This window comes from Bos indicus, chromosome 11 (assembly GCF_029378745.1).
Source record: "Bos indicus isolate NIAB-ARS_2022 breed Sahiwal x Tharparkar chromosome 11, NIAB-ARS_B.indTharparkar_mat_pri_1.0, whole genome shotgun sequence".
Taxonomy (NCBI): Eukaryota; Metazoa; Chordata; class Mammalia; order Artiodactyla; family Bovidae; genus Bos; species Bos indicus.
The window spans coordinates 29019525-29513902 of record NC_091770.1 but is presented as its reverse complement, the minus strand read 5'-3'; the positions used below and the strand labels follow the sequence as shown (position 1 = coordinate 29513902).

At 46.6% G+C, this 494378-nt stretch overlaps 6 protein-coding genes, 1 long non-coding RNA gene and 2 other non-coding genes across 17 annotated transcripts in view; 7 read left to right on the top strand and 2 right to left on the bottom strand.

Moving 5' to 3' along the window:
- Positions 1 to 8862: 8862 nt before the first annotated feature.
- On the bottom strand, positions 8863 to 19589 carry EPCAM (epithelial cell adhesion molecule). The gene is made up of 9 exons (XM_019970114.2): positions 19272 to 19589; positions 16744 to 16851; positions 16225 to 16465; positions 15322 to 15387; positions 14224 to 14287; positions 12961 to 13062; positions 11908 to 12108; positions 10027 to 10071; positions 8863 to 9335 (listed from the first exon to the last, which is right to left on the bottom strand). Exons 1-9 carry the CDS (start codon positions 19345 to 19347, stop codon positions 9294 to 9296), a joined length of 945 nt encoding a protein of 314 aa, XP_019825673.2. The 5' UTR covers positions 19348 to 19589; the 3' UTR covers positions 8863 to 9293.
- A 188496-nt stretch (positions 19590 to 208085) lies between these two features.
- CALM2 (calmodulin 2) lies at positions 208086 to 221039 on the top strand. 2 transcript variants are annotated; one of them, XM_019970112.2, is made up of 6 exons: positions 208086 to 208194; positions 213790 to 213820; positions 218993 to 219136; positions 219252 to 219358; positions 219756 to 219891; positions 220379 to 221039. In XM_019970112.2, exons 1-6 carry the CDS (start codon positions 208192 to 208194, stop codon positions 220405 to 220407), a joined length of 450 nt encoding a protein of 149 aa, XP_019825671.2. In that variant the 5' UTR covers positions 208086 to 208191; the 3' UTR covers positions 220408 to 221039. The 2 variants fall into 2 exon arrangements, with proteins under 2 accessions (XP_019825671.2, XP_070654710.1); XM_070798609.1 differs by lacking the exon at positions 208086 to 208194 and adding an exon at positions 208296 to 208355.
- A 146-nt stretch (positions 221040 to 221185) lies between these two features.
- Positions 221186 to 260623, top strand: STPG4 (sperm-tail PG-rich repeat containing 4). Of its 4 annotated transcripts, none has more exons than XM_070798606.1 (7): positions 221186 to 225053; positions 227611 to 227670; positions 228765 to 229022; positions 239949 to 240013; positions 240220 to 240274; positions 256911 to 257015; positions 260256 to 260623. In XM_070798606.1, exons 1-7 carry the CDS (start codon positions 225021 to 225023, stop codon positions 260319 to 260321), a joined length of 642 nt encoding a protein of 213 aa, XP_070654707.1. In that variant the 5' UTR covers positions 221186 to 225020; the 3' UTR covers positions 260322 to 260623. The 4 variants fall into 4 exon arrangements, with proteins under 4 accessions (XP_070654707.1, XP_070654706.1, XP_070654709.1 ...); XM_070798605.1 differs by lacking the exon at positions 260256 to 260623 and adding an exon at positions 260067 to 260239; XM_070798608.1 differs by lacking the exon at positions 260256 to 260623 and adding an exon at positions 259164 to 260205.
- Positions 260624 to 267861: 7238 nt separating this feature from the next.
- TRNAE-UUC (transfer RNA glutamic acid (anticodon UUC)) lies at positions 267862 to 267934 on the top strand. The gene has a single exon. It is a non-coding gene; the product is annotated as a tRNA-Glu (tRNA).
- A 6972-nt stretch (positions 267935 to 274906) lies between these two features.
- On the bottom strand, positions 274907 to 397754 carry TTC7A (tetratricopeptide repeat domain 7A). Of its 2 annotated transcripts, XM_019970104.2 has the most exons (20): positions 397571 to 397754; positions 387379 to 387542; positions 379319 to 379487; positions 365391 to 365521; positions 363099 to 363214; positions 349405 to 349483; positions 348434 to 348591; positions 347763 to 347826; positions 337849 to 337986; positions 336223 to 336306; positions 331943 to 332047; positions 322647 to 322764; positions 320936 to 320993; positions 319723 to 319795; positions 316942 to 317102; positions 302391 to 302507; positions 299001 to 299098; positions 295044 to 295178; positions 288077 to 288279; positions 274907 to 277120 (listed from the first exon to the last, which is right to left on the bottom strand). In XM_019970104.2, exons 1-20 carry the CDS (start codon positions 397752 to 397754, stop codon positions 276899 to 276901), a joined length of 2577 nt encoding a protein of 858 aa, XP_019825663.2. In that variant the 3' UTR covers positions 274907 to 276898. The 2 variants fall into 2 exon arrangements, with proteins under 2 accessions (XP_019825663.2, XP_019825665.1); XM_019970106.2 differs by lacking the exons at positions 379319 to 379487; positions 387379 to 387542; positions 397571 to 397754 and adding an exon at positions 377770 to 377823.
- On the top strand, positions 397595 to 443833 carry MCFD2 (multiple coagulation factor deficiency 2, ER cargo receptor complex subunit). 4 transcript variants are annotated; one of them, XM_070798604.1, is made up of 4 exons: positions 397595 to 397724; positions 439724 to 439884; positions 440838 to 440997; positions 442337 to 443833. In XM_070798604.1, exons 2-4 carry the CDS (start codon positions 439736 to 439738, stop codon positions 442463 to 442465), a joined length of 438 nt encoding a protein of 145 aa, XP_070654705.1. In that variant the 5' UTR covers positions 397595 to 397724; positions 439724 to 439735; the 3' UTR covers positions 442466 to 443833. The 4 variants fall into 4 exon arrangements, with proteins under 4 accessions (XP_070654705.1, XP_019825667.1, XP_019825668.1 ...); XM_019970108.2 differs by lacking the exon at positions 397595 to 397724 and adding an exon at positions 434011 to 434295; XM_019970107.2 differs by lacking the exon at positions 397595 to 397724 and adding an exon at positions 434346 to 434367.
- LOC139185764 (uncharacterized) lies at positions 397773 to 406131 on the top strand. The gene is made up of 2 exons (XM_070798603.1): positions 397773 to 398601; positions 400737 to 406131. The coding sequence occupies exons 1-2, from the start codon at positions 397773 to 397775 to the stop codon at positions 400790 to 400792; spliced, it is 885 nt and encodes a 294-aa protein (XP_070654704.1). The 3' UTR covers positions 400793 to 406131.
- On the top strand, positions 422520 to 422591 carry TRNAC-GCA (transfer RNA cysteine (anticodon GCA)). The gene has a single exon. It is a non-coding gene; the product is annotated as a tRNA-Cys (tRNA).
- Positions 443834 to 492670: 48837 nt separating the features above from the next.
- LOC139185763 (uncharacterized) overlaps positions 492671 to 494378 on the top strand; it is a 9719-nt gene continuing 8011 nt past the window's right edge. Inside the window, exon 1 of the long non-coding RNA XR_011569240.1 lies at positions 492671 to 492920. This is a non-coding gene — a long non-coding RNA (uncharacterized lncRNA). The remainder of the gene's footprint in view (positions 492921 to 494378) is intronic.

Sequence of the window (494378 nt, the reverse complement as noted above, 5' to 3'; positions counted from 1 at the left end):
AATACCAGACCACCTGACCTGCCTCTTGAGAAATCTGTGTGCAGGTCAAGAAGCAACAGTTAGAACTGGACATGGAACAACAGACTGGTTCCAAATAGGAAAAGGAGTTCGTCAAGGCTGTATATTGTCACCCTGCTTATTTAACTTCTATGCAGAGTACATCATGAGAAACGCTGGGCTGGAAAAACACAAGCTGGAATCAAGATTGCCGGAGAAATATCAATAACCTCAGATGTGCAGATGACACCACCCTTATGGCAGAAAGTGAAGAGGAACTCAAAAGCCGCTTGATGAAAGTGAAAGTGGAGAGTGAAAAAGTTGGCTTAAAGCTCAACATTCAGAAAATGAAGATCATGGCATCCAGTCCCATCACTTCATGGGAAATAGATGGGGAAACAGTGGAAACTGTCAGACTTTTTCTGGACTCCAAAATCACTACAGATGGTGACTGCAGCCATGAAATTAAAAGACGCTTACTCCTTGGAAGGAAAGTTATGACCAACCTAGACAGCATATTCAAAAGCAGAGACATTACTTTGCCAACAAAGGTTCATCTAGTCAAGGCTATGGTTTTTCCTGTGGTCATGTATGGATGTGAGAGTTGGACTGTGAAGAAGGCTGAGTGCCGAAGAATTGATGCTTTTGAACTGTGGTGTTGGAGAAGGCTCTTGAGAGTCCCTTGGACTGCAAGGAGATCCAACCAGTCCATTCTGAAGGAGATCAGCCCTGGGATTTCTTTGGAAGGAATGATGCTAAAGCTGAAACTCCAGTACTTTGGCCACCTCATGCAAAGAGTTGAGTCATTGGAAAAGACTCTGATGCTGGGAGGGATTGGGGGCAGGAGGAGAAGGGGACGACAGAGGATGAGATGGCTGGATGGCATCACTGACTCGATGGACGTGAGTCTGAGTGAACTCCAGGAGTTGGTGATGTACAGGGAGGCCTGGCGTGCTGCGATTCATGGGGTCGAAAAGAGTTGGACGCGACTGAGCGACTGATCTGATCTGATCTGATACTGTTTATCATCACGTTTCCCCCCACCCAGACTATGTCTTTCACTTATTCATTGAATTAGGTATTTGTTTATCAGTTGAGGGCTTCCCTTGTAGCTCAGTCAGTAAAGAATCTGCCTGCAGTGCAGGAGACTGGGGTTCGATCCCTGGGTTGGGAAGATCTCCTAGAGAAGGAAATAGCAACCCATTCCAGTATCTTTGCCTGGAAAATCTCACGGACAGAGGAGCCTGGTGGGCTGCAGTCCATGGGGTCGCAAAGAATTGGGCACGACTGAGCGACTGACACTTACTTACTTACTGGTTGACTTTAATGGGCATAAAGTCTAGAAATTCATCTACAAGGCTATCAGCCTTGGCAGAGGATGATAACCTTTCACCAGACTTTAAAGATAGGTAATGATTTCAGAGACTCTTTGTATCCAGACTAATAACAATGACCCAGAGGACTTTTTTCCCTCCCAATGTCTGCAAGAAGAAGGACCTTTAAATTACCCTGCCTAGAGACAAGCTTGAAGTAAAACATTGAAATGTGTTTGTAATCAATTTGCCTAATAAGTTGTGTTTTTTTCGTTTTGGTTTGTTGGGGTTTTTTGGTTTTTTATGGCATGCCACGTGGCTTTAGGGATTTCAGTTACCTGCTGCTGCTAAGTCACTTCAGTCGTGTCCGACTCTGTGCGACCCCATAGACGGCAGCCCACCAGGCTCCCCCATCCCTGGGATTCTCCAGGCAAGAACACAAGAGTGGGTTGCCATTTCCTTCTCCAGTGCATGAAAGTGAAAAGTGAAAGTGAAGTTGCTCAGTCATGTAGGACTTTTATCGACCCCATGGACTGCAGCCCACCAGGCTCCTCCATCCATGGCGTTCTCCAGGCAAGAGTACCGGAGTGGGGTGCCATTGCCTTCTTCGTCAGTTACCTGACCAGGGACTAAACCCCAGGCCATGGCAGTGAAAGCCCAGAGTTCTAACCATTAGGCCACCAGTAAACTCTCTAAGAGGTTGTTTTAACAGTATCTTTTCTTTAAAGCCATGTGCACAGATTAAATATTTATGATAATTTTGAAAAGTGAAAGTATCTTTTCTTTAAAGCCATGTGCACAGATTAAATATTTATGATAATTTTGAAAAGTGAAAGTCGCTCAGTGATGTCCTACTCTTTGCAACCCCATGGGTTATACAGTCCATGGAATTCTCCAGGCCAGAATACTAGAGTGAGTAGCCTTTCCCTTCTCCAGGGGATCTTCCTGACCCAGGAATTGAACCGGGTCTCCAGCACTGCAGGCCGATTCTTTACCATCTGAGCTGTGAGGGAAGTTGATAATTTTGAAAGTTATGTGAAGTAGTGCATCTTACAGAAATTTTATATATTTTCTAGCCCCACTTAGGAAACTATTAGTTTCTGAAAATAACAGATGAGGGATTTTGCAAAAGTATAGCTGGAAGACATCATATGCTTGATAGGGTGCAGTACTGGTGGCTTAGAGGGTAAAGAATCTGCCTGTAATGCAGGAGACCTGGATTTGATGCCTGGGTTGAGAAGATCCCCTGGAGAAGGAAATGGCAACCTACTCCAGTATTTTTGCCTGGAAAATTCCATGGATAGAGGAGCCGGCAGGGTACAGTCCATGGGGTCACAAAGTGTCAGACATGACTAAGCAACTAACATACACAATAAAACCATTACCCCCAAATGGTTTTTACTTTTCTCATATTTATCAAATTTATAACTATTACTTATTTATAATCAGAATAAGTGTTGGGCAAAAAAGCACATACACCTAACAAAGAGGCTCTTCAAAGAAGTAATAAGATTTTTAAACAACCAAAAACAGAGAAATGTTTTGATGTGAATTATTTTGATGTGAGTAAATTTTGATGTGTTTAATTTAATCTTAAAAGTAAATTATTGTCAGTTCAGTTTTCTATGATAGTATGCCCATGAGAAATTCAACACCAATTTTGCCACCACTCTAGTTTCTAAAATTTTTATAATTTGGTTGTATTATCCCATTATTAAAAAGAGACAGTAAGTGAAGTGCTGTCAACTAAGTCACTGCAATTTCAGAGAAAGGAGGATTTAAAAGGGCCCTTGGAGCTGAGTAAGACATCTTTTTCTTTTTTAAACAGCTTTATGAAAACATAATTTACATACTGCACAATTCATTTGAAGTATATAACTCAATGAAAGTATTAGTCACTCAGTTGTGTTCGACTCTTTGCAACTCCATGGACTATAGCCCTTGAGGCTCCTCTGTCCATGGAATTCTCAAGGCAAGAGTACTAGAGTGGGTCGTCATTCCCTTCTCCAGGGGATCATCCTGACCCAGGAATTGAACCAGGGTCTCCTGCATTGCAGGCAGATTCTTTATCATCCAAGCCACCAGGGAACCCCTGCCCTGGTGGCTCAGTGATTTGGGGTTTACTAACAGGGTTGTATAACCATAACTGGACTTCCCGGGTGGTGCTAGTAGTAAAGAACCCGCCTGCCAATGCAGGAGACACAGGAAATGCAGGTTCAATCCCTGGGTAGGAAAGATCCCTTGGAGGAGGGCATGGCAGCCTACTCCAGGATTCTTGTCTGGAGAACTCCATAGACAGAGGAGCCGGATGGGCTATAGTCCATAGGGTCACAAAGAGTCGGACACAACTGAAGCAACTTAGCACACAGGCAGGCATAACCATAATTACAATCTAATTTTAGAATATTTTGTCCCTCCAAAAAGGAACTGCACACCAATTAGCAGTCACTCCCTATTCCCCTTCCTAGCTCCTGGCAACCACAGATCAACTTTCTGTCCCTATAATTTTACCTTTTCTGGGCATTGCATGTAAATGGAATCATACAGACAGGATGTTTAGTGACTGGCTCCTTTCACTAAGCATAATGTTTGAAGTTCATTCACATCTTATGTGTCACTCCTTTTTATTACCAAATAATATATCATTGTATGACTACACCACATTTTTTTCTATTTATTTATCAGTCAGTGGACATTTGGATTGTTTCCACATTTTGGCCATCACAAATAATGCTGCTATGAATGTTCGTTTATAAGTTCTTATGTGAACATATGTCCGTTTTTATTTCTATTGGATATATACCTAGAAGTGGGATTGCTGGATCACACCTTTTAATGTATGTTTAATTGCAGTCCTCATGGTAAACTATAACCCGTATGTTTAACCTGCTATGTTTAACATCTTGAGGAATTGCAAAACTGTTTTCCAAAATGCCTGAAACATTTTACATTCTCTTCAGCAATGTATAAGGGTTCTAACTTTACCACATCCTCACCACACTTGTTCCTGTCTTTTTGATTCTAGCCATCCTAGTGGGTATGAATGGTATCTTATTGTGATTTGATTTTCATTTCCTTAATGACTAATGATATTGAGCATCTTTTCATGTGCTCTGTATCTTCTTCTGAGAAAATATTTGGAAATTATATATATGACAAAGGATTTGTATCCAGAATATATAGAGAAATCTTACATCTCAATAATAGATACATAACCCAATGTAAATGTAGGCAAAGAATCTGAAGAAGTCTATTTTTCAGAAAGCTCTTTGGTTGGTTGATATAGGCAACAGAGACTCTGTGGTTTGAAAACACAATGTACTATTTCTATTTAAGAAGCTTGATAAAAAAAAGGAAAAGAGATAGGAATGGCAGCTTCAGGGTTAGTGGGAATTGTTAGCAGGCGGGGGCATGTTTTAGGATGATCGGAAATAACAAATTATGTTGTATCTACAGAATGTGTTGTGTTTATTGAGGAGGGAAAACTTTCTCTTTACTCTCAAGTTCAGTGACTGGGAGAATGTGAGTTTGTGTTAAACTAACAATAGATTAACGGGGGAAAAGGCTAGACAGATTAATGGGGGAAAAGGCACACTTTTTATTAATATATACATGCACAGCAGTTCACAGAAATGCAAATATCAAAGAATCGGTTGTATATATATATATCCTCAAGGTCTTATATATTAACAAAGGAGAGAGGATTTGTCCTTCCAGAGATGATACATTTTCAGGAAGTAACCATGAAATATATGGGAGAACTAATGGAGGATAGGGCTACTGTAGTAGGGTCTGGTTATGCAAACTCATCTCAGTGTCAACTCTCCATCTCTGGTTCAAAGGATGATTCAAGGGGAAGCACCTTCACAAAGGGAAATTTATGCCCTGATTTCAGGCAGATAAGAGGTGGGTGAAGAATTTTTTCTGCATCTGTTGATTGTCATTTGCCTTTGGCAAAAAGAACCCTTACACCAAAGTGGCATATTTAGGGGTAGCATATCCTAACCTCCTTTGTGTTGAAAGAAGTAGAAAGAGCGGAGGCTAAAGTGCTAAGAAAGCCGTCATGAAAGGGGATCTTAAGCTGGGCCTTGACTAAGTAGAGGATACTGCAGATGTAAGAAACAACATAAGACTGTGGTACACCCGAAACTTAGGTAACATTGTACATCAGCTATACCTCAATTTTAAAAAAAAGAAAGAAAAGATATGGTCAAGCCCAAGAAAAGTATAAAAGGACCTGGGAACAGGAACGTTTGAGGAATGGAAAGAAAAATTTTGCATATAGCAAAGTTGGATATATTGGAGTATAATGGGAAATAAAATATATTTTGACTGTGTTGTTCTGGGATAATACACAGGAAAGACTGGGAATGAAGAGAGCTTGGTATTAAGTAAAATTACATCTAGGCAAGTGGTAAAGTTGTGGAATGGAGACAAAGGAGGAACCAAGGGAGGCCAGGCAGAGTGACCATAGCTAGAGGACTGGATGCCATTCAGGGACCACTCCTGTGTATGCCATTGGTCTCACCCCACCACTGCCCATGAGAGTCTTCTCAACTGTTCTCCCTTTTTGTCACAAGATCTCAAGTCCTAGGTAGGGATGCCTGTGCCCTAGATGCTCAGGGCAGAGGGAACATCACTGCTCTTAAACTTCTGCAGAGGGAGGTGAAGAATTGGCTCCCACCAATACCATACACAGCAGAATTCTCCCCAAATGGAAGAGGGGATGGGATGCTGGGCAGCCAAAAGGGGAAGGATCACCCAGTGCAGGTCCAGACTGGAGGAGGAAGGGGTAGAAAAATGCTGTGATCAACTTTAGGCAAATCGTTATGGGAGCAATTTAGCATTTGGGCTAGAGAAGGAATAGATTGGGCAAAGTGTGTGTGTGTTAGTCACTCAGTCATGTCCGACTCTTTGTGACCCCACGGATTGGGGCCTGATAGGCTCCTCCATCTATGTGATTTTCCAGACAAGCATACTGGAGTGGGTTGCCATTCCATTCTCCAGGGGTATATTCCTGATCCAGGGATCAAATCTGGGTCTCCCACATTGCAGGCAGACTCTTTACCATCTGAGCAACTGATCTGGGCTAGAGAGGGAATAGACTGGTGGCAAAGAGATCAGTATAAATGTGTTAAGGGAAGGCAGATTGGAGGTAGACTTATTCCCGAGGGAGAATCTCAGGGACTGATGACCAAAACGATGGAGAAGGTAAGAGAAAAAAGAATTTAGGACTTGTTACATGGTCACAATGTCACTAGCTGATTCTGAGGATTTAAGTGATGGACAAAGTTTCCGGAGGAAGGTGATGAGGTCATTGGGCGCTCCAAGTGGCACTAGTGGAAAAGAATCTGCCTGCCAACGCAGGTGATACAAGAGACCTGGGATCCATCCCTGAGTCGGGAAGATCCCCTGGAGAAGGAAATGGCAACCCATTCCAGCATTCTTGCCCGGGAAATCCCATGGACAGAGGAGCCTAGTGGGCTACAGTCCATGGGGTTGCAAAAGAATTGGACACGACTTAGCAACTACACCTCAATTCACCCTTTGTGCCTGCTCTGAAGCTTTGTCAGAAGAGGGCGCCAGAGCAACACTGCAAGAGGAAAGGGTATTGTTTCCCTTGTGGCACCAGCCACTTCCCCCCAGTGCCCAGCTGTGGCAGCACCCAGGGATTCTACAGCCCTGGGCAGCTGATGGCAGCTTCCCTGAGCACTGCCCCCCCACCCCAACTGTAAAAAAACAGCTTTGTACAGTGCCTTAGGTGTCAGATCTTTCCCTTAGCACCCTAGAACAGGGGTCAACAAACTTCCGTAAAGGGCCAGAGTAGTGAGGCTTTACTTCCCATTAGGTCTGCTGCTGCTGCTGCTAAGTCGCTTCAGTCGTGTCCGATTCTGTGCGACCCCATAGACGGCAGCCCAACAGGCTCCTCTGTGCCTGGGATTCTCCAGGCAAGAACACAAGTGGGTTGCCATTTCCTTCTCCAATGCATGAAAGTGCAAAGTCAAAATGAAGTCGCTCAGTCATGTCCGACTCTGTGCGACCCCGTGGACTGCAGCCTACCAGACTCCTCCGTCCATGGGATTTTCCAGGCAAGAGTACTGGAGTGGGGTGCCATTGCCTTTTCCTCCCATTAGGTCAGTCTGTCACAATTAGCTGCCCTTGTAGTGAAAAACAGCCACACTCAACACATGAACGAGTGAGTGTAGCAGTGCTCCAGTAAGACTTTGTGGACACTGAAATTTTTATCCCGTGTAATATTTTGCACTATTTTACATATACTGAAATACCCTATTTTTTTTCAACTGGTTAAAAATGCAAAAACCATTCTAGCTCCCAGTTTTGAAAACAGGTGGTAGACCAGGCTGCAGGCTGTAGTTTGATGACTGCTATTCTTGAGGGCAAATTTTCCCAGTAAATCCCTAGAGATTTTCGACAAGTTCTGCCCGTGCAGCACCACAGGAACTTCTCTGCTCTTCATCGAGCCACAGGTCTCTTCATCAGCCCTCTCCCAGGTCTGAACTCCAGCCCAGGGTGTATACAGTTTCTTTGGGTGCTGTCTCAGGCCTAGGGTAATGGCTATTTTCATATTTGTCTATTTGTCTTTAAAGTTCTCATTACTTTCGAGGACTGATTTTTGTTGCTGCATAACAAATTATGACAAATTTAAGTCCTCTTCTGAGCTCATTTGTTGAGAATTCACTTCCATGGTTGAGTGACTGGGCCCTCGGTTGCCCAGCCATTTCCTGATAGGTGACTCTCTCCAAAACATGGTAGTCTGCTTTACAGTTAACAAGAGAGTACATCTATTTCCGCTTTTTGTCTCCTACTTTAAGGCACTCTTTTGTAATCTCCCTTTTGAGTCAAGTGAAGAGGGATCATAATTGCATCTGGAAAATCCCTTCGCTTATGCCATGTAACTGAATCTCAGGAGTCATCACCTTATCATATTCACAGATTCTGCCCACACTCTAAGGGAAGGAATTATATAGAGCATATATATCATGGGTAAGAAATCTTAGGGGCCATCCTAGAATTCTGCCTACTACGGAAGGGATAAAAATCATAAGTAAATACTTAAATACAGCTTTTAAAATTTTCTTTAACATTCTTTTCACAGTATTTTTTAAAGTTTCTTATCAAAAGCAAAATATTTCAGGATACTTTAACTTCATATAAAATGTGTTTGTACCATAATAATTCAGTTGAAAAACTGGTGCTTCTAATACAACCACCCATGGAATTCACGTTCCACAACACTGTCCATCAATTCAGCCTTAAGGTATTAGTCTGCCAAAATGCCACTTTGTCTGAAATAGAATCTTAGATGGATTCAGAATAAAATTGCTTGTTTTTTCTTTGTAGAAGTTATACATTACGTTATTAATTTTATATTGAGTATACATGATTATCTGGAGGAGGAAATGGCAACCCACTTAGCACGCACACATACGTGATTATAAGGGCTCATGCAAATTCTAATTTGTAGCTAGCATTCAGAGCATTTCTTAACCTATTATCTTATGTGTATACTATGAAATTTGATTCAATGTGATTCAAAAGTTAGGAAACTTTTTTAATGTTTATTTCATAGTTCATAAAAAAAGTTTATATGTACAAGAGTCAAAGTAAATAGGAAAGCAGCTATTTAATGACAAATGGACAAGCCAGTAGTCATTTCAGACTACTGTGGAAGCATATTTAATGCGTGCCCTTCAATGTTAGGCATAAGTAATTCAAACTATCAGTCCAAATTCTGGGTTTTAGATCTGTTATCGATAGGACACTTGTAGTCAAATTTTAAGATTGGTAAAGTCAATTTCAAACTGTTTATATTTTGAGTACAGGTTTAACTAGTACAAACATATGATGTTAACTAACAACACAACAGTGGTCTTCAAAGATCTTCTCTTCGCCCCATGCGTATGTTTATAATCTGAGTCTGTTTACTAATTTCCCTTATTGTAGTTATTCTTCAAACTAGTGTTATGCATTGAGTTCCCTATGCATCTCACCCATCTCCTTTATCTGAAATAGAGGGGAAAAGAGAAAAAAAATTTAAATAATTTTTCAATTTTTTGTTCATTCTGAAAATAGCTTAAAAAACAAAAAGCAAGAAAATTCTCTTCCACATTTATGACATTTAAATTTTTTTTTAAAGTGTATTACAAGGAAATATACATTGAATACATGATCCAAATTGCTTTTTAGTGATAAGATGGCCAGTGACAGAAGTAGAAGGTAAGCTAAATATTTAAGGAAGAACCATTTTCTATTATCAGTCTTTTTTATGGGTGAGGGAATTGAAGTTTAAAATTAAATGATTTTTGTCTCAGGTTGCAAAATTAATTGTAGACAGAACCAAGACAAGGTAATGACAACTACTCCAGATGGCAAACATCTTGCTGTGTGGCAAGCATGGGACTGACACTTTACACAGATTACTCTATTTTATCCTTACAAAGGGTCTGTACTATCATCCCTATCTTACAGATAAAGGAAACATGGAGGCTTAAAGGAAGTTAAACAACTCACCCAGCTATTAAGTGGTCAGAACTCAATATAATCTGGTCTGTACTGTGAGACTCTCCCTAAGATCCTAAGGTCTACACTGTAAAGGGACTCCAGTGTAGTTGAGATCCATTCGTGTCTGGAAGGTATAGTGATTATGAGGAATAAGAGATTAAACAAGGGCCTTTTAATTAAATAACCCACTTACCTCAGCTTTCTCATACTTTGTCATGCTTTTCTTTCTGGAAACAACCTAAGTGGAAGAAAAATGATTACTATTTGAGGACTGCTACCCAAACAAAAAATTAGTCTAAATTGACATACATACTTTTAATGAACACAATTCTGATCTGAACAAATTTAATTTTAAAATCCATACTGTTTTTAAAAGCATCAAGAAAACAATGAACAATCTTCAGTGAAATTTAACAGCCTAGTGTTCATTCTTCCACATCTTGTTCCACCCTAGTAAGAATATAACATGTATGCATGTAAGTTTTGGGGGTCTAAAAATGGGATCATGCAACATAATTTCCCTCTTTACACAGCCTGCATCCGCATCACAGGAATTCTTCCAGATCGAAAGCTATGGGTAGAACTCTTTCTCTTTAGTAGCCGTTTTATTCCACAGCATGGATGCCCCGGAGCTGACTTGTCCATTCTCCGCTGGACGTACACTCAGGCTGTGTCCAGATTCATCCTTACTAGCAACACAATACGTGACCTTGACCGTGCTTCCTTATTACTTGTGCTTTTATTTCTGTAGGACAATTAGATTCCTATGATCAACCTTTCATGTATTTATTTGCCGTCTGGAATTCCTTTTCTGTAAGTTGTCTGCTGCTGCTGCTAATTCGCGTCAGTCGTGTCCAACTCTGTGCAACCCCATAGACAGCAGCCCACCAGGCCCGCCCATCCCTGGGATTCTCCAGACAAGAACACTGGAGTGGGTTGCCATTTCCTTCTCCAATGCATGAAAGTGAAAAGTCTACTCACACCTATTACCATTTCTTTCTTTAGTTTCATCAGTTTGTAAGAACTCTTTATATATTATGCATAATAACTTGTTTTATTCATAGTGAATATTTTTCCTGAGCCTATCATTGATACACACATATATACACATATATATATATATTTTTTCACTTTACAGCATCTCTGCCATACAAAATACTTAATTTCAATGAAGTCAAATATATGACTTCCTTCATGGACTCCAGATTTCCCACCTTACTTGGTTTCTTTTACTACAAGGTTGTACAAACATTTCATAAATTAATTTTGAGACTTATTTTACTCTTTAACATTTTGAACTATAACCCATCCAGAATTTGTGTTTGAACACGGGTGAACTGGCCCATTCCTTTCGTGCTGCTGTGCTTCAGAAGGTGCTATTCACACACAGCTGAGCAATGTGGCCAGCTCTGGTGGGGTGAAATAGGAATCCATCTTTTGTTTTCTTCCAGATGGATAGCAAAAAAATATAAGCTGCCGTACACCCTCAAATCTATGTCTTTATTCTGTCACGTTGGTAAGATTTCCTTACGTATCTACAACAAACCCTGCTTCTCAGGTGGTATGGTCTTCTTCTGAAGCACTGCTAAGTTCAATTTACTACTCTTTTATTTAAACTGTGGCTTCATGTTTATCTCTTTTAACTCTTTTTTATGCTAACATTGTGTTTCAGTGTTAACATGTGTTCACAATGTGTTCAAAAAAATGCAGTTTCATCTCACTGAGTGGTTTGGAAATTCAGATTATTTTGCACTTAACCTGGCAAGAGTGTTAAATCGTACTCCTGTGTGCAGTGAGGACAACTAAAGGACACTGGCTACTCAATGGCAACATAACCAACCTGTGAAGTGCTCAGCTACAAGCTTTTCTCAGATCAGCATCCTTTCTTCATAAGGCTGACTATTTTACAAAAAGGGGCCAGAAATGCAATAGATTCATTCAGCATAAAGGAGTACAACAAATGAAGATTTTGTTTCATTAACTTATTTTGGAACATGGTCGGGGCTCTTTCATATTATCACTATTTCTTGAAAGAAAAGATCCTTAAATGAAATTTCACTTGTTCCAAACTCACCAGCACAATGATTCCAGCAATAATTGCTACTACCACAACCACAATGACGGCAATAATACCAGCTTGTAGACCCTGCATTGAAAATTCAGGTGGTTTTTCATCAACATAGTAAATTGAAGTTCGACCAGGATCCAGATCCAGTAGTTCCCCATTTACTCTCAGGTCCATCCTTTTGGAATGGAACAAGGATTCATCTTTAACCTATATTGAGGAGAAAAGCAATTTAAAATAGTTAAGAAAAACCCACCACAGCCATGAATTATGTGCCAATTATGTACCAAAAGAACTGCTGCCAAGAATCTTTATGGTTTTGGTGATAACAGTCTTATCCATTGAAATAAAAAAAAAAAAAAAAAAAAAACCTTTATGACAGGAAATTTCCAAACATATATAAAAGTAAAAATTATAGTATAATTAGGTCCATATACCTATTACTCAGGTTCAATAATATAAACACAGGGCCAATCTTATCTATTCTTCCTTCTCTCCCAACCCCCTAGCCTCCCCTTGGCCTGGGTACTTTTTTGGTTTTTTTGGCTACACTGCACAATTTGTGAGATCTTAGTTCCATGACCAGAGATTGAACTTGGGCCCTTGGCAGTGAAAGCACAGAGTCCTAATCACTGGATAGCCAGGTAATTCCCTAGCCTGGTTATTTTGAAGTGAATCCCAAATTTCATCAGAAAATAGCTCACTTTAGTATATTAAACACACAATTTAATCCCACCAGTTAAACAGCAATTTTTACAGAGTCTCTTGTTCATAGAAATTATAGTAGGGAAGACTAGACTCACAAGCTAAATAACTGCCAAGGAGGTAACAAGAATCATAAGAGAGAAAATATTCTAGGCATAACAATTTGATAAAAAGGCATAAATATACGAACAAGTAAAAAAGTATATAAGAAAGGCGCATGTGAACGAAAAGGAGGACAAAGTTAATTGCCACATGAGAACCACTGGAGAATATTTATTCATATGGCTGATCTAAAAGTAGAGAAATAGATGAAAGACATTTCTAAAACAGAGATAAAATAAGCAAGATTATACTCACATCTTTTTCAAAATAATAAGCCACATCAGCAATATCCACATCATTCTGAGTTTTCTGAGAAGAATTTTGTACCAGATCAATAGTGATAACATCGTTCTCATACTGGGGTGGGAGTGGGGGGGGAGGGGAAGGGAGTAAAAAATAGAAATTAATATTACTATAACAAAAACTGTATGAAAATCAATCAGAATATTCAATGTTTGATTGTCTGTAACCTGCATGTGCTGGTATTTCTTGTCATTAATGGATAATTTGGTTTATCATTAACAATAACATCAAAATCTTTGGAAAGTTACATCAATCCAAGGGATAGAAAAAACAGCAATGCAAACAAAGATAATTATAGTTTTTTTTTCAAAAGAGAATTTTCTTTTCCGGAAAAGATTTTGAACAAGATATTAAAGTACCTCATTTACTAAAATGCTAAAGAAATGCAATCCAAAACCATTTACCATGTTCTGCTTTTAGGAAGGAAAAAAGCATATCCCTACCAAAAAGTCTTTTAAAAAATGATGTCAATTTTTTGCCTTGAAAGAATTCCATCACACTATCTGAGCATTTTTCACGCAGAGTTGAAAGAGTTAAGGAAGGGCTAACTGGTTAAAGACTAGCTCCTGAAACCAAAGACAATAGGACTAAGTAGCATCCTAAAGTAAGTAGTCAATCCTAAAGCAACCAGTCAGTCCTAAAGGAAATAAACCCTGAATATTCATCGGAAGGACTGATGCTGAAGCTGAAGCTCCAATACTTTGGCCGCTTGATGTGAAGAGCGACTCACTGGAGAAGACCCTGATGCTGGGAAAGATTGAGGGCAGGAGGAGAAGGGGGTGACAGAGGATGAGATGGTTGGATGGCATCACTGACTCAGCAGACATGAGTGTGAGCAGACTCCAGTCAATAATGAAGGACAGGGAAGCCTGGCCTGCTGTAGTCCATGGGGTCGCAGAGTCAGACACAACTGAGCAACTGAACAACAACAAAAGTAAATATTGCCAAAAACAACCAGAGAGAGAGATTTTCCAAGGTAAAAAGACTGGCATGTGCTGGGGAAACTAAGAGACACTACCTTTTCTGTAAGGGTAAACTGAGGTTTTTCAAGAGTATGGAGGGAAAGCAATAACAGGGGATTCTTTAGATTAAGAGCCCAGGGCTTACAGTGTTATTCAAATACAGTTCAACCACTATCAAAAATCATACCCAAACCAAACTGTCCAACCAACTCTCTGTTAAAGCCGATCTGCTTCAAAAAAAAAAAAAACTTACCAGAATATTTGTGATATATTTTGGATCCAGTTGATAACGATTTGTGATTACGTCCTTGAGTGCACTGTAAATAGAAAAAAAATGAAGCCATTTTGCAACTATCATCAAAATAATTCATATTCCAAAAATAATAATTCATATTGATGCAAAAACTGTTGAGTTCTAGTTTTAATAGAAATAGGACATTTACTCAGTATCCAAGTACCTGCCCACAGATTATATTAATTACAAAGAGAAAAGTGGTATCCACAGTGGAGAAACCTGGTGGACCCCGACCACAGTTAACATCACTAGTGAAGGCACGAGCTGACCTTGTGTGCCTCCCAGTGTGAAGTACTGAGAGGGACACAAGGTCATTGTTAGTAGTTTTTTTGTCAAAAATGCATTACTTGTATTTAATTATGAGGAAACATGAGACCAATCCAAAATTGAAGGACAGTCTATAAAATAATTTGGCCATACTCTTCAAAAATATCAATGTCATGGTTTATAATTTAAATATTAATTAAAATTTTCAATTTTACTGGGAAGACAAAGAAAGGCCAAAGCAGTGTTCCATATATAAAGAGACCAACAGTCATAACAACTAAATGCATGATCACAGATTGGGTTCTGTGTTAGAGGGGAAAAATTTGCCACAAAAAATATTGGGAAAACTGGAACAATGTGGTTTAATGTTAAATTTCCTGAATTTGATAACTGTACAGTGATTATGTAAGAGAATGCCTTCTTTTTTTCTAGGAAAAGATACACTATAGTATTTAGGGATCAGGATGCATGTTATCTAGAATTTGCTCTCAAATGGTTCTGCAGAAATAATATTTATACATGCTCAGATAGATAACAGAAAGTACACACACACACATGCATACTCATATAAAACATGGCAAAATCTTCACTGGTGAATCTAAGCAAAGGTTACTGTATAAGAATCTGTACAATTCTTGTACCTCTATCTTTTAAAGTTAAAAAATATTATTTATATTATCCTATTTTTCAGAAATATAAAAAAGTAATGAGACTTTAATTTATCTAATGGTATAAGATGGAAGATTTGAGTGTCAACTGTACAAATATAATGCATTTAATAGCACTTACGACTGCAAACTTTGAAGATCATAAGGTTTTTCCCTTGTTTTGTGTTTTAGTTCAATGATGATCCAGCTATAAAGAAACAGTATTGATTAAATATAACAACTCTGCCTTTTATATTATTTTCTTAATAAGCTAATGGCAAAATTCCCACATGGAATTACAAGGAAATTAACAGAAAAAGGATCTATACTATAGATATGCCCTTCATTTCTTCCTTGGCCCTCAGACATTGTTTATAAAGAACTCAGCCATTCTAACATAGACCTTCTGGCCACCACAGTCAAGATCACATAAAGCCAAGGCTTAGCTGGTCATGGTGGGCCACATTCAAGTGAAAAGAAAAAAGGCACTGAGAGAAAAAGCAAAGTGGCCACAGGCCTCCAGAAGACAGAAGTGGAGAGTGCCTGCCTTGGCTGTGATAACTTTCTTCTCAGTCTCTTCCAATAAAATCTTTTTGGCTTAAACTAGCTGGAGTGTGTTTCCATTCCTCTTCATTATATAATCCCTAAAACAACCATATCTCACTTTAAAATACAATAAATAAGCAAATATATGAGTAGCTTAAATTGTTCATGTACACTGAACACCAATCCAACTTAAAATACTGAACAGTGTTAAGTAAAAATATATAAGCAAAAGGAAAAACATTTGAAAATAAGATATAATACATTGCTAGTAAATTCACAGATCTCTGGAAGGTTATGGCATGTGACATCAATTCTACAGAAGTAAACTGAGTAACTAGGGGGTTGAGATGGGATAGGATTGAGATGAGACTGTCACTGTCCACTCTTTTTTCTCTTTTGAATTCTAAATCACAAAATCACGTTACATATTCAAAAGTACATTTAATTAAACGAATTCAAAAAGCATGAAAACAAGTAATATAGAGGCAGCCCAACTCACTAGGTCCTCACTGGCTCAGAGCAGGAGATTTCACTGTCCTTATCGGTTCTTCTGACCCCAGCAGTGTTCACACACCAGCACGTGGAGGTGCCGTTGCACTGCTTGGCTTTGAAGAGCCCCTTGTCGTCACACTCGGGGTCATAGAGCCCGTCATTATTCTGGATGGCGCCCTCTGGTTTCCCTCTTCTCCCGGACTTTGAGTGATTCATTTCTGCCTTCATCACCAAGCATTTAGTAGCCACTGAAAGGAAAGTGTCATTCCAAACTGAAAAATAACTGCAGTTTTGTGTTTAAAGAAAAAATTTAATTCACTCCAAATTCCCAGGGCCAAAGATTATTACAGATTTTACAAGTTTTCATGTTCACTTTCTAAATCATAAGAAACTTCAAAGATGAGATAATGTTGACAAAATAGCATGATTCAGATTTGAGCCAATTAAACACTTCCAACTCAAGACATATCAATTAAAGAAGTATAAATCAAATAAAACTTAAAGGCAATGAGGATATTCTACTCACATTTTGTGCAAATGACGGAATGCTGTGTACCAACTGAAGTACACTGGCACTGACCGAGTGCGTTCACAGAGCAGTTTGTGGTCAGTTTGTAGTTTTCACACACACATCCTGGTGAGGGGAAAATCCACTTTAAAAATGAGGATGCAACTATCAACTCTGATGTTGAATCAGCTAAATTATGTTTTGACAATAATCCCCAAGTTACGGGACACACAGCCTTAAAGAGTGGTCCTTAATGTTTAACTTTTCAGCTACAATTGAAGTGGCTGACACAATGCTAAATAGGCAGTCTAATTTGCATACTCTCCTACTTATCTTTTTTAAACCAAGAATAAACCCTCCAAACACCAGATTCAGCTTTGCCTTCATGATACTCCCAGACTCAGCTTCTTCCCTCCTGTCCTGCTAAACACTCGCCTGCCGGTCATGACTCTTCCTCAAAATCAACAACACACTACTATATATAAAATAATAAGGACCTACTGTATAGCACAGGAACTCTACTCAGTATTTTTTAATAACCTATATGGGAAAAGAATTTGAAAAAATGGATATATGTACCTGTATAACTGAACCACTTTGCTCTATACCTGAAACTAGTATGTTATAAATCAACTAGATCCCAATATAAAATAAAAATCAAGTTTAAAATGCCAATTCTAGGATCTGTGAATAACTCACATTACTTCCCTCTTCCCACCCTTTAATTAATAAGAGATACTTCTTCTGAGACTTAATGGAAACATACTCAATCCCTGGACAATTTTGTGTCTTGGAAAAATTTAATTTTCAATTGAATTGGGAGGTACCTCTTTTCTAACTGAATTAAATCCTAGTACCTGATTTTGAAAGTGCTATTAAGCAGCCCATCCTGCATATTGATGTCAGTTTAATATTTATATTTTTGACCATCTCAAAAGCTTATTTTAACTTCAAACTGACAAGTCCATTTCTTTTATTAGTCTAGATAAGAGAGTGCAAGATTATAAACAAACACTAACTTTAACAGGCTGAAGAACTGATATACTGAAACTTCATATCTCAAGTTGTCTTTAATTTTTCCCTATTTAATCAATATGAACCACCTATATAATCTGTTCATCACTAAACTCAGTATTAGGGTCACAAAAAGAAAGTCTAGTGGCTGTCCTCAAGGAATTAAAAATCTTACACTGCATTATGCTATATACCTGCTCAGAGAACAAAGTTATGCCTAAACACCGTGAAATTTTAAAGTGACAATCAGGCACACACTTTCTGAACATACTCCTACAGCAGCTGTTATCACTTTAAAGCAATTTGTTTTGGTCCTGCCTCAGGGCATGCGGAAACAGTCCCCCAACCAGAGGTCCTACCCAGCGCCTCCGGTAGTGGAAGCATTGAGTCTTAATCGCTGGACCGCCAGGGATTCCCACTTTAAAGCAATTTAAAATTAAGTATTTAGCCTCAGACCGAACTTGAAATAACATGAGTTGATTAAACTGCATTATTCTGAAAGTGTAATGAATTAGGCCGAACCCTGTTGGTGAGACTATAAAAATAAAAGCCTTTCCAGAAATCTGGTTAAACGACACCTCACTGCTAGCCACCACCTTACAAATAAATCAAGAGATGGCGGCCAAGATGTTTATTCCAGAGTAAGAAAACCTGGAATCAAATTACACGTCCAAGTTTAGGATAATGATGCAACCTTTCCGGCTACAGATTGTTTTATATCATTTAAATCGTGTTTTTCAAGACTAAAGGAAAGGGAAAACTGAATACAATGTGGGGAGTGAGGACGGAGGGGATCAATACCTAAAACAATGTGTTTAGGTTTAGGGTAATATTTAGAGCAAAGCCTGAAAGAAAAATATATCTATTAATTACAGGATTCTTTTAAAATGGTGGCATTATTGTTTTAACTCTTAACGATTACCGATATGGCTGGATTTCCTACAATAAACTTGGCATTACTTATATAATCCTTAAAGAGAAAATATCCATACACCGGGTAGTCAAGGCCCAGGAGGACGCCCCGTCCTCCGCCTCTCCGCACAGGTGCATAGCGGCCCCAGAGGCCTCGGCTGCAGTCACCGGCCCCCGCCTGAGACACATCCGGGGCCCGCCGCAGGTGCCCGGGGAGGGGCGGGGCCGAAGGTCGCCGTCGCAGAGTCCCCTCCCGGCCCGGGCAGGTTTCCGCCTCGACAAAACCTCAAGAGCGAAGGGGCCGGAGGAGGTGGGCGCGCCGAGGCAGCGGCGAACGGGGCCGCTCAGTTCCCTACCGGACCCTCCGCCCCTGCCCTAGGCCATTTTCCCAGAGAGGCGAGCAGAGCCCCAAGCGAGGCTGCTCCCTCCCGCCGCGAGTGTGGGCGCCTTCCTGCCACCTCCCACCCTCAGGGGGCCTGGGCAGCCCCGCGCCGTCCATCTCCAGGCGGGAAACCGCGGCCCCTTCCCCGCAGTCTACATCTAGGGCACCGAGGACCGCCACCACCACCGCCCCCGCCCCGCCCCCCCGGTCCTCCTATCCCCACGACTCCGCTCCTTACCTTCCTGGTCTGCGGCCACCGCCGCCGTCGCCGCGGCGACCAGGAGCCCGAAAGCGAGGACCTGGGGGGGCGCCATGCTGCGCGCGACGAGGACCAGGGCGCTAGAGCGCGAGGGCGCCAGGCAGGTCGAGGGCTGCAGCGAGGACGAGCGGACAGAGTAGGTCGTCGCAAGCCCACTGGCCGGCCGGACGGCGTGAGGCGTGGGACGCGCGGGTCCGCGTCAAGAGGACTGAAGCGAGGCGTTCGGGGATCAGACGACGGTGCTAGCTGGCCGACGGACTGCGCGATTTGGGCGCGCGGTAGAGCGGAGCAGACCTGCTTGACCTGGCGGCCCCGCCCCCGGCCCCGCCCCGGTCTCTGCCCGCGGCGGCTCACCTCCGCAGGCCGGTTCTCCGCGTAGTCACCGCCGGGGGGCGGGGGCAGGGAACAGGATCCCCTCCCCTCCCCCACCCGGGACGCGGCCGTTGGGATATCACCCTCTTCCCAGGTGTGCGCCCGGTCCGCCGGGTCCCCGCCGCCTCCAGGTGCCTCCTCCCGCGGCGGCCGGTGAGGTGGGAAGGGCGGGACCCTGGAGAAAGTTGGAAAATACCGACACTTCTTTTTCACCAGTGAGAGCACCGCTCTGAAACCTCGAAGAAATGGGGTCTGGAGGAAAGAGTGAGGGGGCAGGGAGGTGGAAGGTGGACGGTGAAACGGAATACAAAGAGAGGCGGGAGAACCGTCCCAACCTCCGTAAAAAACAGACCTCTGACTTTACCTGGCGGTTTAATTTTATAGGCCTGTGAAACGAAAAAAAGAAAAACAAATCTCTCTAGCTCTCAGGATGACAAACTTTTGTTTCTTATAATTATTCTCAATGTCTTTTCCATTTCTTATAAGCCTTTTTTAGTATTTGAAGGTTTAAGAGAAGGTGTTCCCATAGAGAGGAATGCTGGAAACTGAATTTATCTGGGTTGATTAATATTAGAGAACAATGCTAGTAAGTACTGCAAAAATATAGAGAAGTAGAAACAAAGGACAATTATTTCAGCGCAAATGAATTCAAATTACAAGCTGTTGTTACACTCAAAATAATTGTGACGTGAAACTTTTCATAACTATTAAAGTATTAAGTGTATTTAATGTTATTTTTGTTAGCTGCAATATCATTATGACCTATTTTTAAGTCTTTTTTCCAGCTTAAATTATCAAAGAGTTCAAAAGAGGAAAAGTGAAAAGGCAATTTAAAGATTCAGCTAATTTTGATTAATTTTTACAAATATATATAAAATCATGGATTATGCTTTTATTGAGCAATAATTTAAGTGTGTTGTGAACCTGGTGGGCTACACTCCTTAGGGTCACAAAAGAGTTGGACAAGGCTTAGGGACTAAACAACTCTCCTGACTCTCCTAATGTAAATAATTACATTGTTGAAGTAAATACTAATATAATGTGAATTTTACTGGGACATTAAGTTATTTAGTTATTTGATTATTGACATCTTAAGGAAATCCTATCAGTGTTTTAAATCTGAAAATCTGGACTAGACCTGAGTTCTGGAACTTTGTGATCTTTTCAAAAATTTCTTCAAATGAAAAGACTGTTACTATCAAATCAGGAACAACTATCAACCAGATTTTTGTTATCTTCTGCATTTGGGCTGTTTCAGGAAGTTACATACCTCCAGCCCCCAAACTACACATGCTTTTCCCAAGAATAACTGGTTATTGTGGCTTTGTTTGCAAAATACTCCATTGCCAAGTCTGAATCTGTTATCTACCTAATCCAGAAAAATCAAATCTTTTAAAAGCTTGACAGCTCTTTATTAAACGTTCGTTTCATTAAAGTGAATTGAGTAAACATGACTATTAAATAAATGACAAAATACCACAGTAATCTGACTTGTAGTATATGAATATACATCCAAGATATTGTTTCTTTTTATGGCTCTTAACTCATTCTCAATTTGTCACTGCTCAAAATTGCTCTCATTTTATACTTTGTGAATCTTTTGTAGGTTCAGTATTTAAGAACGTTTCTTTATAGTTTCATACACAAGTATACTCTTTAAATTGTTTTTAAGTTTTACAGGTGTTGCTTTTTAATTTTCACAGTAGTCAGTTTGATATCTAATATTTGACTAAGAAAAATACGACTTAAAATTTGTATCTAAACTTTTCTGACAAAATTCACAGTCCATCAATTAAGAATCCAATTGAAAAACCAATGTCAAAGAAAAGGATGGATAGAAAAAGAAACTGATTAAGAAAGATATAATGGGTAGTGTAAAATATTGCTGTCATAGGGATTTAGGTTGTGACTTTCCCTTGAAATCAAAAAGATAATGTTAAATATAGTTTTGGAGAAAAGTTAGTATCCTGTTCTTTAAAAAAAAAGAGTGCCGTTTAAGAAAATTACTCATTTTATATTCAATATTCTATAGTACAGTTTCTTCACAGAGATTTTAGAGTGTGTGTGTGTGTAAAATTTAATGAAACCTAAAATGGGATGAATGTTTTCCTTGTAGATGGCTAATGCAGGGGTCACCAAGCTCCAGGATCTCATGCCTGGTGATCTAAGGTGGAGCTGATGTAATAATAATGGGAATAAAGTGCACAATAAATGTAACGCACTTGAATCATTGCGAAACTACACCCCCACCCCTGTCGGTGGAAAAGTTTTCTTTCATGAAACCAGTGTCTGGTGCCAAAGAGGCTGGGGACTGCTGAACTAGAGGAAAGTGTAATGTGTAGATACTTGCTATAAAGGGCTATTAATTCTTAAAATTTTAGTTATTTCATGAGCAATACATTAGTAGAAAGCAAAAATACATGACATAGAGTGAAGAATGAACACTCTTTCTGACCACTCTTCAGCAAATCCCTCTCTCTCCTAGATAATACTCATTAACAGTCTGGTAGTCATACAACTGAACACAGCAATTCATACAACTGTATTCTTCATACATTACTTCTCACATATACTAAAGAACCTGGTTTCATAGAATGTACTCTGCAGAATAGAGGATATTACTTAGTTTGGTTTAGGTTTATAAAAATTGTATAATTCAGAGTCCACCTTAATACATATACATAATTATTTGTGTATAATTTTGATCAAGCATCACTATATTTGTCATTTAAAAAGTTGACTTTGTCTCCAAAGCAGAACGCTTGACCCCTAGTCATAAAGCCCTTTCCATATCTTTCTATCCTTGAAATCATTTTATAAAATATAAAACACTACATAATAAGTACTAAGAAGGCAATGGCACCCCACTCCAGTACTCTTGCCTGGAAAATCCCATGGACGGAGGAGCCTGGTGGGCTGCAGTCCATGGGGTCGGACACGACTGAGTGACTTCACTTTCACTTTTCCTTTCATGCATTGGAGAAGGAAATGGCAACCCACTCCAGTGTTCTTGCCTGGAGAATCCCAGGGACAGAGGAGCCTGATGGGCTGCCATCTGTGGGGTCGCACAGAGTCGGACACAACTGAAGCGACTTAGCAGCAGCAGCAGCACACTATTTAGTGGGCTATCCAGGTGGAGCAGTGGTAAAGAATCTGTCTGCCAATGCAGAAGACAACGGTTTGAGCCTTGGGCCTGGAAGATACCCTGGAGAAGGAAATAGCAACCCACTCCAGTATTCTTGTCTGGGAAATCCTGTGGACAGAGGAGCCTGGCTGGCTACAGCCCAGGGGGTCGCAAAGAGTTGGACGTGACTGATTATAAATGCTCGCTATTGAGTACATTAATATGTAGATGCTTATCAAGTGGTGTGTGACTTCGGCCAGGAATTCACTGGCTGTCCAGTGTTTATGACTCCATGCTTCCATTGCAGAGGGCACGGGTTCAATCCCTGGTCGGAGAACTAAGATTCCACAAGCTGCATGGCACAGCCAAAAAATATAAAGTACAATGAAATAAAATACAATCTCTGCTCCCTCCAAAGGAAATCCCAACTCTGACTTTTTCTAGCATAAATTAGTTTGCCTAGTCTAGCACGCAAGGCCAGTTTTATGGACATGCAACCTGCACAGTCACATAGGACCCCATGGTTACTTAGAAGGGCCCTACGCTTGGTATAGTGCTCTACCATAACAGTCTTGAAATTCTTAATATTTTAATAAGGCATCCATATTTTCATTTTATACTGGACCCTGGAAGTTATATAGCCAAGACAATGTGAGAAATAGGGTAGTAAAATGACAGACATGAGGGCTCAAGGAAAGATCTTACAAATGTGAAGGATAATACAACATGTTTATGTGGTGATGGAAATGATCTAGAAGAAGGGAAGATCGGTGAAGCAGAGGAGATGAGAAATTAACTGGAGGATGGACAACGTTGAGAAATGAAGAGAGGAGGACGGAACCCAGAGTGGAGGGTGAGCCCTTGAGACCAGCAGGGACAGGTTTCCTACCATAACAGAAGCAGCAGCAGATGCTAATGAGGTGATGGAAAATGAAACAGTTCTGACACTTTTATGTTATCAAAGAGGTATGAAATGAGGTCACCAGCTGCAAGAAGAGTGTGAGGATGAGGAAATATGAGTTATTTTTTTTAATATTCATTTATTTAGTTGGGTCAGGCTTCAGTTGCAGCACAGCAGATCTTTGATCTTCCTTGTGGCATGCAGGATCTGCATGTGGGATCTAGTTCCCTGACCAGGGATCCAACTTGACCCCTCTGCATTGGGAGTGTGGAGTCTCAGCCACTGGGCCACCAGGAAGGTCCCCCAAGAGTTATTATTTTAAATTTTATTTTGAAACTTTAGATTTTACAGAAGAGTTGAAAATATGGTATAAAGTTCTCATATGTCCTTTACCCAGTATCCCCTAGTGTTCAGATCAGATCAGTCACTCAGTCGTGTCCGACTCTGCGACTCTATGAATCGCAGCATGCATAACCGCACGAACTTAATAGTGATACAACATATTGACTAAGCTGTTGACTTTACTGGGAATTTCCCAGTTTTCCCACTAGTGATCTTTCACTGTTCCAGGATTCAATCCAAGATCCTGTATTGCATTTAGGCATATCTCCTTAGTGTCCACCCATCTGTGATAATTTCTCAGTCTTCCCTTTTCACTCATGACCTTGACACTTTTGAAAAGTATTTTGAACAATTTAGTTTTGGTGGAATGTCCCTCGGTTGGGGTTTCTAGGATGTTTTCTTAAGAGTGGACAGAGTTATGCGTTTGGGGAGGTAAAATGTCACAGAAGTGTCACACCCTTCTCATTGAATCATGTCAGAGGGTACATGATATCAATATGATTTATCACTGGGATACTTTATTGCTTGAATTCGTTGTATCACTTGTATATGGTGGTGTTGCCAGGTTTTCCCACTGTGAAGTTATATTTCCATTTTCATAATCTTCGTTTGAGTCTGTCACTATATTCAGCCAACACTCAAGAGGAGGGAAGTTAAGTATCACCTCTTGAATAATGAAATATAAAAAGAAACTGGGATTTCCCTTGTGGTCCAGTGGTTTACAATCTGCCTGCCAATGCAGGAGACATGATTTGATCCCTGGCCGGGGAAGATCCCACATGCCTCAAAGCAGCTAAGCCTGTGACAACTACCGAGCCCATGCTCTGGAGCCCATGAGCCACAACTACTGGAGCCCAAGGGCCCTAGAGCCTGTGCTCTGCAACAAGTTAAGCCACTGCAGTGAGAAACTCTCGAACCACTGGAGAGTAGCCCCCGCTCCCGGCAACCAGAGGAAAGTGCAAAGCAACAAAGACTGAGCACAGCCAAAAAATAAGTAAAATTTTAAAAATAAATAAATGAAACTGTGGATATATATATATATATATATATATATTGGATATATGTTAAAACCATCAGAGTTTTAATAAATATTCTGGGGGAGATACTTTGAGGTTATATAAACATTCTATTTCTCTTTAAAGCTTTGCAGATTTTGAGGAGGAAAAAAAGAAAAATGGAAGAAGTCATTTTAGAATGGGCAGAAAACTTGATAGTATTTGCTGGGCAATATGCAGTGTTCGGAGAAGGCAATGGCTCCCCACTCTAGTACTCTTGCCTGGAAAATCCTATGGATGGAAGAGCCTGGCAGGCTGCAGTCCACGGGGTCGCTAGAGTCGGACACGACTGAGCAACTTCCCTTTCACTTTTCACTTTCATGCATTGGAGAAGGAAATGGCAACCCACTCCAGTGTTCTTGCCTGGAGAATCCCAGGGACGGGGAAGCCTGGTGGGCTGCCGTCTATGGGGTTGCACAGAGTCGGACACGACTGAAGGGACTTAGCAGCATGCAGTGGTTCATTTGAGGTTCAGGATCACCAATTCAAAGTGAAATCCATCAACTACATTGTGTGATTTACTCCAACAACCAGCTGTTTGGGTGAAGGCTGTGAGAGGGTAGGAAGTTGGATTCAACCAGAATGGTTTAGTTTAGGCCAATATGACAGAAGAGAGAAGGGCAAGATTGTTAGGGAAGATATTTGCAAAAGTGAGATGAAAATGCTGGGCTATGAGACCTAAGCAGGGTTTGGAAGTGAAGACAAGAGACAAGAGAGAGGCAGCTGCTGAACAAGGTTGAAGAACTGTGACTGTGAGTTCTTGAGTAAGGGAGCTGGAAGGACAGAAGATGATAGGAAGGACTTCAAAGGAGCTGAATGTTTAGAAGGAGAAAAGGAAAGTGGTTGGAAATGGCAAGTGGCACATATACTATCCTGCCGGGCCCTCAGATGCTCAGGATGTGAATGCCTTCTACCTGAGTGGGCTGCTTAGGAGATGGGATAATCAGGGACCACCAGATTCACTTACTGTCAGAAAATTGAGGGAACGTTCAAAGGAGAGGTGGGTAGCCAGATTTGATGGTGATGGCCTGGAGTTGCAGAAGGCAGTTTGGGAGGAAGAGTTTGGGGAGAGCAGAGAGTGGCTGGATCAGATTAGGTCATGAACTCAGGAATTCTGGGATGAGTGTCCAGTGTTTGTTTTTTTTTTTTTTTTTTTAATGTTTTTATTTATTTATTTGGTTTCCCTGGGTCTTAGTTGTGGCACTCGGTATATTTAGTTGTAGTATATGGAATCTGGGTTTCCCTGGTGGCTCCGCTGGTAAAGAATCTGCCAGGAGACCTGGGTTCGATCCCTTGGTTGGGAGGATCCCCTGGAGAAGGGCATGGCAACCCACACCAGTATTCTAGCGTGGAGAATCACTACAAACAGAGGAGTCTAGTGAGCTACAGTCCATGGGGTCACAAAGAGTCAGGACTGAGCAACTAAGTACAGCACAGCATATGGGGTCTCACCCCCCAGCTAGGGATCGAACTGGCACCCTTGCACTGAATGAGAAATCAGCCACTGAACTACCAGGGAAGTCCCAAGTGTCCAGTGCTGGGTCACCTAGAGAGCTTGTTTTTCTGGCAGTGACTGAGGCAAGTGAGATATAAAGCATGACAGGATTAGCCTGACAAGCTCTTGGAGAGAGACGGGAAATCAGCCTGAGCTTGTGGATTTTGAATAGTTAGTGGAAGGTCCAGGAGCTTCAGGATGACTGCCCACACCCACAGAGTGTAGTGGTGGTGGCCGCCTTGTGGGGTGCGGTGGCCTTGGTCTCTCTGAGAGGTATGGTAATGTAGGGACTATGGGGTGGTCATCTTAGTGAATAGCCACCTGAATGATTGAGTCATGATCATTAATAAATATTGGGCATCTGTTTTGTGTATGAGTTAATTCAACAGTGTAAAAAGAATAGTGTTTTTCTTAAAGACAGCTGAGAGAGGAATTAGGTGGTTCCAGAAATTGTATTCTGGCCTAGACAGAAGGAAATAAGAGTAGCAAACACAGATGGACTTTAACCTTAGCCTTATCGGGATCAGAGAGGGGTGAGGTCTTTATGATGGCTCATTTATCGTGTAGGCAACAGCCCTGATGCAACCTGAGAGCTTTTTTTTCAAATACTATTCATGTTTAATGGCATCTCTGAAGCAACCAAGTATACATACACAATTGTGAGGAACTTCTCTATCCTGGTAACTACTGGACAAGGTCCAACAGGACTGTGGCCTTGGGTTCTCATGTGGCTGGTTGAGAACGAATGCGCTGGCAGCTTGCAAGGCATGATAAGGAAACAACAAAGCAAAAGAAAAATTCACACTTAGATTTGCTGTCCTTTCTGGAATTATCTTTATCTCCCAATAGGGACTCGAGATGTCCCTAGAAAATCAAGATGTGTGATAAGAATGAATTAAATGTCACAAACTTAATTTCATTGGTACTCCTACTCAGGATGAATGAATTATCAAGTGTCATAGTCCAGATGAACTATACAGAATACACATCAATACATTCAACACTGACTCAGAAGGTACCTGGTTTGATAATGTTCCAGGAAGTCTGGGCTGTCTTGTATCCTAGTGCTAATGACCAGTAGTCACTGAGGACTGAGTGAGGAAGGGGGGAGAATGATTGCCTTGAATTGGTGGAAGGAAGTGAAAGAAGGAAATAACAAATGTGGATAGAGGAGGAGGGAGGGAGGACATGATGCATCTTCATTGGTTCCCTGTTTGTAAAAGGAAAAAAAAAGGGCGGCGGGGGGGAAATTCGAGGAGTTTGTAGGGAAATTTTGTGATAAACTAATGACCACATTTCCGTTTCCACACAGGATTTATTAGGTGATCTAGTATCAGGTTGTAATAGGAGTGGTGGTGATAATGATGATGATGATGATACAAAGTCCTGTAGAGAGCAAATCTACAGTTAGCATTTTCCCCCATGGTTAGCAACTGACAGAACCTGCCAGAATATAGCTAGGAGCTAATGTGTGGTGAGTTGAGTCACTTAACACAGTTGGAGCAATGTTAGGGACCAATTTCTATCTCCTCTTTGGTCAAAAAGACAGCCCAGAAAAAAACAGCTTTGTGGGTCTAAATGCTGCAAGTTCAAAGAATATCTCAGACTCATGAAGCATTAGTAAGCCATCTGGACATGAAGGACATCACACTTTGCTTCTATCCTTAGGAGCAGAAGGCTTTGTAGGAGAAAGTTGCAGGTGTGTGGGATGGAGATTGCTAACCAGTGGAATTTCACAAGTATAGATAAGTAGCTCGATTTCACAAGCAGCTCAGTTTGTATGTCACCCCAGCTAGTTCACCCCAATAGAAACAGTCCATCTGAAAGCAGAGGTAAATTCATTCAGGGGCTTAAAATAGGGGCAAAGAAGGTGAAAGTTGGCCTATGAGTAAGCCTTCAGTTCAGTTCAGTTCAGTTGCTCAGTTGTGTCTGACTCTTTGCAACCCCATGAATTGCAGCACACCAGGCCTCCCTGTCCATCACCAATTCCCGGAGTTTACCCAAACTCATGTCCATCAAGTCAGTGATGCCCTCCAGGCATCTTATCCTCTGTCGTCCCCTTCTCCTCCTGCCCCCAATCCCTCCCTCAGGATCTTTTCCAATGAGTCAGTTCTTCACATGAGGTAACCAAAGTACTGGAGTTTCAGCTTTAGCATCAGTCCTTCCAAAGAACACCCAGGACGGATCTCCTTTAGAATGGACTGGTTTGATCTCTTTGCAGTCCAAGGGACTCTCAAGAGTCTTCTCCAATACCACAGTTCAAAAGTATCAATTCTTTGGCACTCAGCTTTCTTCGCAGTCTAACTCTCACATCCATACATGACCACTGGAAAAACCATAGCCTTGACTAGACGGACCTTTGTTGGCAAAGTGATGTCTCTGCTTTTGAATATGCTATCTAGGTTGGTCATAACTTTCCTTCCAAGGAGTAAGCGTCTTTTAATTTCATGGCTGCAGTCACCATCTGCAGTGATTTTGGAGCCCAGAAAAATAAAGGCAGCCACTGTTTTCACTGTTTCCCCATCTATTTCCCATGAAGTGATGGGACCAGATGGCATGATCTTCGTTTTCTGAATGTTGAGCTTTAAGCCAACCTTTTCACTCTGCTCTTTCACTTTCATCAAAAGGCTTTTGAGTTCCTCTTCATTTTCTGCCATAAGGGTGGTGTCATCTGCATATCTGCGGTTATTGATATTCTCCCGGCAATCTTGATTCCAGCTTGTGCTTTTTCCAGCCCAGCGTTTCTCATGATGTACTCTGCATAGAAGTTAAATAAGCAGGGTGACAATATACAGCCTTGACGTACTCCTTTTCCTATTTGGAAACAGTCTGTTGTTCCATGTCCAGTTCTAATTGTTGCTTCCTGACCTCTTATAGGCTTACTCAAGCCTTAAGAGGATCCAAAATTATAATATTTCAGAATCAATTGGAGGATAGAGGAGATAAAATGATTCTGTTTTAATCAATAGTCAAACCGTGAGGTTCCATTCTGGTTCTGTGGAGACTCAGTTTCAATAAGTCAGAATTCTTAAGGTTCTCAGCTGATGAGCTTCCAGCTTCAGCAGCAAGATAGATACTGACACAGAAACTCTAGTGTGTAGAATTAACAGGATCAGGGTTGGGCTGGCCTCTATGCAATTCTACATCATTGTAAATGTTGATGAAACAGGCTGCTTTCTCTTTTGCAGCTTGTGTGTGTGTGTGTGGTTCTTCTTATCCTCAAAGGTTTTCAGAGCCTTATTTGGCTACCAACCAGAAATCTTCCTTAGTGGTGTGTTAATTCAGCTGACCATTTAGAAAGAAAGAGAAGAGAAAATGAACATTTGGTAAGCACTCACAAGGTGCATTCTTCACAGTATCTTGTGTAATCTTCACAGAGACTGGATCATTTATTTCCATTTTACAATAAGAGAGCTGTTTAAGCAAAGTTGAGTAACACCCACAATCCCATTAGTGAGTGGTGGTGCCAAGGTTTGACCGTAGGAATATGTAACACCAAAACCTGTACTCTTTCCCCATGGAGCTCCGTCCAGTGTAGCTTTAGTGCTATCAACCCTAAAGCTTATTGTCTTAGTTGTCAAAACTTAGAGAAATTAGATGAGCTCTGGCAGTTAATAACTTTGGACTGATTCCTAAAGGAGCTTGTAGTTAGGTGTTTATCTTTACAGGGAACCTTTGTTCTTTAAAGTGAGATGTCATACTTTCTAACACAGAGACTACACAATATTGTGTACTTTGCTTACTTCCTGTAAAAACTCCCATGAGAATGAAAGTAATAAAGCAGCCAAGCCCTTACAACCATAGGAACCCTCCCAGTCTTCTTCCTGCTGGGGGTTGGTAGAAGAGAGAGGACCCTATCTGGTAGCCGTGACCTTCCCACTTAGTCTGGGTTGCCGCTAACCCTAGCAGCATCACCCTAGCAGACAATTTATAGAAAAAAAAAAATTGGAATTATATATGGGGAGGCACTTAAGCATAGGTATGTTATGTACACACGACTCAGAATTCAAAACCTATATTGGTTGTGGGTCAAGGGCCTTACCATATCGGCCCATCTCTCCATGATTTTTGAAGCTTGAGGTAATAAAGCCCTGTGATTCCTTCCCAAATTGTTTCTCCTTTCCTCCCCTGATTTGGTTTTCATTGCAATTGCAATGAAATCAGCACTCATTTCTGAAAGTGGAACAGGCGGCAAAGAGCGCTGGCCTAACCATTAGTCACCAGTCAGACAATGCTCTGAGTGTAACCTTGGAACGGTCATTTGCCCCCTGGTCAGATGGGATTCACTCTAATACTTGGTTCATACCCAGCAGTTCTGGGTTACTTTTTGAAGGCTCTAGGCTATAGCTTATTTCAAGATTAGCCCTCTGGCTCAATTAGGCTTTTGACTGTGTGGATCACAATAAACTTTGGAAAATTCTGAAAGAGATGGGAATACCAGACCACCTGACCTGCCTCTCGAGAAACCTGTATGCAGGTCAGGAAGCAACAGTTAGAACTGGACATGGAACAACAGACTGGTTCCAAATAGGAAAAGGAGTACGTCAAGGCTGTATATTGTCACCCTGCTTATTTAACTTCTATGCAGAGTACATCATGAGAAACGCTGGACTGGAAGAAGCACAAGCTGGAATCAAGATTGCTGGGAGAAATATCAATAACCTCAGATATGCAGATGACACCACTCTTATGGCAGAAAGTGAAGAGAAATTAAAAAGTCTCTTGATGAAAGTGAAAATAGAGAGTGAAAAGGTTGGCTTAAAGCTCAACATTCAGAAAACGAAGCTCGTGGCATCTGGTCCCATCACTCCATGGGAAATAGATGGGGAAACAGTGGAAACAGTGTCAGACTTTATTTTTCTGGGCTCCAAAATCACTGCAGATGGTGACTGCAGCCATGAAATTAAAAGACGCTTACTCCTTGGAAGGAAAGTTATGACCAACCTAGATAGCATATTCAAAAGCAGAGACATTACTTTGCCAAAAAAGGTCCATCTAGTCAAGGCAGGGACTTTTCCTGTGGTCATGTATGGATGTGAGAGTCGGACTGTGAAGAAAGCTGAGCACCGAAGAATTGATGCTTTTGAACTGTGGTGTTGGAGAAGACTCTTGAGAGTCCCTTGGACTGCAAGGAGATCCAACCACTCCATTCTGAAGGAGATCAGCCCTGGGTATTCTTTGGAAGGACTGACGCTAAAGCTGAAACTCCAGTACTCTGGCCACCTCATGCGAAGAGTTGACTCATTGGAAATGACTCTGATGCTGGGAGGGATTGGGGGCAGGAGGAGAAGGGGACGAAAGGATGAGATGGCTGGATGTCATCACTGACTCGTTGGACGTGAGTCTGAGTGAACTCTGGGAGTTGGTGATGGACAGGGAGGCCTGGTGTGCTACGATTCATGGGGTCGCAAAGAGTCGAACACAACTGAGCGACTGAACTGAACTGAACTGAGCCCCACCCCATAGGTGCCCAGCCTGGTGGACTCCTGCTCTATGGTCCACCCCTCATTTGTCACAGCTGCAGTTGGGGTGTTCCATGTAATCTGCACCCCAAAGTAGGATGCTAGGTTCTATAGTTGTTTCCCTGGACACAGTCTTAGACCCAGCTCCCTGCTACGAAACTGTTAACAACAATGTGCTAGTGAGTGACAGCTCCCAGGTTAGAAATTTACATTACATTAAAAAAAATTTTTTTTTAATTACTCTTCAACTTTTTTGCCATGCTGCATGGCAAGTGGGATCTAGTTCCTTAACCAGGAATCAAACCTGTGCCCCCTGCAGTAGAAGTATGGAGGCTTAACCACTGGACCACCAGTGAAATCCCTAGATATTTACATTTTAATTCAGGCCTTCTGGGGACAATTTGTATCCAGAAGAGGCAAGTGATGGTAGGAATCTTAGCCACAAAAGCATGTCTTTAAGGGAGGTGTTTGAGGTAGCATGGTTTTTCAGTACCTATCAAATCACTGATTAATTTGTTGTAACTTGTTTACTTAATACGCATATACTAAGTACTTAAATTATTTAAGTTATACAACATTGTCTTAAGTGTTAGTGGCATCCAGGGAGTAATTAATGGCATCCAGGAACTAAAGGACATAAAGCCTGATCTCAAGAACCTCCAGCCCCGTTGGGAGAGATTTGACACAAACGAAATTAAAAAATGAAGATCTGCATATTAACACCAGACAATAATACTAGCATACAACATTAAACTTTAAATGGATCATGAGACTGAGTTCTGGGAGTTTGTAAACTAATTCCCAGAAAAATCTCTTAAGGGAAATTAAATGCTTTTCTTTCAGGACTCCAAAGTTCAGCCTGGATACTGATTTCCTTAACAGCAAATAGAATGATCATTATTTGAACACATTCAATGCAGACTCTTTGTGGGGAAGATTCTAAGACTTTGGGTCTTTTCAGATGAGGATCCACAAGAAACTCACTGACAAGCACAGTTCTTCTGAGATTGTTAAGCAGATCACTACCATTGTATTCAGCCAGGAATCGAGACTGAAGTCACCATTGCTGATGCTTAAAGCAATCTTTTCAATAAATTGATAATCAGATGTCTTTTAAAAATCTAAAACTGATTTATAACTGTAAAATTAACACAAGCTTGGAGAAATATAGGAAAGTATAAATAAACAAATTATATAAAAAGAAGAAAATCACAATCACCCATAAATCCACATTTAACTTATTTATTTTTCTAGAATATTTGTTTGCATTCATACTTAGAATGTTATATAACATTTGATTTTAAAATATTGGATCACTGGGACTTCCCTGGTGGTCCAGTGGTTAAGAATCTACCTTCCACTGCAGGGAATGTGGGTTTGATCCCTGGTCGGGAAAGTAAGATCCAAAATGCAGTGAGATACAGCCAAAAAAGAAATTTGAATCACATGGTATATAGTTTTATACACTGAATATTTAACATTATATCATATTTTCCATGCCATTAAGTATCCCTGAAAAACATGATTTAAATTTACATGGTTTACAATTTATTGCATAAATTTCATTATACGAATATCCTATAATTAAGCAATAATTTCCTTAATCTTTCCAACATTTAGGTTGCCTCTGTTTTTTCAGTGTTACACGAGATGGAAAAGACAAATGTATTTTCTTCATCAGATGAGTTTTTGAAATGGAATTAGTGAGTAAGAGGATGAGAGCATTTTTAGCTCCTTTATACTTATTTATAAATTTCTTTCCAGAAAATTACTCTATTTAAGCTTCTATTGGGCATGAGTGTGTGATTCATTGGACCCTCATTTTCATTTACTGTTACCATCTTTTAAATCTTTGTCAATGTGCTAGACAAAAAAAAAAAGTATCTAATCACTGTTTTAATTTGTATTTCTTTGATAACTAATGATGTTAATTTATTAACCATTACACTTTCTTTTCTTTATATTATGTGTAGGTGTCCTTTGAATATTTTCTATTGAAATCTTAGTGGTTTTTTTTTTTTTTCTAATTTTATTTTATTTTTAAACTTTACATAATTGTATTAGTTTTGCCAAATATCAAAATGAATCCGCCACAGGTACACTTAGTGGTTTTAAAAATAAATTTTATCAGCACTGGGTGGGAAGAGGGGGAATTAGATAAAGGCGATCAAAAGGTACAAACTTCCAATCATAGAACAGCAGGATCCTGTGGGGTCTTCCTGGAGAAAGACACCCTCCTCTGTGTTCCCCACTTCTTATTTGTAGAAAAGCTTCAGCGTCCTAGTCTTTCCTCAAATTCCAAGGAGCAAATATAATCAGAGAAGTGAGAAAAATGCAGAAACAAAGGAAAACAGTCAAGCAAGACAAAATAATAACAGTTTGGCTGTAAAACAAAGTCTAGGGCCTTTAGTTCCTCATCAAGGACCAGTTCCATCTGGCCCCATCACCTCATGGCAAATAGATGGGGAAACAGTGGAAACAGTGGCTGACTTTATTTTTGGGGGCTTGAAAATCACTGTAGATGGTGACTGCATCCATGATATTAAAAGACGCTTGCTCCTTGGAAGAAAAGTTATGACCAACTTAGACAGCATATTAAAAAGCAGAGACATTACTTTGTCAACAAAGTTCCGTCTAGTCAAGGCTATGGTTTTTCCAGTAGTCATGTATGGATGTGAGAGTTGGACTATAAAGAAAGCTGAGCGTCGAAGAATTGATGCTTTTGAACTGTGGTGTTGGAGAAGACTCTTGAGAGTCTTTTGGACAGCAAGGAGATCCAACCAGTCCATCCTAAAGGAAATCAGTCGTGAATATTCATTGGAAGGACTGATGCTGAAGCTGAAACTCCAATACTTTGGCCACCTGATGCGAAGAACTGACTCATTAGAAAAGACCCTGATGCTGGGAAAGATTGAAGGCAGAAGGAGAAGGGGACAACAGAGGATGAGGTAGTTAGATGGCATCACTGACTCAATGGACAAGAGTTTAAGTAAGCTCCGGGAGTTGTTGATGGACAGGGAGGCCTGGTGTGCTGCAGTCCATGGGGTCACAAAGAGCAACAGAACTGAACTGAACTGAGGGATACAATGTACAACATGATTAATATAATTAACACTGCTGTATGTTGTATATGAAGGCTAAGAGAGTAAATTCTAAGATTTATCATCACAAGGAAAATATTTTTTCTTTTTCTTTTATTTTGTATTAAATAAGATAATGGATGTTCATTAAACTTATTGTGGTAATCATTTCATGATGTATGTAAGTCAAATCATGCTGTACACATGTATAATGCTGTAGGTCAGTTATATCTCAATAAAACTGGAAGAAAATAATTTATAAGCACTTAGATGAAAACTGTTTGTCATACTTATAGACAAGTGTTTTTCCTAGTTTGTTGTTTGACTTGTAATTTTATGGTTTTTTTATTTACAGAAGATTTATATTTTCATGTGGTCACATCTATCAGCTTTTTCAGATTTTTTTTCTTCTATTACTATTACACTTAGAAAGGGATTTCCTATTCAGTAAACAAGTAACTATTTGATAGATTTTTCTCCTAGTTTTAAAAAATGATTATATTATTTGAAGTAATTCTTTTTTAAATTATTTTCCTCCATAAATATTTTTAAAAATAATTTTTCTTTCTTTATTATTTTTGGCCATGCTGAGTCTTCAGTGCTGCTCAGGCTTTGCTCTAGTTGCAGAGAGCAGGGCCTACTGTCTAATTGTGTGCGGGCTTCTCACTGTGGTAGCTCCTCTTCTTCCAGAGCACAGGGTATGCAGGCTTTGGTAGTTGCAGCTCATGGACTCTAGAGCAGAGGCTCAATAATTTTGGTGCACTGGCTTAGTTGCTTCATGGCATGTATTGGCAGGCAGACTGTCCACCACTGAGTCACCAGAGAAGCCCTGCAGTAATTCTTTAACTTCTATGGACTTAATCTTGGGACATGACAAGAGGTCAAGACTTTAATACATTTTAAAATTAACACATTTTTCCAATATCATTCAATGAATTGCCCATTTCTTTCCGGTAGACTCATGATTGCTTGTCTTAGAGTAAGTTCTGGTCCTAGTCAAATGGCATTTTACTAATTTCTTTTTTTGTTGTTGTTGCTGTTTTTTAATATTTCTTAACTTTTTTATTTAGCTTCATCAGGTCTTAGTTGCATCATGGCGTAACAGCTCATGGACTCTCCAGTGGTGGAGCATGGGCTTAGTTGCCCTGCAGCATGTGGGATCTTCCCAGACCAGGAACTGAACCTGCATACCCTGCATTGCTAGGTGGATTCTTAGCCACTGGACTACCAGGGAAGTCCCCAGTTTAATAATTTCTATTCACTGAATACAACTCTACATTCCTTTTGCATTTTTGTTTATATAGTATCTTTATTTACCTGTTAGTAAAATCTTTGACTAAAGAGGCTATCATTTCACATAATCATCTGTTTCTCCAATCAACATTTACTGGGTAATCCACAATGCTGGGCACTGAGGATCTTAAGATGGACCAGACAGGGTCAACCTGTTCAGGGAATTCACAGCTAGGACTCAGGCAGGTCAAGATAACTACAGTAGAAGATAAGTAGTGTTGTTTACAAATGTCAAGGTGTCAAGGTGCTGTGACAGCACAGAGAAGGCTTTACAGAGGAGAGGGTACTCACACTGTGCTGAGGATGAATAGGAATTGTCAGGTCAACAAGTGGGGAAAGTGCCTTCAGAATAGAAGAAACAGCTTTACAAATGGACTTCCCTGGTGGCTCAGACGGTAAAGCGTCTGCCTATAGTGTGGGAGACCTGAGTTCGATCCCTGGGTCAGGAAGATCCTCTGGAGAAGGAAATGGCAACCCACTCCAGTATTCTTGCCTGGAAAATCCCATGGACGGAGGAGTGTAGTATGCTACAGTCCATGGTGTCGCAAAGAGTCGGACACGACTGAGTGACTTCACTTCACTTCAAAGATGGGGAAACTGTGTGACAAGTTTGGGAAGCTAAAAGTAGTTGAACATAGCTGAGATCATGGGATCTGGTCCTATCACTTCATGGGAAATAGATGGGGAAACAGTGGAAACAGTGGCTGCCTTTATTTTTTGGGCTCCAAAATCACTGCAGATGGTGATTGAAGCCACGAAATTGGAAGACGCTTACACCTTGGGAAGAAAGTTATGAGCAACCTAGACAGCATATTAAAAAGCAGAGACATTACTTTGTCAACAAAGGTCCATCTAGTTAAGGCTATGGTTTTTCCAGCAATCATGTATGGATGTGAGAGTTTGATTATAAAGAAAGCTGAGCGCCGAAGAATTGATGCTTTTGAACTGTGGTGTTGGCGAAGACTCTTGAGAGTCCCTTGGACTGCAAGGAGATCCAACCAGTCCATCCTAAAGGAGATGAGTCCTGGGTATTCATTGGAAGGACTGATGTTGAAGCTGAAACTCCAATACTTTGGACACCTGATGCAAAGGGGTGGCTCATTTGAAAAGACCCTGATGCTGGGAAAGATTGAGGGTGGGAGGAGAAGGGGATGACAGAAACTGAGACGGTTGGATGGCATCACCGATGGATCACTCAATGGATATGAGTGAACTCTGGGAGTTGGTGATGGACAGGGAAGCCTGGTGTGCTGCAGTTCATGGGGTCTCAAAGAGTTGGACACGACTGAGCGACTGAACTGAACTGAACTGAGTAAAGGGTGCACACAGGGAGATGATGGGAGATGGATGAAATAAAGGCCAGGTGTTAAGGGAATTTGATTTTATCTAAATGATGACTAATCCAGAGAGTGATGAGGTCAGATGCATGTAAATTCCTTTGGTGTTGATACAGAGGATTGATTGGAGGGACAGAGGACTAAGGTAGGGAGACCATAAAAAAGGAGAGTGCAAACAAAGGCTTGAACTGACACTGATGGGGAGAAAGTCCCAAAGAAGATGGCACCGACCTATGAGGTGCGTGGGAGCTAGAGTCAACAGGATGTAGGAGATAAGAAAAAGAAAGCAATTTAGGTTGAGTCTAGTTTCCTAGACTTGTGACAAGGTTGCAAGGTTGTCATTTGCAGAGACAAGGAGTGAAAGGTGGGGAGTAGGTTTGGAGGTGGGTTCTAGGAGAGACTGAGTTCATATCTGAGTCCGAAGTGCTTGTTGTACATCTAGATACACCTATTTAGAGCACTGTTGAAAACACATGTCTGGAGCTAAGAAGAAAGTTTTTGAATATATATGTGGATGGATATTAGAGTCTTCAATATCTAAGGTCAGAATTGAAATTGTACATGTGTATGAATTGTTAGAGTTGGACTATAAAGAAAGCTGAGCGCTGAAGAATTGGTGCTTTTGAACTGTGGTGTTGGAGAAGACTTTGAGAGTCCCTTGGACTACAAGGAGATCCAACCAGTCCATCCTAAAGGAGATCAGTCCTTGGTGTTCATTGGAAGGACTGATGTTGAAACTGAAACTCCAATACTTTGGCCACCTGATGCGAAGAGCTGACTCATTTGAAAAGACCCTGATGCTGGGAAAGATTGAGGGCAGAAGGAAAGGGGGACCACAGAGGATGAGATGGTTGGATGGCATCACCGACTCAATGGATATGAGTTTGGGTGAACTCTGGGAGTTGGTGATGGACAGGGAGGCCTGACGTGCTATGGTTCATGGGGTAACAAAGAGTCGGTCACGACTGAGAGACTGAACTGAACTGCTGAATTTACCAGCCAGTAAGAGAAGAAAAGAAAACTGAGACTGGATCTCTGGGAACACCAATTTGAGGGACAGATGAAAGAACCAGAGTTCTTCAGAAGTTACTGTGAAGAGGGACTTCTCTGATGGTCCAGAGACTAAGACTTCATGCTCTCAATGAAGAGGATAGGTTTTATGTTGGATGCACTGCCTACATGGATATTGACTTCTAGTTCTTCCTGAATCAGTTAGGATTTGAGCAGAGAAGTCGAAATTTTATGAATGAGGCAGAATAGAGGATGTATCATAAGGATTATATAGAAGTACGTGGAAATTGGCGGAAGACAGCAAGGCTGTTGCCAGTACACCCAGTGTTTTTCCATCAGTCTTTATGGGTCACCAGGCCGGGCTTCCCTGGTAGCTCAGTTGGTAAAGAATCTGCCTGCAATGCAGGAGACCCCGGTTTGATTCCTGGGTCAGAAGGTCTGCTGGAGAAGGGATAGGCTACCCACTCGAGTATTTTTGGGCTTCCCTGGTGACCCACATGGTAAAGAATGCCTCAAGAATATTATGCTAAGCAACAAAAGTCAAATAAAAAGAGGACATACTGTATGATTCCCTTTATGTGCAATTCTAGAACAGGCACAATCAATCTAAAATGATAGAAATCAGAAGAAAGTTGCCTTGGACAGGGGTGGAGTTGGGAGGGGAGTGACTGGGAGAGGAAATTTGGGGGGTGGGGTGGGGGGAGATAATGGAAATGTTCTTTATTTTGATAGGGGTATGAGTTATACTAGTATATGTATTTGTCAAAATTCTTTGAACCTTACCCCTTAGATGTGTCACGCGAGTGTATGTTCCTCAGGTCTTTGTCTCGTCACGACAAAGATTTGGAGTGACGGACATTAAAGCCCCCTCGGCGTGTCACAGCTCTCAGGTCTTGGATAGACCGTGTTATAGCTCTCAGGTCTCGAATGGACCCTGTTATAGCTCTTAGACAAATCAGTGTTACAGCTCAATGTTACAGCACTGTTTTATTTAGAAGATAGCAGGAAAATCCATCTTCGAGGTGTGAGAGCACGTCAATCCAAAGACAGGAGAAGAGAAGAGGGCCCCAGCTCGTGGGAGGAAGGGAGAGAGAGAGAGCGCTAGCTTTGGCTCCTCTATTTATATGTTTATCTCTCCCTGGGTCTGTCCTATGTAAATTGGGCCAGCCAGGAGTGTTGTTTGTTTTACCTGAGGTCCTCACTCCGGTCCTCGGACCTTCTTTTGTTCTATTTTCGCGGGCTTTTCCCTTCCTTGTTTTTTAGCCACCACCGTTTTGGACTCCTTTTCCCTATTCTACCTACCTAACAGATGTGTGTATTTTATTGTTTGTAAATTTAATCCCAGTCTCAAAAAAAATGGAAAGTAAAGGAAAATGGTGTCCTTAGAGCTAATCACAGACTAATACGCCATCAAGGTACTCAGTGGTAAAGAATCTGCCTCCAATGCAGGAGATTCAGGAGACGGAGGTTCAATCCCTAGGTTGGGAAGTTACCCTGGAGTAAGAAATGGTAACCTACTCCAGTATTCTTGCCTTGAAAATTCCATGGACAGAGGAACCTGGCAGGCTACATACAGTCCAAGTCACAAAGAGCTGGCCACCACTGAGCACGCATGCAATAAGCCACCAAAGAAAATATATGACATGTTGTTTCCTTATATCTGCTTCCTGGGCTGCTTACGAGGAACCAATCTCAGCAAGGGACACCCTCACTCTAAAGTTGGAAAAGAATCAGAAGAGCCTGAAACTCCAAGATCCCTCTCCTTCAGCCAGAAGAGAAATCACAGGGTAAGAGAGCAGGTGGGAGCCCAAGACAGAACAACTAATAAAAATGGCAGGCAGATAAATTCAACATCACGCCACAGAACTGGGATTTTTATTCCTTTTCTCCAAAGTATAAATTCGTCGACTGCAGAATCAGCAGAGATCCGATTTCTCAGTGTGTTTGGGGTTAGGGCTGGGGAAGAAGAGATTGAGAAGGAGAAACACACAAACCCTCCAAATACTGAGTATCATCACAAATTTGAAACTCGACGACACAGTTTCACTGTATCCAGAGGAAACATTCCACAGCCAAGCAGGAACCTGAATCTCTGTCCGACTTGCCACAGGGGTTCTAGTCTGCCTCATTATCATGATGTTTTCGTTTTTCTAAACAGCATCAAATAACAAAGAAAGGTCTCCTTTTCCACCACTTGGCGGTTTGCTGACACATTTACGCAGTTTCTCTTCGGTAACGCAGTCGGCCTGTGCACAGGCAACTTCAGGCACTAACACTCAGCTGGAGGCAGAGAGAGCTTGGCCCAGAGATGCCGGGCAGGTGGGAGGGAGACCCTGAGGGAAGGAGAGACCTGAAAGGAGGGGCCGGGGGCTTGAGTTTATCGTGAAAGCTTTTCGCCTGTGTTCTCTGGTCACAGCACTATGGAGACTGGTGGAGCAGGGACCTGAAAGATCCTTACAGCCTTAGCAGACTTAAGTCCTCTTACAGGTTTGGGTTAATTTTTAACTTCCTTGGGGTGAGATCAAAAACAAAGGCAGAAGCTCTCACCCCAGGGCTGGTTCTACAGCTCTTTGTCCTCAAGTCTCCTCCCATCTCCTTTGTCTCCAGCCACCCGGGAGGCTGAGAGAAGGGTCACGTGGCCGAAATGGGGCCCAGTGCCTGGCAGTCCCCTGGGCTCCCTGCAGAGACCAGGATTCCCAGTCTTTCAGGCGACAGCCTCGTTTATTCATTTTTTGTTTCTGTTGTCAATGTGGCTGTGTGTCCACAACCTTGGGATTCCCTCATCCTCAAACTCCAGTATCCAACTTCTAAGATTTCAATGTTTTTAAGGTCAGTGGAAACTTTTTTAAAAAGCAACATCAAGTTAATATATTCTTACTGCAGAAAGGAAGCTTTGTTTTATTTTTCCATAAACCTGACACTCAGGAGTTTTCAGATCTTGAAAGATAGACACACTATTTACCGGTAGAAAATGCACCAGGTCAGGTGCTTTTCAAAACAACCAGTCACTCAGATCCTTCCCTTTCTAGGATGATAGCACTACTTTTAGGTGGTGCTAGTGGAGAAGGCAATGGCACCCCACTCCAGTACTGTTGCCCGGAAAATCCCATGGATGGAGGAGCCTGGTGGGCTGCAGTCCATGGGGTTGCTAAGAGTCAGACACAATTGAGCGACTTCACTTTCACTTTCCACTTTCATGCATTGGAGAAGGAAATGGCAACCCACTCCAGTGTTCTTGCCTGGAGAATCCCATGGATGGAGAAGCCTAGTAGGCCGAAGTCCATGGGGTTGCACAGAGTCACACGACTGAAGTGACTTAGCAGCAGCAGCAGCAGCAGTGGTAAAGAACCCACCTGCCAATGCAGAAGACTTAAGAGACACAGGTTCAATTCCTGGGTCGGGAAGATCCCCTGGACTGCAACCCATTACAGTATTCTTGCCTGTAGAATCAGAGGAGCCTGGCAGATTGCAGTCCATGGGGTCACAGACAGTCAGACACGACTGAGCAACTACACGGGCATCAAATATCACCCAAATAATTGAAGTATAAAGAATTGTTTCCCTGGGATGTTGTTTTTACAAGGGTGAAATTGCATGGCACGTAATTCATTAACAGTTTTTCTCCTTTTCAAGACTGAGGTGTCAAATCTTGGAGTCAGCCTGGGTAATATTATACAGGAAAATGGCCCTTTACCACTGTACTTTCCCATGCTAAGGGGCCTGGTAGATGTCACATAAGTATTTATGAATGAATAAAGAACAGTGGGACAAAAGAGGAAGCTGGTAATACCTAAAATGGGAGGATTCCTCCTAGAATAATCAAGAATTAACTGTGTCAATGAAGGTACACCTTTCCTTTTTGCTTAATTAATTACTGGGGAAGTTTTCAGAGAAAATTGTTACTGGAAGTAGAGGAAGTTTTAGAAACCTGAAAAACCTTTAGACCCCAGAACTGCTGGGATCCCAGGCCTTACAATGCAGACAAGGATGTGATGTTGAACCTGGTCCATCTAGCTCACAGGCTCAGAATGGACACGGTGACTAATTATTTTATTTCCAGAAGAACTAATTAAGTGGCTGCAGTATTCTCAGTTTAAAATGTTGTCATCACCCTGGGGAAGGGGTAAAGGAGTGTTTAGAATCTAATCAGTCCTGACTACCACTTTCTGCTCTGAGCAAGAGGGAATACAGAAATATTTGGTAAAATGTTGCCCAAAGCATCTCTCCTAGACTCCTGGCTCTCTGGGGAAATAGTACTGTCGCTCTGTTGACCTCACAGACCTAAGTTCAGATTCTGTCTGTGTCCTGAGGGATGTAGTATGATAAAAGAAATGTAGATACCATGAGGCACGGTGTTGAGCTCTAAAGAAAACTGGGCTAGTTTCAATCTTGGAGATGCAGTTGAATGATAGCTGCTCCTGTGAAGATGGAAGACAGGGAGAATGTGAGAGTGGTGGCAAAATTGCACAAGAAAATTTGGCTAATGGCTGGGCCTCAAGTCCACTTGCTGAGGCTGATAGGACAGTCCTAAGTTCACCATCAATTTGTTTTTCTGCTGATACTGATGCATATTTTTCTGGAACCAGTCACTATGGGTCCTTGTTTAGAAGCCTTGACTGCCTGGGACTTTATACTTTCCTGGTTCAGCATCCTGCAGCAGGCAGGTCCAAGGGCACATGTTCAAGATGTTAAAATTCACGTATCAAACACTCAGAAGTACTGATATTTGGGGCTGGATCATTGTTCTGGGAAGGCTGTTCTTTGAGTCAGTCAGTCAGTCACTAGTTGCTCAGTTGTGTCCAACTTTTTGCCACCCCATGGACTGCAACCTGCCAGGCTCCCCTGTCCATGGAATTCTCCAGGCAAGAACACTGGAGTGAGTTACCATTTCCTTCTCCAAAGGATCTTCCCAACCCAGGGATGGAAGCCTGGTCTCCCATGTTGGTGGCAGGTTCTTTAGGGTCTGAGCCCCCAGGAAGCCCAGGATTGTAGGGTACTAGGATACTTCTCAGCCTCCTGGCCTTGCCCAACTGTGACAATCCAAATGTCTCCAGATATCACCAAATGTCCCTCAATGGCAAAATCATCCCCAGTTGAGAGCCACTGCCTCACACAAGTTACCTGCAGTGAAATTCTTCATATAGGCTATTGTGATGACTGGTATTCATTCATTCAGCTACGAGAACAAAACTGAGAAACTTAATACCAGCTCATGTGGAGTTTACTCACTGCGACTTCTCCCTTAGACTTGAATAAATCTAAGGGTCAGTCAGCTTGGGGGTCCCAGGCTTTAGAAGGTTCTACTCTAGTCATGTCCCTTCCCATGGCGCCAGGGATCAAAAGGGCCAAGAGAATGTGCCCACTGGACCCATTGCTTCCCTTCTAGACCACGTTATATCACATCAAAATTCCTTTCTCTAAAGGATCAAGTCTACTTTCACATTGACGTAGTCACTTCTCTGGGTCCCTTTTCCAGACCTGTGGGCCACGCCACTGAAGAGGCCCAAATGGAACCAAGGAATATCACTCATTGGCTGTGTGGATGGAGCTTGGACAAGCAGGCTGTATTCTTCACCTGTAAACTGCAAATGTCAGATGAGGGTCTGCCCCCTCCTTCTTACACCACCAGCCCAGAAACAGAATGTAGTTGATAGAGAATCATGAGCAGTTCCACATCCTGCCACTCCACCCCACACTTTCGCCACACCCTCTGCACAAGGTGGTGAGGAACACTGGCTTTAAGTGGAAAATCAGAAGGAAAAAGAAGAGAAGACTCCAAGAGCCCAGAGAACGCCCGCCTGCTCAAGCAGGGGCTGCACGGCTTTATACTCTCCCCTGGGCGGAGAGCACTACGTAATTGTTGGTGACACACTCCCCAGAAAAACACCAGCATTCTTGGCAGAGCTGCTTTCCTCTGTTTGTCCCTCATCAACTCATAAGACGGGTTTCTCCTCTGGGCTGTGGGCTCCACAGTCAGGCATTATTTGGTTGCGGGTCTCTCCTCCACCCCCATCCCCTTCCTCTGAGAAGCAGTCTGGCTGATCCTCCTCCAGGTGGAATGAATCACTCTCTGGATTTTGAGTCCCTAAGGCCTGTTAGTCACACCCTGACTAAGCACTCATGTATTCCATTACACCTCGCACTCAGGCGAGTCCTAGTAGAAAGCACTCCTCAAAGACAGGACAGCTGACTCCTTTAGCTTTTCCCCAGTGGGCCTCGAGCAGGGCCTCACACACACCTCTCAGCTGCTCAGGCCCACTCACTGAATCAATTAACTTTAAAAGTTGACCTGGTTGGGACTAAAGTCACTGAGTTTTATGAGAAAACCAGTCCAACCAGTTTCCTCCTTCATGGCTCTTAGATCCTGAGGCTGGTTTATTTTGCCAACTTAGATCCCTTCTTTCAACATTCACGTCACAACTGGGCCCCCAGAGCTTTTTAACCTTGTAAAGACTGGAGATATCAGGGAAAAGAAAGTTTTAGGGGTTATATTAGTTTCCTAGGACTGCTATACAAAGTACCGCAAACTTGGAGGCTTAAAATAATAGAAATGCAGAGAAAGACAAATATATCATATCAATGATATGTGGAATCTTAAAAAAATGATACAAATGAACTTATTTACAAACAGAAATAGACTCTCAGGCATAGAAAACTCATCTCATAGAAAACTCAGACACAGAAACTCATGGTTCCCAAGGAAAACAGGGGGAGGGGAAAATTGGGAATTTGGGATTAGCAGATACATACTGCTGCTGCTGCTAAGTCGCTTCAGTTGTGTCCGACTCTGTGCAACCCCATAGACAGCAGCCCACCAGGCTCCTCCGTCCCTTGGATTCTATAGGCAAGAACACTGGAGTGGGTTGCCATTTCCTTCTCTAATGCATGAAAGTGAAAAATGAAAGTGAAGTCACTCAGTCGTGTCTGACTCTTAGCGACCCCATGGACTGCAGCCCACCAGGCTCCTCCGTCCATGGGATTTTCCAGGCAAGAGTACTGGAGTGGGGTGCCATCGCCTTCTCCAGATACATACTACTATATATAAACTAATCAACAAGGACCTACTTACTGTATAGCAGAGGGAACTATATTCCATATCTTATAATAACCTGTAATGAAAAAGAATCTGAAAAAAAAATACATATACAGTATTATAACTATATGACTTTGTTCCACAACTGAAACATTACAAATCAGCTATAAAAAATAGAAATGTATTCTGTCATGGTTCTGGAGGTTAAAAGTCCCAAATCAAGGTGTGGGCAGCACCATGCTCCCTCTGAGGATCACAGTGGATGGTTCTCCTTACAGCTTCCGGCTTCTGGCTGTTGTGGCACACCTTACCGTTCCCTGGCTTATAGATGTGATATCTCCATTCTCTGCCTCCGTTATCACATGGTGTTTTCCCAGTGTGTCTTCTCTGTATGTATTCAAATTTCCCTCTTTTTATAAGGACACTAGTCATTGGATTTACGGCCCACCTAATCCAGTCTGACCTCATTTTTTAACTTTCAAGTAAGGTCACATTAACAGGTACAGGGGATTAGGACTCGAACACAAATCCTAATTTAGGGAATACGAAAAGTAAAAGTGAAAGTTGCTCAGTCCTATCTGACTCTGAGATCCCATGGACTATACAGTCCATGGAATTCTCCAGGCCGGAATACTGGAGTGGGTAGCCTTTCCCTTCTCCAGGGGATCTTCCTAAGCCAGCGATAGAACCCAATTCTTCCACATTGCAAGTGGATTCTTTACTGTCTGAGCTGCCAGGGAAGCCTTTAAGATGTTGCAATCACACATTTTATTGTACTTTGATATATGTTATAAACCTCATAAGACATCATTATTATTTTTTACTTCAAATAATATCAACCTTGGGAAAATTTTGGTGAGTCTTTTTTTTGTTGTTTTGTTTTATACTGGAATATAGTTGACTTACAATGTTGTGTTAGCTTCAGTGTACAACAAAGTAGTTCAGTTATGCATATTTCCATTCTTCTTCAGGTTCTTTTCCCATACAGATATCATAGAATATTGAGTGGAGTTCCCCATGCTATACAGTAGGTCTTTGTTGATTATTTGTTTTATATATCATAGTTTATTATTTTTATACTTTACTTTGTATTCAGTTCAGTTCAGTTCAGTCGCACAGTCGTGTCCGACTCTTTGCGACCCCATGAATCGCAGCACGCCAGGCCTCCCTGTCCATCACCAACTCCCGGAGTTCACTCAGACTCACGTCCATCGAGTCGGTGATGCCATCCAGCCATCTCATCCTCTGTCGTCCCCTTCTCCTCCTGCCCCCAATCTCTCCCAGCATCAGAGTCTTTTCCAATGAGTCAAATCTTCTCATGAGGTGGCCAAAGTACAGGAGTATAGTTGATTTACAACAATGATTCTTCCTCCAAATTTTTTTCTGCCTTCCCTTACTTTGGAGTGGCTTCCATTATGCTAGATCACTTGATATTGTCCCACAGATCACTGAAGTTCTGTTCAGTTTTTAAGGTCTTTTTTTTCTTGTTTCCTCTGCCCCACTGTGGCTGGTTTCTCTTGCTGTGTCTCAAGTTCAGTAATCTTTTTTTCTTTTTCAGAAACTAGTCTACTGTTAGCTTCATGTCTAATCAATTTGGGTTTATAAAAAATACCTTCCATTTCTCTTCTGAGTGTTCATGTTTTTATGGAGTTTCATTCTATTCATGTATATCCTGTGTGTGCGCCTGTGTGCTGAGTCGCTTTGTTCGTGTCACTTCAGTTGCTCTCTGAATCTCAATTTCTTCTTCCATAAAACAGAGCCAATACTTTGTATATCTCAGATAATGTGAGGATTAAATGAGATAATACATGCTTATAGTTTTAGCCGCCTTTTGCAGGGTGTTTGGTGGCTTCCACAGTGGCTCAGTGGTAAAGAATCCGCCTGCCAATGCAGGAGACCTGGATTAGACCCCTGGGTCGAGAAGATCCTCTGGAAGAAGACATGGCAACCCACTCCACTATTCTTGCATGGAGAATCCCATGGACAGAGGAGACTGGCGGACTACAGTCCATAGGGTAGCAAAGAGTCAGACACGACTGAATGACTGAGCACATACATGAGCACACTAAGTGTTTAGATGTCCCAGGCCTCATCCTAAGTACTTTATGTTAAATATCTCACATATATTTGAACTTCACAACACCTCTGAATGTAAGACATTATTAATCCCATTATACAGATGAGAATGTTTAAGCAAATTGTCCATGGTCAAACAAGCGATAAAGGCAGAGCTGGAACCCTTCTTATTTCAAAGTCATATAAAATTGTGGGTTATAAGAGCTTGGAGCAGTGCCTGGGGCTCATGGTAGGAATCTGAGAATTCAAATGTTAGATTCCCCCTTTATTATCCTTCCTTATACTGGGCAGCTCAAAAGATATAGAACTATAATAGACGCCAAAGTTTATATAGGGAAATCCAATTTCTAGTCTCAAATTCTTTCTCTCCACATCTCCCTTGGGATAGATCTTAAATGGATCTCAAATCCATCAGCTTTTTTTGCTCCACCTCTACCCTTCAAGTCCAGGGGACTGTCCCTTGCCTGGATTCCCTGCCCCTACTCTAGCCTTTCTAACTTGTAGTCCAAGTGATTCTTTCAAAATACAAACCGAATCAGGTCTCTTTCCAGTTCAAACTCTTTAGATAACCAGTAGATAAATCAAAGTCTGAAAGTCACAGCATGTGCGCGGTTTGGCCTCCACCTGATTCTTCAGCCACTTCTCACTCTGAACTTGCCCTCCGTCTCCTGGACACTCATTGTCTTCTTATTTCCCTAAATATGCCATCACACATCTGAGTTCTTACCTTTCTTCCGTCATTTGTCTGTATGACAACAAATTGTCTCCCCCGCTCCCGCGCCCCCCACTCCCGCTGCTCTTAGTTACCTGACGAGGGATGAACCCAAGCCCCCTGTAGTGAAAGCACAGAGTCTTCACCACTGGACCACCAGAGAAGTCCCTGAGTTGCCATTTCAATAAAAATGCCTGCTGCTGCTGCTAAGGTTGTTCTAATTTCTGTTTTTTACCTGAGACTGTCTGATAATACCCTACAGCTTGCAAGGTTTAGGTCTGGATGGTTATCCAGGCAAGCTATGAAGCTTTGGTCTTTATGCTAATCCCAGACACAGAATTCACTGTTCTAATTTGCCTGCTTAACTCAGTAAGAAAACCCTGTCTGCTGAGTGAGGATTATCATCCTGCATATGCAAATTTAAGAAAATGGCCCAAGAATCATTAACTCAAAATATTGTCAATGAAGCACAGATTCGTGGCCATGACTAACTCTTTTCTTATATCAGAGAAGGCCCAGAAGTTTCTTCCCGTCTGTTTGTTCCCAGATAGAATGAATCTTCTCTTCTACCTGAAGGGCTCCTGTGGGGGCGAATGAGACAGGCTGCATAAATGGTTGAGTTCCTTGGTGAGAGCCAGTGTGTACATAAATATTACACGCCAAAGTTTGAATGGGAGTGTGTCATAAAGTCTGAAAGACTGGCATCACCCTTTCAAGCACGCAGTGTTGCTCAATGGAGTGGCATTGTTGAAGTGACCCATTAAAAACCCATGAGAAAAACAAGGAAGACAGCTCCTGGGAGGAAGGGAGTGGAAAGCTCCATGAGGGATCACGGGTTCTTTACCTGTACCCTCTCCAGAGTTTAGCCCGATGTGGAATATATAGGATAGAATAGCTCAGGATAGAATGAGCTCAGGATCACCTGCCAAGGTTATCAAGAGGTGATTGTGTGCTCAGAACAGACAACAGAGAATGCAGCCTCTGATGAGATCACCGGGGTACTGTGAAAGACAGTGCTTGGCAGAGGCGGTTACTTCCCAAACCTGACTGGGTGTGTTTGGCCCTGTATTATCTGGTTAGATACAAGGCTGCCTTCAGTGAGGGGTTAACAGGCAGCTTCCTGTGTGGTGGTCTGGACTCCTCCACTTAAATATGTCTCTGCCCAAAGCTAGGAGTCCCACTTTTAGACTTGAATTCCTTTGTGTATCTTCCCCTGTTCAAATGTGAACACCTTGTCACCAATGGTGAACTGAGAGGTTTTTTTTCTCCCAGTAGAGCTTCCAGTGGAGAACCACACCCTACCGGGTAAGAGATGCAGAAGGAAAATCTGTGGAAGGCAGACAGGGAGGGAAAAATTTCCGATCTTTTCTGAGGCTGTGAAAGGGCATCAGTGCCCAGAAGGAGCCCAGAAGCCAGAGGAAAGGGCAAGGAGGACTTACAGCCAAACACTAGTCTGTAGCTTGGGGCAAGATGTGGCTAATTGTGGATGGGGATGGGGTGAAGGAAAATATGTCCAGTGAAGGAAATTCTCTGGTACTCATGAGGCACATTCACAGTATGTTTAGTTACAGGCATGATTAGGAAAGAGTTTGGAAGCTATGGCTGTCACCACCATGGAAAGCTGGATCCAGGTGCTTCAGGGACCAGAGATTCAGACTCAGATTCTACTTGGCTTGACTTGCATTCAAGGTATGATTGATGTCGGGCGTGTTGGGAAGGCTCGCTACCCACCTGGAATGTTTTCCCCACTGCTCACTGATGCCTGGCATTCCTTTTAACAGGGAGCTAAGCCTCACATTGGGCCATCCTGATAACTCAGCATTAAAGAATCCACCTGCCAATGCAGGAGACTCGGGTTCTATCTCTGGGTCAGGAAGATCCTGTGCAGGAAGAAATGGCAACCCACTCCAGTATTCTTGACTGGGAGATCCCATGGACAGAGGAGACTGGCGGGCTACAGTCCACGGGAGCACAGAGTGTTGGACACGAATTAGCCACTATACAACATAAAGCCTGGCATTACAGAACTAAAGAGCAAGTTTTAAATGACCATGAGAGGGGAAAGAGAGAAGCGATGGTGTACATGACATTGAAGGAGACAAAGGAAGTCCCGTTGGCCTTGGCTTGGGGGCAGGGGTGTCGTGATGGTGGTGTCTAGGATGGTATAATTCTACTCAAGGCCAGCCCCATGAAGAAAATCTTTTTTCCCTCACAACAGCCACAGAATCATTTCAGAATTTAAGGTTTCTGAGAATTAGAAAACAGAAGAAAACAAGACCTTTCTTTTAGACAAGTAACTAAGAATATGAGGTGGGTGGGGAGTGAGGAGGGGGCTCAAATTCTTTTAATAGGTCTCAGACTGCCCCCTTTGAAATGCAGTACTCCCCTCTGCTGGCTGCCGTGGGTATAGCTCATCAAAACCAAAGATGACGGACTTCTGTGGTAGTCCAGTGGTTAAGACTCTGTGGGGTTTTCCATCCTTGGTTGGGGGAAATTCCACATGTTGCCTGGGTGGCCAAAAAAAAAAAACCTGCCAGAAAGCCAAAGATGATTCCCAAATCTTTTCCCCACAACCTGGGAAAGACCGAAACATTTACTCGCCACAAGAGATGGGAGACAAAGCAAATGTGGGCTGGTTTTCCCACCACCACTGCCCCTCAGAAATCACCCCCTTAGAGTGTCTTTTGGGTTTGAATTTAAACAGGAATATCTAGCTTCTCCAGCCTAATGCTCAGCCAATTAGGTCACATTGGCATAAACGTTCAAAGAACAGAGGTTCCAAACTCCACCCACCTGATTGCAGGGCCTCAGCCACTTCCCAGGGCCTCCCTCAGAGCCTGGGCAGTGCTCTCAGCCAGTGGAGGCACACAGTCCGGGGCGGTGGGCACCAGGAAGAGCCCACTGTGCCCTTCTTGCTGGCCCCAGGCCTGCCAAGGCTCTTGGCTAAGGAGGCCCTTTGAAGGGACATTCCAGCTGCACTGCTGACGGGCCCAGGCAGCCCTCTGCTGTGCCTGCCAGTCTGCTGGTGCCAGTTTCGGCACAGACATAGGAGGCAGGGGCCCAGCAAAGATTTGGGATTTATTCAGCTATGCTTGTATGACCACATAACTCAATTTAAACGCTCTCAGTTGCCTGGTGTTATGTTTGGGTATTAAGCTGCCTTGCTTAGGGACTTCTTTTCATCTTAGGAGGAATTTCCCACAAATCAATTCTGAAATCAAAGTGAAAACTTTCCTAGTATTTTCTCTCTATTACTTTGTTAACGTTTAACTCAGAAACTGCTTTCCTTTTTCTTCAGAGGCCTTCAGGACTTTGCATAATGAAGAGTGGGTGCATATTCATCAAATCCCTTAGGCTGAGAAATGGAGCCTAACAGAAAAGATGTTCCCAGTACAGCTGTCCAGTAATCAGTGGTATTAAGTATTAGCGTTAAACTTCACCCTAGGTGATGAAGAGTGGGAAGAAGGAAAGTGTTTATGGTTTATAGACCTTTCTCAAAACACACTGGGAATCATGAAACATGGGTCTGATTTCAGAGGCTGGCAAATGGAAGCATATCCAATTTTAAAAAAACAAATAAAATGCAAGTTATTACTTCCGACACAAACAGTGAGACTCCTAAGACCCTGAGGTGCCTTTTAGCATCTGGAGAAAGATGATGAGGTGGCAGTCATCAGAATCTGAAGATGTTCAACCACACTGATCACCTTCGCCAACGCTTTAATATTACCATGGGGAGCTTTGCGCCTCTCCGAACGCTAGCCTCAGGACCCATCTCAGCTCCGATAGGATCAAGCAGGGCAGGAGATTTTGCTGAGGACCCCAGTCGAAAGATGTGTGTGTTGAGAATTGTAGCCTTGGGTGGGTAACCGACTATGGTTATGGCCACACACACTCAGAAGGGCTCCAGGCTCAAAAGGGTCCCACACTTAGGGTTAATGCCACTATCTTGACAGTTTTACCTTTAGTCACTTTAAGAATTATTCAAGAAGATAATTTTAGGAATACTTTCACCATTCTTTTTTGTTTTTCTTTCACCATTCTTAATGATGTTATCTTTGGATTTATGTCTCATAGGTGGAGTCTGACGGGATAGTGAAGCACACACTCGGGCTTGGAGCCTCACCTGTGCACAGTCTGCTTCTCGATGCCTCCCTGCCTCCCTGTGATAGGTCCTTGGCCGTCTGTTCCCTGCCCTCTGGCTCCCTGGGCCCTGCCTGGCTTCCCCCTCTCTGCCAACACTGCTGCCTCCACCTGGGTACAGACCCAGGGAGAATTGTGGTTGAGCATGTGTCCTGCAGCTGTCCCTGCCCTGGGCTGGTGGTGTCATGGTGCATTTGACAGGTAGCAGCAGAGGTGAGCCTCTCACTCACCCCTGATCCAGGTACCGAGCATGTCCTGGCACAGAGATTCAATCCTCTGGGGCTCTCCCATTCACCCTGGATTCTGCCTGCAGCATGGCATGTCTGTCTGGTTGCTGGAGGCAGAATCCCAGAACTGGAGCCATCATGGGGCAGCCCACCCCACTCCATCCGAGTGCCTATGAGGGTCTGTACTCATCCTACAAATAACCCTGTGCCCAAGGAAGAAGTGGAACATTATACAGAAAGTAAGAGTGATTCAGTGGGTAAGGAATCTGCCTGCAGTGCAGGAGACCCGGGTTTGATCCCTAGGTCAGGAAGATCCCCTGGGGAAGGAAATGGCAACCCACTCCAGTATTCTTGCCTGGAGAATTCCATGGACAGAGAAACCTGGAGGGTTACAATCTGTGGGGGTCACAGAGAGTTGGACACAACTTAGCAAGTAAACCACTACCACCATGAGAAGGCACGAGAGAGAGAGACCGTGGAATTCACTGAAATATCTTGACTATCTAGAACATTTCCTGGTGCATAGTAGATGCTCAAACAGTATGTGATGAATTAAAGAACACGTTCAACAGATTTTTATTTATTTCAGTTGAGGTCTCATTGCACAGCGTGTGGCTCTTGAAGGTGCTTTCTCTGTCAGGCTCTGAGAGAATAAGGGAGTAACTCATTTCTATCTAATAATTAATGCAATTTGCTACTTACTCATCTGAAATTCTGGAGAGTAATAAAGACTTGCAGTCAGTATAACCTGTGTACCTTCATGCTCCAGGCTCTGTTGGCTCAGTTATCTGGGGCCTGTTCTGGGGAGACCAGAGTCATATGTCCCCTCCTGTTGTGGCTCGTGGCACTTGGCCTGTTCCACAGTCCAGCTGGAGCACAAGGGTAGGTACAGACTGAGAAAATGTGGACACACTGAGAAAGGATGGATTTGTGCAGATGCGGATGTTTGCTCACTGGTTCCCTCCACACCAGAGCACAGTGTCCTGCAGGAGCCCCGTGGGGAGGAGTGTGTGCTGCAGAGGAGGTGGGAATTCAGGGGGACTCGGCTTTAAGGGTGGTGTTGGCAGGAAGAACATTCCAGGTGGGAAGAGCTGGCCAGTTGGGGTGACTCTCAGGACTCTTATAACACTGGATAAGACCTGATTCCTCTTTTTCCTGGGCACACTGACAACCTGACTGAGGCATCTGGCCACCAGGCTTGGGGTTCAGGCTGCACAGAGAGGAGAGGAGACCCTAGGGAACTGCAGGTGAAGGGAGCTAGACTGACATAGAGAACAAACTTGTGGTTAGCAAAGGGAAGAGGGAGGTAGGGGAGAGATAAATTAGAGGCATGCTATTAACAGACAAAAACTACTACACATCAGATAGATAAGCAATAAGGATTTTACTGTATAGCACAGGGAAGTATACCCATTATCCTGTAATAGCCTATAATGGAATATAATCTGTAAAAAAAACCAAATCCCCATGCTGTACACCTGAAACAAACACAATATTGTAAATCATTTATTTATTGTTGTTTAGTCACAAGTCGTGTCCAACTCTTTCGCGACTCCATGGACTATAACCTGCCAGGCTCTTCTGTCTGTGGAATTTTCCCGGCAAGAATACTGGAGTGGCTTGTCATTTCCTACTCCAGGGGATCTTCCCACCCCAGGGATCAAACCCGTATATCTTGCATTGGCAGGGGGATTCTTTACCACTTAGCCACTAGGGGAGCCCTAAATCAACTATACTTCAATTTTTAAAAATTGAAAAGAAAAAAAAAGAGCAAAAGCACATTACCTCTGCCTATCTCTACAGATTGTGTCAGCAGCTGACTCCCAGGAGAGTGGAGGTGGAAACTAGCTGGCATTATCAGCTTGTTCCAGAAGCCCAGGGCTGAGCGTCTTGCCTTCTAGTGCTAACTCAGGGGTGAGTGCGAGCTCTCTCGTAGTGGAAGGAGAGCTGCCAGGACATGTGCATGGCCCAGCTCCCTGTGCTCTGTAACCACGAGCAAGACCAGAGCAGTACTGTCCTCTCAGCAAACAGCTGGGAGCACACAGATTGGACAGGAGTGGAAGGGATTAGGAGTCTGGTCCCAAAGAAGGAATATTAAAGTAGGAAAATTTTCCCTTAAAAAGACAACCCTTGGCTCCCACCAAACAGGGCTTCTTTCAGGTTCTTGGCTTCCGAAGTTGGCTTCCTGGCTTAGCAGTGGCCAATAATCACTGAGAACCTAAAAGCAATTCCTCATTTGAGAGTCAATGGGTAGATTTTTTTTAATGAAAAAAGAAAATTATAGTCAAAGTCCCTCTTCTTTCTGTTTGTTAGGACCAGTTCTGTATGTTTTTCTAAGAACTTTGCAGAAGTCAATGCCTAGCTCTGAAGGGCAGACCTGGAAAGGCCTTGAAGATGGAAAAAGAAAAACAGAGGACATAGTGGCTTAAGACTTGGCACAGGCAGCTGGGAGCTGGTGAGCTGGGCTGGGAGAAAAATAGTATAATAATCATGCTGGCATTGTGATTCATGTTTAATCTTTGCTATTGCTACACATGTTATAGTATAGAGACCATGTGCAATGTGTGTCTGTGACACACACAGGTAGGTAGTGGCATAGCTAGTGGTTAAACCTAAAGTCTGATTCCAAGATGCCAAGATGAGAAGCCAAGAGTCCAGGCTGTGACCAGCAGTCCAGACAGTGAGGCTTGTGAAGGAAGACAGGAATACTGTGGGGTTGCAGAAGCGTTCTGGTTCCTTTACTCAGGAGGATTGGGGTTTCATAGACTAGTAGATTCCCTGCACATTGAGTAGTTACCTTTTGGCAAGTAAAAACATTAAAAAAAAATCCCGCCACCGTCATTTCACAAAATAGTAAAGTAAATGTAATTTCAATGCAAAGAAGAAAACAGTTGCAGAATAAAGGCCACACTTTAAGTTGAATAAATCTCCATTTGTAAAAGCCTCCCTCCATTGTCCTTATTTTTCTCATCTCCCTATGCGTGTGTGCTAAGTCGCTTCAGTTTTGTCCGACTCTTTGTGACCCCATGGACTGTAGCTCACCAGGCTCCTCTGTTTATGGGATTCTCCAGGCAAGAATACTGGAGTGGGTTGCCATGCCCTCCCTCTAGAGGATCTTCCAACCCAGGGATCGAACCCACATCTCTTATATCCCCTGCATTGGCAAGCGGATTCTTCACCATTAGCACCAACTGGGAAGCCCACTGTGGGCTGGTGAAAAGGTTCTCATGGATGCTACAGGTCTCAGGACCCTCATCTGGGACCACTACAAGGCCTTGTTTGATCCTCATAAAGCAGGCAAAGAAGGCAGAGAAAGTCTTGCAAACCTTCAGTTTATTGATGAAGAAACCATAGTCCAGAGAAGTTAAGAAGTTTGTTTCAGGATGTACAGTTAAAATATGGCAGGTCCAGGCTGCAAACCCAGGTTTTTAGACTCCAGGTCCAGGGGTCCTTGCCTGTGTATCTCAAGACATTAACCAGATGAACTGACTGCCCAGCAGACTGACTCCTGTGTGAGGACCTGAACGTTCAGAAGGAGAAAGAGGGCATTGATAAGTACAGTTTCCATGGATAGGGCTCAGATGTAAGTGACTAGCTGAGAGGCAGTCTCTGGCCTCAGGACAACATGAGAAGCCCTTTCAGGGTAAGGAAGGAGTGTATTTTCTCTTCTATCCCCAGGCTCACCTTACCACAGGGCTGGGCACACAGGGCTGGCAGGAAATCCTTGCAGCTTAAAAGCAAGAGTATGGCTTTGAGTTTAGCAGGATTCTACTATGGAAAGTAGAGAGGAAGAAAGGAAAGGGAAAAAACATCTCAGACGCAGTTTGATAGGATGCTGTTGGGAGGAGAAGAAAAGGGATGGGCTCTGGAAAAGACCTGATGAAGGTCCCCTGGGCAGTGATGGGCAGAGGGAGGCAGAAAGACAAGGCTTGTCTCCTCTAGTCTCCAGGGTAGGCAGGGTGTGTGGGTGGATGGCAGAAGCAGGAGCGATAAATGGGGTTTCCCACTATTCTTCTGATCAAGGCCACCCTACTGATTATGGCTCCAGTGCCTGGTGGCCTGACCCCTGCCTACTGCTTTAGTGTTACCACCCCCAGTCTCGATTTCTGGGCACCAAAGTTCTCTATGAGATTCCACCTCAGAACCTTTGAACATGCTGTTCCTGTTTCTGGGAATGCCCTTTTTATAAAACTAACACTTATTAAGCCTATTCATTCATTGATGACTTCCCTGGCTCCTGTCTACCAGGTGGACAGCCCAGAGCCACACTGGCCCACCTTCAAAAGCAGTGAACATCTATTTCTTTTTGGCTGCACTGGGTCTTTGTTGCTGCGTGCAGGCTTTGCAGCGAACAGAGGCTACTCTGTAGTTGTGCTCGGGCTTCTCACTGTAGTGGCTTCTCTTATTGCGGGGCACAGGCTCTAGGGTGCATGGGCTTCTCAAATGGCACATGTGCTTAGATCCCCCTCGGCATATGGAATCTTCCTGGACCAGGTATCAAACCCATGTCTCCTGCATTGGCAGGCAGATTCTTAATCACTGGACCACCAGGCAATTCCAGCAGTGAACATATAAATACGTGCTATATGCACAGAGCCTAGGGGTAGCGCATCAACCAGCAGAGTGCTTGTGAGGCCCATGGGATCAGCCAGGAACACACTTCACCTTGTCTTGGGTGGGGTCAGCACCTTGAACCTTTCCTTCGTGTCTTTGTTACAGTCTGTAATTATGTATCCGATGATATAATTTCTCCACTTAATAGTCAGCACCTGAGGTCAGGGCTTTTTTCTTTTTCTTTGTGCTGACCATTGTAGCTACGGCTTAGCCCTGGAGCCAGGGGTCTGGATGGAGCCTTCAATGCATTTGCTGAATGGAATCCTTCCTGCCTTGTTTTCTTTGAGCGCTGCCTGTCTGTGCAACTGGCATTTTGCTTTCAACTCATAATTCTTGGGGGTCGAGTGGGAGGGCTTGGAGGTCAAGGTCATGTCTAGAAAACTTATCAGGCTACTGAAAGTTGTGTTTTCTTCCTAGCTCATGGTTCCCACTAGGTTTGAGGTCCTCTCATACTGGGGACAACTGAGCCTGTCACTTGCTGGTGAGCATGAAGCATGGGCTCTTGTGAGAGGTGTGTGCTGGATGGGCCTGAGTTGTCAGCTCTGAGTGGGTAGGACTAAGGAGACTTCTAACCTGTGGGGTGTTGGGTGGGTAGGAGCAGGGCCCTGGCACCTGGAGGGCCTGTCATTCCCCATTTAGCCACCAAGAGGCACTGTTGCTCCATGGGGAAGAGCCAAGCTGGCCTGCTCTGGCCCTGTAGAGCAACCAGGTTCAAGTGATGACATCAGCTGGTATTTTCTGGGCACCACTGAGGTGGTAGGCACTAAGAATGCTCGAACTCCACAGTCATGAAACAGGTATGATGAAATCTATCTTACAGAAGAGTTGAGGCATAAACAGGATCACTTTCTCAATGTCAGAATTCAAAGCCTAACTAAATCCAAAACCCAGGGCCTTCCTGCCCCTCCCCTGCCCCCTACTCCCTCAGCCATTATGCCAAATCTCATCAAGCCTGTCCACATAGCAGCCACCTACCAGGGCTGTTGCCCACAGCACAAGCTTCTTTCTTTCAGTTGACTCAGTTTAGTCAATTCTGATTATCCAGATTAATATAGGGGCCACTGACTGGGGTGTACAATTTTAAACTGGGTTATTGAAACGCTTTATTTGAATCCAGAGACCATTACTCTGTGTGTGAGTTTGGGGGCTGAGGGTAGTGAGGGGGTGCGGACAACGAATTTGCTCGTCCAGAGCCCTTCTCCTGTTCTCATTCTACAATCCCTCCTCCTCCATCCCCACCAGCCCTCACACGGCTCTCAGAAAGCTTTCCTGCAGATTTGATCAGATGTCTCGTCTCACTATCATCCTTCTGTGGTCCCTGTACCTTCCAGGAAGAAGTCTCATTGCTTTGCCAGCACCCAAAATTCCTGAGCTGGAGCTTTCCTTAAGCGCCCCACTCACAAACATGTGTCCTTAGCCCCTGAGCCCTAGCCCTTCAGTGGCGCCAACTCTCTGAGGTAAGCAGGAACAAATGGATTTCCCACCAGGTGGTTGGGGAGATGAAATGACACCTGCGAAGCTGCCAGCACAGGGCTGACTGGTTAGCAACTGATAAATATCCCTTGCCTTCCCTTTCTCAGTCCTGGGAAATGTGTAAGGAAAATACAGCCTGCAAAGGCAAATTTAGGTGTATAAGGAAAGCTCCACGTGGTGCCTTCCCTGGGCAAACATTTGCAGACACAGGCAAATGTCATCAGGGTGGTATTTTGCTCAACCTGATGCTAGGGAAGGCATTTCCTGTACTGTTTTTTCTCCTGTGCCCATGGTGCCCAGCTCCTAGGTGATTCAAACACCCTCTGGATGCTAAACTCCTTGAGGGCGGGAGTAGGGCTATGAACCTCAGAGTATCTTTTTCGGCCTAAATAACACCAGGTCTCCACTGGTGTCTCCAAGAATGCCAGTTGGCTGATTAATTATTGACTAGGTGTGAGCAAAACTGGAGGGATGGGCAGGTTATTTCAGGGCATCATTGTCTGAAACAGAAATGGCATTGTTTTCAGAGGCTGCTGAAGCCCGGAAGACATATAGTACTTTCTTCTTCCTGTTGCAGAAGCTGGTGGTTGAAAACCACAAGGCTTCTATTTTTTTTAATTAATTTTTATTGGAGTATGGTTAATTTATAATGTGTTAGTTTCTGCTGTACAGAAAAATGAATCAGTTATATACGTACATATATCCATTCTTTTTTAGATTACTTTTCCATATGGGTCATCGCAGAGCATTGAGTAGAGTTCCCTGTGGTATACAGTAGGTCCTTATTAGTTATCTATTTTGTATATAGTAGTGTGTATATGAATCCCAGTCTACCAATTTGTCCCACGCAGGTTCCCCACTTGGTAACCTTAAGTTTGTTTTCTACATCTGTCACTCTATTTCTGTTCTGTAGAAAAGTTCACTTGTACCATTTTTTAAAATGATTCCACATATAAGCAATATCACATGATATTTGTCTTTCTCTGAATGACTTACTTCATTCAGTATGATGATATTGCAGGGACTTCCCCAGCGGCCCAGTGGTCAAGACTCAATGCTTCTGTGGCATGGATTCGATCCCTGGTTGGGGAACTAAGATCCCACATGCCACACGGCCAAAAAAAAAACAACACTATACACACAGGACAATCTCTAGGTTCATCCATGTTGCTGCAAATGGCATCAATTAGTTCTTTTTTATGACTAATATTCCATTGTATATATGGACCAAATCTTCTTTATCCATTTATCTATTGATGGAAATTTCGATTGCTTCCAAGTCTTGGCTATTGTAAATAGTGATGCAATAAACATTGGGGTGCATGTGTCATTTTGAATTATGGCTTTCTCTGGATATATGCCCAGGAATGGGATTGTGGGATCATATGGTAGATGATAGTGGCATCACTGACTCAATGAACCTGAGTTTGAGCCAGCTCCTGGAGATGGTGAAGGACAGGGAAGTCTGGCGTGCTGCAGTCCATGAGGTTGCAAAGAGTCGGAAACGACCAAGCGACTGAACAACAACAATGGTAGCTCTATTTTCAGTTTTTTAAGGATCCTCCACACTGCTCTCCATAGTGGTTGTACCAATTTACATTCCCACCAACAGTGTGGGAGGGTTTGCTTTTCTCCACACCCTCTCCAGCATGTATAGTTTGTAGATTTTTTGATGATGGCTATCTGACTGAGGTGAGGAAATACTTCCTTGCAGTTTTGATTTGCATTTCTCTAATAATTAGTGAGCATCTTTTCATGTACTTTTTGGCCACCTGAAACCACTTTTTCTTAGGGCTTTAGACTAAGAAAGCCATGAGTCTGAACGATGGGTGGCTTGATTTGAGCACACTTGGCTGGTTGGGGTGCCCACACTCAGATGAGGACATCGGCAGGACCCTCTCCTGGGGTTTTGAGCATCTGAAGGTAGCCTCAGCCCACCCTCTCCTCCTATTTCTCAGTTTAATCTTCTTATTCTGAGATTCAAAGAGATGTAATTTACCCTTAGACAAAGCCCAGGTTCCAGAAACTCTAAACAAGGTAGACTAAGGTTAGGGAACTCAGCCTCTTCCGGGAAGGATCAGGATCAGACAAAAGTGGGGATTCCTCAGCCCAGATTCACCTGACTACAGCCAATCTCAGTTTCACCCTCGGCTTCCCCCCATGCACTGCCACACTAAACCTACCTGTTCTGTGTTTGCATGTCAGGTAAATTTTCTGATCAGTAAGCATTTGCCTACTCCTGTACCATGACTTAAGGCAACTTTGGTATTGGCTGATCTATTGCTCCTAATCTCAATTCATCAAATGCCCTTTGAACATTGTAAACATGTTATATGTAGATTATTCTTGCCTTTAGTTGTTTCAGTAACTGTTATATGGCATTTAAACTATCTGGGCGGTCTTCAACATGGATAGACCAAGAAACTGTCATACTGAGTGAAGCAAGTCAGACAGAGAAGGAGAAATATCATATGACATCCCTCATATGTAGAATCTAAAAAGAAATGATACAAATGAACTTGCAAAACAGAGACTCACAGACTTAGAAAATGAACTTATGGTTGCTGGGGGGAGGGTTTGGGGGATAGGGATAGTTGGGGAGTTAGGGCTAGACATGTACACACTGCTGTATTTAAACGGATAACCAACAGGGACCTACTCTATAGCACGTGAAACTCTGCTCAATGTTATGTGGCAGGCTGGATGGGTGGGGAGTTTGGAGGGGAATGGATACATGGATATGCATGGCTGAATCCCTTCCTTGTTCACCCAAAACTATCACAATGTTGTTAATAGGCTATACCCCAATACAAAACAAAAAGTTAAAAAAAGTAAACTATCTGGGTGGTCTTATATACTTTTTCTTCTTTAGAACCACAGGAAAAACTGATTGCTATTATTCCCCTGAGAGATGGGGATTCTCAAGCGATCCATGCAAGGTCATCCTGCAAAGTAGTGACAGGCAGGACCTCTGGCTCTGTGTCAGCAGCCCTCCCAGGGAGAGTTCTGTCCAAGCTTTGTAGTAGCCCCCACAGGGTTATATTAATTATGTATTAATAATATACAGCACACATTAATATATGGCTGCTGCAGCTGCCAAAGATGAGGCAATTGCTGAAACTGGCACATGTGGGCAGGTGGGTGAGGCCAGGGACAGGGGAGCAGGCAGGGATCTCTGGAGAGGGAGGCTGCTGAAGGACTGAGATTTCTGAGCCCCTGAAAAACTCCCCAGCTCCCAAATATTAATATCTTCTCCGCCACCTGAAAGTTTCTTATCAAGAAATAAAGCCTTGAAAATCCTAGCTCTGCTCCTTATTGGCTGTGTGAACTTGGGCAGCACACCTGGTCTTTCCGAGACTTTGTTTAATCATCTGTTAAATGGAGATTTAAATAACACCAATTTTATAGAGTCGTGAGGATTAAATGTTCAAATGGGCTTAGCAGCTGCCTGACTCATATCACTCAACAAATGGCTGCTGCATGTACATGTACATTACAGATGGGGGGACATCTGTGGGTTTTTTTTTTTGTTTTCCTTTTGCTTCTCTGGGTCTTTAGCAAATTAACACACACTGCTGTTATAGTAAAAAAAAAAAAAAAAAAAAAGATGCTTTTCAATAATAAAAAATATAAATATCCAGGGACTTTCCTGGTGGTTCAGTGATTAAGACTCTGTGCTCCCATTGTAGTGGGCATGGGTTCCATTCCTGTGTGGCAAAAAAAACCCCAAAACCAAATTTATACTGGAATAAATTACCTTACCAGGTTCCTCTGTCCATGGGATTCTCCAGCAAGATAATTGGAGTGGGTTGCCATGTCCTTCTCCAAAAACTTAAGTAAATGAGGGCAGAACATTTCCAGAGAGAAATTGGTATAATCTGCATTTATTGAACACCTACTATGTGCCCAATGGGCTTCCCAGGTGGTGCTAGTGGTAAAGAACCCCCTGCTAATGCAGGAGATATAACAGACACGAGTTCAATCCCTGAGTCAGGAAGAGCCCCTGGAGGAGGGAATGGCAGCCCATTCCAGTATTCTGGCCTGGAGAATCACATGGATAGAGGAGCCTGGTAGGCTACAGTCCATAGGGTCGCAAAGAGTCAGACATGACAGAAGCAACTTAGCACAGTACAGCATACGCCTGACACTGTGTGTATATTTTTGTTTAGTTTAAATCATGATCATGGCAACCCTATCAGCCAAGTGTCATTGTATCAGTTAAGTGTCATAATCCCCATTTTATAGAGTAGGAAGCTGAAGCTTACGTGAGTTTTGTAACTGCCCTAAGTAAAGAACCTGCCTGCCAACACAGGAGATATAAGAGATGCAGTTTCAATTCCAGGGTTGGGAAGATCCCCTGGAGAAGGGAATGGCTACCCACTCCAGTATTCTTTCCTGGAGAATCCCATGGAGAGAGGAGGCTGGCAGGAGTCCATGGGGTTGCAAAGAGTTGGACGTGACTGAAGCAACGGAGCATGCACGCATGCAAGTGCACACAATTCATTGGGAATCTAATCCAGATCTCTCTGATTGCAAAGTCTACAGTCTTCCCAACAACTTTTCACGTTAACTGAAAGGGTAGACTGGGAATGAAAGGAGGGTGGGGTGACTGAGGGAAGGAACATGGCAAGCAGGGAGCCAGGAACACTGGCCATGGACAAAAGTTCAGTAGACACAAAGGATGGGAGGAGAAAGCAGAGAGGGGCTGGAAGTATCTCAGAGCCCAGTTGCCCGGTTTCACAAATGTTCATAAATGCTCTGCCCCATTTCAGGAAGGTTAATGTCTGCAGCTGTGATGATTATGTTTAATTTTTTATTTAACAACCTCTCTTTGCAAAGCTGTGAATGCAGGCAAGGATGCCTGTGTTGCTAGCTTTACAAACCAGTTCTCAGTCGCAGTGGACTGCTGGGAGTGCGCAGGCTGGCGGTGTGCTGTGTGATCAGCCCAGCCTTGCTCACAAGTCGTTTTTATTTATTCATGCAGGATCTTAATTCTCCGACCAGGGATTAATCCTGCACCCCATGCTGTGGAAGCTTGGAGTCTTGGATCGCCAGAGAAGTCCACTCAGTCATTTGAAGGTGCGTGAGTTTCTGCAGCAGCCTCCTCTCTCTCCTCCACCCTTTCCCATGGGCAATCCCTTCATTTCAGCTCAAATGAAGGTCCAGGCTCAGTGTTTTCTTGTCAATTCAATTTCATTTAAAGTAAGTTCCTTTAGGTTTCCGGTGGCTCTGTGGTAAAGAATCTGCCTGCCAATGCAGGGGACCCGGGTTCCAAGATCCCTGGTCCATGAAGATCCCACATCCCACGGGACTACTGAGCCCATGCACCACAACTAGTGAGCCAGCGCTTTGGAGCCCATGCTTGCAACAGGAAAAACTACAGCAATGAGAAGCCTGCACACCACAATAGAGGGTAGCCCCAGCTCGTTGCAACTAGAGAAAGCCTGCACTCTGCAATGAAGACCCAGTGCAGCCATAAATCAGTAAATACAACAGTGATTTCAAAAAAAAAAAGCAAAAATTAAGGCCTTAAAAAAAAAATAAAGTTCTTTCCAGGTTAGGTTTAATTGTTCAAGTTGTTCTTTACTTAACAGTGTGCAGCTGAGGGACTACTAACATCCAGAATTTATCTGGATTTGTACAAAGGCGTGGCATGGACCAGCAGCATCTGTGGTCACTTCACAAGTTTATGGATTTCCTCAAAACTCGCAACTGACCCATTGGTTACAGGTATTAAATGGGACAAGCTAAGTTGTTCATGTTTCTGCCATCCTCTAGAGAGGTCAAGTGACCGGGCCAGGGTCATATGTGCACCAAGAGAGGACTAATGCCCTGACCTTCTGATTCCCAAACCTATGACGTCTTTCCTGAACCACTTCCTAATATATTGTCACTTTTCTCTATGTAACGACACAGAAGAGTTGGAAGAAGAGGGTGATCCCTGTCGGTAGGAGGCTCCCAAACCTATGCCTGTTGATGCTGAAGTCTAGCAGGCCTAAGGGCAGAAACTAAAGGGTTAATTCTGCAAACACAGGGAAGCTGCTGGAGTCTAGGCCCAAGAATCAGGAAGGGGGCTTCAGAGAGGGCAGATGTTACACATCTGGTGGGAGCATATATCCCCTGACCCTGAGATCTCAACCCTGACTGGACACTGAAATCACCTGGGAACTTTAAAAATGCTGATGCCCAGGCCCCTGTTGCAGGGAGTGGTCTTAGTTGGGGTGGTTGGATATATTTTAAGAGTTCTTCAGATGATCCTAGTATGCAGCCAGGATTGAGAATCATACACTACCCAGTGAGCTCCTGGAACAGAGATACCCTGGCCTTTTCATCTCTCATCCCTGACACAGCAGCACTTGGCATAGAAACGCTACCCACAAGTGTACAGAATTGGAAAGATCTAAGACTGGTAATACCGGATGATGGACAGCTAGGTGACAGACGATTGTAAAAAATTGGGCTGAAGAAGATGTAGTGAAAAGGAGGCAGGCTGATTCTTAACCTGAAAAATAAAGATATATGTAAGTGAGAAGGACCGGAAGTTTAAGCATTAAAGGGTTAATATTGGTTATGTTGAGTGGCTAAGTTATGGGGGAGGGTGTGTTTGCAGCAGAATGCCTGTGTGAATTCATGTCAGTCACATGTCATTCAGTGTCTCTGCGTCACTGTGCCTCAGTCTTCTCATCTCTAAAATGGACAATAATTGGGCAAAACTACATCATAGTTTATCAAAGAAAAACTGAGACACAAGCTTTAGAAAAGGAAAGGAAAAATTCACTTGTAAAGACTGCAAGAGTCTTTGTTATGTAATTTGCCACAGCAACTAGAAAAATAGTATAGCTACCACATTTACATTAGTCTGCTCATTATTTTTTTAAAAAAAACCTTCTCATGCAGTGATCATATTCACAAAGGTCATGGTGTCTTCAGACATTAAATAATTGCTTTTGTTAAGGAGTCCAGGTTCACAAGAAATAATCAAGATTTTATTCTTTGGGTATCACACAACCAGTCAGGGTTTTTTGTTTTGTTTTTAAGTTCTTTATTTATTCATTTGGTTGTATTAAGGTTAGTTGTTAGGTCTTAGTTGCAGCACAAGATCTGCACTGTGGGATCTTTCGTTGTGGTGTGTGGTCTTAGTTGCTCCAAGGCATGTGGGATGTTAGTTCCCTGGCCAGGGACTGAACTCACATCCCCTGCATTGCAAGGTGGGTTTGTAACCACTGGACCACCAGGGAAGTCTCAACCAGTCAGGGGTGAATCTGTTGTTATTTTGGTTTATTTCAGGGTACAAAATGTTCTGTGTTTTGTTTTGTTTTGCTTTGCCTGACTGTGGTATAGGCCATATTTCCTGACTTTGGAAGCACAGTGATTTTTTTGCTTTTACATGTTGTGGGCTTCAGTAAGTTGATACATGTAAAGGCACTTATAACAATGCCTGGCACTATTAAATTTTCTTTGTGTTAGCTATAGTGTCTTTCTTTTTATGTGTTTATTCTAAACTTTCTGCAGTGAGCAAGCATAGCAATTTCCCCCTAATTCAAATGCTCACTTACATTAAACATCAGAGAGGCCAGTTAAAATAGAAGAGCCATAAGAGCCTGAACCCAGGCCCCAGGGTTTCTCTGGGCCCCAGATTAAAGGCTGCAGCTTAATCTCACCTCCTTCCTGGCCCTGCAACTCTTGTTTCATCCTTCTAACTGAGAACTGGATCCCAGCATCTGTTATTTCCTCTCTTTTTAATGAGAAAATTTTGTTTTAGAGAATGTTCATGAGTATGGCTGGGAGCGGAGCAAAGATGACCAAGGTCTCATTGGGTCCTAAGAGGAAAGGGCAAGAAAGAAACAGAGGAGGAGCAGCTGTGTCAAAGGACACAGGTCAGGCATCAGGGAGGGAGCTGTGAGCAGGAGGGGATTGGGGGTGGTAACTGGAGCCTCCTACCCAAGGACTAAGAAGCAGTAATGTCCACCCAAGAGGCAGCTCAGTCATGGGATTCTGATGTGACCAGTGCATGCAAAAGCCAAGAGGATAGGAACTTGTCTGGAACCTGGCATGGGGCTGGAGGTCAAATATCCAGGCCTTTCCTGGAAGTTCATTTATTCGTTCCTTCATCAATCATTCATCCATCCTTCATCAATCATTCATTGACTCCAAAAATGTTAATTGAGGATCTACTGTGTCCCAGCCCAGGCCCTGAGGCTTTAGTGGGAAACAGATCAGTCAGATGGAAATCTCTGCCCTTAAGGAGCTTGTGTTCTAGTTGGGGGAGACAGATGACAAGTCAAATAAATAGGTGTGTCTTCGGTAGGTTAGATAGAGATGAGTAGAAAAACAAAGCAGAGGAGGAGGGCAGGAAACGGAGGGGGGCAGCCGAATTAGCCCCCATGGAAGGCCTCGCTGATTAGTGACATTTGAGTAAGCACCCACAGTGGGGTGGGGAGGGGGGGAACTAGGATAGGGGAGCGAGTTATGTGTCGGGGGAAATGTGTCTCCTAGAGAAGTGGGGCCTCTGCGGGCAAGACTGGGGAGGTCTGGGCAAGACTGCGGAGGTCTGAATGCAGGATTAAGGCTGTATGAGGAACAGCCCCTGGGTGGGGTTTTTATTTGCAAAGGGAAATACAAGGTGTGCCCTTCATGTGTTTAAACATGGAAACTGAGGATCATAATAAACGATATTCAGTAAATACAAGGCATATCATTTCAAAATCACTATCATACTTCACCTTTCTAAAGAAGTGTTTATCTAAATTTATAGCTCATAGTGTAGAGCCAAACCTTAGCAATCGTTGTGTTTTAGTGCTTTCCAAACGAGCCACTAGGTAAAAACCTACCGGGAAGCTTGGTTTAAAGGCACAGAATCCAGCTTCTGCCCACATCTAGTCTAGGGAAGGGGGCTGGGAAACTGCATGAGTCCCAGGTGATTCTGTAACAGGCAAACTTGACAGGTACCAGCAGGTCAATCCATGTTTCACAAATGAGGAAATCGAGGCCTAGAGAGAGGGGACGGACGTCCTGCTTGATGTAGAACTGGTCAATCAGGTGGACCTGGAAACAACACTGACATTCTCCAACCCCTCCAGGCTGAAGAATGCTTTTTTACAGCACAAAGATTGCTCATGATATTTAAACTCGGGGTACTGTGAAGACACAGCTTCCCAGGTGGCACGGTTGTAAAGAATCCGCCTGTCAGTTTTCAGGTTCGGGTTCAGAACGAGATTCGGGTTTGACTCCTGGGTCAGGAAGATCCCTTGGAGTAAGAAATGGCTAACCACTCCAGTATTCTTGCCTGGAAAATTCCACGGACAGAGGAGCCTAGTGGGCTACAGTCCATGGGGCTGCAAAGAGTCGGACACGACCGAGTGACTGAGCATGCCCAAGACAGAAAAGAGAAAAGCAGCCCCCGCGCACATACCTGCAAGGGGCACCAGATGCACCTGGGCTGAATCAGCTACAGCTGACCCCCAGACTCAGCACCGAACAGCCACGTCTGCAGGGAAGACAGGTCGGGTGACTCCATTTAAGGGGGCAATAAAATGATGTGTAATAATTTCACTTGATAAGAAAAGCTTTTTCCTTTAACGAACAAAATGGAAAACGCCTCAAACCTTTGCTCTTCTTTTATGGCTGTTACCTGAAAAAGGGGGAAATAAAAGATAGAACGTGGCAAAATGAGAGATCTACTTGCTCTCAGTCAGAATTCTTTCTTCCATGTAATTGATCTCACACGGGCTATCTGGGGTTTCAACCTTTTGATAGGCCTTTTCATAAATAACTATGTATTTGAAGTGAAAGTGGCTCAGTTGTGTCCAGCATTTTGCGACCCCATGGAATGTAGCCTGCCAGGACTACCTGGACTGTCCATGGGGGTTCTTCAGGCAAGAATACGAGTGGGTAGCTGTTTCCTTCTCCAGGGGATCTTCCCAACCCAAGAATCGAATCCGGGTCTCCAGCATTGCCGGCGGATTCTTTACCATCTGAGCCACCAGGGAAGCCCATGTGTTTGAAGGGTGTAGATAGACGTCCATAGCTCTTTCTCTCATGCTGCCTGATGGTCTTCATGAGACTGGGCTGAGAGGCCTGAGAAGAACGGTGTGACCTGTGGCAAGTCACAGGACTCCCTGGTTTCCTGGTTGTGGGGAGGGGGGCTTGCTGCATGTCTTTCCCGAGGCCCCTTGTAGCTGTGGCACCTCTGACTTCCAGCCCTGTCTGACCAGAAGCAGTTTCTGGGTTTGTGTGTATGAGTGTACTGTGTGTGTGATGCACACCCTACCACACACATGGGAACTCAGACCCCGCACCCCAGTTATGAGGCTACCACCACTCAGGCAGAACTGTCTCTTGGAGAAAGAAGTTTCTATTTCCAAGCTGTGCAGGCCTGTGAGGAGACACACAATTGCTTTTGTTGTTTGTTCTTCCCCTGTGGGGACAAAAGCCCTTTCAGTTGCTGTGGAATGTACAAAAAGTTCTTCGCTGAAGGGCTGGGCCTGGAAACCTGCAAACTGGGCTCAGAGCAGGCTGCTTCCACCTGAAGCCCTCAGGGCCCTGACCAGTCCCTGGGGCTGCCTGCTAAGTGTATCTGCATGGAGGGGAGGGAAAAGAGGGTCCCTCATTCCTGCTCCCGCATCACCCATCCAAAGCATGGCCTAGGTGCCGGGGGCTGTCGAGGGAGGTGTGGTACCACGCCTGGAGCTTTGCTTGCTCTCTCAACCCTCCCAACAGCAGTGAGACTGCACTGTGTTACCCCCATTTTGCAGCTGGGGTGACCAGTCTTCAGAAGGGGACCCAGCGGGACAGTGCTGAGACAGAGCAGCTAGCGCACTGAAAGGGGGTGTGGGGGGGAAGCAAGGAACTCTCAGAGTTCAAGGGTAGGGCCACAGGGCCTCCGCGCGTGTGGACACTTTGGTCTCCAGTTAAGTAAAAATACAAGTGACCCTTCGGGGGAGGAAAAAGAACCTGCCACCACAAAACCTAATAGAGGCCTTTCTCGTTGCTATTTACATCTTTGGGTGGAACCACTGTCGCAAAGCGAGAGACTCGCCACAAAGAAACGTGCTTCCAAAATACTGTGGGGCCGTGCTATTTTCGGAGGGCAGTTCCCCAAGGCTGCTATTGTCTGTGTTTTTCAAAACAGGACTGGGGCAACGCCTAGGGTGCAGAAGCCAGACACCCATGAACTTTGCTCTAGTTTCAAAATGTAAATGAGTAAGTGCCAGCAGGATGTGCCCAGAAACAGGGCTAAGCAATCGGTGTGCTCTCCCCGCCCCCCACCGCCGGGGGTAGGGGGATGGGGGGAGGGGGGTGGGGGGATGAGAGGATGGGGGGTGGGGGCATGGGACGGGGAGGATGACACCCAGGGCTGTGAACTGAACCGTATTGGCGCGTGTTTCAAAGCACTGTGCAGTTGGTCTGTCATTGCCCGGGTCTCAGGGGGGACTGCACAATCTTGCAATCTTCCAAGCAAGAGAGGAAGAAAGGAGAGAAGTGTGGGGATGAGCCCAGCTTTTCAACGCGATCTGTTTACACAAGACTCTTATCAAAGAGTAATCCTAAACGTTGGGCTTTCTTACTATCTCAGCTTCCCAGGGACTGGGTATGTGACTTTGGGGTTTCAAGAAGGAGCATTAAATTGCCTCTTAGAGATCAGAGCCCCAAATAAGCAGATAAGGTTTTTAAAAATGGGGGGAAATTCCCTTGTGTCCCATGGGGATGGTCTTTGCTCCCCATTATCCAGTATTTTCTGCACAATGCTGCCCAGACTGAGAAGAAAGCTAACGTCATGGAGCAGCCTTTGCAGGCGCAGCCCAGGGCTGTAGGGGCAGAGGAGGGGATGGGAGATGGAGGAATGGACTTCCAGGCTGTGCATGGAACTTCCAGTCCTTTGGTGGCCTAGTAGGTGCGGGGCATTAATTTTAAAATCTCTATTAAATCGCTATTCTGTGTCTAATGCTTTATCAGATGCTCTGGAAAAACCCCAAGTAGTTGATGTATAATTAAATGCATATTTAATGTCTACCAAGTTCACAGCATCATGTCAGGGAAGGAACAACCACAGCTGGAGAGGTGGACAAACCCGTGGGTTGGCTGGGAAGTGGTTAGGCTCTGCATTCAAACTGCCTGGCTTTGCAGCCACACTTGGCTGTGTGACTGGGTAAGGTCTCTTATTTGCCTCTGTTTTCTCAGCTATAAAGTTGCAATAATTTCCCAGGATTGTTGTGAGGATTCAAAGTGAAATTCTCAGCACAGTCCCTGAAATAGACTAATGCTCAATAGACTTTAAACACTATTTATTATTATTATTACCCAAGACTCTGACCCTAACTCTTCACGTATTTACAGTCTTAAATGAAAAGTAATAAGGCATGTCCTAAAATAGAACCATTGACCTGGTTATTGCTGATAAGTGTGCTGTAGATATCTGAGGACAAAGACCTTTCAAGCAGGAATCATTAAAGAAGGCTTCAGGGAAGAAATGGAGAACAGGGCCTTCAGAATTGGGTGGGAATTGAGCAGTTAAGAACATTCTAGCTAGGGAAATATGGCATACATCGGGTTGTGGAGGCAGGAAGATGCCTGGCATGCTTGTGGGGTGCCAAGTTGCTAAGGTCCCACAGGGAAGTCGTGAGAAATAAAGCTGGAGAGTAGGTAAGTCCGTGCCAGATGGCAGTCTACAGAGTTTAGACTTGATTGTGCTTGCAGTAAGAAGCCCTGGGGAGGACTCTGAGAAGCAAGTGGGTTCTTCTCCTGTTTTTCCTGAAGGTGATATGGGCTCACATCTTGAGATGATGCTGAACCGAATCATCACCAGATCAGCAGAGATTCTCGTCAGCTTCTGTTTCTTGCCCACCGCTGTGGAGGGCAGGGCCTCTCTAGGGTGCAGAAAAGATCTTTCTTCATTTCTCCCACCCTTGGAGCATTCAGGACCAGTTGGGAAATGACCTGGGAATGGGCATATAGTCAGGGAGATCGATGCAGGTCACCAATTGGCGCTAAACTTGATCTGGAACTATGCTATCCTATATGGCAGCCACTGGCCACTTGCAGCTCCTGAGCATTTGAAATGTGACTGCTACAAACTAAGAGGTGTTCTCAGGGTAAAATACACCTCAGATGTCAAAGACCTAACACAGGGAAAGAATATAAAAGAGCTCATTATAATATTTTTAATATTGTTCCATGCTGATGCAATAATATTTTGGATATAGTGGGTTAAGTAAAGTGTTATTCAAGTTCATTTCACTTGTTCCCTTTTACTTTTTTATGTGACATCTGTAAAATTTTAAATAGTACATGCAGCTTGCATTATATTTCTTTTGGTCAGTTTAGAGGGATAAGGGCCAGGTGATCTATGACCTGGATAATGACTAGGGCTATAGCTATACACCTCATATTAGCCTGGGTGGGGTGCCTGGCTTCTAAAGGTGCTAGGCTCAGATTTGAACAAAATCAGCATTATGCTCCAGAGAAGGCAATGGCACCCTACTCCAGTACTCTTGCCTGGAAAATCCCATGGACGGAAGAGCTGCAGTCCATGGGGTTGCTGAGGGTCGGACACGACTGAGCGACTTCACTTTCACTTTTCGCTTTCATGCATTGGAGAAGGAAATGGCAACCCACTCCAGTGTTCTTGCCTGGAGAATCCCAGGGACGGGGGAGCCTGGTGGGCTGCCGTCTATGGGGTCGCACAAAGTCAGACACGACTGAAGTGACTTAGCAGCAGCATTATGCTCAGGATAAGAAGTTAAAGAAGGAAGAGGTATATTCATTTTTTGTATCAGTTCTCCAAGTTTCTCCAAAAGTTGGCTCCAAAATTGTTTTTCTGTTGAGGCTGGCAGGACTCAGTGTTGTGAGGGCCACTTTGGAAAAGTCTTTACCCATGAGAATAAAGGGAGAAACCTCTATGATATTCATTTCTATTTTATTTATTTGGCTGTGCTGGGTCTTAGTCGCCCCATGTGGGATCTTTATTTGTGGCATGAAAACTTAGTTGCAGTATGTGGTATCTAGTTCCCTGACCAGGGATCGAACCTGGGTCCCCTGCATTGGGAGTTTTGAGTCTTAGCCACTACCCCACCAGGGAAGTCCCTGGGTTATTGTTTCTTGGACTTTCTGTTGGTAGTTCCTTGGGTGGGCCTGCCTGTGAATGCTTCCACTGATCAGTATTCAGGAGCCCATGGAGAGGCTGCATCAAGGGGGCTCTGAAAGATGAATTGTATGTAGAAAATGTGTCAAGTTATTTAAAAGGATCATCTTAAGGTTTTGTCATAATGGATAATTTTTTAAAAATTGCCTCTTATGCTTTTCAGGATTTTCTACAGTCAATAAACAACTACAAGAAACTTTTTTTTTTTTTTCCCAAGAGCAGAAAGGGAGCAGTGGTAGGTCCTCAACCACTACTAGGTAGGGAAGTGGGACAAGAAGCTGCAAGTTCCCAGCCTTAACGTAAAGCAAGTATCAGTGGAGACAGGTTTTCTGTGACAGAGAGGCACACCATCCTCCTATGTGGACAGGCCTGATGTTGAATATCAACGTCATATGAGAATTCAGGGGTTCATAAGACACAGGATTTGAACTGGGTTCAAATTCTCACTGTATGGGTTACCATCTGGTATCCTTGTTGGTCATCTATCTTCTCCAAGCTTCAGCTTCCTCACACTGGGCTGCTAACCCCTTTACAGACAGTGGTGGTGGTGGTGGTTTAGTCACTACGTCGTGTCCGACTCTTGCAACCCCATGGACCGAAGCCTGCCAGGTTCCTCTGTCCATGGGATCCTTCAGGCAAGAATACTGGAGTGGGTTGCCATTTCCCTCTCCAGACAGGAAATACATGCAAACCTTGGAGATACTATGAGTTTGGTTCCAGGTCACCACAATAAACTGAATATCTTGATAAAGTGAGTCACCTGACTTTTTTTTTGGCTTCTCAGCGCATGTAAGAGTTATGTATACATTGTACTATAGTACTATATATTAAACATGCAACAGCACTGTGTCTAGAAAAGCAACATACATATCTTAATTTAAAAATACTTAGGGGTGTGGGATTAAGAGGTACAAACTGCTATATATAAAATAAGCAACAAGGATATATAGTACAGCACAGGGAAATATAGCCATTATTTTATAACTTTAAATGGAGTATAATCTATAAAACTATTGAATCCCTATGCTGTACACTTGAAACTAATATAATATTGCAAATCAACTGTATGTGAATTAAAAAAATATACCTAATTGGTAAAAAAAGGCTGACCACCTTGCCAGTGGGGTGTGGTGGGGGAGGTAAGGAAATGGAGTTTGGGATTAGCAGATATAAACTATCGTATACAGAATGGATAAACAGCACTGTCTTACTGTATAGCACTGGAAACTATATTCAATATCCTGTGATAAACCATAACAGAAAGGAATATGAAAAAGATATATATATATATATAACTGAATCACTTTGCAGGGCACCAGAAGGTAACAGAATATTGTAAAACAACTATCAGATCAGATCAGTCGCTCAGTCGTGTCCGACTCTTTGCAACCCCATGAATCGCAGCATGCCAGGCCTCCCTGTCCATCACCAACTCCCAGAGTTCGCTCAGACTCACGTCCATCGAGTCAGTGATTCCATACAGCCATCTCATCCTCTGTCGTCCCTTTCTCCTCTTGCCCTCAATCCCTCCCAGCATCAGAGTCTTTTCCAATGAGTCAACTCTTCCCATCAGGTGGCCAAAGTACTGGAGTTTCAGCTTTAGCATCATTCCTTCCAAAGAAATCCCAGGGCTGATCTCCTTCAGAATGGACTGGTTGGATCTCCTTGCAGTCTAAGGGACTCTCAAGAGTCTTCTCCAACATCACAGTTCAAAAGCATCAATTCTTCAGTGCTCAGCCTTCTTTGCAGTCCAACTTTCACATCCATACATGACCACTAGAAAAACCATAGCCTTGACTAGATGGACCTTTGTTGGCAAAGTAATGTCTCTGCTTTTGAATATGCTATCTAGATTGGTCATAACTTTCCTTCCAAGGAGTAAGCGTCTTTTAATTTCATGGCTGCAGTCACCATCTGCAGTGGTTTTGGAGCCCAGAAAAATAAAGTCTGACACTGTTTCCACTGTTTCCCCATCTATTTCCCATGAAGTGATGGGACTAGATGCCATGATCTTCATTTTCTGAATGTTGAGCTCTAAGTCAACTTTTTCACTCTCTACTTTCACTTTCATCAAGAGGCTTTTGAGTTCCTCTTCACTTTCCCCCATAAGGGTGGTGTTATCTGCATATCTGAGGTTATTGATATTTCTCCCAGCAATCTTGATTCCAGTTTGTGTTTCTTCCAGCCCAGCGTTTCTCATGATGTACTCTGCATATAAGTTAAATAAGCAGGGTGACAATACATAGCCTTGACGAACTCCTTTTCCTATTTGGAACCAGTCTGTTGTTCCATGTCCAGTTCTAACTGTTACTTCCTGACCTGCATACAGATTTCTCAAGAGGCAGGTCAGGTGGTCTGGTATTCCCATCTCTTTCACAGTTTTCCACAGTTTATTGTGGTCCACACAGTCAAAGGCTTTGGCATAGTCAATAAAGCAGAAATAGATGTTTTTCTGGAACTCTTTTGCTTTTCCCATGATCCAGCGGATGTTGGCAATTTGATCTCTGGTTCCTCTGGCTTTTCTAAAACCAGCTTGAACATCAGGAAGTTCACGGTTCACATATTGCTGAAGCCTGGCTTGGAAAATTTTGAGCATTACTTTACTAGTGTGTGAGATGAGTGCAATTGTGCGGTAGTTTGAGCATTCTTTGGCATTGCCTTTCTTTGGGATTGGAATGAAAACGGACCTTTTCCAGTCCTGTGGCCACTGCTGAGTTTTCCAAATTTGCTGGCATATTGAGTGCAGCACTTTCACAGCATCATCTTTCAGGATTTGGAATAGCTCAACTGGAATTTATACTTCAATAAAATAAATTTTAGGAAAGAATAACACTTCATGCCCAAGATGGGAAAAACACTAAGCATCATTTGAGCCTTCAGTGAGTCATAATCTTTTTGCACTAGTAACATCAATGGAGAAGGCAATGGCACCCCACTCCAGTACTCTTGCCTGGAGAATCCCATGGATGGAGGAGCCTGGTGGGCTGCAGTCCATGGGGTTGCGAAGGGTCGGACACGACTGAGCGACTTCACTTTCACTTTTCACTTTCATGCATTGGAGAAGGAAATGGCAACCCACTCCAGTGTTTTTGCCTGGAGAATCCCAGGGATGGGGAAGCCTGGTGGGCTGCTGTCTGTGGGGTCGCACAGAGTCGGACACGACTGAAGCGACTTAGCAGCAGCAGCAGCAGTAACATCAAAACTCACTGATCACAGATCACCATAACAAATATAATCATAATGAGAAAGTTTGAAAGATTTCGAGAACTACCAAAATGTGATACAGAGACATGAAGTGAGCAAATGCTGCTGGAAAAAAGGCATTGATTGACTTGCTCAACTCAGGGTTGCCACAAACCTTTAATGTGTAAAAAATGCATTATCTGTGAAGCTCCATGAAGTGAGATGGGGACGACAGAGGATGAGATGGCTGGATGGCATCACTGACTCGATGGACGTGAGTCTGAGTGAACTCCGGGAGTTGGTGATGGACAGGGAGGCCTGGCGTGCTTCGATTCATGGGGTCGCAAAGAGTCGGACACGACTGAGTGACTGATCTGATCTGATCATTATAATGGAGATTTTATTCCTGAAATATTCATTCTAACAGTACTAGAATGAAGTTATAAAATTTTTCCTGGCCTCCACTACGGGTGTTTTACAAGCTTTTCTTTCCAGACAAAACCAGGAGGGAAGAGGTTCCAGACAAAACAGCAGAAAGGCTGTGGGGAGACAGAGAGCTCAGCTCCCCAAGGCCACTCAGCTGCACTTGAGCTCTGTCCCTATACTGCCCGTGACATTCCATTCCAATGTCAGCGTCCCTGAGGAAAGTTTGTGTTCTAGAAACTCTAGTTTGGAAGAGCCAGAATAATGATAAACATTTTCACAGCGTTCTCCTATCAACAACCTGCTTGTCACAAAGGGCAAGAAAACAATACACCCGCCTCTAAGCACCCCAGCTGGCGTTAATCGGGGGCTCTAGTTGGCTTGATGCCAGATCCAATTGGATGGCATTTCCCTGTGAACAGTTTTTCACTGTCCGACTCTGGGACAAGCACAGTGTGTGGTTTTATTGCTAAAGGGCTCAGTATTCAGAAGGAAATGGAACACTTTCCCATTATTCTTCATGTTAGTTTTTTCCATTTTTTATTGTGGTAAAATACACATAGTATACAATTGGCCATCTTCACCATGTCTTTAAAATTGAAGTATCATTGATTTACAATATTTTGTTTGTCTCAGTTATACAGTTAAGTGATTTGGTTATATATATGTATTTCAGATTATTTTCCATTATAGGAACTTGATATTGAATATAGTTCCCTCCAGCCTGGTAGGCAGGGAGAAGGGAGGATGAGGGAGAGAATGAGGGGTAAAGATTTTAAAAAGTACATAGAGTTCCCTGTGCTATACATTAAATCCTTGTAGTGTACCATCTTCACCATTTCTAGGCCTACAGTTAAGTGGTATTAAATTTATTCATGTGGTTTTGCAACCATCACCACCATCCATCACCATAACTCTTTCATCTTACAGAACCGAAACTCTATGCTTTCCAAAATAACTTTCCACTCCCCACTCTCCCCAGAGCCTGGCAACCATCATTCTACTTTCTGTCTCTATGATTTTGACTACACTAAGTACCTCATGTAAGTGGAATCATTCAGTATTTGTCTTTTTGTGACTGGCTTATTTCCCTTAGCATAATGTCTTCAAGGTTCATCCAGGTTATTGCATAATGCAGAATTTTCTTCCTTTTTAAGGCTGAATAATATTTCATTGTAGGTCTATGCCATATTTTGCCTGTCCATTCATTGCTTGGTGAATACTTGGGTTGTTTCCATGATTTGTTGTTGTTCAGTCTCTCAGTCATGTCTGAATCTTTGCGACCCCATGGACTGCAGCACACCAAGCCTCCCTGTCCTTCGCCATTTCCTGGAGCTTGCTCAAACTCATGTCCATTGAGTCAGTGATGACACCCAACCATCTCGTCCTCTGTCATCCCTTCTTCTCCTACCTTGGATCTTTCCCAGAATTAGGGTCTTTTCCAATGACCATTAAGGTGTTTTCCATGCTTTAGCTATGGTGAATAATGCTGTTATGAACACGCATGTACAAACACTGCTTCAGGACCTTGCTTTCAATTCTTTGGGTGTATACCCATTGGTGGACTTGCTGGCTTACTTGGTAGTTCTAGTTTACACTTTCTGAGGAGCCTCCATATTGTTTTCCACAGTGGTTGTACCATTTTACCTTCCCACCAAGAGTGCACAAGGGTTTCAATTTCTTCATATCTTTGCCAATCCTTTATAGCCATCCTTGTTGTTTTCATTTTCCCCCTTTTTTATAGTAATCACTCCCTAATGGGTGTGATGTTTTACATTAATACTAAGTTGCTTCAGAGCTTTCCATATGTTTTTGTCTAATATCCTTGTTTTAGGTGTTTTATTTCTACTGGGATACCAGGCCACACTTATTAACCTCAAAAGTGAAAGGAACTATTCCCTGGTAGCTCAAACAGTAAAGGATCTGCCTGTAATGCAGGAGATCTAGGTTTGATCCCTGGGTTGGAAAGATCCCCTGGAGAAGGGCATGGCAACCCACTCCAATATCCTTGCCTGGAGAATTCCAAGGACAGAGGAGCCTGGCGGGCTCTTGTCCATGGGGTCACAAAGAGTCGGATACCAGACCACTTTTGTTAACCTTAACTTTCTGCATTTTACCTGTCCTTGCTCCACTAGAGGCATTCTCCAGGCATGCTGAAGTAGGGACTGGTGAATAAGGACAGCTCCCACAACTGAGTCTTTGGGTCCTACAGGAGGATGGTCTCCAGGTCACTGTCATGGGGCCTTGAGGATGGGAGTCCTGGTGGTGAATGGAAGAATGTGTTGACCCTGAGAAAAATCACACATAGCTCATGCACACATGCCTTAACCCAGGAGTTCTCAACCTAGTGAAGGATTTGTTCCCCATGGGACTATGGTGATGTCTGAAGACATTTTTTTGTGTCATAAGTGAGTGGGGGGAGGGGGATAACCGGGGGTGAAGGTAGTACTGGCACCTAGTGGGCAGAAACCAGGGGTGCTCTAACCATCCTACAATGCACAGGAGGCTTCTGTCCTCCCTACCTTCACCTCCTCCACAGAAAGAAAAATCTAGTCCAAAATATCAGCAGTGCCAAGGCTAAGGTGACTCAGCAGTCAGAGTGTCTGTGATATGCTCCTCACCCCAATGTCCAGCTGCGGCTCCCACCACACGCTCCTGCTGCCTCTGTCTGCGTGCCTACACTTGCCTGTCTGTTTTCCAACCTTGTGCCTTGCTGGTGTAGTTCCCCCGGCCTGGAATGCTCTCATATGCACCCTTCTGAACCCTGTCTTCAAAACTCAAGCAGCTCCTGTGAATTTGTCCTCAGCCTCCCTAGTCACATAACCTTTCTGACTCCACTAAAGCGAGAGCAGCTATTTCTCATCTGCAATGACGGTAGGATGGCTGCCATATGATATATATAGCGTGCAAGCTATACATATTATAATATCCTCTGTATGTTGAAGGTTTTCAGTACATAGTTGTTGAAGAACTGTCCACCTACACTGTCCAAAGCTTTTCCTTACTGTTCCATTGAGAGTGTAAGAAAAATGTTCCATTCTTATAGTGTAAGAAAAATGGTTGGCTGCGGCCTGGGAATACCTTTGATGTAATAGGATTTGATTTACATGATCTAGAGATAGGAATTTTATAAATTTCTAGCTCTTTTAGATTAGATATGGACTTCCCTAGTGGTCCAGTGGTTAAAAATCGGCTGCCAGTGCAGGGACACAGGTTCAATCCCTCATCTGGGAAGATGCCCCATGCCACGGGGTAGCTGAGCCCGTGTGCCCCAGCTACTGAGCCTGTGCTCTAGCGCAGGCTGCAACTACCGAAGCTGCACATCCTAGAGCCTGAGCTCCACAACGAGAGAAACCACTGCGATGAGAAGCCTGCACACCACAACAAAGAGCAGCCCCCTCGCTCGGAACCCAGAGAAAGCCAGTACAAAGCCACACAGACCCCCAGCACAGCCAGAAATAAACAAATAGATAAACAACTGCCAATCCTTCATGTGAAAGGTCTGTGGTGAGTCCGTGAACATATAGGAACTGGTAAACAATGTAACGCTGTTCGCCAAACTGTGTGCCAGGCAGCAGGGACCCAAGCTGACCTTGTTCTTCATTTCCCCAGTGTCAGAAGAACGGTTTTACCCGTATGCAGGAGGCTGGAGGAGGGGCCCAGGCCAGACCTTGTATCTCTATGACATTCGATATTGGATTTATACTCACTTTCACTGTATTACACTGAGCTGAAAAATCTGTATGTGACAGGTGGGGAGTAAAGGCACGTGGTTTGTAAAGAAGGGGAGAAAAAATTCTTTAAAGGAAAAGTTTGGGTAATGGTGTCATATGTGAGTGTGAATTTTAGCTCTATTAACTAAATAGAGTGTGGATTTCAGTCCCAGCTCTGAAACTTTAGGCAATCTCTTTACCTTGCTGAGCCTCAGTTTAGCTTCTCACCTGTAAAACGGGGTTATTGGGTCTAATTTGTTGTGGCTGCAGTGAAGCTTAATCATGCAAATAAGTTGGCACAGTGTGGCATATTAGTAAGCTTACAATAAATTTTTTTTCTCTGCTTCACTTTCTCTTCTCAGCCAACAATGACATATTGTAATACTTTGTATTTTTGAAGACTTTTCATACTCAAATTTTCATTTTAGTTCCAACAGTCCCTTTAAAACAGCTGAAGTAGAGATTTTAAATTCCATTTGTCAGATAAGGAGACAACTCCAAGGTTCAAGTTGCAATGAAATAATAATTTAGTTACAATTTCACAGAGGTCTTACCTGCAAACTTAGAAACGGGTTGCTTTCCTGCACCCTAGCCTTCTTTCTTGACAACTTTTCCTTTATCTTTTTTTCCTTTCCTCTTTCCTTCGTCCCTCTCTCCCTACCCCCCTTCTTTCTTTTATTCATAGGTGTGGGGGAAGGAACATTATATTCCTATACATTCTCTCCTTAGGTGATCTCTTCCATACCTTGGTCTATAATTACCGTCTATACGTACATGACTCTACAAAGGTCTTTAGACCTCTTCTCTGAGTTCCAAACTAGTACATACAGCTAGCTGCCTATTCATCATCAATTCTTGGAGTTCTTAAATGTGCCCCCAGTTGAACAAATGCAAATCTGATCCTGTAGTTCTCTCTGTTTATAACCCTTCAATTCTTCCCACCTCAGTAAGGAACAGGCATCACCTTGCATCAGTCTCCTGTGGGGACCCACCTAGAATCCAGAGTTGGTATGAAAATTTTTTAAGGTGAAGACATAGGGGAGTCAACAGATGCAGAAAGACGCCTTCTTGGAGCTTCCCTTATCTGACTAAAAGCAGAAACTTCTAGAAAGTAAGGCTGCCACATATTCCCTCTTCAGGGCTGCTTTTACTCCCTAAGAAGGATATCAAGAGTAAACTTACCATAATCCGCTCTCTGGAGGAGTTTTATGACCATGATGAAGTCAGTGAGACTGCTTGTGCCTGCATGAACAGCCATTATCACAAACTTTCTTTTTCTATATATACATATTTATTTATTTGGCTGTGCCAAGTCTTAGCTGTAGCATGCAGAATTTTTAGTCACGGCACGTGGGACATAGTTCCCTGAACAGGGATGGAACCCAGGCCCCCTGCTTTGGGAGCACGGAGTCTTAGCCACTGGAGTATCAGAGAAGTCCCACAAACTTTCTTATTTTCCATTCATTCTTCTGGAAACCCATTTTTGTTTTCTAAAGAAACTCATTTGTTCTTCCCATATAGGCCTTTTCTCCCCTTCCCCTTTCCTTACTAAGTTAGGAACATGAGCTTCTAACTTTAACCATTTATTGAGCTATTTCTTCAGTAGTCTCCATTATGTGTGTGAGTGGTTTCTTTTCTCCTGCTAGTCTGTCTTTTGTTAATTTAATTCACAAGCCCCCCATGCTGAACATAAGAAGGTAGAGAAAAGGTCTTTCCTCCCTGACATCCTCTTGCTTTCTATGCTCCACAACACAGGCTCCCTTTTAGTCCCTTTCAGTTCAGTTCAGTTCAGTCGCTCAGTCGTGTCGGATTCTTTGCATCCCCATGAATCGCAGCACGCCAGGCCTCCCTGTCCATCACCAACTCCTGGAGTTCACTCAAACTCACGTCCATCGAGTTGGTGATGCCATCCAGCCATCTCATCCTCTGTCATCCCCTTCTCCTTCTGCCCCCAATCCCTCCCAGCATCAGAGTCTTTTCCAATGAGTCAACTCTTCACATGAGGTGGCCAAACTATTGGAGTTTCAGCTTCACCATCAGTCCTTCCAAAGAATACCCAGGACTGGTCTCTTTTAGGATAGACTGGTTGGATCTCCTTGCAGTCCTAGGGACTCTCAAGAGTCTTCTCCAACACCACAGTTCAAAAGCATCGATTCTTCGGCGCTCAGCTTTCTTCACAGTCCAACTCTCACAGCCATACATGACCACTGGAAAAACCATAGCCTTGACTAGATGGACCTTTGTTGGCAAAGTAATGTCTCTGCTTTTGAATATGCTATCTCGGTTGGTCATAACTTTCCTTCCAAGGAGTATGCGTCTTTTAATTTCACGGCTGCAATCACCATCTAGAGTGATTTTGGAGCTGCCAAAAATAAAGTCTGACACTGTTTCTACTGTTTCCCCATCTATTTCCCATGAAGTGATGGGACTGGATGCCATGATCTTCGTTTTCTGAATGTTGAGCTTTAAGCCAACAGTTTCACTCTCCACTTTCACCTTCATCAAGAGGCTTTTGAGTTCCTCTTCACTTTCTGCCATAAGGGTGGTGTCATCTGCATATCTGAGGTTATTGATATTTCTCCCAGCAATCTTGATTCCAGTTTGTGTTTCTTCCAGTCCAGCGTTTCTCATGATGTACTCTGCATAGAAGTTAAATAAACAGGGTGACAATATACAGCCTTGACGTACTCCTTTTCCTATTTGGAACCAGTCTGTTGTTCCATGTCCAGTTCTAACTGTTGCTTCCTGACCTGCATACAGGTTTCTCAAGAGGCAGGTCAGGTGGTCTGGTATTCCCATCTCTTTCACAATTTTCCACAGTTTATTGTGATCCACACAGTCAAAGGCTTTGGCATAGTCAATAAAGCAGAAATAGATGTTTTTCTGGAACTCTCTTGCTTTTTCGATGATCCAGCGGATGTTGGCAATTTGATCTCTGGTTCCTCTGGCTTTTCTAAAACCAGCTTGAACATCTGGAAGTTCACGGTTCATGTATTGCTGAAGCCTGGCTTGGAGAATTTTGAGCATTACTTTACTAGCGTGTGAGATGAATGCAATTGTGTGGTAGTTTGAGCATTCTTTGGCATTGTCTTTCTTTGGGATTGGAATGAAAACTAACCTTTTCCAGTCCTGTGGCCACTTTAATCCCTTTTAATTCCTCCTTCTAAAGACCTCTGCCCATGTTCTTTCTTTTCCAGGAATGCTTTTCCCTTCTCTGTGTGTTAGTCATTCAGTCATGTCTGACATTTTGCAACCCCGTGGACTGTAGCCCACCAGGTTCCTCTGTCCATGGGATTCTCCAGGCAAGAATACTGGAATGGGTTGTAATTCCCTTTTCCAGGGGTCTTCCCAACCCAGGGATTGGACCTGGTTCTCCTGCATTGCAAGCAGATTCCTTACTGCCGGAACCACCAGGGCATCTATTAACCTCTATTCATCCTTACAGTGGGATTCTCAGGTGGTTCAGTGGTAAAAATATCCTCTGGCCAATGCCCATGCCCATGAACAGAGGAGCCTGGTGGACACCAGTCCATAGACTTGCAAAGAGTCAGACACGACTGAGCAACTAACACTTTTGAAACAGGAGGGAAGTGGGCAGGGCACAACTTCTGAAAGAATAACATAGCCTAAGGATACAACATAAACCAGTTAGAATCATATGGGTCCAAGGTGGCAGACAAGTCAACTTTGACTAGATCTGATCCTCAATAAGCAAGCTAAATGACACACCCAGAGGTGCCATGACAGTTTCAAGTCATCATCAAAAGACCAAAAAGTGGGTGGTGGCTCAACTCCTGGAAATCTCCGCCCATTCCCCAAAACAGTTGGAATAATCCTCCCACAACTGTTAGCCTATAAAATCACCCAGCCCATAATAGCTAACTACACCACATTTCGGGACCTCTAGACTTGCCCTCTGTGATGGTCCACACTCTGTGTGTGGAGTGTGTTTCTCTCTAAATAAATCCATTTCTTACCTATCACTTTGTCTCTCACTGAATTCTTTCTGCCACGAGACATCAAGAACCTGAGCTTCGTTAAGTCCTGAAACCAGGTACTGTGGGTTTTGGCTGGGTTTGAGTACCAGCCACATGAGTTCAAGTCCCCATCTGAGGTAAACAGTTTCACTTTCACTTTCAATGCCTGTCAATGCAGGAGACTCGGATTCCATCCTTAGGTTGGAAAGATCCCCTGGAGAAGAAAATGGCCACCCACTCCAGTATTCTTGCCTGGAGAACCCCATGGACACTGTGGGCTACAGTCCATAGGATCACAGAGTCCAGTGTGACTGAGTAACTGAGCATGCACACACGCATCCTCAAAGCTCAGTTCAAACAGCGCCTCCCAAAGGAAGGCTTCTCTCACCTCCCAGTTTTAGGCCATCAAAGGAAAAGTTGCTTTTCCTTTTAGCACCTGTTATAGCCACAATTAAAATCTGTATGATTATCTGATAATGTCTTCTCCAACGTAAGCTTCTTGGTGATAAGTGTTCTATTTTTGCTCATTTTTGTATTCTAAGTTCCTAGCACAAAGTAGGCACACAGGAAAAACAAACTATTGAAGGAATGCATGAATAAATGAGGGGCTTCCCTTGTGGCTCAGTTGGTAAAGAATCTACCTGCAATGCGGGAGACATGGGTTCAATCCCTGGGTTAGGAAGATCCCCTGGAGAAGGGAAAGCCTACATACTCCAGGATTCTGGCCTGAAGAATTCCATGGACTGTATAGTCCATGGGGTCACAAAGAGTTAGACATGACTGAGAAACTTTCACTTTCACGAATTAATGATAGAGGAAAACTCTACACGTGACAGGCTAGAACCACTGCCTCCAGGATACCCCTTTCAAACTCAAGACACATGGATCTCCTACATTCCAGTTTTTGAGGTCTGATCTCGTAACTGGGGCAAAGCAATTTTCAAACAGCCACTGCTAATGTGTGGGGACGTTGGTACTGTAAAGTGGCAATGATCCTGGTCATGGATTACATGACAGTTTATTTGAGAAAGGTTGACCCAGAAAACCATCCTACAACATGCAACATGCATGAGAGAACCAGATCCGAATCTAAAAATAGTTCCATCACTGGAATTGGAAACAGTGAGGATTCTGCCTCTCTCCTTGCAACTTCTACCTCTGAGGAGACCTTTACCTGACAGAACCCCAGGATGAGAATCCTGACCTGGTCAGACATGATGAGCTCATCTATTGCTCTCATTTTTGAAAGAGAAAATTAGGACCAGAGGGGCTTAGCGACTTGTCTCATGTAACCCAGGGAGTAGCTTGCTGAATCAGGGATCAGACCGGGACTTTCTATTTCTCCTGCACAGTATGCTTGGGTTTGACACATCCAAGATTTTAGGCAGTGTCGACTTGTAAAAGATGCACAATGTAGAGTGGCAAGTTAATTTTGGTGGGGGGGGGGGGGGGGGGGGTGGAATGAGGACTGCAGCCTGGGAGATAGCACTTCAGATAGCTCTGAGAAGCTGTTCCAAAGAGGTAGTGGGGGAAGGTCAACATATGTGATTTTGGTGAAGATGGAGCTCACACAATCAAGTACTTATCTTACAAAAGATTTTCAGCTAGTCATGAGGAGCTGATGTCACCATGAAGGGATTTAATGGTTTTCTAGATATGAAAGTGAAAGTCACTCATTCCTGTCTAACTCTTTGTGACCCCATGGACTTTACAGTCCATGGAATTCGCCAGGCCAGAATACTAGAGTGGGTTGCCTTTCCTTTCTTCAGGGGACTTCCCAACCTATGGATCGAACCCAGGTCTCCCGCATTGGCAGACAGATTCTTTACCAGCTGAGCCACCAGGGAATTCCCTTTCTAGATATGAGGAGATGCAAAGATTGGGATTATGAAATTAGTTCCTGAAAATATCTAATTATCTAAAGACCTGTTCCACCAGTTTCCCTGGAGCACAAAGTGCCCCATTCTCCACCCTGAACTCCCTTCAGGGCAGGTCAACAGCTGCAGCAGCACAGGATTCAATCCCCACAGAGGCAGATGGAAAATGCCCTTGCTACTGCTACTGCTAAGTCACTTCAGTTGTATCCGACTCTGTGTGACCCCATAGACAGCAGCCCACCAGGCTCCCCCGTCCTTGGGATTCTCCAGGCAAGAACACTGGAGTGGGTTGCCATTTCCTTCTCCAATGCAAGAAAGTGAAAAGTGAAAGTGAAGTCGCTCAGTCGTGTCCGACTCTTAGCGACCCCATGGACTGCAGCCCACCAGGCTCCTCTGTCCATGGGATTCTCCAGGCAAGAGTACTGGAGTGGGGTGCCATTGTCTTCTCCGAGTTGACAGCAGCTGGGATGCTAAAGACCCTGCAAGGTCTATGTCCTTGTAGGTCACCCAGATGGGAGGGAGGAGAGCTGAGTTTAATTCCCACTTCTTTGGTTCACTGTCAAAATGAGCAGAAGTTTGGGTAGGGGGGATCTGAGCAAAGCACCTAAGGTTCCAGAGGAAAATACCTAGGCTGGAGACTGAACTAGGGCAGTGTGGAAGACAGGAGCTTGGGTTCTGAGGTCTTGTCTTAGCTCTGCCAGCTGACAGCTTGGAGTATCACTTGGGCCATACACTCATCTCTCTGAACAGTTGTTAAATGGGTTAATAATCCTGGCTTCAGCAATTGTGAGACTCAAGATAATGTACTAAAGACTTTTAGCACAATGTCTAGCATCTGGTGGCCAATACATGGAGGTAAATTGTTCATTTCTTTTCCAGTTCAAGTTCATAAATGTTTGTTGCCAGTCTGCTTTAAAGGCAAGCAGTCAGGGAACAGGTAATTACTTGGGAGGGAAAAACTCAGCCCTCTTTCCACATGACTCTTCCCATTTGTTAATATACTTTATCAGATTGCAATCAAATCCTGCTGGCCAGCTGAGCCTCTTTCAGGGAATTTGCATATCTCCTCTCTGATCCATGAGTCACAGGTCAACATCTGGAGCCATTTTTGTTTTCTCATTCCCAAATTCTGAAGTAGTTTTCTCTGTAACCCTTAATCAGGGACAGAGTCCTGATACAGAGTGGGGCCCTGTAAGGCTCCTGGGCACAAATGCTTTCTGTGTCCCCCATTTCTTTGATTATAGGAAACAACCTTCATTTAGCCTCCATGACTTTACCTGAGTTACAACAAGCAGATTCAAGCAGTTGTTAATTAGGGAAAGGAGGAGCTGTGAGACCCAGGAGTCACTGGGACATGATTTTATGACTGAACTACAACAGTGAGACCAGGGAGGAACAAACGTCAAGAGCAGCCTTGGGGCAAGGACCTGTTTCCCCACCAGTGGATACACATAACATTTTTTATCTCTTTTGCAAACACGAAAACCCTCTCCAGGTGGGAGAAGTTAACATTAATGATGATATACTGCCCACAAGCATGTAGACCTCAGACTAGCTGAACCTGAAAGCTGATGATGCTGACTTCTACTTACCTCACCACCAACCCATCAGAAGAATGTCCATGAGGTGTTCAAGCCCTCTTTGATCAATTACCATAAAACTTCTCATCATTAACAGATGGTATATAAGCCCCAAATTCTAACTGCTTCTTTGAATCACACTTCTTTGGGAACTCCATACGAACATGATTGAAATCCATCTTTTCTCTTGCTAATCTGTCTTGTCAGTTTAATTTCCAGATCTCCCAAACTTGAACCTAAAAGTGTAGGGGGAAGTTTTTTCTCCCTGACAGACAAGATCTGTATGCATAAACTAAAACAACAATAACAACAACAACACAATGTAAGAAATTGTATGTTTCCTGTTCTATTGGAGTGCTTTTTTTCCTATCAAACATGAAATTCTTTCAAAAGAATTATCTCTGGTGCTCCTGTTTTACCAGCACCTAAACATATCTGTATGTTGGGTAATCCAAGTCTGAGCATCGTTAGTAATGATTTTACAGACCAGGAAGTAAAGGCTAGGAGTTGAGGGGCTATGTAGTCAGTTGCTAGGGGCTTTACAAGTAACTCAAATGATAAAGAATCTGCCTACAATGCCAGAGACTGGGTTCAATCCCTGGACCAGGAAGGACAAGGGCACAGCAACCCACTCCAGGATTCTTGCCTGGAGAATTCCATGGACTGTAGCCCGCCAGGCTCCTCTGTCTATGGGGTCACAAAAGAGTTGGAGACGACTGAACGACTAACACACACAGTCAGTTGGTAAGGAGTGGAGTCAGGATAAAGTTGAACCTGTTGAAGGAGTTGAAGCCTTCTACCTACACGTCATCAGTGAACCCTGAGGCTGTTCCCAGTTCTTCATTGTGATCGAAGGCACTGAGATAAACATCTTTGGGCATGAAGCTTCAGGCACCTGTAGCTCTGAATATTTCCACAGAAGAAGCCCTCAGAGGTGGATTTTGAACTCAAAGCCTGTGAACTCTTTTAGCATCTTTTATTAAATTATCTGGTAACATTTTCTCATTTCTTAGGAACCAGAAAACCCAGCATTTGAACTTGCTTTTCCTTGTGGTTACTGCTTCTACTTCAGAAATAAAGTTTTGTTCAGGGAAAATAATATACAACTTGGAAATAAAGCAGAGAGACGTTTGTGTGACCTTTATATCTATGAGATTATGCCCTAATAGGCCCAGCTGAGGGTCAGCTGATTATTTGAAGAAATTGGAGGGATTGGGGGCAGGAGGAGAAGGGGATGACAGAGGATGAGATGGCTGGATGGCATCACCGACTCGATGGACATGAGTTTGGGTGAACTCCGGGAGTTGGTGATGGATAGGGAGTCCAGGGGCGGTGGGCGGGAAGAGCTTCCCCACGCCCCCACGCCCCAGGCCAAGGGCGAGGGCCGGGAGGACCAACCCCACGTCCAAGGAGCCGTGGCTGCATGGGTGCAGGAGGGCCTAGAGGAGCTATCCCACGTTGAAGGTCAGGAAGGGCGGCGGAGAGGAGATACCCCTCCTCCAAGGTAAGGAGCAATGGCTGTGCTTTGCTGGAGCAGCCATGAAGAGATACCCCACGCCCAAGGTAAGAGAAACCCAAAGAAGACGGTAGGTGTTGCAAGAGGGCATCAGAGGGCAAACACTGAAACCATACTCACAGAAAACTAGTCAATCTAATCACACTAGGACCACAGCCTTGTCTAACTCAATGAAACTAAGCCATGCCTGTGGGGCAACGGGCGGGTCATGGTGGAGAGATCTGACAGAATGTGGTCCACTGGAGAAGGGAATGGCAAACCACTTCAGTATTCTTGCCTTAAGAACCCCATGAACAGTATGAAAAGGCAAAATGATAGGACACTGAAAGAGAAACTCCCCAGGTCAGTAGGTGCCCAATATGCTACTGGAGATCAGTGGAGAAATAACTCCAGAAAGAATGAAGGGATGGAGCCAAAGCAAAAAGAACACCCAGCTGTGGATGTGACTGGTAATAGAAGCAAGGTCCAATGCTGTAAACAGCAATATTGCATAGGAACCTGGAATGTCAGGTCCACGAATCAAGGCAAATTGGAAGTGGTCAAAAAGAGATGGCAAGAGTGAATGTCGACATTCTAGAAATCATCCAACTGAAATGGACTGGAATGGGTGAATTTAACTCAGATGACCATTATATCTACTACTGCGGGCAGGAATCCCTCAGAAGAAATGGAGTGGCCATCATGGTCAACAAAAGAGTCCAAAATGCAGTACTTGGATGCAATCTCAAAAACGACAGAATGATCTCTGTTCGTTTCCAAGGCAAACCATTCAATATCACAGTAATCCAAGTCTATGCCCCAACCAGTAACGCTGAAGAAGCTGAAGTTGAACGGTTCTATGAAGACCTACAAGACCTTTTAGGACTAACACCCAAAAAAGATGTCCTTTTCATTATAGGGGACTGGAATGCAAAAGTAGGAAGTCAAGAAACACCTGGAGTAACAGGCAAATTTGGTCTTGGAATACAGAATGAAGCAGGGCAAAGACTAATGGAGTTTTGCCAAGAAAATGCACTGGTCATAACAAACACCCTCTTCCAACAACACAAGAGAAGACTCTATACATGGACATCACCAGATGGTCAACACTGAAATCAGATTGATTATATTCTTTGCAGCCAAAGATGGAGAAGCTCTATACAGTCAGCAAAAACAAGACCAGGAGCTGACTGTGGCTCAGACCATGAACTCCTTATTGCCAAAGTCAGACTTAAATTGAAGAAAGTAGGGAAAACCACTAGATCATTCAGGTATGACCTAAATCAAATCCCTTATGATTATACAGTGGAAGTGAGAAATAGATTTAAGGGCCTAGATCTGATAGATAGAGTGCCTGATGAACTATGGAATGAGGTTCGTGACATTGTACAGGTGACAGGGATCAAGACCATTCCCATGGAAAAGAAATGCAAAAAAGCAAAATGGCTGTCTGGGGAGGCATTACAAATAGCTGTGAAAAGAAGAGAAGTGAAAAGCAAAGGAGAAAAGGAAAGATATAAACATCTGAATGCAGAGTTCCAAAGAATAGCAAGAAGAGATAAGAAAGCCTTCTTCAGTGATCAATGCAAAGAAATAGAGGAAAACAACAGAATGGGAAAGACTAGGGATCTCTTCAAGAAAATCAGAGATACCAAAGGAACATTTCATGCAAAAATGAGCTCGATAAAGGACAGAAATGGTATGGACCTAACAGAAGCAGAAGATATTAAGAAGAGATGGCAAGAATACACAGAAGAACTGTACAAAGAAGATCTTTACTACCAAGATAATCACGATGGGGTGATCACTCACTTAGAGCCAGACATCCTGGAATGTGAAGTCAAGTGGGCCTTAGAAAGCATCACTACAAACAAAGCTAGTGGAGGTGATGGGATTCCAGTTGAGCTATTCCAAATCCTGAAAGATGATGCTGTGAAAGTGCTGCACTCAATATGCCAGCAAATTTGGAAAACTCAGCAGTGGCCGCTGAACTGGAAAAGGTCAGTTTTCATTCCAATCCCAAAGAAAGGCAATGACAAAGAATGCTCAAACTACCACGCAATTGCACTCATCTCACACACTAGTAAAGTAATGCTCAAAATTCTCCAAGCCAGGCTTCAGCAATATGTGAACCGTGAACTTCCAGATGTTCAACCTGGTTTTAGAAAAGCCAGAGGAACCAGAGATCAAATTGCCAACATCTGCTGGATCATGAAAAAAGCAAGAGAGTTCCAGAAAAACATCTATTTCTGCTTTATTGACTATGCCAAAGCCTTTCACTGTGTGGATCACAATAAACTGTGGAAAATTGTGAAAGAGATGGGAATACCAGACCACCTGATCTGCCTCTTGATAAATTTGTATGCAGGTCAGGAAGCAACAATTAGAACTGGACATGGAACAACAGACTGGTTCCAAATAGGAAAAGGAGTACGTCAAGGCTGTATATTGTCACCCTGCTTATTTAACTTATATGCAGAGTACATTATGAGAAACTCTGGACTGGAAGAAACACAAGCTGGAATGAAGATTGCCGGGAGAAATATCAATAACCTCAGATATGCAGATGACACCACCCTTATGGCAGAAAGTGAAGAGGAACTCAAAAGCCTCTTGATGAAGGTGAAAGTGGAGAGTGAAAAAGTTGGTTTAAAGCTCAACATTCAGAAAACGAAGATCATGGCATCCAGTCCCATCACTTCATGGGAAATAGATGGGGAAACAGTGGAAACAGAGTCAGACTTTATTTTTCTGGGCTCCAAAATCACTGCAGATGGTGACTGCAACCATGAAATTAAAAGACGCTTACTCCTTGGAAGGAAAGTTATGACCAACCTAGATAGCATATTCAAAAGCAAAGACATTACTTTACCAACAAAGGTCCATCTAGTCAAGCCTATGGTTTTTCTAGTGGTCATGTATGGTTGTGAGAGTTGGACTGTGAAGAAGGCTGAGCACCGAAGAATTGATGCTTTTGAACTGTGGTGTTGGAGAAGACTCTTGAGAGTCCCTAGGACTGCAAGGAGATCCAGCCAGTCCATTCTGAAGGAGATCAGCCCTGGGATTTCTTTGGAAGGACTGATGCTAAAGCTGAAACTCCAGTACTTTGGCCACCTCATGTGAAGAGTTGACTCATTGGAAAAGACTCTGATGCTGGGAGGGATTGGGGGCAAGAGGAGAAGGGGATGACAGAGGATGAGATGGCTGGATAGCATCACTGACTCGATGGACGTGAGTTTGAGTGAACTCCAGGAGTTGGTGATGGACAGGGAGGCCTGGTGTGCTGTGATTCATGGGGTCACAAAGAGTCGGACATGACTGAGCGACTGATCTGATCTGATCTGAGGGAGGCCTGGTGTGCTGCGGTTCATGGGGTCACAAAGAGTCGAACACGACTGAGCAACTGAACTGAACTGAACTGAACTTTATTGGATAAACAGTTGATTGTGATTGTTATTTTAACAATTTCACAGTTTGGGGAGGTCCCATTGCTTCCCAAAGACTCCTTAAATTAGAGAGCAGCCCCTAGATCAAAAACCTATGGAAAATATAATTTTGAGATCCTTTGTTCATCCTTAGCCTTTTGTTTCAAGGTTGCTTCAGCCAACCAGTGTACTTTTGCCAGAATATGGCAAACTTGGCTCATTTTCATGGGTCTTATGCACCAAGTCTGATGATGACGTTTATCTGTCTGTTATGGTTAAGATGTCTTTGTCTTCCAAAATTTAGGAACAGAAAATGTGGTTCTCAAAGTCATGTTTTTTCCTTGTTAGAAACTGGTAAGACTTAGCTATTGGTTTTTAGAGGAAAATTTGAAAGGCCTGGTCTGGGCCCCAGAAGTGGGACCGGAGAAAAGGCCGGGTAGACAGGGTTGGAGGTTGAATGCCTATCTTCCAGCTTAGAGGCTGGAAGTGTTGCAGGAAAAGGGACCCCTTCCAGGGCCCAAGAGTGGCCTCTTGTCTAACACTTGGAAATAAATTGTCCCAGCAGACAAACGTGCTGACAAAGCAAAAGACTTTATTAGGAAGGGGCATCTGGGCAGAAAGCAGCAGGGTAAAGGAACCCAGGAGAACTGCTCTGCCATTGGATCGAAGACTCAGATTTTATGGTAATGAGGTTAGTTTCCGGGTTGTCTCTGGCCAATGCTTCTGATCCAGGGTCCTTCCTGGTGGTGCGCACATCTCTTAGCCAAGCTGGATTCCAGCGTGAGCGTTTCTGGGAAGTTGGCAGGACATATCATCTTCTCCCTCCTCCTTTAGGTCTCTTCGGAATTCTTCCAGGTTAGTTTTGCAAGGCTTACTATGGACTGATGTGTCCTCCCTCCTTTCTGCCCCTCCCGGATTCTCCTGGTTAGTTTTCAGTACCAGCACCGTGTTCTTTATCAGGACCTCTTATTTTAAGACGACAGGCGAGCAGTCATCATCGCGCCTGGCCAAGGCAGGCAGTTTTGGTCAACAGTTCCCTGACAGAAGCCTGGGTAAGGGTTTGTGGTACTGTAGCTGGTGCTGGAAAGTCTGTGAAAGCTTCCAAAGGTTAAGTAGAGACCTGGGCTTGCAGGCTTCTGTCAACATTTCTTTGTTTAAAGGATTCTGTTGAGATGGAACCATGAAAGATCCCCAGAGTAGATGGGGAGAAGATAACAGCCTACAGTTTTTGTTTTTCCAGCTCTGTACTTTCAGAGTTGGTTACCTGCAGAAGCTTATTTTTGTTTGTTTTTTCCTTAAAGGCACATGTGTCAGTGTCAGTATTTGTGTTTGACTCATGGCTAAAGCTGTTGCACTGACACTTGTGCCTCTTGCTTGTGCACCTGTAAATGAGAAAAACCTTTGCCTTTCCCCACAGAGGAAAGGAAATCGACTGTTTATGACTATCTGTTTGTAACTATAGCCCTGCATATCTGTGATTGACTTCATTAGGAGAAGCTGGGATAACAGATGATAGAACTCTGTCATTTGTACTCATTATAGGGGCCTTAAGAGAAGGAAAAGAAATGCAAATAGGTATGCAAAATTTTATCTGGAGCCACATTCACTAATACTTTTAATAGAGTTGAATCCTTAAACAGATAAGACTGACTTGGTCATTTTGATTTAAAAACAGTTGTATGCTTCATCCTGATTTTTACCACAATGTGGAGTGTAATATAAAAGTACACCTCAGTTTAGGTAAGATTTGGGGGGTTGTTTGGTTTTGTTTTCTTTGGAAAGCCTAATTAATTTGGACTTGCTAAGTTTTTGATGCTGGCTAGTATTGGTTAGACAATTATTACCCCTGGTCAGCAGCATCAACTCAGCTCGTCTGGTTCCACTCTGTCAGTCAGGGTTCAGAGGCCATCAGGAGATGGAAACCATCCCGTTTTATTATAACAGAGTTCAGAATAAATCATTATTGCTTAGTTGTAAAATGGTAACTGACAAGGCAAAGAGAGAGTTGAGAGTGGCTTGCTCTCTGAATCCAGCCAGTGCCTCTGAGGGAAGTGCAATGAAGGTGATTCTGCTGCTACCTGGAGGGAATTGTCACTGCCAGCTGGCAACACGTTGCTGGGGTGACTCCATCAGGAACAGGTAACAAACAGGAAGGCGCAAATCCCATGTCCCCGCTCCAGCCCTGCATGTTCCTGCAATTACCCACTATTAGCAGAGACGATCAGCAGCAGCTGGCAAAGAAGAAAAATGCTTGTGTAGAGCCCAGCCAGCATCACAGGTGGAGTATAAAGGCTGTGTTGGGAGCTGAGAGATAATAGCTTAATAACTGATATACCTGGCTTTTCCTAGTTTCTCATTAATGTCCTAGTAATTGAACCAGAGGTGCGATTTCTTTACACTTCTCTTATTAGCAGTCATCTTCCCTTTCAAGAGTTCAGACTTTTGGTTTTCTGGCATAATATCTGCTGCTTTTTTGTGTGCAAAACAGTTTCCTGTGTATATTATAGAAGCTGGGCTTTTGGTCATCTTTTACTGTGATATTTTATAGCCTCCCTATCCAAGGCATAAGGTCTTTAAAAGGAAGTGTTGTGCAGATCAGGACCACCAGGGTAAGAAGAGCTGAATGCTTACAGACTGAATGAATGATGTGGCTTCTTAAAAGAACTTCTTCTTGGTCATCATTGCTCTCCTTCTCATGCACAACTCTGCCTCCTCTCCACATCCAACCAGTCAAGAATGGTCATCTACTTCATCTCTAGGCTGGGGCAGGGCAATCATTTGCTTTAAATGACTGGGTTAAAAATATCTGCTATCAATAAGCTCGGAAACAAGAGATTGCCAAGGTCTTTCTCTGCAGGACTCAGGGCTGAGAAGGAATTCTCACAAGCTCACTAGGATAGGCTTCCAATAACAGATCGCTACACAGCCTGAACACCAAGAAAAAAGTGCCTGGGAGAGAGGGAAATTTCATGAAGTGGACTTAGTATAATCAATGAAGAGCTATGCAGCTGGTTTCGTGCTTACAGAACACCATATATGCGACTTCCTGCACTGCAGCAATGGAGTACACCACTTCCTGGGGAAGTTCCATGGCAAGGGGAGAGGTGACGGGAAACGGCATTATAATTTGAACTCAGCGTAGGTTGGGCTTCCTTAAACACTGCTCACTGGAAACAGCTCAAATGTCCTTTAACTGGTACATGGATAAGCACGTTGGATAAAGACAATGTTGTATATCCACATAACGGAAATCCTGTTCTGCAACAAAAAGAATTGAAGCACTAATCCCTGCTACAACATGGATGGGCCTTGAAAACATGTTATGGGAAAGGAGCCAATCAGAAAACCACATATTGTATGATTCCATTTATAGGAAATATCCAGAACAGACAGAGCTGTAGAAACAGAAGGTAGATTAGCAATTGCCAGGGGCTGAAGAGAGGGAGGGATGAAAGTGACTGCTAGCAGGTACAGATTTTAAATATATATATGAATTTTTTATTGTCATCATTGCAGTCAGGAAAGTATGTGAGTATGATACCATTTCACAATTACCAGGGTACTAGAAGGCCAGAATAATTTAAATATATATAGTGACAAATTTAAAATATATATCTTTAGCTATAATAGTGCTTTTAATACCTTCTCCCATCAGAGCTGCTGATTAATTGTAAACGGGACTGATTTCTAACCTCTTCTGTTCCTTGGCCTGCACAGTCTCTGATAGATGTGTTCACAGCAGTTTATTGTTAGCAATATGGTCTGAAGTAGACAGCAGTAAAAAGAACTGAGGAGTCTGGATGAACCATCAACAATATAATCAATCCTGAACACTGGAGAACTGGCTGAAACATAAAAATATATCACTACAATATGTCCAATTGTTTCAAATAAAATCAAGAATGGATTTCATTTTTAGCCCAAGAACCCCACATTTAAAACACTGTCAAAATGTATTTTCACATTTGCAATCATGCCATCTCTGAAATATATACGACAGCTCAAAAATCCCAGAAAATGTAGTGCCTAAGAAGAGATCAGATGCATGAAGTTGGAAAGGAAGTAGGCTACAAAATAGCATCTCGTTTTCATGATGCTAATACACCTCTCAGTGGCGCTGTGCATATTTAACTGAAAGCAACAGTCCGTGGGATCACAAAGAATCGGACATGACTTAGCAACTGAACACCACAACAATTTTGTACCAAACAACAAATAATTCATGGTGACTGGCCAGCCTTTACATACACTGCTGCTGCTGCTAAGTCGCTTTAGTCGTCTCCAACTCTGTGTGACCCCATAAACGGCAGCCCACCAGGCTCCCCCGTCCCTGGGATTCTCCAGGCAAGAACACTGGAGTGGGTTGCCATTTCCCTCTCCAATGCATGAAAGTGAAAAATGAAAGGGAAGTCGCTCAGTTGGCTCTTAGCGACCCCATGGACTGCAGCCTACCAGGCTCCTCTGTCCATGTGATTTTCCAGGCAAAAGTACTGGAGTGGGGTGCCATTGCCTTCTCCGTTACATACACTGTAACGGAGTACAGTCCAAAAAAGCATGTAAACACAACGTAATCGTGAATATGCTCTTTCAACAGTTGAATGTTGTATCAGTAATGCCATTTAATGTTTCCTACCTCTTCTTTGGGTTTAATTTGATATTTAGGACAAATAGGATATTAAAGGCAAGATAACTATATTGAATCATGAACTTCCAGATGTTCAAGCCAGATTTAAAAAAGGCAGAGGAACCAGAGATCAAATTGCCAACATCCATTGGATCATCGAACAAGCAAGAGAATTCCAGAAAAATACCTACTTCTGCTTTATTGACTACACCAAAGCCTTTGACTGTGTGGATCACAACAAACTGTGGATAATTCTGAAAGAGATGGGAATACCAGACCACCTGACCTGCCTCCTGAGAAATCTCTATGCAGGTCAAGAAGCAACAGTTAGAACTGGACATGGGACAACAGACTGGTTTCAAATCAGGAAAGGAGTACGTCAAGGCTGTATATTGTCACCCTACTTGTTTAACTTATATGCAGAGTACATCATGAGAAACGCTGGGCTGGCAGAAGCACAAGCTGGAATTAAGATTGGTGGGAGAAATATCAATAACCTCAGATATGCAGATGACACCACCCTTATGGCAGAAAGCAAAGAAGAACTAAAGAGCCTCTTGATGAAAGTGAAAGAGGAGAGTGAAAAAATTGGCTTAAAACTCAACATCCAGAAAACTAAGATCATGGCATCTGGTCCCATCACTTCATGGGAAATAGACGGGGAAACAGTGGTGACAGACTTTATTTTCTGGGCTCCAAAATCACTGCAGATGGTGACTGCAGCCATGAAACTAAAAGATGCTTGCTCCTTGGAAGAAAAGTTATGACCAACCTAGACAGCATATTAAAAAGCAGAGACATTACTTTGCCAACAAAGGTCTATCTAGTCAAAGCTATGGTTTTTCCAGTGGTCATGTATGTATGTGAGAGTTGGACTATAAAGAAAGCTGAGTGCCAAAGAGTTGATGCTTTTGAACTGTGGTGTTGGAGAAGACTCTTGAGAGTCCCTTGGGCTGCAAGGAGATCCAACTAGTCCATCCTAAAGGAAATCAGTCCTGAATATTCATTGGAAGAACTGATGCTGAAGCTGAAACTCCAATACTTTGGCCACCTGAAGCAAAGAACTGACTCATTAGAAAAGACCCTGATTCTGGGAAAGATTGAAGGTGGGAGGAGAAGGGGATGACAGAGGATGAGATGGTTGGATGGCATCACTGACTCAATGGACATGAATTTGAATAAACTCTGGGAGCTGGTGATGGACAGGGAGGCCTGGCGTGCTGCAGCCCATGGGGTCGCAAAGTTGCACATGACTGAACAACTGAACTGAACTGATTCAGTGGATTTAGTACAAGGCTGTGCAACCATCAGCATTGTCTAATTCTAGAACATTGACATCATCTCCCCACCAAAATCCTGTACCTCAAACTGTTAGGTATAAAATAAACTACAGAGATATATTGTACAACACAAGAAATATAGCCAATATTTTATAATACCTATAAATGAAGTATAACTTTTAAAAATTGTATATCATTATGTTGTATACCTGTAACATATATTACACGGACATGACTGAGCGACTGAACTGAACTGAACATATAATATTATAATCAGCTATATTTCATTAAAAAAAAGAAGACAAATATAGTTCAGTTCAGTTGCTCAGTCATGTCTGACTCTTTGCAACCCCATGGACTGCAGCATGCCAGACTTCGCTGTCCATCACAAACTCCTGGAGTTTACTCAAACTCATGTCCATCAATCAGTGATGCCATCCAGCTATCTCCTCTGTTGTCCCCTTCTCCTCCCACCTTCAATCTTTCCCAGCATCAGGATCTTTTCAAATAAGTCAGTTCTTTGCATTAGGTGGCCAAAGTATTGGAGTTTCAGCTTTAGCATCATTCCTTCAAAGAAATCCCAGGGCTGATCTCCTTCAGAATGGACTGGTTGGATCTCCTTGCGGTCCAAGGGACTCTCAGGAGTCTTCTCCAACACCACAGCTCAAAAGCATCAATTCTTTGGCACTCAGCTTTCTTTATAGTCCAACTCTCACATCTATACATGACTACTGGAAAAACCATAGCTTTGACTAGACAGGCCTTTGTTGGCAAAGTAATGTCTGCTTTTTAATATGCTGTCTAGGTTGGTCATAACTTTCCTTCCAAGGAGCAAGTGTCTTTTAATTCCATGGCTGCAGTCACCATCTGCAGTGATTTTGGAGTCCAGAAAAATAAAGTCTGTCATCATTGTTTCCCCGTCTATTTCCCATGAAGTGATGGGACCAGATGCCATGATCTTAGTTTTCTGGATGTTGAGTTTTAAGCCAACTTTTTCACTCTCCTCTTTCACTTTCATCAAGAGGCTCTTTAGTTCATCTTCACTTTCTGCCATAAGGGTGGTGTCATCCGCATATCTGAGGTTATTGATATTTCTCCCAGCAATCTTAATTCCAGCTTGTGCTTCTTCCAGTCCAGCGTTTCTCATGATGTACTCTGCATATAAGTTAAATAAACAGGGTGACAATATACAGCCTTGACGTACTCCTTTTCCTATTTGGAACCAGCCTGTTGTCCCATGTCCAGTTCTAACTGTTGCTTCTTGACCTGCATAGAGATTTCTCAGGAGGCAGGTCAGGTGGTCTGGTATTCCCATCTCTTTCAGAATTATCCACAGTTTGTTGTGATCCACACAGTCAAAGGCTTTGGCATAGTCCTCAGTGATCAATGCAAAGAAATAGAGGAAAAACCACTGAATAGTGTACATTAAATGGTGAATTTTATAGTATGCAAATTACATCTCAATTTTTTCTAAAAGGAAAAAAAATAATACTGTAAAAAAAAAATCAAAACTGTTCATTAGCACCATGAATTTTCTGTAGGTTTTTAAATAACCAAATGCTACCATGGTTTGCAACATTCAATAACATGACAATGGCAACTGATTTAAGAAGTTGATGGCAAATGTGGGTTTTACAAGGCTCCTACCATTGAAGTTTGCAGCCAGAGTTTATTTCAGACTCAGATTGGAAGGTGTGGCCAGATAATTTAAGAAGCTGTGACAGTAGGTGCATTGTGCCTGAGCAGTTACAGCATTTCTTCCCACTAGAGGTGGTTATCTGTTTAGATGTAAGTTATTGAAAGAGAAGAACCATATTTTCTCCATCTCTATGTTCCTTATGCAGAACATGAAGATAAATGTCTCCCTTTTTACCTTAATATAGGAGAAAAAAAAATGCAGCTCCATAAAATCCAAGAGTTAAATCCATTTAATTAAATAGTGGGACCGAATAGTGTCACCCTCGCCCTTCAAAAGAACAGGGCATAGGAATTCATATAAAAAGAGTTAAGGGAATGCACATTCCAGTTACTAGGGACCTTTAACTTGGATATTCTTTGACTGAGCTGAAATACAGAGCACTTTAACTTTGTCCTCATGTTTCTACTTTTTGCTGCTGTTGCCTGTGTAAGATCCTCTTATCTCACGACTCTTGCCTTTGCAAGAGAAAGAAGAAATTCAACTCAGACTTCCAGAAGCTTCAGTTAGAAGGGAGCCAAGGAGGTGCAGAGTAGTGCAAAGCAGGGGTCACGTGCCCATCACTGGGACTACAGAGGCCTGGGCATGTCACCAGGACAAGCATAATTTCACAGAATTCCAAACAGTTCTCTGTCCCCTGTCCCCTTTTGTTTTGATGTATAATATTATTATTAACTGTATTAGTCATCTAATGTTGGGTAGCAAATTACCCCCAAACTTACTAATTTAAAACAGTAAACGCTTATCATCTCATATGATCTTTTGGCCAGGAATTCGGGAATAGTGTAGCTGAGTAGTTCTGGCTCTGGATCTCTCATAAGATCGTAGGATAAGACGTCAGTTGGGGCTATCGTCATCTGAAGGCATGTTGGGGGCTGGAGGATCCACTTCTAACTTCGTTCTCTCACATGAATGGCAAGTTCATGCTGGCTGTTAGCAGAAAGCATCAACTCATCACCATACGGGCTGCTCCAGAGGGCAGCCTGAGTGTCCCCACCACGTGGCAGCGGGCTTCTGCCCAAGTATGTGATCCCAGAGGCCAGATAAGTGTTTGGAACTGTGCCACATTATTCTAGTAATTATTCTAGGTGGAGGCTGCAGTGTCTTTTATGAACTGGTCTCTGAAGTTACATTCCACCCTGTCCACAATAGCCTACTGATCACACAGGTCAGTCCATGGTGTGAAGGGTCTATACATGGTTGTGAATATTAGGAGCTGAACCATGGCTGACTGCTACATAAGCCATAAGAGAAAGGGTCGTTTTAATGGAGTTAACTGGGAGTTTCCCCTCTGTGTCCCTTAATACAAACCCAAAATCCTGGTGTGAAACTTCAAAAGAGCATACTGCACCTGTTGGCAGAAGATCCAGACGAAATCCACCAAGGCAGGAAAATCCACTGAGGATACTGTAGGAAGGATTTAGACTCCCCCATCAGAAAAAAAGACAACAACCTGATTGGAGTCTACAAAAAGGCTAGAAAAGAGCCCATTTTGTCAAAATACACGAGAACACAGTCAGGCTCCCTTTTTAAAACCAGAGAGTTGTAGAAACATTCAAAGCTTCCCTCCAATGAACCCTAGTCTGTTGGGGTGCTCAGGGTTGAGAATGTAGACAACACCGCCTGAGGTCAGGTCAAAAGTATCACCATGGTTCCTCCATACTGCTCCTCAGCAGGCCACCTAGATTCCAAACACTGTCCTTGGGGTGCCACGTGCCCAGTTTCCCAAGTGTCCCTGAGACCAGGCCCTATTTATGCCAGGATCCCAGGAGGCCTTGTTAGAATAAAGCAACTGAAAGGATCTGGGCATCTCACTCTGCGACTGTTTTCCTTGTCCGTTGTTTTGTTTGGTAGCTTTGGTGTTGAGGTTTCCTGGGTGGGGTTGTCACACTAGACCAAACAAAGTCTGGCTCACTTGCGGGGTAAGGGCTAGACCTCCTTCTTCCACATACTTGTGGTTTGAGCATGGGATAGCTTTCCATTTCTTTCAATCATCTTCAATTTCCTTTATCAACGTTCCAGAGTTCTCAGCATAATAAGTCTTTCACCTCCTTTGTGAGGTTTATTCATAAGTGTTTTCTTTTTTTTTAAATGCTATTTTAAAAGGGATTGTTTGTTTACATTCCCTTTCTGATATTCCATTGTTAGTGTAAAGAAATGCAACTGAGTTCTGTGTATTAACTTGTATCTTGCTGCTTTACTGAATTTGTGTATCAGTTCTAGTAGTTTTGGTATGGCATCTTCAGGATTTTCTACATATAGTATCATGTCATTTGCATATGATGACAATTTTACCTCTTCCATACCAATTTGACTACATTTCATTTCTTTTTATTGTCTGATTGCAGTGGCTAGGACTTCCAACACTATGTTGAAAAGAAGTGGTGAGAAGGGGCATCCTTTTCTTGTTTCAGATTTTAGCAGGAAGAATTTCAGCGTTTTACCATTGAGTATTATAGAGCCAGACATCCTGGAATGTGAAGTCAAGTGGGCCTTAGAAAGCATCACTACGAACAAAGCTAGTGGAGGTGATGGAATTCCAGTTGAGCTATTCCAAATCCTGAAAGATGGTGCTGTGAAAGTGCTGCACTCAATACGCCAGCAAATTTGGAAAACTCAGCAGTGGCCACAGGACTGGAAAAGATCAATTTTCATTCCAGTCCCAAAGAAAGGCAATGCCAAAGAATGCTCAAACTACCGCACAATTGCACTCATCTCACACGCTAGTAAAGTAATGCTCAAAATTCTCCAAGCCAGGCTTCAGCAATATGTGAACCGTGAACTTCCTGATGTTCAAGCTGGTTTTAGAAAATGCAGAGGAACCAGAGATCAAATTGCCAACATGCGCTGGATCATGGAAAAAGCAAGAGTTCCAGAAAAACATCTATTTCTGCTTTATTGACTATGCCAAAGCCTTTGACTGTGTGGATCACAATAAACTGTGGAAAATTGTGAAAGAGATAGGAATACCAGACCACCTGACCTGCCTCCTGAGAAATCTGTATGCAGGTCAGGAAGCAACAGTTAGAACTGGACATGGAACAACAGACTGGTTCCAAATAGGAAAAGGAGTACGTCAAGGCTGTATATTGTCACCCTGTTTATTTAACTTATATGCAGAGTACATCATGAGAAACTCTGGACTGGAAGAAACACAAGCTGGAATCAAGATTGCCGGGAGAAATATCAATAACCTCAGATATGCAGATGACACCACCCTTATGGCAGAAAGTGAAGAGGAACTCAAAAGCCTCTTGATGAAGGTGAAAGTGGAGAGTGAAAAAGTTGGCTTAAAGCTCAACATTCAGAAAACGAAGATCATGGCATCCGGTCCCATCACTTCATGGGAAGTAGTTGAAGAAACAGTGGAAACAGTGTCAGACTTTATTTTTCTGGGCTCCAAAATCACTGCAGATGGTGACTGCAGCCATGAAATTAAGACACTTACTCCTTGGAAGGAAAGTTATGACCAACCTAGATAGCATATTCAAAAGCAGAGACATTACTTTGCCAACAAAGTTTCGTCTAGTCAAGGCTATGGTTTTTCCTGTGGTCATGTATGGATGTGAGAGTTGGTCTGTGAAGAAGGCTGAGTGCCGAAGAATTGATGCTTTTGAACTGTGGTGTTGGAGAAGACTCTTGAGAGTCCCTTGGACTGCAAGGAGATCCAACCAGTCCATTCTGAAGGAGATCAGCCCTGGGATTTCTTTGGAAGGAATGATGCTAAAGCTGAAACTCCAGTACTTTGGCCACCTCATGTGAAGAGTTGACTCATTGGAAAAGACTCTGATGCTGGGAGGGATTGGGGGCAGGAGGAGAAGGGGACGACAGAGGATGAGATGGCTGGATGGCATCACTGACTCGATGGACATGAGTCTGAGTGAACTCCGGGAGTTTGTGATGGACAGGGAGGCCTGGCGTGCTGCGATTCATGGGGTTGCAAAGAGTCGGACCCGACTGAGTGACTGATCTGATCTGATTATATTGGCCATGCGTTTGTCATAAATAGCTTTTATTATGTTCAGATATATTCCCTCTATATCCACTTTTGTAAGGGCTTTTATCATGAATGGATGTTGAATTTTATCAAATGCTTCTTCTGCATCTCTTGAGAGGATCATGTGGTTTTTGTCTTTCTTTTGTTGATGCGGTGCGTGGCTTTGAAAGACTGGAGCTGTCACAGGGAGGCATGTGTGTATGTATGTATGTGCTTGTGTGTGTGTATTGGGCTCCCAAAACTCTAGTTGTTGCCTGCAGGCTGGGATATTGTAGAGAAATTACTACCAACAAAACTATACCATGGTTGAGCATTTGTGTTTATATTTTGTATAAATATAGCAGATCCAAATGATTCGTGTTTTGAGTAGGAATGCAAGGTTCAGGAAGAAAATTAGGGGAAAATGGAAATACCCTCTTCTTCCCAAAGTTCTTGGACTGTTCTGGCCCTATGATTCCAAGTTACGTTTTGTGCTTTATGCCTACATGTGTCTCCTTTGTCCCCAGAACCAAGATGGAGGTGTTTGTGGCACTGGCAGCCACAATCTACAGGCAATCTATAGGCAGGTTTGAGATGAGTCTTTATGCTATGCTTTAGGATGACTGTACCTGGTCCTGAATCAGGAAACTGAAGAGTCTAGGGCTGATCCTAACAATGTCCTGGGTTTGTATCCTGCTTCTGTCTCCAGCCAACTTTGCAAACTTAGCTTCTCTGAGCCTCAGTTTTGTCATTTAAATCAGAGGTGATACGACTGGTCCAGCCCATCGCAAAGGCTTGTGTGGACGATCCACTGGGATAATGAAGGTGAAAGAGGTATAAGTGTGTACGGTATTTTTTTTTGTCAGACACAGGTGAATAAGTCATGTCAAATTGTCTACTGCTGAGCCTTGCCCATCTGATTAGGACAGGAGCTTGTCAGTCTACTCTACCTGCCATAATAATGGTTCCCCAAACCAGAACAACTGGCAGGGCTAGGGCAGGCTTTGTGGGGCTCAAAGCTTACACAATTTGGGGAGGCCTTCCATGAGGAAAAAGTTGTGAACATATAACCTGAGCCTCTCCAAGATCTTGAAAGGGGCCCATGCAAGTAGGGGAGGCTGAAGTTTCTTTAACTTCAAGATAATTTTGCTTCTAGCTTCTGGACTTGGTATGTGTCTGAGATCTGAGAATCACTGGAAGTAGACCAAGGTTTGAACACTTCCCCCACTGCATTTTCTAGATTAGGAATTTCAGGAGTCTTCCCAGATAGCGAAGCTAAATCCCACTGTGAGATACTTTGAGCAGCCCCTGGCTGCTCCTCAACTCACTCAGGGTCAGCTCTTTCTCTGATCATGCTGCCTCCCCCTGGGATCCTTGAGAGGTCAAAGCCAAAGCCCTCATTTTGCAGGAGAGGAAATGTGGCCCAGAGATGGGCAGTGACTTACCTGAGGTCACACAGCCCATGAATGGCAGAGCTTAGAGAGGAAACTGGAGCCCCTGGGTCCCATGGAGATTCTCTTTCCACCATGTTCCCTTGAATCTAAGTCTTCCTGAAGTTATTCCTGACTGTCACCCTGTCATCCATCAAGAATCTGCTGCCATTGAGCCTGTTTGGCCTCAGGTCTCTGTAACCAGACTGCAGACCCCATCTGGGCTTGGCTACATCTTCTGGCACTTTCTCTGGATTCTGCAGCACCTCCACACACCTGACACGTGGTTCTGGGTCAGAATCCTGGCTTTGCTATCCTGTTCTGTTTCACTAGGATTAACTGGGCTGTGCCTGACAGTGTGTCCACATAGGCCGGGGGAGCCCCGAGGGGCAAAGCTCGCCCTCCATCAGCTTCACATGCCCCTAGCCCTGCACATACACAGAGGCAGCCAAGCAGCCCCTTTCCTACACCTTCTATCCTTACCACTGTGTCCTATTTAGCTCATATCCTCAGGGCTGTGTCTGACCCGTCCCTCCTCACCCCTATTTCCCTGGAGCCCAGATCCCAACCAGCAGCCTGGCAAGAGAGCATCAGACAGACTGAGGCTGAGGGTTGGCTGAATGTGTCGTTCCTTAGGCTACCTGTGGCCCTCCTACTTCACCCCTTCTCAATGGAAAATAAAGCTTAAATAGAGAAAGAGATACTCAGAGCTAATGGTATATTTGAGGCATCAGTGTGAAAGATATCTTGGGGGCAATTTTCACCTCAGAAGCAGAGAACTGTCTGTTCTGCACAGATGTAGGAAAGGTCTATCTGAGATCCGAGAATAATAAAAGAAAAATAATAGCTACACTTTCAAGTACATAGCCCGAGCAAGGCATTTTGTTAACCACTTTGCAACCATTTTCTTATTTTCTTCTCCAAGAGACAAACTGCTGCAGAATTACAGATGAATTGGATGCCCAAGGGAGAGGCTTCTAAATATTTAAGCCAGCATTCCTTCTCTCTTCTTTCTCATTTCATTTGAGGGTCCTGATTTTATTTGAGATGGTAATATACTCAGAGAAAAGTCTATATTTCTCAGACTCCTTTGCAGCTATGTGATTAAGATCTGGCCAGTGAGATTTCAAGGAAATGTTCAGGACTTAGGCTTCATAAAGGAAGTGCGACCCTTATCCTTCCCCTTTCCTCCTTGCTGCTTCTGAGAATTCACAGATATTGGCTGGAATTCTAGCAGTCATAGTGAACCTAGGATGGAAGTCATGCATGGTGGAATAGAAAGACAGGAGAAGCCTAGATCCCCATGGAACCTTCTTAGTAGCTGAGCACAGCCTACCCATGGACTTCTACGTGAAATGATAAAAGCGTATGTGTTTACGCCACTGAAGTTTCTATTTCTTAAAGCTGAACAAAATTCCTAACTGCTACACGACCTTAGACATCAAGATTGAGCAAACTGTGTTGGGAAAATTGGATTACACATGTAAAAGAATGCAGGTGGATCTTATCTAAGACCATAAACAAAATTAAGTCAAGACAGACTAAGTGTAAACATAAGAGCTAAAACTATAAAACTCTTAGAAGAGAGGACTCCTTTAGGGACCCAGTGATTAAAAATCCACCTGCCAATGCAGGGAACAAAGGTTGATTCCTGCTCTGGGTAGATTCCACATGTAGCAGGGCAACTAAGCCCATGCGCCATAACTACTGTAGAGCCTGCGAGCCACAGCTACTGAAGCCTGTGCACTCTAGGGCCTGTGCTCTGCAGCAAGAGAAACCACCGCAGTGAGAAGTCTGAGCACTGTAACAAAGAGTAGCCCCCACATGCCGCAGCTAGAGAAAGCCCGCATGCAGCGATAAAGACCCAGCACAGCCAAAATAAATAAATAAATAAAAATAAAAAAAATATAATAAGATAGCTTTAAACATAGTAAAAAAAAAAAAAAACTTTTAGAAGAAAACATAGGTGAAAAGCTTTAAGACAGTGGATTTGACAATGAATTCTTGAATAGGACAGCAAGGCATAGGCAATAAAAGAAAAAATGGACAATTTGGACTTAATCAAAATTAAAATATTTTGTAGATCAAAGGAAGCCATCAACAGAATACTAGAGAACAACCCACAGAATGGGAGACAATATGTGCACATCATATATCTGATAAGGCATTAATACCCAGAATATAGAAAGAGCTCCTAAACATAATAACCAAAATCAGAACAACTCAATTCAAAAATGGGCAAAGGACCAGAACAGACATTTCTCCAAAGAAGATATATGAATGGCCAGTAAGCACATGAAAAGATGTTTAACATCACTAACCATTGAGTTCAGTTCAGTTCAGTCACTCAGTCGTGTCCGACTCTCTGTGACCCCATGAATCGCGGCACGCCAGGCCTCCCGGTCCGTCACCAACTCCCAGAGTTCACTCAGACTCACGTCCATCGAGTCAGTGATGCCATCCAGCCATCTCATCCTCTGTCGTCCCCTTCTCCTCCTGCCCCCAATCCCTCCCAGCATCAGAGTCTTTTCCAATGAGTCAACTCTTCGCATGAGGTGGCCAAAGTACTGGAGTTTCAGCTTTAGCATCAGTCCTTCCAAAGAAATCCCAGGGCTGATCTCCTTCAGAATGGACTGGCTGGATCTCCTTGCAGTCCAAGGGACTCTCAAGAGCCTTCTCCAACACCACAGTTCAAAAGCATCAATTCTTCGGCACTCAGCCTTCTTCACAGTCCAACTCTCACATCCATACATGACCACTGGAAAAACCATAGCCTTGACTAGATGAACCTTTGTTGGCAAAGTAATGTCTCTGCTTTTGAATATGCTATCTAGGTTGGTCATAACTTTCCTTCCAAGGAGTAAGCATCTTTGAATTTCATGGTTGCAGTCACCATCTGCAGTGATTTTGGAGCCCAGAAAAATAAAGTTTGACTCTGTTTCCACTGTTTCCCCATCTATTTCCCATGAACTGATGGGACTGGATGCCATGATCTTTGTTTTCTGAATGTTGAGCTTTAAGCCAACTTTTTCATTCTCCTCTTTCACTTTCATCAAGAGGCTCTTTAGTTCCTCTTCACTTTCTGCCATAAGGGGGGTGTCATCTGCATATCTGAGGTTATTGATATTTCTCCCGGCAATCTTCATTCCAGCTTGTGTTTCTTCCAGTCCAGCATTTCTCATGATGTACTCTGCATATAAGTTAAATAAGCAGGGTGACAACATACAGCCTTGATGTACTCCTTTTCCTATTTGGAACCAGTCTGCTGTTCCATGTCCAGTTCTAACTTGCTTCCTGACCTGCATACAGATTTCTCAAGAGGCAGGTCAGGTGGTCTGGTATTCCCATCTCTTTCAGAATTTTCCGCAGTTTATTGTGACCCACACAGTCAAAGGCTTTGGCATAGTCAATAAAGCAAAAATAGATGTTTTTCTGGAACTCTCTTGCTTTTTCGATGATCCAGCGGATGTTGGCAATTTGATCTCTGGTTCCTCTGCCTTTTCATTAGGGACATGCAAATCAAAATGACAATAAGATACTGTTAATACTTCACACCCTTTAGAATGACTGCTACCAGAAAGAGCAGAAAACAAGTTTTGGTGCAGATGTGAAAAAACTGGAACCTTTGGAAACATAGCAATGGAGAAGCCACTATGGAGAACACTATGGTGGGTCCTCAAAAAAGTCAAACAGAATTATCAACCAGGAGTTTCCCTTTTGGGTAATTATATATTAAAAAAACTGAAAGCAGGAACTGGAAGACAGATTTGTACACCCTTGATCAGAGCAGCATTAGTAACAATAGCCAAAAAGTGGAAGTAACCCAAGTATCCATCAGTGGATGAACGGATAAACAAAATATGGTACACAATGGAATATTATTCAGGCTTAAAAACAAAGGACATTCTGACACATGCCACAACATGGATGAACCTTGAAGACATTATGCAAGTGAAAGAAGCCAGACACAAAGGCCAAATACTGGTGTTTCACTTACATGAGGTATCCAGAGTAGTCAAATTTATAGACAGAACAGAGTGGTGGTTACCAGGATTCCGGGCAAAGTGAGTAACAGGTAGTAACTGTTCAAATGATTATGGAATTTGAGTTTGGGACCATGAAAAAATTCTGGAGATGGATGGAGCATGTGGTTGCATAAAAATGTGGAAGTACTTAATGCCACTGAACTGTACACTTGCGCGCATGCTAGGTCACTTCAGCCGAGTCTGACTCTTTGTGACCCCACAGACTGCAGCCCACCAGGCTCCCCTGTCCATGGGATTCTCCAGGCAAGAATACTGGAATGGGTTGCCATGTCCTCCTCCAGGACTGTACACTTAAAAATAGTTAAAGTGGAAAATTTTATATTACATATATTTTGCCATAATAAAAAATTTAATTATCAATCAATTACTTAGGGGGTCCAACCCCCTTAGAAATAGATGAGCCAAGAAAGTATTTGCTATGAATCACACAGCTACCTGAGTAGCCAGAAGAACTAAATCAAGGTACCCAAAGGCCTGCCTCAAGGCCCTATGTTTGGTGGAAAAAGTTTCATCACCTATCCTATCTCTGAATCTTAGAAACACTTTTAATCATTTGATTACCCACTTGGTGTCTCTACCTTGAGTCCAAACAGTTCTTTCTTCTGCGAAGGTGGGAAAGAAGAAATGCGGTGGTGGATGGGGATGGGGGTATGGCCCTACGTATAGGACAGTGAAGACACCAGCTCTGAGTACAGGTAAGGAAGGCAGCGGTCCTTTCTTTCACGGGGATGAGGGATTCTGTGGGAACTTTGCTGGTGATGGATGGTCTTCTTATCCTGTTCTAGGGCCGGTTCTGTGGTCAGAGCTTCCCCGCTTCCAACACCCCTCTCTCCTTGCACATGGCCCCGGACTACCAGCTGCTTGGGACTCTTGGGTACTTGGCCTCCCAAGCTAGGCTAGAAGTTCTCTGACAGCAAGGATCACGTCTTTGCAAATGCCAACTTTTGTCACCCACTTCTCAACCCTCCCAGCAGCTCACCCAGGAGCCTCCAGGGGATTTTGCTTCCTGCTCCCAAGCTCACGTATCTTGTTTGAAGGTACACCTTGGAAAAGCCCCTGGTTATTCTCTGGATAATGCCAGAGAGGCCCAGGAAGGCCACATCTGGGGAGAGATAGTTGGGGAGAACTTGGGTGAGCCCTGGGAGTAGGCATCAGGATCAGTGCAGGGTCTGAGCGATCCAGCAACTCCAAAGACCCCAGGAGATGGGCCGGAATATCAGCAGGTACCTTCAGGTGGTCCTGAAAGCTGTCTCCTAGAGAAAGAGCCAAACACCATGGACATTAGTGGGACTGACTCTGAGGAGGCCCACCGCCACCTTCGTGCCCAGTAAGACTTCCACTGGTCCAGTCCCATGTGGGGTGGATTTCCCTCAACCTTGCCCTGACCTTCTCTGTGTCTCCAAGGCTTGAGGTTGATTGCAGGAGGAGGAGAACGAGGGTTTATAGAGTGCTAGCCAAGAAACCGGAGAAGGCAATGGCACCCTACTCCAGTGTTCTTGCCTGGAGAATCCCAGGGACGGCGGGGCCTGGGGGGCTGCCGTCTCTGGGGTCGCACAGAGTTGGACACGTCTGAAGCGACTTAGCAGCAGCAGCAGCCAAGAAACACTTGCTCCACTACCCATACCTTTCACCAGAGCTGAACAAGCATTCTTCTTATCCCCCTCTGCCCTAGGACTGAGCCTCAGGGCCAAAATCAATGCCCACTTTTAAAGAAAGACCAGTCTGGAGTCTTGTGAAAATTAATTGGCTCCCACCTCTTTCCTGTACTCTTCTAAGGTCTTGTCAAAAAAAAGTTGTGCAAGACTTTGAAATGGCCAAAGATCCTTGGGCATCCTTTCAGTGGAATATCAGGCATTGTCTAGACTATTGTCTAGACTAGAGGACCCTTCTTGAGTTGTCTGATTCTACTGAGATCTGTGCCTTTTATTGTCATCAATGATGCTGCATCTCTAGAAATAGACGTTAACTTCTGGAGGGCTGCTGCACAAGATTCCTGTTCATAGAAATGCAAACGAAGATGCTAGTTCTGCATCAATTAATAAATTCCTCCCCCATCCTTGACTGGTTATATATATGGATCTACGTTCTGTGACTGTAACATTTTACTGGTTCCCCCAGTAATTAATGAGTTAAATGAAGTCCAAGTCACATGTACATTTTATATTTGCATGAGTTACAATTTTCCAGGGCTTTCCTGATGGCTCAGCAGTAAAGAATCTGCCTGCAATGCAGGAGTGCAAGGAGACACAGGTTCGATCTCTGGGTCAGCAAGATGCCCTGGAGGAGGGAATGCAATCCACTCTAGTGTTCTTGCCTGGAGAATCCCATGGACAGAGGAGCCTGGTGGGCTACAGTCCCTGGGGTTGCAAAGAGTCAGACACAACTGAAGTGACTTAGCATGCATGCATGATTTTCCACTTTAAATAATTGTCTTTAACCATGTTAAATATCTGTCTCAGACTTCCCTGGTGGTCCAGCGGCTAAGACTCCTCACTCTGAATGCAGGGTTCAATCCCTGTTCAGGGAACTAGATCCCACAGGCTGCAGCTAAGAGTTTCCATGCCACAACGAAGGCCCAGTGCAGCCCAATAAACAAATAATAAATGTATTTAAAAAATCAGTATCTGTCTCGTGCTTAAGCTAAAGGAATAGAGAAGGAGAGGAGGAGAGGAGAGCAGGGTAGAAGGACACAGGAGAAGAGAAGAGAAAAGAAAGGAAGTCAGGAGGGAAGGACTGAGGCAGAGAAGGGGTGGGAGAGGAACAACATAACCTAGGAGGAAGCCAAAGAAAAGAATCCTCTTGTCCTGCAAGCACGCGAATGCTCTTCCTTTGCTTGAAGGAAAAGTCTTGATTTTGAGTCAGCTATGAGAGGCCCTCTCCATTCCTCAGTCCAAAAGGGAACTTATTTTCTGCCTCTCTTGTTTCCCAGGTCACCAGTTATATTAAGCCACGGTCCCTTGGTGGCTGCTGTCTACAATTTTTCCACTCTCCACCCCTTTGAGTCAGATTGCAAAATAAGGACATTTTGAAACTTGGACTTTCGGTGATGAAGTTGAAGAATTGTGGCCCAGGACTCTTGGGCTCTGCGGAGCTGGGCAGGGTCCTTCTTGAGGATCTTGTTTAGATCAGTAACAGAAAGGCAAGCAGTGCTACCAGGCTGCTCCCATGGGTGCTCAGACCCTAGCCTGGGCTCCTAGGGGAGACTCTCGCCGTGTTCCCAGGCCTTCCCCAGCGCAGGACATGGCTGCTCCTGTGGCACCCTGTCTGGAGATTAGAAATAAGCTCTTTGCCCTGAAATGTCCCCACAGGCCTGGCACAGATCTGAAATCTAGAGAGTCAGTCATCATCATTCTAACAAGCCCTTAATAATCTGTCCTCAATCAATCTTTCCAAGCTTATCTCCTGCCACACCTGCCTCGCATCCTGCATTCCAGCCAGGCCAGCCTACCTGCTAGTCCCCTGAACAAATTAATGTTTCCACACCTCTGCCTTTGTGCTCGCTCTTCACTCCTATCTCGGTTTGGAATGCCTTTTCCCTTTCTCCTTTGCCCAATGGCGTCATCATCATGCTTTCCACTGATTTCCAGGCAGAGTGAATTATTTCCTTCCTTAAGCCCTCGAGTGTACTTTACACGCATCTGTACTTGGACAGAACGCTCATCACTCTAGTTTGTAATTATTTGCCTGTCTGCCAGTCTGTTCTTCAAGGGCAAGAGCCCAGGCTTTTTCATGGTCTGTCCTGGTACTTGGCTTAGTGCCTGGCACATTCATGCAGTCATTTCACAAATGTACTGACCACTGACTATGAGAAATAAAATGGATACAGACATAAACGGATGAGAAAAAAAACAGTTCTCTGTCCTTACGGAGCTTATATTCTTGTTGGGAAGGCAAACAACATGCAAATAAACAGAAATAAGTAATATATCAGGTTGTGATAAATGATAGAAGAACAACCGAGGGGGCGAACAGGCCAATGGCACAGAGGATGAGGGAGGGTGTTATTTTAGACAGGACAGTCAGGGAAAGCCTCCCTGCCTAAGATGGCATTTAAATAAGGACCTGAAGGAGGTGAGGGGGTGGGTCACGAGGACAATTAGGGCAACAGCATACCAGGCAGAGGGAATAGCAAGAGCCGGAGTCTGAGATGGGAGCATGTCTGCTGAGTTCATGGGACTGCAGACAGGGGGTGGATATGGCCACAGGAGTGAGTGATAGGGAAGCTGCAGACAGGGGCTCCAATAAATTATTAAGAAGCAGGGGCCAGAGCACTTGGAACCTTCAGGCCTAGGCAGAAGCTTCTGTTTTTACTGCAAGTGAGATGGGGAGCCATTGCAGGGATTTGAGGAGAAGAGAGACAGTCTAACTTAAGTTTATGAGCATTCATGATCTTATGTGACCTCCTGGCTGTCTTTGGAGAACAGACTGTCTGTGGTGGGTGCTCACAAAGATCATAGGTGTGGCATGCGTACATGGTAAGTCACTTCAGTTGTCCTACTCTTTGCAATCCTATGGACTGTAGCGCACCAGGCTCCTCGGTCCATGGGATTTTCCCGGTAAGAATAGGTAAGAACACTGGAGTGGGTTGCCAGCCCCTGCTCCAAGGGATCAGGTAATGTGTGACCAGATGCAAATGGCCCTTGAGGACAGCATGGGTTTATCCTTGATTGGACAGGAAATGGGAGCATTTGCTCCCTTTATATTCTGCTTCTCCTTTAGAGAAGTGCCCCAGCCAATGAAGGTTTTCTGCCCCTGGGCACTCAATGAGCCTGGAGAGACCAAATAGAATTCATGGTAAATAAACAGGGAACCTGGCCTGCCAAACTGACAGTTCTGACTTTGCCTGTAACCACACACCCAAAAAGTCAAGGCAGACTTCCTGGAGGAGGTTGGGGGCTGGGGGCTGGGGGCTGGTGGTCAATTACCCAGTGATTCACAAAATTCAAAGCATGGCGGGAGAAACTAGCCTTTCACAACCCAGCACTGCCGCAGTATGGCTGCTGGTTCTGAGTCACCTTCAGGATGGTCCTGGCAAGTGAGCTCTTAAAAAAAAAAAGCTTGGCTGGGAGAAGGAATGAACGACTTTGCCCACCTAGTCCTTCCAAGCCCCTTTCCAGACGTATCTGATAAGGCCTCACTGTTAAAATATCCAATAGAAGTTGAAGACTCCACCCTTCCAAAGAATGGAATCTGTAACGGTGGAATTTCAAGCACCTGGTAAGGCCGGCCCCTAACCAGCTTTAGGCCATCACGGGAGCGCCTCTATTTGTATTACAAAAAAGATTCCAACTCCCACCTCCCTCCTCCGGCGGCCAGGTAGGGAGGGATGGCGGGTTCCCGGGGCCTGCCCGCCGCCGGGTCGGGTCCTGGTGTGCAGGGGCGGCGGCGGTGCGTGCAGTGGAGGCCGGCGCTCGGCAGGGGGCGCAGAGGACCCGCTGGGCGCGTCCGGAGCCCCGCTTCCAGTTTTTGCTTCCTGCCGGGAGGCTACGTGTCCCCCCGCCCCGTGGCCACACCGCCCAAACGCTCGTCCAGCTTCCGGGCGGGTGTGGCCGTCCTCGGGAAGCGCCTTCCTAGGCCGTCATCCCTCAGTCCCCCTTCCCGGCCGCTGCCTCAGCCCATTTTCCGGTTGCGCCACCTCCTGCAAAGGCTACCCCTTGTTCCCACAATTCCTTCCCTTCCAGGTGTGGCCGGTGGTGGTCAGGGTGGGGCATGATCGGGAGGAAGAGGGCCCGAGACTCCGGACCGGGAGGATGAGAGGTTTTGTAGAAAGAAGCTGCAGGTGAGAGGTCAGAGCCAATTTCATCCCTCCCCCAGCCCTTGCCTTTGGTCCGCGTGGTCCCAAGCCTTGGGGCTGGACACATAGGTGGGGGCCAAGAGTAGAGCCCCAGGCCCAGAAAAGGAGGGCTGGTATCTGCTCTGTTTACCTGTGCCGGGCCTGGGAGGGGGCAATCACTATTTGAATGAATGAAAGAAACAGAAAGAAAGAAATGAAAGTGGCCTCTCTGCCCAAGACTTGGCTCTGGCCCACCCTGTGCTGGCACATTACTCACTTTTGCTCCTTACCTGCCAGCCTCCCGAAAATCATCTTTCCACACCCCACAACATTCCTTGCACTTCCTTCCACTGCTCAAAACCTTGCACTAGCTACAGTCCACCAGGTTAAAAAAAGGTGCTGGGCTTCCCAGGTGGCTCTAGTGGTAAAGAACCTGCCCGCCAGTGCAGGAGACATAAGAGATAAGGGTTTGATTCCTGGGTCAGGAAGATCCCCTGGAGGAGGGCATGGCAACCCACTATAGTATTCTTGCCTGGAGAATCCCATGGACAGAGAAACCTGGTGGGCTATGGTCCATAGGGTCGCAAAGAGTTGGACATGACTGAAGCAGCTCAGCACACACACAGCCTTTTGATCCAAATCTCTTCTCCTCGAATTCAAAGCTCCTACAGTGTTTCCACAACCTACTTATGGTACTGGAGAAGGCAATGGCACCCCACTCCAGTACTCTTGCCTGGAAAATCCCATGAACAGAGGAGCCTGGTAGGCTACAGTCCATGGGGTCGAAAAGAGTCGGACACTACTGAGTGACTTCACTCACTCACTTATGGTACAAGCCACACTCTTCTATTTGAATCAGCTGTCTAGCTGTACTAAATCAACTCAGGTTTTCAGAACATAACTTGAACTGGCCTTCCTGCTGGGGGCAGCCCATTGCCTCTATCAACAACACCTTCTCCCTTGCCTCCAAACCTTTCTTTTCCTTCAGTCTACCCTTAAGCCTCATTCACTTCTTTCATGAAGCATTCCCTCACTTTTTCAGCTCATAGTCAATTTTCTCAGCTCTGACCTTCTATAGCATATATTCCTTAGCCTTTTTCTGGTACCAGTTACCTATGGTGTTTTTTCATATAGTACTTACATATCTATGTTTTCTCTCCCACTGAACTGTAAACTTTTGGAAGACAGGGTCCAAATCTTATTTATCTCCCACTTCATCACACATTTATTGGGCATGTACTACGTATCAAGTATTGAGAAGTATTCAGTGTAGCATATATGGTCCCAAAGGAGTCTAGGACATAGTCCACCACAATGAAGTTGGGGAGAAAAGAAGATATGGGGCTTGAGGAAAAGGATAGAGTGTGGCTCTGTCATGGAGCACTCACTAGGAAAGTCCCAAATGACTTTCTTTGGGAGGACTCAGCATCCTGGATTAGGAAGCTGTCTCATTCTCTAAGGGTGTGTCTGCTCATTCATGCAGCCACTCACTCACTCCCTCATTCATTCATTCATTTGATAAATATTTGTTGAGTGCCTACTTTATCCAGGTGTCTCATACTGCAGCCCCAGAGCTGGCTGGTGTATGTGTGTGTGTGTTGGGGAGGAGTAGGAACTTGGAAAGTTTTTAGTGTGAGTTGCTTCTTTGTCAGTTCCTGTTCAGAGGCATAAGTTCTGCCAGAAATGGTTTGCAAAAGACTGGGTGAATGTGGCAAGAGCTGAAAAACCTGGGATTTCATGGAGGGAGGGAGGAGCTTCAGCCTTTCCCAAGGGTAAGGTGCCCTGACTTTGCCCTGTAGTTCACTTTGGAACAGCTTACTCCACCAGAAAGCATCTGTACTTTGAAGTTTTTACTCCATGATCACTTGAGGTTTTCCAAACACTCTTCTGAGGTTATGTCCATTTGCCAGATGGAAAAACTGAGGCTGGGAGATTTACGTTTCCTCCAAAGTCACTGGGCTATGCCAAAGGTGGGTCTAGACCAGATCATTAATATCCCAATCTCAGCTTCATTTCAGGGGACTGTGTCCAGATACCTTTGGGACAATATACGCTAGATGTAACACCTGAAATGTAGTAGATGCTTAACCTTCTTGGTCTGCAGGTACACCCAGGCCTGTTGAGGAGCCAGAGGAAAGAGATTTCTGGCTCCCCAAGGAGGCAAGCCTTTGGAATAGAACATTTTAAATTTTATATGAAAGAGATGGCCCCCACCATATCTGCCTACTAGCAACTTTCCATTTCTCATTCAGAAATTCAACAGAAACTAATTACCAAATCCTAACTCTAGTTGACTTCCAAACTCTAATCTTAGTGCCCAAATTCTAACCACTCATCTAAATTGTTCATTCCCTAATTCTAACTGGAACACATCCACCCGCTAAGGGCAACTCAGCCCCTCTCATATCCTCACTCACTGGCAGCCAGATGCTATCTTTAATATCCTTCATATAACCCACAGTGGGCCAAAACTGCTGCCCTAGCATTCTGAAGCAAGAAGTTCCAAAATGAGAGTGCAAGCAGCCCAGCAGAGGCTGGTCACACCACAAAGCTCTTTGTTACGAAAATGCCCCCTTTCCTCTCCAGGTACCCAGGCCTTCATGTTGTCCCTGAGCCCTCCTGGAAGTGGGGGAAAAGATTAGGGTGTTAAATCTTCTAGAGATTTTTCGGGAGACCATTAACAGGCAAAGCTAACTGGAAGAGATGAAGTATGAATGGAGATTTCCAGCCATTTGGCATTCATTCAACATTGTACGAACAATTAAAAGCCCTAGGGCACCCAGGCAAGCTACGGTTCAGATACAGTTCCTGCCCTCAGGCACACTGCATATTCAGAGGCAACTGATTTTTCTGAGCACTTGAATTAGGTACCTGTGTTATTTAACATGTTATACTTTATTTAATCGCTACAACCCTATGGAAATGGAACTATTATTCCATTTCAGGGATTAAGGTACTAAGGCTCAGTGCTAGTAAAGTACCATGCCAAAGACTAAGTCCCTTTTCCTGCATTGTCTCTGGGTGGGGCAAGGAAGGAAAGTTTTCCAAGAAAACTTCTTCCCTGACTTCACTGAGGCTCAGTACTAGGAAGGTACCATGCCAAAGACTAAGTCCCTTTTCCTGCATTGTCTCTGGGTGGGGCAGAGAAGGAAAGTTTTCCAAGAAAACTTGTTCCCTGACTTCTCTTCCGGAGTCAAGTTGGCCTCCGGCACCACCTAGTCCTAGGCAGCAAGTCTGGAGCTAGATGATTGGTTCAGATTCTCTCCAAGGCCCCACCCACCTCTGCTATGCCGAGCCTATCGCAGGCCTAGATGAACCAGATTTGCAGGCCCTGGAGGCGGAGCCAGAGGTTGTCAGAATGTCACCTGGTGTCAGTGGAAGGTCAGAGCCAGGCCCAAGGAGTTCTACACTTGTTGGTTACTATTCTTTTCGTTGGTTTCCGACTCTACCCATTTCCTTGCTGACCACCAGGCTTCCAAGCCACTAGACAGTCATGGGCCTTCTCTGGCTTTTCATTAAAGTCACAGTCAGACTGACAATGCCACAGAGCACAAAGCCCTGCCTTAAAGGAGGCCATTCTGCTTCATGTTATATTCAAAAACAATGCTATTTAAAATGGCAACCCACTCCAGTGTTCTTGCCTGGAGAATCCCATGGACAGAGGAACCTTGCGGGCTACAGTCCATGGGGTCGCAAGAGTTGGACACGACTGAGTGACTTTCACTTGTACGTTAGGCAACTACTCTGTCCTGCTTGTGGAGGAAATGGCCCCTGCCTTTGAGGTGTTTACAATGCAGTTATGAAAAATAGACATTAATAAATACAGTATTATAATAATAGATTAGTAGAGCACTGACTGCATACCAGGTGCTGCGGCTTTCAACAAGGACTATCTCATTCAATGCACAGAAACATGAGTGTGTGTCACACCATCTTTTCTCCTGAGACATAACAGAGGTGGAAAGAGCTGAGGGAATGGCATTAGAAGAACTTAAATTTAAATTTAAATCCTGTCAAGTACCAGCTGTATTTATTTAACCAGTCTGAGCCTCAGCTTTCATATCTGCAAAATGGGAGTATTTCATACCCCTCTGGTAAAGAGATGTTTGTAACGGCTAAGTGCGATAATGCCTATGAAGTACTTAGCATGTGCGTAGGATGGAATAGATGTTTATGTGTTTATTCATCATTTTACAAATGGGTACTGAGTCCTTCGGAGAAGGCACTGGCACCCCACTCCAGTACTCTTGCCTGGAAAATCCCATGGACGGAGGAGTCTAGTAGGCTGCAGTCCATGGGGTCGCTAAGAGTCGTGTCACTTTCCCTTTTCCCTTTCATGCATTGGAGAAGGAAATGGCAACCCACTCCAGTGTTCTTGCCTGGAGAATCCCAGGGATGGAGGAGCCTGGTGGGCTGCCATCTGTGGGGTCGCACAGAGTCGGACACGACTGAAGCGACTTAGCAGCAGCAGCAGCAACTGAGTCCTTATTATATGTCAGGCACAGTTGTAGGTACTGAGGATAAAACAGTAAATAAAACACAAAGTCTGCTTATGTTAAATGGCTTATTCAATCTTGGTTTCTTTTCTGCCTGTGTATTCCCATACATGTTCATGTTCAATAGCTCATTTTAAGTAGATATATATTCATTTACTTCATCTTTGCATCATCCTGGTCAAATTGGGATAAAAGAGGATTAATTCCATGTGATGGATGGAGAAACAGAGGCCTAGAGAGAGAGCTGATTTACACAACACATCCTCACAGCACCATGGACTTCCTTCTCCTGTGTTTCTACTGGTTTCTGGAATTATCTGATGAAGGTCTTTCTCCAGCTCTGCTGTCTCCCTCCATGAAGACAAAGCTCGTGGCTGCTGGTGCTCACCACTCTCTTCCCCATTCAGCACGGTTCCTCTGACGGATGCATAGACAGGTGAGTGGCCAAGGAGTTGGATGGGTAGGTGAGCCTGTAGGATAAACAGGAAGGAGGGAGGGGAGTGATTACAACAGACCTCAAAGCAGAAAGGAGCTTGGATTCAGGACTGGTTCCAGACACCGATTGGTAGGTAGCTGCCTGAAACAGATTACAGGGTCACTAGAAAGGCCCTCCCCGCTTGGCTCCTGCGCCTGACATCCCTTTTATGAAAGGAGACAGAGCCTTCTGTTTTCTGAAGTGTACAGAGCTCAGGCATGAATCCTATGTTGCTGGAGAGAGAGGAAATGCTCAGAGACTCACCTACATCCATGCTAAGGGGTAAATGACTGAGAGAGCGTTTCCTGAGAGCAAATTGTGATGAGAGGCTGTGAAGAAGGGGAGAGGAAATCAGGGAGCGAGGCCAGGACCCAAAATGGGCAACAGACACAGAAAAAGAAGTCTTAGGGCCTGAGGCCAACCTTGAGCGGACGTGTCATTTTGCCTTTTCTTCACTCAGTCCTATTGGGTATTAACAGACTTTTGGATAAATCGGGTTCTGCAAATATTTGACGTATAGAAATCTTTCAGCAAAGATGGCGTTCGGAAGCCTGGCTCGGAGGCCCCAGGATGACAACCTAATTACGTTCCTTTTAATAGCTCCTTCCCAAGTGCTCAGTCAGGGACATCTGCTGAGCCACGGTTGCACCTTCAGGGAGGAATATTTTTATCATCGAGATGCCACAAAAGGAAACTTCTGAAGGCTGGATGAAAATGGCCTCTGTGTTCCCAGAGCCTCAGGGCCCAGGTAGGTAGGGCCGAACGCTCTCCCTACCCCCTCCACCCCCAAAACAGGGCCAGGCTCCTTTTCACAGGCAGAGGAGGTGTTGACTACCTAGGAAGCTGTGGTTGTTATGTGTGTGTGTTTAAAATTTTCCTTTTGTAGTTTTCCCAGAGGTACCTACAATGTGCCAGGCTGTCTCACCCAGCTTTCCGCGTAAGCAGGGTGTCAACATGACAACTAAGGCTGATGCCAGGCCTCTCTGCTCAGTGAGTGTGGGGTCCTGTCACCGCTTCTGTCTGCTAACTGTTCTCACCCCCCAGCCCAGCTGATGATCCCTAACACAGACCTTTGTCATGTCAGAGGAAGGAAACGGAGAGACAAGCCAGGAACAGCAGCATTTCTCTGGTTTGTTTTATAGGAGCTTAGCTTGTTAGGAAGGCCAAGCGCTGATAGGCTGAAGAAGGAGATGTGTCTGGAGGGTCCCTGGGATCAAAGAACAAAATGCAAGGAGCCCTAGATAGGCAACTACTCCTCATTCTCTCCTTTTCTACCCATGAGTTCCCTGGGCCCCAGAAAGGCCAATGAACTTGCCCAAGGGATTAACATGGCCCCCTGGGTTGACTCATCTATTTTCAGCTAAAGAGCCTCTTTGTGGGGAGAACTGCTCTGTTAAGAGTTCATCAAATCACATTGGTAGGCCCTTGATTGAAGTGGGGCCTCTTTACCTTGGAAGCCAATTCTCTCTGACAGACGGACCCTGTGGAGCCAGAAGGAGAAAGCGGCCAGCACTCTGCCTGGGCAGATCACCTGCTCCGTCCGGGAGCCAGACCCTCATCTGCCCATCTGAAAGGATCTGCTGGGAGCTGAGGGCACAACAGTGCTGTGTTTGCACTGAAAGTTATGACCCAGAAATGGTTTATGTTGATGGCAGCTGCTTTTCCTATTAGTAGTTTCTGCTGCTGCTAAGTCGCTTCAGTCGTGTCCGACTCTGAGCGACCCCATAGATGGCAACTCACCAGGCTCCCCCGTCCCTGGGATTCTCCAGGCAAGAACACTGGAGTGGGTTGCCATTTCCTTCTCCAATGCATGAAAGTGAAAAGTGAAAGTGAAGTCGCTCAGTCGTGTCCGACTCTTAGCGACCCCATGGACTGCAGCCCACCAGGCTCCTCCGTCCATGGGATTTTCCAGGCAAGAGTGCTGGAGTGGGGTGCCATTTCTAGCACATCCTAAAGGTGCTTCCAGAGCCTTTGTGCTGATAATTACTCCAGGTCCCTTCCAGGTTTCCAGTGAAGGAGAAGGCAAAAGCCGCAGCGTTTCCGAGCCAGTGCTGAGAAGTGCGTTAGAGTAGAGGGGGCCTTGCTGCTTTCCTCCCCCAGACAGATCTTCACTTCCCAGCCCAGAGTCCCGGGGGCCCCTTTCACTGCACTTGTACCTTCTGTTGCCCCTTCCCCTCAGCTCTCACTCGACCATCATGGACTTCTGTGGTGTCCTCGCCTTTCAACTTCAGCCTCTGTTGCTAACCAATTACCCAGTCTTTGGGTCTTCCTTTACTCACATTCTGGAGAGAGGAAATCTGGTTGCCTCAACCTGTTTTTGGCTTCAGATGCTCCTCTTGGGGTGCCAGTGTCTGGATGCACTGGTTTTGGGTCACGTGGACTTTCAGGGCCAACCCTTAACTGCCCTGCATAAAGACAAGCCTGTGCTGCTTTCCCGAAGGAGCTCTGGGGCCTAGGTTTGGCTTGGGTAGTACTCAGAGTGCTGGGGAGGGAGTGTTGGAAAAACCAAGGGAGCTCTATAGTAGGGCAAAGGCAGGCTAAGACCTTGGTGATGGGGTCCAGCCTTGGCTTTCAAAACCAAATAAACAAATAATGAAGTGTTTCAATAGGCACCATGGTGGAAAAATCTAGGAGGTACGTGGGAGGGTTGGGAGCATGCTAGTGTGCTAAGTATGTGAACTTGGCTTTTCACAACCTCTATCAAGGCCATGATACAAATAATCAAATACTACCACCATGACTAATGCTTATCCCATGCTGACACTGTTCTAGCTACCTTCCATCCAGAAACTCATTTAATCCTTAAGACAACCTCTGAAGTAAGTACTGTTCCTATTTTACCCAGGAAAAAACAGACTCAGAGAGTCTAGAAAGCCCAAGTTACACAGCTAGCAAGTGGAAGAGCTGGGATGTGCTCTTTGTGGCTTTTCTGGATAGGAGCAGGTGGGCACCTCCACCAGGCAGTTTGGGTACCACTGGAATGGCTGCCCACTTCAGCATTCTTGCCTGGAGAATTCCATGGACAGAGGAAGCTGGTGGGCTACAGTCCTTGGGGTTGCCAAGAGTTGAACATGACTGAGCGGCTTTCACTTCACCATTCAATTCAGTCCTAACTGCCCCAGAATTTCTCCCTGTCTTTTCATGCTTGCCATTCTCCCTTGGGGTTCAGAAATTCCTGCTGTCAATCATTAATGTAGTGGAGGACATATAACCTGGGAAGAGCCCTTGCCCACTCCCACTAGACCTTGAGTCCTCAACAACTGCAAAATGAGCATGAAGACTTCACTCTTAGGAGTGAGTTATTAAAGCCTGGGGCTTAAAGGAAGTGGGCAAGCAGTGAAGGGCTCCAGGGTTAACCTTGAATTTAGGCTGAGAAAGAAGGAAATGCATGATGTATTGTATTGGGAAGCCTCAAGGCAGAAACCTTTTACCCCAATACCTATCATCCACCATGACAGTCTTAAAGCAGCCCCAACCCACAGAACTTGCTGTTGCTGATGAAAGTGCTCTATGTCTGAGCTGTCTAGTTTGGTAGCCACTAGCCTCACGTGGCTATGGAGCACTTGAAATTTGGCTAAGTGTGACTGAAGAACTAACTTTTTAAATTTAATTCATTGAAATCTAAATGTAAACTGCCCCATGGGGCCGGTGGCTCTCACTATGGACTGAACAGTTCTTGAGGCCTCTTTTGTATATATATCTCACTGGGAGGCTCAGACCATAAGCAATTATCTGCCAAAACCTTAGTTGAGGTACTGCAAGCAGGGACAGGGTGTGGGGCTGCTGCCTTTCATCTGGCCAGTATGTGGCTTTAGAATCTTTACTCTGAATGCCTTCGAGCAGGGCAAGCACTCTCCAGTCTCCACACCCTCTCCCCGGGCCAGTGCACATATTTTGCCACCTCTGATGGCATGGGGAGTTGCAACCCTAGCCTTGGTAGAAGGCTTCAATGGGTCTCAACTTGATTTCATTTGCTGTTTATGTTAGCCCCTAGATGGAGGCCAAGTTGAGATGATTGTGTCCATTTTGTGGGTAAGAGAATGAAGGTTCCCAGAAGCCCCTAGGAAGGGCCATTCTCCCAGGCTACCTCCACCTGTCTTGTCTCATTTGCATAGACACTGGGAGCCATGGGCTAGCTTCTAGGGCTGACTTGGCCCTACTGCAGAATGTTGCCTCACCTAAGCAAGGGAGCCAGGAGAGTGCCTCTTCCCTAGCACTCCATTCTTGTTTTCATTCAAACATCACCTTGATTCATTTTTTAAAAAAATATTTATTTATTTATTTGGCTGCACTGGGTCTTAGTTATGGCATGCAGGATCTTTAGTTATGGCATGTGGGAATTTTTAGTTATGCCATGCGTGGTCTAATTTCCTGATCAGGGGTCGAACCCAAGCCCCCTGCATTGGGAGCCTGGAGTCCTAGCCACTAGGCCACCAGGGAAGTCCCATCTTGATTCATTTTTAATGCAGCACAGCTGCCATCCTGGCTTCCCTCGTGGTTCAGATGGTAAAGAATCCGCCTGCAATGTGGGAGACCTAGGTTTGATTCCTGGGTTGGGAAGATCCCCTGGAGGAGAGCATGGCAACCCACTCCAGTATTCTTGCCTGGAGAATTCTATGGACAGAGAAGCCTGGCGGGTTTCAGTACATGGGGTTGCAGAGTCAGACGTGACCAAGCGACTAAGCACAGCCCAGCTGATGTCCTAAGGTTTGCTCAGTACACCCCTTCCACTCAACAGTGCCTGCCTGTCTGCCTGGGCTTTCAGCCTTCTGTTGTCCTTTCAAAGTCAAAAACGTTTGGAGTCCAGGTTGGAGTCCAGAATCAGCAGATTCAACTGGGTGAACTTGGGGAAAAACCCAACCCTCCAACTGTATCTTCACTGAAGCCTGTGCCTCAAGCCTTTTCTCCACACCCAACCTGATCCTAGCCCCACCCGTTTGCCCTGGCCTCACACTGCTTATCTTTTGGCTTCTGGAATTTAACACCTGCTTGACCCTCTGCCCCCTCAACCACCCAGCAGGGCCTCCACTCAAGTTTCCTGCCTCCCTGACATGGGAGATCCTGCTGAACTGTCTGCCTTCTGCTTCCCCACCACTTACCTTCGCTTTTTGGAGCCTTCCAGTTCACACTACTAAAGCACAGGGGCCAAGCAAAGAGACCTGCCTGCCATTAGGAGGTGCAGTTATATGACCTTGGGCAAGTAATTTAACCTCTCAGAATCTCAGTTTCCAAAACCGGGATTTCCAGGGGTTGGGTTGGATTAATGATTTTTCACACTGTTTTTCCCAGGAGGATTCCTCAGAGACTACTCAGATGGCCGGCGGTGTGGGGGGTACCAAGTGGACACAATTTCCTCTACCTGCTTTGACCAGAGAATTCAACTTAATCTAATTAATGGGCCAGGCTTCTAAAATGCTGCTGAAAGAGAAAGAGAGATTGAAATCTCCAGATCATCCATAGTTAGATGATCCAAAAAGATGCTTACAGCTTTAACTTGATGGAGTCAAAATCTTTTCTCCCCAGTGGGTTACAGGCTACACAGCTGGGGCCCAAGTCAATGCCTGTGAAAGGAAGGAGGGAACCATGGAGACGTCTGTGGTGTTGCATGTTTATCTCCTCTCACCAACCAGACTGAGAGACTCTGCCTTGCATTTCTCTTGCATTCTCCAGAGAGCTCCCAGCGCAGGCCTGCAGTCTGGCCTCAAACCCTCTTCCTAGCTGGGAGATGGGGGAGGGAGCAGAAGTTGGGGGAAGGACCTCTGGAAGACAGAACCTATTACCCTGACCATTCGTGCTTCTGCTCAGTCACTCAATCGTGTCCAACTGTTCGGGACCCTGTGGACTGTAGCCCGCTGGGCTCCTCTGTCCATGGGATGTTCCAGGCGAGAATACTGGAGTGCATTGCCATTTCTTCCTCCAGGGAATTTTTCTGACCCGGGGATCAAACTCATGTCTCCTGCATTGGCAGGCAGATTCTTCACCACTTGAGCCACTTGGGAAGCCTTACCCCAACCATAAAATATAATAAAACAAATGCAGATGCTCTGGAGGTGAGTCCCACCTCCATTTACTACCTGGTGATCTCTGACAGAGGACTAAAGACCCTCCAAGCCCCAGCTTCTCAGCTAGATAATAATGTTTATGATTTATTTATTGCATTGAAGTCAGACTTTGTATCTAGACCCCTCCCTCTTGTCTAGAGATGCTGTGCTCAGGGCAGGGAAGAAGGATATATTAATTACTTCTTCTGAGTGCATTAAGTCCTGAGTAGAAACCACAGCTGAAAGGTTCAGAGCTGAGACGTGAGAAGTAATAGCTTGCTAGTAAAATACAGTAAGATAAGTCTTAGAAAAACAACCACAGAGTGACGGAGGCTGGAAGAGGTGGTTTAGGAGGGAGAGAAAACAGGTGGTTCACAGGGGGAGGCCTTGAACCCTCAGCATTGGACCAGCTCACAGTACATGGAACAAAGCTGTGGGACCCACCGAGTCTTGGTCTCAGAGCTGTCGTCACATCTCCCAGAACCTGTGTCCGACTGTGACCAGTGGAGGACAGACACAACCGGTCCTGGGGGACAAAGTGTGATGTCAGACAGGCTTGTCTTCAGTATGACACCTCTTTTTTCTGTGCTCTTTCCCACCTCTCCCATCTTCTTCAGATGCCCAGAGCCTCTGGGAAATGGAAGAATGAGCACCCTAGGGACAAGACAGGATGAGTGTACTGGAGTAGGACACCCTCCTGGAGAGGTTAGGCACCCAGTGTGAGACCTCTCTCAGAGAGGGCTGCATTCCCAGGGGATCCTAGAGAGAGGAATTCCCAAGCCAGAGTCCACGTGTGACCCACAGATGCTTGTGGGTTTGGTCAGATCATGAAAATGTCAAGAGTTCTGTAAATGAAAAAATTAATTGTTGGTATTAAAAAATAGGTATTTAATTAAAAGGACTTTTAAAAATAAAATTTAGATTTCTGGCTTCTTTTGGAAAATTGGAGAACTGAAAGTGCTGGGCATATATTCCCATTGAGCTGAGCAGCTGCTACTTTCCTTAAACACTCATTAAAACATCTGCTTTAACATCTGCCACGTCCTCACCGCTCCCTATTACTCCCATGGCATCTGAACTTGTGACCTTTGACTTTATCCAAAGAAATGACCCAGGCATAGGAACCATAAAGCCAATATTCCTGGGCAGAGGAGTGTTTCCCTGCTCCTAACACCGTTTCATTTGGGAGGCCACTCTTCCTAAAAGAGGTAAAACCTCCCACACCACCTCACAGATCATGAAGAGCACTCAAAGGCCAAAGGGGCTGGGAAAAAAATGTATAGCTCTGCCCAGCTCCCCACCCCTACAACCTACCCTGTCTAGCATAAACAGCTGCCCATTTCATCAGCAGCAACAGCAATAGCTCATTCAGGCCCTAGTTGTTCATCCTCTGTGACCCAGCAGAGAGTCAGCCTTGAACTTGGGCCCAGCCCAACCTTCCAGTCTGTTCTGACATCAGGGCCCTCTGCTTACGCCTGCTGGCCTCATCGTGCTCGGGTAGCCCTTTGTTTGAACCCTGGTCTTTGTTTCCTACTAGCCCTGAAATGCTTTGTGCCCTGCCCTCCCATGTGAGGTTGTCTTTGTAGCTGAGTCCTTGGAATACCAGCTGCTGCCATCAGACTCCTTCAGCTGCAAGACTTCCTTTCTTCCTTCCACCTCTGCCTACCCTAGAGGCTGATCTACCCCCAGTCCTTAGCACAGGCCTTGTCCTTTGCCTGCCCTGCCCCATGCAGGATGCTGCCAGCACAGGCAAAGCTTGTCTAGAGAGTAGGGTTTAGGTGGGATTTCAGACCCCACTCTCCCCTCAGCCATGCACCTTTGTACACAACTGCACAACTCTGCATAGGTTCGCCTGGCTGCAGAGCCCAGGCCATCCTTGTTTGGCCTTATCCTCTCACTGACCCAGCTTCATTTCTGATATCCCTCCCCTAGTTTCCAGCATTTCTTTTTCCTCTTTGTCTGACACCTTATCCCAGGGCAACAAACCATGAATATAATAATAATTAACATATTGAGATTCTATCTGAAACAGTATATGAAGCACTACCCACTCATTATATTTAATTCTTACAACAACCAGGAAAGGTAGAACTGCTGTCCTCATTTTCCAGGTGAGGAAAGTAAAACCTAGAGAGATCAAGGAATTTTCCCAAGGCCCACCATCAGTTCAGTTCAGTTCAGTACAGTCGCTCAGTCGTGTCCGACTCTTTGTAACCCCATAGACTGTAGCACGCCAGGCTTCCCTGTCCATCACCAACCCCTGGAGTTTACTCAAACTCATGTCCATCGGGTCGGTGATGCCATCCAACCATCTCATCCTCTGTCGTCCCCTTCTTCTCCTGCCCTCTATCTTTCCCAGCATCAGGGCCTTTTCCAATGAGTCAGTTCTTCGCATCAGGTGGCCAAAGTATTGGAGTTTCAGCTTCAGCATCAGTCCTTCCAATGAATATCCAGGACTGATTTCCTTTAGGATGGACTGGTTGGATCTCCTTGTAGTCCAAGGGACTCTCAAGAGTCTTCTCCAACACCACAGTTCAAAAGCATCAATTCTTCGGCATTCAGCTTTCTTCACAGTCCAACTCTCACATCCATACATGACCACTGGAAAAACCATAGCCTTGACTAGATGGACCTTTGTTGCCAAAGTAAAGTGTGAAAGTGTTAGTCATTCAGTTGTGTCCTACTCTTTGTGACCCCGTGGACCGTGGCCCGCTAGGCTCCTCTGTCCATGGGATTATTCTCCAAGCAAGATCCTGGAGTGCTTTGCCATTTCCTTCTGCAGGAGATCTTCCTGACCCTGGGATGGAACCTGGGTCTCCCTCGTTGCAGGCAGATTCTTTACCATCTGAGCCACCAGTGAAGCCCCTGAGTGACAAAACTAGGGTTCAAACCTAGGTCTGTCTATTGCCAAAGCTTAGGCTCTTAATCTCTTGGCTCTGTCTCTCAAATAAAAGAAAACTGGAAAGGAGACTCAGAGAAGTCAATAATTTATTTAAGGTCACACAGATCATCAGTGGTAGAGCTCGAATTGAAACTCAGATAAGTCTTCTGTCACCAAGTCCAAGGCTCTTTGATCTGTTGCCTCTTTCCCTCTCTGTTTGCCTCTCAGCTCCTGGTATATGATGGGAAATACTTGCAGGCTGAAATACTCACTTCATCTGACTTGACAGGCCTAGTTGGAGTTGTTTTCTTAGAGACTCCCTCCCAATTGTTTCAGTATCAGCCAAACTGGTCTTCTGTACAAACAGGTTAGATTTTGATTCAACCCCTGTCCTCCCAAATGGAGACCCTGGAATTCCACTAAGGAACAATTTTCCTCTAAGGGGAATAGATGATTATAATTCATTGGGTTTGAAGTCCTAACATCTTAGGATAAATATGTTTTTTTCTGATAAGAGGACCTAAGGGGGTATTAGAAATGGAAGTTTTAGTTGGGAGTAGGTTGAGAGTGAACTCAGGGATAAACCTGGCCCAGCAGGGCCTGAAGACAAATTTCACTTAACGTGATTTTCTGGAGATTAGAGTGTCTTGATCTTGCTTCTTGGAACTCTGAATCTCTAGATTGACTTTGTGTTTGGGCCCTACAGGTCCCTTGTCCAGCTCCTGCTCCCAGCTAGGGAAGTTAGTTCAGATACTCTTGGAGATGACCTGTGGACCGACAGCGCCTGCAGATAGGGCCAGTGGAAATGCCACCTTCACACAGCAAGTCTTCACACCTGTTCCCTTTGGGGAGTCCTAGGCCTGATCACAGTCCTTAGGAACAGCCCTGCCAAGCAGCTCATCTCATTAGCCTCTAGTGGATAGCAAACTGTGAGAGCCTGGAAGTGCTTGGATCCCCTGTAGAAATAGGTTTCTTAGATACCTGGGCCGGATTAAGTTCCTGGCAGCCTGGTTGGGCTTAAAAACTTTTCAAAACCTTTACTCAATTCAATTAAAATGAGCAAGGATTTACTTAGGGGCTCTGGGTGCCAGTATTGATTCTGGAGACTTCATCAGCTCCTCCTATTCTAGTCCATTTTCATAACCTGATAGCAACTGAATTTTCTTAAAACCAGCACTGCATCGTGTCCTGAGGCTTCAGGATAAGATAGACTTGGGTTCAAATTCCTCTGCCAGTCAGTTAATGCATGACACTTACCCTAACTGAGCTTCAGTTTCTCCATCTGTAAAACATCAACCTCAGAGGGCTGTATTTGAGAATTAAATGATATTATGCATGAGCTCAGATCAGGGTCCATCACCTGTAAGGTAGCAATCAGACCAATAAGCAGATAAAACCATAAAGCCTTCCTGCTCCCATAAAACATTCCTTTGCTCAGATACCACAGTTCCCCACCACCCCTAGGACAAAGTCCTGCCTTCTTCACCTGGCACTCAAGGGCACACACTTCCGTGTAGGGCCACGTTTCCAATGCTTAACAACCACAGGTGGCTTGTGGCTGCCGTATTGGACAGCACAGATCAGAACATTTCCATCCTTGTAGAAAGTTGGTTGTGCAGCCCTGCTGTAGGTGATACCACAGTTCACTCGCTAACCTGAGCCCCTTTCCTGGGGGCTTTCAGTGGACGTATGGGGTAACAATGATCAGCATGAGGGTCTTAGAAGGCAGGGAAGAGGTGCCACTAAGCCGGGAAAAGCAGTAAACAGAGCTCAAGGAACTGAGGTCAGACCACAATAGTCATCAATATCCTCACTAGCCATCATTTTTCTTTTTCCCCTCATTTTGGCCTTAGCTTCTCTAGGGGTGCCCTGGGAGGGGAAGGAGATGACTGGCGGGGGTTTGGGGCTTTGTGAGCCTCTGTGATTTACTGTAGGCGACCTTTCTCTTACCACTTTTTCTTTTAGTGTATATGCTGCCTAAGTGAGCACTCTCTCATCACTTAATTATCCCTACTTCTCTAGCTGCTGGGAGGAGTAAATGATTAATATCCTACCCCTGCCCAGGCACACTGGGAGAGTTTACCACATGATAGATCTTTTTCTCACATTTAAATAAGCACTGTACATGAAAATCTGTCTGTCAGAAAGGGCGTGCATGCATTTGCTTTTAATTAAAAAAAATGAAGAAAAATGAACAGATCATTTTTTACAAGACTGCGATACCCTAAAGTGTGTGCTTCTGCCACCACCCCCGCCCCCCGCCCCCGGCAAAGTTGGGGGAAGGTGGAGAAAAGAAAACTAATTGTGAGGTGATCATTTTTGAAGCTGAACTATAATAATATGAAGGTTCATTATTATATTCTCTCTAGTGTGGCTGGAAAACATTCATAATAAAACAAGTTTAAAAACCAAGAGCCTACTCCCACTAAAACTTAATGTGACTGAGCAGACCACTTGCTCCCAAATGCCCAAGGAGATCTCTCTCTGTAACCAAGGTGCCCCTGTTCCCATGAGCTGGGGCGAGGGGAGCAGGGAGAGTGGTGAGGGGCAGAGAGTGACTGTTCACCCTGGGTGTTTCCATCCCGGTATCTGTTTATTCTACAGGGAACATGAGCCTCTCAGGTGTCTCTAATTCCTGATGAAAGGATCTGTGGGTCCTGGAGTCCCGGCCCTTGGCCAGGTTTTCCAGTTGCTTCTCAGTCTCAATCCCTGGTAGTAGGAGCTGCTTCCTCTTGCTGCAGCCCCCCACCTTTCCCACCCTCCTGCAGCCTGCGGGGACCTCATACCTCACTTTCTTCACCCCTCGGGGCTCCTTTGTTTCCCAAGGCCTTACTTGTCACTTCCTGGGCCACAGAGGATGTTTCACACAGCTGGACAATCAACCCGCTGGGGAATCACTTCCCCAGACCCTTTGCTGAGCCCTATTTTGCTGTTTCAGAAGCTAGTCTGGTATCTCTGGCTACAACCAGTTCCAGGCATAAGCTCTTTTATCTCCTTTATTTCCCATATCACCTACTATAAGATTGGGTACCCACCGAGGGAAAATGAACGAATGAATGAATGGGTCTAACAGGCAGTGAGCCCTTGCTTTTTCTACCTGCCACCCTCCACCCCCACTAGGGGCTCTGAACCAAAATAAGAACCATGAAGGATGGTCTTCCATTCTGATTCAATGGGGGCCAGTCACGCCAGGTAAGGAGTGAGCCACCATGATGCTGTTATTCTGGCATTGTGTGTGTCCACCCATGCTGGTTGGAGAGGGAATGATTTGAGCCTGGGAAGGGTGGTGGCTACTCTGAGTCTCGCCAGAAGGATACTGAGAGAGAACTAGAAAAGCAGGAGAGAGGAAAGTGGGGGCGAATAGAAATCAGAGAGGAGGGAGTAGGGAGGCTCAGGGAGGAGGTGGGAGAAAGGGAGAAAGGGGCACAAGGAAAGAGAGGGAGAGAACCTAGCCTGGCTCTGCACATCCCCAGCCCTCTGACATGGCTATGCTGATATCTCCCGCACTAATTGCTTCAATTAATAATACCGCTCTATAAAATTTCAGCAGCTGAGACCGAGTGAAAGGAAGGATGACATAGTGCATTAATAATGCAGGCAGCCGATCGAGTTGGGCTCCTGGGAGCTCCATTAGGGAGCCCGGCTGTCGTCCCCGCAGCAGCTAACACTTGGACAGGGCGCCCAGCGTCCTTGGGCCACTGCAGACCGCGGGGCTGAGGAGCCGCAGAGGCGGCGCCAGTGGATGGGAGGCTGGGGACGGCTTTAGCCTTCTCCGAAACTCCGGAAAGCACCCCTCCCCCATTCTTTCATCCGAACAACTGATGTTTTCTCTGTTATGTAAGTGCTGCTCAAGGTTTCAAGATCGCTGCCCTAAATCCTAACCCGCCCCCACCCCTTCCCAAACTGCCCCTTCCTGGACCTAGCGCTGATTAGCAGCCCCTCCCCAACCTCCACCAGTGAGGGAAGTTCCAAGGCAGCTCTCCTGATGGTTTTTGCTTTTGTTTTGAAATCTCTGTCCCATTTTTGATCTTTCATCTCAGTCTTCTCTCCTCTTTGTCCCTGGATTCTTAAGAGCTCTTAGAGCGTGATCTTCTCTCCCAAAACAAAGAACCTGTCATCCAAAACGCATTACAGCTGGTTTCTCTGAAGTCAGCAACAATGTCAGCATCACCCAAATCCTCCCTAAGGGTCTGCACGTGCACAGCCCATCCCCCAGACTGTGCCCAGGCCAGTCCGAGCGTGGAGCCAGGAACAAAGGAGCCAGTGGCAGACGTCCCCATCTGAAGCTGCAGGTTCCTATGCGGTATTATGCTGGTGCAAAGCCAGTTCTTTTCCCATTTGCTTGCAGAAACCAGGCCTGGACCATCCCAAGCTCACTAATTAGGGCTTCTCATTCTGGGGTCTAAATGTTAGGGGAAACACTGACTGAAACCACCCACCCTGGCCAGGCACCATAGTAACCATTAGGGTGAATTATTTTATGACAGGAGGTGTTGGTAAGGAACATGGGACTAACAAGCTACCACCAACCAGAAGAATTCAAGAAAGGTCAAAAGGAGACACCACGTGTCCTCCCACCTCCCTGAATTCTGCTTGCTGGAATCCATCTTGGCTGAGCAATGCATGCACCACTAGAAACGACCCTAAGTGTGAATGATTGGTGACAGACAACCCAGAAATTAACCCATCACCATAAAACCTGAGGCTGCGAGCCACATGGCAGAGCAGTCCTCCTGGGTTCCCTTACACTCCTGCTCTCTGGCCAGGTGCCCCTTCCTGGGGCAATTTCGGCAGAGAGTGACCTTTTAAAAAATGGCATGAGTAGATATTAGGTATACAAAGGAGTGGGCTGCAGTGGGCACTGTTGATTTTTAGCCAGTATTCATCCTCCCATTTATACATGTCTAACAGATCCTAGTTTCTATGGGATATTTACTCCTCCTTTTAAACTCAGTGAGTGGATTGTGGTTGGTCTATGCCAGTCTCAGAATCCTACTCCTCTCACCAGGAGTCAGCCTGGGATTGGACATGTGGCCCAGTTCTGGCCAGTGAGACAAAGGGAGAAATTGCTAGGAAGCTCCTGGGAAAGAGACTTGAGTAGGGACAGTTTGTCCTTTTTCAGTGGGATGTTTCCACATCTGGAATTGCTGTGGGCATCCTGTCAGCCAACCTAAGGATGAAACCCACTCGAAGATGGCAGAGTGGGAGGGAAAGGACTCCTTGAGACACTGTGAGCCTCCCCTTCCTCTGAACATGAGCTAGGAAAGATAATAAATTCCCTGCAGTTGAGGACAGTTTGAGTTGAGGTTTTTTTGTTACTTGCTGACAAAAACATCACAGCTGATACACTCTCCCTACTTTAACATGCAGTATTCACACTGTTTGTCTGACATGTTTCACATATCGCCTTGTCATCTTTATTGTATTGTTACTTAACTTTTCCTATGTTTTTGTCTCATCTATGAAGTCTATACCAGCTCTTCCAACCCACGTAGATGTTCTCTGAATTCTTATAGAACTTCCAAATAGCAGTCAAATCTGTCACCCATTCATACCAGAAATATTTACTGAGCCCCTGTTATATGCCCTGATAGCTCAGTTGGTAAAGAAGCCACCTGCAATGCATCTGGTTCGATTCCTGGGTCAGGAAGATCCGCTGGAGAAGGAATAGGCTGCTGTTGCTGCTGCTGAGTCGCTTCAATCATGTCCAATTCTGTGCGACCCCGTAGATGGCAGCCCACCAGGCTCCCCCGTCCCTGGGATTCTCCAGGCAAGAACACTGGAGTGGGTTGCCATTTCCTTCTCCAATGAATGAAAGTGAAAAGTGAAAGGGAAGTCGCTCAGTCATGTCTGATTCTTTTCGACCCCATGGACTGCAGCCTACCAGGCTCCTCCGTCCATGGGATTTTCCAGGCAAGAGTACTGGAGTGGGGTGCCATCTTCCTACCCACTCCAGTATTCTTCAGCTCCCCTTGTGGCTCATCTGGTAAAGAATCTGCCTGCAATGCAGGAGACCTGGGTTCGATCCCTGGGTTGGGAAGATTCCCTGGAGAAGGGAAAGGCTACCCACTCCAGTATTCTGGCCTGGAGAATTCCATGGACTGTATAGTTCATGGGGTCGCAAAGAGTTGGATACGACTGAGCAACTTTCACTTTCACTGTTATGTGCCACACTCTGGGCAAGGGCTAAGGATACAGCAGCGAGCAAGACAGACATGGTCCCCATGCCTACAGAGCTTATAGTCTGTTATGAAATGTTTGTGTCTCCCCCAAATTCATACGTTGAAATCCTGACCCCTAATGTGATGGTATTAGAAGGTGGTGACTTTGGGAGGTATTAAGTAGGTCATGAGGGTAGAGCCCTCATGAATGGAATTAGTGCTCTAATAAAGGGACCCCAGAGAGTTCTCTTGCCTTCTTTCTACCATGAGAGTCAACAGTCCTCATAGCACTTAACATAGCTGACCCCTAAATAAGCATTCATATGCGTCAAGTAAATGAAGGGACGAATGTGTAAATGGATGGATGGAGTTAAGTAAATGGTTAAACACTTTCATTCTGTCTCTTCAGTTGGGAGATTACAAATGAATCCTTCTGATGCCAGAATCCTCATGGGCAGGTCTTGGGAAGAAAGGCTTCCTTCAAAAATGAATGTCCATGGGGAGTTCCCTGAGTCTCTATCCTCCTGGTGGTACCCTGACTCCTTTATTGCCCAGGTTGGCTTCATCTTCCTGGCTGAAGAGTCTGAAGGAGGCAAGATCCTAGGGTTCCTAGGCACATGTGACCCCAAACTTTCCAGGCTGATCCCCACCTCTCCAATTGCACTGATTGGTGGCTAAGTAACCCTCGTGGATTATGTCCCAGGAACTCTGGCCTTCTCTTCTCCCACCGAAGTGACTTCCTGGCCAGAGCCCAGGAGACCGGATGTGCTCCTGCTAATGGTCTGAAAGTGTTCTCTGCTGCTGGCCCAGACTCCCGGGAGGTCGTGAGAGAGGCAGAAGTCTGGAGAGATAACACAGACTACTCACTCGCCCCCGGGGTCTAAACTCTGGAAACACTGAGCAGCTCCATGCTTGAGGCAGTCCAGATGACAGCCAGCGAGGTTCGCTGAGGATAGTCTCAGTGGACTGTTAGAGCTGGACCCTGGGAGGCAGGCAGGGAGGAGGAGCCCAGGAAGGAATCATCAAGTCCATTGTGAAGTCTCCCTTAAAAATCCATCATCTGAGCCGATTTGCAGGCAGAAGTGAGGCCTTCCCTGGAGCTGGATACAGAGCCTGCCTGGGGGCCCAGTTTTGTACCTGGACTGGCCAGTACTCAGCCAGTCACCCCCAAGTGCGACCTAGGCTGGTCCTGACAGTTTCTGAGCCTTCAGGTATTGCAGAGGAGCAAGACCAGTTATGTAACTTGCAGGGCCAGGGCAACACGGATATGTGAGGTCCCTTGTTCAGAATGATTAAGAATTCCAAGATGATGACAGGGCCTTAAACCAAGCCCAGGGTCCATCAAAGCACCAGGCCCTAGGTGACTACACAGGTCGCCCTTGTGAAGCTGCAGAGGAGTTACTGGAGAAAAGTGTGAGGCGGGGAGAGTTACCAGCAACGGTTAACCACCAGCCCTGAGTCTTAAAGGAAGGGGCTTTAACTTCCTTAGGTCTCCTTCCTGGGACCCAGAGATACCCATCACTGACCGGGTGAAACTAAGGGGAGTTTTAGTTTTGTTGGCCTTGAAGTAGAGAACGACTTCCTGTGTGTGGAGTGGATCCAAAATGAGCGAATCCACGTCGGAGGTCACAGGGCCAAGACATGTTAAGATGGCCATTTGTCCCAGGGCCTTTTGGTTTAAGTTAAGGCAGCTAGGACGCACCCTTTAGAGTGTAATTCACCTCAGCACAAAGGACGAAATAACACATCACCCCCTGGGTGAGAAAGGGTCTATAGGATCTTTGTCAGTGAGCTTTCAAGGGAGGTAATTCAGAGACAGTGCAGCTTTTTAAAAAGTCCTTGGATAGCAAGGCTTTATTTAAATGGCAAAACATACTGTAATTTGAATAGAAAGACTCAGTTTTGTAAAAGTGAAAAAATTTTCCCTAAATGAATCCAATTCCGTCTCATTGCAATCAGTGTTTTAAATTTGGTAAAACTAATATTAAAATTGATTTGGGAAAAATAAACTTGGGAGAACAAGGAAAACAGTTTTTAAATTTTAGTTAGAGGATAGGACTTTAGATATTAAAGTACATTTTCAAGAGCACATGAAGATGCCTCTGGGACCCTCTTCATCTCGAGCAGGTCCAGAGGATGGTCTTCTTTGCCCCTGTAGCCTTGGCTGTTGAGCCCCTGGACCAAGACTTGGAGGTTGTGCTGTTCAGACCCCAGGCTGCTCTGCCCAGGTGCTGCACAGGGCATTCTGGGAAGCCAGAGGCATTGCCCACTGCCCTCGGGTTGCTCCCAGAGAAACAGGTGGCTTCAACTCACTGGGGACCTTCTTGCAAAACCTCCTATCCTGCAGGGGAGACTCTTAAGGAAATCTGCACCAGTTCCTGGTGCCTGGCCTCGCCTTCACCCCAGAGGCTAGGAGAGTCATCAGGCCACAGACTCGTCAGGTCAAGGAAGGTCTTGAGTAGGAAGGCAGCCTGCTGTGTCAGACTCCTGTGGGTTACTGAGTGTGGTACACGCATTAGCTATGACCCGGGTCCTCCTGCTTCGTTGTCTTTGAGTGTCTCCACCCAAAATTCAAAACATTAACATAAAGGATGGGGGAATAGTCACGATTAACATGTGGTTCAGAGGGAAGCTGAGTTGACTGAGATGGATGTAACATTTCTCTGTGTGTTGGGGGCTGATCCTCCCTCAGCCCTCTCCCCCACCCCCAATTCCCGTGGATAACCGAGAGTGAGAACTATTCCAGAAAGTAGTGGGGGTCCAGACACACAGACATCCTTAGTCCCTTCAACAGCGTTCCGGGTAGCTGGGCTCCATTCTCAGAGAGGTTACTTGCTTCTCTTGCTTCTCTGTGGATTTGCTTTGGGGGAAAATGGTTCGGAGTGAGTACTGGAACCCAAATCTCAATAGCAGCAGTTTCTCCCTCTTCCAGAAACCATTCTTTGTTTTTGCCAAATGCTGGGCATTCAAAACAAGTTGTCTTTTATCTCAACGGGGAGTGGGCTTAGGTGGGCCTGGGGTGAATTTCTAATCTTCTTGCCCTGTACCTGCCTCAGGACTGGTGGACGGAGTCACTGCAGGGGTCTGGGAGAGAAAAAGCAAATTTGCTGGAGATGTCAGCCCTCCCTCCAGCAGAAGCCTCAGTGGGGTCTGCTGTGCTGACACTCGCTGACTGAGGCCGAGATCAGCCATCACTGCAGACAGAATTGTTTCTTATTTTCATCCTGTGGCATAAACGGAGAGGCTCTGAATGCAGCTTCCAACAGGGGCTGCAGCTCAGGGCCCTTAATAGGCCCTTAGAACAGGCCTGCAGAGACTGGCTTCCTAGGAGCCGGAAGAGCCGGGGGCCTCAGGCTCAGCACCACACCCCTCCTCTCAGCCCCCGCCTGCTGCATTGCACCACTGATTCAGTGAAGACATCATCCTCACCCACTTGAGAGCGGCTCGTTGCTCGGCTCTGACAATTAGACTGAGCTGCTGCAGAGAAGCGTTCTTCCTCACCGACATAAGGCTTTTTAAAAGTGATCAATTGCATTAGCAAATTTCTTATTAGCTCTGCTGTCAGGAGGGAGCTCCTGCCACATTAGCTTGCTGAGGCTGATGCAGAATTTCCCAGCCGTTAATTACCATGCCAAGGGCTAAAGGGACTCAGAGGCTGGTAGGTGGATGGGTGGTGGCCCCCATTCTCTTTTCCCTCTCCCGTGGGAGGTCAGGGAATCTGGGGCTTGGTGTTGAGCTCCTCAGGTCTGACTCTGCAGTGGGGTAGGGCCCAGGACGCCCACATACCATCTGGGCTGATAGAGGTTGGGTTGTCCAATAGAGCCTCTGGGATTTGGCAACTTGGAATCTGCACAGCAGCTCTTTAGGAGCTGCAAGTTCAAGGCAGAGCCTGGACTGCATCCCAGAAAGGTGCTCCGGCCTCTCCTTGGCGGGGTGGAAGGTGGGGGGAGGGAGGGAGGGGGGATTCAAGGCCACTGATCCTCATTTCTCCTCCCCTCCCTCCAGACAGCTTGAGACTCTCCTCCCTGAAGGTGACATCACATCTCCTGCTCAGATCATCTCTTGGTGACTATCCAAAGAACTGCATATTCAGGATACCCAACCCGACTTCCACCGGCCCAGGCTTAGACAAGGAATTGCTTAAAACTCACATGCATCGGGGAGCAAGATGAGAGAAGGCAGACTTTGATTTCTTGTTGTACCTAGTGCCGCAAACTAATAAAACCATTCAGAGGGTGTCTGATTCCTTTGAGAATCTGACAGAACAAATAGATCTTCATTCCCAGGAAAAATGAATATAGTCACACGTGTGTCTTCAGTTTGGGAATGCTCTGCAGTCAGTTTATGAATCCCCATTTTATAAGTGCCCTTCCCAAGCCCATGGGAGTAGCTGAACCCTGGGAAGGGCCCAAGCAGCCCCCTGCCACAAGAAGCAAGGTCAGCTCCTAAAACAGCAGCAGAGCCAGCTCCCTGGGGCAACACCGGCCCTGTTTGGGTAAAGGCTGCAAGACACAATTGCATCATTCCTTGGGTTACAGTAGACATGGCGAGACCGAGACATGGGTTCAGGGCAGCACTGACTTTGTGGTCAGGTCTGCATTAACTGCTCCTTCTGAGAAACCAGTTCCTGTGGCTGGGAGGCCCCTGGTCCTGGTGTGTTCCTGCCGAGAAAGGAGGTGGGGGGGGAGGAGGAGGAGGAGGAGGAAGCAGAAACTGCAGCAGAAAAAAAGAGAAGATTCTGAAATGGGTGCGGGGGAGGGTGAGTGTGTGTGTGTGTGTGCGTGCAGGCGCGTGTGGAGAAGAAGAGAAGTGGGTGGGGAAGAGCACCGAATTCCTTATTGTTCGTCTAAAGGATACTTGAGATGAAATCTCAGGAAAATTGTGAGGATGAATTTGCACTCTTTCACACACACCGCCTCAAATTCTGCCTTATCTTGAGTTTTGGTAGGCGGAATGCTCTGCTCTGTGAAATCAAGAAAACACCCTGCTTTCTTGTCAGCTCTCGGAAGGTTGGGCTTTCGAAAATCCCCCAAGGAGAGCGGAAAGGTGGGAGGTCCTCTAGCATGTGAAGTGAAGTGAAGTGAAGTCGCTCAGTCCTGTCTGACTCTTTGCGATCCCATGGACAGTAGCCTACCAGGCTCCGCCGTCCATGGGATTTTCCAGGCAAGAGTACGGGAGTGGGCTGCCATTTCCTTCTCCAGGGGATCTTCCCAACCCAGGGATTGAACCCAGGTCTCCTGCATTGCAGACAGACGCTTTACCATCTGTGAGGGGGCTACCAAATTATTCTCCAGGGCCCCAGTGGTTTCCACGACTCCCTGAGGGGAGCAGGAGGGTAAAACTGCTGCTAAGATCAGACCCAGCGGGATTCTTCTGAGGGATGGAAGACACTGATAACCAACTGCGACTGCCTCCTTCTCTGTATTGAGGAGAGTATGTTGACTTTAGCCCAGATCCTGATACAGCCTCAGGGCCACAGCCTGTCCAGGGCCCATCCTTAGCCCTCCCTCCCTGGTTCCCGCCTCCCTCCGGGTTGAAGCAGTCACGAGCTAGGCTCTTGCTCCAACTCTAGCCTAGTATCTGCCGGGTTTCCCAATCTCCTTCCAGGATGGCCTTGCTCAGGATCCAGCCCCACCGGTCAGACCTGCTCACCATCCCTTTCAGGCATGTAGTCCCGTCCCAGCAGGTCGGCTCCACTTCTGACACTCATTTCCGTGGGCCACTCCTTGGGCTTTCTAGGTCCACATCGCAGCCCTCCTGGTGTTTTCAGCCCCACGTTCCAGAAACTGTGGCATGAGAAGCTCCTCTTGCCAGCATCCCACTTGCTCCTCCTTCACTCTCAGGATGAACCGATATCAGTCTGGTTACCTGTTGGGGAGATTAGAGACATTGAAAGGGCTCAGGATTTTGTGAGCTGGGGAAGAGATGACTCAGCCTGATTCAGTTTCTCTGAGGACCATGGGCCTGGGCTTATGTCTGTTTTCTCCCTGCCCGTGGGGAATGGCCAACATTGGGCCCTGAAACAGAGGGACTGGCTCAGAGGAAGAAGAACTCTGTTGCCACCAAGATGAAATTCTGCAGCAGCTCGTGGGTGACCGGAAAGGAACCCCTCCCTGGAAATGTCCTTCAAACATCTTCCATCTGTCCTGCATGGTCTCTGCATTTTCTCCTTCCCAGCTCTGGGCTTCAGGGACCGCTCCCTCCAGCTGCTTCAGCCCGTGCCTACTCACTGGTTTATAAAGTTAGGAGAGGCAGCATCAGTGTCCCAGGAATGCTGGAAGTATGATTCTCCAAGCACTTAACTTAATTCAGAAAAGAAGTTGAAATGGGGAAAATTGATTCCCCTCCCACCCAGTTCCCTGTCCTAACGCTCCTGTTCCCTATATCAACCAGAAGAGGAAGCAACTCCCCGAAGCAGCCTTGCCTCCCCGCCCCCAACTCTCTCATTTATGTGTTTTGTTTTTGTCACATCACCTATCGTGATCTTTTATTTTTGTGTTTGTTTACTAGGTTTTGCCTGTCTCCCTCAACCACCCACTCATCCATTAGGCCCTTGTCTTGTTCATCGCCACATGCCCAGTACCCAGCACAGTGCCTGGTCCCCCAAGGAAGGGTACAGTCAGTATCTGTTAATATGAGGGAAGGTGGTTAGGATTTGGAGAGGAGGCCAGGACCAGGGAGGCCATCAGTGTAGATGGAGTTGGCGGGACATTGGGCACCACCCTTTTCATTACCCTCTTGAGGCTTTCTGCGGCCAAGTGGATAAAGTTCCTATTCATTATCCTGACACGCAAAGCCCCAGTCTGTCCTTCTAGGTTCATTTCTTGCCAATCTCCTTTTAAGACTCCAATGTGTCAGCCTCTCCAAATTGCTAAATGGTCCCCACATTCCCAAGTTCTTCCATGTGTGTTCTTCTGCACGTTTGCACCTGAAATGCCTTTTGTCTATGCAATTAGGAATTATTGGGTTGGCCAAAAAGTTTGTTTGGGTTTCTCCGTAAGATGGTATGGGAAAACTGGAATGAAGTGTTTGGCGCATCCAATATACTATCTCTTTTTATGATGACTGACGATTGAAGGTTGCGGTATAGAACAAGCTCCTACCTCAGTGCTTTGCCAAAATGAAGTCCTCCCTAAATGCTGGTTAGCATCCTTTCTCTTCCTCTCTGTCTAGGGCACCTACCAGCACAGGGGGCTGGAACTCTGTGAAGCCTCAGGCCCGGCTGACCACCCCAGGGCTCCACAGTGCTTTGTTTTCTTCCCATACTTAGTGACTTGTTTCAGGGTCTGTGTCCCCAAGCTGCCACCTAGGGCAGAGGCATCTGTGTCTCCTTTGTGCTTAACATGGTGTTTGGCACACAGTAGGTGCTGAATAATGCCTGTTGGAAACAAGCGTTGGTCTGGAGGGTGTTGGGAAGGAAAGTCAGTATCTGTGCCCTCCTGGGCTGGGGGAAGCTAGGAGGGGAGAAGGAGGGTAGTGCCTCCCTCCTGGGGCCTATCGGTCATCTGGTCATGAAATCAGAATCTGCATCCCAAGCACCACAGCCACATCCAATTTTCCATCAATGAAATATTCAGTGGCTCCACAGCCATGGTCTGCTGCTCTATATCCGGAAGGGAGGGGCTCCCACCTGCTCAATGCCTGTCTCCACTCCTCTGCACACACCGGTCCTCAATCTCCAGACCAGCGCCTTTGTTATCTACCTCTGTGCCTTGCTAATGCTCTGCATTCCCAGCATTCCCCCCATGCCCCAAATCAGGACTGCCCTTCTGCTTCCTTGACTATCCAACTCCAACTCAGCCTTCCCTGAGGCCCACCATCTCCACGAAATGTTCATTAGAAGTGATCTTTCCCTTCCCTGGACCCCAAACCTATATTTCACCACTCTAGCCAAGTGGAGTTACTTCTTAACTGGACCCATCCTAGTTCATATGAGATATGAATTTTGGCTCAAAACAATGGTTTACTGCTGCTGTGGCTTTCCCCCCTGGAGTTTGGCATTGGGACTGGAGTGCTTAGAAGAAAGTAGGAATGGGAATTTCAATGAAAACAACAGGGGTTTTCAGGGACCTCTGCTGGACTTGGAACCCTAAAGCTTCCCCACTTTAATCAAGGACAGTTCTCCAGCCTTGCCCCTACTCTAGACAAGTACTCTACACAAGCAGGGCAGGGGGACCCTTGGGGTCAAACTTGTAGCCACAGTGATCTCCAGCCACAATGTGCTGCCTCTGAGCACACAGCGGCTGCTGTTCAACATGGTGAGTTTGGGCATGTTGTGAGATTGCCAAGTGACAGCAATGCGCTGAAGGCTGAACATGACAGAAGAAAGGGACCCAGTGTGGGGCCCCTTGGCCAACTCTGTCCAATCAGAACAGTCCGGCCTGGCTGAACGCATCTTGAAATTAGGTGTGAATTAGGTGTGAAATTAGGTGTGAATCACTATTCATATGATTTTGACCCTATAGTTTCTACATGGCAATGCCAGTGAGCCCATTGCCCAAGGATGGCGTGTGGAGAATGGGTATACATTGTGGATTTGGAGTTGGGGGCTGGGACTTGAGTCTAGACTCTGCCTTTTGCTCAGCTGAGTGACCACAGGGCAGACTTTGACCTTCCTGAGCATCACTGTGGACATGCATATTGATGTTTAGCTCTATCCACACAACACTTTCTTTCTTTTTTTTTTTTTTGAGCATTCTTTATGTGCTAAGCCCTGCATCAAACATTTTATTTTTAGTACCGTCATTGTTTTCACGACAACTCTGGGAGGAAGATATTATTACTATCCCCATCTTAGAGTTGAGCAAACAGACAATTAAGAGAGAGGTTAAGTAACTTTCCATAAAAGCCATTAATTAAAGGGCAGGTCTGGGATGCTACATCAGGGTTCCTGAGCACTGTGAAATTTTGCATCTCTGTAAGTGGGAATAAAAATCTCTCCATCAATGGTGTCTGAAGAGGAAATAGGATAATCTATATCAAAGAATCTTGTAAAATGTAAAGCATTATTTTCTGTAGGAGAAGACTCGGTTCTTGCTCTCAAGCATTTTATAATCTGACTCAGCTGATCCATAAGATCCGCACAGTGTTTGCTCAGATGAAACCAGGCTGTCAAGTTGTCCAGCGCACACCTTTAAGTGACCCAACTTCTCATCACTAATGGGACAAACAGACATGGTGTGCGTGCCTCCTGACACCTTGGCACGCACGGGAAGGTGTGCCACACCTCTGTAGTATATCCTTGCCCCAAAACATTTAGCCTGGACCAAATTAGAAAAACCCAGATTGTGGGACATTTTAAAGACAGTTTGCTTGGATTCTTCAATGATGCCAATGTCATGAAACAACAATAACAACAAACAAAGACAGGGAGACTGCTCTAGGTGAAAGGAAACTAAAGAGACGATAATTAAGTATACTGTGTAAATCTCGATTGAATCCTGGATTTTTTTTAAAGGCATACAGAATATATTGGGTTAATTGAAGAAATTTAAATATGTTCTATAAGCTAATATAGAAGGAAATAATATAAGGAAATAATATAGAAGGAATAAGGAAATAATATAAGGAAATGGCAACCCACTCCAGTGTTCTTGCCTGGAGAATCCCAGGGACGGGGGAGCCTGGTGGGCTGTCGTCTCTGGGGTCGCACAGAGTCGGACACGACTGAAGCGACTTAGCAGCAGTAGCATAAGCTAATATTACTGTATCAATGTTAAATTTCTTAGGTGTGATGATATTGTGCTTATTTGAGGAATTATTGTTAAGAATGTCCTGGTTCTTAGTGCTTGGGATAAGGTGTCAGGAATATTTGTGATTTTTAAATGCTTTTGCAAGAATAAAGTGTATATATATGTGCATATATATATATATATATAAACACAATATATGTATATCTCTTGCACTGCAGGCAAGATTCTTTACCATCTGAGCCACCAGGGATGCCCGCATATATATATTCAGTTTGGTAAATCTGGATGAAAGATTTATAGGTTTTCCTGCACTATCCTTTCATCTTTTCCCCAGGTTTGAAAATTTCCCAGTAAAAATTGAGAAGTTGAGCAAATAGGTTTAATAGTGAGGGCTAGTAACTTGCCATAAAACCTATGAATTAAAGGGCACATCTGGGGCCTAAAGCCTACTACAGTGCCAAGTGGAAATAGCTATTTAAAGAAACCTAGAGCCGAACACCTTTATCATATAAAGAATATCTCCATCAAGCTTATTTCTTTGTTGGCTCCACATTTTAACCAATGGCGCAGCTTAGGAAGGGGTCCACATGGCCGCAGGGTCTAAGGCAGCGTCTCCACTCTTCTACAGGGGTAACTCTGCTATTTTGTTGTTCAGCGGGGCTGCTTTTCCTTTGGCCACTATGTAGTCAAATAGTTTCCTGCCCCAGCCTTCAGGTTCCTAGGAGACAAAGCTCAACACCCTCACAAAACCCGGGAATCCTCCATAGCCCCGTGTTTCCATGGTGCTAACAAAGCCCAGCCTTACCCACAGGAGGGACAAAACAGCCGGAAGAGGACCTTCAGCCACCTCTCCTGGGAGCCACTATGAGAGTCATCTAGGATATTTGTTTAAAATGCCCCCCACCTGGGACTTCCCTGGTGGTCCAGTGGTTAAGAATCTGTGCTTCTACTGAAGCAGGTACGGGTTTGATCCCTGGTCAGGGAACTAAGATCATGCATTCCAGTGTGGCAAAAAAACCCCGAAAAACAAAAACAAGTCCCATACCTATAGGACCAGGGCCTGGGAACCCTCATTTTAACCAGCACCCCAGGTATTACTGTAGTGCACTGAAGTTGGAGATCCAACAGCCTAGACTGAAACCAAAACCTCTAAAGCTAGCATTCACCACCTAAAAAAGTTTGGCGGCCTCTACTCCCAAGTATTAGCCTCCCCTCCAGCCAGGCTGAAGGGCTCCCTAACCTGCCCTCTAGTCTGGGCCTTGGTGTACCCTCGGTTCCCTGGAATCCTTCTACTCTCCCCTCAATCCAGGTGATGCCGTTTCAGAGTCAAGGTCTGCCTATTCCCCGGGAGCCTTCCTGATCACCTCAGCCCATGCATGGCCCGAGGGTTGCTTGCTCCCTGTCTCTGATTCATTCAATGTGAAATTGGTCTAATTTCACATTAATACTGAATCTAATACTTTATGCAACACTCTCTGCTGTGGTTTTTACTTGCTTTGGTTAATGTCATCGCTCTGCCAACCTGTGAAATTCTCGAGGGCAGGGATGTCATCTTTATGTCTTGCATCCTCCTCAGTTCATGGGACAAGGTTAAAATCCCAGGTAGCTCCTCAGAACTGGGTTGCTAATAATCAAAGTGAGGGAAATTTGGGAGAAAAATGGTATAAAAGAGCGGCTGTAGGGGAGAGAGAGGAGGGAGACGATGGGCTCTGGCCGCAGTAGCTGTTGCGCAGGGCATGGGACACTTCTGTTGAGTCTGGGATTCCAGGCTCTGTGGATAAGTATTGTTAGGGTGACCATCCCTCCCCTCTCCCATAACTATTTGCATTTGGGGCTGGGTTGCTTTGGGGGTCTCTGCCCCCTTGTAACAATTTGCATCCACAAATTTACATAGACGTTAAGTGACAGAGCTTTCTGAGGAGGCAAGGCCTGGCCACCTTGCCGTATCCCTCCTTTGTTGTTCAGAGTCATCTGTGGTGGACCCTGGCCTGGAAGTGTAGGCAGTGGAGCCAGGCTGCAGAACAGTATGGCTTGAGTATCTAGCGCCCCTGAGTATCTAGACGTCTCCCCAGGGCTCACAGTAATAGCAGTCCCCTAGCTCCTAGGTGACCTACAGGGGATTCCTCCGCAGACATCTGGCCAGCTCCGCTAGAAGCAGTTGAGACCAGCGAGGAGGGCTGTGTGGGCAGGGGTGACCTTGGATACTTTCTGGTAAATGTAAATGGGACTTGCCTTGTTGGCCCAGAAAGGGGGAACCTGCCACATTCACTCTGTTCCCAGACCCCCTTACACTGTTCCCTCTGTGTGGACCACCCTCTCCCCTGGGCCAAGCTTGGTACACTCCCTGGGGAGGCCTGGTTGGACTCCCAATGCAGGAGGCCTGGGGGAGACCTACTTGAAGGCCTCTGAGAGCAGCTCTGTCTCCTGAGTAAAATGGTCACCGTGACTATCTCCCAGAGTTGTGCAAGAGGAAAACCAGAGCATATTCAAGCCAAAGAAAGGGATTGAAATTGCTTCTTTACTTCTGTTTCCCCACATTTCGTTAATAAGGCTGGCAACCCCCAAGCCCCTGTTCTGGGAGCACCTCAGCCAGCCGTTCCCCTGCTGACAGTGCTGAGCAGATGTAACCCCAGCAGAGGGACGGCTGTATGCCGTTTGGGATGCTCCTCAGCCTCAAGTCCTGGCTCTGACAAAGGATGTACTCAGTCTCGCGGCCAAGGCACCCAAGGCCTGGCGGCCGATGGAAGCAGAGCTGCAAAGATAGCAGTTGTTGGAGGACGGCAAGGTCAGTGACCCTGTGAAACCGAAGCGCGGTTGGAAGTTTGGATGGAGAGAGCCAGGAAGCGCTGGTAATGGAGGAAAAGTGAAAAGAGAAAAATCAATGGTGCGGGAAGCTTTCCTCACATCTTTCAAAAGGCTGCAGGGGGAAGTGGGGGAGGGCAAGCGGAGCTGGGAATGTATTAGCTGCCAGATCGCGTTACCAAGGGAGCTGTGGAGCCCAGGTGCCCTGAGGCCTCTTGGGAGATGGCAGATAATTACGGATGGGTCTCTGGTTTGATACAGCTCCGTCTCCAGGATGGGGATGGAATATATGACCCCCTTCAAGGTCCCCTTATCTGTACCAAAGCAGGTTACTGAAGGACAAAGAGAATTCAGGCGGCTGTCATATAATTAGTCCTGTTGTATGCTTCCTTTGGCGTTTAAGAAAATCTCCCATGAAAGTCCTAAGTGCTCAAAACCACAATGAATTTGGGGATTTCACTACCCTTTCCCCCAGCCATCTTTTATTTAAGATAATAAAAACTCCGAGCTCCTGACATCTTGATGACAGAGGCTTGATGGGCAACAAGAACAGGATCTTTAGTTTTCCTTTGATATGTCTGTTTCTCCTTGGTTAAGGGAGGGTGGGGTATGTTGGAATATTAATGTGGAGCATTTAGATGAGGCTCTTAATTTGAAAGAATGTGAGAATTAATGCTTGAGTTTAATCGGAGCCTGAATCATCACAGATAGATTTGTACCCTCTTCTCCTTAATCAATTTCACCCTAATTAATTCCTTCTGTGGCTCAGTCTTGTTACATTAGATAGTCTGCTGATTATTTCCACAATCAAGAGACTGTGTATTCATGCATTTTTAATAAGGGATGACTGCATCCTTTTTCATAAGTGATCCTGCTGGTTGGCAGTTGCAGCAGCTAAAATAATTATAGAGCGGATTACTTACTTTTAAAGCATTGTTTGCTGTCATATTCATCCTAGGTGACAATTTGGAAGAGCTCTGTAGGCTGCTGTAATCGGGCAGAGGAGCTGGATATTTAATGTGGCAATTTTCAATGTCAAGTGCTGTTTATTCCTAGGTCAATGCCTTTAAAAAATAATAAACACAGGGGTAATTTGGTCCTGCTGGCTGACAAAACCATTCTAATTCTGTGCTTAGTTTAAAACCTTGACTCTCAGAAGGACCTTCTTCTGAAGACTACCAGGCACCTTTCATCTTCAACCATGACTGGTCCAAATATGGTTGCTCATGTCTGGTTATGACTTACGTGAAGGGGTACTCTCGTATCAGACCCTGCAATCTAGAAGGCTTGAAGCAGGGAACACCGTAATTTAAAAGCCTTAGGTGTTTTCTGTTTAGCAAGAGGACAAAGGGAAATCCACATGAGGGAAAAGACTGCTTTTTATTTTGGAAAAAACACTGAACTTTTTGATCATGTGGAGGAAAGCTTGGTGCTTTTCTAGAGTGGACAGGTTGAGACAAGAGGAGAGCAATGGCTGTGCATACTAATGCAGAAAGCTGTCTTCCCAGTGGGCAGGCAGAACCACCACTCAGGGCAGAATTTATTCCAGGGGTCACGTGGTAGAGGAGAGGCTTTCCTCTTCTTTGAGGGAAAACAGAGTGGGGGCCTGAACTCCAGGCAGAGGGGATCTGGCCAAGGGCCCTCCTGCCTGTGAGAACTGAGTTAACCCTGCAGGTTGATGGTGGCCTAAGGCAGTCGGGGCCAGGGGTGGTGGTGGCAAGAGGTGGTGGTGGCAAGAGGTGGTGGTGGCAGGTGGGGACATGCAGGGCACCCCAGGTCATGGGTCAGTGGACTCCAGGAGAGTCTGTAGACAGTCTTCAACTTCATTGTTTTTCTTCTGTAATTTTAACTCTCTTTTGTCAACCTCAAGCCTTCAGCAGTTTTCTTAATTTTACAACCTTAAGAAAAATAAGAGAAGAGCCTGTGACTACATTTGTCACAAAGGTGGGGCAAGAGAAAGTGATTTTCCTTTTGATCCCCTCCTTAAAGTCTGTTCAAGAAGGCCTGGTGGTCCCAGAGCCCACAGCAAGGGCCTCAGATTGGCCCTGAGGAAGGTGGAGACTCATAGGATCTAGAGGATGATAGAGGCTCAGGTTGAGGCCTTGCTCAGGTGGCAGGTGCAGAAGTGGGAAGGGACAGACCTCCTCCCCATATCCTGGAGAAAGAGACCTTCAAAAGGAGAAAGTGCAGCTTGCAAATTACCTGGCACGGGTTGTTGGCTAGCGGCCATCTGGGCTGCCCTTAATATATACTGCAGTTGGCTAGAGTCTCAGAGGTTGTCCTGCCCTCCCTGCTTTCCACACCAGCTGTGTTCAGGGAAATTGCCAAACTGTAGCAACCTCCAGCTCATTTCCCAGGAACGCCACTGCCAGCTGCTCTGCAGAGCTCAGAGCCAGCAACTAGAGGTGTCACTGAACCTTAGGTCATAAGTTCCACCCCTACTGCAGATGAGGAAACTGACCGATTCTGGGGCCATGACTATCTACAGTGAAATGATCAAAAGAGGTGAGCTGCCCTTGCCCCGGATCTCTCACTTCACTGGTAGGGAACCTGGGCTCGGAGAGGTAACGTGACTTGTTCAAGGTTACTCTATTGATCAGGGACAGGTTCGTGGTTTGGGTCCCAGGTCCCCCAACCCCTAATTCAATGCTCTTTCTAGATATCTCATTCCTCATGTGAATTTATTTCTCACTGAGAAAAGCAGGTGGGCTCCTGACATCCAGCCAGCTGGATCTTTATTGACCAGATCACCAAACATTTGTGTTGTCCTTCCAATCTCCAACTCTCCTTCACGAGTCTTAAGGACACCTCCTTTGATCATTTCGCTACAGATAGTACCGGCATTTTTCAGTTCTCTTACCTGTAATATGGAGATAATAACAAAGTTGATCATTAATTGAGTTAATTTCATGTAAAGAACTCAAAACAGTGTGGGGTACATAATAAATGCTCAAAAAGAGGGTGTATGTGAGCTCAACTCACTTCATTATGTATGAAAGGCTGTGCCTGAAGGTGGCTGGAATCCAGTGAGAGTCAAATTTGAGTGGGGACAGTGTTCTGAGCCCAGCACTCATCAATCAATCGGTGGTCCTAGAAGGTATTAATAGGAGAGGAATAGCAAGACCCTAATAGCTCCCAGTCATCTGCTCTGGTCAACCAACCCACAGGGAAGCCCAGCCCCCAGGCTGCGGATGCAGGAGGCGAGAGATAGAGCAGTGGCTGATGCACTTAACACTTCCCTATTAAGCCCCCTTGAACTCTAGGCTCACTTACCAGGTTCAGTTCTGTAACTTCTGTCCTGTGTTTCCTAACTGGGGAGGCTTAGTCAGTGTGCAGGACCCTGGAGAGGTAAAGGTTTAGCGTGGAAATGGAAGAAAGCAGAGGACCTCCATTTCCTCAGAGCAGTGGGAAGCTCCAGGCTACATGCCGGGAAGTCACCTTGTTTATTTTTTCCTGTATTCTCTGTTCCCCTTCCTCTCCTTTCCTTCATTCTCTGCCTTCCTCTGATATTAAGTCCCTCACTCCTCTCATCCCAACCGTAGAGCTCACCATAGAAAATGAGTCAGACTGAAGTGAGGGTGCCAGTTGAGGAGATCTCCTCACGCCCCGGGGTGGGGGTCAAACCTGGTTTGACCCCTTCACCAAGGTGAGTAAATCATTCAGAATTAGTGTGCAAAGTGGACTGGAAAAGAAGGAGATCTGCCAAGGAAGCCTGAAGCCCAGGGCTATTGGCTGAGCTCTAGAGCCCCTGTAGACAGACCAGAAAGCTAGCTAGGTTAGCTTTTAGCCCCAGCTGTGGTGGTGCTGGAGCATCTGTGAGGCAGGTCTCAACTCCAACCTTTGCTCTAAGCTCTCTCAGGCCAGGGTTGCGGGGGCGGGGTGGGGAGGGGCAGGTTGCAGATGCTTTTCAAGGGAGTCCAAAGATCCAGCTTGGCTGTGTGAACTGAGGTGAGCCTTGGCCACTTTGAAGTTCAGTGTCCTCCTTTGTAAAATGGGGAAAATACCCACCTCCTGGCTCTGGCAGAGATAAGGTATGCCAGTGTTTTGCGAACTGTGGAGTTCAATACTGAGGGTAGTTATGAATACTTTCAATGATTAAAAGAAATCATCATTATCTTTTTCAGCCCCTCTTGAGGCACTTCATACAGTGCATAGGTGTTCAATAAGTAACTGTGATGTTGTGATTTATAATAAAAAATATAGATTTTGTATTCTTCCTTTTTTGGGCTAAGAACTCCTAAAATCCTTGAAATTTCCTAAGTTATTAGCGTGATAAAGGTGTCTTTTGTTATTCATAACAAGCCTCTTTCAACCACTTTTGAGTTTATGCTAGTGTGGTGACTTTCAGAAAACTGGTAGGTGACCTAAGGATGGGGACTAATTGCCAGGGGAACCAGTCATGATTAGAAGGCTTTCAGCGCCCCCTCCACCTCTAGGGAAGATTAAAGTCAATAATCACTTACTTAATCAATTGTACCTGTATAATGAAGACTCTATGAGACCCCAAAATGCAGGATCCAGAAACCTTTCAGGTTGATGAACATGTGAAGATTCAAGAGAATGGCACAGAGGCTCTGTACCCCTTCTCCGTATCTTGCCCTGTGTATCTTTTCCATCTGTCTGTTCCTGAGTTACATCCTTTTATGATAAACCAATGATCTAGTAAGTAAAATGTTTCCCTGAGTTCTGTGAGCATCTCTAGCAAATGAATCAAGCCTGAGGATGGGGTTGTGGGAATCCATGATCTACATAGCTGGTCATTCAGAATCACAGTGACAGCCTGGACTTGCAGCTGGTGTCTGAAGAGGGGATGGGGGACAATCTTGTTGGACTGAGCCCTTAACCTTTGGGATCTGATGCTTTGTCCAGGAAAATAGTTTTAGGACATCCTCCTGGTGTCACAGAATTTTTTTTTAATCTTATATGTGTATGTGTGTATATATATATATTGAAGCATAGTTAATTTATAAAGTTGTGTTAGTTTCAGGTATATGACACAGTAATTCAGTATTTTTTATGAATTATTCTTTTTTAGATTCTTGTTCCTTATAGGAGTATACTTTCCTATGCTATGCAGTAGGTCCTTATTGGTTCTATTTTATATACAGTAGTGTGTATATGTTAATCCTAAACTCATAATTTATCCTTCTCCCCTCCTCCAGAATTGTTTGATGTGTGAAAAACGGATATATCTGGTGTCAGAAGTGTAACGGTGTTGTAGTGGAGTATTGAGAGTGCAAAAGACATGCAGGAGGAATGCATGTTTTATTTTACACTGATGATGTCAGTTTCTTCTATATGAAGCTTGCATTGGTCAGCTTAGACTAAATCATGCTGCATAACAGGCAATCTCAGTCATACAGGGTTATTTCTCACTCATCTTACTTGTTCATTATTCAACTCTGCTCCATGTCCTCTTCATTCTTGGACTTGGGCTATGGAGGCAGGACCTCTATGGGGCATGTTTACCTTCTGGGAGAGGAAAAGAACAGTGAGGAACTCAATGGGTTTCACAGCTTTTGGATATGATGTACATCACTTTTCATTGGGAAATGAAGTCATATTCAGCTCTAACATTGCTGGAGTAGGAAGGATACTCTTCCTATAGGGAAGAGCATCAGGGAAGGGCAGTGTAGGAGTGGCAGCAAATATTCTTAAACAAAAAACAATCTACCTGTGAAGCAGCTTCATATTTTGAATATACTATAGCTTTAAATGGCTTCCCTGATGGCTCAGATGGTAAAGAATCCCAAAGAAAGGCAATGCCAAAGAATGCTCAAACTACCGCACAATTGCACTCATAATTACACGCTGGTAAAGTAATGCTCAAAATTCTCCAAGCCAGGCTTCAGCAATACGTGAACCGTGAACTTTCAAATGTTCAAGCTGGTTTTAGAAAAGGCAGAGGAACCAGAGATCAAATTGCCAACATCTGCTGGATCATGGAAAAAGCAAGAGAGTTACAGAAAAACATCTATTTCTGCTTTATTGACTATGCCAAAGCCTTTGACTGTGTCAGTTCAGTTCAGTTCAGTTCAGTCACTCAGTCGTGTCCGACTCTCTGCGACCCCATGAAATGCAGCACACCAGGCCTCCCTGTTCACCCAGACTCACGTCCATCGAGTCAGTGATGCCATCCAGCCATCTCATCCTCTGTCGTCCCCTTCTCCTCTTGCCCCCAATCCCTCCCAGCATCAGAGTCTTTTCCAATGAGTCAACTCTTCGCATGAGGTGGCCAAAGTACTGGACTTTCAGCTTTAGCATCATTCCTTCCAAAGAAATCCCAGGGCTGATCTCCTTCAGAATGGACTGGTTGGATCTCCTTGCAGTCCAAGGGACTCTCAAGAGTCTTCTCCAATGCCACAGTTCAAAAGCATCAATTCTTCGGTGCTCAGCCTTCTTCACAGTCCAACTCTCACATCCATACATGACCACAGGAAAAACCATAGCCTTGACTAGACAGACCTTTGCTGGCAAAGTAATGTCTCTGCTTTTGAATATGCTATCTAGGTTGGTCATAACTTTCCTTCCAAGGAGTAAGCGTCTTTTAATTTCATGGCTGCAGTCACCATCTGCAGTGATTTTGGAGCCCCCAAAAATAAAGTCTGACACTGTTTCCACTGTTTCCCCATCTATTTCCCATGAAGTGGTGGGACCGGATGCCATGATCTTCATTTTCTGAATGTTGAGTTTTAAGCCAACTTTTTCACTCTCTACTTTCACTTTCATCAAGAGGCTTTTGAGTTCCTCTTCACTTTCTGCCATAAGGGTGGTGTCATCTGCAAATCTGAGGTTATTGATATTTCTCCCAGCAATCTTGATTCCAGCTTGTGTTTCTTCCAGTCCAGCGTTTCTCATGATGTACTCTGCATATAAGTTAAATAAGCAGGGTGACAACATACAGCCTTGACATACTCCTTTACCTATTTGGAACCAGTCAGTTGTTCCATGTCCAGTTCTGTTACTTCCTGACCTGCATACAGATTACTCAAGAGGCAGGTCAGGTGGTCTGGTATTCCCATCTCTTTCACAATTTTCCACAGTTTATTGTGATCCACCTAGTCAAAGGCTTTGGCATAGTCAATAAAGCAGAATTACATGTTTTTCTGGAACTCTCTTGCTTTTTCCATGATCCAGCGCATGTTGGCAATTTGATCTTTGGTTCCTCTGCCTTTTCCAAAACCAGCTTGAACATCAGGAAGTTCACGGTTCACGTATTGCTGAAGCCTGGCTTGGAGAATTTTGAGCATTACTTTACTAGCGTGTGAGATGAGTGCAATTGTGCGGTAGTTTGAGCATTCTTTGGCATTGCCTTTCTTTGGGATTGAAATGAAAATGGACTTTTTCCAGTCCTGTGGCCACTGCTGAGTTTTCCAAATTTGCTGGCATATTGAGTGCAGCACTTTCACAGCATCATCTTTCAGGATTTGAAATAGCTCCACTGGAATTCCTTAAGAACTTACTATTTTCCATGAACAGATTGAGATCCTCAGTGGAATGTTCAATGGAATCCCTATTTTCAAGACTCTCTATCTACTACGGGAGATAAGACAAAGAACAGCCGCCAGTAAAGGCTGGCAAGAGTGGCAGGGTGCACTGCAGAGGCAGTAAACGCTGTGATCAGTAAAGAAGGCTGCATGGAGAAGGCGAGACAATGTGGGAACTGAAGGTTAGGCAAAACGTGGGTAGACAGACAAAAGTCATATGGATTTAATGTATAGCAAAATCTATAATACATAGCTTATTATTACATAAACATTAGTATATGTAAAGCTATGTGTGCAATAGTCGCTCAGTCATGTCCAATTCTGCGACCCATAGACTGTAACCTGCCAGGCTCCTCAGTCCATAGGATTTTCCCAGGCAAGAATACTGGGGTGGGTAGCCATTCCCTTCTCCAGTGATCTTCCCACTCAGGGATTGAACTTGGTTCTCCTGCAATTCAGGTAGTTCAGTTCAGTTCAGTCACTCAGTCATGTCCGACTCTTTGCAACCCCATGAACTACAGCACACCAGGTCTCTCTGTCCATCACCAACTCCCAGAATTTACTCAAACTCACGTCCACTGAGTTGGTGATGCCATCCAACCATCTCATCCTATGTCACCCCCTTCTCCTGCCCTCAATCTTTCCCAGCATCAGGGGCTTTTCAAATGAGTCAGCTCTTCACACCAGGTGGCCAAAGTATTGGAGTTGCAGCTTCAAAATCAGTCCTTCCAGTGAACACCTAGGACTGATCTCCTTTAGGATGGACTGGTTGGATCTCCTTACAGTCCAAGGGACTCTCAAGAGCCTTCTCCAACACCATAGTTCAAAAGCATCAATTCTTCTGTGCTCAGCTTTCTTTATAGTCCAACTCTCACATTCCTACATGACCACTGGAAAAAAAATAGCATTGACTAGATGGACCTTTGTTGGCAAAGTAATATCTCTGCTTTTTAATATGCTGTCTGGGTTGATCATAACTTTCCTTCCAAGAAGTAAGCATCTTTTAATTTCATGGCTGCAATCACCATCTGCAGTGATTTCGGAGCCCAGAAAAATCAAGTCAGCCACTGTTTGCACTGTTTCCCCATCTATTTGCTATGAAGTGATGGGACCAGATGCCATGATCTTCATTTTCTGAATGTTGAGCTTTAAGCCAACAGTTTCACTCTCCTCTTTCACTTTCATCAAGAGGCTTTTGAGTTCTTCTTCACTTTCTGCCATAAGGGTGGTGTCATCTGCATATCTGAGGTTATTGATATTTCTCCCAGCAATCTTGATTCCAGCCTGTGCTTCTTCCAGCCCAGCATTTCTCATGATGTACTCTGCATATAAGTTAAATAAGCAGGGTGACAATATACAGCCTTGACATACTCCTTTTCCTATTTGGAACCAGTCTGTTGTTCCATGTCCAGTTCTAACTGTTGCTTCCTGACCTGCATACAGGTTTCTCAAGAGCCAGGTCAGGTGGTCTGGTATTCCCATCTCTTTCAGAATTTTCCACAGTTTATTGTGATCCATGAAAAGAAGAGAAGTGAAAAACAAAGGAGAAAAGGAAAGATATAAGCATCTGAATGCAGAGTTCCAAAGAATAACAAGAAGAGATAAGAAAGCCTTCCTCAGCGATCAATGCAAAGAAATAGAGGAAAACAACAGAATGGGAAAGACTAGAGATCTCTTCAAGAAAATTAGAGATACCAAGGGAACGTTTCATGTAAAGATGGGCTCAATAAAGGACAGAAATGGTATGGACCTAACAGAAGCAGAAGATATTAAGAAGAGGTGGCAAGAATACACAGAAGAACTGTACAAAAAAGATGTTCATGACCCAGATAATCACGATGGTGTGATCACTGACCTAGAGCCAGACATCCTGGAATGTGAAGTCAAGTGAGCCTTAGAAAGCATCACTACGAACAAAGCTAGTGGAGGTGATGGAATTCCAGTTGAGCTATTTGACATCCTGAAAGATGATGCTGTGAAAGTGCTACACTCAATATGCCAGCAAATTTGGAAAACTCAGCAGTGGCCACAGGACTGGAAAAGGTCAGTTTTCATTCCAATCCCAAAGAAAGGCAATGCCAAAGAATGCTCAAACTACTGCACAATTGCACTCATCTCACACGCTAGTAAAGTAATGCTCAAAATTCTCCAAGCCAGGCTTCAACAATACGTGAACCGTGAACTGTACTGAAGGAGTCAAGTTGAATACTTTAGTATGGAATTTCACTTTTAGGGAGTAGTCTTCTGTGCTAACATGATATGATTCCCATTTTGACATATGGGAAAATTGAGGCTTCAAGAAGTTTAGTGCACAGTCATGATCAGGATGGCCTCCCAGACTCCTGAGACCACCCAGCACTCTTACCACCCACGCTGCCTTTCACTGCTCCATGGTATGCATGACTAAAGCACATTTAATCTTTATGAATCATTTCTGAGACCCATGTTCAGGATGGTCTGTGATCTGTATTGTTGAGGTAAGATAAATTGTATCCACTGGAAGGTCAGCTGCTGAGTATATTGGGTTAAAGGAGCTAAGGAAGTAAATCACTCAGTGAGTGAACTTCGAAAGGCCAAGGTATTAAACTCCAAGTCAACCAGGATTTAATTTATTTGTTACTGAGGCAAATACCATTTTTACTGCATGCTAATAAAAGTCTGAGCTCTGTTGCCAAGATTCAAAAGAAATCTTAGTGGTCATTTTACCCTCCATTGGTAAGAAAATGGAGACTGTCAAATTCAGGAAGGCTAGAAGAAAGAGAATAATGGGGAGAATGCAGAGCACTTCTCCCCTCCCTTTGTCTGTCATCTCTCTTTTCAGGACAGATGGAATCACCTCATCTTCCTCATCTGGATCTTGGTGCTCTGGGAACAGAGATGTCTTCCTGTGGCCAGGATCCCCTTTGGATAGCCAGTTACTTTGGGCTAGAAGGTGGAAAACTCAGCATTTCTGCAGATGTCAAGCTCAACAGAGGAGCCCCTCTGCTCCGCTAGAGCCCTTGATTCCTTACCTTTGCTCATCCCAGGCTTCTCTTGCTTGTTTTCTTTAACTAGCAAGGCCACTGTCAACTACACATATGTCCAGTTCACTTAGACAAGGAGTCACTCAGAAAGCTTCTTCTCCTCCTGGAATTCCCTCTTCAGGTCTCAGAGGCAGGCCATAGTCCATGCTTGCTCCAACATCTCATGTAAAGACTACTTGTTTCAGGAAGGATGCCAGGCTTGGATTCATCTGGATGCCCTCATTCCAGGGTGCCTCCCCAGTTCAGGACAGTTACAAAGAGCTATGTACATGGGATCTACTTAACATCAGCATGGCACAGGGAAAGGGCACCAATTGGAGGAGTCAGCGGACTAGAGATCTAATCTTACTCTTACAGGTGCTGGAAGTGTAGCTTTAGGCCAATCACTTGACATCGCTAGGCTCAGTCTTTCTTATCTACCTTACTGACCTCTTCCAGTAGTTTGTGAGATTCAAGAGGGTTGACATGTTCATTCATTGAATAAATTCTTATTGAGCAGGTTATCATCTGCTAGATCCTATGGGTACAGCTGTGGATAAGAGGAGCTCAGTTCTCTCTCTCTTTTTTTTAATTTATTTTATTTATTATTTATTTTTGGCTGTGCTGGATCTTCAGTGCTGCCTGCAGGCTTTCTCTAGTTGTGGGAAGTGAGGGCTACTCTTAGTTGTGGTGAATGGGGGCTATACTTTGTTGCAGTGCATGGGTTTCTCATTGCGGTGGCTTCTCTTGCTGTGGAATAAGAATGGTGACATCGTGTCACAAGAAGAGCATGTAGGATGGGATGTATTCTTGCAGCCATTTGTTTTGGTTATTTTTTGTTTTATTTGGTCATACCATGTGGCATGTGGGATCTTAATTCCCTGGCCAGGGATTGAACCTGTACCCCATGCAATGTAAGCAGAGTATTAACCACTGGACTGCCAGGGAAGTCCCATGACAGCCATTTTTGGAAAGTACAACTTGGTCCTTTATGATAACATGTAAATGCTCGGGTGAGTGCTGGGCAAATGGGAAGTGGTCAGCCAGTGTTAACTTTTTGCTGTTAGGTGCTTTGAAGGAAAATCATGTGATTTCTGATGACTCTGAGAAAGTCCAAAACATTATGCAAAGGTGAGGGATTTGTCTTTTTATTCTGTATTCCATGGTACCTTTATTTTCCCTTTAAGGCCATTTTAGCTTCAAGTTTCCCAAGAACAGAGACCACACCTTCTTAACTTTGCTGGATTATTTCACTCTTTGATTTATTACCAGAAAATATGAGCTCCCTTATTAATTGTATAGATGAGATATAAAGGAGACATAAGATTGGCCTGTGAGAATGAAACTAGAAAATCAACACATGATGGATGCAGTCGTGGGTTTGTTTTATGGATTTAGTTATTATGCTTAGTTGCTCAGTCATATCCAATTCTTTGTGACCCAATGGACTGTAGCCCGCCAGGCTCCTCTGTCCATGGGATTTTCCCAGGCAAGAATACTGGAGTGGGGTGCCATTTCCTTCTCCAGGGGATCTTCCTGACACGGGGATCAAAACCCTCATCTTTTACTTGGCAGGTGTCTCCTGCTTGGCAGGTGGATTTTTTACCACTGAGCTATTTTTAGGTATTTATATATGTATATAAATACATATATATTATATATAAATATATGCATATTGCAAACCACCCCAAACCCAATGGCATAGAAGAATGATCATTTGATTGTTCAGGATTTTAGGCAGGCAGGAATTTGGGCATGGCTTGGCTGGGACACTCATCTTTGCTTTATCTGCTGTCAGCCATGGCATCTTAAGAATCAAGACGGCCTCATTCACATGTCTGGGTGCTGGCTGTCCACTGGGGCGCCTTGGTTCTTTCCTATGTGCCTTCTTATCCTCCAGGGTCTCTTTCTCTCCGTATGACCTCCCCAACAGGTTTGCTCACATTTCTTTCCAGGGAAACTGTTCCTAGAAGTCAAAAATGGAAGTAAAAAATATGGCATATGACAGCAGTGGGCATCTGGACCCCCACCAGTTACCAGGCACTGTTCTAACAGCTTTATGTGGATTAACTCATTCCATCTTCACAGCAACTCCGTTAAGTAGGGTCTATCAGTAGCTCCATTATGCAGGTGGGCAAACTGAGGCAGAGAGTATAAATATTAATAACTTGCCTGGGGTTGTGCAGATCATTCATGTGCCCAGAGCCATGCCTATGGGTCATTCCTATGTTCTACTGCTATTTTTTAATTTTTATTTTTTAAAATGTATTTATTTTTTAATTGAAGGATAATTGCTTTACAGAATTTTGTTGTTTTCTGTCAAACATCAACAAATGTTTATTTTTTTAAATTATGAAAGTAATTTAAAAATGCTTCTAACACATTTACAGGAGTCTTGGAAAATATAGAACAAGATTACATATAGTTTCACTATACACTACAATTATTTTTTAAGTAGATAAATTAATTTTTAGTTGGATCTTCAATATCAAACTCTCAAAAATTAATAGAATAAATATACGGAGATGTAGAAGGATATAGTAGATTTGAAAAGCACTGTGAACCAATTCAATATAATTAAGATTTATATAATTTTCACACAACAGTAGGATACAAATTCTATTCAAGTTCCCATAGACTGTAAACTAGGAGACACCAGAACATACTCAGGGACATAAAACAAGGTTCAAAAATTTCATCATCTAAAAGCATTGAAATCATACAGAATCTGTTCTCTTATCACTGTGGAATTATGTTAGAAATCAATATCTAAAGATATTTGAAAATAACCCACATATTTTAAAATGCAGTGTGACACTTACCAATAGAGATCTTCAACTTGGTCATCGAAAGGCTCAATAAAGTTAGACTGAAAAAAACACAAAGGGTGTTGGCAAAGAAAGCATTTAAATGAGAAATTAGTATCAAAATGAGAAATTAATATTAAAGATACTTTAAACAAAATTTCATGTACTTGGAAATTAAATGTCCACTTTTAGATAATGAGTGTATCTAAGAAAACATAACAAGGAAAATTAGAAAATATTTGTAACAGAATAAAAATGAAAAGAGAATTTACCAGAATTTATTGCATGCAGCTGAAGCTGCTCAATGCAGTGAAATACAATATGGAGTCCTGAATAAGGTATGAAAACAAATAATGCACTTGCATAAAATTTTGTGAAATTTGAACAAAGTCTATACTTCATCTACTGTCATTTCTTAAATTGCTGACTAGGCTTATAGACTGGGCCAGAATAGTCAAAATAATGTGGATAACAGCAATTAAACTAACCCACTATTGAATGGCTACTTCTAGCACAAGGGGCTTTCCAAAGCTTCTTTACCTCATGGACTCCTCCTTTCCACCCCAGAGCCCCGCAAGCTAGCTCTTACTCTCATTTTGTAGACAAAAAAACAGACACAGAGAGGTCAAATTATTTGGATAATTTGCCCAGGCAAGATTTAATGGTAGCGGACTAACTTGCATTAACCAACCTGAAGAAAGGGTGTGTGGAAGGCGAGGGCGAGGGGACAGAGCCCCCAGAACTGCCTGTGGGGAGCAGCCTTCATCTACGGACATCTTGGCCCTGGGCAGGGTGAGGCCCGGGCTGGCGAGAGGCCATTGCTGTCCTCTGCCGGGTCACTACCTGGAGCCACTTCCTCCTTTGCCGTGGCTCCTTGCTCACCACACAGCCTTCTTCCTGTAACTCACCTTCCTGCACTGGGTGCCTGCAGGGAACAGGAGCGCGGGCACACAGAGGCAGGGGTTCCGGTCTGTTGGGCACTTTACTCAGGACTTGCATACTTTCCATTCCCTTTGCATGAAACGCCTCTGATCTTGGCTCTAAGGAGGTGGCCTTGCCTTAGCTAAGTGGCCCTTCATCCTCATATTCCCCACACCTAACCCTGGTGTTTATCATTCTCTGTTAGCTATTTATAGATTAAAAAAGTTAACAGGGACTTTCCTGGTTGTCCAGTGGTTAAGACTGCGCTTCCACTGCACGGGGCATGGGTTCAATCCTTGGTCAGGGAACTGGGATCCCTTGTACCACACAGAGCAGTCCCCCACCAGAAAAAATTAATAGACTCTTGTTTGCAGCAGTTTTGGGTTCAACGCAAAGTGGAGCTGAAGGCATGGGACACTCCCACGCAAGCCCTCCCCGCTCCACCTCCCATACGCACCAGTGTGACACACTTATTTCCTCAATATCGACCAAAGTCCATAATTTACATAAGCAGACAGTTTTTGTTGTACATTTTGTGGGTTTTGACAAATTTGTAATGGCATATAGCCAACAGTATAGGATCATTCAGAGTAGTTTTATAGCTCTTAAAATTCTCTGTCCTCTGCTTATTTATCCCTGCTTCCCCCAAACTCCTGGCAACCTTTGATATTTTCATATAGCCATAGTTTTGCCTCTTCCAGAATGTCATGTAGTTGGACTCATACAATATGTAGCCTTTTCAGATGGGCTTCTTTCACTTAGTAATATGCATTTAATTTTCCTCCACATCTTTGCATGACTTATTAACTCATTTCTTTTTATTGCTGAATAATACTCCATTGTCTGGATGGACCACAGTTTTATTTATCCATTCCCCTTCAGAAGAACTTCGTTGCTTCCAAGTCTGGGCAGTTATGAATAAAGCTGCTGTAAAGTTTGGGTGCAGGCTTTTGTGTGGACCTAAGTTTTCCACTCCTTCGGGTAAATATCAAGGAGCTTGACTGCTGGATCACGTGGTAGGAGCATGTTCAGTTTTGTAAGAAACTGGCAGACTGTCTTCCAGAGTGGCTGTTCCATTTTATAATCCCCACCAGCAGTGAATGTGAGTTCCTATTGCTCCAGGTCCTCCCCAGCACCTAGTGTTATTATGATTTCTGATTTTGTCCATTCGTAATAGTGGTATAGAGGTATCCCATTGCTGTTTTAACTCACAGTTCCCTAATGACATGTGATTTTGGGCCTCTTTTCATAAGCTCTTTTCATATTTTTCATCTGCATTTTCTGTGGTGAGGTATCTATTTGTTCAGATTTTTCCTCCAATTTTTAATCATGTTCATTTTCTTATTACTGAATTTTAAGAGTCCTTTTTAAACATTTTAGTTAACATTCCTTTTCAGATATATCTTTTGTAAATATTTTCTCCCAGTCTGTGGCTTATTTTCTGATTCTCTGGATAGATATTTATTTTTTTTTCCCCAACTAGAATATATGTTCTACTAGATTAGAGACTTTTATTTATAGGTATTCATTAAATATTATCAATAAGGGAAGAAAGAAGAATGAATTAGCATTTTGGTCTGTGTATCAGTGTTTTATTACTCTGGTTGAAGTAAATCTACCCCTAAAAGAGAATCCACCCTCAGTCTGTTGACAACATCAAGTTTTGGAGCCTGATGAGGGAGAGTCTCAGACCTTGGGAAATTCATCAAGGTTTGCTATGGCCTTGGAAACCCTCCTGGGTACCAGCTGGCCTCTTCCCTTGGCACCATCTTCTTTCTTGTTATACAGCTTCTTTCTATCAGCAGCAGATTGTATTTCTTATGGATGATGATGGGTTTTCAAAACTGAGACCCTCTCCCAACTATTTTGCCTTCTACAAAGGAGTACACAGTTATGTCCTGTTTTGCCAGTCCTGCGTCAAAGAGTTCCTAGGTCCTGCCTCAAAAGGGCCACCAGCACTGTTGTGGGGTTGTTTGTATGTAGCTTACTTGGCACTGGTCACTTTATTCTCCCTAGTTCCTTTTCCTTTTAAAACAATTTATTAATTTATTATGGCTTTGCTGGGTCTTCACTGCTGTGTAAACTTCTCCCTAGTTGCAGCTAGTTGGGGCTACTCTCCGTGGTGCGCAGGCTTCTCATTGCGGTGGCTTCTCTTGCTGCAGTGCCCAGGCTCTGAGGCGAGCAGGCTTTAGTAGTTGCAGCATATGTGTTGAGTATTTGCAGTAATTCAGTAGTTATGGTTCATGGGCTCAGTTGCCCCAAGGCATGTGGGATGTTCCCGGATCAGGGCTCAAACCCGTGTCTCCTGCATTGGCAGGCGAATTCTTTACCACTGAGCCACCAGGGAAGGCCTCTCCCCAGTTTCTGCTCTTCTACTGCAGCAGCCTCTGGACCCTGCTGGGCTGTGAGAGTTGATTTGGACCTGGAATTTGTGTTGCTATATCACCTTCCCAGAAATAGGTGTTCAAGATATTATGTGCTAATCTCCTAGCAACCTTTGCTGTCTTTGGAGCTAGGAAAAGGTAGATGGAAACAGACGGGTGTGGTGGTAACATTGATAATAGATAATTTTTTGAGCATTTAACATGTGCTGAGTCCCATGCTGAGTACACAGTAAATATTATCTAATGTAATCATCAGAAACTCGATAACACAGGCATGTGTGTGCTTAGTTGCTCAGTCGTGTCTGACTCTCTGTGACCCCATGGACTGTAGCCCATTAGGCTCCTCTGTCCATGGGGATTCTCCAAGCATGGAGAAAACCCAGGGAATTCTCCCTGGGTTGATTCCCAACCCGGGGATCACGCTCAGGTCTCCTACATTGCAGGCAGATTCTTTGCCATCTGAGCCACCAGGGAAGCTCACTTATTACTATTATCATCCCCATGTTTCAGGTGACCAAACTGAGTCACAGAGAGGGTAAGTACCTTTGCCAAGGTGATTCAACAAACAAATGGCTAAGTCAGGATTTAAGCTCAGACCCTGTGCCATGCTTTTGAACACCACACCGTAGCCCTCTTGCCTGCTGCAAAAAGTATCTTCCTCACAACTTTGCAGAGCACACAAAATCGGCCTTTTGCACCTGTGATTCTGGCTGCCCTGCCTGAACCGTGGAGACTTTCCCAGGGGCACCCCCCGTTCTGGCATCCTCTTCTCTCCAGACTCTGCTGCTCCCCATAGAGCCTCCGTCCTCCGCCAGAAACTTGCAGCTTCGAGGCAAAGGTGCCCTCATCTCCCCCTCCAGTCCTCCTGGAGCTCTTATTAGCAGTACCTTCTCATAAGCCATTCAAGGAGACCTTGCGGGTTCCAAAATACAGCATTTAAATAGTTTACTGCCTCATAAACAGCACTCTGCAAGGACGCTGCAGGCCTGTGTTGGCTGAAACTCTCAGTTCCTGTGTTTTCAGGTTTGGCTTTACCTTTCTCGGCTGCGGTTACTTTCTTATTCCGGGCAGGCTGACTTTTGTCAGGGCAAGGTTGATGTGGGGGCTGGCAGAGTGCCCCTCCTGTATTCCCATGTGTGATGAGGCACCAGAGGGATGTTCTTCTTCTCTCCTTCGTTCTGAGTGAGCAGGGTTTATCCAAGGGGGCAGTGGGGGCAGGAGAAAGAACTAGGAGACCTACAGAATACAAGAGTCACATCCTGAGGGTCCTCCACTAGAGTGTTTCCCAGGAGATCAGGAGTGGCTAACCATGTACATACATTAACCTCAAGTCCTCACATCCTCTGGTGTCCCCACCACAAATGAGAAAGTGGAGCCTGGGGAGTGACTGTCTCCAGTTATTATACAGCTAACAAGTGGATCTACTGAAGATGGTTCAAACAGATTTCACTTCACAAGGCGAGGGCGAGGTTAAGACTGATAAGGCACCTAGACAGGAGTAACCACAAGAAGTTCTGAACACCTACAAACCTAAAAGATCAAGGAGTGGAAAGAGTGGGACCAGAGATGGGTGAGAACTGGACCCATGGAGGTCAACCTAGAATCACCCAGGGACCCAGCCACTGCCAGGACCAGGATTCAAAGCAAGGAAGGAACAGGGAAGAAATATCCTGATTCTCATTTCTCCTGATCTCCCATCCACCCAGAGGCTCCCATTGGCCAAACCCATCCGGAACCCAGAGGATGCAGCCTAAAGGGGTCAGTCATCCAGGCACAGAGCAGGATGGAGGAGGAGGGGACATGTGTGTGCGTGTGTGCAAATGGAGTGCAACCAGCATAGCAGTGCAGCTGGGTTTTGAGCCATGAGCTCTTAAGAGCCCTTGTCCTTTGTTGCGGTTCTTTCAAGCTGAGGTGCCCCTCCACCGTGCAGTAGCTGATGGATGCACTGGCCTGACTCGCCTCTTTATTAATTAGAATGATTCTTCTCCCCCTTTTCCCTTCCTCCTTCCCCCTGTAGGAGCCTCTCCCAGAGAATGAAATTGCCTAGGCCCAGGCTTCTGGCCAGCTGGATCCCACCACAGCCCTGACTGCTGATTTCATGGGTTTTTTGTTTACTTGTTTTTTCGGATTTATGCTTACATGGCTTGGTGATGGATCCTGGAGAATCACCTCCAATTTCTAACTGGCCATCTTCCCTTCTCACCCTCCACCTGCTTCAGTTCAGTATTTCCACCGAAGTCTTGCATTTCTCAGGATTTGACTGCCTTTACTATGAGTGGTCAGCCAATGGCATTACCACTGCCCTGTTGCTGTTCTTCTGGGCAGAGACTAAAGCTGGGTGAGTGCTCTGATCACCCAGACCAGAGAGAAGCTGAAGCAGTGCTGACTGTCTTGGGTGGTACCCCAGGATCTAGTGTAAGACATGAAGGATGTCAAACACAAGGGGTGGTTGACTGGAAAGCATTAGAACACTGAAAGGTAATCCCTCTGATATGTAAGAAAGCCACTGTCAGGGCAAGAGGGACGGAGAAAAGTTTGTCTTCTACTGTGTCTAATGTGATACCAACAAGGTGTCTCTCTTTTCCTTGCAGTTTCTAGACCTGCTAAACCTGGCTGGTCAGACGTTTGTCCCAAAACACCATTCCTTGAGGCAGTGGGACTTCTGGATATCCCTGTCAGACCTGAATTCTTCCTTCTCACAGACTCCCCTCCACACACCCACCTGGATGCTGATCTCCAGTGTCTGTCTGTTTTGCATTTCAATCATCAGCTTTACAAAGGATGATTATGACAGTGACAATCCCGACATTTCCCACACTTGAGCTGCTGTTCCAAGTACTTTATAAATTTCACAGCACTGTTATTATCCCCATTCCCAGGTGAGGATAGCAGGCTTTAGCAAGATCACATGATTTGGCCAAGATCATAGTTCAGTTGGTAAAGAATCCGCCTGCAATGCAGGAGACCCTGGTTTGATTTCTGGTCAGAAGATATCCTGGAGAAAGAATAGGCTACCCACTCCAGTATTCTTGGGCTTCCCTTGTGGCTCAGCTGGTAAAGAATCCACCTGCAATGTGGGAGACCTGGGTTCAATCCCTGGGTTTGGAAGATCCCCTGGAAAAGGGAAAGGCTACCTATTCCAGTATCCTGGCTAGAGAATTCCATGGACTGTACAGTCTATGGGGTCGTAAAGAGTTGGACACGACTTAGTGACTTTCACTTCATTTCACTTCTTACACTAGTAAGTCTTACATAGATCCTGAATCCAAGCCTAGAGAAGCCTCCAGGGCCCACATCTAGCCATGACCCTGTATTGCCTATTGATGACAGAGGGTGAGTTTTTCTTTCTTCCATCTACTTTATAAAGCCTTTATTAAATTATAGTTGGTATACAATTAACTATACATATTTAACAATACAAACTGATGAGTCCTGACATATGTATACAGCCATGAAACCATTGCTATAATCAAGATAATGAATATGTCTATCACTTCCCGAAGCATCCTATGCCCCTTTGTAATCCATCCTTCACTCCCCCCACCTTGTTCCTAGGCAACCAATTGTCTGCTTTCCATCTCTATAGATTAATTTGCATTTTCTAGAATTTTATATATGGAAACAGACAGCATGTAGTTTTTTCTTTTTTTTTTGGTCTGACTTCTTTCAGCATAATTATCTTGAGGTTCATCCATGTTATTGCACATGTCAATTCCTTCTTATTGCTGAATAGTGTTCCCCTCTACATGTATGCTATATTCGTTCATACTATATGAACTATATTTGTTCGTATATACTATATTTGTTCGTCCATTTGCCTCTTGATGGACATTTGAATTGCTTCCAATTTTTGATGATTAGAAATAAAACTGCTAAGAAAACTCAGGTACGAGTCTTTTGTGGACATATGCTTTTATTTCCCCAGGATAAATACCTAGAGGTTGAACGGCTAGATCTCATAGTAGATACATATTTAATATGATAACACATGGCCAAACTATTTTCCAAAGTGCTTGTGCTGTGCTTTACATCCCTCCCAGCAGTGCATGAGGAGTTCTAGTTGCTCCTCTTTCTTGCCAACATTTTGTATAGTTGTTATTTAAATTTTAGACATTCTAGTAGGTATATCGGAGAAGGCAATGGCACCCCACTCCAGTACTCTTGCCTGGAAAATCCCATGGATGGAAGAGCCTGGTAGGCGGCAGTCCATGGGGTCGCTAAGAGTCGGACACGACTGAGCGACTTCACTTTCACTTTTCACTTTCATGCATTGGAGAAGGAAATGACAACTCACTCCAGTGTTCTTGCCTGGAGAATCCCAGGGACAGAGGAGCCTGGTGGGCTGCCGTCTATGGGGTCGCACAGAGTCGGATACGACTGAAGTGACTTAGCAGCAGCAGCAGCAGCATTAGGTATATACTTTCTCACTGTGGTTTTAATTTACATTTTTCTGATGACTAGTTATGTTAGGCATCTTTTCAGGTCTTATTTGCCATCTGTTTATCTATTTTAGTGATATGTCCTTTCAGATGTTTTGCTCATTTTAAAAACAATTGGATTGTTTGTCATCTTATTGAGTTGTAAATGTTCTTTATATATTCTAGAACATGGCCTTTGTCAGATAAGGTTTTGCTACTTTTCATATGCAACCTTTTCATTTTTATAACAGTCTCTTTTAAAGAATGAAAGTTTTATTTTTTATTTTTCATTGAAGTATAGTTGATTAACTGGAGAAGGGAATGGCAATCCACTCCAGTATTCTTGCCTGGAGAATTCCAAGCTCAGAGAAGCCTGGTGGGCTACAAGTTCGTGGGGTCACAAAGAGTTGGACACGACTGAATGACTAACACATACATAGTCGATGAACAATGTTGTTAATTTCTAGTGTACAGCAAAGTGATTCAGTTATACATATACATATATCCATTCTTTTTCATATTCTTTTCCATTATAGTTTATTCTGAGATATTGAATATAGTTCCCTGTGTTACAGTAGGACCTTGTTGTCCATCTATTTCATATGTAGTAGATTGTATCTGCTAATCCCAAACTCCAAATTTATCCCTCTCCCACCCCATTTCCCCTTGGTAATCGTAAATTTGTTTTCTATGTCTGTGAGTCTGTTTCTGCTTTGTAAATAAGTTCATTTGTATTATATTTTATATTCCACGTGTAATGATATTATATGATATTTGTCCTTCTCTGTCTTGCTTACTTCACTTAGTGTAATAACCTCTAGATCCATCCATGTTGCTGCAAATAGCATTATTTAATTAATTTTTATGACTAATATTCCATTGTATATATATGCCATATCTTCCTTATCCATTCATTTGCAGATGTACATTTAGGTTGCTTCTATGTCTTGGCTATTATTAATCGTACTGCAACGAACATTGGGGTGCATATATCTTTTTGAGTTATGATTTTCTCTGGATGTATGTCCAGGAGTGGGATTATTGAATCATATGGTAGTTCTATTTTTAGTTTCTTAAGGAACCTCAATAGTGACTGTACCAATTTACATTCCCATCAGCAAGTAAGAGGGTTCCCTTTCAAAAAACAAAAGTTTTGAATTTTCTTTCACACTTTGTGGGGTTTTTTCCTCTGGCAATTATCTGAAGAGAAGCTATCTCTTTTGTTATTATGATTATTGTGGTAAAATATATACATAACACAAAAGTTCCCATTTTAACTAATTTTAAGTATACAGTTCAGTGGCATTAAGTACATAACACTGTTGTAGTTTGTATTTTTTTCAATCCTTTTAAAGAATTTTTGGCAACCTCAAGGTCACTAAGACTTTCTCCTGTGTTTTCTCTGAAAGATTTCACAGCTTTAGTCCTTACAGATCAGTTCAGTTCAGTTCAGTCGCTCAGTCGTGTCCGACTCTTTGTGACCCCATGAATCGCAGCATGCCAGGCCTCCTTGTCTATCACCAACTCCCAGAGTTCCCCCAAACTCATATGCATTGAGTCGGTGATGCTATCCAGCCATCTCATCCTCTGTCGTCCCCTTCTCCTCCTGCCCCCAATCCCTCCCAGAATTAGGGTCTTTTCCAATGAGTCAACTCTTCGCATGAGGTGGCCAAAGTATTGGAGTTTCAGTCTCAGCATCAGTCCTTCCAATGAACACCCAGGACTGGTCTCCTTTAGGATGGACTGGTTGGATCTTGCAGTCCAAATCTGAGGTTAAATTGTATGTATGAAACAGACAAGGTTCATTTTTGTATAGGGTTAAACACTTGTTCCCACTCCAATGTTCTTGCCTGGAAAATCCCAGGAACAGGGGAGCCTGGTGGGCTGCTATCTATGGGGTCGCGCAGAGTCGGACACGACTGAAGCAACTTAGCAGCAGCAAACACTTGTTCCTGCACCATTTGTTGAACAAACAATCCTTTTTTCATTGAATTATACTGACACTTTTGTCAAAAATCAATTGGTTGTTTTTGACTATTTTCCTGGTTTGTTTTTTACTTTAATTCTGGACAAGGTGCCTTCTGATTTTTACATACTCTTCCTGTATAGACTCCCTCACTTGTCAATCCATACTGATCTGGCTCTGACCTTCCTTCCTCACTGTTTGATAGATTTCTAGTGGTATTTTCCAGATATGACCTAATTCTTGCCTATCCCCTAAGCTGCAGCCAGCCTTGCTACAGACTCTCTTGTCTGGGCTTAGTGCCCAGCACCTGGGTCCTGCTGTTGCCCACAGTCCTGGCACCATCAGAGTCCTGGAGGGTGAGGGCTGCAGATGGGCCCAGCTCAGGGCCCAGAGAGCGGACTTTCCCAGCCTTTCATAACTTTCCTAGTTATTCAGGAAACCCTGATATAGGAGTCTAGAGATCCAACCCTCATAGCAATAACATAACTACCAGGTCTTCTCAAGACTTCCCTGGTCATTGCATGCATGCTTGCTAAGTCACTTCAGTTGTGTCCAACTCTTCTCAACCCCATGAACTGTAGGCCACCAGACTCTTCTGTCCATGGGATTCTCCAGGCAAGAGTACTGAAGTGGGTTGCAATGCCCTCCTGCAGGGCATCTTCCAGACCCAGGCATTGAACCTGCATCTCTTACATCTCCTGCAACGGTAGGCAAGTTCTTTACCACTAGCACCCTCTGGGAAGACCCCACTGGTCATTGAGGGCCCATTAAAACCAAAAACAAGATATTGCAGAAAATATTGATGGATAAAACTGAACAAGGGGAATGCAGAGCCATTCTCCCATAAGGAAAGAAAACCTTATTAAACTTAACTATTCAAGGATAGCACTATGGAGTCCTTCTGACCTTACGTGATTTAGAGGCAGAGGGACCACAGTGGTGATTTTTGTCTAATCAGCCATCATGCCTGATGAACAAAACTGGGGAAAACCTTGAGGATGAATTCCCTATATCGTTTAGGCTTCTTTACTAACCTGGAAGACCGGGACAGTGGCTCAAGTTTGTGGAGAGACATCACTCTGTATCCCTCAGGGTGGATCCAGGGGATGTTGATCTCAGCAGTGACTGTGCAGCTTGCCTCCCAGACTGTTCATGGAAGAGTCTGCAAGAGGGACTTCTGGAAGGATTTTGTTTTGAATTCAGTTAAAAGGAGACACTGCATAGAACATCCAAATCAAAGGTAAGGCTTTATTATGTGGCAAAAACATTTTCCACAAGGAATAAGGAATACCTGTCGTCAGCATATGTTCAGGGGAGCATTTGAGGGAGGCTGTATCTTAGCACAAATATCTCTCCATTCCTAACAGGCTGGAAAGGCAGACGCCATGAAAGAACATGTCTTGCGTGGGCGCTGGGCTCTGAGTCGTTTCTCCAGCCACTAGCCATGCTTAGGCTCTTGTCTTTGTGAGCCAACAGCTCTAGTCTGGGAAGTGGTCAGATGTGAAGAAAGAGTTTTATTTTAGTGTTGTCCTACCTGGTTCATTCAGGGACGACCCCATTGACAAAAGTCCCAACCCAGGGGTGGGGACCACCTCCGGCAGGAAATCACATGGTCCACTTCCCTGGAGATGCACACAGCCTGCTTTGCTTGTGGACAGAGAGTAGCTGGATGTGATTGAGGTCATAGAATGAAGGAAGGAAGTAGGCATGAATTAGCATCACCATGTACTCATTTGCCACCTGGCCGTGGGTCTTGTCCTGGAAAAATTAGACCAGTGCTCTTTTCCAACTTGCTTGTGAGCAGAGGCAGATCAAAGAGGCTTATGCTGGAGGTTGACTCTGACATTCTGGGATGTTAGGGACTTCATCTCTTCTCAGGCTATCACTTCCCCAACAATAAGTGCTGTGAGTACAAGCAGGGAGAGGTAACCTTCACTGCTCTGGGAAGTGGTAAGGGTGAGAAAACTGATAGAAAAGTTTTTCACGGTAAGTAAAATCTAATTAAAAATGAAGCATTTTATAAACAATATAATCATTAGGGAGTTAATATCCAAAGCATAAACAGCTCATACAACTCAACATAAAAAAAAAAATCCTGCAAACAATCTAATTTAAAAAATGGGTAGAAGACCTAAACAGACATTTCCCTGAAGAAAATATACAGATGGTCAGCAGACACATGAAAAGATGCTCAGCATCAGTAATCACCAGAAAAATGCAAATCAAAAGCACAATGATATATCACCTCACACCTATCAGAGTGACTATCATCAAAAAGACCACAAGTAACAACTGTTGGGGAAGATATGGATTAAAGGGAACTTGTACACTGTTGGTGGGAATGTCAGTTGGTACGGCCACTGTGGAAAATAGTATGGTGGTTCATCAAAAAACTAAGAATAGAACTACTGTATGATCCAGAAATTCCAATCCTGGGTATATATCCCAAGAAAATGAAAACATGAATTCAAAAGATATATGCATCTCAGTGTTGAAAAGATATATGCTTCCCAGTGTTTATTTACAAGTGCCAAGATATGCAAGCAATCTAAGTGTCCATCAATAGATGAATGGATAAGGAGGATGTGGTACACACACACACACACACACAATGGACTACTACTCAACCATTAAAAAGAATGAAAATTTGCCATTTGCAACTACATGGATAGATTTGGAGGAAAGTATGCTTAGTCAAGCAGAGAAAGACAAATACTATATAATATCACACATGGAATCTAAAAAATAAAACTAGTAACAAAAAGACAAAAGAGAAACATACTCATAGATACAGAGAACAAACTAGTGGTTAGCAGTGCAGAGAGGGAAGAGAGGAGGAGCAAGACAAGGGAAGGAGACTAAGAAGTACAAACCACTATGTATAAAATAAATAAGCTACAAGAATGTATTGCACAGCACAATGCACATAGCCAATAGTTTATAGTGACTGTAAATGGATTATAATCTTTAAAAATGCTGAATCACTATGTTGTACACCTGAAACCTATATAATAATTGTAAATCAACTATACTGCAATAAAATAAAGAAAAGTATGAAGAAAGAGGCATTTTAGGACATACTTCCCTGTGTGCCCAAGTTTCTGATCAGACTCACTGGTAGGCAGATTAAACTGAGGCTTTTGTGTTTGAAATCCAAATGATGTTATAAGAAAAACACATCTTTGGAGTCAGATACATCTGGATTTAAATCCTCGCCCCACATCTATCACCTGAGTGGGTTTGGGAGGTCATTTACCTTTGTTGTAATCTGTTAAGCCACTCTCCCTCACAACTCATTGGGTTGTCACTGAAGATAAACTTTGCAGGCCCTGCTTAAATCACCCATCTGCAATAGAATTAAGGAGTTTCAAAGGGAGCTTTCATAAGCCAATAGGGAACTTTCTGACTTAAAAAAAAAAAAACAAAACTGCTTGAGTGGACATGAAAGAGGATGTCATAAAGAGCTCTCGAGAATTCTGTTTTCATTTTTGTTTTTGAGAAGCACCTTGATTGAGGGAGAAGGCAGTCTCTGAGTCTAGGGGAACCTCTGTGGTGGTTGCTGGGGCAAGAGAAAAACCTATCTCAGAGAAGTTTCTGGCCATTTCACTCCAGACTCACATCCTTCAATGCTGGGGACCCCAGTGTATAAATATATTAATACTGCATGTTATTGTATTATATGCTGTAATATTTAATAGAATCAGTAACTCTTCTTTTCTTTCATAATCACTGTTTTGATTCCACAAGCAAAATATTGTTGGCCATGTAATAAAGTGGTACATTGAAGCCTTGTGGGTTTGATTTGATTCAAATACTGACACCATGCATAGAGACCATTTTAAACTATGTGGGCAAGGCTGGCAAGTACTGGTCAAGGACAGCTACTAACCTGGGGTCAGAGTGGACCACAAGTTGGACAAGCTAAAGATGTATGTTGTCCCTTAGGGACCCTGAAAATTGCCAGAATTATTTGGTAATAGGGACCTGAAGGTCTTTCAATGGGTTTGCAGCTGGGGCAGCTGTCTCTCAGGTGCCTGCCATGGGATAGATAAAAATATCCTGGTTGTCTGTTTTCATAACTTATAAAGTAGTTCCAGGAAGCAACCATCTTCAAGGGCAATTAGAAAGCTTGTAGATTTCTCCAGTGCTAGGCAGCATTGAAGCAAAGTGAAACATTTCCAAGAAAGTGTTCTGGGGAATTTGTGTAAGGCAATCTCTCTCTAACAGCCCTGCTCCCCAGAGAACCCTGATCCCACAAAGGCCACACTTTTGGGCTTTCATCGGTTTAGAAAGATATATTTATACGTTTATGCACTTTTATTTCTGTTCGTTTCTCTTTGATTTTAAAAGTATTGTTTTTTGGTGTATATACTTCAGTAGCCTTTGAGTTTTACTTCTAGAAACAAATATAAAAAGTGATTGTTTACCCGTCTATTAAATAGCCAAAATCCAAAACAGTAGCAACATGAAATGTTGGTGAGGCTATGAGACAACAGAAACTTTCACTCATTGCTGATGACAGCGTAAAATGTTACAACCACTTTGGAAGACAGTTTGACAATTTCTTATGAAAGTAAACATACTGTTACCATATGATCTAGCAATTGCATGCCTTGGTATTTACTCAAAGGATTTGAAAGCTTATGTTTATGCGAAAACCTGTGCTTGATGTTTACATCAACTTTATTTATAATTGCCCAAATTTGGAAGCAACTAAGATGTCCTCCAGTAGGTGACTAGATAAGCTAGTACATCATACAATGGAATATTGTTGTTGTTTAGTCACTAAGTTGTGTCCAACAGTTTGTGACTCCACAGACTGTAGCCTGGCAGGCTCCTCTGTCCATGAGATTTCCCAGGCAAGAATACTGGAGTGGGTTGCCATTTCCTCCTCCAAGGGATCTTCCCTACCCAAGATCCAACCCATGTCTCCTGCTTGGCAGGTGGATTCTGTACCTCTGAGCCACCTGGGAAGCCCACAATGAAATATTTTTCAGTACTAAAGAGAAATGGGCTTCCAGGCCATGAAGAGATATAGAGGAGCCTGAAATGCATATTACTAAGTGAAAGAAGCCCATCTGAAAAGTCTATATACTGTATGATTCCAACTATATGGCATTCTGCAAAAAGCACAACTATGAAGAAAATAAAAAAGATCAATAGTTGCCACGGTCTAAGGAGGGAGGGATGATTCGGTGGAGCACAGAAAATTTTTAGGCCAATGAAGCTATTTCTGTATGATACCATAATAGTAGAGACATGCCATTGTACAATACATTGGTCTCAACCCATAGAATGTACAACACCAAGAATGATCTCTAATGTTAGCTATCCACTTTGGGTGATAATGATGTATTGATATACAATCACCAGTTGTGACTGCTGTTCCATTCTGGTGGTGGATGTTGATGATGGGGAAGGCTGTGCATGTGTGGGGGTATATGGGATATTTCCCTCTGTACAACGATAGATGTATCCTCTCAATCTTGCTGTGAGACTAAAACTGCTGTGAAAAATAGTCTATTTTTTTTTAAGTGATTCTGGTTCTCATGGCTGCAGTCAGGGAAAAAAACCCATCCACCCAAAGTCTGACAAACCTCCAGATTGAAAGTGGCAGTGAAGAGAAAGGAGGTCGAAGCACTGGGCTGCCCAGTTCACACCTGTTTTGTGCCCTACACTCTGCCAGGTGTTGATAGAGCAAAGAATAGACAAAAGTCCTTCCCCTCGTGGAGCTTACTTTCCAGCTTTCTTACATTTCCATGTGGGAGACGGCATGGTCAGGGGCCCTGAAGTGAGAGTGGTGTGCCCTGGGTATTGGAGCAGCAGCGAGGATGTCTGTGTAGCGGGGGCAGAGGAGTCAGAATGGGGAGGAGCAGGGAAGGTGGCGGAGGGATGGGGCCAGACCGTGTGAAGGTCATGGGTAATGCTTTCACTTTACTGAGTGGTAGTGAGGGAGCTGTTGGGAGGACATGAGCAGAGGAGTGATGTGGTCCAGCCTACCCTATCACAGCATCCCCCTGCCTGGCTGCTGCTTGGAGAACAGACTCTAGGGGCGCAAGTGGAAGTGGTGCCCCCAACAAAGACGCTGCTGCTATAGTCTGGGCCGAAGACCTTGGTGGCTGGACCAGAGTGGTGGGAACGATGGTGGTTAGAGGCATTGTTCCGGTTACAGACGTGCTTCGAAGGCAGTGCTGGGAGGATTTGCTGACAGGTGGACTCTGTGACACCACGTGGTCCTAACTTGGTCTAAACTCTGTTTTCATTTAATGGCAGATATTGGACCTGCAGGATCTCAGGACAGCAAGCATCAAATCCCACTCACACAAAGTTACAAATGGGGATTTTTCTGGAAGAATATGCAGACCACAAGGAACAACTTTAGAACTGGGTTCTGAAAGGATGAGTCTGGGATCTTAGAACCAGAAATTAACCTTCAGGTAAGGCCCTGTTCATGATATGAATAGCTCTAGCAGTCTTGATTCAGGTTTCAGATTTCAGTGGAAGAGCAAGTAGGACTACACTGGGCCACGTGGTTAATGCTAGATAGCCACCGGATGGAGGGGTGGGTGGGGAGAGGGTAGGGAAATGTACTTCACAAGAGTCAAATTAGGTGTTGAGATCAAAAGAAAGAAGGGGAAATGGGTACTGGAAAAAAGCCCCACAGATACTTATACTCAATTCCAGCATAGAGTTTAAGAGGAGAAGGAAACAGGCTCTGGTTTTGACTGACCAGGGAGTGGGCAGGAAAGGAAGTCAGCTGGTTCCTTCTGGGTTAATTTGAGGAAAGAGTATAGCCGGGTCTGGCCTCTGCTGCTCACTGGCTGTGCTACTTCAGGCCAGGACTTCACCTCTCTGGCTCCAGGCTCCTGGGGACTAGAGTGAATGCTGTAAACCTTGTCTTCATCAAAGACAACCTTGATGATTTTTCCCCTCCCCCTTCCCCCAAACCTTTCACATTACTTCACGGCCTTATCTTGTGGAAGTGCGCAACGTGCATTAGGCTTCTTGAAATTTCCAGACCAGCTGAGGAGGGGGAGTGTGGACATGGTGTTAAAGGAGGCTTGAAGCAGGGAGTGAATTGAACAGGCAAGGTCCATTTCAGGGCACCACAGCAGCATTTCTTAGGGAGAATTGAGGATATTTTCATAGTCTCTCCTATTGTTCATTTTCCACCTCTGATGAGATGAAAGGAACTGGATCTCTGGTTTGATCTACCCAGTGCCTTCTAGGCTTCAGGATACTGTTGAATTCCCTACTGGGGGTGACTTGCAGGCTCTAAATGTTAACACAGCAAATCGCACTGGATTTCTCCCCCATCCACACTGAGCCCTGCATTTGAAGTCCCAGCCCACTTACGTTTCATATCATCCTACTTAGCCCTTGATTACATATTGCCTTGAATTGTTCTCCAGGCCACTCCTATCAGAGCCTCCCACCTTTCAGCCTGCCCACTCCTACCTCCCAGTATGCTGGGTTTACAATCTCCATAAAACCTACAGTCTCTTTCCCTTGCCATGTTCTGTCATTGAATCAGAACCCCACCCCCGACTTCCTCATTTCCTTCTGAATTTAGCCTAAGCTTCAGGAGCCCTGTCATCATGCTCCTTTGCCTGAACCCTCCCTCTCCTCTGCGGGTCCTGCTGCCCCTGTCTGGCTGTCCCCTAGCCTGCTCAGGCCAGCTCTTTCTTTGTGACATCTGGGCTCCTGGGCTCCAGAGCTGTGCTGGAGAAAATCCGCAGCCCACGCAGACTGGCATTACTACAGAGTCATCTGCCGTCACCATGGGGCCACCAAGCAGCCTGGAAACCCATTTGAAGTCCCTGCCAGCAAACTTGTCCTTTCCCCATAGTGGTTCTTCTTAGCATTTCCCACTCCTTGAGCTTTGCTGAAAAAATAGAGGCCATTAGGTAGGAATTCCCTTATCCTTATGTCTGCCCCTCCCCCGTCCTGCTTCACCCTCCCTGCCTCCCTGCATCTGAGAGGCTGTGGGACTCTCTTTTCCGGCTAAAGGGAACCCCTTCTGAGAGCGCCTCAGCCTTCTGAGAGGCGTCATGGGTTCTCTATTTCCTCTAGCTTCTGTTTCTCTCGCTCATCTTGTCTTTCTCCTGAGTACATAAATATGTTCCCTCTCCATCCATGTTAGACCTCCTTCTCAAGCCAAACCTCATGGTATGCTCAGTGGGGCCGTACTCACCATGACCAAAAGAGTGTGCAGGGGACACATCGTCAGATTCATGGTCACTTTCAGTCCTATTCTTTGACTGTGCTGAAGTTGAGACACTTCTGACTCCTTTCTCTTCTCTCCCTCGATTGTCACCTCTGTGAACACTTGGTTCTCCTGCTCCCCGCCCCCCACCCGTTCCCACCTTACACTCTGCTTCTCCCTGGGGCTCTCCTGCCACTGGCTTACCTGCTCCTCCGCTGGCCGCCTTCTGTCTGGTCGTGCACCTTAGTGCATTTCTGTCCTCAGTCTGGGATGCCCATTCTCCTTCCTGCAATCTCACCAGGACAGTTCCTGTTCATCTCTTAGGGATCAACTCAGGTGTGGCCTCATCTGTAAGTCAGTCTTGCATGATCACACCTCATCCAGATTCTCAAAATACTGCGAGGGTGTCTTAGTCTTAGCACTTATCACACTTTACTGAAATTATCTATCTCTTTGTATCTGCTCCAGTAACCTGTCAGCTCCTTGATGTTGGGGACTGGGCCTCTTAGCTCCTATATGCCTGGCACAGCTTGCTCAATTCATTCATGTTTACTAAATGAGCAAATGAGTTAATGTATTAGTTACTAGTCTCAGCTAGACTATTCCAGGGTAGTAGATGTGATTGGTCTTCTCAGAGCATAGTCAGGTAATTATATATATATATATATGAAGTGAAGTGAAGTGAAGTGAAGTCGCTCAGTCATTTCCGACTCTGCGACCCCATGGACTGTAGCCTACTAGGCTCCTCCAAGCATGGGATTTTCCAGGCAAGAGTACTGGAGTGGGTTGCCATTTCCTTCTCCAGAGGATCTTCCTGACCCAGGGATCAAACCCAGGTCTCCCGCACTGTAGGCAGACACTTTACCATCTGAGCCACCAGGGAAGTTTTATATATATGTGTGTGTGTGTGTATATTTATATAAAAATATTTTAATTGTGGTAAAACACATATAAAATAAAGAATTAAAGTGTACAACTCAATGACATTTAGTGCCTTCACAATGCTGTGCAGCCTTCTCCACTTTCTAGCTTCAGAACATTTTTATCACCTTCAAAAGGAGACCCTATACCCAATGAAGAATGAAGCAGTCATTCTTTATTCCTGTCTCCCCTAGCTTCTGGGCACCACTAATTTGCTTTGTCTCTGTGGATTTGCCTGGTCTGGATATTTCATATAATAGAAATCATACAATATGTGGTCTTTTATATCTGGTTTATTTCACTTAGCATAATGGCTTTCAGGTTCATTCCTGGTGTAACATGTACCACTTCATTTCTTTTTTATGGGCAAGTAGTATTCCATTGTGTGACTAAACAGCTATACTACATTGTCTAGCTACTCATCAACTAATGGACATTTGGGTTGTTTTCACCTTTTAGCTCTTGTGAATTGTGCTGCCATGAAAATTTGTGAATGAGTTTTTGTTTGAACACTTGTTTTGAATTCTTTGGGGGTATGTAGCTAGAAGTTGAATTGTTGAGTCATATAATAATTCTATGTTTAATCTATTGCTGTTGTTGTTGTTATACAGTCACTCAGTCGTGTTTGACTCTCTTGCAACCCCATGGACTGTAGCCTTCCAGGATCCTCTGTCCATGGGATTTTCCAGGCAAGAATACTAGAGTGGGTTGCCATTTCCTTCTCTATGTTCAATCTGGTGAGGAACCATCAAACTGTTTTCCTTAGCAATTGCATCATTTTACATTTATATTCATATAGCATTTACATTATATGAGGATTCCAATTTCTCTACATTCTTGCTAACATTTTATATTTTCCTTTTTTTTTTTTTAGCATAGCCATCCTAGTGGGGATGAGTGTTAGATATATTTCAAAGTACATGCTCAGCTTAAATGATTCCTATCTACAGATGCCTTATTGTCAGCTGTAGAGAGTAACTCCCAACAGCTGTTTACGTCTAATGGGACCTTGACTCCTGGTCACAGTTGATTGGGTCAGGAATTTCTGAGCCGATCTGGCCCAAAAGAGTTCCTTCCATGGGAGCTTCGTTTGAGAAAGAGGGATGGAGGGGAGAGAGACTGGGTTCATATGGCTGAGATATGAACTTTAGGAGCTGTGGGGGCCTGTCTTTGATCCTACATGTGGACAGAGTAGCAGAGGGAACTCCCTAGGGAAAAAGAATGGACACAAATACTCAGAGAGAAACAGAAATAAAAGCTGGGGAGAACACATATCCCCTGAGTTTCTGACAGTTACAAGTTCCCAGTTCTGAGTTTTCCTGGGGCCTGAGGCATTTTTGCCCCTAGGGTCTGTAAATCACCTTCCATCCTAACACGGGTGAGCCAACTTTGGTGAATTTCTATTTCTTGCACATAATAGAATCCAGGGCAGCAACCATTCATGGCTACTCTCACCGTCTACTTGACTGAAGAGGGGCCTTCACACTGTAGGTCAGAAGAAAATATCTATAAAACCACTTCCATCTTTTTTTCTCATAAAAATCTGTTCTTGTGTCCTCACTGACATTGGCTTTGCCCACCAACCCAATGTACACTTGGAGGCAAATCGAATATATTAACCTCATCTAATATTCATGAAACATCCCCAAGGGCAGGGTGTCCAGCACTTTGCTACCACTTTGATGTGACTCTTGGCATCTGTTCTAGATTTTTTCCCCTCAATAGCAGAGCTCTTTTGTTCAGCTCTCCAAGTGTCATGTTTTCTTGATTTGGTGATCACTCTAAACTTTCCCACTCTCACAGAGCTTTTCGAGGGCAGCAAGGTAACATGGCATGGCGAAAAGGACACTCAACAGGGAGTTTTGCGGAACCAAATTCCGGTCCTATTCCTGTACTCACTTCGCTCTGCAATGCTGAGTAAATCCTGAGATGCTCTTGATCTGTTTTCCCATCTGTGGAAGTGGGAGAGAAAAATAATACTTTCTCTGCCTACTTCACAGAGACACCAGCTAAAATTAGGTCATGGATGTGAACATTCTATGAGGCAAAAATATAGAAATTGCTGTATCTAAAGTGGCAGTGAACTCTCTTGATTTCTATCCCACTCTCAGACATCAAGTTCAAGGTCCTCACTTAATATTACTTGGATTTAACTCTAGTTTTTTTTCTCTTTTATTTTAAGATATATTATGACTGTATTAAAAACCTAGAGAGCCCCTGAGAGCTGGGGCCCTCTGCAGACTCCTCTGTGGCTTGGGGTGTCTCAGAGGGTATGCTGGGATAGGACGGATGCCTTGGAAAATTCACCACAGTTCCAGCTCTGTAAGGAGACAGGACAACTAAATGTAAGGTGGAAGCCTGGGTAAACATGCAGGAAAGGGCTGGGCTCTTCTGGGCATGGTGAGCGGTCCTCCCCAACACCACGGCTGCACGACAGCGAAGGCAACCCTGGGGCTCTACCTTGCAGTTTTTTGCTTGCATGTTAGACAGATAGTGTTGGTAGGTGGAGACTGAGGAAAGTCGTTTGGAAAGGGTTATGCCTTTTCTTCTGCTAGGACTTCAGTGTTGGTTTTTTGTTAACGCCTCATGAGTTAGGCTGCCTTGGAGGTTTGTTATTGCTATGGTTACCCTGAGCATACCACAGACTTCAAGACACAGAGAGATGTCTTATGTTTAGGGAGAGGCTGGTTTTCTAAAAGGTTTTAATTCGTGTGTCTTTGAATTTGTTTTAGCTCTTGGCCCCATTCTGTACTTCAGTTTATTAAGAGTCTCTCTTCCAGCTCTCCTGGCAGCGTCCCCCTGCTGCTTATAACTGATGCTCAGTGGCCCGGTGGTGGGGAGCAGGGGAGTAGTTTCTGAGGATCTGGTTAATCTTCAGGCTTGGGAAGGCCCTGTGTTGCTGGGGTCACGGTGTGGCCTGTTCAGTGCTCTAGCCTTGCCTGTCGCTGTAGTTCCCCTTGTACATGTTTCTGCCTCTCCCCTGAGAATAGAAGTGTGTGTGTGTGTGTGTGTGTGTGTGTGTGTGTGTGTGTGTTCCCCTTCCCCAGTACCTCAAGAGTGATACTCTCTATTACCCTTCCTTCCCAGATTAAGACTCTGCTTCTGTCTAGGAGATGGGGAAAATGGCCCAAGTTCTGTGTCCCAACCATAGCAACTGCATTGCTTCTCCTGCATTGGCTCCATGAGGGAAGCTTCCTCAGAATCCACCGCCATCTTCCTTCCCTATGAGCAATGGCAGAAGGCTAGGTAACAAAGCCTGCAGGCTGAACCTCTCCCTTCAGATACTGTCCTGAGTGGCTGAACACCCAGATTTCCACATGTAACATTCACCAATTCTTCAACTACTCTCAACACATCCAGTGTTGACATAAGGGGAAATGCTGTGGTCCTCACAACTGGCTGAGTGCAGGAGCTGAGACTTGCATTCTGAAAAACTTTCCAACTTTCCAAGTTGGTTGAAGATCAGCAGCCACTTCTATGTGTTAAGCATACTTTTTTCACTTTTTCTTGAAGAAGAGTAATATGTTGAGGAATGCTATTATATGCAAATAGGAGCCAAGGTAAGATGAATCCACACTAAAAACACATCTTTATCTTAGTCTGTTTTACCAGGTAACAGTTTCTGCTTCTGGGTATAACTTTTGGCTGAGATTCATTGCCTCATGGATCATGTGTTATGGGAAAGGCAGTGAAATTAAGGCTGTAATCTCCATGTCTTTCTTTGAGTTGATTTACTGTTTTGACCTCTACACATGGTAGAAAATGTGTTTCTCAGAAGCTCCAAGATTATATGGTTTTTACAACTTGAACCTCAGAAAGAGAATTTATCAATTCAAAAATCTTGCCCTGTTTCTTCTGAAGGGATCATTAGACTTAGGTTGATTCTGTGACATATTATTTGTGGTGTGGGGATGCGGAGAGTGTCTGTGATGTGTGGAATGTTCCTTACCTGAGACCACATCCATCAGTCCAGAGTTTGTGCTCTTAACCACAAGATGCCACTGACAGAATTAAAATGGAGCAAACAGATTCATTTCCCGTTTTTAAGAGCTGGATGATGTTGAACTTGGAAAGATTATATCTAGGCAAGACAGTGCCCGTGTTGGATCCACACAGCTCCCTTTCCTGGTCCACAGTGCTGTCGTAACCAGGAAATTCCTGCTCATCTTTAGAGGTGAAACACTCTAGGCATTTTCCTGCTGCAGTGACACCAGCTTCATTCCATGTGCACCTCCTCTCATTTGCCAGCTGCGTAGGAGTCACTCAGAGGAAGTTCTTCCATATGTAGCTGTAGGTTCAGTGTGTTCGTGGGAGGAGGCGCATTCAGGATTCTCTTCCATCGCCATCTTGGGCCCATTTCTCTGTTTTGAATGTGGCTCTGTCTCTTCACCCATTCCTCTTGGACACTAACACACATTTTTTAAAATGACAAATAAAGGAAATGAGAGACATGCCTCCTGTTCTGTTTTAAGGCAGGCTATTTTCTTGTCATTCTTAAGGACTGTATTTCTTTCCTTTAACCCAACAGGCCACTTCCTAACAAATCTCCACAGTGTATGTATATGTCCATCAGACTGGTTTGCAAGCTTGTCTGCACCTTAGACTCAAGGGGAGCTTCAGAAAATACTAATGCCTGTGTCCCACCCCCTAGAGATCATGATGTCACTGAGCTGTGATATGGTTTGGGCTTTGGAAATTTATAAAGATCCCAAAATGAATCTAACGTGTAGCTAGGTTTGGGAATCAATGTTTTTAACGTGGTTCTTTTTTAAAAAAAATCTAATCAACTTGGGGTTCATCCCAGCTTGGCTCATCAGAAGCATTTCCCTCATAAATTACTGTAGGAAACAACAGGAGATTAATCCTAAATCCATCCTTCTTCCTACTGTGATTGCCTTGGTCTTCATCAGGTTAATTGAAACCCCTTCTGATAAGTGCAGGGAAACCATTAATGGAGGCTTCACTTATCTGCATGCACATTTCCTGTTCTGCTGTGTCCTCCCTCCAGTAATTTAGTTATGATTTGCATTTTTTTTTTTTTTCAATTCAAATGGTTTCTCACTGTACCTGATCGGCTGACTGGGTCTGTCTACCTGCTGTCTTCACTTCTGGGTGAACAGAATTTCCCTTTCCACGAATGTCATCTCCATCTTCTGGATCTAGCCAGGCAGCTTGGCAAGCTTGTTTCAAGGGTTGCTTGGGCAACACCTCAGACTGAGACATTTCACAATTTGGAGCCAGACTTGGATGAAGCAATTCTGCACTTCTGCGTTTATCTATTCCTGTCTGACTGGGGGCAGATTGAACCTACTGTTGATTCTGTAACATAAGTAAATCCCATTAGGAACCCTCTGGTAGTTATAGCCAATACCGTATTGGCTTTCATTAGGAGCTAATGCAGATACAAACCTGAATACAAATTCTTTGGGGTCTTTTGGGCCACCCCCTGACCCCTGGGAGTTTATGAACCTCATCTCACTGTGGATCTGAATTCTAAAGTGCAAACTAAGACTACTGTTTCATCAGAGCATCGTCCCCACTTAGCATGAGTCACTGTGTTTCATCTACCTTAGCCCTCTGGGTTTATAACACCATCTGATTTCCAGGGGTGATAGAAGATTAAATGCTTTTGGTCAAACAAGCATTACTGAGTCCTGGTTATTTTAGGCCATGTGCTGCCACAGCCCGTGACCGTCCTTATCCTCTCCCTTCTGTGGTTCCCTGCTTCTCTGATTGGCTAGAGCCAGGGCCTCAGTCCCAAGCAAGGATGAGAGTTGAAACTCACCCAGGTAATCAACAGAGGGCCAAAATCATTATTTCCCTTTTAGGTTTAAGACCTTCTTAATTTTTTTAGTCGCTTAAATTATTTTGTTCTCTGTCTCTTTGAAGTAAGCTATTGTTACATTAAACTATCATTTTAGATATTTTAAAGAAATTTATCATTACGTTCATTGATTAAACTGTAAAGGCATTTTTTCCCACTTTACCTTTGCTTCAGGGACCCAAGAGAAGTCCAGAAATGTATGTGATGCCCAAGTCAACGTAACTTCTCTAGATTAGGGCAAAAATGGGACATTTCACTTATGTATTATTCATGCAGTATCGCTATTAATAATAACAGAATCTATTGAGCATTTACTATGTGCCAGATACTTTGCTAAGCTCTTTCCACAATTTATTTCAATTACTTCTTGTCCCACCCTATGAAGTAGATATTATTTATCATCCTCATTTTACATATGAGGATGTAGAAACAGGGAATTTAAAGCTCATACAGCTATTCACAGTAAATGGTGGGATCAGAACTTGAACTTATCCTGACTGCTACAGTGTTCATGTTCCTAATCTCTAGAGTCTTCTGAGATGATCTCCTTTTATGGAAATTTTATCCTTAAATCCCAGTAATATTTCTTTCTATGACTTTAAAAACTAAGGCCAGAATGATTGTTGGGGTTGTGAATATGAGGGATCAATAGTTTAATGAACATAATAGTCACTGGAAAAATCATTTTCAATGGGTTGATTGGCAAAACAGCATTTTATTCACTCAGATTCTGGACTGGGTTCTAGATGTTAGGAGATGATGGAAGAGGGGCAACTTGGCCTCCTGGGGGTTCTTTACCACTAAAGAGTCCTGTGCCCTGTCACTGCTCATTCCAGCCTTTCTCTAAGGCTTCCTCATTGCACCGACCTCATAAAAAGTGATGCAACTGGCTGACGAGGCTGAGGACTGCTGAGGCTTTTGAAGGAAAAGACAGCAATTTCAGAAAACGAATCCTGTGGTTTAGAAAGAAATCAGCGGAATTTATGATCTGAGCTCATTTTGTTCTGTTCTATTTTTTTAAATAAAGAAGAGAAAAAAAATGTTCTTGTCACAAAGAAAACAATTTTGTTAGGTCTGGAGAATTACAGTCTGTGCATGAAGGCTTTAATCCTCTGAGATACCTAGATTTTGGAAGTCAGAAGGGACCATTACAGATAACTTTTTCTTCTGAGTCCTAAATTTTACAGAAAGGGAACTGAGGCCTGGAGAGAGTTTGGGACCATACAGTGATAACTAATTAGTGGAAGTTGACAACCAGTTTTTCTGCCTTTTCTATCTCAATCCTTTTTATTTCTGCTCTTTAAATGACAGGATATTCATAGGCCACTGGGAGAGAAAAGAAAACAAGATAGCTTCTGCTTCTTCAAGAAAGGTCAGTGAGAGCTCTGAAACTTCTAGAAGGAGAGTCAAATTATTTAATCTAATTTCAGGAATAGTCTTGATTTTATTAGCTGAGGGAACTGAATAAGGAGGTAAAGACCCTACAAAGCAAGATTTATTACTGCTTTCCATGAAAGCACAGGGAAAATAAATATTGGCTTAATGGGAATTTGGGCCTATAATTTAATTCTCTGTCTCAGCTTAGAGAAACAACCCACAGACAAAAGCATGGATCCTACTTGTGATGTCCTGAGCCAGTGAGGAAAGGGATCACTGGCCATTTCTCTAGGGACCCCTACAATTAGAGGTCACCTCTATAGTATGGATACCTAGAAAGGAAGAAATCTACTGGACTCTTATTGGCATGGAAAGCATTTTAAAAGGGACAGTGCAAGACTTCCCTGGTGGCTCAATGGTAAAGAATCTGACTGCCAAGGCAGGAGACATGGGTTTGATCCCTGATCTGGGAAGAGCCCACATGATGAGGAGCGACTACGCCCGTGCACCACAGCAACTGAGTCCCTGTGCCTGGAGCCCGTGCTCTGCAACAGGAGAAGCCACCACAATGAGGAACCTCAGCACCACAACTAGAGAGTGACCCCTGCTCTCTGGAACTAGAGAAAGGCCCTCGCAGCAACGAAGACCCAGCGCAACCAAAAATAAATACATTCAAAAAATTAAACAAAAAAAAATTTAAGTGCCAATGCTTCATCACCAGACCTGTGAAGCAAAGGGAAAGATTTTCTTAGAGAGATAATCTCTAGCAAGGATGCAGCCAGCAGTACTAATGTTAGTTCCCAGGGGAAGAGTTTGGAGGCACAGTGACGAAAAGGAAAGAGGACTGGGGCTGTGTCAATTCAGTAAGCACTTATTGGATGCTAACTGTGTATTGGGTTGGTCAAAAAGTTCGAGTTTTCTCATAAGATCATATGGAAAAAACCCAAATGAATTTTTTGGCCAACTCAATAGTAGGCACCAAGAGATAAATAAAACCTTCTCTGTCCCTGGAAATACTTGCAGGTAAGTAGGAACTAGCAACCACAGAGGAACTTGTTCCCCGAATTTCAGACACCAATATGCAAAACTGTCCCGCATCCCAGCAGCTCATTTCCATTCTGAGACCTTGTTCTGTTACAGTTCTTGGGCAGCTCAGTTCACTCCTGTGGGCTACAAAACTCCCCAACCAATTAGCAGCTCACAGATGTCAACCCAGCAGCTGGGTGCTGGGTGAGGCGCACACAGCCAGCCAAAATGTCAGGATGCTTGAAAGGAAAAAGAGAAATTCAGTCAGCTGATGCACCCAGTTTCCTTCCCCAGACATCATCAGTGCAAACAGGCAGCAGGCCCTGTCCCAGCCCAGCTCAGAAATTCAGTTCTTGATGGCAGCGTCACTCTATCAAGACTTCAGTTGTTGAGGAGAGGGACTGTTGGCTTGTGTTTACAAAAAAAAAAAAAAGCATTATCTATCATGGGACCCAATCCAGGCCAGTGCCAGTTGGATCAATCAACCTTTTAAAAATCTTTTTAGGATAAAGATTCAGCTACAGTCATGAATTAAAAATGTGAGGGAGAGAAAAATAGTACACAGCTTATAGTGGTTAACACTGGGTTTAAAACCAAAGTGTGACACTATATTAATCTTGTTGAGGCCTAATAGACATTGAATAAAATTTGTTTTCACTATTTCTTTTATGGTTGGTAATCATTAAGGATTATTGAATTTTGCGGAAGGTGAAAAGGAGAATGGGTTCAGTGGGGAAAGGGAACATAGGTCATGGCTAAATCAATCTTTTTTAAATTAAAAAGCCCTCAGAATTTTCCACCAAAGCCTTGTATCTGATTGCTAAATATTAAACGAGTGCCTTATTGGCCAGTTTTACTCATCCCTACAGATGTATTTCCAAGTCATGAATCCTATATATACATACAAGATAGTAGATGAGGTAGGTGGTGGTATCCATAGCTGTTAGGGTAAGTCTGTGCATCCCTAAGTGAATCACCCATTGTTCCTTTGTATTTCTGCAGGTAGAGTCATGGCAGAGATTTCAGGAAACTGCAGGCAGGCCTCAGGGTGTGCCTCCAGCGCTGTTACCCAGAGCTTCCCACTCAGAAGCGCCCCACACCTGAGTTTTAATGCTCACCATTCACCATCTTGAAATTGTTGGGACTTTTATCTTCGATTTCGTTTCTGGAAGAGACGTCTATTGGACAATGGAGCACGAGTCCAGGGACTGCAACCTTTGCTTTCCCGCAGTCCTGTCTTCTAGACTTCCTGCCCCCCTGACAGATCTTGACTGTCTCTTCACCACTGTCACCTTCTGTTCTTGGCAGGGACCTGGACACAGGTGTGGGGAGGGTGCAAGTCGGGTGTATGCTCGTGGCATCTCATGGTAGGGTGAGGGGCAGGAGCCTCAGCTCTGGGCTCACAGTGCCACAGAGGGCGGTCTCCGATCTGGGTACCAAGTGCAGCCAGCATGGAGACTGCAATCTCCCAGGGAAGCACTTGTTGACCATGGGTTGGGGCAGCAGGCCTATGGGAAGGGGGTAGTTGATTCCCTCACTCCTGGCCAGGGCCCTACCTTTTCATTTTTGCAATGGCAAAATTGTTGGCAAGGGGTCAGCTTCAAAGACTGTGGAAGTGGGGAGAACTTCTTGATACATAGAGTTTTTAACATGGCATCTAGCTTGATATAAGGGCTTCCCTGGTGGCTCAGTGGTAAAGAATCCAGCTGCCAAGCAGGAGACTGGGGTTTGATCTCTGGGTTGGGAAGATCCCCTGGAGAAGGAAATAGCAACCCACTCTGGTATTCTTTCCTGGGAAATCCCAGGGACAGAGGAGCCTGGCGGGCTACAGTCCATGGGGTCACAAAGAGTCAGACAAGACTTAGTGACTAAACAACAATAAGCTTGATATAAAACCTGTTCATAAACACATTAGAAGAAGAAGAAAAAGTTCCTGCTCTCAAGGGATTTACAATCTAGTTGGAAATAGATGAAACTGACAAAGATGAAATAACAAGACTTCATCAAGGATGCAGAATTGGAGGACCACTGTCCTGAAAGTATGATTTAGGTATAGAGGAGAGGGAGGAAGTGCTCCAAATTGTAGGGAGCCAGTGCGGCCTCAGAACTTAAGCTGATTCGATGACTGTTGTATATTTTTGGTTCAAGGCCATTCACTCACAGCATTCCAAGGGCAGAACTGTCTTGGTAAGAAGGGAAGATGTGGGAGCAGGCATGGCTGATGTGGATCACTGAGGGAGAGGCCTGACAGAACAGAAGGATTGCGATTAAGGTGGGAAGTTCACTGCATGGAACTGAATTGTATCAGGTAAAGGAGAGAAAATGGGTTAAGAGCCTCCCAGCTGTGTACACTGAGGTGCATATAGCAGGCTGCTACTACTGAACACAGTAGGCCACTCCAAGTTCTTCCTAGACCAGCTAAGAGAGAATAAAGGGAAACGACCTTGTGCCTAAGATGAAAAGAACTCGAATTTCACAGGGAGCTCAACGAGGGGAAAAAGCAAATATTCTCTGGTGAAGGTTGACTTAATTAGCTATTTTAATAATTCATGAGTCTTTAAAATGTTTGCCAGAAGATTCAGAGCTCAGATTCTGCTTCTGGTGTTTGGCTCTGGGTTTTCTCCATCACAGATTGTGCTGCCTCATGAATCAACAGGAGCCTGGGAGTGTGAGGCCTGGTTGGCCAGACCCTGCACAGTCCTTAGCGCTTTGGGGCTTAAAGCCTCTTTTCGAATCTGATGAAAGGTCTGCACCCCTGCCCTAGGAAAATGTTTGTATATACAAATTTGGGGCTTTACAGATTCCCCTGAGGTCTACCTTGAACTCCAGGTTAAGAATCCTTGATTTAGAAGATCTCTAGGGACTCAAACATTCTCTTTTAACTTACCCACAAGCTGCTGTGTCAGTGTGTTACCTGGAAATGCTGTGACTCCTGGGCTTGCAGGCAAGCAGCCTCCTGTGGCTGTTTTTTGCAAAGTGAGAGATGGGAACTGCAGTATCTGTTCATCAGGCTGAAGTAACAGCACTAATGCAGAAAAGAACTGAACGAATCAAAAGCTGTGAGTCAGCTCCCTCCCCGCCACCTGCTAGCAGGAAGCCTGCTCGGGCTGAGGGGGTGAGCTCCAGAGTCACCGCCTGGAGCTCCCAAATCCCAGCTCACGCATTTTCTGGCTGTGACTTGGGGGAACCACTTAACCTTTCTTAGCCTCAGTTTCCTCATTTGTAAAATGGGGCCAATCAGATTCACCCTGCTTCCTCATGTTCTGAGTAAACCACCCTCCATAAACCTCATCATGTACAGGGCCTTGGCCACCAGAGCTTAGGAAAGGGAGCTCGTACCCCTCATTCCACCCACAATGAAGAACGGTGCTGTGAATTTGGGAACACCTTCTTGATTTAATGCTGGGGGAGGGGACAGACTGAGCAGTGGCCAGGAGCTCTCTCTCTGAACCCTTGCCTATAGGGTGCCTCTCCCCTCCTCCACCATCCAGAGGACTCCCCTCAGGGAACGTAGAAGGGGTGCAGCTCAGGAGCCAGTGGTCTGAAGTCGCTCCTCCCCTCATCCTCTCCACCTCTGCTCAGGTGCGTGGAGGCTGCAGGAAACGATGGAGGGAGATACTGGGCTTTTTCTGGCTGCCGGCCTGACTGCTGCAGAAGAGAGAGAGAGAGAGAAGAGGTGAAAAGAGCGATGGCTTCTTTTTCCTCTGTTCTGAGCAGGCAGCTGCGTGTGATTCAGGAGGCCACAGTGACGCTGGGGCTGATCTTGAGGGACCTGCAGAGCTGGGCAGGCCGTACCTGCTGCTCCCTAGGACCCTGCAACTTTGACGTGGAAATAAGACAAGCCCCAGGAAGGGGGATGACAAAGGGCTGCATTGCTGGATGCAGAACGTCTGTCCAATAGAGTCTGGGAAGGGTGGGGACGGTGAGGGCAGGATGCTGGAAAACAGGTTTCTGCGGTGCCAGGCGGTCGACTGGCACTGACTCTAGCTCTCACAGTCCCCCTCCAGCATAGACCCTGTAACCCTTCACGGTGCAGTGAGGAAACGAGGAAGCTCAGTGTCGGTGACTCAATCAAGGCCATCGCTGTTCCGTGGAGCCAGAGCATTCAAACCACGTTTTCCTGCCTCTGAAACGCTTTGCCCCGATTCCTTCGCCCGGTTAGCTAGGTGAGGCGGGAGGCGTCCGTAGCCCTAACCCGAGGCCGGCCAGGCCCTTGCCAGCTGCCTAGAGCGCTGCGCACGACCGGAGTCCGGCTCGGTAAATATTTGCTCTGGGATCGGGAAGGGGAGAATGCCCCTTTCTTGGCTCTCTGCAGCTCTGGGCAGTTCACGTGCGCTGTTTACCTTTCCTACCACATTCCTCCGCGAGGAATCCTCCTGCCTCCCTTCCCTCCGCCTCAGAGCAGGCGGAGTGGACTGGAGGGCGGTGCCTGGGTCCCAGAGAGCAGGTCTCAGACCTGCCTGGGACCGCCCCATGTCTCATTTTATTTCAAATCGCAACCTCTACCTGAAAATCCTAGTTAAGAAAAAAATACCTCACCGCATTTAACAAGGCCGACTTAGGAGGAATAAACGTTTTGAGGCCTTTGCAGCCCCAGCGCGGAGGAAGACTGCGTGTGTTGAGCTCCTAGTAAGGAGGGCAGGTTGCATTTACCAGGGGAATCCTGCATCCCACAGACTGACAGTGGATCAGTGAGAAGCAGGTCTAGAGCCGGCAGCCTCAGGCACGCTCCAGCCGGGCTTGGGCTTCTGCTGAACAGGAACCCTGTCGTCATTCTAGGGAAATTTCTGAGCCGTCTCCTGATCTGATTTGTAGCTGGTGATGTGAGTGCATTACCCAATGCTGGGTGCCAAGCAGAAAGCAAAATGAGACCCTCTCCATTCATTTTCAGCCATTGATTTGATGACAATGACGGACTATGGTTTTTAAATGGAAAGGGCTTTGTCATCACGATTTTTCAATAAAATTCTAGCACAGCTCTTTATTTCCTGACTAAGGCCCTAGGGATCTTTTCTACCATGCTGGGTATGACATATTTCCCAGGGTCAGCTTTTTATTTCATTGCCATTTTAAGGGTATCAGAGCATGTGGCTAGAATTTACATATAAATAATAGATTTGTGGATGGTAAAAGCTTGTATTATTACTTACACTTAGTAATGTCCCTCTGGATGGTGGAAAAAAAAACCAGCATAATATTGATTTTTCTTGCTGTCACTTGACAATATGAATTGACTTTGTGTAAGGACCAGGAGCTCACTGGATTGAATTTAGGAAATTGGTAAGACAAATTTGACTTCAGTGGATTTGAATGATTACAATGTAATAAACATATAAAGGCTAGGGAGCTAATTTATCACTGCTTTCAGTTTTATTTATTTGAGATTGCTTCATCGTTGGTATAAATAAGCTTTATTAAAGATTATGGATTCAATTTTCAAATGACCTATAAATGGCTTTCTATCGAGAGATTACTTGATTTGTTGGTTTCCTGAATAAAACATGTTTTTGCCCAGTGGGTTATATAGCCCATATATTAATATTAGAAGGTTATTCTCTTGAGCTTGGCATCTCTGATGTGCACCGTTTGATTTGTTCTCTGATCTATTTGTCTTCACTCTCTTTAATACACTGAGATGGAATGCATTACCTCTTAGGACCTACACTTCAATGAATCATAAGAAAATGTCTGTCTGTGTGGCAGTTCATCAGCTGAATGATAATTCTGGTTCCCTTTAAAAATGTTAAAGTGTCTGCGCTTCAAAATAGACTGCAGTGAAAGGCATGAAAACTGCTGTGGGTCACTGATGGGGAACCATAATTGACCTCAGCTTTGGTCGCATGGTAACAGACTGCCTGGGTATTAGATCACTGCATACCACAGAATTACCAACACACTGCCCACAAAGTCAGGGGAAATTTCTGCATTTGCAATTCAGAAAGCTCCATAGAGCAGACCCTTGTAGAGAAGAGGCAGCCTGTCAGGAGAGCTGGAGCTTCTAGGAAGATGGCAAAAGGGCCCTCTAGAACCCCGCCATGTTGTAAAAACCGGTTCAATTTCAGTCCTTTCACAAAAGGGTTGTAACTTTCACAGCCCTACTGACTAATGAAAACACTGATGGGAAAATTAATTAGTGTATATATGAAGCATCTCTGAATGCTGAGACTGGGGAGGACCTTGGGAGGCCATTTATTTTCATTTTCTGGAGGCCAGTTGGCATATTTTAATGTTTTAAAGCTATTGTCTAAAGGGCTGAGAAAGCAAAATGCCTAAAGAAGGAAGATTCTACTTCTCTCCAGGAAACTCCATTTGTTGCTGTCATTGTTATTTTACTACATCATAAAACTCCAGATTGAAGGATACAAAGTTCCAGTGGAAAGGAAGTCATCACCCAACGTCAGTTTTGGAAGAAATGATTCCACTTGTTGATGACAGTAACATGATCATTCCATGATTCAACAACTTTAAAGTGGTCGCCAGTGAGGAGACTTGGGTGTCTCAGATCAAGCTAAATTGGGCCACAGACCAAACTGGTTTTAAATGTATTGACTTTAAGATTTTAAATTGACTGAATAACTCCAAAGTCTAACAAAGGAACACAAATAGTTAAACTATTCACTCATAAAGGTGTTGAGATCTAGGAGTGAGTCAGTGTACACTAGTGCAATGAAAACAAATCAAATTCCCATCTTAAGGGAGCCTGCCCCTGTTGGTGAGAAGCCTGGAGGGCTGCCTGGCTTACTAAGTCCTCACTTCAAACCCCAAACTTCCTCTCCTCTTTTGAAACCCTCCAAATACCAAGTATGTCATTTTCCACTTCCCATTGGAAGATAATTCTCTTTCCCCAGGATACTTTAGATAATCCTAGAGCCCAGCCCCTTCTGACCACATCAGCAATAAGGCACTATGCACACCCCAGTTCAGCTTTACCTCTGACTGATCTGAGTGTTCCCACTGTCTTCCTTGTCTTTCTAGCTTCCAGGTGCCCATCATTGTACCTAGCATATAGTAGATACTCAACTTTTCTTGTTGCTGGTAGTTTGTTGACACAATTTTAGTGGGATCTGAAAATTCTGTACGAACAGAGAACTTAAGTTAGACTCTCAGCGGTAAACCTGCTTTTTCAATGCCAACATCTATTTTCTGTCTGACAAAAAAGATTACTTCCATTGTCCATCTAGAGCCCGCTGTATTCTAGAAACTGTAGGTTGAAACCCTGCCTTTGAAAAGTTTTTAGTTTACTGACATAAAAAAAGAACTACTTTGAATTCCTATGTCATATATCTTGCCTTGAAATGTGTTCTAGTTGTTTTACATTTATAGATTCTGTATTTCCTGTTAGAATAGGGTCTTCCATTTCCTTTTATTTCATATCGTGCCCAGAACAGTGCTGAGCACTAACTAGTAGGTGCTGGTAAGAACCCAGATAATGAATGGATGGATGACTAAGTACTGTATTCACAGACAGAAAAGTGAAGTGGATAGGTTTGGAGGTCAGATAGAGTTGAGTTATAAATCTAATTCTGAGCTCTACCAGCTTGTGTGACTGGGAAAATTATGTAAATCCTTTAAGCTTCAGCTATTCCATCTATAAACTTGGATGGTTGTAGAACTGACCCTACAAGTTTGCTGTGAGGATTAAATGGGATACTAACTGTAAAATGCTTAGCACAGAACCTAGAATATAGTGTTTGAAAAATATTAGCTACTGTTATAATCAGAAGTGATAAAAACAGGGAAAGAAAGATAAGGAGGGTGGGGGACAGGGATTACTGGAGTTATTGTGGCTGGATTAGAGGGTTAGCAGAATTTTAAAGAGGGTGGAGGTGGGAGCCAGCCGTGTATGGTGTAGAAAGGAGTCGGGGACACTGGCTTCTAGACCTGGCTCTCCCTTCAGCTGGATGCAGGACCTTGGGCAAATCATCTCATCTTTAGGGCCTTAATTTCTTTGGTAGAAGGTTACATTAAATGACCTCTGGAATCTCTTCCCACCCAAACAATGTATACTTTTAGGGAAAAGATTTCTATGATGTCTCTCTCCCTCTCCTTACTAAAAAAACAGAACAAACCCTTCAAATAAGAGATTACATGACTATTTGCAATCTGAGGTCCAGAGAGGTTATGAAACTTACCCCAAGATCACAGAGCTGATTGGTGGTGACTTGGATACAAATCCCTACCCCCCGAGTCACTGTGTAGTGGTGGCCCTCTAAATGATGTCAGATGACTCAAAGGCAGAAGAGGGCAGAGCTCAGGAGGCATTTTCTGGGGCAAGAAAAGCATAATGCAGGGCTTGCTGTGAGATAATGCCACTAGATATAGAAAGGCATAGATGAAGGAGAACTTTGATCCACAGCTAAAAGCTTTAATAAGATGTAGATAGCTAGGAATCAAGGTACCTAATAATATTTCCACTTTATTTACTGTTAAAAATATGGGCAGTCTGGAGAGAAGATATTCAAATGTAGAAACAGACATGAACACAAAAGAAAAATTAGCAAAGGAGTTCTCTGTACAAATAGCCAAAATGATAGTCTTATGGGTTCAGATGAATATGGGAATGACTTTTGGGGACCTAGAACAGTAGCTACCTCCCTTTCTCTCCTGGTCTTAAGGTCACCCTACCCGAAGCATTGAACTCTGAGATTATAGATATGCTCCTGCCAGCCTCCAGTTCTCTCTGGTTTCTAGAAAGCAAACAGGTGTGAGGATGAGAGCAGGGGCTGAAGGAAGATGTGGCTTCTCTCTCACGGGCAGTTACAGCTGCATCATGCCTGCGGAGGGTCTGTGCTTTTCTCTTGCCCAGGCCCTTCTTGTTTAAGCTTTCACCTTCAGCTTCCCAGTGGGCTTTGTGAGGTTATCCATTTTCCAGTTTGACTTAGTGCTCACTTTTACACCTGCCAATATGACACCTTGGGAAAGGATTGAAGGAGACATTAAGAGCTGTATAGAGATAGCACTGAGAGCAAGGATAAAAGCCGCACTGAGAAGAAAAAAATCTGAGGACCTAGGGAGAGCCGTTGAAATGCTTATTGATTGGCTGAGTGCAATAAATACAGAATGATGAGTTTTTAAAAGTTTGGAATGAAAAACCAAAAAGAAAAGGGTGCATTTAGTATCTCTGAGGATCCTTGAATTAAATAACTGATTCCAGTTCTGAGCAGAGTAAGTACAAGGTGAGCCTGGAACATTTTGTGCCAGAAAGCAAGAAACTACTCAAAAACTGATGGAGATGTGTCAAAAGTACACTAGAGCTGGCATGAACAGTGTATACTGGCCAGATTTGGAACAACTTGAGCATGAAAAACTAAAATGAATGTAATTGATAGTACACTCAATTTTTAAAAAACATACCAGTTAATAGGAATACTCAGAAAATGAAAGAAGAGGAGAGGAATGTACTTCTTTACAAAAAGAATGCCAGCTAATATATATCAAAGGGATCATAGAATTAAAAAAAAGGTTTTTTTGCAACCTGCAATGTATTTATATTATTAAGCAAGGATCATCAGTGGATGATAAAATCACTAGGTAAGAGTTATTAGGAAACAGGATATTCACACAGTGGCAGAGTATTTTCCCACAGATTACTTATTAATTAAAAATGGAAAATATACCCTTACAATGATGAGGTCTCATAAATGCCATCTTAACTAAGTGATCAAATTAGTCATCACTAAGAGTAGAACAATGGCTGTTATGTGCTCTTGAGATGATGCAGTGTGAAATACACAGTATTACCTGTGAAGTATTTTTGCCAAAAGTCTTCATCCTGAATCTGTGAAGCCTTAAGACCTAAATTCTACTGTATAGGAAATAGAGGGATAGAGGAACAAGTTAAATGACACTAGAAGGAAACAATCAGACAAATCTAGAGCGTGGACATTGTGAAAGAAAACTGTACAGGATTCTTCAAAATATCAATATCTCGAGCAAACAACAGAGGTAGGGAAACCGGTCCAGATTAAAAAAATTAAAAGAGTCTAAAGAGGCACAGCCTTGCAAAGTGTAATCCTTGTCAGATCTAGTTGGGAAAAATGAAACAGCCATAAAACACATTTCAGGGACAATTACAGAAATTTAAGTATAGATTGGATCAAAGATAAAATTAAGGAATTTTTTAAAAATGTGGTAATGGTGTTGTGCCTTTTAGGAAAATATCCTTATTCTTAGGAGAAATATGCTGAAATTTAGGGCTGAAGTGTAATGTCTGTAACTTACTGTCAAATGGTTCATCCAAAAAAATTTCACATTTGTATGTGTGTGTGTGCACACGCACATGTGAGCTTAGAGAGATGGAGACTGAGAAAGAGAAAGCAAGCACAGCACATGTTAGCCACTGTTGAATCTAAGTGGACGGTACCTGAACGGTTTATTGTACTCTTTTTTCAACTTTTCTGTCCAAAGTTTTAAAGATAAATTGAGAACTAAATTTCTGAGGAAATTGGCAGTCAGAGAAAAAGATTATATCTGGAAAAACAGAAGCTCTTTTATTCCTAATCAATCCTATTATTGTAATAGGGGCACCTCTCTGCCCCCCAGCCCCCACATGAATGGCAGGGGCTCTGACTGCTTCACTTTGAAGCCGGTGAACATGAGAATATGGCAGTAAGAGAAAGGAGATGTTTTCGCTAAGTGACACCCCTTTCCTCAGGCAGAGGGAAGTCACTTAAGGAAAACATCTCACTAAGTTTAGTTTAAGACATTAAAAATGAAGATTTACTCTAAGTTCTCTGAAAAGAACCTAGAAATATTGGCTAGATAATCAGATAGGGAATGGAAAACAATGAGAAAGAAAGAGAGGACCCCCAATAATGACAACTTCCCAGTCTTGAGAATGGGAATCCTGATTTTTACCTTATTAAGCTAGTATGAAGAAAATGAAGTTAAAATTTGAGGTACCATTGCAGAGAATTCACACCTCCATGGAGGCCCCCACACTACCAGCACAATGTGAGCCACAACATCAATTACTTCTTTTCTGTGAAACTATTCAAAGTTGAAAGCACAATTTTTTTAGCTTAATTATGTGATGATTAATTGCTTTAATTCTTAATTTCATCAAACTAATATGGTCTGAATCATAAATTCTCAAAATAAGATGAGAAAAAATTACAATCTAAAAATTGTATAAACAATCATTGTATAATGACATCTCAAAAATTCCAAGGAAGATGAAAATTATATTTGACTAAGTTCATATTTAGCATTTTCAAATTGATTTAAATAAAACTTACATAAGAAGATGAGAATTATCCTCTGGCTACTCTCTCTGATAAAAATGATCTTGGTGTTCATAAGACAACTCATGCTTTGTAAAAATCTTCTGCTGCTGTTGCTGCTGCTGCTGCTGCCGCTGCCAAGTCGCTTCAGTCGTGTCCAACTCTGTGCGACCCCGTAGACGGAAGCCCACCAGGCTCCCCCGTCCCTGGGATTCTCCAGGCAAGCACACTGGAGTGGGTTGCCATTTCCTTCTCCAATGCATGAAATAGTGAAAAGTGAAAGGGAAGTTGCTCAGTTGTGTCCTACTCTTAGCGACCCCATGGACTACAGCCTACCAGGCTCCTCCATCCATGGGATTTTCCAGGCAAGAGTACTGGAGTGGGGTGCCGTTGCCTTCTCCGAAAAATCTTCTGAGTGCTATTAAAGTCACATGGAAAAGGCATGTACAAAACAATAATATCTTTGTTCATCCACTTATTCAGTCAACAAATTTACTGAACATCAGCTATCTCCTAGCACCATGCAAGATAGTGAGGGTACAAAGATAGCTAAAGTCCCTGAAGGAACTCAGTCTCACTGATCTATAAGGATATTTTGAGAGAGAGTGATTCCTTCTCTTTGGACAAAGGAGAGAGGGCTTGTAGGGTTAGGAAGACATCACAGGGAATATCATGCTCGGGGCAAATATGAATGAATATGCAGCAGGTAGTAGGAACACAAAGAAGGATGTTCCAGGCAGAGGAAGCAGCAGGAGCAGACATAGGTATCTGCCAGTAGTGTGGCTTGGATGATGGGGTGGAGGGAAGCACTTTTCAATGAGATCAGAATACAGGAAAGCAGATCCAGGTGAAATTATGCTGGGTTCAGTGTTTGATGTGATGTTTCAGGGCCTGAAGGCCTGTAAGAGGAGTTGTCAATAGACACATTTAGGATTTCAAGAGAGGACCCTCTCTTAGGGCCCCGCTCTGGCTCTCCTCCAGAAGCACACCTCCACTCAGGGCCACAGGGACCTCCCTACCCAGAGCCCACACTCTCTCCTACTCAAGACTCCTCTAGGTCTCCAGGATCACAGAATTCCTTGCTCAGATAGCACAGATCCTGCTTCTAGGCTCTGAGGGATGGTTGAGAAGCAGCTATTTGTGGGGCTGATGATGGACTTGGTCACAAGGACCAGAGTGAGTGCACATATTGATGCCAGCCCCCTTATAGTATGTGATGGACTGAGGGTGAGAGGAGGACTGTACGCCGTGGGTTAGAGGATGGCTTCCGCACACTTCATGGTCTGGTGTGGAAATCTGAAATTCTACAATTGACCACAGCCTTCCAGGTTATTATGAAAGTTTATACATCAAGGTAGGAGGATAGAATATATTTTATTTGTTCATTAGATTGACTTATGACTTTAACACATTTAACATACGCTCTGTAAGCCTCTATTTTTACTCTTGACTGAGCCTACAAATGTTAAGGTGATCCTGAGCAGCTGAAAATACTAAATAGGAATTGAGGAGAGACTTTACCTCTGGCCATCTGTATTTGGGGGTGATCAGCACACAGCCACTGCTGTGCAAGTTGGGGGGGTGCTACAGTGGGTATCCAAAGTCACAAGAAAAGAGAGCCATGGTCTAAACTTGGAGACATGCCATCTTTTAAGCAACAGATGAAGGAACCAGCCAAGGAGCCTGCAGAGACACTGCCAGAGAGGTGGGAGAAATACTAGCAGAGCTAAGTTCCAAAAGCCAAGCAAGAAGAGGGTTTCAAGAGGAATAGAATGGTCAATAAAATGGACAGTGTATATAAAATGATCAGCACAGGGCCTGGCCTGAGGTGAGCAACCAATCACCGTGGCTGCAAGTGTCATGAGGATGGTAGAAGTGATGATGGTGATGACGATGTCTCTGTTCTTTACTGCTTCTCTCTGCTTCAAACACCTTTCCCTCTTTCTCCACCTTAACCCAAATTCCTGTGGATTACATTCTCTAGGAAGTCTTCCTCTTGCCCATTGGGCTGTCTTCCTATGTGCCCCTGGGGTCATTCTTATCATAACTCATTCTTCTCACTGCACATTTATAGCACGTAATAGACTGCTGGTGAGGCCTGGCGTGCTGCGATTCATGGGGTCGCAAGGAGTCGGACACGACTGAGCGACTGACCTGATCTGATCTGATTTATTAAATGAGTGATCATGGTTTCTAGGGTGACCAACTACCCTAATTTAACTGTAACTGCCTGGTTTCAGCAATTTAAGTCCTGTGTCCCAGGAAACCCCTCAATTCTAGGCAAACCTATATGGTTAGTCACCCTAAATTGATATCTTTTTTTTTGAATGAATAAATAAGTGAGTGAGTGGCAGTGTCAATATCAAAGTTAATGACCCTCAGCTTTTTCCATGTATATATGAGCATAAGCCTATTCAGTAAGTCTGGAGGATTCAGTGTTTTCCCTATACTCTTCACTCCTCATCAAACTGATGATGCTGTGGGCGAGACACTCTCATGACCTGGTTGTATTCTGGTTCCAGCTCTGTTTTACCCTGTAGTCCTAGAAGGGGATAGCTTCCTTTTCTCAACCAGGGCTCCTTATCTGAACCACAGAACAAGAAAATCATCTAAGTACTATTTTGTCATCTCTCTCCAGGTTGGTGTAAAAACAAGTTCTATTCTAGATGCATAGGAGAGAAGTTGATGCACACTGTCAGTGCCTTAGGGCATTTAGGGCTTAATTCTTTCACCTGTTGAGAATCACACAGGACCTGCAATCCAGAATGCCACTGGGGGACTTCCCTGGTGGTACAGTGGATAAGAATCCACCTGCCAGTGCAGAGGGGCGTGGGTTTGATCCCTCATCCAGGAAGATTTCACATGCTGCAGAGCAACTAAGCCTGAACACCACAATGAAGAATAGCCCCTGCTCTCTCAACTACAGAAAGCCTGCGCAAAGCAACAAAGACCCTGCACAGTCAAAAAAAAAAAAGAATGCCACTGAGATTGTCCTCTGCCTTCGTTCATAGCAGAGCTGGCTGGAAGAGAGAAGCTACAGAAAAGAAGTGTCAAAGGATGGGGCTTGTGTTATCTCTATTCTGCAAATTGAGGAACTGAGGCCTGGAGAGGAAGTGAATTATTATTTTCCCAGGATAGACAAAGTTAGAAAGCCGTAAGATCTCACCAGTCAGGAGAGGAAAGTAGACAACCAACTTCCCGGGCCTTGATGCAATGGTTAGTCACCAACTCTGCTTCTCAGCTGGCAGTTGCCAAAGTCAAGCTGCACTGTAAGTCATCTTGTGGAAGACAAATGCTCTATAAATAAATTGATTTGGAACAGTCTCAAATACACAAAAACCACATTGTCTTTAAATGTATGTCTCAACTTTTTTTTTCTCTCATTTTCTTTCTCTTATTAGAGAGGTCAGCAAGGAAGGTTTTTTTTGTGTGTTTTTTTTTGAATTTTTTTTTTCTTTAATAGAAAATTATTTAATTAGTATACATGTGTTCCCCATCCTGAACCCTCCTCCCTCCTCCCTCCATCCCTCTGGGTCGTCCCAGTGCATTAGCCCCAAGCATCCAGCATCGTGCATTGAACCTGGACTGGCATCTCGTTTCATACATGATGTTTCACATGTTTCAATGCCATTCTCCCATTGGGAGAAGATTGTGGGAAGATTTGGGAGAATAGCAAGGAAGGTTTTGCAAGAGAGGCCTTAATAAAATTCAACCTGAGAAACCAGGAAGAACTTTTCTGTATTGTCTTTAAACAGACATATTTGATTATCAAATATTTGTTTAAAAGCTCTTTGATTCAATACATCTGTCTGTAAGCATGCATCTGTATATTATACTCAAGCTAGTTATACATTATACATCAGTCCCTTTAAAAACTCATTTTCTAGAAGAACTGATTATTCATTTTTGTCATTCAATTTCTGATCATTAAAAATTTCATGTGTAAAAGCACTGCATACTGGTGGGGTATTGTATAAAGAGAGAATATTCTTAATGACTAGCCTGAAGGAAAAAAAACTGTTGATGGCTCTTCCATCCGAGGAAGAATCAGAGACAAATGTCTGAGGAAAACCTTAGACTTGGGTGATATCAGAATGGAGGGTAATGGGAGAGTGGCCTCAGGGCTCTGATTTCAGCTTAATTCTGACGCAGTTACCCACTTTTAAGTGACATTCTCAGTGGTACACTGTTTCATTCGTAAGTGAAAGTAGCTCAGCTGTGTCTGACTTTTTGTGACCCCATGGACTATAGCATGCCAGGCTCCTCTGTCTATGGAATTCTCCAGGCAAGAATACTGGACTGGGTTGCCATTTCCTTCTCCAGGGGATCTTCCCAACCCAGGGATGGAACCTGGGTCTCCTGCATTGCAGACAGATTCCTTACTGTCTGAGCCACCAGGGAAGCCCTTGTTTCATTGGTGGGGTAAGTTAATTAAGCCCTCCCCCTGTGGCATCAATGCCTCACCATATTAGCAAGGACAATAGAAGCACACTGAGGGGTCCAGAGCTTTTATTGAGCAGTCATTCATCTGACAGGAAGGTCACAGGGTTGCCAATACTAATTGAAAGAGCTCTTACTTTGTGTCTGATTCACGTGACTGAAAGAAAGCGAATCCACCTCTGGTCTAGTGAAAGAAATACTTTAGATGGCTTGAGAAAATGTCTAAGTTTGAAAATGTTCCTCTCTCAATGTCTGACTCTTGTGACCCCATGGACTGTAGCCCATCAGGGTCCTCTGTCCATGGAATTCTCTAGACAAGAATACTCGAGTGTGTAGCCATTCCCTTCTCCAGGGTATTCTCCTGACCCATGGATCAAACCTGGGTCTCCTGCATTGCGGGCAGATTCTTTACCATCTGAGCCACCAGGGAAGCCTAAGTTGTTTGCTGCTAAGTTGCTTCAGTCGTGTCCGACTCTGTGTGACCCCATAGATGGCAGCCCACCAGGCTCACCCATCCCTGAGATTCTCCAGGCAAGAACACTGGAGTGGGTTGCCATTTCCTTCTCCAATGCATGAAAGTGAAGTCGCTCAGTCATGTCTGACTTTCAGCGACCCCATGGACTGCAGCCTATCAGGCTCCTCCATCCATAGGATTTTCCAGGCAAGAGTACTGGAGTGGGTTGCCATTGCCTTCTCCAGTCTAAGTTGTTTAAAGCAGGTTAAATTCCACTGAGGCTTTCCATGTTGGTTCAGATAAGCTGTTAAGAAAGTATTTTGGTCTTGCGGGGCATTCTGGAGGTATTCTGGAGGGACTCTTCTTCTCAATAAGCAGATCTTACCTTGGTTTGCTGAAAATGCTATTCATTAGGTTTTACAAGGTTGTGCTTTTTAATCGGAAAATTATGAAGTCTTGTTGTGCCTAAGAGGATTTTTTCTGGGCAGTGATTCTACCAACATTCTTGAGGAACTGCAGTTTGAGCATGAATCCCTAGTTTCTTCCTAACTTCCCAGCACTATCTCCTGAAGTGGGCTCACCCTGGTAATGCCTAACCACTGACACTCCTCCACTGTGCCATGTAATTGCCTGCCTTTGCTCTTTCTTTCATCTAAACTTGCTGCTCTATTCCTCCCTGCCTTTTTGCTTTTTCCTGGCCCATTATCATGTCAGACCCAATGGAGGAGTCATGTTCTCTGGGAACCCTCTTTGGAATCTCTGCGGTGGGCGAAATCCTCTAAGCCCCCTCTAAGGTAACAATTACATTATTTTCAAATGCGTTTATACGGTATATAAATTATTGCTGTTCACTTGTTAAATATTCCAGGTTATGCACACCCTTGTTTATTTTGGGTGGGACCAAGAAGGTAATTGTTTTTAAATGGGGTATGGGGAATATATGAAACAAGAATGACAGAATGCCAAATGACAGAATGACAAAATGGTAAACCTAAGTGATTGGTACTTTTTTTGTTATACTTTTCTCTCCATTTGTATATCCCTGGAGAAGGGAATGGCTGCCCACTCCAGTATTCTTGCCTGGAGAATTCCATTGACAGAGGAGCCTGGTAGGCTACAGTCCACTTGTATATAGTTTATATCTAAAGTTTTCCAAATTAAAAGTTCAAAAATTAAAAAAAAAAAACAAAACATTTTCATGTGTGACAAAACGCACGTAAATTTATCGTCATAACCATTTAAGTGTAGAGTTCAGTGGTACTAAATACGTAATGCCGTGTTACCATCCCCGTCCATCCCCACCACTATTTTCATCTTGTAGAATCGAAACTCTTATCTATACCCATTAAACAATAACTCCTTGTTCCCCCTTTCCCTGACAACCATCATTCTACTGTTTCTGTGATTTTTGACTATTCCAAATACCTCAAATAAACGGAATCATACAGTATGTGACTTTTTGTGACTTATTTCACTTAGCATAATGTCATTGAAGTTCATTCATGCTGTGGCATATTGCAGCATTTTTAAGGCCAAATAGTATGCCATTTATGTACAACAGATGTATACCACATTTTGCTTATCCATTCATCTGCTGATGAACACTTGGATCCCTTCTACATTTTAGCTGTCTTGAATAGTGCCATGAACATGGGTGTAACAATATCTCTAAGATCCTGCTTTCAGTTCTTTTGAGTATATACCAAGAAGCACAATTGCTGGATCATATGGTAATTCTATTTTTAATTTTTTAAGGAACTGCCATGTTATTTTCCAAAGCGGCTGTACCATTTTACATTCCCACCAACAGTGCACAAGGATGCCAATTTCAGAGCTAATTTCTATGTGGCTTCAAAAATGTTCATTTAAACCTGAGAGATTAAAGACTCAAAAGGGCAAATTCATTAGGAAACTCAGTATGATCACATATACACAATACTATGGTTTTATTATAGTAACCACTGTGTGCCTACCCTGTACCAGGTACTTCAACACTTTACCTAGATGCTAATCTTTATATGATTCTAATTCTTATAACCTTTCAAGATAGGTATTGTAACCTCCATTTTACAAATAAGGCTAAAGATTAAATGACTCATCCAAGGTCATACATCTAACAAAAGTGACCCAACCAGTACTCATACCCAGGTCTCACTCCAAGCCAGAACCCTATTATTCCACAGTATCAAGGAGCTATTGGAATTTTGTATACTGCGTTTTTTCCCCCCTCCTGGTAAATTATCCGCATGATGAAGGCAAAGTGAAGTCGCTCAGTTGTGTCCAACTGTTTGTGACCCCGTGGACTGTAGCCCACCAGGCTCCTCCGTCCATGACTGGAGTGCGTTGCCATTTCCTTCTCCAGCGGATCTTCCCAACCAAGGGATCAAACCCAGGTCTCCCGCATTGCGAGCAGACGCTTTAACGTCTGAGCCACCAGGGAAGCCCAAGAATACTGGAGTGGGTTGCCATTCCCTTCTCCAGGAGATCTTCCCGACCCAGGGATTGAACCCGGGTCTCCCACATTATAGGCAGACGCTTTACGGTCTGAGCCACCAAAGGGGAAGTATCAACGGAAGTTTCTTTAGGATTAGTCAGGTAAACAGCTGCATTCGCCTTTACGAAGATTTTCATGGGCTTTGTGGGCTCAGCTGGTAAAGAATCTGCCTGCAATGCCGGAGACGTGGGTTCGGTCCTTGGGCTGGGAAGATCCTCTGGAGAAGGAAAAAGATACCTGTATTCTGGCCTGGAGAATTCCATGGGGTCACAAAGAGTCGGGCACGACTGTGTGATTTTCACTTTTCGCTTTGTGGGGGAGTTACATGGTAAACGTGTGGCCTCCATAAGGCGGATAAACGAGGCTGAGATGAAGAGCGCGGGGTACGGGTTTCACTGGGTCTTTCAGCTTCATTCTTAATCGCTACTTTCGTAGACCCCCTACACCGGGGCGGGAAAGCGTTCGTGCAAATGTAGCAAGGAAGGATGGGTGGAGGAGGAAAGCTTTCCAGCCAACCGCAGTTGCCAGGACAGCGCGGCCCGAGCCGCAACGGCAGAAGCTGCACCGCGTCCCGGCAGCGGCTGCGAGCCCCAGTGACGCATTGCAGGTACGAACCAGCCAATCAGAGGAGGGCTCAACGATCATCGCGCTTCGCGTCGTTACTACGATGCTCTTCCGCGCCGCAAAGTAGCGCCTCTCAGGCGCCACTCCACCGGCTCTTCAACGGCTCGCTAGGGAGTGAAACACAGTTACGTCATCCGTTCGTCCCCTTCCCTTTATCTTTTGCATCGTCTATCACATAATTGTGGATAAAAGGGTCTCGAGAGGCGTTGGAGGGGAGGGGGTTGGCCGGGACTCGTTTATGATGTTCCGTTATCTGAAGTGTGGCGGAGGGATCTGGCGGAGGGAGGTGTTTATGAGGCGCTGGGGGCGGAGGGGGAGAATTAGTCCGAGTGGAGCGAGCGAGCTGAGTGGTTGTGTGATTGCGTCCCGGAGACCGGTAGCGCTTGCAGCATGGTGAGTGCGTCGCTAAGCTGCGGGCGCTCGGCCTGTAGGGGGTAAGAGGCTGAAGCGAATGGACGAAAGGGAACTAGCCTTTCTCACACTCTCTAGGAGTGGTCTTCGCCAGGGGGATGGTGCGCCAGAGGCTGGGGGCGTCCACGGCGGTTGTGTCGCAGGTGCTCCCCCACCCCCACTCTCCTCAGGGAGGTGTCCCGTGGTGTACTGGGGGCCAGGCGCAGCGCCCCCGGGACCTTGGAGTTCCTCAGAGGCTGGATGAGGATGGAGCCGGGGCGGGGGCAGCTGGGTTAGGCGAGGGTAGAAGGGCGGGAGGAGCGGGAGCCCAGAAGCCTTGGGTCGGGCATCTCAAAAGGTCAGCCAGGGGCCGTATTCAAAAGCCCAACGGACGGTTGGTGCGGGCGCCAGGAAGCGCCTTTGTCCGCGCGCGGCCGCCATGCGCCGTGGGGGCGGGCGGGAGCGCGCGAGGCCCGGGGCGAGCGCCCGCGCCGCCGTTAGCCCGCAGCCCCCGCGTGCTGGGCCGGGAGGGAGCTGGGGGCGCGCGAGCGGGCGGGCGGACAAGCTGAGTGGGCCGAGTCCGCGGGGAGCGGCCGGGGGCGGGGCGGGCTCGGGACCGCGGCCGTCGCTTGCCAGACCCGGCTCGAGCCCCAGCTGCTGCGCTGGCACCTGCGGGACTGCGGAGGTCTGGGCGTCCCGCGGCGCTGCGGGGTCGTCCGGTCGGGCAAAGTTTGGGGAGGGCAGCCTCGTCCGATTCCCATCCCCCACCCCCGGCGGCGAGGAGGAAGCTAGGTGAATACTGATCTTTTTGCTACATATGGGCCTTGAGGCCTAATTCCACTTCCCAGGCTAAGTAATTCTAAAAAAAATTCAAGTGGTTTTGTCATTGAAGGAAATGACTATATCTGAAGTCAGGCGCAGCCTCGCACTGCGCATCTCGTTAGAGAAAGCCAGAGACTCCAGCTGGCTTTTGAAAGGCGTTTTTCTATTCACTCACCGAAAGCCCGCTCCGGGATGACTCCCGTTCTGATGCCAAAGTCGATCTTACCCTCTAGTAACAATCGGAAGGATGCCTTTAACAGGGGCCACAGTCCTCTTTTGAGTGCTCACGTGCACGTTGAAATGTTTAAGATCCATTAACACTATTGCCCCGCACCAACACCCTTGAAAATAACTCCCTATTTCCGTAGCGAAAATGCCAGGTCATCTTTTAAGTGAGGTTTGATTCATTTGTACATTAATGATTGTCAAAGACTATAGTGATAGAAGAGTATATTGGGGGACGGGATTTTTTTAAAGCATTTTCCTGTCACTTGAGACCGGAACTCTTGTTCTTTCCTGTTAAGAAAAAGTCTAATGAGCGAGGTAATTTGCAATACTTATTTTGTGGTTCCTTCTGCCAAGTGGTTACAGGCGATGGGTGTGTCCAGGAGGCAAGGTGACATCTTAAACAGGAGTTGGGAATCCTTGCCAACTGAAACCTCCACTCTGTATGGGTGTGGGGGGGAGTTCACATTTGTTTGATGTACTCGTTCCATTTTGATATTTTAATTATTTTATTCTAAATTTGAATATGCTGGTTGAATTTACTCTTTTAGGTGAAAATATTGGCATGTAATTAAGGTTCTGAATTGTGGGGTGAATTTTTTTATATTATGTAAATAAAAAATAAGTTTGTTTCTAATCAGTCTGATAATTAAATCAAGATCTCAGATTTTCTTGATGAGGCACAGTTTGTATCTACCCTTTCGTCGTCCTTTGCCAAAAGTAAGCTTTTGTAGTTACTGATCACATCATTACTGTTTTGAGTGTTTTTGACAGTCATTGTTAACTAAACTGGGAATCATCCTTGCTAAGTCACTTCAGTTGTGTTAGACTCTTTGCGACCCTATGGACTGTAGCCTGCCAGGCTCCTCTGTCCGTGGGATTCTCTGCGCAAAAATACTTAAGTGGGTTGCCCTTTCCTACTCCAGGGAATCTTCCCAACCCAAGGATCGAACCCTCCTGTCCTATGTCTCCTGCACTGGCAGGCAGGTTCTTTACCGCTGGCATAGGTAATTTAATAATTACAAGACCTGAAGGTTTAAAATTAGGACTCCATAAAGTCAAAGAATGAAAATTTATTTGATACGGAATAAGTTTGCTCATGTGGCTGTTGGGTTTACGTATAGTTGATACATGGTCATTGAAAGGGAGATTGATTAAGAAGACTTGAGGCAGGGGTGATGAGATAAGTAAAAGATGTGAAGACGTGGAACTTTTGGTCACTTGAATCCAAATAAATACCCATCGAACAGCAAGAAGATCTGTTTCTGTTAGACTAAAGAAATTAATTATGCCTCTATTAAAGTATTGAAAGTTCTAGGTTCAGGTAGACTGATCAAATTAGGCCTTTAATAAAGGTCCTAATTTTTAAGTTGTTTATTCTAGTTTCCCTTTTGGGCCAAGATACTGTTCTATCTGAAATAACTTAGAGACAGCTTTTGATATAGGAAAAACAAATGCCCTGACTTCTGAAACTAGAAAAATTTTTGCTTAGCATGGAAGCCTTTGTTGTATCTAAGTAAGTAATACTTGGAGTAAACAGGAATGAATGCAAAACGAAAGTTTGCTCCATTTCAAGCCTATGGACTCATATATTTATTGAGATAAGAATTTTGGATTATTTTTATACCACCTTTGACTAGATAAGCTCCATGGTATCCATACCTACTACTTTTGAATGCCATTTGGGAAATGTTAAATAGGCACATAATTCCCTTAAGGTCACACATGTAGTCTAGATTAGTGGACTCTGTTTTTCTCAGTGTTTACAAATCACCTGTGGTTCTTCAAAATGCACAGTCTAGTCCAGTAAGTCTCAGCTGGAACCTGAACATATACTAATGTTTGGGAGCTTTCTCTAGAGTTGACAGTAGCAGTTGAAAGCGATATTTGTAGAAATAAAGGAGTAAGAAGTAGTCATCTCTCTAGTGAATTACTCTTCACTGAGGTAAACACATTTTAATGAGCTTGAGTTTTCCCAAAAGTATAATTCTTCTAGTTCTTCTACTAAGAAAATGACACTCTGTATAGACAAAAATAAGAACCAAATTCATTTGCATGTCATTGGAAAAAGCTTACAAATTACAGTGCTAGGGAGCTTTGTGTTTTTACTTTCAGTAGTTTTTAGTCTGAAAGTTACTGAAGAAGGTTATTTTAAAGCCTTGGACTCTGGGTTAGTCGTAAATACAAAAGAAAGTTTTTTTTTCTTCCTAAAGCCTTCTCAGCTTTCATATGTGAGTCTTCCCAAAATCTCCTCCCTCACAACTTGTTGAAAAAACCCCACTGTCTCAGTTTCTGCACATAGCAGTCATTCTTTCAGCGTTCACATATGTTGCTGTGTTTTCCACACTTTCGGGTTAACATTTTTAGTCCTAAACTGATTTCTTCTGCCCCATTTGTTCCTGGGCTTGTGGCTTCAGTTTGTGGAAATAGATTTTCTCATCTTAAATCAAAGTTAAAAAGAAACATGGAGAGTTTGCTGTAAAGGGCTTGATAATGCCCCACCTGTCTACCTTCACTGTGAAAGTTGAACTAGTCAGGTTGGTGTTTAATGTTAACATTTTAGGTTCTTTGGTTAATTAACTTACATAAAATAATTTTCCCTGAACTTTTGGGGCTAGCCCTTTATATAGCTTCTAAATGCACAATGACTGTGCAAGGTAGGTATTAATATTCTGTGTTACAGATGAAGTTGACAATGAGAGTTTGAGTAACATGTCCAAGGTCACATGGCAGAGCTGGGATACTAAACCAGTGATGCCTCAAAGCACCATGCCATGTTATCCTTCTTTTAGAAATGATAGAAGTCCTGCAGGATGGAATTAGATCAGAGGTAAATCATCAGCCTCTAACAGTAAAAAATATCAGTGGACTTACTGGGTTTTAATTCTTATTCGTAGAGAACACAATCTGATTTTATACCAAATACTTGGGACAATTGGGATTTGTTAAGGATAAAAGTAGATAATTTTTATTTTATTAACTTGTGCATTTGAGCTTGATTATTGGCTTTTCAATTTTAAATTGCTAGACTTGGCTTTTTTTCTAAAGACCTTGTATTTGCTTCAAGGTCAAATCAAAATTGATTAGGGAAAGAAATTTCTGCTTTTCTGGGTTTCTTCTCAAATGTTCTCATGCTGTCCCCTGGAGAAAATGTGAATGCCATCCTGTATTAAGGTTATTATCCTTTCCAGGGGTGTGTTCATTTAAAATGAAACCAGGCAGTGTTTGTTTTTCTTTCATATCAATAAATGAATGGATTAATCACAGTATGCTTGACTTCTGTAGGTAGGAATGTTAGCTAGGAAGCTACTTCTTGTCAGTGCCTCTGGATATATGTTCCAATAAGCAGTGCATGTCCACAGATGAAGGCCACATGAGGAACAGGGAGCCTTATTATTTTGCAAGTATCTTTATAGTGTGCTCTGAATTTAAAACTTGAGGATATGTCCAACAAGTGTTTAATCCTGACCCTACATGTTAGTTATTTTGTACTCCTGCTCCCTAAAATTTAACCTTAGCCTTTTTCCCCATCTGTAAGATAGAGTATTAATGGTATTATTAATTCCATTTAGGGTTTGAAGATTGAGTAAAAGCAACATATATAATGGGTTACAGCAAATGCCTGAACATGCTTTTTGTTTTTTTAAAGTAAAAACAAGTAACTGTTCTCCATTTGCTAAAAATATCAAATCTTATCACTTTGGAATTTTAAATATTAAAAGAAAATGAATAACTGGACTTAACATTTTGTAAATAATGTACTTCAAATCCTGGATTCTCTGCAGTTGCATGGCAGGTGAAGAGGAGTAAAACTGGTAACTTTCATGTTGCCCCAACCAGTACACCTTGGATTTTTATCTTTTTGATAGATAAAGAGTTTTGCTTAGTAATCTTTGGGTTTTTTGAGGTTTGGAACATCACGTGTCCAAGTGAAGTATTTAATCACTTACAGGGAAAGTTTACGGAGAAGGCAATGGCACCCCACTCCAGTACTCTTGCCTGGAAAATCCCAGGGACGGAGGAGCCTGGTGGTCTGCCATCTATGGGGTCGCACAGAGTCGGACACGACTGAAGTGACTTAGCAGCAGGGAAAGTTTAAATGTAGTTCTTGTTGATTTTTTGATTCGGTGGAGATTTCTGGTATTAATGGTTTTTATCTACCTGAGGAGATGAGCTTAAGTTTACATATACAAACTTTGAGAAAGGAAACAATGCTTCTTTGCATCTATCCTTGATTTAGAAGAGTACAATTCCAATTAAACTTTGTAGTGTTAGTGTGCTAGATTTGCTTTTTTAAAATTAATGTAAAATTTAGACTTTCGAATATATTCTGAAATATTTTCACGTCTTAAACTTGGGGGCAAGGTAGCTTAGCTTTGGAGATAAATCAGATGTATTTTCTGCTCCCTGTGTTTGGTACTACCGAGTGAACTAAATGAAGTTGAGAAGTTTATGAAACCAGATGAACCCTAAATGTTTTTAAACTTGTTTCTGTAACTGTTAAACTACATACTGTCAAGCCACTTACCTATTTCTTTGATTTCTTTTTAGGCTGACCAACTGACTGAAGAGCAGATTGCAGGTGAGAAATAACTTTGCTAGGTTATACCTGTTGAATTTTATTATAAATTGAAAAGCCATTCTCAAAAAAAGATATTTGTATGAAAGAATTGACTTTGATCTGTGTAGTAGATGGGAACAAGTGTAATGTAAGAGAGTAATTGAACCTGCTTTGGCAAATGAAAAGGAAAACTTGTCTGTGTAAGATGTGTGGGGCTAACTGTAATTAAAGACATGTTTTTAGGTTATGTAGATATACTTTTGAGCCTGGTGTTGGGGTGCTCTTTGTTTTTCTTGAGGTTATTTTAGTCTAAAGATTAATTCTGGGCAGTTTTTAACACTGAAACTTCAAATCAGTCTCCACAAGAAAAGAGGCCAAGTAGTAGTTAACTTGAAATGTAAAATCAGAAAATGAATGTTGAATTTAACTGTGATTTAAAGTAGCTAATATCTTAACCTTAGAATTGCATGTACGATTGGTCAGTCAGGGAATAACCATTTCTCTAGTGAAAAACTTAGATCCAAAAGTTAGTATTCTGTTTTACAGACGCAGTAAATTTGAATTTTATCTTAAAAGCGGTGACAGCTATTGAATGAAATGAGTTTGTTTTGTATCCTTTAGTTTGCTGTGAAAATGTGAAATTGTTCCATAAAACCTGATGTCATGTAGTCATTATGCTGAACCAGTAGTACTTTTGATTTTATTCAAATATTTTTGAGGTGGCTAGTTAACAGAATATTGGGGAAACTTCTAAATGGGTTTTTGTTTTGTTTTGTTTTTTAATTTCAGTGTTGAAATGCTTTTCAAACTCTATTCCTTGACTTTGATTAAAGAGAGACTTAGTAAGGAAAGCATCAGGCAGTTTTAACTGCAATGGTTTTCCTGATAGGCAAGGAGTTTCAAGGGCTCAAAAGCACTAAAGCTTTTTTTTTTTAAACGCTAGAGAAAACTGAGAAACCCAGTTGAAACTCAGGTATTACTTTACTACCCCACACTTAATACACAGTCTTGGCAGAGCCAGAAATCAATAATCTCAAATTCTCATCACAGATAATATTTGCTTGGACTGTATAAAGTAGAAAGCTATTAGCACTGAGGACCAATTTGACAGGCTTTATTTTTATTTCTTACTATGTGCATTTGACTTAAGCTGGGAATTTGCTCTTTAGGGTTGGTAAATTTGTATGTATAGAGTATGTTGAAGGAGTCAGGCAGAGCTTTGGAAATGATTTCTTTTGTTCATATTATAGTATTTTAGGTGTATTGATGAAATGTAAGTTATTCTGGAATAGTTTTTTATGTATGACTCAGGCTATTATTTCCAATCTTAAGTTCTTACCTTCTCTAATAGACCTGTCTTCTTTGCCTTTGTTTCTCCGTAGTCTCAGTCAGGTAGTTCTGCATGGCACAGCTTTGTTCACTTTAGGGTAGATAGTGAATTATTCAAAGTGCCAGTTACATAGCTGGTGCTCATTACTCCTTTCCCAAACACACATACAACTCTTTTAAAAAGTAGTTTGTGTCTGTTAAATTCAAGAGAATCAATCCTCAATACTTGATAGCATTTTTGTAAAAAATACATGCAGTTCATGGAACATTGTCCTTAAGATAAATTCTGTCTTTTCATTGGTTCCTATCATACAATTAAATTCTAGTGAGAGTAGCAGAAAAATCTGTTCCAGGTTCTTTCCCTACCCTGCCTTTTCCTAGGCTTTTAATAAAGCTGTTCTTGGAGCCCAGGTTTTAGTGAACCTTTAAAGTAGAGGAGCTAAAGCTTTTATGCTACTAAAATAAAAATCCTTATTTCCTCTTGTTTCCCACTACCTCCCACACAGTAAGGACTGAGTAAATATTTCCTGAATATATAAATTTTCAAAGATGTGTGCCACACAGATATGTTCTAAAGCAGTACCTACTCTATCCTAACAATCACTCTGCCTCCTCCTAGAGTCCCTTACTTTTGAGTTGCAAAGTTGAATATACTAAGGTACTTTTTCAGTTAGTTTTATCTTCATATGCTGACCGATTTAAAATTCCTCTAGCAGGTAACTTCGCTTAGAAAAATGTACACTTATAGTTTAGGTGAAGTGTCTAGAATTGTTTACGTTACCCTGGTCTTAAAGAGCAATCCAGAACAGTCTAGTGTGACATCAATAATAGCAAGTTAATTTTGTTGATGAATTGCCATGATGTCGTTAGTTGTTGGTGTTTAAAGGGAAAATGTAAAATAATTTTTTTCTTTAAAGAAATTTATGCCTAAAGTTTTAAATTTCAGTGTAGAGATAAAACTTACTTGATTAAAAAAAAGTACTAATCTTACTCAATAATAAAGGCCTTTAAGGATTTAAATATATGGCCTTTAAAGGATCATTAAGTTCAGAATTTTATAAATAAATAGAAATTGGTAAACAGACATTAGATTTGTCTTAATTACGATAACCTGTTTTAATAATAATGTGAATTTATGTAAAACATAATTAGAAAGGTATCCTGTGGTTGCTAATGAAAATCTAAAACAAGTAATAATATGACTTCTGAAAGTTTCAACTTAGGCATAACTAGAATAGATTTTGGGAGGTTCCATCAGTTATATTGAAGAGACCTGTTTTCTTACTGTGTTTTGGAGTTTTGACTCCTAGGTTTATATTTCAAGTCATTCCTGGGAATTACTTGTTTAAAATGATAGGCTTCTATATATGAAGATTAAACAAGTTCTGAAGCACAGGTGGTGAGCTATAAAAGCAGGTGAATTGTATTTTTCAGTTTGTTTTTATTTCAGGATTTTACAGGTATTTCTGCCTCTTAAACTTCTTAAAATTTAGAACATACATAGATGTGTAGCATGCATCTTTCAGAAATAGTTTTTGAAATTAAGTCATTTAGTAAAATGATTATGTCTGATAGTTATATCTGGGGATTTTTGTACATAATGGTGTTAAATGATGCCTATATTATAGCAGAGAATGTAATTAAATACAAATCTCTTAAGTAATTTTCTTGGAGGCCAAGTTACTAGGTGATAGATGCTAATGTGTTCAAACTCTTAGTAGTTTACATACTTCCAGACAGTATTTGTACATCTGTTTTTTTAAAAGACTCGGGTAAAGTGGAAATACTTTTATCAAATTCTGCTCTTTGTAGGACTTACTGATTTACTTTTGTCATTGAATTGGTCTAGGTTAGTACTGCATGTTTTCATAAGATCAGTCAGTAGTTTGGTTCTAAGCTTCTAATATTGGGTGAGTTTCTCTGAAAACAAGTTAACATTTAAATGGAGTGGACTGTTTAGTACTGAGAGTAAGTAGCACATACTACAGTAATACTAGTCTAAAGCTAAACAATTAAAAGAATCAAAGCAGAAGAAAATAATGTGATAATCCAAAATGGTAATAGGACTCAGGTACTTGTGGAACCCATTTGGAACCCACTTGGTGGAACCCATCTGGAGGCTATTGTGATAGTCCAGATAAAAGATGATGGGGCCATGAACCAAAATGTTGGATGTAGAGATGAAAAAAGAATCAGGCAGTATTTCAATAGCAGAATTCAGCAGGCCCGTTTCAGGGGAAAAGAGTTAAGGTAACTTGCTTGTGTTCCTAGGGTTGCTGTATATGGAATTCATTTTCATTAAGTTTTCCCTGAGGTCAGCTAGGGGAGATGTCCTGTAGGATGTCAGAAATAAAAGTATTACGTTGAGAGAGATGAGTGGACTAACTGAAGTCTTCATTAGTGGGCATAGATGTAATGGCCAAAGAGAGAAGGATAAGAAATTTGGTCAGATCTACATGCAGGAGACAAATAGGAGCGAGACCCTTTGGCAGTATAAGGTAGAAAGTAAAGGACTTCGAAAGTCAAGAGAAGTTTTCCTCTGTAGTTTTGCTACAGGAAAATGACATCATCTCTTTCTTGATACTTAAGTACTTGCCAGGCATAGTTCAACGTGCTTTACTTACATTAATTATTTAATTTAGAAAGTAGGTACCAAGTGAACAAGTGAAAGTTGCTCAATTGTGTCCAATTCTTTGTGACCCCATGGCCTATACAGTCCATGGAATTCTCCAGGCCAGAAGACTGGAGTGGGTAGCCTTTCTCTTCTCCAGGGGGTCTTCCCAACCCAGGTCTCGCATTGTAGGTGGATTCTTTACTAGCTGAGCCACAAGGGAAGGTACAATTAGCCCTAAGTAACAAAAATGAGGAAGCTGAGGTGGAAAATTTGCCCAAGGTTCAATTACTAGTTAGTAGCAGAGCCCAGGCAGTTGAGTTCCAAATTCTGCTTTTAGTTTCGGTGCTTTATGTTTTTGTATTTACTTGCTGATTGAGCCTAATATCTCTACTCCTACTCGCTTTGTTATTAGCTTATTAATATGCTCTCTTGCACTGTTAAAGTAAATCTCTAGTTTCTCTGTATTCGGGTATCCTAGACTGTTCTAGTAGCTTTCCATGTAAACTAGTGGTGAACTATTGATAAAAACAACATCATTTCACAATAGTATCTTAAAGATTTTAGGCAATAATTTCATTCTGTTGCAAGCTTGGAATTTATATTCTGAAGAGAGGTCTAAATTATTTTTGTTTTCAGTGATAATAACAGTTAAAACTGGCCATATATACCTTTATCATCCCATTGTTAACATCATTACAGATTATTTGGTGATAGCCTCTTCTGTCCTCCAGAAAAGGAAACTAGCTTAATGCATGTTGTTCTAAAGTTTATAGTTTTTTGTTTTTGATTTAGTAAGTGATTAAATGGACTTAGTTTTGACTGTAAGGATTACTGTAAGTAGTACAATTGCTGTACAGAAATAAACGTATTTGGTCCTTTTCTATTGTGAGTGTAGGTTAGATCTGTAATTTAGAATTGTGTTCCACAGAGCAGCTTAAACAGAAAATACAGAAGCAGACATTTGGGGTTTTTTGGTTCTGCTTTTTCAACAATAATTTGACTTTTATCTAGTCTAGATTTTGGAGTTCCCTGTGAGATTTTAGATGGAAAAAACTCCCAGGTAGATCAGTATGAACATATGATTAACTTAAAAAGTTTGAAATACCACAAGGTTTTCCACCTTCAGGAAATAAAAATCCCATTTCAGGTCCTATCTCCATATAGTATCTTTGAGAGTTGATTAATACATTTCGCTTAGGTTACTTTATTTTTAACCTGTACATTTGGATTGTGTTTTCTTTTTCAAACAGAATTCAAAGAAGCTTTTTCACTATTTGACAAGGATGGTGATGGAACTATAACAACAAAGGAATTGGGAACTGTAATGAGATCTCTTGGGCAGAATCCCACAGAAGCAGAGTTACAGGACATGATTAATGAAGTGGATGCTGATGGTACATCTTTTTAATTCTGGGTTTGAGAAGAGGGAGTTGAAGAAGTGGCATTTAAATTCTATTGTAATATTTCAATATTTCAAATATTGTAATACTTCACCTAATACCATTGCAGGTAATGGCACAATTGACTTCCCGGAATTTCTGACAATGATGGCAAGAAAAATGAAAGATACAGACAGTGAAGAAGAAATTAGAGAAGCATTCCGTGTGTTTGATAAAGTAAGTATTTGAAACTGGATTTGTTCCATTTTAATTTGAGGATTTTTAAATATATTAGGATCTCTTAATCTCTGAAGATTTGTTTTTGTGATTATTTGCCAACATACTTTAATATCAAGCAGAAGCTTTCTAAGAATTTAGAAGATTTCCTAATAACATTCTTTACTGACTGAGCTATGAGGGAAGCCCAGTAGTTTTTATATATATACATATATATATATATAGTATTAGTTTTGTGGCAGAAGAGGTATTGACTTTGGAACTAAGAAATAGTTAAATAAAGGTTTGTGTGGATTTCTAAAGTATATTTTGCTCCCGAATGTGAAGTTTAATAAACTTCTTATCTAGCTCATTACATCGATAATATTGCTCAGACATTTTACTAAATTTTTTGCAGGATGGTAATGGCTATATTAGTGCAGCAGAGCTTCGCCATGTGATGACAAACCTTGGAGAGAAGTTAACAGATGAAGAGGTTGATGAAATGATCAGGGAAGCAGATATTGATGGTGATGGTCAAGTAAACTATGAAGGTAAGTCTTTGCACTGTCACAGCTGTATCCTGTGCTTTACTATCAGATCCTACCCTTTTAAAAGAAGCACTGCACTCCAAACTAGGATAAAACCATTTTTGGTTACCATTTTTGGTACCATTGTGGAACAGTTTGAAAAGCTTCTTTAAACTTATTTCAGGATCCTCAAAATTAAGGTGACTTTAATGTCTTTCATTGGATTATCCTTTCCCTTCAATTAGCTTTAAGTCTGAAATTATTCATGCTTCTGTTCAGAAGTATTATATATGATAAACTAAAGCAATGATTTGGTTTATTTGTTAATAATCATAAATAATTTTTGATTTGTGAAGAATCTAGCTTTAGCAGTAAATTAGCTTTCCTCTGTACTTTATAGTTTTGACAAAAGACAGGGGAGTGGGAACTGCTCAGTAGTTGAGTAAATGTGATTGGTTTTGTCAGACTTTTGGCATTGACTCAACATCTTTGTATACTTCTTCTTTTTCAGAGTTTGTACAAATGATGACAGCAAAGTGAAGACATTGTACAGAATGTGTTAAATTTCTTGTACAAAATTGTTTATTTGCCTTTTCTTTGTTTGTAACTTATCTGTAAAAGGTTTCCCCCTACTGTCAAAAAAAAATATGCATGTATAGTAATTAGGACTTCATTCCTCCATGTTTTCTTCCCTTATCTTACTGTCATTGTCCTGAAACCTTATTTTAGAAAATTGATCAAGTAACATGTTGCATGTGGCTTACTCTGGATATATCTAAGCCCTTCTGCACATCTAAACTTAGATGGAGTTGGTCAAATGAGGGAACATCTGGGTTATGCCTTTTTTTTTTTTTTTGAGTAGTTTTCTTTAGGAACTGTCAGCATGTTGTTGTTGAAGTGTGGAGTTGTAACTCTGCGTGGACTACGGACAGTCAACAATATGTACTTAAAAGTTGCACTATTGCAAAACGGGTGTTTTATCCAGGTACTCGTACACTATTTTTTTGTACTGCTGGTCCTATACCAGAAACATTTTCTTTTATTGTTAACTTGCTTTTTAAACTTTGTTTTAGCCACTTAAAGAAAATCTGCTTATGGCACAATTTGCCTCAAATCCATTCCAAGTTGTATATTTGTTTTCCAATAAAAAAATTACAATTTACCCAACTGTTGCTCTGAATCCGAGTCATTTAATTAATTTGATGTTGAACAATTTGGACAGTCAAATTGGGAGTGTAATTTCTTCTACTTGGTGTAATTTAGATACTTAATTTTTTTTTTAACTATTTAAGACTGTGTTTAGTTTTTAGATTGTGATACTTCCTTCAAAAGGTTTAACTGAAAGATTAAACTCTTGTGTAAGTGTACTTAGCATGGGGATTGACATATGGTAGGTATCCAGTGTTGCGTACTTTTGTAATTTTCAGCTTTGGCTTTGTTTATCCATATTGACTTCAGCCATGCAATGATTTTTTTAAATATTTGGGCTTTAAAACCCTAAAATCCAAATTGGGGCAGGGGGTAGTTGTTTTACCTGTTTTCTAATTTTTTACTCAGTGCTTTTTAATTCTCCCACCATAAAACAAAGAATTTTCTCTTGTGCCTAACTATCTTCAACATGTTTTACAAATAAGTGTCTTTGGTAGTGGCTTGACAGTAACTAAACTTTGTTTTATTTAGAAGTTTTCCTTGCTTCTAAACTATTGCTTTCTTTGTACAAAAGGTGTCTATAAAGGTTTCTGTTTTTCTAATTACTTTTAAATCTGTAGCAAACCAGAGCCAGGATGAAAACACTGAAGTATGTTCCTTGATTATTACAGCCACAAGGCTTTTAATTTCCTAGAGGGCAATTTGTTTGACCGGTTACTGTGCTTTGTTGACTACTTTAATACCAATGTTACTCTGCCAGAAAATGGAAAACTGGATGGTTGTGAAGGAAAAGAGACATGATTTAGATAGGACAAGGGAAGTTACAGGAATTGATCATCCTAATAGGGTATTATTACATATTAGGCAGGTGATTAAATAAGACCTTCATTAGATACGTGTTTCATGTCCTACTGAGGCATAATAATCTCCAGAATATTAAACATAGGCTTTGGAGTTTTATTGAAGCAGTAGTCAGATCACTGCTCTGTATAACCTTGAAGAGGTCAATACTACTTGAGCCTCTGTTATCTTACATGTAAAATGGGTGTAATTTACCCAGGTGGTTTCTAACTTGGCTTTTGTAATAATCTTAGGTAAAGCACTTAGCATAGACTGAGCACACACACACAGCACTTAGCATAGTTCTTAGTATTTGCATTGTATTATACCTATGCTGTTAATCAGTTATGATCCTTATAAAATGAGGGGATTAGGCAAAGTTAATATCGGTGCTTTTCTAGTTCCAATAGTTTGAAGTAAGTTGGTAAGGAGGAAGGGGAAAACATGTTTTGTGGTTACTTGCGCGCATCACACTGCTGATTATATTCTTGTAGTCTTCACGAAAGTCACACAGTTAAGCATTACATAATCTTACTCAAATCAGAACTATAAAAAACGTTATTTTTTAAGTCTTAACCATATTACGTGTTTTATATTAGAAGCATCATGGTAATTGTTAATTTTTTCTCAATACAATCCTAGCATGTTTGCTTTCAGATAGTTAACCAAAACTATCACTGTGCAGTTAAAAATGATTCTACAATATGAGGTATTTTATCTAGAATTTTTATTAAAAATCTGATGCATAGCATAGGCACTGTTGATCTCTACATAGTGTAATCTTGTATTCACAAAGAGAACGGCCTCCTCCCTTTAAAACTGCTGTTATGGTAACCTGAAAATCAAACAGTATACTGTACAAGACAGTGTTTTCTTAAGGGGACATTTTGTTTATTCTACATACTTGGTCTGTTTTATTGGCAAAGTCCTTGAAATCATTGACCCGTGCTGTTTCTATTTTTGCAGTACCCAAAACTATTTTCTCATCTAGGTGTTCCCTTATATTTCATACCTTCTATGGGTTTCTGGACTTCTCTGTACCTTTCATTGTATTCAGTCTCTAGGGTACCAGTCCCTAGTCTGCTGAGCCAGTTTTACAGGCTCAGCCAAAATAAGAAAGTAAAATGAGGCACAGTGATGGACTAGCTTAATCACTTTTGGTGAAAGTTCTGTATTTTACTTGTCTCTTGGTCTTATAACTTCAGCTGTTTATTTCAAACCTGGTGCTTGTCTCCTCCTGCTCTTTTTCCTATTTTTAAGGCTATGTTAAATGAATTTATTGAATAGCCCCTGTATTTTAGAAGTTTAATGGTGTCCTCTCTTGCTATCCAGAAAAGTCACCCACACGATTACCTGTGAGATCTTGTTAGAGAATCTCAGTCTGTATTTTAACAATATTTCCAGATACTTAATGGGCACATTTGAAAAGTGCTGCTATAGTCCATTTTCTGGTTTTAACTTATAAAAAAACTTACTGTGTTGAAAGGGCTGAAAATTAGGACAAAAACCTGTTTTGGATATGTTTCAAATTAGAGGAGATATGATTTGTCACAATGAGTCCTCAATAAAGAAGGCACAGGGTCCTTCAGGAGACTTGGAGGAGCTGACTCTTGAGGGTTGCCAGGCCATGAAGAAGGGAATAGCATTTTAAGCAGAAGGGTCAGCATTTGGGGAGACGTGGTGGGTGGCATGTTTGGGATTTTTGAGTATACATCAGATCAGGAGGTTCTAATGGGAAGATGAGACTAGATTGTAAATCTTGCTTTTGTTCTAAAGGCAATGATTATTGAATGCATTGTGCCAGACTGTTCCAGGTGTCAATGAAGTTAATCATAATTACCCCATGTGGGTACCAATATATTTCACCTCTTTATAGACAAACACAATAAATCAGCAAATACAAATCCTGTTAGGGGAGAAGAGGGATTCAAAAAGGATGGAAAAGAGCAATCAATGCAGTGATGAACTGAAAAGTCAAGCTTGCTAAGAGCTTGAAAAATCCCCGTTGGTTTTGGCAACTGAATAACTGGCTAGTTTATTAAGTGCAGTTTTTAACTTAAAGGTGTGTGATGTCAGAGTAAGATGGTTTCAGGGAGGTATGGGGCAGGTGAGAGTTGACTCATTGGAAAAGACTGATGCTGGGAGGGATTGGGGGCAAGAGGAGAAGGGGACGACAGAGGATGAGATGGCTGGATGGCATCACTGACTCGATGGATGTGAGTCTGAGTGAACTCCAGGAGTTGGTGATGGACAGGGAGGCCTGGCATGCTGCGATTCATGGGGTCGCAAAGAGTTGGACACGACTGAGCGACTGATCTGATCTGATCTGATGGGGCAGGTGAGGAAAGAAATGAATCTACACTACTCTTGAAAGTTTGTGACAGGAAGCAGAAACTCCATGGTATAGCGGGCCGTTGGCACTGGAGTCAGGCCTGGACTTGAACTCGGTTCTGCCACTGTTCTGTGATGCAGTCTGCTGTGCTAAACTGTCCAAGGAGCCTGTTTCCCTCGTGCGTAAAATGGGATTAATACCTATTTCACAGGGTTATTTTGAGGATTAAATACATGTGAAGTATTTGGAACACAGCAGGTATTCCATAAAATCGATTAAGGTTGAGGGGACGTTTGTTTTTAAAGATGGAACTGTGTATAGGTTGAGGAGCTACAGCCAAGATAGGCTGACAATGAAAAGGGTCTATACAGAGGGTAAAGGGTGGTCCGTGGTTTCACAGAATGTTGTCTCCAGAGCTCACTGCACTTCTCAAAGCAGTGACACCCAGAAATTTCCTTCTGGAGGAGTTGAGAAACAATCTTCGTGGATGCTAAGGTTGATTTTTCCTTAAGCATGCTATCTCCTAGTATGGAGGTGATTTGGGAAAGGGCTGATGGAGATGATGGGATGCTCTAGCTCCTTTACAAGCCTCCTTGGCGCAGGCTCTTGGTGACTCCTGAGCCCTCGAGATTTTCTTACCATGCACGTGCGTGACGATCTCGACCGATTTCGCTAGGCTTGGCGCGGGCCCTCCAAGTGTGCGCCTGCCGCCCTTCCCCCACCAGCAGAGCCAAACCTACCGGCGGGTCTCCTGCGCATGCTCGGGAGCCGGCTGACAGAGGCGCCTCCTGGCAACCGGACGCCAGCCTCGGCTTAGAGTGAAGAGGCAGCAATGGATCAGTCTATCGCCATCACCTCCACCGCAGTAAGGAAGACCTGAGGCATGGGGCTTCTGCCTTGGCCTCGGTACCGCCTACCTTCCCTGCCTTCAATTCTCAAAACACTGTTCCCCTTGCAGGGCTCCGCCAAAAACACCAGCTGTCTCTAATCCTGGGTCCTTGCGCCCCTCCGCTTCCTACCTCCACACCCACGCCTGCAGTCCTTTCTTCCTGATCATTGAGTGCCCTTCGTTTGCTTTTCTCCTGCCTAGCTCTCACTTATCCTTCCCCTTCGTCCTTTGTTTCCTGTCCTGTTTCCCACCCTCCACCCCCGATCTTAACCTATTGCTACTTGGGCTGGACAACTGCTCTAACAAGGTTATTAGATTCCTTCGTTTCCCTCCCTCCACCTCCTCCCCACCTCCCCCACCGTCTGCCAAGAGAATGGGTTTTTCCTTCCTTGGACTACTGGACACGTTTTTGCCTTGCTTCCTACTGTAGTATTTATAAAATATTTGAAACTGTCTTGTTTAGTTTTTAAATAAATTTGGGCAAGGGATGTTTAGCCTAACTTGTGTAAAGTAATCCCCCCCTGAAATGAATATGAAGTGGGAGATAGGGGAAGTTGAGGTCACCTGTCTTGGGCTAAACAAAACAGCAGCTGCCAGGTACCTTCCTTCAGACGTGTCATGTTTACTTCTGCCTTCCTCCCACTTCATTTCCCTGGTCCTAGGTAGTGGTGCAAGGAGGTCCAACCAGTCCATCCTAAAGGAGATCAGTCCTGGGTGTTCACTGGAAGGACTGATGCTGAGGCTGAAACTCGAATACTTTGGCCACCTCATGCGAAGCATTGACTCATTGGAAAAGACCCTGATGCTGGGAGGGATTGGGGGCAGGAGGAGAAGGGGACGACAGAGGATGAGATGGCTGGATGGCATCACTGACTCGATGGGCATAAGTCTGAGTGAACTCTGGGAGTTGGTGATGGACAGGGAGGCCTGGTGTGCTGCAATTCATGGGGTCGCAAAGAGTCGGGCATGACTGAGCAACTGAACTGAACTGAGGTAGTGGTGGAGACCTGTCTTAACTTGCCTGAAAAAGTTCAATTTCTGTGACTATAAATGTGCAACAGAGAAGATTCAACATAAATCTAATAAAGGGAATGTATAGGAAGAAATTCAGACTTAGCAGTGCATATGAAGCAATGCTTTTTCAGAGAAATGCTTGTATTTCATAGTAAAACTGAAGCCCAGGGTTCCTTATATGTGGATATATGTTAGGAAGAATGAATTATATCAGTTTACTGATTAGATTATTTTAATGCCTTGTTGCTTGAGATGACCTATATTTCATAGCAATAAAAAAGCATTCTAAATGAAAGTAAAACTCGGTATTTTAATGATTTTGCCTGGTGGAAATAACAAAAGGAAAAAACTAAGCAACTGTGTTCTGTTGTCCTCACTGTTGACAGTGAAGCATCAAAATAATTTTCTTCTTAACTTGGCAGATAAGGTATTAAAAATAAAAGCCACCACTTACTGAGTCCTGGTTGTGGGTACAGGTCTTTATGATGCCTTATTTTCGTGCCAGCTCAGCTGCCTTTTGTTGTCCTCCTAAGAGGAAGCTGAGGTTCATGAGGGTTAACTTGCCTAGTGCACCTAGGTAGTCGCTGAACTGGAGTTCAAGCCCAAGTCATAGCATATGGAAATCTAGAAAATGGCACTTTCAACATTTGCTATATGGCCAGGAGTTTGAATTCCGATATTACATTAATTGGATGTCTATACATTTTTACCTTGAGCTCCCTGAGCCATAAATCGTAGTAACAATTATACAATTTTGGGTTTACATAACTCTTTGCTTCCTGCTGCTGCTGCTAAGTAGCTTCAGTGCAACCCCATAGACGGCAGCCCACCAGGCTCCCCCGTCCCTGGGATTCTCCAGGCAAGAACACTGGAGTGGGTTGCCATTTTCTCCTCCAATGCATGAAAGTGAAAAGTGAAAGTGAAGTCGCTCAGTCATCCTACTCTTAGCGACCCCATGGACTGCAGCCTACCAGGCTCCTCCGTCCATGGGATTTTCCAGGCAAGAGTGCTGGAGTGGGTTGCCACTGCCTTCTCCGCTTTGCTTCCTAAGAGCACCAGATTTTGTCACCTAATTATTCTTATGACATCTTGGTGAGATGGGGATGTTTCAATTCAGTTCAGTTCAGTCACTCAGTCGTGTTTGACTCTTTGCAACCTCATGGACTGCAGCATGCCAGGCTTCCCTGTCCATCACCAACTCCTGAAGCTTCTTCAAACTCCATCAAGTTTGTGATGCCATTGAGTTGGTGATGCCATCTAACCATCTCATACTCTGATGGGGATGTTTATTACTCTAATTTACCCAAAGAAAATTTAGATACTTAAAAAGCACTTAAGATCTTAAAATAGCAATTTAAGGAAATATTATAGGCAAGATTGATTATGGAGCTCTTGTTTTCATTCAGGGTGACCAATTTCATACAGTATCAATTTCTTCAAGTACATGTTTTATAAGTGATATTTAACTTCTAGTGATCACTTCTCAAATGAATAAGCACATTTTTATGTTTATTAATAGAAACCAACCCAGAAGTCATCATCTTTTGAAAGAGAAGGATGGTGGAGGATAGCATTAACGGTATGTATATTTTCATCCTTTCCTATTTGAATCAGTATTCGAGTCTGACCTTTTAGATCACTAATACTTAATTTTAAGGAAACAATGGTTGTTCAAATCTACCTGGGCTCGTTTTATATTTATAATTTTAGTATCAGCACATGACTGAGAAACTAAACTTTGAATGCAGTAAAAGCTTGGACATAAAACAACTGTAGGAGCCTAGGTGTTTTACACTACAGGTTATCTTGATAAAGTCAACTAAGCTTACACATTCTGGAAAGGTGTTTGACTTCACTTTTTATCTTACTTCTTCAAAAAGTAAGAGCCTATGATAGCTTGTGTTAACATGGTCAACGTGTGAAAGCAAGATGGTGATACATGAAAGAAAGATGACCAGAAGATCCTTCTCTCAAGATACATTATTTCTGTATGGCAGAAATATTTTCTGTTCACACCTTTCCATAACGGAGGGGCCCTAGGGACCAAAGCCTCTTTGGAATTGTACTAATTTTAATGGTATAACTGAGTCGAGTGCTCAGTGGGAAGATGGCCACAAAAGCAGCGTGACTAAACTGTCGGGCCTGGCCATTCAGCCGTACTGTGGTTGTGATTTGAAAGTCCCAAACCTCTTATTGGACTAATTAGACCATATGTTCTGCCAGTTCATCCTCAATCTCATGTTATTATCCTGTAGCTTCCCACTTGAGGGTTAGAAAGAAACACGTGGTATCTAACTACTAAACTGAAGTAGGATAACTTCTATTTAGTCACGAAACTTATCCAGAGGGTTCTCATAAGAGACCTGACATTGATAGTCAAATAGAACCTCAAATTTAAGTATCTTTGGGGCTACTTTTTATAAAGTTAAAGCTTTACTTTGGCCATAACCCATTTGCTTAACCCACAGTTAAGCAATTGTCACAGAAAGGAAATCATCATGATTGTCTTGAAATGTTTTGTGGGGAGTGTGTACTTGATGGAATTTTATTAAAACATTTCTCTAAGTAAAACAAAGAGAAATGCTACTTAGGAGTGACCTTTGAAAGAATGATGCTTTAGGAGATGTTACTGGTTTACATAGTAACTTGAAAAATGATATCAATTCTCTGCAGAACACTCCTAATCCTGGCACTTACCACTTGAAAACTTTTATTGAAGAATCACTGTTAAATCCAGTGATAGCAACCTACAATTTTAAAAATGAAGGAAGGAAAAAACCACCTCTTTTGCAAAGAAATGATCCGGTGCTGAATGACCTTCCCAAGTACAGGCCTCCTGACTTCTTGGACTTGTTAAAGAAGCAAGTGGCCACTTACTCATTTAAGGACAAACCGCGGTCAAGCCCCAGCATGCTGGTTTACAGAGATCAGGTAAAGTACTAGTAGCAGTTGGCTTTGTGTAGGAAAGCTGTCAAGAGGCCCAGAGGAATATATTCTGTATACTTAGATTGTATCTTCTGCAGGAGAAATTGAAAATCTATAGGATGCCTTATTTCTTCCAGAAATCAAACAAAGCATGCTTCACTTGCAAATATGTCCAGCAAGATGTTTCCCTTCTCAGCCTAACGTGGACATGGGAAATTTTTTTTGCCTTGCTGGGAACTCTTGGTAGGATTCCCCTGACTTGGGGTCTTATCTATGATGGGGCCATGCTTCTGGTCTCTTCAAGCAGTTGATATGGTATGTCCTCTTTTTTTAAAGAGAAAACTGCCTTTCAGTGAGTAGTCCTCATATTAGAGTGTGAATATGACTATACACCATAGGAAAACTTTTGCAAGAATTTCTTGCAGAAGTGAGCATTGTGATATCAGAAGAGTCAGGTTGTACTCTAAGCTCTACCAGTTCATGCATCACATTAAGGATACTGAGCACTGCTTCTTACAGCCCTGGGCTAGGTTCTGTAAAGGGAAGATGTTCCTGACTTAGAAATATTTAAGTAACAATACAAGAGCAAATAGATCAAGTGCTGAGATAAATGGTGTAGCAGGAAAGGCCTAGAGAGAGCTCAGTGAAGGTGGGATTGAAAGGCTAGAACGCTCCCTGGATTGAGTAGGACTGAAGTTGGACCTTGGATAATATATAACATTCCTGTGGCCCTTAATAATTTACCGTGAGCTTCCATGTATATTCTGTTAGTAGTTCTTCCCAGGCATTCTGAAATAGGCAAGATGGATGTCACCCCCATTTTACAGATGAGAAAACTGAGGTGAATAGGGATGAAGAAACTGGTTACGAGGTGCATAGCTTATAAAGAAGGCAGTGCTTTTTTATGGTTGACCCAATTTTATTTTGTTATTATTTTTTATTAAAGTATCGTTAGATAGCATCACCGACTCAAGGAAATGGATTTGAGCAAACTCCAGGAGACAGTGAAGAACAAGGAAGCCTGGCGTGCTTCAGTCTATGGGGTTGCGAGGTCTCAGACATGACTCCGTGACTGAACGACATAGTTGGGTTACAGTGTTGTGTTAGTTTCAGATGGGCAGCAGAATGACTCAGTTACACACATATATATCAGTTCAGTTCAATCACTCAGTCGGGTCTGACTCTTTGTAATCCCATGGCCTGCAGCATGCTAGGTTTCCCTGCCCATCACCAACACCCGGAGCTTGCTCAAACTCATGTCCATCGAGTCGGTGATGCCATCCAGCCATCTCATCCTCTGTCGTCCCCGTCTCCTGCCTTCAATCTTTCCCAGCATCAGGGTCTTTTCCAATGAGTCAGTTCTTTGCATCAGGTGGCCAAAGTATTGGAGTTTCAGCTTATATATATATATAAATAATTCAGCTTATATATATATATACAGATATATATATTCAGCTTATATATATCTATAAATATATATATTTATAGATATATCTATTCTTTTTCAGATTCTTTTCTCTTATAGATTATTACAAAATATTGAGTATAGTTCCCTGTACTATAGGTCCTTGTTTAGTTCTCTATTTTATATATAATATTGTGTATATGTTAATCCCAAACCCCTAATTTACCCCTCCCTTCCTAGCTGTCCCCTTTGGTAACCGTAAGTTTGTTTTCCATGTTTGTGGGTCTGTTTCTGTTCTATAAATAAGTTTATTTGTATAGGCAAGCTGTACTTGTAACGAAGGGCTTCTGAGCCCCAGTTTGGTGCTGTTTCCAGTCTACTTTGTGCCTCTGGCCTTGAATGAGGGGCAGGGTTTCAGGGGGTGGAACCCAAAGGAGGCATTTGACAAGAAGGGTAGAGTTGAGACATGGACGTTGTCATTTGGGACTTTGGGCCTTAATATCTTCTATTTATAAAGGAGCTAATAATATGTATCAGTCTTTACAACCTTATTGGGATAATGTGATCATAATCTGAGACGATGCATTGCCACTTGGAGGTTGAATTGAATGGAAGGGGTTGTGGTTATTAGAATGGACAAGAAATCTTCAGCAAAATGAACCCATGTTGTGTCCAAGCAATGAACCCTTCCTAGGGCTTTGCAAATTATGGCTTTGAAACAGGACAGAATGATAAATGTTCACAGGGTAAATCTTATCCTGTTCGGTTCAGTGGATGAATACAAGCACTGAATTATACATAGACTTTTATGGCTTGGTATCAGGTAACCAGGCGACATGTGAAATCGTCTTGGCCACCTCCTATGCAAAAATCATTCTTCCTCAGCCTCCTCCACCATTTACTTCACTTCTGCTTCCTTTCTTCTGACTTTTTTGGGTTTCTGAGGGTAGACACAGGCCCACTGCTGAGAGAAGAAAAAATAGATGGTTGGTATTAGGCAAAATTTAACGCATTAAAAGACCATAAGAATTTGGCTTATCCAGAGGGATGGATAAAATGTTCTAAAAATTCTTTCTTTTCTTTCTCCTCTCTCTTCCACCTCCCAGAAAGGCTTGACCTCCAGAAACTAGAAGAATTAAATGTTTTCCTAATTTTATATTTCAAAGGTATATGATAATATATTCACAAGAGGAGAGAGATTCAGATGTAACCCTGTTTACTTGCCAGTAAAATTCATAATTCTGATTTTTTAATGGCAGAACTCAGTAAAACAGTCATTTGAATTCAAGGTAGATACAGTATACATTATTGTTGTTTACTAAGATCAGCATTCTCAAGCTTCATAATTCTTAATAGAATAGTCTTGTTTACCTCATTAATGCTGTTCTTTATTTGTAAGAAAGTTTTTGCTATTTTTAACACCTTTATTCTGAAGCATATGATTCAACTGGAGAATCTGTATGGAAGAATCATATGTGTGTTTATATTTATATTTTAATGTGTGTGTCTGTGCATGGTGGTTGTTCAATCGCTCAGTTGTGTCCGACTCTTGGAACACCATGGACTGTAGCCTGCCAGGCTCCTCTGTCCATGGGATTTCCTAGGCAAGAATACTGGAGTGGCTTCCCATTTCCTTCTCCAAGGAATCTTCCCAACCCAGAAATTGAACCCACGTCTCCTGCATTTCAGGCAGTCTTCTGCATTGCAAGTGGGTTCTTTACTGCTGAGTCACTAGGGAAGCCCATGTCTGTGTATATATACTCATCTATAGCTGGCTCTTTCCAAAGAGTATTTGATATGGACCTAAAGTTTTTACAATCATTTTTTTTTCTTATCAGAGAAATAGTATGTTTTTATTTTAGAATGTATATTCAAATATTCAAAAGTGGGACCATTTCTCTACAGTATGTGGTTTTATGACCTGATTTTCCCCAGTGTTGCTAACCCCTGGGTTACTTACTCTACCTTATTTGTGGATAATTTTAGCTCCTTTGCTCCCTGGCACTCTTTCCACTACTCCTGTCATAATTTCAGTACATTCAGAGATGATGATTTTTCCAACAATCTGGCTTCTCAGTGTTTTGAACTCTTCTTCACTTCAGCCACTCACTCCTTAGATTTTTTTCAACACCAATCATTTCAGCCATCCATAATTTCAGTTGCATGCATTGTACTGTGATCACTGTCCCCAGATCTTCTGCCTTGCTCACTCTGGCATACCCAACCTCAACAATTTTTCTGTTCCCCCAGTCTACAATCCATTGATCCTGCTGTTACTGGAAAAATGGGTTTGCCTCTTGGTGGATGTTGAACCAAAAGATACAGCCAAGCCAAAGAGCAGAGAAGGAAGGATTAACTTGCTGCTGCTCTCAAGGCCTCAAATCATTGTCATCCCTTGGGTGTCCCCACCATCCACAGGCTCTGGACCAGCTTGTGCAAGTGTGTGCATGTGCGTGCAGCATGTGTCTGTCCAAGACCCTATCTGCTTACACTACCACCTTTCATTGCCTCTCAACTTGCTGATATTTTCCTTCCTTTCAAAGCTTAAGTTCCATAGTTAATCATTAGAGTTACTCCCTGCACACAACCTCAATTCCTTGGCCTCTTGATGCTTCATCTTACTTGTTTGGCAAAGTCACAACCCTGGTCAGATCGCTCTGTGAACTTGGAACCTGCATTTGTGTAGCTGAATGACTAGTCTCATTTTCAGTTCTTTACCACCCATGGGTACAGAATTGTTGTTGTTTAGTCCCTAATCTGTTTACTCTCCCATTCTCCTGAGGTAGGTTTCTCTCACATCTTTCTTCTTTCCGAATCCTAAACACCTCCTCCTCAATCCTCATTCTTTTTTTCTCTTCTCAGCCTGTTGGCTTGTTCAGCCCCTCCTTCCTGCCGTCTTCCATTTGGAGGCCCAGGCATGCATACCTCTTCCCCATCTGCTCTCACTTCCTGCTGATCTGATTTAGTCTCAAGGCTTTGAACACCAGCTGTTTGTTTGTGATTTCCAAATGTATATCTCCTATCCAGACTTCTCTGTTGAACTCCAGGCTTGTATATCCAGTTGTTGTTTTGACTTCTCTGTTTTATGTCAAATTCAGGGTTTCTCACCCTTGGCTCTGTTGACTTTTTGGACAGGATAATTCTTTGTGGTAGGGGGCAGTCCTATGCTTGTAGGATGTTTAACAGCATTTCAGGATAATTAGATGCCAATTAGCAGCCCCCGCTCCCAGTTGTTCTTCTCTGGTGGCTTAGACAGTAAAAAATCTGCTCTACAATGCAGGAGACCTAGGTTCAATCCCTGGGTTGGGAAGATCCCCTGGAGGAGGGCATGGCAACCCACTCCAGTATTCTTGCCTGGAGAATGCCCATGGATAGAGAAGCCTGGTGGGCTACAGTCCATGGGGTTGCAAAGAGTTGGACACGACTGAGCGACTAAGCATACCTCCCAGTTGCAACAACCAAAACTGTCTTCAGACATTGTTCAAATGTCCCCTGGGGAAGGAGGGAACTAAAAAAAAAAAACCAAAAACACTTCTGATTGAGACCCTCTAGATTTACTCTTTGTAACAGTGGGTGTGATCTCAGAGTGGCTCTTTTCAGGGCCAGCAGGTTGACGGTGAACTGGCTTCATCTGTGACCTCAACTCTTGTGTCTCCCCTCATTCTGGTCCTGACCAATGGTCTATTCCGGGCTGCTTCTTGAATTTGCTACTCCCGATCCAACCTCATGTCTTTGCGATGGATCTTCCTTCATCTGGAATGCTCTTATCACAGATATCCATGTGACTTATTCCCTCTCCATCTTCAAATCTTTGTTCAAGGGTCACTTTCTCAATGAGCCTCATTTAAATTGGCCATCTGACACCCCTGACCTTTCCTGCCTTCCTCTTTTGTTTCCTTAGAACCTAGAGCCATCAGTATACTATATTATTTATTTACAGTTTGCATTTATTATTTGTTGTCTGCCTTCTCCCATGAGAGTAAAGCTTTATAGATGGCCTGAATACTTATCTGTTTTGTTCACTGTTATGTTTTTGCCTCTAGAATAGTGTCTGATTGGTTAATATTTGTTGAATGCATGAAATGAATTGATTGCTCGTATTTCTGAAATCTGACTGGGCCTTCATCATTTTGTTTCCCTGGATGTGTGATTATCTTTGGCTCTGCATTGTTCATTGCCCCTGAAAGGTTGTTTCCATGGATTCCCTAAGATGAAAGTGTTTTTCTTCCAGAGAAAGTTTGGTTTTGGTTTCTGCTAATATTTAGGGTGGTGCCACTTGAAATACACTGCTTATATATTCTTGGGTCACTCTAGTGATGGGAATTTGGACCAGAATCCATGAAAGGAACCAGCCCACAGTTACACTCTTTCAAGGATGGGTTTCTCCCTGTTGTCTCAATTCTGCTTGGCACCAAGACATGTCTTTCTGTACTCCCCTTAGCATTGGGGTGAGGTGGGAGGGTGGCTTTCAGGAAACTCCCTTTTAGGGCGTCCAGTTTCTGTGGGTAGGACTCCCAATAGATCACCATCATTGATGATCCAGGCTTTGGCCTCTGGATTCTTCTAGGGTTCTAAAGTTCACTCAAATCCAGGTCTTTTCCTCTGCTGAGTTTAGTCTGGACCAACTTAAGTCCTCTGAGCAAAACTAGGCCATTTGTATCTCTGGTTTCTTGCTATCTCTTGGTTTTGTTGTTGTTCAGTTGCTCAGTTGTGTCTGACTCTTTTGTGACCCCATGAACTATAGCACTCCAGGCTCGTCAGTCCCTGGGACTCTCCAGGCAAGAAAGCTGGAGTGGGTTTCCATGCCTTTCTCCAGGGGATCTTCCTGACCCATGGATAGAACCTGAGTCTCTGATGTCTCCTGTCTTGGCAGGTGGATTCTTTACCTCTTGGTGTGGGGATCTTATATTCCTTATGACTTTATTATCAGTTTCATTTCTTGTCAAAAGCTCTTGTTTATTTTGTATATTTTGTCCCTCATTTCTAGTAGTTGTCTACAGCGGGAAGGTTCATCATCCAAATAACCTAGCCTGCCAATAGCAGAAACCAGAACTTTGCATTTTTCTTTGAAATATATTTTGAATCTTTTCCATGCATCATGATGCAAAGAAATGGAAAGATAGCCCATGTTCATTGTTCAGAAGAGTTAATATAGTTAAAATGTCTGTACTACCCAGATCAATCTATAGATTTAATATAATACCTGTCAAAACACCCATGACTTTTTTTTTTTACATAACTAGAACATAATCCTAAAATTTATATGGAACCACAAAAGACCCTGAATAGGGAAAGCAATCTTGAGGCAAAACAACAAAGCCAGAGTTATCACCCTCTCTGATTTCAGACTATACTACAAAGTTACAGTGATCAAAACAGCATAGTAATGGTATAGATAAATGGGACAGAATAGAGAGCCCAGAAATAAAACCGTGCCTTTACGGTTAATTAAGTTACAACAAAGGATGCAAGAATGTACAGTGGGAAAAAGACTGTCTCTTTAGTATTGCTGCTGGGAAAACTGGACAACTACGTGTGAAAGAATGAAATTAGAGCATTTTCCTACGTCATCCTAATGAGTAGGGTTGGATTTTTTAATTTATCCCAATTTTCTGACCTTGTTGGAATTGGTATAACACAACTGAATTACATATCCACACTAATAGCTTCCTGTCTTTTTCTATGACTCCAAGCTACTGCAGGATTTCTGAGTGCCTAATCAGCATGGATTGAAACATTAATTAACTAGGATCAGCTATTTTTATGGGCATATTGTCTAGATTCTCTGAGCCTTACATTACAAGTGAGGAATGAAGAAGCATATGCAGGAATTAGAGTAAAATGTACTTACTGTATATAAATGCATGCATGAAAACATGCATTACATATATGCACAAGGGAGCCATCCAGATAGTTTGCAACATGTTCAGCAATGCACAGAGAAGCAATCTCTTGTGTAAGGCAGCTGAGTATTTAAGACTTCCTGGAAAAGTCAGTCCTCTCTCAGCCATATTAAATAGCAAAGAATGGCCAATGCCAAGTAAAGTAGGACAAATAAAGAAGCTATGGATAACCAGTATTCCTTCTAGAGTAAGGCTAAGAGTTTTTCCATGATTGCTTCCTTGAAAAAAATCTTATGCAATTGCTGAGTATAGATGAATAAACAGTGGCTTTAAAGTTTTTTTTTTTTCCCCTCACTTTTCAGTTCTCTTTCTTCCTTCTCCTCCTGTATATGTGTATATAATGTGCCTGAGTGGGAGAGAGAGGGAGCAGAGAGCGAGGTGCATGAAGCATACATTCACAGTGTAAAGTAAATAGAAAGCAAACACCTGTGTCATCGTCATCAAAATCAAGAAGTAGAATGCTGTGCCCCCCAAGAAAGCCCCCTGCTTAAAATGCATGTCTATGCTTCCAGCATATAATAATAATAATAATAATAAATACCTATGTTCCCTAGGTGTTTATTCTGTCAACTGAGCAATGAACAATGCACAGGTGCATTAGGACATTGTGTCTATTTCATCATAAAATTTGTATTTACTGTTATTATCACTGAATCCACAGAAAATGCCTCTGCAGTCAAAATTCTGTGTTAATATGTGAAAGATAGCTGTAGGATCAGATACAACAGGTGAACTTACTACATGAGGCAGATAACACCAGGATATGAACGTCTCGTTTCCAACAAGAGCAGTATTGTATTTTTAAATCTGATTTTAAATTAATAGGGGTGGAAGAAGAATGCCCGTTTTGAGCAGGATTCAACTCCTCCCTGCCAACTCCTGGAACACAGGAAGTTCCCGTCTGTCTTCCCCTGGCTTCTCATTCTCTTTCTTTTTCTCCATCCCTCCCTTCACAGAGCCCACTAGCTATGCTTACCAGTTCCTAATTCTCCCTTGCTTCTCTTACTGTGGGCTGACATCCACAGACCCAGGGATAATGGAGCTATCCAGGCAGTTTGTAACAAGTTTCACAGTGGGCAGAGAGACAGTCCATTCCACAACGTTCTTCCTTCTTAGAATCTCCCCCTTGCCCCCGTTAAGGGGTCTTACCTTTCTTAAAAGCATACTCAAATCTCACTGTCTTTACCATCTTTATATCACCCAGTTAGATTTATTTATTTATTTCTCCCCCCTACCCAGTTTTACTGAGGTATAACTGACAAATAAAACTGAACATATTTAAGGTGTACAACATGATTTGATATATGTATAAATTGTGAAATGATTACCACAGTCAAGTTAATTAACACATCGATCACCTCACACAGTTACCATTTTGTGTGTGAGTGTGTGTGTGTGTGTGATAAGAACACACAAGATCTACTCTCCTAGCAATTCTCAAGTGTGCAATACAGTATTATTAACTATAGTCACTATGCTGTGCATTATATCTCCAGAACTTATTTATCTTAATAATAAAGTTTGTACTTTTGACCAATGTTTCTCCGTTTCCCCCATCTGTCAGCTCCTGGAACCACCATTTTACCCTCTGTTTCTGAGTACAGCCCTTTCATATTCCACATGTAAGTGTTATAAAATGGTATTCGTCTTCCTCTGTTTGGCTTATTCGACTTAGAATAATGCTCTCCAGGTTCATCCATGTTGTTGCAAATACTAGGATTTCTTATTTTTAATGGCTGAACAATATAATATATACATTAAGGGACTATATATCACATTGTCATTATCCATTCATCCATGGATGGACACCTAGTTTATTTCCATAGCTCGGTTGTTGTGAATAATGCTGCAGTGAATGTGCAACTGAAGATATCTCTTCCAAATATTGATTTTGTTTCCTCTGGATATATACCCAGAAGTGGGACTGCTGGATGATATGGTAGTTTTGTTTTTGATTTTTGAAGAATCTCCACACTGTTTTCCATAATGGCCATACCATTTTATGTTTCCACCAAAGTGCACAGTTCAGTTTGTTTTGTTTTTTGCACGTGGATCTCCAGTCTCCCAGATACCATTTATTGAAGAGACTATAGCTTCCTTATTGTGTATTCTTGGTGCCCTTGTCAAAGGTTAGTTGACCATTTCTGTCTGGATTTATTTCTGGGCTCTGTATTTTGTTCCATTCGTCTATGTGTCTGTTTTTTGCTAGTATCATACTGTTTTGATTACTGTAGCTCTGCAGTATAGTTTGAAATCAGAATGTGTGATGCCTTCAGCTTTGTTCTTCTTTCTCAAGTTTGCTTTGATTATCTGGGGCCCTTTGTGGTTCTATATTGATTCTAGAGTTGTTTCTTCTATATCTTTGAAAAAATGCTGTTTTATGCTAGGGATTACACTGAATCTGTAGATGGCTTTGGATAATTTGGATATTTTAACAATATTAATTCTTTGAATCCATAACCATGGTATATCTTTCCATTTATTTGTGTCTTCAGCTTCTTTCATCAGTGTCTTATACTTTTCAGTGTACAGATCTTCCATCTACTTAGTCAGATTTATTCCTAACTATGTTATATTTTTGATGCTATTGTAAATGAGCTTGTTTTCTTAATTTTTTTTTAGCTTGTTCATTATTAGTGTATAAACTCAACTGATTTTTGTGTTGTTTTGTATGCTGCCGCTTTACTGATTTTGTCATTAGTTCAAACAGTTTTTTGGTGGAGTTCTTTGTTGTTTAGTTGCTAAGTTGTACCCCACTCTTTTGTGAACCCATGGGCTGTGGCTCACCAGTCTCCTCTGTCCACGTGATTTCCCAAGCAAGAATACTGGAGTGGGTTGCTATTTCCTTCTCCAATGGATCTTCCCAACCCAGGGATCAAACCTGCATGTCCTGTATTGGCAGGCAGATTCTTTACCACTAAGTCACCTGGGAAGCCCAGAGTTCTTTAGAGTATTTTATATGTAAGATTATGTCATCTGCAGACAGGGACAATTTTACTACTTCCTTTACAATTTGGATACCTTTTATTTCTTTTTCTTGCAGAATTATTTGCTAGGACTTCCAGTACTATGTTGAATAGGAATGGAGACATAGGCACCCCTATTCTGTTCCTGGACTTAGAGGAACAGCTTTTTAGTTTTTCACCACTGAGTATGTGATGTTAGCTATGCGTCACCCGTTTGGGTTAATCTCTCTCTATCCCCGAGATGTCCAGTCTTTAACTTTTAGTATTATAGTGTTTTATGTTAGAATTGTTTATGTATTATGAGAACATGGCCTGTATTTCCCACCACTCCTAGTAGTTCTTTACCAGCAGAGCATGCTCACTATTTTGTGGTCAATTGGATTTGTTGAATCAAGTATACTTAAAATGTGATTAATTGTATAGCATTTTTCTACATACCACTGCAGGTGTACTGTCATAAAATTCACCATGAAAAGTGAGTATCTGTTGAGTGTTTTGAAGCTCTACCTTTGAAAATATACCTTTTCCATTCTTAAAATAGAAAATAAATGATATAATGTTGGTATGGTCATAAAATAAATTATATGAATGATAGATAACAAAGTGAGTTTGAGACCTATGTTAATCTTTTATTGGTGTCCTTGTCTGTTCTGTGTAGTCAGTTAAGCTTTCACCAGGCCAATACGAGCTACTTCCTCCACCAGTTCCCAAGCAAGCTTCCAGGTAATTAAGTACTTATTAAGTTGCTTTTACTAATTTCACTCATGCCTTTCTATTTACATACTTAATAGCCAACACTAATGACTTTTAAACCTCATGTATGCCCATTATATTCAGATTAGCATTTTAAAATATTTAATAAGAATATGTTAAAGATCCTTACATTTAAAAATATGTTTGGAAAATCGTACCTTTTTTTTTTAATATAGGAGCTTCGTATTTCGTTCTACGGTTCAAAGGTTTCCAACAGGCTGCTTCACTCCTGTAAGTATATTGATAGACCATAAACTCATGATGAATTTAATATTTAAAATAGGCAGTGATTCCTTTTGAGATGTCAAGATTAACATTTCACTCATCATAGTAGAAAGGCAATGAATGATTAATGTGTTGATTCAAGATATACTTAAAATATATCTGAAGATACAGCGGGGGTGGCAATGTAAGTAACACATTTGTAAAGTTATAGAAGAAAAGTAAAGGCTCTTTTACTTTATTTAGCTCTTGATTCACATGACCTTCTCATTGAGGTCATCCCTAGTCACTTGTTCAGAATTCCCTATCCCCCTTTCTTGGTTTATTTTTCTTCATAGTGCTCATCACCATCTGATACACTTCATCTAAAAATTTACTTACCATGTTTTCATCTGTCTCCCCACAGAACGTAAACTTCACAAAGGTGGGGATTTTTGTCTGTTCTTGTCTTGTATACTGAGCATCTAGGAAAATGGTTCACACAGAGTGCAGAGTATTTGTTGAATTAATGAATTATTAAAACCATTAGAGATATTCAGTAGATCACTGTATTATTAACAAGAAAGAAAAGTATACCTAGTTTCTTTCTTTTCAAAAATGTAAAAATGCTTTCCTGTTTCTAAAAATTTTCAAATACGCGTACATGTGTTTGATAAAAATTAACTATTTTAGATAAGTAATCAGTAGGATGCCAAAAAATAAAAAGGGAAGAATGAGAAACTATGAAGCTATTTCAGGGTGTTTTGATGGACTATAGTTATTTATTTGTAATTAGAAACAGCAGTGCAAGGGGGGAGACATACAGTGAATATCTGAAAGAGGAGCTGAGATAACCAAACTGAGCTCAAAAACAGACTCCAGAATACATAAGATCTCTGTGTTTGATAAAGAAGGCATGACAAATCAGTAGGAAAGAGAGATATTTTATGCTAGATGATTAATTAACTTGTAAATATTAGACTCTTCCTACCACATATAGTAAATTCCATACTGACTAAAGAATTAAATGCTTTTGAACTATAAAACTAGAAGAAAATATATTAGCATATATTTAATTTTGGGCTTCCAGGTGGTGCTAGTGGTAAAGAACCTGCTTGCCAATACAGAAGGCATAAGAGATGTAGGTTTGATCCCTGGGTCAGGAAGATCCTCCGGAGGAGGGCATGGCAACCCAGTCCAGTATTCTTGCCTGGAGAATCCCATGAACAGAAGAGCCTGGTGGGCTCCAGTCCACAGGGTTGCAAAGAGTTGGACACAACTAAAATGACTTAACATACACACACACACACACATTTAATTTTAGGATAAGGCAGATTTTCTGAGACAACAGAAATGAGTGGATTGCAAAGGAAAAGAAGCCTTAGGTTTGATTACATAACATTTTGAATTTTTTGTACACCAGGAAACAAACTATAAACAAAGTTAGTAGGCAAACGCAAATTAGGAAAAATATTTTCAACATACATGGCAGATAAATAGTTAATGGCTTATCGTAAATTCTGTTAATAATTTATAGGAAATAGAAAAGTAAAACAGATAAAGACAGTGAATAGACCATTTGTAAATAAGAAATTCAGATATCCAGTAAAGGTGAAAAAATTTTGGTCTCACCAATACTTAAGTGTGGGAAACTGAAAAGCTGACTGAGGGGCTTCCCTGGTGGTCTAGTGGTTAAAGAATCTTTTTAAATTGAAGTATAGCTGATTTACAGGCTTCCCTGGTAGCTCAGCTGGTACAGAATCTGCCTGCAATGCAGGAGACCCCAGTTCGATCCCTGGGTTGGGGAAGATCCCCTGGAGAAGGGAATGGGTACCCACTCCGGTATTCTGGCCTGGAGAATCCCATGGACAAGGAACCTGGCAGGCTACAGTCCATGGAGTTGCTAAGAATGAACTTTCACTTCATTTGATTTAATATTAAACACTTCATTTGATTTAATATTTAACACATTTAATATTGTGTTTCAGGTGTAAACAAAGTGATTCCATTTTATATATGTATTTTTTCAGATTATTTTCCATTATGGGTTATTATAAGATATTGAATATAGTCCCTGGCTATACAGTAAATCCTGTTGCTTATATGTTTTATGTGTAGTATTAGTAGTTTATATCTATTAATCACGTATGTCTTAATTTACCCTCCCTCTCTCCCCTTTTGATAACTGTCCGTTTGTTTTCTGTGTTTTTGTTTTGTATATAGATTCACTTGTATTATTTTTTTGATTCTACATGTAAGAATCTAGATACATATCATATGTGTTTGTCTTTCTCTTTCTAACTTACTTCAATTAGTGATAATCTCTGGGTCCATCCTTGTTGCTGCAAATGGCAGTATTTCATTTTTTATGACTAAATAACACTCTGTTGTATATCTACCACATCTGCTTTATCCAGTTTCTGTTGATGGGCACTTGAGTTGTTTCCATGTTTGGCTGTTGTCAATACTGCTGCTATGAAAACTGGGGGGTGTGTATCCTTTCAAATTAGTTTTCATCTTTTCCAGGTAAATGCCAAGGAATAGGGTTGCTAGATCATATGGTAACACTATTTTAGGGTTTTTTTCCTTTAAATAAGATGTGACTTTATTGCTAAATAGGTGCTCAGTGATTATCTAGAGAGTACTAAAGAATGAGATATAATGAATTTGCAAATTGTTATCAAAGACTCAATGACATTAGAGTCATTGTCCCATGTTTTCCCATGAGTTTATTTAAATATTGAAAATGCCTTTTTCAAAATATATATCCTAAAAATTTGCTGATTTACTATTTGCCAAGCATTCTGCTAGGCATTTTTTAAAAAATGTATCTATTTTTAATTGGAGGATAGTTGCTCTGCCATATTGTGTGGGTTTATGCCATACATCAGCATGAATCAGCCATAGGTCTTGTGTATGTCCCCTCCCTCTTGAGCCTTCCTCGCATCTCCCACGCTGTTCCGCCCCTCTAGGTGATCACAGAGCATTGGGTTGGGCTCCCTGCCTCGGGCGGTAACTCCCCACTGGCCATCTGTTCGCATGCGGTGATGTGTGCATCTCAGTGCTGCTCTCTCCATCGTCCCCCGTCTCCTTCCCCTGCTGTGCCCACGAGTCTGTTCTCTGTGTCTGCGTCTCCACTGCTGCCCTGCAGATGCGTTCAGCAGTACCATCTTTCTGGATTCCATATGTATGTGTTGATACACGATGTTTGTTTTTCTCTTTCTGACTGACTTCACTCTGTATAATAGCCTCTAGGTTCATCTCCCTTGTTAGAACTGACTCAAATGTGTTCCTTTTTATGGCTGAGTAATTGTGTATATGTACCACAGCTTCTTTATCCATTCATCTGTCAATGGACATCTAGGTTGCTTCCATGTCCTGGTTATTGTAAATAGTGCTGCGATGAGCATTGGCACACATATGTCTTTTTCAATTATGCTTTCTTGAGGGTATATGCCCCGTAGTGGGCTTGTTGGGTCATACGGTAGCTGTATTCCTAGTTTTTTAAGGACTCTCCATACTATGCTCCATAGTGGCTGTATCAATTTATTTTCCCACCAACAATGCAAGAGTGTTTCCTTTTCTCCATATTCTCTCCAGTATTAATTTATAGATTTAATTTATAGATTATTAATTTTTTATTTATAGATTTATACATTTTTTAATTTGTAGATTTAATTTATAGATTTTCCGATGATGGCCGTTCTGACTGGTGTGAGGTGATACCTCATTATAGTTTCGATTTACATTTCTCTAATAATGAGGTGGTTGGATGGCATCACCACGTCATCCATATGATGTTCGATGACATCATGTCAATGGACTTGAGTTTGAGCAAGCTTCAGGAGTTGGTGATGGACAGGGAAGCCTAGCGTGCTGCAGTCTATGGGGTCGCAAAGAGTCGGACACGATTGAGCAACTGACCTGAGTAATGAGTGATGTTGAACATCTTTTCATGTGTTTATTCGACATCTGTGTGTCTTCTGTGGAGTATTTTTAGTTTTTGAAGGAACCTCCATACTGTTCTCCATAGTGCCTGTACCAGTTTACATTCCCCCCAGCACTGTAGGAGGCTTCTCTTTTCTCCACACCCTCTCTAGCATTTATTATTTGTAGACTTTTTGGTGATGGTCTTTCTGACCAGTGTGAGGTGATACCTTGTTGTGCTTTTGATTTGGATTTCTCTAATAGAGATGCTGAGCATCTTTTCATGTGCCTCTTGGCTGTCTGTATGTCTGGAAGTTCTCTCAATTCCTGTTTTCAGTAAAGGTCCCTGTCTTCCCATCACCTGGGATCCTGGATCCAGGTCTATGGCTCAATCTCTTTAGAAATGAAACCTTTCATCTCCTACAGGGATGAGGAAAGGGCAGCTACCTGACTGCTAAAAGTAGATACCTAGGGACCTAGAGAAAAGAGCTCACTCAACCCTCCTGCACTTCACTGATGCCTAAGGCCTGAAATTCCTGAGCTTTTCTTGGATTCCTTGGGCCTCACCCTCACCTCCACCTCGCTGATGCCTAAGGCCTGAAATTCCTGAGCTTTTCTTGGATTCTGTGGAGGAAAACAGCCCACTTTTCATCAGCAGGCCCTCTCCATGCACCAGGCTTCAGCGTTCTCCACCCTGCCACGTCAAGGACCATTCCTCCAAACTGCTTCACATTCTCTCAAAATACATGATCTCTGTTGGGTGTTATCTCTTCTCTTGATTATATGTGTGTGTATATATGTGTGTATAGAGGTGTGTGTGTCTGGGTGGAAGAGATAGTTATGCCTTTTTATTTGACAAGGGAGGAGTGATAATAAATGCATGTGTAAATAAATGCATTGGCTTTGGTAGTAAGCGGTCAAGACAGTTCCCCTACCCTCACACACTGGGTGATATTATATTTCCTTTGAAATGCATGCTTTCAATGAATGCCATGAGTTGAATAATGATTTGTTTACTATTCAGTTCCGTTCAGTTACTCAGTCGTGTCCGACTCTTTGTGACCCCATGAATTGCAGCACGCCAGGCCTCCCTGTCCATCACCAACTCCCAGAGTTCACTCAAACTCACGTCCATCGAGTTGGTGATCGACATCAAGTCCTCCTGCCCCCAATCCCTCCCAGCATCAGAGTCTTTTCCAATGAGTCAACTCTTTGCATGAGGTGGCCAAAGTACTGGAGTTTCAGCTTCAGCATCATTCCTTCCAAAGAACACCCAGGGCTGATCTCCTTCAGAATGGACTGGTTGGATCTCCTTGCAGTCCAAGGGACTCTCAAGAGTCTTCTCCAAAACCACAGTTCAAAAGCATCAATTCTTCGGTGCTCAGCTTTCTTCACAGTCCAACTCTCACATCCGTACGTGACCACAGGAAAAACCATAGCCTTGACTACTAGACCGACCTTTGTTGGCAAAGTAATGTCTCTGCTTTTCAATATGCTATCTAGGTTGGTCATAACTTTTCTTCCAAAATTAGATGGGTTTTAGTCCAAGTTAGGCATCCTGAAGGGTAAGCAGCCTGGTATGTGAAATAGCACAAAGCTGTTGATTCTGACAGCTTTTGCCTTTGTTCTCATTGCTTTTTATGGAAGAGAAGGTTTTTAGAGATCCTTATTCTGCCATTTTCATTGATGTCACCTCATCCATACCATTTTATAAATAAAAGTGATTCACAGCTTGGAACATCCTGTCTTTCACCAAAGTGAAAAGAATACTTTCATGGAAAAGGTTCCAAGATATAGAATTAGCCCAGGGCCGTGATTCATGTCTGTCCTAAACATGCATTCCCAGAGCAGACTTGTGGGTTTAGTTTAGATCCCCAAACTTGTAAACGGCAGAGAGCAAACTGCTTTGATCCCAGTGGTGGGAGATTGTGGCACTTGGTGTGAGAAAATGATGCTTGCTAGGAGAATATCATCCCAGACGTTCTGGAAATCAATGCCTTGATCCTTAGTATTACATTAATTTACATCTCTACCAGCAGTTAAAAGAGTGTCCATTTCAGGAAATCTGTATATATCTTGTTTAGCATTGTTAATTTGATAGTAAAAGAATGACATCTCATTATTTTAATTTAATCCATAGGATCAGAGGCTACACATGCTAATTATTTGTTAGCTAGTTTCTTGTGGCTTTTCTTGCACGCTTTCTGGTCACATTCTTCACCTAGTTATCTACTGGGTGGAGTCATAACATTTTTTTTTAAGGTTTTTTTGGTGTGGACCATTTTTGAAGTCTTTATTGAATTTGTTACAATATTGCTTCTGTTTTATGTCTCCTTTTTTGGCATGTGGGATCCATGACCCGGGATCGCACCCCTTGCACCGGAAGGCAGAATCTTTTTTAAAAAATTTCTTTCTTTCTTTTTGGCTGTGCTGGGTCTTCATTGCTGTAGGTGGGCTTTCTCTAGTTGCGGGGAAGGAGCTACTCTGTAGCTGTGGTATGTGAGCTTCTCATCGCTGTGGCTTCTCTTGTTGCAGTATGTAGGCTCTAGAGTGCAGCTCAGTAGTTGTGTGAAAGGGATTAGTGCCTTGTGGCACGTGGAATCTTCCTGGATCAGGGATCGAACCTGTGTCTCCTGAATTGGCAGGCAGATTCCTAATCACTGGACCACCAGGGAAGTTCCTAACGTTCTTTTTTCGTTGCTTTGTATATACTCTATAGTGAAGAAATAGTAATGCTTGCATTTGCTGAAGTTTTTCAGGAATTTTGGCTTTTACTTTTGTGTTTTCATATTTACACAAGTTTAAAATGTAAAATGTTTATATCGTCAGATCAGAGTTTGTAATTACCTTCTGGAGTGTAAGTTCCATGAAAGAAGGGGCTGTCTTATTCACTGATGCCCCCAGCCCCTAGTACAGTGCTTCAAAAATGTGCTGAATGAACGAATGAAATCTTTGTATCCTTTCCTTTTCCATTTCTCCCTTAAATATTTAAAAAAATTCCCTCCAGAAATATAATGTCACTTGTAATTCTCTTCAGTTTTGGGGGGCATTAAAAAAAAAACAAAAACAAATGTATCACTCTTTTAAAATGTGTTATGTGTAAGATCACAGTGTCACTTGAGCGTTCTTGACTTAGGACAGGTTGCCTCACCATTGGTATACATGAAACCTACAGTCACCAGAAATCTGACCTGCAGATCAGGTGCAAGACAGCATGACGACATTCAGACATTCACTGAGTCACTTTAAACCCTTTAGAGAATAAGGCAAATTATAAAAGATGGATACTTACAAGTTTATCTCCTCCTTTCCTTCCGTTATCTGTGAAAACTAGCTCATTGAAATGTGTTAGTCATTTATACCTAGAATCCCCAGGGGCAGCCTATCAAAAGAATGAAGAAACATGTGAAAATGTGGCAGATCACTACTCCATTTTTTAGTTGTAAAAAGTACAGTTACTTTGAATTTTAAAATACTCTAGGATCTTATGTGCCTGAAAGTTCCTCCATGTGGACAAGCCATTATCACTTGTTAAAACACACAGCCTTTTTGTTTAGGTCAGGAATTCCGTAGATGAATTTACACGTTGTCCCTAAGGTGTCAGTGCCTCTCAGGAGAGGCGGTTGCCAAGGGATTTGTCTTGTTGGAAGATGGTTTCTAATCTTTAGATTACCAATATAAGGTTGTATACTTACTGGATACTTCAGTTATTGATGAAATAATGATAATAATTGATTATGGCTGGGGTGGATGCATGCATGCTCAGTCATGTCTGACTCTTTGCCACCTGGATCAGTAGAATTGTTTTGTGTGTAGGAAGGACCGAGGGGAGTGTTTGTGTGAACGTTTTGCAATAGACACCAGAAGATATGTTCTGCCAAAAGTAAAAAGGGCCCTTTTGTACTCACAGAAAAAATTGTATTTGGAAACTTGTACCAGTCACCATTTCCTTTTAGCACCGTGATAATAATGACCAAGTCCTGCAGATCCTGAGATCCAGTGCAAACACACAGTTCCCTCATAGCAAGTTTTTTTTTTTTTTTGCTGCATGGCAGGCATGTGAGATCTTTATTTCCCCAACCAGTGATTGAATCTGCACCCCTTGCATTGGAAGCATGAAGTCTGAACCATTGGCCTACCAGGGAAGTCCCCAGGACTTTTTCCAAGAGTAGAAAACAAACTGCAACAAATCATAGTCATTCTTATCCAAGCAAAGCAGACAAAGTAAAACTTGCCATTTGCAGTTTCTCCTCCTCTCATCCTTCCCTTTAATTCTTGACCTGCAGAAAAATTGCATGAGTTTTGTTTCCTCCTGAATGCATTTCACAATTTGGGCATTTAGGATAGCAGATATCCTGCACAACTTCTTTGGACATATAGGAAATACTGATGACTTTAAGGTGAGGAGGAGTAAGGAAGATTTTGTTTTTCTGTTTTCCCCAGTATCTATGAACCATAGCGTCAGTGCTTTTCTAGTCTCTCGCTGGTGGAAGTATACAGAATACAACCCCTTGCAAAGCCACCAAAGTATTGAGCCACCAAAACTGTTTATATCTTTCAGCCAATTAATTTCATTGTTTGAAAACTCTCCTAAAGTAATAATTTATTTATAATAATATTCATCTATGCAAAGAATATCATCAAGGGATTGTTTATAATAGCAAGATGATGAGATAGCCACAATTTCATATCTAGGAGAAGGAAATAATTTTAAAAGAATATTACCATATCTACACAGAGGAATATTTTACAGCCATTAAAATAATTACTGTTAAAATTATGAAATAGCACCAGAAATGTTTATGAACTAACTTAGCAATCCCCAGCCTTCTTGGCACCAGGGACTGGTTTCATGGAAGGCGATTTTTCCAAGGAACAGGCGGGGAGCAGGGGAGATCCCTGATCTCTTGCATAGTGAAAAAATGCAGGTTGCAGTTTGGTATATCTATCATGATGAAAGTCATGCAAGAAAAATTATGTTATTAAAAACATGAAATGCAGCAAAATGCTTTTAGTGGCTATGCTGAGATGTTGTGAGGTGGGTGTAAGATGTTGTAAGGGTGGGTGTTTGCTTCCTTTCTCTCTTTTGCATTGCTATTATAATCTTTCAAAATACAATTTTTAAAAGTCAGAAGAATAGTTTGAAGAAAGGAGCCATGGAAATGGTCAACATAATATATTTTGTTACTTTAATAAAGATAATGCCATTACTACTACTTAATCAGGACTCAGTCATTCATATGATTTGGGACTTCTAACAGTGATTTGCTGAGCAGATTCTTTTCAATTATTTCTCACAGTTGCATATAAAATGAAAAATGAGAGGGATATGCATCTTTCCTGGCAGTAGAAATAAAATCTTACAATGTCAAATGAAAAAAAATGGGTTTCTTTTATTTGATGTCAGAAGTATTTCAAGATGTTTCTGTATTTCTTAAAACCTGACAAGCCTGTAAAGAATAGGAAAAGATCAGATAAGCAGGAAAGAGTTTGTCCAGACACAAATGAGCATTATGTGATTTATCTGTTTTAGTCACATTTGACAGAAGTTTGAAAAGGGGAGAGCAGATTCATGGCATACTCTCTGCATTAAAACTAACATTATGGGGACTTCCCTGGTGGTCCATTGGTTAGCACTTCGCCTTCCAATACAGGGGGTGGGGGTTCGATCCCTTGTTGGGGAGCTAAAGTCCCACATGCTTCACAGCCAAAAACCTAAAACATAAAACAGAAACAATACTGTAACAGACTCAATAAAGACTTTAAAAATGGTCCACATCAAGAAATATTAAAGAAAAAATACTAGCATTATGAAAGAATGCTGAACCATTTCGGTTATTTCTGCAATTAAGGAATTAGTTCGATTAAAAACTCAGCTTAAAATCCCGTGAGGAGCAGAAAAATAATTAGTAAACATGGTCACATTGAAAAAAAGCCAAATAGATGTCTGTTTGAATGGAATCTGAAAGTTAAGATGATTAAAACAGTTCCCATTGTCAGTCTTCTCAAAGAGTTCACTTGTAGGTAACATTTTTGGAAAAATCAGTTCAGTTCAGTTCAGTCGCTCAGTCGTATCCGATTCTTTGCGACCTCATGGACCGCAGCATGCCAGGCCACCCTGTCCATCACCAACTCCCAGAGTTTACTCAAACTCATGTCCATTGAGTTGGTGATGCCATCCAGCCATCTCATCCTCTGTCTTCCCCTCTTCTCCTGGCTTCAATCTTTCCCAGCATCAGGGTCTTTTCAAATGAATCAGCTCTTCACATCAGGTGGCCAAAGTATTGGCCTTCCAATGAACACTCAGGATTGATCTCCTTTAGGATGGAGATCTCCTTTAGGTTGGATCTCCTTGCAGTCCAAGGGACTCTCAAGAGTCTTCTCCAATACCACAGTTCAAAAGCATCGATTCTTTAGCGCTCAGATTTCTTTATGGTCCAACTCTCACATCCATACACAGCTACTGGAAAAACCATAACTTTGACTACACAGACCTTTGTTGGCAGAGTAATGTCTCTGCTTTTTAATATGCTGTCTAGATTGGTCATAACTTTCCTTCCAAGGAGCAAGCGTCTTTTAATTTCATGGCTGCAGTCACCATCTGCAGTGATTTTGGAGCCCCCCAAAATAAAGTCAGCCACTGTTTCCACTGTTTCCGCATTTACTTGCCATGAAGTGATGGGACCAGATGCCATGATCGTAGTTTTCTGAATGTTGAGTTTTAATCCAACTTTTTCATTCTCCTCTTTCACTTTCATCAAGAGGTTCTTTAGTTCTTCACTTTCTGCCATAAGCGTGGTGTCATCTGCATATCTGAGATTACTGATATTTCTCCTGGCAATCTTGATCCCAGCTTGTGCTTCATCCAGCCCAGCGTTTCTCATGATCTACTCTGCATATAAGTTAAATAAAGTGAAAATGAAGTCTCTCAGTTGTGTCTGACTCTTTGCGACTCCAGGGACTGTAGCTCACCAGGCTCCTCCATCCATGGAATTTACTAGGCAAGAGTACTGGAGTGGGTTGACATTTCCTTCTTCAGGGGATCAGCAGGGTGACAATATACAGCCTTGACGTACTCCTTTTCCTATTTGGAACCAGTCTGTGTTCCATGTCCAGTTCTAACTGTTGCTTTCTGACCTGCATACAGAAAAATATAACTTTTCAAATATAACTACAGATGTACTAGGGTTTTTTAAGAAGTATGGAGTTCAGAGATACCATCAACTCTTCAAACTTACTTTTATTTGTTTATTTGACTGTGCTGGGTCTTAGTTGCAGTCCATGAGATCAGGGTTTGAACCTGGGCCCCCTACATTGGGAGTATAGAGTCCTAGCCACTGGACCACCAGGGAAGCCCCAGTACTGTCAATTTTTAATTTCACAAATGTAGATAACTTTTGGCCCCTGCCGAGTTTAGTTCTACCCTATCCACCAGCATACTTGTCTCCTTTCTCCTCTGAACCTTTAGACGTATTCTTACAGAATTCTAGAGTTTCCTGAGTGTACATCCTGCCACATGCCTCCTCCTGAATTCCCACAGAGGCACGCCCAGCTCCTCTCTGTGCCCTCCTCCACCCAGGGCTCTCCCCTCCTTGCTGGGGCACCTCTTTTCTCCTGGGCAGTGTGGTCCAGTTATCACACCATCCACCCCACCAAATTTGGGTGAGATCCTTTTTACCACCATGTCTAGTAATTTCAGTTTGTGTTGTGTATTTCTTATGTTTTGCATGTGTATATATATATAGACATTGGGGGCTATACATTTTACTTTATCTCTGACTTTTTCTCTTTTCAAGTATGATTCATTGAAAACTGTTTGTGTCTAGGATCAATAGAGACAGACTATGTGCTCTTTCTAGGTTCCCTTTAGCTTTATGATTTTAAAAGGAAAATAGCTTAAAACTCTTGAGAGTCCCTTGGACTGCAAGGAGATCCAACCAGTCCATTCTAAAGGAGATCAGCCCTGGGATTTCTTTGGAAGGAATGATGCTAAAGCTGAAACTCCAGTACTTTGGCCACCTCATGTGAAGAGCTGACTCATTGGAAAAGACTGTGATGCTGGGAGGATTGGGGGCAGGAGGAGAAAGGGACGACAGAGGATGAGATGGCTTGATGGTATCACCGACACAATGGACATGAGTTTGAGTGAACTCTGGGAGTTTGGTGATGGACAGGGAGGCCTGGCGTGCTGCGATTCATGGGGTCGCAAAGAGTCGGACATGACTGAGCGACTGGACTGAAGTACTGACACCTCCCAGCACCAAGAGGCATTGGATTAGGGTCCATTGTAATGACCATATCTTAACGTAGTGTATCTGGTTGTTGTTGTTCAGTCACTAAATTGTGTCCGACTCTGCACCCCGTGGACTACAGCACACCAGGCTTCCCTGTCCTTCACTGCCTCCCCGAGTTTGTTCAAACTCATGTCCATTGTGTCGGTGATGCGTCCCACCACTTCATCCTCTGTCGCTCCCTTCTCCTGCCTTCACTCTGTCCCAGCATCAGGGTCTTTTCCAGTGAGTGGGCTCTTTGAATCAGGTGGCCCAAGTATTGGAGCTTCAGCTTTAGCATCAGTCCCTCCCAGTGAATATTCAGGATTGATTTCCTTTAGGATTGACTGGTTTGATCTCCTTGCTGCCCAAGGGACTCTTCAAGAGTCTTCAGCACCCCAGTTCAAAAGCATCAATTCTTCTGCACTCACCTTATTTATGGTCCAACTCTCACATCTGTACACGACTACTGGAAAAACTGTAGCTTCGACTATATGGGCCTTTGTCAGCAGAGTGATGTCTCTGCTTTTTAATAAGCTGAATAGGTTTGTCATCGCTTTCCTTCTAAGGAGCAAGCATCTTGTAATTTTGTGGCTACAGTCAGGAGTGACCCCATTTCCAGACGAGGTCACACTGTGAGATACTGTGGACTCCAAATCCGCAGGTCTTAAGAATTTTGAGGGAACGTCATTCAGCATAATGAAACACACCTAAAACTCAGAGGATTTATAGATTTTTTGAGAACTTAATTCAGTATACATCTTGGGATAACTTCATCTACCCTCACACAGTCTTTCAGAGGTACCTGGCACCTTTCAGTTCCTGAGCAGTGTTGTATACATAAGCCAGTCCCATCCTCTCAGCCCTGGAGGGTTGGAGGTAGTGGTGGGAAGGCTTTAGCAGATGCCTACAATGGTACTGAGCATTATGGTGCATGGAATGGGAACAAATAAGAAGTTCAAGATCGAGGCCATAGCATGTCTTCATACCATATGTCTTCTCCCTGTCCTCTTTGTTTTGAACCCACCTCACCCCCCCACCCCCCCCACCACCCCCACCCCACTGTTCAACTGAGTCCATTTCTCTTCACATTCAGAGCCATCCTGGACTAAGCCCTCTTCTCTCCTTTCAGCTCTTCCCACTCTGCCCACCATCCTCAGATGGGGCAGAAACAGGAACTCTGTTGAAGCTGCTTCCCACCCATTGCAGTACCCTGGCCTGATCATTACTTCTCACTTAGAACAGGATTCCTGTGGCTTCTGGAATTAGAACTTGGGCCTACATCAACTTCCTTAATATTCCCCACTTAAGAGGTCCCATGTGACACATGGGGGGCAAATAGCATTCAGTAATTTCTTTCTGTCCCGAGTCTTAGGCCCTTTGATTCAGATGACCACGCACATGCAGGAAGGCCGCTGGATGGTACGGGCACCTATCAGGGCTTCACGAGGCCTGGCACCTGGACTCTTAAGCAGCTCATGACTTAGAAGCTTAGAAGTGAAAGCCACATGAGGCTTCTGGGGAAAGGGTAGTGTTCACAGCGTTTCTTAGCCATCCCACAGATTGGATGTCAAAGACATGGAGTCAGTGGTGACACCCTCAGCAGCATCTTTTGCCCCAGCTGCCACTCCAGCTTGAGAACTTGCATTTATTATGGCCGAACCAAGGGGACTCTGTGCAAACCATTCCTGTCCAGACTCCCCTGACTTTCTATCCTGTGTGCTTATGGTGGCTCAGACTTCTCTAGTGAAGAAGCCTTGCCCTGACAGCGGTCTCTGTCCCACAGATGCATCAGGTTGAAGACATTGCTGTTTCATCTCTTTGCCATGAGTTGTAAAATGATGAGACACATCCCTTGATTATCAGACTTATGCTTGGCTGATAATAACAGACTTCATTCGTGGTGGATAATTGAGAATGGCACCCCTAATTGTGCTGCTGTGCCACAGAAGGAAAACAGGGTTTTGAAAGCCTTGCTCTTAAATCCTGCAGAGGGGCCACATTTGGGTGCTTATTCAGCCAAATCCATTGGGCTAACCTGCGGCTCAGTCTCATGTGTTACAGGATCTTACTGGATACATTTCTGTTCTAATCTTTCTGCTCATTTTATCTTTTTTCCCTACCCCCTTTTTCACTTACTCAATTCCCATATTCATTTATCTATGCATCAAGTATAACTTTTTTTCTTATTTCGAGAACACTCAAGTCCATCATAGAAAAATTAGAAGCAGCCAATAAGAAAAAAAAAAAAAGAAAATTCTTTTTACTCAACATGTCACCACCTGGAGAAAACTGCTGTCGGTGAATATTCCATTCCCAGTTTTTTAATGCACATTTTTAAAAGCTTGTATTGTTCACTTAATGATATTTGGGAGTAGACTTTATGTCCATAGAGATTCATCAGCTTGTATGACTGGATGGAAGAATCACAATTTATTTAACCAGGCACACGTCATTGGTCATTTCTTTCATTTCTGATTTTTCAACTCTTAGAAACAGTGTTGTAGGGAATGTCTTTGTAACCAAATATTTGTACACATCCTCAATTGTTTTCTTAGGAAAAATTCCTAAAAATGGAATCGCTGGGTCAAAATAACAAATGTATATTGTCTTTGACTTTGTATTGTGAAAACTTTAAATATATATACCATATAGACAGAACTCGGAGAAGGCAATGGCACCCCACTCCAGTACTCTTGCCTGGAAAATCCCATGGACGGAGGAGCCTGGTAGGCTGCAGTCCATGGGGTCGCTGAGAGTCAGACATGACTGAGCGACTTCACTTTCACTTTTCACTTTCATGCATTGGAGAAGGAAATGGCAACCCACTCCAGTGTTCTTGCCTTGAGAATCCCAGGGACGGGGGAGCCTGGTAGGCTGCCGTCCATGGGGTCACACAGAGTCGGACACGACTAAAGTGACGCAGCAGCAGCAGCATAGACAGAACTCGCATGTACTCACCCATTCAAAAATGACCAGCTCTTGGCCAGTCTACACCCCCACCTACTTCCCCTAGTTCCTGCGTTATTCAGAGACAGATCTAAAACATCATGCCAGAAAGATTTTTTTTTTCTGTCGAATAGCACTGGTGTTTGAAAATGGGAGAGGAAATGAATTGCTAGAAAGGAAGAAAAGGTTAACAGTTTGTCTACATTATCTACTGTGGTGTTTGGGCTGTATTCATTTTCCTGCCATATCTGGGCTCAGAACTCATTGTTTGTCTTCTGGATTCCTGAAACAATCAGGAGTAACCAGACTCCTTTTTTCTTTCTCCCCCTTTGGATAGGTATATGTGTTTTTAAGCTGTTTCAAGCTTGCCAAATTATGCTTCAGAAAGGCTAATCAAATTAACAGTTCTGCCAGAGTCATGTAGGAGTATCCACACTGTGGATAAAGTTTTAGTTCCTTGAGAATCAACTGGAGGTTAGGATTTGGGGCTTTCACTGTGGTGGCGCAGGTTCAATCCCTAATCTGGGGACCAAGATCCTGCAAGCCAAGCTGTGCGTGCCCTGGGCTCCACCCACCCCCATACCCCTACCCCCACAAAAGGTTTTGGCTTCCCCGTCCCTTCTTCCTTTTTTCCTTCCTTTATCTCTTTCTTTCTTTCCTGACCCCAACAAAAGTATATCTCATTGTTCTTTTAATTAGAACTTCAGTTCAGTTCAGTTGCTCAGTCGTGTCCGACTCTGCAACCCCATGAACTGCAGCACGCCAGGCCTCCTTGTCCATCACCAACTCCCGGAGTCCACCCAAACCCATGTCCATCGAGTCAATGATGCCATCAACCATCTCATCCTCTGTCGTCCCTTTCTCCTCCTGCCCTCAGTCTTTCCCAGTATCAGGGTCTTTTCCAGTGAGTTTGTTATTAATGACCTTAGAGCTCCGCCCGCCTCACTCGCAGTTTCCTCACTGCATTTCCTCTCTGTAAGTTGCCTTTTGCTAACTTTTCTATTGAGCTGTTTGTCTTTTTAAAATTGTGTTCATCTACTTATGTTAATCGCATGGCATTCTATGTAGGGCAGTGAATTGCTATGAATACTTTTTTGGGGGACTAAGAGAACATATGCTGCATTTGTGTGAAGGAATAAGTGTGTTTTATAAAACTAACAGCCCAGAGCAGTAAGTCACCATCAGCAGAGGGACAAGAATGGAGTGAGACCTGCTGGTGTGGGCACGGGGCCTGGGAGAGGCGAGGGTATCCAGGCAGGGAGAGGGGAGACTTCCACATGTCTTTTCCCCTGCAGTCTTCACAGTCATCCACAAGGCAGGTAAAGCAGGAAAAGCAGGTATTATTCCCATTTCACAGTGCCTGGTGCCAGGGCACACCTTAACACGATCTTCCATGTCCCAGTCCGGGGATTTTTCTACCATATCACACTGATTCATATGTTCATTCGTAAAAGACAAGTAGAACATCAAAATATATCAGCTATCATTATTTATGAAACAAAAACTTTTTTTTTCTACAGCGTGAAGGCCCAGGACCAGGTCATTATGACTTGAAAATACCTTCAGCAGGTTCTGTAACTTCTTGTTTTCAATCCAGAGTACCTCGATTCTTGCCTGCCTGTTCAGTAAGTGTCCTAAAAGGCAGATATGGTTGTAGGTGTTGTGGCTGCCGCGGGGGGTGGGGTGGGGGGTGGAGTGGGCATTGGGAATGGGATGGGAGCCGTAGAGTTGTATACAATTCTAGTGTGCACGTGTGTGTGCCAAGTTGCTTTAGTTGTGTCCTACTCATTGTGACCCTATGGACTGTAGTCCACCAGGCTCGTCTGTCCGTGGGATTCTCCAGGCATGAATACTAGAATGGGTTGCCATGCCCTCCTCCGGGGGATCTTCCCAAACCAGGGATCGAACCTGCATCTCTTATGTCTCCTGCGTTGTCAGGCAGGTTTTTTACCACTGGGAAGCCCCACAGTTCTAGTGTATATACATTAAGATTGCTTGATAAGGCAGCAGAGTATCGAGCTCACTAGATAAGCCCTCAGCCAGCTTCAGGCTTAAAGTGACTCCAGGCCCAAAGACCATGGCTGAATTATGAGTCCAGGTGAGAACAGCCAGCACAGGGATTAGCCATCAACGTTATGTCCTGGCTGCTTTGTGGGGAAACCCCTCTAACAAATAGAGGCCAGCGGTGGGCCCGTACAGAACTGCCGTGCTGTGCGTGTGCCTTCTGGGAACGGAAAGTCACAGCAGAAACATTGTCTTTGAACCAAAGCAGACTCTTGAGTCCTGACCCATCATCCTGCCCCCGAGGACTGAGGACAGACAGGGAAGAGGCTCGAGTCCATGGAGATATGCAAGGAGGTAGATTCTGGGAGGGGGTGAGAGCCTCGGAGGCCTAGAGGAGACCAAGAAAGATGGCAGAAGCACAACATGGAGCTTATGAATGTGGCTTGGGTTGTTTGTTTCATTATTTAAAGTTTTCATTCCTGTGGTCTTGTTGTTCCTCAGTCTGAAAGTCCCCCAGACTCACTGGTTTGTAGCCGGATTTGAGATGGTTAATTCGGTCTTTCTCCAGAGGAAGATTGGGGAGGCCCTACCGGAAAGACTAAAGACAGACAGACAGACAGACAGCTGGAGGCTAGTGGTTCTGTTCAGCAGATCCTCATACCCTAGTGGCATGATCATGATCCAAACAGATTTTCAGTCAAGCTCACAGGGCTGAGCTTCTTCAGGAAGTTGGAGTCATGCTAACCAAAATCCCAAGAGACTGATGGAGAAGCCGGAAGGTGGTGGTATTCCTTTACAAGTGTCTAGCGAGGGGGCTGGTGTCTGGAGCCGGTGCTCCATGGGGCGTCTCCCCTTGTAGGAAACTAGGAAGGAAGCCAAAAAACAGCGGAGTTTGCTTGGTAGCAGTGACATCAGGGTTGGGGGACAGAGCTGGATGTTCACAAGGTCTGAGGACTACGGCCGGCAGCTTCCCGAAGGATGGCCTTTTGGGGTGCAGGCCCCCGAACCTCCTGTTCAGGCACTGGCCTTCCTGGACTCCACACACAGGCAGCTTCCTCATTAAGAGCACTAACAAGGGCTTCAGCTTCCTTTGACGTCTGGCCAGGACTTGATTAGATTCCCAAGCTGCTCCTTTGCATTTGGCCAGGGAAACATCCTGTCATTTAAAGCAGCTTCTGCAGGCAGCTGACCTCGTGCACCCTGGGCTGACCGCTCTGGTAATCTTGTTTGTACTCTCTCTGCTTCCTGCAGAGATAGCAAACTGCAGGGAAGGATGGCAGTGACAAGCTGGTGATAATAGGGACTCATAATAGTGGTGGTGACTGGTGTGTGGAGTGGTACTTTCTGCCAGCCTGGCAGGTGCTGTCTGTCCCTGGGGGCCCCCCGTGAACCTCAAAACCTTATTTGATGGGTGAGGAGTAGGAAGCATGTGTCATATCGAGCCATTCATGGTTGGATACATGGCCTTGAATCCATAGGACTTGAATCCAGGCCTGTCTGACATTAAGACCCTTTCCTTAACCATACATAGAGGTACCGTTGTCTCTCTAAGATAAAATTTTGGGGTATTCAAGAATATTGCGTGCACCTCAGCATAGACAACACTGACCTAAGAAATCAACGAGAATGACATTCATTGGCATCTTACCATGACATAAGAGGAGCTTTGTTTAAATAGTTGGTTGAATAATTTTTCAAGAGTCATGCATGGGTGTGAGAGTTGGACTGTAAAGAGAGCTGAGTGCTGAAGAGTTGATGCTTTTGAACAGTCGTGTTGGAGAAGACTCTTGTGAGTCCCTTGGACAGCAAGGAGATCAAACCAGTCAATCCTAAAGGAAATCAGTCTTGAATATTCATTGGAAGGACTGATGCTGAAGCTGAAATTCCAATACTTTGGCCACCTGATACGAAGAACTGACTCCTTGGAAAAGACCCCGATGCTGGGAAAGATTGAAGGCAGGAGGAGAAGGGGACGACAGAGGATGAGATGGTTGATGGCATCACCGACTCGATGGACATGAGTTTGAGTAAACTCTGGGAGTTGGTGATGGAGAGGGAAGCCTGGCGTGCTGCAGTCCATGGGGTCGCAAAGAATCAGACATGACTGAACTGAACTGAATTTTTCAAGCATTTCATCAAAGTGAAAACAGGGCTTTTCAAAATGAGAACTCATCCATCCCTTGCGCCTGAGGGCCATGGGCCTTGGTAGTACTGCATCTCACTGTTTGTACTGGGGAAGATGATGGAAACGCAGGAGTTTGGGCTTCTGAGGTCGACTGTTCAGGCTCAGAATCCATCCTCTCCAACCCATGACCGCTAGAGTGAAGTCACTGGGGGCACTGGCATTCACAGGGACGGGGTGCCCCAAAGAAAATGTGTCCTGAGGTGTGGGGGAAGAGTGAGCCCGCCTCCCCTGGGCTGTCGCTTGCTTGTCTGCCCTTCTCTCAGCATCTCTGCAGCCTTGGGGAGAGCCGGGGACCGGAGCAGGCCTCCTGGGACAGGAGCCGAGGACACGCTCCAGTTCTCAGGTGCACAGGCCTCAGCCCGGACCAGCGCAGCCCTCGTCTCCCTCTGTGGGGGTTTGCCAGCCATGCCCGAGTCCACAGCCGAGCTCAGGAGGCTCTAGGTTCTGGTGTCACTATATCATCACTTGTTCTCTGCTGTGTTTTCAGAAAACCCCCGGCCCAGGAGCATATACAGCTTCAGCACAATTCCCCAAGCAGCCCCGCACCATAGCCAAAATGGGCCGAGAACACAGCCTTTTCTTCAATAACACAATTGGCTTTTAAAATAAATAAACCCCACCTTGGCCCTAAGCAGCTCTTGAGTTTTTAGTAAGTTCTGTTTTGTCTCCTCTTTAGGAGAGTTTGACCACAGACCATATTCGATTGCCTGGCCTGACCGACCAGCCCACTTATCTGGAATAGTTCCAGCAAAATGTCCAGTTCCCTCTCAGAAGTCTCCTGGTTTGAACAGTAAATTATATGCTCTCTCTGTGTATTGTCAGAGGGTGTGTCCCTGGACTGCTCTCACAGCACCCGGACGGGCCCTGAGGTGTCAGCTGGGCTCTGCCGCCTTGGGCTCTCTAGCTGAGTCTCCACTGCACTGAGGTGGTCATTCCTCCTGGACTCCTGGAGGCTTCAACAAGGGCCATCCTGAACTTGACGGGAACCCAATAGTTTTTTCTCTATCTCATCTCCCTGAAAAGAACAATATTGCTTCAGCCTGATGAGCATTTGTGGTTTCAAGTTAACAAAAATATTTTGACGATATGCTCCGGGCCAGGCGCTGTGCTGGGGGTGGGGAGTGGAGGTTAAGACAAAGATGAACGAAGCATGTGACTGAATTTAGGGTGGGTTAAAGGGGAGACAAGGCCAGAAAGGTAGTTTGGAATAGTTTCCGACTCAAGGAAGGCTTTGAGAACCATGCCGAGAACCATGCCAAGGACCTCTTCCTGGTTACCTTGTGTGTGCGGCTCAGGGGTGGCTGTCATGTGGACGGCAGTCCCACTGGGAAGACACACCCTAGGCTCAGGAAACTGCGAGATTACTGTGCCCAGTGCATAGAGGAGCGATCCTGACATCGAGGGCCCCAGGCGCTCAGCAGAGACAGGGCAGCACTGCCCCAGTGGGGAAGGGTGGCTGCATGCGGCCGGCAGCTTGGCTGGCACCCCTGGGACCAGGAGACTGAGACAGGCAGAGAGGAGAGGGAAGAAGGTGGAGGGCAAGGAACGCTTTTGAGTGAAACGCAGGAAGAGACATTTGCTGGAGGGGAACAGAGGGAGACAGGCCCAGCTAGAGTGGAGGGTGCAGGCGGAGCAGGAAGGGGTTGGGCGAGGCGCAGATCACAGGCCCAGCAGTCAGCACTGCTCACGGACTCCAGCCAGGGCATGGGCTCGGGAAATGACGTCAGGAGAAAGGAAGGATGGGGAGACTACAGAGTCATTCATCAGTAATAGGAAGGAATCTTTTTAACTAAAAGAAAGAAAATCTAATATAAATCCTTATATTCTATTATATTGAGAAAAACCCAGTTCTCTAGTCTTATAAATACCATTGTAAAGTAGGCATTGGGGACAAGGAAGGGGAGGCCTGCATCTCCCATCTGGGTTTATCCATGTTTTGTTTTTATGGAAGAGACTCCCTGCATTGCGTTCCTTCAGAGCAGAAAATGGCCCCTTGGAGGATGAGGCGGCTGCCTCGGGTGGCTGCTCTTGCCCCACTTTGATCAGCAGATGGCCACAGGGCAGCTTTATTCTCCAAGTGGGTCAGAGGCCCCTGCAGGATCAGAAGGTAATGCTGGCGGTTCTAACGGAGGGCGCTTTCTCCAGGAGCAGTGGGCCAGGTTGTGCCTGGCGCTCAGGGCAGTGGGGGCAGGGCTCTAGAAGGAGCGAGGTGAGCGGTGATCACATCTGTTTTGGGGCTTGTGGGTGGAAGGTCAGGGCAACCCTCACGCTGGCAGGGGCAGGAGGGAGACTGTGCTGCACGTCTGTGGGGGTATCTCCAGACAGCAGAGCGACCCAGGGGCGTGAGCGGGAGCGGTTCCTCCCCCCTCCCTCAGCCTCCCGCTGTTTCTCCCTCAGGCTGGCTGTGTTGGGTCTAACACTGCTTTCTGTTCATGTCACACCCTAAAGAATGTCACCAGCCTCTCCTGATTCCACTGCCGGGTTCCCAGGAGAGAGAATCTAGTTGGCCAGCTTGGTCAGGGGTCCACCCTGGTCCCTCCAGATCTGGCAGGAGGGCCTCGACCCCTGGGGCAGACAGACACAGCTGCAGGGGCCCAGCTGCGTCTTGTGTGTAGGTGGGGTGGAGGGCAGCTCTCCCATGTTCTAGAAGAGAATGAAGACCCTTTCAGCATAAGAAGCAGGGGATGGCTCTTGCCTGGTCTGCAAGAAGGGGGTTTGGGAGGCCTGCCAGGACGTCGGCTGGAGGTGGAACGGCGAGAGAACATTCTGCAGGGCCACCCGGACACCCTGGAGTCTTGAGTCTGCACTAACGTCGTCCTCGGCTCCGTGGCTTCCGTCGTCTGTCTGGAGCCGGGGGGACCTCAGTACTGGCCTCCCTAGCAGCCTTGCCCCTGTCCGTAACACAGCCCTCTGCCTCCTCTGTGACTCGGGTGATATGACAGAAGCTGTGCCCTAGGTACTAGCAGCAGGGCTGGCTGTGCCCGGCAGTGAGGAGAGCAGTGTTTGCTTCCGCTCTTTGACATCTTCCGGCATTTTAAATAGTACTTCATACAAGTAGTGGGAGGCGTTCCCAAATAGCCCGGAGGGATTCTGGGTGGCTTTTTCCTGCCACGAGCCTAAAACGGGGACAGCGTTTGAAGAGCAGGGCCTCCTCCTGTCTTTTCCAACGTGGAGAGACTGGACAGACCTGGGCTGACTTTGAGCTTGAGCTCCGAGAGGGGATATTAACACGTAGCAGCTACAGCCACTGTGCGCATCCGGGGACAGGTCCAGACTGAGTTAGAAAAGCCCAGAGATGGAAGGGAATGTGGTGTTTATCCCACATCCCCGAGGGGCCTTCTCTCCAGGGTCCCTCTGGCCTCCTGCGTGGACCACTGTGATGCTTGCTTCTCGAGGTCCCTGCCCTGGCTTCCCTGAGCATCCCTTGGTCCTCTCCCCTCCCACTCACTTGCCCCAGTTGCCCTTGGAATTTGGCTTCAACCAAAGGGAATGGCTCATCTTCGCTGCAAATATCATCTGCTGTTGCCCTGTGAAATTCCCTCCGCACTGAGTCAGAGCATGTCAGAAGTCACCACACTGATGGGGACAGCTTGTCTCCTCCCTTCTCTTTTCCTCTTTCCCTCCTCCTCATCCGCACTGTGAACGCCCCCTCACTGCTTTCTAGGCCCACAGAGGACACCTTCCAGACCCAGAGACCAAGGGCCACAGGTTGCTCAGGCAACCGGCCCTGCCTCCAGCACCACCTCTCACTTGCCCGGTGCCACCCGCCTCAAAACAGCACGAGCTGCCTGGCCTCCAGTCCTCAAGCCTAGAATCACTTTGGAAGCCCTGTTATCTTGAAAACACATTCCACAAGTTCCGAATCAGTCGTTTTAAGCTGCATTTTAGAATCCCCTGGGGAGACTTTAAAACTCTCACAGCCTGGCAGTTGCCCGCCATCATCAAACTCATTGGTAGGATTCAGACCCAGTAGTTTTTGTTCCCCCTTCCCATCCCCACACCCAGGTGATTGCAATGATTGGCCAAGATTGAGAATATCTGCTGGGACAGTGTGAAAACACCAATCACCAGTAACTAGGTGGGGCCACAGGTAGTCCTCCAACCCGTAAAAGTTTAAGACAGGGCCGCCGTTGCCCTGAGAAGTCACACTTTCCGGCTCAGAAGAAGAGATTGGCCCGTGTTGGTGTCTGGCTGAGTCCTGAGGGAAGAGGGCGGGGCTGGACCGGACTGAGTGAAGCAGGTTGCTGGTACATTCTAGTGGAGGCCGTTCTGCATAGAGAGGTGAGCAGGGCCTGAACCCAGCCACTCTTGCCAGCCTGATTCTAGGCTGGGCACCTTACAGATCTTTGGTTTTGGCCCAAGGGCAGGGCTGCAGGCATGCAGAATCCACTGGGCGCAAACGGAGGGGTTTGAGTTCTGGATTGATGACCACAGGGGCTGGGTGGGCTTGTGGGGGCCACTGCCAGAGACCCAGATCCTGGCCTGGCTCGTCTGCCATCTCCCTGGTGAAGACGTGACTGTGGATGGTAGGATGAGCCAAAGCTGACAGAGGCCTGGATGTTGAGGGTGGCAAGTAAGCGATGGGTCAGGGACAGATGGAGGAGGAGCCAGAGGAAGGGGAGGCCCGTGGGGTGGACACATGAAGGCTGTCTCTTAGTAGGTCTTTGCGTTGCCTTAATGACGACACCCTTGGCCGTATCAGAGCCCAGAACAGGATGTCACCCTTCTGAGGAGAGAGAGGGGCTCAGAGAGGCCCATCCAGCAGTGGAGGGAGGTGGCAATGTGGCTGCTTTGGGTCAGAGTGTAGCTTAGTCCCTGAGAACTGTAGGTAGCAAGCAGGGCTCAGGCCCAGTGACAGTACATCTCTGGTCACCAGAGTGGGCTTGGCGGGAGGCAAGGAGGCAGGGACCTGTGCCCCCCACTTAACTGAGCAGCCTGGGAAGGGGCCGGGATGCTCGGAAACATGCCTGGCACAGTCACAGCTAATCAGGCTTCTGATCACCAGCCCCTCCTGGGCTGGGCATGGGAGCTGGACTGCAGAGTACCCCCATGCCCAGGGAGCTCACTAATGAAATTATGTGTGTTAGTTTCCAGTGGCTGCTGTTACAATTGCCATAGACGTTGGTGCTTAAATCAACACAGATTTATTCTCTTACTGTTCAGGAGGTCAGGGGTCCCCAAATCAGTCTCACTGGGCTAAAGTCAAGGTGGTGGTGTTCAGTCACTCAGTCGTCTCCCTACTGTTTGCGACCCCATGGACTGCAACATGCCAGGCTTCCCTGTCCATCACCATCTCCTGGAGCTTGCTCAAGCTCATATCCATTGAGTCGGTGATGCCATCTAACCATCTCATCCTCTGTCATCCCCTTCTCCTGCCTTTAGTCTTTCCTAGCATCAGGGTCTTTTCTAATGAGTCGGCTCTTCGCATCAGGTGGCCAAAGTATTGGAGCTTCAGCATCAGTCCTTCCAACAACTATTTAGGATTGATTTCTTCAGGATTGACTGGTTTGATTTCTTTGCAGTCCAAGGGACTCCCAAGAGTCTTCAACACCATAGTTCAAAGGCATCAATTCTTCAGTGCTCAGCTTTCTTTATGGTCCAACTCTCACATCCATACATGACCACTGGAAAAACCATAGCCTTGACTAGACAGACCTTTGTTGGCAAAGTAATGTCTCTGCTTTTTAATACACTGTCTAGGTTTGTCATAACTTGTCTTCCAAGGAGCAAGCATCTTTTAATTTTGTGGCTGCAGTCACCATCTGCAGTGCTTTTTGGAGCCCAAGAAAATAAAGTCTGTCACTGTTTCCATTGTTTCCCCGTGTATTTGCCATCAAGTGATGGGACCGGACGCCATGATCTTCGTTTTTTGAACGTTGAGGTGTAGGCCAGGTTTTTCACTCCCCTTTGCCCTTCATCAAGAGGCTCTTTAGTTCCTCTTCGCTTTCTGCCATAAGGGTGGTGTCATCTGCGTATCCTGAGGCCTGAGGCCAGTGTTGGATTGTGGGCTCTGGGATCATAAGAGTTGGGATCTACTGAGGAATGGGTGAATGTCCCAGTGCCTACTATAGTGTTAGCACACAGATGCTTACTGCATACTGTACTTTATTGAGGTATAGTTGATACACTATGATGTTTCTGGTGTACAGCATAATGATTTACCATTTTTAAAGGTTATGCTCCATTTATAATTATCATGAAATATTGGCCATAATTCCTGTCATATTATATATCCTTACAGCTTATTTATTTTATACATCATTGTTTGTGCCTCTTAACCCTCTACCCCTTCCCTCTCCTCACTGGTAACCACTAGTTTCCTCTCCATATCTTAAGCCTGTTTCTTTTTTGCTATAGTCACGAGTTTGTGTTAGTTTTTGGACTCCACATATAAGTGATATCATACAGTATTTGTTATTCTCTGTCTGACATATTTCACCGAGCAGAATACCTTCCAGGCCCATCCATGTTGTTGTAAATGCCAAATTTTCACTCTGCTATGGCTGAATAGTATTCTCTTGTGTATACGTACCACATCTTTTGTTTATAGACATTTAGGTTGCTTCCATATCTTAGCAATTAAAAAAAAAATCTATTTATTTATTTTATTTATTTGGTTGCAGCATGTGGGATCTAGTTCCCTGACCAGGGCCTGAACCAGGGCCCTCTGCAGTGGGAGCTCAGAATCTTAGTCACTAGACCACCAGGGAAGTCCCATATCTTAGCAATTGTAAATAATGCTATTTACAATTGGCTGTTGGAGTGCATGTATCTTTTTGAATTCGTGTTTTTATTTTTTTCAGTTTGGATATATATGCAGAGGAGAATTGCTGGATCATGTGGTGGTTCTATTTTGAGCTTTTTGAGAGGTCTCCATGCTGTTTCCACAGCGGCTGCACCGATTTACATTGCCACCAAGAGTGTAGGAGGGTTCTCTTTTGTCCGTATCCTTCCCAACATTTGTTATTTGTGTTCTTCTTGATAGCAGTCATTCTAAGAGGTGTGAGGTGGTATCTCATTGTGGTTTTAATTTGCATTTCTCTGATTAACGATACTGAGAATCTTTTCATGTGCATATTGGCCATCTGTGTATCTTCTTTGGAGAAATGTCTATTCAGGTTTGTGCCCATTTTTTAATCAGGTTTTTTTTTATGTTGAGTTATATGAGCTGTTTTTATATTTTGTATATTAACCCCTTATTGGTCATGTCATTTGCAAATATTTTCTCTCATTCAGTAGGTTATCTTTTCATTTTGTCAATGGTTTCCTTTGCTGTACGAAAGCTTTTACTTAAGGTCCTATTTTTAATTTTAACTTTGTTAACACCAAAAGCATTTTGTATTGGGGTGTAGTTGATTAACGATGTTGTGGTAGCTTCAGGTGAATGCTTTTATTTCTTTTGTCTTAGGGGACAGACTCAAAATCTGTTGGTACAATTTATGTCAGGAAGTGTTCTGCCTACATCTTCTTCTGGGAGTTTTATGGTTTCTGGTATTACATTTAGGTCTCTGATTCACTTTGAATTTATTTTTGTAAATAATATGGGGAAAATGTTCTGATTTCATTATTTTACATGTAGCTGTCTAGTTTTCCCAGCACCACTTACTGAAGAGATGGTCTTTTCCTCATTGTATATTCTTCTTTGTCATAGATTAATTGCCCATAAGTTTGTGGGTTTATTTCTGGGCTATTTTTAAAAATATTAATTTTTATTTATTTATTTGGTGGTGCCAGATCTTAGTTGCATGGCATGTGAACTCTTAGCTGTGGCACGTGTAATCTAATTCCCTGACTGGGGATTGGACCCCAGCCCCCTGTATTGGGAGTTTTAGCCACTGGAGAACCAGGGAAGTCCCTGGGCTCTCTTTTTGTTCCACTGGTCTGTGAGTCTGATTTTTGTGCTAGCATACTATCTTGATTATTGAAACTTTATAGCATAGTCTGAAGTCAGGGAGTATGATACCTCCAGTTTTATCCTTCTTTTCTCAAGATTGTTTGGCTTTCCTGTTTCATAACGTCTTTTATATTATGGAAGTTCCTTTTATTTTGAACTGCAAAGAATTGTCTGGGGAAGGACTGTTAGCCTAAATAACCTCAGCCATTTTTGGTGTTTGGTCCTGACAAAAGTCATCTGAAATGAATTAAGTTTTTTGAAAGAGAAGATAAAAAAATTTATTACTGATTTTAGAAATCATTCCTGGAAGGTTGACCTTAAGACTGCAGATGTTAGATGTTATAAACAAGCTCTGTAAGATCACTTAGAGAGCAGTCATGTTGGAAGTTCCCTGGCAGTCCAGCGGTTAGGACTTGGCACTTTCAATGCCATGGGCCCAGGTTCAATCCCTGGTTGGGGAACTACGATCCCACAAGCTGTGAGACCTGGCCAAGAATTTTTAAACAGTAAAAAAAAGTCACCTTAAAAGTTATGGGGAATGGGGTTGGGTGGGTGGACAATGCTCCTAATATTTTACTTATATTAGAAGTAAATAATGGCTTCTAATATGTGGCTCCAGGGGTCACATTATTCCAAAAATTTAAATATGCTCTATCTTATATGGAAATGAAGCTTCTGGAAAGTTGTGTTTAATGATGCATGTATCGATAGTGTAGATGAAGATCCTAATGGTGAAGATATATGAGTATTTTTTTGGCTGTGCTGGGTCTTCATCATGGCGCATGAGCTTTTCATTGCTGCGCATGGACTTTCTCTAGTTGCAGCGAATGGGGTCTGCTTTCTCGTGGTGGCGTGTGGGCTGCTTCTTGTGATGGCATCTCTCATTGTGGAGCATGGGCTCTAGGCGTGTAGGCTCAGTAGTCGTGTTTGCAAGGGCTCAACAGTTGCAACATGTGGGCTTAGTTGGGGATCCTAATTCCCCAACCAGCCATTGAACCCCAGTCACCTGCATTGGCAGGTGGATTCTTAACCACTGGCCACCAGGGAAGTCCCTTTAAAATAATTTATAAAATGAGATTAAGCATACATACAGTTTTATTAAGAGAATATAATAAATTAAGAACTGTAGGCCCTTGAACAGCCATGATATACAAGTTGGGACCTGGGGACAGGGAGCTGGGGAATACACCTATGCTGTGACCTGTACACAGCGAAGGGATCCATCTCAGGCATCAGAGCTGACACCTGAGGCAGCTGGTCTTTGCCGTGGTGTCCCCACGCCTGCTCTGGTCCCCGTTTCAGCATACATGTGCTCCTCCTCTGGTTGGCAGGTGTCCCAGGAAGAATGCAGTAGACGAGGTTCTCGCATGCAGACTGCCTGCATGTCGACCACTGCCCTGGAGTATGGGGGTCTTTGGGCAAGTCACCTCACCTTCTTGCACTGACTTCCTGCAAGATGGGCTTTTGCCACACCCACCTGTGCCCCTTTGCCTCTGGTCAGAGCTCCTCCCCCTAAAGGTGGGTACCTTGGCATGTGCCCCCCAAAGGCTGGTCTCCAGGTGTACACTGAGAGGAGAGTGTGCCTCTCTGGGAATGGGCAGAGTCACCAGGAAGAGACGCACCCAAGGTCCCCTAAGTCGTGAGGGGTCATTGCAAGGACCAGGGGGAAAGGATTCAGATGGGAATCTTGACCTCAGGCTGCAGGAGTGGGAAAGGTTGTCTGGGACAGAATCGATGAAACTCTTGGGCTTCCATCATTTTCTGCCCCCTTGAAAATGGGCATCCATTTCTGTTTGGAGCTCTCTGTCTTTACAGATTCACCTGCTCTGCATTTTTTAATCTTCCTGACTCTTCCGACCAGCTCATGTGTGTGTGTGTGTGTGCTAAGTCACTTCAGTTGTTTCCGACTCTTTGTGACCCATGGATTTTAGCCTACTAGGATCCTCCAGGTCAGAATACTGGAGTGGGTTGCCATGCCCTCCTCCAGGGGGTCTTCCGACCCAGGGATTGAATCCATGTCTCTTACGGCTCCTGTATCGGCAGGCAGGTTCTTTACCACTAGTGCCGCCTGTGAAGCCTCCAACCAGCTCCTCTCCTTTCTTTCTGACCTGCAGTTTCTACTACTTTTCAACCTCTGCTCCAGCCACGAACTGCCTTTTCTTTTTTAATTTTTTTTTTGCATCATTAAAAAAAATGCAATTTATTATTATTTTGCCACACCATGCAGCATGTGGGAATCTTAATTCCTTAACCAGGGATCAAACCCATGCCCCTGTAATGGAAGCACAGAATCTTAAGCACTGGACTGCCAGGGAAGTCCCCAAACTGCTTCTTTCTCTGACCACATTGACACCTCAGAGGCCAGACCCTCTGCAGCCTTCAGCTCTGTCAATGTCGTGAAGGGCAAAGAGAGGGAGAGGAACTGTTGCAGATGAAAGGAAACTGGAGATGTGACAGCTAAGTGGAGTATGGGATCTTGGGTTGGGGGAAGACAGGGCTGCAAAGAAGAGTGGTGGCATATGAATGGGAGAGGAGAGAAAATACTGCGTCAGGGCAAATTCCTTCATTTGTTAACTGTGCTGTGGTTACGTAAGACGAGACCCTTTGTTCTTAACAAACCACTGAATTATTAAGGGGTAAAGGGGCATGATTTATGCAACCTATTCTCAAACGGTTCGGGTTGGGGTCGGGGGAGAAACGTTTTTAAAAGAGGCCCACAATGGCTGACTTCTTGCCAAATTCCAAAGAGACAGTTAAAAGGGGAAGACAGTGAGTGTGAGGGAGGAGGGGGAGTCACGGCAGGCTGGGGGCCTCTCCGCTCGGGGGCCCCTGCCACCTCCTGGGTGGTGGGCCGGTGCACAGAGGAGGAACTTTGGTTCTGGAAACCACCCGTGGCCCAATCAGCTGGTGCAAAGGCCGGGGCGGGGGGTGGGGGGGGGTGTCACATGACCTGGTGCACAGCCCCTGTGGTGACCTTTTCTTGTTTCTGGTTTGCCTGGCGTCTTGAGAACTCTCTTGCTTTTGCGGTGACTTTCCAACTTCTTGAGTGATCTCTGTTTCAGAAACCTCCTCTCTGGCTGCAGAAAGGGCGAGGGCAGCAGGCAGCATGGGCTGTTCTCCCCTGGAAGTGTGGGTCTCGGGCTGTGGGCTGCAGCTGCTGGTGCAGTGGGGTGGGTGGGGGGTGGGGTTCTGGACCCGTGTATCTGCCCCTGTGACACTTGAGCAGAGGATTCCTGGTGATACATGTTTCCATGGATCCCAAAGGGGTCATTCTGCTGCCTCGGTGACAGGCGCTACCTGCCTCTCTCCCATCCGATGAGCTGGGGCGGGCTCTATGGGCAGGGACCTTACTCTCAGCTTGGCTGTATTCCAAGCAGTGAGCGGAGGCACCATAACTGCATCACCTTTCACGGGGACAAAACTCACTTCCCTAGGTTGTTGACTACCAGAGGAGCAATGTCAGAGAGAGTTCACAGATAAGCAAAGTGCCTTATACTAATTAGTATATTGCAGGGAGAATGTTAGGATTGTCATCAAGAGCCAGGACAGGAGCCTCACAGTGTACCATAAAGTGGCAGTGATAGGGAGGGGCAAGGGTGGGGGCCAATTCTGTTGTCTGTCTCCTCCAGCAGGACCTCCATCTCACCCAGGGCCCAGGAGGGCTTGAGGAAGTGATGGGCTGATGCAGGGTCTCAGAAGGGGCCCGTTACTGCTCACCCAGAGTTCCAGCTGCTCAAGCAGCTGGATTTTGTGTCCTGAGGCCCATGTCCTCTGGTCACAGCTGATTGTCATTAGAGACCCATGGAAAAATGAGTGGGACCAATGAGATCCTCACACCCAAGAATCTAAGCTAAGCTGTGCAGAGGGGCTGCAGCCAGGGTATGTGGATTGAATGCAGTCCTTTGGGAGCATCTCTGAGTGAGCAAAGGCAGCCACCAGGGAGAGGAGGCCGGAGCAGGCAGGGGCAGGGAAAGTCATCATATGGTATCCAGTGGTTATCACGGCACTGTTCTAGGCTCTTTCTGTTTTTCTTAATCATCAGGACAGTCCACAAAACAGACACTACAGATGGGGAGACAGGCAAAGAGAGGGTTGGTAACTTCTCAAGGGCATGGGGCCAGCCAGGGGTACACTGGGCCTTCGAGTTCACTCTGGGTACTGACTCCATCACCAAAAACAGATACGTAGCTGCTTTGGCCCCAGATCTGTGCCCTGCAGTCCCTGCTTTAGGGCTCCAGGGCCCCCTTGCCTCTTTTCCTAGGGCTACTTTCAGTGGGTCTCTGCTTTTTTTTGCAACTGAAAGCTTGATAAAAACTCCAAGGAGTTTCTGGCATGGGATACTTTCCCAGTAGGACCTCCCTAACTTCTAGAACCCAAGTCGGCACCATGTGGGTTGGTCTGACACATTGCTGATGCTTGAGGCTCTCTGACTGTGGGTTGTCATCGAAAGCTGGCAGCATGGGCTGGGGGAGATTTGTTTAGCTGGATGCTTCCCAAGCAAGGCCAAGAAATATTTGCACAGTGACAACATCTGAGAGCTCCAGTAGGGCAGGGGGTGTGTCTACAACAACGAGTACTGTGGTAGCAGAAAGAAGTCTGGATGGTGGTGGCTGAAATTCCATTCATACTTGTGCTTGCAGATAAACACTGTTAACACTACACGGCTGTGGGCTGGAGGTTCATGTGGGTGACAGTGAGATCTTGAGTCTTGTCCCAGAACCCCAGCCCTTGTTCTGGTGCCATGGGTTGGACACAAGGCTGGCTCCTCCCTCTCCAGGGATGGCTCAAGTGTGAATGAGGGGTCTGTGGACCTGTAACTGGAGGTCAGGGAATGCCTGGCTTTCCACCACTGCCTGACTTTCCAACATCTGACCAACAAAGCCTTCCTCGGGGCCAGGAAAGCTTCCCCTCCCCACCCCTCTCCAGATTCCTACCATTCTTTTCCTGGTAGGACTAGCTTTTCTAGACCTTTCTGCCAGGCAGGCAAGTAACACCATCTATAGCCTAGATGAAAAGGGAAAATGTTAGTTGCTTCAGTTCAGTTCAGTTGCTCAGACTCTTTGTGACCCCATGAATCGCAGCATGCCAGGCCTCCCTGTCCATCACCAACTCCCAGAGTTCACCCAGACTCAGGTCGATTGAGTCAGTGATGCCATCCAGCCATCTCATCCTCTGTTGTCCCCTTCTCCTCCTGCCCCCAATCCCTCCCAGCATCAGAGTCTTTTCCAATGAGTCAACTCTTCGAATGAGGTGGCCAAACTACTGGAGTTTCAGCTTTAGCATCATTCCTTCCAAAGAAATTCCAGGGCTGATCTCCTTCAGAATGGACTGGTTGGATCTCCTTGCAGTCCAAGGGACTCTTAAGAGTCTTCTCCAACACCACAGTTCAAAAGCATCAATTCTTTAGCACTCAGCCTTTTTCACAGTCCAACTCTCACATTCATACATGACCACTGGAAAAACCATAGCCTTGACTAGACGGACCTTTGTTGGCAAAGTAATGTCTCTGCTTTGGAATATGCTATCTAGGTTGGTCATAACTTTCCTTCCAAGGAGTAAGCGTCTTTTAATTTCATGGCTGCAGTCACTATCTGCAGTGATTTTGGAGCCCCCCAAAATAAAGTCTGCCACTGTTTGCACTATTTCCCCATCTATTTCCCATGAAGTGATGGGACCGGATGCCATGATCTTCGTTTTCTGAATGTTGAGCTTTAAGCCAACTTTTTCACTCTCCTCTTTCACTTTCATCAAGAGGCTTTTTAGTTCCTCTTCACTTTCTGCCATAAGGGTGGTGTCATCTGCATATCTGAGGTTATTGATATTTCTCCCGGCAATCTTGATTCCAGCTTGTGCTTCTTCCAGCCCAGCCTTTCTCATGATGTACTCTGCATATAAGTTAAATAAGCAGGGTGACAATATACAGCCTTGACGTACTCCTTTTCCTATTTGGAACCAGTCTGTTGTTCCATGTCCAGTTCTAACTTGCTTCCTGACCTGAATACAGATTTCTCAAGAGGCAGGTCAGGTGGTCTGGTATTCCCATCTCTCACAATTTTCCACAGTTTGTTGTGATCCACATAGTCAAAGGCTTTGGCAGAAAATAGATGTTTTTCTGGAACTCTCTTGCTTTTTCGATGATCCAGCGGATGTTGGCAATTTGATCTCTGGTTCCTCTGCCTTTTCTAAAACCAGCTTGCACATCAGGAAGTTCACAGTTCACGTATTGCTGAACCCTGGCTTGGGGAATTTTGAGCATTACTTTACTAGTATGTGAGATGAGTGCAATTGTGCGGTAGTTTGAGCATTCTTTGGCATTGCCTTTCTTTGGGATTGGAATGAAAACTGACCTTTTCCAGTCCTTAGTTTCCAGTCCTAAGTTAGTTGCTTAGTCATGTCCAACTCTTTGTGAGGCCATGGACTGTAGCCCACTAGGCTCCTCTGTCCATAGAATTCTCTGGGCAAGAATAGTGGAGTAGACAGCCATTCCCTTCTCCAGGGGATCTTCCCGACCCAGGGATTGAACCTGGGTTGCCCACGTTGCCGGCGGATTCTTCACGGTCTGAGCCACCAGGGAAGCCCCCTCTGTGACCTGTAGCAGGCTTTTAGTTCTCACCCAGGGGGCCTGAGCTGGGGGTGAGGCTGTGAGACAAGCAATTTGATACTAATTGTTAAATCACTAAAGACTAAAGGTGTTTCCTAAAAAGTACCAGAGGGAAATCGAAGCTGAGCACCCAGCAGCTCCTGGAAAGGCCCTTCCTCACCAGAATAGCAAAGCCGTGACCCAATCACAGGGCTGAGGGTTGGAGTGGAGGAGGCCAGGGTGCTGAGTGGGCAGCTCTGTCTAGGCCAGCCCCGAGAGCCAGGGGGAAGCCTTAGGGTGGATGGGTGCAGCCTTGGGTGTCTTACCAGATACTCCCCTGGGGCGCACTAAGAAAGCAGGGCTCCTGTGTAAACTGTTGTCATCCTTTGATGCACATTTTATAACAGGCGTAATGTAAGACATGTAGTGTAACATCTATTAGAGAACCTGTCTGGACCTCTCGGAGCAGGTGGCTGATCTGGGTGTGGCTCGGACCCTAACCACACACCCCTGCTTCCCCTGGGCGCTCCCCCAGGTGCTAAAGACGCTCCTGGCCGTGCCCTCAGGGCAGTCTCTCCTGTTCAGGTGGCACGTCCAGCCCTGGCTTCTCCCAGCCCACATGAGGGGCAGGTGGCAGGCCAGAACAAGGCCCACTCCAGCCAGCCCTGCCAGGACCCTGCTGCCTTCTCCCACCTGCAGTCCTTAGCACCTCCCCCAGGCCCCCATCACAATCTCCTCAGTGGGCCCCTCCCTCTCCCCCCCTCCCCACCTGTGCAGCTCCACCCTGGCCTCCTCTCCAGGGCTCGCTCAAGGCCAGGGATAACTGGTAGATAAATGAACACGAACACATTGCTTCACACAAACCAGCCTTCCCTTCATGGGTCTCTTTATTCAAGACCTTTGAGCTGTCAGCAGCTTGCCCGGGCGTCCGAGGCCTCCCATCAGGAACGATGCTTCAAGTCAAAACGCAGGTGTTGCTTTGCCTTTTGCATTACCACGGACTCACTACCCACCTCTCTGGGCATCCCGATGTGAACCAGTAGCATCTGCTTTTTCTTGTTGAATTTTTTCCCAACAGAATTTCAGAATAAAAATAGATCTCTATCTCATATATATATATATATATATATTTATACACATACGTACACACACAGAGCTCCTTCACCCAGGTGGGAGAAGGACCTGGTGTCGTTACAGCGTCCCCTGGCCTGGCACGGGAAGGCAAGGAGGTACAGGCTGGCCCTGGTGGCACCTGGGGGGTGTGCAATGCTGAGCCCGGGCCGGGAGGCTGGGGAGGGGGTGTCCTCCAACAGCCCCTCCCCTCCGAGGAACAGACCTGGCCCAACCTTTCCACACACCTACAAGTGAGGAACGTACCAGATGGAGCTTTAAAAACTAAACTCAAGGTGCAGATAAGGAATTCCCTGGTGGGCCTGTGGAGGCTGACTTCCTGGGGAGAATTCCAAGAGCAATGTGCAGCAGGGCTAGGGAAGCCAGCAGGGAAGACCCTCCCCCACCCCCACCCCCAGGACCCCTGTAGACAAGGGTGTCATGTACACAGAGGCCAGCCCGACTAGAGAGGAGGGGCTGGCTCCTCCTGGGGTCTCTAGTCTCCTTCCTTTTTGGCCCCAGGCAGGGGAAACCAAATGGCCAGGGCAGAGTTTGAGTCAGCCAAGAATGGGCTGTGGTTAGTGAAAGATATTAAGGCCAGTCTCCACATCATAACCCCCAGAGGCATCTATGTTGTACCCATTGCCCAGAAAGGTAAGGCGTGAAGGAATGAGGTGCTGATGCAAGGTATTCAGGAAGGGCTGAGTCCAGCAGCCACGTATGTATCTTTGGGGCTACAGCCCAGGGCCTAAGGAGGCAGCCAAGGCATGCTTCCAGAGAGATGGGGTGGGCAGAAATGGAAGGTTAGTTAGGGCCGGAACCCAGTTCCCCTGGCCAGACACCAGAGGCCTTAAAGGCACTTGGCAACAGCGGGGGACGAACATAAGGGGGCCCAACAGCCTCATCAGACAAAGGGCCAGGCCAGGCACCGCCCGCTAACTTAAACCTGGGAAAGGCCCCAGAGGCCTCTCCTCTTCCAACTTGGCAGCAAAGCCTACAGCCAGGACCACTCCGGAGGTGACCTGAGAGGGGTGTGAGACCAGGGCCAGGGAGCGCCCTCAGGCACAGGGGCCTGGAGGGCGGGGATGTACAGCTGGGAGGCTCCCCCACTAGCTCTCTAAGGGAACCGGTCCAGTCACCATGCCTCTCAGTCACTTAGGTTCAAGCAGACGGTCTCCCAAGGGGATGAGGAAAGAACCCAGAACTCTCTCGGCCCAGCCAAAGGGCAACTTGTGGGGCTCATCTTTGGTGTTTGGGAGCAGAGAGCTGAGGTTTGAGACTAGAGCTTGTGCAAAGCTGGGAAACCCAGGGTTAGGGATGTTGAAGGCAGGTACAGTACAGGGGCTTCCAGACAGGTGCAGGGGGTATGCAAGCCTCAGACCCCGACTGTTCAGCTAAACGATACACAGGTACCCTGGGGAGCGGCCCCCTGTTGATGCGGCCTGCCAGCTACTTCCTTGCTCACAGACACCACGATGTCCAAGTCCCAAGGAACAAGGGATTTGTTTCTGATGCAAATCTGGTCCACCCTGCTCCAGAGGAGCAACTCTCAGTCCTCACTGGCCCTGGAGGGAGAGGAGGCGAGGAGAACCAGGGTTGCAGCCGGCAGATGTGTTCCCTAGAGGTGTATTTCCCTGAGGCCCTGGACCTCCCCTGACCATGCTCCCTACTCCTCGCCTTTGCCTGCCTGCCGCCCACCAGGCCGCTCCCTCCATCCCCGTGGCTGTGGGCAGTGTCAGAGCTCTCTGGGGATGATGGAGAAGGGCAGCACCGGGCTGCTGGCTTCCAGCTCGAGGGCGGTGAGAAAGCAGTCGACAGCGGCCTCGCTCTGGCCCTGGGCTTCCAGCACCTCGCCCAGGCCTTGCCACGCCTCGTGGTACGTGCTCTGCCTCTCCACGGCGTCCCGTAGCACCTTCTGGGCCAGGCTCTTATGGCCTAGCCGACTCAGCATGAGACCCTGGGGAGCAAGCACAGGGTGCGGTGAATGAGGCTGTGCTGGCGGAGGGGCAAGCATCCTGGCTGTCAGGGTAAGGACAACAAGCTATAGGGAACCCTGCATTTCAGGCTTGGGTACTATCAAGGGCCCCTGACCTATGCAAACCCTCCCTCTGTCAGTCCCAGCCCAGCCTCCCAGGTCACCCCCTGGGGCAGCTCTGTCCCCTCCTGGTCCCAGGGGATGCCCTTTAAGGTCAGCAGGCCTGGCTTTGAGTCTCCCCTTTACAGCTGAGGGCTCCTGAGCAGGTCACCCTTATCAGTAAATGGGAAAGACCAGTGTGCCCACTTCTGGGGTTGCTGTGAGGCTGACACCACATGTAGGCAAAGCACTTGAACATCGTTGGCATGTGTGAGCACTCAGTCCATGGGTCTGTTACCCTGAGACCCCAGGCTGCACCGTGGCACTGCCTTCTCCCCGGGGACACGTGAGACCAAGGCTTGTGAGATCCTCAAGCCTGTGGTGGATGGACGGGTCCTGTGCCTGCATCAGGGGCCTGTCTTCCTGGGACCCAAGCCCATCCCTGCCTGGCCTGGCAGGTGAGGGCCGCAGACGGCTGGGGATCAGGGACAGATGCTGGGTGAAAGGAGGGCCTCTGAGAAGGGGTCAGGGCTGCCTAGGGAGCTTGGCCCTGCTGATTGGCTTCAAGCACAAGTGAAACTGGCACACTGTCCCCTCTACATCCACCCACACCGGGAAGGGTGTGGGAGGTGGGGAACAGGGTGGTGAGCAGGGGCCAGGGGCCCCTTTCAGCCTCGTCTCAGAAAGACTGCTCTGCACCATCCCACCAACCTGTGTCCCAGCCCTCAAAGGTGGCACAGGGGGAGCAGCACAGGGGCCAGCCTTTCGTTCAAAGTTGTGAGGTAAAGCCCGAACACTGACTTCCTGGACAGCCGGGGACCAAGAGCTGCCTTCTGTGTGCCTGGAACCCCCCTTCAGGTGCCCGCCCACTGACGGCCATGTACATTTTTAGCTGGAACATTTTCCTCCTCGCCGCACTCCCCAGAGTTAGGCCCTCTGTTGCTATGGAGACCCACTGGGGAAGATGCACATGCCTGATTTCATAAAGTCCTCCGAGGGCTTGGAATACAACCAATTAGGCAAGAGTGAAAGATGGTGCTCAGGAAGCCCTCAGAAAAGCCTGTCAGAGGCGATGGCTGGAGGTCAGGTATCCAGGGGGCCAGAAGGAAGGCGAGCACTTCAACCCAGGGCAATGCTGTCCCCAGGGGACCACAGGGATGGGGGAGGATGGGAGAACCAGGCACAGGATGGAGCCTTAGCAGAGCCCTTGGATTTGGACAGATGAGAGCAGTGCTGACTCAGGGCTGCCCAAGATCAGAGAGCAGTGCTCAGCATGTCCAGCAGGGCTCTGGGCCAAGCTGCTCTGACTGCATGGCCTTGGGATCTGGACCCCGAGCTGTGCATGATGGAACAGGGCCCATAGGGAGGAGGGCAGGAAGGCAAGACGACAGGCTGCCAGACACCAAAATTAAGCACCAAAAATGGAAGGTTAGAGCCCTGGGAGTGCTGTGTACGGCCGAGCAACAGAGGACAGATGGGGAAGGCCAGTGGGCCGCCCAGGGCGGGGGTGGGGCCGCAGTGGCGTTTACACACACGTTTGCTATGTCCAGCTTCCATGTGAGATTCCTGTCTCAAAAGAGGGCTCTCTAGTGAAAAATGATTTTGAAAACCCCTGATCTCAACAAATGTGCAGGTGTCTGGGAAGGGCTGCTTGGGGTGTCGTGTGTTGGTTTTACTCGTGGTTCAGGAGGTTGGGGGCGGCTCCTCTGTGTAGGGGGGCACCCAGGGCTCAGAGCCAGAGGACCTGGCTGGGTCAGAATCGAGCCCTGCCACTGACGGGGGCTGTGACCACAGGCGAGTGGCCCATTTTCTCTGAGCTGCTGTTTCCTGGTCTGGAAACCAGCAGATAGAGCAGTCCTACCTCGCAGGCTATTGTGAGGATTCTGCAAGAATGAATTGTGAAATCGTGAGTGGGCTGCATGGTGGGCCAACAGCAAATGGAAGTGTCCCCAGGATGAACAGAGGGGCCTGGGCCGGGGGGTGGCATGGAGGGTGCAGAGGGGATTTCTCTGGAGGGCCAGGCTCCCCCTGGAGGAGACTGTGGGCTGGGGTGGGGTTGAATCACCTCCCCCTACCCTGGGGTGCTGACCTGAGAGCCTGAAAGGAGATACTGGCTCAGGCTGGGGTGGGGTTGAACCACCTCCCCCACCCTGGGGTGCTGACCTGAGAGCCTGAAAGGAGACACCGGGTCAGGCTGGGCCCCGAGGCCCAGGGCCTGTAACAAGATCTGCTGCCACCTGCCCGAGACACCAGCCCGTCGGGTTCATGTTTGGTAGCAACTCAGCGCTGTTTGCTGCCTGACAACTGGGCGGGGCCCCACTCCACGAGGGTGCGAGGTCTCACCTGCTCTGCCCTGAGCCCGGCACTGTGCCCAGGGCCCGCCGTCAGTCACCCTCTCGGCACCCGCATCCCCAGGTCTCCAGGGAGGTGGTGGGAACACAGAACCGGTATTTCAATTCCATCCAGATACCCCTCTTGACTCTGCCCCATCCTGCGCTGAGAGGGGAAGATCAGACCCCTGCGTGACTCTCAGCCTGACGCCTGACCTGGCAAATGCCACAGCCGTGCCCACACAGGGATTAGAACAAAGTGCAAGTTGCTGAATGTGGTGGAGCATCGCGCCTGTAACGGGAGCTCAGGGAGGGGCAGGGCTATGGGGCGGGGGTGGGGTGGGGGGTGGGGAGTCTCCAGAAATTCCTGAGATCATCCATTTCCTCTTCCCTCCCTCCCTGGATCTCAGGGAGGAGGGGGCCTCTGGCCACATCTCATCTACCTGCTGCTCCTCCAGGAAGTCTTCCCCAAGAATGGCGCCCTCTGCTCACACCACCACCTTGACACCATGCTCCTTACTATGGGCTCTTGAATGCCACCCCTGACCCACCCCTCTTAGACTGAAAGAGACAGTGTCCCTGGCTCCTGCCCTGCTCTGTGATTTCCCACAGGACCGCAGCTCAAAAGAGTGTTGGCAGGAGGATGCAAAAGCAGGCGCACTGGAGGCCTTTATGTACTTAGTGACCTGCTTAGGGCCACACAGGCTGGGGTGTCTGGTCTCAGGAGTGCACGGTGACTCTGAGGGGCCCCTCGCTGTTAGGAATACAGGTTCCCTGCCGAAGTACAGGGCACAGGGCGGGGGCAGGAGCTGCAGCCTGGGGTGGGGATGAGGGGGAGGGAGGGTCCTGCCGGCCTTTGTCAGAACTGCCACTGCACGCTGTCACCCTGTTAACGCAGTGCCTGTCCCCCGAGTGGGGGCAGGCAGCGGGAAGGCCTGGCTGTGTGGGGGAGGTGGTCCTGGGAAGCAGCCCCGGGGCTAGGCCAGCTGCAGGCCAGGCCTAGCGCTCCCTCCCCACCCCTCCCCTCAAGTATTTATAGAAGTTATTTTGGGAATTTTCTTTCTGAGCTCAAGGCACATTCCTGGGATTCTGTCACAGCCTTTCCAGCTGGGAAGCCGGGCATCAGCTGGAGGCTGCTGGAGCCTCCTGGTCCCTGGAGCCCCCTGCTTGGGGACCCTGGGGCTGCAGGAAGGAGCCCCGGGCAGGGCCAGCTCTGAGGCAGCTCCAGGAAGACTCCTCCTGTCATCCCAGGGTTGAAGTGGGGGCGAGGGGGTGCTGGCACGCCCCTCAGGGAGGCCTACGTTCCAGCCAAGCCCAGGCCCTCTCCTGCTCTCCAAATTCTTCCAGGTGTGTCAGCCGCAACCTGCCCAACCAGACTGGGAATGAGGAATCTGCCCCGGCTGAGAACCTAGCCCACGCATGGCCACGCCCCGCCTGGAGCTGGGCAGCTCCAGGGCCACAGGAGGCCCACCTACCTCCCTGTTGTGGGGAAGGGCACGACTCCTTCTAGACCCACCCAAGGCCTGGCTGATGAGCTCCCCATGGCTCTCAAAGGAAGAGACCCCTGCTGAGAGAGAGAGCCCCCAGACTCCCTCAGAGCCCAGCTGTGTGTGGCGGAGCGGGGGTGGGGGGTGCTGTGCTCTTCACACCTGTGCCTCCCTCCCTCCTGGGGCTCCACAGTGAGGCTTTCCTGGTGCTGCCTGTCTGCAGAGGCCACAGCCAGGCTCAAGGACAAGCACCAGCTTGGTGAGAGGGCAAGTCGCGACCTGGGCAGGGGGGCCCTTGCCCGTCCCAGGTCCAAGGCAGGGGGCTGGACCTTTTGGGGTTGGTTTCAGCCTGGGCTGGCTGGGGGCTCTGCCCACTCCGGAGCACAGCCGGGCCTGCAGGGCCAGGTCAGGAGACTGCAGCGAGGCCTCCGGACTTTGGGTTCCAGACGAGAACACTGATGGACAGTGATGGCAGACGCTGCCCTCTGAGCAGAAGGTGGAGCTTGAGGGGCTAGTGACAGGGGCTGTTTTGGGGTATGTTGGCCTCTGTACAAAGGGAAGGGGCTGAGCCCTGCTGAACCCTCCAGATGTGTAAATCTTTCCCCTGACCACTGATTCTGGGGTTAAAGTAAGCCAACAATGCCTACCCGTGGCTCTGTGCTGAGCCTGTGGCATGGACAGAAGGCTTCCTGTCCACTTCCTCATCAGGGTTGGCGTGGGCTTCAGAAGTCCACACACGGACCTAAGGTTGCCTACAAAGTCCTGGGGTGCAGGCAAGAGGACATGCCTCCACCTTCATGAGCCTGGGGCGAGGGTTCAGGCTGTGTGCTGGCTGCGCCAGCATGGGCATGGGGGGCTGGGCAGGGGCCGCTGGACCCGGGAGGCCCAGGCTGCGGGGACACACCCTGCACCCCCCATCCCCTCCTCCCTTCCCCTCCACTTCCCCATCAGGGACTGCAGACCTCAGGCAGCCTGGGGAGGGGCCAGGAAGAAAACTCACAAGAAAACTACTGCACCAGGGGGTCAAATAGCCAGCAAGACATTCCTACTGAATTTTCCTGTCAAACAGAAGCAATATTCCTGCCCGCTGGAGCTGGGGGAGGCTCAGACTCCGCCGATGAGGGGCTGTGTGTGCAGCCACACACACGCACAAGACTTCTGGGTCCTCCCATTCCTCGGGCTGCCTGGACGCTCTCAGCCCCTGCCACAGCTTAGGAAGCCAGCCGGGAGGGAGAAGCCTAGAGCAGGCATGGGGCCTGGAACCAGAGGCCCTGCTGTGCTATGGTACTGTCTACTTCATCCATCAACCCAGCCTAACAAGACTGTGGGCCCAAGCGCAGGGCTTCTCCAGAGCCTGGCCTTCCCAGTTCTTCCTCTCCAGCAGCCTGAGGGCCCAGCCACCCCTTTAGCTACAGAGCCTCACCCGTAAGAGGGGGTCTCAAGTCCCCCTCGTCTCTCAACACAGACTCTAGCCCACTGGGCCAGCTGCCCTTGCTCTCAGCCGAGGTCAGCCTGGCCTCGCCTTGTGCATACTCGTCCCATCCACAGGGCAGCTGGGGCTGACATCCTGCACCTCTGTGCCTTGGCCAGAGTCACTCACTGTGCTCTGAGAGAACAGAGCAACTTGGCTACAATGAGTGTCGGAGACTTGACTCTGGGCATCCTCTCCCCTCTGCAAACCAAGAGCATCTGAACTTGGCCTGGGAACCACACTTCAAAATGAAAAAGGAAAAGGTAAAAGCTTTCATAACAGCATAGGAAACCATAAACAAAACAAAAAGATAACCTACAGACTGGGAGAAAATATTTGCAAATGATGTAACCAACAAGGGATCAATCTCCAAAGCACACAAACAGTTCATGCAGCTCAAAAGCAAAAAGAACAACTGCCATGGCAGTGATGTCAAACAGCCCAGTCAAAGGTGGGGCTCAGGCCACCTGGTCTGCCTTGTGAATGGCACCAAAAATATGCCCAATGTTGACTTGTCCTTTCATCATCTGAACACTAAGACTATCCCCTGGAGGTCACATTATTATCCCCATTTGATAGAAGAAAAACTGAGCTAGCAAGAAGATGTAATCTCCAAGTGCCCCCACAACCCAGGGGCTGGCAGGGCTGAGCCTCTGTGTGGTCCTACCCTCCAGGACTGGGGCTTCCCAGGTGCTCAGCGGTAAAAAATCTGCTTGCAAGGCAGAGATGGAGGAGACCTGGGTTCAGTCCCTGGGTTGGGAAGATCCCCTGGAGAAGGAAATGGCAAGCCACTCCCGTATTGACCTGGAGAATCCCAAGAACAGAGGAGCCTGGCAGGCTACAGTCCATGGAATCGCAAAGAGTCGGACACAACAACTGAGCAACTAACACTTTAAGTTTGGCAAAAATGGCTTGGCTTTTCAAAAAGTGAGTTTGTAGTGAATCAAGATAGAATATGTGTACAGAGGGAGAGGGGACGACAGAGGACGAGTTGGTTGGATGGCATCACTGATTCAATGGACGTGAGTTTGAGGAAGCTCCGGGAAAATGGTGAAGGACAGGGAAGCCTGGCATCCTGCAGTCCGTGGGGTCACAAGGAGACTCGCAGGCACTCACCATCCAGGCTCGGGGACGGGACCCTGGGGGGCTGGGAGGAGCTCTGTGCAGGTGGAGTTTACCTCTCTGACCTCAGAGAGCAGAGCCTTCTGGTTGGATTTCTGGAGCACCTGCAAAAGGCCCAACCCAGAACCTCAGGTTTGGGTGGGGCAGAGCCCTGGTGCTTGCTAACTCAGGCCCTGCCTTGGGGAATCTCAGAGGGATGATGGCGGGGAGCTTCTGAGGACTTAAGTCGTGAAGTGGCACACCCCAGCCTAGAGAGAGGGAGGCAAGAAGCTCTCTGGGGTCATGGCCATGCTCTTGATCCCCAAGTCCACTTAAAGACAGCCACGTTGGGAGCCACAGGGAGAGAATGCACGTGTGCATGCATGCTCAGTCACGTCCAACTCTTTGACCCTGTGGATTGCAGGATCCTCTGTCCATGGGATTATCCTGAAAAGAACACTGGAGTGGGTTGCCATTTCCTTCTCCCGGGGATCTTCCCGACTCAGGGACTGAACTTGCGGCTCCGGCATGGCAGGCGGATTCTTTGCCACTGAGCCACCTGGGAAGGCAGGGGAATAATTCATCAGCCGCTCTCATAGAGGACAGTGGATGACGAAACACTGTCTCCCCCATCCCTGATATGTGGAATCCAGAAAGAAATGATACAAATGAACTTATAAAGCAGAAACAGAGTCAGAGCTAGAGAACTAACTTAGGATTTATGATTATGGGGCTTGGGGAGAGGACTGGGGGAAGGGATAGTTAGGGAGCTCTATTTGTAAACAAATATATCCACTATATTAATAATGGATAACCAACAAGGACCTCCTGTATAGCACATGGAGCTCTGCTCAATGTTCTGCGACAGCCTGGATGGAAGTGGGGTTTGGGGGAGAATGGATACGTGCGTACGTGTGGCTGAGTCCCTTCACTGTTCACCCGAAACTCACCACCTTGCTAATGGCTATATCCCAGTACAAAAGAAAAGATTAAAAAGAGAAAAAGAAACACTGTCTTCCCGGCTTTCCAGGGGCATCTGGAGAGAGAACAGGCCAGGTCGCGAGGCCAGGACTGCTTCAGAAATCACATCTCTGGGAATTACATCACAGGAGCCGAAGCTCATGCAGGGCTGTTTCCTCCTGTGGTTGGGGTGCCTGAAGAGGAAAGGGTTCTGGGGAGATCGGGCAGCAGGAGCTGGAGCTCTGTCCCAAGAAAGAAGCATTACCAAGAACAAGGGCCAATGAGGAGCAGGGCAGCCTGGTAGGAGAGGGGCCAGGAAATCCCACGCCCCCAGAACCTGTCCCTGATAGAGAAGAGGGTGGGGTGCCACCCACAAACACAGGCGGCAGGGATACAGTCATGGCTGTCCGCTTCTGGCTGAAACTTTCAAGCTGCACTTGGAGTGAGACAGGCTCTGCACTGAAGCATCCATTCTCCCAGCTCAGCCAAGCGGAGGGTAGGGAGAGTGAGGCGGTGGGTGGCCAGGGCGAGTGACCCGCCTATCACTAAGGTCAGGTCACCTCAAAGGAGCCCCCTCTTGGGAGGTTCTCAGGGACTTGATGACTCCTCAGTCACTGCTGGGCCCCGCGCCTTCCCTCAGCATCCCTGCTTCCTAGGAAGTCCCCTCTCGGCCCTTACCTAAGTGCCAAGCTGACACAGACCGACGGGGAGTGACTCCCATTATGCAGTACCATGGTGAAAAGGATCCCAAGATCCCATCTGTGCTCAGTGGGAAAAAGTGCTGTGACCGATTAGTGATGCCTGTTTTGGGCAAGGGACTAGAGAGTGTGGTGGGTGTGCTGTGTTCTGCCTTCTCTGGTACCTTCTCTGGTACTGCACTGCAGACTTTCAGAAGTGCTTTCTCATGAATCAGCTCATTTGATTATAACACCGCTGGTCTAGGAATGATGAAGCTCATTATTCATTTATAAAAGGAGACATTAGGATCGTGGAAGCCAAGTGTGTCTTTTCCTAAATCACTCAGGTGAATTAGGGCCAGAGCTAGGATTAGATCCCAGATGTTCTGAGTCTCAGGACAGGACAAGGACGACACTGAGATCAGGGAATGCTGGAGACCAATACACCAAAGCGTTCATGTGTCTTTAGGAAAAGAGTGCTTAGTAAATCTTCCCCAGGCTTGAAATTTGCTATTCTTTATGCATATGTGTGGGATGCTGGCAGGAACACAACGTGTGGAAAGGGGATAGGCTGCCTACGCTGCAGCCGATGCCCCTCTGGTTGCCTGTAACTTCACAGTGGGCAGTCCTTTCTCAGATTGCATCAAATCAGCAAGGCACCCCGGGAAGAGAAAAGGGGCCATTTCAGAAACATCTGTAGGGAGCCACTCTGGACAGCTACTTGGTTACCATGGAAACCCACCCTTGGAAACTGCCTCAATTTCAGGAAAATAGCTACAAACAATAATAAGCATAAATGAAAAATGGTACACTGCTGCTTCAAAATTGTTCTTGTTACTGGATTTGGCTGGGTTTTCCCGGAGGGCTGAGACAGTAGGCTCGTATCTGTGACCGTAGGGGCAGGCAGCTGTCTGCCTGGCTGCAGGCCGAATGACAGCGCCTGCATCCTCTGGCTCCTTAATCAAGTTTCTGGATGTGACCTTGGGGGAGGCATCTATCAGAGAAGCTAATGTCTGAAGTGCAGGGGGAAGGACAATGTGCTTTGCAAGAAACAAACATTTGCTGAGCAGACTGGAAGGCAATACAGCGCCAGGTGGAGGGAACCTGGACCAGGCTGAGATGTTGCTACATGGGCCTGAGCTAGGAATCAAGAGATCAGGCTGAGATGGGAATCCCTGCTTTCAAGGACTCTTGGGGTTAGCAAGGAACTTATAAAGATGACCTGGTCCAGCTCCTCCTCCATGGGATATTTACATTCTCTGGGCAGCATCCTCACCAGATGATTCACGAGTCTGTCCTTCGACTATGCCAAGAGTTAAACCATTCTACTCAGGAAAAAAGCAGACCCCTTGTGGCAGTGATAACCCTTCAGCCATCTGGACCCATTCCCCTGGGGCTACCGTGTTGTCCATGGGGCAGACATCAGTGACACCTTCACGGCTGTGCTCCGCAGAGAGTTCTTAAAGCAGGGTATCTAGGTAGAATCCAGACCCCGAATGTGCTGTAACTATGGGCTCCTAAATTATACTTCAGAAATCACTGTACCTGCAGGCCTGTCCACTTTTAGGTCATTACATTTATCCTGATACCTGCTCTTTGAAAGCAGGTAAGGACGGCAAGGAAAGAGTCCTCCCTAGGTTCTACTCGACCACCTGTCAGAGACATTCCCTGGACCAGAGAGTCCCCGCTGCACAGGGGGTCCTGAGAAGGGGCTTTGCCAACAAAGGTCATCTAGTCAAAACTATGGTTTTTCCAGTAATCGTGTATGGATGTGAGAGTTGGACTATAAAGAAAGCTGAGCGCCAAAGAATTGATGCTTTTGAACTGTGGTGTTAGAGAAGACTCTTGAGAGTCCCTTGGACTGCAAGGAGATCAAATCAGTCAATCCTAAAGGAAATCAGTCCTGAATATTCATTGGAAGGATTGATGCTGAAGCCAAAACTCCAGTACTTTGGTCACCTGATGCAAAGAACTGACTCTTTGGGAAAGACCCTGATGCTGGGAAACATTGAAGGCGGGAGGAGAAGGGGACGATAGAGGATGAGATGGTTGGATGGCATCACTGACTTGATGGACATGAGTTTGAGCAAGCTCCGGGAACTGGTGAAGGATAGGGAAACCTGTTGTGCTGCAGTCCATGGGGTTGCAAAGAGTCGGACACGACCGAGCGACTGAATTGAACTGAGAAGGGGCTGACTTTCCCTTGATCACCCAGGAAAAGAACAGTAAAGCCAGGGCAAAAAAACCAACCTCCTACTCCCAACTGCCGAGCCTTCCCACAGGAGAGGCACTGAACCCCGGACACCCACACCCTGGCCTGCATGTCCTAAGGTTAGGGGCCGTTGGCCCCTCTTAGCACCCCGAGGCCATTCTGCATGTGTGCTGAGTCAGGCCTCACACAACAGTCCACCCCAAGACACTGCCTGAATCCCACAAGGAGGCACGGAGCTCCTCTCAAATGGGGGAGGCAGCCCCGTGATCAGGCAGGGCCTGGGGATGAGGGCATTTTGGTATCTGTCTAGAATCTGCAGGGCAAGAACCTGATGAGTACCTACAGTGCAAACCCTTGGGGCTAGATGGCCTTACAGAAACACACCAAGAGGAAGTCACAAAGAATCAGCCAACCCTCCCAGATGTTTTCATCCACTCAGGCAGGGGATTGCAAGGGAGTGGCCTGCCATATGGTCTCTATTCTCCCAACAGGGCAAGGAGGAAGCCATCTCCCACAGATACCAGGGCACTGCAGGCAGGGGAGGGGGTGAGGAAGGGAGGGGGGCTCTGAAGCCATCTGAGGAGGTGCGGGGCTGACTTACCAGGCTGTGCATGATACGCACGCCGTCAGGGTTCACCGTGAGCGCCTCCTTGTACAGCTGCTTGGCCTCCTCCAAACTGCCCTTCATCTCGGCCAGCCGGCCCCGCATGTAGAGCACCGAATGCGAGGTGGGAAAGAGGCCCGCTGCCTCCTGGATGCAGAAGTCTGCTTCCTTGAGGTGCTGCTGCTCCATGAACAGCTCGGCTGTGAAACCAGAAGGGCAGGTGAGGCGGCGGGAGAAGTCAGAGGCGGTGGCCCCCTCCCACATCTGACCGTCCGCCCCCGGAGTTCAGGAGCCGGGCTTGGGTGATGGCACCAGCCCCCTGGAACAGCACAGGATGGGCTCACTCTGGGGCACGGCCGTAGCACCAGGCAGTGGTTTCTGAGTGCTCACCCTGCGGCAGGTTCATGCCATGTGCTGCACGGAGACCAACTCTGCTGACACGCCCAAAACCCTACAGAACCATCACTTCTGTTACCCACTTCGGGGAGGAGGAAACGGGCGCAGAGAGGCTGAGGAACTCTCCTAAGGCCACAGGGAGAGAGAGCGATGGAGCCAGGGTTCACACTGGGCTGTCTGACATCAGAGCCTGGCAGTGGGGGCATGAGTGGGGTCCCCTGCAGCTAAGTCTTTGCTCGGGTCCTGTTCATCACTTGTTCATCTGCTCCCCATGTGTCTGGGGACAGGGTGGGGGGCAGATGAGGTGGCTCCCCAGGGATGCCAATGGACTGAAGAGCTAACTCTGCCTGCATCATCAGGACGAGGAGAGCTACATGCTGCTGCCAAAGATGGGACTGGAAGGAAGTCCCGAGGGTGCCTGCGAAGGGGCAAGGCTGGGACTCAGAGAAGCTAGAAAGCCACCAGTACATACTGAGAGTTGACTGTGGACCCTGGGCCAGGCAAGCATCTTCTCATAGGTCTGGGAGGGAGGCAGGTTCTCTCCCGCGCCCCAGGCTGATAGAGGGAGGACCTCACCCCAGCCCCTTGGCAGAAGGTGCAGCTCCCGGCCTCCCTCCAGATTCAGGACTTTCCATCCCACAGAGAAACGACGTCTTTCAGCCTACTGGCAGGGAAGATCTCCCCACAACCAGTGTGCCTTCTGGCTCCAGAGCAATAGAAAACGGGGCAGTTTCTCCAACCCTGGCCCAGCCCACACAAACGCACATTTCAAACCCACGCTGCACAGGCACACACCCACTGCAGTTGCTTTTAGAAACGCAGTGCCCTGGGGTTGCCTTGCAGCCCACTCAGCCCGCCTCCCATGGCAGCCTGGGCTCGGGTGCCCCCCTCGGGGGCTGGTGCCCCACACAGATGGGAGGGGACACAGAAGGGCAAGCAGAGCCTGGCTGGTGACTCTGCCAAGAGCTATTCCCAGCAACGGCCGAGAGCTGAGGTCACACTGGTTCAGATGAGGTCTGGGGGTCGGGGGTGGATAACAGACCTTCCAAAGGAAGCTACCAGAAAGAGGTGGAAAACCCAGGCCCAGGCAGCCCACCTTCTTTTTCTAACAAGAAGCAGGAGGAGGCCTAATAACAGCCTTGACTGTGCACACAGCACCGGGGCACCCAGCGTGAATGCAGCCTAAGATCCACTGGATAATCAAAGCAGCTTGAACAGTGCAGAAGGCTTTCTGAGCGGGGTACTCTTTGCCTTTACTGGAGATGGAATGTGGGAGAATCAGAGAATTAACTCAGAGGAGCCAGGCTGGCATGATAAGGTGAGAGAACAGCACAGGCTCCTGTCCTCAGAGACGGCCTGAACCGGAGCCGCCGCCTGGCCTCTCCACCGGCTGCCTTCATACCTGCATCCAGCATCCGGCTGCTAAGGACCGACCGTGTGCCTGGCCCTCCCACGAGAAGGAGAAAGAGAGGTCGGGGAAGGGGAGCAGCTGAGCCACCAAACCACTGGAGTGACCAGGGCAGTGGAGTGACAAGTGCCATGGCTGAGTGTTTGGGGCACTCAGATGGGGTCGGGCCAGCTGGGCTGCTTTGATCAGGGGAGTCTTCCTGGGGGAGGTGGCATCTGAGCTGGGGCCTGAAGGCACAGGGGCACTTGGCCTGGCAGAGAGGAGAAGGGAGGCCACGCTGGGCTGGGTCTGGAGGGCTGGGCAGGTTTTTCCGGGGCCACAGGGGAAAAGGAAGGGAGGAAGTGTGAGCGGTGGGGGTGGGGAGGCCTGTCCCGCACCAGCCCCTGGGCTGCTGTGTCCACCGCCAGGAGCTGAGCTCAGAAGAGAGCTGGGCTCTCTCCTCCCCTGGACCTTGTCCCCGCAGCCCTCCTCGGGCCTGGCCCACCTGCCCGCCTGGTCCTGGCCCGGCTCATTAAGCTGTTTACATCTTGCTGCCCTGACTCCTGAGCCTCGTCCCTCCCTTGGGATCTCTTCACAGTGCCTGCATATCAACAGATTTTGTTACGAGGATCCCCAGCCCCCTCCTTCCTCGGGGCCCTGGGCTTCGTCCCAGCCACACAACGGAGGACATGCCCTGAAAAATAGGTAGGGCTGCTCTGCTCTGATGGACTTCATCACCAGTCAGGCAGGAGACCAGATGCCACAGGACAGAGCCAGAGGCGAGGGCCAGACGGCCCCCAGCAGACCCACTGCCCTGCACACAGACCCTCAGGTCGGAGGGCCGCAAATGTACCCCTTTTGTCTAAACTCAGCCTCCCTGGGCAGCTGTTTTACCAAACATGGTGCTCCCCAGCCAGCCAGCCTCGGCTGCAGAAGGAGCCCTATGGCACAGTGCCCGCCCACTGCCCAATCCTCTACCTCCCAGCCTGGTGACCAGGGCCCCAGGGTGTCCACAGCCAGCCCAGTCTCCCCTGGCCAGGGCTGGATAAGCACCCACTACCACTGGATTTTCCTTGGATTCTCATAGTCGAGGTCATCCCTCCAGCACGGTCCTCGCAGCCCCCTCAGTGTCAGAGGCTCCTCTCTGATCCCCTTGGTCCCTTCTCTCTCCCCCTCCCTCCTGGTCTCCACTTCTCTCGGCTTCCTCTCTTCCTACCCTGGCCCTGACCTCCTCTCCTGTCTGTGTGTTTCGGCTTTTCTTCTTCCCTCCATCTCTCCCCACCCGCACCCCCCTCTCTGCTTTCTCTCAGCAGGCTCCAAATGGAAAACATCTGTTCCCTGGAGCTTTGCAACAGTCCCTTTTATTATTTTTTTCTGAGGCATCCTGATCTAACCCTGCACCCAGAGCTGGCTCCAGTCTCCCGGTCGTTCCTGCCAGTTCCGAGCCCTCTGTGCTGGGAGGAGGGCTTTCCTCGGCTGGTCCTGAGGAGCAGGGTGAAAGAGGGCCCAGAGGGCCCAGGGCCAGGCCTGAGGCCTTGGAGGCACCTCCCCAGGTGAGACGGCTTCCTAGAGGCCCCCCAGCCCGGAAACCCCAGAAAGGAAGGGGGGCCACCCAGGCTAAAAGGGCAGAGCCCTTCCAGGGCAGGAGATAACGTTAGACCCTAAAAAGAATCCACCTTGAGCTCCAAGTGCCGGCGGGCGGTGTCTCCAAAAGTTGTCCCTTAAAGGAAATAAGCATTTCCCTATATGGGTGCCCAGAATAAAGGAGAAGGAAGGGTCGGGGAGGGCAGGGGAGGAGAGAGAGTAAGAGTAACAGAGAATCCAAAGGTCTGAAGGGACTTTTTGGGTTAGCCTGGGACCCAGGGTGCGTGACGCATTGACTCAGGCCACACGGCGTCAAGGCCCTGTGGTCCTGCGTGCCCGACTTCCTGTCCTGGGAGCTCTCCTCACGAACTCAGGAGGAGGGGTTGACTGACAGAGAGGAGGGAAGAAGGACAAGAAGGAGCACAGGAAGAGAGGACGCGGGAAGGGGGCATATAAGGCCAGAGGGAGAAGGGAGACTGGAGGGAGAGAAGGGAAGAAATGAGGAGGAAACGGAAACACGAGAGTCGGGGGAGCCTGTTGGACCAAGGGTCAGATGCAGCTTCTGTCTCCACTGTGAACACTGCCCTACGGCCCCACCCAGGTCCCCAGTCTGCCTGGCCAACAGCAGGGGCAGCACCCACTTTCGAGGCCATCTAAAGAGCCAGGGCACCAGCGCCCAGATGGTGTGGATCTGCCATCTGGAAGCTGAGACTCAGGCCAATTTTCCCCGGACACAGGAACGCCCACAGCTGCCCGCGAGCCCTTGGACCCCCAGGGCAAGGGGACTCTCCCTGCACCCACAGCCCTCTCTAGCATGCTCTTAGCTCCCAGAGACGTGAGCTGCAGAGAGGAAGGTAGGTCTTCCTGCCCTTCTGGAAGGCACCTCCCGACACTCAGGATCCTGGAGCATCTATGGGGCCGGGTGATTCCCCCATTTTCACACAAATCCACTGCCAAAGAGGAGGCATTTTTGAAACTCATCTCTCAGGCAGAAACCCTCTGAGGCTTCTCACTTCAGACTGGAATGGGAAGGAGTCTTGAAGAGGTTGGGGGGGTGGGGGTGGGGCAGGAGGACAGTTGGGAGATGAGGGATACATTTCCCAACCTAAGTGCGGGTTAATGATGGAGCTTACTGCCAAGACAGACTGGGATGCAATTAATCTTGAACCAAACTGGGAGATTAGCTCATTCCAAAATGATAAAGGGCGATAGTCTTCTCTTCCTGGAAATCTGGTGCAGCTGGAGGAATCTTTAGGCTGGGTGGGTGGGGGTGGTCATGGGGGTTGCTGATGACAATACTTGTAGCTTGGGTCAGGTGGGGGTGTGGAGGCTTAGGGTGATCTGCTCCTGGCAGTCCTTCATTCAAGGGGTGCTCAGCACATGCTTGCTGGTGATGATGATGGCCACGGGAGGGGAGGGGGCTCATGCAGTGAGGATTCTCCAGAATCCTCCCATGCTCAGAATGGAAGACCTAGGCTACCTTCTTGCTTCCCTTTTTGCCTGTGGCAGCTACCCACCAGTCTCTCCTCCTTTCTTCTATAATGACAGATCCCCTGATTTTTGATGGGGCACATGTATACCCAGAATAATGGCATCTCCCAGAGTCCTTGGCAGGTAGATGTGGTCATGTGACTAAGTTCTGGCCAGTGGATCATGAGGGGAAGTGATGTATGCAAATTCTAGGACATGTCCCTCCAGGGACGGGGTGTCCCCTTCTCCCACCCTTCCTGGTTAAGCCTTGGAATGTGAATGTGGTGGAGAGCCACCTTGGATCACAAGGACAAGAGCGACACCGCAGTAAAAGCAAAGCCAACAAAACGGAAGGAACCTGGGTCCCGGACCAGGAGAGCAGAGCTGTCATCCTAGTCAAGGCTGCCATCTCTGAATTGTTACAGAAGGCAAGAGAAGTGTGTACCTTATAGAAGCCACTGCTATTCTGCATGGGTCACACACCCCAAGCTTGTCGCCTAATGCCACACAGCCCAACCCTCACTTTGCACCACAATTCAAGCACTTGGATTTTGTTCTCAGAGTTCTCCGTGGGCCAAATGTCTAAGATAATTCCAGAGAAGAAAAGCTAATGTGCAAATTAATGAAGAATGTTGGCTTATACCAAAATTCCCAAGTCTAATTATAGGCTTCAGGAAGGCCTTTAACCTTACTTGGAGTTACCAGAACATACTGCCACCCTAGCAGAAAGCAGCATTTCTCAGAGATGCAAGCAGCCTTGTAAAATGCAGAAAGGTTGTTATCTGCTAAGATGAGTCAACAAGACAGACCATTAACACAAAAGGCCTTAGGAGTTCCAAAGCAGGTAGCATGCACCTCCCAAATGTGACCACTCATCAATGCACTGCCAATATATTCCTTGAAGCTGGTGAAACCCCCGGGGAGGGTGAAGCTTTCTGCCCCAGGCCCCTGTGGTGGTGGGGCCCCAGTATGCCCATCGGGAGCTGTTAGAGCTCCACGTCTTAGAAGATGACAGGGCATCTTTGCCTCAGAGGAAGCCTAGCTTGTTATCCCTCTGGATTTTTCAAAGTTCTTCCTACTTCAGATGCAACAAGTGACGCTGGAGCACAGCCCCCGCATCCCTAGCATCCCAAGGGAGCCTGATGTGCTAACTGGGGCAGTATCTGCATTATTAACATGCTTCCCGGTCTAGTCTTTTTATGAATCCTTGTCCAATTTTTTCCCCCAGATTTAGATCCTGTGGAGGGGAGAGTGGGGGCGTCCTGCATACTAATGTGTCCATATGTGGAAGCTACCAGTGGGGAACTGTAGATCCTCAATCAACAAGCACATTCTAACTCTGACTTGCAGAATCCGCAGGTCCCAGGAAGGGAGTGTCTCCTTCGTCTCTTCTCTCTGTCCTCGGGGTTATCTTATCGACGCTGCCCGGGGTTGGGGGGGCGGTGGGCGTGGGGCGTGCGGAGAGGCAGGGGCGGGGGAGGGGCAGCAGGAGGGTAATCAGTAGCAGGTGAGGCGCTTCATGCCTGGGTCAAGGGGTCATGTTGGATTCCACTCACCCTATCACCTTCCTTTTCCTTTTGCTGCTGCTACCATTTTCTCTCATTCAGGCACACCCCGTCTTGGTTCTCTCGTTCCATTCTAATCCCCCTCTCACACCCACTCCAGTATTCTTGCCTGGAGAATCCTATGGGCAGAGGAGCCTGGCGGGCTACAGTCTATAGGGTCGCAATTTAAACTTTGCCGAGCACCTACTATGTATGTGCTAACTGCTCGACACACACTAGCTCATTTCAGATCAGGACAGTAAATGAGCTGTGGGACTCTGAACCTCCTGCCTCCTCAACACTCACAGACCCTCCAACTCCGGGGTGGCAACGGTGCCCACCAGCTATCAAGAGAGATCATTACCTGAATGGCGATCCTTGAGTTCCCAGCCCTCTACTTTCAAAGAACTCGGCCACCAGGTCTTGCTTTCTTGGGGCCAGCACACCTCACTTCTGTTCTAGCTCTCCCAAGAGTTCTTGGGGGTCTGAGTCCTAACAGGTTTTCTTCAAGACACAGCTTTCCCACCTGGGCTGCCAGGGCAGACCCACAGGAGCCAGAGGGGTCCTGGGTGGGAGCACTCACCAGCCTGAAGCCAGATCTGTTCCAGCGTGGTCCACAGCTGCATGGGGCCCTGCTTCAGGACCGAGCTGGGCACGGTCAGCTCTGACATGGCCTCCTCCAGCCGCGAGGCAGCAATGGATGATGCCCGCCGAGAGCCTGTAGAGCGAGACAGGAAAGGCTGAGCTGCAGGCCTGGTGGCAGTGGCTGCATAGCCCTGCAGGAGCGGCAGGGCACACCGAGTCACAGCAGGGTGGCCTGGCCCTGCAGCTGCAGAACAGTGCACAGACCCACTAGGAGGGGCCCATCCAATGCCTCACCCATGCATGAGAGAGGAGGTGGGTTACTGAGGGGCACTGAGGCAGTAAGCCCACTTCTAGGAGTCAATCCCTAAAGAAGAACACTGTGAATGTTGGCAATGGTGGGCATTCTACCACCGCCCAGGACACTGAAGACAGAAACGATCTCGATGTCCATCAGTGGGGACTGATTAAAAATAAGTGAGAGTATAATCATACTGGACAATGCAGTCATTAAAATAGCAATGTGTAACTATGGGTACTGATGCAGAAAGATGGTGACGTTATGCAGTTTGGTAAAGAAATAGAGGAAAACGACAGAATGCGAAAGACTAGAGATCTCTTCAAGAAAATCAGAGATACCAAGGGAACATTTCATGCAAAGATGGGCTCGATAAACGACAGAAATGGTATGGACCTAACAGAAGAAGATGATATTAAGAAGAGGTGGCAAGAATACACAGAAGAACTGTACAAAAAAGATCTTCACAACCCAGATAATCACAATGGTGTGATCACTCACCTAGAGCCAGACATCCTGGAATGTGAAGTCTAGTGGGCCTTAGAAAGCATCACTACGAACAAAGCTAGTGGAGGTGATGGAATTCCAGTTGCAGCTATTTCAAGTCCTGAAAGATGATGCTGTGAAAGTGCTGCACTCAATATGCCAGCAAATCTGGAAAATTCAGCAGTGGCCACAGGACTGGAAAAGGTCAGTGCATTCCAATCCCAAAGAAAGGCAATGCCAAAGAATGCTCAAACTACCGCACAATTGCACTCATCTCACATGCTAGTAAAGTAATACTCAAAATTCTCCAAGCCAGGCTTCAGCAGTACGTGAACCGCGAACTTCCAGATGTTCAAGCTGGTTTTAGAAAAGGCAGAGGAACCAGAGATCAAATTGCCAACATCCACTGGATCATGGAAAAAGCAAGAGAGTTCCAGAAAAACATGTAATTCTGCTTTATTGACTATGCCAAAGCCTTTGACTGTGTGGATCACAATAAACTGTGGAAAATTCTGAAAGAGATGGGAATACCAGACCACCTGACCTGCCTCTTGAGAAACCTGTATTCAGGTCAGGAAGCAACAATTAGAACTGGACATGGAACAACAAACTGGTTCCAAATAGGAAAAGGAGTACGTCAAGGCTGTATATTGTCACCCTGCTTATTTAACTTATATGCAGAGTACATCATGAAAAAGGCTGGACTGGAAGAAGCACAAGCTGGAATCAAGATTGCCGGGAGAAATATCAATAACCTCAGATATGCAGATGACACCACCCTTATGGCAGAAAGGGAAGAGGAACTAAAAAGCCTCTTGATGAAAGTGAAAGTGGAGAGTGAAAAAGTTGGCTTAAAGCTCAACATTCAGAAAACGAAGATCATGGCATCTAGTCCCATCACTTCATGGGAAATAGATGGGGAAACAGTGGAAACAGTGTCAGACTTTATTTTTTGGGGCTCCAAGATCACTGCAGATGGTGATTGCAGCCATGAAATTAAAAGACACTCCTTGGAAGGAAAGTTATGACCAACCTAGATAGCATATTCCAAAGCAGAGACATTACTTTGCCAACAAAGGTCTGTCTAGTCAAGGCTATGGTTTTTCCAGTGGTCATGTATGGATGTGAAAGTTGGACTGTGAAAAAGGCTGAGTGCCGAAGAATTGATGCTTTTGAACTGTGGTGTTGGAGAAGACTCTTGAGAGTCCCTGGACTGCAAGGAGATCTAACCAGTCCATCCCAAAGGAGATCAGTCCTGGGTATTCTTTGGAAAGACTGATGCTGAAGCTGAAATGCCAATACTTTGGCCACCTCATGCGAAGATTTGACTCATTGGAAAAGACTCTGATGCTGGGAGGGATTGGGGTCAGGAGGAGAAGGGGACAACAGAGGATGAGATGGCTGGATGGCGTCATGGACTCGATGGACGTGAGTTTGAGTGAACTCCGGGAGTTGGGGATGGACAGGGAGGCCTGGCATGCTGTGATTCATGGGGTCGCAAAGAGTCGGACACGACTGAGCAACTGAACTGAACTGAACTGAAAAAAGCAGCAGACTGCAAAAGAGAGCACAGTTTTATGAGAAACAAAATACAGGAATGTTTCCGAAAGTCTGAAAGGCCACTTATTAAGGTTTGAGTGGTGAAATGATGGATGACTTTTCCTTTCTCCCTTTCATATTTTTACTTTCTGTTTTCACAAGCGCCTATTATTTCTTTATAGAGAAGTACCCTGGAGGAGGGCATGGCAGCCCACTCCACTGTTCTTGCCTGGAGAATCCCATGGACAGAGGAGCTTGGTGGGATACTGTCCATAGGGTCGCAAAGAGTCGGACACAACTGAAGCGACTTAGCACGCACGCATGGTGGAATGATGGATGAATTTTCCTTTCTCCTTTTTATATTTTCACTTTCTTTCACAAGTGCCTATTATTTCTTTATAGAAAAGTCCCATCGGAGGTTGGGCTGTGAAGGATTCTTGGGTAGCAGCTTGGGCCAGACCGTGTGCCCTCTGGAGCACTTCTCCCCGTGGCAGTCCTGAGTAACACTGGGTCCCTGTTCAGGATATACAAGCTGTTGACATTTACAGTTTACGAGAAGGTGAAATGCAAGCTCTTTTTTTTTCCTCTCTCTCTCAGAGGTAGTAAAGGCTCCAATAAACTCAGGAGACCTTGGGGCAAAACCACAGATGACTTCAGTTTATAAGGCAAGTGTTCATAGAGTCCTAATAACTTTGTCCAGAGTTCTCCCCTCTCTAATCGCCAAGACGCTACACTCCCTGGCACCGTTGCCTCCTTGGAGTCAGCAGCTCTACGTCCAGCCCATCGCTCCTCAGCTCAAATCAGGTGCTGGGTGTGGCTTCGGGAATCAGCTTCATCTCTCGACAACAAAGGCGCAAGTTGGTTCCCAGCCACAGGAGTGGAAAAGATGAGCAATGACACCAAATACAACTCCCTCACACGTTCATTCCTGTGACTAATTTTGCTTGTGTTTTTGAGGAAGGTATTTGCTTTAATCAGGTCCTGGGTAAAAATATGTTAAGTTTGCAGATTCTAAACTGGTTTGAATTTCACAAGCCATGGATGTCAGGATGAATTTTTCCAGAAAACTATAGTCAGATTTAGGCTGAAACAGAAGCTCAGCCCTTCCTTTCTACTTGACTTGATCTGTTGAAGACATTATCATGGCAGACCTTGGCCTTGAGCTTTTTTAAAAAACACATTTCTTTGGCCGTGCAGGATCTTCATTGCGGGAAGTCTTAGTTGCGGCATGTGGGATCTAATTCCCCGACTAGGGACTGAACCCAGGCCCCCTGCATCGGGAGCATGGAGCTTAGTCACTGGACCACCAGGGAAGTCCCCTTGGCCTGGAGCTTCAGCCTAAGGGGAGGCGGTCTTCGTGCTCCACACAGTCCTCTCTCCACCCGTCTTCCCCACGCCCACACAGAGGATGGGGTCCCTCTCTTACCTACACCATCTGCCTACTTCCTGCCCCTGGGCCAGCAGCTGTCTTGCCACTCTGGGCCCTAAAGAGGCCCGAGGGCAGTTCCTTAGCACAGGAGCTTGGGCAGCAGCCAGCCAGAGGCAGGATGGATTCCACCAGGCCGGGCAAATGCTCAGGCTGGGACAGGGAGCTGTGGGCTTATGTGGACAGCTGCCCACGGGGCACGTTCTTACCAGAGTCTGCATCATGGGCATCAGGCAGAGTCAAGTGCATGCCACTCTGTTTCTTCAGCGTGAGGCCCTCGCCAAGGCTGCCATCTTTTTCCAGGCCCCTGGAAGGCAAGGGAGGCCCAGGCCCCAGTGAGGTGGAGGGCTGGCAGGGAGAATGAGGGGAGCCTTATGCCAGGTAGGCTCTGGGGCTGAGAGTTCAGACCTGAGAACGGAGCTAAAGATCACTGGGAAGGACAGAGATGAGCAGCAGGCCAGACACAGCTCAGGCTCAGGATTCTAGAATCTGGTTCATCCCAGAGCTGAAGTGACATGGTATTTCTCCTGATCGCCTCCTGCCCGCTCCCTTCCTCGTCCACAGGTTGTGCGCCTGCAAGGCTATCAGCCTCCTCACTAGTCCCTACCGTGACCACATTTTGTCTCTAGAGCTACATGCTTACTCATGCTGTTGCCACCAAGGCCATTCCTGCAGTTCTTGAGATCCACCCAACCCCCCACTGCCTTTAGAACCCAGTCCAAGGTCCCCGCCTCCCTCTAGAGGCTTCGAGCTGCTCATCTGCTCTTTGTCACTGTGGATCCCAGTGCGCGCGTGCACACACGCACACACACACACACACACACACGCTGAGGACGAGAAACCCTCCCGTCCATCTAATCCTCTTTTACCTTTTGTGTCCTCCCGGCGTCCAGCAGAGAGCCAGGTACAGAGCAGACGCCATGAACTGGCTTCCATAGAAAGCCTGGTTTTTGCGGACCAGCCCGCCCCCTCAGCCCGCCCTCCAGGCACAGAAGGCCCAGAAGCCACTCCCTGCCTCAGGGTCCCTTACCCTGGACTGCCAGAGTGGCCCTGGAGGAGCCGGAGGGGGCCCTTCGGTGGCAGATAAACAGCGTGGCCATCTTATCACACCTCCCTCAGTCCCCCAGGTCCCTGCAGCTCCCACACAGCTAGGGAGGCTCCTCTTTTCTAAAGAGTGGGGTGTGGGGGAGCCGCCAGCTCGGAAAGGTTATGCCCATCTTCGGGCGCACAGCCCCCAACAGCACCCTGTGACCTTAACCTGCTGACTGCGGAGTCTCAGAGGACTGAGGCCGAAAGGGCAGGAGAGGAGGAAGCAGGCCCAGAGGCCTCCTCCCTTCAGAGTGGACCCACAAAGAACACCAGGGCATCCTTCTGTCTTAATGCCGGTTCACACTGAGCTCGGGCCTCTGGGTGCACAGCCATCTTTGTCGGCGTTAGAGGAAACCATCCAAAAAAGCACAGTGGGAAAGGGCTGGCTCCCACCCTGCATGCCCACCTCTCCTCGGGGAGGCACAGGTACTCCTGCTCATGAAAGAGTGTGAAAGAGCCAGAGACCCTGGGGGAAAGCTGGGGGCTGCCCCTCCTTAGCTGTGTGACCCTTGCCAAAGCTACTTAACCTTTCTAGATCTTACTTCTCTTTTCTTGAAATGGTTATTGTGTGGAGTTAATGAGCATGAGAATGTCAACATCACAAGGCTGTCGTGAGGATGAAATGAGGATGTGGACTGGGGCCCCTCCCACGGCAGCCTAGAGTAAATGCATAGACACAGCCGCTGCTCCCAAGGGGGCTCTTCTAGGGGCTCCAGAAACGGCTCAGCTCGGGGACCTCCTGCCACCTGGTCCTAGGCCCCTACCCTGAAGAACCCGACACCCGGACAAGAGGAGACAGTCCACGCTAAGCATTTAACAAAGACCCGGATGGAGAGTGTTGCACTGGGGCACCAGAGGCCAGGCACAGGGGGCTCCCCAAGGGGCCGTGTGGGCCGGGCAGAGCAGAGGAAGACAGTCAAGGTGCAGAATGGGAGGTGGGGCTGGCAGGGCGGGGTGGCCCAGACCTTCAGGCTGTGGATTCTGGCCTTGATCCTGGACTGCCCCAGTCCAGATGTGACAAGTTTTTGCTCTGTGGCTTCAGGTTCAGAAAGAACACTCCCTATCCTTGGGAAAGCCAGGAGGGGACTGGATTTTACTCTCTGCTTCCAACAGTTTGCCCCCAACTAGCTGGCCAGGCTGAGCCCTGCTCTACCCTGAGTGGGGGGGGGGGGTCCCCCCGAAGTGAGGGTGAAGGTGGTGGCTTGAAAAGACCCCAAGGCAAACCCGACAGCTCCACAGCTCTGCTGCTCCTGGAGGGGAGCCACAGGCTAAGCCCTACACGTGGAGACAAGGCTGCAGCTCAGAGGACCGTGATCGCCTAGATGAGCAGGCAGCCAGCCATCCGGCTGAAAGGCGTGCTCTGCCAGCTCTGGGGCAGTTCTTCTCTGCAAGTGGAGCCAGGCCACGCACCTGCCTGCCTGTCACAGCTGGTGAGTGGCAGGACGAGGGACATCCAAAGGCGGGCCCCCCACACACCAGAGTCTGGCCCTCACTCTACAGCACCCAGCTTCCAGGTGGTTCCCCATTTCCTTTCTGCAAAGTCCCTCACTCCAGAGCTGCCTGCTGGCAGCTTCCACCCACCACCCTGCTCTGCCCTGGAATCTTCCAGGCCCAAAGCCTGCAAAGAGAGGGCTGACCCCACCCTGCCCAAGGATTTTATTCGGTCAGATTATCCTGGGGCCTCCTCTGTAAATTCCAACTTTAGAGACATTGTTTTGGGGATTATAAGAGGTTGCTAGGTTCCCAGAGTCCCAGGGAAAGGACAAGTGCCCACCAGAGGGGGGTCCCCTGAGGCGGTAGGGAGATGACACAGCCAGACAAGGGGAGTGGAGCAGAAATGAAGCCCATTTCTGCTTTGGGCTGCACAAGCTGAGCCCGAGTGTCTTGGCAGGTTTCAGCAAAGACGTTCTGCAGATTCAGCCTGGACAAGAGTGCCCTGCTCTGGTCAAGGAGAATCTCAGAGCTGGGGACTGGAGCAGGAGATGGGATGTGTGGAGATGGTAGGTGAGTGGGGGCCCTTCAGGAACTCAGCTTCCTCCTCCTCCTCTCCCAGCTTCCAGATGGAACCAGGAAAGAAGTGACAAGCTCCACAGGCTGGGGTTCAGGAGACTCAGGTTTAAGCCCAACCACTACCACTCATAGGAGAGTGGCTCTGATACATTATATAAGGTCTCTGGGTCTCAGGTTAAGAACCCTGGGGTGAGGATAAACTATGACAGTGGATAAGATAAAACCAGCTGATGGGGGAGGTGCTTAATAATGATTTCTCTTCCTTCTTATCCCCCTGAACTTTAGTTTCCTAAAGAGCCTTTTTCTGTCCTTCACAGAGGATTGTCAAAAGATTAAAATTAGGGCAGGCCATAAAAGGCCCCAGGAGCAGTAAGTCCCATGCCCTCATTCAAACATCCTCACCACCCTCTCACCCATCAGGCATCATGGCCACTCAGCTGTAGACTGTTGCTCTGGCAACCACCACCTCCCAACTCCGTCTGGAGGGACCCGCCACTCACCCCAGCTGGGAGAAGCTGTACAGGGTCTGCCACAGCTGCAGCATCTGTCTACAGGTCACTAGGGCTTCCTCTGGGCCTTTCAGGACCTGCTCCAGCTTCACCTTGGTGAACATCAGGCTGTGGGAGGAAGAAGAGCAGTGAGAACACCTGAGGGGCCCCCTTCCCCTGGCTTTCCTCCCAGGGTGGAACCCCAGGGGATTCTGCCCCACCGGAGCAGCCCCATCAGCCCACCTCCCCAGCACTCAGGAGGCAGAGTGCCCACACGCACGGCGGTGTCCGTATCCCTGGATCACGTGCTCTCTGCCTAGCTCCCCATCCTCTCTGCCAAAGCACAGAGCACTCCTCTGCATTCGTCAGCATCCCTGCGGCTCTTGCTTATCCCGATCGTGTACCATCCCGCCCACCTCTCAAGCACTGTCTGCCGTGGTAGCGGTCTCCCTCCACACCCTCAGCTCTGCAGCATCCCCCTCACCGAACACATGGCTATCTTTTTACTTACACACTCTCCAGGCCTTATATCAGAGACAGACCCAGAAGGAAACTGACTCAAGGAACGAGGCTAAGCAAGGAACGGGTGAAAAGGTCACAAAAGGGCAGGGTTCTGCTTTCCCTCCTCACCAGCATGCAACAGGTGCTTGAATGCAGACTGTATCCTGACACTGAACACCTGAGGATGATCAGGTTTTCCTTTATTTTCACTGAATAGCCTAACATTGCCAGTTCTCCTCATATATTCAATAAGATGAAAGTGACATGAAGTCTTATTCAGTCACCGTTTAGGAACAACAGAATCTCTTTCAACCCCCCCCAAACCTGAAGTCCTCTACGGTAAGAACAGTGGGAACAGTGGGGATGTGGCCCTGAGAGAGGCTGGGAAGAGAAGGAGGGCTGGTCCTACCAGAAGGCAGGTCCACAGCGGGGTGGACAGCTGCCCCGCTCTGCCCAAGACAACAGTAGACACCATGAGAGCGCTGGCACAGCATGACCACCCTTTAGTTGTTGGGGAGTCCAGGGTCCTGATGAGGGCCAAGGCAGTGGCTATTTACCAACATGTATGGAAATACTGCAGTCTTTTCACCACGGGTACTGCCAGCTACACTGACGCACACCAGCTGCCTGGCAGCCTGTGGAGAACTTGGCTGAGCCACTGAGGCCCAAACTAGGCTGTGACTCCTGGTTCTCCTCAGGTGGTGAGTGGTGAGCCTCCTTCATTCACGACGCTGCTGCTGCTGCTGCTAAGTAGCTTCAGTCGTGTCCGACTCTGCAACCCCAGAGACAGCAGCCCACCAGGCTCCCCCATCCCTGGGATCCTCCAGGCAAGAACACTGGAGTGGGTTGCCATTTCCTTCTCCAATGCATGAAAGTGAAAAGTGAAAGTGAAGTCGCTCAGTCGTGTCTGACTCCTAGCGACGCCATGGACTGCAGCCCACCAGGCTCCTCCGTCCATGGGATGTGCCAGGCAAGAGTACTGGAGTGGGGTGCCATTGCCTTCTCTGATTCACGACACTGCTTCTGGGCAAATCCGTGGTCTCAGTACCCAGGTGGTAGGTGCTGGGGACACTGGTCCTGCCATCCCCAGTCCCTTTTTCCAGATTCTTGAAAGGTCCAACACCCCACAAGTATTAGGAGCCTCTGCTCTAGGAACATGACACAATTTTGGCCTTCCAGGTTACGATTAGTGCTAAAAATGACAAACTGCTCACAGACTCCAGGGCTGGTGTTCTGGGTCCGACTCAGAACAAGGAAAAGCACAGATGAAGGGGGTCTTTCTGGGACTGGTGTTTGATGAAAACGTGGGGTAGGATGTGGCTGAGAGTTGGGGGAAGGAGGGGGACTGTGGTGGGCTGTGGCTAGAACAGGTGTTGGTGCAAGTGAAAGCTCTCCATGGGGAGGGATACCCAGAACAGCAGAGTCCCCATGGAAGGGTGACTGGGAGCTGGTTCCCTGGACAGTCCCTTGGGCAGACCAGTCCCAAAGCACTCCTCTGCTCCCAGATCTCCCCAGACTGGCCTTCTCTGCCGCATGCCCCTCCCCACCAGGGCCCGTCCCCCTCCTGCTCGCCGGCTGTGTCCCTGAGAGCCAGCAGGGGTCCGTGGGGTGGATCCAGCCACACCATGTGCCCGGAACAGAAGTGGCCGAAAGCTGAGCTGGTGTTACAATGACTTCTACCAACACAGGCTCTTCTCCTCACGGCTGCTGACATTCCATTAGCATGAGCAACCCAGGGTGTAATTTCTCAACCCAACCACATCCTTTCTGGGCTGGGGCAAGCACTCTGACAGCCCTCCTCTGGCTGGATCCCTCAGTCCCAGATCCCTGGAGGCCTGGGTTAGCTCCCGAGATTTCCCTGGTCTCACAGTGCAGCACCACCAGGACCATCCTCCTTGACAAGAAGCCCTGCTCCGACAGCCCTGCTCCGACATCAATCAGAACGCCTCTGTGTGCCACCTTCCATCCCGTGACCCTGGGCACCCATGTGGTGCTAACAGGGTATTAGAGGCACCCTGGACCACAGGGCAGGCTCCCCGGCTCATCCATGCTTTGTTTCACACCGTCGCCCTGCTAGGGCTCCCCCTTCCCCTGACATGTGGCCAGGTCCTAACCAGGTGTCACCCTCTGACCTTCTGTGTGTCCCCATGGGGGCCTCACCCCCAGGGGTTTTTACTACATCGTGGGCACATGGGCATCCACACACAGTGGGCACCGCCGAACGCTCTCCACCTGGTAACAGGGATCAGCAAACCACCCCACTCCTTGTTGTTCTTCTAGGACAACCAACTACTGGTCCTGCTGGAGCAAAGGGCTCTCCCCCTCCCATCTGCCAGGATGGGAGGCCCAGTTCTTCAAGCAACGGTACAAGGAGGCTGGCAGGGCCTAGCGCACCACTATGGATGGTGGGGCCACAGCCTCATCAGGACTCTATGCTTCCTGGGTGGAGCCGTGGGGAGGCTGCTGGCAGTGGGGGCTGGGAAGAGAGGGGGCAAGCCCTGGCTCCCCACTCCCTTCAATCAGCCCAGCCCCTGGCATACCTTTTTATACACTGAATGAGTCTAACATGTCATCTGAAGAAACAATTCTGAGACTTAAAAAAAAAACAAACACATTTTAATCCAAAGTTCTAGTCCTCCGAGAAGTGTGATAACCCCTGCCCTTCTCTGCTTAGGACAACCTTCAGTTAGCATTTAAATCACTCTCTCTCATTTATACGTACGTGTGTGTGTGTGTGTGTGTACACGTTTTCTGTTTTTCCACATAGGCTTATGCTTTTAACAGTGAAGAAACACTAACATCAAGCATTTACAAACTCAGATACTCTAGAGAACACTCAGCAGCCAGCCGTACGTAGAGATGGTAAAACTACCATCTGTCTTGTCCTGGGTCTTGCTGTGTGTCCCTGCCTGGGTGACGAGTGCCCACAGGGCAAGACCCTGCCTCCCTCCATGTCAGCATCCTCCTCGCTTCCCTGGTGCCTGTCACAGAGCTGAGCACACGGTGTCCATTCAGCTTAATACTATGAGGATGTGTGTGTGTTGTTACAACCCTCCAGCCACATTTTGGGTCTCGTGGTCCACGGTAAATCGGAGTTGACTTCTGAAGGCACCGCTTCCCGCTGCCAGCTCCCAGCTAGGAGGCAGGTGGGGAATCTGCTCGCGGATGCCTCAGAACTGCAGCGAGGGCTGGACTCACACAGGCAACAGGCAGAGTGCCAGCCAATTCCATTTTAAGCTGTCCAGAAGCAAAATGTCCCAGGGCCTGGGGAGGAATGGGGAGCTCGGGACGTGACAGAAAGGCATCTGGCTCCATGTGACTCCATCTGGCTCTTCATCCCAGAGAAGGGTCCCCAGGCAGAGCCAAAAGTACAACAGAGGAGAGTCTCTGAGGCAGGAAGGCTGGGATACTGGAGTCTAGCAGTCCTCCAATGCCCTGACACGAGCCAATCCGGGGAACGGCCCCGCTGCTGTCCTGACCCTGCCCTGTGACGTCGCTCAGTGCACAGACACTGGCCCAGGAGCGAGAAACCCGAGCCAAAGTCCCAGCTTTGCACTGCCACCCAGCTGGCAGGTCACAGGTTCCAAACCTGTGACATAGGAGTGAAGTCTCTTGTCCCGTCTGCCCCAGAGACTCCTGCAGGATGAACTGTGATGACCCAGAGCAGCAGCTGAGAAGCCCACAGCTGCACTAACTCCTCAAGCACAGGCCTGCCCAAGGCTCTGGGAAGGGATTCCTTTATACTTGCAGGTCTGAAAGGCCCCGAAAACCAGCCTTCAGGCCAGGTGCCTTCCAAGGCTCTCAGAAAGCCTCAGACCTTCACGGCTTGTTCAGCAAGGCACGGGGGATGAAAGATGGGCATAAGAAAGGAAACGGATGAGAAGGGATGGACAGTGCCTCAGCAATCCAGGCAGAGCAAAACAACCTCGGCTGTGACCCCCACTGCAAGCCCTTTCCTGTTTTTTAAGATGTAGAATAAACAGTGAGGTCTTTTAAGGCCGAATGCCTTTGCCACGCCACCAAGGCATCTGAAGGCACACATGAAAGTGAGTGTGCTCTGGGGAAGGGGAAGGAGCAAGGGGCAGTGTAGATGCCACCGCAGGGGTGAAGCTGCCAGGGCTGCAGGAGAGTTCCAGGTGCTTGTACTCTGCTCAGCCCAAAGGCTGAGGCATGAGTGCCCTGTTCCTAGCCGGGAGACCAGCGCAGCTGCGGCCCACCCTCTAAGCACTCACATCCTCCTGACGAACACCAGAGTCATGGCAGTCCCTGCCGGCCCCCTTCCGGGTCACCTGCACGGGTCAGCACCTGGGGTCAAAGACAGGTACTCATCGGACCCAAACAGAGCCAGTCCCTGTTGAACCATGACCAGTCTCAGCCCTGCAGAGTCAGTCTGCCTGTCTGCATCTGGGCCAGCCCTCCTCCGGTGGGGACGACAGAGACCAGTGAGGTCAGCGTCTCTGGGTGTGGCCACAGGTCACGGCGTTTGGAAGTCTTTCTGGTCCCTCTGGCCAGGGGCTGACGATGGAGGTTCCCGGGGGGAAAGCAGGGGTGGGCCTAGCACCGCCTCTCTTCCCAGGCCCTCTGCCTGGCCTGCACTCCTGGGCCAGGATCAGCCTTCTAATTATTTGTCAAGAGGATCAAGACTTGGAGCTATTCCCACCTGAGGCCAAGACAAATCATTTCTTTCCACTGCTATGAAGAAGAACTATCTTAGGGTGGTCCTCCTCAGAACTGGGTGAGCATGAGCCTTTCCAAAAACTTTTCTTAGAAACAAAACATTATTCTGTAAGTGGGGGATATTTTTGTGACAATGGCTCTGGCTAAGCCAACAAGCACTGTCCTGGGGTCAGAGTTCATCCTGTCCGTCCCCCTCACCCAGGGTCTCCAGTCATCTTCCTCTGCGCTCCCTCCCTGCTGCTCACCCCAGCATCCCACCCCCAGTGGCAGGGTGGACGCTGGCAGAACTGAGCTGGCTGCAGGGAAGGACATGGGCTGGGTGGGCAGCAAGCACAACAGGTCCACGTTTTTACTTTCGTGTTCCTTGAAAGAACTTCCCTGTAAAATATACTCAGCATGTGCAGTAAGTAAGACTTGGACATGGTAACTGCTGTGTACCTGAGGGAGTCGCCTCTGGCCCCTGACTTACTGCCCAGGAGGGCATCGTACTGAAGCGTGCCCTCTGGCCTCAGACGACGTGGGTCCACTGCCAGGACCTGCTGCTTCCAGGCAGGTGCCTCGGCCTCTCTGAGCTTGACCGGCTGTTGGTAAAGCAAGGGCGGTTAACAGCACCATCATGGAGGGCTGCTGGCAGGACTACAGGCAACAGAAACCGTGAAGGCAGCCGGCCCTGCTGCATGGTGACTCCTCAAGAAAGGTCAGCTGTCATCCTGAGACCCCTCCATCATTACTGGTCTTTCCTACCGGGCTCCGCGCTCCAGCAGGGACCACATCTTCCTCATCTTTATATGCCCAGTGGCTCACCTGACGTCACTCAACAAATCATCATTGGATAACAGAAGAAAGTTGAGTCACAAGGACTCACTGAGGCCTGGAAGGCTGTAGGGTCCCCAGGACCAAGAGCCAAGGAAACCAAGTTGCAGAGCACCTGTGGAAACTCTCCCCCCCCAGTCCCGCTGCCCACGTGTGTCTCCCCAGCCCCGGCCTCTGGCTCCTGGCCCTCATGGGAGTCCTCTGTGACGGGAGAGGGTAGTGGCAGGTATGGGGAAGGCACGAAAGGGGGCATTATCTCTTTAAAGGACAGTAATTAGTAATTCCAGCTGACGGCCACGCTGCGTTGTTTTAATGAAGAGTTCTATTTTTATAGAAAACACATAATTGAGTGGAAAAAGCAGGCTATTCTCTGAGTCACCACAGCCACACCTTCGGAAAGTCTTAACTCCTCAGCCAGGAGGCCAGAGCCTGCACACAGCGTGGGCTTCCGTGGGAAGTGGGTCTCTTCCCAGAAAACGGGGCCTGAGTCTGAAGACCCAAGTTCAAATCCCAGCTTCCCTTCCTCTAGCCCTGGGACCCCCGGCCAGTCATTTCAGCTTCTCAGAGCTCCAGTTTCAAATCTGTAAAATGGGACAACAGTATCGCTACCCCCTCGGGGCTTTAGGAGAAAAGAAGGCATACGCAAAGCCTCGCCTTCCTAAAGGGTTCAGCCCTTCCTCACTACTTACCCAGCCCCGGTTATGCACAACCACTTACGTTTGCGCTCTCTGCCTCTCTTTCCTCATCTGGAAAATGGGAGTTAACAACAGTTTCTACACCTCCCAGGTTGCGAGGAAAGTGAGTGAATGCGTGGAAGGTGTGCAGAGCAGTGCCTGGCACACAGCCAAGCACGAGGTGTGTTGCTATTTTATTATTATTGAAGTGCTTGGGGTTCAAGCACAGCAGGGTTGTTCAGTGAATCAGCTGGCTGGTCAGGGTTGTTCAGCGAATCAGCTGGCTGGGGTTCTAGTCCCTGCTTTGCCACTCATCAGCTATCTGACCTGGAGAGACCAGCTAACTCTCCAGTTAGTTTCTTTAGAGTAGGAGGGTAAGACCGAAAACTCAACAAATCAAACCAAGACAATGACAAAACAGGGTAAGGGGATGTGAGAGCACTCTGAGGGCTGTAAGAAGCCAACATCCCCATGCGTTCCCTGCCTCCCTCCCTTCCTTTCCTCCATCCTTCCAAAAGAGCAAAAACAACTCCTACAGTCTGCCCATCAGGGGGTCTATGTATGTGCTGGATGCCCAGCTGTCAGTTCCCTACAGGGAGGAAGAGGAGACAGAAGACAGGCCATCGTCTGTCCTCTGTCCCCAAGGTGCTTCCACATGCTCAGGGAAGCTCGAGCAACAGACCAAAGGAAGCAGAAGGGAATCAGATACTCAATGAGTGGGTCAGCTCTGAGTGCAGGAGCTACAAGGCAAAGTGGAGCCCAAGGGGAGTCCCTGAGGCTGGGCAGAATCTGGAAGCACGTCGGCGAGGGAAGGAGGGCACCCCCTGGGGCTGGGCCAGCAGGGGCAGGATCAAAGGCCTGGAGGTGGGGCTCCACGGCCCACTCCCAGCCCTGGATGGGGGCAGGGGGAAGGGGAGGAGCAGCCAGTGTGTCGGAGCCAGCCACTCCCTCACCTCCACTGGGGCTGTGATCATCTGGCTCTTACTCTGGCCAGGGCAGTGCTGAAGGACACAGGTCTCAGAGTCCTCTAAATGCCCCGCATCTGGGAGAGACTCCACCAGAGCGATTAACTGATTCAGCTCACACACTTGCTCTTCAGGACATTATTTTAAAGCTCTAACAGGAGACCTCCCTGATAAGGGAGAGGGACACTTACAGTAACTTTTCTCGGCCCTAAAAACCAGTCATTTTCCCTTGGTTCTGGAGGATTACATTGACTCATGTCCCCTAATCTCTTATGGTTCACACTGATCCTCTTCCTCAGGGGTCCCCAACCTCCAAGATCTAATAACTGATGCTCTGAGGTGACGCTAATATAATAATAGAAATAAAGTGCACACTAAATGTAATGTACTCACATCATCCTGAAACCATCCCCACCACACCACAATCTGTAGAAAAAGTGTCTTCCGCGAAACTAGTCCCTGGTGCCAAAAAGGCTGGAGACAGCCACTCTATCTGACTTTGAAGCTTTCAAATCCTTTAAAATCAACAGCCCCGCAAGCTTTCACCTCCAGGAGCGAGCACCTCTGTTTCAAAAGTTCTGCCCCACCCGCGGAACAGCCGCCTCCACCCAGTGGAGGCCTAACCTGAGCTGACTGATGGCTGACCCAGTGGGCCTTCAGGCCTGGCTTCCCTCAGCTCCGGGAGACCAGTTTCAGTTACCTTCAGGGGACTCCCCAAAGACACATTCTTGATCATGAAAGATATGAACACAAACCGCACAGAAGCCATTCCACAATCACTCTGGGGTGGAAGAACTTCCAGAAGGATCCTTAATTGGAACAAAAGTTGGCTCCCAGCCCAATGTAAGAAACCAGGAAGCAAACACCTTGTTCTGTAATTGCTGCCCAGTGAGATGATCTGGGGACCTGAAGACTACCCACTGCAGAGGGCAGCCCTACTTCAAGGGTATCAATGTGCCTCCTGGGCCCTCTCCCACCTGCAGAGGCCAGGCCACTCCCGCTTGAAAACCAAGGGCCCAGCCACAGCACCTGCCTCCAGCAAATGTTGACAGCAGTGAGACTCAGGAAGCAAAGAGCTAAAAACCACTTTAAAACAAAGAATTCCTTCTGGAAAAATCTGTTTTCCTTCCTTCCTTCCTTTCTTCTTCCCCAAACAAAATAACCGAGGTCATTCTAGTTGGAGTGTGAGCAGAGGACTGCAGGGAGAAGGAAGACTCGGTGACTGCAGTGTCACATGCAGTGAGGTCCTAAAAGGCTCCCCAGAGCCATCAGCGCAGGGAAATGCTGAATGTCAGACTGGCTGAGCCGAAGAGGAACTGACCTTTGGGGAAGAGCGAGCCGGTGCCAGCGATTACGCCTGGCTTAACACTTCCCTCCACCACATGGCCTTGCAAGTTCACCCCAAGGCTGCTAACCCTCATCGGGGCCTGTGGCAGCCAAGAATGTTTAATGAACCTGGCGAAGTGAGAAACTATGCTTGTGCTCATACCTTTGATTCCAGCCCCTCACTGGCGTGCTGGTATTTCAGGCATCCTTTTGATCCACTCCAAGTCCCCAATAAGAATCACCCAATAAACACAGTGGGTTTAAGTCAAAGACATTAATGGAAGCCCCAGGACTCTGATCCCTTCCGCTTGGTGGAATATACAACTCAAAGTTTATCACATGCAACCTGTAACAAAGGTGAGGTGGGCCAGGTAGAGATCAGAAGGGTGCCCTTGAGGCCTACGTTGGCCTTAGCGGGATTCAGTCACCGTCTGGCCCCAGCTAACGCCTAGTTATCAGCTCAAACATTTTCCAAAACAGCCCCGGTTTCCTGGGGGAAATGCTGTGACTGGTTCCATTTGTTTACAAGTGGCAAGCCGAGCTCTGGCTTGTTGAGAGACCCATATAGCTCCTGCTCTGGGGAAAGCTCCCTAGGGCTCCAGACAACCCTTCCCCTAGGACCTTCCAAGGCCCGCAGAACCTGGGCTGGGCAGAAACTCTTAAGAGAGGTGGTAAGAGGGGAGGGGAAGGGCAAACCCAGTTTGCTCCCCTCCTGCCAGCCCAATAGCCTGGGCTTTCAAAACCAGTGTGGCAGGCTGCCAGGCCTGGGGTGGGAGCAATGACTGACAGGCTGGTTATTGGAAAGCTCCCATCATTAGCCCAGGAATGTTGTTTGGTTACTATGGCGACCTTCCCTACAAGCAGCCTGACTAAAGCGCAAGGAATCTGTTACCTAAAACCAGCACCCTGTGGAGCCCATGGCTTCTGGAACAAGCTTATCAGTGGCCTGTTCCTTTGACTCTCCTAGCTGAGCCTCCCAAGCCCAGGAAGGGAGAAGGAAACAGCTAAGACATCGCTGAGCTTGCTATGGGGAAACCTCTCGAATTCCAAGGCCCAGCCTGGCTTGGAACCCAGGTCCAAATAGGGAGCCTGCTGCCCCCTTGAGGCCCCCTGCAGACTGGCCAGGGGCAGCCTGGCCAGCACATGTGTCCAGGGCTTAGTGGAAAGCCCTCAGCATTTCAGGAAGCTGCTCGGGTGTCTGGTTCTCGTCACGCCAGGTTCACGCTGTCCCTGCAGGGCCGTCAGCCACTGCCTCATCACGTTTCTGCCTTTTTAAACTCAAGCTCCATTAACTAAAGGTCACCTCATAGCACGGAAATAAAGATCCCCTTTGCTATGTTTTCTAATCCCTGAATTTGAAGTCAGCTCCACAAAGGCTGGGATTTTCTCCAGGAGTCTTGAGTCCTGGAAATGGTGACCTCCTGGTGGCTGCTAGGGAGCCGGCACACCTCTTCTCAGCTTCCACTGACCCTCCTGTGCAGGACGCCCTCCCCTGACCCACCACATGTGCTGCCCTCCTTGAGCCCCCTGTCGCAGCATTATGCTGTGGACCATTTCCCCTTCCCCCACTGCTGCCCTTGACCCGGCTGTAAACTGACTGTGAGATCTTCTCTTGTCTGAATCTCACAATAGACCCTGGAAGCAGAGGGAGGCAGGAGAGATGTCAGTCTTTCAGCAGCTGAGGAGGAGGGGACATGGGGAGTAGGAGCAAGCTGCTGGAGGGAGCATAGCTAAGTGACAGCCAGGGACCTGCTGCGGCTCCCACGTGAGGACAAGCCAAGAGGAAAGGGTCTATTCCACTCCCCAGCATCGCCCTGTGCCAGGCCTCTTCCACCCGACACGGGCCTGCCAGCCTCTCCTTCACTCTGCACAAAGGAAGAGCAAGGTCTCAGCCACTGGAACTGGCAAGGCGCTGGGTGGCAGAAAGGCTCAGACCTGGTGCCTTTGAGTGCCCACAGAACAGACCTTATTGACGATGCTGAGGTCCGGGCATCTACCCCATCATCTGGGGCAGATTTTTTTGTTTAGCTGCATTGATATATATTGGATTAGGGGCTTAATTAACTGCGGTGGCAACAGCTGGAGCCACACACAGCTTGTTCCCAATGCAGGGAGCAGCTGGAAGAGCAGGCTACGGTTTCAGCTGAAGGGCAGTGACATTCTTCAGTGATCCCTGACCGTAATGGGCGCAATGACATTTCCTGCTAGTCCATGGGTCTCATCCGTGGGGAAAAGCACTGAATTATTTGCAAAGACCCACAGTCACACCCTAGGTCACTCCACAGTGCTGTGGTGGGTGGCTACCCTCCCCCTCATACCCCACAGTCCCTCCCTCCTCACCCCCACTCCCTTTTCTTTTTGGCTTAAGACAACAGAAATATACTGTCTCACAGTTCTGGAAGCCAGAAGCCCCTTGTATTTTATTCAGTTAGTTTTGTAGCCTTTTAGGGTGGCCCAGTTCAAAGGGGAGCTCCCCATGGTCATGAATGTGAGGGGCACATGGTGGCTCAGAGATAAGAACCTTCTCTCTCCGTGGATGGGCGGGTTCACAGATGGAAGCACCACGGGGGATGGGACGCTCTGGGCCCCAAACACTCCACAGCAAGGCTTCTCTGTGGTGACAGGAACACGAACCCCAAATGTGCTCTGGGAATGGGACTTCCTCGGGCTGGGACGTCAGAGGTGTCCCCTCGCGCTTCCAGCCCCTGAGAACACCTGAGGCCCCTGTAGCGGCCCTGCGGTGTTTGGATAGAGGGGCTCTGCTCCCACGGCAGAGGCTGCCCCACGCTGAAGGCTCCTGCCTGCAGAAGCAGGGACCCGGCTGACACCGAGCGGCAGCCACCCTACACGCTGACCACCAGCACCATCTCCCGGGGCTCCCACTTTTTTGGCTTCTATTCTCCCGATGCAGGCACACAGGCGCAAATGTCACAGCTCGGGTCCAGGTATTATTGGGGGCCCAGAAGGCCACCCACAGGGCTCTGGGGGAAGTCACCAGCCTCACAGCAAGGCCCCATCCCTGCCCCCACTTCTCCAAGACACTGAGTGACTGAAGCATTTCCTGGTGAAAGAGTCCGCACCTGAGTGAGGTGAGAGGGAAGAAGAAGGGGGTGGTGGAAAGTACACTTGGGGGACTAAAGAGATGGTTCGCACTCAGCCCAAGAACCAGGAGCAGGTGGGAGGCGCGGTGAGGAGGAAGAGGATGGGGGGTGGCAGGAGACACCTCCCAGGGCGTGAAACAAGCGAGGTGGGCCTCTGATCACACACGGGAAGTTTCAAGCCGACTTCAAAAGGTGGCGCTGGCATCCCCACATCAGGCCAGGGAGGGGATTCTGCCAGCAGAGAGCATTCAGCCCAGGAGTTAGGAAGAGACACACGCAGTCAGATGGGTGGCACTGGCATGGGAAGCTCCTGCACTGGGTCAGGGCGCCCAAGGGAGCAGTGTGTGCAGCCCCTTCTGCGGCTTCCACAGGGCAGCTCTGCGCCCATCTGCTCAGTCTCCATCTGTTAATGCATGGAAGATTCCACTCGGATAAAGGACAACGTCTGACACCTGGCCCAGCCTCTGGTTTCTTCTGTGACACACACTCTGAGCCAGGGGCTGGATAAGGATTCTACCCCTTTTACTGTTCTAACCCTTCCACCGAAGCCTCACTGACAATAAAACACACAGAGGCACGCTCGCACACACACATATGCACACACACGGCTGGCAGCAGACCATGGGTCTGACCCTGCCAGATAGTCTTGAGCTTGGGAAAAAGCCAGGGTAACTGGTACTAGAAGAGGAAGACCTTTGTCCTTCCTGTATTTTTATAAAAGTAAAAAATAAACTTCTAAACAGTAGTTCTTGCTGTACTGTATTTGGGATTAGGTAACTACACCTTGTCCACACACCGGTTCTATCTACGTGGTGCATGCCCTAGGCGACTTGCCTTTTAAAGTGAACTAATTTCAATTTTAATAATCTCTCAAATATAGAAGGGAGGCCAAGAGCCAGGGCTGTCTTGTGAACACAAAGGACAGGCTATGTGGAGCTGGCCTCGCACCATCTCGGCTCACACCTGACCGGGGCAGCTGGGACCTACCTGGGCTCCGCTGACCCTACTCCAGACTAATACCCCCACTCCGCCCACAGCATCGTGACTCCTGACCCCGCTGTTCTGGCCCAGGTGGGTCCCAGCTGCCCCTGGTCAGGTGTGAGCCGAGATGGTGCAAGGCCAGCTCCACATAGCCGGTCCTTTGTGTTCATAAGACTTGATGAGGAGGAGGCCACTCCCAGCAAAGTCCACAGGCAAAGCCACCGTGGCATCTTCTGAAGGAGGCCTGACTCCCTGGTGCAAAGGGTCAGTCCTGCCTCTGCTGGACTACAGGTAAACAGACAAGTGCTTGGCTCCCCGAGTGGGCCGGGCCGCCTGCAGCTCCCGCGATCACTGATCTTGGCTGTAAAAGTGAAGTCGCTCAGTCGTGTCCAACTCTTTGCAACCCGTGGACTGTAGCCCATCAAGCTCCTCCGTCCATGGGATTCTCCAGGCAAGAATACTGGAGTGGGTTGCCATTTCCTTCTCCAGGGGATCTTCCCGACCCAGGGATCGAACCCAGGTCTCCCACATCGCAGGCAGACACTTTAAACTCTGAGCCACCAGGGAAGCCCTGATCTCGGCTGTGGCACCTACCAATTTCTCTAATTCTTTGTGGAACTGTTTTCACTGCCAGCGTGAGTCACCTCTCAGGGCACCAGGACCACACTCCTTTCTGCTATCTAAAGACAACAGCCTTTGGCTGGTTCTAAAGGGTTCTCTTTCAAACCCCGAGCACAGTGGGAGTGGGGGTGCTAAGGGCCCCTCATTCTGGGATCAGGGGATTCAGAGAGACAGGGTTTATTAGCACCCTATGTCACCTGTCCCAGGGAAGGAGGGCAGAAATCTAAAGATGACCTCTTCCTCATTTCCTCCCAAGGGGCAATGCACCCTCCTGCCTCAGCCAGTCAGTGAGGCTCTTGTTCCCCAGGGTCCTGGTTGGATGGCAGCAGGTCCCCTGTGTATAGGCGGGGGCAAGAGGGTCTAGTCCTGCCCCACCCACCACCACTGGGGCCATGTGCAGCGTGAACCCTGCTCCCTAGAGACAGGCATCTGGGTAATGTGGCAAGCAGGAGCTGTGGAGGAGCTGAGAATAGAGGGAGAGGCCAGGACCACTCTGTGGGGATATAAATCTTCACCTCGACAGCCTGTGGCCTTCCTGGAGGTAGGGGCCAGCTCACATGGCCTCTATCAGCCCAGCCACTGTTAGAAACCATCCTTGGCTGGCTATGCCAGGGTTATGGTTAAGTCACACAAGTTAGTGTCCCCATGATGCTCAAATGTAGAGTGCAGGGTCAGATGGAAGCGCCTCGAGCATGTTATCTTAGAGCACAGTCTCCTTGGTGGTCCACACAGCCCCCCGTGGAGCCTGCAGTTACCACTGAGAGCTTCCCCCTCCACACACGGTGCCTCCTGGCACCAAACAAAACGCCAGAGCCAGGCTCCGAGCCCATGAGCTCATCCCATCTTGACTCTCAGCGTGTGCATGACCAGCCTCCCAGCCCAGCAGCGTCCACGGGGAACTCACTTGAAGTTCTCAGGGTACTCCGTGATGGCCATGTTGATAACGTCCAGGGCGTGCTGGTAGTGTTTCTGGGCGGAGAAGAGGAGCGCCAGCAGATGGAGGGCATTGGCGTCGTCCTTGCACACTTTCAGGGCCTCCTGCAGCTGCTCCATGGCACTGGAGATCTGCCGGAGAAAACTGCCGGCTTAGCGACCTTCCCCAAGGCCCACACTGCTCCCCGGACTCAGGGGCCAGGTGCCAGCCCACGAGGCGCAGCAGACCCAAGTGAGACCGCAGGCACCGTGGGGCAGGCAGGAACTCTGATGAGAAAACACACCCTCGAACACCATGGCAAGGGTCTGCTGTTCCAAGTCAGTGCTGTCTCACAGCAAAGAGGGGCATGTCCACAATGGATCATGAAGGACTGGCCGGAAAGCCCCAACCAAACTGGAGGAGGGGGACTGTGAGAGGCTACCCAGACCCTGGCTACAGATCTCTCCTCTGAACCCGTTCTTGCAGTGATTGGGGCTGACAGATACACGCTGCCTCCTGCTCAGGGGCTCTCAGTGGCAAGAGCTTAGGCCTGGGGTCAGACGGGATGTGAATTCCAACTCTGCCACTTCCCAGCTGGCGCCGGGGCAGGGGACTTGGCCTCTCTGAGCTGCAGTTCTTATGCTGCAAAATGAGGATAACAGTCCTATCTACGACACTGGCCGAGAGGGCGAGACAACGTAGGAAAAACGTCCTGCTGGGCATGGAACACGTTAGAAAATGTGAATTTCCCTCTTCAAGCCCCCAAAGCCCAGGCAGCTAATGAACAGGTTAAGAGTCTTCCTTCCAGTCCAGAGAGACATGTTTGCTCAGGCACTCAGGCTTAGCGGTTGTCAGCTATTCGAGACAACCAGGGCCTCATCCTCCCAGGAACGTCAGAGTCTTTTTCCAAAATCTTGCTCTTGACCAAACCTCAGACTACATCTCCAATGCTCCTGGAGGGGTCTACAGTACACAGGTCAGCTGGGTGCTCTGGTCCCTGGTGTGCCTGACCCCTGCCTGGTCTCTGCACTACTGCCAGGCCCAGAGTTCTCCCTTGGGGGACTTCCTTCTGTGGAAAGGTCATGGAAAGTAAAGGAGGAAGCTAAGGTCAGTGTGACTGCTGGCTCAGCTTGCCCATGCCCCCCACCCCAAGGCTGCTCCAGCAGCATGATCCTGGGCTGGGTGTCCAAACCCGCAGCCTTCACTGTTTGAGCAGCTAGACATGCTTTGGAAAGGATGGTGCAGAGGGCCTCAGAGACCAAGGCAGGCAGGACTAGCTTAGAGTCCATTCAGAGACCCTCAACCCCCTGAGGTTACCAAGATCTGGGGGCCCCAAGGACATGGGGTACCAGGCTCCACTGGCCTGGCCCAGCCATCTCTCCCGGAGGACAGACGCCATTCATCAGAGGTGACTGAATAATTAAAGATACTAAAAAATGCATCATGGAAGGTTTTATCAGGAACTGGACTGGCAAGGAAAGTACTGGTTCTCCAACTGAGGGCTAAAAATAAACTGGTCTTGGACATCTTTGTGTTCATGCTCCAGGGAGCACCAGAGCGGATTGATGTTTCTGGAGACAATGGTGGAGAGTGCCTACTCTAGGACCTGGGAGTCGGGAACCGCGGGCAAGTGGCATGGGGGCTGGAAAGACGGCTCCCTGAAGAGAGGATCAGGGGCCGGAAGTTGACACGGGCCCGTAAAACCAACCACCAGGCTGGTGGACAAGGCTCCAAGTGCCCGCTTCCAAATGGGACAGGGGAACAGGATTCTTAGAGCCACACAGGGCTGCTTTAACTAGGTCAGAGTGGGCTCTGAAGCTGAACTGTGCAGGCGCGGCCAGCTCCTAGCTCCTGAGCTCAGCAGAGCCGCAGTGCCTCAGGCGTCAGATGGGGTCAACGGCACCCTCGTCGTCAGCTGCAGGGCTGGCCCGCGCCCGTGGAAAGACAGCAGCGCTCTTGCCAGCCGGGCTGCCCATCACCCGACCGCGAGCAGCCACCACCCAGAGGGCTCTGCGGACTCCTCTCTGCCAGGCTAGAGCCCAGCCCCGGTCCTGCTGGCTTGTCTGCAGTCCCTGAGTGGCCCAGTGTCCACACTCACCAGAGAAAGGCCACCGAGAGGCCCTGCTTCACACAGAGCACCAGCCTGAGGGGCCCGTGTGAGAGCAGAGACTCTGAGGGGCCTGGGAGATGGGAACCTTCACTTTTTTCTGACAGGCAACCAGCTGGGTGGGTGATTGCCTGACCTCACTCAAGTCCCTCAGCAGACCTTTTGGCACCAACAGCTCAGCTCAGAGAAGGCAGGTGGGCCTAGAGAGCCTTGGGGATCGAGGTGGTCAGTGGATAGGAGGCCCCAGAGGCCAAGCCTGGTGGTGGAGTCCACACGGTCAGGGGAAGCTCTGTATCACACAGAAGCAGCTCCACATGACAATCTCTCTGCTCCCCTAGGCCCCTGGGGAAAGCTCAGTGAAGGTGAGGACACAAATGTTTACTCAGGTCTCCTGTCAACTCCTCAGGAGACGGACGTGTTGCAGGGGGAGTGAGGGCAGAGAACAAGCCCTTCCTGTGTGCCCACCAGAGGTCAGGGGCTTTACCACAGTAACTGACTTAATCCTTGCCTGGGTCCTCTGAGGTGGAGTATGAAGGCACTTTCATTAACAGATAAGAATAGAGGCTCAGAGAGATCAAGTCACTTGCAAAGGGTTGCACAGCTGATAAAAGCAGCAGGGCCAGGAGGAGATCAGCACCCCCAGAGACCTGGGTGTTAGGACTCACCTGGCGGACGAGGGCCAGCTGCAGGGAGACATACAGGATGACCTGGGGGTCGCCAGGCGCCAGCTGCTGGGCTCTGTATTGGGAAGGGGAGCAGTGAATCAGCCATCAAGGGTCGACAACCAGCATGATGAGGGTCACAGCCAGCCCTGTGCTGGGCACTTTTAGCAGGGCCAAATGCTGGAAATTCTGTCCAGCCCCACCTTGGAGGGTGCCCCGTGGGAGATGACAGCTGGGGCGGAAAGCCCAGGGGCAGCCCAGGCCAGGGTGGTGACTGCCAAGAGGGTTGGCTTTGGCTGAAGTGGGGGGTACCTGGGAGGGCGGGACTAGGAGGTGAGGGAAGCCCCTCTCCTCCGGGCAGTTGTTGGCCTGGATGGGCCCTGTACAGAGCCTGCAGCCTGCCCTCCACGTGGGACAGTGAAGACCTCTGGAGGATGAAGGGGCTGGATGGCCTCTCTGGGCTGGAAGCCTTGGGAGTGAAGAGCCGGTGGGGGAAGGAAGGAACTATCCCCTGATCCTGGGGCTCAGAGGGAGTTGGCCAGAATGGGACTCTCTTTCCTCCCTGGGTTTGAGAACAACCTGCCCCAGAGGGGAGCTGGATGTTCCCAGGAAGCTGGCACAAGAAGTCTGGGGCAGGCCCTGACCCAGCCCCTGCCATCTATGCTCAGAGGGAGCAGGGCTCAGAGGGAAGAGCCCTACAATGGCCAGAGGAAGGAGGGAGAGGAATGCTCAGGTAGGGCCAGGCTGTGGTGGAGAGGAACTCACAGGAGGGGCCTGGGGGAAGGGTTCTCTGCCTCTCCCCCACCACCCCCAAACCTAACTCCCTCCCAGACTCTGGCGTCTAAGGAAAGCTCTCTGAGGGCTGGGGGAGGGAGCCTCACAGCTCTTAGGTTGGGGAGGGTCTGGGAGGAGGCAGATCCCCTTTGTGAGCCCCTGCTACTTGTAGATTACTGTGCAAGGTGCTTTCCTGCTTTCTCTCATGTCCCCTGAACTCAGAAGCAGGAGAGCTGAGCCTGGGGGCAGCTCCACCAGTGCAGAAATGCTCAACCAGACCACCCAACCGCAAAGGCCTGTCCCTGCTTCCTGCGTGAACTCTCAGAGCCTCAGTTTGCTGGTCAACAAAATGGAGACAGAAAACTCTGCTCTGCACACCAGAAAGTCCCCTGAGAGAGGAGAACAAGCCGCCTCACGCAATGCTGCCCTTCGGCGTCCTTACCTCTCCAGCGTCTGCAGTGCTTTCCGGTGTAGTTCATCTTGCTTGGATTTCAGAGTCGCTGCAGGACATAGGACAGAAACAGAGCCGTGAGGGGCTGCTGGAGGGAGCCAACCCAGCCCTGCCCCACCCGGGGCATGGAGCTCTGTGGGGAGAGGCCCCACCGGGACCCTGTCTGGCAAATGCTCCGGACTGGTGCCCTGGTTACCAGGGGAAGGGGTGCAGATGTCCCCTGGCCCCAGCCTCCTGGCATGCACACTTCTTGGCACAACAGGTCCTTCTACCCCTTTGCCTTCCTTGCCGCATGGGCCATCCTGATCCTTCCAAAGGCCCGAGCTTCTGGAGAAAAGTTACACCTCTGTCTTGGCATGTGCCTCCCTAGGCTTCCTTACTCAGGAGGCTCCTTCTTTTCTAACCATTTTAACAAATTTCAAGTGGACAATTCAGTGGCATTAAGTACATTCACCATGTCTTGCAACCATCACTACCATCCATCTCCAGAACATCTTACCACCCCTGACAGTGTCTGTACCCACTGGAAACGACCTCCTCTTCCGCTGGCCCACCCCAGAAACCTCTATTGCACTTTGACCATGAGGCTTCTTGCTTTAACCCAAAACAGATACCTCCCTGGTAAATTAAATCGGCTTTAAATGCAGTAGGATACGCATTTGAAGCCTCAGCTACACACTGAACCCCCTGAGAAGCTTTAAAATGACAGTCACAGGCTCCAGTCAGAGTATGTCAGGATGCTGCTGGCAGCACCAGGCAGGGATACATGTCAGGGGTCCCAAGCTCAGAGAGCAGCCCTGCTTCTAGAGGATTAAAGGCACATGGAGGGTCTCTGGACTCTGACCAAGGGACTGATGACTCCCTCACTTGACCAGGGTGTGGGGACCCCAGGGTTCCCTATCAGAGCCTCACTGACACCTCGAAGTGACCACTGTCACTCAAGAACAAAGAGCTGGCACTGCACCAGGATCTTACCCTTCCTCCTCCCTCCCTTGTGCAAGTACCAGCTGTTCCTACCTCTCGCTGTGTGGGCATCTGAAGCCCACTTCCAGGAGATGGCATTTGGGGAGTGTGGGGGGCTGATGACTATTCCGGGTTTGGCCTGGGTGGGGACCTATCGCTCCTTTTCCCTCAGGCTGCAAGGATACAGAAGGAGGTGGAGTTGGTGGGGCTGGGGAGGGAATGCAGGCTCCAGGCGGCAGGAGGGGAGCCTAGGCACCAAGCTCAGGTCACGTATTTAGTAAATGCTTGCTGTGTACCCAGCTCTGTGCCATGCACCGGGGGGATTTAAAAGACCCCAAAAGATGGCAGTGGTGCTGCGGGTAAAGGTGAACCAGAACGAAGACACTGGGGGCTCAGGGCTGGTGGCACAAACGCCCCAGGAGTTCCGGGGCAGAGATCAATTGGGGCTGGGCTTGAAAGGAGAAAGAACCAGGTTCATGAAGACGGCACATCTGAGGCTGGCAAAGTTGCAGCAAAAGCAGAAATGAACTGGGGTGTGTGTGTGTGCACACACACTCGTGCACATCAGTGTATGAGTGTCTGCGTCTGCACATGTGTGTTTTTATGTACGTCTGCACACCTATTCTAGAAGAGTCAATGGAAGTGTGTTGGGGGTGGACACTGACGGGACAAGAGGCCTGAGAGGCCATTAGGAGGCCCGAGTCACCCCGAGTGGAGGTTCCCGGGCCCCGACACTCACCGTCGGTGGCCTGCAGGCTGTAGGTGAGACCCAGTGCCAGGTAGCCCTTGGACAGGAACTCCCCGGCTTCCTCCCCAAGGTGGATCACCATCATGGCAAAGCGCTCTGCCTCCTCCAGCTGCAAAGAGGGGAGGCAGAGGTCACTGGGGAGGGCAGCTACTCACAGGCACCCAGCCTGGGACCCTTGGAACTGCAATTCCGCATACCTGACCAGAGAGGCCCAGGCGCCTTTCAGAGGCCGCCCAGCCACTGAACGGAAGGATAGCTGTTTCCTCCACCTGCGACAATCTGGACCTTTTCCCTCATCCAGGGGCCTGTGTTCCAGGTCATGGGATGCTACCTTTCACAGGGAAAGTCTGCCTTGCTCCAGAGACCCCAGCTCCCCACAGCTGCTCTGAGAGCCTGGACAGTCTGCGGCAGCCTCTTTCTTCACATGGCCCCCATGGATGTCACTGCCCTGCTCATCAGCAGAGACAGGGGAGCCGGAAGCAGGCAGGGGTTGGGGCGGGGTACAGGCTGGGCTTGGGGACCAGGCCCTGGGATAACCCACCCTGCAGAGCAGGCAGGCCGCCACGCCTTCTCCAGCTGTGAGCTTGCTACCCGACACCAGGCACTCTAACTTTTCAGGGGAAAAAGGCCTGGGGTTGTTTTTGTCCTGGGAGCAGGAGGGACTGTTTCAGTTGGAAAGGGACCAACTGGCGCAGGTCACGTGTACACACATCTCACACACCACACGTGACACGAACAGAGGAGCACACAGGCGGCTCTCACGAGCCCTCTGGGGCACCCACACAGCAGGCAGGGGACAGCTGGGGGCCTCAGTTGTGCCCGCTCACAGGCCTCCCAGAGGCCCCTTCCCTTCGCCCAACCCTGGAATGTCATCTGCCCACGTGGCTGGTATGGCAGTGTCACCAAGAATGATTGGTACCACCCTCAGCAAGGGATTCATACCCACAGCCCCAATGCCACCCAGAGGTCAGGGTCCCTTGTAGGAGACTCCCCTCCACCACCCAGAGGGGCCCACAAAGTTAAGCTGGGTTCTGACACCCCAGCCAGTGTGCCTGTCCCTGCCCAGGGCCACCCCCCTCGGCAGGAGAGGGACAGCTCTGTGCATCTTGTCATCTGACTGCAGGCCATAGCTGGGGGCACTGGTAGGCTCTCCTTCCCTGGAGTATTAGAGGAGCCTGAGAGAGAGGCCATTAGCTGTGGGGAGGCGAGCTGGGCTGAGTCCACCTTGAGGGCACAGCTGTGGGGAGCTATGTGCAAGAAAAGGCTGGCGGAGCAGAGAACCCACAGAACAGAGGAGTTAAAAACTCCCAAAGTACAAGAGAGGTAGAGTGGGTGAGCTGAGAGCCCAGAGAGCGATGGTGGGGGTTGGGGGGGCGGTGGGGGCTGACTCCCAGTAGCCCAGCCAGAGCCAAGACAAACGCTGACAAGGGCAGCTCTCCAGCCCCCATGTGGTCGAGCTCAAGCCACTGACCTGGGCAGTGGACCGCCTCCAGGTTGGCAGACTGGTTACTGGAAGGACACGGAAGCTGAGAGCTGAGCCTACATCACCCTCAGGCCTGAGGTCTCGGGGTTCAGGAGAGGCAGGCAGCTTAGCAGACCCCATGGCTGCCTGCTGCCCAGCCTTGGTTGCCGGGAGGACTGAGGGCAGTGGATGCAGAGATTTGCCTCCTGGAGCACGTGGCCCAGCAGGATGCAGGAGAGCTGCGGGGCCTGAAGTCAGAGCCAGGCTGAGCACTGGGCAAGACCCCAACATCCTTGGAGAAGGGAATGGCAACCCACGCCAGTCTTCTTGCCTGGAGAATCCCATGGACAGAGGAGCCTGGTGGGCTACAGTCCATGGGGTTGCAGAGTCAGATGACTGAGCAACTATCACTCACTCAAGCCCCCCTTGAGTGAGGGGGCCCCTGATAGATATGGGACCTCGGGCAAGTCACCTCCTCTCCTTTCTGTGCCCCAGAGGTCCTCATCTGCAAAATGAGGAGCTGGGGCCAACCCCTTGCCAACTCCTAACTGCTCCTCCCTACAAACCTCCACGGGGGCTTCTGCAGCACTCGGCTCTACGCTGCGCTTGGCTGGGGCGGCGCAGCGTCACAGGCACAGGATGCTCGGATGAAGCACACATGGACTCTCTAACGGGGGAGGACCCCATGGGACAGGGTGGCTCTTAATTAAGGCTCCATTGTGTGGTGCTGGCCTGGGGCCACGGAAGATCCAAGAGGGGGAAACTGCCTGGCCTGGGCTGTCCTAGGAGGCCTCCTGGCAGAGGGGACAGGAAGCACCAAGGGAAGGGCAAGTGAGCAAACAGCATCTTGCCTCCTCTGAAATATGCGCAATGCTGGTGTGGTCTGTCTTCCACTGTCTTCAGGCATCGCTATGCCCCATTCAAATGGGAGCGAGCTTTTTTATAAATCGCCAAGTGAAAGTGAAAGTCGCTTAACCGTGTCCAGCTCTTTGCGATCCCACAGACTATATAGTCCATGGAATTCTCCAGGCCAGAATACTGGAGTGGGTAGCCTTTCCCGTCTCCAGGGGATCTTCCCAACCCAGGGATCGAACCCAGGCCTCCTGCATACGAATTATAAATAGAACTCAGAAACCTCCTGCACTCCATATATATACACTCTTCTCATGGCCATGTCCTTCTCCTAGGCAAATGCCAACTTCTATCTCCTGCAACCCACACAGAGGGTGCCAGGAATGAAGCTCAGCAATCACTGGCATACAGGGAAAAGTTACTCTGCAATTCATGTGTATCATATTCTGGATTAACAGGGCTCACCAGCCTTTAGTTTCAAAAAGTGACAACATGCATCCTTAGGTTTTCCAACTTGTGGTCCACTCTGACTCCAGGTTAGCAGCCATCCTTGGCCAGTACTTGCCAGCCCTGCCCACACAGTTTAAAATGGTCTCTGAGCGTGGTGTCAGCATTTGTCTCAAATCAAACCCACAAGGCTTCAGTGTACCACTTTTTCATGTGGCCGACAGCACTTTTGATCTCTATTACCTACCACAAAAGTTTTTTGCATGTGGAGTCAAAGCGATGATTATGAATGAAAAAAATTCTATTAGTTTTATTAAATATGATAATATACAGTATTAATATATTTATTCATAGGTACTTTAGCCAGCCAAAGGGGAAAATGCTATCGCATTAAAAATCAACAAAATCCCCCAATATATATGTATTTTAAATATAAAATATAAATACATAATGCACAATTCCCCTTCATCTAAGACAGGAATGGGAATCCTAAAACTCTTGAGAATATGGTTTTCCCACCCTTGTCTTTAAGTGTGATGAAGTAAAGTGAAAGTGAAAGTTGCTCAGTTGTGTCCAACTCTTTGTGACCGCATGGACTATACAGTCCCTGGAATTCTCCAGGCCAGAATACTGGAGTGGGTAGCCTTTCCCTTCTCCAGCAGATCTTCCCGACCCAGGAACTGAATGAAGGTCTCCTGCATTACAGGCAGATTCCTTACCAACTGAGCTATCAGGGAAACCCTTAAGTGTGATAAACCCACCTAAATCCAGAATCACTCCAAGCCCCTGAGTAAGTTTTCCATGCAAAGATCAGGATAGCCTAGCAGCTAAGAACACAAGCATTAGGGCCAGGCTTCCTGAACTCAAATCCTGGCTTGGCTATTTACTGTATGACCTTGGGCAAGTTGCTTCACTCTGCTGTGACCCAGTTCCTTCTTCTGTAACATGGGGATAACAGGTTTGGATCTCACAGGATTGTGGGGAGGACTGAATGATGAAATAAAGACAGGACAAACGCTCAGAGCAATGCTTGAAGAAACCTAATCTACTATCACTATTAGCTGTGATATTAGATCTATAATTAGTTTAATTTTCCAGAATTTTTTTAAGTCTCAGTCTAATACAGGTGGCAGGTGTCATCTGGGTAGAGTCCGTGTCCCCTACAGCTACATGGACTCACTGACAAGTTAGGAAGTGGCATCAAAGACCTTCCTGGAACTCAGAGAGGAGACACCACTGCCTGCCTTCCGTCTCTGGCGTGACCCTTAATCACAGAAAAGGAGTGATTCTACACAAGGACACCAGGGTCTCCTTGCAGTCAGCTGTGCCAGGTGGGCCCACCTCTCTGACCCCTCCCCCGCCACGGTCCACAACACACACACCAGTAACCACCCACCTAGCTGTGTCACAGTACTCACTTCTACTGTGGGTAATACACTCAGATATTTTCTGTGCTATTCTCTATTCCCTTTATAAAAGGGTTCTATTTCGTAATCAAGTAGTAGGTCTCAATCTGTGATGTGAAAAGCAAATTGCTGACTGAGCTGCCCAGAGCCTGCCCATCTACAACCACCCAGCCATGTGATACCGCACTTGCCCTTCCCAATCCCCACATGCCTCCTCCTGCGGCCTCCACAGTGGACAGCTAATGGCTCTAGAGTTGCGGCCCCTGCTTCAGTAAGATCTGCTCAGGTTACAGCACTGCACCCTCCTTATTCATTAAAATACTTCTAGGGTGAGGGGTTTTCAAAGCTTTCAACCATTCTCCTGCACTGCTCTTTTTTTTTTAAATATTTGTTTTTGGCTCCACGGAGTCTTTGTTGCTTCAGGAGGGCTTCTCATTGTGGTGGCTCCTCTGTGGGACACAGGTTCTAGAGCGCTGTCTCAATAGCTGTGGCACGTGGGATCTTCCCGGGCCAGGGATCAAACTCCTGCCCCCTGCATTGGCAGGCAGATTCTTAACCACTGAACCACCAGGGAAGTCCCCCTGCACGGCTTTTTAACACCTCTTTTAGCTGTAACTCTGCCACGACACCCAGGAGGAGACCCCCCATCCTCCCTTGCAATTCCAGAGCAGCTGGGTGCCCACCAGAGCGTCACAGCACGGTGGCCAGCTGACAGAAGGGTTTTTCACAGCTGAGGCTGAGAGGTACAGGGCACTTAGGGGACCCATCTGAGGTCACCCCGCTAGTAAATGGGAGAACATTTTCTAAGTTTTCAACCCAGGTCTTCTGAGTCTATATCTAGGTCTTTGAGAGCTGCTCAATTCATGGCTGCCCTCTGTGGGTCTTCATTTTTCTCCTCTGTGACCCTTTGAGGAAAAGGATGTAAGAAAGGATGCAGCATTTTGATCCTTTGCTTTTGCTTTCTGTAAGTAAGGAAGTGTTCCCGTGCTTTTCCAAGTTCCTGCCTATCTCCAATTCTCCTAATTTGGTCCCCGCACAGCCAGGCTCCTGGCTTGTACACTCTGCTCCTGCTCGGGCTGCCTGGTTCATCTCGCAGGCACCAGGCTGGTTGTACCCCTTCCTCCTGCCCAGGGAGCCAGAGAAAGGTCACTTCTGAGCCTGCAAAGCTCTGTTTAAACAGCACCTCCCGTTTGTCCTAAGTTGCTTCCCACAGGGTCCAGGACCTATTGTTATTTGCTCTCCCCCAAACACATTTTTTCTTCCTGGAAGTAACAGGTACTCTTCGTATCTCCACAAGCTCAAGGCAGGACAGCTGGCATTCTTTCTGGACTCCAAAACACTTAATCCATCTTTCTGAATCTCAAAAAACAAAGGCAACACCACAAAGGCGCATCCTTTCTGAGAGGCTTCTATTTCAAAGGGGCCATCACAGGGATGGTTACCATTGACCAGGCACCTCCCACGTGCTAAGCAGGGACACTGCTCAGCCCTGGGGGTCACAGCCATCCTGTAATGGTGGATGCAACTATCTCCAGGTTACTGATAAGGCACAGAGAGGGCAAATTACTTACCCAGAGTCACACAGCTACTAAGTGGGAGGCCAGGAATTTGAACCCTATCCTCTCAGCCTCCAAAGCCTACACTCTTTCCACTACCCCATCCACCCCCTTAGGGGAAGAGGCTGAAGGACAGCACCACAGACTTTTTAAAAAACAAGCATGGCTTGCTTTTCAGTTCCACAACCTCCTCTCCTTCCACATGTGACACACACACACACACCCCCTAGCCGCCTAGAAAGGTTTTAATCTTTTTAATTAAATGAATTTGAACTAATTTTGTTTGCAGGGATATGAAAAAATATTTACAGCTCCTCTTTCTCATGCCTCGAATAACTGGCTGGGACCCTGGCAAGACACTGCCATGTTGAGGCAGGAGGCTGCCCCACCGCTGTCACCAGGTCAGAGCCTGGACACGACACCCTCCTCCACTCAGAATAAACGGCGGGACCAGTGCTCTCAACCCTGGGATATCACAGGTCCCTCTGCCCAGGCCCCTCCTCACCCACTCTCACTTGGGCAATCTTGCTCTCAGACCCAGCCCGGAGCATCCCACACTGGCTCTGGGCATAGGGACATTAGCCCTAGGCATAAGGACAGGACATGAAGGTAACAGGTGCCCCACCTCTGGGCACATGGCCACCTAGTCTGCTTTCACCCAGCACAACTCATTTTTCCAAGTCCCAGTTTCAGCCTCCCTTCCTGCAACCTGGGCCAAACTGTCCACCCCCAGATCTCCATCCCCTGCTCATGGGGCTTGGCTGGGCCTGCTGGGGGCTGACGTGAGTCAGAAGAGACATGAAGGAAGGAGACGGAGGTGGCGTCAGACGCCTTTCAGGATCTGTGCTTGCCACCCGCACCAGCGCCCCTCTGCCTGCCTGTCAGACCCTTTCTTCCTGCTCATAGCCTTGAGGACAGAGAGCGTGGGCCACCCTTCCCGTGGTCTCCTAGGAGAACAGGCTGCCCCTGGCCACCCACAGCCTGCTCTCGGCCCAGCACCAACCCAGGGAGCAAGCAGGGAGACCCGTGAACCAAATGTAGATTTCCCACACCTGTCCCTCCCGGCCGGCTGGAGCCAAAGTCAATCTATATTTCTGAAAACCTACTATGTGCAGGGTTCTTTGTGGGAGCAAAGGGCTGAGGATACGAGACACAATATGTGAAGAAGCTTCCTGTTTAGATGGAAAGGCAAGTACCATACAAGGCAGAACTCCTTGCCAAGTAGGATCCATCCAATCAGCACCCGGCATGAACTCTGGGCTGCAGTTTCAAGAAAGAGGAGAGAGAGTTCCTGCCTTCAAGAAACATATGCAACAGGAAACGCAATGCATCATGCTAAGTGTCCAAGGCAGGTATAAATGGGGCTTTAGGGAAGGTACGAGAAATGAGGTTCCAGAGCAAGGAAGGCTGCCAGGAGCCCACCCCAGCCCTACAGCAGGACCACGCTCTAGCCTGGACCTGATTTAAACTCTAGTTCAAACCGGCCCCCAAACCCAAATATGTTTCTCAGCCAAGGTTAAATGGCTCACTCACTCTCCTCCCTATTTCGGATGTCAAGTCTGCATGCTGAGGTTTCCTTTTGGGCTTTTCTATTTATGTTGTCATTGATTACTTTGCTCCCAACTCATCTGATTTCAATTTGGACTGATTGGATCCTAATTTTATTACCATGTAATCTGAATGCACATAATTACTGTCATTATACTGCTAAGGGAAACAGCTCCTCCGCGGTGGGAAGACCTAAATTTAGGGCTTCCTGGCAAGGGCGGCACTGCCTGGGTGGACCCACAGCCGTCTCAGAGCCGGCAGCCCCTGGGAGCACAGATGCCCTCCCCACCCACCCTTGGCGAGGTGGGTATTTGGGCTTCATCCCAGGGATGCACTTGAGGCCCCTCTCTGGAGCCTTGGGAACACACAGGGCTGTGAGCTAGGGGTCAGCGAGCCCACGCTCTGCATCCTCTGGCTCACATGACCACCCGCCACTGCTGTGCTCAGCCTGGGTCCTCACTCTGCTGGTACCCACATGCCACCCAGAGGGGACCCTGTTCTCTAGGGTGGACGATGCCAACAGTCTCCCGAAAAACACTGGGGGGACAGGCAACTTCCCCAGTAACCATGAAGCTGAGGAAAGCAAGCTGGGATGGAAGGGACCACCTCTGAGCCCCATCCAAGGCCCTCTCCTCCTGGAGGCCTCCTTGACCTGTCCAGCCCTCTCCTGACTTTCGTCATTTATACCACACGACAGTGAAACTCTTACCCCCCTCATCACGCTGCCTCCTCCAAATGCTGAGAGCCTATTACAGATCAGTCTTACAGGACGTCATAAAGCCTGGGGCCAAAAGCCATGCTTTCTCCTCCCCCATCTCCCACAGTCGGGTGGGGCCAAGGCAGGGCCATACTCGCACGTCATACACGGGGACCCGAGGACCAGGGAACAGAGGGAAAGGTGCTGCTCCCGCCCCCACCCCCAATCCGAGGGAGCCAGTCCCTGCAGCAGAGCCAGGATCAGGCCCACTGGGTGGCGAGGTGGAGGCCCTCTGAGAAGGTCCTCAGCATACTTAGTGGGAAGGGTTAGAACGCAAAATCTCCCTCCCCAGAGATGGAGGGGTTGGAGAGGCTGCTAATTCTGAAGCACCTACCAGAGGCACCTGGAACCTAGCCCCTGTTGCTCTGGAACAAGCTGGGCACCCGACAACAAGGGCAGGCAGGGGTGTCAGGACATCAGGAATGGGAGGGACATGTATGGAAGAAGCTCCCTCTTTGGGAGACACTGGGTCAATGAAGGAACTAGGCTTATTGAGCTTGAAGAGAGATGTAGGTGGGGCTGAAAGCCAACACGTGGGAGAGACGCTGCACTGTTCTAGTTGCTGAAGAGGGTGGAAACAGGACGGCCTGGACGTAGGAGGCTGATGTGGGAAGCCAGGAACGTGGGCAAAGGAGCTTCCAGCGAGAGCAGACAGCTGGGCAGAGGCACCGCTGCAAGATCCCCCAGGCCGAGAGCAGCAGCCAGGGAGCCAGGATGAGGGGAGCAGCAGGCGAGGCCTGGCGCTCTGGGTTCCTGGGCCAGGGCTCCTTCCCCACTCCCCCTGCTGACCTCCTAGAGGGAAAGTTGCTGTGGGGAGAGGGCGAACGCTGAGCTCGTCTGTAGTTCAGCCGCCTCAGCAGAGAGTGGTAAGCAGGCAGCTGAGCACAAGGCAGGGACTGGGTGCTGGAGTCCAGAGGGAAGGAGGTGGCTGACAGAGAGACCACCCTCCCATCCAGCACAGAGCTGGTTCCGACTCTGAACGGTGGGCTAGCCCAGGTTAACTCCAAGGTCCTGCTCATTTCCCCTGTGCTGGGCAGGTGGGGGCACCCTGTCTTCTGACTCCACATTTGGCTCCCTGGAGAAAGTCAAGGCTAAAGCACAAACCTGACACCATCCTGAGTTGGGGGATGAAGGCTGGAGTTTTCAGAAGCCATTCTCCACTCCCCCACCCCTTCCACACACAGCAAGACGCACCCACCTGCTGCCACCCTCCTGCAGGAAGCTGCCAGGACCTGGGCCCTGCGACCGGAATCACTCACCCAATGCAGGGACCCGATGCAGACCTTGGCGGCCATCAGGGGCACGGTGGGGTCCGAGGGCCGAAGCTTCACGCACTCCCGCAGCAGAGACACGGCATAGGATGACTGCAGGAGAAAGGGCGGCAACATGGTCACTCATAGCCCTGGGTTGCAGCAGACTGGGTGTTTCATGCCTTCAGTGGGGGCATCTCCCAAACGGCCAGCCCCTGCCCTGCACCCCTTTCCTCCCAAGCCAGGAAGAGGCCCACTGGAAGGACCCCAGGCGGTGGTGGCAGGCAAGTCCCCCCGGGGCTGTTTCCTCATCTGGAAAATGGAGGCTGTGACCCTTGCCAGAGGTGATGTAACAAGAGCTAAGGAGAAAAAATAGGGAAACTCTTCAAAAGGAATTCACATGTGAACCACAGGAATTTTAGAGGTAGAAGGAAACTCTCTCAAATCTCTGAGAGGTGATAAGGTTCTACAGGTGATAAGAAGAGGACACACCCACATGGAGACTGGCAGGAGCAAAAAGGCTGTCAGGAAAGAAGCCATGGAGATGGGGCCACAGACATGCTGAGGATGGCCAAGTGTGGAGGGTCAGTAAAGCCCAGCCCACAGGCCAAATGTGGCCCTCTGCCTGCTTCTGTAAATAAAGTTTTATTAGAACTTGGCCACACGCATTCAGACGAGTATTGCCTACAAATGCTCTCACGATGCAAAGGCAGAGTGGAATAGTTCCCACAAAGATTGTTTGATCTACAAAGTAAAAAATGTTTACTCTCTGACCCTTTACAGAAAGTCTGCTGACTCTGTTTTAAGTGCTTTATAAATATGAAGTCATTTATTTTTGACAACTCTCCTATGAGGTAGGTTGCTACTGAAACCATATAACTCAGATTGGGGCTTGAACCTATGGTCTTTTAACTGAGATCACACACCTGGTTCTCAGGACCTAATGCAGCTCAGGTTCTTGATGTCTCATCACAGAAAGAATTCAGTGACAGAAACAAAGTGATAGGTAAGAAGTGGATTTATTTAGGGAGAAACACACTCCACAGAGTGTGGGCCAGAAGAGAGAGCACCCTTGAAATATGGCACAGTCAGTTTTTACGGGCTGGGTAACTCTATAGGCTAATGAGTGGGAGGATTATTCCTACTATTTCATCACATCCTAAAGGCTGTCCCTGCCCCCTTCCCTCCTGTTTCACTGTCCCTATTTACAGATGAGGAAACTGAAATGCAGAGAAGTGGTGTGTTTGAAGCCACACTGACTATAAATGGCTGAGCTGGGGTTTGAAGAGTTTGACTTTAACCACTGTCCTATCCTGCCTACCTTGGCCAGCGAGGAGGCTTCCGTCTCCCTCCTACACACGCATGTGCACGCACGTGTGCACATGTGTGTAACTACAATTCCCACAAGCTGGGCCCTACTGTTGGCCCAGCTCGCCACCATTAGTTAGCTTCATCCTCCCTGGCTACTCCAGAGGCCCCGTGAGGACATGGGGACTCTGTGAAGGCTCCCTGTTCACAGCACAGTACGGAGACTAGTGGACACAGACCTGGGGCCCCACTGGTCTGTGTCCAGCCTGGGACCCTGCCTTTCTCTACCTGCCTTTCCTTTCCCCGCAGAGAAAGGAGAGCTTTTCTCAGCCCAGATGTGACAGACTTCCCTGGGCTCTGGGCTCAGGCTTATTAGGCTGATTTCAGGTGTCTCAGCCTCGGGCCTGCTCCGTGTCAAGCGTGGCACTGGGAGTTATGGGGTCCCTGCTGGGAGGGGCAAGAGACCCACAGAAAGGCTGGGTGGAGAGGACAAAGCCCCGCACCACTGCTCTCTCAGGAAAGAAGAGGGTAAGAGACCAAGAGAGTGTTAGCATACGACCAGCTGGGAGGCTGGGGGCCTGTGGGGCAGGGGGATTCTCGGTGTGGGCTGTGGCGAGAGAGGCCAGCGAAGGGCTGGCAGGAGGTGCCAGGCCACCCCCCTCTCCCAAAACCCTCTCTCTGGAGGCTGCTCCCAGCCCCTCGCTGTGGCCCCCTCTGCCCCACCCCGAAGCAAGCCCTTTCCCTTTCCCTGGCTGCTGACCTCAGCATCCCTGAAACCCAGACTTCTCTAACCCTGACCCTCCATGTCCCACCCCGACCTGGACCAGGAAACACTGCTATTTAAGGAGCCATCTGAGGACTCCTCAGTCAGAGCTGCTGGCTCTTTTTTTTTTTTTCTTTTTTTGTCATGCTGGTTACCTAGCAACGCAGCCACTGAGGAGACCAAGAGAAGAAGCGACCTAAATCATGCCAGGAAACTTGTCCTCTCTTCCTGCAGGTGGAGGTGCCGGATATACTCATATCCGCTTGGCCTCACCTTCTGCACACAACTGCAGGGACAGAACCTGGATTCCCACCTTAGGCTCCTGGCAAAGGACAAGGTCTGGCTATTCTTCCCAGGGCTGCATGGGCCAACCAGGCAGGCTGAGCTGGTGTGCAGGGTTCCTGAGGGGTGGGGATGGAGAGCCTGCATCCAGAGCAATCTCCTGCTGCACTAACCCAGGTGTAGGTGTGACACAGCCTGTGGGGCCTCACGCACGAGGCACTCACTGATCACTCCAACCTCCTGCCTGTAAGCCCATTCTTGTGTCTACCTTCCTGTTCTGGGAAGGAGCCAGGCCATGACACCAGCTCCCCAGATTCTGGGGTGTGCCAGGCTGCGTCTGAACCTCTCTGAGCCTGGCTCTTTTCAGTAAGGGGGTTGAAGACCTCGTAATTCCCAGGTTGGTGTGACACTTTCTCCTGAAACGGGGGCCTTCCAGGAGCACCCCCAGAAATTAAAGCTAACATCTGAGAGCAGTGCATTCTTCTGAGGAGGGGTCCCCAGCTTTCCTCAGCATCTCAAAGTGGTCCACGACCTACAGAAGGGTGGAGACCTAGCCCTGGGCCTCTCCTCCCAGACCATACTCAGACTAGAGGCTCTTTCTCTGTTTCCTCGAGGCAGAAAGAAGCTGTCAAATGTCATCATCAGCTACCTACCCAGGCTCCATATAAGCCCCAGCCCCCTTCTTCCTCCCCTTGGCCTCAACCCATCTGTGTTCTGAGCTCCCTCTGACCCTCAACAAGACCCTGCTGAGCACACAGCCAGGGTACATCATGTCATGACTTACAGGATGCCCTGTGAGGTGGCCAAGATGATGAGGGAAGGGGAAGAGGCTGGGAAGAAAAACGCTTGGCAAGGTAACAAGGGTGCAGAGAAGGCTCCTGCTTGATTCTTGGCTGTACTTCTCCAACCCCTTCCCACCTGTCAGAAGAGGCACTTGCTCTTCCCCCATCCCCACCAGAACCTGGTGAGCATAGCCTCCTTTCGGGGGGTGGGGTGGGGTGGGGTGGCGGGGAGGGTGCTGGCAAGCCCAGGAGGACCCTCCTTGGAGACGACTGCAGGGCTAGAAGAGCAGGTGGCACAAATGGCTTGGGGGTGGCAGGGGAGGAATTCCCTCAGCCCCACAACTGGGCTCTGGGTGTTTATAGCTCTTGGAACGATCTGTGAGCTCAAGCCTCCTTACTTCCTGCATTCGTAGCATCCTCAGCCCCAACACCCTCAGCACCCAGCTCCGGAAAGGTTTTCCTTTCATGTCACTGCTGAGAATAGAGGCTTATGTAAGTGTGATTCTCATGGGAGGGAAAACCAGTGGGTGCAGGGACAGGGCTTGGGGAGAGGGTGGTGGAGGGCAAACACAGTTCTGGAGACCTGGATAAGGTCAGCCCTGCTCCGGGCAGGACTCCTCCTGACCACCCCAGCACATCCACCTCGCAGAGCACCCAAAACACTTCCTTGGGAGAAGGGGGGTGCTCTGCTCTACCCTTCAACCCCTCCCTCCTAGGGAAGTTCTGGACTTGCAAGAAGGTCCTTCCTGCTGCCACACTCCCAGACGAGAAGAGATGCAGCCCCCAACAGAACACCGTTCCCCTCGCTGGGAACCCACGTCCATGCCTGTCTCAGGCAATCACACCAACCAGCTCGCAGGCAGAAATGCTGCAACGCCCCGCGTGTGCACACATACTCAGAGAAAACCATCCACAGATTCACACCTATACACCTGGCCCCGTCGTAACTCCCAGATAAGACATCAGGTTCACCCTGGGGTCTGTGGGCCACCCTTCGTGCCCCTCATTCCCTGGAGATTAACATCCGCTGCGGGACAATATTTCTGAATCATTGCCCCACCCTTTGCCAGCCTCTGCGAGGGACTAGTGGAGAGTGGAGCCCCCAGCCCCCTCTGAGGGGGAGTGTGCAGCCCCCAGCCTGCCCTGGGCCTTACCTTCCCGCAGGCCACCATGGACAGGGCCACCTGGTACCAGAGGTGAAATTCTCCAAATGCAAACTTCATGGCTCGCTCCAGGCACTGCGAAGAGGGAGTCGGTCAACACTTTCCCTTCAGGGGTCCTCCCTGCCCTGGCCCACCCACACCGTTCCAGGGGAATCACTGCTCCAGCCACTTGCGCTGGAGGCAGCCAGAGCTCACACCTGGTTCCTGCAGAGGACTCCAGGGGCAGCCTGTCTCTACCATCGCATGCTGCGTGTCCTTGCACAAGCTTCTCACCCTCTCTGGCCCTGGGTTCCCTCCACCGTATCATGTGAACACCACATCAGGGCGACAGTGAAAAGCGCATGAAATGAGATTTGTGACAGCGCTTTCAAAATGTGAACAACCAATAAAAATAATAGTTGACAATTCTCACTATTATGCCTGGCACCATCCTCAGCTTTCTACATGGACAAACACATTTACTCTTCCCAACAATTCACTGAGGCAGCTTCTCTAATTACCCCCATTGCACAGATGAAGAAGCTGAGACTTGATTGATTTGCCAGAGTTGCAGGGCCAGTAAGCAACAAACTTACTGACTCTGAAGCCCGTGTACAGAATGATGCCCGAATGCACAGGCTTCCTTCTGCTCTTCGCGACAACCATCAAGAAAAACCATCTGCTCCCTGGCCCTCTTATCGGGGCCACCCCAAGTCAGGGGCTGACCGTGAGACCTGACAGTAACCAACAGGAGTGGTTCCCGGCGACAGAGGCAGAGCCAGCACATGAGGCCAGGATGCACCGTATGGTCCCAGTCAGGCGGGCCGGGGACAGAGGTGAGGGGCACAGGGCCACACACAGGCACCTGCAGAGCTCAGTGGCCTGGGTCTCCCGTGCTGACTCAACACACTCCCTTGCACCCGGGCAGAACCACCTGACCAGGCCTCGCCCTCCTCACTGGCGAACTTAAGAGACCACTTATCTCCTGATACTAAAGATGGTATCTTCTGGAAGCGCCTCCCGTGGTGCCTTGGTGTAAGCAAGGGCTCGGCAGGTGTCACTGCCCCTCCTCTCGGGAGCTCTCCCAAACATGTGGACAGAGAATCTGCTGCTGAGAGGGCCACCTAAGCCCAGGGCCCTAGAGCCACCCTTGATCTCAGCTTGGATCTGAAAGCTCAAATATGTGCACATGCCATTCGCCCTGGGTGCCGGGGGAGGGCAGAAGGGACGGGCAGCTCTGTGCCCCTGGTCCTCACATCCTGGAGCGGGACCATCCCCTGGGTCCAGCCCATGGAGTGCTGCCCCAGTAGGGTCTGCCCAATACAATGGGGGTGCCCATTCTAGAGGGGGTGGGAGGGGGATCCAGGCTCCCAACCACTCTCAGCTCAGAACCCCTCCAGGAGAGGCAGTCACAGAAAACCAGCATCACCTCCAGGGGAAACGGAGGGGTGGATAATTATCCTCTTGGGCTTCGCTATATAACACCACGTGCTCTTTCAAAGGAAAAAACACACGACAACATTTGAAAAAACAGATACACTCTGCCAGTGAAGGGCAGCCCCTCTCTGCGCTGGGTCTCCTAAGAACAGAGCCGGACCTCTTGGTGGCGGCAGGGGAGGGATGAGGAGGGGGTTGTACCTCGGAGAGCATGACATACTGGCCCCGCCTGCCCAGCGTGATGCTCAGCAGGTCATAGATGGCCGCCGCATTCTGCAGGCTCACGGCCCGGTCCTCCTCCTGCTCCGGTGTCCGGCTCAGCACCACATCCCGAGTGGCCTGTGGGGAGACACGGTTTAGAAAAGAGTGAGGACAGAGAATAAACAGGTGCCTGTCTTCACAGGGCCCCTGCCTCTGAGGCCCAGTGACCTTCACCCTTTCGCTGCTGACCCAGGCCACACTCCTAGAGCCAGCCAGAGCCTTTCCCCACCACCACGACAGCAAGCAAACCCTCCACCTGTAGCCCAGGCTGGGGTGATGGAGCAGTCCTGAGTCCCTGCTCCTGATTTTATTCAGTGTTTTATTCTGCAAGCTGTCCAACCTACAGAAAAGTTGCAAGAACAGTAATACAAGAGCAGTAAACCCAACTTGGTAATGTGGATCACAGTGGCTTTGACTCTCTAGTAACAGTAGTAGCAGCAGCAGCAGTAGTTATGGTAGCCAGTTAGAGCAACTTGAACTTTCATCCCTAAATAGGACACTCTTTCTATAACCACAACAGAAATGCCAAATTCAGGAGATGGAACACTGTCCCCTCTATCTTCTACGAGCAGCTCATATTCAGATCTTGCCTCCCGTCCCACCGATGCCTTCATGGAAGAGCCGTCATGCCAGGATCCAACCCAGGATCATGCTCTGCAGGTGGGCACCAAGTCTCTTGTGCCTCCTTTCACTGTTAGGAGTCCCGTGGCCCTCCTCTGTCTCCAGGACACTGGCATTGCTGAGAGGACAGGCCAGCTGTCCTCTGGGACAGTCCTTGTGTGTGTAATCATCCACTCACAGGACAACCCTCAGATAACACTGGGAACTGACAAGATTGGGGGCGGCTCTGCGGCTTGACTCACAGGACTAGAGTTTGGGTGGTGGCCGCTCCGCGCCCTTTTCCTCTGAAGGTGCCCCCAAGTTCCTCCGATAAGGACCCCTATACCTCCTTCCCATCACCCCCATGTCCGGCCCAGACCCTGTCCCTGACTTCTCACTATGGAACTCTCCTCTGTCCTCAGAAACTTCCCCACAACCCAAGGTCTCTGTGCTTGGCATCTGGCACCCAGGAGTCCAGTAGCTCAGAGTTGCCAGGGACTGCTCTGGGAGGGGAGGGGCAAGAGAAAACGTGCTTTAGGAGTGGGCGAGTCTGCACAATTTAAAGGAGGAGCTCTGTAAACCCAAGCTAGAAATCCCCCCATCAGGAACTGGCGACCCACTTGTTCTGTGGCCTGTGGTCCCACCCATTCTTGTACACTCACATTCTGGGGACAGCACTCAGGAGAAGCTAAACAGGGGTCATGGGGATCCTGACAGGGTTGGGGGAAGGCTAGGAATGCTCTGGTCCCCCTGTGTCTCCTCCAATCACACACACACACACACACACACACATTCTCTCTCTCTCTCTCTCTCTCTCTCTCTCTGAGGGCTGTGTCTGAGCAGAAGCAAAGCTGGGTTCTGGGCAGACGCTCCCACTGGCCGCTCCCAGCGTCCTCCCTCCTCTTGCCTCCTCTCCACCAAAGGGGTCCCTTCCCAGCACCCCCTCCCTCTGTAGAAAGGGCTGAACCCCCTTTCATGAGTCGAGACTCACTCTCCTCTACTACCCCACAAAGGACCTCAGACCCAGGGACTTGACCTCTTTGACAGGATTAAAAAGACCTCCTCCTGACCCTTAAAACCCAGATCCTGTTGGTCAGGTTCAAACAATGTGTCCATAGGTGGTCCTCACAACTTCCTTCCATGTAAGACTACTATTGCCTCCGCCAGGGCAGGGGTTGGGGCTCCCAAGGGTGATGGCTACAGAGGCAAAAGCTCAACGGTATTTGGATTATAGGTTCTGGACATGTCCCACCGTGCAGGCTTGACGTGCATTCCCAGAGGCTTCTAGAAGCCAAAATGCCTGTAAGACCCAAGGACGTGACTCACTCGTGGGGGCTTTTCAGTAAGGCAGCCCAATGGCCTTGATGGGGCTGCTCCTCTGGGCACAACAGGCCAGGGCTGTCCACTACCCTGATGGGCACAGACTGCCCCAGGAGAGGGTGCTGGGGATGGAAGAAGATCCCCAGAAAGGTTGAGTCCCAGTGCCAGCCTGGTAAACAAGAGCCGCTCAGATGCCAAAGGGTTAAGGGAGAGGAGTGGAGAGGGAAAGTGCCAAAGAAATCCCCCTCCTTCCCAGTGAAATCCACCCACACAGACACTAACAGGAAGAGAAGAGATTCTAAGGACAGCCTTGGCAGCAGCTATTTCACCAAGGAACACAAAACCCACTCTGTGCCCAGCCATGGACCTGCCCACTCCTCCACCTCCAGCAACTCCCCAGCTCTCGGCCACCCAGGGTGGGGGCTGCCTCTATGGTGGGATGGGGCCCGGAGGTTTGGGGCTGAGAGCGGGGGAGACACAGTCCCTGCTCTCAGGGAGGGGCTATGGAAAAGGACACAGCAGCAGTACCCTGCAGGATCGAGGACCCAGTCTACTGTAGAGGACAGTAAGCAGTAAGCTTTGGTTGGCCTGTCCTCCAGGAGCACCCTGCCAGACCCCCACTCCTTTCTGTGGCTGCGAAGGAGCCCTATGCCACTGGCCAGCTTCTCTCCACTAGCTCCCAGGTCCTTCCCTGCAGCTCCCTCCCCTCACCAAGGCCCATCTGTGTTCTCAATTTGGGGACCCCTTCCTTCTGCTGCTCTCCCTGACTTGTCTTGCCAGGTGAGGTTGCCCACCTCACATCCTCTCCCAACCCTAGGCACACACCCGGGCCCCACATGCCCCCCTTGCTCATTAGTTCTCAGGGCAGGAATGCATCTTGCTCATCTCTAGCCTGCCAGCCCCAGCACAAGCCTGCACACAGCACTCTCAAGTGACATCTGAAACAGAAAGATTCTGGCCCTCATGTGGAAACTTCCTCCTGTTGCCCTAGACCCTGACCTTTAAGAGAACAGTGTCTCTGAATGTGTGTGGTTGGTAGGAGGAAGGCGTGGACTCCTAAGCTCTGGGCAAGCCTTAGGTTAGAAGGACAGGAATGGATGAGGGAACCACACAGCATCTCCTCTGTCTGAGGACTCCCTCCCACCCCAACACGGAGACAGTAGGAAAGGCATCTTCCCAGGGGTCCTCAGGACTTGGCACCTGTACCAAGAGGGAAGTATGGTTCCCCAAAGGAAACCCAAAAGCAGAAGTTTGCAAGCAGTTGCTATGGTTTTGGGGCAGGGCTGCGGTGAAACACTCCCGGGTTTGCAGGGCAGCTGGGTAGCATGTATATGTAACCATGACAACGGGGTGGGGTGGGGGAGAACCAGAAAAGAAAAAAGGAAGCCACAGTTCGGGGCGGGGGTGGGGGCGCTGGTGACAGGGTGAATTCACATGCAGCTCAGGGACCAGAGCAGGCCTCGGTGCACAGGGCCTCAGACCTTCTGGGGTCTTGAGTCCCCACCCAGGGCGCCCTAGCTGCCCTGCTCCCTTCTCCTCCACTGAGCTCCCTCCTCCTCCACTGAGCTCCCTCCTTCAGGCCACAACTCTGCGCCCAGCTCCATCAGCTGCCTGCCTCACCCTTGGCCCCCTCACATACTTCCCTTCCACCATTTAAATGTCCTCACAAGGACGTCCTGCACGTCAGATGCAGTGACAGTCATGAACCGTATGGAAACTAAATGTTTTTCTCATCACCCCACTCCTTACTAGTCTGGGATAATGACAGGCTATTCTCCTGTTTTCCCCTGCAAAACCTCAGGCTCCTCCACTTCGGGGGGAGCCCTGCTCCTGTTTACTTCATGCACTTAATCCCAGGCAGGGCTCATCACCTGTGCCAGCTCCTAGCCTTGGACCCTCTGCTCTGCTGTCCTTCCAAGGGGCAGTCTGCCCAGACCAAGCAGGTCAGAAGAGGAAAAGTCAAAGAAACATGCTCTTCCCACCCCTCCATCATCCAGTGTGACCCACTGTGGCCTTTGGACATGTACCCATGAAGCAAAATCACGCCTTAAGAAAACACCCACAAGGGCATGTCTTCTGCCCCAGACGGACCAGCGGTGTGACACCTCAGACAGGATGGTCCTTGCTCAAACGGCCACCCCTCGTGTGGGTGCCACGCATTTTAGAAGCTGAATTATCACTGCCATGATCTCATACTAACCCCATGGAAGGGCGGGATGAAACTGCCGGTATTCCCTTTACAGATGGGAACTTGTGCGAGGAGCTTTGCTAACTTGTGCGCGGTCTCCAGGAGTTAAGGCTGCACCTCCGACAGCCAGTCTAGGACAAGCTTCTACTGCCCTAAGTACCTGCGGCCCTATGGGCTTCTCGGCCAGCCCTGGTCCCCAACCTCGGCCGCAGGGCCACAGACAGCCCTGACCACAGACAGCCCTGACAGCCCCATTTCTCCTCTGATCCTGGACACAAGCAGGGTAAAGGGAAAGGGAACTAACTTGTAGAGTCCTTTGTAAGTATTATCACATAATGCTGACAATGACCATCCCCTATTCTATTGTCCTTTTTATCAGATGAGAAAACGGAGATCCAGAGGGACCAAGAAGAATACTCAAGGCATACAGATAGGGGGTTGAGGACCCAGATTAGAACCTAGACATTCTGACTTTACCCCAAGTCGTCCCCTGCCTCCAGGTATCTCTCAGGAAGAATCCGCCAGCCCCGCCCACACCAGCAGAGGCCCTGGGGTGGTTCTGCTTGGGAAGCACCAAAGCAAAACATGAGGCTGGGCTTCTCACTCAGGTCTCAGGGGCTGCTTCTCAGCAGAGAACAAGCTCCCTGGACCACATCAGCCCCGTTCTCAGTGACAGCCTCTCGGCTGGCCATGGACCCCGCCTCCGGGCCTGCTGCTCACCCCCCACAGCCATCCCCCTAGAAAGGAGTCTCCCAGCGGCATTTGCGCCTATCCCTCCCTGGAGGACGCGGTCACATTCTGCTCCTGCTGTGCTCCCCACCAGCAGACATCGTTACCACTGGCTCGAGAGCTGCCAGCCCACGGAACCGAGAAATAACATGTTCTGTGCCACGTCTCATCTACACAGGATCCTGGCCAGGCCCCTCTCAGCCCCCTGCTTCTGCAGCAGAAGCTTTCTTGCCAGCGAGGGTGCGAGGCTCTCCCATCTCCACTGCCTCGAGCATTCTGAGCTGGCAGTGGTTAACAAGCCCTTTCCCCTCACAGCCTGCAGGACACAGGGCCTCATGTCCGAGAAAACCAGGTGCCAGAAGCTGGAACAATCTGTGCTCATCTGCGGAGTTCCAAATGGAATCAAGTCCGGGAAGCACTTTTTAAAAAACAACAACAAAACTGTATCCTCAAATCGGTTTATCATCCAACCAGAACTGAACCTAAATGTTTTCTAAAATTACTGAGTCAGAACCAGGTATCTATAAGGATAAAACAAAAACACGTTGGCCACCCACAATGTACCGGGCATCTTGGTGTTCATTTTTGTACTTCATCCACCCAGTGGAGAAAGAGATCTTATTGGTCCCATTTTACAGATGAGAAAACAAGAGAATCAAGGAGGTAAGAACCTGTCCAGGCTATAAAGGTTGTGAATGGCCAACTCAAGATTCAAATGGCTGGCTGCCTGCCTTTGGGCATGAGTGGCAGTTAGTTTGTTGACCTCAGGATCCCAGGCCCCAGAGACTTATCCACCCACCCACCCTCTCTTAACCCAAGCCTTGTGTTCTTTCAGTTCCCAGGAGCCTGACAGCAGCAGCCACTTCTCCCCCAGCTGAAAGAAACAGGGGCTTGAGTTTGCTATAACACATTTTCATGCCTGAGATCAAGATTTTAGAAATGACAGAGTCCCTCTGGTTATCCAGTGAGAAAATCAGGCTGATTTTGACACATGGTTTTTCAAAAACCAGAATATGCATTTGAGGTTCAGCAGACTGAGCTAATTCCTTCTGACTGGGGGGCCAGGCCCTCCTCCGGGTCCCTAGATGCATGTTCCACTAGGTAGGAGGACATCTGGGACAAGGGCTGTGGTTTAACTTGTCATCATTCTGTCACCAGTGCTGAGCACGCATGCCACATCATCGCTGCTCAGACAAGACTGGATGGATGGAGGGTGGGTGGGTGGATGGATGGGTAGGTGGGTAGGCATTTTTAAATGCCCTTTTGGCCCCCCAAATTCAAATCTGAGTACAAAACACAAGTCTCCTTTAGCCAGTTGTAACTCATGTCCTATGCATTTCTATGATAGCATTTGTACGGTTCCTATTTATCTCTTGCAAGACAAGGGCTCCCCTATTCATTCTGATCGCACTCAGCCTGCCACAAAAACCATACCTACGTTACCAGCCCTGCACTCAGACAGAATACTCCTGTGAGTTCCAGATCACAAAACAGGGGCCGAGGAAACCTGCAAACACCCTTTCCTGAAGCAGCTGCACCGGGGACCTGGAGGTGGAGAGCTGTGATGACTCTGCCTCTTGGGCTGGTTGTGCTGGAATAGCTGTTGCCGTAGCCTAGTGAGTCCTATAGGGATTGGGATAACCCAAGGAGCCGGCAAGGCAGCCATCTTCTTTAGAAGTTTCTCCTGACCACCTCCAGCCAAACCCAGCCAGCATTAAAGGGAGATGAGGAAAATCCTGCTGGTACATGGAGGTCAGGCTGAGCCTCAGGTGGTCAGTTAAGGGGTCAGAGCAGGAACATGGCAGGGGTGCCCACAACTGATGGAGAATGTGACCTGTGGGGAAGGAGGGGGTACATCTAGGGCAGGTGAGAAGTCAGGGGCAGTCTGGTCACTCTGAGAAACCACTTGGAGCCACAGTGGTCAGATCCTGATCCCCAGGTGGAAAACCCTCAGATGAGACATCAAACTACTTCCATCGCCAACACCCTCTTCCAGATGTCTGAAACTTCTAGATGTGTGACAGGCTGGGTGTGAGGAGGAGGAAACCAACCAGCCAGCCTCGAAGAGTGCCTCCTCCCAGCCATAGAGCACGTCTTCTGCTGCGCATGCCTCAAGGAATTCCCACCACATCCCCACCACGTCGCCTGTGCAGGCCAGTGAGCCACATACCCTCCCTCAAAAGGGAAAGAACTGCTGGGAGGGAAACCACCTCGGCTCCAAGCGTGGGTCACATTTTAATAAAAGGCCGTTTTCTACTTGGAGTGTTTGGGGGGAATCGCTTTAATGGAAAGGCATCTAGATTCTGGTTCTGGGCACCCAGATCAAGCAACGGCCATAGGAAATCCTCTGCAGAGACAGAGTCCAGCCTCTGTCCCTGCCAGGGAGATAAACGCTGACCATTCTCATACAGACAGCCAAGGCCCTGTTTACAAAGCCCTTCCCAAGCCCTGTCTCACTTGATTATCAAAGTTATCCCCCTGGCCCTTTTACAGATGAGAAAACCAAGTCAGTGAATCACAGACGTGATTTGAATCATGGCTGCGAGGATTATAGTATGTGACCTTGACCAAAGCTGTGGTTTTTCTAGCAGTCACATATGGATGTGAGAGTTGGACCATAAAGAAGGCTGACCACCAAAGAATTCATGCTTTCAAATTGTGGTGCTACAGAAGACTCTTGAGAGTCCCTTGGACTGCAAGGAGATCAAACCAGTCAATCCTAAAGGACATCAACCCTGAATATTCACTGGAAGGATTGATGCTGAAGCTGAAGCTTTGATTCTCTGGCCACCTGATGCGAAGAACTGACCCTTTGGAAAAGACCCTGATGCTGGGAAAGATTGAAGGCAAAGGAGAAGGGGGTGGCAGAGGATGAGATGGTTTGATAGCATCACCTACTCAGTGGAGATGAATTTGAGCAAACTCTGGGAGATAGTGAAGGACAGAGGAGCCTGGTATGCTACACTCCATGGGGGTCCCAAAGAGTCGGACATGACTTAACAAGTGAACAACAAATGAACTTGACCAAGACACACATCTGTCCTGGACCTTACTTTTCATATCTGTAAGATGGGAACATAGTAATATTAGATTAAACAATATGAAACTTACTTTTCACATGGCTCAACACAGTGCCTACTAGAAGAGGTGATCAGCTTGGAAACTGGCAGAGAAAGGACTCAAGAAATGTTCCCAGTTTCACCTTCTGATGTCCCACCTGCAGACAACACTGCAACCCTCAGCACAGGAAAGTGAAAATGATGGCCTGCGTTTCCCAAGGCAGGTGACTCCCCTGCAGTCTTACCTGATGGTGTAGGTGCTGAGATGGCCGAGGTGTGTGTAGGGGGCAGGGAGGGGATGCTGGTCTACGGCTGAGGGTCCATAATTATAAACTGGGGTTCAGTCTGTGAGAAGCGCACTGTTCTCCCATGAGAACCAGATCTGGCCTTGGTACCGCTACGCCCACATTGGGCTAACCAGCTAGATGCCCCTACTCAAGCACACGCCCTGCAAATCTTTCAGGACCACATCCTGGCCACTTTGCTCTTGGGATCCAAATATCCACACCCCTTCCTGGGCACTCTTGGATTTGAATGGACCCCACCTGGCTGAGGAAGGATACACTCTTTCTCCCCTAATCCAGTGACCCCAACCCCCCACCCCCCTACCCCCCATCTACTTGTAGGAAGGACCTGCTCAGCTGGAGACAACCCACTGACCAGAGTTCTCTAAACAAACCCTGGCATCACACAGGTCCAGGTGTCCAAAGAGACATTTGTTTCTGGCTGTTTGGGGGACCTGGTTTCTTAAACTCCACTTTCAGTCACTGCTCTCAGATGCATCATTTTTAGAAACCTAGTTCTCAACCCAGGGGTCCCCAGCTTATAAGCTCTGAGGGGCCCCTCCATCAGAGGACACCTGACTTTGCTGCTCCTGCCCACGCCTCCTCCAGTCCCCTCAGGCCACATCCTTTATCTCACCACCTCCTGGACTACCCAACACATCTCTTCCCCTCACTGAGCCTCCGTGGCACAGGCGTGCGTGTATGAATGCACACGTGTGTATGTGTGTCTGCCTGGGGCAGGACAAGCGGTCTTATGAAAAAATCTAGAGAGTATTTCACGCCTTACCCCCTCCGCCTTATTTCTGCACAGCACTCAGGCCCTGAAACCCTGGATAGTTGAAGAGTTATTTGTTCACTGCCCACCTCCCTCACTAGAATGTAAGCTCCATGAGGGCAGGGAGTTTTCTCCATTTTGTCTGCTGCTGTTTTTCTGGCATCCAGAAGGGGCCTGGCACAAAGTAGATGATACTCTGAATTAAGAGTGGCATGGGACTTCCCTGGAAGTCCAGTGGTTAAGACTTTGCCTTCCAATGCAGGGGGTGAGGGTTTGATCCCTAGTTGGGGAGCCCAGGTCCCACATACCTTGTGACCAAAGAAACCAAGATGTAAAACAGAAGCAATATTAAAACAAATTCAATAAAGATTAAAAAAGGACTGGCACGAGTGTATGAATACATACTTGTACAGGCATCTCACCCCTGTGAGTTACTGTCACTTTAGAGGTGAGGAGATGAGGCTCACAGAGCTTAGGTGATCTGCCCAAGGGCCATCAGCAACTGAGTGGCAGGGCTGGAACCTGAATCTAGGCCTTGTGCCATGAGAATTACACGTTCCTTCCACTCCCCTCCATCACCACAGACCCAGCTCCCAGCTGTTCATGCAACATTCTGTTGACAAGCTGATGATATCATTTAATTCCAGAAGGAGGAGGTAGGAACTTGTCAGCTTAGTCCCTGGTCACTGGAGGACAGGACCCAGGCCCCCGCAGGCAGCCTTGTACACCACACCTAAAGCTCATAAGCAAGCCACACCCCCTGGGGGGCAAGCAAAGCCTGCTGCAGTGACATCCACGGGGGGCTGATCTCAGTCAGGACCTGGTGTTCTAAGCCTGAGCCCCGCAGCTTTCCCCCACAGGGCGGAGGCTGGAGGCCTGGGTAGAGCCTTGGCACTCACCATGGACTCGCTGATGAGGAGCAGCAGCAGGGCTTCCTCAATGTTATCCTTCGGGCAGTAGAGGCTGGAGGACAAAGAAGGCAATCTGGCTGCAGGGTGGCCCTCACCAAGCAGCACGCTGGCCTGCCCCACTGGCCCTTCTGCCCCGGCGTCGGCACCAGCCCTCGTAAGGTGACCTTCCCCTGCATAATTCACAGGCACCGGATTCCACCTGCAGTTCTTTATCGTGCCCCAGAGTCATGGACCTGAAAGGCTGTGGTGGGCGAGGGTGGGAAGCACTGCAGTGCTCTTGGGGTGGGGGTGGGGATGCCCCTTCCAGCCCCCAGCGCTGCCTGCAGTGAGTGGCTGGGGCAAGCTGCAGAGAAGAGTGGGAAAGAAGCTCACAGACCCCACCTCCAATTACTGGCACAAACGAGACAGATAGTGCATGAAAGCAGGAACTCCTCGAATAATTGTTTGGCCTTTGGAAGCCATACAGGACCCCTACACCCACCGTGAGCCCTGCCTTCTCTAGTCTACTCGGCTCCTGCCTGTTCTAAGGAGCCTGCCTGGCAGGGAGCTGGGCGGAAAGTGCAGGAGAGCGTGGAGCAGAGAGAGGGGCCACCTTGGGAACCCGACCCCAGGGACGGTGGCCTGAGTTTGGAGTGGTCCCCTGAGCAGACAGGGCTTACTTGTCTCCTTCGTAGAGGTGAGGTTTCCGCAGGGCCTGCGTGATGAAGGAATTCTCCTCCTTGCTCATGAACTCAGGCAGAGGCTGAGACAGGGGGTTCCAGTAGCACTCCTCACTCAGGGAGTGCAGCAGGACCCCTGCCAGGTGCTTGGCGGCCATCTGGCAGAGAGGGCAGGACTCAGATGCAGGCACACGCTGGCTCTGCCCTGCTGGGCCCTCCACCCACGGCCCGGCCACATCTGCCTGCTGGCCACGTGCTGCCCCTCCAGGAGGCCCACCACTCCACCCCCAAGGAGCCCCCTCCCTTCTCTGTGCCTCTAGCACTGAGCTGCCCCCACCCCTTCCGTTGGCCTTTGATGGCTCCCACTTCATCTTTTGTCCTCTTTCTTCTCTAGACAAGAGGTACATTTCCTCCTCCTTCTGGCCCCACGGAGCCCAGCATGGCTCTGAGTGTTCACAGGCCCTTGCAGAGAGTAAGGCCCCCTAGTACAAGCAGCTTTCTCCACCAGACACCTTCCTGATATTTGACAGAGAAGTGTAGAGTGAGAAGCAGCTGTGGCTCTGATTCGGGGTGAATAAAAGCCTAAGAGGGCAGGCCTGAAGTGGGGCAGGAAAGCGAGCCAAAGTTCTTTATTAAGATCAGAAACAAAAGCCTGAGAAGTAGCACACCACCGTGCTAGGAAGGGATGTCAGGAGGCTTCAGCACTGATCTAATGTGAGGGGCTATGCACAGTGCTGTGATGAGAAGGATGCTGAGGGCGTGTCCCAGGCTTGGAGGAAAAGAATGCTGCGGTTGACTAGCAATGTCTGCCGTGAGCATGACAGGGGAGGATACACACGCACACGTGCACGCGACATATGGTCATCCCTGATTCAGGGGTTGCCTGCTAGGACTTCTGCAGCCTCCTGCTGAAATCAACCCCTGAATAAACCAGCCAGAGCCAGCACCCAGCCCTGGGGCTCCTCCATTACCACTTTGAAGTTCTGAGTTGCTTTGGTCTCCACAGTGCGTAGCACCTCCCGGAGCTCTTTCATGCCTTTCACGATGTTCCTAGTGGGAAGACAACAGAAGCAGGGTCGTTACCAGCCTAGTTCCCACAAAGACATCCTCATCAAACCTGAGGATGCTAGGAGGAGCCTGCCCATTTGAATGTTACCCGACAACATCCAGTACTTGGTAAGAAAGGTCAGAACTGTAACACCAGGATCCTAGGGGCCCAGGACTTCACTGATCAAAGAATACAAAGGCTTCCTCTTTCCTACAGCCCTCCAGAAACCCAGGCCTCCAGTTCACCATCAGAAAGGGACCAAGATTGGGTCTTTCAGAGAGCCAGAGGGAATTTGTTATATGACGCAGGGAGCTCAACCAGCTGCTCTGTGACAACCTGGGGGGGGGGGGGGCGGGGGGACGGGGTGGGAGGAAGGAGGGAAGTTCAAGAGGGAAGGGACATAGGTATACCTATGGCTGATTCATGTCGATGTATGGCAGAAGCCAACACAACAAGTGGTTTATGCACAATTGTAAAGAAATTACCCTCAATTAAAAAAAAAAAAAGGATCGGGTTATTTCAAAGATATCATTCTGGCCCAAGTACTCTGGGCTAGTGTCAAACTTTCAGACTTGAGGTCAGCCTCAAATTCTCCATCTTCACCCACCACCTCTGGTCTACACTGGAATCCATCCCCTCCTCTTAGTCCTTACATCACCTGGGGCCTAGATGACAGCAACAGCTGGTCTCGCCCACTCCAGTCAGGCCTCTGAGCCTTAAGCTTTTTAAAGTGTGATCCACAGTAAGAAATATGCCTGACATTGCAACCCTATATATATGCACACACTGCTTACATAGAACTGAAGTACGTTTCTACTACATGCACGGCAATCCACTGATATGTTCTATTTTACATTTCCTGCGACTTCCCCTTTTGAAAAATGCTCGCAGCAGCCCACTAAGTAGATTATGCAACCCACTGATGGGTGTGACCTGAGTGTGAAAAACTGCTGCCACTGTCCCTTGAGGACTCCACCTGACACGCAGGAGACATCTTGTTTCCCTCCACGTTTGCTTTTCGTTGGTCCCCCCAGGCTTACAGAATCCAGTTGAGGCCCTCACAGGGCTGTCAGGCCTGCTCCTTGCCTCTCTCCCATGGCATCTCTCACCACCTGAGTCCTTTCTGAACAACTTTCCCTATGTCAAGTCTTGGCACAGGCTTCCCTCACTGCCTTTAAGAGCCCTTCCCCTGCTACTGCTGCTAAGTCACTTCAGTCGTGTCCGACTCTGTGCGACCCCATAGACGGCAGCCCACCAGGCTCTGCCGTCCCCGGGATTCTCCAGGCAAGAATGGGTTGCCACTGCCTTCTCCCCCTTCCCCTACACATCCTTAAAAAAAACACCTGTGTCTTTACACATCACTTTCGATATTACCTCCTCCTTGCAGCCTTCCCAGGCCCTCCTGACTGTGTAGCTCTTGCCTCATGTTAAGTTCTCTTTCGAAGCAAGCATGACACTGCGGTCATTTCCCATTTACAGGCTGACCCCCTTTCGCACTTTGCACCCCCTGAGGGCAGGGTTCCTGTCTTGTTCCTGAAGCTCAGCCTGGGCATACAGCATGTGCTCAGCAAATGCCCTCACTTGTTCTGGGGGGTTCTCTAGATCACAAGGAAAATCAGTAGCTGCCAGGGAAGCAAATTTAGAAATGAAAGAGGATAAAAAGCCAAAGGTGACCACTCGGGAAGTCACATGAGTCCCTCCTGCAGCTTTTATGCATGAAACAGATTCCTGGGGACTTTGAGCTTGGAGCCATAAAAGGACAGAAGCTCAATTCCTTGCCTTCCGGAAACCTCTGGTTTCTGACAAGCAAGCAAGCAACATTATAAATTTTGATCCCCGTTTGTAAGATTGACAATGGAGACTAAGACCTGGGAGATAGAATAAGAATCACAGCAATCTTCCCTAGTCTGTCCAGAGCTTCTAAAGAGCCAGGAAGGGCATGAAGCACAGGGCACCACAGGCTCCTTAGAGACTTCTTGTCTGGGGGCTGCTACTGAAGGCAGAGTTCACCTTCAGGGGACTGCGCACAGCCCCCCTCCTCTATAAAGTCACACCTTCAGTTTCAAACAGCATCTCCCAGACTCCTATCATCTACATGCCACATCTACACTTTTGGCTACTAGCTGTACACCATTAGTGTTACTGCTTTGTGCAATACTTTTCTTAATATCTTCTTTCTTTTTACTTCAGTAGACATCCCACCTTCATCAAACATACCTGAAATCATGGATTTGGTGTACAAGTTGTTTGGCTTCAGGTTTCGCATTTCTTTTTTGCTAACAAATATTACATACAGAAGTACTTTTTTTTTTCAGAAGTACTTTAAAAACCTTAGTCCGTGTATCACTTACAGCCATTTGTGTGCCACTAGAGGTATTAAGGTGGGACCAGCGGCATTAGCATCAGGGGAACTTGTTAGAAATGCAAATTCTGAGGATCCCTACTCCAGATCTGCTGGGTCAGAAATTCTGCTGTGGAGTCCAGCAATCCATGTTCTATCAAACTCCAAGAGGGTCCCAATGACATTCAAGTTTGGGAACCACTGATTTAGTCGATTCCTCAATGCCTTCCAGTTCTCCTATGCTAAGCAATCAGGTTCCAGGAGGAACAACCTGACATGGAAACCCTGGCTTTGCAGCCAGATCCTAAATCTGCAATCTTAGGAAAGTGAGGTAGCCAATCTGACTTCTAGTCTCCCTGTCTGCAGGAGGATTCCTCATTTGCTCCCAGTGCTGTCAGGAAGACGAATATATGTGAAGCCCTGAGGACAGCAGGCATGTGGTATAGACTTACTGAGTATTAGCTATCTTCCCTATTTTCCTTTCTAATCTGGGTCCTAAAGGTCACATTACTTATGTTTTAATTTGCCACATTATTTTGCACGGAAGTTCAGAAGCTAATGAGTAGAGGGGGAGGAAGTACCCAAGGGGCTGCTCCAGTTTTGTGTCCATCTTTCTCCTTCCATCAGCCCCGCCCACAGGGGACACAAGAATAGGACTCCCTGATAGGCAGACCACACCCAGGGACAGGCTGGGAGCCCCAAGCCCGAAAGCAAGAGTCTGCAGCAGAAGCCCTTCAAGCCCACTGAGGACTCTGCCTTGGAGAAGGACCCAGAGGTGGACAGCAGGGGCAGCTGAGAGGAAAACCACACGGCCACCACTATTAGAAGAGTGAGAAAAGATGCATGAATTCTCAGAAGACAGGAAACGGCTGGCTCTGGGAACTCAGCTGCGGGAGAGCTCTGCTGGAGCAGCTGGGCCACAGGCTGAGGAAGGCTGGACCCTGGGGCTGCCCAGGGCCCCTTTGGCCCAGAAGAAGCCAGGAGTGCCCCGGACCTGTGGGTGATTTTCCACTCTGTGGGCTACCTGCCAGCCTCCTCCCTGGCAGCCTGGCCAAGGCTGCTACCAGGAGGCCAGAGCCAACAAGGACTATGATCCCTTCTTCCCACTGCAAGGCAAGGACTGTCCTCTCTCTGCCTGTAGTTTCTATATCATCAACACTCAGAAAGTACTCCCAGGTCAGCAGTACTGGCATTGCCTGGGGATTTGGGAGAAATGCAGACTCCCAGGGATCCTGTTTCTCCCAATACACACACAATTTAGGAATAAGCACTGTATTTTAACAAGATCTTGTGCTCCCAAAGTTGTATATTTTTATTGTTTTCAAATCTGTAAGGGAACTGGGCATCTAAATAAGCTTCCAAGAATTTTTTAGCAAAGTAATCACCCTTAGGCATCTTTTGGGTAAGTTCCAATTTTTATTGAATGCAGATAAAGAGAAAAACCGACAAAGGTTCCGGTGGCCGGAGCTAGACAGGGAGAGACCCAGGCTCCTGGCCAATGCTGATCTGTTCTGAAATGTCAGGAATGCCCCTCTCCCTCAGCTCACCCCTCCAGGAAATGGGAAACAAGCTGGGGTCTCTCCCACCAGCCTGAATAATCCTGTCGCAGGTCTAAACTGATGATGCCAGGTAGAGCTGGGACTTTTCTGAACCCCGTGAGAGGCCAGTTTGAAAGATCTCTTTGTTCCAATCTCTCACATTGACCTTTCTGAGCAAAGCTGCCACTTTAAACAATATCCAATCAGGAGCCTCCAACAAACCCTGGCCCAGAATCAGGCTGCATGCAGACAAGCCAGGAGGCCATGGATTCCAACTCAAGCAAACCCTGGCTGGTCAGGAGCAGAGAGAAAGAGATGTGCGTGCAGTCATGGGTCAACGGAAACAACCTGTCTTAGAGTGGCCTGCAGGTGGGCTATGCAAGGAGGTGGCAAGCTCCCCAGGGCCCCTGGTCAACAGCAAGCAGTGGGGAGGATTTTGGAAAGCACTTTATCTCATTCAGTCTTTGCAACTTCTAATGAGGTTGGTGAGGGAAGCTTCATATTTCTGGGTACCAGCTCAATGCTTGGAACACAGGAGGCACTCAAGAAATTATTGTGGAATAAATCCATCCATTCTCCAAGGGGAAAATTAAAGCCCTGAAGACGCCTGCCTTTTCAGGCCATCACTCACGCAATGGAAAAGGTGGGCTCCCTGCAGGCACCAAGGGATTCAGATTTCACTCCCTTCTAGCTAACCAGACCCTCCAGAAAGACAACGGTGTTCTGACTTGGCACAGTTACACTTCCCTTTCCTGGCTATCTGACCTCCAGGACTCCCTCGACTAAGTCTTTTCAAAGGGCTCACGGCATACCAAGTACCTGGATATTGTCCGACTCAATGGACATGAGTTTGAGCAAGCTCCGGGAGCTGGTGATGGACAGGGAAGCCTGGAGCGCTGCAGTCCATGGGGTTGCAAAGAGTCGGACACAGCTGAGTGACAGAACTGAACTGGATACTGAACACCAACTACCTGTTCTCAACAGGCATCCAACTAGTACAGGGGGAATGAATTAAGAGACTGATGATAAATGAATAGCTCATTTATGGGCTTGCACGTAAGGAGCTCATGGTCTATAAATTTAGCCATGCTCCTGATTTATTCAAGAGCTTAGCAAAATATTTTGCATACAGTAGGGTGCTCAACAAATTTTCTTGAGGGAGAGAATGAGAAACAGGGAATGAGAAAATACATGGAATTACCACTGAATGGAACCTAAACAGGCTCTGGTATGCATGGCCCCGGCCAGAAGTCTCTGTTTCAGGGCTGGCACTGCTAATCGTGTATGAGATGTTTCTGGTCAAAGACCCAGAAATGCACAGCCAGGTCTCAACAGCTGGAGAACTGAACCAGAAGACAGGGTCAGGTGAAGTTCAAATGGTTATCAAGCTACTCCTTCCTGCCACAGAACCACATCATCATTTTCAAAAACTAAAGCTCTCCTCTTCACTCTCAACCCCAGAAAAAGACTGTGACACTTCCGTGCAGGGCCCTGAGGACATCCAAGCAAGGGGACTGTTCTAGCGAGGTCGGGGATGGGTGGTGGTAAGGACAATAAGTAAAGACTGTGCATTGAGAGAGGCTGGAAGGATGTGCCTTCTCTGATGGGCCTCCAAGTTCTCCCTTTGCCTAAAGAGGTCTCTTCCGTGACCACCAGGAGGCTCTCCTGGGTTTTGCCGTTGGGTGACTCTGCTCCCTGGATGCCCCCTTGAGCCATCCGTCTCCTGCCCTCCCCCAGCACTGCAGATACTGGGTGGCTGATGAGAATACTAAATTACTGCTGATTGGACACATCCTTCACTGGGTTATACTTAATAGCAGGCTGGGTTTTCTAAGGTACCTACACACACACACAGTAAAAGGGAGGGTGTTTTCATAAGGCTTCACAGCCTGCCAAGCCCTGCAACTCCCTTAGAAAACACACATTCCCTTCTCATTCCCTTCTCTATTGTTTGGTTTTGGTACAAAGAACATATATTGCTTTATTGATTTAAAAAAAAATAGAAAACTTTTTAAAAAGCACGCACAAAACATTCAGCCCACCTGGTTCGACCCACATAACCCAAGCTGGCTGCCAGACCTGAGCCAAGAATGGGCTCTGTACATCTAGGGAGACAGAAGGGAAAAAAAAAACACTCTAAGGAGAAATGGCCCCTTGCCCACTGTGGGGGAAGGAGACAAGTCAGCTCACATTCTTTTCTTGGGAGATGCTCAGAGACCCAGTTCTAGTGAGGTCAGGGTCATCAACAGTGTCCCTGGCATTGCACCACCCTCAGCTACCCGCTGCTGCTTCACTCCTGGAACTGCTTCATGCAAAGGAGAACCAAGCCTCCCCCACAGCCAAGACCTTGGGCTCACCAACCCCCAACTGAGAGATGCCTCCTCCTGGTAGTCGGCATCCGCAGAACTGCCTGGGGCGAGGCTCCAACCAGAGTCCACGGCTGCCCTCTGGTGGCAGCGAGGGGGAAGTGGAACCCAGGTACCCCAGGTCCCTGCCCTTGGGGAGGGGCCTTCTAACTCGGGACTTTCGGGCCAGCACTTTCAGTCCCAGGTCAATTAGGAACTTTGCCATCAGTCACAGAGCAAGGGGCAGGAGTCAGCTGGGGAAATTAACTGCTGGATCAATAGGGCAAGGCCCTTGGAAAAAATGAATGTCCCTCAGACACTGAATGAGTAAGCGGGCAGCATGAGGGAGGCCCAGGCCTCAGTGAAGCTCAGGGTTAAAGGAGAAGCACTGTCTGGAGGCCAAGCAAACACCACTCACACTGCACAGTGGAGAGCACCACACCCTTTAAGTTATTTCAGATCCTCAACTGGAGGAATCAATCCTCAATTCTCTACAGGTTGGGCCCTGGGAGCCAGCACTACTCGTGGTCATCTGGCCCTTGGGGCTGAGCACCCCGTTCTCAGCAGGGTCTCCTCTGATCCTCTGGAGCCTGGGTCCACACCATGCCCACATGGGAATGAGCTCCGGCTCTCAGATTCCAGCCCAGAGTCTGAGAAGCAGATACCACCACCTCCCCCTGTTCTTTAGGCCCTAACAAATGTCCTCTAACACCCAACAGTGCCGGAGCCCCAGGGACTCCACTCCGCCCAGCCTGTCAGAACACAGTGTCTCCCTAGAGTCCACCCTGTCCCAGGCGGCGCCCAGCTCCCTGCCTTCTTTTCCTCCAGCACAGGGCACTGTCCACCGTCCACACACGGCTCCTACAGCTCCCGCTCAGACGCGGGCTCTGTAAGGAGGGTCCTCATCCGGCCCAGGCGGCTGGGGGCGACACTCAGGGCTCTCAGCAGCAAGCTGGGAGATGAGCTGCTGGGCTCTCCTCAGGGCTTTTCCATCTTAGCCACCTTTCCCCAACTCTTCCCAAACACCCCAAGAGCCCAGACAATGGGAGTGAAATTTAACCACCAGGAAACGGCTCTGGAGCCCTTTAAAAGACTCTCCAGGGCTGCTCCAGAGACGGTGACGGGGGTGTCAGGTATCTGCATCCCAGTCTCCCCCCGACCCTGCCTCTTGCACCTTGAGCTAAGACAGTGGTTCTCAAGTGCGGTCAGGCTGTGGGGTGGGACAGACAGTTCAGCACCAGGTTTGGAGGCAACACCAACTGTTGGCCTTGTGACTTTGGGCAAGTTCCTTAAACTCTCCTTCAGGAAAATGGGGATATTACTAGTTCCAACTTTATAGGATTACATGTAAAGGCATCAGCATTCTGCCTGACATGCAGTAAGTATTCAACAAATATTGGCGACTATCAAGAAGAAAGGTGTAAAGACATTATTCAAAGCCCACCCAGGCACCCGGGACTACTTTATCTTTGTCACATTCCAGGGTCACCTCTGGGCTGGATGAGTTCATAGGAAACAGAGAGGGAAGGACCGAGCTGCTGCCAACATCCTGAGAACTGCTCCTCACACTCAGGCTTTCAAATGTTCGGGCTGTTCGCTGGGAAACAAATGATGATTCAATCTCTATTTGTCTATATGTGGGAGGCAGGGTGGAGCAGGGGTTGGGGGAGTTGGCATCCTGGCTTTAAGGACCAAAATTTGTGCTTCAGGAGATAGAGGACAAAGACAGGGGAACAAAGTGACAGCCACAGAAAACGAAGCAAAATGACGTGGGCTTTCCCGGAGGGGTGATGGTTGGTTAATGCCTCTGCCCACAAGGGGTGCGTGCACGCACACACACACACACAGACGCACACAGCCTGAGTGTGCGGAACAAAGACAGGGCAGGAAGCAGGCCTACTCTAGGGAGGAGCAGGCCTGGTTCCGGAAGAGGAGCCACTCTCTAAGAATGTGACTCAGGGTCCCAGAGAAGGAAGCGGAGCCCTGACTCAGCACAGCAAGGATCATCAGGACCCTGTCCTTCTCCCACACACCCCACAGGTGCCATGGCTGCCCTCTGACACCCCCGAAACCTTAAGTGGCGTGGGTTTCCAGGCCACTCAAATCTGAAGCTGGAACCCCAGGGAGTGATGTCAAGCAACTGACTCAAGTTCATTTGAGCCCTGGCCCCGGGGGTCACATGACCTCCTTCACAGAGCACATGGTCCAGCTTGGCACACAGCATGTGCTTGACAACTGCTGGCTCTCTCCTTCCCTCCTGGCTGTCCAAGATGCTCACCTTGACCTCGTCACACCAGCAGAAAAACCGGTATGGGGAAGGGAGCAGGCAGCCCTGAGGGGTGAAAGGAAGGGGAGCTCAATGGAGAGGGAGTTAACAGTGCTCTGAATTCCATACGCCAGTGTCTTTTCATTCCCACTCTCCTCTTGGACCCTCACACCCTGGGATGCAAGACAGAGACCCCCTGTTAGAGGTGAGGGTGGGGGCAGAGGAAGAGTGCACTCAGGGTCACTGAGTGCCTCCCCATTCCTCAGCCCTGCTCTGATGACCACCGACTCTTCAAACCAGAAGCTGAGACCACACACACCAAGCAGGGGCATACTCGCAGGAACATGTGGCAGGCTGTGAGCACCTCAGGGGGTGGCCATGGGGTCTTAACCTGGTATCTGCTGTGGGCAGTGTAGCCTGGTGGTTAATGGTGTGAGGCAAGACCAGCATACACAGTCCTAGCTCTGCTCCGGACAAGTCACTTGTGTTCTCTGTGCCTCAGTTTCCCATCTGTCAAGTGGGGATGTGAATGACAGTACTTACCTCAGAGGAGTGCTGGAAAGACAAAGTACACAAGCAAGCAATGCACAAATTCAGCACTTAACGCGTGGCATGTATTAGCAAAAGGAGTATTCCTTATGAATGAATGAAGGGCACAGAACGCTAAAATCTGAACCACCTGGGGAACTCACTGGCAGTCCAGTGGTTAGGGCTTGGCGCTTTCACTGCTGCGGCCCAGGTACCATCCCTGGTCGGGAAATTAAGCTCCCACAAGCCATGCAATGCCATCAAAAAGAACTGTCCCCTCCCCCCAAAATCTACTCCTCTGCTCCACAGGGCTCCCCTACAGAAAAAGAGCACCTCTTCTCCTGCGAGAGGCCCTGACAGGAAGGAGTTCTTAAGCAGAGAGCAGGTGTCAGCAAACTCTTTTCTGTAAAGGGCCAGGGAATAAATATTTTAGGACTAGCCATCCAGTCTCAAGCCCAACTACTCAGTTCTGTGGGTGAGACAATATGCAAATAATGGGTGTTGCTATGTGCCAATAAAACTTTATTTGCAAAATCAGGGTGACAACAGTCTCCTGCTAAAGGGAACCAGCCAGGTGGCAGCTGCCTGAGCAGTAAAAACAGGAACCAGCCTGCCAGGTCACCATCTCACTGAAACTGAGGTTCAGTAATCAAATAAGAACAAAATAGCAGATGGTGGATGGAGCTAGAGGAGACAGGGTGCCACCCAATGGCCCCACCTGCCTGGCCTGGTTGGTGTGAGGCACCCAGGGGCACCCAGGCCAGTACCACCCTTGGGAAGAAAACTGCCTCGGCTCTCTGGGCCTCCTGATCCTTGCATCCCAAATGGGGACACCACCACCTCCCTGGCCTAGCACTTGAGAGTTTTTTCTTTGTAAGTGTAAATTTAAAGCTTGAGGCAGCTGCCCATCTAGCTGTGGAGTGCTTCTAAAAAATAATACAAATAAATGATAATGACTTTCTAAGCAGCTGTGACAAATAGGGTGCTGGGCTGGGTGTTCGCGTATGAGGGAAGAGCAAGGAGGGAGCCTGTGTCCCTGGCCGGGACCGTTTCCCTTTTCTTACCATTTGGAGGACAGGACTTGTGGGGCAACCCACTGCCTCTATCAGGAGGGCAGGATAGGGGGAAAGGAAGGGGCACAGGTCTCCTCCAGGCTGGGGTCCAGCTGGGGCAGGACCACCTGTCCCCAGGCCCGGGCCCACCTCCGGCCATCTCAGCCACCTCTGCCTCCGGGGAGTGGCCTCGCCACGGCCTGCTCCGCATTCTGGGCAAGGACTCTGCTTCCTTCTCTTCCAGGTATTAAGCGCTGAAGCTCAGAGCTTCCAACACCCCAAATGGGATGTGGCTCTGATGGGACTGGAATGCCTGCTGGATGGAAAAGCTACCTGGGCCAGAAACCATGCCTCCAGCCGGCTGATCCCCCTCAGAGTTCCATCCCAAACAAGGGCTCCATGTCAAACCAAGCTGAAAACTTTACACGCCTTTGGCTCCTCCTGAAAATTTACCAGCTGCATTCAAGCTCCTTGGAGTTCCTACAGGATTTGGGAAGTCTTTAACTCACTGTTTCCCAGGTGTATTTGCCTTGGAGTGTCCCAAGTTCCCCATCTAGAATCCTCAGCCCCATCCTATCTTCTGCCCCACCCAGATTCCTCCTGTCCCTGGGAATCTCCCTTCCCTCAAAGCCCAGCTCAAGGATGACCGTCCCAGCCACGTAGCCCACCAAGTTCTAAGCCCACCTGCAGGGTGGGCCTGGTCATCTTCCCCTGACCCCACAGGGAGCAACTTCATAGGGAAAAGCGATGAGCAAGGGCAGAAAAGAGGCTTGCAACCAAGCCCTGAGTGGAAAACGCAGGCCAGAAAGCAGCGTCCTATGAATTATGATACTGTTTTGTTGCTGTTTAAAAAAAAAGAAAAAAATACACCTGTATATCTATACATAGGAAAATGTGAAAAGACATATATCAAATATTAATAGTGATTATCTGGAGTATGGGAGCTGGAAAATTTTCTTCTGTACAGAGTCAGACTGTAAATATCTTAGGCTTGGAGTCATGTAACTCTGTAGTTGCTCTAACGCAGCCATAGATCTAAAAGCTATCTAAACCAATGGGAGAGCTGTGTTTTAAAAACAACCTTACAAAAGCAGGTGACTGGTCAAAAGGTCATAATTTGCCAGTTTCTGATATGAAGATTGAATATGTGGTTTTTAATTTGTCTATTTTGTATTTTTCAGTATTTTTCAAATTTTCCACCATAAACATATTACTTATATAAACTAGGAAGGAAGGAGTGATCAATAAATTGTTCGTTTTGGGGAAGGGAGAGATAAAAATTAGGTATTTGGGATTAAAATACACATACTACTATATAAAAAATAGATAACCAATAAGGACCTACTGTATAGCACAGGAAACTATAATCAATATTTTGTATTAACCTGTAAAGGAAAAGAATATAGACAAATACATGTACATATATGTACAACTGAAGCACTTGGCTGTATACCTGAAGCTAACACAACTCTGTAAATCAACTATATTTCAATAAAACTTTTCTTAAAAAAGCTTGCACTGCGCTGTGAGAGCTTACAGAGCAGCCTCTCCCACACATCTTGGTGGCACAGGAATGGAAACCCCTACGAGGTCCAAGCTGGCCATCTCTGTAGCTCAAGCAGGACTTCCCTGTAGCTCAAATGGTAAAGAACCTGCCTGCAAGGCAGGAGACCAGGGTTTGAGCCCTGGGTTGGGAAGTTCCTCTGGAGAATGGAATGGCAATCCACTCCAGTATTCTTGCCTGGAGAATACCAGGGACAGAGGAGCCTGGCGGGCTACAGCTCATGGGGTCGCAGAGTCGGACACGACTGAGCGACTAACACACACGTGAGGTCTAAGCTGGCCATCTCTAGTGAAATGACCAATGCGCATACCTTTTAATCCAGAAAGTCCCTCTGTTAGAATTTACCCTGTAGGTTCCCACTGAAATAATGCACCGGTGTGGTTCTGTTCTGGACTCTGGAATATGCTGAAAAGAGCCCAAGTCTGGAAGTGACCTATTTGTTCCTCAGTCGGGAACTGAGTAAACCAGTTCCCAGTAAACTGAGGACATCTGAAGTAGGACATATGAACTACAGGGCACTGCAAATACTATGCAGCAATGTGAAGAAAAGGCAGCTCTGATGTGGAACAATCTCCAAGAGATACATTTTAAATGCAAAAAGGCAAATGGGAGAATATGTATTTTAAAAAGGAAGAAAATACTACATGCATATAATCACTTAGGAACGCTGCTAACTATCTTGGAATGACACAAGAGCCTAGGAACACTGCCTACAGAGGAACCAGGAGGCAGGGGGTGGAGATGGAAGGAAAACTTATTGTCTCCTGTACCTTTTTAATTTGGTTTCCTGTGTAAGAGTCTTCTACTCCAAAAATGTTAAAAGAATGAATAGAGTGGAATTTAACAAAATGAATCACACCAAAAATGACCCAGGGGCTTCAGAGGACTCGAGCCAGTCAGAGCAAAGAAAGCTGATCCCGACCCTGTTTCCTCACCTGTGGGGAGGAGGGAACCTGTGTGGCAGGCCCACCTCCGCCTGGGAGGCCTGAGAAAGGCGAGGTGTTCGCCCAGCCTGCACAGTGACCACCTCCATCGAGCACACGAGTCCCCACTCCCCCAGTCCCCCTGCTTGCCTGGACGTCCTCACAGCCCCTCCAGTGTCTGCAGAAGGCGGTAATGATGCTAAGGGACTCGGGGCACAGGAAGCCCAGGCCCCTGCCTGCCAGTCTCCGGCCTGGTGGAGGCCTTGAGCCCTGTAGAACCGCCAAAGACCCAACACTGCCAGCAACACACCCTCCCAGGTTGGGTTGCCTCTTCTTCCATCTCCACCACCACCCAATGCACCCCGTGAAACACCACGCTGGGCCTGGCACCTACACCCCAGCCCCAACCCCAGCAGGTGGGAACATCCACCAGGTCTTCACAAGGAGGGCGCGCTTCTTAACCCCAAGGAGCAAAAGACTAAGAAAGGGGTTCTCGGCCCATGTTTGTGCATCCCAGGGCTCTCCAGTCAACACACAGGAGAACGAGCTTCTTGCCACCTCATATGCAGGCAGTTGCACCCCCAAAACAATGCCAAGCCTTTACTTTCACATCTCCCCTGGCATCTCACAGCCCCCTGAAAGATGGAACAAGCAGGAATTGCCTTTTCCATTATATTTTGGAGAGAATGAGGCTCAGAGAAGCGAAATGACCAGCTGACACTTCAGGCGACAGCAACCACCACCAGACCGCCTGGCTCACTGCCCTTCACTCTTCCCATACCCCGTCAGGCTCCCGGAACCTCCGCTTCTAAAGACAACCATCCTGCAACACGTGCAGGCTTCACTGCTTCAGCAGCTTCCTGAAGCCCAGCCCCGGTCCCAAGCTCCTGGGCACGCTCATCTGACAAGACAGGAACAAGCCAACCCCCCGTTGTCCTCTCCAGGGAGTCCACACACACATCCCCAAGAGACAAGGGGGACCTGATTCAGCGAGACCACTGTGAGCAGCTTCCAGGATGGGAAGAAATGACCAGATCCTGCTCGTCTGCCGGCGACCTACCCCTTCTTCAAGTTCGTCACATAAGCGCTCTGGAGGGCGGCTTCCAGGAAGTAGGTGAGCTCGTAGTCGACTGGGTGCGAGCCTTTCAGGTGCCGGGATGTGGTGTTACTTGTGACCTAGCAAGGGGGACACAGAGACAGCTGCTGTCTGCAGGTTCCAAGGCTGAGGGGCTGGGGCCAGGCTCAGCCCAGGCGGTGGCAGCGGCTCCAGCACTTCCCAAGCCCCCAGGCACCTCAGGGACACATAGCTCAGTATTCAGACCAAATGCAACCTGACCTGCTTCCATTTAAAGTAAGTCTACAATATAATACTTTCCAGCAATATTAACTATTCACATGAAATGTTACAGGAGTATCTAAGGGAACACAGAGACTAGCAATGGTTACGGAAGAACCTCAGCATCTTCTATGCTTTAAACTGAGTGGATAGTTTCCTACCCACTAAGTATTATATTGTATGATTTGAAGACAGACTACATGTCATTTTTATTATACTCTGTCAATCTATAATATATTAGACCAATGCTTTATCTAAAATGCTTTGATTTTGTGTATCTTGACAAATTTTACTACCGTATGTAATAAACGTGTATTTTTGTACTTGGAGAAACTTGCTAAATTTTAAAGTTGTTTGGTTTTAAAGGCATTGATAAGGGATATGTATGAAGTCCATGCTGTCTTTCAAATAAAACACTACCCTTCAGAAAAAATAAATAAATAAAATAAGTCTAAACCATTCTCTGCATGCAAATACCAGATGCCCATAACAGCCTTTCAATGCTGGTTTTATTTGCACTTCAGAGGAAACTGAGGCTCAGAAAGTGCCTGAGAACACAAAGCTGGCTTGAGCCATGATCTCAGACTCAAGTCTGGCCAGCTACACATTCCGGGCTCTGTATTTATTGGTACATTCATTCAACAAGCACTCAAGTGCCTACCAAACGCCAGGCACTGCACTGGCCCTGTCACATACCTCAGAACAGCTGGATGGCTGACCCCGGGTCTCTGGGGAAGCTGAGGAACAACTATATTATTAACTGAGCTGTCACTTAAGCTCAGCTCTGGGAGGGCCTGCCTTCACTATGCCACCTCCCTCTCTGATCCAAGGGGAAAAAAATTAACGAGCCATCCGCCTTATTTTTAAAAAACTGACGTAGGTTTAAGAAGGATTCTTAGTTCCTCAGAGGTTGGGGCTGGGTCTTAGAAGGCACACCCAGTCTTGCCAAGAATGCACAGGGTTCCACGGCCTGCCCTCCCTGGACCCACATAACCAGTTATCGAGGCCCATCTGTGAGCCCAGAGTCCCCGGGGTGCTGATTCCAGCCCTGAAGACCATTACAGCTCATCGCCTGCATCATCCCCTTTAATGAGTCCAAAGGCCAGGCTTCTACTGAATGGGTGACTTTCTCTTTTTCCTGAATGCTTCCTTCAAACCATATATAATTCAAATGTGAAGAGCTTCTAAAACACTGCATGTGACCTTGGCAGAGGTCAACTCAAGTCTCCACGTGGACCTGTGCCAGGAAATACACTCGAGTCCTGTTTCTGCAGCTTTAAGAATGGGCCTCTTTCCCACCAGGGGAGCCAGTAAGGGACTCCCAGGGCACCTGAGAGTTGAGAAGATTGTCTACAAGGACTGGCCTGACTGCGCCCTTCCAAGGGGAATGGGTGGTGGTGATCAGTCACTAAGTCATGTTCAACTCTTTGAGACCCCATGGACTGTAGCCCGCCAGGCTCCTCTGTCTATGGGGGTATTTCCCAGGCAAGAATACTGGAGTGGGTTGTCATTTCCTTCTCCAGGGGATCCTCCTGACCCAGGATTGAATCTGTGTCTCCTGCAGTGGCAGATGGATTCTTTACCACTGAGCCACCCGGGAAAGCCCTCCAAGGGGAGAGGAGTGGGCAAACAGACTAACCTAAGAATCATCTATTAAACAGGGATGCATATAATACCTACTTCATAGAGCTGTTGTGAGGGCTGTCTCAAACAGGGCTGTCAAACTTGGTCATACGAGCTGAGCTCATCAAGGAGTTTGCCGGCTCCCCACAGACAGTGTGGACTCTTCTATTTAGTAAAACTGTTTTCTGGCAGTAAAGAGTCTCATGCTAACAGGATCAGGGTACTATAAGGAGTTTCCAGAGCATCTTAAGGATGGGTGCAGGGCCCTCTTTTCTAATTTGCACAAGCATAACCTATGGGGTTAGTTGGCGAGACTGGAGGGCTGGGTGGTGCACAGATACACATGCTCAGCAGACGGCAGTGATGACGACGGGGTTGTCATTTCCAGCTTACCTTCTCCAGTTCCTGCAGGAACACCTGAGCGATCCAGGAGGCTCTCTCAAAACAGGTGATCACTTCCTCCTCCCTCTCGGTCAGGCGGGGGCGGGAAGCAATGGAGTTGGGCAGGCGTTCCAGGGAGAGGCCTGCAGGAGGAGGGGCGCACTTCGGACCTGCCCTGCTTGCAGGTGGGGGCACCCAACTCCAGCCCCCTCTCAGGCGCCCAGGGTGGTCTCATCTGAGACTCTGGAGCAGCCAGTGGGAGGCAGAGGTCCAGGGAAGCGGGGGAGGGCCTAAAGCAAGAATGGCATTAGCAGCGGCTGGCATCAAGCAGTGGGCAGACAGCAGGCACCCGTGCCCCATGTGGGGAACCACACTGGTGGTACCCGTATGCCCAACTCCTGCCTGGCCTTCCAGGCAGCACTCCACGAAGCAATCCTGACCCCTCCCCAGGCACTCACCACATCTACATCCTGGAGCGGTTATTTACATCCAACTCTTCTCTCCCCCAGTAGTTCAACTTGAGCAAATGAGTCTCTTTGGACTGTCACACTGCCACAGTCCTTGCACATGACAGATGCTTGATTACACAGCACTTACACACAGACCTCTTGAGGAACCAACCAATCTCTACCCTGCCTTCGTTACACACTCAGGTCCTATGTGCCTGCAGGGGAATCTGTTTTTGTGTCCCTGGCATTCACTTCCCATTCTTTCAGCAGCAGCACCTCACTTTCCCTTTGAGTGTCCATCCCGCAGCCTCAGCCCCTATCTCACCTCCAGGGCAGGCATGTGATCCAGGCTGACTTATCATCAAGCCCACAGTGATTGGCTAGGGTGTGCACTTGGCCAGGTGGGGCCAAGAGGACCCGATCCCAGAATTCTCACCCCTTCCACTGGGCTTGTTAAGCTGCTAAGAGGTCAGACTGGAATTGTTAGGGAAAGCTGACCTTAAAACGAAGCTACATAATGTGAATGTCATTAATGTGATGCTACACTTGAAAACGGTTAAGATGGTGTATTTTATACATATGTGTCTTCTTACCAAAATTTAAATATAAGAAAACGTAACTCTAAAGTCAAAACAAAAACAAAAATCCCAGAATTATAAGAAAGCAGGAAGAGAAAGCTGTGAAGGAAAACAACTATATTTATATCTGTTGTTGTTTTAAGACAGGAAAAAGATTGACTAAACGCTTAGTCATTAAAAAAAAAAAATGAAGTCTACACAGAGCAGAGATGAGACATGATGGTAAAGGGCAGATTCCTAAAGAGTTTGAACCTGAAGAACTACACCCTGAAACCTTCCAATGTATGCACCAATAAATCACTTCCCCGACTTCTCCCTCAAGGCAGGGGAGGGGTCAAAGTCTGCTTAAATTGTCCTCCTGACATGTGCAACTCACAGTCCTGACTGGAGAGTGCTGTCCTAGATGGTGGTTCTCAGGGGGCAGAACTCAGATCTTTCTCATCTTTGTGCCCACACAGTATGTGACATGTAGTGGTGTTCAAGATGAACTGACGGAAGGAAGGGATAAGAAGAGAATCCTCATCTCTGCCTTTGGCCCTAACATCCAACTGATGACCATTTTAACATTTCAAACCTCTTCTCCCCTTCCCCTCTCTTATTTCCTTATCTCGGGCTTTATCTCTTGAGTAGATAAAGAGATAAATTGCCTTCCTGTCACAGTTCTGCCTCCAGGCTCTCATCCATCCTGCTCTTGGCTCCCAGGGTGATCCTTCCAAAACTCTTCTGCTTACAACCCCTCCAAGGGTCCCTGCTGCTATAGTATAAAATCCAAACTCCTGACTCTCTGTACCACACCCTCCAAGGTTCATCCCTGTCAACTCCCCAGCCTTGTCTCTCACCACACATTATAGATTAAATGTTTGTATCCCCTTGAAAGTTACATGTTGAAAACCTAAAGCCCAAGGTGATGATATGAGGAGGCTGGCCTTGGGGAAGTGATTAAATCCTGAGGCTGGAGCCCTCGTGATAGGGATTAGTGTCTGTAGAGACCCCAGAGAGCTCCCTCATCTGTTCCATCATGTGAGCACACAGCAAGATGTTGGCAGCCTGCAATCTAGTTCAGCAGTAAAGAACCCACCTGCCAATGCAGGAGACACAGGTTTGATGCCCGGGTCACAAAGATCCCCTGGTGAAGAGAATGGCAACCTACCCCAGTGATCTTGCCTGGAGAATCCCATGGACAGAGGAGCTTGGCAGGCTACAATCAGGGGTCTCAAAGAGCCAGACACAACTTAGCAACTAAAAACAATAACAAACAATCTGGAAGAGGGGCCTCACCAGAACCTGATCTTGATTTCAGACTTCCAGCCTCTAGGACTATGAGAAACAAGTGTCTGTGGGGTATAAGCCAGCCAGTCTGTGGTGCTTTGTTCTAAGCCTGAGCTGACTACGGCTCAGACTGCTCCTCTTGCCTGGAATGTAAGGACCCCCCAAAGTCCACCCAAAATTACAGCTCACCTTCTGCCCCACTGAGTGCCACCTCCTCTGTGGAGCCCCTCCTGATACACCCTGGCATAACCAAGCATCTCTCCTGGTCTACACTTTACATATTTCAGCCCCACTATTTTTATACTTATTTATTTGTGCACATGTTTGCTCAGCCAGACTGTAGGCTCCTTAAAGGCACAGACCTCATCACGCTCCCCTTTCTACAACCTGGCGCACAGTAGGCACGATGCAAGCACTGGCTGGCTGAACAAACGACAAGCCCGATCAAGTCTGACAAAGTAGAGTACTCTACAAACAGAAGGTAAGGAATCACTGCTTTTCTTGGCGAGATGTCAACCCATATGGATTCAGTGACCTTGCCCTCTGCCAGGATGGGGTGTGAACTGGTTCAAAGGTTAGGGTGCCTCAGTCTGGGAAACGTTGGGCACAGGCTGTGAAGGCCCTTGCTCAACACAAAGATTCAGTTACCCAGGTCACCAAGTGTCAACATGCCTCTTGCCAAATGACTCATGACCAGGAGAGGACTGAAGGGGGAGGAGGAACAGAGGGTGAGCTGGAGGAGACGCAACAAGAAGGCGGAAGAAGGCAGGTCCCCTGCATCACTGCTAGTGCTGGCCCAGCCTCTCCTCTTGAGACCATGGCCAATGCCCCCGAAAGATGGCGGGACACAGAAATGTTCAGGGCCTGGCCTGGAAGCCAAGCGCAGATGGCTGGAGGGCACAGCCAACTCCAGAAGACACAGAGAGGGTCTGCTTTCACTCATCCTGTGCCCGCCCTCCCCAGCCCGGGCCAGAGATATGCCACTGGTTGGGTTCCCTACTGCCCTACCTCTGGGCCCAGAACTGGGATGGGTGATGCCAGCTGCCTGGCAGGTTCAGGCTGCCAGTTCCAAGACCCTGCTGGGCTGGCCGCAACAAAGCATCTGTCTGTGGGGCTGCCACCTTCCCCAAGCTTCATCCGTTCCTTCAGCTCCTAGCAGGGGCCTCTCCGCTAGGAGAGAATTCTAAACCCATCCTCCTTAGAAGCTCACAGCGAAACCACCTCTTCCCTGAAGGCTTCGGAAGTCTCTCGACTCCAAAACCAGCAGAACGTTTTAGCTGCGTCTCCTCTGCGTGTGCCCTTCCTCTCTGCCCATTTCTGGTTGATCTTTGGACCCAGCGAAAGCAAGACCTGGTGTTCAGTGAGTGGAAGGATGCATAGAGGAATGTGCACGTTCACTCAGGCAGAGTGCAGAGCCTGGTGAAGTTTCTTCCTCTCTAAAAAACAGTTCATGCTGAATTTATAAACAAACCGTAGCATTTTTATACAATGGAATACTACTCAGAAATAAACAACACAGATGAATCTCTCAGAACTTATAATTGTGCAGAAGAAGTCTGATATCAAAAAGTACAGGCTGTATGATTTCAGTTATATGTCATTCTAAACAAGAGCAAAATTATTACCTGTATTAATAGAAACTAAGCAGTCATTGCCTGGGGTGGGGTTGGGGAAGGGATCAATAGGTAAAGGACCTGAGGGAATTTTCTGGGGTGATAGAAATGTTCTTTGTCTTTACTGGGCTGTTGGTTACATGGGTATCTACATTTGCCAAATTCATCAAATTACACACTCAAGACCTAGGAACTGTATAAAAATATATCTAAAAACAATAAAAATATTCCTCTTTTAAAGGAAGCAATTATGACTAGGGAACTAATGAAGATCAAATTAGAGGGGATATAGTCATTGATGTGGTGGTGTATGAAATAATTTCCAACATACAGAAGACCAAAAAGCTTCCTGGAACTAGCAATGGCTCCTCCTAGTGAGAGTCACAGTCCAATCACTGAGTTCTATCCGTAAAAAAAGGCTTCTTTGTCTTATATTTGCTCTTTGATTCATATGAAAGTCCATTTTCCTGTCTATGAATATCTAATGGGAAATATACCAGGGACTCCAGGCCTCGAGTTTCTTCACCCTCTGCCCTGTGTGTGAGACCATACGAGGTCCAAGGCGGAGACAGGCTGCTCCTGAGCCTGCCCCCAAAGGATCCCAGTGGATCCCAGCCCTGTCAAGTGTCAAGAAGCCAGGGGCTACCAGCAAGCATTGGGTACCACCTCCTGAATTTCCACTAGCAGAGGGGTCTTTCTGTGAAAACACCCTGTCCTATGAGAGAGGGGAGTTCCTCTTTCAAGAACTCTTGCTTTTTCAAGAACTCCAAACTTTCCGTTTGAAGGCAAACTGACCCTGGCACAGCCCTGGGCTCAACACACAGACTGGCCCTGGCCTCATCAGTCTGAGTGACTCATCCCATCCTGGACAGCAGTTCTTCCAAGAAGCCCCGCCCTTGGAGCCTGGGGTTCTGGACGTGGAGATGGAGAACGCGATGCTCCCTCTATAGTGGAACTTTCCAGATATGTGGAGCCCTCCCTCCTGCCTACCCAGCTGGTCAAAGAGTACAGGGCACGCAAGAAGGGTACACCCTATGGAGGTGGAGGATGGGAGAGAGGAAGACATGCAAGTGACTGCTTAAGCCCTAAGAGAGGAAGCCGCAAGGCAAGGTTGGGAAGAACCCTTATAAATCACACTCAAAAGCGGACAACTGTGGGAATACAAAATGGTACAGCTTGGTCATTCCCCAAAAGATTAAAAACAGAATTACCATATGATCCAGCAACTTTACTTCTGGGTATACACACAAAAGAATTGAAAAAAAAGGTCTAGAAGAGATATGTGTGCACGTATGATCATAGCAACAGTATTCACAATAGCAAAAAGACAGAGGCAACCCAAGTGTCTATTGATGGATAGATAAAGAAAATGTAAGATATATATACAGTGGGATATTATTCAGCCTTAAAAAAAGGAAATCCTGCCATATGCAACAACACAGATGAACCTTAAGGATATCATGCTAAGTGAAATAAGCCAGTCATAGAAGACAAAGTCTGTATGATTCCACTTCTATGAGGGACCTAGAGTAGTCAAATCAGAGACGGAAAGTAGAATGGGGACTGCAAGGGGCTGGGGGAGGGAAACGGAAAACTGTTTACTGGACACAGAGTTTCAATTTTGCAAGATAAAGTGTTCTGGGGATTGGTTGCACAACATCATGAATGTACTTAACACTACTGAACTGTACACTTAAAAATGGTTCAGATAATAAATTTTATGTGTATTTTACTGCAGCTGAAAGATTTTTAATGGTTAAGATGCTAAATTTTATATTTTACCAATTGAAAAAATTTAAGAAAAGAAGAGCAGACAATTTGACTTGTATCAAAGTCTCTGAAAAGTGCATATACTTTGACTTCACTCTACTTCTAGAAATTTATCCTTAAAAAAATAATGTATGCAAAAAAATTAAAAATTTAGTTTTAAATATATCCAGTACAGCACTGTTATAATGGCAAAAAAAAAAAAAGAGAGAGAGAGAGGCTTAACCTACAGGTTCAATAACAGGAGATAAGTTTGCTAAACTGCAATAGATTCTTGCAATGAAATGCTATGATGCTACTTTAATGTACACACATACTAGAAACTAGTTCATAAAATATTAACTTCAAAAAACAAGTTAAAAAATACATGAATGTATGAACTTATTTCTCTTTAAAACATATAAACCTACAGGAAAAAAAGACTGGAAGAATATACCCCAAAATATTTGCAGAGATGTAAGTCTCAGTTTCCCCAAACACAAAATAAGATCGCTAACAGTGTCCACCTCATAGGTTGGCTGTGAACATTAAATTTGATGATATACTGAAAAACAGAGCTTGTGCTCTCAGAAAACATTTCAAGTAATGCTCAAAATCATCTCTTAGGTAGGGGTTTAGCCCTTCCCAAGAATGACAAATGGGAAATCTAACTCAGGGAGAAGAGATTCCCTCCAACACCTCCACTCTAAGTGCCAGCCAGACCCAGGTCTTCCGGCTTCAACACCATCTGTCCTCTCAGCCCAGATTCCACACGTCTTTCCTTACTTACCCTCGATGACCCACCAGGGGTTCCCAAATCTCAGGCTTCTGGCCACCCATGGGGGCCTGCCTTTCACATGTGTATCTAATGGCTGAATGACAGCTGTCTACCCTGGCACAGCTGGGCCATAGTGTCTGTGCTGGTTTCTCAAATGCACCCCTCAGTGTCCTGTCCAATTTCACACCCTCACCAACTACTCTCAGGGGTGGCCTCCAACGATGGAGGAACGGGCCACGAGGAGACGATGCAGGGAGACCACACCGACTCCTTCACTTCCAGCTCCACGGTCTCCCTTCTGTGAGTCCGCCCACCTTCCTGTCCTGTTCTGTATCTCTCCACCCAGGCAGGACCTCGGTAAAGGCTTGGTGAGCACACAATGAACACACCAGCCCCTTGCAAGACGCCCAGACTGCTCATTCCTCTCCATCTGCAGGCCAGCCTCTCACTCCAGGGCTCACAGTCTGGGGCCAGGGCTGACCTGCTTTCCCACAAGGCAGATGGCCCACGCCCCTTTGAGAAGGAAGCCAAAATAAACAGCTAATTCCTGCCATACCAGGACTAAAAAAACCCCCCAAACCAAATATCCCACCATATCCTGCCCTAGGAGCTGCCTGGTGTTCTTTCATTTTTTTCAGTTTTACTAAACCCATAAAATTGTATTCTTGCCTGGAAAAAAATCCCATGGTTTGAGAAGCCTAGCAGGCTACAGTCTTTGGAACCCTACTGAGTGATTGAGCATGCACGCATAAATGGTTAATTTTTTTAAAAAGGACACGTGTGCATAAGCTTGAGCTTACACACACACACACACACACACACACACAAATAAAGCCATAAAGTCCCAGGAGACAGTAGAAAAGCTGGCGGTTTCACAGACTGAATGAACAGAAAAAAAATCTTGAGGGGTGAGGAAAAGATAATTTCTCACAGCTACTTAATGTTTCTTACATTTTTACTTTTAAATTTTCACAGCACTTTCACAATTTAGCATCATACTGCAGTATTCTGGGTGAACCAGGGCCATCTCCCTCCACGGCCAGGCCATCCTTTCATTGGTCGGCCAGCAGATATACCTCCCAGGGTAGCCTCCCTGGTGCTGGGCTGCAGGCAAGAGGCAAAGGGACTGGCTTGGCTAAAGCACAAGGCACCTCTGGCTTTCAAGGGGCCCACAAGCCCCAAACTAGGTAGCAATGACTACGTCTGTAGGGCTCAGGGCAGGACACACGGCCGCAGAAATGGGGGGTCATTACCACACTGAGCAAGGGCCAGAGAACAGGAAGCAACACAGGTTGGAAGAGAGAAGGGAGCTCTTTGCCAAAGAACTGCTGAGAGGTGGACAGCGGCACTGGGGCTTTCGGGGCTGAACTGGGTAAGGCTCAAGATGTCAGAAGAACAGGCCTTGAAGCATCATGCATGTCCGTGAGAACTGGGGATACCCTTAGAACTCAGATCAACAGAAAAGACGACAGTTTGTTATGTGGATCCACAATGGCCTTGCCTAGACTACTCCAGATGGACCCAGACAGCGTGCTGGCCAACAGATGAGCCCAATTTTACGGGAAACAGGCTGTGCCACACCTCATGGTATGGCCACCTAGGGCCAAAGTTCTGGAACACCAGCAAAAGGGATACCACAAGCCTTCCTGCCGGCTCTTGATGGCCCCTTATTTCCCAGTCCCTCCAGCATACCCTCTTAGTTCCAGAAAGGTATAACTATACCCTCCTCCAAATACATCACTTCCATTTCCCCAGGGCCTCCCTCTGGATTTTTCCTTTACCTGGAAGGCACCTCTTCCATCCATCTGCAGCTGATCCATCCTAAAGTTCAGCCTCACCTGCCAGCTCACCTGGGAAGGCCCCACAACTTGCTAGGTCTCACTCACTTCCCTCTCTGGAACAGAGTGGATCAAACAAGTTCTCCCTGGACATCAGTGATTCTCCTACTTGGAGATGGGCAGCTGAGGAGCTGTAGCCCCCAAGAGGATTCAAAGACTGACCCTCCCACCCCCGCCAAGATGTTAAGGCAGAGCAGCCCACAGAACTGGGGGCAGCCATGTGGCCAGGACACCATGGCCAGGCAGCAAGTCTGGCATCCTGCCCAGCAGGCCATGGGAGTAAGCTACAGACCAGCCACCACTGGGTGTTCCCATTTCCTGCTTTTCCCAAATGGTGGACTTCACGGACACTACAGCCTGCTGATGCACAGGCGGGGCCGGAAAGAGTGGCACTAGGTGGCTTATGACTCATCAGCGCTGGGATGGCCACTGCAAGCTGCGGGCCTCCTCCAGAGCAGCTGCTTCTCCCCGGGCACAGCACACCAGCAGTGGGCTTTGCTCACCTACCTGCCACTCCTCTGAGAGGAGGGACCCGAGTTGTCCATCATGGCACCCCCACCAGGCACTTGCTGGATCAACTGCTGGCAAATTTTACTCTCTCCAGTGGGAGCTGGGCCAGGGGTACAATGACAAGACACCAGACCCCTGGCAGGAGAAGCAAACTGACCTCTAACTGGGGAGACTGGGCCAAGGTCCAAATGAGCTTGACAGAGGGAGAGAATGCTGTATTCTGCAGCTACAATCAGGGGGATCTCCTGGTGGAGGAGGCACCTGAACTGTGTCTGGAAGGAAGTGTTGGCGCTACCTACACGTAGAGGAACAAAAATGGGGTTGGTTGGCGAGGACAGTGGCCCAAGAAAAGGTGAAGGGACAGAACTTTCTAGATCATGTTGAGCACCAGGAGTGACCTCATTTATCAGAAACATGTGGTCCAGGAAGGGAAGGGAGAAGAGGGAGAGAAGACTGGGAGTGTTGAAGAAATGACCCTCTATCCTCAAGGGGCTTCAAGTTTCGTAGGAAGACAGGCTGACAGCCACAAGCACACAGAATCAAACCAGCAGGGCTCTGCAAAGATGGGCAGTACTAAGGACAGGTCTTCTGAGAAGGGCCTTGACACCAAATTATCCTAGATTGTCTTTAATGCAAAGTAAATGGAAGATGTTTCCCCCAAACCAATCAGAACAGTATCAAAAGGAGGTATCTATTCATGCACCTCTGTGTTCACTGCAGCACTGTTCACAATAGCCAAGACATGGAGACAACCTAAATGCCCATCACAGATGAATGGATAAGGAAGACGCGGAACATACATATTAATATGATGGAATATTAGTCAGCCATGGGAGCTTGGAAGACAACCACTGGCCACCAGTCCAAGCTCTGCTACTCACAGGCTGCACAACTGTGGACAAGCCTCAGTTTCTGCATCCAAAGAGTGAGCATAAAAACTCCCTTTCATTCTAGAGATGAACTAAAGGTCAATCCACCAGCCAACGAATGTTTATTAAAAGAGAGTTCCAGGACATTGTTTCTCAAACTGTAAGGTGTATACACATCACCTGGGGATGCTGTTAAAAATGCAGATTCTGATTCAGTACATCTGGTGTGGGGCCTGAGTCTACACTTCCAATTTGGGTGGTGCATGTGATAATCCTGCCCCCGCTCCGCGCTCTGCCCCCATCATACTCTCAGGGTCCAGAGCAGGAGGGCCCACACCTCACGTTTCTGGGTATACCACAAAGTCAGATAACCAGAGGAGCTTGGAAGACTGGGGGATGAGGGACCAATTGGGGGACTGCAATAGGCAGGGACAGGGCCCTCAGCTCCATCCGGGGCCAGCCCGGCACTTGGGAGCAGCTGGCCATAAGATAGGCCTATTTCTGTGTGGCAGACCCATCAACCCGGCAGCCAGAAGGAGCTGGAGGACCTGGGGAGAGGCAGTCCTTCCTTAAAGCCAGAGGCTTTGACAGAGCCCAGCCTTGTCCCGGAGGCCCATGTGAGGCCCTAAAATCCAGTCCTCTGCTTCTGGCAGGATCGGGTCAGTCTGATCCCAGGTGTGATGTTGGGGAACAGTTCATTCAGACAGGGAAGTGAAGCTGTTTTATTTTTCTATCTTAGTGAAAAGTTTGTAGTTTTCATATTGTTTCTGATCAAATTTGACATAGACAATACTTTTTTCCCTTAGAGGGGTTGGAGGGTCATATATCTTCCTGTCCCCCACTCCATGCAATATACATGCATGTGCACATAAGGTTTCTTCACTTCAAGCAAGAGAAACCCACAACTGCTTCAACTGCTCCCCTCTCTCGAGCTCCTGGGACGATGTCTGAAGCTCTCCCTGAGAATCAGAAAGAATCTTCTGTTCTCATCCATGTCTCCCCAACTTCAGAGCAAGGTCAAGTCCTGGTGAGTGACCTCCCAGAGGACACACTGCCAAGTCCCTCTGCTTTGAAGGGGAAAGCAGGTGAGTTGAGTGTGTTTTTATGTCTCTCATGAGTGAAGAGACCCAGAGCCTGCTCTTGAGAAACCCACACTTACAGTCCCACTGAGCCTCCAGGCAGGGCGCTCAGGCCCCTCCCACTACGACACACGGCCTCACCCCCTTCCCTCCAGCCAGGTGGGCTGCAGAACCCAACTCCCTGCCCCACAGGAAGGGACCAGGTGGAACCACAGAGCAGACTCCAATGCAAGACGGTACAGAAGCTCAGCTGTAATGGCTTGGTCAGGCAGGGTACTGGGGAGCAGGTATGTCAGGCTTTTGCAGGAGGCCACCCAACATCTGCCGACAAAGGCTGAAAAGAGCAGCCTGGAGGGAGGGCATTCTGGTTCACACACAAGCGAACTGATGTCCAGGCCAGTTGTTTCACTTCCGCCAGCCTTTTTCATCTGTTACCTGAGAACTGACCTACATCATTTCCGTGATTCCTTCCAGTCTAGGACTCTGAGCAGCACCATCACAGAGTGTTTATGAGCTCTGGCTGCCTGGGTTCAAATCCTGATTCTGCCAATTCCAGGGACATCCACAAGGGTCCCTTCTCCTCTTTGCTTGTAACTCCTGGTCTAGAACATACGAATGAAGAGAACACCTACTCAGCGGGTTACTGTGTAGACTGAAGGAGGGCATACCTGCCGTGGAGTGAGGGTTTAATAAATATATATTGTTGTTTGTTGAACTCTGAGGCATGCTGCTGCCACCATTCTACTTACAGACTGAATGTTTGTGGGCCCCCAAGTTCATCCATTGGAGCTCTAACCGAAATTGGATGGTATCTGGAGATGGTGTCTTTGGGAGGTAACTAGGGTTAGATGAGGTCATGAGGGTGGGGGCTTGATGATGGGATTAGAGGTTTTATAAGAAGGTGAAGAGATCTCTCCAGGAGCCCACAGGGAGGACAGGTCACGTGAGGACACATCGAGAAGGCAGCCACCCGCCATCCAAGGAGTGAGCCCCTACCAGACACCAACGCTGCTGGTACATGGATCTTGGACCTCACAGCCTCCAGAACTGTGACAAATTCCTATTATTTAAGCCACCCAGTCTATGACATTTTGTTGGGGCTTCCCAGGTGGCTCAGTGGTAAAGAATCTGCCTGCAATGCAGGAGACTCAAGAAACAATAGCTCGATCCCTGGGTCAGGAAGATCCCCAGGAGGAGGAACCCATTCCAGTCATTCTTCCCTAGAAAAGCCCATGGACAGAGGAGCTTGGTGGGATACAGTCTATGGGGTCGCAAAAGGGTCAGACATGACTGAGCATGAGTCAATGACATTTTGCTCTGGCAGCCTGGCAGACTAACACAAGCCCCATGCTCACAAATGGAGTCAGGACCAATGATGAGCCGTCCCCACCCCCTACTCTCTTCTGCGGAACCCTGCTGGATCCCCTAGACCCAGGAGAACCAACACCATGCACACTCTGGAGGCCACGTGCAATCTCAAGCACACACAGGGTCAGGTGAACCTCAGCATGCCAAGCAGCAGGGTACAGGCACTGCAACAGCACAGAGGGGGCAGGCAGAGAGGAGGCAGGCAAGCACAAGGCCGCGTGCAGTCAGTGGGGGCTGGGAGCCAGCACAGCCAGATGATCGAGCAGCCCACGCCGGGGACACCCGGCTCCTTACCTCCCCTGCAGCACCTCTGACCACCGGGCCTGTGTTCCCCCAAGAAGCTGGAGGCGTGCTGGAAAGAGTAGAAAGCAGGAGACAGGGAGCAGTAGGTACCGAGCCAGGTCTACAGGAAAAAGTGCCGGAAAGGAGCCCTGCGGAAGGGTGTTAGGTTTGGGGAGTTGGTGGCAGAGGTGGTTTTCAAATGCCAAATGAAGATCAACCCCCGCAAGACCCCCCCCAGCCTGTGCCAGGGGTGCAGAGAAAGGGACAAGACAGCAATGGGAGAAGACCCCACACTGGACCATCCGAGATGGGCACCTGCTTCTCACAGCCTGGTACTGGGTCTGTCTTGGGTGAAAATCTCAGCAATTTCCCAGGAGGGCATTAACAGTCTCTCAATGGTGAAAGGGACCCAGGGACTCAGGGGTGGATGAACAGCTCTCAAAGGAGGCCACGCCCTGCTCAGACTAGTCAGTCCTCTGGGACCCAAAGGAGACAGAAGACTGGGAGTGGGGAATCATAGTCCAAAGCCAACATCACACGAGGTGGAGGTTCCAATCCTGGTTCCACCACAGATCTCTGGGTAACTCTAGGCGAGGTACCTTCCCTCTCTAGGCCTCAGTTTCCCTGTATATAAGATGGCAGAATGTCCCCGTCTACAATAGAAAAGAAGGTGACAAATACTCTGCCACTACCAGGCACCAAATCCCCACAGGGCCACACGTGTTTCTAGACTCTGGGGGTTGGTTTGTGCTGGAATAAAAAGACTGACGATCCAAGAATCCTGGTAACAGTCTGGACGGACAGGTTCCTGCGACCCTCACTGCCACCAAGAGCCACTGCCCAGGCTCTATGATCCCAGGGTTCAAGGGTCCAGCGAAGAAGGAGCTTGCAGTGCAAAGTCTGGGGCAGGGCTTTCACTACCATGTAACGCCTACAAGCTCAGGTCAAGGGCACTCTTTCCCCACGTGAGAATCCACAACCCCCATCATGAAATTCCTACATTACTAAGCCCATGTGCCTAGCTCCCCACCAGAACACTACTCACCCTGGGAGGTGGCTCTGACCGGCCCATCACAGGATCCCAGCACCACCCCCCTGGGCCACTCACAGCAGGAGAGCAGCAGATATCTGAGCAATTCCAGGTTTCTCTGCCATCAAGCACCTGACCTGTAGCCAACATCAATACTGGTGCCAGCCTGACGACAGGTGGCACATTTCTTAAGCCTTTCCCAACCTGGTTACACAACTGATTCCTCTTGTTCATGGTAACCCTGTGAGAGCAGGTTATTACGACCCTGTCTTATAGAAAAATCAACTGAGGCCAAGAAAGGTGAAGAGCTATATGCCCAAGGGCACACAGTTGGGTTCCTATCTGTCAACAGAGTGAGGGCGGGTTACCCAAGCCTTCTAACCTGACATTCAGCCCATACCTGCAGTCAGCCAGCGGTGTGGCTGGTTACCCTGGCAACCACCTGGCCGGTCAGTGCTCCAGGGACGTGGGGGTCAGAGTGTAATGACCTGGGCACAGTGAAGGGGAGCCCCGGCTGGTGCCCACACCTACCTTTAATGACAAAGGCCTCTGCCAGCAGCCGCATCTGATACAGGGGCTTGTTCTCCATGGACATGTCATCAATGCCGGCCCGCGCGTACATGCTGATGGCATCTCGATAGGAGCCTTCCACGTAATGCAGCTTGCCCAGGATCAGCATGGCCTCACACAGATACTGCGGCTGAAAGGACAAGGCCCACATCAACGGGTTCCTGCCGCAACGCCCCTGGCCCACCCCACCAGGTACCCAGGGATGAACACTCCCCGCTCTGAGCCATAACGGTTTGCCTAAGACCCTGCTCAGAACACCTCTCCTCTTCCAGGAAGCCTTCCCACCCCTCAAGTACACGTGGACAGCTCCCCTCTCTGCACACCTGTGGTCCCTGGCCTACACTATGGCTCTTGGTGATATCTTCACACGAGTCCCTAAAAGTGTTGTGTGTGTGTGTGTGTGTGTGTCTTATGCTGCCAACTAGACTGCAAGTGGCTTACAGACTGGGCCCTGATTCCTTTCTCCTGAAGCTCCCAGAAGCCCCAGAAGCTTCACCCAAGGCAGGCACTAGCACTCAGTTCAGACACTTGCTTTTAATACAAGCAGGGAGTCAGAGACCCAGTCAAGTTTCGTGGGGCCTAGTTCAGTTCAGTTCAGTCACTCAGTTGTGTCCGACTCTCTGCGACCCCATGAATCACAGCACGCCAGGCCTCCCTGTCCATTGCCAACTCCCGGAGTTCACTCAAACTCATGTCCATCGAGTCGGTGATCCCATCCAGCCATCTCATCCTCTGTCGTCCCCTTCTCCTCCTGCCCCCAATCCCTCCCAGCATCAGAGTCTTTTCCAATGAGTCAACTCTTCGCATGAGGCGGCCAAAGTACTGGAGTTTCAGCTTTAGCATCATTCCTTCCAAAGAAATCCCAGGGCCAATCTCCTTTAGAATAGACTGGTTGGATCTCCTTGCAGTCCAGGGGGCCTAAAGCTTATATAATTGTGGGTCCTCTATATATATATGTATATGTGTGCGTGCTAAGTCACCTCAGTCGTGTCTGACTCTTTGTGACCCTATGAAGTGTAGCCCTCCAGGCTCCTCTGTCCATGGGGATTCTCCAGGCAAGAATACTGGAGTGGATTGCCATGCCCTCCTCCAGGGGGTCTTCCCAACCCAGGGATCGAACCTGCATCTTTTACATCTCCTGCACTGGCAGGTGGGTTCTTCACCGCAAGTGCTACCTGGAAAGCCCCATCTACACAGATAGATAGATAGATGCATATATGTATATTTAACCAGGTGAAAGGTCTTGGAAAGAGTCCTGCAGGTGAGGGGCCTGAAGCTGAAACCCTCACCCACAGCAGCAGGACCCCTGCAGGGAGACGGCCACAGCCACAAACGTGGCCAGAAGACAGGAGAGTGAAGGCCTGTGAGGCCACCGCCCTTATCTTATCAGAATCCAGTGCCTGCACGCAAGCCTGTTTTCTTTCCCCTACTTGATCAAGTACTGCTTACACTCAGATCTCCGCCCCATATGAGCACTCTTGGGAACTCCCTCAGGACCCGAGCAGGTCTGGTCAGCCCTGCTTAGAGTCCTGGCCTTGGACGTGGGCCCAGACTATTCTAAAATCTTCCACCTTCTGAGGCCATTGTTGGTAGCCCTCCGCCTCCATGTCTGTGCTCAGCCAGCCCACCACCCCTTTGGCCAGGCTCTGGGCACCACCCCCCCCACAGAGCACCAGTTCTGTCCACGAAGCTCCGGGGAGATGCAGTCCTGGTCCCCACTCCCGGCCTCTGTCACCAACAGGAAGGTGTTGCCCTTGACCCCCTGTAGGGAGATCAGAGTCTCGGGTACTCATGACCCCAGGGGAAGCACCCACCACTCCTCACCACCTACTGCCTTCTCAGAAGCCAACAGAGGGAAGTGGAACACGGCAAAGCCCCAATCCCCTCCCTCACTGGTCCAATACACGTTCTTCCGTTGCTGCTGCTCACACAAGCCCCATCTATAACAGTCTTCCCTTCCCCTCAGTCTATGCAGATCCTCCACTCTTCTTCGGGGCCTTGCTCAGGCCCACCTCCTCCTAGAAGCCTCCCTGGCTACCAGAGAGCTCCCTTCTGCTGACCCCCCACAATGTCTCCACCAAGCAGACCCACTGGGCCCCCTGCATGCCTGACCTGCTAACTATAGACCTGCTCAAAGGCTGAATTTTTCAAGGGGATTTGCTAGTCTCCCCCAATAGGTCACCTCTGCCCTGGGTCAGGGCCACAGATCACACACCTTCTGGAGGCGCATTTCCTCCCTGCTCTGTCCTGGATTTCCCCATTGCTGAGGGCAAGATAATAACAGCCACCCATCACCTCCCGTCACAGCGAAGCCAAGAGCATAAGCAGACGAAGTCCAGAAAAGAGCTTTGAACTTCTCTCTAGAAAGGAGCTACATAAACACAGGCCATGAGTAATTATTATTATTATTCTGTTCTCCTGTAAAGAAGGAAAAGGGCAGCTAAGCTCAGGACATGCTTCAGGCCGAGATGACACGGTGTAGCTTGGAGTGGTTCCTGGTGAACCAATAACAGTTTACAACAGAGCTTCCCCCAAGCTGGTGGAAAATTAAGGACGATGCGGTGAATGTTTTATAAAGTTAAAGTCATGCTAGTTAAAAAGCTGCCTTTAATTCTTAAGAATTAAGAAGGGCATAATTCTTAAGCATATCTGTCTTGTGTTTTGATGTTAAGATGTTTGTTCTTTTATGCACCGATAGTAACAGAAAATGGAATGGTTCTGCTGTTGTGCTTGGGGGCTTTGTGAATGTCCTTTCCTGGCAGAATTAAAAGTTGGCTATGCTCTTTGGGACCCATGCCTTTGAATTTGAACCTGGCTTGTCAATTCAACAGTGTGGGAACCACAGAGCCTCAGCCCCGTGGAAGGATGCTCTGCAAGAAGCCACTGGGTCTGGGGGACAGTCCTTCGACTGGACAGATCAGGGCTGTCACCGAGCCTTTTTGTGCCCCACTGTCTGTCAATAAACAGGGAAGAGTGACCTCATGTGTACACTCAGGTAAGAAGAAGAGGTGAGGAAATACTTCACAGATGCCAAATGAGATCTCTAACAGCAGGAGCCGCAACATAGCCACCCACATTAGTCCCAGTTTCTCAGTTCAGTTCAGTTCAGTTGCTCAGTCGTGTCCGACTCTGTGACCCCATGAATCGCAGCACGCCAGGCCTCCCTGTCCATCACCAACTCCCGGAGTTCACTCAGACTCATGTCCATCGAGTCAGTGATGCCATCCAGCCATCTCATCTTCTGTTGTCCCCTTCTCCTCCTGCCCCCAATCCCTCCCAGCATCAGAGGCTTTTCCAATGAGTCAACTCTTTGCGTGAAGTGGCCAAAGTACTGGAGTTTCAGCTTTAGCATCATTCCTTCCAAAGAAATCCCAGGGCTGATCTCCTTCAGAATGGACTGGTTGGATCTCGTTGCAGTCCAAGGGACTCTCAAGAGTCTTCTCCAACACCACAGTTCAAAACCATCAATTCTTCGGCACTCAGCCTTCACAGTCCAACTCTCACATCCATACATAACCACAGGAAAAACCACAGCCTTGACTAGATGGACCTTTGTTGGCAAAGTAATGTCTCTGCTTTTGAATATGCTATCTAGGTTGGTCATAACTTTCCTTCCAAGGAGTAAGCGTCTTTTAATTTCATGGCTGCAATCACCGTCTGCAGTGATTTTGGAGCCAAAAAAAAAATAAAGTCTGACACTGTTTCCACTGTTTCTCCATCTATTTCCCATGAAGTGATGGGACCAGATGCCATGATCTTCGTTTTCTGAATGTTGAGCTTTAAGCCAACTTTTTCACTCTCCACTTTCACTTTCATCAAGAGGCTTTCTCTTCACTTTCTGCCATAAGGGTGGTGTCATCTGCATATCTGAGGTTATTGATATTTCTCCTGGCAATCTTGATTCCAGCTTGTGCTTCTTCCAGTCCAGCGTTTCTCATGATGTCCTCTGCATATAAGTTAAATAAGTAGGGTGACAACATACAGCCTTGACATACTCCTTTTCCTATTTGGAACCAGTCTGTTGTTCCATGTCCAGTTCTAACTGTTGCTTCCTGACCTGCATACAAATTTCTCAAGAGGCAGGTCAGGTGGTCTGGTATTCCCATCTCTTTCACAATTTTCCAGTTTCTTGTGATCCACACAGTCAAAGGCTTTGGCATAGTCAATAAAGCAGAAATGGATGTTTTTCTGGAACTCTCTTGCTTTTTCCATGATCCAGCGGATGTTGGCAATTTGATCTCTGGTTCTTCTGCCTTTTCTAAAACCAGCTTGAACATCAGGAAGTTCACGGTTCACATATTGCTAAAGCCTGGCTTGGAGAATTTTGAGCATTACTTTACTAGCGTGTGAGATGAGTGCAATTGTGTGGTAGTTTGAGCATTCTTTGGCATTGCCTTTCTTTGGGATTGGAATGAAAACTGACCTTCTCCAGTCCTGTGGCCACTGCTGAGTTTTCCAAATTTGCTGGCATATTGAGTGCAGCACTTTCACAGCACCATCTTTCAGGATTTGAAACAGCACAACTGGAATTCCATCACCTCCACTAGCTTTGTTCGTAGTGATGCTTTCTAAGGCCCACTTGACTTCACATTCCAGGATGTCTGGCTCTAGGTGAGTGATCACATCATCGTGATTATCTGGGTTGTGAAGATCTTTTTTGTACAGTTCTTCTGTGTATTCTTGCCACCTCTTCTTGATATCTTCTGCTTCTGTTAGGTCCATACCATTTCTGTCCTTTATCGAGCCCATCTTTGCATGAAACCTTCCCTTGGTATCTCTAATTTTCTTGAAGAGATCTCTAGTCTTTCCCATTCTGTTGTTTTCCTCTATTTCTTTGCATTGATCGCTGAGGAAGGCTTTCTTATCTCTTCTTGCTATTCTTTGGAACTCTGCATTCAGATGCTTATATTTTTCCTTTTCTCCTTTGCTTTTCGCTTCTCTTCTTTTCACAGCTATTTGTAAGGCCTCCCCAGACAGCCATTTTGCTTTTTTGCATTCTTTTCCATGGGGATGGTCTTGATCCCTGTCTCCTGTACAATGTCACGAACCTCGGTCCATAGTTCATCAGGCACTCTATCAGATCTAGGCCCTTAAATCTATTTCTCACTTCCACTGTATAATCATGAGAGATTTAAGTCATACCTGAATGGTCTAGTGGTTTTCCCTACTTTCTTCAATTTAAGTCTGAATTTGGTAATAAGGAGTTCATGATCTGAGCCACAGTCAGCTCCTGGTCCCAGTTTCTCAGTCATTATTTAATTTCTACTCCAGCACTCAGTACACAACACTGAGAAATGGCAGAGAACATGGGAATGTGGGAGCAGGGTCAGACGGGCTGTGTTCAAGAACTACGCTGCGGTCCTTGGCGAAGTGACTCACCTCTCCTAGGTCTCAGTTTCCTCATCTGGAAAATGGGAATAACAGTAAATACCACTGCAGAAGGTTACTGTGAAGCACCAGTGAGATGGGGCAAAACCTGGCACTCACTGGACACCGAAGTCAAGACAAATGGCTCATTTTCACCAGCCTCCAAAGCACGAAGCTGTACAGGATCTTGGAGGTGACTGAGGGCAGAAGTTTCCAAACTACCCTGAGGAGGTGCTCCGGGACCCACGTCTCCTCCTCACCCCAGGAGAATGCCTCAGAATGCATGGGAAGCCACCTGAGATTTCATCTGCTGCCAAGAAATATCACACCCCAGTCACACCTTTGCCTTTGGGGTAAGATAGAGAATCCCACAAACTATTTAATATTTTATTTTGCCTGATTAACATGGAGTTTTTAGCCTTGGTCCATATAACAGTGAATTTCTCAATGTTAGCAGTGCCTATCTTTGTCTCTGGTTAATAAAGCATGGTAAAATCTGTATTGAATAAATTTGATATGGTAGATAAAGCAGCTTTCACAATAATACATGTGGATACCATTCGGCAAATACAAAGAATGAGATATTGGCACGGAGATAGCATCAAGTGAGTTTTTGGTGCAAAAGAGCAACTTGACAAGAACCCTATAACGCTAAGAAGAAAAGAAAGCTCCATACATGTGTACATGTGACTGTTAACATAGAGAAGGCATATGGAACTCACAGCAAGTGATGACCAGAGCTCAGCTCGGGATGGGAGTGAGCACGGGGGTTGGAGTGGAAACAAGGACTTATTATTATTCAAACTAGTTTTTTATTTTAGTGAACCTTTTTTTCCAATAAGCCCGAGTCATTTTTATTAAAAAAAAATTCTTTTTAATATATAATTAAAAAGTCTACCGGAAAGAAAAAAATTTAAAGGGTCTTGATGGGAAAAACTTGAGACCTACCAGTCAAGTTCAGCCATTTTGATGGGCAGATGAGAAACTAGAAGGCCTGGAAGATCAGGGGACAGGCTCAGGGTCAAGCAGCTATTTTAATCCAGCACAAAACCTCCCAGGACTACAGTAATCCCTGTCAAGGAGTCTGAAGGCAGTAACCTTAAACTCCCAGGACAGTCTCCCCACACAGCTTACCGAAAACACACCCACTTCCTGGCCTGGTATTTCACTCCCAACTCTCTGGTCACGATGTCCCTTTATACCTAATTAAAGCCATCCCCTGATGCTCCTGCTAATTGACATACTTTAAGGAAACCCTTCTAAGAGGAACTTTTGGATCATACATTGCTTCCGTAGCTTAGAATGCACTGTTCTATCTGTGTAAGTCCATATCCTGACCCCTTTTAAGGTCCAGCCCCTAAATGGGTCCAATTTCAGAACTACCATCAGCCTGAGTCTGACTGCCCCAGCTCACCACAGGGACTGTCCCCCTAAGACTTGCCTCCCCTCATAAGCTACTCCAGTGGCATGCATCACAGTCCACCTTGGACAAGTGTTTAATAGGACTATCTTCTCAGTAGCCCTGCAGCCTCCCTGAGGTAAATATTTAAGTCAGGAAATATACTACTTTGGAATATCTCTTGAAAAATTACTTCCTCTTTGGGTCTCTAATGACATACCAATACTTCTATTACAACTCAGTATACACTGGAATTGAGAACAGTCTCAAACTTAAAGAAAGTGCATGAGAATCACCGAGAGAGCTTTCTTAAATGCAGATTCTGAATCGGATTTTGTATTTTTTCCCTTATATTTATGTTTGTTTATGTGATTATTTTGGATCTTCATTGCAGCATGCGGAATCTTTAATTTCAGCATGCAAACTCTTAGTTGTGGCATGTGGGATCTAGTTCCCCGACCAGGGATCAAACTTGGGCCCCTGCATTGGGGGTGCAGAGTCAGCCACTGGATCACCAGAGACGTCCCAGATTTTGCATTCTTAACAGCTCCCAGATAATACCCATACTGCAGGTGGGTGGACCATGCTTTGAGCAGTAAAGGCCTAAAGAAAGCTGAGACTGTACCTCCCTCTATATCACTCTTCAATGCCTTGCATTCAGTAGATGCTCAATAAATGCACGTGGACTCAAACTGGACTGCCATGTTATAGAGTGCTTCCATTGCTAGACAACAGCGTATTTGCCTGTTTCCAACTAGATAGTAGGCTTACTAGGTTTTATTTCCCTGAGACCCTGGAAGAGGCCAAATGATCAGGGACAAACTAGGTCAACCAAACACTGTGTAATAGAAACATACAACTTGGGCCACAAGTGTAATTTAGGTTTTTCTAGTAGAAATTTCTAGTCACATTAAAAAAGGTAAAAGAGGTGAAATTAATTTTAATAATGTTTTATGTAACACATTCAAAATATTATCATCTGAATATGTAATCAACATAAAGAATTAATGATCTTTTATATTCCGCGTTTTGTACTGTCTTCAAAATTCAGTGTGTGTTTTACACTCACAGCACGTCTCAATTTGGATGAGCCCTGTGGCTAGTGGCTACTGTACTGAATGGCGCAAGGTTGACCCTTAAGAGATTCATGCTTCTCCAGCAACCAGATGACCCCAGCAAGGCTGGACAGCAGACAGGAGGGAGGAGAGAGGAGAGGCAGCCCCAGGCTTGCTGGGTAGAGGGCAGAACCGCTTACCGGCAGCTTCCCGTGGTTAAGGATGCTGCTCAGGTGGTTTCTGGCTTCATTCATCTTCGGCTCATTCTTCTCCAGCAGAGGGATGGAGTCTTTTATTGTGGCGTGGTTCCCCTTCAAACACTGCTCTAGGAGGGCCTCGGCCAGGAGCAATTTCCCCAAGTCATCTGGAAAGCAGGGCAGGAGTCAGAGTTGGTAAGTGAGGGCAGCAGTCCCCTCAACAGGGCGAGTGTGAAGACTGTACGCTCCCAAGCACTCCCGCCCCAGGCACATGAATGGTCCAGGTCTAAGAAAATAAAGACACAGATTCCACAAACTTTAACCAGCCTTTGAAGAGAAAACACAGACATTCTACCACGGTCACAGCACAAACTGCCCGCTTTGGTTTAATTTCTGCAGTGTAGCGGTTGAGGTGGAGTTCCCAGGACTTGGAACAAATTCCGGAATTTCAGAATTTAAAATGACAAAACCATATCTGTGCTCCACAGTGATAAGTTCTTACGCCAAGAAGGAACGTTTCCCAAACAACTGAAGAGGAAAAATAAGCATGGTGGCTTACACATTTTAGGAGTTTAGTGCTCCTAACTTCCATGTAACCAGAATTGGTTTTCTCTGTTTTTACGGTATTTGAACATGACCCTGGGATAACCTGGGCTTCCTCTGGGGCTCAGCAGTAAGGAATCCTCCTGCAATGCAGGAGATGTAGGAGATGTGGGTTGTATCACTGGGTCAGGAAGATCCCCTGGAGGCGGGCATGGCAACCCACTCCAGTATTCTTGACTGAAAAATCCCATGGACAGAGGAGCCTGGTGGGTTACAGTCCATGGTGTCACAAAGAGTCGGAGACACCTGAAGTGGCTGAATATGGCACGGGACTGGGATAATCTAACAGCCAAGCGGAGTTAAGGCAGGAAGCAGATTTACTGGTGTAGCAAGGCAAATCCTTGAACATCTTCAATCCTTGGCACTTTCTGGAGTTCTCTCACATACGTTAGCTCATCTATAGACCTCACTACTTGGCTAGTGATTTTATACTGCTTGGTTTAATTTGCCATCCCCCCAACGGCACTGAAAACTCCACTCTTGGGGCCACCACATTCCTGCTACTTACAGCAGGGGCAACCTGGGTGAGGTGGGATCCGGGTGCTCAGGGTGCAGGGTTTGAGGTTGACGGTGATTTAGGGATAGCCTCAGGTGGCTGTGCTCGGTGTGACTGGCTCACGGCCCAGTCCCCTTGAACAGAGCAAGGACCACTGAATACAGGCACCCAATAAATATTAGCTGCTGAGCGAAACAGATCTTTTCCACTCCCCCACGGGGAAGCCATGGGGCTTCGGGACTTCCATGCGGATCCAAAATGCCTCCAGGAAGGTGAGCTCAGTCCCACTTCCTCTAGAGCTCTTCCTGCTGCCAGGATGGCATTCTCAGACCTACTCAGAACGCCACTCACTCCTTACTCTCAGGACCACTGCAATTTGCTCACAACTCAAAGCCATGGGTATACAATTGCCTGTCCCTGAGTAAGAGTCTTTCTCTGTGAGGGAGATGCCCTACAGGGAGTACCCGGGAAGTCCAGACCCAAGAAAACTATAACAGGATGTGTGCCCTCTGAGTATGCCATAGCCTACAAGCCCATTCTTTGCTACTGACCTCATGGTTTCTAAAATTAACATTTGGATGAAATGGGCAAAAATGATGGCTCAAACTATCATCCATTGCTGGTGGGGCAAAAGTTGGTGGAACCGCTATAAAGTACAATTTGGTGACATATGATAAAATTATTCCTTGCACATTCCATTGACTCAGCAATCCCATGGCTACAGACATCCTCAAACATGTGTAAAACAACTGACATATAAGGCCATTCCTGCAATGTTGTTTATAATAGCAGAAAACTAGAGACAACTTTTATGTCCATAAAGAGAAGTCTGATTAAATAAAGCATGATACATTCATTAAAAGGGACGCCGTACTACCATATAAAGAAATTAGGAAGTTCTGTATGGGTTGTCATGAAATGAACTTCAAGATACACTGATCAGAAAGTGGAGCACACACAGTGGGCCACTGTGCATTTATGCATGAAAACACACAAAAGAATTACATAAACATCTGCTAACTCTGCTGCTTTATGCGGAAGGGGCATAAATGGAGGGAGGCTTTTCACTCTTTTGGTTACCTTTGGAAGACTGACCCATGTGAATATATTATCCAGTCAAAAATAAAATTTAAATCAACTCAAGAATAAAGGGAAATATCCTACGTTTCCAAAATCTTCAGGCAGGAAGGGAAGTGAGCTGCTTAGAAGTAGGTGCCTGAGCAGCTTTTCTGAGCTGTCGGCCACCGGGCAAGTTGCTGTCCCCTTCTAATGTGTAAAACTTGAGGCAGAGTTAGGAACTGGCTGCTTCCCAGGGAGGAAACAGCAACCCACCTCAGCGTTCTTGCCTGGAGAATTACATGGACAGAGGAGCCTGGAGGGCTATACAGTCCATGGGGTCGCAAAGACCTGGAGAAGACTGAGGGACTGAGCATACACCCACTTCCCTGGGAACAGAAACCCTCCCCAGGCTCCGCCTCCTGCGCTGGTCCCGCCCCTCTGCGGCCAGGTGCGCCTGCGCACACAGCTCTCGTCCCCTCCACCCCGCCCCCCAGGTCTGCAGCCCAGCCGCTGGACCACCAATCCCACCTCAGCCACTCAACTGCCCAGCCCAGAGCTCCCCTGAGCTCCCTGGCTCCTTTCCTTTCATGCCACAAGAAACCAATTCCTTCCAGGCAAAGCTCAATCTTGAAATACTCTCCAGGGCCCATCAGTTCATTTCAGTTGCTCAGTCGTGTCCGACTCTTTGCGACCCCATGAATCGCAGCACGCCAGGCCTCCCTGTCCATCACCAACTCCAGGAGTTCATTCAAACTCACGTCCATCCAGTCGGTGATGCCATCCAGCCATCTCATTCTCTTCTCCTCCTGCCCCCAATCCCTCCCAGCATCAGAGTCTTTTCCAATGAGTCAACTCTTCGCATGAGGTGGCCAAAGTCCTGGAGTTTCAGCTTTAGCATCATTCCTTCCAAAGAACACCCAGGACTGATCTCCTTTACAATGGACTGGTTGGATGTCCTTGCAGTCCAAGGGACTCTCAAGAGTCTTCTCCAACACCACAGTTCAAAAGCATCAATTCTTCAGTGCTCAGCTTTCTTCACAGTCCAACTCTCACATCCATACATGACTACTGGAAAAACCATAGCCTTGACTAGATGGACCTTTGTTGGCAAAGTAATGTCTCTGCTTTTTAATATGCTATCTAGGTTGGTCATAACTTTCCTTCCAAGGAGTAAGCGTCTTTTAATTTCATGGCTGCAATCACCATCTGCAGTGATTCAGTTCAGTTCAGTCACTCAGTCGTGTCCGACTCTTTGCGACCCCATGAATCGCAGCACGCCAGGCCTCCCTGTCCATCACCAACTCCCGGAGTTCACTCAGACTCATGTCCATCGAGTCAGTGATCTCATCCAGCCATCTCATCGTCTGTCGTCCCCTTCTCCTCCTGCCCCCAATCCCTCCCAGCATCAGAGTCTTTTCCAATGAGTCAACTCTTTGCATGAGGTGGCCAAAGTACTGGAGTCTCAGCTTCAGCATCATTCCCTCCAAAGAAATCCCAGGGCTAATCTCCTTCAGAATGGACTGGTTGGCTCTCCTTGCAGTCCAAGGGACTCTCAAGAGTCTTCTCCAACACCACAGTTCAAAAGCATCAATTCTTTGGTGCTCAGCCTTCTTCACAGTCCAACTCTCACATCCATGCATAACCACAGGACAAACCATAGCCTTGACTAGACGGACCTTTGTTGGCAAAGTAATATCAATGCTTTTCAATAAGCTATCTAAGTTGGTCATAACTTTCCTTCCAAGGAGTAAGCGTCTTTTAATTTCATGGCTGCAGTCACCATCTGCAGTGATTTTGGAGCCAAAAAAAATAAAGTCTGACACTGTTTCCACTGTTTCTCCATCTATTTCCCATGAAGTGATGGGACCAGATGCCATGATCTTCGTTTTCTGAATGTTGAGCTTTAAGCCAACTTTTTCACTCTCCACTTTCACCTTCATCAAGAGGCTTTTGAGTTCCTCTTCACTTTCTGCCATAACGGCGGTGTCATCTGCATATCTGAGGTTACTGATATTTCTCCTGGCAATCTTGATTCCACCTAGTGCTTCTTCCAGTCCAGTGTTTCTCATGATGTACTCTACATATAAGTTAAATAAGCAGGGTGATAATATACAGCCTTGACGTACTCCTTTTCCTATTTGGAACCAGTCCGTTGTTCCATGTCCAGTTCTAACTGTTGCTTCCTGACCTGCATACAGATTTCTCAAGAGGCAGGTCAGGTGGTCTGGTATTCCCATCTCTTTCACAATTTTCCAGTTTCTTGTGATCCACACAGTCAAAGGCTTTGGCATAGTCAATAAAGCAGAAATGGATGTTTTTCTGGAACTCTCTTGCTTTTTCCATGATCCAGCAGATGTTGGCAATTTGACCTCTGGTTCCTCTGCCTTTTTTAAAACCAGCTTGAACATTAGGAAGTTCACGGTTCATGTATTGCTGAAGCCTGGCTTGGAGAATTTTGAGCATTACTTTACTAGCATGTGAGATGAGTCTGCAGTGATTACCTCTCTTCAAAATAACGGAACTGTCCTCGGAACACATTCTGCTCAAAGTGTGGTCCATGGGCTGGGGCAGGTCTGTGCATGTTTGTGACCCAGTCCTGCAGGTGAGTGCAGAAATTTATAACGTATGTTTAGAAACACTGATAATCATGTGACATAACAATTGCTGAATCAAATACTAGAAAACTGGGGGTGAGTGGGTATCAGTTTATGTATTTTAAGAAAGTATCAGAGCACAATAGATTGAGAATCTAAAAAAACACACAAAACCCAAAATCCAGAACATAAAACTGAGCCTTCACCACAGATAGCTTGAGAAGCACTACTTTAAAACACAAGAGTGCCTTTTACTGCCAAAGGAGGGCTGATGTTTGCTGAGGGCTCACTGAATACCTGGTGGCTCAGCAGTAAAGAATGCCAGTGAAGGAGATGCAGGAGATGCGGGTTCGATCCATAGTCAGGAAGATCCCCTGGAGGAGGGCATGGCAACCCACTCCAGTATTCTTGCCTGGAAAATTCCATGGACAGAGGAGCCTGATGGGTTACAGTCCATGGGGTCACAAAGAGTCAGACACAACTAAGCACGCACGCACGTACTGAGGATCAGGTACTTTATCATTTAGTATCATTTAATCTGCACAACTCTGAAAGGTAGAAATTATACTCATTTTATAGGTGACAACAGAGATGCAATACTGTTATGGTCACAACCCACCATAACGTAACGCAGCCAAAGAACAGTGTGTCTTTCCCACATCCCATGCAGAGCAGAGCCTCTGATAGTCTGGAAATGAAGAACAGTCTAAGGAGCTGTAGACAGTAGGTTAAAAGCTAATTCCAAGGTCAGGAATAAGAACAGTTCTCACCGTTACACATTTGTGAGTTACAGACTATTTTGTAAATGAACACTCCGGGGCCTTCTCCAGAACCCTTTGCCCTCCCTCTTCACTCCCTACTCAGTCTCTGTTTTTCCACTTAGCAGACACTCAAAGTGGATGTTGGGAATTTACTTTCTTTTCTTCCTTGTCCAACTCTCCTCCCTGCTCCACATTTTCCATCCCACTGTCCTCAAGTGGTCAGTCTATGGAACTGAAGACTATTCTAGGTTTTCAGTTGTTAAATAAGGACAGAGGTAGATGGAGGCTTTCCTATCCTTCTCCAAAGGTAAAACAAATTGCTCTTTATCATTTTAGTGTCTGACATCTACTCCCTATCCTGGGTCGGGTTAAGTGTTCCAGCTTCTCCCTTCCCAGGGCATTAGAAAGGCCTTTCTCACAGACAGTGCCACAGACTCTGACAGCCTGGCTCTTGATTGTGGCGGCCCAGCCTAGCCCTCTGCCTTAGCAGAGGCGCAAAGGAAGCCCCTACTTAGTGGCCCCCCAGTCTTCCCACCTTGTTTTGGAGGCCTCTGGGGCCAACTTCCTTTCCATTCTTGCCCCTCTCCAGGCCTCTCAATGGGTAACAGGTCATAGGGACCCACTTTAAGGATACCAGCCTCCTCCCCAGAACCCATACTTTCAGGGCACAGCGCCCTTCTCTTCACTTCTCAGTTCAGTCAGGAAAGCTGGGTCCAGCCAGCGGGCCAGGTGCTCAGATCAGCCCCTTCCCTCCTGGTCAAAAGGGGACACATTGGTCTCTGCAACTGCTCACTTCACAGAACTGCAAAGGGTGGGACCTTCCAACCGCAGCAAGAGGAGGAAGAGGGCAAAACTCGTGACAGGCCACCTGCCTCAAACACACTCCCTCTGGCTTCAGCTGAAAAAAAAAGCTCAGAACAATCGCCAGGTTTTTTAATCACTAATTTAAAAGGGGGATAACTACAGATTAAGAGACTTGAGCTGAATGGACAGTGTGGCAGAAGTGATTAAAGACAGTATAGTAAAAGAATATCAGAATTTAGGCGGCGACAATATAGGTGTCTACTGCAAAATTCTTTCAAATTTGTATGTTTGAAATTTTCATAATAAAGTGTCTTAGATCAATCCATTAACCAAATGCAATGTGTGGCCTTATTTGGATCCTGATTCTAGCAAATGAACTGTAAAGTTAAGCATTAGATGAAGGGGGGCTGCAATAATAATATGGGAGTTTTATTTTTCAAAAGAGTTCTTATTTAATAAATAAATACTGAAATCACAATGCGGGGGATAAATGGGCCAGGGTATAGCTCAAACAAGACTATTCATGGGTTTGTGATTACTGACACTGGTTGATGGATACATGAGATTCATTTTTCTACTTTTTTGATGTTTAAAAAATTTTTCATAATAAAGGTTTTTTTTCTTTTTTTTAACCACTTGGATGGGATCCTTTGTTTCTACATGAACAAACCCCATTACAGTTAGCCACACTCTGGGGTTCCCCTGCTGCATCCTGACCAAATCTAAACCGGATATGTTTGAAAGAAAATGCACAAACAGTAACAACCCCTTTCCCCTTGGGCAGGTGGTGGGGAGCAATCTCCCCAAACAAGAAAGGAGGGGTATAAGGGCCCCCTTTGGGGGAGCATTTCCTGATCCTTCACTCCTTCATCTCTGACCAGAAAGAGGGCCCCCCCGCCAGCTGGGTCTTCCCCTCCTGCTGCCTGGAGTGAAACCCAGGCCCTGGGAGCTATTCTTTGCTTCTGGAGGAAACCCCACAGATACAGTGGGGCCTCAGTCTGTAAAGCAGGGTTCAGCCGGGGTTCAGCTTCCTCCCTTCTCCCAAATTATGTCATTATGTTGACGCTTCTGGTCCTTGACTGTAACAATCTAATCGACCAGGTGGGACTTTTAAGAATCTCCCTCTTGGGTTGCAGTGGGGGGGTGGTCAGTGCCAACACCCCCTCAAAAAAATAGGCTGCCAGTCCTTCCAGTGATAAGGAACTCAGTGGAGAAACAACCAAAGTAGCAGACAATCCAAAAATGCCCTACACGTGGGCTTTGGAAATCACTTGTTTTCCTTCCTTGTGTGTGTCTGTGTGTACATGTGCGTGTGTGCATTTTGGAATAAGTGTATCTAGATTTAACAGTGGGAGAAAATAACTTATAGAACCAAACCTCAAAATTGGCAGTAAAGACCCCAGTGCCCGCAGCCTCCCTCTTTGGGCTGGCCAGTACTCACCGTGAAGCCCAGCCAGGCTTCACACTGTCCCTGGTAGACTTGGTGGGTGAGACTCATGTTTGGGTACACATTCTTTGCCACATACTACTCATTATGTGACCTTTCTGGGCCTTGGTGTCTCAAGTGGGGACAATCATTCCTGCCTTCCCCACTGGGCTGTTTACAAAAAAAAATTGTTCAAATAGAAGAAGCACTTTATAACTACACATACCATTTATAACTATGCCATGCCAGTGCTTCCCAATAATGCTTCATAGCATATGGTCAAAGTAAGTTTGAGAAATGTGTGTTTATACTCTAACCTGGGCTTGAATATCACCGACAGGTGAGCACATGAAAGGCTCTGAGAAGTCCTACAGTTTTAAAACATCAGTTTAACCATATTGAATCTATTAAGCCTAATGTCTTAGCTTTGGGGATTCCCCAAACTCTTTTGTCCTGCAATACCAATGACTTAATTAGTCAACCTCCTTGAGATGTCTGAAGACCGGCTTAGGAAGCACAGCCCTGTGGAGCCTCCAGGAGGCCCTGGTTCGTTTCGTGGGCCCAGCATGTTTCTCTGAGGTGCTGCCAACCTCACTCAGATTCCCACGCACTGTCCAGGCCCCAATGCCCTGGCATGGGTCAGTTTCCCTTCCACCCTCACCAGCCCCACCCTACCACATCACCCCACACAGGGGAGAGAGGGAACCTAAAATTTATCAATCCTTCCCATCAGTTTCTCCCACATGCATCTTTAGCTCTGGCCAATGCAACTCACTGCCACATTCAGACCTACCTGAGAGTCTCAGACCAACTGTCCATCCCTGGCATCTAGCTCCCTCGGTGTCCATCCATCCTTCCTCCTCACCAGGAAACAATACTCTGCCTTTCCCAACACCAATTAGAGGCCAGCATCGGTTCTGCTGTTTCCTGAAACCTCCCCTGTCTCTGAGTTCCACAATCTCGCACACAATTGCCCTCTGATCACCCCTCTGCTTCCCATCCATTTTCGTCAGGTCTTCAAGCTCAGTTTTTGTGTAATACATCCTTGAGAGGTAATGGTGCAAGTAGTTAAAAGGATGTACTCAGAAATCTGGGTTCAGGAACTTCCCCGGCAGCACAGTGGATAAGAATCCACCTGCCAATGCAGGGGACACAGGTTCCATGCCTGGTCCGGGAAGATTCCACACGCCGCAGAGCAACAAAACCGATGAACCACAGCTACTGAGCCAGTGCTCTAGAGCCCAGGAGCTGCAACTACTGAAGCCCTTGTGCCCAGAGCCTCCTCCACGACCAGCAAAGCCACTGCAATAAGCCAGTGTATTCCAACTAGAGAGCAGCCCCAGCTCTCCACAGCTAGAGAAAACCCACAGGCAGCAGCGAAAACCCTGCACAGCCAATAAATAAATTATATATATATAAAAAAAGAAACCTGGGTTCAAAACCTGGTTCCACCACTTATTGGCTGGATGATAAGCTGCTTAAGTAATCTGTGCCTCAGTTTCCTTGTCTGAAAAAGGCAAACAAGAGTACCTGCTTCATGGGGTTGTTGGAGAAATTAACGAGTTGATTACAGGGCTTAGACACTGGCACACAGTGAGTGAGCAAGTTACTTATTACTGATATTATTATTATCATTCTGTCTCCTTACAGAGCCTTCCACGGGCTGGGCAGTCCTTAAAACTTTATATCTGTATTGATTTACTGCCTGCCTCCTTCCACAAAGGCTCTAAAGTTGGTTTAGCACAGAGAGGGCTTAAGGCAGGGCTCGCCGGGCTGAGCTGAAGGTACGAGGAACAGGATTTGAGGTTGGAAACTGGGGCGGGGTGCTCCCCACCGCCACATCAGGCTGCTTTCCCGCCTCGGCACAAGAGCCCAGCCCAGCCAAACCAGCCCTACTGCTAAAGTCACCGACTGCAGGACTAGAGGCGTCCTGAAGCAGAACATAGAAGAGGAAACTAAGGCTTAACCAGCCCTCTTTTCCACTTCACCACTCCACCTTGGCGCTCGTCAAGCCCGCAACCGTACTGGCTGTGCACAGAGCTCCGCTGTCAATTTGACGGGGGAAGAAGGGGAGGGCAAAGAGAGACAGATAGTCTTCACCTGACAGAGTTTAGGAACCGGAATAGGGGTTGGAGGGGTGGCGCCGGGGTCCAGCCCACGCCCTGAGCTGATATGTGTTGGTACCACCATTTCACAGAAGTCGGAGTAGCCCACAAGATCGGAAACGGCAGAGAGCAAAACCCGTTTCTCTTCCCCAAAACACCTTGCACGTGTTTCTCCTGGGGCAGAAGAATCTTCCTAAGTACCCTGGCTGTTCCTAACATCAGCAACGCAGGACGAGTAATACCGAAAGCAGCCACCTCCTGCCCCAGGCAGTCGGGGCCCGCTTCCTGGAGGAGGCGGCGCCTTTCGCGCGCTCCGCGCTCGTGAACCGGCCCCTTCCCTTACTCACCGGTGTCCAGAGAGGTGAACCCGGCGCTCGGGCTGCCTCGCCGGCCGCCTCCGCCGCCCAGCACGACTAGCGCCTGCATCTGCCGAACCAGCTCGGGCATGCGGTCCCAGTGGCCCTCGGCGCGGCAGCGCTCCAGCTCGCTCTCCATCTTCAGGTGGGAGCCGTACGCGCCCTTCGCAGCCATCTTCGAGCGGGCGCAGTCATGGGAGGTGCGGCCGAGAAGTGGAGACCCGGCCGGGGGCGGCGTCCCGGCTGGGGCACACACGCGGGCGGGGTTGACGGGGGCGCGAGCTGCGGCCGGGGCCCGGGTGGCAGCGGGGGCCCTGGCAGCGGAGGGCGGGCAGCAGCCGCAGCACCCAGAGCACCGCCCGGCACCTCCGGGCTGGGACTCCGGCTGCGCGACTCGGACGCGTCCAGGAGCAGCCTCCGCCTCTGCAGCAACAGCTCCTGGCGCCGTTGCCGCCGCCGCTGCTGCAGCTGCTGCCACAACCCCCGCCCCGGGCCCGGGCGCCGCCAGCAGCGGACCCGCCCCCGGCCGCAGCTCCACCCCCGTGGGGGCGTGGCGCGGCCTCGGCGAGCCAGGCGCGCGGGCCGCCAACGCGGCCACAGCAGCCAGGCGCGCGCTAGGCGCTCGCGGCCGCACCGGCGCCACCCCCGCGCCGCCGCCGCCACTGCAGACTCGGCGCTCACTTTAATACCGCGCGGAGCCCCGGCGCCCGGGGGCGCCTCGCTCCCCACCCCCTCCCCATCCCACTGGGGCTCTTGGCCTGGGAGACCCCCGCCCCGACGACCCTGCTTTGTGTGGTGGCCCCGTCACCACCGCTGCCCCGGCACGTCACAAATCCGGGGAGAGGCCCGCCGGCCGGTAGCTCCCAACTCGGAGAAGGAGCCTCCCCGGGAAGCCACCGGCTGTCGCCCGGTTCCCGCCCTGCTGGGCCGCGCGAGTCTTGCGCGCCAACCCCGGGGCGCTCTGGAGAACCCGCTCGTTCCGAGGCCCGCGACTCTCGGGATGCCTCCCCTGCGAAAGATTTGTACGTTCTTTCTTCAGAGTGGAGTTCCTCTTTCCAACCTGTCTCTCCCCACCCCAGCTGGCAGGCCTTTTTTCCTCTGCAGAATCCTGTTGCCCTTGATTTCTTAGACGTTTTAAGCCGTTTCTCCAACTTGGTAACGTTTTAAGCCGTTTCTCCAACTTGGTATTTACTTATTTCTTAATTCTAGTGTATAAAGACTACTTTGATCAAAGCTGTACCGAGCTCTTAGCAGGACTTAGCCCTGTGCTGTGGGTACTAAGAAGTTCAAAGGATTACAAGGCAGGCGGGGGAGGCGGGGGAGGCAGACCTACAACCCTTTGAGACCCGTTTATGGTGGCCCCGCTTCCGGGTACAGCCCAGGGTGCGGATGGAGGCCATCACGCAAGACCAAAGCGACAAAACAGGGTTATTTAAGTGACAGTGCATGGCACAGACCGAAGATTCCAGAAGACCGGAGAGTCAGAGCAAGCTTTTGAGTATAGACCCCTAAGAGCTAGAAGGTGCACACCTTCTTCCGCAGCCCCTGCCTGATACGTAACCCTGGGAGTGAGCTTGACCACCTTCAGTGTCAGGAGACACTACTTCGTGCTTCTGGACAACTGTAACCTGCGGGAAGTTTTTGTGAAGTGGAGCTCAGGCTGCTGGGCCTTTGTCTCTGCAGCCACAAGGGGGCGTCTGTTGAAGGCAGCCTTCCTGCGCCCCCGCCCCCGCCGTAATCCTCTTCAGTGTTAGTTAGTGGGTCCGTCCTGTCCGACTCTTTGAGACCCCATGGACTGTAGCCCACCAGACTGCTCTGTCCATGGAATTCCAGGCAAGAATACTGGGGTAGGTAGCCATTCCCTTCTCCGGGGGATCTTCCCGACCCAGGGATTGAACCCAGGTCTCCTGTACTGTAGGCAGTTTCTTCACCATCTGAGCCACCAGGGAAGCCCTAGATGTCCTCTTCTCCAGGTTCCAAATGCAGCTCCATTCCTTGCTTGGGAGGCAGAATTCCTCACCTTGGCTGCTGCTCTAGGGTCTGACCTGAGCTCCTAGAGACAAGGAGATAGATGAAGGGAGATGGGGGTGGCTTTGGCAGTTTACTCAGTTTACACAGACTCCTTTTGGTTACCCTTTGGCTGCCCTTGCTGGTCACCAGAACCGGATGTCACTTGGAGAGAGCTGTGTGTGTCCTTTGGATGGAGGCGGCCTGAGGACACCCTGTGATTTGCCCCAGTCTGGCATTCCCCAGAGTCAGCCCTAGGGCAGCCAAAGAAAAGCAGAGCTGATAAGAGGAATCCTAACAAAATAAGGAAAACCTCTCCTCCCTCTTCTCTCTCCAATCCTTTGCTAAGCCTGCCCCCAGGTTGCTGGACTCCAGGGAACTATCTGAGGCAGTATTGCTGCCTGTTGATTGCGTGTTCAGATCCTGTTGGGGTCAAACTGTTATTTGGGCTTTCTTGGTGGCTCAGATGGTAAAGAATCTGTCTTTGATGCAGGAGACCTGGGTTCAGTCCCTACCTAGGTCGGGAAGATTCCCCTGGAGGAGGGCATGGCAACCCACTCCAGTATTCTTGCCTGGAGAATCCCATGGACAGAGGTGCCTGGCAGGCTGCAGTCCATGGGGTCAGACACGACTAAGCAACTAACATGTTCTTTGACAGGAGCACCGATATTTGTGTGGACCTGGGGCACTGGCAGGAGGAACATAGCAGGATAGTTCATTGAAAACGAACACAAACACATGCTAGACCCCCTTAGAGCTGTTTTCCAGAAAAGTCAAGACCCCAGCCCACTAGTCACCACTGTCTTTCATGGGAGTAAGAGGCTGTAGGAACAAGAACAAAGAACAACCATGATCCAATCAGTAATGTTTGACAAAATCAGTGGCAAATACAAGTGTAGAGGTTGTTTTTAATTAATTTTTAATAATCTGGGATCTCCCAGATGAGAGCTTAAGACACATTCTGATAAAGAATGCTGTCATTGCCAGCTCAGAAATGCTGCCAAAATAACTTGCTGATCAGGTGAAGGAAGCTGAGTTCATTGCTTCCCAGAGAGGGAGAGTACTGCCTAGACAATCTTTGCAGCATCTCAGAGAAGGAAAGGAAGTTCACAGGAGGTAAATCGACTTAATGAGAAATGTGTATTTTCAGGGAGCAACAAAGATGGTACCGCACAGGGGACGATCTGGTTTAAAGGAGACTCTTAAAGCCAAGCCAGTGGGAGACTGTTCCTTTAGCTGCTGCCCCTGAACAAAGTGGGAAGTTCTTGCCACTGGATCATCAGAGAAGCTAAGCTACTGGTGTTTATTCTCATGAAGTTAAGGTCTCGGTGAGATCGCTTACTGACTTACAGTTGGGCTTCCCTTATAGCACGGACGGTAAAGATTCTGCCTGCAGTGCCAGGGACCCGGGTTTGATCCCTGGGTTGGGAAGATTCACCTAGAGAAGCGAATGGCTACCCACAAAGAGTTGGACACAACTGAGAGACTAACACACACTAGGCCCAAAGTAAGAGGGTTTTGAACAGTTCACTCGAACTAAAAAAATTAGTTTATGTTTGTTCTCAGAGAAAAGACTTGGTTACCAGGAACTTGGGTAAGTCAAATAATGGTGTGGGAGCATGAGAAAACTTGGAAACACACAGCCCACAGTGGCCAGTGAGACTCAGTTCAATTCAGTCACTCAGTCGTGTTCAACTCTGCAACCCCATGGACTGCAGCATGCCAGGCTTCCCTGTCCATCACCGACTTCCAGAGCTCACTCAAACTCATGTCCATTGAGTTGGTGATGCCGTTATGAGGATTCATCTCAAGAATCCTCATAATTATCTCTTAGTTGGCTGGGAAGCTTTTGCACAGCTGATTGTCTGGAGTAAGAGATTTACTTCATGGGATAAATCCTATCTTAGGTTGTGCACTGTCCTTTAACAAATTGTTAATGTGTCTCTGGAACCCATATGCCCTCTCCGAGCTAAAAGAGTAAACAGATGCATCAGCCTCAGAGCCAGCCTCATCTTTGGAACAAGAAAGATTATCTACATATCGGCTAAGAATAGGATCACAGGGCGAATTAAAGCTCCAGAGGTCCTGGTTGAGGATTTGTGAAAAGTAGGAGGGCACCTCAGAAGCTGAGGCATACCAGTCCAGGTATGTTGATTTTACTTGGAGAAGATAGGTATTCACTTTTAACTTAAAGGCACACCAAGGAAAGCACAACAGCGTTCCACAGTTGTACAACACATGCCCAGTCTCCTCAGACCTTGAGGATGAAACAGTATTTGAGTTTGCTCCTAAAGGGAAGTGGAGAGTGACATTAATATTTATGGCCCCAGGGAACTATTAATAAGTGAATCTATGCTCTTGCCCACTGGGTTTTTTGACTGGGGAAATAGGAGTGTTACAAAGACTGGGATGAAGTATGAAAACACCTTTCTCTTTGTGGCTTTTGATTATTAGTTTTATTCCTTCCTTAGAGCCTTGTTTTAAAGGCTGTTGGGCAAATTTGCATAGAGGTTTAGGTGGGTCAGTCTGAACTGAACACCATGCATTTAGTTCCAGTAGAATGTAAGTGGAATTGTTTGCCCACAAGAGAACTGCAGTCTATGTTTGATTTACCACCAAAAGTACTGGTAAATCAATATTCACATTAGCCAGGACCTCATTATGAACAGGGAGGTCCTCGGGGACTGAAAGGAAGAGGCCATCAGGAGAGCATTTAATGTGGCAATTCCATTCACACAGTAAATCCCTTGCTATTAAGTTAATGAGTATAATGTCACAAAGGAGAAAAGAACATTCCTTGGTTAAAAGTACAGGGTGATGGTTAAGTGCTGGGGCCTAGGGAAGGTGTGAGAATTATCAGATAGATTCCTGACCACATAGTTTGTTGAATCCAAGGAGAGGGTTGTTCCAGCAGGTCCCTGGCTTATGATGATGCAACTTCTTCCACCTTTAAGATGGTAGGAAAGTGATACTCATTTGGTGGAATCCATACTTCAAATTTTGAATTTTTATCTTTTTACCAGTCTAGCAAAATGCAGTAAGATCCTCACTAGTGATGCTGGGCAGGCAGCAAGTGGCAGCTCCCAGCAGCCACGTGATCACAAGGGGACACAACCAATACCCTTACAACCACTCTATACCTGGACAACCATTCTGTTTTTCATTTTCAGTATTCAGTAAGTTATAAAAGATACTCAATACTTTATTATAAAATAGGCTTTGTGTTAGATAATTTTGCCAAACCATAGTCTAGTGTAAATTCTGAGCATGTTTAAGGGCAGCAAGGCTATAATGGAAGGTTTACAAAATGCATTTTTGACTTAATGATATTTTCAACTTACGATGGGTTTATTGGAATATAACCTCTTTATAAGTTGAGGAAGATCTATATAATAGTGCTCAGATTTAAGATTGCTATTATTGTGATGATATCAGTCAAAATTGTAAGATTGTCTTTTAGTTTCTAGACAAGTGTTTCCTTTTGGGTTTGCAGGTAGAATGGGAAACTGAACACCTTCACTGATAATTTTTTTTATTTCTTTTCCCTTTAGTCTGTTAGTTCTAGGGCTCTTTTAAATAGAGCTCTTCCAAGGTTTTGGCGATCTGGCATGGGCCTATTTCCCACCCTACTTTTTGCTTGCGTATTAAATCCCCTATTTCTGCTTTGAGGCAATTTACAAAAAGATGAGAGGGGGAGCCAGGGTCCCATCTGCTTCAAGATTTACTACTGAACCCTGCCATTATGTTTTAAAGAACCTATCCCTAAAGTCTCCATCAGACTTCTCTTTTTTTGGCTTGAACTGAATTCACAGAAAAGACAGAGAATAGTTTCCAAAAGACCTTGACCCACATCTGTGGTGTTTCTAAGTCCCTTCCGTTTCCTGTTCAAGTCACAGTATTTTAAGTCATCATTGGAGGTTCTGACCTTTTCACTGAACTTTTTGCAACATATGAACTAATTGGTATATATCTGGTCACCCTGGATTATATGTACCTCAGACTAATCTGAATTTCTCTTCACTGTTCTCCTTATCTTGTCTAGGCCTTGGAAAGTCTTTGATAATGGCTTTCAGCTAAGAATGGAACCAGAGCTTAAAATTCACTATTAACAGTTTTCTCTGTGCTGAAGAAGGTTTACCTTGAAGAGATAAGTAAGGATAGGGTTGGACTTCCATGGCAGTGCTAGTGGTAAAGAACCCACCTGCCAATGCAGGCAACATAATGTAGGTTTGATCCCTGGGTCAGAAAAATCCCCTGAAGGAGGGCATGGCAACCCACTCCAGAAGTCTTGCCTAGAGAATCCCATGGACAGATTCATAGGTCCTACAGTCCATAGGTCTCGAAGAATTGGATGCAACTGAAGTGACTTAGCACACATGCACACAAGGTTTGGGGTATCTGGTGGGCTATGAGGGAAGAAGAGTGGGTCAGAGGGAGAGATGGGGCAGTAGGAGGTGGAAGAATGTAGGATAGAGGAAGAGGAATAGTGTGTTTGAGTTGTGATTTGTGGGAGATCTAAAAGACAGATGGTTTTAAGTTGTTCAGATTTTTCTTTTGCTTTGGCCAAGGAATCTGTTAAGGAGGTGATTTTAGAATCCAATTTTTTTTGGATTCTTCCTAATAAAAAGAAAAGACCATTGGATGTTTCAACTGTGTTCCCTTTTCCTTCAAAGACACTTATCAAGTGGATAACTTTGTTCACGTCCAGAGTTCTTGTAGTGGTCACTGTAATTCTGAAGCATCCTTGGTGACATGATGCTACTTAGAAAGATAAGTGCACAAATTTGGGCAATAGCATAAATACCAGTAAGAAGCGGAAGTTGGGCCCAAGGAAGACATGGACTGAGGTTTACACTAAGCGAACCCCCATGACAGCCTGGGAATGTCAGTGGAGAGTTGCTTGCGCATCCTGTAGCTTGGGGCCCTTGACCTCACAGCTCGACCTTATCCAGTTGCAGCGCTGATGAATTTACAGCTCTCAGCAGGTGAAAGATGTGTGGAGAGCTCTGTTGATCCAAACTCACAGACAAAACGAGTCTGAAGAAAGTTCTCATAAGGTGTTGATCAGTGTCCTGAGACAAAATTTTTCCCTGGGCTGGCTTAGGGATGGACTTATTGGGACCCACACTTGTCTTCTTCAACATAAACTTTATTCTTTTAGTTTACAATAAATGACCAGGGTGGGTATAGACAAATAGTTGGCTGATTAGTGATAAGGTAGATATCCACCGAGGAGAAAAAAACTTTCACATATGGTCTGGTAATCAAAGGATTCCTAAAAAGGGTTCCTAATTGATAGGAGACAAAATAGACTCAGCACTTGGGGAGCTCAATAAAAAAGAGACTTAAGAAATCGGAACTCGGGCGCAGGGCAAGCCTTACATCCCTCACTAGTGATGTCTGGAAGGCACCTGAGGGGCTTGAGGGCCTGAGAGGAGCACATTGTTTTTGAATCAAGGGTTTTTTGCTCCAGTGGTGAAGGGAGTCTCCATTCGATCTTGGTGGGCTTTGATAGTTGAATGGTGGCTCCCTGAAAGTACCCTCAAAAGAGCTCTGTGATAATGCAAAGCCAAATTTGTTCTCATCACAGGAAGGGAGAACACAGCTCTGCAGAAGCATAGCAGCATCTAGAATGAGGAGGCAGAGTTGGGATTTATGAAGTGTTGGGGTCTACTTGAAGGCAGCTCTTCTAGTGAGGGGGCTTGATTGGGAATTGGCAAGAATCATGATGCAATAGTTGACGATTATTGAGCAGGGCAACGGGAGGGTTTTGAGGCATGGATTTCAGTCTTAGAGAGTGATTGGATACAAACTATTTAAAAAATTGCAAAGTTCCTTTATATGTTTTTCTTCTTGAAATGTCTGCAAAAAAAAAAAAAAAGATATTTACAACTTTTATTATCCCGGGCAAGAGTTTCCTGCAACAGAAAAGTCAAGTCAGTGTCAACAGTAAGCTGTCAGGATGTTTAGTTCTTTCTATGCACTGACTCAAAGATGTGTTTTGTGTGATTATTCCAACATCCCCTTGGAGCCCGCATAAAATCCATTGCTATTTATACTGGCTGTCACAGTGCCCATGAGTCATTAGGTCATCTAGAGGGAAAGATGGCCTGGGGAGGAGATGTCCTCCCATCTGTTACTCCAGCCTCTTCTTTCATACTATTGTATTTACCATCTGGGGTTCCCAACAGGAACCCTAAAAATACTGAATTTGAGTCAACAGTCCCTTCATCCACCCAGATCTCAGGGTATGTGATGTAGAACAGAATGACAACTGCCTTCCCAATTTTCTGTAGTTGTAGCCCAAATCCTCATATACAGAATCCAACTTTTACGTATTACCATAATTATTGGCTCATAGCGTTTCTAGTCCGTAATGTAACTCGTGTCTTAATTATCAGTGCTGTGAACTGGCCAGCCCAACCAGCCCTTCTAGAATGTTGACATGAATTCTGCCAGAGGCTGACTTGCATGGTCAGTCTTTCCCTTTATAGCTGCCATAAAATCTAAGGGGTGATCATTAGGTAAGGGAAAGAGACCATAGAAAGGCACATGAATTCTTGTATGTGTGCATGTTAGGCACTTAGTAATTATGTTTTTTTAATTCTGTTTTCCAGTTTTATTGAGATATAACTGAAATACAACACTGTATAAAGTTAAAGCATATAGCATCATGATTTGACTTATATACATCAAAGTTTAATGAACATCCATCATCTCATAGAGATATAAAAGAAAAAGAAAAAAATATTTTTTCCTTTTCATAATTCTTAGGGTTTCCTCTCAACAACTTTCATATGTAGCATACAGCAGTGTTAACTGTCTGTATCATGTTGTACATTACATCCCTTGCTGTTGCTGAGTCGCTCAGTCGTGTCCGACTCTTTTGCGACCCCGTGGACTGTAGTCCGCCATTACATTACATCCCTAGTACTTATTTATATTATAACTGAAAACTTATACTTTTTGACTACTTTCATGTAATTCCCCCTCCCCTCTGTTACGTTATTTTTAGAATCCTAGAAATCTAAGGTTTTCCCGTGCCTGGGAGATGAGGGCTCTGGGTGTCTCCCGTCCCCACCCACCCACTTCATGATCTAGATCCCAGCACCTCCCTCCATGCACATACCTCTTTCCCGTCATCCCCAGCCGTTCTGTTCCCTGGTCTCCCAGGTGACTCCTGCTTCTTTTTGGTAGCTTTTGTGTCATCCCGTAGGACTGCAGTGGTGGTCCCCTCCCAAGAGGGGTGGTCCGTGCTTCCTCCCAGCCTGCCTTGTCCTGATTCCCTGCCCAGGTGCTGCCATCCTGGGGCAAGAAGCTAGCCCTACCCACCAGCCATTGTTGTATAGTCACTAAGTCATGGCCAACACTTTTGCCACCCCACGGACTGTAACCTGCCAGGCTCTTCTGTCTGTGGGATTTCTGAGGCAAGAATACTGGAATGAGTTGCCATTTCCTTCTCCGGGGGATCTCCCCAACCCGAGGATCAAACCCAAGTGTCCTTTACCATCATTCTTTAGCCACCAGGGAAGCCAGGCTGCATTAATAAACAATCACTCAAAAATCTCAGGACTTTCAACCAACATAGTTTATTTCTCGTTCATGCTGCCTGTTCCATCCAGATTGGCTGGATTCTTTTCCACATTGTTTTCGCTGTGTGACTCAAGCTATCAGAACAGTCACTGTCTAGAGCATTGACAACCCTTAGGACATAGGGAAGAGAGACAGTATGGTAAACTGTATGGAAAACTTCTGCCTAGGTGTGACATATCACACTTCTGTAAACATTTCATTGACTGGTGCAGAAAATACAGCTAAACTTGATGCCAGTGCCCAGAGATAGGCAGTAAATCTTTGGGAGTAATAGTACAATCCAATATTTTATTTTCTAGACTAGAAAATAACTTTTTGAAATAGAATCTTAGCTCATTAATTTTAACCTTTGTTATTTTCTAATATATGCATTTAAGACTATAAATTTCCCTTTATCAGCTGTACCCATGAATATTATTCTAATTTTCTTTGTGATACCTTATTTAACCTATGTGTTATTTAAAAACACTTCTTAATATCCAAATAAATATAGAGCTTTTTGAATTTTTTCCTAGTGTAATTGCATTGTATCAGAAAATATGATTTGTATACTTTCAAATCTTAGGCTTTTTTTAGACCTCCTTTCTGCTTTCAACTACATGGTCCGGGTGGAATACCTTGAACCTCAGATGAGACCCTAGCCTTGGCCAACACTTTGATTTCAGCCATGTGATATTCTGAGTAGAGAACCTATCTGATCCTTGCCTGGACTTCTCATCAACAAAACTGTGAGGTAATAAGTGGATGTTGTTTTAAGCTGCTAAGGTTATAGTAACTTGTTATGCAAAAGTAGAAAGTTAATACGGTATTTCTGCTAGTGGGTAAAGCACTCAGTTTTTATTTGTCTAAAAATGTCTGCTCATGTTTATTCTTAAAGGACCTTTTAGCTGGATGTAGAATTTTGGACTAGCGGTTTTCTTTTAGCACTTAGAAGGCAGTTCATTGTTCTCTGGTTTCCATTGTTGCTGTTGAGCAACCTAACTGTTGCTTCTTTGGAAATAATCTTTTTTTCTCCTCTGCTTATCTTTAATTTTTTGTTTTGTTTTTTGAAGATTTAATGTGCCAAGAATAGATTTCTTTTACTAACTTTTCTTGGGGTTTTTTGCTTTTCTTGATTCTGAGCTTGATATCTTTCATCAGTTCTGGAAAATTCTAAATTATCTTCAAAATTGTCCCTGCTCATTCTCAGCTCCAAGTAGACTTATACCAACTAGATATAAATAAGACCTTCTCTCTGTATTGTGTGTCTCTTGTGTTTGCTTTTGTGTTTTCTGCCTTGTTGTCTCTTCTTCATCCTAGGTACTTTCCTCTACCAAGTTTTCTGATTCATTGATTCTTTCTTCTCATGTATCCAAACTGTGGTTAAACCCAACCCTTGACTTTTTAAACACCTATTATATTTCTCTGTTCTCAAATTTTTATTTGATTCTCTTTCCAATCTGCTACTGTGTTACTCTTCTGTTTTATCACAGAGGGAAATCTTCCTGGACTCCCCCCATCCTCAATCAGACTGTGTACTCCCCTCTCCCACTGTGTTGCCATGGCAACATGGGCTCGCCTGGCATTTGCTGTGTTTCTTACATTCTCTCTCCAGCTAGACTCCAAGTATCTTGAGGATAGAGACTATCACTTACTCTGTGTATCCAGGGCTTATCACAGTACCTGGTAACAGCAGTCACTCCATAAATGTTGTGGAACTCAACTGAACTTTACCTAAAGAAACCTCCTTGACCATCAAATACTTCCCCTTTGAAGAAATGGAAAAGCTTCAGTTAAGTCTCCACTACTCACAACAACTCTTTGTGTGAGGAGATTCTTCTATAGAGGGAATGCTAAGAGATGCTATTTCTGCATCCAGGCTGATAAAAGAGCAGAAGGCAAAACAGACAAAGAAATAAGAGGCACCTCAGGTGAGTAAATTCTAGGAATGAAGAGAAATTATTGGACAAGCTCAAATGTTTCCAAGCTATGGAATTACCCAGACCTCCAAAGAATGAGGGGCTCTTGCTGACATCTGAATGGCACTGTTTCAGTATATCTAGGAACTCAAGGCAGAGTGGTTTCTAAGAAAAGAATCTTTTATAACCAGTATGCTGAACAAACAGAACTTGTGGGTTGTATTCATCAAAGCTACTTTATTTTTGTCTTCCATTGCCTTTTAAAAAATTGAGGTATAGTTGATATATAATATTTTATGTTTCAGGTATAAAACATAGTGACTCACAGTTTTTTAAGGTTATGTTCCCTTTATGGTTATTATAAAATATTGGAAATAAAATTATAATATATAAAATATTGCACTATATATCCTTGTAGCTTGTTATACATAATACATAGAAGTTTATACCTCTTAATGCCCTACCTCTGTCTCGCTCCTCCCTCCTTCCCTCTCCCCACTGGTAACCACTAGTTTCTTCTCTGTATCTGTAAGTCTGCTGCTTTGATTTACCAGTTTGTTGTATTTTGTACTTTCACATATAAGTGATGTCATACAGTATTCGTCTTTCTCTGTCTTAGTTCACTTAGCGTAAGAGCCTCCAAGTCCATCCCTTCCTTCCATGGCTTTTGTGAGGGTTTAGGATGGTCTTTTCCTGGCCATGTGTAAAAATCCTGTCAAGCTTATAAATTTTTCTGAGCACCCTTAGTTAAAAGTCCAAGGGTCACAAATGAAGACTTATTACTTAGTATTTAAATCCTCATTCAAAGATAAGATTTCTCTCTCACTTCCCCAAAGCTAGGGCCAATGGCAGGTGGGTAGTCTGCAGCCTCAGGGAGGGCTGTGTTCAGTTTCTTCTCTTTCTTACTCTCTTCCTCCTCATCTTGCTGCTGCTTCTGACCTTTAAGGTTGAAGTGGGAAAAGGAACAGAGGGAAGGGGGATAGGAAGGTTCCTGGTAGAAGGGCTTCATAGGTTCTACACCTGGGGATCCATAGGTCCCTGGCAGATGTTTAAACCTGACTCCTAGGGGCTTTCATGGGGTCCTGGGAGACTCCCATGCTGGGTTTCTCAGACCCAGCTCCCTCTCCTCCTGTTCCTCTACTTCCCACAGCCTATGCCTTAGCATCTGCCTCCTGGTCCCTAAGCACTAAGTCTCTTTTTTCCTCATAGGTCACCCTCTTGGTCAGGCTTCACCGGGGGTGGACCTTGCCTCTGCCTCTTCTTCATCTGGTCCCCAGGATTCTAATCTCCTTTGATCTGCACTCAGAATGTAGAGCAGTTCATGCCCAGATCCACTTTTTGCCAAGGCTGCTTAACTTTCCAGAGCTAGCCAGGACCTGACCAGAGTATGTGCCCTGTGACAGAGGCCATGTCAAACTCCCACAGTGGTCAGTCCCCTTGAGACCTCTCTCACTAGACGAGGCGAGGGAGTAGGTGACTCCTTAGATTTTCCCAAAGAAATCCTACCCCAAAACCTCCCCCCTGAAACCTTCCCTTCTGACTCTTCTTATTTTCTCTCTGAGTGAAGGATTCCCTAGGTGAGAGATCAAGAGACAGGTAACCAGATTTTGAAAATTTCCTTTGAAGATCTGCATTTTTGTGGACCACTCACACCTTACTAACATCTTCCCTGGTGGCTCAGATGGTAAAGCATCTGCCTACAATGCGGGAGACCCGGGTTCAGTCCCTGGGTCGGGAAGATCTCCTGGAGAAGGAAATGGCAACCCACTCCAGTATTCTTGCCTGGAAAATTCCATGGACGGAGGAGCCTGGTAGGCTACAGTCCATGGGGTCCTAAAGAGTAGAACAGGACTGAGCAACTTCACTTTCACTTTCACTTTTCACACTTTAACAATCAGTAACTATCATATCTTAGCACATCAATAAAAATTTCCAACTTAACATCCTTTGTTGTACTTCTTTGCTTTTACTGGAATTAAAACATCATTATTCTTTTTTTCTGATTATAAAATTAATGCATGCTTCTTATAAAATTGAACTAATGCATAAATGTAAAAGAGTGTAGTGGCCCAGGGCAATCCCACCTCCCAGAGACAATTCAAAGATAGGACTTTTCAGTATACCTTTCCAGACTTTTTTTTCTTTAACACACTTGCCCTTTTTGTTAATAACTAAAATGGGATTGTAACATACATGAACTCCGAAGAGCCTTTTCCCTACCACCATAAGGATATGTAGGCCCTCTCATCACCTATATACCTAAAACTATCTTGGAGTAGAATAGGAGAAGAGAGAAAAGCTGAGATACTGAGAAGTTACCTGGATAGACTGAGGGTCTAAATGGACAGGTTACATTATTTAATTAAACTGTGATTTAGTGGAGTGGACAAATTTAGTTTTCTCTCACTTTCCACCAAGATAGTTGCTTTAGAGGAAATGAGATCAGTTATATAAAACCAAAGGGCTGCATTTGTGTTTCACACTAAGGGAGTATTAGGTAAATTTTCAAATCCCTACTACAAATGAGATCTTCCCTGTAGCTCAGATGGTAAAGAATCTGCCTGCAATGCAGGTGACCTGGGTTCAATCCTTGGGTCAGGAAGATCCTCTGGAGAAGGGAATGGCAATCCACTCTAGTATTTTTGCCTGGAGAATCCCACGGATAGAGGAGCCTGATGGGTTACAGTTCGTGGGGTCACAAAGAGTCGGACACGACTGAGCAACTAACACACCCACACCACTACAAATGAAAAAAATGAGTTGGACCATATGCACCTGTCGACTAAAAAATTAGTCACAACCTGAAAGCTGAGAAATGCTTTATTTGGTGGGAGTGTTTAGGACTTCCTGGGAGACAGCATCTCAGTAGCCCTGAGGAACTGCTTCCCAGAGGCAGGAGAGGGAGTCAGGCTATATACAAGTTTGCAACAAAGCGGGCAGGCAGCCTGAACATCAAAGGTTATTGTTAAGTAAGGAAAACTAGGTATCAGGTTAAGAAATTTAGGGTCCTTGCCTGTATGGGAAGATGCAATAATCTGGAATTATTGAAGTCATTCCTTTCACCTGCATCTCGCCTATCTAGGACCAGTACCCTGCATTTTTACAGATATATTCTTCTCTTCATGAATTCCCTTAGGTCACACCAGAGAGCTATAACCACTGATGACTGTAACATCCTTAAGTTCCTCTTGTAGGGAGTTCCTCTTGTTGGCATGGCTCAGAAATTCACATTTGGAGGGCTGGAATTGTGATAGCTATGACATTTCTTGCCCACTGATATAGCAGGAAATACTTCATTTTCCACACCTTTTTAGGGCTTTGAGTGAGCATTTCCATTGTGTATGAGAGTATACCCTCTCATACACTTTTTCTGTACCCTCCTAACAATGGATATTTACATTTTTGCCAGTGTAAGAGGCCAAAATTAAGAATTAAGCTGTCGACTAAAAAAGATGTACAACTTGAGAGTTGTGAGTTAAGTTTTATTTGGGGCAAAATGAGGACTGCAGCCCGGGAGGCAGCATCTCAGATAGCTCTGAGAGCCTGCTCCAAAGTGGCAGTGGGGGAAAGTCAGTATATAAAGTTTGGGTGAAGGAGGAGTTCAATACCATGAAGCACTCAATTTACAAAAGGTTTTCTGTTAGTCATGAGGGTCTGATGTCACCATGAAGGGGTTTAGTGCTTCTCTAGATATGAGGAGATGCAACGATTGAGATCATAAAATCTGTTCCTAAAAACATCCAACTATCTAACCCACCAGATTCCCTGGAGCATAGTGCCTCTTTCCATCCTGAACTCCCTCAAGGGTTGTTGAAGGTCGCCAGCTTTAGCAGCATGGGGTTCAATCTCAGTAGAGGAAGATGGCTAATGCCTTGTTGTTCAGTCATTGGCAATGCTCTTGGTAAGTGCCAATTTGTAGTTGACAAAGCCTTTCTTTGATTTGTAGTAAGGTTGAGGAAATTTTGCATTAGGATATGACACTTGCTAGTTATTAGGGCAGTATGCTTTCTTCGCCTAAGTGTTTGTTTTGATCTCCCAATAACATCTTAGTAAGTTTTGCTCCAGGCTCAGTTTTGAAAGGATCCAAACTAAAACAAGTGGGTTTTAGAGTGGGCTGTGAGATGCCTGTTTCTTCCACAGGTCCTGGCATGTATGTGGGCCCTGACAGGAATAAAGGCTGAAGGAGATACTTCCCCAGAGGACTTTTGAGAGACTACCATCCAGGCTGCTTCAGGCTTGATCAGTCACCCTCCTCCCTTCTATGAGAATCTGCCCCACTCATTCATAGCCCCAAATGTGCCTCAGCAGGTCATTCCATGGCAAGGAACATTGTCTGTTTAGATATGAGTGACCCCAAGACCAAAGTGGAGACTCTTGCTTCAAGGGAAGCCAGACCACCCATGGACCAATCAGCTGTAATGATGACTTGGCACAAAAAGATGGCCTCAACTGGATTCTTTTTCCCAAGGATTTCAGCTAAGAAACTCAGAAAGAATTTGCCTGTAAACTGTGGAAAGTTGTAAATATAAGGAGATAATGAATTGAGCCCTGGGCAAGTCCAAGCCCAGCTGAATCTGCAGGGAGAAGATATTCTGAGTAGAGAAGCTATTCCCTGTGACCCAGGCAACTCTCCCAGGAGGCGCTGCTGGCCACCTCCTGCCTCTGGGGCTCCAGCCTTGGAGCTGCAGCCATCCTTCCGGACTTTGAGAGCCAGAATCCTCTGCCCTCCAGGCTGCTGGAAGACTGCAGTGATTTCAGCTCTGCTCCAGGCCACACTTCCTTGTATATCCCTAGTATTTCCATAGATGTGTCCCCATCCTTTTGCCTTTTCATACTGTTCAGGGGGTTCTCAAAGAATACTGAAGTGGTTTGCCATTCCCTTCTCCCGTGGACCACGCTTTGTCAGAGCTCTCCACCATGACCCATCCGTCTTGGGTGGCCCTACACTGCATGGCTCATAGTTTCATTGAGTTAGACAAGGCTGTGGGCCACGGGATCAGTTTGGCTAGTTTTCTGTGACTGTGGTTTTCATTCTGCCTGCTTTCTGATGGATAACGATAAGAGGCTTGTGAAAGCTTCCTGATGGGAGGGACTGAATGTGGGATCCAATTTTCTGTTGATGGGTGGGGTTGTATTCCCTCCCTGTTGTTTGGCCTGAGGCCAAACTATGGTAGGGGCAACCTCCTTCAGGAGGGTTTATGCCGGCACTGTTGTATTCACTGCCCTGACCCCATGGCAGGCCACCGTCAACCCACGCCTCCGCCAGAGACTCCAGGACACTCACAGGCAAGTCTGACTCAGTCTCTTGTGGGGTCAGTGCTCCTTTCTCCTGGGTCCTGCTATGGACAAGGTTTTGTTTGTGCCCGCCAAGTTACCCCAGTCCTGTGGAAGTTCTGTAATCAAATCCCACTGGCCTCCAAAGTCAAATTCCTTGGGGCTTCTCAGTCCCTTTGCTGGATCCCCTGGTTGGGAAACCCATTGTGGGTCCTAGAACTTTTGTAACAGTGCGAGAACTTCTTTGGTATAATTGTTCTCCAGTTTGTGGGTCGTCTGCTCAGTGCCAGCAAATTTGGAAAACTCAGCAGTGGCCACAGGACTGGAAAAGGTCAGTTTTCATTCCAATCCCAAAGAAAGGCAATGCCAAAGAATGTTCAAAGTACCGCACAAATGCACTCATTTCACACACTAGCAAAGTAACGCTCAAAATTCTCCAAGCTAGGCTTCAACAGTATGTGAATTGAGAACTTCCAGATGTTCAAGCTGGATTTAGAAAAGCCAGAGGAACCAGAAATCAAATTGCCAACATCCATTTGATCATAGAAAAAGCAAGAGAATTCCAGAAAAAAACATCTAATTCTGCTTTATTGACTATGCCAAAGACTTTGACTGTGTGGATCACAACAAACTGTGGAAAATTCTTAAAGAAATGGGAATACCAGACCACCTTACATGCCTCCTGAGAAACCTGTATGCAGGTCAAGAAACAAAAGTTGGAAATGGACATGGAACAATGGACTGGTTCTAAATTGGGAAAGGAGTATGTCAAGGCTGTATATTGTCACCCTGCTTATTTAATTTATATGAAGAGTACATGATGCTAAATCCTGGGCTGGATGAAGCACAAGCTGGAATCAAGTTTACAGGGAGAAATATCAATAACCTCAGATATGCAGATGACACCACCCTTATGGCAGAAAGTCAGGAAGAACTAAAGAGCCTCTTGATCAAGGTGAAAGAGGAGTATGAAAAAGCTGGCTTAGAACTCAACATTCAAAAAACTAAGATCATGGCATCCAGTCCCATCACCTCATGGCAAATACATGGGGAAACAATGGAAACAGTGACAGACTTAATTTTCTTCTCCAAAATCACTGCAGATGGTGACTGTAGCCATGAAATTAAAAGACGCTTGTTCCTTGGAAGAAGAGCTATGACTGAACTAGACAGCATATTAAAAAGCAGAGACATTACTTTGTCAACAAAGGTCCATCTAGTCAAAGCTATGGTTTTTCCAGTAGTCATGTATTGGATGTCAGAGTTGGACCATAAAAAGAGCTGTTGCTGCTGCTGCTGCTAAATTGCTTCAGTCATGTCCCACTCTGTGCAACCCCATAGACGGCAGCCCACCAGGCTCCACTGTCCCTGGGATTCTCCAGGCAAGAACACTGGAGTGGGTTGCCATTTCCTTCTCCAATGCATGAAAGTGAAAAGTGAAAGTGAAATCGCTCAGTTGTGTCCGACTCTTCGTGACCCCATGGACTGCAGCCTACCAGGCTCCTCTGCCCATGGGATTTTCCAGGCAAGATTACTGGAGTGGTTTGCCATTGCCTTCTCCATAAAGAGAGCTGGGCACTGGAGAATTGATGCTTTTGAATTGTGGTACTGGAGAAGACTCAAGAGTCCCTTAGACTGCAAGGAGATCAAACCAGTCAATCCTAAAAGAAATCAGTCCTGAATATTCATTGGAAGGACTGATGCTGAAGCTGAAGCTCCAATACTTTGGCCACCTGATGCAAAGAGCCAACTCATTAGGAAAGACCCTGATGCTAGGGAAGACTGAAGGCTGGAGGAAAAGGGGATGACAGAGGATGAGATGGTTGGATGGCATCACCTACTAGATGAACATGAGTTTGAGCAAGCTCCGGGAGTTGGTGATGGACAGAGAAGCCTGGCATGATGCAGTCCATGGGGTCACAAAGAAACAGACATGACTGAGTGAACTAAACTGAACTGTCTCCATCCATCACACAGGTCGCAGGTGTACATAATTGATACCTCTGGGAGACTCTGGGTTGGCCTCCCCAAGCCACTCAGAACACCAGAGGAAAGATTTTGCTTAAAAAGATAAAGGTATGTGAGCATTCTTGAGACATTCTGAGCAGATATGGGACAAGTTTATAAAGACCTTCCACAAAATATAAGACAGTACACCATAGCATTTTACAATGAACTCTCTCCTTAAGACTGGATGGGAGAAAGTTTATTAAAATCCTCTTGGCAATTCTGGTAGTAAACCCAAAGGATGGCATGTAAAATGGACCTGCTTTCACCTCCTCTTCACTCACTCTACCTCCAGACAGTAAGCCATCAATCAATACAGACAGGTTCATATAAACTTTCTGTATGGTTCTTTGAATGCAAGGCAGCCCGTAAAACCTGACATTCTTCTAGAATGATCAGAAAGATTCATACCTTTACCCTTTTCTGAAAAGAATGTTCTGTCAAAAGAAGTCCTTTCCTCAGTGGCCTCACAGCCGAGGGAGGCCCTTCCTGCCCGGGCCAGGGCCAAAGGAGGACCACGTGGATGACCATGACCTGGGCCAAGGGCCTTGTTCAAGTTCAAAGCCAGAGCCCTTGCCAAACCTCCTCTCAGCCATTGTTTGGGACCCTGATTCTGAGGTCGATGTGCAGAGCCACAGCCTAGGACTTTAAGGGATGTCTAGAGGGAAAGAGGAGCTAGTGATCAAATGAAAGTCTGCGATTGTCTACTTTATGAAAATAAAATACCGTTAATTAATATCCCCCTGCCCCAACCAATAAAGGGACAGGAGCAGAGTGGCCTGGCATGCTGCAGTCCATGGGGTCCCAAAGAATTGGACAGAACTAGGCAACTAAATAACAACAATAACAACAACCAACGAAGAAGTCCGTTTAGCTTTAGCACATTCCTTTTATCCGTGTCAAGGGTGGTCTGAGTGTACTGTTGATCCTGAGAACACTTATTTTAATTACTTACAAAGAATAATGAACCAGTTGATAACTAAGCAGAGGGTTTGAGCTAATTCCTGGAGTAAATGCTGTGCCTGGGAAAACTCTTCAAAATGATGAACTACCTTTGTTCATGCAGTAACTTCGATGCTGGAAAGTAACAAATCAATTAGAATTTTGTAAAATTAAATATTATTAGAAAGGCAGAAATGATCATCGTAGAAAATGCCCTCTATATGAAAGGACTTTTATAATGTGACTAGTCAGGCTATAACCTTTAGTTTATTGGGTTTGTTTACCTAATGGCTTGTAAGAATCCTTGTTTCCTGACTCAATACCCAGGTTCTTCACCTCAATTTGCACCTGTTCTATGAAGCCTTCCCTTCCAACCTGGGTTTTATAATTCCCTCTCATTCATCTCTGAAGTCAGTTTTAATATTGTCTGTGTCCTACAGTCTAGCTCTTTTTGCTTTCAATATTCAATTCCTGCAATATATTTTTTAAAAAGAAGTATAATACTCAGTTTAAAACATTTTAAAATGTTTATCTTGCCTCTTCCTTCTTTTCCCTATTTCTATCATTACATTCTTCAGCATATTTATAATAATCAGAATTTCAGGTATAGGTCAACAAGTGTCACTGTAAAAAGTAAAATTTAGAAGGCTTATCAAAAGCTACAAACTTCCAGTTATAAGATAAATAAGCACTGGGCATGTAATGTACAGTGTGATATACAACTGCTGTGTATGTGACAAGTTGTTAAGAGTTCTCATCACAAGAAAAAAGCATTTTTAAAATTTCTTTAATTTTGCATCTCTATGAGAAGATGTATGCTCTAACGTTATTGTGAGAATCATTTCATGGTGTATGTAAGTCTAATATGCTGTACACCTTAAACTTATACAGTGCTCTATGTCAATTATATCTCAATAAAACTGGAAGAGAAAAAACAGTAAGTAGATAGAAAAAAAATTGATTAACTGATTCATTCGCTCATCCATCCCTTCATTTATTGTTATTAAAACTGTGTGAGATTTTGGGTGGAGAAAATAATCATTAATGTTGCTTGTGTACGTGCTTAGTCACTTCCTACTCTTTTTGACCCCATGGACTGTAGCCTGCCACTCTCTTCTGTCCAGGAGATTCTCCAGGCAAGGATACTTAAGTGGGTTGCCATCCTCCTCTAGGGGATCTTCCCGACCCAGGGATCAAACCTGGGTCTCCTGCATTGCAAGTGGATTCTTTACCCACAGAGCAACCTAGGAAGCCCTAATGTTGCTTAGAGGAGATTAAATCATAACAGTGGGAATCTGGGAGGGAAGGCAAAAGAAAAATCAGCATAGGAACTGGTTTATGAATTACCTTTATCCACCAAGTAAGTCAGTTGATATAGTCAAGTTAATTTATTCTGAGAAGGCATGTGTCAACATTTTACAAAAAAAAAAAAAAAAAAAAAGCAGTGTACTGAACTAACCTGTACTTTAAAAAAAGTACTGAAAGCTAAATGGAAGCAGCTCAGATCCCAAAAGGTCAGTTCATGGAAGGATCAGTTAGTTCAATGTCCAAGCTACTCCCAATTTGTCAATGTGTGATTTATCAAAAATGTAAAAGCACTCTTGAAAATACCCAATGAATACTAAGATTTTTTTATGAATACCACAAGGAGTATTTGTTATTCAGGATAATCTTTAAAATATTATTGTCACATATTCTAATTTAAAACATTTATATTCAATTATTCTAGAATATATTTTTCTTCATGAATGTGAATATGTTCCATAAATGTATTCAGTTCTGTTTCTTCCAAAACATGTTAAGATGCTTGTAAAATAAATTAAGCTTTCTGTTAATTGGATAGCTAAGCTCACAAGAAAGTAGGGAACATTCTTGATGGTCCCAAGATTAAGAGGGAGTTAAATTGTGGGGGGAGGAGGGATGCAGGAATTTTGGATGAGCTGAGGCAGAGGCTTCCCTGGGGGGTTACTGGACTTTGAGTTTTAATGGATGCAGAGCAATGGGAGAAAGACCTAGGATTAACAAGAATAAAGAGGTAGACCTGATGCCTTCATGTAAAGTTAGAACTCTGAAGGGCTATACCTGTGGTGAAAGTATGTACCAGAAATGAAACTGCAGAAATGCATGAGGAAATAGAGAATGTCCTGTTATAACCTCTTTATTTGGTTTTTTTTAAAAAAAAAAACAAACACCTTCCCTTGAGAATTTAACCGCCTGACCTGCCTCTTGAGAAGCCTGTACTCAGGTCAGGAAGCAACAGTTAGAACTGGACATAGAACAACAGACTGGTTCCAAATAGGAAAAGGAGTACGTCAAGGCTGTATATTGTCACCCTGCTTATTTAACTTCTATGCAGAGTACATCATGAAAAACGCTGGGCTGGAAGAAGCACAAGCTGGAGTCAAGATTGCGGGGAGAGATATCAATAACCTCAGATATGCAGATGACACCACTCTTATGGTGGAAAGTGAAGAAGAACTAAAGACCCTCTTGATGAAAGTGAAAGAGGAGAGTGAAAACATTGGCTTAAAGCTCAACATTCAGAAAACTAAGATCATGGCATCTGGTCCCATCACTTCATGGGAAATAGATGGGGAAACAGTGGAAACAGTGGCTGATTTTATTTTTGGGGGGCTCCAAAATCACTACAGATGGTGATTGCAGCCATGAAATTAAAAGATGCTTGCTCCTTGGAAGGAAAGTTATGACCAACCTAAACAGCATATTAAAAAGCAGAGACATTACTCTGCCAACAAAGGTCCATCTAGTCAAGGCAATGGTTTGTCCAGTGGTCATGTATGGATGTGAGAGTTGGACTATAAAGAAAACTGAGTGCTGAAAAATTGATGCTTTTGAACTGTGGTGTTGGAGAAGACTCTTGAGAGTCCGTTGGACTGCAAGGAGATCCAACCAGTCCATCCTAAAGGAGATCAGTCCTGGGTGTTCATTGGAAGGACTGATGTTGAAGCTGAAACTCTAATACTTTGGCCACCTGATGCGAAGAGCTGACTCATTTGAAAAGACCCTGATGCTGGGAAAGATTGAGGGTAGAAGAAGGGGATGACAGAGGATGAGATGGTTGGATGGAATCGCTGACTCAATGGACAGGAGTTTGGGTAGGCTTCGGGAGTTGGTGATGGACAGGGAGGCCTGGCATGTTGCAATTCATGGGGGTCGCAAAGAGTTGGACGTGACTGAGCGAAAACTGAACTGAACTGAGAATTTAAAATTATAGTCTGCCTTTACTCAGTTCTAGGTTTCAATTTTGTACTCCCTATAGAAAGCAGGGGCCTACAAGTTGAAAAATTAACTTAAAAGTGGATACCAAGCAGAGAGAAGCAAATATAAAATCTCTTTGAAAAGAATATATGCTCCAGTGAACTATACAGGATTGCTATAGACAGTTCAGTTCAGTTCAGTCGCTCAGTCGTGTCCGACTCTTTGCGACCCCATGAATCGCAGCACGCCAGGCCTCCCTGTCCATCACCAACTCCCGGAGTTCACTCAGATTCACGTGCATCGAGTCAGTGATGCCATCCAGCCATCTCATCCTCTGTCGTCCCTTTCTTCTCCTGCCCCCAATCCCTCCCAGCATCAGAGTCTTTTCCAATGAGTCAACTCTTTGCATGAGGTGGCCAAAGTCCTGGAGTTTCAGCTTTAGCATCATTCCTTCCAAAGAAATCCCAGGGCTGATCTCCTGCAGAATGGACTGGTTGGATCTCCTTGCAGTCCAAGGGACTCTCAAGAGTCTTCTCCAACACCACAGTTCAAAAGCATCAATTCTTCGGCGCTCAGCTTTCTTCACAGTCCAACTCTCACATCCATACATGACCACATGTATGGATAAGGAAAAACCATAGCCTTGACTAGACGAACCCTTGTTGGCAAAGTAATGTCTCTGCTTTTCAATATGCGATCTGGGTTGGTTGTAACTTTCCTTCCAAGGAGTAACCTTCTTTTAATTTCATGGCTGCAGTCACCATCTGCAGTGATTTTGGAGCCCAGAAAAATGTCTGACACTGTTTCCACTGTTTCCCCATCTATTTCCCATGAAGTGATGGGACCAGATGCCTTGATCTTCGTTCTCTGAATGTTGAGCTTTAAGCCAACTTTTTCACTCTCCTCTTTCACTTTCATCAAGAGGGTCTTTAGTTCTTCTTCACTTTCCACCATAAGAGTGGTGTCATCTGCATATCTGAGGTTATTGATATTTCTCCCCGCAATCTTGATTCCAGCTTGTGCTTCTTCCAGCCCAGCGTTTTTCATGATGTACTCTGCATAGAAGTTAAATAAGCAGGGTGACAATACACAGCCTTGACGTACTCCTTTTCCTATTTGGAACCAGTCTGTTGTTCCATGTCCAGTTCTAACTGTTGCTTCCTGACCTGCATACAGATTTCTCAAGAGGCAGGTCAGGTGGTCTGGTATTCCATCTCTTTCAGAATTTTCCACAGTTTATTGTGATCAGATGAGCCCATTACCTAAAATTGCAAAATGCAGAAGGAAATAATCACCATGAGTGAGAGTTGAGAAATTCTGAGGAGGAAAGTGACATGGACCTTGCCTAATACAGTAGCCTCAGCCTGGCATGAATATTCCCACAGTTAAAGTCTCCAAGTCATCAGAGGAATCTGACAGGGGCTGAAATTGTTTCTTTATTTATCCTAACCAGCCCGTTCAAGAGCACACTTCACAGACTAGGCTCTGCTAGATGACAGCTAATCAATTAGCCTCCCCCTACCCAAATGTCCGGAGAAGACAATGGCACCCCACTCCAGTACTTTTGCCTGGAGAATCCCATGGACAGAGGAGCCTGGAAGGCTGCAGTCCATGGGGTTGCTGAGGGTCGGACACGACTGAGCGACTTCACTTTCACTTTTTACTTTCATGCATTGGAGAAGGAAATGGCAACCCACTCTAGTGTTCTTGCCTGGAGAATCCCAGGGACGGGGGAGCCTGGTGGGCTGCCATCTATGGGGTCACACAGAGTCAGACATGACTGAAGTGACTTAGCAGCAGCAGTACCAGCAGCACCCAAATGTCAAACCGAAAGAATGCAAAAACTTACTGTGCCTAGAGTGTCTTTAGTTTTTTCTTATCTCATAAAGCCCTTTTTGTTGACAACAGCCTAGTGACTGTCCTCCTTAAAACAAGTAAGTATATCATTTGGCACGCAGATAACTAAATGTCTCTGAGTTATGCTTTCATAAGTTAGGGCTTCCCTGGTGGCTCAGAAGGTAAAGCATCTGCCTGCAATGCAGGAGACCCAGGTTCGATCCCTGGGTAGGGAAGATCCCCTGAAGAAGGAAATGGTAACCCACTCCAGTATTCTTGCCTGGAGAATCCCATGGACAGAGGAGCCTCGTGGGCTACAAGTCCACAGGGTCGCAAAGAGTCAGACATGACTGAGTGACTTCACTTTTTATGCTTTCACAGGGTCAAAAAAATAAACACAGAAGCAGGACTAGGCCACAATAACTTTAGATAATAGAATTACCAGATTATTACCAAATGAAGTCCATGTGCCCCATTCCGCAACAAGCCGAGCACTGAGAGGTGCAAGTTTGCAGCAGAGAAAGAGTTTTTTCATGAGACAGCCAAGCGAGATGGGAGAACAAGTCTCAGATCCACCTCTGTAAAGATGAGAGGCTTGGGATATTTATGGGATAAAGAAGCAGGGTGGTCTGAGGCATGGGGAAAGGGGGTTGAAGACAAGAAAAAGGTGGAAGTAATCAGTGTTGTGTGCAGGTTATTTGCATTACATGCTTCTTCATGGGACACATGCTCAGAAAATGGCAGCATTAGCATGTCCTAAGGGTGGGGTTTTTGTCCCTCTGACATCTATTGGAAACTCGCACGGCTGAATGGTCAGTCATCTTGACCAGTTTGAATTGGGCAAGACTATCCCCATGTTCCTGAAAAACAACTTAAGCAACCATTAGTATAGCGACCCATATGTCAGAGATTTTTCTCTAGAGCGTGGTTAAAGAAATCTTGTGATTTATTGTCCAAGCTATGGAGAATCTTGGTGGGTATGCAATTTGCAAGAACAATTAAAGCAAGCTTGATTAGTGAAGGTGGGTTGCAAGTTATTATTAAGCAAGTTATAGTTCAAGGATTCTAACTGATGACTGCCCTCAGTTTCAAGACTGTTAAAAAAGTATGTTTAAGAGGTGGGAGGTGGGAGGGAGGTTCAAGAGCAAGGGAACTTATGTATACCTATGGCTGACTGATGTTGACGTTTGACAGAAACTGACACAATATTGTAAAGCAATTATCTTCCAATTAAAAATTAATAATTTTTTAAAGCATGTTTAAAATAATTAGACTTATCCCTAAGTATTTTGTGTTTTGGGATGCTATTGTAATGTTTTGAGTGTTTTTGTAAAATATTTATTTATTTGGCTATGCCAGGCCTTAGCTGCAGCATACGGGATCTAGTTCCCTAACCAGGGATCAAACCTGAGCCTCCTGCATTGGGAGTGCAGAGTCTTAGACTCTGGACCATCAGGAAAGTCTCCTGTAATGATATTTTTTAAACTTTCCATATGTTCATTGCTGATATGTAAAAATATCATTGATATTTTATATTGACCTATAGCCTGTGGCCTTGCTAAACTTATTTAAGAGTTCTAGTAGCTCTTTTGTAGATTCTTTAGAAGGATTTTCTGTGTGCACGATTATGTTGCTGCTGCTAAGTCGATTTAGTTGTGTCCAACTCTGTGCGAGCCTATAGATGGCACCCACCAGGCTGTCCCATCCCTGGGATTCTCCAGCCAAGAACACTGGAGTGGGTTGCCATTTCCTTCTCTGATGCATGAAAGTGAAAAGTGAAAGTGAAGTCGCTCAGTCGTGTCCGATTCTTAGTGACCCCATGGACTGCAGCCCATGAGGCTCCTCCGTCCATGGGATTCTCCAGGCAAGAGTACTGGAGTGGGGTGCCATTGCCTTCTCACGATTATGTTAACTGTGAGTAAAGACCATTTTCCTTTTTGCTTTCCAATCTCTGTGGCTTTTGTATATTTTTTTTTTGCAGTGACTTGAAGCTCTACCATAATGGTCAATAGAAGTGTTGAAGGTGGACATCCTTGCTTTGTTCCTGATGTTAGGGAAAACGTATTCAGTCTTCTACTACATGAACATTAACTGTGGGTTTTTAATACATGCCCTTTATCAAGGTTGAGAAACAACTTTTCTGTTCTTAGTTTGGAGAACATTTTTATTATGAATGTATTTTAACTTCTGGCAAACACCGTCCTTCCCCACCCCATCTTTTTAGATGATTGTATAGCTTTTCTTATGATAATGTATTTATTTCTTTCTTTAGAAACTGAAAGAAAAGAGCTCTGAATCTGAAGTTTTATACAGTACAGCCAAATTCTCATTTCAGTGAGAGAGTATTAAGAACGTTTTCAAGCATACAGAGCCTCCGAAGTTTAACACACAAAAATCCACAATCAAAACACCTTTAAAAGAAGTGTTCATGTAAGAAAAACAAATCCAGGAGAACCTTCAAGATATATGGGATGTCAGGGTGATCAAATATTTTGATACATTTGTTGCTGTTTAAAAAAACTTTTTTAAAGCTAAGACTAAAATAGACAATGTTTATCCAAAATAACTAACATCAAAAATTCCAAACAAGAATAATATGATGGTGGGGAGAAGAGGGAGACAGAACGGATGCTAAAAAATGCTAATGCATTTGACTTATTACGAGGAAAGTATATATATTTAGAAGTTTCAGAAATCAATAGTCCTGGGAATTTTCATCAGGAGTTATGTGTTCTTTGATAACAGTCAGGGATGGAAGAAGTGAGGCCATTAAATACAGATAGGTATCATTCCCAACACCCCAGTTTATAGTATATCTGAAAAAGAACATCCCCCAACAGAAGCCAGAATTCCAACTTTTAGCAGCATGCTTTGCCTTTTCAGAAATATTGAGTAAGAGATGGAGAAAAGCCCCACCTCACTGTCTTGATTAAGCGGATTTTACTGACATCAGTATTTTAGATTTCCCCCTCTGTGGTTATCTTGAGGTTTTTCTACCCTGGGACAGTGCGTCTTAGTAAGATTCAGCATGGGATTCCATAGTTTAAAGTGGGGAGGGAACATGATTGTGAGAGGGACAAATGGCATGATGTTCCAAGGCAGGTCCTTGTTAAGCAGGCCGATTTTAGTGGAGTGCATAGGAAAACAGGCGGGCTGGAAAATAATCTCTGCAACTACCCGTGCCTGAACACCCTTGGAAGAGCTGTATGTACCCTCTAGTACTCATGCCCTGCACGAACAGGAGTGGGTCATTATGAACAAATGGAGAATTTTTTAAATTAGTTTAAAAAATCACCAACGCACTGTGGTCAGTCCCCTTGTGATGCAGAACACAAGAGGGGAAGAGTGAAGAGTAACTCTGGAAGCAAATAGGCCCAGGACAGGAGAGGCCCCTGTTTTCTGTATGTGCCACTAATGTCCAAAATCCTGCCATGGCCGCTCACTGTCAGATGTGTCTATTTGTATTTTCCTCATCCCAGTGACCAGGTCAGGGGATGAGGAAAATTCTTAGAATTGTGGAAAATTCTTAAAGAGATGGGAATACCAGACCACCTTACATGCCTCCTGAGAAACCTGTATGCAGGTCAAGAAGCAACAGTTAGAACTGGACATGGGACCATGGACTGGTTCCAAATTGGGAAAGGAGTATGTCAAGGCTGTATATTGTCACCCTGCTTATTTAATTTATATTCAGAGTACATCATGCAAAATGCCAGTCTGGATGAAGCACAAGCTGGAATCAAGATTGCTGGGAGAAATAGCAATAACCTCAGATATGAAGATGACACCACTCTTATGGCAGAAAGGGAAGAGGAACTGAAGAGCCTCTTGATGAAGGTGAAAGAAGAGAGTGAAAAAGCTGACATAAAACTCAACATTCATAAAACTAAGATCATGGCATCTGGTTCCATCACTTCATGGCCAATACATGGGGAAACAATGGAAACAGTGACAGACTTTATTTTCTTGGTCTCCAAAATCACTGCAGATGGTGACTGTAGCCATGAAATAAAAAGAAGCTTGCTCCTTGGAAGAAGAGCTATGATAAACCTAGAAAGCGTATTCAAAAGCAGAGACATTACTTTACCAACAAAGGTCCATCTAGTCAAAGCTGTGGTTTTTCCAGTAGTCATGTATGGATGTGAGAATTGGACCATAAAGAAGGCTGAGCACCAAAGAATTGATAGTTTTGAGCTGTGGTGTTGGAGAAGACACTTGAGAGTCCCTTGGACTGCAAGGAGATCAAACCAGTCAATCCTAAAGGAAATCAGTCCTGAATATTCATTGGAAGGACTGATGCTGAAGCTGAAGCTCCAACACTTTAGCCACCTGGTGCAAAGAGCCAACTCATTAGAAAAGACCCTGATGCTGGGGAAGACTGAAGGCAGTAGAAGAAGGGGATGACAGAGGATGAGATGGTTGGATGGCATCACCGACCTGATGAACATGAGTTTGAGCAAGCTCCAGGAGTTGGTGAAGGACAGGGAAGCCTGGCATGCTGTAGTCCATGGGTTCACAGAGAGTCAGACATGACTAAGCAGCTGAACAACAACAGTGACCAGGTCTCATTTCGTGTGTTTTGCTCTCACACTAGCCTTCTTGGAGGACTTTGGAATTCTTGCCTCCCTTGGCTGAACCATGCTGGGGCTCAAAGATGCTCTCAGGCCCATCTTTCTAGACATCACTCTCAGTATCGCTTCTCCATTGTTCAGGTTCCATACTGGGCCCCCTGGGGATTGTTGTCTCCTGGAAAATACCCAAGGGAAAGTGGGGACTCTACCCTGGTCTCCTCTCAAACCCAACCTAAGTCATGAGCTCTTGAACTAGATTGGGAAAATTTTTAAAGGGATTCTGCCCAAAATAGTGCCTGTTGGACTACCAGGGAAAACAAGATTTTGAGAGAGGGCCAGAAAAAAAGTGGAAGTGAAAATCTTAGTCACTCATTCATGTCTGACTCTGTGACTCTATGCACTGTAACCCACCAGGCTCCTTTGTCCATGGAATGCTCCAGGCAAGAATACTGGAGTGGGTAGCCAGCCATTCCTTTCTCCAGGGATTGAACCCAGGTCTCCTGCATTGTAGCAGATTCCTTACCATCTGCCACCAGAGAAACCCAAGTCTTCCAAAAGAGAGTGCTGTCCTCTTGTCCGGGGACCTTCAGTGAAGGGTCCAGCAGGGGAACCACAAGAAAGCAGTCAGCATTAAACATCAATCAGATGGAGGGAGGGAGGAAGAGCTGACTTACTGTGCCCATTAAGTAAGAACTTCCTTATCCCGCTTACTCTTCTCCAGTCCAGCCCCCCACTCAACCCTGGTGTGGTCACAAACAGCAGCATGCAAGATGGGAAGATGTGGTGATTGAGAGAGAGGAACTTGGTTTTTTATCAGACAACTTTCTGTTCTAATTTTTTTTCTAGCTACATCCATGTGTAACTTAAATGCAAAAAAAATTTTTTATTAAAATTCACAAAGTGTGCATTAACCATTGTATGTAATTAAATAATTATGCAGACTACCATTCTAAATGAACGATCCCTAACTCCAACTGAGCTTTCAAGTCAGGCAGGAAAGTCTTCTATCTCTTCTAGGCAGCTTGCTGTCCCAGTTTCACAATAATGATTTCAAACTTTGACCCAGCTGCCTGCCCTTCCCCCAGTCACAGCACTCCCAGAACTAGTGGGCTTCCCTGGTGGCTCAAGCAGTCAAGAATCTGCCTGCAATGCATGCAGGTTCAATCCCTGGGTTAGGAAGATCCCCTGGAGGAAGAAATGGCAACTCATTCCAGTATTCTTGCCTGGAGAATCCAATGGACAGAGGAGCCTGGTGGGCTACAGTCCATGAGGTCGCCAAGAGTTGGACACAACAAAAGCAATTCGGCATGCCCAGATTTCAGGCTCACACTCATCTGAGCTTTATATCCATTCTCTCCTGCCTCCTCAATAACCTTATTCTTTCAGTTTTTTCCACTCTGCTGTTTTCAATATTGTCTTTGCTGGGCTCCTTCTCAAAATGATTTCGACATGCACAAGGTCCTCCACCTTAAAGACAACCCTTCTGGATCCTGTGTCCTCCAGTTACTTTCCTTTCCCTCACAGGCAAACTTAAAAGGCTTGCCCACACTTGCTGTATGCAGTCTTACCTGCCAGGCACTCACCACCCACTGTACATCGGCTGCTGTCCAGAATTCCACATAAACTGGTCTCTGAGCCTGCAGTGACCTCACATAGACAAATCCAATTCCCATCTGAGTCCACATCTTGCTTGGCCTCTGTGTCACTTGGGAATGCTTTGGACTGCAAATAACTGTCTTAGAGCGGCTTAAACAAATAGGAGTCCTCTGCTCATAAGAGGATATCTGGAAGTAAGCAGCTGCTGGTGTTGGTTCAGTGGCCCCACAGCACTGGGGTAGTCTTTCTAAATCCTCTCCCACTTCCTTCCATGGTTGAGGCTGTACATCCCCATTCACAACTGGAGGAAAGGGAGAGGTCTGCATTTGTCTCTTTTATTAGAAAAGCAAAAGATTTCCCAAGTTCCCCTTATGTCTCATTGCCAAGAACTGTGTTCCCTGGTCATCTAACTGCAAAAAAAGATGGGGAAGTGAGTGTTTAATGTATTTTAGCCTTTATTGTAGAGATAGACAAGAGAGAAGGGTGTTGAAAATGGAAACTGGGCTACCACCCACTCTAACCAGTGTTGGCCTGGTGTATCTCTTGGGTTACTTAAAACCTACGCACACCCTCACTTTCCCACATACATATTTAACCTGGGGGGTGGGGGGGTGGGGTACTCACTCCATACAGGAGATAATCCTAGACAGGAGTCTCAGCCAGCTCCTGCCTACCACATAGAGTCCAGGTTCTCTGTGTACTCTGTAGGACCCTCTTTGAGGTTCAGGTGTGGCTTCTCATGGTTGGATGATTTAAGCCAAGACAAGTTCATTGCCTGCTAAAATGAGAAAGATGGGATGTACCAAGTATTGGAGAGAACGGGGACCAATAGAACACCTTATCCTCTTGCTGGTCTAGATTGACGCAGCCACTTTGAAAGATTTTTGGCACTATCTCGTACAACTGAACACCTGCATTCACTCTGAGCCGGGTGAATACCTGACACAGACATGAGCAGGTGTGCAAGAAAACATGTGTTGTACAAAGTTTGAAGCAGCATAATTTATAACCACCTGAAACTGGAAACCACCCAGATGTCCACTGATGATAGAAGGGAAAAGGGAGCAGCATACAGAAATGAGGGTGAATGTTCTAGATGCACACACTATGTACAGATCTCAAAACAATGCAGTGTAAAAGAAGCCAGAGACAAAAGAGTATGTACTGTGGGTTCCATTTATAGAAAAAACAAAAACAAGTAAAAGCCACTCTGTGGTGTTAGCAAAAGCCAGGATAGCAATTGCCTTTCAGGAGAGGGTGGTGCTTGGAGAGGAGCACAGGTAGGTCTCCTAGGATGCTGGTAATGTTCTGCTTCTTGATCTGGGTGCTGGTTATATGGGGGCATTCAATTCCTGAAAGTTTATTGAGCTGTATGTTTTTCGGTATGTGTACTTTTGTGTGTACTATTGTGAAATAATAGAAAAAAAACATATATATACACCCTTGGTTCCTGGCACAGAGCTGTAATTCCATTGTAATTTCATAAGTGACAGGAGCACTAGGAGCATCTTTGTTCTAATATTTGGCCTTTGACCCTGGTTCATGATGATTTTTAAATCCCTTGGAATTTCCTTGGTGATTGGAGTGTCCTTTGTTCTAATGTGGTGACCCTTGGTGGGCCCCTGGATGGCTTCAGGATGGGTCTGATCACCAAAAGACCATAATTAGACAGGTAGAGCTTTTAGCTCCACTCACTAACCTCCAAGAAAGGGAAAGGACTGGAGATTGAGTTAATCATTGATTATGCCTGTATGGGGAAGCCTTCATAAAAATCTCAGTGGTACAGGGTTTGAAGCTTCTGGGTTGGTGAGTATATCCACATGTCTGCAGGGTGGGGTACTGCAACTCCAAAGAGACAGGGGCTCCAGTGCTTCGTGCCTTTCCAGACCTCACTCTATACATTTCTTCATCTAACTGTTCATCTGTACCTTTTGTGGTAACCTGTACTATAAAATAAACTGGGAAATGCAAGTAAATGTTCCCCTGAGTTCTGTGAGCTGTTCTAGCAGATGATAAAATCTCAGGCGGGAGTCATGGGAACGTTCAATTTGTAGCCAAGTCCAACAGAAGTCATGGTTAACCTGGGGACCTACTTACTGAGCTTGGAATTGGAAGTGGGCAGCAGTCTTATGCAGCTGAGTCCTTTACCTGTGGGCACTGTACTAACTTCAGTTAGTGTCATAATTGAATTGCATTGTAGAACACTCAGCTGGTGTTGCAGAAAATTGCTTAGTGTGGGGAGAACACCCCACACGTCTGCTGTCAGAAGTATTGTGTGTGTGAGTAAAGGAAAACAGGAGTGTGTTTTTTTCTGAACAACCATGCATCAATAAGCTCTAAAGAAGAAAACCAAATCAAAATACAGGGAAACACAGTCAATGCACAATGTGAAGAAATAATAAAACTCCTTTCTTTCCAGAAAAAAAGAGAATAAAAAACATAAGATTATACCCCAGTCAGTAAGCCACATCCCGTCCAGTCCTGCTGGACAGAAACAAGGGGTGTCTTCCGTGACCACGTATCAGGTTCTTGTAGGGGATCTGGCAGCCCCTCCCTTGTTAACAGGGACGACCACCGTTGACCAGGCTGAAGATTTTAGGGATATATGACTCCATCCACCATTTGTTAGGCTTCTGGTCAAGTTTATGCATGAGTAATCACAATCACATAACTTATCTAAAGAGTCTTCAAATGGTTTTCTAATGAAAGACTATATTCCACTCCCCCCAATAGGTAGTATATTTGACTTTTTAAAAATGAAAGCAATATAAAAAGATAAAATGAGGTCTGATTCTCACCTCTGTTCTCTTTTGTTAGTTCCTTGGGTATACCTCAAATGTTTCTTTTTGGAAAACAAGCAAGACCAAGTACCGGAATACTTAAGTCTTACAGGAGCTGGCCTGTGTGCTCAGTCGCAGTGGAGGTGATTCAAAACAAAGCAGGTAGAGAAGCCACCTGTGGCCCCCAGCTGCAGTCCATCTTTGCTCCCGTGGGCCTCTATCTTATCTCCTGATAAAGCTGCCTCTTCCCTGTCTCCATTTGTTCTGACTTCAACTTGGATATTCAAAGAAAATTGTTTATTTCAACCCAGCAAGGCTCCAAATTGTGCGACTCAGCTACTTTAGGCTGTGAGCTGTACCTCATCAAGTCCTCCTCTCTCACCAAGGCCTTATTTTCTTTAACCTCTGCTTTCAAATCCGTTCTAATCTGGATTTGCCACTCTCTTGAAGGACTTTGCTGAAAGCTACTTTAAAAAGGAAGAAAAAAAGGCAATGCTCTCAAGTGTTCTGTATTGTTCCTGAGATTTCTCCAATAATACAACTTTGGTTAGCGTGTGGGTTTTTTCCAAGTGACAGCTGTCTAGCAAGTGACAGCAGTTCAACTCTTTACTACTTAACATGTTGGTCACCAACTTTCCAATATGGAATAGAGAGGCTTCACCACTGGCTACCTTATTACTTCAGTTAGCCAATCCCACATTTTATTATTGGTTTTTGTGTTCTACTTCTAGTAACAAGTTATTTGCCTGTTAGGAATGGGTTCAGCTACAAGTTCTAGAACACTCCTCTATAAATGGCTTAAACAAATGTCTCATGGACTAAAACGGGGCAAGGGAGGTCAATAAGGAAGTTCTCACAGTAGTTTAAGTAGCGGATGATGGTTTCCTGGGTGTTAGTTATACCTCAGTAAAGCTGGGGGCAAGGGGGAATGTAGCTCCTAGAATCTGGCTTGAGTAACTAAATGGATGGCAGTGACATTTGCTAAACTGGGAAAAACAGAGAGGTACATGTTTGGGGGTGAAAATATTTCAGTGGGCCAAGTTAAGTTTGGGATCCTAGTTAGACACTTCTGTGGAGATGGCAAGTAGGCAGTTATTTTGAGGAGTCAGGACTTATAGGCTGAGGTCACTGTTTGAAGTCTTTTTTTTGGAGTCATCTGCTTGTAAATGGCACCTAAGACCACATGATTAGATGAAATCACATAAGCAGAGTGGATAGGTCGACAAAGAAGGGGACTAAGGATAGAACCCTAAGCACCCCGATATTTATAGGTTGAGAAGTAGGTGAGAAGTCAGTGAAAAGAACCCAAGAAAGAACAGCCAGTGAGACAGGAGGAGGACCAAGTACATGGCATCAAAAAACAAAAGAAGGTGTTTCAAAGTAGGAATGAGTGACTGTGAGAAGTAGTACTGAGATGGAGAGTAAAAACAAAGAAAAGGAAAAGGCACCACTGAATTTGCATGCAGACTGCAGTTTCAGTAATGCAGTGGACAAGAAACCCCGGCAAGATGAAATGATCCTGGGGATGGTCTATTAGAGGGGGAGCGATTGGTGATTCAAGAGAGAGATGACACAGGATAAGATCCACAGAAAAAGTGGAAGTGTTGGATAAATAGAATGAGAAATGCTTTATCCATCAGACACTGAACTTGTTGAAGGAGACCATTTCTTGTTTGTATTCATTTCTTGGGTTAACTCCTAGCACAGAGCCTAGTACCTAGGAGGTACTCAAGAAGTGTTACTGAATGAATGAATAAACCATCAGATGGACAAATGGATGGACAGCAGAGGGAGAGCTGAAAAATGAACTAGATCAAACTAACTCAAACTTCAGAGTAAGGAAAGGAGGAGGAGTCTGGGATTAATAGGGTGTCCTCTATCCTCAGATGGTAAAGAATCTGCTTCTAAAGTGGGAAACCTGGGTTCAATCTCTGGGTCAGGAAGACACCCTGGAGAAGGGAATGGCAACCTACTCCAGTATTCTTGTCTGGAGAATCGCATGGGCAGAGGAGCCTGGCTGGCTACAGTCCATGGGGTCACAGAGATGGACATGACTGAGCAACTAAGACCCTGCTCTCCTGCCACAATGGTCAGAGAAGGGTGGAAATAATTTTCTGAGCTATTAAAACTAGAAAGTGGTACTTGATGCTAGACAATATGTTCACCATCCATGTTTCTTTCTTCATTCTGCCAACCCATAAAAAGATAGGAAGCCTGGGTGCTTGATTCTCCCAGTTTGCAGACTCCCAACATAATTCTCTCAACTAAGTCCCTGCATCATCTTCAATCCCTGGCTGAGCCCACAGCAGTTCTGTATTTCCTAGGGTTATCTGAATTTTTTCCTTAGAGATTTATCTTAATCTATCTAAGTATACCCGAAGTATATTACGTTTCCTGTTTTTCTCCATCCTAAAATTGGTCCCAGGGCCCACGGTTGGTGAGCACCTGCAGGGGCTAATGGCTTGATCCTGACAGAACTGGAATGGCAGGCAACAATTTTTTTCTTCACGCTATTATATTTTTTCCTAACTTGCAGTCAGAGAAACCCAGGAACCTGTAGAGGTGGAGCTGGTGGTGGAGCTGAAAGCCAGTTTGCGGGCCAGTTGCATCCGCCATCCAACGTCCTCATTCTACTACAATCCTGGGGGCTTCCGGGCTTGCCTAGCCTCTACGGTCTTGGGGGTTCAGGTGGTCCAACCCAGGATCCAACCGAGTGTCGCCCTATGGAAGGTAGACAGAAGAAATGCCTCCGCCCAGTCCTTCCTGGGCCTGAGGCCGTTACACGTGGAATCACCCCAGCGGCCCGGATCCCGCACTGGTCAGAGGCGGGGCCCGCGGCGCCAATGGGCGGGCAGAAAGGGACGCGCGTGCGCACAGCGGGCCAGGCCGGGGGCGGAGCGGAGGAAAAACGTACTGAAGACGGGAGCTGGCGAGGCTCATGTTGGAGGGCTTCGCGTCTGGGGAAAAACTGGTGGCAGCTGGTGGCAGCGAGGGTGAGTGAACCGGGGGCCTCCCGCGATCCGGCTGCGGCCTGTGATCCCTGTGACCCGACCTTGGAGGAGAAGGTCCGTGGGGTGGCATTCAGGAGTCTGCAGAGGGGCGGGATCCTGGCGTTCCTTCGGGGGCTCTCAGGGCTTCTGGCTAGCTTTGGAAGGCAAGCGCGGCCTGGGTGGGGGCTCGGACCCCGAGCCTCCCCGGGAAGTTGGCCGACTAGGAGCAGAGCCTCCCTCCCGGGGCATATGCCATAGGGGCTTTAAAGCCTGATGGGCCGGCCGGGGTCGATCTCCGCGCTCTTGGAGGACCTGCGGTGGACCTGCGCGCGGGCCCGAGTCGTTGCTGTCCGTCTGCCCCTGGTACCCCGTCTCTCTCTGGGAGAGACAGTAAACACTGACGGGGGCCGAGCTTGGCCAGGCTATGCCAGGGAAACAGGGAGGCGGGGAAGCCTGTATTCCTCTCTTGTATCCCCTGTGTGGGCATGGCACCGCCATCCATCCAGATGCCCAAGCAGAGTCTTGCACGTCATTCTCACCTCCTGCACGCTTTACCCATCCACATCGAATCCATCACAAATCTCCCTTGGATACGCCGACTTCTCCACGCCCAGTTCCTCTGCTCTAGCAAGTTCAGGCCACCATCATCTCTCCCCTGTGCCCCTTCTCCGTCCTCTGTGCTTTGTTATATGTTGGCAAGCCAGAGTGATGGCCTTAAAACCGAAATCTGATCACGGTCACCAGAACCCACCCCCCATCCCCTGGTCTTCCTTCTGTGGATCCCTATTGCTCTTACAAGCTCTTGAACATCGCTTTCAATGCCCTTGGTGACCGGTCTTCTTTACTTTACTAACTCATCCGTCTCCACTATACTGTCTTCAACCATGTTGAACCCTTTTTAGTACCCAGATTGGACCACGCTCCTTCTAGGCTTAGGTGTTTGTTACAGTAAGTTCGCTCTACCTGAAGTGCTATTCTTTAATTGAAAAAAAAAAAATCGTCCTTCATATATTAACCCAGGTAGGGGTTCGGGCTATTGCCATGCCCTACAGCTATCCATTTACTGGTCTTTTCCACTGGGCTGTAATCTGTGTGACAGGAGCCTGTCTGGTTCTTGTCACACAGATTATCCTATCCTCAGACATACGTGTCCTCAGAACCTTGTGCAGCACCAAGCTGTTTAGCGAAGTTGTTGTTGTTGTAGTTTAGTCACATCCAACTCTTTTGCAATCCCATGAACTGTAGCCTGCCAGGCTTCTCTGTCCATGGGATTTCCCAGGCAAGAATACTGGAGTGGGTTGCCATTTCCTTCTCCAGGGATCTTCCCAAGCCAGGGGTTGAACCCCACGTCTCCTGCACTGCAGGCAGATTCTTTACTGCTGAGCCATCAGGGAAACCCAGGGAACAGTTTAGTTAAATGTATAAATGAAGCATGCTAGCTCCCTCCCAAATGAACAAATAGATCAAGTTATTAACTGCCTGCTTCTCCAGAATCAGTTGTCAACGCCCAGCCCATGTAGAGGTTTCTTTTTCTAGGAACTTGGTTCTTTCCTTACTTTCAGTCCAGGACCATGGCAGTTTTAAATGGGGAAGTACCAGTCAGAGTTTTTCTTTGGCATCGACTCTGGGTACAGGATGTGTGGCTACTTTGAGTTTGATTCTTAACTGAGGGCGGTAGCATGAGAGAAAAGTTGCCTACAACTGATGGGAGGAAGGCTGACTCCAAACTTTTTGGTGCTGATAAGACTAAGGACACAATGAGAGTGGGCCAGGCCAAACCACTGCTGGGAGGACTCCAAGGGAAGTTATGTTTCTAGCTTAGGTCAGATCCTCTGTGGCAGGAAACAACACACCTGAGTTCCAGGGCCCAGGGCCCTGATACAGAGTGAAGGCATGCAGTTCCAGGTGAGCTCAGTATTTTGTTACAAATTCACTAAAGGAGTAAAGGAGAGACAGAGAAAATAGCTTCCCCGTCTTCACAGAGGGAGGGAGAGAGAAGAATAAAAGGAGAACAGTATGTGACCATAGGTTAAGGCCAAGTGAGTGTGAGAGACCGCAGACTGAGGTCAGAGGAGGGAACAGCTGGCTTTGGCTGAGAGAGCACAGAGATGACATTTGAACTGGGCCTGGAAGGAAGGGGGCAGATGGACAGGTGGAGCGAATGCGAACAAACGCCCTAGGACTGGGAGAGGCTGCTGGAGCCAGGAGGAAAGCCCTGTTACAGTCAAGGCCCGGTGGGAGCCGGCCGCCGTCAGTGGTCTAGCGCTTCTCCCCAGAACGCCTGTGAAGGATGTCTCAAATTCAGAAATCTCTCCTCCTCTGGATTTTTCTCTAGCCTAGCCTTTACACTTTCTGAAAGGCCAGTGAACCCAGGAACTCCTGGGGCTTATCTGCCAAGCTCTTTGCTTATGGCCTTGAGCTAAATAGTTGGAGTGTGGGTGATGCAACTTGTTCTTTCGGCGGAAGGGGCTGCTAATATTTCCTTTTCAGTGTGAGCAGTATGGTTTGTCAGGTGGCAGTCAGATTCCCTGTTCTTTTTGTAGCACTTTCTAGGGGGAGTTTCTCTTCTGTGTTTGCAGATTTGGCTTTTGTTGTGGTCTCAAGGTTGGAAACCTGGCACAGCAAGCCAGAATGGGGTGAGCCCCAAATGTATGGTTCTTGGCCTTTATCGGGTCTCCTTTGAAGAGGGGATAATTTGGACTCAAAGTTACTATATTACCAAGAACTTGGTTGCTTTTTGGCCTTATTCCAATAGAACCTCTCCCCCTCACCCCACCCATTCCTGATATACTAAGTATCCAACCACATGGTTCTAGGAGATGGTGCCAGGGGTCTGTTGATCACTGAGCTCTACTATCTGATAGATAGCGCCCGAACCGAATTTCATCCTCAGTTACGTTGACATCAGACCTGGCAGTGTATAGGTGAGGATGTTAACTCCCCAGCTCCCAAGGACCATGGCACGAAGGCTGAGAACCTCCAGCCTCTGTGCAGGAACTGTGCCCAGTGCTGCGAATGGAAATCCAGCCCCCAGCCTCACAGAGCCCAGTCCAACAGAGGGTACTGAGAGGTCCTCAGACGTGTTCACAGGTGCATGCACAGCTGTTGTCAGCAACAGACAGGACCCTCCTGAAGGGAAGCACTTAGGAGCATATGGGAAGAGCGTCTAAGCCAGACTCGGAATTGAATAAGGCTTGCTGGAGAAAGAGACATCTAATGCATTATGAATCTTAAAGGCTTCCCCCTCTGGTCCCTCCTGTCCCAGAACTCTGCAGTGTGTTGTCAGAACAAGCTATTCTTCTCTGGTTGGGGCAGTCTTTGCGGAGAGTAACCTGATACCTTGTTTTCAGGTACCAGGTAGAAGGACAGTGGCCTCATCAGTGTCTGGACACTTCTATTTGGTAAAATTGGGATGTAGTTTCTGGCTGTTCCTGAATTATTTTCTAGAGATGAGACTCAACCAGAATCCCCCTTTTTATTCCATCCATATAGAACTGGAACAAAATTATGGGATGAATTGCATTAAATATATATTTGTAAAGAAAACACATGTTTTTAGTAAAAATTTTAGAAGCAATGGAAAAGTAAAGAGAAGAAAAATAAAAGTCACTCCTAATCTCATAATTCAGAAAGTAATCTCTCTTAGTAGTTTTTAGTCTTTGTTCTGTGTATGAGAAATATACATACATTGTTTTGTTTTTTACAAAAGTGAATTTTTTTTTTTCTTTTTGGCTGTACCACGTGGCTTGTGGGATCTTAGTTCCCCAACCAGGGACTGAACTCAGAGCCACAGCAGTGAAAGCACCGAGTCTTAACCACTGGACCACCAGGGAATTTCCCCAAAATGAATTATTCTTTACAGACTTTTGTAGCCTGCTCTTTTTTACTTGGTGTATATTGAACATCTTTTTCTGTTATGAAATATGACAATTGCATTTTGATGTCCCTATTCATTTGCAAGACTCGATGCTTCTTTTTACACCTAGAAGTTATATATCCCAGGGACCATTGTCTCCTTAAGGGAGGGTATACTGCTGATATCCAGCAAAGCGGGTCTGGGAAATTTTCCTAAACATTGTGGGGATGGCATTTTCCTAGGGTCCTGCCCTCCAGAGCCTCTTGGGGTAGGTGAAAGGGGCCAGAACACCTCTGAGTAGAGGTCTCTTGGCTGTCCTTCAACTTCTTTTTTTTATAGAGGTCAGTCTATAAGCCCTGGAAGGATCAGGACTTTCAGCTGAATAGCAGGAGAAGGAAATGGCAACCCACTCCAGTGTTCTTGCCTGGAGAATCCCAGGGACGGGGGGGCCTGGTGGGCTGCCGTCTATGGGGTCGCACAGAGTCGGACATGACTGAAGCGACTTAGCAGCAGCAGCAGGGCGGCCTGAGTGTTGGTGGGGTACAGGTGGGAACAAGGCACTCCTGTCCTTGGGGAGCTTGCTGTGTAGCCAGCTGTTTCTCCTTGTTGACCAGGACTCCAAGTCCAGCCAAACCCCGGAAGTACTAGATGGAACCTAATCCCTATGGAGCTCTCCTCCCTGGTGCTCTTTCTTGTGGCTCAATTGCTTGCCTCCCTCACAGCCCTGGGAGGTGGACGAGGCAGGGGATAATGCCCACTGCCGTGGGCCTTGATCTAACCTACCCACTGTTTCCCTCAACCCCTATCTCTGGTCTCACTCTGCCTAATACCTTCCCCATTGCACTGCCAGATGAGCTGTTCTGAAACCATCTCTGCTCTCATCTCCCTCAGTGGCTCCCATCCATCCCCAGGCAATGTCAGCCTCTTGGCCTAGCATGCAGAGCTGCCTCCAGCATGGCCTGGTCAGCCTCTGCAGCCTGTTGCCCGCTGTTCCATCCACTTCATACCCTCTAAGCTCAAGTCCCTCTCACCCACTTGGAGTTTCTCTCCCCCTTGACTGCACCTACCCTTCTACTCACACCGTCCATTCGTCCTTCAGTTCCTGCACGCCCACTGCACACCCCTCTATCTGGACCTGCTGAAATGTCCCCATGTCTGTTAACCTCTGGCTTTCTCTAGCCCGAAGGACACTTCGTCCTCTGAACTCTCAGAGGGTTTCCTCTTTCTTTAGTACACCTCACTTTCTGCCTTGATTAGTGCTCTTGGCAGGAAGTATTTCTCTCACCAGACTGTAAGCTGCTCGTAGGCAGGAGTGCTCTCCAGATCCCAGTAAACTCTCATTGAGCTGCTTGGCATTCTGAAGGGGCTTCAGGAAAGGTCATGGACCTGCCAGCCCATTTGAGTGATGGGGACTTGGAGAGCCCGAGGTCATCCTGCAGTCTGGTGGCAGAGCTGGCCAGCTCTCTTCCCCAGCCCTGCTCCTTCACCCAGTTCCCAGGAGTGTGCTGTGTCAAGTCTTGAAAGAACCTCAGTTCTGGTGTTCTTGTCTTCACCTTCTTGTTCCCCACCTCCCAGGTACCGGTGACCATGAGATCTCTGCGACTGCTCAGAATCCCCTTCCTGTGTGGCTTGCTCTGGGCCTTTTGTGCCCCGGGTGCCAGGGCCGAGGAGCCCGGGGCCAGCTCCTCCCATCACGGCAGCATGGGCCTGGATAAGAACACAGTGCATGACCAAGAGTACGTATTCAGCCAGGGCTGTGGTCCAGGGGCCTCCCCGTCTGCAGCTGCAGCCAGCTGCAAGGGCACACGCTGTCCCCTTTGCCTTCTACTATTTGTACAACCCCTTGACATTTTTCCAAGCATGGTGTTTATTCCTTGTAGCCGCCTGTAAGTCCAGGTGTTCTTCTTTTGCCATCAGATCACAGATGAGACTCAAAAAGGATGAATGGCTTTCCTGAGTTCATTCTGTCTCTCTCTCAGCACAGACAGGCAGACAGACACAGACACCAGCAGTAGTGGCAGAGTCCAAAATAGAGCTAAGGTTTCTTGCTTATGACAAGATCTTTTTCTTTTTTCTTGGCATGTTCAAACATTGCATCATTTGTTGGAACTTTTACCCTGGGCCAGTTAGCCTCACACATTCCTGCCTACAGTTCCTGCTCTATTATCCTTAAATTGCTTTAAGAAAAAAAAAAAAAAATTAATAGCTCCCCCAACAATGTTAGGTAAAGAACCTGCCTGCCATTGAAGAAGACCTAAGAGACATGAGTTCAGTCCCAAGGTCTGGAAGATCCCCTGGAGTAGGAAATGGCAGCCCACTTTAATATTCTTGCCAGAAAATTCCATGGACAGAGGAGCCTGACGGGCTACAGTCCAAGGGGTCGCAAAGAGTCGAATACGACTGAACATGCACACACCCCCCCAAATGTTATAACCATATTCTAATAATAAAAAGGAAAAAGCACCCATAATCTTGCCAGCGTAACAGATGAACTGTTTGATTTTTCCCTACTACTTTCACGGCCTTGCCTATGTCTGTCTTCCTGGAGAGTGGTCTGCCACTGTTTCTGTTAGTTTTTCTGTGATGGGTGTACTTGAAGATCTTGAACTTTTCAGAGTCTTTAAGATTTCAGCAGGATCCCAGCCCAGCATCGCTGCCAAGTGGTCTGAGCTTCACTGTTGGTCTTTAGGCATATCATGGAGCATCTCGAAGGTGTCATCAACAAACCAGAGGCGGAGATGTCCCCACAAGAGCTGCAGCTCCATTATTTCAAAATGCATGATTATGATGGCAATAATCTGCTTGACGGCCTAGAACTCTCCACGGCCATCACTCACGTTCACAAGGAGGTAGGTCGGGCAGTAGCCCGGGGGGCAGCACCTCGGAGGGGCCTCCCTCTGGTGACTCAGCCCCTGCTCCTGATGGCTTCCCCTGTCCTTGTGCAGCACTGTTACTGCTTCTCCTCTTTCTGCTCACCTTCTGCTCTGCCTTTTTTCCTGTTCAGAGGGCCTTCTCACAAAGGGTGACCAGCCGAGGCAGAAGCCCCAGAGCCTGCCTTGGATCTTTAGCAAGTGCCACTGGCATTTCCACCACGTGCCAGGGTCTGAGAACTAGCTGAAAGGCAGACCACATTCAAAAGGCAGAACTGGGGAGAGGTTATATCATTTGGGAAGAATGGCCTGTCTGGTCCAAGGGATCAAGGGATTTGATGATAAGGGTTTGGGTAATACAGTATGATGGTCATGTCCTTGTTATTATCTCTAATTTGAGAGGTGAGGAAACTGAAACTCAGATCTTATGCCTCCAGATCTAATGTCTGTTCCACTTGACCACACTGTAATCTCAAGAGAGGAGGAGAGGCAAAGTTGGGGAGGGGCGTGTGCTCACACCGGCTGCCAGCCGAGCCGGGCTGTGTTTGCTCTGAAGGTAGCAGGGAGCACCAGCGGCTTTGCACAGGAGACAAGCATGACTAATGCAGTGTTTGCTGTGGGAGGCAGACTGATGGATGCTAGCAAAGACTGGCTTTGGGAGAGGAATCGAGGTCCAGCTGCCCTGGCAGGCGAGGATGGTGGTGGGCAGGAGAGGAAAGGGTCGGGACATGGGAGAGGTGACAGAAGACGGATTGGCCACAGATAGGAGCAGCATTAGCTCAGCCCTTGGCAGCGTGAGCCCTGCCACACCTGCTTCTGGAGCAGAACTGCCTTCACCTCAGAGACTGTAACAGGGTCTGCTGGTCGGCAATGCCTTCTTCCTCTTGTCCTGACCCTGAGATGTCTAGTGTGGGCTCTCACCACTTTAGCAGAGCTGACCTGTGGGAGGGCCTGGGCTGTGAGCTTTTCTTTAGGACAGATTTGTGGGTCCTGGAATCTGTGAGACTCTGAGTTCTCTAAGCCAGACCCAGCTTTCTACAATGAACATGTATGACTTTGGTAATGAAAAAAGAATGAAAAGTATTTTTTAAAACAAATCAGCAAGGGCCTACTTTGATTGCATCGTCCTTTTAACTGCCAAATATCATTTTTTAATTGGGTTGTTGTGAATTGACTCTGGATCTAACATGTGGCTTGTGGATTTCCAAGAAGTAGAAGTACTACATTTGAAGGAGTCTGTGGACATTTTATTTTGGACATTAACCAGGCGCTTTCAGTAAAAGATGCAGCTCATCTTGGTGTGATTTGTATCTTGTAGGAGGGAAGTGAGCAGGCACCAATGAACGAAGATGAGCTGATCAACTTAATAGATGGTGTTTTGAGAGACGATGACAAGAACAATGATGGATACATCGACTATGCCGAATTTGCAAAATCCCTGCAGTAGACCCGATGTGGCCATCTCCCAGTTAAATGCAAATCTGACCCATTATAATGTGATCGGACACTTTCCGTAATGCAAAATAACTCATTTCCAAAATACTGCTTTGGTATTTTGGTAAAAACCTGTAGCAACTTGTTACACTGGGGTGAGAAAGAGAAATCAAGAGAAATAAAAAAGCAGAGGAATGGGACCTACTGTAGTCCCCAAGTACTGTTAAATATCTTATTGGACAAGGGCTTGATAAAAAAAATCCTTTTAAGGATATTGGATGATCACAGCTGAGCACTCAGGAACTTGGATGGAGAATGCTGCTAGGCTCTTGGTTTTAATTCATGCTACCTGAAAAGTAAGACAAGCTTTTGCTAACTGGACACACTTTTCAGTAACTGAAGGAATGAAATGAATGCCAAATGTTTCCCCTGGGGCTGTCCTGTCTCTTCAGAGGAACGTGGTCAGTATTCTGTAAAGTTCCCCTGGCCTAAGTGATTACTTGTTCTGGTCAAGGGAGTATTTATTAGGCTATTCAAAGCCACAGATCAGAAGAATGTCAAATAGTTGAGCTAGCCAGAGTCTAAGATTCTGTATCTCCTGGGACTTTGGGAACACCACACCACTGACCTAAGTGATTCACCTTTTTCAGTTTTTCAATATTTCGTAATACTACTGCCACATCCTTACACTATCTTTTATGTCTTCTTCAACCAAGGAGAGACCTCAATTCTAAAAGTGTTCTCTACTTCTCATCATTAGCAAACATTTTAGCTTTCTAGGTATTTGTATTTAACTTTGTTTCTAGGGTTTTGTTTTTGCAGTTTAGAAACTCTTAAGAATGTAAGGACTTTATCCCTTCTGCTTGATACAGCAGAGGTGAGCTACCAGCCAGTCTAGCCTAAGTGAAAAGTGGAAAGATTCTTCACCAAGCAGGTGATTAACCTGATACACATGAGATCTAGAAGGAATGTTGTTTAAATTACCTCTTCTGCCTGAATACGTGAATTCTTTCAGATCAGCAGAAAAAGAAGCCTAAAAACTCTTAAAAGTGTGAATCTCAATTGTAACTGAAAATCAGAAGTGGCTGCAGATTATAAGTTGGCTTATGGAATGTGATGGATATGCTGTGATAGGAAACCTGAAATGATGGTTGAATGGGTTAAAAAAAAACTGCATAAAATTTGCTGTAAGATATATAGACTTATTTTCTGTACTAAAGTATTCTTATAAGAAAAATAAGTATTTGTAAAAATGGTTTCCTGTGTCAAGTATTTGTGCAATCAGAGCTGAATTGTAAACTATTCTTGTAATAACTGGTTATTTTGAAAGATTTATATAATGAATTCTGGATATATGACCAATAAAACTGATGAAATGCAAGAGCAGTTGATTTTGTGCACATAGGCTTCTTCTCCTACCACCCAAAGGATTGGTTGGTTTAATGCCCACGTTTACAGGTGGGACCCATCCCGTGGGCTGGGACCCTCCCTGGCACTACCTTGTTCCTTTCTGCAGGGGTAGATCTAGGATTCACAGTAACTGTCCTTCTGTAGGCATTTTTTCCTTCTGCATGAAAGCACTTTTTGGACTGTCCTTCTCTGGCCAAGTTCAGATTATGACGGCATTGTCTAGGAAAATACAATGTTTTCTCCTTGAGTCTCATTGACTGTTTTTTCTTAGCCGGAAAATTTAAATTAGATAGCATTATTGCAAGCACCCTTGGACCAAGCAGGAAGCATAGTCGCCCCTGGATTTTTGGAAATGACACTGTTCTGCCAGTTGAAAGGAGAGCAAAGGAAGAAGTTACCATTGCCTCCCTGACTCCCATCCCCTGCCCGAGACCCCTGGGTCTTGCCCCACTTCATCCAAAGCTGCCCTTCTGGATGGATCTAGTGAGCAGACCCACGGTTGAAAGAACCTTGTATTGTTGGCAGCTAGGAAGTGAGGCAGCTGGAGACGAAGAGACAGATTCCTACAAGGTAGAGTCACCCAGTTAAACAGACCAGACAGACACCTCTTCCCTCCTTCCCAGTGGGCTGCACTTTGAAATTATTCCACACTGGCCTTTATGGTTAGCCTGGCTTTCCTTATAGCACCGCCCCCCCCACCCCCCCACCCCCACCCCACTGCCTGGCCCACACTTTCCCATCATGGCCCCTTTATCTCCTTTCCCCTACATGAGGTGTTGGCTGTCTCAGCCCGCCTCGGTTTTTCACATTGTGTAAGGAACATCTCTGCTCCTTAATTTCTTTATCTCTAAAATGGAGACAAATACACCTGAGAGGCGACCTTATAACACCACAAGCTTTGAACTTGGGCAGAGCTGAGTTGAAATCCCAGGCCTGCTATGCTCTTAAAGTTCTCTAAATTTCTCATCTAAAAACATAGTGAAATTTACCCACAGAGTGGTTAAAAGTATTAACAAAGTGAGAGAAAATATATATAAAACATCAAGCAGATGGCCGGCACAGGGTATGAGCCACACACAGTCAGTCCCCTCCCTGTTCCTTAGCCTGGCCGAAGTATCTGGGCCCCGTCTCACTGAAGAGTAGGGTCTCGAGAGGCTGGGAAGAAGTGGGTGGCTCCTTAGGGGCGGGCATCAAATGTCTTTTCTGCTGCTTTTTTTTTTAACCGGAATTTTTTAATTTTTAAAAGATTTTGGCCCACTGTGCAGCTTGTGGGGTCTGTTTCCCAACCAGAGACTGGACCTGGGCCACAGCAGTGAAAGCACTGAATCCTAACCACTAGACCAGGAAACTGTCTCTTCTCTGCTGATTAGATTCCTCAGTCAAAGTGCTGAATGAATGAGTGAGTGAGTGAGTGAATGAATTCTCAGGGAAGAAATGAAGGGTCATACTGAATGCAATGGTGAAGGACACAAAAGCATGGAAATAGAAATCAGACCAAAGGAGTTTTCTACTCACCTGGCCTCCCAGTGATTTCACTGGTCCTCAGTTAATCCCCCTTCAGTTCAGTTCAGTTCAGTTCAGTCGCTCAGTCGTGTCCAACTCTTAGTGACCCCATGAATCACAGCACGCCAGGCCTCCCTGTCCATCACCAACTCCCGGAGTTCACTCAAACTCACGTCCATTGAGTCGGTGATGCCATCCAGCCATCTCATGCTCTGTTGTCCCCTTCTCCTCCTGCCCCCAATCCTTCCCAGCATCCCCTTAAAGATGGGAAAACAGACCACCTCCCAGACCTCCTTAGTCAGCATACAGAAGGCACTCAAGCCGTTAGCTGTGCCTCCTTCCTTAGAAAGATCTAGAAAAGAGAAGAGAGGTGCCAGCAGGGTCCAGGGCTGTGGAGATGGAGACCACAAAGGACAGCTGCCTCAAGCCTGCTTTTTCACTCCGGGGCATTTTGGAGGTGTGCAGGTCTGAGAAAGCACTAGAAGAGGATTTTTTTTTTTAATAAATGGCAACTGCAAGATCACAGGATAAAAGCACCTGTATCTCCATCTCAAGTAATTAGTCCCAAATCAAGAATAAATACAAAAAAAGACAAATTCCACCTTCCGTGACCTGGGTTTGCCAGACCCGAGGGTGGAGAGTCGGCAGGGGGTGGTAGGTGGACCGACAGGGAAGAATGAGGGCGGCACTGAGGGAAGCAGCTCCTTCGTCCCCTAGAATCTAGGAAGGCAAGGACTGAAGGAACAAGGCACCAGGGGAGGCATGAAGTGGGAGCCAAAGGCAGGGATTGTCCCAGCCCTGTGAGAGGAGGGCATAGATCCGGCCAGGCCCAGCCTGTTGCATCCAGCTAGCCCCCTCATTCTCCTCAGAACACAGCAGACTGGCTCTGAGGAGGTGAGCCAGAGATGCTCTTGGCTTGGGAATGCCAAGCGAAGTGTGGGGATGAGGGGACCAGGCTAAAAGCAGAAGTGAAAGGCTCTTCTGCACATGATCACAAAGCTTCAGATAGCCAGGAGCCAGGCTTGTGCTCCTTGTGAATGAAAAGTCCATTCTCAGAAGAAACTGAAGTGCCCCTGTGTGAAGACCTTCAATTACTGACATGTTTGGGTTCCCAATGAAAAAACCAGGCTACCACCTGCCCCCACACAGATAACTACCAAATGGAGCCTGTCCAGACACCCATGGCTCCCAATCAACTTGTTAGTGTCACACTTAAATATGAATGGGTTACTTAGGATTGTAAGTCAGTTCGGGGGAAACCTGCAACATGAGAGAGACAGTAACCAAAACAAGCTGAGAAAAGGAACACTGAGGAAACGGAATTAACACAGGGGTGAGCAGACCATTAAAGCAATTTGATCCGTATCTTCTGAGGTGTGAGACTTGATCACATCCAGGAAACATAATTAGGATGCCATAAGAAAGGAAAAATTGGAAATAGGATCTAGAAACAAAAAATGTGATACTATAGAATCTGGAAATAAAAAATTGCCCTACCCCACCCCCATTATGTTTTCCGTGGATGAAAAGTGAGGTCAAGGAAATTTCCCAGGAAGCAGAACAAAAAGGCAAATAGTTGGATGATCACAGAGAAAAGACAAGAAAGTAAGAGGATTTAGTGAGGAGATCCAACATCCAGTTAATAGGCGCCCTTAGAAAGAGAAAACAGAAAGTATGACGGGGAGTAATCAGAAGCCAACTCAAACTAGAATAAGGGAAAAAATGGGTGAGGATGTGTCGGCCACATTACTAAACGGACTTCAGGTGTGGCCAGTCCCAGGGCTCCCTCCACCGCCAGCACCCTCTCTCCTCTGGTCTTCAGCCCCGTCCGCTGCGGGAGTGTGATTCACCTGCAGGTCCCACACAGCAGACCCAGAGCATCCTCCTCCCCTTCCCTCTCCTCCTGCCCCTCCTCCTCTTCCTCGCTGCCCCACCTACCGCGCCCCAACCACCACCCGCCTCCCCTTGGCTTCCAGCTCAGCAGAAAAGAAAGCTTGACTCTGTCGCAGCACACACCTGTGCCCTGATCATGATAGAGAAGACCATATGGCATGGTGTGAAGAATGTGAACTCTGGTTTCAGACTGCCTAGCTGTGAGTCTTTTATTTTTTTTTTAAAGGGTTTTTTTGGATGTAGACTATTTTTTAAAGTCTTTATTGAATTTGTTACGATGTTGCTTCCATTTTATGTTTTGGTATTTTGGCCCCCAGGCATGTGGGATCTACGCTCCCCAACCAGGGATCAAATCTATACCCTATGCATTGGAAGGCGAAGTCTCAGCCACTGAGCCGCCAGGAAGTCCTTGTGAGTCTTGGTTTTGTGTCACTGTTCAGTGACACAGCTATTCAGTGGCAAAACCAAGACTCACAAGGACTTCCTGGCAGCCCAGTGGCTGAGACTTCGCCTTCTAATGCAGGGGGTATAGATTTGATCTCTGGTTGGGGAGCGTAGATCCCACATGCCTTGGGGCCAGAGCCTCTTGATGAAAGTGAAAGAGGAGAGTGAAAAAGTTGGCTTAAAGCTCAACATTCAGAAAACTGAGATCATGCCATCCAATCCCATCAGTTCAGTTCAGTTCAGTTCAGTCGCTCAGTTGTGTCCAACTCTTTGCAACCCCATGAATCACAGCACGCCAGGCCTCCCTGTCCATCACCAACTCCTGGAGTTCACTCAGACTCAGTCCATCGAGTCAGTGATGCCATCCAGCCATCTCATCCTCTGTCGTCCCCGTCTCCTCCTGCCCCCAATCCCTCGTAGCATCAGGGTCTTTTCCAATGAGTCAACTCTTCGCATAAGGTGGACAAAGTTTTGGAGTTTCAGCTTCAGCATCAGTTCCTCCAATGAACACCCAGGTCTGATCTCCTTTAGGATGGACTGGTCCCATCACTTCATGGCAAATGGATGGGGAAACAAACAGTGGCTGACTTTATTTTTCTGGACTCCAAAATCACTGCAGATGGTAATTGCAGCCATGAAATTAAAAGACACTTACTCCTTGGAAGGAAAGGTATGACCAACCTAGATAGCATATTCAAAAGCAGAGACATTACTTTGCCAACAAAGGTCCATCTAGTCAAGGCGATGGTTTTTCCAGTAGTCATGTATGGATGTGAGAGTTGGAATGTGAAGAAAGCTGAGTGCTGAAGAACTGATGCTTTTGAACTGTGGTGTTGGAGAAGACGAGAGTCCCTTGGACTGCAAAGAGATCCAATCAGTCCATTCTAAAGGAGATCAGTCCTGAGTGTTCATTGGAAGGACTGATGTTGAAGCTGAAACTCCAATACTTTGGCCACCTGATGCGAAGAACTGGCTCATTTGAAAAGACCTTGATGCTGGGAAAGATTGAAGGCAGGAGAAGAAGGGGATGACAGAGGATGAGATGGTTGGGTGGCATCACTGACTCAATGAACATGAATTTGAGTAAACTCCAGGAGTTGGTGATGGACAGGGAGGCCTGGTGTCCTGTGGTCCATGGGGTCGCAAAGAGTCGGACATGACTGAGTGACTGAACTGAGCAGAGCTGTGTCACTTGGGCTTGTTACTTAGTGCCTCTGTACCTCAGTTTCCTCATCTTACAATAGGAATGAGATTCACCTCACGAGGCTCTCATGTGGAGTGATTGAGGAAACACAGATAACATTTGCAAAACCCTAAGAACGGAGCCTGCAGAGAGGGAGCACTTTGTGTCAGTCAGAACTATTAATATTCTGAGCCCTAGAACCCATCACTGAGGCCAAGGCCATGCCACACAGACTGGTGGGCTCAGGCCTCGGCTATAGCTGCATTTCTGGGGAGGGTCTGGAGCCCCAGTAGCATAAAATGACTGATGGTGATGAGGAGGCATTTCTGCAAAGTAAATCAGGGTACAATTTTTAGAAAAGGGAGGTGGGAAGCTCAGCGTGTCCTGCCCTAGGATGGTTAGTAGTGAAATAGTCCATTCTTTCAAGGAAATCTCCTCACTCCTCACCATCCAGGGCCCGGCCTCAGGGGCTGCTGAGATAGATAAATACTATACTTGAAGGCCCAGCTTCCTGCCTGTTCCCACCTGGGCCTCTATCATCAGCATGAGGGGAAGCCGTGTGCTGTTCTCTTTCTGTCAGTCTCTCCTCATCCACCTCGGACCCAGACTGCCTGGAATCACTCACACTCACTTCTCAGGAGTAAATAATCATGGTCGAACATGGTCCAGTCTGACACCATTTAGGAAAAATGTCTGCAGCTGTACGAGGGCACACAGTAGGGCTCTTTGAATCAATTTACCCTTCTCAACACCCCGATCTTCAGTGGGGTGACTTCCTCCAGTCTGAGGCGTTCTCTAAGTACCACGAGTGTTTGCCTTGCTGCTGGGAGACTGACAGAGGCCCCTGGGAGCAGTGGCCTGAAAAAGAGGAAAGATCTGCCTACTGAAGTAAATAACTGAGTCCCACAGCCGGGAGGAGAGAATGGAAATATGTCAAGCACACACAAGAGAAAGACTAGAGAAACGAGACAGAGGGCTTACAGGAAGGTTGACAACACTCCAGTCCATGGTCAGGACTTGGAAGGCACCAGAGAATTGAATTGAGGACAAAAATCGGGTGGGGAGAGTCCATGGGATGCTCTGAGAGGAAGAGCCTGCAGCTGGGGAACTCAGGGGTGTTTGCATGTCAAATGTAATTGATGTTCACAATAATGTGTTTTAAAATGTATTAATGTGTCAGCTTTATTTTCCTACTTTGTGCTTGACTATGTACACAACCACAGCTTACTCTCTCCCTCTTGGTGCTATAGGAACAAAATGCTGGGATTTCATTTGAAGAATATACTACATTTTTATTAAAAATAATATGAAGGGCTTCCCTGGTGGCTCAGTGGTAAAGAATCCACCTGCCAATGCAGAAGACATAGGTTCAATCCCTGATCCAGGAAGATCTCACGTGCCACAGGGCAACTAAGCCTGGGCACCACAGCTATTGAGCCTGTGCTCCAGAGCCAGGAGCCGCAAGTACTGGGCCCAAGTGCCACAGCTTCTGAAGCCCGTGCACCCTAAAGCCCGTGGTCTAAAACAAGAGAAGCCACCACAATGAGAAAGCCAAGCCCCGCAACTAGAGTAGCCACTAATCGCCATGGGGGGGAAAGCCCGAGCAGCAACAAAGACCCAGTAGAGCCAAAAATAAATAAATAAAGTCATTAAAAAAGTAATAATATGAGAGCTTCCATGGTGGCTCAGTGGTAAAGAATATGCCTGCCAAAGCAGGAGACATGGGATCGATCCCTGATTAGGAAAGATCCCACATGCCGTGGAGGAGCTAAGCCCGTGTGCCACAACCACTGAGCTTGTGCTCTAGAGCCCCGTGTGCTCTAGAGAAGCCACCACAATGAGAAGCCCACACACCGCAACTAGAGAATAGCCTCCGATTGCCACAACTAGAGAAAAGCCCTTGCAGCAGTGAAGCCCCAGCACAGCCAAAAATAAATATAATCAAATAAAAATTAATAAATAATAAAACAAAAATAAAAGTAAATAAATAAAAATTTAAAATAAGGCCTCTTCAGTGTGAGTGAAGAGCATCATCATCATCATAATATGAAAATCCAGAATAGTAAAGAAAGGAGAAAAACGGACTCATTCAACAGAGTTATGTTATATATAATGATGTATTTCCACATAGTCTTTTTTTTCTGTTTTTTTTTTAACATTGTTTTTATCATGGTATATATACAATTTGTGTGTGTTTTTATCAAAGACATGTTCCTGTCCTCTGATGTAGTCCTTGTAAACTTCATTTTTAACAGCTGCAGGTTATTCTGTTGAACAGATAGACCATGATGTCGATCCATTTGTCCACTGAGGAACTAGATAACATGTGAGAATGTTCTTATCATTGGTGTTAAATTTTCATTGTGATTTCTCTCTTTGTGCCTAAAACCGTGTCTATCTTTACTATTATTTCTTGAGGAAATAGAGTTACCGAGGGCTGAATAATTTTAAGTCTTGAAAGGCACTGCTAAATTGTGGCCCAGAAAAGTCAGACTAATTAATACTCATCTCTATTGTCTATAAAGAGCCCATTTCCTTTAGCTAGACCCATAGTATATCCCAACAAGTTTCCCTAAGTATAGAGTGACCAAACATCAGTGCTTCTTACATTTTGCTCAAAATAGTACAATCTACACCAATGCTATATGCAAATGATACCATTTGTTCATTTACTTACTGGATATTTATTGTGTGTTTACTATGTAACCTCTCTGTTCCACTATCTAGGGTTGAATACCTCCTGGAGAAGAAAAAAAGAAAAAAGAGGCTTTTCTTTATTTACCTCACCCTGCCCTACCACCCACCCTGAAAAAGGCTTTTTGTCACTGACCATGTTTCCCTAGAAGGTGCTGAGGTGAACAGAAAAATATTCTTGAGTAGCATCTCCAATAAAACAAAAGCTAAATCACATTTCTACCACAAGAGGGAATCCATTTTATCAAGGACCGAACCAAATAACTAGCATTTCAACAGGGAATTCGTTGCAGAAACCATGAACATTATATCTGAACTTTTGGGATGTTAAAAAAAAAACTACAGGACTTTTGCTTCTGGGAAGAGCAAGCAGACATGCTTCTCCCTGTTCCTCTAAGCACAACAAAACCCTGGGACGTTATACACAAAACAGACATAGGAAGATTCTGAAAGGTGGAGAGAAGACAGGCTGGCCAGGGGCCCTGGGGCCTGAGCAACAATATGGTGGTGAGTTCCCTTATCTGTTTTCATTTTTTTAACCTCATGTATCCCAGACCTGGAGCTAATGAAGCCAGCAACCCGGAAATGCCAAAAGGCACAGACAAAAAAGGCCCCCTTGAAAACCTGCTGTCTCTAGCCAAGGATGAAGACAAGAGCAGCCTAACAAGGCAGAAAACATTCAGACAATGACTGCTCTGCTCCTGCCAGACACTGGGGAAAACTGGCCCGTCCAGCAGAGGCCGAGCGAGGCCCAGACTTTCTCCCTTGCCAGGCTATGATGAGGGGCCCCTCCTCCTTCCTGCCCGAGGAGGCCAAGAGCTCAGACTTTCATTCCTCCCACCTGCTAGGCAGTACTGAGGCCTGAAATTCTACCTCCACCTGGGTTCACTCCCACTTCCTGCTGGATGGATCAGAGGAGGCCCAACAGAGGGTTAGGATTTCACCACTGCGCAGTGACAAGGGCTTCCCAGGGGGCTCAGCGGTAAACGAATCCACCTGCCAAAGCGGGAGACACAGAAGATGCGGGCTCAATCCCTGAGTGGGGAAGATCCCTTGGAGAAGAAAATGGCAACCTACTCCAGAGGAACCTGGCAGGCTACAGTCTGCAGGGCGCAAAGGACTGGACACAACTGAGCGCACACGAAAAAGACAAGAAGACGGTGATAACAGGTCACCTGCACTGCAATGTCAGTGGGGACCACACAGTTCCCAAGCTCCCATCCCACCCGGCAGCAGTGAGGAGTACCTGGCTTTGCTTATCAACACGGGACTAGTGGAGATTCTGGGCTTCTCCCTCCGACTGTTAGTGATAAGACAGAACCCTACCTGCTCCCTGCTAGACTGATGTCATAGAAAACCAGATAATGAGGTTTAAATAAGATCCAGTCTCATTACATAACCGGAAAATGTCCAGGTGTCAATTGAAAAATCCTTCATCATGCTAAGAACCAGGAAGACATCCAACTGAAGGATACTGAAGTAACAGATGCTCTCTGTTAGATATCAGTATAAACTGTTAGAGAATTAGATGGGTTAGAACTATCTGATGAAGATTTTAAACCAGTTGTGATAAAAAGAATAGTTCAACAATCACAAACAAGCACACAAAAAAACAAGTCTCTGCAAAGAAATAGAAGTAACAAAGAAGAATGGATAGATGAATGGATAAAGAAGACGTGGTGCATATATAAAATGGAATTATTATTCAGCCATCGAAAAGAATGAAATAATGCCATTTGCAGCGACATGAATGGACTTGGAGATGATCATACTAAGTGAAGTCAGACAGAGAAAGACAAATGTCATATGATATTGCTTATACATGGAATCCAAAAAAAGACAAAGACACAAATGGGGTCTTCCCTGGTGGTTCAATGATAAAGAGTCTGCCTGCCGATGCAGGAGACAGGAGTTTGATCCCTAGTCCAGGAAGATCTCACGTGCCATGGAGCAGCTAAGCCTGTGTGCCATAACTATTGAGCCTGTGCTCTAGAACCCAGGAGTCACAACTACTGAAGCCCGAGTGCCTAGACCCCACGACCTGCAACAAGAGAAGCCACCACAATGAGAAGCCCACGCGCTGCAGCTGGAGAGTAGTGGAGCAGGAGACGACGGTGGGGGTGGAAGGGGGGGCGACCTGAAAGCCAGGATCCAGGCACGTGCAGGACCACAGGGCGCGGCGCTCTCGGAGGGTCCCACTCGGCCCGTCGCGCGCCTTCTGCGCCGACCACGGCCGCTGCGACCCTGTCGGTGTCGCCCGAGGGGGCCAGGAGCCGACGCCGTCTGAAAACCCTGCACGGCAGTGGAGACCCAGCACAGCCGATAATACATAAATAAGATGATTTTAAAAATTGACACAAGTGAACGTGTTTATAAAACCAAAACAGACTTAGCAAACAAACTTATGGTTACCGGGTTGGGGGGTGCTGGGGAGGATGCGGGCAGGGATAGATTGGGAGTTTAGGATTGACATGTCCACAATGCTGTATTTAATATAGATAACCAACAAGAACCTACTGTATAACAGAGAGCGCTGCTCAGTTGCTAAGTCCTGTCTGACTCTTCGCAGCCCCATGGACTGTAGCCCACCAGGCTTCTCTGTCCATAGAGTTTCCTAGGAAAGAATGCTGGAGTGGTTTGCCACTCTCTACTCCAGGGGATCTTCCCGATGCAGGGATCGAACTCACATCTCTTGTGTCTCCTGCATTGGCAGGCAGATTCTTTACCACTAATGCCCCCTGGGAAGCCCAATCGACTATATTCCAATATAAAATGAAAATTTTAAAAATTGCTGGTCAACCTACTGTCTGGCTAATGAAATTTCCCAGAGTGCGAAAACCCCCAAAGAGAATAGTAAGTGCAAAGAAATCTATACTGAGACTTATCACAGTCAAACTTCTGAGATCTAAAGGCAAAGAAAAATATCTCAAAGGTATGGGGACAGAAACAAAACCTTACCTATAAGGGAAAAACAACTTGAATAACAGCCCATTCTCATCAGAAACCATGGAAACCAGAAGGAACTGGCCCAGTTTTTAAGCATCAAAAAAGATCCCTCAATCCAGAATCCTGTATCTAGCGAGAATATCCTCGCAGGGAAACCAAGATATTCTCAGACAATGGAAAACAAAGGGACTTTTCCACCAGCAGATCTACTCTAAAAGAATGGCTACAGGGAGTTCTTTGAACACAAAGGCAACAATAAAGGAAGGAAACAGAACAGCAGGAAGGAAAATAGAAAATAGACTCAAAAAAAAGGTAAAAAAAAAAGTGTTGAAAAATGTAGTCTTTTCAACCCCACCGTGGCAATTTAAAATGTGGGCCCTCTGAACCAGGGTTAGAAGAGGCCCGTTGCTCGGTGTTAGTGCCCTGGGGGCTGTACTGGCAGTCCTCACAATTAGAGCCTTCTTTCAGAGGCTTTCAGAGAATTCGATTTGCTCTGCCAGAAACATTGCGCTGGGCATTTTCTGTCCATGAATTTCTAATTGCTTCCCGCTGGGTGGCTGGGGAAGGACACACACATCACTCCTGCCAAGGCTAAGAGGCCCAGGGAGGGGAGAGGAAGGTGAGGAAGTCACTGCGTCTCTGTGGAGGGAAGTACGTGGGGCTTGCCTGAGGGCTGGAGTCCTACAGGGCAGAAGAGGCTGAGTGTCCCTTGCCCCTGGCTGTGGATATAGCCAAAGAGGACTGGAATGGGGGCAGGTGTGGATGTGGTGGGTGAGCCTGAGAGGAGAGACCCAGCGGGTGTCCACATCTAGATTTCAGGGAGAGACCTTGAGCTCCACAGATACGGGGGAATTGCAGCGTGGGAAATACTAGGTGGCCATCCACAGGGCGGACTCTGGCATTCATAAGCTAAATTCTACGAGCTCTGTGGGGTGTGATTTTGGGAGTAGAGTGACCATATCTGAAGGGTTGAGGGTTTTGAAAGTACCCATTCTTGTGGGCTATGGGAGCCCATGAACAACAACCTCATTAAACTGTCCTTGGGTTGTTGGAGAAAGTCACTGGGTGGGAAGAAGATGGTGTAGATGGAGCAGGCAAGGAGCAGACAGTGAAGTCATAGGGCTACAAGACTTCCCTCTGCCTCAGGGCGGGACCTCCAGCCAATAGCTCATTCCTCCCCTCCTTGAAGGCAGACATACCCATGCTGTAAGGCTATACTGACCATAGTTTCAGAGATAGGCCTGGATACACACTCAATTCAGGCCAATGCCTTTTCTATTCCGGGGATTTGATGTTTTGGACCGAGGGACAATCAGCAGGCGAGCGCGGTGGTGGAGGCAGGTGTGTGGGACCCTTGCTACTCAATGTGTGGTCCACGGACCAGCAGCATCACCCAGGGTGGGGGGTGTTTATAAATGCCCATCCCAGATCAACTGAGTTGGAATCTGCTCTTTAACAGATCCCGTGATTCATATGCTCATTTAAATTGGAGAAACTGCTCTAGAGAGACGGTCCCCAGACACCTCTTGCGAGGAGGGCTGAGCTCTGAGAAGGGCGGTTCCATTCTCACTTGGATTCCAATGGCCTCCACTGAATTGCCTTTTTTTCTAACTCTGGCCAACTTGGTTTCTATATTGTTTATGACCAAGAGAATCTTGCCAATGCACACAGACAAGGCCTTGGGAACAAGGTAACTCAAGAGCAGGCTGACCCAGTCTGCCATACCAATCCAGTTCCATCACTAGTCAGTCAATCCTCTGTTTTCATAGAGGCTTTAAGTCACATATAATGAAAATGCTCCCAAAATGAAAATGATTTAAACCATTCTTCCTCTAGGATCAAGTTATCGTTTCAAATTCTTTCCAAAGGGACCATTTGATGGACTGGACACAGAAGAAATCATAGAGACCCTCCCATATTTACATTTTAGCAAAGCCTGGCTCTGCTTCTGCAGGAAAGTCTTGTATTGAAACCTCTCTGTGAGGCCCCTTTTAATGAAGTGCAAAGAAGACCTTCATCCCTGCTCTGACTAGTCCAGCCCGTGGTCACCAGTGCCGCGCCTGAGCCTCTAGAACAGCACACCTTGACCTCTTGTGCACCATGGGTCCCTTTACAGAATAACGTCTTCAAATGTGTAAAAGACAAAAGATTTCAAAGAAGTCAATTACATTGAAATACAGGTTCCAAAACATTTTAAGAGGTGAGCCATTTAATAATATAAATGCTTCTTAATTCACATCAGTAACATCTACCAGCACTTACAACAATCACTGCAATTTCAAAGTCATGATAAGTAAGTCATTTGAGACATTTGCAATGACTACAAATGATAGGAAAATATTTAAAAACTTTCTGTGAATGATGAAGTCACCGTTTCTGCTAATACCACCATGTTTGATGCCTAATTCATAATTGAAGAAAATGCTAAATTCCAGCTTAAGTTTCCTGAAAATAAAGATGTCCTTTTTTTCCTGCCCAAGTTCATGGAACCTCTGAAGAATATCTAGGGACAACAGTTGGTGGGCCTGAGGTTTAGAACCCTTGCCCTAGAGAATATCTAGTCTGTAACACGTAATAAATTATTTATAACCTTAGAAATAATGTATTTTTAAATGCAAAATAGATGTGTATTACAGTAAGATTCCAAGCCCCATCACTCCTCTACCTGCCTTCCACCCACCCAGGTCTGCCCCTCTCCTAATTGGTGTTGTCTTGGCAGGGTCCTATATTCAGTGGACCTGAGTCTGTCTTCTCTTACCTGCTGGACCGCCACCCAGACTTAAATGCATGGCAGAGGCTAGGCCAGGAAGGATCACTTAATCAGCATGTGTTGACTCTGCCTGTGATGACTTGTTGAATGTCTGTATCTTAAGATTCTGAGATTTTTGTTATCTATTGATCCCCTCTGTGCTGTGCTTAGTCGCTCAGTCTTGTCTGACTCTTTGCAACCCCATGGACCGCCAGGCTCCTCTGTCCATGGAGATTCTCCAGACAAGAATACTGGAGTGGGTTGCCATGTCCTCCTCCAGGGGATCTTCCAAACCCAGGGATGGATTCTAGGTCTCCTGCATTGCAGGCAGGTTGTTTTTATGGATCCCCTCAGGTCTGATATAAAATTTGTCATTTGCATTTGCACCACTAGATGGCAGCAGCATCCCACCGAATCTCCTTTCCCAGACTTCATATCCTATCCAAGGGCTATTTATTTTTTGAGTCCGTTCTATTTCTCTTTTGGAAAATCCAAGTCCCTCCCCCAACCCATGCGGATTTCCCAGACAGAGTCATCTCTGCATTATTTTGCTCCTCCAGTGGCAAGGCAGTGGGGAAAAGTGGAAGACTGTGGGTAAGTAGGTAGACAGTCTAAGTTCAGTGCAAAATGATCTGACTGGTCTGAATGGAGAATTCACCTCCTACCAGCATTTTCTGGGCACCTACTGTGTGTTAGACTTACAGCTATGCTTCATTTACAGGGTACACTGTCCCTGTCACAGATGTATGGTCACATCCTGAGAATGAAAGGAAAGAGTAGCTGTGGTCCTTGGGGGGATGGTTTAGAGTTGCAGTGGGAACTGGTGCTGGTCTGAGCAGTACTGCTCTCACTGAGCTGTTCACTCCACTTGGAAAATATAAATTACAACAGACTCTGAATGCAGCGAAGCTAAAATACGTATGTGGACAAAGTCTCGAAGGTGGCATGCAGACACGAAGTCAGTAATCGGGATGGGATTAAAGGATGATGGTCTATATGGAATGTTCTCTATACAAAGGACTCTGTCACATTGCCATTATTTAATTAAAGAAATAAAAACATTAAAGAACATATAATTGATTATCTTAGTAAGAAGTAGACCTCAGGCTAACCCCGAATCACACATGCCATGTGTGAATTCTTCACACATGAATTGGGTTTGGTGAGAAATCTTAAACAGCAGATGGTGTTTGGGTCACTGAACTTGACAGGAAAACAGAACATTTCCTTGTAGGGTCGGCAGCTTTGTTTGCTTCAAGGTGGAACAAAAGCCTTTTAATCTTCAAATTTAAGAGCCAGGCTGGCTGACATCAGATACCTCCGTGTATTCCTGTGCGGGCAGAGCCAAATCCCAGGGTCTTTTTAATTGGAGGTGCCTTCCCTTCCGCACGATTATTTACAAGGGCAAAAGGAAAAGCTGACTCCTCTTCAAACCTGCCTGCATCAAACGGCCACCAGAACCCTTCTTCCAGCACACACACATACAAAATGACAACAACAAACCATTCAAAAATGAATATGAACTTGAAAAATTGCTCACATTGAACTACTTTGGGGAAAGGCATTATTAGCCTTTCCCCAAACAATGGAAGTGAAGACCTGGATAGGCAGAGGCAGCAGTGTTACTGTGGACTCAGTGAACTCTCAGTGGGCCAAAGTGAAAGTGAAAGTCGCCCAGTCGTGTCCGACTCTTTGTGACCCCATGGGCTATACAGTCCATGGAATTCTCCAGGCCAGAATACTGAAGTGGGAACCTATCCCTTTTCCAGGGGATCTTCCTAACCCATGGATCGAACCCAGGTCTCCCTCATTGCAGGCGAATTCTTTACCAACTGAGCCACAAGGGAAGCCAAAGCAGTGTATGAAGTCCGGGTATAATCAACCTTTGTGTTACTGGGATTTCTTTTCCTAACACAAATGCCTTCTGAAAAATCTCTACCCTATAGCAGTTTGGCCACAGAGAAAAGGGATTTCCCCCCTGACTCCCATCAATATTGCTCTCTAGGCGAGCAAGGCCACCAAGAGGTTACCACAGTGTGGGGATGGGGGTGGAGAGGCATGGGAATTGATGCGGATTGACCTGGGAAAGGGAGGCCTGGAGTGCCTGGTGTGCTGTAGTCCATGGGGTCGCAAAGAGTAGGACACGACTTAGTGACTGAACAACAACTTGGATTTGGAAAATGAGGTAGGTTGAAAGAGCCAAGCCCTGAGGGAGAGATGGGCATGTGGGAGCTCCGTCATGGCCCTACACACTGGAGTTGACATCCTAGCCTTAATCCCTAAGCTTTGATTCCAGCAAGCTCCTCAAACGTCTCCAAAGCCACACTTCTCTTCAAGAAGTCTAAGAAAGCCGAAAGCCCTACAGGGGTGAGAAAACTTTGCTTTTAGAAGTGTTATTCATCCTTTAGCAACACAAGCACCATAGAGAATTCAAACTGGTTTATCTGTGGTCAAGCCTGGAGGAACAGGGCTCTACACATCAATTCAGAGAGCGTTTTTCAACATCTCTCAAGAGCCAGGATTGAATGGGGTTAGGATTCTGGGGTTGGGTGGCCTCTCAGAGCCTCAGTCCTCTGAAGGTGTGGGTGATCTAGTGCCCGTCTCATAGGCTTGTTGTGGAAACTGTGTCAGTGCCTGTAGCATTCATTGATAACTGATGGATAAATAGTATAGATCAATGTGCTCCTACGCATGGATGCAGTCAACCAAACCTGATGGATCTCTGAGAACATAGAGTGAGACCCTACAAATGTGTATACACCCACATATACTGCCTGGATTCTAAAATGCACTTTTTTGTATGTTCACATCTTTGAATTTGGCAACACTTTTCCCCAGGTGTCGCAAGGGGTAAAGAATCCACCTGCCGATGCAGGAGACACAAAAGACTCCAGTTCAACACTAGGTTGGGGAGATCTCCTGGAGAAGGGAATGGCAACCCACTTCAGTATTCTTGCCTGGAAAATTCCATGGACAGAGGAGTCTGGTGGGCTCCAGTTCATGGGGTTGCAAAGAGTCAGACACAATTGAGCACACACACACCGTGCTACTACAATACGTTAAGCAATGATACTTTCTTTGTTGGTGGTAAATTAAAATGAAATAATGGTATGACTACATCTTAGAGTTGGTGAAAAACAGCAATAATCATAGAGACAGAGCCACCAGCTCACCACCATGATCCAGCCCCTAATGGACACCCAGAACCAGAATCTCAGTACAGGTGACACAGAAATAAAAGTTTTAGTCACTCAGTTGTGCTCAATTCTTTGCAGTCCCATAGGCTGCAGCCCACCAGGCTCCTCTGTCCATGGAATTCTCCAGACAAGAATACTGGAGTGGGGATCTTCCCAACCCAGGGATCAAACCCAGGTCTCCTGCATTGCAGGCATATTCTTTTTTTTTTTAATTGAAGGCTAATTACTATTTTGGGGGGCTCCAAAATCACTGCAGATGGTGATTGCAGCCATGAAATTAAAAGATGCTTACTCCTTGGAAAGAAAGTTATGACCAACCTAGATAGCATATTCAAAAGCAGAGACATTACTTTGCCAACAAAGGTCCATCTAGTCAAGGCTATGGTTTTTCCAGTAGTCATGTATGGATGTAAGAGTTGGACTGTGAATAAAGCTGAGTGCCGAAGAATTGATGCTTTTGAACTGTGGTGTTGGAGAAGACTCTTGAGAGTCCCTTGGACTGCAAGGAGATCCAACCAGTCCATTCTGAAGGAGATCAGTCCTGGGTGTTCTTTGGAAGGAATGATGCTAAAGCTGAAACTCCAGTACTTTGGCCACCTCATGTGAAGAGTTGACCCATTGGAAAAGACTCTGATGCTGGGAGGGATTGGGGGCAGGAGGAGAAGGGGACAACAGAGGATGAGATGGCCAGATGACATCACCAACTCGATGGACATGAGTTTGAGTGAACTCCTGGAGTTGGTGATGGACAGGGAGGCCTGGCAACCATGGGGTCGCAAAGAGTTGGACACGACTGAGCAACTGAACTGAACTGAACTGAATTACTTTATAATATTGTGGTGGTTTGTGCCGTACATTCACATGAATCAGCCATGGGTGTACATGTGTTCCCCATCCTGAACCTCCCTCCCACCTCCCTCCCCATCCCATCCCTCAGGGTCATCCCATACACCAACCCTGAGCACCCTGTCTCATGCATCTAACCTGGACTGGCGATCTATTTCACATATGATAATATACATGTTTCAATGCTATTCTCTCAAATCATTCCACCCTCACCTTCTCCCACAGAGTCCAAAAGTCTGTTCTTTACATCTGTGTCTCTTTCACTGTCTCACATATAGGGTCATTGTTATCATCTTTCTAAATTCCATGTATATATGTTAATGTACTGTATTGGTGTTTTTATTTCTGACTTACTTTGCTCTGTATAATAGGCTCCAGTTTCATCCACCTCTTTAGAACTAATTCAAATGCATTCTTTTTAATGGCTGAGTAATACTCCATTGTGTATATGTACCACAGCTTTCTCATCCATTCATCTGTCGGATAGACATTTAGGTTGCTTCCATGTCCTGGCTATTGGAAACAGCGCTGCGATGAATATTGGGGTACACGTGTCTCTTTCAGTTCTGGTTTCCTCCATGTGTATGCCCAGCAGTGGGATTGCTGGGTTATATGACAGTTCTATTTCCAGTTTTTTAAGGCGTCTCCACACAGTTCTCCATAGTGGCTGTACTAGTTTGCATTCCCACCGACAGTGTAAGAGGGTTCCCTTTTCTCCACACCCTCTTCAGCATTTATTGTTTGTAGACTTTTGGATCACAGCCATTCTGACTGGCGTGAAATGGTACCTCATTGTGGTTTTGATTTGCATTTCTCTGATAATGAGTGATGTTGAGCATCTTTTCATGTGTTTGTTAGCCATCTGTCTGTCTTCTTTGGAGAAATGTCTGTTTAGTTCTTTGGCCCATTTTTTGATTGGGCTGCTTATTTTTCTGGAATTGAGCTGCAGGAGTTGCTTGTGTATTTTTGAGATTAATTCTTTGTCAGTTGCTTCATTTGCTCTTATTTTCTCCCATTCTGAAGGCTGTCTTTTCACCTTGCTTATAGTTTCCTTTGTTGCGCAGAAGCTTTTAAGTTTAATTAGGTCCCATTAGTTTATTTTTGCTTTTATTTCCATTACTCTGGGAGGTGGGTCATAGAGGATCCTGCTATGATTTACGTCAGAGAGTGTTTTGCCTATGTTTTCCTCTAGGAGTTTTATAGTTTCTGGTCTTACATTTAGATCTTTAATCTATTTTGAGTTTATTTTGTGTATGGTATTAGAAAGTGTTCTAGTTTCATTCTTTTACAAGTGGTTGACCAGTTTTCCCAGCACCACTTGTTAAAGAGATTGTCTTTTCTCCATTGTATATTCTCGCCTCCTTTGTCAAAGATAAGGTGTCCATAGGTTGCAGGCAGATTCTTTACTGTCTGAGCCACAGGTGACACAGAATGCTGTCTTTTTCTCTCTTCCGATGTGTCAGCTCCCCGGCTGCCTTTGGGGGACAGGAGTAGGAGGGGCCTTTGGGTGACTGGACTCATCACCTTCTTGGTGGACAGTACCCAAACTCCAGTGCACGTACAAGTCCGTGTTTAGAATGCAAGCCCTCAGGTCCTGCCCTGGGGGGATCTGGTTGGGTAGATGTGGGGGTGGAGCACCAGGTGGCTTAGCCAGTCCTGGTCCCTCCCTAGTGCCAGATGATTCTTTGCTGGAGGAGAGGGTCTGAGCTCTGGGCCCAGGAAAGGATCTTCACCAAGAAACCCGAGTTTGCTTCCAGATGCTGCTCATCCAGGAGTGTGCTGACGCTGCCACTCGACTGCCAGGCAAGTGCCAGGCGACTGCCAGTTAGTGTGAATACAGCCAAGGAGGAAGCACTTAACCCAGAGCAATGGGCCAATACACCAGACGTTTTTTCCCTTTCAGAGAGTCAGTTTACCAGCACACTTTGTAACTTCTAAGCTGGGTGACCTTCAGTAAGGAGGTAATGGAAAACCACTCTGAGTGAGTCTGTCTTTCCATCCGAATGGGGATAATTATATTTCTCACCTCATGGGGTTGTGGAGGGAATAAATGAGTTCATGAGAAAGCATCAAGCCCAGGGCCAGGCTCCATCAATTTGCAGTTTATTCTTTTGCTCCAGAAGTTTCCTATAATGTTTTCTCCTTGGGAACATATCGTGGCTCTTCAGTCACTAAGTCACGTCCAACTCTTTGTGATCCCATGAACTGCAGCATACCAAGCTTCCCTTGTCTTCTGCTATCTCCAGGTTCCTATGCAATATTGTTCTTTAGAGCATCAGACATTATTTTCACCAACAGACACATCCACAACTGAGCATCGTTTCCACTCTGGCCTAGCAGCTTTATTCTTTCTGGAGCTGTTAGTAATTGCCCTCTGCTCTCCCCCAGAAGCGTGTTGGACACATATTGGGTCAGCCAAAAAGTTCATTTGGGTTTTTCTGCAAGATGTTACAGAAAAACCTGAACACACTTTTTAGCCAACCCAATAGTAAGGAGAGAATGAAATGAAATGAACGTCCTTCATGAGACAGTTTAAATCTCCATGTGGGTAACTAGCATTTAACAGCAAGGATGTGTGTGTGTTATCATTCAGTTGTGTCTGACTCTTTGTGACCCCATGGATTGTAGCCCGCCAGGCTCCTCTGTCCATGAAATTCTCCAGGCAAGAATACTGGAGTGGATTGCCATTCCCTTCTCCAGGGGGGTCTTCCTGACCCAGGGATCAAACCCGGGTCTCCCACATTGCAGGCAGATTCTTTACTGTCAGAACTACCAGGGAAGCCCAACAGTAAGGATAAATAGTAAGCAACTTTATATGACCTTTTACAGTTTAATCACCTGTATTTAATGTGGCACAACCTCCCAGGGCAGACACTGCTCCCCTCACTCTTCAGATGAGGAAATCAAGCCCCAGAGAAGTGACTTATTCTGTGTCAGCCAGTAAGTGAAGCAGGAACCACAACTTTTGATGTACTTTGTTTCTTCCCCATCTCATCACAACAGAGCCTGTGTGAAAAAGAGTCGTGGGTGAGCAGGTAGGTGGGTGGTGGTGAAAACAAACTAAACTCCCAAGCCCCACAAGTTTCCTGCCCAAAGCTTAAAATTTAGTTGGAAAGCTTCAAACACCCGCAAGGGGACTCGCTTGGGAACGATGACCAAGCAGAGTCACAAAGAGCAGATGATTTAGTGAATTCAGTTCCTCAAACACATGGAGGGGTGATCAATGCAAGAACAGACCATCTCAGAACTTTCAAATGAACAAATCTGCTCAGATGTTCCCCTGGACAATTTCTCAACCATGCTGTGGTTCTACTATTACCTTCCCTCCGGTGTTTGCAGGGGAAGCCGAGCTTGGGGCTGAGGCAGCCTTTCTTTTTCCCTTGGTTGCAGTCAGGCTCTTGGTTTTCTCCAAGACAAACACTAAATTCTTGAAAGCTGAGGCTGTCCGCCCTGGGTGTGAATTCGGATGGCGATTTAGTCTTTGGTTTCTGCAAGTATGAACTTTATGGCCTGAGCTGCTTATTGACTTATGAGCTGATTAAAAGGCAGGAAAAAACCTCTCCCAACTAAAGACATGCACCAGACCTTTCCAAAGTTTAAATAAAGTTGAAATTCAGCAGCAGTTTGGCTACGGTTGAGGAAAGGGAATTTCAGCCAAGTTAAGCCTTCATGTTCTGAAGGTGTTCAAGGGCCCAGCCCTGAGGCTCCAAGGAGCACAATGTCTTCCCTTAGAAAGGGAAAAAGTTGGCTTGCAACATTTGTTGCCTCAACCTTGGGCTTTGCTGAGAAGATAGAAGCAGTTGTTAACAAAATTCAGGAATCCAGAGGGAGAAGGCGGAACCCTGTGGACATGGTGTGACATGACAGTGACCATCAGCTGGTCTGATCATGTCCCCCCAGGCCCACCCCCCAGGCACACAGCCCGCTGGGTCTCTGAGCCCTCATTTGTGGCTCAATGAAGGGAGTGGCTTCTTAGGGGCTGGGGCTAAATCTCGCATGTGATGTGCTTGGCCAACACAGTGTTTTAACTTTTCTTCCCTTCCTTTCCCAAAATGTGTGTGCCATTAGGAAGGAAATGCCTCTACAATTCACTCTTCTAACCATTTCCTGATTTTTAACCCACTTCACACACCCACAGAATAAAGATTTTCAGCTTTAAAGATTCCATGAGTAAGATGTTCATGATTCCTTCACATCTTGAAATACTAAAATCACTTTGTAGAAAATATTTGTTGATATGGGGGAAATATTCTCAATGTAGTGTTGAGTGTAACAATAATAATATCGGTACTAGAAAGTCACAAAATGAGATGTGAACTCTGGAAATCTCTGGTCTTTGAGATGAAGGGTGATGTGTTTTTTATCTTTCTGCAGCAGACTGCATCATAATTATTAGTTTCTGAGTTCTGGGTGAACAGTCAGCTCTCTGAATGCAGGATCCATGCTAATGTATTTCTTGATGTGTCCACAGTGGCAAAAGCTATTTTAGTGATATGGGAGCCACTGGCTAAATATTTGTTGAATGAATGAATGAGTGCTTTTCTGGGTAGAAACTGTGCAATGGACATATAATACTTTTATTTATTATTGAAGAGTGGGGGAGCAATCAATGATAATGTACAAAATTAAGAAAATTCATATTCTTAACTGTCTTCATTAAAAAACAAACAATAGCTTCAATAAACCACAATGGAAAAATATATATATATATTTATATGTATAACTGAATCACTTTGCTCTGTAGCAGAAATTAATACAACATTGTAAATCAACTACACTTCAATTAAAAAAGAAACAAATTTTAAAAAGTAAAAAAATAAATCAACAACACACAGAAGTTTTAATATCGGGCAAGTACACAGCCTTGTTAGACAGGGCTTCTGCTGTTGTTTCAACTTTGGGAGGAGATATTGTCCAGTCCAAGGAACTCCACCCCCGCCCTGGAAAGCCCCTAAACAGCACACAGAGTCTCCGCCATAATGTCAGCACGAACCCCGAGACCCCCAAGCCACCTCTGGGCTGAGGGAAGGGGAGAGAGCAAAACTGGGTGAGAGTTTGGGGCTTTGATATTCAAGTGAACTGGCTTTTTACAATAGAAGACGGGGCTTTTTTTTTTTTTTTTTTAATACATAAGAGTAAGTGGAAAGCTAGGGAACCTCCCTGCGGAGAACCACAAGTTGTTAAAGAATCTTCTGAACCTCCGCTTGCGCCCCCTGCGGTAGCGCATCAAATGGACGGATTCCAGCTGTTGGGGATAAGAATCCCTATGTCCTTGAAGTAGCCCTCTATGTCCCTGTTTCTACCAGGCCACTGCCTCTGGTAGTCCTGGTGCTCAGTAGGAGCCCGAGGCAGTCAGCAAACGTTTGCAAGTGGAGTGAAAGGGGATCCTCAGGCAGCTGGGTGTGGGGCATTCAGGACACCTGGTGAAGGTCAGGGGAGCAAGACAGCAGAGATGAAGGGGTGAACGCCCATGGGAATGACAGCTTTGGGAGGGGAGCAGTGGCTGTGTGCATTGGTGGGAGCTCCCAAACAGATCAGATCATCTTCTGGGTTCACCTCAAGCTTGGGCTTGCTTCTCCCCAAGGGACCACATCCTGCACCCAGGCCTCCTCACAGGGTCCTTGTTGCCCATGAGATATGCGGAGTCAGAAATAGGGCTCCATGTAAAGAAACTGTGTTTTATTCCTGGTCCCCCCGCCCCCGCCCCCAACACCAGCCCGCACTTGCTAAAAACTTTCTGTTCAATTCATCACTTGGCAGGGTGGAGTAAGGTCTATTTAGCTCTCCATTTGGCTGTACTTCAGAATTACCTGAGCCACTATTAAAGCTCCCAGTACCCAGGCTCCACGCTGGACCCATTACATCAGAATTTCTGGGGGTGGGAGTGTCAAGAAAGCCTTTTAAAGATCCTCTCCTTTGCCCACCCGCTACAACTGATACCCGTAAGCAGAGCCAGGATGAGAGCCGGGAATATTCCTACATTCTGGCTGCCTCTCCTGGCCTAACCCCGGCCCCCGCTCTGACCCCTCAGGGCTCTCTCAAACCACTAATCTGGGGCTTAATAAGCAGGGGTGAGGCTGGGGTGATCCCTGCCATCTGTGAGGCTGCCTCTGGCTGTGAAGGATGTAACAGGGTCACCAGCAGCGCGGGCTGACCCCTCACACGTGCAATTTACGAGGCAAAAATTTCTCTCTTCATAAAAAAGTCCCATGTTCCTGTCACGAAGGGTAATTGAGGCTTTTAGCTTCTGTGTCACAGTCATCACGCATTTCTTTATGTGCCTGGTGGGATCGCCCACGGGGAATTAAGTCATGTTCTTGGTTAGTGAGTAACAGAGAGGCCATATGAAACGGACGTCCAGGCAGGTGACTCAGCCGGGACCTGAGCCCCTGGAGAGCCCCTGGAGAGCTTCTTTTCCGGTGTCCAGTCCCTCAGTTCACTCAGACTGTCCTGCGGAGGGGGCGTGCGGGGTGGGGGTCGAGGCGGGGAAATCTGCAACGGCTCCTGCTTCCTCGTCTGTAAGAAGGGGGTGAGCGTGTTTATTTCTCGGGGGTGACTGTGAGGGTTAAAGGAGGCAGTGAACACGAAAACCCTGGTGCCTAGCGGGCGATGGTTCATTTAAGCCACCTGAATGCTGCTTCCATTTGCCTCTTTCCTCCCTCTCCCCACAGGGCCCCAAACACACCAACACCGGTTTACTTGCAGCGGGAGCTGAGAAATACCTGTGAACTGAATTCCAAACAGCTGGAGTCCGGGCCAGCGATCAGCCTGTTGGGGGGACTTTAGGCCCGTTCCCTTTCCCTGACAAGAAGCCCAGTCCTCTTCTCTGCCTAGGGCCCAGATGCAGGGCTCCTACCTGAGACGGGAGCCGCCTAGCTGCAGGCTGAAAAGAGAAAGAAAGTCAAAGTCGCTCGGTCCCTTCCGACTCTTTGCCACCCCATGGACTATACAGTCCATGGATTCCCCAGACCAGAATACTGACTGGGCAGCTGTTCCCTTCTCCAGAGGATCTTCCCAACCCAGGGATCGAACCTAGGTCTCTCTCATTGCAGGCGGATTCTTTACCAGCTGAGCCACAAGGGAAAACCCAGTGGCAGGCACAAGGGCCTCCATTACTCCGCCCCTGCAACCCGATGTGGTAAGTAGACCCGGGAACAAAATAGCTATCATTCTTCCTCCTGACACATGAGTAGACAGGCTAGGAGCAGCCAAGCTATTTCTCTAGGTTACAGAGCTAGTTCCTGTGTTCCAACCATCACCCCAGGCTTGGTGCCCCCAAGGCCCTCTGGACTTGGGGGATGAGGGCGCCCCCTGGAGGCTTCTCCTGGGAGTGCAGTGTCAGTTCAGCCGCTCAGTTGTGTCAGACTCTTCACGACCCCGTGAACTGCAGCATGCCAGGCCTCCCTGTCCTTCACCAACTCCCGGAGCTTGCTCTAACTCATGTCCATCCCGTCGGTAGGAGGGAGAAAACCTGGCATTGGGAGCTCCCTCCCCAGGGTCAGGGTACTGCACTGAGAAATCCAAGGACTGGTGGTGGAGACTCAGGGTACCTGGGAAGAGGACGGACGGGGTGTGACGATCTGGGCTTCCTCCAGGCTCGGTCCTCTGCTCCAGTGCACCAAAGGTACCTACTCTCCGCGAAAAATGGCCAACTGCTGATTGACCAGCTGGTTTGTCCTCCGGCCAGAGTGCTGCAGTGGAGCCAGAGTTGCCTGCCTTATGGCTTCAGCTGTTAGGCTGGTGATCTCAGGAGATTGAAGTAGGCCTGTTGGGGAGAGTATGTGAGAGGTGGCGAGGGTTCCTAATCCTGGTTTTCCTGATCACCAGTGGGTGGTCTTGGGCCCAGCTAAACTCCCCCAAAATGTGGATAATAGTACCTGTTTCTTTCAATAGGCTGTTGTTATTTAGTCTCTAAGCGGTATCCAACTCTTTGTGACCCTATGGACTATAGCCTGCTGGGCTCCTCTGTCCATGGGATTTTCCAGGCAAGGATACTGGAGTGGGTTGCCATTTCCTCCTCCAGGATCTTTCCAACCCAGGGATCGAACCTGCATCTCCTGCGCTCTCAGGTGAATTCTTTACCACTGAGCCACCACGAAAGCCCCCAATGGACTGTTACAAAGATTAATTAACACATAAGAAAGCACTTGTAAAGTTACTGGGCCAGTGCAAGCACTATGTACGTATTTGCTATCACTCTAAATCCATGAAGGCAGCGAGACACTGCAGGTATGCCGAGCTCAGTGAATCTGAACTGACTGTTTTTTTTTTTTTCCAGGGAGCGAGCCCTCTGTCTTTGGTTGCCCCTCCATGGTTCCACTTTGTACTTCTATGACCCAGCACTGCCTGGTCAAGGTGGGTAGCCCAAGCTGGGGTTCAGGTTCAATTTACTTGAGACTTGAGGACATTCTGTGTGTGCTTTTTGTTTCTTTGTTTGGCTAATCTGATGTAGGTGAAATATTGTATTTTTGTTTTAATTTGCATGTCTCTGAATACCAGTTCTAACCCCATCACTGTATTTGTTTCTCTTCCTTCTAATTTCAATCCAGAAAGTGACTAGTGTGTCACTTGTACTGTAGAGCTTACAAAGCACCCTCACGTAATCGCTAATGCAGGCCTCCCAACAAGGAAATGATGTGTGCATCATCGCCACTTCAGGGTTGTGGGAAGTGAGGCTAAAGGTATGAAGCACCATGTCTGAGATGCAAGTGGGCCTTAACATGGATCTTCCAATGTTGGAGCCTATAATGTTCTTTCCATTAAATACCTTTCCACCAATTTGTAACAGAGTTCTACAGACTTACACATTTTAAATTCCTTTTATTACCTAATATTATTTCAGAAATAAGGTTTCCTTATTTAACACTGTCATTCTGGTTATCATTTGAATGACTGCACAATACAACATTCTACTGTAATTTACTCATTAGCCCCAGATCGTCTCTCATTTAGGCCATTCTGGTGTTGCTGTGTTAGAAGCAATGCTACTACAGCCTTTTGGGGCCAGAGAAATTTTCTGCTCTGAATTATTTCCTTAGTGAATTCACGAGAATTGGGATTAGGGACTCAATGAGAGCATTTTTACAACTCTTGATTCATCTTGGTATTGTTGACCTCCAAAGGAACCAAGCCTATTTATTAGTTATCCATCAATGTATGCATTCTTTGTTTTGTTTAGCCAGTTCTCCATCCATCCACCCAATCATTGACCCTTCCATCCATCCAAAGTATACTATATGTCCTCTAAACTTTAAATATATTGCAGAAATCCCAAACCAGCATGCATTCTGATAGATGCATATGGATGTGGATATAGTGGGGGAAGTCCCTGCCCCAACCCTCCACCCTGTCTCCCAGTTTCCACCGTTTTCTTAGACCAACCCCTGTTGCCCCCTGGGTCCCCTGAGTGATATGTTCCCAGGCTCTGCCTCCACCCCCACCCTACCCCACCCTTCTGCTGCCCTCAGCTGACTCCTTCATTGATGCTGGCAGTCCTGACTCCCTCAGCTTTCCTTTGCTTATTTTGGAAGGTCTGATCATTTAACTGCAGCCGCTAGAGTCGTTTGGTTCCAGCAGTTTCCCTAGAGGCTGGCTGGTTGGGGGTCTATGCCAGAGACAGCTGGCCGGAGTCAAGGGAAGTCAGGACCCTGGGGGAGAAAGAGGCCAGCAGTAGCTCTGGGACATCCTCAAGGGCCAGTGGCCTGTTGTAGGAGAATTGACTGTGTGTGAGCTTGGCCCCAGTCTTCCTTCATGGCCTTGGAAGGTAATGGATGTTTTTGAGATGCTCTGCTCCTTCCTACCTACAGACAGGTTATCATAGCGTGTATGTGTGTGTGGTGTGTTTTGAGGAACATTGGGAAACACTGCTGGATGGGACTCTCTTTTCTCCAGTGATTTTTTAAAAAAATTAAACCTTCCTTCTGTTTCTTTAGTAAATAAGTAAAACATTGCTGTGATAGAAAGTACAGATATGCAATTAAAAAAAAATCACTTCTGATTCCACCATCTAGCAGTGGCCATGCTAACACAGGGGGGACACCCTTTGAAGCAGACTGATGTGGCTACAATGTGGCTGGAAGGTGTGGATTAAGGCCAAATTATTTTGTGTCACCAGGAGCCATCCAGAGAGAGGTCATGGGCCTTGTTCTCAGACCTGAGGTCAAAGCCTAATTCTGTCCATTTCCCAGTTGTGTGACCTTGGATAAGTCACTCAACTTCTCTGAACCCTTACTTGCTCATCTGTAAGATGGGAACAATAGTAGTTACCTCATGGGATTAAATGACAGCAAATGTGTCTCATGGCTGGCACGGGGTAGAAGCTGTTTAGCCATGTCAGTCCCTCCCCAGGGAGTTTGGATCATCACCTGTGAAGTGTATTCCAAGCACGGGAGGCAAAAATTTGCTTATGACTGATTGATTCTTTGAAAATCATTTGCAGGCTCATAGGACCCAATGTCAGTGAGGCCTTAGGGAATGTACACTCTCATGGCTGCTGGAGAGAGGGTTTGATTGGTACAGTTTTTCCTTGGGGAGAAGTAGGTGACATGCTTAAAGACACTTGAAAACCCAATGCCTACCCCGTAGTCTAGCAATGCTACTGTCAATAACAATCTGATGGAGATGATCACTCAAGACGTGTGTATAACAGTGTTCTTAGTTTCTTTTCCGTGTTAAAGTGACAAATAAGCTAACTGTCAAACAACAAAGCACATGCATCTAACCCTGACATGTCCTTACAATGGAAGCACTATCAGTAATGAATGAAGTTTTAAGTCTAAGTTTACTAACACAGAAGAATGCAATATATTGTTGAATGAAAAAAAAAGAGTGAATGTACAGTTTGATTTCTTATTTGTAAAAAACTTGTACCGACATTTGTATAGAAAATGTTTTGGGTGATTTCTAAGGCTCTTATCCTTGGTTTGGGGCTTCCTTGGTGGCTCAGATGGTAAAGTATCTGCCTGTTATCCAAGAGACCCAGGTCATCGTTGGTTTAAGATGCCCTACTTAGCAGCAGCAGCAGCAGCAGCAGCAGCAGCAGCAGCAGCAGCAGCAGCTATTCCTTAAACTGAATTCTCCAAGGCCAACTCTAGGGGGCGGTGTTAGTAGCCAAACACACCCCAATCAATTCAGAAACAAATTCTGCTTGCAGGATTTGTCTTATTTAGAATGCTCCCCGGATCATAAAACACACACCTCTTGTCTTGGTTTTCCCAACTGGGACGGGGAGGCATGTGGAAACCCACTGCTCTCAGCCCTGTCCGCTAAGGGGAACTCAGGCTTCCACAGAGGCAGGAGAGGCTCTGCTCATTAACTGTGTAGGGAACAGCCGGGAACAAGGTCAGCACTGGCCTTGGGACATTGGCCTAAAAGTACTCAGGGAGCATCCATTGTGTGCAACTGATGCTGAAGCTGAAACTTCAATACTTTGGCCACCTGATGTGAAGAACTGATTCATTTGAAAAGACCCTGATGCTGGTAAAGATAGAAGGTGGGAGGAGAAGGGGATGACAGAGGATGAGATGGTTGGATGGCATCAGTGACTCAATGGACATGAGTTTGAGTAGGCTCTAGGAGTTGGTGATGGACAGGGAGGCCTGGTCTACTGCAGTCCATGGGGTCGAAAAGAGTCGGACAATGAGCAACTGAACTGAATTGATTGTATGCAATGCACTCCGCCAGGTGAACAAAGATGAATGAGCCACAGCTGTTGCCCTTAAGGAGCTCAGTGACTGGTAAGAGGGGAGGGGGTGACCCAGAGGAGAAAGGGGAGCCCTGCTTGGGGGAGCTGGGAGAGTAGTTCCCTACAGCACCCCTAAGGGATGGTTCCAGAAGCTAATGTTGTAAAGCCTTGACCCTGTTATCTTAAGACACAGGCTTGTGACTGAAGGATAGTCATTTTTGCCCCAGATGTGTTAGGAAATAGTGATTTTCTGTGTACGTGCTGCCCCATATGCACACACACAGATGCACACACAGGCACACACACACAAACCCATGAGCCCAAAGGGAGACGAGAAAAGTCCACTTCCCCGCAGTCTGACTGATCCCTTCAAGGCTCATCCGTACAAACAATGCCGGGTGACTCATCGCTTGTGACTCACAGCACTGCAGGGCTAAGGTCCTGCCGGCACGGGGCGGACATCTCATTAGCTGTCCTTTCTGTCCTCTGAGATGGACAGTCCCCCTAACCTGGCCTCTACCTCCAAACCAGGTGATCCTGGAGGCGGGGGGGCTCATTAGTGTAGGAAGTGGGGGAGCATCCAAGAGAAACTCTGGGCAATGGGGTGACAGGAGAGGGTGTTACATTACAAAAGGATTTACGGAAGATGTATTTCAACACTGCATTCCCCACTGGGCATTCAGAATAGGGTATGATTTCCCAAAAAAATCATTTCCTGGCATCTTCTCAGGAATCCATCGATTGTGCAAAGTGAGGTTGGAGTGAGGAATGGTGGGGGGAGCAGAAGAAATTCCCCATTGAAAAGTCAGAGTGGGCTTTGGACCTTTGGGGTCATTTCCTCCCACCACCTTGATCCCCTGTCATCACCTTTAATCCCCTCTGGCTCCCCCCTCCTTCCTCCTCATCTGGGCCCTGCGCTCAGGGCTGGAGACTGAGGGGAGAGGCTGCTCTGATCCCTGCTGGCAGCTTGATTCCCTTCAGCTACTCCTGAGAACACTGTGCCAGAGAAGCCGATTCCTTCCTCTGCTGCCAGTATTTTTATCGGGCATTCACTGTGGCTCTGCCATGTTCTAGGGTAATGAAGTGAGGGTGGGGGAATGCAAGAGGCCAGACATTCAGCCAGGAGCCAAAGGTCCCATGCAGTGTGCCTAGGGAAGGGTGGTTTTAAATTCTCATCATAGGGTGGAGGTATACAGAAAGGCTCCCATGTGGGGGCCAGGCTTCAGTTCAGAGAAGATGTCACTGCACTCTAGAGCAGGCTCCCACAGTTCTGGGCAACCAGATATTCAGATTCGTTGGTCAGTAGCTTGGGAATGTCCCAGATTGGAGGAGAAGGGGGCTTTACCTTTGAGATAGCCATAGGCAATGCTTTCAGGGCATCCCTGGTCTAAGAAAGAAGATGGAATTTCTCCCCTTCCTGTTCCCATCCTTCATAACAAGTAATTAACATTGGCAACGGAAACCCGAATTGGGCAGAGGAATCCAAGGTTTCTGTTAATCCCACTGGGGCCACTCATGAGAAGCCTTAAACGTGGCCTTATTTGTCAGACGATTACAAGGGATAAATGAATCCTTTGATGAGAAAGTGCTAAATAACAAAAGCAATATTATTAATTATAGATCATTTAAAAGACCAGGGGGACTTCCCTGGTGGTCCAGTGGCTAAGACTCCAAGCTCCCAGAGCAGGGGACCTGGATTTGATCCCTGGTCAGGGAACTATATCCCACACGCTGCAGCTAAGAGTTTGCAAGCCTCAACTAAAGGGTCTTGCATGCCGCAATAAAGATCTAATATCCCATGGGCTGCAACCAAGACCTGGAACAGTCAAAGAAATAAATAAAAATAAATGTGTTGCCTATGCTAACGTCTTTGTGCAGATCACAACAAACTGAAAAATTCTTAAAGAGATGGATTTACTAGACCACCTTACCTGCCTCCTGAGAAACTTGTATGCAGGACAAGAAGCAACAGTTAGAACTGGACATGGAACAACAGACTGGTTCCAAATTGAGAAAGGAGTACGTCAAGGCTATATATTGTCACCCTGCTTATTTAACTTCTATGCAGAGTACATCAAGTGAAATGCTGGGCTGGATGAAGCACAAGTTGGAATCAAGATTGCCAGGAGAAATATCAACAACCTCAGATATGCAGATGACACTACTCTAGTGGCAGAAAGTGAAGAGGAACTAAAAAGCCTCTTGATGAGGGTGATTGGTCACAGATTGGTTGGCCAGATGTCAAGGCTGTGCTATCATTGTTCAGTCACTCAGTCGTGTACGACTCTGCCACTCCATGGACTGTATAGCACACTAGGCTCCTTTGTCCTCTGCTATCTCTTGAAGTTTGCTCAAACTCATGTCTATTGAGTCAGTGATGCTATCTAACCATCTCATCCTCTGCCATCCCCTTCTCCTTTTGCCCTCAACCTTTCTCAGCATCAGGTCTTTTCCAGTGAGTCAGTTCTTCATATCAGGTGGCCAAAATACTGGAGCTTCAGCTTCAGCATCAGTCCTTCCAGTGAATATGCAGGGTTGATTTCTTTAGGATTGACTGGTTTGATCTCCTTGTAGTCCAAGGGACTCTCAAGAGTCTTCTCCAGCACCACAGTTCGAAAGCATCAATTCTTCAGCACTCAGCCTTCTTTATGGACCAACTCTCCCATCTGTACGTGACTACTGGAAAAATCATAGCTTTAACTATACAAACCTTTGTCAACATAGTGATGTCTCTGCTTTTTAATATGCTGTCTAGGTTTATCAAAGCTATAAGGGTGTTCTAAAGACTGGACCATTCCTTCACCCCAGAAACAGGCAGTCTCCTGTAGGGCCAGCTTGGGGGAGGAAACAGAACCACAGGGCGGAAGTGAGGAATGATAAAAAAAGGCAGTGGGACTGTTGTGCTGGGGTTGGGGAGGGGAGGGAGAGGATGGAGAGGAAGCTTGGGAATTGGGAAGAAGAAAAGGTACCTTGTCTTCTGGGGTGAAGTTGATGGAAGGGGTCCCAGTATTGTGTCCTAGGGTAGGAAGCAATAGAACAAAGTTACGGTATGGAGGGTAGAAATCTTGTGTATTGACTCATGAGGACTGTGGCAGAAGACTCAACTTGTGTAGAAACATGTACATTTCAATAGACAAGGACAGACAGAAAAGAAACAGAGATCATGAAAACCTGGAGCAGGATGAAGTCTGACCTCCTCAACCTCAGAGGGGGTGGTGGGGGGTGCCCCTCCCCCTCTGCCCAGAGAGAGGCTCACAAATGTCTTGGGGGCTGTGGATGTGGTGACTGGGGAGGTGGGGCTGGCATGCGGAGAGGGGTTGGCCTGAAGAACAGGGAGGGGGATCCAGGCTCCGGAAATGAGGCCCACAGTCTCTCTGTGGACCAGACATAAGAGCCAGGCTTTACTGTCCCAGCCCCACCTCCTACCCCCACCAATGAACAGTGCATTTACAGCAAAGAGCTGTTTGACTCTTCCTCAGGGTAGTACCCATCAAAGAAGAAGGAATACAACAGTCTCTGCTGGAAAAACTTCCCCCTCCCTTTTCTTGCCTGGTCAGTGCCCTGGGAGGTGAGCGGGGGAGGCTGATCTTGGATCTGGTCAGAAAGGGGGCTGGGCTTCACCCCCATGTTGACCCCCGTCCACCGGTGGACCAAAGGCCAGGACTCTAGTGTTCATGCTTCATAGAGGAGCATCAAGGCACGTGTTAATCATAAGAGCTCTTCCTGTTATCTAGCGCTTGGCCCCACTCTAAGTACTTTGCAGCTGGGCGTTCTCATCACAGCCCTGCTATTCGACCCCCTTTTACAGACTTGAAGGCAGGCACAGAGAGGTGAAGGAACTTGCCTGAGGTCCCAGGGCAGAAGGGGCACCGCTGGACTCCAAGCCTGATGGTCCTGCTGTTTGCTCTCTGGGGCCTGTTCTCCAACCCCAGCTGGTCTGATGGCATCCTCTTCAAGTGGCCTAATGTGTAGCAGATTCTGCCAGACTCAGGACGGGCACCCTGGGGGCTCTAGGATCTGCATCCTGGGCTCAGGACCAGAGAAGCCAGCCGGGCAGAGGGGCCTCAGGGGCCCCAGGGTCGGGGTCGGGGGTCAAAGTTAGGATGGGGTTAGACTAAACCAACAGCAAAGGCAGGCCAGTTTGGTCTATAAACAAATAAAAGTGAGCCACAGTGGGGCAGACACGTGTCCTGGAGACAGCCCTGCTTTCCTTGTGTGTGTGTGTGTGTGTGTGTGTGTGTGTGTGTGTTTTGAGCGAGTTGCCAAAACACTCCGAACCTGGCCAGTGGAGATGGACTCTGGGCTGCACCTGACCCGTGCTCACTCAGGTCCCTGTGGCCCACAGTATCAGAGACAGCTGAACATGCTGTAAGCTCCAAAGAAGAAAACAAATTCCCCTAGCCCACTGGAGTGGGGGTGCTGGTGGTGGGGAGGAGCCCCTCAAACTCGGGCAGGTACTGAACATCAGAGAGGACTCAGGGGGTCTTCTGGGACTTGGCCGAGGAGGCCCAAGAGGTGGGTTCCAGGCCTGGCCGTGCCTCTACCCCTGGGGGACCTGGGGCCGGTTGCCCCTTGAGCCGCATCAGGGCCCTGGGAACACAGACGCCAGCTTTTGCTCTTGGCGGGATTGTCCTTATCACTAGGACACCTTCCTGGGAGCCCTGCTCAAGCATCTGGGCTCCTGCTGGCTTCTGTGGGCTGGGGCACCCTGACACCCCATCCGAAGCAGGGTTTCTCAGCCTTAGCACTGTTGACTTTGGAGGCTGGATAATTCTTTGTGGTAAAGCTCACCCTGTGCATTTCAGGAGGTACAGCAGCATACCCGCCTTCTACCCATTAGATGCCAGTTGCATCTCCTGTCCCTACAGCCCTAAATGTCTCAGGACTTGACAAATTGTCCCCATTGAGAAGCACAGGTCTAAGGGGAGGGCTCGGGTGTGGAGGAACCCTGGGACTGGCAGTTGCTGGACTGGTGGGACTGTGAGTGGATCCCTTGATCTCTCCCCAGCTCCTCGAATTTCTGCCCCTTGTCAGGGGAACCAGAACTCCTGGCCACGAGACAGAAGAAGGCAGGAAGCTGTTTGAGACCCAGAAAGCTGTTTTAAGTTGGGTTGGGTAGGCTGGGGTCACAGGCTCTCCCCCCAGAAGAGCACAAGGTGTGATCTGTGTGGTCAGAGAAGGTGGCGGGGAACCCAGGTGTGTTTCCTTTGAGAACAGCTTCTCTGGGTATGCAGAAATAATGCCTGCCCATAACACGAAGCACATCTGACTGGTTGCTGGTACCTTGGGGACCTTCTTTCTCCCAACCGGTTGTGCAGGCATCTGCTCCTGCTGCCTCTGTCTCCTGGCTGACTGCTGGTTCCACACCTACCAGGCTGTGTCCAGTCCTCCTTGCTTCTTCCTGGGCTCCTGCAATAGCTCCCAGTAGCCTTCCCACCTCCACTTGCTCTCACATCCACCCTCTCCCCTGATCTGCTCTCCATGAAGAAAAGTGAAAGTTGCTCAGTCGTGTCCGACTCTTTGCGACCCCATGGGCTATACAGTCCATGGAATTCTCTAGGCCAGAATACCGGAGTGGGTAACCTTTACCTTCTCCAGGGGATCTTCCCAACCCAGGGATCGATCGAACCCAGGTCTCCCTCATTGCAGGTGGATTCTTCACCAGCTGAGCCATCAGGAAAGCCCTGCTCTCCATATTATAGAGGTTTTGTCTGAGAAACAGATCTTCATGTCATCTGCCTAAACCCTTCTATGGCTTCCGATGGCCCTCAGGATGAAGCTCTGTTCCCTTAGGCTGCCCGCTCACTAGGCCTTCTTGTTTTGCCCTCCTACGGCCTCAGCCTCGTCCCTGGTGTTTCTCTCCCCTTTACTGTCAGCCCTTTCATCTCTCGCACTTCTCGCCTGTGACACTCCTTCACACCCCCGTGCCTCTGCACATTCTATTCCCTCTGCCTGTGCTTTAGTTTACTGGACTCCTGTTCACCCTTCAAGACCCAGTTTAGGAAGCTTCTCCACTGTGAAACTCTCCCTGACTTCCCTGACCGAGCCATTTTTTTCCTTCCCTGAGCCACTCTCTTACCCTTATCTCAGGGAGGTTTTATTGCCTGTCTCCCCTCCTTGACTAAGAACTCCTGGAGAGAGGGTCCTTGAGCTCAATGATGCCCAGCCCAGAGTCAGGCACATGGCATGGCCAAGCCAGCGTTTGTTGAGTTGAATTAGAATTCAGAGGCAGAAAGAGTTTCGGCCCCTGTTATCAAGGCAGGGAGGCCTCTCCCCCAAGAAGATGTGACATGCTGAGACAGAAAGGCTGCCTTTCTTACCATGGGAGCTTCGAGGACACCCAAACTAAAACCAACATAGGAATACATGGCAAGTTATTCATGCGGCACCACCGGTTCCAAAAGAGGAATCTAGAACAGAAGGAGAAAGGGGTGACGGGGGACAAGATGGTTGGATGGCATCATTGACTCAGTGGACATGAATGTGAGCAAACTCCAGGAGATGGTGAGGGACAGGGAAGCGTGGTGTGCTGCAGTCCATGGGGTCACAAAGAGTCGGACATGACTGAGCAACTGAATAAAAACAACAGAACTGTGAAGTTGAAAGGGGCTCTGAGATCCAGCGTTCTTGTTTATCAACAAGGAAACCGAAGCTCAGAGAAGTGGTGTGCCCTCCCCAGCACATCAACTGGGATGAGAATGCAGCCCCTGAAGTTCCAGTTTGGGGGCTGTGACCCTGCCTCCCCAGGAGTAGCCCTGAGTACCCCGGCACAGCAGGAACAGATTCCCAAGGGAGTCAGGATGGGGGTCCTGTGGCAAGTGCCCACTCAGAAGGTCTTCACGGGGGCCAGTCCTCGCTCCTGCTCTATGCCGGGAAGGTGCCAGCACCAGGGCCAGGCAGCTCAGAGGCAGGAAGTCTGTTGGAGGCGACGAGCCAGGATTTACAACAGGAACTGCTGTTTCCTGAGAATGCTGTGTTCCCAGAGGCCTTCCCTCCAGAGCTGCGACCGCCCCACCCACCCTGCACAGTCACCCATTACTGCAGGTTCAGCCTCTGCCTCCAAACCTGCAACCTCGCTCCTGAGGATCTGCAGACCCCCACCAAGGTTGGACCTTGGCCTTGGCTGTCACATCCTCACCCTAAAGTCCTGAAACCTGCTCTGACTCCTGAGTGACACAGGGCGGTTTGTCAGAGCTGCCTTGGTGTCATAGGAGCTTGTGTCACAGGACAGGAAAGGCCTGATCCAAGGCCAGGTGCTTTGTTAGTGCCACAGGGCTAGGGACGCATGTGCCCGCGCCAACTCTCCATCACCGCTGCTCTCCATGTCCCCATAGCCTAGCCTCTCACCCCAGTGTCTCCATTTTTCTTGCACTTGTCTCCCTTGCTAAATTAAAATGCCATTGGGTTTGCGGCTGGGGCCGGGGGTTGGGAAGTCACCTGTCAAGGAATTGTATGGGCTTTTTGTGTGTAAACTCCCAGGGGCCAAAGACACGATCTGCTATCTCCAGAGGCTCAAGGACATAAACCTTCTTCCTTTTTCTTTCTTCTTTCCTTTTGCTAGTATAGCTGCCACCACCCACTCTCAATGTCACAGTGAGACTGAGGTGGCCATAGGATGGATATCAGGTCAGAGGACCCAGAAGGATTCAAATCTCTCCCACCCCTCCCAGCCCTCAGAGGAAAAGGTCAAGCAAATTTGTTCAGTCACTAAGTAGTGTTTGACGCTTTGCAACCCAAGGACCGCAGCGCTCCAGGCTTCCCTGTCCTTCACCATTTCTAGGGCACTTTGTTGCTGGCTGGAGCCTTGACCCTAAACCTAGGAACCAATGCAGAACCACCTCTTCTCTCAGAATCAGGGCCCAGAACCTGGACCAAAGGGCCTCCCTACCCTGGCAAGGCCACAGCTAGCTGTCAGGGAAGCAGAGGCCAGCCCAGAAGCAGCAATTGTAACATGTAGGCTGCATGGCCCAGGTGGCCTTCCTGGCATGACTCAGGCTCACCTTGTCTGGATGAAGCAGACTTGGAATGGCGGAGAATTGCTGCCTGCGGCTACTTGTAACAAGTGGGGAGACTCTGGACTCAGCCCCCACCTGCTGGGTGCTGCGCTGGCTTGGCCTGCAAGGGGCCACACCCTACTGTTCAGTGACCCCGCCTGCTAGCCTACAGACCCCATCTATATCCCCCAGTTGGCCCAAAAGTGTGGTGGGAAGGGACACAGAGAACTTTTTTCCTCTCCAGGCTGAGAGCCACACCCGCACCTCCCTGCCCTGACATGCTTGGAGTTTTACTCCACAGCCTGCTTCCCTGCAGTGACCCAGAGGTTGTTCTCCTTCTACCAAGTTCCCCAGAATCCCTGTGGAGCATCAGGTGCCAGACAACAAAAGCCACAGACATGGGAGGTGGTGAGGGTTCTATAGACCCCACCTTCTTTTCTCAGGAGTCCCAGGATGCCTGGTGAGCCCTGGGATTGTTGGCATTGTGTCCTCACTGTGCAGCGTCCCTCTCAGGTTTCTCCAGTTGCCCCAAAGTCCTCCAAAACCATCGCTCAGATAAAATAGGGTGGCAAGACAGTTGGTGGAGTGAAAAAGTGGACCCAGCCAGATCTGGGATGCAATCTCTGCTTTCCCACTTCTGACTGTGAGAACTTGGACAAGTTCCTAGCTCCTCGGGCCTGGGTTTGGGCATCTGCAGGACGGGGATGCTGTCTTCCAAGGTGACTGGGATCCCACACAACTGCAGGGTGCCTGGCAGCATAAGATGCTCAGTGAGTGGTACCCAAGAGTCACTTTGGATTAGAAACTAGACATGCATAATGATAATGATAAAAATGAACATTGAGAGAACACTTACTACATGCAAAACCTAATTCTATTTAATCCAAGAATAGCTCTATGGGGTAGGTACTATCCTTATTCTCATTTTACAGAAGGAACTTGGGGTACAGAGAGGTAAGTAATTTGTTGACAAAGCAGAGCCAGGATTCGAACCAGAGACCTGGACTCCAGAGTGGTTACTTTAGGAAGAGGCATCAAAAAGGGCCAGAAGTGAAGCTGGGGTACTAACCAAACATGGCCTGGAGGCTTTTTTGTTCTTCAGGATGGGAACCCCCTGCAACATATGGTACAGATCTCATTAGGGAGGTAGTCCACCCCCTTGACTGCAGACAATGCTCTCTGAGCCCTGCCAGGTGGGTGCTGAGTGGGGAGAGCAGCCTTTCTTGTCTTTCAGGGTCTCTGTTAAAAAAGATCACCTAACTTGTTGCCCAACTCTGATGCAGCCCAAACCCATGCATCTGGGGGTGGGGAGTAGGGTCTGGGACTCAGGATATGGAGGGAAGGGTCATCTGCAGCACTTATGCTGGGGATGAGAGCCAGGAGCTGGGATGGCAGCGCTGCTGACTTGCAGAAGATCTCTGCTGGCATGTGGGCCGTGTGAAGGAAAGCTTGTAATTGTAGCCATAAATCAAACACAGACAGAGGAAAAACTGTCAGACTTTGGGGAGTTATTTTGTACAGAAGAGGTGGAAAAATGCAGCTGTGGTGTGAGAGCTAGGCTGGCTGGATGTTGGCAGAGGTGGGATGCATGGGGTCATCATGGAATGGAGGGGGACCCCTGCTCCACAAAGCCATTACTGTTGCCCTCACTTGCAGGATGACGAAATAGCCAGTTCTCCAGAGAAGGAGGCTTTTCCTCGTAGGGGCTGTCCTGGGGGACAACTGTGAATCAGCTCGGCTTATCTTTAGCCCTTTTGTTCTCCTCTCTGCGGATTTGAGTTCCGGCCAGGCTACTTATAGCTCTGTGCCCTTCGGCAAGATGCTTAAAGGGAAATGACTCTAAGTATTTGGCGCCTGCTAGGTGCCAACTCCTGGAATTGGCCTCAGCTGGAGTGTAGCATCTTCCTCAGTAATAGAACCTGACTTAATTCAAGCATCCACTTTCCTCCAGCCGGCCATATGCCTCAGCCCAGCTGGGCCTATCTTTAGTTTTATGTGTTGGGTCCTGATTGGTTCAAGCCAATCGCGATGGTTCCATTCCTCTTGCCTGTGAGGGCTGGACATGTGACCCAATTCTGGCCAATGAGATACAAGGAGAAAGTCTATTTGGAATGCTTCAGAAGAAGACTTCTCATTCTCCAAAGACATCTCTCTTACACTTCTGGATATTGTGCCTGGAACCACTCTAACCATCTACTTACCAGCCCAAGGCTGACAACAGCACCAAGAATAGCCAGGCAGAAAGCTGGAAAGAACCTGGGTCCTTGGTGATGTCACTGAACTGCTAATTGACTCTTGCTGGAGCCAGCCTACCTTGTGATTTCTTGTTATGTAAGGTTGCTTAAGCCGCTTTGAGTTAGGTTTTCTTTTAACGGGTTTTTACCACTTCTTGTTTCACCAAAAAAGCCAAGTGTGTTCTCTTCCCCAGGTTGGAGGGTCCCGTAGCTGGGTTGCTTGGTCCCTGTGGTGTCATTCTCTTTTAGATTTTGCATCTGGCTGTAATCTCCCCATTGTTGGACATGTCTGTATGCCATGTATTCTGAACCCCGGTCTTGATTGTCATGCAGCCCTCACATTGACTTGGTGAGGTAGGTGGTCCTGTGGTATTGGTTTCCTCTTATTGATTCCAATAAGTTAAGGAGGCTTGGGGAATAGCTAAACACATGTCAGCTCTGTGTAAGAAAGACACATACATTCTGAGAACCCCTCCACCTGGCCCAGCCCGAGGTCCCTGGAAGAGAACCCATGAGAACAATCTGCACCTCCTAATCTGGAAAACTCAGATTGTGGGGCCAAAGGCTGAGCAGGGGAAGGGGTGGGCAGGGGCCAGGCTGGTAAGCACTGGCCTGAGGGCATCAGCATGAGAGAGAGAAGGGCTGGGGAGGGCAGCTGGAAGCCAGTAGGGAGGCACGCCTGGTGCTCAGAGACCAAAGGTGGGGGCACCAGGCTGAGTCTAGAATGGCAGCTCCCCAGGAACTCTGGGGGCACAAGTGAGGGGCATTTAGGGCAGCTCCTCTCTGAGTTGTGTCCTGGGTTTGCCCCATGTTGAGATGGAGTCCAGGGTTAGGGAATCACTTGTCATATGCAAGAAGGGTGCTCTCGTGCACAGGACACCTGGACACCTTACTTCCAATGGTGATTGTAATATTTCAAGGGAGTTACCTGCCCTCATCCACTGTATCCCTGCCCCCCAACAGCTATCTGCCCAGCCAAATATTTATGAGACTGTTCAGCATTGAAGGACAGTAGAGAGTCTTACGGACAAACAAAAGCTACAAGAGTTTAGCATCATTAAATCAGCCTTATATGAGATATTAAAGGGGTTTTTCTAAGTGGAAAAGAAAAATCCACAACTTTAAATAGGAAAATTATGAAAGGAGAAAACAAATATACAGTAAACACTTCTAAAGCTAGTAGAAAGGTTAAAAGACAAAAGTAGTAAAATCATCTATAATAAGAGGTTAAGGGACACATAAAAGATATAAAATATGATATCAAAAACATTAAAAGTAGGGGTGGGAGAGGAAAAATGTAAGATTTCTAGAATGGGGTGGAACTTAAGAGATAATCAACTTAAAGTAATCACATATATATTGTTTAATATGAACCTCATGGTAACCACAAGACAACCTGTAATAGATACACATACAAAAAGAGGAGGGAATCCCAACAAAATACTGAAAATAGTCATCAGATAACAAGAGAGCAATAAAAGAAGAAAGTAACAACAACAAAACCCTACAAAAACTACCAGAAAACAATCATCAAAATGGCAATAAGTACATGAAAAAAAGTAAAAATGTTAGTCACTCAGTCCTGTTGGTTCTTTGCGACCCCATGGACTGTAACCCACCAGGCTTCTCTTTCCGTGAGATTCTCCAGGCAAAAATACTGGAGTGGGTTGCTGTTTCCTTCTCCAGGGGATCCAGAATCTTTACCATTTGAGCTACCAGGGAAGCCCCAATAAGTACAAACCTATCAATAATTTTCTAAAATGTAATTGCACTAAATGTTCCAATCAAAAGACAGACTGGCTGAATGGATTTTTTTTTTTTTTAAAGACTCTTAAGTTCAAGCTGTTTTTTTTCCTGAAAAATCTCCTCTGGATTGTCTGTTTTTATTGGAAAACAACCTAACTATATGAGTAAAGGAAATTTTGAAAAAAAAATTAGCCACCATCTTGCCAAACACCATCATGTTTTTCTATTTTCTTCCAGTCTTGGTCTGAGTGGTGGCTTGCTTTCACCACACCGTCCTGTGTCCTACCACACCAGCCTGGTCCTTTGATACATTAAATTGGCTCAGCACCCCTCCCAGATAGACGGACATCCTCTGTCTGCGGCTCCTGGTCCAGGCTCCACCTTCTCCTCCCTGGGGTCTGACCCATGTGGACTGTGCATACTTGCTCTCATACCCTCTGTCTTTTGGTTGGGTTTGGCCAATGTGTGGGGGGCACCAGCCAGAGCTCCCTAAAGAGGGAGGAGGGTAAAGTTGGGGCATTCATCTATGTTCCTTTGCTAGGACTGCCATAACAGAGTACCATGGGCTGAGTGGCTTAAACAACATAAATATATTTCTGCCAGCTCTGAAGGCTAGAAGTACAAGATCAAGGTGTCAGGGGTTGGGTTTCTTCTGAGGCCTCTTTCCTTGGCTTGCCTTTCCGCTGTCTTCTCTCTCCGTCTTTCCTCCGTCTTCTCTCTCCGTCTTTCCTCTCTGCACTCCTGTTCCTGGTGTCACATTGTCCAAACTTCCACTTCTCACAAGGTTTCCAGCCAGCTTGGATGAGGGCCCATCCTAATGGCTTCATCTAAACTTAATCAGTGCTGTGAAGACTCTAGCTCCAAGTACAGTCACATTCTGAGACTCTGCGGGTTAGGGCTTCAACAGGAATTTGGGGTGGGGGGACACAATTCAGCCCATAATGTCTTTCCCTTGACTCCCTCCCTGTGGGGTCACTGAGAGCTGTCTGTGCCCCTCAAACAGAAGCCCACAACTCTCGTCAGGCAGCCTGTTCTGTTCCTGTCCCTTCAGGCCTCGTAGAGTTAATGGTGCTGGGCTGGTACCAGCTCCACTGTTTTCACACACGCAAGGCTGCCCACACCTCTGTAAATAGTCCCTTCATTCAACTCTCTCACATGATCCGTTTTGGGCACGCCATCTGTTTCCTGCCGGGCCCCTGCCTTATATACCAGGTATGGCGGCAGACCCAACAGTGCTCCCGGCAGCTCTGAGAATGTCTGTGGGGGGGCAGGAGCCAGCCAGGTGCAGCTATCCTGTTTCCTCAGCATTGGAATACTCTGCCCTGTCACTCACTAAGGGCATGAAGATGGAAAGTGAGGAACCTCATGCCATGACCCACAAATGCCTTAAACAGAATGTCATGTACTTTTTTTCTGGGGCAGGGGCAGCGGTGCTGCACGGCATGTGAGATCTTAGTTCCCTCACCAAGGATGGAACCTGTGCTCCCTGCAGTGCAAGTGTGGAGTCCTAGCCACTAGACTGCCAGGGAAGTCCCTGTCACACTCTTCTAAGACTCCTGGCCATTGCTTCACGCAGATACCTGTTGGATACCTGAACGTTCTCCTTGGCAGTGCCCTTCCCTTCCAGATGCCAGCCCCAACTCTCAGATTCCTGTTATTTCTTTTTCATGATGCAATTCTGTAGTACCCATCCACACTTTCAGCCCAAGCGGGCCATTCCCTGGGGGCTTCACGTTTCACTCTCGAGGACATATCCTGGTCCTTGCCAACAGAAGCACTCGTTCTCTGGGGAACTCCGCCACCAACTGTAAACTAACAATTCCCCTTCTGCATTAAGGCTTCGTGGGGCTTCCCTGGTGACTCAGTGGTAAAGAATCCACCTGCCAGCGCAAGAGCGCAAGAGACTTGGGTTTGATCCCTGGGTCGGGAAGATCCCCTAGAGAAGGAAATGGCAACCCACTCCAGCATTCTTGCCTGGGAAATCCCAGGAAATCCCTCCTCCCATGGAGGAGCCTGGCAGGTTATAGTCCATGGGGTCGCAAGAGTCAGAGATGACTTAGCAACTAAACAACAAGGCATCAAGGACTGGAGTTATCCACCAGGTGTAAAAGGGTCTCAGGCCCGCCCATTGGCAGGGTCTTCTTATTGGCTACATGTTGCAATCATCTGGAAACCTACAGAAAATACAGATGCCTGGGCCCCATCTCCACAGGATGTGACTGAGTTGGTCTGGGGTATGATTGGACATAGGAATTTCATGGCCAGAGCTGGGAATCCCTGACCTGCAGTGCTCTGCAGCTTTTTTTAGCAGTGACACTGAGGTTGGTGAAATCTTTCCAAATCAGTCCTTCCCGGAGACTCCAAGGCCGATTCTTGCTATTTGAGGTGATTGTAACACAAGGTATCTTGAAATGCCCTGTGGTCCTAAGAGGAAGCGACCTCCTTTATCCTCAGAACCTTCTGAGGCCTGACACGGAAAGGGCCTTGTCCTCAGCCCTAGAACCCTCCCATCCATCATAACCAGGCTTTCCTGCCCCCAGGTGGGATTCTCACCCCAATCTGCCTCCCACAACAATTTTTTTCGTTTTGACAAGCTCCTCCGTCCATGGGATTTTCCAGACAAGAGTACTGGAGTGGGTTTCCATTGCCTTCTCTGAAAGATACATTAAAAAAAATCATCTAAGAAGACATGTGTAACCCACTGGAAATTTCAAGGCGGTGAGTCACATTCCTGGGCCCCCTCAGATTCTTATGTAAGGTTGAGTCACTTTTTGTGAGGTCCATGCATAGCAAAAGGCAATTGGAAGCCTCCCAAGATATGTGGATGAGTGTGTGTGTGTGTGTGTGGTGAGTGTATGAGAAAGAGAGAGGTTATTTGCAGCTTTAAGAGACTGGCAGTAACTCTGAATTAACTTTAGAGATTCGTCAGGAGACACAGATGAAAGATAATCAGGAGATCCTGGAGGTGGTGAAGCCATCAAGGAAATTTCACTTCTGGAGCCCCTAGACCTCCTCAGTGGAGTCCCCTGCATCACCACAGGCCTCACTTTTTTTTTTTTAAATAATTTCTTGAGCCACCCTGTCCAGTTGGGTACCACTAGCCCCCTGTGGCTGTGGAGCACTTGACATGTGACTTGTCTAGTTTGAGATGTGCTGTAAGCGTCATACACAGATGGGATTTTGAAGACTTAGTATGAGAAAAAGAATATATCTCTTTGAGCATTTTCTATATTAGATGTTGAAATGACAATATTTTGGATATATTAGATTAAAGTTAATTAAAATTAATCTCTGTATCTTTTTTGCTTTCTTTTTGGTGTGGAACATTTTTAAAGTCTCTATTGAATTTGTTACAGTATTGCTTGTTTTATGCTTTGGTTTTTTGGCCATGAAGCACATGGGATCCCGGGTCCCCGCACCTGGGATTGAGCCTGCACCCCTGCATGGGAAGGTGAAGCCTTAACCACTGGACTGCCATGAAAGTCCCCTTCCTGTTTCTTTTTACCTGGGGTCCTGCCCCAAGCATCACCAAAGTGAAAACAAAGGGACAAAGACAACAGAATAGACAACAGTGACTACTTAGGAGTCAAAAATCAGATGGGGAAGGGGGCATGGACTTCACTGGCCAGATAAAGTTGAATCCAACATTGCACTGGATTGGATGGTGCAACCTAAAGTTCATGCCCACCTGGAACCTCAAAATGTGGCGTTATTGAAATAGAATCTTTGCAGATGTAACTGGTTAATTTAAAATGAGATTTAACTGGATTAAAGTGGACCCAAAGTTGAGTGGCTGGTGCCCTTGTAAGACCGCATGAAAATCCAGACACGGAAAGAAAGAAGGCAGTGTGTTGAGGGCAGCAGGCCTGAAGGGAGGCAGCCTCATACCAAGGACTAACCAACAGAAGCCACGGAATAAGGAAGGACTCTTCCTGGAGCCTTCAGAGGGAGCGTGGCCCTGCTGCACCTTTATTTTATTTACTTAATTTTTGTCTCTGCCTCACCGCACGGCATGTAGGATCTTAGTTCCTGTGCCCCTTACAGCGGAAGCATGGAGTCAACCACTGGGCTTCCCACTGACCCCTTGATTTTAGACTTCCAACCTCCAGAATTGTGAGAGAATAAATTTCTATTATGTTAAGCCACCCTGCTTGTGGTAGTTTTTTATAGCTGCCCCAGGAAACGAATATACTTAACATGAGAAAAAGAATGTAAAAGGGCACATCGATAATGTTTTTCTGTTGATTAAAAGTTGTGTTGTGTGTTCATTTGTGTTGATATAAATATATTGGGTTAAATAAAATGTATCATTAACATGAATGTCATTTTTCTTTTTTTTAAAAAAGTGGCTATTCGACAATATTAATACAGATGCAACTCTCATCTGTGGCTTGCATCTTATTTCTATTGAACAGCGGTGTTCTAGAGGGAAGGAAACACCGTGTGAGACCCTGGGGTTCTTTATCCGAAGAAGAGAAAGTTGGTGAAACTTTGGAACCAGAAGCCACAAAGGTGGGAAGGTCTTTTTTTCACAGAGCCCAACAGGAGAGTCAGCATTTCAGCATGAGGTGAGGCCTGGGGGAGTGTGGAGGGGCTTGGAGGGGATGACAGGAGAGATCAGAGAGTTTCTTCATTTGTAGAATGGGAACTCTGTGCTGCTCCTGGTCGGGAGTGAGGGTGGAGGTGAACTCCTCCTTGGAGGACAATCACCCCTCCCCAAAAGGGGTTCCTGCTCAGGGAAGGCCAAGCAGGCAGAAGGCAGGCCGGTTGAAGGGGTCTCTCTCCCAGGAGCCAGAGCCTCACACGTCTCACTCTTTCAAAGGTGGCGGCCCACAGCCTGGCCACGGCTCTGGAATGCTGCCTGAACACCTGGCTGCAGCCAGTGTGGAGAGGGGTCCTGGGGTTATCCAAACAGCCCACTGGCTCCAGAGGGTGGCAGTCGGGGGACAGAAGGTGGGGAGAAAGAAGCCACCTGGCTTAGCCAGGCCAGACTCTTGTTTTCCTTGGCTGGAGCTGGGATTCCTCCCAAGGTTTCTGCCCTGAGACAGCAGTGAGCTGAGCTGGGTAGCAGCCCAAGGCTCTATTTCACCCTGTCTGGGCAGGAGAGGAACCAAAGATCACCCATGGGATGTGTGAGGTATGCAACTCTCCCTTAAAGAGTGTGCTATGCGATTGGAAGTGAGAGTTCAAGGGGGTAAGGAGTCAATGAGCTGCCAGCCCTGACCCCCAAACAGCCCATTTCCCAGGGTTCTTTGGTTGCAGGCAGCAGGCTGGAGTGCTCCAGTTATTCTGAAGGCTTCAAGGAGGGACCAGAGTGACCTTGAAACTCCTCTCTGGAACCCACCAGAAGCACCCCTCACCTCTGCACCACAGCACCCATCATTATTCCTATTGCTGTTACCATTGGATGACTTTCCTAAAAACTCCCCAGGTGGGTCAAGAGCTCAGGTCACCCAGATTCCCCCACACAGATCACCTGCACTTAACCAAGCCCCTGTATGTCTGCTGTAAGGGACACCTGGGCATCCCTCTTCTGGCCCTGAATTGTCATCCCTGGGGAATTTGTCCTAGCTGAAATGCCAGTTCCCTCCAGGTGGAGTAATACAGCAAGTCATTCTCTCTCCAGGTGTGTCCTGAGTGCCACGAGGCCACGAGCCAGACCTGGTCCCGGAATGTGACACAGAGGGAGCTGTGCTTTGTAAACCCATGCTGGTGGGAAGTTAACTCTCCCATCTCCCCTTCTGGGCAGCTCTGCACGAGCTCCTGGGGCACAGGGTGGGCGTGGGGTCAGTGCCTGTGCTCAGGCTGCTCACAGGAGCACAAGTTATGACCAGAGAAGTACTGGCCAGGCCAAGGGCTCTGGCTCCCGCCACTGTGTGGGACCGACTCAGCGTGCTGTCAGAGCCAGGGTAAGAGCTGCTTTCTGACCATCCAGGCCCCTGTGCTGGGGTCTGGTGCCTCCGCCTTTCTTAGCAGGGAGCCTACTTTCCTCCTGGGGTCTTCTCCAGCTCTCAGGCTTCTTCTCCCATCTGCTTCTTATCTTTCCCTCCAGTGTTTAGAAAGTGTCATCTTGAGTGGCGTGGGCTGTGAGCAGCTTGTGGGAGCAAGGAGAGGTTTGCTGTGAGGTGATGGGGGTCCCCTGGGGCCTGGTTTCAGAGCTCAAAGCTTGTCAGCCTTGAAGGAGCCACCCAAGCTCAGCCAGTGCTGCCAGATTCCCACTCCCTGGACCCCATAAACCCACCTCTACCTCACCTTGGGGAAGTCGAGATTCATAGTTTCGATAGATTAAGGAGAGATGAGATGTTTTCTTTGTCCCTCGACTACCCACCCCCCAACCAGCACATTTTCAAACAGGAAATCAAGGGACACCCACTCTGTTTTTCTTGGGCAGAGCGAGACCAGAAGACTGACTCCATCTGTTTAGGATGTTGACCCCCTGGCTGCGCTGTTCAGACAGCGGTCCTACTGGGGCAGCCCTGGATCTGGGGTTTGCCCTTTCATGGGATGCACAGATTTTAAAAACTAGTTGCCCTGGGGTTACAGAGACCCCCCCTCCCCCACCTGCTTTCTCTCAGAGCCTTGAAGGACCCAAATCACCAGCTCCTAGTCTCCTAGTCATTGTCCAGTTCTCGACAGTTGAAAGGAACAAATGGACTTTAACTCCAGCAATGGGGGTGTGAGTAGAATGGGATGGGGTGTCTTGACACTGGGGGCCCAGGAGCTGCTGATGGAGCTCCCTGCACCCCCAGCAAGTTATTCACAGTTCAGCGCCTTCCTGTGGGCTTTGCTTGGTACCTGGTGGAGGCAGAACAGGGAGACTGATGTTTCCTCCATATCTTTCTAGTCTTATGATTCTTATAATCAGACCTGGAAAAAACATCTTTTTCTTTCTTCATTTCTTTGAGAAAGCAAGATTGGCTTAAACACAAAGTGATCACTGGGGCTTTTGGAAAGCAGAAAGAAGAGAGAGCTGGCCTTTTGAGAATAATTATTCATTTCCCCTGCTCCATCTCCCTATCCCACCCTCGTGGCTCCCGCCCCTGCCTCATCAGGAGAAATGCCCCTGCTGAGGTCTTGCCTCTGGAGGAGATGGGAGACCAGGTAACTATCCCTGGCCCCTGCCCCACAGCATCAGAAGCGTATTCCCTAAGAGCCCAACCGCTTACAGAGACTCAGAAAACCTTGGCCAACCTCTTGGCCCAGCCGCTGGCCTCAAAACTAGGCTACGTGGCCCGTCCAGGACGCCCATAAATCCCCCAGTCGGCAAAAAAGTTGCACTCTGGAGCCTGCTCGCCCCTTTGCTCATAGGCCTGGCTGCAGGCCCTGAGCTGTCCTCGGCCAGTCTAGAAATCAGTGTAAATAAGCACATTTATCTGGGGCAGACCTCATTCTCTGGGGACTAGTACCCCCTCAGAGGCATCAATAATCAAAAAAGTCCAATGTACCCTTCGGGGGCCACAGCTCTTCCCCACCAGACAGTTGATATTTAACTGATGTCTGCTGTTCTCCACAGGGTTTTTTTTAACATGTCACAGGGTATCAGTAGAGTTCTGGGCTTCCCAGGTGGTACAAGGGTAGAGAATCCACCTGCCAATGCAGGAGATGCAAGAGATACAGATCCTTGGGTTGAAAAGATCCCCTAGGGAGGAAATGGCAATCCACTCCAGTATTCTTGCCTGGAAAATTCCATGGAGAGAGAAGCCTGGCGGGCTAGAGTTCATGGGGTCACAAAGAGTCAGACAAAATTCCAGCAAAAGAGTTCCAGCGAAGTGTTAACTCTTTTGTGCCCAGGGCAGAGAGTGGTGGCTCTCCTAATACCTACCGAACCTGTTATAAGCCCCCCAGAGGGTAGATGCACATATACCACACATCAAAAACTCAAATGCCCTGCCTTCTCTGCAGCCAGAACCAAGCACAGCTTGCAGATGGGTATTCTGGGAGTTGAGGTAAGCTGGGAGTGGTGTGCCGCTCACAACTGCTTCAAGTCTGGGAGGGAAGAAGGAACTTTTGTCTCGAGGGCTGCAGAAACAGTGTAGCAGCCTCAGGGATGTGAGATGTCACCATGAGAGGTGGCAAGAGTTGGCAGCTCGGGTGGGATTTGGGGCCCCAGCAGGACCACGCAGCAGGTGTGGGGCAGATGAAGCTGACATCTCATGAAGTAAGTCTTCAGATGCTGGGCATGCTGTGTAGGTGGCAGGGAAAAGCATGAGAGTCCTAGACACAGCCCAGGCTGCCCCAGGTAGCTCAGGAGCATCAGGAGGGAGGCTATGGGCCAGACTGGCCCATCCCAGCTCCTCCGGCTACCCGGCTTCAGGCCATCGTCCTTGCCTCAGTTTCCTTATCCATGGCAGGGGGATGGTGATGCTGAAGAAAAGATAGAAACACAAAGGCTGTGGAAAATGCTTAGTGCAAGAAAGGAGACTACGGAGGAGGGGTGACTGCTATGGGGCCCCTGGCCAAGTCTCACCAGCTGAGTTCCATCTTGGGCTTAGGAGCCAGCAGGTTTATAACCACAATCTCAAGATGGCTCTGGAACCACAATGCCCAACAGGCGAGCACACAGCCTGTTTTTTGTCTGTTGGCCAGGGGCCGCTCTGCTTCCTGGGGTGGAAGGGGAAGGGGGATCTCAGGAGCTATTGGTGGACTGATATTGCCAGAGAAATCTGGCTGGCCTCTCCCCCTCACCCCACTCCTTCCCACTCGTGTGTTTGGGATTAACATGTATCCCTTGACCCTATTCATTTTTCTACTGAGATGGAAACTTGGCCGGCTACCAGGCCTGGATGTGCTCACGGTGTGGCTGGGCTCCAGCCAAGCCCACGGTAATTGTGATCACATGTGAGGCTTTCTCTGGGCGCTGGGGCCCTGGGAGATGCACAGCTGCCAGAAGGAAGGGTTGGGGCCCTTAGCAGTGTGCTGATGGTGCGGCCTCGGGCCTCTGCCCTCACCTCTCTGGCCCTCCGTTTCCTCATTCATAAAATGGAAGGATTGGCTCATGGGACCTCTGAGAATCTAAGATCTCAGGGGATATGGACCGGCTTTCGGCTTCCCAGCCCTGGCCTGGCCTTCCACGTACAGAGAGGGAGACCTTGGCCAGGGTGAGATTGAAGGTGCTTACAGAAGGGTCTGGAAGGAGAGACTGAGAGTATCCTAGACAGTCTTCACCAGCTGCCCCATGGCACAAGGGCAAACCTAATACCCTTTCCCCATTAGTCTAGGGGCTGGGGCTGCTGCCCGGCATGATTGAATCTATACTCTGGAGTAAGATATCATATTGAGAGGATTGTTGTGGCTTTTACTATTCACCTTGGAGGTTCAGAAAGCCTGAGAATAAGGAGCAGTTGAATAGCTTGGCTAATGGGTACAGCCAAGAACAAGGGTAACATTCTGAACCCTTGGTCTGA

Excerpts from the sequence above, each read along its gene's own strand:
- MCFD2 (XM_019970108.2), top strand. The coding sequence starts at position 434,026 with ATGGAAGGTAGACAGAAGAAATGCCTCCGCCCAGTCCTTCCTGGGCCT. Across the intron at positions 439,885-440,837 it reads AACACAGTGCATGACCAAGA|GCATATCATGGAGCATCTCG; the intron begins GTACGTATTCAG and ends GTTGGTCTTTAG. Across the intron at positions 440,998-442,336 it reads TCACTCACGTTCACAAGGAG|GAGGGAAGTGAGCAGGCACC; the intron begins GTAGGTCGGGCA and ends TGTATCTTGTAG.
- EPCAM (XM_019970114.2), bottom strand. The coding sequence starts at position 19,347 with ATGGCGCCCCCCCAGGTCCTCGCTTTCGGGCTCCTGGTCGCCGCGGCG. Across the intron at positions 16,466-16,743 it reads TTCCGTCATTTGCACAAAAT|TGGCTACTAAATGCTTGGTG; the intron begins GTGAGTAGAATA and ends CTTTCCTTTCAG. Across the intron at positions 10,072-11,907 it reads TTGCTGGAATCATTGTGCTG|GTTGTTTCCAGAAAGAAAAG; the intron begins GTGAGTTTGGAA and ends TCTTCCACTTAG.
- CALM2 (XM_070798609.1), top strand. The coding sequence starts at position 208,311 with ATGGTGCGCCAGAGGCTGGGGGCGTCCACGGCGGTTGTGTCGCAG. Across the intron at positions 219,359-219,755 it reads CATTCCGTGTGTTTGATAAA|GATGGTAATGGCTATATTAG; the intron begins GTAAGTATTTGA and ends AATTTTTTGCAG. Across the intron at positions 219,892-220,378 it reads TGGTCAAGTAAACTATGAAG|AGTTTGTACAAATGATGACA; the intron begins GTAAGTCTTTGC and ends CTTCTTTTTCAG.
- LOC139185764 (XM_070798603.1), top strand. The coding sequence starts at position 397,773 with ATGGGAGGTGCGGCCGAGAAGTGGAGACCCGGCCGGGGGCGGCGTCCC. Across the intron at positions 398,602-400,736 it reads GCCTCCCCTGCGAAAGATTT|GGAGCAACAAAGATGGTACC; the intron begins GTACGTTCTTTC and ends GTGTATTTTCAG.
- TTC7A (XM_019970104.2), bottom strand. The coding sequence starts at position 397,754 with ATGGCTGCGAAGGGCGCGTACGGCTCCCACCTGAAGATGGAGAGCGAG. Across the intron at positions 302,508-316,941 it reads GAGTACCCTGAGAACTTCAA|CCTGATGTTCACCAAGGTGA; the intron begins GTGAGTTCCCCG and ends TTCCTCCCACAG. Across the intron at positions 277,121-288,076 it reads TGCGTATCATGCACAGCCTG|GGTCTCATGCTGAGTCGGCT; the intron begins GTAAGTCAGCCC and ends CTTGCTCCCCAG.
- STPG4 (XM_070798605.1), top strand. The coding sequence starts at position 225,021 with ATGGATCAGTCTATCGCCATCACCTCCACCGCA. Across the intron at positions 229,023-239,948 it reads TGCTGGTTTACAGAGATCAG|TCAGTTAAGCTTTCACCAGG; the intron begins GTAAAGTACTAG and ends TGTTCTGTGTAG. Across the intron at positions 240,014-240,219 it reads GTTCCCAAGCAAGCTTCCAG|GAGCTTCGTATTTCGTTCTA; the intron begins GTAATTAAGTAC and ends TTTTTAATATAG.